The sequence below is a fragment of the Microcaecilia unicolor genome, chromosome 3 (assembly GCF_901765095.1).
Source record: "Microcaecilia unicolor chromosome 3, aMicUni1.1, whole genome shotgun sequence".
Taxonomy (NCBI): Eukaryota; Metazoa; Chordata; class Amphibia; order Gymnophiona; family Siphonopidae; genus Microcaecilia; species Microcaecilia unicolor.
The window spans coordinates 331587665-332164380 of NC_044033.1; the positions used below are offsets into that span (position 1 = coordinate 331587665).

The following is a 576716-nucleotide window of genomic DNA, read 5'->3' on the forward strand; positions in this document are numbered from 1 at the left end:
CAGACTTCTGCAACATATTGGCATAAATAGCAGCAGAATGAACTTGGGGGAAAGGTCAGAAGACCCCAGCCCCAGAGAAGCCCCCAGATCGGCTGATGCGATTCCCAAAACACAAGGCGCACCGCAGAAGGACCATCAGGTTCCTTCTGGAAAACCTTGCCATGTAGAACCCATCCACCCAAAATGGGTGTAAAAACTCCCCCAAGCCCGAAGCTCTCAAGGGGGATCCAGAGAGGGGTCCCAACTACCCCACCTCCAACATGGCACCCAGCCGCCTCTCCTGGAATACCGGATCTACCGCAGAGGATACCAAAGCCACTACAGTATCCGAAGAAAACCTCAAAAGGGGTGGTCTACAGACAAACGCTGAGGGAGAAAAAGCCACTTCAACCATTGGATTTGAAGAAAAAGGATGAAATATGGGCACAAAACAATTCCCCCGAATCAGGAGAGGTCAGTTCAAAGCCTGAAGGGGTCCCCACAGCAGAGGCGAAGCCACCAACGCAGCCAACAGCCAGAAAGTAGGAGCCACATTGGGAGGCACCAAAAGAAAACGGCGTGTGTGCCCGACGCCTCAGAGCAGGAATCCCACTCAGGAGAAAGGAAGTCCCTGGTGCCTGCCTGTGCCTCTGTGCACCCGGGAACACAAGTCCCTGCGGTCGCCAATGCTTGCTCACAACATAAGCTTCTTATGGTGGCCTCCGGCACCAATACCGTGCATCCCCCAATGGCAGAAAAAAATGCACTCACTGGAGATGCAAAGCTAGACTTCCTGCCAACAGTGGAACCTCCCAGGCAAGACTGCCGCCAAACCAGCTCAGCAGGCTACACACACACAGCGACTCCAGAGACGCTGCCCCCAAGACTCCTCTTAGCAACCTGTGGCCCTGTTGTAGCTGCAGAGCCTGCTTCCCGAATTGCTCTTTTTTTTTTTAAACAGCTGATAACAGCAGCAAACATGAGGTCAGTTGTGGACTAGAGGTTTTTTTTTTTTTTTTGGTGAGGAAAACTACAGTCCAAAAGAACAGCCCAAACTCTGGGAGAAAATGGACCACGGGGTGAGGCAGGGACCCAGGCCACCAGGTATGCCCCTAAAGTTGGCACAGAGCCCAAACACCCCCTAAGCTCAACTGGCCAAAAGGCACAAGAGCAGGCCAAAGAGACAAATCCAGGAGCTGCACCGTCTACCACCTGCTGGAGATAGAGATATACTGAAGCAAAGGAGGAGCTGACCATCTGGTATCACTCCCTTCAGCTTTGTAATCTCTATCTCCACCTGTTGGTAGATGGACACAACCTACAAGTTCCTGGAGTCATCTGCTACATATTCTAAGGAATAAACTTTTTCGGCTTTTGCTTTCCTTAAAATTGACATTTGCAGCTTTTATAGTTAACCGGTCATTTCTACATGACTTTTTTCTATTATCATTTGTCATGATTATGTAAAAAACAGAAAAACTCAATAAATAATATTTGGAAAAAATATATACACGGTGTAAATAGGGGTATATTTATTTTTAAATTCAGCTTTTACAACAAAATAAAAGTTTACAGTAAGAACATATATTTTAGTGCCACAGAGAAAAATAAAGCATCATGTTCAGAGCTTTGAGACACAGTAATAATGTGAACCTCTGATGTAATAGCCTAGAAATTTAACTAGATAAAATTAATATCATGTAACCTCTGTAATCTGCTTTTACATGTTTAAATTTATGAATGCTGAAAAATCCCTTTAAAACAAAGACGTTTGCTGCTGGTATAATGTGTATACTAAATAAGCAGACAAATACTGAACCTGAAAATAAACAAAACGTAAAATAATTCAAAAGAAGTCATATTCCAAGTCCAAAGGCACTGACTATACAGTACATGGTCTTATTCTCCCATCTTACAGTGCAACTTCCTGCAAAACAAAAATGAAAAGGGAATAAAAAGATTTCCAGAACTAAATTTATAAACATTACATACAGCAAAATAAGAGGATCCCTTCTCTCATAGAATGCCCCATTTAAAATGTTACATTACATTTGTTTATACATTTTCATTACAGTAAGATATACTAACTCTCTGCCCTCCGCCACCATCTGTATGTCTCAGTTTTACTGCTTGGCTTTCTCTTCCATTCTACTGATACATCCATTCTTATCTCAATGAGGCCTTAGTTGTCATGTTGATGACACTTCTATTACTTTCTTTTCTAGGATTTATCAATGGATACAACTGCCTGGAAAGTAGGGAACAGAAGGGGTTTGGGATTTAGCTCACACCTTTTTGACTACTCAATCAAGGCATGCTACACTCATGTAGAGCGCATAGTTTCCTGTCCTCAGAAACCTTACAATCTAAAAGGGTCTTTTACTAAGGTGCACTCACATTTTTGGCGCGCTAAATGTTAGAGACACCAATGCATTCCTATGGGCGTCTCTAACGTTTAGCGCGGTCACAATTTTAGCGCGCGCTAAAAACGTGAGCGCACCTTAGTAAAAGATGCCCTAAGTTTGTACCTGAGGCAGTGGAAGGTTGTACACTGTCTAGGATGAATTTCTTCATAAAGATAGTTAATAAATCCCACTAAATAAATAAGGGTTAAGGGGGTAAATCTACAACTGGATGCTAAAGTTAGGCGCCAAAAGTAAGCAGGTTGTATGCCTATTCTATAACAGCAAGTATGCACAAACTTTCTGTGATAGAACACTAAAGCAACTCGGCATCAACACACAGGTCTAAGGCTTGTGTAAATGTTAGTACCTAAATACTGCATTTTAGCACATAACTGACAATTATGCACTCAATTGGGAGCCTCACCCATGTATATGCCCCTCCCCCACCTACAGTTGCATGCTAAGGCAGATGTGTGCATTCTTTATAGAATACCATTGAGCACTCTATTAGCATTTACACATATAAGTGTGTATTCACCCATGTAAGTACTAGAGCTCTATAAATTTAGGCACACAAGAGGCACTAAAATTTGTACACCCTGCTAAAGAATAAGTGATTTGCCAAAGATGAAAAGAAGCCACAGTGAGATTTGAACCCTGGCTTCCCTGGTTCTCACCCTTCTGCTCTAACCATTAGGCTACTCCTTCACTCTTAAATTCTTTAAGGCTCACAGAAGTATTTTTATGAACTGGTATGACTGCTGAACTTGATGATACTCACTGTGTTCAATGGCCAACAGGAAAGCATTACTCGACTGTAGCAGGTGGTCTCCAAGGACAGCAGGATGAATATCCACATTGATGGAAGACATCATTGATGGAGCCACAATGCAGACACCCTCCCTTGTGTTCTATTTCTAGGAGCCTTTAGAAGCGATCACTTACACATGCATGTGCCTTTCTGCCCACTGTCGTCGTGTGGGGCCAAGCCAGTCTAATATACAAGTTGGAATCTAGACCCCACACAGATTCTGCAACACTGACTGCTCGAACTGACTGTAGTATCGGGTATCCTGCTCAAGGCAGTAGTAGGATGTGAATATGTGCACTGAAGACCACATCGCAGCCTTGCAAATTTCCTCAATGGAGGTTGACCTCAAATGGGCTACTGACGCAACCATGGCACTGACATTATGAGCCATGACATGACCCTCCAAGGTCAGCCCAGCCTGGGCATAAGTGAAGGAAATGCAATCTGCCAGCCAAAATTGAAATAGTGTGTATCCCAATTGCGACCCCCATCCTGTTGGGATAAAAGAAACAAAAAGCTGTGCGGACTGTCTGTGGGGCTTTGTCCGCTCCATGTAATAGGCCAATGCTCTCTTGCAATCCAAGGTATGCAAGCAGCTTTTGCCAGGATGGGCATGAGATCAGGGTAAGAATGCTGGTAAGACAATCAACTGGTTCAGATGGAACTCTGACACAACCCTTGGCAGGAAATTAGGGTGCGTGAGCAGGACTACTCTGTTGTGATGAAACTTATTATAAGGTGCATCCACTACTAAGGCCTGAAACTCACTGAACCTACAAGCTGAAGTAACAGCCACCAAGAAAATAAGCATCCAGGTCAAGTACTTCAGATGACAGGAATTCAGTGATTCAAAAGGAGGTTTCATCAGCTAGGTGAGAACAACGTTGAGATCCCATGACACTGGTGGAGGCTTGACATGGAGCTTTGACAAAAGCGAACCTCTCATGAAGCGAACAAATAAAGACTGTCCAGAGATGGACGTACTTTCTACACGTTGATAAGCACTAACTGAACTAAGGTGAACCCTTACGGAGTTGGTCTTCAAACTAGACTCTGATAAATGTAGAAGGTATTCAAGCAGGGTCTGTGTAGGGCAAGTAAGGGGATCTAAGGCCTTGCTCTCACACCAGACTACAAACCTCCTCCATTTAAAAGAATAACACCTCTTAGTGGAATCCGACTGTAGTCAAGGCCTAAGTGCGGCCTAGTGACATGGAAAAAGAAAAGAAATTTAAAAGTGGGAAAAAGAAAGGAAATTTAAAAGTGGGAAAAATAACTAAAAAATAAGAGAAGAGAAAAGAAAAAACTCTGAACACAGGAAAAGAAGAAAAAGCACAGAGTAAAAGCCACCAAAAAGCACTCAAGCTCTTTTGAACTGGGCTGTGAGGAAAAAATGTCAAATACTCCCCACAGCAGTAAAAAAAGGAACTTGCGGTCCTGCATTATTAAGGTGGACAGGAAGGCACTTGTGTATGTGCAGTGGAGCAAATCTCTCACTCCACAAAACTGAATCCAGCTTGATATAAACTCCGAACTGGGCAATGCAGATCGCGCTACCCAACTGTGAGAATAGTAGGCCTGCTTGTCCTCGGAGAATACACATTATGAATCTACTACTTATCATTTCTATAGCACCACTAGATGTACGCAGCGCTGACTAGACGTACGCAGCACTACCCATCACTCTGCTTACTTTTCCTAGGCACCCTTTTTTTTTGAATACTTTGCACCCTTATCTGCGAGCTGAGTTATCCTTGCCAAAATTTAAATATCTCTTTAAGGCTCACTTTTTTTGAACTGGCATTTGGAGAACAATTACCTGGACCGGTGGACCTGCATACTCCCAGCAATCAGGCTAAGAATAACTTTTATCATCAGTTTTAGCTCTTGCTCTTGTTCTTGGTTTAACCTGAAGATGTATGTTGTGTGATAGTTTACTCTGTCCTATCTCCAATATGGCGCTCTTTTCTTTTTATGTTATTTTATTTGATTGTAAATTGCTGAGACCTATTTGTAGAACTGACGGGTTATCAAGTGACCAATAAACATAAACAAGAATAGGTCCAGAAAAAAAGCCAAAGATGACAAATAACCAATTGGGTGCATTAGGCTTACCAAGGCTAAGAGAGGGCTGATGAAAAAAAAAGAAATCAAACTTATAAGCCTTTGACAAACTTAAGTGGCTATCAGGGAAAGAGGGACCCCGCACAACAGCAACATGACTTATATAAGTGAGAAAATGGAATAGTGGCAGGAAATACCTCAAAACATCAAATAGATGTGAGCTGACAGGGAGCACAAGAAGATTCCAACTCTTTTGCTCCACAAAAAAATGACCACTGGATAGGTCCCACACAACAGTGGCAATTGGGAAGGTGTGTGCATCTATAGTGAACGCTCTTAGAAGTTTTTCTAAATCTGGAGAGCTGTTCCTGTGTGAGGTTCATTGGATGATGTCACCCATATGTAAGGATATTAGGATCCTGTTTGTCCTCAGAGAAACACACATTTTCCAGAATCACAACTGGAAAAATTCAGTTACCAGTAGAAGCATGGACAGAACTATCAAAAGCTCTAATATAATTTTTGATTAGGAATATTTTAAATATTCTCATGTCATATTTTAAACCTGTGATACAGTTATCCTATAAAGGAATTAAATTAGGGTATTAATACTCTATACCATCAGTGGAGTTGTCCCAGAAGCATGCACTTGCTTTATGCATCCCAGCACCGTTCTTTTGCATAATTACACAGGTAACTGTTAATATAAAGAAGAAAATTATTAGCCTAACCACTTCAGTGACAAATGAATGTGTACACACCTATATAAAGCAAGGCTGCTTAGCTGTAACAGGTGTTCTCAGAAGACAAGAAGTTCACAAGTCAACCAAGTGGATCAGTGATTGTGCCACTGTTAAATGGGCAATCCTTCCAGAGCTTCCTGGAAAAGTTTTCACTTCTAGAAGGTACTTTTTTTCACAGAGCACCTAAGGGAGTCAGAAGGCACTTATTTTTGCACTATTTTATAAAGATAGAAACAGCAACAGTACTTACTTTTTCAAGGCATAGAGATTAGCAGGTAAAGCAAACCTACTTCCCTGTAGCAGGTATTCTCTGAAGAAAGCAGACCTTATATTCCCACAATTTGGGTAACGCAGTGCCATGTTGCCCAGTCTGGAGCTTATAATAAGCTCAACAGAGCTTTGTGGAGCGTGAGACAGGCTCCACTGTGTATGTGCAAGTGCCATCCCACCCGCTGCGAGAGCTCGGTTACTGCAGTTAAATACTACAGCATAAAAAACGAAAAAATAGGAGACAACTGCAAGGGGAGGTGGGAGGGTTTGTGAGAATTTAAGGCCTGCTCTCTCCTCAGAGATTACTTGTTACAGATAAGTATATTCACTTTCTATGAGGACAAGCAGGCCATTAATTCTCACATCTAGCATCCAGACTCATCGAAAACAACAAACGTTGGTCAACTGGGCCTCGCAACAATGAGGAAGACCTCAGACTAACCTGAAACAATATACAAACTGAGTGAGAGTGCAGCCTGGAACAGAATAAAACAGGCCTAGAGGGGTGCAGTTGGATTCTAGACCCCAACAGATTCTGCAACACTGGCTGCCCGAAATGACTGTTGCGTTGGGTATCCTGCTCAAGGCAGTGATGAAATGTGAATGTGTGGACGGAAGACCATAACACAGCCTTGAAATTTTCTTCAATGGAGGCTGACCTCAAGTGGGCTACCGACGCGGCCATGGATCTGACATTGTGAGCACTGACATGACCCTCCAGGGTCAGCCCAGCATGGGTGTAAGTGAAAGAAATGCAATCTTCCAGCTAATTAAAAATTGTGCATTTCCCAATGGTGACCCCCATTCCGCTGGGATTAAAAAAAAAAGTTGGGGAACTGTCTGTGGGGCCTTGTCTGCTCCACATAATAGGCCAATACTCGATTGCAGTCCAAAGTGTGCAAGGTACTCTCACCAGGATGGGAATGAGGTCGGCGAAAGAATGTTGGCAAGACAATTGACTGGCTCAGATGCAACTCCAACATGACCCTTTGCAGGAACTTAGGGTGCATGTGGAGGACTACTCTGTTGTGGTGAAGCTTAGTATAAGGTGCATCCACCACTAAGGCTTGAAGCTCACTGACCCTACGAGCTGAAGTAACAGCCACCAAAAATATGAACTACCAGGTCAAGTACTTCAGATGGCAGGAAGTCAATGGCTCAAAAGCATTCATCAGCTGGGTGAGAATGACATTGAGGTCCCACGGCACAGGTGGAGGTTTGATAGGGGGCTTTGACAAAAGCAAACTTCTCATGAAGCAAACAACTAGTGGCTGTCCAGAGATGGCCTTACCCTCTACACGTTGATGATAAAAACTTACTGCACTGAGGTGAACCCACATGGAGTTGGTCTTGAGACCAGACTCTGATAAGTGCATAAGGTATTCAAGCAGGGTTTGTGTATGGCAGAAAATAGGATCTAGGGCCTTGCCCTCACACCAGATGGCAAACCTCCTCTATTTAAAAGTGTAACACCTCTTTGTGGAATCTTTCCTGGAAGCTAGCGAGACCCAGAAGACGCCCTCTGAAAGACCCAAGGAAGAAAATTCTAAGCTCTCAACATCCAGGCTGTGTGGGCCAGACACTGAAGGTTGAGATAAAGAAGAAATTCCTCGTTCTGCATGATGAGGGTCGGAAAACACTACAATCTCCACAAATATTCGGAGGATGACTCCAGAAGAAGAGGGAACCAGATCTGTTGGGGCCACTAGGGTACAATCAAGACCATGGTCCTGTGGTCTTCCCTGAGTTTTAGCAGAGACTTTCCCAGAAGAGGAATGGGAGGATAGGAATTCAGAAGACCTGTCCCCCAATGCAGGAGGATGGCATCCGACGCTAGTCTTTCCAGGGCCTGAAGTCTGGAACAGTACTGAAGGACTTTGTGGTTTAGTTGAGTGGAAAAGAGATCCACGCTTGGAAGATCTTGCAGGAAATGCCCATGCTAAGAGATCACTCGTGCAGTTGCATAACCCTGCTCAGCCTGTTAGCCAGACTCTTTGCCCACCAGATAAGAGGCCCTAAGAAAAATGTCGTGTCGGTGAGCCCAGTGCCACATCTGGATGGCCTCCTAACACAGAGGGCATGATCCGGTGCCCACCTGCTTCCTGGTGTAATACTTTGCAAACTGGTTGTCCATTTGAATGAGAACAATTTGGTAAGACAGACTATCTTTGAAAGCCTTTATAGGGTTCCAAATTGCTCAGAGCTCCAGAAGGTTGACCTGAAGACCTGTTTCCTGGACAGACCGGGCTTCTTGAGTGTGAAGCCCATCTACATGAGCTCCCCAATCCAGGAGAGATGCATCTGTCGTCAGAATCTTTGGAGTCTGAGGAATTTGGAATGGTAGTCCCAAAGTCAAATTGGATCAAATGGTCCACCATAGCAGAGAGCGAACAAGCTCTGGGGACACATGGATGACATCCTCTAGATCTCCTGTACCTTGGCACCACTTGGAGGCTAGTCCATTAGGCACTGTAGGATCTAGTTTAGTATTAAGGGGGAAAAAAAAGAGAGAGAGAGAGAAAAGCAAGCATCATTAACTAGTTGCCATAGAGGCATATTTTCAAAGCACTTAGCCTTCTAAAGTTCCATAGAAACCTATGGAACTTTGGAAGGCTAAGTGCTTTGAAAATATGCCTCATAGTGTACAAACCCTTTTCCCATAGTTTTAAACTGAAAATTTCTCTAGAAATAGGCATTTCCCCCATAGTTTTAAACTAAAACCTTTTCTAGAGGTAGAAACTAAACAGCCAAAAACTCTTGTTCTAAAAGGCAGTTATTTTCTGTTCCTTGGCTGCTGGAGAGGTAGCTCATCCAGCGACCTCAATTAAGTGTTAATTAAGGTGTGGGGAAGTAGAATACTTACATAGGTTGCTGAGTCAGCTTCAAAGAGCCTGTTTAAAAGAGGCCCCTTAGATTCAAAACTATATAAAGAGGAAAGGTCCCACTGAACTTTCTTTCTGAGAAGTTCTGAGAGAAGAGGACATTTCTCTGGTAAGTGAACGCTACTTTGCTTTGTGCTTTGGGAACGTAAAGATTGGGGTTTAAAGGAGGAATTGTAGGTTAGTGTTAGGCAAAATAAAAATATAAAAAGCAAATTTTAACAACTAATCTCCATAGTCTTTTCCACTTAGTTTTAAAAGCTTTGTACCATTAACAGATAGAATATAACAAGCACTGCAGGATCTAGTTTAGTCTTCCCACCCCTAGGGCAACTCTTCATTTATAGTCAGTTATTGTAATTAGGGTAACAAGCAAGGAATGCTCTTACAGAGTTTTAAATACATTTCATTACCATCTAAGAAGGAAACACTAAATAAATCATACAATATACTTTATAAACTAAAAGACACTTTTATATTAGGCTAATATCCTTAATACTGTAGCAAGTTTTAAATTATTGAAAAACTCAAAAACACTAAGATGGAGTCAGCAGTCCAGCAGCCAGAGGGTTGCTATCCAGTCTTTTGCATTGAGTGTCACATGTATGATTATCTCCCAGTTGGTGAGATGTCATATGTGTGTGCCCGATGCAAAGAGTTCCTAGCTCTTAGAGAACGTGTCCGTTCTCTTGAGGCTAGAGTAGCAGACTTGGTGGAGCTGAGGGAGACAGAGAGGTACATAGAGGAGACCTACAGGGATGTTGTACAGAAGTCCCACCTCCAGCTGGTAGCCCTTGTGCTACCTTGGAGAAGGGAGGCCTCCTAGAAGGAGAGCATCACCTTGGTGAAGTAGGAAGTACTCCTGTAGCCAGGACCTGCCCACCAGGGGATGTACTATCCTCTCGCACCAAGGATATGTCTCCAAGTGCTGCCAGGGAGGGAACGGTTAGGACAGCCGTTGTAGTTGGTGATTCGATCATTAGGCATATAGATAGCTGGGTTGCTGGTGGACGTGAGGATCGCCTGGTGACTTGCCTGCCTGGTGCGAAGGTGGCGGACCTCACGCGTCACCTAGATAGGATTTTAGATAGTGCTGGGGAGGAGTCGGCTGTCTTGGTACATGTGGGTACCAATGACATAGGAAAATGTGGGAGAGAGGTTCTGGAAGCCAAATTTAGGCTCTTAGGTAGAAAGCTCAAATCCAGATCCTCTAGGGTAGCATTTTCTGAAATGCTACCTGTTCCACGTGCAGGACCCAAGAGACAGGCAGAGCTCCAGAGTCTCAATGCGTGGATGAGATGATGGTGCAGGGAGGAGGGTTTTAGATTTGTTAGGATCTGGGCAACATTCTTGGGAAGGGGGAGCCTATTCCGAAAGGATGAGCTCCACTTTAACCAGGGTGGGACCAGGCTGCTGGCATCGGCATTTAAAAAGGAGATAGAGCAGCTTTTAAACTAGACAATGGGGGGGGGGAAGGCCGACAGTCGCTCAAAAGTGCATGGTTCGGGATAAGGTATCTTGCAAGGATACCTCACAAACAGGGAAGATAGGGTTTCTGGATAGTGAGGTTACACAACAGACCAGGGTCGAGTGAAGGCTTCTTAAGGAGAGGTGTGACCACAGCATGTTTAAAGGCAGCAGGGACAGTCGCAGTGGAAAGTGAGAGGTTGAGAATGTGACAGATAAAAGGAATAAGAGTAGGAGAGATGGCATTAAGAAGGTGGGTGGGAATGGGATCAGAGGAACAGGTGGTACATTTTGAGGAAAAAAGGAGAAGTGTAGTTTCCTCAATAGTAACTTCAGGAAAGGAGGAAAGGGAATGAGGGGAAGGAGAGAGAGGGGAACGGACTAGTGGAGGGAGAGCTGGTGAGGTAGAGAAAGCAAGGATTATCTTTTGAACCTTGTTGTGAAAGAATTCAGCAAGGGTCGGAGGAGATAATGAAGGGGGAGTTGGGGGAGGGGGCACCTTGAGGAGAGAGTTCAATGTGGTGAAGAGAAGTCGAGGATTAGAGCCAAGAGAGTTGGTCAGTTGGATATAATAATCCTGTTTGGCACGTAAAAGAGCAGATTGGAAGGAGGTCAGCATGAACTTAAAGTGTAAGAAATCAGCAAGGGCCCGAGATTTCCGCCAGAGGCGTTCGGCGGAGCGGGTACAGGAACGTAGGTAGCGGATATTAGAAGTCAGCCAAGGTTGGGGTTTTGTACGCCTTACAGGGCAGGTCATCAAAGGTGCAAGAGTGTCTAAGGCAAAGGATAGAGTATTGTTGTAAGAAGAAACAGCCTCGTTGACAGACGTGGATGGTGCCACAGTAGAGAGGAGGTTTGAAACATGGGAGGATAGAGATGAAGGGTCAATATCGTGAAGATTCCTAGATAAATTAGATAGGATAGGACGGGACTGGGAGGGAGGAGATTTAAGAGTGAAAGTTATAAGATGGTGATCAGAGGAGGGATGATCAGAGGCAAGGAAACTAGAAGGTGAACAGTTGGAGGAGAAGATGAGATCAAGACAGTGACCATTTTGATGAGTGGGGGAGGTGGAGCATAGTTGGAGATTAAAGGACGACGTTAAAGCGAGTAACTTGGAAATATAAGAGTTGGAAGGATCATTAGCAGGAATATTAAAGTCACCAAGGATGAGAGAGGGGGGGGAGGGATCATGGAAGAAGGCAAGCCAGGCGTCAAAGTCACTGAGAAAGGATGAAAGGGACTTATCAGGGGGACGATAAATGACCGCTATTCGAAGAGGCAGAGGAGAGAAAAGGCGGATAGAGTGGACTTCAAAGGAGGAAAAGCAGTGAGATTGAGGTGGAAGAAGGGGTTGAAATCTGGAGGAGGGAGAGAGAAGTAGTCCAACACCGCCCCCACGGCCAGCAGGGCGAGGAGTATGTGAAAATAGATGACCGCCATGGCACAGGGCTGCGACTGAAGCAGAGTCATCAGGGCAGAGCCAGGTTTCTGTTATGGCGAGCAGATGGAGGTGACGCGAGATAAAGAGGTCCTGGATATAGGGGAGTTTGTTACAGATAGAGCGGGCATTCCATAGGGCGCAAGAGAAGGGCAGAGAAGAGGAGGGGAGTAGAGGAATAGAGATGAGGTTAGAGAGCCTTGACTCAGATAGATTATAAATTTCGCAGGACACAAATCACACCTTTGAATCATTGTGGGTTAAAATTCCATATATAAAAAGGAAAAGGACGGTGATAGGAGTGTACTACTGTCCACCTCGCCAGGATGAGCAGGTAGATGCAGAAATGATAAAAGAAATCAGAGACGCAAACAAAATGGGCAATGTGATAATAATGGGTGACTTCAATTATCCAAATATAGACTGGGTAAATGTAACATCGGGATTCGCTAGAGATGTACAATTCCTTGATGAAATCAAGGACAGCTTTATGGAGCAGCTGGTGCAGGAGCCATCGAGAGAAGGAAAAATTCTAGACTTGGTCCTTAGTGGAGCGCATGATCTACTACTACTACAAATCATTTCTACAGCGCTACCTGGTGAGGGACATTATGGTACTGGGGCCGCTTGATAACAGTGATCATAATATGATCAGTTTTGATATCAACCTTGAAGTAACTATACACAGGAAGTCAAATACATTAGCGTTTAACTTTAAAAAACGAGACTATGATAAAATGAGAACGGTTAAAAAAAATCTTAAGGGGTCAACTGAGAGTGTAAAAACTGTACAACAGGCATGGACGCTGTTCAAAAATACCATCCTGGAGGCCCAGGCCAAACATATTCCGCGAATTAGAAAAGAAAGACGGAAGTCCAAAAGACAGCAGGCGTGATTGAAAAGTGAGGTGAAGGAAGCTATTAGGGCTAAAAGAAACGCCTTCAGAAAATGGAAGAAGGAACCGTCTGAAAATAACAAGAAGCAGCATAAGGAGTGTCAAAGCAAATGCAGATAAAGAAGGCCAAGAGGGATTATGAAAAAAAGATAGCATTAGAGGCAAAAAAATATAGTAAAAAATGTTTTCGGTATATTAAAAGCAGGAAGCTGGCAAAAGAATCGGTTGGGCCGCTGGATGACTGAGGGGTAAAAGGGGCAATCAAGGAAGACAAAGATGTAGTGGAGAGATTGAATGAATTCTTTGCTTCGGTCTTCAGTTTGCACCCTCATCTCCCCTTACGCTCCCACCCGTAACCTCCGCTCACAGGACAAATCCCTCCTCAGTACCCTTCTCCACCACTGCCAACTCCAGGCTCCGCCCTTTCTGCCTCACCTCACCCTATGCTTGGAATAAACTCCCTGAGCCCATACACCAAGCCCCCTCCCTGCCCATCTTCAAATCCTTGCTCAAAGCCCATCTCTTCAAAATGTCGCTTTCGGCACCTAACCATTATTCATCTATTCAGGAAATCTAGACTGCCCCAATTTGTTTGACTGCACTTTTTTGTCCTTTAGATTGTAAGCTCCTTCGAGCAGGGACTGTCTTCTGTGTTAAATTGTACAGTGCTGCGTAAACCTGGTAGTGCTTTATAAATGTTAAGTAGTAGTAGTATTTCAAGCAGACGAGTCGGAGAAACTTACTGACTTCATGGTAAACCTGGCAGATGTAATGGGGCAGTTCAGCAAACTGAAGAGTAGCAAATCTCCTGGACCGGATGGTATTCATCCTAGAGTACTGACAGAACTGGAAAATGAGCTTGCGGAGCTACAGTTAGTGATATGCAATTTATCCTTAAAATCGAGCATGGTACCGGAAGATTGGAGGGTGGCCAATGTAACGCCGATTTTTTAAAAAGGTTCCAGGGGAGATCTGGGAAATTATAGACCGGTGAGTCTGACGTCGGTGCCGGGGAAAATGGTAGAGGCTATTATCAAAAACAAAATTACAGAGCACATTCAAGGACATGGATTACTGAGACCAAGTCAGCACGGCTTTTGTGTGGGGAAATCTTGCCTGACCAATTTACTTCAATTCTTTGAAGGAGTAAACAAACGTGGACAAAGGGGAGCCAGTTGATATTGTGTATCTGGATTTTCAAAAGGCGTTTGACAAAGTACCTCATGAAAGGCTACAGAGGAAATTGGAGGGTCATGGGATAGGAGGAAATGTCCTATTGTGGATTAAAAACTGGTTGAAGGATAGGAAACAGAGAGTGGGGTTAAATGGGCAGTATTCACAATGGAGAAGGGTAGCTAGTGGGGTTCCTCAGGGGTCTGTGCTAGGACCGCTGCTTTTTAATATATTTATAAATGTCTTAGAGATGGGAGTAACTAGTGAGGTAATTAAATTTGCTGATGACACAAAGTTATTCAAAGTCATTAACTCGCAACATGATTGTGAAAAATTACAGAAGGACCTTACGAGACTGGGCGGCTAAATGGCAGATGACGTTTAATGTGAGCAAGTGCAAGGTGATACATGTGGGAAAAAAGAACCCGAATTATAGCTACGTCATGCAAGGTTCCACGTTAGGAGTTACGGACCAAGAAAGGGATCTGGGTGTCGTCGTCGATAATACACTGAAACCTTCTGCTCAGTGTGCTGCTGCAGCTAGGAAAGCGAATAGAATGTTGGGTATTATTAGGAAAGGTATGGAAAACAGGTGTGAGGATGTTATAATGCTGTTGTATTGCTCCATGGTGTGAGCGCACCTGAGTATTTTGTGTTCAATTCTGGTCGCCGCATCTCAAGAAAGATATAGTAGAATTGGAAAAGGTGCAGCGAAGGGTGACTAAAATGATAGCGGGGATGGGACAACTTCCCTATGAAGAAAGACTAAAGAGGCTAGGGCTTTTCAGCTTGGAGAAGAGACGGCTGAGGGGAGACATGATAGAGGTATATAAAATAATGAGTGGAGTGGAACAGGTGGATGTGAAGCGTCTGTTCACGCTTTCCAAAAATACTAGGACTAGGGGGCATGCGATGAAACTACAGTGTAGTAAATTTAAAACAGATCGGAGTAAATGTTTCTTCACCCAACGCATAATTAAACTCTGGAATTCGTTGCCGGAGAACGTGGTGAAGGCGGTTAGCTTGGCAGAGTTTAAAAAGGGGTTACACAGTTTCCTAAAGCACAAGTCCATAAACCATTACTAAATGGACTTGGGAAAAATCCACAATTCCAGGAATAACATGTATAGAATGTTTGTACGTTTGGGAAGCTTGCCAGGTGCCCTTGGCCTGGATTGGCCGCTATCATGGACAGGATGCTGGGCTCGATGGACCCTTAGTCTTTTCCCAGTGTGGTATTACTTATGTACTTATGGGAGTCAGATAAATAGTAGAGGCCATGTGGCCAACCCCAAGCCATGATCTTCTGAGAAACTCGAACGTGGGAAGCCAGAGCAACAAGATGTCTGCTCTCGGTCCTGGAAGAAAGCCTTGAACCTTCTGCGTATCGAGCAGGGCTCCAATGAATTCCAACTGCTGGGCAGGGTGAAGGTGAGACTTGGGGTAGTTTATCACGAACTCTAATAGCTCTAGCACCTGAATAGTCCTCCACATGGACTTCTGAGAACAGTACTCCAACGTCCTCTTCACCAACCAATCATCAATAAGGGAACACATGCACCCCCAGCCTGCGTAGCAGCACTGTGACTACTGATAGGCATTTGGTGAAGACCTTACATACAGACCTAAGGATAAAAGGCAACATGCGGTGCTGGAAGTGGTGTGTACCCAGCCCCAACTGAAGATACTTCTGGTGAGCAGAAAGTATCGTGATGTGTGTATATGCGTCCTTTAAGTCCAGACAGCAGAGCCAATCGTTTTCCTGAATCATGGGGAGACAAGGAATTTGTTCAGGGTCCTTAGGTTTAGGATGGGACACATCTCCCTTGTCTTCTTTTGCACAAGGAAATACCTGGAAAAGAATCCTAGCCTTTCCTTCCCTGGTGGAACAGGCTCGACTGCATGGGTCTTCAGAATGGTGGAGAGTTCAGTACCTGCTCTTGGTGAAAGCTCAAGTAATGAGCTCTTGGTAGGCGAATTGGAGATTTTTTTAAGCCAAATGAGGGCGTATCAGAGTCAGACTATTTGCAGAACCCACCGGTTGGAGGTTATAATGGGAAATCTTTTGTAGAAAAACTTCAGACTCCGTCCGACCAGCAGGTCATCTGGTACGGACACTGACAGTGGCTATGCTCTGCTGGATCCAGTCAAAAGCTTGTTCCTTGCTTTCTGCTGAAGCCAGTCAAAAGCTTGTCCCTTGCTTTGACTAGGGAGCAGCAGGGGCCTTGGGCGCAAGCTGTTGACGAGAATGAGCACAATGGTTTTGAGCCTGAGAGTAGTAGGTACACCTCCTCGACTTGCCAAAAGACCTCCTAGATGAGGAGGCTGATGCAGAAGATGCCTAGCGGGAGAAAGAAGAGATATTATCAGTGTGTTTCTTGATTTGGTCAGCGACCTCCTCAACCTTTTCTCAAAAAGGTTATCCCTGGCATGGGGCAACCACCAACCTCTACTGAACCGACTGCTCCAAGTCAGAAACACGCAGCCATGAGAGTCTGCGCATTGCTATACTCTGAGCAGAGATCTTGGATCCCACATCAAAGGTGTCGTAGGTGCCCCTGGCCAAGAACGTACGACACACCTTCTGCTGCTTGGTCAACTGGTGCACAGACTTTGCCTGCTCCAGTGGGAGAGTCCGCCAAGTCTAGCAACTTGTGCACCGAGTCCCACAAGTACACACTTGTGAAGAGCTGGTAAGACTGAATATGGGACACAAGCATTGAGAACTGAAACATCTGCCTAGGGAAGCCAAGGCATAGTCTGTAGAACTCCTGGCTCTTTTGAGGGCAGATTCCACCACCATAGAATTGAGGCAACTAAGGCCTATCAAAACCAGGTGTGCTTTGCAGAGGCATAGCCAGACTCAGCATTTTGGATGGGCCCAGAGGTAAATTGGATGGGCCCTTCCACATGCACGTGCTGCCACCCCCCCACCCCATACCACACCACAAATATCTTCCCAGAGATATTTTTTAAGAACATATATATTTTTTCACCTATCCCACATCTCCTCCCTCTCCTCCGGGCATTCTGGCATCTGCGCTCCTGTCTCTGAACCCTGTCCCTCCCTGGTGTACCATAAAGGCATCCTTGGACCCTGCAAGGATTCATTCTCGCTGCTTGCGCCGCACCCACAGGCTTCCATCTGCCATGTCCTGCCCTTGCTGACATCAGTGCCTGTTTCCTGTCTGGAAGAATGCGACAAATGGAAGCCTGCAGGGCTGGCACAGGCAGCAAGAATGAATCGCTACAGGTGCCGAGGATGACTGTATTGACACTGCGGAGAGATGGGATTCAGAGACAGCACAGATGCCGGGACGCCGCAGAGGAGATGGGGGAAGAGAGCAGTGTGGCGCTGCCACTGGGTGGGCCTACGCCAAGAATGGGTGGGCCTGTCCCCACCCAGGCCCACCCGTAGCTACGCCACTGATGCTGTGGATCCAATATATAGAATAGATCTTCTTGGGCAAGACAGGGACTGACAGAGGGGACTCCCAATTCCGATCGAGAACTTCCTTGAGTACTTCGTGGAGGGGGACAGTCATAGCCTCCCCTAGGAGGGGATTCGTAGTCCAGAACCTCGAGTATCTTAGCCCTGAGCTTGTCCTCCATTTCCAAATGAAATTGAATAGGCTCAGCCATTTCCTTCACAAATGATGGGAACAAAAAGCTCTCCAGAGATTTTCTCCTTTCCAGTGGAGGGGAGGGTTCAGAGGGGATACCACAGAACTCACACTCCGAAAAGTACCTTGGATCTTCCACTGACTCCTAAGAACGATCCTCATCAGTGTCAGTCAGCAACTCCTCATGAGCAGGCTGAGACCGAGTCTGCTTCAAACTTGAGGAGCCATGTCCTCAAGAGAGGCGTCGAGTCGTCGGCTGCCGCCTCGACTCCAGCGAAGCTTCCTCCACCAACATCGAGGGAGTACCGGCTTGGGTGGCTGTTGACACTGGTGCCTCATACAACACCAGTATCAAAGGCCTCACCGCAGGATGAGGGCCAAGTGGGGCCACAAGGGGCAGCAGGGTAGGCACAAGCACCCCCAAAGCCGATGCACATCGTTACAAAAGGCCATCCAGCAGCTGAGGAAGCAAGGCCCAATATGTTCATCAAGGGCTAACGCCGGGAAATACTGAGGCACCGGCTCCGCGACACGCTGCAGAACTTCTGGGGTTGAGACAGGAGCCGGGTCCTGGTTGTAAGGGGACCCACACATCAGCACCTCCTGGTTAGAGGGGAAGCAGTCCTTATGGCGCTGATGCTTCTTGGGTGCTGAATACCTCTGTGTCCCGGAGCTCCTGGTACCATGCGTGGAGGAAGACCAATGCCAAAGCTTCTTGGCCTTTCGCCCGATGCTCGGCATCAAGAGACTCATCAGTGCCGACGCTGAATCTTCACGTCTCCTCGGGGTCGGGTCCAACGCTGTACGTACCTAGGGCCCTGCAAAGCAGTCGGTATCGAGACAGTCGGCATCGAGACCCACTCGATGCACTACTACTCCCAGTGTCACGAGGTCCAGTACGAAATTGATGCCGACACCACCAACTCCGATGTCAATGCTGACGTCAAGGAATCAGACTTGGCTCCAAAAATCTTCACGTGTTGAGCCTCTCTGGCAACCTGGGTCCGCTTCTTCATTCGAAGATAGAGGTCACAGTTAGCAGGGCTATGGTCGGGCCCTAAGCACTGAAGACACCAAGAATGGGTGTCCTTACCAGACCCTTGAATGCCACTGGGAACTTGAGTGGAAATGGACATGAAAACCTCTGCAGCCAAATCAAACAAAGTGATGGTGCCGAAAAAAGTGGTAAGGCACCAGAAAAAAAGAAAAGGAAAAACCCGGCCGAAGTCAAGGCTAAACGCAGACTAGTGATGCAGAAAACAAAGGAAACTTAAAAATTGGACAAAAAAATCTAAAAATATAAGGGAAGAGGAAAAAGAGGACTTGAACACAGGCACACAAAATATTCTTACAATAAATGATTTCCAAGATGGCACTGTGAATAGACGCACCTGTGTTTGCTCCTGGAGGCTGCTGTGTTTGTGAGTTTCTCTCGGTGCCTCTGTAGCCTCGTTAACCATGGGGAAGCGAAGGGGGAAGGTAAAGGAATTTCCCTCGGTTCCTGTGACCTCCTCGACGATGAAACAAACAACCCTGCAATTTCCCAGGCAGCAACCGGATCCTCAGGGAACTTCGACCCCCACTGCAGCTCTCGGCCCTTCGGAGTCGATTGAGAGTGGAAACAGGGCTTCCTTGAGCCCTGTGGAGCGAATTGCACCTCCCCAGCCTGGAAGAGAGTTGCTGGCTGTTCAAACAGAGACAGACGCCGAAGTGGCTCAGCTGGTCCTGTCTGAGGGTGTGACTGCAGCAACGGAGATAGATTCTCAATTTCGGGAAACAACAGGCTTCAAAGGTATTGCCTCAAGCTATTGTTTCCAAGTTAGCTTGGGCTGATAGTCTATCTCAATCTCCTCCTGTGGCTAGTGGAGTGATTAGACCAGCAATTGTGATGCTGGAGTCACTATGGGACATGGTTTACAATATCCAAACCTCTATGCAAACTACTTTAAAGCAGAATTCTTCTGATATTGAAGTTCTTTCTGAGGCTGGCCTGCTTCAAGCACAAGTGACTGCACAGCAAACCCAGAAATTGGAACGTGTGGATATCAAAATTCAAGAAATGGGATCTATAGAAACAGCTTTGGTTAAAGACAATAATTTCCTACATAAACGACTTGAATACCTTGAAAATCAGACTAAAAGACTTAACCTTAGGTTTCTTAATTTACTCAAATCGCCGTTAATTTCTCCTTTGGATATGGTTAAAAAATATTTGGTGGACATCCTGGGAATGGACAAGGACTCCCTCCCTCCCATTACACGGGCTTATTACATCGGGAGTACTGGAGTGGTGGTGGGAAACCCCCCCGTAATAGGGGAGGGAATGAATCTTACCTCATTCCTAGAAAGCTCATTAGAAATAGTTACTCAGAGGTTAACTCTGCTTGCCACTTTCACGTTGGAGCCTGATAGGAATGCCGTACTACGGCTTTCGTTGAGACACTTAGAAAATCTGTTTTTGGGTTCAAAGGTCCGTATCTTTCCAGACCTCTCACGGCCTACACAGATGAGACGAAGGGCCTTTTTGGAACTTCGCCCCAGGGTGGTGGCATTGGGAGCAAATTTTGTTTTGCGATTTCCTTGTTTTTGTAATGTGATGCTTGAGGGTAAACATTTTCAGTTTGTAGATCCAAAACAGTTGAAAGAGTTTATTGATGCAAGAGTTGATGTGAATATAGTAAACCTTCCCTAATTTAGCAGGCTGGGGTCTGAACCAGAGGAAGCATCTATTGATTATTAATTTTTGTATTTTTTTTTCTTTTTTAATTTCCTTAATCTTGGAATCAAATTTCTTTAACTTGTGGACAAATGGGCTGTAAAGATATATACTTATCATTTTTGTTTCCTAATGTTAAATAATGCCGATTGCATATTCACTTTATGTGGTGATATATTGGAAAATTAAAAAAAAATATATATATATATATTCTTACAAAAGAACGCCGAAAGTCACAAAAAAGCTCTTCCAGACCAGACTCATGAAGAGACACTGAAAAAAACCCAGCTTCTCTTCACCATGGTAGAAAAAGAACTGCAGTAACTGTGCTCTCACAGCGGGCGGGAAGCCATTTGCACATGTGCGGTGGAGCATATCTTGTGCTCCACAAAGCTCTGTTAAGCTTGTTATAAACTCCCGATCGGGAAACATGGCGCAACGTTGCCCAAATTGTCCTCGGAGAAAACAGTAGTACACTTATATTGTGGAAATTGACTCTACCCATGCTCTGCCAAAACATTGCCCCTGTGCACACCTAAAAAGTGGGTCTTGCCTCAGAACAACAGCCCATTTATAGTACATCTGCTAAACACAGTTTTAGTAGCGAAAATAGTTTATAAAGTTACTTTTTTAAAGGACAATTCCATAAAGGTGCACCTGTAATTAAGCACCTAGAAGGTACCTATTGGGAGCCTATTCTATTCAGAAAAGAAGGCACACTTTTCTTTATAGAATAATAGCTTAACAGGTCAAATTTGCACCTATATTTTAGGCACAAACATTTACACCAACTCCATGGCCACTGTTAAGCTCATGACTAGATTGTTAAAAATTGTGCATATAATATTCTATAATTTCAATCCTCAACTGTGTGCCCCCCACTCCACCCATCTGTACTCACATTTACAAAGTACTTGTCATTGCATTTAGGTGCCATGTTATAGAATAGTGTTTAGCCAGAATCTGGCCAATATTTAAAGCGATTTAAGCGGGCAGGAGAAGATGTGGCCTGAATATTACCCCAAATATTGCACCTACCTGTGTACGTCCACATTTATGCATGTATATGTCAGATTTCTGGTCATTTACACATATTCTTGGCACCTAAATGGTAGCATATAATATACAAACTCTAAAGATCATTCACAATAGTTTCTTATTTTATCCAATCAAAATATAGTTTTTCATTTTAATCAATTACAATGCAGTGTCTCATTTTATCCAATCACTTGCTACAGAACCAAAGATCACAGGAGAACTGCACTAGATTGGGTGTTAGTAAGTCAGTATGCAAGCTGTGCAAAAGAACTTAAAAACACAACTGAGATTTTTTTTTGTTGTTAACTGCTTAAAATGTAGTTAAACTACTTAGTAATTAACTACTTAAAAAGCAAAGTTACTTACCTGTAGCAGCCATATATTCTCATGTGTATGTGGGGGGAGGTGATGTCATCCACGGAGCCCAGTATGGACACTGCCATAGTGCACTCAGAGATCATAGCCAATCATTTTCCTGAATCATGGGGAGAAGGGTGCCCAGGGAAACCATCTTGAACTTTACTTTGAGCTGGAATTTGCTCAGGGCCCTTAGGTCTAGGATGGAATGTATCCCCCTTTTTCTTTTGCATTAGGAAGTATTGGTGGAATGGGCTCAAACGCATGGGCCTTCAGAATGGCAGAGAGTTCCTCTGCAAGTACCTGCCTGTGTTGAGAGCTGAGAGCTCTCGGTGTGGTAATTTGGAGGGTTCAGATGCCAATTTAGTGCGTATCCAAGACAATTTGGAGAACCAACTAGTCAGAAGTCATAAGGGGCCACCTTTCATGGAAAAACTTCAGCCTCCCCCAACCGGCAAGTCGTCCGGGATGGACACTTTTACTGCGGCTATGCTCTGCTGGAGCCAGTCAAAAGCTCGTCCCTTGCTTTGACTGGGAACCAACAGGGGCCAGGGACCTTAGGCGCATGCTGTTGATGAGAACAAACATGCCGGGGATGAGCCAGAGCAGGCTGGCAAGAGGAGGTAGCACACCTGCATCTCTAGAAGTAGTAGCCACCCCTTCTCGACTTGCCAAAAGACCTCCTATATTTTTATTTTTGTTACATTTGTACCCCGCGCTTTCCCACTCATGGCAGGCTCAATGCAGCTTACATGGGTCAATGGAGGGTTAAGTGACTTGCCCAGAGTCACAAGGACTTGCCTGTGCCTGAAGTGGGAATCGAACTCCTCAGTTCCCCAGGACCAAAGTCCACCACCCTAACCACTAGGCCACTCCTCCAGAAGGCGCCAGGCGGGAGAGAGAAGAGTTGGTTATCAATATGTTTTTTGATTTGGTCAGCAACCTCTTCAACCTTTTCTCAAAAAAGTTCATCTCCCCAGCATGGGGCATTTGCCAACCTCTGCTGAACTGCCTGTTCCAAGTCAGAAACACACAGCCATGAGAGTCTGCACATTCCTACACTCTAAGCAGAGATCCTGGATGCCACTTCAAAAGTGTCATAGGTGCTCCTGGCCAAGAACTTACAACATGCTTTCTGCTGCTTCACCAACTGGCATACCAACTCGGCCTGCTCCGGTGGGAGACAGTCTGCCAAGACTAGCAACTTGTGTGCTAAAATCCCGCAAGTACACACTAATAAAGAGCTAGTAAGACTGTATATGGGACACGAGCATCCTCCCAAAGGAGTCCAAGGTCCTAGCTTCTGTGCATAGTCTCTAGAACTCTTGGTTCTTTTGAAGGCGGATTCCACCACTATGGAATGATGAGGCAACTGGGCTTATCAAATCCAGGTGTGTATGGATCCGATACATCGTGTCGATCTTCTTGGGCAGGACAGGGGCCGTCAGAGGGGACTCTCAATTCCGAATGATTACTTCACGGAGTACCTTACCTTACGCAGTCACAGCATCCTTAGGAGGAGACTCGTAGCCCAGGACCTCGAGTATCTTGGCCCTAGGCTTGTCCTCTACCTCCAAAGGAAATGGAATGGCCACAGCCATTTCCTTCACAAAAGAGGAAAATGAAAGGCTCTCCGGAGATTTTCTCCTTTCCAGTGGAGGGGCGGGTTCAGAGGGGATGCCATAGGACTCATCCTCCGAAAAGGATCCTCCTCTGACTCCCATGAGTCCTCATCATCCATGTCAGACAGAAACTCCTCATGGGAAGGCTGAGACCAAGCCTGCTTCGACTTAAAGGAGTTATGTCCTCGAGAGAGGCATCGGGGAATCGGCTCTCGCCTCAACTCCGGAGGCATCGGGGAATTGGCTCTCGCCTCAACTCTGGAGGCGTCGGGGAATCGGCTCGCGCCTCAACTCTGGAGGCATCAGGGAATCGGATCTCGCTTCAACTCTGGAGGCATCAGGGAATCGGCTCTCGCCTCAACTCCAGCAAACCTTCCTCAACCGACATCAAAACAATGCCGGCTTTGGTGGCACTTAACACAACTGCATGTGACACCAACGTCGGAGGCCGCACTGCAGGCTTAGGACCAAGTGGGGCTTACTTTCTCTTCTTTTCGTTTTCTTTTCCTTGCCTACTTATTTGTTTAAATATTGTATTTATATTTCCTTCCCTTCTTCCTCCGTTCCCTCTACCCTCTCTACTGTCATTGTTTCTTTGGTTCATTGTAAGCCACTTAGAGGCTGCTTTATGTGGTACAAAGCGGGGTATAAATGATCTAAATAAATAAATAAGGTAGGTGCAAGCTCCCCTGATTCCGACGCACATGCGGGAACAAGGCCTGGATGCACTCATTGAGGGCCGATGGCTCCAAGGCAGGATGCAGAACTGATGGGACTGAAACAGGAGCTGGGTCCTGGCTGCTAGAGGACCAATGCATTTGCACCTCCTGAATGGAGAGGGAGCAGTCCTCCCGGCACCAACGCTTCTCGGGTGCTGAATCCCTTGACGTTCTGGGACTCCCGGCATTCTGCATCAAGGACGATCGATTCCGATGCTTCTTGGCCTTTGCCTTTGCCTGAGCCTTGGCATTGAGGCTCCTCGGTACCGACGAGAAGACGTCGAATCCTCATGTCGCCTCAGGGTTGGATTCGACGCTGGATGGTCCAAGGGCCCTGCACAGCAGTAAGTATCTTGGCAGGGCCCTGAAAAGTTTGGAAAGAAGAGGACATTTCTCTAGTAAATGAACGCTATTTTGCTTTGTGCTTTGGGAATTTAAAGATTGGGGTTAAATGGAGGAATTGTAGGTTAGTGATAGGCAGAATAAAAATATAAAAAAGCAAACTTTATCAACTAATCTCCATACTCTTTCCCCCCTAGTTTTAAACTTGAACTTTGTAAAACAGCATTAACAGACAGCCTCTAGCAGGTACAGCAAGACCTAGTTTAGTCTTAGGGGAAAAAAAAGAAAGTGAGAAAAGCGGGATCAGCACTGAAGAGAAAGATCTGGGTGTTGTTGTAGATAATATGCTGAAATCTTCTGCTCAGTGTGTGGCGGTGGCCAAAAAAGCAAACAGGATGCTAGGAATTATTAGGAAAGCATTAGTGAATAAGACAAAAAATACTATAATGCATTTGTATCACTCCATGCTGCATCCGCAAGCTGCCCTCCACTGAGCATGTGCGACTGCCTTCCGGTCTCCTCAGTTTAATACTAAAGTAAAAAATAACCAAGGAGACAACTCTAAGAGGGGGTGGGCGGGATTGTGAGAATATGAAGCCTGCTGTCCTCGGAGAATACCTGCAACAGATAAGTATATTCGCTTTTTCCTAGGACAAGAAGGCTTCAATCTTCTCACGTGGGGAATCCCTAACATCCAGGCTCACCCAAAAAACAGACATTGATCAGCCTCTCAACGGCAAGGACATAACACAGATTAACCTGAAACTATATATAATCTGAATGAGGGTGCAGCCTGGAACAGAATAAAACGGGTCTAGGAGGGTGGAGTTGGAATCTAGACCCCACACAGATTCTGCAACACTGACTGCTCGAACTGACTGTAGTATCAGGTATCCTGCTCAAGGCAGTAGTAGGATGTGAATATATGCACTGAAGACCACATCGCAGCCTTGCAAATTTCCTCAATGGAGGCTGACCTCAAGTGGGCTACTGACGCAGCCATGGCACTGACATTATGAGCCATGACATGACCCTCCAAGGTCAGCCCAGCCTGGGCATAAGTGAAGGAAATGCAATCTGCCAGCCAAATTGAAATGGTGTGTATCCCAATTGCAACCCCCATCCTGATGGGATAAAAGAAACAAAAAGCTGTGCGGACTGTCTGTGGGGCTTTGTCCGCTCCATGTAATAGGCCAATGCTCTCTTGCAATCCAAGGTATGCAAGCAGCTTTTGCCAGGATGGGCATAAGATCAGGGTAAGAATGCTGGCAAGACAATCAACTGGTTCAGATGGAACTCTGACACAACCCTTGGCAGGAAATTAGGGTGCGTGAGCAGGACTACTCTGTTGTGATGAAACTTATTATAAGGTGCATCCACTACTAAGGCCTGAAGCTCACTGAACCTACAAGCTGAAGTAACAGCCACCAAGAAAATAAGCTTCCAGGTCAAGTACTTCAGATGACAGGAATTCAGTGATTCAAAAGGAGGTTTCATCAGCTGGGTGAGAACAACGCTGAGATCCCATGACACTGGTGGAGGCTTGACATGGGGCTTTGACAAAAGCGAACCTCTCATGAAGCGAACAAATAAAGACTGTCCAGAGATGGACTTACCTTCTACACGTTGATAAGCACTAATTGAACTAAGGTGAACCCTTACGGAGTTGGTCTTCAAACTAGACTCTGATAAATGTAGAAGGTATTCAAGCAGGGTCTGTGTAGGGCAAGTAAGGGGATCTAAGGCCTTGCTCTCACACCAGACTACAAACCTCCTCCATTTAAAAGAATAACACCTTTTAGTGGAATCTTTCCTGGAAGCCAGCAAGACTTGGGAGACACCCTCCAAAAGACCCAAGAAAATGAATTCTAGGCTCTCAACATCCAAGCTGTGAGAGCCAGAGACTGGAGGTTGGAATGTAGAAGCGACCCCTCGTTCTGTGTGATGAGGGCTGGAAAACACTCTCATTCCCATGGTTCTTCAGAGGATAATTCCAGAAGAAGAGGAAACCATATCTGCCATGGCCAGTATAGCGTGATCAGAATCAATGTTCTGCGGTATTGCTTGAGTTTCAACAAAGTCTTTCCCACTAGAGGTATCAGAGTATACAAATACAGAAGACCTGTCCTCCAATTGAGGAGGAAGGCATCTGCCGTTAGTCTGCAGTGTGCCTAAAACCTGGAACAGAACTGAAGGATCTTGTGGTTGATCTGAGTGGTAAAAAGATCCACCGAGGGGGTGCCCCACGCTCAGAAGAACGTGTGGGCCATGCCCATATTGAGAGACCACATATCCTGCTCAGCCTGTTGCCAGGGTGTAGTTTGCGCCCGCCAGTTAGGTGGCTCGAAGAAACATGCCATGGTGGCAAGCCCAATGCCACATCCAGACAGCCTCCTGACACAGAGGACGAGATCCGGTGCCCCCCTGCTTGTTCATATAAGACATTGCAACCTGATTGTTTGTTTGAATGAGAACAATTTGGTGAGACGGCCTACGTCTGAAAGCCTTTAGAGCGTTCCAAATCGCTCGGAGGTCAAGGAGATTGAACTGAAGATTTGTTTCCTGGAAGCTCCTTGAGTGTGAAGACCATCTATATGAGGCCCACAACCCAGGAGAGATGCATCCGTCGTCAGTAGTTTTTGTGGCTGAGAAATTTGGAATGGAAGTCCCAGAGTCAAACTGGATCGAATTGTCCACTGCTGAAGAGAGCGAACAAGTTCTGGGGACACTTGAGTGACATCTTGCCAACTTCCCATGGCTTGATACCATTGAGAAACCAGGGTCCATTGAGGTGATCTCATGTGAAGACGTGTCATGGGTGTAATGTACACTGTGGAAGCCATATGGCCCAGCAATCTCAACATCTGCCAAACTGTGACCTTCTGAGATGCACGAACCTTGGAAGCCAGCGAGACAAGATTGTCTACTCTCGTCTCCGGGAGGTAGGCTCGAACGTTCTGTGTGTGAAGTAAGGCTCCTATGAGCTCCAATCGCTGGACAGGGTGCAAGGTAGTTTAAAACGAACCCTTATAGCTCTAGCACTCGAATAGTCATCTGCATGGACTCCCGAGCACTGTCCTCTGAGGTGCTCTTCACCAGCTAATCACAGATACGGGAACACATGGACTCCCAGTCTGCCTAGTGATGCTGCAACTACCACTAAACATTTAGAGAAATACTCTGGGAGCTGACGCAAGGCCAAAAGGCAACAAGTGATACTGAAAGTGATGTGTTCCCAGCCGAAATCAAAGATACTTCTGGTGGACTGGAAGTACTGGGATGCGAGTATATGCATCCTTTAAGTCCAGAGAGCATAGCCAATCGTTTTCCTGAATCATAGGGAGAAGGGTGCCCAGGTAAACCATCTTGAACTTTCTTAGACTAGAAATTTGTTCAGGGCTCTTAGGTCTAGGATGAGACGTATCCCCCGTCTTCTTCTGCACAAGGAAGTATCTGGAATAGAAACTCTGCCCTTCTTACCCTGGTGGAATGGGTGTGACTGCATCAGCCTTTAGAACGGCGCAGAGTTCCTCTGCAAGTACCTGCTGAGAGCTGAAAGAATGAGCTCTTGGTGGGCAATTTGGAGGCTTGGAGAGCCAACTGAGAGCATATCCAAGACAGACTATTTGACGAACCTACTGGCCAGAGGATATAAGAGGCCACCTTTGGTAAAAAAAATTTTAGCCTCCTCCTGACCTGCAAGTTGTCTGGGACGGACACTTTTACTGCAGCTATGCTCTGCTGGAGCCAGTCAAAAGCTTTTCCCCTGCTTTGACTGGGGACCAGCAGGGGCCTTAGGTGCAATGCTGTTGACATGAACAAGTGCTCTGGGGCTGAGTTCGCTGACAAACCGAAAGAGTTTACCAGCGCCTAGAATAGTAGTAGGGACCATTCCATGGCTTGCCAAAAACCCTCCTAGATGAGGAAGTGGATGCAGAAGGTACCCAGTGGGAGAGAGAAGAGGTAGTATCAGTGTGTTTCTTGATCTGGTCTGCGACCTCCTCAACCTTCTCTCCAAAAAGGTTATCCCCCTGACAAGAGGAATCCACCAACCTCTGCTGAACAGAATGTTCAAAGTCAGAAACACGCAGCCATGAGACTCTGCGCATTGCTATACTTTGAGAAGAGATCCTGGATGCCACATCCAAAGTGTTGTAAGTGCCCCTGGCCAAGAACTTTCAACATGCCTTCTGCTGCTTTACTAACTGGCTAAAATGCTCAGCCTGCTCTGAAGGGAACGTATCTACCAAGTCTGACAGCTGTCACACCGAGTTTCGCAAGTAAACGATCATGAAGAGCTGGTAAGGCAGTATACAGGAGATCAGCATTGAAGCCTGGTACATCTTCCTCCCAAAAGAATCCAGGGTTCTAGCTTCTTTGCCTGGGTGCACAGAGGCATAGTCCCTAGTACTCCTGGCTCTTTTGAGAGCGAACTCCACCACCAAGGAATCGTGTGGAAACTGAGGCCTAACAAACCCAGGTTCACTGTGGATACAATACTGGGTGTCAATCTTCTTGAGCACAACAGGGACCGACAGAGGAGACGCCACGTTCCTAATGAGGACTTCCTTGAGTATCTCGTGGAGAGGGGCAGTTGAGCATCTTGGCCCTGGGCATTTCTAAAGGAAATAGAATGGCATCAGCCATTTCATTTACAAAAGAAGGGAATGAGAGGCTCTATGGCAGAGACCGTATCCTTTCAGTCTGCTCCCATCTCGACTCCGATGAAGCTTCCTCCACTGATGTCGAGGGGGTACCGGCTTGGGTAGCAGTCAACACCAGGGCTGCAAGCAACGCTGGCGTCGGAAGCTGCACCACAGATTGGGGGCCATGGGGGAGGTACGGCAGGCGCAAGTACCCCCCGATACTGATGCACACCACTGCATAAGACCATCCAGTAGCTCTGGAAGCAAGGCCCGGATGCGTTCATCGAGGGCCAACACCAGGAAAAGCTGGTGTGCTGGTTGAGGCATAGGTTACAGACCTGCAGGGCTCAATGCGGGAGCAGGATCTCGGGTGCTTGGAGGAAGGCGCATCAGTACCTCCTGAATGGAGGGAGAGCAATCCTCCTGGCGCAGACGCTTCCTGGGTGCTGAATCCTTTGACGCCCCAGAGCTCCTGGCACCACGTATCGAGGGCAAGATGGTGGAGGCTATTATTAAGAATAAAATTGCAGAGCATATACAAAAACATGGACTGATGAGACAAAGTCAGCACGGATTTAGTGAAGGGAAGTCTTGCCTCACCAATCTAATGCATTTTTTTGAGGGGGTAAGCAAACATGTGGACAATGGGGAGCCGGTTGATATTGTATATCTGGATTTTCAGAAGGCGTTTGACAAAGTGCCGCACGAAAGACTCCTGAAGAAATTGCAGAGTCATGGAATCGGAGGTAGGGTATTATTATGGATTAAGAACTGGTTGAAAGATAGGAAGCAGAGAGTAGGATTGCGTGGCCAGTATTCTCAGTGGAGGAGGGTAGTTAGTGGGGTCCCGCAGGGGTCTGTGCTGGGTCCGTTGCTTTTTAATGTATTTATAAATGACCTAGAGATGGGAATAACTAGTGAGGTAATTAAATTCGCCGATGACACAAAATTATTCAGGGTCGTCAAGTCGCAGGAGGAATGTGAACGATTACAGGAGGACCTTGCGAGACTGGGAGAATGGGCGTGCAAGTGGCAGATGAAGTTCAATGTTGACAAGTGCAAAGTGATGCATGTGGGTAAGAGGAACCCGAATTATAGCTACGTCTTGCAAGGTTCCGCGTTAGGAGTTACGGATCAAGAAAGGGATCTGGGTGTCGTCGTCGATGATACGCTGAAACCTTCTGCTCAGTGTGCTGCTGCGGCTAGGAAAGCGAATAGAATGTTGGGTGTTATTAGGAAGGGTATGGAGTCCAGGTGTGCGGATGTTATAATGCCGTTGTATCGCTCCATGGTGCGACCGCACCTGGAGTATTGTGTTCAGTACTGGTCTCCGTATCTCAAAAAAGATATAGTAGAATTGGAAAAGGTACAGCGAAAGGCGACGAAAATGATAGTGGGGATGGGACGACTTTCCTACGAAGAGAGGCTGAGAAGGCTAGGGCTTTTCAGCTTGGAGAAGAGACAGCTGAGGGGAGATATGATAGAAGTGTATAAAATAATGAGTGGAATGGATCGGGTGGATGTGAAGCGACTGTTCACGCTATCCAAAAATACTAGGACTAGAGGGCATGAGTTGAAGCTACAGTGTGGTAAATTTAAAACGAATCGGAGAAAATTTTTCTTCACCCAACGTGTAATTAGACTCTGGAATTCGTTGCCGGAGAACGTGGTACGGGCGGTTAGCTTGACGGAGTTTAAAAAGGGGTTAGATAGATTCCTAAAGGACAAGTCCATAGACCGCTATTAAATGGACTTGGAAAAATTCCGCATTTTTAGGTATAACTTGTCTGGAATGTTTTTACGTTTGGGGAGCGTGCCAGGTGCCCTTGACCTGGATTGGCCACTGTCGGTGACAGGATGCTGGGCTAGATGGACCTTTGGTCTTTCCCAGTATGGCACTACTTATGTACTTATGTACTTATGATGATCATGTTGGCTTTGTCTCTTTAGTCCATGCTTTTGAATAAGCTCTGTAATTTTGTTCTTTATAATAGTCTCTACCATTTTGCCCGGCACTGACATTAGGCTCACTGGTCTATAATTTCCCGGATCAACTCTGGAACCTTTTTTAAAAATCAGTTCTATGTTGGCCACCCTCCAATCTTCCCGTACCATGCTTGATTTCAAAGATAAATTACATATTACTAACACTAGTTCTGAAGTTCATTTTTCAATTCTGTCAGTACTCTGGGATGAATACCATCCGGTCCAGATTTGCTGCTTTTCAATTTGTCAAATTTGCCATTACATCTTCCAGGTTTATAGAGATTACATTCAGTTTCTCTGACTCGTCAGCTTTGAATACCATTTCTGGCACCAGTATCTCTCCCAAATCTTCCTCAGTGAAGACCGAAACAAAGACTTCATGTAATCTCTATGCTATGGCTTTGTCTTCCCTGAGTGCCCCTTTTACCCCTTGGTCTTCTAGCGGTGCAACTGATTCTTTTGCTGGCTTTTTGCTTTTACTATACCTGAAAAAGTTTTTACTATATGTTTTTGCCTCCAACGCATCATTTTTTTCAAAGTCCCTCTTTGCCTTCCTTATTAGCACTTTGCATTTGACTTGACATTCCTTGTGCTGTTTCTTATTATTTTCAGTCGGTTCATTTTTCCATTTTCTGAAGGATTTTCTTTTAGCTCTAATAGCTTCCTTCACTTCACTTTTTAACCATGCTGGATGTCGTTTGGTCTTCCTTCCTTCTTTTTTAATACATGGAATAGATCTGGCCTGGGCTTCCAGGATGGTATTTTTGAATAGCATCTAATGCTGACGTAAAATTTTCACCGTTCTTCTCATTTTATCATAGTCTCCTTTTTGAAAGTTAAATGCTAACATATTGGATTTCCTGTGTGTACTTTGTAGGGGGTATTTCCCTGTGTCTTGCCTTGCTGGTCTTGGCCTGTATAATCCTATGACATCAAGATGGAGTCTGCAACCTATGACCTGCACTTCAGTGATTGAGCTAATTCAGCTTTCTGGAAAATCACTAGCAGTCATGTAACATCTAAGGGCATGCTGTGGGCAAACCAGCCCCCCTTTATCTCCCTAAGAAGCTGAAAGGGAGTGAGACATGGCTCCAGCAAACCGGGTGAGAAACAGAAAATGTATACCAAAATGTAACAACTTGAAGGTCAAGAACAACGGACCCTTCTTGCCATGCAGTGAGCTGAGGAAGATCCAGATTAGGTTCTTGCAGTCACCTGACCGAGAGGTACTGGGAAAAGCGGGAACAAGGAGAAATCAGTTAGTCGGAATCCTTGGAAGAAGGTGGATGCTGGAAGGAAGACCAGAGAGACCTGATAAGGTCCATCGTCTGGTGAACTGTGTATCCGGAGGAAGTATCATTGGTTCAGCTGTACCTGCACGGAGTGACCTGTGCCCTCCTTGTCTGCTGCAGAGTACCTGTCCTATCTCAGACCAAGACTCGCTGGAAAACTCAGCTTGAGTCTGGGAAGTGTCCTGTGCCAACCCCTGAGAGACTGCCACGAAGGTCAGCCTGGTGAGAGATACAGTGATTTATTTCCTATTAGTCTGGGTTTAGTGAGCGGTGATTACCTGAGCAAAAGACTGGTTTATAGTCATAACCATGGTCAGGAGATAAGCTGCTAATAACTGTACTACCTCGTAACATAGTTGTAGCATTACCAATCAGTTGTGCAATTTACCTAGCAACCGGTAAGGACAGAGTGTGTAGTGTGACAATATAGTTTGTAATTTTATCAGCCAGTAATTTTATATTCAGCTAAAGCTTTGCCAGAGTTTCTATATTTGTATCTTATTATTATTAGCATTTGTATAGCGCTACCAGACGCATGCAGCGCTGAACACCTGATACAAAGAGACAGTCCCTGCTCAAAAGAGCTTACAATCTAAATAATACAGACAGACAAGACAGTTACGGGTGAGGGAAGTAATGGGTGAGAAGGGAGGAAGGGACAAGGGGAGGGCAATTGTGGCTAGGAGCTAAAAGCAGCAGTGAAAAGGTGGGTTTTCAGCATAGATTTGAAAACAGGTAGAGATGGAGCTAGACGTATAGGTCCAGGAAGTCTATTCCAGGCATAAGGTGCCGCGAGAGAAAAGGAGCGAAGCCTGGAGTTAGCAGTGGAGGAGAAGGAGGACGACAAGAGAGACTTGTCCAGTGAGCGGAGTTCACAGGGAGGAATGTAGGGAGAGATGAGAACGGAGAGGTAATGGGGGGCTGCAGAGTGGATGCATTTAAAGGTCAGTACGAGAAGTTTAAACTGAATGTGGAAGCGGACAGGGAGCCAGTGAAGTGACATGAGGAGCGGACTAGTGTGGGTCTAACGATTCTGGCGGAAAACAAGTCGTGCCGCAGAATTTTGGACAGATTGGAGAGGAGAGAGATAGCTGAGCAGAAGACCAGTGAGAAGTAAATTGCAATAGTCCAAGCGAGAGGTGACAAAGGTGTGGATAAGGGTTCTGGCAGTGTATTCAGAAAGGAAGGGGCGAATTTTGCAAATATTGTAGATAAAGAAGCGACAGGTTTTGGCGATCTGTTGAATATGGGCAGAGAAGGAGACAGAAGAATCAAAGATGACTCCAAGGTTACAAGCCGAGGAGACAGGGAGGATGTGAGAGCCATTAATAGAGATAGAGAAAGGGGGGGGGAGGGGAGGTGGGTTTAGGGGGAAAAATGAGAAGTTCCATTTTGGTCATGTTGAGCTTTAGATGGCGTTGAGACATCCAAGCAGCAATGTCAGGCAAGTAGGCTGAGATTTTGTCCTGGATCGAGGTTGAGATTTTCTTACCTCTAATAAATAATATACAATATACTCAACAACTATTGCATTTATATTTATCTTTATTACATCAATTAATCTCATAAACCTAACAATTATTGTCTAAAATCCCCATATATCTACCATTCATTCATTCATCCATTCACTCTAATTCACATTTATAAAACTAATATCAAAATATCAAACTCTATAACATTAGAACACCCGGAATAATAGAATCACTTATAATCTTGTAACAAAATGTTTTGCTTTCAATAGCAATACTGGTGTGAAACTTGTAGATTACACTGACATTCAAAGCACTTATTCTTCATTACGATCTTCTCTTGATCTATTGATAACCTGCTGTGAACTCTCTGTTACCATGTGAAAATTAGTCCATTGATTAAATCAATTGTCCACCACAGCAGGTTAAAACAAAAAGTTACATTCCATCGTAAACCACAACTGATTTACTATGTGCTGTAGTATTGAATGACAGTAGTTCCATTCACCGTGACTCCACTCTTCACGGGACTAATGTGAATCTTTTCCTTGACTTTCAAACTGCTTCACTGCAGCTGTCCTCTCATTTGTTTACTGAAACACTTGTACACGGACCCTACACGATCGTGTTTCGCAAATTATGCGTCTTCAGGGGTCAGTAATCTATGTAAACAACAATAATAGCATACATTTGTGTTTCACAAACAATATTACAATCCTTTTAAAAACCAGTATTATAAACTCTTACCGGCTCTACAGGTGGCCAAGCATTCAACAATCCTGGATGTGCCGGTGGTAATGCCTCAAAAGACGCCCACACATGCGCATACCAAGGCTTCACGGAGACTGAGTTTAAATACCCTCTCACAAATTTAACAATCCTGGATGTGTCGGTAGCAACGCCTCAAAAGACGCTCACACATGCGCATACCAAGGCTTCAAAGGGACTGACTTTAAATACCCTCTCACAAGTTTAACCACTCTACTTCTTTATTTAACCCGTAGGGGCTTACAGTGTTCCAAAGGTAAATTAGCCTTTGTTCTTTTCGCAATAGCATGCGAGGCACATTACCTCCTCTTTCAAAACTAATTTGACTCAAAACTACAAAGCGAAGATCCTGAACTTCATGTTTGACATCCACCCAATGTGAAACCAATGGAGCTTCCATTCGTTTAGTACGGAGATTACTGAGGTGCTGTGCTATCCTAACTTTGATCTTTTTAGTAGTCAATCCAATGTACCATAGTTCACAGGGACATTTTATGCCATACACACAATTTGTAGTATTGCAGTCAGTGTGAGCCTGCAAACGATATATTTTCTCTGAATGAGGAACATTCACTTCATTAACTTGCATGGCATACCTGCAATATACACACCGATTGCAACTCCCATGGCCAAATTCCTCATGTGTTGCATTACATGCAGTATTATGCCTTGCCAATTGTTCACCTAAATTTCTACCTCGAGAAAATGCAAACCGAGGAAATTGCTGAAAAACTTTGTGTATACCTAATATAGACCAATGACGTTTCATAATTTGTATAATTTGACTAGATGACTTAGTGTAAGGTAGCACACAAGTCAGCGGATCATTTTTTACAGATCTATATTTCTGGTTATCATGTGATGGATGCCATTCATTGTAGTTGTTGAACGCTCTCTTAGCCGCTTTTTTTAAAATTCTATCAGGATATCCTCTGTGTTGAAAACGTGAAATCATTTGAAAAGCTTGATGAGTGTATTCTTCACGAGAACTGCACAACCTACGGACTCGAAGCAGTTGACTCGATGGTATACTGTTTTTTAACCCAGAAGGATGGTGGCTGCGATAATGTAGTAATGTGCCTCGCATGCTATTGCGAAAAGAACAAAGGCTAATTTACCTTTGGAACACTGTAAGCCCCTACGGGTTAAATAAAGAAGTAGAGTGGTTAAACTTGTGAGAGGGTATTTAAAGTCAGTCCCTTTGAAGCCTTGGTATGCGCATGTGTGAGCGTCTTTTGAGGCGTTGCTACCGACACATCCAGGATTGTTAAATTTGTGAGAGGGTATTTAAACTCAGTCTCCGTGAAGCCTTGGTATGCGCATGTGTGGGCGTCTTTTGAGGCGTTACCACCGGCACATCCAGGATTGTTGAATGCTTGGCCACCTGTAGAGCCGGTAAGAGTTTATAATACTGGTTTTTAAAAGGATTGTAATATTGTTTGTGAAACACAAATGTATGCTATTATTGTTGTTTACATAGATTACTGACCCCTGAAGACGCATAATTTGCGAAACACGATCGTGTAGGGTCCGTGTACAAGTGTTTCAGTAAACAAATGAGAGGACAGCTGCAGTGAAGCAGTTTGAAAGTCAAGGAAAAGATTCACATTAGTCCCGTGAAGAGTGGAGTCACGGTGAATGGAACTACTGTCATTCAATACTACAGCACATAGTAAATCAGTTGTGGTTTACGATGGAATGTAACTTTTTGTTTTAACCTGCTGTGGTGGACAATTGATTTAATCAATGGACTAATTTTCACATGGTAACAGAGAGTTCACAGCAGGTTATCAATAGATCAAGAGAAGATCGTAATGAAGAATAAGTGCTTTGAATGTCAGTGTAATCTACAAGTTTCACACCAGTATTGCTATTGAAAGCAAAACATTTTGTTACAAGATTATAAGTGATTCTATTATTCCGGGTGTTCTAATGTTATAGAGTTTGATATTTTGATATTAGTTTTATAAATGTGAATTAGAGTGAATGGATGAATGAATGAATGGTAGATATATGGGGATTTTAGACAATAATTGTTAGGTTTATGAGATTAATTGATGTAATAAAGATAAATATAAATGCAATAGTTGTTGAGTATATTGTATGAATTTAGTGCAACTATTTATTGAATGATACCTTAGACAACATTGTAATAAATAATATATATATATATCATCTGTGACATGGTTTCTCTTCTCTAACAGGACAGACCTGGCGAGGTGCCAGAAGCAAGGTTCTGTATAATATTCCCCTAGGCTGAGCTAGGAACCTTGGAATAAATAACCTGTGGGGAATTGTTTTCCGATAAGAGTTGTTTATTTACATCTACAACTTACTCCAGAGTCAATATCAAATCTGATCATATTATGATCACTGTTATCAAGAGGCCCCAGCATCATTACCCCCTGCACCAGCTCATGCGCTCTACTAAGGACTAGGTCTAGAATTTTTCTATCTCTTGTTAGCTTCTGTACCAGCTGCTCCATAAAGGAGTCCTTGATTTCGTCAAGGAATTTTACCTCCCTAGCATAACCTGATGTTACATTTACTCAGTCAACATCAAGGTAATTGAAATCACCCATTATTATTGTGTTCCCCAGTTTGTTACCCTCCCTAATTTCTGATAACATTTCTACATCCATCTGTTCATCCTGGCCAGGTGGACAGTAGTATATGCCTATCACTATCCTTTTCCCTTTTACACACGGAATTTCAAACCATAGGGATTCCAAGATGGTTTTGTGTCCTGCAGAATTGCAATCTATTTGATTCAAGGCCCTCCTTAACATATAGTGCTACCCCTCCACCAATTCAATTCACCCTATCACTACGATATAATTTGTACCCTGCTATGAGAGTGTCCCACTGGTTATCCTCCTTCCACCAGGTCTCACAGATGTCTACTATATCTAATTTTTCATTTAGTGCCATATATTCTAACTCTCCCATCTTGTTTCTTAGGCTTGTTGGTGGTGCTGCAGCTGGCGGGGGTTAGAGACCAAAATGTGCCCTCCCACGTTGGGCTATGGCCCCCTCCTACCACGAGGTCTGGCTACGCCCCTGGCGTGAGGTCCGCCACCTTCGCTCCAGGAAGGTAAGTGATTATGCTATCCTCACATCCACAGCCACCCAGATATCTACATGCCTTCTTGTGTGGGTATTTTTGCCCCTTTTTTGAGCATTTTGTTTCTTAATTTTTTTTCCCTTTAATTTTAGTAGTTTTTCATCTAACATATAGTAACATAGTAGATGACGGCAGAGAAAGACCTGTATGGTCCATCTAGTCTGCCCAACAAGATAAACTCATCTGTGCTACTTTATGTGTACCTGACTTTGATTTGTATCTGCCATTTTCAGGGCACAGATAGTAGAAGCCTGCTCAGCACTAGCCCCGCCTCCCAACCACTAGCCCCACCTCCCACCACCAGCTCCGCCACCCAATCTCTTAAGATTTTGTTTTTCGAGAGTTACAAGGCCCATTTAGGCTGGAGCACCCTTTTTTATTGTTTACAGTTGAGTTGTTTAATTTGGCTGAGATTCTTTTCTCGATGTCCCAGAAGACCTCCAGTGGCTTCAAAATATGTGCCCAACATAATGAAGTGATTTCTGTGACAGATTCGCATTCTTGGTGTATCGGGTGCCTTGGTACTAACCAGAGACTAACTCTTGTAATCTCTGTTTGAAAATGCAGTTGAGAACACAGAAAGCGCAGCAGGTCCAATAGGAGAGAAATTTTGGCTCCACGATGATCGGTGCATCGACTTCAGCACTGGAAGTATCAACCTCGATGGCTGGCAAGACTTCAACATCCATCATGTGTGCATTGGCATCGAGAAGCTCTCCACCTCTCTCAACATCGGATGCTGAGAGTATGGGCATATACGGGTTCGATGTCATCCTGGTCAGCACCAAAGGTCCGTGATGTTGAGCATCGGGGGAAGCCCAAGAAGCATAAGCACAATCCACATTGATGTACCATGCCAGAAGCACTGGGGCATTCACATTGCTGGTACCCAAGAAGAGCCAGCATTGAAAGGAGTGCTCCCCCTCTTTGGTAGAGGTGTTGGTGCACAAATTTCTGGGCAGTCAGGTCTCTGCTACCGGTTTGGCACCAAAGCCTTCACAGGCTGCCTCTCTCCTGGCTCCCCGCCTTTGCCAATGCCTACCTTCAATAAGCATTTCTGAGCAATGCTCAGGGAGGAGCTGCAAACCGCTCAGGCATCAAGGGTATTTGCGCCAGATGCAGATCAGCCCCAAATTCTTCCTGAGGCTCCATCCATGCCTGTGCATAGATCTGACACCAGCACCTCCAAGGGTATCAACATTGACACATTCAGTACCGCTCTCAATTTCGGGGAAGGAAGGAGACTTAATTTGAGACTAACCAATTTTCCCAGGTCACCTCTAACAGCTCCAGTAGATATGGTAAAGAAATATTTGGTTCAAGTTTTGGGAATGTCGGGTGAATCACTGCCTCCTATAACTCGAGCACAGTATTTGCAGTTTATTAGAAAACCGGTTGATGAGAATTTTCAGGCTCAAGCAGGAGACGGTATGAACCTTACATCTTTCTTGGAATCTTCACTAGAAGTGATTACTCAGAGAACTACTATGGTAGTGTCCTTTGCTTTAGAAATGAATTGAGATGCTGTTTTGAGACTTTCTTTTCGACATTTAGATTCACAGTTTTTGGGATCTAAAGTTAGAATTTTTCCTGATCTTTCTAGAGAAACGCAGAAAAAGCGTAAGGCCTTTTTGATTCTTCGTCCAAGGACTTTGGCCCTGGGCGCTGATTTTGTACTTAAATTTCCTTGTGTATGTCGGGTATTATTTCAATCTAAACCATTTCAATTTTTTGATCCTAAGCAGCTAAAAGAATTTTTGTTAGCTAATGAGGAGGTAAATATCATTGTTTAAGTCACAGGAGCACACTGTAAGACAGGGTGGAAAAAGCCTGATGGGTTGCAATAATTTAGATTTCTTTTAATAATTATTTGTATAATTTCCTATCACCTTGGATCCAAATTACTTAAATATGTTGGATGAAGTTTGTATAGTTTATATTTGTGCTCAATTTTGACAATATTGTTATTTCTTTAAGATTTTATTTCCCATTTCTGAATTATTTCTCATGAGAGTTGTAATAACATAAATAAATAAATTTAACTTAATTTAAAAAAAGGAGCAAAATGAGTCAGTGTTAGCCATGTTTCGAACTGATCTCAACTGACCCAAGAAATAAAACCCAGTCTTAAGAACATGTGAAATTTGGGGAGCAAAAGATAATGCGGAATCAATGATGATCCCTAGGTACTTAAATGAAGAGACTGTGGTGAACTGCCTGTCATATAGGATAGGGCTGATCAATGGAGGAGATAGTGAGCCTGTAATACAATTGGCCAGTGTCTTATCAGTATTCAGTATGAGATGTTGATTCTTGAACCGCAAAAAAACAAAAGGGGTTCACAATTTCCACAAATAATACAACAACACAAAAGAAAGTGGAAAAGAAACCAACTTCAAGAGATCAGTCCAAACACCAGGGTAAGATGCTCCCAAATCAAATTTTATTTGGACCCTACACGGTCCGTGTTTCGGCTTTAGAAAGCCTTTATCAGGGGTCAATCAGTGAGTGCACAATTATATACTGATTGACGATGGAGCGCATGAGCAAATGTCTCTTGATTAGGGTAGGTATACTATCTCACACCAACAGGTACCTGTTGGTGTGAGATAGTATACCTACCCTAATCAAGAGACATTGTGCACTCACTGATCGACCCCTGATGAAGGCTTTCTAAAGCTGAAACACGGACCGTGTAGGGTCCAAATAAAGTTTGATTTGGGAGCATCTTACCCTGGTGTTTGGACTGATCTCTTGATGTTGATTCTTGAACCATATAGTTACTTCACTGTTGTCCTGCGCCACCTACGTGACAGCATAGGCAGAGAAATACAGATCCACAGCTCTGCTTACTGAAGTGCAAAACGAATTTAAATGACGCTTGCTAGAAATGCACGTGTGGTGCAGTCTTCCAAAGGCTTCTAGAACAGTTGCTGGGAAGTTCTCTGTGCAGGGCGCCATCAGATTGCATCACCTCTATGTGAGTATATTGTGTCCTGCTTGTCCTCAGAGAAACTAGGAAACACTTACCAATATACTTGAAAGGCTTTTCCAGTTTTGCTAGTTGACTCAGAGTTGCTTCTACTACACTCGTACTCCAATGATTTACTCTATTCTGTTGGTAAGCACTACCACCAATTGTATTTTCTATTGCCTAAAAATATGTGTGCAAAGGTCAGTGCCACATCTAACAAAGTTAATTCAATGTTAATTTATAGTTTGTATTTCATAATTTCAGGGCCTTTTTACTAAGCTGCGGTTAAAAAAAAAAAGCTTTGCTCATCCTAACATTAGACTTTCCCACACGCTGAGCCCACTTTTACTGCAGCTATAAAATAGCACCTTTTCTTTTTGCCAGTCTTGCACTACTTTTTCCATTAGCGTGGGGGGTCTGGCAAAAATATGAGCATGGGAGCACTTAATGGCTCCTGGGTTCACCAGTTAGCGCCTGATAATGTGAATGTGCTAGCTGGTCAACACTTCCACACCCATTCCCTATCCTTGTCATGCCCCTTCAACAAAATAAACAGGAACAAATTTCATGTGATTAGTGCACGCAAAAGAGAAAATTACCACAAGACACTTTAATGCATCCTGTGTTAAGCCTTCTTCGGCGAGTTAAGCCTGCACTGGGCCAGATTCTATATATTGTGAAGAGCAAAGAAACTACAAGCCCCAGAAGGCAGTGCAGCACCAGAGGGATTCAGAACCAAGGAACTACAAAGCCCAGAAGGCAGGGCAACGTCAGAGAAGCCAGGAGCTAAGAAACTACAAGCCCCAGAAGGCAGTGCAGCACCAGCAGACAGACCAGGGGAAGGGAGAAGAATCTATGCAAGTGGGGGAGGAGCCGGGGTGTGATTGGGAGATGGAATCAGATGGGGGAAGGGAGGAGCCCCTAGACCGGGAGGAGAGAATGGAACTGGAGGAGGAGAAAGGAGGGGAGAAGGAGGAGGAAATGGAAGTGCTGGTGGAGGGCTCTTAAAGTGAGTTATGAACTGAACTGGAGAGAGTGAATGAAGCCTTGGTGAATTGACCCGGTGGGTGGATGTCAGGTGGTTTTGTGCTGACAAATGAGGGAGGTGGGTCATTAGGTCTAAGAGTGAGAAAGTGACTTAGACCATATTGCCATTGAATGGAACTGTTTAATTTCATTTCTAAGATGAACTGTGTTTGAAAGCAGTGCTAAAACTGAATGGAGGAGGAAAACATTGCTAACTGAACTGAATTGTGAGCAGTGCTCATTAACTGTGGGAAAGAGCAGTGCTACTAAGTACTGGATTAGAAGCAGTGCTGGGGAAAACCATATTGAAAGCAGGGCCAAAGTGAACTGTGTGGAAAGCAGGCCCAAGCTGAACTATATTGCAAGCAGGGCTCCCATGAACGGTGTTTAAAAGTGGAGCTACACTGAGGAGAGGGAAAGGCCTGTGAAGCCTTAAAGCAGAGTAAATGTACTCAGGAGCTAATAAAGCACTTCTGGTGATTTGCCTGTTGTCCGGAGACCCTGATTGCAGACTGTCGACTCGGGAGTGAAGGGCGTGCTTGGTAAAGAAAGGAAGAGACTGAGAAAGAGTGGTGCGGATTTGGCGGCTGAGCATGACAATATGATGCCTAAAAAAAATGTGTGGAAAACATTTCTACTTAAGCATATTCTATAAGCAGCGCCTAGATTTAGGCATGGTATACAGAATACCCTTAGCTGATATACCAGTGTCTAAAACTACGTGCCTCCATTTATACGAATAATAACATGGCGTAAATTCCAGCACGTAGATGTAGGCACAGAGGGCCATATTCTATAACAATGTGCGAAAATTTCAGAATACCCATAACCACACCCCTTTTTGCCTGTGCACATTAGAAGTTAGGCATACTGCATTACAGAATACGCTTAGCGAGTTGTGTGCGTAAATTCTAATTATTGCCAATTAGTGCTCATTATTTCTTGTTAAGTGCTGTTATCAACGCTGATTAGCTTAAGCCAGTTATGTTACTCGCTTTGTTATAGAATATGCCTGGATTTTGGCACAGATCTCTAGGTGCGCTATATAGAATCCGGAAGATTAGGGCTTAGCGCACCTTAGTAAAAGGGCCCATTCATAAGAAAATAAAAGAAAAATCGAAGCATTGTGAGTCTGAAGATTTTAGTGGCATTTCGGACAAAATTCAATTACAAGAAAAAAATGCTGGATTTAAAACAAACAAACAAACATAAAACTTATGTAGTTAGGGGTCCTTTTACAAAGGCGTGGTAGCTAATGATTACCACGTGCTAAACGCTATAGATGCTCATAGGAATATATGGGCATCTCTAGCATTTAGCGCCTTTGTAAAAGTATCCCTTAGTGCCTTTGAGTTAAGAAGTGAATTTTGGGTGTGATTTGCTTTGTAATCATATTGATAGACCCTTGTTTTGTTTTGTGTGTTATTTTTGAATCTTAATTCTGCCAGGGTGTGTCACCATCACCACAATCACTTTCTTGTATTCACATATTCATATTCATAGATACTAATTTTTGACTTATTTAAATTGTAATCCTGAAGCAAGTGCTCAGACAGATGATACCGCTTGGGAATTGTAAGTATTTGCTTACCAGGAAATTTGTGTTAAAACTTGAGGAAAAGAGCATTGGAGGTTAAAATTGATAAATTTAGTGCATGTTTTAAAGCTAGATAGAAGCTTAGATGAATAGATAGAAGCTTAGATGAAAAGTCATTGTCTCTGTTGGGCCAATGCTCAGAACTCCCACACCAACAGCACAGAAACCATATAAGTACATATACGTAAGTACATAAGTATTGCCATACTGGGAAAGACCAAAGGTCCATCAAGCCCAGCATCCTGTTTCCTACAGTGGCCAATTCAGGTCACAAATACCTGGCAAGATCCCCCAAAAAGTACAAAACATTTTATATTGCTTATTCCAGAAATAGTGGATTTTCCCCAAGTCCATTTAATAATGGTCCATGGACTTTTCCTTTAGGAAGCCATCTAAACCTTTTTAAAACTCCGCTAAGCTAAGCACCTTTACCACATTCTCTGGCAACGAATTCCAGAGTTTAATTACACGTTGAGTGAAGAAACATTTTCTCCGATTCGTTTTAAATTTACTACATTGTAGCTTCATCGCATGCCCCCTAGTCCTAGTATTTTTGGAAAGTGTAAACAGACGCTTCACATCTACCCGTTCAATTCCACTCATTATTTTATAGACCTCTATCATATCTCGCCTCAGCTGCCTTTTCTCCAAGCTGAGGAGCCCTAGCCGTTTTAGCCTTTTCTCATAGGGAAATCATCCCATCCCCTTTATCATTTTCGTCACCCTTCTCTGCACCTTTTCTAATTCCACTATATCTTTTTTGAGATGCGGCGACCAGAAATGAACACAATATTCGAGGTGCGGTCGCACCATGGAGCGATACAAAGGCATTATAACATCCTCATTTTTGTTTCCCATTCCTTTCCTAATAATACCTAACATTCTATTTGCTTTCTTAGCCGCAGCAGTACACTGAGCAGAAGGTTTCAACGTATCATCAACTACGACACCTAGATCCCTTTCTTGGTCTGTGACTCCTAACATGGAACCTTGCATGACGTAGCTATAATTCGGGTTCCTCTTTCCCACATGCATCACTTTGCAGTTGCTTACATTAAACGTCATCTGCCATTTAGACACCCAGTCTCCCAGCCTCAGAAGGTCCTCTTGTAATTTTTCACAATCCTCCTGCGATTTAACGACTTTGAATAACTTTGTGTCATCAGCAAATTTAATTACCTCACTAGTTACTCCCATCTCTAAGCCATTTATAAATATGTTAAAAAGCAGCGGTCCCAGCACAGACCCCTGGGGAACCCCACTAACTACCCTTCTCCATTGAGAATACTGACCATTTAACCCTACACTCTGTTTTCTATCTTTTAACCAGTTTTTAATCCACAATAGAACACTACCTCCTATCCCATGACTCTCCAATTTCCTCTGGAGTCTTTCATGAGGTACTTTGTCAAACGCCTTCTGAAAATCCAGATACACAATATCAACCTTTATCCACGTTTGTTCAACCCTTCAAAAAAAATGTACTAGATTGGTGAGGCAAGATTTCCCTTCACTAAATCCATGTTGACATTGAGGGGCATAATCGAACGTCGCCGGCGATCTATGTTGGCGGCGGCGCTACAGCTGGCTGGAACCGTATTATCGAAAAAGATGGCCAGCCATCTTTTTTGTTGATAATATGGTTTAGCCCAGCCAAATGCCGTGGAGTTTGCTGGGTTTGAGATGGCTGGGTTTGTTTTTCAGCGATAATGGAAAGTTATGTCGGCCATCTCAAACCCCGGCCAAATTCAAGGCATTTGGCCGTGGGAGGAGCCAGCATTTTTAGTGCACTGGCCCCCCTGACATGCCAGGACACCAACCAGCCACCCTAGGGGTCACTGCGGTGGACTTCAGAAAAGCTCCCACGTGCATAGCTCCCTTACTTTGGGACCTGAGCCCCCGAAACCCACTACCCACAAATGTACTGCACCCACTAAATTTGCTCCAGGGACCTGCACACGGCCTCTAGGACTTATTGCTGCTGTATAAATTTGGCACACCAGTTCATACCTGAAGACTAATCTCTCTGAAAAAGTCCTTTCTTGAAATAAGCACGTTTACTCACAGTTAACTGCAGATCAGAGGTTGTGCCCCACTGGCAAAGAGTCCCCTGGTACTAAGATTAGCAGTAGGTCAGAGCTGGCACAATGGTGTACAATGCCCTCTTTCAGCACCATTCAAGGTAAGAACTACGTTCTCTAACGTGGGTAACACAGGAAAGGGAACTAAAACTGGCTTACAAAAATGGCCACTACCGCATGGACTACAACGGGAAACAAAACAGGGCACACTCTGACCCAGTTAGCAGAGGGGAAAAGCACCATGGGAGTAGAGCCCAGTACCCTACACCCACCACAATGCATTGCTAATGTGACTCTGCAGGGCACCTAACAGAAAAGGTGTCACACTCACCCGAGAGCCACATCGCAACCAGGGAAAGGCTTTCGGAGGATACAACACATTCTACTGTCATGGAGGTGGGTACGGCATTTGAGGCTGGCAAAAAAGGTTTTTAGTTTTATTTTTTTAGTATGGAAGGGGGTTGGTTACCACTGGGGGAGTATGGGGAGGTCCCTGGTCAGTTGGGGCACCTTTTTGAGGCTTGCTCGTGAAAATAAAAGGACCATGGGTTTACCCGGCGAAATACTGCTTAACGCCACTTTTTTTTCCATTATCGGTGAAAGCCAGCCAACTGGTAGCCACGCACATACCCGCCCATGTCCCGCCTTCGCTAATCTACCGACATGCCCCCTTGAACTTTCACCGGCAACGCGACGGGAAAGCGGCAATGCTGTCAAAAATGCCGCTTTCGATTATACAGATTTCGCCGCTTTTAAGAAATCGCCGGCCATCTCCCGATTTGTGCTTTTGAATATGCTCTGTAATTTTGTTCTTAATAATAGTCTCTACCATTTTGCCCAGCACCAACGTCACACTCACCAGTCTATAATTTCTCGGATCGTCTCTGGAACCTTTTTTAAAAATCGGTTTTGTTTTCCCTGATCACCCCTTTTACTCCTCGGTCACCTAGCGGTCCAACCGATTCTTTTGCTGGCTTCCTGCTTTTAATATACCTAAAAAAAAATTTTACTATGTGTTTTTGCCTCCAACGCAATCTTTTTTTCGAAGTCCCTCTTAGCCTTCCTTATCAGCGCTTTGCATTTGACTTGACATTCCTTATGCTGTTTCTTATTATTTTGAGTCGGTTCCTTCTTCCATTTTCTGAAGGATTTTCTTTTAGCTCTAATAGCTTCTTTCACCTCACTTTTTAACCACGCCGGCTGTCATTTGGTCTTCCATCCTCTTTTTTTAATACGCGGAATATATTTGGCCTGGGCTTCCAGTATGGTGTTTTTGAACAGCATCCATGCCTGATGTAAATTTTTGAACCTCACAGCCGCTCCTCTAAGTTTTGTTTTCGCCATTCTTCTCATTTTATCATAATCTCCTTTTTTAAAGTTAAACGCTAACGTATTTGATTTCCTATGTATACTTACTTCAAAGCTAATATCAAATCCGATCATATTATGATCACTGTTATCAAGTGGCCCCAGCACCATTACCTCCCGCACCAGATCATGCGCTCCACTAAAGACTAGGTCTAGAATTTTCTCTTCTCTCGTCAGCTCCTGTACCAGCTGCTCCATAAAGCTGTCCTTGATTTCATCAAGGAATTTTACCTCCTTAGCGTGCCCCGATGTTACATTTACCCAGTCAATATTGGGGTAATTGAAATCACCTGTTATTATTGTGTTGCCCAGTTTGTTTGCGTCCCTAATTTCCTTTAACATTTCTGCATCCGTCTGTTCATCCTGGCCAGGCGGACGGTAGTACACTCCTATCACTATCCTTTTCCCCTTTACACAAGGAATTTCAATCCACAGTGATTCCAAGAAGTGTTTTGTTTCCTGAAAAATTTTCAATCTATTTGATTCAAGACTCTCGTTAACCCTAGAACACATGACGTTAAAAATATACATATTAACGTCATGGGGGCCTTTTAGGCCCCCATGCACATAATGTAGAAAAACACACTTAAATAACTTTCACAAGTTTATTTCAAAATTGCTCAATAAAATATGAATAGTGGACAACATTTTAATTATAATTTTTCACAGAAAACACCAAAAAATCTTTTTTTTCCCAAATTTCACGCAAAGACATGAAAACACACAAAAATGCATAGAAATCTATAGCAAACTAGCTGCAGCTACATTTTTATTCTAACTTTCTTTTCTATTATATTAGTCTTCCAAACAATTCTGACATGTTATTTTTTCAGAAGAGTGTTCTTTGCAAACAGTTTCCTTACAAGTGGAACAATATCGCTCAGTTTTCCTCTCTATGTTTCTTGAACACATGAAACAACGCTTTCGTTTTCTTTCTCCTGGCTCTGGAGTAATCTGAAACTGTACGCCACACCGTTTCATTGCTTCTTTAGTTTTCTTTGGCAAGCATTTCAAGTCGCTTCGCTCTATCATGTGAGGTATTACAAGTTCATGACAAAGGTCCTTCAAGAATAAGCGTCTCCTGTCCTTCCTCTGTGCATGAAATTCAGGATGAGTTTCTGTATAAATAATGAATGAATTTAGGGCTGCTACATCAAGCATATTTGAAAATAGTACTACAGGCCATCGTTTTGTTTGCCTCTTACACGAATATTCTCCCACCATCTCATCCATTTTATCTACACCTCCTTTTGTTGCATTGTAATGCAGGATGATTTCTGGTTTCAATTTTTGGTTATTGCTGTCAACACTACAATCGTGATGCATGGTACTGAGTAAAATTACAGATTTCTCCTTCTTTGCCTTGTAAGATACCAAAGTCGCTTTGTTATTGAATCCAAAGACACTCTCATAAAGTGCTCGCTGACGATTGTGTTTGAGTGCTGCTGGAATTTCTCGTCTGTTTTGCTTTATAGTACCAACAAGTGTAATAGCTTTTGCAAGCAGAAAATTGCCTAGTTCAACATTGGTGAAATAATTGTCCATGGTGATGTTTCTACCTGAATTGAATATTGGAACAGCAAGAGTTTTGACTATTTCAGACCCCAGATCCTTCTGTACTGGTGCACCAACCTCTTTGCCACAGTAGGTTACGCCATTTATGCCATAATAATTTGCAGAATTACACATCCAGAAGATTTTTATACCGTACTTGGCTGGCTTGCTGGGCATGTATTGTATGAATTTGCAGCGTCCTCTGAACAGTACAAGTTGCTCATCTACAGTAACATTAGTACTAGGATTGTAAAGTTTTGTGCAATTTTTGATAAATATGTTCCAGATATAACTGATAGGGGCTAATTTGTCTGTTTCAAACCTCGCTGCACGAGTTCGCTTATCATCAAAGCGAATGATCCTTCTAATTTCCTCATATCTGCCCACTGACATTGTCGCCTTATAGTGTGGATCAGAAAGTGGGTCCAGAAATAATTCTCGTATTCGGACATCATACGATTTTTGACTCCCTGCCAGCAGGAAAAGTCCAATATATGCATAAAGTTCCTCTTTTGAGATATTTTTCCAGGACTTATTTTTTGCTGAAGCGATACGTCTTCCTTCTAGGTTTGAACATAATAGGACCTCTTCTGCAATATTGTCAGAAAAATAAGTACAGAATACATCTTTAGGGGTAAAGTAACTGGGACTTCCCACAGCTCCTTGAGCCTGTCTCACAATATTGTGTATTGGAGTACGTCCGACTAATGTAGGATTACTGTCCCAAAAAACATTCATTTTGGATGTTCTACTTATCACTTCTTGAGGATCCACTAGATTCACTTCTTCATCATCAGAAGAATCACTGGATGAGGATGTTTGATTAGCTGGTGGCAGATATTCTTCATCAGACAAAGATAGTTCACTTTCATCATCGCTTTGAAACATAATCGCTTCAATCTCTTGGTCAGTCAGACACTTGGAGGAAGACTGTGCCATTGCTGACTAGATGTTAGAAAATGAAACAGATTTCCTCTCAACAGCTTATCTTATCACAGGTCCTTCAGCAATTAGCTCACAGTGTATACTGTCCTCAGTGTTCAGAGGACCTGAGGTGATGTCATGGCCTTATCACTCCCTCCAAAAATCAAATGACATCCTCACATGTTATTATCCACACCCTGCCCCCTCCACCAGCATTACTGAGTACAACTAAAGTAACTTGAGACACAAACACTTCTGAGAACATGATAAAAACAGCGGGGGCCTAAAAGGCCCCCAATTCGTACAGATGTAGTTTTCACCAAACAAGCATTGTTACACCATAATGCCTATGAAAATAAATTATATGAACAACTGGATATTATCAACAATGACATACTTGAGTAATACCTTGAGTTTCAAAATTCTAACTAAAGTAATTTTGCAGATAATAGCAAAAATGTAAGCATGGGGGCCTAAAAGGCCCCCAATATGCGTTCTAGGGTTAATATACAATGCTACCCCTCCACCAATTCAATCCACCCTATCACTACGATATAATTTGTACCACAGTATGACAGGGTCCCACTGATTATCCTCCTTCCACCAGGTCTCAGAGATGCCTATTATATCTAATTTTTCATTAAGTGCAATATATTCTAACTCTCCCATCTTATTTCTTAGGCTCCTGGCATTCGCATATAGACATTTCAAACTATGTTTGTTGTTTCTATTTACATCAAGCTTAGTACTTGACAGTATTAATTTGCAATCTTTTGTCTGATTTTTATTTTTATTTAAGGACACCTGATCTACTACAGTCTCTTTTGCAACCTCACTATTAGGATACCCTATCGTCCCTGTTTTGGTGATATCTTTGAAAGATACCTTATGCAGAACCATGCGCTTTTGAGCGACTGTCATCCTTCCCCCCGTTTCTAGTTTAAAAGCTGCTCTATCTCCTTTTTAAATGCCGATGCCAGCAGCCTGGTCCCACCCTGGTTAAGGTGGAGCCCATCCTTTCGGAACAGGCTCCCCCTTCCCCAGAACACTGACCAATTCCTAACAAAGCTAAAACCCTCCTCCCTGCACTATCATCTCATCCACGCATTGAGACTCCGGAGCTCTGCCTGTCTCTTGGGCCCTGTGCGTGGAACAGGTAACATTTCAGAAAATGCTACCCTAGAGGTTTTGGATTTGAGCTTTCTACCTAAGAGCCTAAATTCTCTGTTTCAGTGTTACTAAGTTTGTGAAGCCAGAAGCTATCTCCCAATTGTATATATGGGAGTAACTATTATGAACTACCACCGATACATTTTGTATTTGAGGACATTCCCATACACAATGTTTATAAGAGGCATTTGGAATGGAACATTTTAAACATACTCCCAATGTAGGATAACTACTAAATAGTTTCTGAGCACATTACACAATTTTAGAAGAACATTAATTTTAACTTATGGTTATATGTTATAACAAAAAATAAAATGTCTGGTTTGATATTATGAGAGTTAATAGTGTACCAAATGAAAGTTGAATATACTCCCAGGAAGTATCAAAAGGATAAATCAAGAACAGGTATACATACTATATATATATATTGTGAGAACCCTCCAGGGGAGCTTGAGGTAGGAGTTGGGGGAGGTGGTAGAAGGGCCCTACAACCCCTGGGGAATCTTCACTACAGGTCCCAGAAGGCTCAGTACCCTGAGGGTGGAGTCCCTAGAAGGCAGGGGTTCACTGATGCTGAAGGAGGGAAGTGGGACTACAACTCCCAAAGATCCTGGCAGGGGGAAAGGCTGGCTGGGAAGGGAAGGAAAGGGGACTACAACTCCCAGAGATCTTGGGAGGGGAGAGGCTTTTGAAGAAGGAGGGAAAAGAGGACTGGAAGGCCCCAGGTGCAGAGGAGGTGGAAGATGATTGGTTAATGGATACTCATCAGGAGAAGGGGAGTCAGCTGGCAGAACCTGGAGGGGGGATTTTATGGAGTGGGCACCTGAAAGCCAAGAGAGAGGGAGCTCTGGAGAACTTATGGACACTTCTACTCTAGCCCAGACTCCAGGAAGATGTAAATTGCAAGCAGTGGCAGCTGCCTTTTTTCCCAGCTCAAGGGCCCTTGGAAGAGTCTGTGGGGCCGGCTCAGAGCCAGTGAGAGGGAGAAGCAATAGGGGAATGTGGACACTGCTGTCAGGTTGGAACTGTGAATAACTGAATGTTTGAGTTTTGAATACACCAAAAGATACGCCCCGCAGGAAGGACGGGTGCAACTTACCTTTTTTTTTTGACTGAAATTATGAACTGATGAACAGGGGGCGTTTTGGGGGAATCCCTGGAGAGAAATGTTTTTTCCTTTTTCCTTATCTTTTCCTGGTTTTGTATTGGGGCTGTTGAACCTGTGTATTGGTGAACTTTTGTGTTTTGGAATCCCAATAAATCTTCCTATACCCTGGAAAGAACAAGTGTGAAGGTACCATCTTGTAACGATTAAGGATGCTCCCGTACGCAGCGGGAGGAGGCTCCCTTCCTCCCTCACTCTCTGGAGGAACGTGTGAGCTGGAGCCTGGTAGGTAACGAGCGGAGAGCTAAGCAGGAGTAGCCCAGGCTGCACTACTGGAAGGGGGACCTGGTGACAATATATGGAGTGGAGGAGTGGCCTAGTGGTTAGAGCACCAGTCTTGCAATCTAGAGGTGGTCAGTTCAAATCCCGCTGCTGCCCCTTGTGATCTTGGGCAAGTCACTTAACCCTCCATTGCCTCAGGTACAAACTTAGATTGTGAGCCCTCCTGGGACAGAGAATATCCAGTGTACCTGAATGTAACTCACCTTGAGCTACTACTGAAAAAGGAGTGAGCAAAATCTAAATAAATAAATATATGAGTTTATCTTGTTGGGCAGACTGGATGGACTGCACAGGTCTTTTATCTGCTGACATCTACTATGTTACTATGTTGTAAGTCTCAAGCTTTTTATAAATATTGTTTATACGAGCATGGTAGCAAGGCTGGCAAATTACTTGCTCGATTGGTCAATACTAAATCCACCAGCGGATAAGGGACTACCAGGTGAGCTCTACTTGAATAATTTAGATCTGCCCTGACTTACTTGGGAGGATAGTGACATGCTTAATGCTCTGATTACTCCTGATGAAGTGGAGTGGGCTATTCGGCAAAGCTCACATACTAAGACCCTGGGACCTGACGGCTTCCGGGCTGAATTTTGTAAGATTCTGAGTGAGGATGTGGTGGGAATTCTGGCTCAGGTGTGGCTGGGGATACGGAACTGTTGCCTACCCATCTCAATTGTCTTTCCTAAACTGGGCAAGGAACCTGATGTCCCGGAATCTGATTGCCCTATTTCACTTTTAAATTAAGTGGTTAAAAATTGGCTAAAGTTATGACTAATAGGCCAAAGTGCTACCCTCGGTGATTCATGACTCCCAAATTGGGTTTGTTAAAGGTAGAACAACCTCTTAAAAACCTAAGGCATATTCTGGTTTCGTTGGAATATCGGCCACATATGAGTAGACCGTCTCTGTTAATTAGTTTCGATGCCGAGAAGGTATTCGAAAAACTTCACTGGGACTTTATGTATGCCACTCTCCACACCTATGGTATCCCTGGAAGATTTCTCTCCCTGATCAAAATGCTTTATACTATGCCTCAAGCTACAATCTTGATCAATGGCCTTAGATCCGATACAGTTGTGGTGGGCAGAGGAATGCGACAGGGTTGTCCGCTTTCACTCTTACTGTTTATTCTGACATTGGACCCTCTGATTAGGGAGATTCATTCTCACTCAGAAATAGAAGGTTTACAGTGGCGGCTTTTGCCAATTACCTTTTTGTTCATTTAGTTAACCTGCAGCACTTGCTAGCTACACTTCTGAAACTCTAGAGGGAATATGGAGACTACACGGGATTCCATTTGAATCTTCAAAAGTCTTCCAATTTGATGAAACAGCAATGGGATGGTGAGTTCCCTTTACAGTGGGCACAGCATTTCTTTAAAATCAAGGACTGCTTTATGGAGCAGCTGGTACAGCAGCCAACAAGAGGAGGAAAAATTCTAAACCTAGTCCTCAGTAGAGCGCATGATCTGGTGTGGGAGGTAATGGTGATATGGCCACATGATAACAGTGATCATAATATGATCAGATTTCATATTAGCTTTGGAGTAAGTATAAACAGGAAATCCAATACGTTAGTGTTTAACTTTCAAAAAGGAGACTATGATAAAATGAGATGAACGGTGAAAAAAAAACTTAGAGGAGCAGCTGCGAGGGTCAAAAATTTACATCAGGCAAAGATGCTGTTCAAAAACAGCATCCTGGAAGCCCAGGCTAAATATATTCCATGTATTAAAAAAGGAGGGAGGAAGACCAAACGACAACTGGCATGGTTAAAAAGTAAGGTGAAGGAAGCTCCTAATCTCGTATGGTCCTCTTGTAATTTTTCACACTCCTACCGCGATTTAACTACTTTGAATAACTTTGTGTTGTCAGCAAATTTAATTACCTCACTAGTAACCCCCATCTCTAGGTCATTTATAAATATGTTAAAAGAAAGATTGAGGGCGGTTCAGGTGGCGCTGAACACCCTACTGCATGAACGGGAGACACGGTCTGCTATATATTACAAATATAAATTAAGTAGATTTGGGAATAAAGCAGGTCCCTTGTTGGTAAGAGTGATCAAGAACTGGGGGTGGGGGGGGGGGCCTAGGGCCATTGTAGCGGTAAAAAATCAGGCGGGGTCATTGGTTAATTCTAGAGAAGAGATTGCACAGATATTTGACGAGTATTACGCCAAGCTATATGCAGCCGGGCCAGCAAGTGAAGTACAAATAACAGAGAAATATTTGAGGAAAGCTGGCCTGGATAGGTTGACCGAAGAGGAGCAAGAGGAATTAAATGCTCCTTTGACCCTAGAGGAATTGAAAAGAGCGATTAAGGGGTTAAAGCTCCGCTCGACCCCGGGTCCAGATGGTTACACGGGGGAATACTATAAAATGCTGTCCCCGGAAGCGTTGGTTTCCTTGTTGGAATATTATGAGGGTGTAATAGATGCGGGCCAGTTCCCACCATATGCAAACCAGGCATTAATTACATTAATTCCCAAGCCGGGTAGGTCACCAGATAGAGCAGACGCATACAGGCCAATATCACTTCTTAACGTAGATACTAAAATCCTGGCCAAAGTGATGGCTGAGAGACTGGCTGACTGCCTACCCCGTTTAATAGGTACTGAACAAGTAGGATTTGTGAGAGGTCGACAAACTACCCAAAATGTTCGCAGATTACTTTTGGCAATGGCAGTATGCATAGAGAAAGCTGAGCCGGCTTGGGTACTCAGCTTAGACGCTGAAAAAGCGTTTGATCGGGTGCAATGGGGTTACCTGTTTCAGACGCTTGAGCATATGGGCTTTACTAGTACGTTTTTAGAAATAATTAAAGTTCTTTACTGTCACCCCACGGCGCGAGTACTGGTAAATGGCCTGAGGGGTAGTGAATTTAGAATAGAGCGGGGCACTAGGCAAGGTTGCCCCCTCTCTCCCCTGCTGTTCATCCTGGCATTGGAGCCCCTGCTGCGCACGCTGAAAGCAGAACAAACAGTTGAAGGGGTCCAAGTAGGGGAGCAGTCAATAAAAGTGCTGGCATATGCGGACGATTTGCTGCTAACGTTGACCAACCCGCAAAGATCTACAGAGGTCCTGTTAGAACACATTAGGCAGTATGGACTTATATATCAGGATTTAAGTTAAATTTATCAAAATCGGTGGTACTACAGATAGGACATGCAGGGGAGGGGGGAGCTAGGGGAGGGCAGATACCTTTCCAGATAGCTCAAGGTAAATTTAAATATTTGGGAGTCCTGGTTTCCGCAGAGATGAGGGAATTATATGATCTCAATATACAAAGACTGCTAACGGATACAAGAAATAGCCTACAAGCATGGACAGCATTGCCTCTCTCTTTGTTGGGCCGCATAGCCTTATACAACATGATCATTGCCCCGAAGTGGTTATACGTCCTACAAACTATGCCGTTGTACCTGAACAAGAAAGACGAGAAAGAGTTGGACAGAATGATTCAACACTACCTCTGGCGGGGTAAAAGAGCTCGACTGCCGGTGAGGGTACTATGCATACCGGCGGAATATGGAGGATTAGGACTGCTGAGTGTGCGGTACTTTAATGTGGCCTGTGGAATGAGACATATAAACGATTGGTTCCGAGGAATAAGTGACTTTTCAGATACCTCTGTGGAACTGAGTTTTACTTTGGAGACCCATTTCAGCAACTATTTGCACTCGACTGGAGTGCCCATTCCGCAGGTCCTGCAGCAAGCCCTGATTATGAGAACAGCAGCAGCGACCTGGAAATGGGTTAGTAAGATGCACCATTTTTCAACAAGGGTTTCGCCATACTTACCCATTTGTGACAACTCGGCCTTCGCACCAGGCAGCATGTATGGGTCATTTAGGAAATGGAAAAAGCGGGGATTGGAGTACCTGCTACAAGTGCTGACCCGGGAGGGGCGCATGAAATCGTTCGAGGCCCTGAAAAAAGAATACGGCCTTCTTGTTGGAGAATGATTTCACTATGAGCAGTTAAAACATTATGTGACATCTCTGCCCTGGGAGCACCTAGCGGAGGATGTCCAGGAGGAACTTGCGTTGGCTTTCTCCCTAGAGGCCCAGCAGAGAGTGCCACTCTTCCATCACCACAGGCACATAAAAGATACTATGCCAGAACCGGATTATAAAACCCTATCTCAGCAGTGGACAACAGACTTGGGGACAGATGTTGCACCAGCGTTGGTGCGGTCTCACGTATTATTACTCAGACGGGTGACATACCAGTCTACACATTGGGAATTACAGTACAAATTTGTTTTTCGACTACACATTCCCCCTAGAAGAGCGTTTTATATGGGTCTGTCGTCCTGGGGGGAGTGCCCGAAGTGTGGAACAGAGGGGGGCCAACTTAGGACACATGTTTTGGACATGCAAAAGCATAGAAGGACTCTGGAAGGCCATTATAAACTATGTTAACACAATCTGGCACGAGCGTTGGAGTTATGATCCGGCTCTACTGTTTGGCCAACCCCAGCTGCGGCAGCCCTTGGCGAGGGGCTTTACAGCATTCGTAGCCAGAACCGTGATAACTGGCAAGCAGATTATCCTAACGGAGTGGTTGTCTACTAGCGCTCCCACCCGCCAACAGTGGCGGTTGAAAATGTTGTTAATGATGCGGACAGAGAGGGTGGGGATTGTTGACTTTGAATCACAGGCGGGGGAAAAATTTCAGCAATTGTGGGCACCTCTTTGGAATACGTTAACTCCATCAGCACGAAGTCATTTATTGAATGTATGAATAATGTGATATTAGTAAAAGGGAGGGGGAATGAGGGGAGGAGTAGGGGGGGAGGGGGAAAAATGTAAAAATTCCTTTTCTGTAACAAAAGTAGTTCTGTTATTGTGTGTTTTGTTCGAATAAACATGATTTAAACATAAATATTTTAAAAAGCAGCAGTCCCAGCACAGACCCCTAACTACCCTTCCCCATTGAGAATACTGACCATTTAACCCTACTCTATGTTTTCTATCTTCTAACCAATTTCTGGAATAAGCAGAATAGAATGTATTGAACTTTTTCAAGACCTTGACAGGTATTTGTGACCTGGATTGGCCACTGTTGGAAACAGGATACTGGGCTTGATGGACCTTTGGTCTGTCCCAGTGGGCAATACTTATGTACTTACATATACGTATGGTTGTTTAGAGCACTTTGTTTCTTGATATATTTGAACATTGTGTACATTGCTCTATTGTTGTTTGCTTACCAATAAAAATAGCTTCAAACTAACAGCTAAGGCATTCCTTGAATTACAGAATTGGTTCTAAATGCGCCCCATTCTAGCACCTAAACTGAGGTGCCAAGTTACAGAATTACCTCCCTAGTGCATAATTGCAAGGTGCATTCACAGGAGAGAGCCATGGAAACTTACAGAATACTGTAAGTTATGTGTGTAAACGTGCATGCCTACATTTAGATACTTTAATGCCAGTTAATACCAGCATTTTATAACAACAGTTATGTGCCTAAGTGTTCATATATAACTTGCAACCTGAGAAATTTGGTACAGTGAAGTTACTCACCTGTAGCAGGTGTTCTCTGAGGACAGCAAGCCAAGTATTCTCACATGTGTGAGACATCTTCTAACACAGCCCGGTGTAGACTCTGCCTAGAGCTTATAACAAAGAAAGTTCTGGCAGCATGCCACCATGCATGCATTCCCACTTGACAGCAAGCGCGGGTCCCCTAGTAAGATGACATAGCTTATGGAAGACAACTCCTAGGGGAGGAGTGAGGGGGTGTGAGAATACATGGCCTTCTGCCCTTGGAGAACAACTGCTACAGGTAAGTAACTTCACTTTCTCTGAGGACAAGTAGGCAAGAGGTATTTTCACAGGTGGGAATCGCCTAGCTACCAGGATCACCAAAAACAACAATGCTAGGACAACAGAAATGTTGACACTTAGAAGTAAATTAACCTGAAACTATATACATACTGATTGTGAAAGTGCAGCCTGGAACAAAAGAGAAATGGGCTTTGAAGAGTGGAATTGGGTTCTAGACTCCCAAAAAATTCTGCAGAGCTGTCTGACTGAATCGACTGTTAGATTAGGTATCTTGCTCAAGGCACTAGTGAGATGTCAGCAGAAACCAGCTGGGAGAGCTGTCATAGGCCAATGGAAGTGAGGGAAAGTAGAGCAGGAGGCCGCTTGCGGAGGCCAATCCCCACGGAGCAAGGAGGCAGGGCCATGGCCCAGAGCAGCCTGCAAGATGGAGCGCTGGAGGAAAGACATTGGCGTGTGCACGGCACTGGTGTGAACAGCGGGCAACACCAGCAACATCGGCGCAAGCACCGCACCACCAAGAGAAGCGTCGGTCCAGCACAGCGCCACCGAAGAGAATGTCGGGCCCGCTACAGAGGTGAGGAGCATGACATTCTGTTATATGCTGTTTAGTTTGGACATATTAAAGAACCTGCATCTTACTGAATGGTCTTTAGTTTGTGTTTCATTGTGGTTAGCCCAAAAAGGTAGAGGAGAGGCATCCCAGAGCAGAGGGTAAAAGCCTAATCCCTAGGGCCAGAAGGGGGCGCCCCAACGGGAGATATCACCCTGCCTAGGGCAGTGTTTCCCAAACCTGGCCCTGGAGGCACCCCAGCCAGTCACATTTTCAGGATATCCACCATGAATATTCAAGAGAGAGATATGCATGCACTGCCTCCACTTCATGCAAATCTATCTCATTAATATTCATTGTGGATATCCTGAAAACCTGACTGGCTGGGGAGCCTCCAGGATCAGGTTTCGGAACCACTGGCCTAGGGCCATTCAAGAGCCTCTTAGAAGAGGAGGATGCAGTTTGATGCTGCTGAGACAAGGAACTGGTTAGTGTCAGTATGCTTTTTAATGAAGTCAGTGACCTTCTCCATCTTGTCCCCAAAAGATTATCACCTTGGGAAGGTATGTCCGCCAATCTCTTTTGAATCGCTGGTTCCAGGTCACAGACATGTAGCCATAAGTCTACGACTTCCCATACCCATGGCAGAGAGTCTGGACGCAATATCAAATGTGTCATATGTACCCCTTACCAGATATGTTCTGCATTCCAGCTGCTTTTTGACTAACTGGCAAAGCTCTGTGGCTTGCTACTAAGGGAGAGAGTACATGAGACTAAGCATGTTGCGTGTCAGAAACTTCAAGTTAATGCTCATATAGAGCTGGCACATCTGGATGCAGGCAATGAGCATACAGGCCTTATAAAGCTTCCAAGTCCAGAATCCAGGCCTATCTACCTAGGGGAGGCAAGGCATGAGGCCTGGAACCTACGAAGGAATGGTGAGGCAGTTGCGCCTTTTCGAATCCAGGAGCCTTCTGGATATAATATTGTGTATCAACATTCTTTGACACAACCTGCACTGAGAAGGGAGATTCCCAGTTCTTCATCGGTGTGTGTTCAAGATAGGATGCAGCAGAACCGTGACCCCTTCCCTTGGGAGGAGAGTCATACTCTAGGACAAATAACATCTCTGCTCTGTGCTCCTTCTCTGACTCCAACTTAAATGGGACGGCAGTAGCCATCTCCTTGTCAAATCCAGCAAAAGAGAGACTCTCAGGTGGGGATTTACTTCTCTCTTGTGGAGGGGAGAGGTCAGAAAGGATACCGTACGACTCCTCCTCCAAGAAGTAATATGGATCCTCCTCTGACTCCCATGAACGGTCCAGATCAGTACTCTGGATGGACTGAGTAACTCTGTGCCTGCCCCAGCTCAGTGAGACCATGCCACGCCCTGAAGGGTGCCAAGATACAGCCCTACCCTCAGACTCTGGGAAAGCTTCCTCTCCCGATGCTGAGCACGTTACTGCATGGGCCGATGTCAACATCAATGCCCGGCGAGACGCCAAAGACTGTTCCACAGGACCGAAAAGGAAATCTACTGTAGCTGAATTATAAATAATATGGAAATCGGAACGATGAGTGAGATGATTACATTTGCAGATGACACAAAACTATTCAAGGTTCTTAAAACACATGCGGTCTGTGAAAAATTGCAGGAAGACCAGGCATCCAAATGGCAGATGAATTGTAATGTGGACAAATGCAAAGTGATACACATTGGGACAAATAATCCGAAACATAAGTTACCTGATGCTAGGGTCCACCTTGGGGGTCAGCACCCAAGAAAAAGATCTAGGTGTCATTGTAGACAATATGCTGAAATCTTCTGCTCAGTGTGCGGTAGCGGCCAAAAAAGCAAACGGGATGCTAGGAATTATTAGGAAAGGGATTGTAAATAAGACCGAGAATACTATGCCTCTGTATCGCTCCATGGTGCGACCTCACCTTGGTTACTGCATTCAGTTCTGGTTGCTATATCTAAAAAAAGATGTAGCGGAATTAGAAAAGGTTCAAAGAAGAGCGAATCCAGTTTAGATGATTATGATTATACACCAGGAATGTGTGTCAGCTCCAGAGATGGTCCGACTGCACCGTGCACAGTGCTTAGAGCCACTGGGAACCTTTGATGGCATGGAAGGAAAAACAGCTGTGGCTAAATCAATGACTCAATGATGATTGAAAAAAAGAGGGAAATATCACCTCATAAAATAATGGGTGTACCCAACCGATGCTCAGGTCTAAGAAGGCCCAATGAGCCAACCCCCCCCCCCCCCAAAAAAAAAAAAAAAAACTTAAAGTCAGGGAAAAAGTAACTAAGATGATAAGGACTACAAAATAAAATAAAGGAGTTAGATCCGGAAGAAAAAAATATTAAATTACCACCTGAGGGAAGGCACCAGAAGAACTGGAAAACATATATCGCTGAGAGGAGCTGCTTCAGACGTGTCTTCCCTTCACCGTGAATGAAAAGCATCACGCATGCAATGGGAGTGTAGCCTCGAGCTCTTAAAAGAAACATTACTCTGGGCAGTGTTTCTGCACCGGGTTCTGTAAATTGATGTCACTCACATGTGGGAATACCCTTTGCTTGTCCTCGGAGAATTAAATTTTGGCTGCCTGTTACAGAATTGCCACAACGAAGAATGTCAGACACTGGAAGTGGACAAAACTGCATTACTTAACTTAAAACAGGTAGGGCTTTATGAATTTGTTTAGTAACTTGAGGAAAGTCGATATGGCGAACACAAAATCACCACTTACCTCTTTAATGATAAGGCTTACTTCATCAACAATAAAAGAAGTCTAAGAGGAAAAAGAGATAGGATTTTAAATTCAAAAATCATTTTTTGATTTCAAACCCAATTTTTTAAAAATTGATGATTGCAAATATATGTTACAAGAAAATTACAACTGTAAAACAGAAAAATGGTGCATAGAACACTCTTACAAAAAGACGCAAAAGTATGAAAAAAGTGTACACAAAAGAAAAAAAAGTCTAATAAACTGGCCTCTTTGAACATTTGCTAAGGTTGAGTGAATTTCACTGAACTCTTAACTTTAGGAGCATAAAAGGTAGGTGGCATCAGGGGCAGTTTTAGTGGGGAGGAAGTTAGGAGCTTAGCACTGATTTTCAGTACCAGGCTCATAAATCTAGGCAAAAGAATAACATACCCAAAATTATAAGCATAACTTTTAAGCCCCTAAATTAAAATGAATTTTCATCTGAAAAATTATGCTCCTAAATTTGGCTGAAAACAGGGCACAAATTTAGGAGCCTATAAATTTAGGAGCTCAGCATTTTCTGAATATTGGGCTCCACTGTATTTTTTTTTTAATGTTTCAGCATTTTTATTGATGACAGTTCAAAAGAAACACATCCAACAATATAGGTGTACAATGATTCAAGTATCAAAGTGTACACAATAAAAACAGCATGATAAAGTCTGTCATCAAAGCTTTTACAATTTTATCCCCCATCCCCTACCTATAATCTTTCTCTACCCTCTATATGGATGTAAATACAAATCTTTTTAGAGAAGGTTACAATGACAGAACGTCAAACCGGCAAAACTGTATTTCAACAAGAGCAATATACCCCTCTCCCCAAATAGAAGACAATACAATCAAGGGAGTAGAGAGCTCTGACTCTAATGGCTCTCCACTAACCAACATCACATCTCACATCACCCAACCTCCTATCTACCAATCTCCTGGATCCCATCCCCCCCATTACCACCCTCCCTCTCCAATCAAATTGATCATACGAGTGTTCTTACTAATACCTATAATTGTAGTTCGTTAAGGATCATACTACGTGCACGTGGAGAAAGATTCTGTATTTATGATTCCCATATTGTCCAAAACCATTTTTTGCGTTTCACAGTATGGCAAGCATCTTGGGCCCCCCATATCATTAAAGCAGGAAAAGCATTACACCATTGTGAAAAATATGGTGAATGATCAAAGCTCCAGTTTTGTGACATACATTTTGTCACTACACTAGCCTTATATAACAGAAAACTATTCCCTTGAACAAGTGGATATAAGTGATCTAATTTTCCTACTAATAAGAATTGTGGAGGGAGTTTTAGCTGTTGATGAAATATAGTCAATGTCTCTGGAATGGAGTCACTCATCCCTTCAGGACGTTGAATCCTCCTGAAGACGCTATTCATAGCGAAACATGTCCATGTTGAGGATAAAGTATTTTTCACCTTTTAAAGTCTGAAGACAGTTTAAGAGGAAGGTGGTACATTGAAAGAAAAACAGCGCTGCACAAGACCAAAATGGAGTGATCGAGCACATAATTTCAAGCTAAGAGAATCAACGTTACGCAAATCCATCACATTGAATACCATCAGCCCATAGTGAGAGATCGTATTCATCAGATTAAGTTAAGTGTGTTATTTATTCTTAGCATACATGAAAATATATACATATTTAAGAATATGTTAAAGCAGAATAAAACAAAATAATGGCAGGCAGGAAGGGTATCTGTGCAATGATGGGTGGAAGGTGACATTATGGATCAAAGAAATTTGGTCAAATGCAATGCACCAATTACTGAGCACAATTCACAATTTATTAAGAAAATGTGTCAGCAAAATTGAGATCAGCAAAGTGGATAGTTAGGATATAAAGATACTAGGGTTTCTTTTTAAAAAAGGGCCAAGTTAAAATTTAATGCCAAGAAGTGTAGAGTGATACACTTGGGGTGTAGAAACCCAAAAGAAAGATACCGGATAGAAGGGGAGAGATTAGTTAGCTCCACTCAGGAGAGAGACCTTGGGGAGTTGGTGTCTGAGGTTCTAAAGGTGAAGAAGCAATGTGACAAGGCGACGGCCGTGGCCAGAAGGATGCTAGGCTGCATAGAGAGGGGTATAACCAGCAGAAGAAAGGAGGTGTTGATGCCCCTCTACAAGTCGTTGGTGAGGCCCCAAATGGAGAATTGTGTTCAGTTCTGGAGGCCAGATCTTGCTAAAGATGTAAAAAGACTGGAAGCGGTGCAAAGAAAAGCTACAAAAATGGTTTGGGATTTGCGTTGCAAACCGTACGAGGAGAGACTTGCTGACCTGAACATGTATACCTTGGAGGAAAGGAGAAACAGGGGTGACATGATACAGACGTTCAAATATTTGAAAGATATTAATATGCAAACAAACCTTTTCCGGAGACGGGAAGGCGGTAGAACTAGAGGACATGAATTGACGTTGAAGGGGGGGCAGACTCAGGAGTAATGTCAGAAAGTATTTTTTCACAGAGAGGGTGGTGGATACATGGAATGCCCTCCTGCGGGAGGTGGTGGAGATGAAAATGGTAATGGAATTCAAACGCGGGATAAACACAAAGGAATCCTGTTTAGAAGGAATGAATCTGCAAAATCTTAGAAAATTGGGTGGCGATGCCTGTAATTGGGAAGCGAAACCAGTGCTGGACAGACTTCTATGGTCTACGCCCTGATTGTGACTGAATAGATATGGATGGGCTTGAGTGTAAATTTTAAGGAGCTTCGATGTTAGCTTCAGAACTTTTAGTACAAGAAGAGTGCTGGGCAGACTTCTACGGTCTGTGCCCTGAGAATGGCATGGAAAAATCAAACTCAGGTATACATATAAAACCCAATGTCTCATTCTCTCGTCCCAATACAATAATGTTCCCCCTTGGCAATTAACGCACAGGGTTCATCCCTCCCAATCTCAGGCCACTTAAAAATCTTAGGCATAACAATTGACCGCAACCTAACGCTAGAAAGCCAAGGTAAGAACACGACCAAGAAAATGTTCCACACTATGTGGAAGCTCAAACGTATAAAACCTTACTTTCCCAGGGATTCATTCCGCAACATGATCCAAACTATGGTGCTAACCCATGTAGACTACTGCACTAGTATTTACATAATGTGAGGCACCTAAAGGGGAAAAAGGAGAGGAAGATAAGGACAGAGGCAGAACAGGCAGTCTGGTACCTGGAGAGCGGGACTCCAAAGCCCAGAATCCTGCAGGTGGGGCGGGCAGGCCCCCTAGAGGCTGTAGGTGGACCAGACTCAAAGGAAGGGAGAAGGACTCCAAAGCCCAGCATCCCCTGCAGTGTGAGGGAGAAACAGAGAGGAGACTGGGAGCTACCAGGAGGAGAATGGGGACTGGCTGATGGACACTAATGAGGCAGAAGGGCAACAGCTGAAAAGCCCAGATGGAGATGAATTAATGGAATTGTAGGTTGGAGAGGAGAGAGGAGGAGGAGGCAGGGAAAGAGAAGCCAGGGAGGTAAGAGCCTATGGAGATTTCTGCTTGGGCTCAGGCATCGGGGAAGAAGATAAAGGACTATATAGCCACTCAGTTCTCCCAACTAAGGGGGACATGGAATAAATCTAAGAGCCTTGTCCCTGAGAAAAAGGGAGCAGTTTCTGGAGGAGGAGGAGTGTGAGAGAACTGCATTATTCCTTGTGTTGTGAACTTGGACTGTGGGAGTGGAACTGCATTCTTCCCTGTGTGATGAACTTGAACGGTGTAAGGAGAACTGCACTATTTCCTGTGTTAAATTTGGACTGTGGAAGAGAAACTACATTTCCTTTTCTTTTTGTGTTTTGAACTTGGACTGTGGGTGAGAAACTGCATTTTCATTGGGTTTGTGAACCTGAACTTTAGGAGGGCCTTGCATTTTGCCCTGTGTTTTTGACCTGGAACTGTGGGAGAGAAACTACATTTCCTTTTGTTTTGGGGTTTTAAATTTGGACTGTGGGAGAGAAACTATATTTCCTTTTCTTTTTGTGTTTTGAATTTGGACTGTGGGAGAGGAATTGCATTCTTCTGGGGTGCTGAATGTGAACCGGAGAGAGAGGGAAACTGCACTCTAACTGGGTGTGTGAACTGATGGAGATTAATAAAGGGGTTTTTGGAGAAGAGTCAGACTGTGTTTTGGATGTTTTTGAGTCTCAAGGGGTTGTCCCAAACCTAGGGAGCCTGAGGAGGAGCTACCCCGGCACACTGGAGGAGGGGTGCTGACAATAGGCTGCAAAGATCAAATCATAAGAAAACTACAGGCAAAACACGGCTGCTAGACTCATCTTCGGAAAAACACGCTTCGAAAATGCGAAACCCCTCCTAAGAAGCTTACATTGGCTTCCTATTAACGCTCGCATAACTTTCAAAATATGCACAATAGTCCACAGAATCATCTACGGACTCTTACCAGATTACATGACGGAACTTATCGGCCCTTCTGATCGAAAATAGACCAGCATCTCTTCTAATCAAAAATACACCAGGATCCTGGTGTATGCGGCCCTTCTGATCCCAAATACACCAGGATCCTGGTGTATGTGGCCCTTCTGATGAGAAATAGAGCTGAATCTAGGTGTATGCTGCCCCTCAGACAATGCATACAGCTGGATTTAGATGTGAGCAGCCCTTCCAGAAAGTTTTGGACATATGCAAAGAGAGTTTCTGCTGTGTCTAGCAGGTACAATAATTTTAATGCTGTTTTGCTGATTTAACATTTTATGTTATGTGTTCATAGGGGAAGCTTTAAAATAAATTACATTTTTTTTTTCAAATTAAAAAAAAATTACACACATAGGCATTAAAACTTTTGCAAGTATTTTTATAGAGGACTATCTTTATTGTCATCAAGAAGAAAAAAGCAGGCATCTAGTGCTCCAGTGAAAACCACAATACAGCATTTGAAATAACAAAGCAGCTTCTGCAGTAATGAGAAATATATTTTGAAAATAACCCTCCCCCCTTCACAGAACCTTGAAAATTCCACCAGTCCCCCACAACTCCTCTTAGATCTTCTCCACCCCCCCCCCCCATCCCCTTACAAGAGAGAATGCAAATCTACTTAGCTATTGTTTTTGACAAACGGAGATGGCTGCTGTAGGGGGACCGGCTTCAACTTTATAGTCATACTCTCTCCTGTGGGCCAGATAAGCTTATCCCATGTCCCCTCATTTATCCTCAAGGAGATAAGAGTTTTCAGTTTTGGCACAGTATAAGACACTGAACAGAATATAAGAAAACCACTGGACTGCGTTTGGGGCTTATAGCCCATTTAGTTATGTTTAAACAAAAGAGATCTGAATTAAACAAAATATTTATTTCTATTTGGAGTTATAAAACCACTTGCCCTTGAAACATGTTCCAAAACAGAATAATCCATTTGTGTATCTAAAAGGCAAACTTCTACAAAACAGATGAAAATGTGATTTCATGTGCCTCAATGAAAGGAGAGTTTAATTCTACTTCCATTTAATTTCAATATATTCCATCGTCTTTATAAACACCAGGCTTCCCAAGCCTGATTACAACCAGTTAAGATGAACCCATCAGGAAATAGAATGGAGGAGTGGCCTAGTGGTTAGGGTGGTGGACTTTGGTCCTGGGGAACTGAGGGACTGAGTTCAATTCCCACTTCAGGCACAGGCAGCTCCTTGTGACTCTGGGCAAATCACTTAACCCTCCATTGCCCCATGTAAGCCACATTGAGCCTGCCATGAGTGGAAAAGCGCGGGGTACAAATGTAACAAAAATAAAATATTCTCACTGAAATCTGGCCATCTGAATTTTATAAAGCACACTGAAGAAAAATTAGCACAAACTATAGAATTTATAATTGCTGTTTCTACTAGCTACAATAAGTTTTGAAGTTGTTTTAGTCAGGGGCGTAGCTATGGATGGGCCTGGGTAGGCACAGGCCCACCAATCACAGCTCAGGCCCACCCAGTTTGTCCTACTCCTCCAACCAATCACTGCACAGCCAACAGGAAAAAGAGCAGCTCACTCAAGAATGCCCAATTGCCCCTCCTAAACGAACTGCAACAGCATCCATCTTTCGCTCCTTCCAGCATCGCAGCACCCGGTATTGCTCCCCCCCTCCGCCCCCAAATCCTCCAGTCCCCAAGCTGCCGGCAGCCTCAACGAGAAAGCAGTACACACGCTGCTTTAGACCTGCCCCCAGAAGCCTTTCTTTCTGCTTCAACTTCCTGTTCCCGCATAGGAGGGAAACTGTAGGAGAGAGAAAGGCTTCCAGGGTAGGTCTAAAGCAGTATGTGTACTGCTTTCTCACTGAAGCTGCTGCCGACTCGAGGGATTGGAAGATCGGGGGGGGGGGGCGATACTGAGCGCCACGGGGCTGGAAAGAGAGAAAGAAGACTCCAGTGCTGGTGGCGGCAGCAGGCAGGCGGGCGGGCGGGCGGGGGGGGGGGGGGGGGGGGGGAGATGAGTGGGACTTGGTGACTGAATGGGAAAGAATGACAAGAGGAAAGACAAGAAATGCAAAAGCCAACCTGGAAAAGAATTTAGAAGACTGACACATGGAAAGTGGAAGAGAGTGGGACCAGTTCACCCAGAAAAATAAAGTGCTCAGACAACAAAGGTAGAAAAGAAAAAAATAATTTTTATTTAATATTTTTTACAGATTGAGGTGTGCCTGCTTTGTGAAATGTACCTTTTTAAAAAAAACTTTAAATTTTTATTTCTTTTTAGTTTTGTATTTTGCAGAGTACAGTATAAAAAAAAAACATTTATGTTTCTCTCTTACCCATATTGCCCTGCTTGTAGAGACTGGCTTTCTTGGGTGGAGGTAAGGGGGGGGGGTCTTCATTTCAGTTTTTGTCTGAATGTTTTTTTTTGTGAGTGTAATGTTGGTGGTGGGCTTCTGGGTGGGGATGGGCTCTTCACTGCCTACGGGAAAAAAGGTATATTTAATCTTTTTTCCCTAGACAGTGAAGAGCCCACCCCCACCCAGAAACCCACCAATAATGTTGGGGTAGGCTCATTGCACTGGTTAAAAAAAACCAACCAACCTTTTTTAAAAATGTTATGTTGTTGGGTTTTGGGGTGGGGATGGTCTCTGCAGTGCCCAGGTTTAAAATTAAAAAAAAAACCCCTTTATATTTAATGTAGGCAGGTTCCTGGATGGGAGTGGCCTCTGCAGTGGCCAGGACATTAAAAAACAAAAGGTTTTATATTTAATGCTGGTGTGCTTCAGGGTTGGGGGGTGCTAGACTATGGGGGATGGGTAGGGGATAGGACAGGACTGACACTAGATTACAAGGTAGGGGTGGGGGTTAGGGTGGGGCTGATGCATAGCAATGAGATGGATGACAGGGAAGGGAAGGGCTGATGCTGGGCTATGGGTGAGGGGGGGCTGGGTAGAGAAGGGCTGATGCCGGGCTACGGGGCTGGATGGAGGGGTAGAGAAGCAAAGTTTGAAGGATAATATCATTGCTGTAATTATAGTCCTATTGTGGATTAAAAACTGGTTGAAGGATAGGAAACAGAGAGTGGGGTTAAATGGGCAGTATTCACAATGGAGAAGGGTAGTTAGTGGGGTTCCTCAGGGGTCTGTGCTAGGACCGCTGCTTTTTAATATATTTATAAATGATTTAGAGATGGGAGTAACTAGCGAGGTAATTAAATTTGCTGATGACACAAAGTTATTCAAAGTCGTTAACTTGTGACAGGATTGTGAAAAATTACAGAAGGACCTTACGAGACTGGGAGACTGGGCAGCTAAATGACAGATGACGTTTAATGTGAGCAAGTGCAAGGTGATGCATGTGGGAAAAAAGAACCCGAATTATAGCTACGTCATGCAAGGTTCCACGTTAGGAGTTACGGACCAAGAAAGGGACCTGGGTGTCGTCGTCGATAATACGCTGAAACCTTCTGCTCAGTGTGCTGCTGCGGCTCGGAAAGCGAATAGAATGTTAGGTATTATTCGGAAAGGTATGGAAAACAGGTGTGAGGATGTTATAATGTCGTTATATCGCTCCATGGTGCACCCACACCTTAAGTATTGTGTTCAATTCTGGTTGCCGCATCTCAAGAAACATATAGTGGAATTGGAAAAGGTGCAGCGAAGGGCGACTAAAATGATAGCGGGGATGAGATGACTTCCCTATGAAGAAAGACTAAGGAGGCTAGGGCTTTTCAGCTTGGAGAAGAAACGGCTGAGGGGAGACATGATAGAGGTATATAAAATAATGAGTGGAGTGGAACAGGTGGATGTGAAGCGTCTGTTCACGCTTTCAAAAAATACTAGGACTAGGGGGCATGGATGAAACTACAGTGTAGTAAATTTAAAACAAATTGGAGAAAATTTTTCTTCACCCAATGCGTAATTAAACTCTGGAATTCATTGCCGGAGAACGTGGTGAAGGCGGTTAGCTTGGCAGAGTTTTAAAAAGGGTTAGACGGTTTCCTAAAGGACAAGTCCATAAACCGCTACTAAATGGACTTGGGAAAAATCCACAATTCCGGGAATAACATGTATAGAATGTTTGGGAAGCTTGCCAGGTGCCCTTGGCCTGGATTGGCCACTGTCGTGGACAGGATGCTGGGCTCGATGTACCCTTGGTCTTTTCCCAGTGTGGCATTACTTATGTACTTATACTGTAGGATCCTGTCATGTGTGTTATGTTTGCCATTATAGTAGATTTTTGCCTGGTCAAGTTTAAGATGTGTGATAATGTAACCATATTTAAAAAGACAAAATTGAATATCACTAAAACCAGTGGTGTAGCCAGACCTAACATTTTGGGTGGGCCCACAGCATACAGGTATGAGTAGTGTTTCTTGCTACAAAATAATGCATTAGAATGTACTTGATCAGTGGCGTAGGAAGGGGGGGAGGGGCAGTCCGCCCCGGGTGCACGCGCTCGGGGGGTGCCGGCCCCGCTGGTTCCCTGCTCTCTGCCCCGGAACAGGTTACTTCCTGTTCCGAGGCAGAGAGAGCAGGGAACCAGCGGGGCCGACACAGCTCCGAGCGACGTGCACTCGGGGCGGATTGGCCCTCCCGCAGGTAAGAATGCGGTCCGGGGGGGGGGGGTTGCGCAGCGGCGACCCGCCCCGGGTGCCATTAGCCCTCGCTATGGCACTGTACTTGATGATGGATTGATTAATAAGTAGTATGCCCAACATCTGCCCTGCAGCAACATAATTTAAAAACAATATTTTCTCCTCCACCTTGTAAGACACTGCCTACCCACCCAACAAAAACAGTGTTAGACAGTACTTGTTACAGATGGACCGACAATAAAGAACGTCAACGTGGATGCAGCAGCTCACAGGTTTGCTTGCTGTGTTTTGATGAACGGCAATGACGGCTGCGCGGGGGAGAAGAAACAGAGATTAATCAAATGTCTTCCTTACTTACAGTGGACTAGATAGGCTCACTTCCACTCCAGTCTATTACACCTTCTTAAAGATTCGCCGAGGAAAGAGAATAGCGAATCGCTGCGCTGGGTTATGGCTGGTGATCACTGCAGTGTAAGCAGCAGCGGCCGTCAAAACAAAGACACGCTCCAGCCTTAAGGTTATACTTAGATCCGGAGGATCCCACAGATCTAGCTTTTACACCGTCCCTAGCGCCGGCCTTGGATGGAGTGAGGAGGAAAACGACGAGATGAAATAAAATGGACTAGAGAAGTTGACCAAGCTTAATTTTGGGAAAAGGTAATACTGATATAGACCTAAAGAGATGGAGGTCAACAAATGAAAGAAGATAAACATTTCAAGAGAAGAATAAACAAGGGGACTTGGGGGAAGACCAAGAAAATGGACAAGTGAAAAAAAACAACAACATTTTAAATCAAAGATGTAACCGGCTCTCACAGGCTCTCAGAGTCGTTTGTTAACTTTTTAAGAATTTTGGGAGCCGGTTCTCCATGGCTACTTTAACAAATGGATCCCAAAATGTGGGCTTGGGCCCCTCCTGAAGTCTCTTTTACTTTGCTGGCGAGAGAGAGAGCCCCCTGTTAACAATTTACCAGCACACCCCTGGATGTAAGTAACCAGTTAAGATAGTTATACTAGCTGCTGGGATGGATGGTTTAAATGCGTTCTTTCCTCGTTTTTTCAACGGCTGAAGGTACCAGAGGGGATAAAAAGTGGATAACTAAATAAATGCGCAGGGACGGTAACACAAGCACATTAATCCCGGACAAGAGGGTTAGCTATAGCGTTAATGTCTTCCCTCACCTCCTCCACCAAATGAAACTCATCCATATTTTCCCTGTCACGCACTGCACTGCGCAGTGCGCACACCAGCTGCCGGGCCGCGCGCGCTGGTGAGGGGGAGGGGTGCCAATTGTCGGCAGAGCGCGCCAGTGGTACGGGGAGAGCAAGGCGTGGTGGTGGTTAATTAATAAAGGCATGTTTGCACTGCAGTGGTTACTATAACACAAAACGCTATATTGTTTCTTGACCTTCATCTTTACTTTCATTATTCTAAGGTAAAGAAAAAAGAGCGACCAAATGTGATTTAAAGAGGCTATTAAGGATAGGAGGTTTTGGCCAATGCTGAGCACGAACCTGGTGAGTGCTTTAAAAGATTGTAACTGAAAAGTTAGTCTCAGCACCCGGGTATTTTTTTTAAGCCTTTCCTCCTGCCAGTGGTGGATCATCTACACACCTCTTCACAGTAGGAAGAAGGGAATCTCTACAGTATATGGTTTGGATTCGCCAGCATTGTTTTGCCATCCATTATTTTTATTTATTTTTTGGTACATAATCCCCGCAATGAGTTAAGTACCTTACCTCTCTCCTCCAGGGCAGTATTAGTCCAACTGGCACCAAAAGCATTGAGGTCGGTGGGCACTTTGAGCATCTGCACATGCCTAAAGTCTGTCAGTTTCTGCCCCTTCTGAAACAGGAAGTTTGGAGGGGGAGGAAGCAGATCCCCAGGGCTGGAAGGTACAACATTAAACAAATCACAGGGGCAGGGAGGTGGAGAGAAGTGCTGGAGACTATGGGGGCAGGGAGGAAAAAAATGCTGGGCACCATGATGGGGGATTCAGAGGTAGGGAAGGATGCTGGATGCTTTGTGTGTAGCAGGGGAACGAATATGAGATGGTAGGTAATGGAGCTGGAGGCAGAGCTTGGACCCCTTCCCAAAAATAAAAAGGTGTTCCGCTGCCCCTGACTCATAATACTAAATTTGACTGAAGTTTATTGGACAGTTCTTAGAAGCACCTATGACTCAGGAGGTTTGGGGGAAGGTAGGTTAACAGTGGCGTAGCCACAGGTGGGCCAGGGCCCACCCACTTAGGGCTCAGGGCCAGGCCCAGGCCCACCCAACAGTAGCACACGTTTAGCGGTAGCTGGTGGGGATCCCAAGCTCTGCCAGCTGAAGACATCCTCCTGATAGTAATTAAAATGCTGCTCTCCATGATACTGGCACCTGTGCATGCTCAGTTTTCAGCGCATGCCTAGTGCAGACTACCAAGGTAGAAAGAAGCATTTTCCCGCAAGCGCCAGCTCAGATATTTTTCTGGTGAGTTGTGAAGAACACTTGGTGCCCACCCATTTCTTGCCTAGGCCCACCTAAAATCTGTTGTCTGGCTATGCCCCTAGTAGCTTTGCAGTGTACCAAGGAGTGACAGTATGTCTTTTGTATATGATTTTTTGTTTTTTCTTTGTTAAATTCTTAGTTTCTTAATTTTAAAAGAAAAGGTTGGCACTTGATGTATGGATGAGAATTTTGCATTATGGAGCTTACATAATTTTATTTTTTTGGTGGTCATGCCTAATCCTCATGAAGAAGAACTTTATAGACCAAAAATGGGCAAATCAGAATCTCCTTTGTGAGAGGAATAAATGTGATGACCTGAACCAACAACTATAGGACCTCATTCAAACATCTGAGCGGTTTTCTTTAGCTAAATTTCCAGCCACAACTAACCAGCTATGTTCAGCTGAAAATTCTAAATCAGTCAGACAAAATTTGTCCATTAGATTTAAGTTGTCTATTTACTGGAAATTTGCATTGGATGGCTAAATTTGAAAAAACAATCCCAGGAATATCTCAGGTCCCATTCCCTTCCTAATGGCTCAATTTGTGCACCTTGTGATTTAGCTGGTTAGATAGTTTTATAGGTACATATCAGACTATCTTCTGAAGTTAACCTGATAAATCGTTTGAAAATCTTCTTCTAAGCCTTAGTAATTCAGGCTCTGTATGGAACACAGAAAACAAATATTTGAAAGGATATATTCTCTTTGCTACCTACCATTTGTTCAGTTGAGTTCAGGTATGTATATATATATTTTTTTTGAATGTTGTTTTTGTGTGTTTCATCTGGCCAAGTATGTTATTAAGCTTGTCTAGTTCTAGAAATATATCTACCAACCCTGCTGTTTCTGCAGCATGATTCTCAAGGGGTTAGAGGTTTTGGTCTATAAATAACTACCGTATAGCTAGGATAGGATGTATAATTCAGACACTAACTTCCTCACTTCACAGCCTTCGCTATATCATGTGGTTATGGTAATTTTTTTTTTTTTTCTCTGGGGAGCAAACCTGAAGCACATTTAGCTAAAGGTACTGCACAATTGCTTGACCTCAAAATAACTCTAATAATTTAGTTGAAAGTGGTTCAGTTAGGTTGTTTTGTAAGTTCTTCATAAGCAATTGCCTCAAATTCTGAGGAAGTGTTGTACTTTATTAGAAAACTCCAGCAGAGCACCTGTTCACTCGTTCCAAATCAGTGAGACTACTCAAAGTAAGTTGTAGCTCTGTAGTAGCTCCCTCGGGGGCTTGCTGGCGAGTATGCAGGAAGGAAAAGGTTGATGACGTCTCTTCCCACAGCAAAGGAAAGAAAAGAAATTTCTCTCGTGTTTCGGATATCTCATGAATAGTGAGCTGTCTGTATCTTTTGCTGTCTTGCAGTTTGAGCGGTGAGTAATTTTGCTTTCTGAATGCAGGACTGTAAAATTTGTAAAAGATTTGTAGAGATCTTAGAAATGTAGGCTGTGGTTGCTCAGTAAAGGACTTAATTTGGTAAACTGTATTTTTGTGTTACAGGCAGGAGGGGTCAGATTCACTAGTCTTTACCCGTTAAACTTCGTATATTATTCCCTAAGATAACAAATAGGAGAACTACGCAGAGGCAAGGGTTCAAAAATGCTTTCCACCAAAGATCTCTAGATAAGGGTGTAAGTAGGTGTGGGCGGGGGCTACTGATTGGATGTTTTAGGGAGTGTTGGTGGACTTTATGGGGAATATGTTAGATGTTATGTGTAAGTGGGAGGTGGAATATAAGAACATAAGAGTAGCCATACTAGGTCAGACCAATGGTCCATCTTGCGCAGCATCCTGTTTCCAGCAGTGGCCAAGCCAGGTCACAAATATCTGGCAGCAGCGGCGTAGCGAGGCCGGCTGACACCCGGGGTGGGTCGTCGCTGCGCAACCCCCCCCCCCCCCGAGTGCATCTTTACCGCTGGCGCTTCGCCCCGCCGAGTGCATGTCGTCTCTGGGAGCTGCGTCGGATCCGTTGGTTCCCTGCTTTCTCTGCCCCGGAACAGGAAGTAACCTGTTCTGGGGCAAAGAGAGCAGGTAACCAGCGGCGCCGACACCCCCCCCAGCGCGTGCACCTGGGGCGGACCGCCCCACCGCCCCCCCTTCCTACGCCACTGTCTGGCAGAAACCCAAATCATGGTAACATTCCATGCTACAAATCCCAGGGCAAGCAGTTATTTTCCCATGTTTGTCTCAGTAGCAGACTATGGAGTTTTCCTCCAGGAACTTGTCCAAACTACTTTTTTTTTTAAACCCAGATACGCTAACCACTTTTCCTCCAGCAAAGAGTTCCAGAGCTTAACTATTCATTGAGTGAAAAAATATTTCCTCCTGTTTGTTTTAAAAGTATTTCCATGTAACTTCCTTGAGTGTCCTTTAGTCTTTGTACTTTTGGAATGAGTAAAAAATCTACTTGCTACGCGTTCTACATGTTTATTCTCGCCTTCAAAGAAATGAAGCAGATTGGTGAGGCAAGACTTCCCTTGGCAGAACCCATACTGACTCTGGCCTATTAAACCATGTTAGTCTATGTGTTCCGTAATTTTATTTTTTATAATAGTTTCAATTTTTTTGCCCGGCTCTGATATCAGTCATACCGTTCTGTAATTTCCTGGATCACCCCTGGAACCTTTTTTTTTTTTTTTTTAATATATCAATTTTTATTGATAACACTTGAACATAATACATCAAATAATTTGAACAATACATAGGAGATGTCATCAAGCTTATAATTTTCCTCCCTCTTCCCCCAACTCCCCCCCCCTCTATCCCCGCCCTCAACTCTTTCCCACTACCGGTTCTGTTAACAGTTCAATATCTTGCTTCTCGCTACGGGTGTCAGAGTGTCCCAAAACGGGAGCCAGACTTTACAGAACTGGTCTCCTTTTTTTGAGGCTAAGTCTCCCACTTTTTCTTTTCTAGCATACAGCATTGCATCATGGCTCCTCGCCATTGTGGTGTTCCAGGTGGATCTGGTTGTAGCCACAATTGTAGTATGGTGCGTTTGCCCATCAAGATTACTCTTTTCAAGAACTCTTTAAGTCCCTCTGGTGACCTGCCACGAATCCTATAGACATCAAATAGCTGTCCTGGCGTTGGTTGCCAGCGAATGTTCCACATTTGCGATACTTGTTGTCCCAGTTTTATCCAGAAGGGGGTCACTTTTGAGCAATACCAAAACATATGCCCCAGGGAGGCTCCCACAGTTCCACATTTTGGGCAGTCGTCTGTTGTTCTCAGGGTTGCCTTATAAGCCCTTTGTGGTGATATGTACAGTCTCATGAGAAATTTGTAGTGCATTTCCTGCCAAGTCACATTCTCTGTCACTCGATACACACCCATTAAGCACAGTTTGATCTGTTCTGGGTCCGGTTTCCACCGCAGCTCCTGATGCCATTGTTGTGACACTTGCGTGTAGTCCAGTGTCCCCTGTAAATCTCTCAGATGATGGTGGAAATACTTAAGCGGTACTTTTAGCTGTGCTTCCAGGCCCAGCATCTCACTCATGGATTCCCATACTTGCTGAGTAAGAGCCAATGCCGGCAATGTTCGTATGTAATGTTTGAGCTGCATATATTGGAAATAGTCTTTCTGTCCAAGTCCGAATTCTGCGCACAGGGCCTGGAATGTTTTAATGGTCCCTGTCTCAGACACCACCTGAAATAAGTATTTAATACCACAAATCTCCCATTTCCTAAACAAAGCAGATTTCCCCCCCCTCTGGGAATGCTAGGTTACCTTTAATGGGTAGTAGTGGAGACACTACACTGTTCCATTTGTTTTCCTTACTCAACCATTTCCATGTTTTCCGCAAAGGGTTCAATAGAAATCTATATGGGCCCAGGTTTGGGAGTTCGTCTGATGGGGCATGTAGCCAGTAAGCAAATCCCATTCGTGCAGGAGAAAAACTCCCTTGAGCGGAACCAGTCCGATAAGTGCCTCAAATTACAGGCGATTGGTATAAGTTTTAAGTCAAGTAGCCCCAGCCCCCCTTTTAGACAAGGCCTCATAAGTTTATGTAATCTAATGCGTGCACGTTTTCCCTGCCATAAGAATGTTGTAAGGGTTTTGTGTAGCCACCTCTCCTCTTTATATCCCAATATAGCAGGAATCATCTGGAAGATGTATGTCCATTTGGGAAAAATAAACATGTTATACATGGTGATTCTTCCCCTCAAAGACAGAGGTAGGCCCTGCCATCCCTGCAGAGCTTCTTTTGTATGCCTCTTCAAAGGGTCCATATTCTCTTTGTACAGATTTGTTAAATCCCTCGGTACATTAACCCCTAGGTACTTGAGCGTGCCCGCAGCCCATTGAAAAGGGAAGGGGCCCTCCCACTCCTTTTGCACTGTTTCCTGTACTGAAAGGGCTAATGATTTTTGCAAATTTAATTGTAACCCTGAGTAAAATCCAAATTCGTCTATGACTTCTAGTAGGCGTTGGACTGAGGTCTTCGGCTGGGTAAGTGTAAGGAGCATATCGTCAGCGAAGGCCAGTGTTTTTATTAATGTCCCGTGTAGTGTGACTCCCTGTATGTCCGGGTCTAGTAGCATTGTGCGCAGGAGTGGCTCTAAGTATAAAAGGAACAATAGAGGGGATAATGGGCATCCCTGCCTGGTGCCGCGCTCCACTCTAAAGGGTTTAGATCTGGTGCCATTTATTAATATTTGGGCTGTGGTATTTTTGTATAGTGTTTTTGTGGCATCTAAAAACCAGCCATCCAAGCCCGTGTGTTCAAGTACCTGGAACATGTAATCCCAGTTAACTTTATCAAACGCTTTGGCTGCATCTAGGCTAACCAATAAGAGAGGATCTCCTGTAGCCTGCCCATACGCCACTGCTAAGAGGGCTTTTCGTACCTGTTGAACCGCCTGACGGCCCTTAACAAACCCTACCTGGTGTTCCCCGATCAACATTGGCATGTGATACATCAGTCTATTCGCCAGTAGTCGGGACAGGATCTTGACATCAACATTAATAAGGGAGATGGGTCTATAAGATTCTACTTGATCTTTAGGTTTACCCGGCTTAGGAATTAAGGTAATCAACGCTTCGTTCTCTCTGGGCGAAAAGGATCCCCTAGCAACCACTGCATCTAAATAGTCCGCCAACGCTCCACACAGTTGTGGTGTCAGCATTTTATAATATTCATTGGAGAAGCCGTCCAATCCTGGTGCTGATCCTATTTGTAAGGCTTTTATTACTTTAAATACTTCTTGTGTTTGTAGGGGCGCAGATAATATTTGACGGGCTTCCTCTGGCAATCGTGGCATTTTTGCATCTTCTAAATAATCTTTAGTCGGGGGCCCTTGGACCCTATTTTTGGGAGTATACATCTGCGTAAAGTGTTCATAGAATGTATTTACTATATCTTGTAATTGGTTAAGTTTGTCTCCCTTAGAGTTTTCAATCACTGGGATAAATTGCTGTGCAGTGGTTGCCTTTGCCACCCTTGCCAATAGTTTCCCAGATTTATTTCCAAATCGCTGAAAATTTAGGCGTCGCGCTGTTAATTGTTTCTTTGCTTGCTCATGTATCAGGGAATTTAATGCTACTAGGGCAGCTGACATTGAGTCTCTATTGGCTATTGTTGGGTTACTCAAGTATTTCCTCTTGGCCTTCACATATACTGTTTCTGAATGTAGTATCCCGGCCGCCAAGCGCTTTTTCCTAGCACACTGAAATGCTATTACTTCTCCCCTCATAACCGCCTTAGAAGCTTCCCAATATGTTATAGGTGAGTCACATGATATCAGGTTTGTATCTTCGTATAATTGCCATTTTTCTTGCAGGTGAGCTAGCAGTTGTTTATCCTGATACAAATATGCAGGGAATCTCCATTTATTACCCTCTCCACCACCCCCACCTACGTTAATTTCCACCCAGATCATGTTATGGTCCGATATTTCCATAGGGCCGATAGTGGCTTTCTGGACTTTAAAGAACCAGGATTGTGATATCAGTATGTAATCAATTCTAGACCAGGAAGAATGTACTTTAGACTGATGTGTATAGTCCTTTGTGGTAGGGTGGAGGGCACGCCACGGGTCAATTAATTGGAGATGTTTACAGAGCGCTGGAATCCCTTTCCCTTTACCCGACCCTGGGATAGCTGTGGGTGAGGATCTATCCAGACTCGGGTCTAGTACTTGGTTGAAGTCTCCCGCCCATATCCAGGGGGCATCATTATATTGCAGTCCTAGTGCTATAAGGGTCTGGAAAAAATTTGGGCTATAAGCATTTGGGGCATATATTGCACAGATGTAAAACTTTTGCCCTTGGTAGTTTATCTGTAAAAGTACAATTCATCCCTCAGTATCTCTGTGGATTAATTTGGTTGTGCAAGGTAATCCCTTACGGATGAGTATTACTACCCCGCTCTTCCTATTACCCGAAGAGGAGAAGTGGCTTTCACCCACCCATTGTTGACAGAGTTTTTCGTGTTCTGTGTCAGACAACTTTGTTTCCTGTAAGCAGGCAATATCTATACCTTGCCGCTTTATCTGGGTCAAGATTTTATATCGTTTTACAGGGGACGTGATACCTGAAACATTCCATGATAATATTTTAAGTCCAGATCGACTAATCTTTTCTTTGTTTCATTGAAACTATTATAAATATCATCAAGGTAGTCCTCCGGGAGCCCAGCCTCCCCCGGGGGGTGTATGATTTAATGTGTAGTTTAATGTTTAGGAGAACTTGCATTATCCCTAACACTCCATATGCAAGAACAGACATTATTAAGAACCTCCCCTCTATTTTGCTACGTATCACCACTCCTATCACTTCCCTCCCATCCTCTCCCACCCCCCTCCCTCCCTATACCTAAACCCCTTTCCTCCCCCCCCTTGTTCCCAAAGTTGCCTCGAGATGGATATCCCCATCCAGGCAGAGTCACAGCGTGCCGGTTCCCCGCTCACCCCCAGGCCCCTCAATGTTACAATTAAACTTATAACGTTATAACTTCTATGTATAAAGTCTTTACATTATTGTTTATCCCGTCAGGACAGTTCAATCAATCACAAGTTATGCTCACCACCACATGTCCAAAACCGGATCAAGCCGGTGCTTCCTGACTTTTCAATTCTTGGTTAATATATTGCAGTGCTGAGTGTTCTGATGTGAAGGATATCCATTTCCCATTTTTCAGGATTTTTAATGTAGAAGGGTAAAGTAGCATAAATCTGGTGTTTTGTTCAATCAAAGCTGTGCACACCGGATGGAATTTTCTTCTTCTTTCTTGTATGCTGGCTGAGTAATCTTGAAATATGCGGATCTGGGCACCCGCGTAGGTTAGGGAGTCTCTTTTCTGACGGAATCCCTGTAGAATTTCTTCTTTATGGATATAATTGTGAACTTTCATAATTACTACTCTGGGTTTTGATCCATTTTGGCGTGGTTTCCCCAGCCTGTGTGCTCTTTCAATGCATAGTGGGCCTCTGCTGTCTGAGATAGCAAATTCTTTAGAAAGCCAACTTTCAAGCAATGTACCCAGGTTTTTATCAGGAATTGTTTCGGGCAGGCCCACCAGCCTAAGATTACATACCTAAGGGTATTATTATGGATTAAGAACTGGTTGAAAGATAGGAAGCAGAGAGTAGGATTGCGTGGCCAGTATTCTCAGTGGAGGAGGGTAGTTAGTGGGGTCCCGCAGGGGTCTGTGCTGGGTCCGTTGCTTTTTAATGTATTTATAAATGACCTAGAGATGGGAATAACTAGTGAGGTAATTAAATTCGCCGATGACACAAAATTATTCAGGGTCGTCAAGTCGCAGGAGGAATGTGAACGATTACAGGAGGACCTTGCGAGACTGGGAGAATGGGCGTGCAAGTGGCAGATGAAGTTCAATGTTGACAAGTGCAAAGTGATGCATGTGGGTAAGAGGAACCCGAATTATAGCTACGTCTTGCAAGGTTCCGCGTTAGGAGTTACGGATCAAGAAAGGGATCTGGGTGTCGTCGTCGATGATACGCTGAAACCTTCTGCTCAGTGTGCTGCTGCGGCTAGGAAAGCGAATAGAATGTTGGGTGTTATTAAGAAGGGTATGGAGTCCAGGTGTGCGGATGTTATAAGGCCGTTGTATCGCTCCATGGTGCGACCGCACCTGGAGTATTGTGTTCAGTACTGGTCTCCGTATCTCAAAAAAGATATAGTAGAATTGGAAAAGGTACAGCGAAGGGCGACGAAAATGATAGTGGGGATGGGACGACTTTCCTATGAAGAGAGGCTGAGAAGGCTAGGGCTTTTCAGCTTGGAGAAGAGACGGCTGAGGGGAGATATGATAGAAGTGTATAAAATAATGAGTGGAATGGATCGGGTGGATGTGAAGCGACTGTTCACGCTATCCAAAAATACTAGGACTAGAGGGCATGAGTTGAAGCTACAGTGTGGTAAATTTAAAACGAATCGGAGAAAATTTTTCTTCACCCAACGTGTAATTAGACTCTGGAATTCATTGCCGGAGAACGTGGTACGGGCGGTTAGCTTGACGGAGTTTAAAAAGGGGTTAGATAGATTCCTAAAGGACAAGTCCATAGACCGCTATTAAATGGACTGGAAAAATTCCTCATTTTTAGGTATAACTTGTCTGGAATGTTTTTACGTTTGGGGAGCGTGCCAGGTGCCCTTGACCTGGATTGGCCACTGTCGGTGACAGGATGCTGGGCTAGATGGACCTTTGGTCTTTCCCAGTATGGCACTACTTATGTACTTATGTACTTATGTACATCGTCTTGCTCTGTTCTCCAGTTCATCCAGCTTCTCCTCTTGGGCAGCCAGGCGTTTCTTAAGATTGGAAAGTTCTGGTTCATGTTGTTGCCAAGTCTCTTCAATTTCGGAGACTCTCTTTTCCACCTCCGCGGTTCTGCTAGCGATCTCACCCAGCCGGCCATCTAATTTCTCCAGCTTCCCCTCTAATGTAATGAATCGGGTTCCAGCGCTGTACTCACTGCCGCTACTAATTGCGCAAGCTGTCTGGCGGTAAATTCAGCCTCACCTCGCGGCGATGCGGCCGCCATCTTGGATTCGCCGCTCGCTACCGGGAGCTTTTCTTTTTCGTTCTTCGAGCTCTTCCTCGTGCTTCCTAGCGGCATGGGAACGAGGAATGGGTCCATACACCTTCCGCAACACTTTGACGGGACTAAGTTGGTGTTTTTGAGGTTAGTTTAGTTCGTAGGGCGCCGGGAGCGAGCAGGGTCCGCGGAGCAGCACAGAAGCGTTGCTACTGCTCCAACTGCATCACGTGATCTCCCCCCCTGGAACCCTTTTTAAAAATTGGCGTCACATTGGCCACCCTTCAGTCTTCAGGTACTACGGATGATTTTAATGATAGGTTACATATTACTAAAAGCAGATCAGCAATTTCATGCTTGAGTTCTTTGAGTACCCTTGGATGTATGCCATCTGGTCCAAGCGAATTACTACTCTTTAATTTGTCAATTTGGCTCAGTACATCTTTCAAGTTCACCAAGATTTCTTTCAGTTCTTCTGCATCCTCACTCTTGAAAAACATTTCCGATACAGGCAGATCTTACATCTTCTTCCGTAAAGACCGAAGCAAAGAATTCATTCAGTTTCTCCGCTACGGCTTTGTCCTACCTGAGCGCCCCTTTTGCTCCTTCGTGATCTAACAGTTCCACGGATTCCCTCGCAGGCTTTCTGCTTCTAATGTACCTGAAAAAGTTATTACAGAGTTTAAGCTTCTGTGGCAATTTCTTTTCATATTCTGTTTTATTCTTCTTTATTAATGCTTTGCATCTGACTTGCCAGTGCTTATTTGCTTCACTTGGGTCCTTTTTCCATTCTTTGAAGGACATTCTTTTGGCTGTAATAGTCTCTTTCACTTCACCTTTTAATCATGCTGGCAGTCATTTTCTCTTCTTTCCACCTTTGCAAATATGTTGAATGCATCTATACTGGGCTTCCAGTATGGTATTTTTTGAATAACATCTACACCAGATTTAGTGTCCCAACTTTAGCAGCCGATCCTTTTAGCTTTTTTTTTTTTTTTAAACCATTTTCCTCAGTTTATTGTAGTCGCCCTTTTGAAAATTAAATGCAGCTACAGTAGATTTCCTCTGTGGGTTTATTCCAGATAGCAGCTCAAATTTGATCATGGTATGATCAGTGTTTCCCAGGAGACCCAACACAGCCACCTCTTGCACTATTTATTTTATTTATTTATTTGGATTTTGCTCACACCTTTTTCAGTAGTAAATCAAGGTGAGTTACATTCAGATACACTGAACATTTCTATGTCCCAGGAGGGCTCACAATTTAAGTTTGCACCCGAGGCAATGTAGGGTTAAATGACTTGCCCAAGATCACAAGGAGCAGCAGTGGGATTTGAAGCAGCCTGCATGCCACCAAGGACAAGATCCAAAATGGCTCCTCCTCTTGTCGTTTCCTGGACCAGTTGCTCCAAGAAACAGTTGTTTATTACATCTAGAAATTTTATCTCCCTGGCACTCTCTGATTGTAACATTTATCCAGTCAATATTGGGGTAATTGAAATCACACAGGCGTATACAGACACTTTTGTTTCCAAGATAAGTACGATGTGAAATGATTGTTGTGGCAAGTAAAAAAAAGTTTTTTTGACGTAACGTTCAGCCTTTTTCTGGATCAGTAAGTTGGTTTCTGGGTTTTCATCCTACTACTACTACTTATCATTTCTATAGCGCTACAAGGCATACGCAGTGCTGTACACCATACACAAAAGACAGTCCCTGCTCAAAGAGCTTACAATCTAGATAAGACAGGCAGACAGAACAATTAAGGGTATGGGAATAAAGAGGTGAGGAAAAAGGACAGGTGAGCAGTGGTTAGGAGTCAAAAGCAGTGGTGAAGAGGTGGGTTTTAAGGTGATGCTTAGCTATGGGATGGATGGTGGGGAAGGGAAGGATTGATACTGGGATGGATGGGGGGTGGGGGTGAGGTAGGGAAGGGCTGATGCTGAGGGATGGGGATGGATAGAGAGTATTGAAGGGAAAAGCTGATGCCAGGCTGCTGGGATGGATGGGGTAGGGTAGGGAAGGTCTTTATGTTTTTGTAATATATAGTGCCCAGCCTAAATGTCAGGTCTGGCTATGCCACTGACCGAAAGATGCACTAAAGCATCCTGCGGTAATTTACCTGTCTGCACGCAGTAATCACATGATAATAATTCTTTTCTATTTAGTTTTAGGAGGGAGTGTGAAAGTGTAAAGCAACTAGCACACTGACATTACCATGCGCTAAATGGTTAACACAATGTTACAGCCCTTAGCGTCTCTTAAATAGGAGGTGGTAAGGGCTCCTGTGTTAATTTTTTTCATTGGCCATGTGCTAATGCTCACATTAGTGAATGGCAAGAGAATGAAATAACAGAAAATGGGCTTTATCGTGCGGGAAAGTCCCAGTTAGGACGTACTAAGCCCATTTACGAGTGCTGCTTAGTAAAAGGGTCCCTAAGTTTGCACACGAAGCAATGGAGGGTAAAGTGACTTGCCCACAATCACAAGGGCTGAAGTGGGATTTGAACTGGGCTTCCTTCCTCTTAAGTGGTTGAACGAGGATTTATATTCAAGTGAAGTTTTTTTTTTAATGACTGATGATTATCGTGAGCCACCTATATAATGTAGGTTTGTCTTTCAATTAGGTGTGTTGTCTTTTTTTCTCCACTTTATATTGAATGTTTTCTGGCAATTCTTCTGATACAGAACATTATTGTAGAAGTTATTGTTTTGTATGTTTCATTTGAATTCTACAGATTATTTACATTTGTGCGTGCGTCTGGTAGCGCTATACAAATGCTAATAATAATAATTTGTGGTAATTTAAATCACCTATTATTATAGTGTTTCCTAATTTGCCAGCTTTCCTAATCTGTGTAAATATTTGTTCATCTGTCTCTTTTGGGTGGGCCTGAGCCCCAAGTACATGGGCATAACAACCCTGCCCCTGCCTGACATCTCTTTCCCCTCCTTCCCAGGCAATCGGGGGGGGGGGGGGGGGGGGTTACTTAACTCCACTTCCCTGACCTCCCCCCCTGGTACCTTTAAATTCTTTATGTCTTTGCCAAGAGCAAATCATTCCCCTCGCTCGCACTGGCTCCCCTCACTCGCACTGGCTCCGAGCCTTCACTCTGATGCAACTTCCTAAGTGTGAAGGCTCGAGCCAGTATGAGCAGGGGGAATGTGTTGCTGCTCACTGCCTGTGAAGAACTAAAGGATTTAAAAATACCTGGGGGGAGGGGGGGTCAGGGAAGGGGAGTTAAGTGATTCCCCTTGATTCCTTGGAGGGAGAGATACCAGGATTCTTCAGCTGGCAGGGCTCGGGGGTTCCTTGCCAGCCACATCGCTGCTGGATGGGCCCATGGCTACACCACTGATGCGTCAGGCTCCTCAATGGCTTGAATGGGGGGGAAGATTGTCCCTCTTCAGTCACGAGTGGGCCCATATCATCTTGTACCAGTGGGTCCTTGAGATGGTTGAATGTGGCTATGCCCTGGAGTTTGCTCATCTTGGACATTTTTATGGTCTTGGCCTATGGCTCAGTGGCAGAGCTGCCAAATTACCCATTCTAGGAGGGAAACTTTTGAGCCGGTCCTGGTTTTAAACGTATAGCAATGTAGTATTTGTAGTCCTTGATTCTATCCATTGAAATCAGTGCTGCAGGTACCATAATGCACCAGGATGAGGTTGACAGAAATTCAGAACCAGACAGTCTTCCTTTTGGAATGGGTAGCTTGGTAGATCTGCAGTGGTATAATGGCAGGCAGTCACGCTACCTCTGCTGTATCTTCTAGAGCTAGGAGCAGTGGAACCAGTACTGCCTGCAGAGCGGGAGCAGAGGTATTACTTCCTTTCTTTGAGACCACAAAATAAATGGAGATCCTTTAAGCCTATACTTGCCTCAAGGTCCAGCACTTTAAGATTGAGATGCTCTGCTGGATGATTGCCCCAGTCTGTCCAGGTAACTTCTTGACATTTCTAGAACTTTCGGAGGACCATCTCCATATTCTAGTCACAGTGGACCACAAACATTATCTCTGTTTTTGTGTCTTGGGTTGCCACTCCCTTTCCTTGCCCCTTTTATTCCCCTCCCAGTTTTTATTTATTTATTTATCTTTAACCGCTATAGATATTACTTGGGCAACATATCTAAAATTGTCATGCCAATAAAGTTACCTGAATCTCTCTTCTTTTTCTCAGTATCTGTCTGCTACATTTCCCATCACCATTGGCAGCTGCTAAGCTACAGCAATTCTCTCCTTGTCCTGCAGCCTATTGGACCAAGGAGATTAGATTGAGACAGAATGCAAAACCTAGGAGGTTTATGTGTTTCAATATTTTTATTGATGACATAATACAAAGGCAATAAACCATATTATTACACATGTAAACAACGCAATAGTAACCTCTCGTGGTTCAAAGTTAAAGAAAGTGCAGATCAGCCATCAAATTTGTGGTTTAACAACTTTTTCTCCCCCCCTGACCCCCTTTACCCCCCATCCCCCCATTCTCAAGTTGTTATGCTTCTATAGATACTTAATGATATTAGCAATCATCATCCAGAAATTTCCTTGTATCAGAAGGTAACCCATGGAACATAGTGAAACATGGGTAATATATACAATATGAAATCCTTATTAACAGAACCAGAACTTGTCTTTAAACTCTCTAACCCAAAACTCTTCTTCCCTATCTCCCAGAACCTCCCCCCTCCCCGAGCATTGCTCAGATTCAAATTCCCTTCACTGGTTCCAAGGAAGTCTATTCAAAATATGACTTCTCGCCTTAGGTGAGATAGTGTTTATGTATGCGCCCCATATTGCTTGAAACCTCCGCTGCCTTCCCGGCGACAGACCCGCCCCTCTTGATTCCCATGTCAATAATTCATGAAGTCGATTCCTCCAGTGCCAAAAGGAAGGTGGGCAATCACTAGTCCAGTAAAGGAGGATGCATTTTTTCCCCAATATACAGGCCTTTCCAAGAAACAATTTCTCCCCCTTTGTGGATCCCATCCAGAGCCTAGGCACGCTAAATACAGCTCTTTCAAAGGTTAAATTTATTGTGCGCCCCAGCACTTTGGTCAAGTATTTGCCAATTGCCAACCAGAATAGTGATATTGGCCTACATTGCCAGATCCCATGAAAGAAGTTTGCCTCCAACCTGTGGCACTACCTGCAATGCTGTATAGTCGATACTCCTGCCCTAAAAGCTTGTCTCTGAGAGAAATATGCTCGATGTATAGTGCGAAAGTGACACTCCTGTAATTCTGCACTGTGTACCATGGCCACCCCACTCTGAAGAGCTGATGATATCAGTTGTGTAGAAATGTCTTTGCCCGACTCTATATTCCAACTATTTGCTACCTCTGTCAAATCCCGCTCCATTGAGAGCCTACCCAATTTGCCATAAAACCAGGACACTGAAATTTGCCCCGCTGCATCTCCTTCTATGTTTCAACAATTTTTTGTTGATGAGGTCACATGGTGTACAATTCCATCTCAGTCAATATAAATCGTATAACAGCAAAGTCTAATACATATTACTAAACCTGAAATGTCCATCATCAATGTTTTCCAAACTTTTCTCCCCTATCCCTTCCTTCTTGTCTACTCCTATATCTATAATGTGTACATGTATAATTACTGTACAATGCATAACTATTAATAAACTTTTATATGAAACTCCAATATTTATAACTCGTGTTTTACTCAGTGTATTATCCCAACAATATTTACTGGTGGGTCCTCTTAATGTGCTCCTTCAAAGGATTGTTCTCCTATCTAATAATACACATGTCCCTCTATTATGCATTGAACATTACCCTTCCCACTCCTATACCCCCCTCCCCCCCAACCTCCCTCCCCCTCTACTCGCTTAAAATGTTCTCTAAACATCATGGTTAATTACCTCTACCTCTGCACATGCTATTCCTACCAGAGTGTAAAATATTGGTCTTGCTTCTTCACTGTGTGTTATGACTCTTGGAGCTTGGTAATTAGAAGCCCCAATATCATGGAGCATAACCCTGGCGCAGCAATCACCTGACGTCTCTATTATTTTATGAAGTCTCTTTTATTGAATAAATCACAGATAATTTACTCACAGATAGATGTTCAGGATACAGAGACTTCTTAATCTGGAGGCTGTGGGAGGTGGAGATCTGAAGAGAGGTAGTTGTATTGCAGGGGGAGGGGAAGGTAGTTGAACAGGTAGAAATAGTCCAAAGCTGGGTGACTGCGATGTGCGATATCTCATTTGGAAGAAGATATTTACAGGGTAAAAAATCCAGGTTCGTTACAGGGATTTTCAGCAGGACAGAGCTGTCTGGAGCGAGATGGGGTCATCTCCATGCCCCTGGCTGGATGGTGTTAGCATACCTCATGGCTGAAAGGACAAAGAGGTGATGGGGCTTTTTACAGGCTCGGTGGGGGGGGGGGGGTGCAGATAGAGGCCAATGGGAACAGAGCTTGCCATCGAGTGGCAAGGGGTGGTCCTAGAGATATGAAGGAAAGGTCATACCTGGCTGACCTCTTAGGACAGAGATAGTAAGGCTGAACAGGAAATGGTAGCAGGGAGACAGAGGAGCCAAGTTTGGCAGAGAGAGAGAGAGGGGAGGTCCAGGCAGCCTTACAACCAGTGGTAACAACTCTTGTACAACCAAGCAAGTGTGGCTGCACTGCCTGTGAACTACATTAACCATAGTGCCTTGCTCATATATCTTTACAATGAGAGACTGCAGCAGCGAAAGTTCTTAGAAATTAGAATAACAGTAAAGACATTACACACATTTTAGGATCACGTTATGAACTAGTGCAAGGCTGTCAGGGAACAGAACACTCCTCGCCTGATATTGGTAGATATCATCATCATCATCACAATTTATCAAATCAATCGCATGCAAGGTCCATTATTAACATTCAGGTTGTCCATCGGCTGTCGTGACACCAAGCTTTGAACGGACAGTCACAAACTCTGGAACAGCGTGAGTCCTTGGCCTATTGTCGTCGGACAGCAGCAAGAGGCAAATCTCCCAGGCAGGACTGGACTGACGAGCTTGGCTTGGCTGGAACAGGTTTCAGAGTACTCGAACGAGCTTGGCAGGAACGGGGTCCCGGACTTTCAACGAGCCGGGTAGGCACAGGGTCTGAAATGAGAGACAGACAACAACAACACTAAAACAACACAAGAGAGAGAGAGAGCCTTCGAGTCTCTGGTCTTCACAGGAGGTGGCAGATCACAGTGCTCGCGCCTCTTCATGTGGTACGAGGAGCACGACTTCAGCGATGGGTCTGCAGAAATGCTCCGCTATTTCTTGTTTCCCAGTTCTGACCTCGACCTTTCTGACGTTTCCATCTTCGCTAGGGATGGCTCTGGTAACTACCGCCAAGGGCCACTCGTTGCATTGGGCCTGGTTGTCTTTGAGTAAGACAATATCGCCTTCGTGGATGTTGCCCTTGCTGATCTGCCATTTGCTGCAGGTCTGTAGGGTCGGGAGGTACTCTCGTCTCCAGCGGCTCCAGAAGGTATTGGCCAAACTCTGGACTTGTCTCCATTGCCGTCTGCATAGGTCTTTCTCATCGAAATCCCCAGGCGGGTTTGGTGGCACACCTGTCTTTTGCGTTAGAAGTGTGGCTGGGGTCAAGATCAAGGGCGACTCTGGATCTGAGGACACTGGGATCAGAGGTCTCGCATTGATGATAGCAGATACTTCTGCCAGAAGTGTGGTCAGCACCTCATGGGTGAGGCGATTAGCCCCTGCTTCAGATAGCATAGAGTTGAGAATGCGACGAGGAATCCCAATCATGCGCTCCCAAACTCCTCCCATATGCGAAGCATGGGGGGTTGAATATCCACGTGCAGTGGTGATCGTTCAGGTACTTTTCGATAGCTGGTGCGTTGATCTTCTCTGGGTGTATTTTCAGCTCTTTGCAAGCACTTATGAAGTTAGATCCACAATCAGAGCGAATCTGCTTGGCTGGGCCACGGATTGAGAGGAACCTCCTGAGAGCGTTTATGAAGCTTGAAGTGTCCATCGACTCTATGACTTCGATGTGGACAGCGCTTATGCTCATGCACGTGAACAAAACGGCCCATCGTTTGCTGCTTGTACTTCCTCCTCTGGTTCGTCTCGAGACAACTGGCCATGGTCCAAAAATATCTAGTCCCAGATAGGTGAATGGTGGGTCAGTGCTCTGCCTTTCGGATGGCAGGTCTGCCATTCTTTGGTCTTGGTGTTTACCTCGCAGTTTTCGGCACTTGATGCATCTGTGGATGGTTGCAGTGATGCACTGCTTCGCTCCGACGATCCACACTCCTGCGGCTCTGATTGCTCCTTCGGTGAAGTGTCGACCTTGGTGCTTGACCTGCTCGTGGTAATGGCGCACGAGCAGGGTGGATATCTGGTGCCGGTCTGGGGTGATCCAAGGGTTCCTTTCGCTCTTGTCTATCTTGGCGTGGGTGAGGCGGCCGCCTACCCTTAGCAATCCATCTTTGTCCTTGAAGGGATCTAGTTTCCAGAGGGGGCTGTCCTTTGGGATCGTCTTCCCTTTGCTGACGCACATGTACTCTGCAGCGTATGCTTCTTGTTGTACCCAACGCAAGACTACCTTCTCTGCCCGGACAAATTCTTCAACAGCCAAGGGCTTGGAACAGAGATGCCAGTGATGACACTTGCCTGTTCTTCTATCGGGGCTCTGCTGGAAAGAACGCGTGATGTGGATAAGGTGGGCTATGGCTCTTCTCAGCGTCACCCACCGTGAGAATCGGTTGAAGCGGTGCGTTCCCGGGGTGTCCTTGGGTGAGACACTCGTGGCGAGGACCTTGACTATCGGACGGACTTTGACATCATCTTCTGGGTTCACCAGTTCAAAGGAGTTTGTGGTAGTTGTAGTGGCGCTTTTTGGTTGCATGAGGAATTTCGGCCCTGTCAGCCTAGTCGTTCGCATCAGGTGCGTTGCTGGGACAGCCCTTGTGACATGGTCCGCTGGGTTGTGGTCGGTTGACACGTAATGCCATTGGTTAGGTCTGGTGGATTTTCGGATGCGTTCCACTCGGTTACTCACATATGCATGGAATCTTCTGTTCTGGTTGTATATGTAGCCGAGTACGACCTTGCTGTCTGTGTAGAACTTGACTGAGTCTATGTGGGTATCCATCTCGCTTACAACCAGTTCGGCTATTTCTACTGCTAGGACTGCTCCGCAAAGTTCTAAGCGTGGCACGGTCTGCCCACATTGCGGGGCTAGCTTTGATTTGCCGAAGATGAATCCTGCACGGATGGCATCGCAAGCATCTATGGTCTTCAGGTACGCCACTGCAGCTATGGCTTTCTTCGAGGCATCAGAGAAGATGCAAACCTCCTTGTGGTGGGCGTTCGTGAGAGACACTGGGACATATGTCCGTGGGATGTGGAGTTCTTCAAGTGTCTTTAGGGAGTTTCTCCATGTGTCCCACTCTTGCCTTTTTCCTGGCGGCAATGGGGCATCCCATTCAGTTGAGCTTGAGGAGAGTTCGCGAAGCAGTGACCTCCCTTGGATGGTGACTAGTGCTACGAATCCTAGTGGGTCATACAGGCTATTCACCGTAGACAAGATGCCTCGTCGGGTGTACGGCTTCTCTTGCGTGCAGACTCGGAAGGTAAAGGTGTCTGTTTTCAGGTCCCAGCTTAGGCCGAGGCTGCGCTGTAGAGGAGGGGTGTCCACTCCTAGGTCCAGATCCTTCAAGTTCGTAGCGTGGTCTGCTGGAGAGAACGCTCTCATCACATTGGCGCTGTTGGATGCGATTTTGTGGAGTCTCAGATTAGCTCCCGCTAGCATCATCTGTGTCCTTTTCAGCAGGTCAATAGCTTCTGTTTCAGTGGGTAAGGACTTCAACCCGTCGTCCACGTAGAAGTCTCTCTCCACGAACTGCCTGGCATCAACACCGTGTTCCTTCTCTCCTTCACGTGCTGTCCGTCTGAGCCCGTAGGCGGCTACTGCTGGTGACGGGCTGTTTCCAAAAACATGTACCCGCATTCTGTATTCCACCACGTCTCCGTTGATGTTGTCGTCATGGAACCACAGGATCCTTAAGTAATTCCTGTGGTCTTCGTGGACGGTGAAGCAGTAGAACATTTGCTGGATGTCAGCCATCACGGCAATGGGTTCTTTTCTGAAGCGGATTAAGATTCCCAGTAGGCTGTTGGTTAGGTCGGGCCCAGTGAGCAGCACGCTGTTCAGTGAAGTCCCTTGGAACTGGGCGCTAGAGTCGAACACAATTCGGATTTGTCGTGGCTTCTGTGGGTGGTATACCCCGAAGATAGGTAGGTACCAGCATTCCTCGTTATCTTTCAACGGTGGGGCGAGCTCCGCGTGGCCGTTGGTGAGCATGTTTTGCATGAAGGCTGTGAGCTGTTGTCTCATCTCTGGTTTCCTCTTCAAGGTCTTTTGTAGCGAGTCGGGAGAAGGCGTAACTCCTGTTGTTTGGGAGTCGGGCCCTGGGCTTACGGAATGGAAGGGGCGCTACCCAGCCGTTACTCGTCTTTCTCTAGGCCTTTGTCCATAATGTTCAGGAACTCTTTATCTTCTATAGAGAGTGCGAGTCTGTCATCGTCTTTAGTGGTCTGGAACACCGAGCTCCCCAGATGTTCTCCTAAACCTGCTACGGAGCTGGTTTTACGGAGTGAGACAACGTTATGTTCTTTGTGTTCGTGAACCTCTTTGGTAGTCAGGTGATTGGCGCACGATTCAAATAGCATGGCGCGTCCACCTTCTAAGACACTGGTAGAGAGCGCACGGATGTTCGGTCTTATCGTCCAGTTGAGGCAGACGCCGCCCACTATTGTCCATCCCAGATCGAGACGGTGCACGTAGGGAGCACCCCGTGGGCCTCTGCGTGATTCATGGATGTCCAGGAGTTCTGGTGCGTCGCGACCCAGCAAGAGTAGGATCTCAGCGTCTGGATCCAAGGGTGTGAGTTGGTTGGCTATAGGTCTCAGATGAGGGTGACTCCACTCGACCTCTGGTGTAGGAATCTCATCCTTGTCATCTGGTATCTGGTCACATTCCATTAGTGCAGGTAATTTTGACTTGGTGCTTTCATCTATTGCTTCTATCGTGTAGCCGCTTGCTACTCTCCCCAACACTTGTGTGACTCCTGCGCACGTTTTAATGCTATATGAGGAGTAGCTTTGCTGGATTCCAAACAGGTCGTAAAACTCTGACCTTGCACGAGATCGGTTGCTTTGCTCATCTATGATAACATACATTTTGACTGCCTTCTCCGGCCGTCCCTCGGGATACACTTTGGCTAGGCATATCTTGGTGCAGGATCTCCCTTTGCGGCCTTTACCGCATATTCTCGTGCACTTCGGCGTGGCTTGGAGTGCCTGTGCCCCTACCTCTCCCGTCTCCTCGCCGTGATTCGCTTCGGGGTTGGGATGCGGTTTGGCATCACCCGGGCGTGAAGTGTTGGTTTGCTGGCCACTGCCGCGTTCTGTATACTTGCTAGGTGCTCTGCAGTCCTTGGAGATATGGTCTGAAGAAGCCCAGCACCTGTAGCAAAGTCTGTACCTTGTGAGCAGTTCTCTACGTTCCTCCCACGGTTTCCTTAAGAACTCTCGGCACTTTCTGAGTGGGTGGGGCATCCCATGTATAGGGCATGGTTCTTTGGGATCCTCTACGTTCTCTGTGGTGAGAGAGGGGTCAGCCGGTGTAGACGTTGCGGGCGACACTCCTGTCTTGTGCACAGATATGGGTCTTCGGCCTAGTTTGGCTGTTTTCCCTTCCAGGGATTGGCTTGATTCACATGGCTCGACCATGAACCATGGATCGTTTCTCCTTTTGGCTATGTCTCTTATGAACTTTGCGAAAATGTTGACAGGGGGATATTTCCCCTGATTCTTTTCCTTGTAACGTGTGCCAACTACTGACCACTTCACCCTTATGTCGTATGGTAACTTCCCCAGGATACTCTTGGTGCCTCGAGGTGTGTCTAGCTGGCTGAGGTTTGGAAAGCTGTTCTCGGCCTTGACTGCTTCCAGCTCGTGAAGGAGGTTTCCCAACTCTTGCAGCTTGTGGTTGTCTCTGCCGGATACCGCTGGGAATCTGTCCAGCTTATTGAACAATGAATTTTCTATGGCTTCTGAGCTGCCGTAATACTCCTCGAGTCTTCCCCACATCTCTTTTAACCCCTCAGACGGGTTATTCAAGTATGAATGCTTCAACTCCTCCACACGTGCGGCTGTTCCCTTTCCCAGCCAATGTAACATCATGTTCATCTCTTGCTTGGGTGTGAGTCTCATGTCCACGATAGCGTCCTTGAAGTCTGATTTCCATGCTCTGTACCCCTCAGGACGGCCGTCGAACTGGGTAAGCCTTGAGCCCCCCCAGATCCTTGCGTGCCAGATATCTCACTAGTTCATCTCTGGTTGAGGTTCCGGGCTGGTCAGTCATAACCATTGCGGGCTGGCTGGTCTCGGTCTCAGTGGGAATAGGTGCAGAGTATGGCCACCCTGCCATTTCTTGTTTGTACGAAGTGCGTGTAGCTGGCGCTCTTCCGAGAGACGGTGACCCAGACTCTCCTTGCCTCTGGCTGCTGTATGGCACTGGAGCCCGTGGCTGGGGTGGGACATCCATTTCATCGGCTGCTCCCAGGGCATAAGCCAGCGGCGGTGCATCGAAGCTTGTACGAGTGTGTAAGCTGGTACGGTGAGGCTTGATTCCCTTGGTGTGCTGTACTTCCGTGTTTGAGGGCTCATCTAAATCGAACCGTTCCGCTGTCCTGACAGGCAGAGGGGAGTGCGTTGACACGTAAGTTTCGGTTCTTAGAGCAGGGTCTTCAAACACGAGGTGGTTAAGTCGCTCGACCTCATCATGCTGTCCCACAGCATCTTCGAGGGAGTTAGCTCTCGCCTCCAGTTTAACCAATTCTCTCTTTTGCCGGAGTGTTTCTATCATGCTGTCTAGCTCAGATTTTTTACGAGCATCCTCAGCCTTTCTGTGTGCTTCCTCGGCCTCTCTGTGTGCTTCCTCGGCCTCTAGCGCAACTCGTTTTAACTTCAGGGTGGTTTCTTGTTGAATGAGGGCCTTCATTTTGGAGGTCACCTCGCTGATTTTCGACTGGTTGGAGCGATTTGTTGCGTGTGACCTGGAGGATCTTGAGCTTTTGGATGAATGTATGGAAGAGTGAGAATGCACGGAGATGCTGTCTTCTGGAGCTACAGAATGGTTGGAGCGATTTGTTGCGTGTGACCTGGAGGATCTTGAGCTTTTGGACGAATTTTTGGAAGAGTGAGAGCGCACGGAGATGCTGTCTTGTGGTTCTACAGTTGCATTTGTTGTTATCTCTTCGGCTTTGGCTACCTCTGTATAGCGCTCATGATCCGTGGTCTCTTGGAGTTCTTTTTCCAAGAGACTCTGCTCCGTGTTTGTCTCCTTTAAGAACTGGCAATACTCTTCTGCCTTTTGCCGATAACGTGCATAGTTGGTCTTCATCGACGTCAGACAGGCGTCATTGTCCGCCTCTGCCTTTGCAGCGCGGTGTAAACTTTCTTCCGCTTCTTTCCAGAGTCTGTTCAGTTTCCTGGTATAGCTTTCCTGTTTCACTTGATACGCTTCCAGGGCCTTTTGGGTTAACTTGCGAGCTCTTCTGCCCTGGAACCCTTGTTGGGACTGGAGGGAGAGGGTGTCTATCACATCCGCGTTGGCCTCTTGTGTGTCCGGCGCAGAGGACGCTTTCTCCGGTACAATTTGTGAGACATTGAATTCTGCCATCATGTACTGGTTTGCTTATCTGTCTTTATTAAGTGAAAAGTCAACTCTTGTGTGCAGGGGGGCTGGGGATGTAAGGATTACCCAGCACGAAGCAGTTTGTCTTTCAAGCTGTTGGATTCAACTGGATCAAGTTTCACTGTTATGTTACTGGGCAAAGGAGGAGGGAGGGGGGACTGGAGAGAGTAGCTCTGAGTCAGGGCTGTGGCTTCAAGCAGTAACCTAGCAACAGATTGCCTCCCGCCCTTCTTGCCCAAAGACCTTCAGGGCTCAGATTTCTGAGGCTGGAGGGAGAGGGGAGGGGGACCTTCCAAGTGTCCTCAGTGATCACAGAGGTGTGATATTCAGACAAAGAGCTAGCTGCACATTCTTTGGCTCACTCTGATGTCTTGCTTGAAGGTTAAACGTTCACAGGTTTGTCAATACAAAAACAGTTTTCTTCTCTCTCTGACTTTTTAGCTGCTGGCTATATTTACTGATGACCCAGAAGTGGTGGGGGCTGCTCTCGAGCAAGGAAGAATACTTAGAAACACAATAGAAGGGCGTTTAACTCAATCACCCTTAGGACATGCAGCACAGCTTCTGGTTTGAGTTTAGAACTCCACAATCTTCTGCTTTTTCACAACTAAGTTCTTCTGATACATGCTTTTAAACTTTAAACAGTCCAATGTTGCTTTCTTTGGCTGCAAGTTCACTTAAATGCATTTCAATTAACATAGGCAGTGCAAGCAGAGTCACTGATTTCTTTAAACACAGTGCAGCTGGCTGTCTCAAAGGCACATCCTGCTGATGCTTCTTTCACAAGCTCTACTTATCTAGTAAATGCATTTTAACTTTAACAGATCATCGAACATTGCACACAGTTACTGATTTCCTTTTCTTTTCCACACACTTGACCCTTCTGTTCTCTTAAAGGCACAGTTGTCCTGCTCCAAACTTTCCTCACAGCTATTCAGTTATAACCACTGGATTTTTTACTGTCATGACTTTTGGAGCTTGGTAATTAGAAGCCCCAATATCATGGAGCATAACTCTGGCGCAGCAATCACCTGAAGTCTCTATTATTTTATGAAGTCTCTTTTATTGAATAAATCACAGATAATTTACTCACAGATAGATGTTCAGGATACAGAGACTTCTTAATCTGGAGGCTGTGGGAGGTGGAGATCTGAAGAGAGGTAGTTGTATTGCAGGGGGAGGGGAAGGTAGTTGAACAGGTAGAAATAGTCCAAAGCTGGGTGACTGCGATGTGCGATATCTCATTTGGAAGAAGATATTTACAGGGTAAAAAATCCAGGTTCGTTACAGGGATTTTCAGCAGGACAGAGCTGTCTGGAGCGAGATGGGGTCATCTCCATGCCCCTGGCTGGATGGTGTTAGCATACCTCATGGCTGAAAGGACAAAGAGGTGATGGGGCTTTTTACAGGCTCGGGGGGGGGGGGGGTGCAGATAGAGGCCAATGGGAACAGAGCTTGCCATCAGGTGGCAAGGGGTGGTCCTAGAGATATGAAGGAAAGGTCATACCTGGCTGACCTCTTAGGACAGAGATAGTAAGGCTGAACAGGAAATGGTAGCAGGGAGACAGAGGAGCCAAGTTTGGCAGAGAGAGAGAGGGGAGGTCCAGGCAGCCTTACAACCAGTGGTAACAACTCTTGCACAACCAAGCAAGTGTGGCTGCACTGCCTGTGAACTACATTAACCACAGTGCCTTGCTCATATATCTTTACAATGAGAGACTGCAGCAGCGAAAGTTCTTAGAAATTAGAATAACAGTAAAGACATTACACACATTTTAGGATCACGTTATGAACTAGTGCAAGGCTGTCAGGGAACAGAACACTGTGCTCCTCTTATAATAGGGGCAGATTATTGAGCACTGCGCTTCTCGCTTTATGTGAGATACTGTGTAAATATCTGTTCCAAATTGAAATAAAGGCTTTTCTTTTCTTTCGGATGCCACGTGCCGCTCTAGCCTCCCATAACATCAACTCATGAAATTTATTCCTCCAAAACCAGATGGTGGGTGGTTCCTCTTGCAACCAATGCCTCAGTATACATTTTTTCCCCACTGCGTATGCCTTACCCAGTAATAGATCCATGTTCTTGTCTGATAGCTCATAGGCCCCCCTTTTGTTTAATAACACCCCTCTCCACGAGGGAATTATGAGAGTCTCAAGGTAATTCTCCGAGGACAAGCAGGCTGCTTGTTCTCACTGATGGGTTGACGTCCTCGGCAGCCCCCTCCATCGGAAAGTTTACTAGCAAAGGCCTTTGCTAGTCCTCGCGCGCCCATGCGCACCGCGCATGCGCGGCCGTCTTCCCGCCCGAAACCGGCTCGAGCCGGCCAGTCTTCTTTCGTCCGCGCTCGATACGGTCGTGTTACGCCGTTCGTGCCCCAGAGAGTCGACCTCGCGCGTCATTTTCGACGTGTTTTTTCCTTGTTTTTCTTTAAAAAAAGTTCGGGAAGCGCTCCGGAAGTGTTCCGGAAGACCCTTTCGGGTTTTCTGCCCTTCCCGTAATTTTCACAGCTTTTGCCCCGTAAGTTTTCTTTCGTTGTCGGGGTAGGCCTAGTTTGGCCTCGGTCGAGATTTTTCTCCCTTTAAATTTTGGTGCTTCAATTTTCGCCATTTCGGCTTTTGATTTCGCCGGCGTGATTTTTCCGCCCATGACATCGAAGCCTTCCAGCGGCTTCAAGAAGTGCACCCAGTGCGCCCGGGTAATCTCGCTCACTGATAGGCACTCTGCGTGTCTTCAGTGTCTAGGGGCCCAGCACCGCCCTCAGAACTGCAGTCTGTGTTCCCTGTTACAAAGGCGGACTCAGGTAGCGAGATTAGCCCAGTGGAACGTTTTGTTCTCGGGCTCTTCGTCGACATCGGCACCGGAGGCATCGAGTGCATCGACGTCGTCAGCGTCCGGACCATCTTCCTTGGCTGCCGCTCCATCGACTGCATCGAGGCATCGGACCTCTGCATCGGCGCCGAGGCATCGGGCGACTGCATCGACGTCGGTGGTACCGAGACTTCGTCTGCTGATGTCGTCGGACGGAGGTGCATCGTCAGGAGTGCAGGTGAGGGCTGTCCATTCCCCTGCTGGTGGCGGTGAGCCTTCGGGTGGGTCTCCTCCTACCCTGAGGGCTCCTGCGGTACAGCCCACCCGGGATCGACCCTCTTCGGTCTCGGCCCCGAGGAAGCGACGGATGGATTCTACGTCCTCCTCGTCGGTGCCGGGGAGCTCCGGTGACATGCTTCGGAAGAAGTCGAAGAAGCATCGACACCGGTCTCCTCCCCGTGTCGGCACCGAGAGCTCTGGGTCGCCGAGGGATTCGGCACCCAGCAGGCATCGGCACCGAGAGGACCGCTCACCCTCTGTTCAGGAGGTGTCGATGCGCTCCACTCTGGACAGCCCGGAACAGCCTCCTCACCCGGAACAGGTTCTGACGTCGACGCCTGCATCGACCTCTCAGCCTTTTTCTGCAGCCACTCTGAACGAGAGCCTCCGGGCCGTTCTCCCAGAGATTCTGGGAGAGCTGTTGCGCCCTACCCCTCCGGTACCGGCGGTGCTTGCGCCTCCGGTACCGTCGAGCGTGGCGCCGGCTGGTCCATCGCCCAGGTTGAGGTCCCCGACGTCGGTACCGCGTGCGGTGCCGACCGCGGCCACCTCCCAGGAAGGCTCCCCGACTACGTCGGCGGAGGGAGCTTCGCCCATGCGGGCGAGGGAGTCTACCTCTCGACGCCCCCATCGTGGACGTGGCTCCACGGAGTCGAGCCGGGCGAGGTTGCAGACACAGGTCCGTGAACTTGTGTCTGACACCGAGGGTGAGGCCTCGTGGGAGGACGAAGAAGACCCCAGATATTTCTCTGACGAGGAGTCTGAGGGTCTTCCTTCTGATCCCACTCCCTCTCCTGAAAGGCAGCTTTCTCCTCCTGAGAGTCTGTCTTTCGCTTCCTTTGTCCGGGAGATGTCTACGGCCATCCCCTTCCCGGTGGTTGTGGAGGACGAGCCCAGGGCTGAAATGTTTGAGCTCCTGGACTATCCTTCTCCACCTAAGGAAGCGTCCACTGTTCCCTTGCATCATGTCCTGAAAAAGACATTGCTTGCGAACTGGACCAAGCCATTAAGTAATCCCCACATTCCCAAGAAGATCGAGTCCCAGTACCGGATCCATGGGGACCCAGAGCTGATGCGCACTCAGTTGCCTCATGACTCTGGAGTTGTGAATTTGGCCCTAAAGAAGGCTAGGAGTTCTAGGGAGCATGCTTCGGCGACCCCGGGCAAAGACCCTAGAACCTTAGACTCCTTTGGGAGGAAGGCCTACCATTCTTCTATGCTCGTCGCCAAGATCCAGTCTTACCAGCTCTACACGAGCATACACATGCGGAACAATGTGCGGCAGTTGGCGGGCTTGGTTGATGCTCTTCCCCCTGAGCAAGCCAAGCCTTTTCAGGAGGTGGTCAGGCAGCTGAAGGCGTGCAGAAAATTCCTGGCCAGAGGAGTTTATGACACTTTTGATGTTGCGTCCAGGGCCGCTGCTCAAGGTGTGGTGATGCGCAGGCTCTCATGGCTGCGTGCCGCCGACCTGGAGAATAGAATCCAGCAGCGGATTGCGGACTCGCCTTGCCGTGCGGACAACATTTTTGGGGAAAAAGTCAAGCAGGTGGTAGAGTCTCTCCACCAGCGGGACACCGCATTCGACAAGTTCTCCCGCCGGCAGCCTTCAGCATCTACCTCTACAGGTAGAAGATTTTTCGGGGGAAGGAAGACTGGTCCCTATGCTTCTGGTAAGCGTAGGTACAATCCTCCTTCCCGACAGCCTGCGGCCCAGGCTAAGCCCCAGCGCGCTCGCTCTCGTCAGCAGCGTGCGCCTCAGCAAGGCCCCGCGGCTCCCCAGCAAAAGCAAGGGGCGAGCTTTTGACTGGCTCCAGCAGAGCATAGCCGACATCCAAGTGTCAGTGTCGGGCGACCTGCCAGTCGGAGGGAGGTTGAAAGCTTTTCACCAAAGGTGGCCTCTCATAACCTCCGATCAGTGGGTTCTGCAAATAGTCCAGCAAGGATACACCCTCAATTTGGCCTCAAAACCTCCAAATTGTCCACCGGGAGCTCAGTCTTACAGCTTCCAGCACAAGCAGGTACTTGCAGAGGAACTCTCCGCCCTTCTCAGCGCCAATGCGGTCGAGCCCGTGCCATCCGGGCAGGAAGGGCTGGGATTCTATTCCAGGTACTTCCTTGTGAAAAAGAAAACAGGGGGGATGCGTCCCATCCTAGACCTAAGGGCCCTGAACAAATATCTCGTAAAAGAAAGTTCAGGATGCTTTCCCTGGGCACCCTCCTCCCCATGATTCAGCAAAACGATTGGCTATGCTCTCTGGACTTGAAGGATGCCTACACTCACATCCCGATACTGCCAGCTCACAGACAGTATCTGCGATTTCAGCTGGGCACACGCCACTTCCAGTACTGTGTGCTACCCTTTGGGCTCGCCTCTGCGCCCAGGGTATTCACAAAGTGCTTGGCTGTGGTAGCAGCGGCACTTCGCAGGCTGGGGGTGCATGTGTTCCCATATCTCGACGATTGGCTGGTGAAGAACACATCCGAGGCAGGAGCCCTGCAGTCCATGCAGATGACTATTCGCCTCCTGGAGCTACTGGGGTTTGTGATAAATTATCCAAAGTCCCATCTTCTCCCAGTGCAGAAACTCGAATTCATAGGAGCTCTGCTGGATTCTGGGACGGCTCGCGCCTATCTCCCAGAGACGAGAGCCAACAACTTGTTGTCCCTCGTCTCGCGGGTGCGAGCATCCCAGCAGATCACAGCTCGGCAGATGTTGAGATTGCTGGGCCACATGGCCTCCACAGTTCATGTGACTCCCATGGCCCGCCTTCACATGAGATCTGCTCAATGGACCCTAGCCTCCCAGTGGTATCAGGCCGCCGGGGGTCTGGAGGACGTGATCCACCTGTCCACGAGTTTTCTCAAATCCCTATATTGGTGGACGATTTGCTCCAATTTGACTCTGGGACGTCCCTTCCAAATTCCTCAGCCACAAAAGGTGCTGACCACGGATGCGTCCCTCTTGGGATGGGGAGCTCATGTCGATGGGCTTCACACCCAAGGAAGCTGGTCCCTCCAGGAACGCGATCTGCAGATCAATCTTCTGGAGTTACGAGCGATCTGGAACGCTCTGAAGGCTTTCAGAGATCGGCTGTCCCACCAAATTATCCAAATTCAGACAGACAACCAGGTTGCCATGTACTATGTCAACAAGCAGGGGGGCACCGGATCTCGCCCCCTGTGTCAGGAAGCCGTCAGCATGTGGCTCTGGGCTCGCCGTCACGGCATGGGGCTCCAAGCCACATATCTGGCAGGCGTAAACAACAGTCTGGCCGACAGGTTGAGCAGGATTATGCAACCTCACGAGTGGTCGCTCAATTCCCGTGTGGTACGACAGATCTTCCAGGTGTGGGGCACCCCCTTGGTAGATCTCTTCGCATCTCGAGTGAACCACAAAGTCCCTCAGTTCTGTTCCAGGCTTCAGGCCCACGGCAGACTGGCATCGGATGCCTTCCTCCTGGACTGGGGGGAGGGTCTGCTGTATGCTTATCCTCCCATACCTCTGGTGGGGAAGACTTTTTGTTGAAACTCAAGCGAGACCGAGGCACCATGATTCTGATTGCTCCTTTTTGGCCGCGTCAGATCTGGTTCCCTCTTCTTCTGGAGTTGTCCTCCGAAGAACCGTGGAGATTGGAGTGTTTTCCGACCCTCATCACACAGGACGAAGGGACACTTCTGCATCCCAGCCTCCAGTCGCTGGCTCTTACGGCCTGGATGTTGAGGGCGTAGACTTTGCCTCTTTGGGTCTGTCAGAGGGTGTCTCCCGCATCTTGCTTGCTTCCAGGAAAGATTCCACTAAGAGAAGTTACTTCTTCCATTGGAGGAGGTTTGCCGTCTGGTGTGACAGCAAGGCCCTAGATCCTCGCTCTTGTCCTACACAGACCCTGCTTGAATACCTTCTGCACTTGTCTGAGTCTGGTCTCAAGACCAACTCTGTAAGGGTTCACCTTAGTGCAATCAGTGCTTACCATTACTATGTGGAAGGTAAGCCGATCTCAGGACAGCCTTTAGTTGTTCGCTTCATGAGAGGCTTGCTGTTGTCAAAGCCCCCTGTCAAGCCTCCTACAGTGTCATGGGATCTCAATGTCGTTCTCACCCAGCTGATGAAACCTCCTTTCGAGCCACTGAATTCCTGCCATCTGAAGTACTTGACTTGGAAGGTCATTTTCTTGGTGGCAGTTACTTCAGCTCGTAGAGTCAGTGAGCTTCAGGCCCTGGTAGCCCAGGCCCCTTACACCAAATTTCATCATAACAGAGTAGTCCTCCGCACTCACCCTAAGTTCTTGCCAAAGGTCGTGTCGGAGTTCCATCTAAACCAGTCAATTGTCTTGCCAACATTCTTTCCCCGTCCTCATTCCTGCCCTGCTGAACGTCAGCTGCACACATTGGACTGCAAGAGAGCATTGGCCTTCTACCTGGAGCGGACACAGCCCCACAGACAGTCTGCCCAATTGTTTGTTTCTTTTGATCCCAATAGGAGGGGAGTGGCTGTAGGGAAACGCACCATATCCAATTGGCTAGCAGATTGCATTTCCTTCACTTACTCCCAGGCGAGGCTGGCTCTTGAGGGTCATGTCACGGCTCATAATGTTAGAGCCATGGCTGCGTCGGTAGCCCACTTGAAGTCAGCCTCTATTGAAGAAATTTGCAAAGCTGCGACGTGGTCATCTGTCCACACATTCACATCTCATTACTGCCTGCAGCAGGATACCCGACGCGACAGTCGGTTCGGGCAGTCAGTTCTTCAGAACCTGTTTGGGCTTTAGGATCCAACTCCACCCCCGAGGGCCCTGTTTGTTCTGTTCCAGGCTGCACTCTCAGTTAGTTGGTAAATTTTTTAGGTCAATTTCAGTTATGTCCTCGCCGTTGCGAGGCCCAATTGACCATGGTTGTTGTTTTGAGTGAGCCTGGGGGCTAGGGATACCCCATCAGTGAGAACAAGCAGCCTGCTTGTCCTCGGAGAAAGCGAATGCTACATACCTGTAGAAGGTATTCTCCGAGGACAGCAGGCTGATTGTTCTCACAAACCCGCCCGCCTCCCCTTTGGAGTTGAGTCTTCCCTTGAAGTGTATTGTCTTGCTACATACTGGACTGGCCGGCTCGGACGGGAAGACGGCCGCGCATGCGCGGTGCGCATGGGCGCGCGAGGACTAGCAAAGGCCTTTGCTAGTAAACTTTCCGATGGAGGGGGCTGCCGAGGACGTCAACCCATCAGTGAGAACAATCAGCCTGCTGTCCTCGGAGAATACCTTCTACAGGTATGTAGCATTCGCTTTATGGATCCTTTTCCAGAATATTTTAGCTGCATCTCCTTCTAATAATTCTCTTAATTGTCTCCCGAACTGTGGGCGCAGACTATCCGGTGGGAGGGTACTCGCATAATGAGACAACTGCCTGTATGCCAACCAGGCCGCCGTCCCCTGCCCACATTTCTCCAAAAAGTCAGTGTATGAGAGCAGAGATCCATCTTCCATTACCAGTTTTTCCAACGAGTGGATTCCCTTATTCTCAAATAGTCGGAAAATCCTATTTTCATCTCCAAGTCTAAATGATACATTCCCCCTCAAAGGTAACCATCGCTTCCTCTGCTATCCTGCCCCCAACATGTGAGCACTGTCTTCCACACATGCCACATTGACTTTAACAATACGCTTCCTCTTACTCTTTCTGGCAAATCTCTCCTTGGAGAATGTAACAGGGAAACCAGATGCCAAGGCCTAAAGTGGTCTCATTCAAGTTCCACATGTGTGTAAACATCTGAATCCATCAGCCAGTCTCTCAAATGCCTTAACAGGCATGCCTGATTATATTTCCGAATGTCTGGGAGCCCTAAACCACCCATCTTTTGTGCCCCTAATAAATATTTCCACCTCACTTTAGATTTTCCACCCCCCCAACAGAATTTCATCACTAATTTCCTAAGGGCTTCTAAGTCTTTTTTGAACAACCACAGAGGAAGGGTCTGTAGAAGGTAGAGCCATCTAGGGAATGCCATCATTCTAAACAGATGCAATCGTCCCAATAAAGTTAATGGCAAGTTAGCCCAATTCATCAGCTGCACCTTTGTTTCCCGGAGGAACCTTGGTACATTGATTTCATATATCTTTGTCGGATTCATTGCCAATTGTATCCTCAGATATTTAAATGATTCATTTGCCCACTGTAATGGGAACCCCGCTCCCCACAATCTCCGCAGATCATCTGAACTAGCCAACGCCTCCGATTTTGAAAGATTCAATTGGAAACCAGAGAAATCCCCGTACTCCTCCAGGCTTTCCATCAGGTAATGCAGGGACTCTCTAGGCTCAGTTATTAATACCAATAAGTCATCTGCAAAAGCAGCTCTTTTAAAGAGAAAATCCCCTATATGTACCCCTTTCACATCGGAATTAAGCTGCAACTCCCGCAACAGCGGGTCTGAAGTTAAAACAAACAATAATGGGGAGAGCGGGCATCCCTGCCTAGTCCCTCTTCTGATCTTAAATCTATCTGAGGTAATACCATTTGCATACACACACGCCTCGGGGTCCTCATACAGCGTCCGCACAGCCTCATTAAACCAGCCTTCTATCCCATAAGCCTTTAATATACCAAACAAGAAGCCCCAGTCCACTCTATCAAACGCTTTTTCCGCGTCGAAACTGATAAGTAGAGCTGGATGCCCTTCCAATCTGATTGTTTCCAGAGCTGCTAGAATCCGTCTTATGTTTTTGGCTATTACCCTTCCCCGTGTGAACCCTACTTGGGGCTCAGCTACTAAGGGTGGTAAGACTCTCGCCAATCTATTTGCCAATATCTTGGCCAAAAGCTTAACCTCAGTGTTAAGCAGGGAGATGGGACGGTAAGATTCTGGTTGATCTCAGGTTTACCAGGTTTTCGTAATACTATGATCTGTGCCGTATTCAAATGTACTGGGAGCGTTCTTTGTTGGACAGATTTCTGAAAGACTTCTGTCAAAACCGGACTAATATCGTCCTGTAATAGTTTATAAAACTCATTGCGGAGTCCGTCAGGACCAGGCGCCTTACCAAGAGCACTTTGCTTGATTACCCATGCCACTTCCTCCGTGTCTATTGGTGCGCTCAACTGAGATAACTCTTCACGCGATACCCGTGGAAGCTCTATGCTATTCAAATAAATATCACTATCGACCAACTGAGGTTGCTGGGACTCGTATAGTTTAGTAAAAAAAGTCCCGAAACACTTTGATTGCCTTGTCGTCATTCACTCGCTTCCCTCTAGAGTCCACCAATGTAGTTATCTTACTCTGACCCGTACTACCTTTTGTTAATCTAGCCAGTAGAGCGCTACCCTTATTTGCAAACTTATAGAGCTGAAATTTATAATAAGCCCATGATTTCTTTGCCTCTGTATGTGTTAGCTCATTTAAAATTTGTTGGGTTTCCAATAATTGCTTCTTAATTCGCAATGAGTGACTCGCTCCGTACTGCTGTCTTAAGATGGTCACTTGTTTTTCTAGGCGCAAAAGCTCTCGTTTCCTCACCTTTGGTGACTCACATATGAAATAATTTCTTCCCGAAGAACCACTTTTGCTGTCTCCCAAAACAATGTTACATCTAATCTATGCTGCTGATTGTCAGTTTTATATTTTTGCCACTTGGAGAGTAAAAATGGAGGAAATTTACTGTCTCTATATAGATGAGAGGGGAATCTCCAACCGCTCTCGGATTGCCTAGAATGCCCTCCTTGGAGGCTTAACTCTACCCACGCATGGTCGGATATCATTATAGGCCCTATCTTTGTGCTTTCAACCTGTGTAAAAAGTTCTCTGGATATTAGCAGATAATCTATTCTGGAGAGTGTGGAGTGAGCCCTTGACACATGTGTAAAGTCCTTCTCCAAAGGATTAAGAGTCCGCCACACATCCACCAGTCCCAATGCTGACCCTAAAAGGTTTACCCCTCTCACTGTCCTTCTAGTTCTCTATCTGTGGGTTGAGATCTATCTATCTGAGGGTCTGCTACATCGTTAAGATCTCCTCCTAATATTATCGGGATATCACCCAGCTCCAATATCTGTCTGATCACCTTTGTATAAAATACTCAATCAAAGGTATTTGGGGCATAGAGGTTGCACAATAGTATAGGTTGATGCTCAAGGATTATCGAGGCCAGAACATATCTACCCTCTGGATCTGTAATGACTTTTTAAATCTCTAAATGCAAACCCTTCCTAAATAAGATTACCACACCTCCCTTCCTTCCCACTGCCGGGGCTTCTACAAGGTCACCCACCCACCATCTTTTGAGTTTGGCATGTTCTGTCACGGAAAGATGTGTCTCCTGTAGAAAGGCAATGGAGGTCCCCCTATCTTTAAGTACTTTCAAAATTTTATGCCTCTTAATTGGGGATTGGATCCCTCCAACATTCCAAGTGGTAAATGTTAGATTAGGCATGTTATCCTACCCCTAATCTCTCCTTATAGGCAATACCCCCAAGTGTCTTCCATCTCTGATTTGTGAGAGAGTGCCCCAGCCTCCACTCCCCCACCAGACATTCCCCATTCCCTACTTCCCCCCGGTCCCGTAGCTCTACATACTTTGAGCAACGCCCTCCCCCCCTTCCCCTCTTCCCCCAGTCCTCCCATTCGGTTCCCCGAATCCATTCCGTTCTGGACTTGGAGCTACCCCCCCCCCCTTTTTATTATACAGAACACCCAATCCCTCCTCTATTCGAATCCATCTCTGCCCTCCGCTCTTTTAAGCATATACATTGTCCCTCAGATATCTTTCAATCATGCATCCTATCAGCCGATCCTCAGGCTTTCCTCTTCCCCTGCATGGCCTAGTATATGGACCTAAAGAATAGTAATTATAATAGGTATTCACTCAGCTCTCCCCATTCCAGTTTTGCATTCAGTCTTGGTTTCTCAACCAGACCATCCTTGACCGCTCATAGCTGTAGGAGATGGCATCCTTTAGCAGTTTCTGCTACTCTCTGTAGTGTGAGCCAGTGCCACTCCGCCCCATATAAGTATAACGTCCTAGGCTGTCTTATATCTCCATAATAATGAAACTATGGACAATATCCGCTCAGCTCCAGTCCGTTACCGCTACTGACTGAGCAGTTGATCAATCGAAAATAGGAAATTCGCACTCTATCTTAGGTTAGCCTGGACAGCCTCCCCAATAGCATTCAGTCATTCATTCATTACCTTGTCAAAACGGTCTCATATTGATGTCCTGCACTGATCTGCATATGACCATGTGTCCTCCACGTGTATAGGATGGAGCAATGGTCTTCGTCTAAACTCTCTATTATACAGACTATTGTAGGGTAGAGCGGGATTACATTTCAGATAATCTTAGACTTATCACTTTATCCCCCTCGCTTCAGTCAACTCTTCATTCATCCAATCGTTCAGACATTCAAACAACCATCCCTCCATTCATTATCTTGCCCAACATGCTAATAATCAATATACAGGTAACCTACTATGTTCAGTACTGAACATGTGTTTAAGCACTATATTCAGTAGACTGTACCGTCCCGACCAGACAGTATCCACTCGTCTGGTTCTTTTCAGTTTATTGGTGTCTTCTGTCAGATATGCCCTTTATTACAACTGTTTCCTGCAGACAGGGCCCATACTGCTATGTCCCGCAACCTCCAGTCCATCTGCAGGGCACGCAGAACTCAGCCCATCTCATCTTGTATCTTAATGTCTTGCTGCTGCCAAACAGAAGATTTTTCACCTACTTTAAAGTTAAATCGCATCAGTCTCCACTTATTGTACCTGCCTTTCCTTATAGTGCTGCTTATGTGAATTGCTGTCTGTCGCCCTGCATTTTGTTCACATAGGCCTTCGCTTCTTCCACGCGATCAAAGAAGACCACTTTACCTCCATCTTGAATTCGCAGTCATGCCGGGTACAGAAGGCTAAAACGGCAGTTCATTTCAAACAATTTCGAGCAAAGTGGTACAAAAGCCTTTCTTGCAATGGATACCTTTGCTGAATAGTCCTGGAAACATAGGATTTTTTGGTTCTGGTACTGCAAGTATTTCCCGCCTCACAGCGCTTGTAAAATCTTCATTTTATGGGCATAGTTGAGCGCTTTGAAGATAACTCTTCTGGGGCGATCTCCTCCTGCCGGCCGCTGTCCCAGCCGATGTGCTCGCTCCACTTTAAATTCGCCAGCCATATCCGGGAACGCTGCTGCTTGCGGGATCCAAGTTTCCAAGAAATTCTGCAGATCTTTGTCGGGCAAGGCCTCTGGGAGACCGACCAGGCGCAGATTGTTCCGCCTCGATCAGTTCTCCAGGTCGTCGATTTTTTTCTTCTAGTTCTTGAACTCTTCGAGACAACTTTGGGTGCTCTGTAGATATTTTCTGCAGCTCATCCTCCATCGTCCTGAGCCGCTGCTTGTATATCCGCCATCATGGACACGTGCCTCTCCTCCATGCCATCTAATTTATCGATGATTTTTTGCAGCTTGGTGTCCATAGCCTGTTCCACCGCCGCTTTCATTTCTGTGATTATTTCCGCAGTCCACAGCGAACTCGGTGTGGGAGACAGCGGCGAATTTTTCACCGCCATCTTGGGTTCCACAATCCGCCCTTTTTCACGATTCTCCTTTCGTGCCGATTTCGTTGCCATCCACCCTCACTCAGTCTCCTCACCACTTCCTTTCGAATACAGGTTCGTTTACGCTAGGCTTTGGGCTATTAGGCTGGGTTTAGGTGCCGAATATTTTGCTGATTTCTCGGGTGCTCCGGAGCAGCGACACTTCCCCTCCTCACTCCTCCATAGCCCAACCGCACCTAGGAGGTTTAATAAAACCTCTCAAGTTTGCTGTTTTCAATAGTGATAGCAATTGTTTTGTTCTGGCCAATACGGGTGGCTATGGGTGGGGGTGGGGGAACTGCTTAAAAGTTTTGATGTCATGTGGTCTCCTGTCATTAAACCTTCTTGGGTAGGAGCAGTAGTATCTAGAATACAGAAGCACTTCCTTACTGTTAACATGAATACATACTTTCATCCTAAACTGCTAAATTTCTGTCCACTGCCTGGAATCATAAATTACTACTACTAACTGTTTTCTTAAGTTTTTCCTGAAACTACAGTTCACAGCAGCATGATTTTTTACAAAACCTTGTGTCTCTGCTTGCAAACAAGGAGTTCCATGGCCATGGCATCCCACAGATGAATCCAGAGACTTGTGGGTTGTGTACCTCTACCAGCAGGTGGAGATAGAGAACCTCCCAAGTTTTGCTATATGTGGACCTGTGCAGCCAGCTGAACCTCAGTATTCTCTCTATCTAGCAGGTGGAGGGACATCTCTGTGAAGCTCTGATTTGATCTGGCTACTGGTGTCCTTTGGGCCTAGTTTAGCACAGACAGGGGTTGAGTGGCTGTTTGCAGCTTGTGGTGCCAGGCCCCTCCCGGTCTCCCCCTACCTTTCCTTCGTCACCCGGGGCTGTTGGCCTGATTGGGTGTTTCCTTTCTCTCCTGACTTAGTCTCTTACCTTTTTTTTTTTTGTTTGTTTTTGTTTAATCATACGGAGGAACTAGATGTTCTGCCGAGTCAGTTTTGGGGCAGGCGTTTGTGTAGCATGCCAGTGCTTTCTGAGGTGGCTAAGCGTTGCTCCCGGTGTGGGGGCTGGAGAGCAGCATCGGGAGAGTGTGAGTCCTGCCGCCGTCAGCCCGCAGCGGGTGTTCAGTGCAATGGGAATTCCCCTTAGGCATCCGGTGAGTCGGAAGCGCAGGGGATAGTTTCTGCAGTTTCCTCGGGGCAGTTAGTGCAGCGTGCGTTGGTGGGCGCCATATTTTCCTCTCAGGCGCGACCCGCTCCACACGTGGTGGTTGATAGACAAGAGGCGCAGCACACTTCTGTGGCACAGGCTCCGATGGAGGGAAGCGATGTACAGGGAGCAAGGGAGTCCCTTGCAGTTCCTTTTTCCCCGGATTTTGTTTTATGAATGCACAATGCCTTTCTTTTGAAGAAGTCAGGAGCTTCTCTTCAGGCAGCCCCATCTCTTTCTCAGCAAATTTCAGTTGCTGCAGACTCTCAAGTCTTTCCTGCCAAAATGTCCCCGGTTGGAGATTTTGGATCCCGAGGAGCTATCTGACACAGATGGCCCGTTTTTGCCTCCGGGCTCTCCCTCTGAATCTTTGGATTTGGCAGATGAGGTCACCCTGCCCTCTGAGGAGGGGGATGATATGACGGTTGCCTGCCTTTTCACAGGGAAGAGCTTCCCTCCCTCACTGTTAGGGCTTTTGAGATTTTGTCCATTTCCCCCCTGAATCGTCAGGTGGAACAGGTCCAGTGCCCTCTATTATGTCTGGCACCAAATGCCCATCTCGTTCCTTTCATGTGCATGAGGCCATGAAGATCCTTATTTCGGCACAGTGGGCTTAAGGTTGCTTATAGCTATGCCGCGTCTTTATGCGCTACCTGCTCCTGACTTAGATTTGCTGAAAGTCCCTACGGTGGATTCCTTTATCACAGCGGTCACTAAGAAAACCACTCTCCCTGTGGAGGGTGGCACGGCACTCAAGGACCCTTAGGATCGTAAGTTGGAGACTTGCTTGAAGCTGTCCTTTGAAGTAGCAGCCCTTTCCCTGCAGTCCTCAGTTTGTGGCTCATATGCGGTGCAGGCATGCTTATCGTGGGTACAGAAAGCCTCCTCTCTGGAAGATCTCGTGGCTGTTTTGCCGGCTTTGGCGTCTTGTTTAGCCTTCCTTGCGGATCTTCTTTATTAGGGTTACCATATGGCTCCAGAAAAAGGAGGACGGATTGAGAAAGCAATTGCTTTCCATTGAAAGCAATGGAAGTAAAACACGGCTGGCTCAATCCGTCCTCCTTTTTCTGGAGCCATATGGTAACCCTATTCTTTATGATCTTTTGAAGGCTTTGGCGAAGGAGGTTTCCCTAGTGGTCGCCGTGCATCACTGGGTGTGGTTGCAGCATTGGGCTGCAGACGTGGTCTCCTAAGTCACGTTTAGCAGGGCTTTCTTTTAGGGGAAAGCTTTTGTTTGGGACAGACTTAGAACAGATTGTGAAGGACCTCGGTGACTCTTAAGGGCCAGCACCTCCTGGAGGACAGGTCCAAGCTTGTACGACTGGCGGGACCAAGACCTAAGTTTAGGGATACATGGCGTTACCATCCAGGTTGCGGGGCCTCTTTTCAGAGAGCAAGGTCTTCTCAAAGGCCTCAGCTTTTTTGAGGTGACAGGTGGGCCTTCCTTTCCGGTAACAGAAACCAGCCCGCATCCAGGTCCAACAATGATGGGGGCCCTGGTCCATATCCAGCCAGTTATTGGGGGCAGACTGTCCCTATTCCTGGTGGAGTGGACCAGGGTAACATCCAACGAATGGGTCTTGGAGGTTATCAGAGACGGCTACAAGTTAGAATTGGGTTGTCCGATAGTAGACTCTTGTCTGGAATCTCCTTGCAAATGTCCCGCCAAGGTGCGGGCCGTTCGACACACCCTCCTCAACTTACAACGGGCGGTTCTTGGCGACCCGTCTTAGATCTCAAGTGCGTCAACAGGTCCTTATGGGTTCGACTTTTCCGCATGAAAACCCTCCGATCGCTGATCACAGCGGTACAGCCAAGGGAGTTTTTGACCTCTCGATCTCAGAGGCCTATTTACACATTCCAGTCTGGCCTCCCCACAGGTGCTTTCTTCGCTTTGCAGTGCTCGGTCGTCATTTTCATTTCAAAGCGATGCCCTTCGGCCTAGCCACAGCGCCTCGGACCTTTTCCAAGGTCCTGGTAGTAGTGGCGGCTATCTCAGGAAAGAAGGGATTCAGGTCCATCCCTATCTAGACGACTGGCTTGTGTGGGTGTCTTCTTTCGAGGAGAGTCGGCGGGCAACCAACAAAGTGGTCGGGTTGCTTCAGTCGCTTGGTTGGGTGATCAACTTCCCGAAGTGCAGACTAACGCCTTCCCAAACCCTGGAATACTTGGTGGTGTGCTTCGCTACCTGAACAGGGATAGTTTCTCTTCCTTTAGCTCAAGCTCAGCAGTTACAGGCTCAGTTTCGAGCGCTGTTTCAAACTCCGAACCTGCAGGCATGGGACTATGTACAAGTTCTAGGTTCCATGGCCTCCATTTTGGACGTGGTAAAGTGGGCCAGAGCTCACATGCGCCCCCTCTACTGGCACCTTCTGAGCCGTTGGTTTCCGCTCTCGGAGGATTACGAGGTTCGGGTGCCTTGTTCGTCCCGTCTTCACACAATCATGCACTGGTGGTTAATTCAAAAGAATCTGGTATCAGGCATTCCTCTGGCAACCCCGGACTAGAAGATAGTGACCACGGATGCATCACTGTCTGGCTGGGGGACTCATTGCCTGCAACAGACAGCCCAGGGCATTTGGACTTTGACGGAGGCGTCATAGTCCGTCAACCACTTGGAGTTACGGGCGATTCGTCTGGCCCTTCGGGAGTTTGTCTCTTCTCCATGGTTGCCCAGTTCGAGTTCTTTTGGAAAATGTGATGTCAGTCACCGTAAACCATCAAGGGGGCACCAGGAGTGCACCCCTAGCGCGCGAGGTGGCTCTGATCTGCCGTTGGGCAGAGACTCATCTCTTTCTTGACAGCGGCTCGTATAGTGGGGTCACAGAATGTGCAAGTGGACTTTCTCAGTCACCACCTGTTGGAGCTGGGGGAGTGGACGCTCTCCCCTCTGGCCTTCGATCAGCTAACTGCCTGTTGGGGGATTCCAGAGATGGACTTAATGGCCACCGCATTCAATGCGAAGGTTCCCCGTTTCTTCAGCAGGGGACGAGAGCTGGGCTCAGAAGGCATCAATGCCCTTTTTCAACCTTGGCCCAGGGGCCTGCTCTATGCCTTTCCCCCGCAGCCAATGGTGGGCAGGTTACTGACTCGCTTTGCCAGTTATCCCGGTTGAGTGATCCTAGTGGCCCCGGATTGTCCCAGATGACCCTGGTACGCAGATGTGATCAGGCTTCTGTTCGATCGTCCTTTTCTGCTACCGACACAGGACGGTCTCCTGCTGCAGGGGCCAGTCACGATGGAGGATCCCTCCCCCTTTGGTCTTATGGCCTGGCCCTTGAAAGGGCGAGGTTGAGAAGAAATGGATATCCAGATGTGGTTATCGCTACGATGCTGTAGGCTCGGAAAAGATCCACCTTGATAGCTTATGCTAGGGTGTGGCGTACCTTCGATTCGTGGTGTGAGAATTCGCGATTATCAGCGGCTTTGGCTTCAGTATTGGTTATCCTCGCATTTCTTCAGGAGGCTGTACAAAAATCACTCTCGTTGAGTTCTCTTAAGGTGCAGGTGGCAGCTTTGGCATGTTTTAGAGGCCGGCTTCAGGGGTCGTCCATCGCCTCCCACCCGGATGTGGTTAGTTTCTTGAGGGGCGTAAATCGTGTGTGCCCTCCTTACATGCCAGTTCTGCCACCCTGGAACCTTAATCTAGTTCTCAAAGCGGTTCAGCGTCCTCCTTTTGAACCCATATCGGGGATTACGATTAAGGATCTCACCTTGAAGGCGATTTTCCTAGTAGCCATTACTTCCACTCATAGAATTTCAGAGTTGCAGGTCCTTTCTTGCAGAGACACCTTCCTGCGTTTTACAGAGGCAGGGGTATCAATTAGGACAGTTCTTTCGTTTTTGCCCAAGGTGGTTTCTCGTTTCCATTTGGGGCAGTCCCTGCATTTGCCGGCCTTCCACCGGGAAGATTACCCTGAGCAATTCCAGGCTCTTTGCTACCTTGACGTGAGACGGGCTCTTCTCAGGTATTTGGAGGTGACGAATGAATTTCGTCTTTCTGACCATCTTTGTCCTTTTTGGAGGCAGTAAGAAGGGTCGTATGGCGTCCAAGGCCACCATAGCCTGTTGGTTGCAGGAGGCCATCTCTTCGGCATACGTGGCATTGGGCAATCAAGCCCCTTTGCAAGTTCGTGCTCATTCTACGTGAGCTCAAAGCTTCCTCCAATGCAGAGTCCTGTTTGGTTTCTCTGGAAGATATCTGCAGGTCAGCTACATGTGCTTCAATCCATACATTCACTCGTCATTAACGGGTGGATGTGGCAGCTCGTCAAGATGCGGTGTGTGGCTCGTTGGTGATTTCTGCCAGGTTGGGGGTGTCCCGCCCTACTTGAGGACTGCTTGGTTACATCCCACAAGTCTTTGGCTTGATCTGTGGGACGCCATGGAAGGAAAAATGAATTCTTACCTAATAATTTTCTTTCCATTAATCCCAACAGATCAATCCAGAGCCCCCTCCCCCGGGTTTACTGTTTGCGGTTTTGTTGCGGTTGGTTAGTTTTTTGGGGGTTCCGTTGTTCTGAATGTTTCTTCGTTTGATTAAAAAATAAAATAAAGTAAAATAAATAAATATAGAAGTGGTGGAAGTATGTTGGGCCACTGGTCTGACAATGTCAGGAGAGTTTTCTATTGTTTCCATTCCACTGCTTTGGTATCGTTCATACTGAGGTTCAGCTGGCTGCACAGGTCCACATATAGCAAACCTTGGAGGTTCTCTCTATCTCCACCTGCTGGTAGAGGGACACAATCCACAAGTCTCTGGATTGATCTGTTGGGACTATTGGAAAGAAAATTATCAGGTAGGAATTTTTTCCATAAGCATGATTCATATGACAGCTTTCTTTGCTATCAAGATAATAAATGTACTGTCAAAGGTGATCGTTCCTTTTATTATTTTGTATTTATTTATTTTAACTTTAGGATGTGACAGTGACCCATACTTCACCTGGCTATTATAACCCCTTCTCGCCTGGATCAGTCTTAAGTGGGTCACTTACATAAATATATTGTTGATGGATCCAAATTGAGACTAATAATCACTGGGTTACTGTAGGCATCACAGTGTGCACACTTCACATTGGGGTTCTGGAACAAAGGGTTTACTTGAATATTGGCCAATTTTTGATTGGTGGTGGTCATCAGTTTTTAAAGCACTAGTCGTCGCTGTTTAATTAGACCTGGATATACTACTACTACTACTACTACTTAACATTTCTAAAGCGCTACTAGGGTTACGCAGCGCTGTACAATTTAACATAGAGGGACGGTCCCTGCTCAAGGAGCTCACAATCTAAGAGACAAGTGAACGGACAGTCCGATAGGGGCGGTCAAATTGGGGCAGTCTGGAGTTAGTGAATGGTAAGAGTTATTAAATGCAAGGCATATGGCATCGAATATCCAGGTCTGAGTAGACATGTGCTGGCCACTGGCACTTATGCAGGTCCCAGCTGATATTCATGCATAAGAGGATCTGTCAGTTCCCCCCCCCCCCCCCTCCCCTGATTCCAATTTCTCTTCATGCACCCTCCCTACCCCAAAAATCAATCCTTCTCGAATACCCCAATATGAGCCAGGGCCCTTCCCGGACTGTCCAAGAGAAGCCACTCTCCCAAGCCCCTGTAGGGCTCCCCTGGGCCTACCTTAGCTTCACTGGTTGTCTAAGGGGTAGTTCAAGCAGGAGTGAACCCCAATTGATTGGGGTGCCTATACGACCTCTTCAATGCAAAATTGCAGCCACAATATCTAGCAGTAGTCTTGTGGTACTACCATTATGGGCAGCTTTCTATATAAGGAAAATAGTGAACTACTGTTAGAGACTGCGGCTGCTGTTTTGCGCCCAGAGCCAGCATGCACAGGAGTAATTGGGGTTTGCTGTTGCCTGGAATAAGGTGTGACATTTAGGTGCCACTTTTTAGGTACCAAAGGTCCCTCTGAGCCAATTTTCTCCTTTTTCTAATAACTAAATTTATCCTGGTCACAGCCCCGCTATCTGTCAGAGGAGACCCCAACCACTGGACTCCAGCGTGCATTGGAGGTCATATGACTGACTTTTCTTTTCCCCCCCTCCCCCTGCCTATATGAAGCTCCTTTTCCAACCCTTCCTTCTGGACCATAGGGAAGCATTTGATGGTGTGGAAGATCAGCTGCTGCTCTACCTTCTGCAGGGCCTTGGCTCCACCCTGCACTGACTGCTGTGAGCTTCCTGCTTGCGTGGATGATCTGATCGAGAATCTGTTCCTCCTATGATTGCAGGTCCCGCTCCAACATTGTCCATAGTGCCTCTGACCTCTAGTGATGTTGCTGCAAGTGGCCTGCCTCCTCCCCAGTTCCTAAACTTCACACACGCCACCTGATTCTGTCTCGTTTATCTCTTGGCACAGGGGAAGTGGTAGGGCACTTGGGTGACCTCACTAGAGGTCAGAGGCACAATGGACAGTTTCAGAGGCAGGGCCTGCAATCATAGGAGGAGCAGACTCTAGATCAGAGCATCCACATAGACAGGGAGCCCACAGTGGTTGGTGTTGGGCAGAGGCAAGGCCCTTACAGGAGGTGGAATAGATCACCTATTCCATAGTGCTCCCTGCTTGTCCCAGAGGAACAAGGTGGAACAGGAGCTTCATGGAGGCAGAGAGAAAGCGGATCGGTCAAGGTGCCCTCAGATACACGTGATCTGGAGGTCCACAGATGGAGTCTTCTCTGATAGATTGGTGGGCTAGGATCATGATAAACGTTACAAAAGGAGAGAATGAGCTTGGTGGAACCTTTTGGTTCATAAACATCCCAGAGTCTAAATGTCCTGGTGATTAAACGGTAGTACCTAAAATGTTCTGCGTCCACCTGGACTATCCCCTAGACCAGGGGTGGGCAACCTCAAGGGCTCACAATCCATTGTGGTTTTCAAGATTTCCACAATGAATATACATGAGATTTGCATGTACTGCTTCCACTGTATGCAGTGTCATGCACATTTATTGTGGAAATCTTAAATCCAACTGGGTTATGGGCCCTCAAGGGCTGCCCTTGACAGTCAGTAATGCTAAGGTAGACTAAAGGGAACCTACTGTAGCTTGGGAGGAGGCTTCTCTTCAGGGAGGTTCTGGGAGAGATTCTTCTGTCGTGAGCATTGGGGACCTGTCACATGTTGAGGGGGATGAGTTCAGGAGGGGGATTAAGCTAGTTGCAAGGGGGGGAACAGTGTTAGGGCATCTAAATTCCCTCAGTTAAAGAAACTCAGGAATGTGGGAAAAGGGTGAAGGCGGTGATTTTAAAATGAATCTGCTCCAGTCTCAGTAGGGAGTTGCATAACAAGCTTGTCCCCATGAACTGCAGAATCCATCTTGGGTGGTGGGGGTAGGGAGCAGGCAAAAGAGGGAAAACACCTGAACCCTAAAGATATAACCTAGGTCCTCCAGTAGAAACAATTATCCCTTTCCAATCTAGTACCAAGGTGGGGCTTGGGGAGGAATCTACTACCCTATAAGAAGAAGAAGTTGGAGCAGAGCACAGTCTTCCTGCTGGGAGGCCAAACTGAAGAAAGCTGGGTCAGAGTCTGTAGTACATTTTCTGAGGTCCAAATTTCTTTCCCCCTCCCCTCCCACCTTGTAGTTTTCATACAGTGCATTGCTCTTGTAGTGATTTGGAGTAAGACTGTGTGACATTATTTTCTGTTGGCGTGTGGATGTAGCTGCAATCAGTTACACAGGTGGCAGCAGGAGGATAGGACAGGGCCTAGTCCCAACAAAAGAAGGCATTTATTTTGGGTATCTCATTCCAAACAAGTCTGAGTTAAAAAGACAATTTCCTGGACACACACATGTAACTTTTGTTTTGAACATTTTTGGAATTTGTGTTGAAATTTGTAGCGGGAAAAAGGGCCCACCAGATGCCCTTATCAGAAACTGAACAAAGGGGTTAAGTGAAAACCCCTGAATCTAAGCAAGGTCATCACTATTGTGTTTTAAAAGAGGGCACTTCAGTTCCTGTAGGTGTTCAGAGCACTCATGGACACAAGGAGCAGAGAAGTCTTCACAGTCACTCAGCCCACACCAATGGGTGGGTGGTGCTTGACAAATGGGGGAGGGGGGAAGCCTGGGTTTATGTGTGGTGGGGGGGGGGGGGGTCAAAAGGGGATGGATCTTGTTTGGAGGGAGGGAAAACAGAGAATGCTTCAGGCTGCTGCTTGGATTGTTGACACCCACATAACTCTTGGTTCCTCCCTAATTCTGCCCATGGACTGTTTCTCCACTGCCTCTCCTTCCTGGTTAAACCCTTTTTGAACACCAGGCCCATATTCTTTAAGCAAAAACGAGTAATAATCTCAGCAATAAGGGTACAGGCAGAGGCAGAAAAACAAAAATAGCAAGCAGTTCTCCAGTACTTTCTTCTTCTGAAATACTCCTCTGTATTTCTTTTAGTCCTTGAATTTTTTAAATACAGGGTTACCTCAATGAAATCACTACTGTTAGTCTCTTATCCTTGTAGATCCCAGGGATGTCCACAGTGTCCTCTTCTGCTTCTTAGGGCCAGGATTCCCTGTTATTCTTTCTTAGAAGCCCATCTTCTATATGAATACCTCAGAGCAAGTGCAGAAGCCTCAGCAACATTGTCACTGCTCACCCCTTCTTTACTCTTTATAGCAAAAAATGGCTGGACTAGCCAAAGCAGGGGTGTAGCTACGGGTGGGCCTGGATGGGCCCAGGCCCACCCAGTTTTGTCTCAGGCCCATCCAGAGTCCCTCGCCGTGTCTCCTCGCTGGCTCACCCTCTCCCAGCCCCACAGTAGCACCTGCATTTAATGCTATTGGCGCTGCCTCCTCCTGCACTTCAGTCTCCGCCTCCCACCCCTGCGGCTGCGCTTGTAATTTGCTCGGCGCTGCCTGACAGCTGACAGATGCGGCGTGACATCCTGCTCTGGGGCCTTCCCTCTGCCGTGCTGTTTCAACTTCCTGTTTATGCAGGGCAGAACGCACACGGCAGAGGGAAGGTCCCAGAGCAGGTCGTCGGCGCCTCGTCTGTGAGTTGATCAGGCTTTTTAATATATGGTTTTTGTTTAAATCACTTAGAAACTATTTTCTCTCATTCTTGTGTCATGCCATGGATTATGACAATGCGGCCCTCGTACTCGAGCACGGGTTCAACAGAATCAGTAGTGGGTAGTAGTGGATTATGAAAATGGCACCTTGACAGTGGTCCAGGGCATGAGGAGAGAGGAACAAGGTAACCTTGGGCCATTCTCCATGAATGAATAATTTAACAGGTACCAGATTTTTTTTTCTAAAGGACCCTTGTAGTTCTTTGGCTTAGGGCAAATTGTGGGGTGAGTAGAGACGCTCCTGCTTTATGACAGTATAATAAATCCAAGGGCACCGTGAATATGAAATACATAAAATGTAAACAGCTCCCCTCCCCCTTCCGTAGCTAATTGAAGAATCCCTCCCCCTTCCATGGCTATTTGAAGAATCTGAATGAAACAGATGTAGCTGATATGCTGACTGTTAACTTCACTGCTGCTTAAGAGATTCAGTTTGAAATAAATTCATTGAACATTCTTCAGCTGGTCTCCCGTCAGCATCAAGCCTTGTTCAAACAAAGGGATTTGCTTAATGTGCATGGCTCACCCTTCTTAAGCACATTTTTCTCTTTGTAATTAAAAATCAGACACTCTTTGTGCTTCAGCCTGATATGTTTGCGGGTAGGATGAGCTAGAGGTGCTGAAGCTGTGCCTTTATCAGTTGACTGATATCGCTGTTCATGCATCACCAACCTCAGGCAGACAGGAAATCGCCTGTATGATTGCAGCTGCTTTCCGTTTCCTCCCCTGCCCGAAACATACAAGATATGGGATAAAATCACTATATTTAAATGGTGTTCCATGAAACAGGTATGTGGTTTGTGTTAATGCAGTAGAGCTGTTGCACAGACTGTTGTTTACTTAGAAATCCATCATCAAGTGCACTCTAAGGCATTATTAAGGAGTATCCCAAGAAACACTACTCACACCTAGTGCCAACCCATATTAGTTCTGGGCCCACCCAAAATGTCAGGTCTGGCTACGCCACTGAGCCAAAGTCCCTTGATGCCCTCCAGTAACTTGGTACAATGTCTGAGGTATTGGAGCCAAAGACACTTCCCCTCACTCTGTGGTATGATACCTAGGGAAGTAGGAACCAAAGCCAACTAATTCAAACAGGGCTGCTGGTTTTTTTTTTTTTTAACCAGCTTCCATCTGAAAGGGGTCTTCTCCCACCATTACTTCACTGGTGTGTAATCCTGCCCCTTGCCCCTGGGGAGGGGAAAACACTTCAGCCCTAATGACTGAAATAAGAGAGACAATCAGACTTAGATATAGGCGCAACCAGTAAAAATCTTTATTGGTATCTTACTAAGCCAATACAAAATAATTGCTCTCTCTGGAGCAGGTTGTCACACAGAAAAGCCAGACGCAAAGACTGACTAACAAAACTGCTCAGCAAAAACTTTCTTAGCCATCACATATATACCGTTGTAAGTTTTGTTTCTCCCAAATCATGTGATTTTTTTTTTCCCCTAAACTAACTTATGGTCATATATGGATTTTCCTGTTTCCTTCCATCATACAATATAGTAATATACAAAAATGGCAATTTCCTGTATTCTACCATCCTCTCCTACTTGTGTTCACATGCACATTTTGTGGCAATTGGCTAATTCCTTATCAGTAAAGCGTGATCACAGCGTGCCACAACCATGTAGCAAGCAAGTAGATATTATAAAACACCTGGTGTCCTTCTATCTGACAGGAACAACTCCTTCTTTGGAGAGTCCTCAGTCTCTCTTCACCATCAAGGTTATATCCATGTGTATCTGCCAAATATGGGCTGCATAGCCTCAGTTCCTCCTGTCACCTTGACATGTAACATGTATTTTCCATTTCCTGAGAAAGCACTGTAACTTGCATGCAGCTGCAGGAATAAACTAAAAATATGCTGAAGACAGCAAGGCTAGGAAAGCTGAGGGCTGTTAGGGCCATATTACAGGCCTAGTACCATATTACAGGTGTAGTATAGGAAGGAATATACACTTGTCAGGAAAGCCCCCCCCCCCTCTTGTTTGTAAATGGTGGGGGCATTCACAAGTTAAAGTCCAGTATTTTAGTAGAGCCACCAGAGGTCTCTGCCATCCTCATAGATTAGAACCTTAGAGATCCCTACGCTATTGAGGCAATTCTATAAGGGGATGCCTCTATTTAGGCATCAGTAATTCCGATGTTATTTCAAATCATTTTCTAACTAGTAAAAAAGGCCCGTTTCTGTTTGAAAGGAAACGGGCGCTAGCAATGGGGTTTTTTTTTTGTTTGTTTTTGGTAACTACAGAGTTGTTAGAAAAGTATTATAATGTCTCCATATTCTTCTCCTTCCAGCAAGCCCTTGCAGGAGTACGGGGGTGGGCAGTGAATCAAAGTGTATTTGTGTGTGAGAGTGTGGGTGTGACAGAGAGACTGATTGTGTGTGTGTGTTTGAGTGTGTGTCACAGTGACACACAGAGAGTGGAAAAGTGTGAGTTTGTGTGTGAGAGAGAGAGAGAGAGTCTGTGTGTGACACTGAGGTACAGTGTGCCATAGTATGTGTGTATGTGTGTGCATGACCCCCTAATACTGTCAGAAGTGCAGGTACCCCTACCCTTTGTGTTTTAAGTTCTGGGACCATAGCAGCGAGCAGTGAGTCTGAGTGTATGTGTGAGTGTGTGTGAGAGAGTGTGTGTGACAGTGAGACACAGAGAGTGAAAGACTGGTTGCAAGTGAGAGAGAGCGGTTATGTGTGTGTGAGACTATGTGTGTGTGTGTGTGTGTGTGTGCGCGTGCATGACCCCTTTCTTCTGTCCGAGGTGCAGGGTCGTTCCCCCCCCCCCCCCCCCCCCCCCCCCCCGTGTTTGGTTTTTCAGTTCCTTTTCCTTTTTTTAATCCAGCAATTGTGTGTGTGTTTGAAAGAGTGTGTGTCACAGTCAGACACAGAGAGTGAAAGAGTGTATGTGAGACAGAGATTGTGTCTGTGTGTGACACTGTGCTACAGTGTGCCAGAGTATGTGTCTGTGTGTGTTAATGACTCCCTCATTCCTTCGAAAGTGCAGGTACCCGCACCCTTTGTGTCTGAAGTTCTGTGACCAGAGGGGCGGGAGTGAGACAGAGTGTATGTGTATGTGTGAGACATGGTGTGTGTGACAGTGAGAAACAGAGATTTGTAGACTGGTTGTGTGTGAGAGAGAGCGTGAGTGTGTGTCTCCATATCCTTCCTTTAAGCTGTTGCAGGACCACAGGGGTGGGCATTGAAACAGTGTATGCCTGTGTGAGAATGTGGGTGTGACAGTGAGACAGAGAGAGAGAGAGAGTGTGTGTGTGTTCGAGAGAGTGTGTGTCACAGTGACACAGAGAGTGAAAGACTGTGTGTATGTGTGCATGGCCCCCTCCTTCTGTGTGAAGTGCAGTCCCCCCCTTTCTGTTAGTTTTCCCCCCTTCCCTCCTGTGAGTGGCAATGTAAGGGTGCCCCCCCCCCCCTGTTTCTGTTTTGAATTCTTTCTTTTATCCAGGGATTGTGCTCTCTTTACCATGCCCTCCATCTGCATAATTTTTCCTCTCCCCTTCCCTCCCATTCTGTTCTCTCACCCCCTCTCCATGTGTTTGTCTGTCTCCCCTTCAAGTTCCATGCCCCCTCCCTTAAAGTTTCTGCCCCCTTAATTGTACCTATTGGTTTACACGTTGCACTGCTGCCTGCAGGATCGGTGTCTGTGAACCTCATCCAGCTTGCCCTGTTGTTAGTGCTGCAGTATCAGGGCGGTTCAGGGCGGCTGTGAACCTGGTCCAGAGAAGACTGCAGTTGGTTTTATCTTCTTGCTTTGCTTTTTGTGAAGTCCCCTGTTGAGGCGGCTGGAGGCTGTTTCTTCACCTTTTTTTTTTTTTGTTTTGTTAGTGTGGGTCCGGAGGGCTGCTGGAGGCTGTTTCTTCACGGGTTTTTTTTTTTTTTTGGTTAGTGTGTATCCCGAAGGCTGCTGGAAGCTGTTTCTTCACTTGTGTTTTTTTTTTTTTTTTTGCTTAGTGTGTATCCCGAAGGCTGCTGGAGGCTGTTTCTTCACTTGTGTTTTTTTTTTTTTTTTGCTTAGTGTGTATCCCGAAGGCTGCTGGAGGCTGTTTCTTCACTTGTGTTTTTTTTTTTTTTTTTGCTTAGTGTGTATCCCGAAGGCTGCTGGAGGCTGTTTCTTCACTTGTGTTTTTTTTTTTTTTTTTTGCTTAGTGTGTATCCCGAAGGCTGCTGGAGGCTGTTTCTTCACTTGTGGTTTTTTTTTTTTTGGTTAGTGTGTATCCCGAAGGCTGCTGGAGGCTGTCTCTTCACTTTTTTTGTTTGTTGGTGCGGGTTCGGATGGCAGTTCGGAGCGGCAGGTTCTGCAGGATAGCACTGTCAGGGCAGTGGTATTCTCCTCAGCTGGGCGGCAGTCTCGTGCTGTGCGAGCGTTCTGATGGCAGTTGTGGATTTCGTTAGAGCAGGGCAGGTTCGGGAGTGCTTCTCGAGCCTTTTTTGTTTCACTTCTTTTTTTTTTTTTGCGCGTGCCAGCAGCCAGTTCCTGCGATCAGCTGGGTCTGGTGACGTCATTGAGTTCGATGCTGCCTAACAGACCACCTCCGTGCTGAGGGAGCCACGGTCCCAAGCACTTTAGAACTTTGGAGGTGAGTTTTATTATATAGGATAACAGTAAAATCCCCCCAAAATGTGTTCCATCTCTTCTGTCATTATTAGATTGTAAGCTCTTTGAGCAGGGACTGTCTTCTATGTTTGTGCAGCGCTGCGTACGCCTTGTAGCGCTATAGAAATGCTAAATAGTAGTAGTAGTAGTGTCTCAAGGACACATGGTAGGAGCCTATTCTATAATGGAATCTGGGTGCCTGTGTTCCATTATAGAATGTTAGCATAACCTGGTATCAGCACACCTTAATCTTCTTTCTCTTTTACTTCCCGTGTTCTGCTTACACACCTACTCGTATCATCTCTTCAAATGTTACTAGTAAATTTTCTGGCATTGATTCATTTAGTTTGCCATCTTTACCTCTGATTTTCCCTCCTCTCATTTGAAGGAACAGGCCTCCACTTGGAATTCCATCCTATGCTCCCAGGTATTGTTGGCCACTCCTTCATGCAAGTTTCCTTTTAAATCTCCTATTTTTATTCCAAGCGTTAGGTAACGCCGGTCTGCATCTTTTAAAGAGTCAAAACCTGTCATGCACTTTAGAGAAAACATAGGTCTCCTCCTACACTTGTCAATTACAAACAGTGCTATAGTATCTATTGTGCAAATTCAAATAAGCCAAAAAGGCTTTCCACTCATCTTTGATTCTCTCTTCTGTAAAGTAACCCAGGAAACGTTTCGCTGTCTTGAAAGAACTCACCTCACTGAGTCATTCTTTGGAGAAGATAACTGCCTAACAGCTGATGATCTGGTAACTTTTTTTTTTTTTTTTTTACTGCCAGTGATTGAAATACAAAGTCACACTTTTTTCCTATATTAGATCCTGTTGATTCTAACTCTCTGGCGACTTTTGGTTGCAGCACTTATATACCGCTCTTGGATTGATTCACCCTACTTTTAACCTCATGTCTTTTTCAAGACAGCATGCATTTTATCCACATTAGTTCAAAGAGATTGACAAGCTGCATTAAGACCTCTGAAGCCCAGGCACTTTGCCGAAACACCGTGCTGTGTCGGGTATTCTCAAGAATAAAAGTATTTTATCTTTCCTTCATCCTCCTGTTGTTTTTTTGAAGAGCCCTGCTGGCTACACAACTCTTCTTGTGAGCACTTCTATATGTAGTGAGCTATTCTTCCACCTCTGTGGATTTTCCTCTGATACTAACTCTCCTACCATTAGGGATCAGGCCAATGATATTGAAAGAGAGTTTAATGCCCCATCTTTCAAAAACAGGTTGCAATACTTTTAATTTGCCAGTTTTTAACCACTTTTACAAAAGTTATCACGGCAACCCTTCCTATAACCTGGCCATTGATAATAAAAATGTACTGTCTGGGGGAAAATAAAGCATTGATCCTAGAGTTTGACCTTAAAGCACTTTTGATTTGGTAAATCATTATTGTATTCTGTTATAATTGATGGCTGGGGTTTGTGGGAATGTACTGAATTGGTTTAGGGGTTTCTTAAAAAGATCTTAGGGTAAGTAAATGGAACCACAAAGTTACCCACTCCCCCCCCCCCCCCCCCCCATTCTTTTTAACATCTTCCTTCATATATTGGGTCAACAATTTAGAAGAAGCAAAATTTGAAGCATTCATATATGCTATTGACATGACGGTTCTTATTCCTATTCTTATTACTCTAGAATTAACAAGAAATAGAATAGAACAGGGCATTGATTTGATTGAGAAGTGGATGTGTCAGCATCAGTTAAAATTGAATAAGGAAAGAACTAAGGGCCTTGTTTACAAAGGCGCTCTAAAGATTAGCGTGCGCTAACCATGTAGATGCCCATTTATAATATTAAAGGCATATACACATTGCACGCTAAAAACGCTAGCGTGCCTTTATAAACAGGGCCCTAAATTTATGTTAGTGGATAGGAGTAATATTTATAAACTGGCTCACTCCATTTTAATTAGAAATATGTTAGTTCCTTAAAATTTTGGGAATAATGTCCAATTATAAGCTTACATAAGATTCTTAAGTTAATTTTCTTAAGAAAACATTTTATCTAATGAGGAAACTAAGACAAATGTGAAAATTCTTTAGAATGCAGGAGATCAGCTTTTTAGTTCAAGCATTACTACTGCCCGAAATTGATTACTGGAATGTTATCTACTTGGATAGTTCAAAAGCAGTCATGTGAAGGTTATAGACTATACAAAATATGACAGTTTGATAATTTCTGTAAGTATGAAAGAATGACTTCATCCTATATAATAATTTTCACAACCAACGTTCTAAAGTAGCTGCCTGTGTCCGTGGCTCCTGGAGTTTGCTGCGCTAAGCTCCGTAGCCAGGCTGACATCACTCACAGCTGATTCCCAGGCAGGGGGAGGAGTAGGGAAACACGCGGAGCAACTTGCTCCGCTTGTTTCCCTACTCCTCCTCCTGTCTGGGAATCAGCTGTGAGTGCGCCGCTCAAACACCCCCCCGGCGCATCACCCAAGCCCCCCCCCCCGGCACATCAAACACCCCCCTCGCCACCCATAGCTGCCACTGGTAACGCTGTCTGGCCGCTGCTGCTTCTCCTGTTGAGCAGCAGCGGCCGCTACAAAAAGAAAAAAAGCCATAAATGTTTTTAAACATCAAGTGCGGCACCGCAGACACCCATCAGGCATTGGCTGTCGGCTCTGCAGCCGCTCCTCCTCTCGCCTCCACGTCACTGCCCCGGAGGAGCGCAGCGACGTGAGAGGCGAGAGGAGGAGCGGCTTCAGAGCCGACAGCCAATGCCTGATGGCTGTCTGCGGTGCCACGCTTTATGTTTAAAAACATTTATGGCTTTTTTTTCTTTTTGTAGCTGCTGCTGCTGCTCAACAGGAGAAGCAGCAGCGGCTTGACAGCGTTACCAGTGGCAGCTACGGGTGGCGGGGAGGGGAGGGTCGCTGGACATGGGAGGCTGCAGGGGGGAGGAGGAGGGGAGGGTCGCTGGACGTGGGTGCATGGAGGGTTGCTGGACAGGGATGGCTGGAGGGGGGGTCCTGAGACCAGAGAGGTGGGGGTGGGGGGGCACACACTCACTGTCTCTCACATACACTCTCTCTGACACACTCTGTCTCACACACACAGACACTCTGTCTCTCACACAAACACACACACACTCTGTCTCTCTCTCATTCTCTCTCTCACACATACACTCTCTCTCAAACATACACACTCCGAGGAACACCTTGCTAGCGCCCATTTCATTTTTGTCAGAAACGGGCCTTTTTTACTAGTTTTTAATAAGCCTGCATTGCTTTGGTGCTGAATAAGGAGGAGATGATGCTCTGTGAGTCAGAATACTGCTGCTAGCTCCTGCTTTTAAAATTTGGATTAACAACTAACTAGTAGGTGCAAGTGCCCTCTGGGACCCCAATAGTTGTAGCCCCTAACACAGCCTCTAGGAAGATGAAATGTGGCTACATCGGGCATTGTTTGACTTTCTGCAGTGGTGGAAATAAAAACCTTTTTAGAATAGAAGATGTATGTTCTGCTTATGTGGTCTGCTTTGTGCTGTTTGCAGACTGTTTCCTCTTCTGGACTTCCCTTCTTTCACTTTTAGTTTTACATGTATCGGCTTAAAGCAAAAATTTGTTCAGTCCAAGTCATTAAAATATTAGGCAAGCACTAATGGAATCTGTAATTGAAGGGCTTATTTCCAAAACCCTCTAAGTTCAGTACAACTAATATGGACAGTGGGTTTTGGAAATAAGCTCTTCAATTACAGACTTTCTGGCTGATTTGATCTGCTAGCAGGCTGGCAAGATTACTCAAGTTATTTTGCATTTTCATGTGACGTGTGAATGACCTACAGAGAAACCTGTACACATGCATAGGAACTAGATATAATATACCTTTATTGTAATGCAGGAAATATATTTAGGCACAGGAATAGGTTTTACTCTGCAGTCTTCTGGTCAGCCTCAAAGACAAGGTACAGCTTGCATTACATTCTCAAGTCTGCAATAGTCAGTCTCTCTTTTTTTTTCTCTTTTCTCTTTCTTTCTCTTTTTCTCTCTCTCTATACTAGTAAGTGTCCCTGCTGGATTCCAAGCGAGGCAGAGGGGCATGGAGGGTACATGCTGTCAGAGATCTGTAGAATGCCCCCAACAGGTATGAAGATGTTTCTCCCAGGACAAGCAGACCATAATTCTCACATTTCCTGTAGAGGTGGAGGACAAGCCCAGGGCCAAGATGCTCGAGGTCCTGGATTACGAGTCTCCTCCTAGGGAGGCTATAACTGTCCCTCTCTGTGAGGTACTCCAGGAAGTTCTCGTTCAGAATTGGGAGTCAACTACTACTACTACTATATAACATTTCTAAAGTGCTACCAGGGTTGCGCAGCGCTGTACAATTAACAAAGAAGGACAGTCCCTGCTCAAAGGAGTTTACAATCTAAAGGACAAAAAGTGCAGTCAATCAAGATTGAGGCAGTCTAGATTTCCTGGATAGAGGTACAATGGTTAGGTGCCGAAAGCGACATTGAAGAAGTGGGCTTTGAGCAAGGATTTGAAGATGGGTACGAAGGGGGCTTGCCATATGGGCTCAGGGAGTTTATTCCAAGCATAGGGTGAGGCGAGTCCCCTCTGTCACTTCCTGTCCAGGAATATTGACACGATGTCTGATCTACAGCTCACCAGGTTTTGATAAGCCCCGGTTGCCTCATCATTCAATGGTGGTGGAATCTGCCTTCAAAAGAGTCAGGAGTTCTAGAGACTATTCCTTGGTGCCTCCAGGCAGAGAAGCTTGGACCTTGGACTCTTTTGGAAAGAAGATGTTGCAGGCCTCGGTGCTCGTGTCCCTAATTCAATCTTATCAGCTGTTTAAATGTGTATTTGCGGGACTTGGCTGACTGTCTCCCACTGGAGCAGGACAAACCAGTGCACCATTTGGCCAAGCAGCAGAAGGCACGTTGTGTTGTAAGTTCTTGGTCATGGTTGCCTATGACACCTTTGCCCAGAGTTTAGAAATGCGCAGACTCTCATGGCGGCATGTTTCTGACTTGGAACGTACAGTTCAGCAGGGGTTGACAGATGCCCCATGCTGGGGGGATAACTTTTTTGGAGAGAAGATTGAGGAGGTCGCTGATCAAATCATGAAACATACTGATACCATCTCTTCTCTCGCCGGATGCCTTCTGCACCAGCCTCCTAATCTAGGAGGTCTTTTAGCAACTCGAGGAGGGGTGCTTACTACTCCCAGAGATGTAGGTGTGCTACCTCCTCTCGCTAGCCTACTCAGGCTCAGCTGCAGCACGCTCATTCTAGTCAACATCATGTGCCTAAGGCCCCTGCTGATCCTCGGGCAAAGCAAGGGACAAACTTTTGAGTGACTCCAGCAGAGCACTGCAGCTGTCAAAGGGTCTGTCCTGGATGACATGCTGGTTGGGATGAGGCTGAAGTTTATCCACGAAAGGCGGCCCCTTATAACCTTCAACTGGTGGGTTCTCCAAATAGTCCATGTCTGATATACCCTAAATTGGCATCTGAAATCTCCAAATTGCCCACCGAGAGCTCATTACTTCAGCTCTCAACATGAGCAGGTACTTGCAGAGGAACACTTGGCCCTTCTGAAAGCCCATGTGGTCAAGCCTGTTCCACCAGGGAAGGAAGGGTGGGGATTTTATTCCAGGTACTTCCTTGTGCAAAAGAAGATGGGGGGGGGGGGGGGGGTTGTGTTCATCCTAGATTTAAGGGCTCTGAACAAATTCCTGGTCAAAGAAAATTTCAGGATTGTTTCCCTGGGCATCCTTCTCCCAATGAAAATGATTGGCTGTGCTCTCTGGACTTGAAGGATACATATACTCACATCTCAATACCTCCTGCCCACCGGAGGTATCTTCGGTTTCGGTGGGAACACACCACTTTCAGTCCCAGGGTCTTTACCAAATGCCCAGCAGCAGTTCCAGCGTTGCTATGCAGGCTGGGAGTGTTTGTGTTCCCTTACCTCGATGATTGGCTGGTGAAGAGCACATCGGAGGATGATGCTCAGGTGTCCATGCAGAGGACTATTCGGGTGCTTGAGCTACTAAGGTTCGTTTTAAAGTAGCCCAAGTCCCATCGGAAGATGATGCTTGGGTGTCCATGCAGAGGACTATTCGGGTGCTCGAGCCACTAGGGTTCGTTTTAAACTAACCCAAGTCCCATCTTCGCCCTGCCCAGCAATTGGAATTCATTGGAGCCCTGCTCGGTATGTAGAAGGTTGCTCTAGTCTTACTGGCTTCTTGGGTTCGATCCTCTCAGCAGGCCAATGCTAGGCAGATGTTGAGGTTGTTGGGCCACATGGCCTCCACAGTTTGACCCCATGACACACCATCACATGAGATCATCTCAATTTCCTCTAGCCTCCCAGTGGTGCCAAGCCATGGGAGGTCTAGAAGATGTCATCAGAGTGTCCCCGGAGCTTGTTTGCTCTCTGTGGTGGACCATTTGATCCAATTTGACTCTGGGACTTCCATTCCAAATTCCTCAGCTTCAAAACGTGCTGACGATGGATGCATCTCTCCTGGGTTGGGGGGCTCATGTGAATGGGCTTCACACTTAAGGTCTCCAGAAACAGGTCTCCAGATCAATCTCCTGGAGCTCTGGACGATCTGGAATGCTGTAAAGGCAGGATGTGGTGCTGGAATCACCAACATGGCGTGTTCCTTATAGCCACTTATTTGGCGGGCAAAAACAACAGTCTGGCTTAACAGGCTGAGCAGGGTTGGGGTTATGCAACCGCACAAGTGGTCTGTCCACGTGGACATTGCCCACGAGATTTTCCGAGCATGGCACATCCACTCGGTGGATCTCTTTGCCACTCAACATGAATCACAAAGTCCCTCAGTTCTGTTCCAGACTTCAGGCCCTTGACAGACTATCCTTGGATGCCTTCCTGCTTCATTTGGGGACAAGCCTTCTGTATGCGTATCCTCCCATTCCTCTTGTGGGGAAGACTTTGCAACTCGGGCAAGACTACAGGACCATGATTTAGATAGCGCCGAACTGGCCTCTGCAGATCTGGTTCTCTCTTCTTCTTGAGTTATCCTCCAAAGCACCGTGGAGATTGGAATGTTTTCCAAGCCTCATAATGCAGATCGAGGGATCTCTTCTGTATCCCAGCCTTCGGTCACAGTCTGGATGTTGAGAGCCTAAAATTTGCTTCCTTGGTTCTTTTGGAGGGTGTTTCCTGGGCCTTGCTGGCTTCCAGGAAGGATTCTACCAAGAGGAGTTACTCTTTTTTAAATGGAGGTTTGCTGTCTGATGTGAGGGCAAGGCCCTAGATTCCCTCTCTTCTACAAAGACCCTGCTTGAATACCTTCTACACTTTTCAGAGTCAGGTACACCTCACTGCAGTTAGTGCTTATTATCAACATGTAGAGGGTAAGCACATCTCTGGACAGCCTCTAGTAGTTTGCTTTATGAGAGGCTTGCTTTTGTCAAAGCCCCCTGTCAAACCTCTGCCTGTGTCATGGGACCTCAATGTCGTTCTCACTCAGCTACTAATTTTGTAGCCGCCCTCTGGACTAACACCATCCTGTTTATATCTTTCCGTAGGTGCAGTCTCCAGAACTGCACGCAGTACTCCAAAGGAGGCCTCACCAGAGACTTATACAACGGCACTATCACCTCCTTTTTCCTGCTAGTCATGCCTCTCTTTATGCACCCAAGCATCCTTCTGGCTTTGGCCATCGCTTTTTCTACCTATTTGAAAGCTTTAAAGTCATCAGACACAATCACCCCCAAGTCCCACTCTTCCTTCGCATACTGAAGCACTACATCCCCTATACTGTACCGTTCCATCAGATTCTTGCGACCCAAGTGCATGACCCTGCATTTTTTGGGATTAAACCTTAGTTGCCAAATATCGGTCCATTCGTCTAGCTTCGCTAGGTCCTTCCTCATGTCATTCACACCCTCCAGGGTGTCCACCCTGTTGCAGAATTTAGTATCATCCGCAAAGAGACAAACCTTACCAGACAGATCTTTCGCAATATCGCTCACAAAGACATTAAGAGCCGGTCCTAGGACTGATCCCTGCGGTATTCCACTGACGACAACCTTTTCTTCAGAGCAAGCTGGTGGAGTCGAGGACTGTTCCAGAATTTAAAAAGGCATGGGATAAGCATGTGGGATTGCTTAGGAACAGGAAGAATTAGGAGTTGCAGAGGATGGGCAGACTGGATGGGTCATATGGCCTTTATCTGCCGTCATGTTGCTATGTTTCTAGACACTATTGGTAAGAGTGGACCTGTTTTCATGGCTTTGTGTACCATGCTGGGAAAGCTCTCTGAGCATAGTTACCTGTACTGCTATGAATTTACAACCTGTCTCACTAACTACTAATTACTGTGGCTTTTTTTGGATTCGTATTAGATAAATGAAACCTTTATTAGAGGAGCTAAAATCTACAATGATTAAGATATATACAATGGTTAAATGATCTAACTGAAAGGAGACAATACCTATCTATAAACAATCATGACATCACTGGTCTCTACATCTAAGCAATGCTAAGAGTTCTTAGACCAGGAAAAGAAGCAATAATCATTACACTATACATACATCATCACTGGCCCTTACATCATCCAGGCTCCTAACATCAGCTGGGGGGACCCGTTACAGCGAAAGCCAGGAGCTTTTTAGACCAGGAACAGATCCTCTGCACAGTGCGTCCACTCACAGATGAGCCCCCCACTCTGCTGCAACAAGCCCCCCTTTTTATTAGGCTTAGAGCTCATGTTCAGAGCTGAGGAAAATTACAGAATGCTTCTCTGTTTAGGTAAACAAGCCATACTGTGGGAACGTGGTCACATGCTCTCCAACTCCAGGTGGCCAGGCTTGACCCGGAAAGCAAGCGCCATCCTCCCCTTCACATACCAAATTAATTAGAGCTGTGTCTTATCTTCTGCATTCCAACTTATTCTCACACAATCAAAGTTAAACAATTTTTTAAACAGAATTACTTCTAATCAACAATACAGACTCCGAGTGCACTGGTCGGTCAAGACAGGGCTGAAAAACAGTCTTTAAAATTCACTTCCATTACATTACCATACCACCCGATGCTCACAAACCAACATGCACCTGCCTCTAGGGTAGTTTAAAAAGACTGCCTAGAACTACAAATAAAAAAACCAAAAAACAAACATAAGCTAATTAAAAAAAACACATCCTATCAAAAGAAGATAAAGTTTTTTTTCTTACTTCAACTGATATGACCCAACACAGGTCAAATGAAGTTATTCACTCACTCAAATTGAGAGGACACAATCAGCCTTATTTTCGAAAGTGATGGGTGCCCATATTTCGACCCAAATTGGGAAATGGGCGCCTTTCTCTGGTGGGCGCCCAAATTGGTATAATTGAAAGCCAATTTTGGGTGCCTTCAACTGCAATCTGTCGCGGGAATGAACAAAGTTGATGGGGGTGTGTCAGAGGCGTGGTGAAGGCGGGACTGGAGCGTGTTTATCGGCTGAGCAGAGATGGGCTCCCTCGGCCGATAATGGAAAAAAGAAAAGCGTTTTTAGCGAGAAGTTGGGTCACTTTTTCTGGACCCTTTTTTCTCACGAGCAAGCCCCCAAAAAGTGCCCCAACTGCCCAGATGACTAACGGAGGGAATCGGGGATCACCTCCCCTGACTCCCCCAGTGGTCACTAACCCCCTCCCACCAAAAAAAAAGAACTTTCAAAAACTTTTTTTTTCCAGCCTGAATGCCAGCCTCAAATCACAGCAGTATTCAGGTCCCTGGAGCAGTTGTTAGTGGGTGCAGTGGACTTTACTCAGGTGGACCCAGGCTCATCCCCCCCCTACCTGTTACGCTTGTGGTGGTAAATGGGAGCCCTCCAAACCGCCCCCAAAACCCACTGTACCCACATCTAGGTGCCCCCCTTCAGCCATAAGGGCTATGGTAATGGTGTAGAGTTGTGGGCAGTGGGTTTTGGGGGGGATTTGAGGGGTTCAGCACCCAAAGGAAGGGAGCTATGGACTTGGGAGGTATTTTACTTTTTATTTTAAATCGTTACAAGTGCCCCCTAGGTTGCCCGGTTGGTGTCCTGGCATGTGAGGGGAACCACTGCACTACGAATCTTGGCCCCTCCCACGACCCAATGCCTTGGATTTGTTTGTTTTTTAGCAGGGCGCCTTCGGTTTCCATTATCGCTGAAAAACAAAACTGCCCAGCTTAAATCCGCACACATCCGATGCATTTGCCCGGCACAAACCGTATTATAAAAAAAGATGGCCGCCCATTTTTTTCGAAAATACGGTCTGTCCCGCTCCCTTCACGTACCTGTTCTCGGACATAGACGCCCATGGAGATGGGCGTTCGCGTTCGATTATGCCCCTCCACGTCTCAGCCAACTTCACTCATTGCTCAGGAAAGGCTCAAAATGAGCATACGCATCATGCTCGTTTTGAGCCTTTCCTGAGCAATGAGTGAAGTTGGCTGAAACATTGTGTCCTCTCAATTTGAGTGAGTGAATAACTTCATTTGACCTGTGTTGGATCATATCAGTTGAAGTAAAACTTTTTAACTTCTTTTGTTAGTCTGTGCTGGCGATATAAGATGTAGTTTTTAAATGAAGTTTGTGTTTTGTTTCCTGTTCTGGGTGATCTGTGTGATCTGTGTAACTACACCAGAGGCAGGGTTTATGAAACCGAATGCTGCATGTTGGTTTGTGAACGTTGGGTGTGGAAACTATGCTTTGTACTGATTCAGTGATTGCCATTTACTTTCATTCTAATTGATTATATAAGCTTTATGCTGTTTAAAAAAAAAAATTTTGTATTAATAAAGGGGGTCTTCTACTAAGGTGCAGTGGCGTTTTTAGCGTACGCTAGAGATGCCAATGTATTCCTATGGGCGTCTTTAGTGCATGCCTATTTTTAGCGTGCACTAAAAATGCCAGCGCGCCTTAGTAAAAGACCTCCAACGATTGCTAATACATTGTGTCACAGAATGGACAAGTGACTATGAACAAATTGGTCTTGAATTTGAAATGGCTGGTGCTATAAGAGATCCCATAGTCTATGAAATATACTTCCGATGGTCACTATGTGACTTTTTGGTAGAGAATGACACGGGGACCGGGAACCGCAGTAACCGCAGGGACGGGGACAGAGGGTGGTGGTGGGAAGGAGGGTTATTATAGCTGCTCTTTGTTTTCTATTTGTGATTTATACACAACAGTTGCAAAGCATATTGTTCCTTTTTATACTTTAATGATTTAAATATAAAACATAAGTGTTCAAGGCTTCTGTAGATAAGGACAGAGTCCATGGGGATGGGACGGGGACAAAACCTGTGGGGGCAGAGATGGAACTCACGGGGACAGGGCAGACAATTGTCCTACTGTTTTGCTATATATATGTATCTATATCTATGTATATATAGAATCAGTAAATACAACATGACAGCATTGCTGTTTTCAGCTCTTTTTTGCTGGAGAAGAGTGTAAGAAGCTAATGTTTCTTTTTTGTTGTTGTTTTTTTCTATAGGATCCAGAACTTTTCATCAAACTAAATTCCAGAAGTGAGAACTTGAAAAATACATTTTTAATGTGTTCCTGTTCCTTCAGTTTGTAATTTATACACTGTGGCTTCACTTTATATCTTCTTTCCCCCCACTCTCCCCCACTTATAAACTGGCAGCTTCAGCAAAGGAGAGCTTCAATAATCATTTTCCTGAAAGACTTTAGACTTAAGATTGCTGGAGGAGAATCTTGTTCTGGTGTCAGACTCTGGGGAAACTAATGCATTTGTAGCATACCACTGTTGAACCTATATGCAATAAGTATGGGCACATTACACCTGGGGCCACAAAATTAGTAACAATCCAAATAGCTGGAATGTAGAAATACATATATTTTATTTTGGGATCCTAATGCAAAGGGACAAGATGACTGAAGAATTTAGTTTAAGCTTTCTCGTGGAACTGGAAAGGGAGAAAGTTTTGGAGGTTCTGCGCCGTGATCAAGTGGTACAAACGACAGAAGATGATAGAATAAGGTAATTGTTCTTCTTTTGTTACGATTCTACTTATTTTCTTCTTGCTGTTTTATTTCATTTGCTTTTCTCTACTGCTACACATTCATTGACTTTTCTTGATATTGATAGCAGACAAGTGGCTACATTCTGAAGTTGATTTTTGTTTTGCTTTTTGGATGCTGTGATGCTACTTTCAGCCATCACTGCATAGAGCAGTCTATAAACAATAATCTGCACTGCCAAATTATTTATCCCTATTACTCCATATTAAATGTCTCTAAAGCAACCCTCTCTGTTACAGTTGGCTTAAAACTCCTGTAACCTCTCTCATACACCTTCAGATCAAACCATGTTTATTAAAATGCTCCTTAAACACCAGGTTTTTGCTGTTAAAGAGCAGTTCTGCTGCATTCAAATTCCAAACAAACTTTAGACGCTAAGGTCCATGAGTGAAGTTGAGTCACCTTTCAGGCTTTCATGATGAAAGATTATATATAACTAGGAAAAAATGCCCGTTTCTGAGCGGAATGAAATGGGCGCTAGCAAGGGGCCCCCTCCCTCCGTCCCTCGAAGCTACTTGCCTTGTTCGCTGTGGGCCGTTTCGGCCCTCGAGTGTCAATAGCTCCGCCCTCGACGTCATGACGTTTTGACGCGAGGGCGGTGCAGACACTCCAGGGTACACCGGATATCTCGGGCGCCTCAACTTCCGTGGAGGCTTCAGAACGTTGGGGTTACCTTTTATATATATAGATGTTTAATTAAAGATAATGTGTTTATAAGTAAAATGGAATTTAAAAAGGGGTTAGACGGTTTCCTAAAGGACAAGTCCATAAACCGCTACTAAATGGACTTGGGAAAAATCCATAATTCCAGGAATAACATGTATAGAATGTTTGTACGTTTGGGAAGCTTGCCAGGTGCCCTTGGCCTGGATTGGCCGCTGTCGTGGCCAGGATGCTGGGCTCGATGGACCCTTGGTCTTTTCCCAGTGTGGCATTACTTATGTACTTATGTAAGGAATATAGGAGAAAAATGTATAAAGGTTTTAGCAACTATATCAGTAGATTTTCCAGGTGGTAGTTTTGAAAGCAAGGATGTGTGGCGTAGGTATCTAAGGTGGCATTTTCTCTTTTTCTCTCTCCTCCCTGTAACCTCCAGAGGATCATAAACTGTGGAAATGAAGGAGAAAGATTTGTGAAGTTTCAGATTATTAGTGTCCTATTCCTGTAAAAGCTAAGGTGCTGCCTCTAGGGAAAGTGCATCAATGACTTGATTGGAATATTAAGCTACAGCACTGTTCTCTTGATGTCTTACTCTTGACAGGTTGATGATCAATTCCCAGTGCTGTTCTGGAACAGCACCCTAAATATAGCGCCAGAACAGTGTGGGGAATTAAGCACCGGAATAGCGTGAGGAGTTAACCACCCAAAGATCATCGCTTATAACATGCAAAGTTAAGCACGTTATTAGCGTTGAGATCGTCTCGCGGAAGTTCGGGTGGATTGTGCTTGAGTGCATCCTCCCGCACTTGCTTTGACAGATCCGGGCTGTCAAAATCTTGGACCTATCAAACATAGGAGCTGCCCCTGGAAAAGCAAGACCCTGGTGGCCTAGTGTCCCCTAAGACCCCCCCTTACCGGGACAGCGACAGAGGGGGCTAGAGATGCAGTGGATCTCCAAGCCTCTCTATCCCCCACACGCCCAAAATAAAATTCCTGGTGGCCTAAGTGAAAGCTCAAGTTACAGAAACTGAGATCCAAGGGGACTGCTAGACCACCAGGGCGGGTGGGGGTGGGTTTGGCAGCCCACTTGGGCCACCAGGGATTTTGTTTTGGGATTGGGGGGGGGGGCTGGAGATCCACCAGACCTCCACCCCCCTTTATCGTTGTCTGGGGGGGGGGGCACTAACAATGGCAGGGGTCCGAGGGTCCAATGGCCTGCTAGGACACAGTGGCAGCCCAGGCTGACAAGTGATAACCTGGGCTGCCTGACTGTGACAGCAGGGGGTGTGAGGGCAGGAATAGAGCCTTAACCCTAATGCCAGCTCTGAGTTGGTGTAGGGTTAAGGCGCTATTCCGCCGCTATGATTAGAGCGCTGTGCTGTGCTCATAGGGGCAGAATACCGCAGCGCTCATTTAAATATAATTTAAATGAGGTCTGTGGTGTTCCTGTGCTCTCGCGCCAGACGCCCTTTGGTCATGGGCACTGTGTAAATGGCGGGCGCTACTGTCACTAGTGGCCTCTAGCGCTTGCATTTACTTTTAATCGTCTGAGCCTGAAAGTCCTGCCATGCATCCTGTTTTGTATAGATGCAGTTTTTTTTTTTTTAAATAAATGGAATTGATATACTATGGATGATCCTAGGAAACAGTTTGGAGGAAACAGTTCGGAGTCTGACATCGCTGCACATTGTACGTGCACACGTACAACGTGCAGCGACGTCAGATTCCGAAACTGGATTCAGAAGCAGCTCCTTTGAACAGCATGGTCGGACACGGAGGACGAAGAAGAACTTAAGACCTTGGCTCGGCTGGCAGGGGTTGGGGTTACCCACCAGCTGAAGGAATATTTTTAAAGGCAGGAGGAAGCTTGCGGGGTTGGGGGTCCCCCGCCAGCAAAGGTATGTGACGGCGGCAGGGGGGGGTCGGCAGTGGTGGCCGGGGGGGGGGGGGCGGCGGCGGGGGGGCTATAATGTGCCCTCTGGCTCTGGCCCCCCCCTACCGCCGAACTTCAGATACGCCCCTGCGTTGAATTACTGCAAGAAGGAATTGTTCTTTATTTACTGGTAGCTTGTAAAGTTGAGCACAGTTCTGGACATTGCATGAACCTCTTGAAAGAGTTGTTGCTATGGATTAACATGTGATTAACATCGGTTCAAGTGCTGGAGATTAGATCTGCAGCAGAGTTTTCTATGTTGAGTTGATGTATGCAGATTTTTTGCAGATATCCATGTGCTGGAGCAGTAATGATTCTAAGCTGTGTGATAGTGTGTGAATGTGATTTGAATGATATGTGGGAACAGTAGGGAGAGTACTGAGTTTTATAAAGGGGTTTATATTTTGTATAATAGCACTTTAATAGTGTTTAATAAAGTTTCTTTTGACTAACATTTTAAGAGTGAATAGTGGTTACTTAAAGTGTAGCATTATTTGTGTGTAACTAGATTGCAGTTAGGTTTCTCATATGTGTTAGGATGAATATTCATTGTGGATATCCTGAAAACCTGACTGGCTGGGGTGCCTCCAGGATCAGGTTTGAGAATCGCTGCCCTATTGGGTTCAATTTAAACTCCTTATTCTAACCTATAGAGCACCTCATTCATGGAACACAGGCTACTTCTCTGCCCTCATCATCCCTCACACCCCTGCAAGAGTACTATGTGCTCTTTACAATGGTTGCCTGTATGTTCCTCTTCCCTCTTGTGCCAAATTTGAATCAACTCGCCATAGTGCCTTCTGCTGTGCTGCCCTGCTGTCAAGGAACTTGCGTCCTCTGCCACTCCACACTGAATTCTCTCTCCTTAGATTCAAGACTGCTCTTAGAATTTACCTATTCACACAGACTTTCAACGAGCCTTCCTAAGGTTGATCATAGTTCAGTTCCCGTTGCCCTACTGCAGTGCCTGCACCCCCTTGTTTCTATCTTCCCTTTCCCTCCCCTACCATGATTTTCCTTTTTCAGTAAATTTCATGGAGTTCCTTTTCAATTTTGATTTTGTGTTATAAACTACTGGTTTGATGTACCCATACGTTGGGTGGTTTATCAATCTAATAAAGCATAATCCATTCAAGAATTGAACTGTCAAACTTGGGCCAGAACCAGAGGAGCTTCTTCAGCTCTGTGTTTCTGTTGGGACTAGAGGAATGTTTGTGGCTCTGTATTCTTGGCATGGTTGACTGTATCTAGTGCTTCCTGTTGAAGCTCTTACAGCTATGGTACAGTGCTAGTGCTAGTAACCTCTCCCTTACTGGAAGAGAATTTGCCACCATGCCAGAATGAGGATCCTACAGCTTGCCTGGGCACTTGGGTTAGAGGGATTACTTTTTTACAAGGTTACTACCTTCCTTAACACAACAAACCAATATTCCAGTGACCTTGTGATAATGTGAGCGAGGGCGGGCCAGGGAGCCAGGTAAAGCAAGCAACACACACTCAGCAAGTTAGGGTGAAAACATATTTATTAAAGGGCTCCTGTTCACTTCACACAAAGTACATAAGTACATAAGTATTGCCATACTGGGAAAGACCAAATGTCCATCAAGCCCAGCAACCTGTTTTCAATAGTGGCCAATCCAGGTCACAAATACTTGGCAAGATCCCAAAAAAGTACAAAACATTTTATACTGTTTATTCCAGAAATAGTGGATTTTCCCCAAGTCCATTTAATAATGGTCTATGGACTTCTTTAGGAAGCCGTTCAAACCTTTTTTAAACTCCGCTAAGCTAACCGCCTTTACCACATTCTCTGTTTGTTTTCCAAAAATACTAGGACTAGGGGGCATGCGATGAAACTACAATGTAGTAAATTTAAAACGAATCGGAGAAATTGTTCTTCATTCAACATATAATTAAACTCTGGAATTCGTTGCAGGACGCTTCATATCTACCCGTTTCCACTCCACTCCATTCATTATTTTTTAGACCTCTATCTTATCTCCCCTCAGCCGCCTTTTCTCCAAGATGAAGTACCCTAGCCACTTTAGCCTTTCCTCATAGGGAAGTCGTCCCATCCCCTTTATCATTTTCGTCGCCCTTCTCTGCACCTTTTCTAATTCCACTATATCTTTTTTGAGATGCGGCGACCAGAATTGAACACAATATTTGAGGTGCGGTCACACCATGGAGCGATACAAAGGCATTATAACATTTTTGTTTTCCATTCCTTTCCTAATAATACCTAACATTATTTGCTTTCTTAGCCGTAGCAGCACACTGAACAGAAGGTTTCGACATATCATCGACGACGACATCTAGATCCCTTTCTTGGTCCGTGACTCCTAACGTGGAACCTTGCATGACGCAGCTATAATTCAGGTTTCTCTTTCCCACATGCATCACTTTACACTTGCTCACATTAATTGTCATCTGCCATTTAGACGCCCAGTCTCGTAAGGTCCTCTTGTAATTGTTCACAATCCTCCCGCGATTTAACGACTTTGAATAACTTTGTGTCATCAGCAAATTTAATTACCTCACTAGTTACTCCCATCTTTAGGTCATTTATAAATATGTTAAAAAGTAGCAGTCCCAGCACAGAGCCCTGGGGAACCCCACTAACTGCCCTTCTCAATTGAGAATACTGACCATTTATCCCTACTCTCTGTTTTCTATCTTTTAACCAGTTTTTAATACACAATAGAACACTACCTCCTATCCCATGACTCTCCAATTTCCTGTGGAGTCTTTCATGAGGTACTTTGTCAAACGCCTTCTGAAAATCCAGATACACAATATCAACCAGCTCACCTTTATCCATATGTTTGTTCACCCCTTCAAAGAAATGTAGTAGATTGGTGAGGCAAGATTTCCCTTCACTAAATCCATGTTTACTTTCTTTCATTAATCCATGGTTTTGAATATGCTCTGTAATTTTGTTCGTAATAATAGTCTTACCATTTTGCCCGGCACCGATGTCAGACTCATCGGTCTATAATTTCCTGGATCTCCTCTGGAACCTTTTTAAAAAAATTGGCGTTACATTGGCCACCCTCCAATCTTCTGGTACCACGCTCGAGTTTAAGGATAAATTACATATTACTAACAATAGCTCCGCAAGCTCATTTTTCAGTTCTATCAGTACTCTGGGATGAATGCCATCCGGTCCAGGAGATTTGCTATTCTTCAGTTTATAGAACTGCCCCATTACATCCTCCAGGTTTACAGAGAATATTTATAATATTTTGGATGGGGGGGGGGGGCTGGGTATGGGAAAGGGTGTGGTGGGTTTATAATTCACAGGGGATAAGTTCTAGTTGGGGAGGGGGTTGATCTCACATATGATTTGTTGTTTGAGGGATAACTAAGAGGTGGGGTTAGTAATGGATATGTATAAAACGTGGAGGGGAAACTGTTTGTACTAATTTGTTTTGTACTTTGAAGTATGTTTTGATTCCTTTCCATAATAATATATATAACTGAGGATGATGTGGGAATGGAAAATAATTGACAGGGGATGGTGAGGTGAAGGTAGCAATATGATGGGGATGGGGTGGGAACGTAATAGAATTGACTGGGGATGGAGTCCAGATTATGCTGTCACTGACACCTCTAGTAAGTATGGAGGATGATAGACTGAGTGAAAGACAAGAAGACTAGGTTGGAAAAGAAGCGCGAGAAATACAGGAGAGAATGGGTGAGTTTGGAAGGGGGTGAGAGTGGGACATGGAAAGCTGGTAGGTGAGAAGTGAATGAGGATTGGAGGGTGAGAGAAAGGAATAAAAAATGAGTGGAGAAGCAGAGAAGAAATGGAGAAAAAAGGTGAAAAAGATCAGTGTTAGTTGTAGAGAAGGAAGGGAAGAAGCCCGAAGGAGAGAGATTAGATAGAAAGGAGATACTGACATAAGGAATGCACAAAGGAGCCTGGAGTCAGCACAAATAGAAAAATGGAATGCCCCAAACAAAAAAAAAAGTAGCAAAGAAAAAAAAATCATTTAAGGATTGGCATGTCTGCATGGGAAATAGAAAAAAAAAAGATGTACATCTTTGTATTTTGCTGACTACACCCAGCTCTACCTCTCCACTCCCGACATCACAGTCGAAACCCAGGCCAAAGTTTCGGCCTGCCTTTCAGACATCGCCGCCTGGATGTCCAACTGGCATCTGAAACTGAACATGGCAAAGACTGAGCTCCTTGTCTTTCCACCCAAACCCTCCTCTCCTCTTCCCCCACTCTCCATCTCTGTTGACAATGCCCTCATCCTCCCCGTCTCTTCAGCCCGCAATCTTGGAGTCATTTTCGACTCCTCCCTCTCCTTCTCTGCCCATATCCAGCAGACAGCTAAGACCTGTCGCTTCTTCCTCTATAATATTAGCAAAATTCGCCCATTCCTCTCTGAACAGACCACCCAAACCCTCGTCCACTCGCTCGTTACCTCTCGTCTTGACTATTGCAACCTTCTCCTCGCTGGTCTCCCGCTTAGCCACCTATCCCCCCTTCAATCTGTCCAAAATTCCGCCGCACGTTTTATCTACCGCGTGAACCGATACTCTCATATCACCCCTCTCCTCAAGTCACTTCACTGGCTCCCGATCCGCTACCGTATACAGTTCAAGCTTCTCCTATTGACCTTCAAGTGCACTCAATCTGCAGCCCCCCATTACCTCTCTACCCTCCTCTCCCCCTATGTTCCCACCCGTTAGCTCTGCTCTCAGGACAAATCACTCCTATCTGTACCCTTCTCCACCACCGCTAACTCCAGACTCTGCCTCTTCTGCCTCGCATCACCTTATGCCTGGAACAGACTTCCCGAGCCCATACGCCATGCGCCCTCCCTGCCCATTTTCAAGTCCTTACTCAAAGCCCATCTCTTCTCCCTTGCTTTTGGCGCCTAACCACCTTCCCCATTCATGATACCTACACTGACTACATAGTTTGTTACCTTTAGATTGTAAGCTCTCTTGAGCAGGGACTGTCTTTCCCCATGTTTAAACTTGTACAGCGCTGCGTAACCCTGGTAGCGCTATAGAAATGCTAAGTAGTAGTAGTAGTAGTAGTGACTACAGAAGGAAATGCATTTCTGGTTATCTTTTACTAGTGTTGCACTACTTATAGAGTTTGGCTTTCTTGGGGGGGGTCTCCATCTCAGTTTTTGTTTATATATTTTTTGTGGTTCTATATCAGGTGAAGCCTGTCTGAGATTTGACTGCTTGTGGTGTCTGTGTGGAAATCTGTAACAGTCCAGCTTGTTCCAGTTTCCCAGTAGGAGGCATATTGGTACTCCTAGGGCCTAGTGTAATATTTGTAGCATTGTCTTTGCCTAAGTTGTGTTTCTGCATTTGAGTCCTGGAAGTTAGGGTTGTTATGCTGTGATAGATTTGCTATATAGGTTCTGAGTGTCTTTTTATGCAAGGTTTTGTTATTTTTCAAAGTGTCTGGCTCTATTTGAAAGCAGGCTCTGGGGTGACCCTTGCTTCCCAAAATGAAAAAGGATCAAGACAGTGGTCTCCACATCCTATAGAGCAGTGGTTCCTAAAACCTGGAGGCACCCCAGCCAGTTAGGTTTTTATGATATCCACAATGAAGTTTCATGAGAGATTTGCTGCACTGCCTCCACTGCATGCAGATCTCTCTCATGAATATTCATTGTGGATATCCTGAAAACCTGACTGGCCTGGGGTGCCTCCAGGACTAGGTTTGGGAACAACCGATAGTCATCATAGGTTACCTGTCTGCTTTAAACAAAGTGTCTGGCAGCGGAAGGAGCATTTGCTATTCCTGAGATGATGATCACAATTTGAATATTTTTTGTTTGAATTTTAAGGAGGATAACTCCATTGTTGGGGAATGTGGACTGGAACTTAAGAATTTTTGTATAGGGATTCTGTCCAATCCTGAACAGAATCCAGAATTCACTCCCACATAGAAGAATGTTTTGAATGGCGCAATCATTTACAGTGGTGGTTATCCCAGATAGCTGAAACTGCTGGAAGGAAGAGTTTCTTTATGCATAGAAGGTCCTAGTGAAGGCTTGTCCAACTCTACAGCCCGTGGGACAGAATCCAGCCCACTAAGTGCTTTTTTTCTGACCCTTGGAAGCTTGGCAATTCTTGTAATGCTTATAGCGGGATTCCTGCTTCCCTGCTGCAACTCTGCTCTCTCTAAACTTCAGCCAAAAGGGGCTGCAAGTTTGGGTTGGTTTTGCGGCTTCAAGTCTCACAAGATCAACTTGAACTTTCTGCATCACACGGCCCAAGCTTGCAGGGAGCTGTGTTGCGGTGGGGATGCAGGAATCCCACTGTTTCTTCTGCAGCTGAAGCCAGGTGAAGGTAAAGAGACTGGATGAAGACTGGGGAGGGGGGATATATGAGTGAGAGGCTGGTGGGGTGGGGGGAGAGAGAGAGACCGGGTGAAGGCTTGGAAGTGGACAATGCACCATAGTATTTTGCAACTATTTGATGAAACATGCAGCAAAATACGACAGTGCATGTTTTGGCCCTCTAGATGTTACAACATATAAAATGTGTCCCCCGATAAAGGTTGGACAAGCCTGTCCTACTGTCTTTTATTGCTGATGTAAAAGTGTTGTGTGTATTGAGGGGGGAAGGAAGTATATGATGTGGTGGGCATGAGCTTCTCTATAATTAATATAATTTGCTCCATTGTTGCCATTCCAAATATTTAGTTACCTGTTTACTAAGGCATGCTAGCGTTTTTAGTGAGCGCTAATGCTAGAGACACCCATATATTCCTGTGGGGTGTCTCTAGTGTTAGCGTGCACTCAAAATGTTAGCGTGTCTACAGCGCGGCTTAGTAAACAAGGCCCTAAGGTTTTGGTGTGGGTATATGTTTGACATACTTTTTTTTTTGACAGGAAACTGAAAATGCAACTCCAACAACTTCGTTGGAAAGGAGCAAAAAATGTGAATAATGAGTCCCAGGAGAGATCCTGTGCTCGGTGTCAGAAGTCACTCGGATGGATGCTGAACAGAGGTGCAGTGTGTGAAGGATGTAGTCATCGCATCTGCTCTGGATGTCGTATATGTCTGAACACCTTTGTCTGGAAATGTACTGTCTGCTATGCCCATAGGTGAGTAAAATCATGTTTTACTTAATGATCATCAAACTTGTTTTCATTACTTATTGAATTTCTTGCTTTACTAATATGAGAAAGCAATATAGGTTGGGATCTTGCTAGGTACTTGTGGCCTGTATTGGCCACTGTTGAAACAGGATGCTGGATTTGATGGACCTTCGGTCTGTCCCAGTATGGCAAAACTTATGTACAAAAGTGATAACAATATAGCATGTAAAAATACACCTGTATGGCCCTCATCCTGTGGTGTGTCCTTCGCTGGTGTTGCGTGCGGCTTCTGTATTGACTGCCACCCAAGCCGGTACTCCCTCAATGTTGGTGGTGGAAGGTTCGCCAGAGTTGAAGCGGTAACCGACTCCTAGACGCCCTTCTTGAGGACATGGTTCCTCTAAGTCAAGGCAGACTCGGTCTTGGCCTTCCCATGAGGAGTTTTGACTGACACTGATCAGGAGTGCTCATCCTTTTCAGAGGATCTATGGCGTTCCCTCTGAACCATCCCCTCCACGTGAAAGGAGTAAATCTCCTTCAGATAGCCTTTCTTTTCCCTCTTTTGTGAAGGAAATGGCTGAGGCCATTCCATTTCCTTTAGAGCTGGAGGACGAGCCCGGAGCCAAGATGCTTGATGTCCTGGACTACGAGAATCCTCCTAGGGAGTCTGTGACTATCCCTCTCACGAGGTACTCCTGGCGGTGCTTGTTCGGAATTGGGAGTCTCCTTTGTTGGTCCATGTCCTGCCCAGGAAGATTGATCCTATATACTGGATCTATAGCACACCTGGATTTGATAAGCCCTAGTTGCCTCATCATTCCATGGTGGTGGAATCCACCCTCAAAAGAGCCAGGAGTTCTAGAGACTATTCTTCGGTGCCTCCAGGCAGAGAATCTAGGATCTTGGGCTCTTTTGGGAGTAAGATGTTCCAGGCCTCTATTCTTGTGTCCTGTATACAATCTTAGCAGCTCACCACGAGCGTGTCCTTATGGAACTTGGGTGCTCGGGTTACTAGACTTGGTTGACTTTCTCTCACCAGAGCAGGCCGAGTTGGTACACCAGTTGGCCAAGCAGCAGAAGGCGTATTGTAAGTTCTTGGCCAGGGGCGCCAGCGACACTTTTGATGTGGCATTCAGGATCTCTGCCCAAAGTATAGCAATGTGCAGACTCTCATGGCTGCGTGTTTCTGACTTTGAATCAGTGATTCAGTAGAGGTCGGTGGATGCCCCATGCTGGGGGGATAACCTTTTTGGAGAGAAGGTTGAGGAGGTAGCTGACCAAATCAAGAAACATACTGATACCATCTCTTCTCTCTTCCACCAGGTGCCTTCTGCGTCAGCCTCCTCATCTAGAAGGCGTAGGTACACCACCTCTTCTTGCCAGCCTGCTCAGCCCCAGTGCGCTCATTCCCGTCAACAGCATGCGCCTAAGGCTCATGCCGTTCCCTAGTCAAAGCAAGGGATGAGCTTTTGACTGGCTCCAGCAGACATAGCCACTGTCCAAATGTCTGTCTTGGACGACTTGGGCATGCTTCTTTCCGTGATTCAGGAAAATGATTGGCTATGCTCTCTGAACTTGACGCATATTCACACATCCCTATACTTCAAGCCCACCGGAAATATCTTTGGTTTCGGCTAGGAACACGGCACCATTGGTTATGACTCCCTTCCTAAGGAAACTGTGACAGTGTCCATTCACATCCTTAAGCCTGCAGAATTGGGAGATCCTCTCACTGTGCAGGATGTTCCAAAAAAGGCACCCAGATTTGAGAAGCCCACAGCTTCCACACTATTGCATGGTGGTTGAATCTGCTCTCAAAAGTTTGAGGACCCATGTCTCAGCTCCTCCAGACTGAGATGCTCGCACTTTGGAGACTTTTGGAAGGGAGGTGTTTCAGGACTCATTGCTCATATCTTGCATCCAGTCTTACCAGCTCTACATGAGCATTTACTTGAACTTGATGTGAAGTGTGCTCGAGTTGGCAGACAACTCCCCCCCCCCCCCCCCCAAGCAGGCTGCAGAGCTTCGCCAGCTTGCAAATAAGCAGGAGTGTCAGAAACGCATAACTTAGGCAACTTTTGATACTTTCGGCGTGGTGCCCATGCTTTTTGATGTGGATATTGGCATGCGCACACTCTCGTGGCTGCATGAATCAGATCTTGAACCAGCAATTCAGGAAAAAATAGTTTTGGGGTTGTAGAGAAGGCAGTCTTTTTTGGGGGGGGACAAGGTGACAAAGGTGGCAGACCTCATAGAGAAGAGAATTGATACCATCAGGTCCCTGTCTCGGCCCACTTCTTCTGCATCCTCCACTTCTCAGAGGTTCTCGGGTGGAAGTTGAAAGAGTGCCTTCTTCTCTCACAGGTGTAGGTTCACTCCCTTGTCTTGCCCTTCTCAGCACACCCAGCCCATGCTCCCTACCTTGGTACCAGTGGACCCAAAAACCTCAGCCAGTTTCCTAATCTAAGCAGGGGGCGAGCTTTTGACTGGCTCTAGGAAAGCATAGCTGGCATAAATGTACCCATACTGGATGACTTGCCAGTCAGAGGGGGGCTAAATTTTATTTTACAAGAAAGGTGGCCACTTCTAACCTCAGACTGGTGGGTACTTCAAATAGTCTTGGTGTGTTACACCCTCAGTTGGCGTTGACTTCCTCCAAATTGCCCACCAAGAATGTCAAAACTCCATCTCGCAGTCTCAGGAAGTGCTCACAGAGTACCTCTCTTCCTTTTTAAAGGCCCACGTGGTCGATCCCGTTCAATCAGGGGATGAAGGGAAGGGAATCTATTCCAAATACTTCCTCATGTCAAAAAAGACGGGGCGATTTCATGCATCCCAGACCTAAGGGCCCTGAACAAATATTTGGACAAAGAAAAGTTCAGTATGATTTCCCTGGGCACACCTCACCATGATGCAGGAAAAAGATTGGCTGTGCTCTCTGGACTTAAATGGTGCTTACACCTACATCCAGATATATCCCAATTCCTGTGATTTGAATATAGCTAAGATTTTGAGTAGGGAAACACCACTACCAGTTTTGTGTTTTGTCATTTGGCCTCATACTTGCCCCAAGAGTATTTACAAAATGTATTTCTGTAGTTGCAGCATTGCTACACATACTGGGAGTGCACATATTTCTCGTCTCGGTGACTGGCTGGTAAAGAGCACATCAAGGGAAGGTGCTCAGGAATCAATGCAGAGCTAGTAGGGTTCATAATCAACTACCCAAAGATCCATCTGTTCCCAATATATTAACTGTAGTTCATTGGAGCCTTGCTAGACACGGTTTAAGCTTGAGGAAATGCACTCATTTGCTTTGCTTGTCAGGTTTGCAGCAGCCAGCAGGACACAGCTCAGCAGATGTTGAGGTTTAGACCATATAGACCATATGTCCTCCACTGTGCATGCCACAACCATGGCATACCTCCATTTGTGAGGTGCTCAATGGACTCTGGCTTCCCAGTGGTATTAGGCCACAGGGAATCTGAAGGATGCCATCTTGGTCAATCCAGAGTTGTGGCAGTCCCTCCTCTGGTGGACAATTTGAACCAATTTGACTCAGGCACTTTCATTCCAAATTCCTCCTCCCCAAAATATTCTGACCACAGATGGCATTCATCCTGGGATGAGGTGCTCATGTAGGTGGGCTTCACACCCAGAGACACTGATCCACTTAGACCCAGCTTCAGTCTCTTAAGAGTTGCGTACAATTTGAAATGCTCTACAGGTTTTCAGAACAGCTGTTGAACCAAATTGTTCTCATACAATCAGGATGCCATGTAATATCTCAGACAATCTCTTTGGTACTTGCTCTTATAATATACTACTATATAAACGCTAATAGGAGCAAGCTCTTACTCTACTATTTTGATAACTGCAATGTTATAGAGGAAAAGACTTCAGACTCTCGGTCACAGCTGTTAGCACTTAAGACTAAAATAACTGACCGCTCGGCTCTGCGTGTCTGATAATCAGTTCACGCTGGCTAGAATCCTCATTAGTCATAAAAACCTCTTGCGCACCGGCTTATCAATTCTATATATTTGCTCATTGTGCGACAACTCTGAAAGTACTTAGCTGTGGTTTTGTGCTGGGGCAAATCAACCTGTCCGCGCCCGACGGCGAGCTCCCGCTTCGCTCTTTGTTTCTTAAGGAGCCAGACTAACCAACCCTTCTCAGCACCTACAACAATACAGCAAAATATAATTAAATCAGTTATCTTCAGATAGAGGAGAGTAATCGGAAAACTCACATACTCAGGGAACGAAGGAGCACCTTCCAGGACCACCAGCTTTCTCCATTATAATTGCTCCTGCTGAACGGGAAGTATTTAAACTACTTCCTGTGCACTCTAAACCTATCATACTGCAGGGCTGAATTTAAAGGGCAATACTCTGGCATTGATCACATGAATCTTAAAGGAACGCTTTCCACTCTATTGTTTAAACCTTCTGGCATCAAGGATCTAAGTCTATCGATCCAACGCTGTTCTCTTTGTATTAGCTGACGATTGCGATCCCCCCCTCTTATATTAGCTGGAATGTGGTCCAATATTACACATCTAAGGTCTTCAAATTTATGAGAATACTCAACGCAATGTTGGACCAGGGGGGCATCTATACGAGAATATTTCAGATTATGCTTATGATCGCTCAATCTATTCTTCAGGGAGCGTGTCGTTTTACCGACATATACTTTACAACATGGGCATATCACTATATACACCACTACTACTACTACTATTTAGCATTTCTATAGCGCTACAAGGCGTGCGCAGCGCTGCACAAACATAGAAGACAGACAGTCCCTGCTCAAAGAGCTTACAATCTAATAGACAAAAAATAAAGTAATCAAATCAATTAATGTGTACAGGAAGGAGGAGAGGAGGGTAGGTGGAGGCGAGTGGTTACAAGTGGTTACGAGTTAAAAAGCAATGTTAAAGAGGTGGGCTTTCAGTCTAGATTTAAAGGTGGCCAAGGATGGGGCAAGACGTAGGGGCTCAGGAAGTTTATTCCAGGCGTAGGGTGCAGCGAGACAGAAGGCGCGAAGTCTGGAGTTGGCAGTAGTGGAGAAGGGAACAGATAAGAAGGATTTATCCATGGAGCGGAGTGCACGGGAAGGGGTGTAGAGAAGGACGAGTGTGGAGAGATACTGGGGAGCAGCAGAGTGAGTACATTTATAGGTTAGTAGAAGAAGTTTGAACAGGATGTGAAAACGGATAGGGAGCCAGTGAAGTAACTTGAGGAGAGGGGTAGTATGAGTAAAGCGACCCTGGCGGAAGACGAGACGGGCAGCAGAGTTTTGAACTGATTGGAGAGGGGAGAGGTGACTAAGTGGGAGGCCAGCAAGAAGCAGATTGCAGTAGTCTAAACGAGAGGTGACAAGGGTGTGGATGAGGGTTTTGGTAGAGTGCTCGGAAAGAAAGGGGCGGATTTTATGGATGTTGTAGAGAAAGAAACGACAGGTCTTGGCGATCTGCTGGATATGAGCAGAGAAGGAGAGAGAAGAGTCAAAGATGACCCCAAGGTTTCCACATGATTCGATTCACAATCTGTAGCATATTTAAGCTGATACTCTCGTCCATCCACTGGATTTTGAAACACTTGTGTCCTCATCATCTGGGGACAAAATATGCATTTGGTACATGGTCGATGGCCTAGATTTCCTTCACCCCTGGTCCAACATTGCGTTGAGTATTCTCATAAATTTGAAGACCTTAGATGTGTAATATTGGACCACATTCCAGCTAATATAAGAGGGGGGGATCGCAATCGTCAGCTAATACAAAGAGAACAGCGTTGGATCGATAGACTTAGATCCTTGATGCCAGAAGGTTTAAACAATAGAGTGGAAAGCGTTCCTTTAAGATTCATGTGATCAATGCCAGAGTATTGCCCTTTAAATTCAGCCCTGCAGTATGATAGGTTTAGAGTGCACAGGAAGTAGTTTAAATACTTCCCGTTCAGCAGGAGCAATTATAATGGAGAAAGCTGGTGGTCCTGGAAGGTGCTCCTTCGTTCCCTGAGTATGTGAGTTTTCCGATTACTCTCCTCTATCTGAAGATAACTGATTTAATTATATTTTGCTGTATTGTTGTAGGTGCTGAGAAGGGTTGGTTAGTCCGGCTCCTTAAGAAGCAAAGAGCGAAGCGGGAGCTCGCCGTCGGGCACGGACAGGTTGATTTGCCCCAGCACAAAACCACAGCTAAGTACTTTCAGAGTTGTCGCACAATGTGCAAATATATAGAATTGATAAGCCGGTGCGCAAGAGGTTTTTATGACTAATGAGGATTCTAGCCAGCGTGAACTGATTATCAGACACGCAGAGCCGAGCGGTCAGTTATTTTAGTCTTAAGTGCTAACAGCTGTGACCGAGAGTCTGAAGTCTTTTCCTCTATAACATTGCAGTTATCAAAATAGTAGAGTAAGAGCTTGCTCCTATTAGTATGTAATATCTCAACAAGCAGGGGCAGTATGGGATCCTACACGCATCAAGAAGCAGTTAGGATGTGGCAGTGGGCTACCACCTACAGCATGGTGCTCAGAGCCAAATATCTGGTGAGAAGAGAGAACAGAATAGGGTGATTCAACTCTACAAATGGTCTTTCCATATGGGCCAAGCCCGCAAGATCTTCCGATAGTGAGACACTCCTTCAATAGATCTCTTTGCCATTTATCTCAACAACACAGTTGCTCAGTACTTACGGCAGGCTAGCTTCAGATGCTTTCCTTCTTGATTGGAGGGAGGGTTTTTTGTATGCATATCCTTCAATCCTTCTAATAGGGAAGGCTGCTGAAGCTCAAGCAGAACTTGGGAACCATAATCCTCCTCAGGCCTTATTTGCCATGGCAGATTTGGTTTCTTCTTCTTCTGGAGGTGTCCTCTGAAGAACCTTGGTGATTGGAGTGTTGTCTGACCCTTTTCAGGCAGAATGAGGGGTCTCTCCTGCAGCCCAATCTCCAATCCCAAGCCCTCATGGCTGGGATGTCGAGAGCGTAGAATTTGAATCCCTTCAGCTGCCAGAAGGTGTTTTGAAGGTCCTGCTGGCTTTCAGAAAAGACTCCACTAAGTGATGTTATACTTTCAAATGGAGGAGGTTTGCCATCTGGTGTAAGGGCAAGGCCCTAGATCCTTTTACTTGCCCTACTCAAAAACTGCTTGAGTATCTTCTACACCTTAGAAACTGGGTCGCAAACCAACTCTGTAAGGATTCACCTCAGTGCAATTAGCACTTACTATTATCTTGTAGAAGGTAAGGCCATCTCTGCACAGCCTCTAGTTCGTTTCATGTGAGTTTTGTTTCCAATAAAGCCCCTCATCAAACCTCCGATAGTGTCATGGGACCTCATTGTGACCCTTACCCAGCTAATGAAAGCCCCTTTTGAGCTATTTGATTTCTGTCATCTGAAGGTTTTTTTGTGGTGGGCACTTCAGCTCACAGAGTTGGTGAGCTGCAGGCCTTAATAGTGAATCCATCTTACACTGAGTTTCGTTATAACAGAGTAGTTCTCCTTACCCCATCCTAAGTTCCTTCCCAAGGTGGTGGTCAGAGTTCCATCTTAACCAGTCAGTTATCCTGCCAACATTTTTCTTAAAGCTTCATGCCCATTCTTGCAAAAGTGCACTGCACACCTAGAACTGCAAGTGAGCCTTAACCTTCTATCTGGGGTGGACTAAAGCCCATAGACAGTCCATCCAGCTTTTTGTTTTTTCTTACCCAAACAGGATGGGGCAGCCATTGGTAAATGCACTTTGTCCAATTTGTCTAGAAGACTGCATATTTTACTTATGCTCAGGCTGAGCTGGCTTATAGGGTTGTGTCATGGCTCACAATGTCATGGCCATGGCTGTGTTTGTAGCCCACTTGACATCAGCCTTCATTGAAGAGATTTGCAAAGTTGCAATGTATGGTCCACAAAGAGAGAAGGGGGAGGTATACAGGTCTTCAGCCCACACATTCACATCTCACTACTGCTTTGAATAGAATACTTGACACAACAGCCACTTTGGTTAGAAAGTTCTGCAGAATTTGTTTGGCATCTAGAATCAAACTCTACTCTCCTAGGCTCATTCTTTTGTGTTCCAGGCTTCACCTTCACAACAGGGCCATTTTTTGTAGTTACTGTTGTTGGTTCTGGTTATCCTTGCCGTTACAAGTCTCTATTGACTCTTTGTTGTTTTCAATGAGCCTGGTAGCTAGCGATTCCCATATGTGAGAACTATAGTCCTGTTTGTTCTTGGAGAAAGCGAAGTTGCTCATTTGTGGCATGTATTCTCTGAGGGCAGAAGGACAGAAGTTCTCATATACTCTTCCACCTCCCCTAGGAGTTTTATCCTTTTATGATTTTGCTGCGTGAGTTGGGCAGGCGCGAAGGCATTCACTCATACACAGTCGGGCCTGCCAAAGCCTTCCAGAAACTGAAGGTTGGGCAGTGTCCACACTGGGGCTCTGTTGTTGTCATCACCCATATGTGAGAACTTATGTCCTGCTGTACTCGGAGAACACCTGATACAGTTGAGTAACTTCACTTTAGTCTTGAGGTATCAGATAAGCAAGAAGAGCAAGGCCTGTTTCAAAATAGAATACTTAATTTCATGGATCCCTTTTGTCATATAAATCTTGAATCTCCTTTCTAAAAGATGGTATGTGTAAAAAGCCGTATGCTAATTAAGCAAAAATAGTTCACAATGGTTACATTACTAGCAGAAAGAGAAGTCCACAGAATGGAAGATCTCACTGAGTATTGTTAATATGGATTAGAGCTAGAGTGTCCACTGGAATGGTGGTAAGCCAGGTTACAGGACTTTGGTCAGCAGAGAAGCCTTGATAACCCACTAATGGCATAACAGTTGAGAACCTGCAAATGCAGGACTATATGATGAAGTCTTAATAAAACCTGAAACAAATTACAAATTGAGTATAGCATACATGATGGTAGAATAATAGATAAAAATGGTTTGTAAAATCTAGCTTGTATTCCTATAACATGGCACACAAGTCATAAGATTATATAAAAATAGATTATGAAACTGGATGTTTCTATAAAAGATAAAGTCAAGATGTTCAGGGTGACGGAAATGATATGAAGTTTTGAAATAGCAAAAACAAGAGATGTTTACCGGAAGAGACAGTTGGGTACAAATAGATGGACACCTGGGGCGGAAAAGAAATGTTTCAAAATAACTAGAACAGGAAAGAGTTGGTACAAGATGTTACAAAAAGTGCAAATGACCATCTGCCGGAAATTGGTACAGAGATATTGGGTAATAAGATGGAAAAAAATAGGTACTGCCATAGGCATCTATTGAGATCTTTGCCTATAAAAGAGCAAACATTCAGACAGAAAAGTTAGAAGCTTCTTGAACACTTGACCGACAGCAGAGCTCTGTGCATTTGAACCCAGATGTATGTATTGAACTGAAGACTCTCTCTTGGTAAGAATAAACAAGATCTCATTCTTGAAACCTATCCTTGTCTTTATTTCTATAGGCTGTATTATATGTGCTCTTTCCTTATTATCTACTATGCACAAATAAGCCACACTCATTGAACCACAAAGAGCAGATTAAAATATATATATATATGTGGGAACATAAATGGCCCAGATTACACCTAGATCCAGAAAGGCAGAAAGCAGTGGTCATGGGGATCAGGTTTGAACTGCGGCAGCTGATGCCTCCCCAGAACAGACCCCCATGGGACGGGGTAACCCTGAAGGTTAGGGAAACAATTCAAACCCTTTTGGATGAGTTAACGCTCTTTACCCCTCCGTGTAGAGGGGTCAATAAGGGGTCTAAAAGAGGTCGGATTAAAACAGTATCCTTTCAAATTCAAACAGCTTCAATTTTCAGTAAATCTGTACTGTGTTACGATGGAAAGCAAATTATAAGAACCATCTTTAGGCGTCATTGGCACTGATTCTGAGGGAACAGTTCTTATGTATCTTGTGTCTAGGGCAGCTCCTGTTGTCGTTCTTTTTTTTTTTTTTTTTTTTAATATATTTTTATTAAAAGTATGAAAGGCATATAACAAAAACAGGCAAAATTTTTCGTATGTTGCAACATACATGACATGTCTGTGAAGTCTCTCTAGTGACACCAGAGCAACAGCAACTCGTATATCCTGGATGATAAGCAACTTCAAACAAATTCTCAACTTGTAAATACTCAACTTGTAAATAAATGCATGGGAGCTGCAGTTCCAAATACACATGAGCAAGTATCATATCAGCCATTAGTACGTATAACCTTCCACCTCATTTTTTATTTTTCTTCCCCCCCCCCCCCCCCCCCCCCCGTCCCTCCCCCCCCCCCTCCCCCCCCCCCCTCTCTCCCCCCCCCTCTCTCCCCTGCTCCTGGAGAAACCTGAGAATCAAGATACGACTTCTCAAAGAGCTGCCAGACATATCCATATCCCCGTCCTCTCTGTCCCAAGGACTTATAACGCTCCTGCTCCCAGTAAGCCATCTGCTTCATTCTGGCTAGCCAAAGATTGACAACCGGGGGCTCTTCAAGCGTCCAGTGTGCCAGGATTGTTTTACGTGCCACCATGAGGGCTACACCCACAAACCGAACTTGAGGATATTGCAGGCCCTGCTCACTTAATTGAGACTCATCCCCCAACAACAGGATCTTGTAAGACCACTCTATAGGAATCCCTAGCGTGCACTCCAGCATTTCCAATACTTTCCTCCAAAACTGAGCTAACTTTGTGCATTCCAGGAAAGTGTGAATTAATGTGCCCTTTCTATGTTTACACCTCGTGCATGTACTGTCCTCCCATAGCCCCATGCGCTTACCCTTTTCCCGTGTTATGAATGCCCCATGCAGTAGCTTGAATTGCATCTCTTGCAAGTTCGCACTGGGGGTTGATTTAAAAGCCAATGTAAAGTAATTAGAAAGCATGTCCACTGTGACCTCTTCTCCCACCTGCTCCCCCCACCAACTTGCCAAGCCAGCAAAAAAAAATAGCCGCCTCCTGCTCATTCCCCAGGGCATACCACACCACCAGCTTGTTTGCTGATTCTGGCATCTGACAGAACAGCATATCCAATCGGGTGAAAGCAGGCCCCCGGGACTTCGCAGGGGTCAATGTGGCACAATAGTGCCTCCACTGTAGAAATGGAAAAAAAAATCTGCCCTCCCTAGGTTCCACTTGGCCTGCGTCTGCTCAAACGAGGGGAAAGACCCCTCTTCAGATGTAATAAAATGTCCCACATATCGACACCCATTTTTTGCCCATATCTTAAACCGTGACACCCCTTGTCCTGCTGGAAAATCAGGGTTGTCCGCTGCAGCCAGGAATGGAGATGCTCCTGTAGCCTTCCCCAGACTTCCTCTCCACCACTCCCAAGCCCTCTGTAACGGCTGTAACAAAAACTGCAGTTCTCCCTTCCTGCCCACCCTCCTCTATATCAGATTAAATGTAGAGTGAGGGAGAAGTTCGTCTTGCCAGATGTTTTTCGGTGCGTATCTATCAGTACTCCCATGTAGTTCGTAGATCCACCTAAGTAAGGCTGCCACATTATACAGGCAGAGGTCTGGAAAGTTTAAACCGCCCTTAGCTCTGGGTAAGGTTAGCTTGGCAAAGCTGATTCTAGCCCTAGGCCCGGCCCAGATAAAAGTGCCTATGAAGCCTTTGTAATACAACTCATCCTTGCGTGTAATCCACAGTGGCAACATTTGCAAAGAATACAGAATTTTTGGTAGCATTACCATTTTAACAAGGGCTACTCTACCCAGTAGGGAAAGCGGCAAATCCTTCCAGCACTGGCACAACGCCTTAAGGCTGTCCAGCTTATCCAGTACATTCCGCTTGTAAATCTCTCGCATGTCTCTATGTAAGTACACTCCCAAATATTTTAGCTTACCCTCTGACCATGCCAAGGGAAAATTAGGCAGCTGCCTGCATGCACACGGGGATGACACCGGCAAGGCCTCCGACTTATCGAAGTTAATCTGCAAGCCTGAAAACGATCCGAACTGCATGAGCAAATCTACCAGGTTATGGACACTTGCTGAGGCATTATCTAAATAAATGAGCAAGTCATCAGCGAACAAATTAATTTTGACTTCCTGGGACCCCAATCTAATACCTTCTACTGTACTGGTCTGGCGAATTTTAATAGCAAAGGGCTCTAAAGACAGTACGAATAGCATGGGCGAGAGTGGACAGCCCTGCCGCGTGCCCCTTTCCAATGAGAAAGTCTGAGATAATGCCCCATTGATTAGTATCTGGGCTGTAGGATGGCTATATAGAGCTCGGATTCCACCCAAAAATTCTCCCATAATGCCAAATTGAGATAAGAACAAATAATCCCATAAGATCTTATCAAAAGCTTTCTCAGCATCTAAACTTGTAATTATTGCGTCTCTGGGGTCCTTTCCTTTTCTTTGCATAACTGTCAACGCTCTCAAGATATTAGAGGAGGCATACCTCCCTGGTACAAATCCTGCTTGGTCCGTGTGTATTAACTCAGGCAGAACCCTTCCCAGCCTATTTGCCATAATATTCGCAAACAGTTTAATATCTTGATTTAAGAGTGAGATTGGTCTATAAGAGCCCAACTTCTCCTCATCCCTGCCAGGTTTAGGAAGCACTACTATATGGGCATGTGTGAGACCTCCTCCCGCCCTTCCAGAAATACATAGGTGATGGCATAATTCTTGAAAAGGGGAGCAGACTTTATTTCCCAGAATCTTGTAAAATTCAGGCCCTAACCCATCAGGACCCGGCGCTTTGGCTAGCTTTCAACGTTTAATCGCCTGACTAACCTCTTCTCCCACTACCGGTTCATTCAGTTGGTCTCTCTGCTCATTGGATAGCTGTGGTAGAGAAATATCCTTGAAGAATGCCTCCCTTTGCTCCCTGTCTACCTCTCCTTTATTATATAACGCTTTATAAAATCTCACAAACTCCTCTTGTATGCCTTCATTCGTGGACACTACCTCCCCTACAGGCGACTTTATCTTTGTGATGATTTTCCTTGCCCCTCTACATTTCACCAAAGACATCAACTTCCCTCCCTCTGACGGGCACATCTCCCCCTTAACTGTTGTAGTTGGTTTGACAGGGTAACTAAGCGCTCATTTCTCTCCCTGTTCTTTTTCGCTGTATACGCCAGTATGTGTCCCCTGAGTACAGCCTTTCCCGCTTCCCAGTACACAATAGGGTTCACTGTCTCTGGATCGTTGTCCTTTATGTAATTGTCCCATGCTAACATTAGAAAAGTGCGAAATTCCAAATCCAAGTACAAGGTAGGGTTCATTCGCCACATCCGGGTCTCACTGCCCTGCCTCCATTGTATATCCACCCATACCAAACAGTGATCGGACACTGCCCCATCTACTATTTCTGCCGCATGCGCCTTCGATAGAAGGGAGGAATCTACCAATAAATAATCCAGCCTCGCATACACCCCATGCACTTGTGAGAAAAACGTATAATCGTAGGACTCTGGATTCAGCACGCGCCATATATCAATTAACCCCAATTCTTTCATCAGAAAGTTTACCCCTTTATCTTTCCATGCTGGGGGACGTGGTTTTGCTGGCTTGCAGTCTATCAGGGGGTCTGCAGTAATATTAAAATCTCCCCCAACTACCAGCTTGTACCCGCTAACCGACACCAACTGCGCCAGTACCCCCGAGAAGAAAGAGTGGGAGTATATATTGGGAGCATATATAGAACAAAGAGCTACTCTCTGACCCGCTACCTCCCCCAACCAAATAACATACCGACCTTCCGGATCCTGCACTATCTTGTGTGGTAACATGGTGCTTTTTATGAAACAGAATGACAACCCCCCGTTGCCTGTTGTTGAAGGACGAGGATACTAATTCTCCCACCCAGCCTCGTTGTAGTTTTCTGTGCTCTTGTTGCGTGAGATGTGTCTCCTGCATAAAAAGTACATCAACTTTCATCCTGGCACAATAAGACAAAACCTTAGAGCGTTTAATAGGGGAATGGATACCATCCACATTCAAGGACCCAAATCTCAAACTACCCATGTGGTTTCATGCATCTGGTGGGCTTGCTGATTACCTGAGCTCCAAAGGCAGTGTCCCAGCTCACCACCTCCCACTCAAAGAATGGCTTTCTCCTTTTCCACTCCTGTCTTCACACCAGGCTGTAGTCTCCCCTACTCCAGGAGCCCCCTTCCCTCATCCCCCTATCCCGCACCCCCCATCCGCTCTCCCCACTCACACGCAAACCTTCCTTCCCTTTTACTGCCTTCCCCCTTCCCTCCAGAACACCCAGTGTTGCAACCCCTGCCCAAGGAAGCTGCTCCCCCCTCCTTCCTCCTCTCCCCGATCCCCCCTCTGCTGCAGCCATTATGTTATTCATGACCACTGCTTCTTACTACTCCCCCACCTCTTAAACAGGTATACCTTTAGTAATCCCAACCCAGAATATTTCCTCATAGAATACCCGCTGTATTGCTGCCTCCTCTTTAGTTTACTACAGCATTACCTGCGAGGCTAAATGAATACAAATAGTTAATTATCCGCATAACTATGCTCAAAAGAAAAAGGGAGAAACAAAAAAGGATGCAGACATGCTCTGTGTGGGTGAGCTATGGGTACCCTCCTCAAGCCTGCAGCGGTCACCCCGCAGTCTCCAAAGTAGCAGGCTCAAAGACACAGTCTCAGCTCCGCAGTTAATATGTGAGTTTCTTCCGTCTGCATTACCGCCAAGCCTCAGATGCCTCTTCCTTAACACTCACAATCTCATAACCCTGCTGCACCAGTACCCTCCAGGGGAAGTTGTCCACCGTATGTGAGGAGTGGTCTGGTCACAAGGTCATAAAACAAGCAGTGCAGTCCTCGCATTATGGAGCCACGTGCTCATCTCCTGATTCACTGTCCTTAAAACATATCAAATGTTCTGATACACAGTTTTATCCACTGCCGGCTTAAGTCCCCTGGCATGGCCCCAGCTCACTTCAGTCGGTCTACAAACGATTGAAGCTCCTCTGGTTTCTCCATAAACAGGACTTGCCCCTCATGCAGCACTCTCACCTTTGCTGGGTATTGTAGTGAGAGCTTGATCCCTTTGTGAAAAAGCTGGGAGCAAAATGGAGACAGGCGCTTTTGGAGCTCCGATACTTTCGGCGAGAAGTCTGGGAATAACAGCACTGTGGCTCCCTGGTACTCCAGCTTTCTTTTCTGACGATATTTTTCCATCAATCTCGCCTTGTCAGCATAGTTGAAGATTCGGGCGATCACAGGGCGCGGCCTGCTGTTCTGGTCTTTCAGGGCACCCACTCGATGCACCCGTTCCGCCTTCAGTCGCTGTCCCTCCAACTCTAGGCCCAGCTCTTTTGGTAGCCACGTTGCCACTAATTCCCAGATCTCCTTCTCTTTCACAGTCTCTGGCACTCCTACCAACTGAATGTTGTTGTGCCTACTCCTATTTTCCTGATCCTCTACCCTGTCCTCTAGCACTTTGCATCTTTTTTCCATGACCGCCAGCTGAGCTTCAATTCCACTCACCGCATCTTGGTGAGAGATCCGCTCCTCTGCAAGCTGTATTCGGGTACTCTGTGCCGCCATATTTTCTTTTAAGTCGTCCATAAAGGCATGTAGCGTGGACAGCTTATCATCCAGCACTGCAGCCATGTGCTTCATTATTTCTTGGATTGCCGCTGCTTGCAAAGCAACCACCGGAGGATCTGAACTCGCTGTTTCTTCCCCCTTCTCCTTTCCAGTCGCCATGTTGACCGTGCTTTGCGATCTGCGCCCTTTCTGTGTTCGCGGGGTCTTTGCCGGCATTACCTGCTTGCCGCACCACGCCGCTGGATCGTCTGCGCTAACTCTTCCTAGTGCTGTCCGCTGACTTTTTCTTATTAATTTAGGGGTTGAATCGGGGCAGAAAGTGCAATAAAATGCCGTTTTATTAGCGTGGCAGAGGAGAGCAGCCGCGGGATGTCCGTCTAGGTTCCTGCCATCACGTGACCCCCCTGTTGTCATTCTGATTGGTATTTTTTTTTGCCTGGTGGATTCTTTAGTCGCAAAACTTCCCAGACCCGCTATGACACATTTCCAATCTCCTGAACACTCTTCTGACCCCTCCCTGACTTCCCAGATTTCCAATTCCATTTTGATGCCTCAAGGGTGCATGTTGAAGCCTATTCTATAAAGGAACCAAGGTGCTATATAGCTAGTATAAGTGCAAGTGACTAAATGTGGCAGTTACATGTGTAACATACAGTTTCCCCGAGAGAGAGAAAAGGGTCAGACCAAGGGGGGGGGGGGGGGGAGTTGAGAGGGAGAGACTAGTGGTTGACAGATACAGCATAGATGATTTCGTGGGGTTTTGACAGTGAGAGAGAGAAGGAGAGAGAGAGACAGACCAGTGGTATTGGATGTCAATGGCATACACACTGGTTGGTGTCTTGGTCCTGTTTGAAATGATTGGGAAATGACATTTCCCATGTTTTGTGTTGCTTTCTGCCTGAAACAGGAAATAAAACCACAACATTTGTTTTCTTGTATCGTTAATGATACGCATTTTTCTGAGAGTGCTCCCTCTATCAAAAGGGTGCGCACAAAGAGTACACATATCTTCACAGTATTCATAAAGAGTGTACCCTACTTTGGAAGAGTGTGCACACTTTTTGAAAGAGGGTACGCTTTTACTTTATAGTGTGTGTATGTGGTATAGTAAAACCATAAATCAAACAGCATAAACCATTATGCCCGTGTGAATAGCGTGTGCATATGCATACTATTGGAAAAGTGTACCCTCTTTTAGAAAGAAGTTACACTCTTTTGAAAGAAGTGCAATTTTATTTTTGCAGAAAGAGGGTACGTTCTTTCCAACAGTGTGCTCTAATGATATTGTTCCTATAATGAAAAAAAATGAAAGTTCCTGTAAACAACACAGAAAATGATGTGAAACAAAAATATTTGGGCTGCACACTTGTATTAAAAATTAGCAGAGACTACTGCTGTACAGTGTTTCCCTAATGCAGTACAATACCAGGAAAGAATGATGCTCTCAAAGTAGTATTTATTCTGCACAAATCATTGGTAAAGTTAGTTGAAGCACCCCAATATCTTTCTCTGAGTTTTATGTTTAGGAGGGAAATCTTTGCCTCAGCCTCTCCATAGAGCCCTTGGAGAATAGTATAAATAGTGGTGTTTAAAGAGCAGCCAGTGCCGAATTTGTGGAGAAACACAGCTTTAATGTTCAATTATTTTTTATTCTTTTTGTAGATATAGGGGCCCTTTTACTAAGGCGCGTAGGTGCCTACACGCGCCCAACATGTGTTGATTCTGAGTTACCGCTTGGCCCGTGCAGTAATTTCATTTTTGACACATGTCCGCTACGTGCACCAGAAAATATATTTTATTTTCTGGCATCAGGCAAAATTTGGGCGGTAACTCCGTTTTGATGTTTGTAGGTGATTACCGCATGGTTAACGCGAGAGACCTTACCGTTAAGTCAATGGCTGGCAGTAAGGTCTGAGACCCAAAATGGACGTATGCCAATTTTTATTTTGCCGCACGTCTATTTTCAGCAAAAATTTTAAAAAAAAGGCATTTTTTGACAGGCGCGCTGAAAAATGGATCAGCGTGCGCCCAAAACACGTGCCTACACTAGTGCAGGCCATTTTTCAGTGCACCTTAGTAAAAGCACTTCAGGAAGCATTTGTTGGCTGAACAGGGTTCTTTTTGATTCTACTTGGTAGAAATACACATCTATACACTACTGTTAATACAAATATTTATCTTTAAAACATTCATATGTGTATATGTGTGTCCTCATAACTGATTTGTTGTTTTGTCTTCAGGGAAGTGAAAATAAAAACTGGTGACTGGTTCTTTGAGGAGCGAGCAAAGAAGTTTTCTCTTTCAGGTAGAAATCTTCTTAATGATGCACTGGATAGTTATGTGGATTTATTGCTCCAATTTCATGCAAAGTTGTACACAACTCTTTCTTGTAAAGACACTGAAGTGATGCTGGATTGCAGTTGAGGTTGGATGTTAAAGAGCATGGGCACCAGTGCTAAATAGTCTTCTTGATTAAGATGACATTAACAAGGGTAGATAAATACCAGATAATTTTGTGATATTATTTGCACTATAAAATGTGTCTGACACAGAGTTTTGCTCCTCCCTCCTGTTTTCAGTAGACTCGCTCAAAAGAGCTACTGGCAAATCCTAAATAGACCAGATTAATAGCTAAAAACATTTATTGCATCTAAGCAAGTTGTGGCAAGTTGAGTGAAAAGAGGGTGTTGGTGAAGGGAGTGAAATAAGGGAGACAGAGAGAGAGAATGGAATGGAGTCCCTTTAAATAAAAGATATCTGTTTATTTTTTTTTTAATTATGGGATCAATATTCAAAGGCTCCTGCCTACTTAACTGTTTGTGGGTAAGCCACCCACACTTGGTGTTACTTAGGGGATTGTTTACTAAAGCTTAGCTCCAGTTATCTGCAGCAGGGCCCATAGAGCCTTAGAGGCTTGGGAGGAGCAGACACAGGGCTTCGGGGCCTCTGGTTTGGCTGGCGGGGGTCCTGAAACCCTGCCAGGAGAAGCCTTCCTCCAGTGTTGTTCTCCGTCGCATTGCCTGCCCTGCGGCTGCTTTTCCCCTCACGTTTCTTCATGGGTTAAAAAAATGAACATTATTATTATTTGTAGCATAGGAGCCAACTTTTCAAAATGATTGGGGGTGCTGAATGAATGCAACCAAATATTCTCTTTCTCCCTCCACTTGCCACCACCAAAAATAGTCTTAGACTACATTCACCTTTTGTTTTGTTTTTTAAAAATATATTTTATTGCAACATTCAGATAAAACAATTAACAACGGAGCAATACCAAATTGAAAATGAATGGTGTGCAAAATTAGTGTACTGTCTAAGTAGTTGCATGGTACAAGTGTAAAAACTTGTGCCACAGCATTTCTTATCATCAGCTGTGGCAGACAGTGAGACTGCCAGCTGTGATGATAGGTCCTAAGTTCAAAACAGGTCATTTCCCTCATATTGACTAACCATAGCTGCAGATAAGTACATAAGTAATGCCACACTGGGAAAAGACCAATGGTCCATCGAGCCCAGCATCCTGTCCACGACAGCGGCCAATCCAGGCCAAGGGCACCTGGCAAGCTTCCCAAAATAGTGGTGGTGGTGAATCTTCTGCCACCCAATAGGACAGAATCAATTTCTTGATGAGCAAAAGAGCATTATTAAGGAAGTGGCACAGCGAGGCCAAGAGGCCCTGCTCCACCAAGTGTTCCCTGAATGCAGTGAGCAGTAGAACATCAAACATCTATTTTAAAACTAAACCAGCCAGAATAGTACAGATTGTCGATCCTGCATAGTCAATGCCAACAGAAAACCATGTCGTTTTCAGACACAGATGCACCCTAATCCACTATAGAATAAGTAACCACAAACTGGTTTTAATCATTGTGAACACTGAGACCTGCTAGTGAGCATTAGCAGTATAGCAAATTTTAAATAAAATATAAACTAACAGTAGAAATATTTAGACAAAATTAAACTGAACCCCCAAGAAGCCAGACTCTGCATACAATGCAACACCACAGAAACAGAAAATGTCCCCTAGTACTGTGCAAAATATAAAGACAGCAGATGTTAAGTTTTTTCAAATTTACAAGTACCAATCACCACTTTACAAATTAACAAATAGAAATAAAACAAATATAGAAAATAAAATAATACCATTTTATTGGACTAATACATTTAGCTTTCAGAGGCCAAAACCTTCTTCCTCAGGTCAAGACAGTATACTGCTATTACAGTATCCTGTCCTGACCTGAGGAAGGGGTTTTGGTCTCTGAACATTAGTCAAAATGTGTTAAAATTAGTCCAATAAAAAATTACCTTATTTCCATTTTCTGTTTATAAACATGTATTAACACAGCTACAATAGTAGTTTAACCTAAAGCATAAAAAATAAAAAATATTTTATCTACCTTTGCTGTCACTGGTTTCTGCTTTCCTCATCTTCTATTCACGCTCTCCCTTCTATCCACCATCTGCCCCTTCCATTCAGTGTCTGCCTTCTCTCTCTCCCTGCCCCTGCAATCCAGTGTCTGCCCTCTGTCTTTCTGCCCCCTCCATCCAGCGTCTGTACCTCTTTCTCTTCCATCCAGTGTCTGCCCCTTCCAACCACTATCTGCTGCCTCTTTCCCTTCCATCCAGTGTCTGCCCCTTCCAACCACTATCTGCTGCCTATTTCCCTTCCATCCAGGGTCTGCTCGCTCTGTCTCTGCCCATTCCATCCACCGTATGCCCCTGTCTGTCCTCTCTCTCCCCCTTCCAACCATTGTATGCCCTCTCTTGCTTCTATCTTGGATCTGCCCTCTTTGTCTCTGCCCTTCCATCCTCTGCCATTTCTCTCCCTTCCATCCAGGGTCTGCCCTTTCTCTCTCTGCCCAATCCATCCACTATCTGCCCTTTCTCTCTCTGATCCATCCATGGTCTGCCATCCCGCCCTCTCCCTTCCATCCAGGATCTGTCCTCTCTGTCTCTGCCCCTTCCATCCACCATCTTCCCTTCCTCTCCCTTCCATCCAGGATGTGCCCTTTCTATCTCCGCCCCTTCCATCTACCATGTGCCCTTTCTCTCCCATCCATCCAGGGTCTGCTCTTCCTCTTCTTCATTCCATCCAGGATATGTCCCCCCTCCCCCCCCCCCCCCAATCTCTCTCTCTCTCTCTCTCTCTCCCCCTTCCATTCATCGACCATCTGTCCTTTCTCTCCCTTCCATCCAGGGTCTTCCCTCTCTACTTCTCTTTCTCTCTGCTCCTGGGCCCCCTTCCATCCACCATCTGCCCTCCCTCTCTCTGCCCTGTCTTCAATCCACTGTCTACCCTCTCTATCCTTTCCAGATCCATTGCCCCCCCCCCCCCCCCCAAATGCTGCTGTTTCTCCTCCTCCTGCTTCAAAATATCAGAAGAAAAAATAATAACCAAATCGCGGGGCCTTACCTACTCGTGGCTGCCGACTCTGCTCCAGAACTGGAAGTGACATCAAAGGGGCGGGATCAGCAGCCACGGGTAGCTTAGAGACCGTGCAATCTTCCAGCGTTTGCTTACCGCTACCGCTGTCCGCTGCTAGTCTGCTGGATGAGAAGCAGTAGCGGTGGTGGTGACAACTTGACTGGGCTGGAGGCTGCTGGAGGAAGGCGTGGGACCGTCCGGCCAGAGAAGCAATAGCGACTTTGGAAGCTCCTCTGCCTCTGACTGTTGCAGGCAGCATGATCATCATCCCGCCTATGCGGGACAGGAAACTGTCTGTAACAGAGCGAGCCAGTCAGAGGGAAAGCTTCCGATCATCGAAGAAGGCAGTGTGCTGTGCTTACTGGCTGCTGCACTGATACGTCACGGAGAGTCACTGACGGCATCGGCGGTCCCGGTCCGGAATATGATTGAAGGAGCGGAGGTAGGAGCGGATGGACGTCGGACAGCACAGCGACAGTCAGGCAGCGGTGCAGGGCAGGGAGTCGGGAGTCTCGACGGGACGGAGCAGGACTGAGAGGGACTTTATGCCCACGTGCCACTGCCAAATTATTGGGGGTGCTTGAGCACCCACAGCACCCACGGAGTCGGCGCCTATGATTTGCAGTATTTCATTATCAGTATTAAACATTGTTATGCAATTGCCTATAGTTTAAAAGACAAACAAAATCTTCCTTTCAGCTTTGAGCGGGGAGACATGGGGAAGAAAATTAAAGACTGATGATGAGGGGACAGGGATGATGAGGGAATGGAGTTTACAAAGTCTGCTTGACTGCAGGGATGGGGTGGAGACAGGAAAAAAGTTTTGGTTGTGGGGAGTGAATGGGCCTAGGGATGAATTTTAGTCCCCAGGTCATTCTCTAGGGAGGAGCACCATCTTATACCATACCTTGCCTCAGGCTTCAAGTATCCTTGAGCTACTCCTGAGCCTCAGACACTAAGGACTCTTCCTCAGCAGACAGCTTCAGGCGTTAGTAGTTTATACATTTGAATTATCTCTGTGGGTAGGTTCCCTGTTTTGTTTTTTTTTAACTTTAAATTTTTTATTAACAAACTTAATATTGTATTACATATAACCGTTTACAAAATCTTTTATCCCCTCCCGCTCCCTCCATCCCCCCTGTTTTGTTTTAAGAGAATGTTCCTACATAACGTTCAAAAGAGTGTTTTAGCATATGATTAAACCTCACAGCTTGTAAAAAAAATTGGGCTTGTTTTTGAACTGATATTTCTTATTTTGGGCTTGTTTTCTAAGCAAAGCGTTCTTGTTTTTCCACAACTACCTGGCAATACTGATGTGAGTCTGTTAGAGCAGCCTGGAAGGAAAACATGCTCTGAAATCTCATTTTGTTATGTTCACTTGTTTTGTATTAAAAAGTTTATTGTTCCTGAAATCAACTCGGTCTTGTTAAGAACACTGCAAAAGTTAGTGTGCTAACAGTTCTGCATGTGCTAGGGGAACATGAGAAGCTTTATGCTGCATAGTGTGGTCCCTGGGACAGGCATAGCTTTTGCTTACCCTCATCCTGGCACCAACTCAAACACATTGGTTATTCCAGCAACTAGATGCTGTATAAAAGTCTCAAACTCTTTACATCTGTTTTGTTTCACTTATGATGTTTTGATGTCTTAAAATTTTATCATCATATCAAAAATGTGGCTTTTAAGATACATTCTTTGATCTTAGAGACACTGTCATGCTTAGGGATTTAGGCCATTAGGTTTGGACATGGGAAAGGACCCCTTAATTGTTCTTTCCCTAAGGCAGCCATCCCCAACCCAGTCTTTAGAGCACACTCAGGGCTAGATGCACTAAACTTAACGAGCCAGCAATGTGGTTTTTAAACTGGTTCTAGCCAGTTTAACGCGCAAGTAGTAAACCAGGACATGCACAAAAGGGTTCTCTGAGCCATTTTCCTGTCACGGTAGCAGCTAACGAAAACGGAATGCAAATGGTCTACAGGTTATTATAATTAGCTAATTAGCAGATGCACAGCCATTTTCCGACTCCATGCACCCTGGAAAACGGAAAACCTAACAGGAGTTCTGCACCTCTCATTGGGGCTGCTGAGCGGGACTCATGTAGAGGAGGACACCCATCACAAAAGCTGAAAAAACATCCAAGTGCTCGTCAGGGATGTCCATTTTTTTTTTCGAGTGATGGACATCCAAGTGCCTAACAATTGGATGTCCTTCATAAAAAAAGTAAAGTTTTGTTTCAGCACTAAACTGCTGTCTGGTTTTCTTTTCATGTACTGATTATCTTGTAGCAGGACAGCTCTGACCCCTTCCCCCAGACATTTTTCTGTAGTCACAGTAGGGAGCTCCCTACAAAATCAAATGCAAAAGCATTTAAAGCCTCCCCAGAGCCCCTGCACCACCCACTGTACCAATTAGTGTATCTGGAGTGAGATTGTCCCTGCCCAGCACCTGGACGTTTTCCTTCAGCTTTTGTGATGGGTGTCCTTCTCGGACGTGTTTTTCTTAGGTGCCTGAAATGACCACAGCCATGGAGGTTCTCTCAACATTCTCCTCGTCCCCACCAAGATTGGGACCTGCGAGATTTGGACGTCCCTCCCTCCAGGTCTCTCTCAGCCAATCACAGCGCGTTTAGCTGATACCGGTGAGAGAGACCTGGAGGGAGGGATGTCCAAATAGTTTTGATTTGGACGTCCTCGCAGGTCCCGATCTTGGGGGGGGGGGGGAATGCAAGCTGAAAACAATGTTGGAGGGGACGAGAGAATGTTGAGAGAACCTCCATGGCTGTGGTTGTTTCAGGCATGTAAGAAAAACACGTACGAGAAGGACGCCCATCACAAAAGCTGAAGGAAAACGTCCAGTACTCCTCAGGGGTGTCCTTTTTTTTTTTGTGAAGGACGTCTTTGGCATGCAGAGCAGCCAGCATAACGATTGGCTGCTCTGCGCATGCTCAGCTGGCCAACTGGAAGGAAGGAAATCGTGTGCAAATGAACTAACAGCGAGCAGCTCATTTGCATGCGATTTCCTTCATGCATGCCCTTTCCTTACCGATTCACTAAGGGATCGGTAAGGAAAGGGCTCTTTACGTGGGGTTAGTGCATGTAGCCCTCAGTCCCATCGGGTTTTCAGGATATCCAGAATGAATATTCATGTTAGATTTGCATATGGTGTGAACCCCGCCCAGTGCATCCCAGGATTGGTATTGGGGGGGGGGGGGGGGGGAGCCATGTAGCTCCCCTTGTAGCCCTTACCTGGCTACCCTTAGAAGGGAGTTATTCGGGGATAAACACAGCCAACAATATCAGGTATATAAAATGGAAAATTTTATTGTATGGCAGAATATCATAGATGTTACGTACTTACAGTACAGGAGAATAATCTGGCAAAGGCAATGAAATAGTATTGTTAGCTGAGGGGGAAGTCCTTTCTCAGATACTGGCTGCAAACACTGCTCAGGGACTGTGTCAGGTACTTTCCCAAAGTTGACTTGTTGAAACTTATATATATAGGTTATCTTAGAATAATATAAACACATGCTTCTGTGCTTCCCACTGCAATTCTGTTCCCAGCATAGAAAGGATGTGCTTTTGCTACATCAGCAGGAAACTAATCTGCAGAAACATAAGGATGTCAGATATATCTATCATGCCCTGGTACACATTGTCTGTATAGCAGATAGTGGTATCATGTGTGTCACTACGAATCCTCATGGGAGCTGGGTGAGGTCAGCTGCAATGAGTTATACGTACTGACCAGTGGCGTAGCCAGACTGCCAATTTTGGGTGGGCTTCGCTACAGGGGCAGTGATGTAAGAGACGGGAGGAGCCTGTAGAGCCAGCAGCCAATGCTTCGAGGCTGCCTGCAGTGCCGCGTTTTTTTTTTTAAACGTTTTTTTTTCGGCGGGTTAGCGTTGGCGGCGGCGGTGCTCAGCTCAGTCAGCTGAGCGCGTCTTCTTTTTGTAGCGCCGGCCCTGCTGCTCATCAGGAAAAGCAGCAGTGGCCGGCAATGGGAGCTGGCGCTGGCGCTGGGCGGGCCTGGACTGAAATTGGGTGGGCCTGGGCCCACCCAGGCCCACCCGTAGCTACGCCCCTGGTGCTGACTTGCTTAGGCTATCAGATTGTGTACGTACAAGGTCATGAATAGTTCAGGGTCCTTGCACAGTATTGCTAACTGTACAGGTATTATGGTGGAGGGCTATCGGGGACAGGGATGAGAGCCATGGCCGCCACTAGACCACCAGGTTGGGGGGTTTGATTAGTGGCCCACTGGGCCACCAGGGCTTTACTTGGGGGGGATGCTGGGGGGTAGGGTTAGGGGGCTGGAGACCCACTGGATCTCCAGCCCCCCCCCCCTGAACTTGTCGGGGAGGTTGGGGGGGACTAGAGGTCCGCTGGACTGTACCTCCAGCCCCTGTGTTGCTGGCTTGGGGTGGGGGTACAGCCCAGACCTGTCAAACAAGTGCACTTTACCCTATGGTCAGAGATAATAGCACACACAAATTTGCATGCTGTTGTCTCCGATCATAGGGGTGGTAAAGCCCCACACTGTTCCAGCGCTATGTTTAGAGCGCTGTTTGGAACAGCGTGGGGTTTTCGATCATCTGGACATTAGAGCAGTGGTGCTCAATCCAGCCTTGGAACACACCCAGCCATTGGATATTCACAATGAATAAAAGTAGAGAAAACTCCCAAAGAGCAAAAATGAAAGTAGAGGAGGTCTAATACAATTCCAACTCAAGAATGGATGGTTTCAAACACAGAGCCAGACTTGGCCAAGTTTTGCCGAATGGCTGCTTCAGGGGCATAGTAACATATAGCATAGTAACATAGTAGATGACGGCAGATAAAGACCTGTACGGTCGAGCCAGTCAGCCCAACAAGATAAACATGTATGTGATGCTTTATACAGTATGTATACTTGACCCTGATTTGTCCTTGCCATTTTCAGGGCACAGACTGTTGAAGTCTCCCCAGCACTGGCTTTGCTTCCCAGTTACCAGTGTTTTCACCCAATCTCCACTAAGCTTTTGTGGGTCTAAACAGGATTCATTTGTGTTTATCCCATACATTTTTGAATTCCGTTACCATTTTCATCTCCACCACCTCACATGGGAGGGCATTCCAAGTATCTACCTCCCTCTCTGTGAAGAAAAACTCCAAAATTGAACACAACACTCCAAGTGAGACCTCACTAATGACTTGTTGAGGAGCATCAGCACCTCCTTTCTTCTGCTAGTTATACCCCTCTCTATGTAGCTAGCATCCTTCTGGCCATGGCCGCCGCCTTGTCACATTGTTTCTTCACCTTCAGATCCTCGGACACCATCACCCTAAGGTCTCTCTCCTGAGTCGATCTTACTAATCTCTCACACCTCCTATTCGGTATCTCTATTTTGGGTTTCTGCACCCCAAGTTCATCATTCTGCACATCTTGGCCAGACCTTTGACCCTCTAACACTTGGAGATCCCTTCTCATGGTTTCTACTCCTTCCAGGGTATCCATTCTATAGGGTATCCACTCTATTGGCTATCTTTGTGTTATCCGCAAAAAGGCAAACCCTTCTTTCTAACCCTTCCGAAATGTCTCTCTCAAATATATTAAACAGAATCGGCCCCAGGGCATACACCAGATCTGGATCAATTGTAGTCATTCCCTCTCCAACACTGGTGTCGTTGCTGTTCTTGTGACACGTTTTTTTAAACCTGCAATTTAGTTGCACATAATATTTTACTTTGTTGATATTTTCATTACCAAGGACACTGTTTTTTTTCTTTTTCTTTTTTTTTTTTTTTTAGTTTTTTTTCACACACCTTGTAAGTTTCTTTGAGTTTGTGTACACTTGATATCCATGCCCATCTGGATTGATTTATTGACTCCTGAAACAGGTGCCCCCCCCCCCCCCCCCCCCCCCCCGTGCTGAGATGCAGATCTGCATCAAGTCTGACTAATAAAATTGTTTTTTTTTTACCCTTGAGTTGGAATTGTATTGGTCCTTCCCTACTTTCATTTTTGCTCTATTCACAATATGCATGAGGTAGATTTGCATGCACGGTCTCCATTGTTAGGCTGAATGTGTCCCAAGGACTAGGTTGTGAACTCCTGATATAGATCAGCTGTGAATAAGCAAAGAAGAAATAAGTAATTAGATAGAAATAAACATAATTACTTGTCAAGTTCTGCATCATCAGAATCACAGAAAACTCTAACGACTAAATTTTATAAATGGTGCTTAAATAATCAGTGCTGAAAAAAATTACACTTAGTGCAATTCTATAAAAGCACTTAAAGTTAGGTGCTGTTTATAGAAGCACTGAGAAACACGACTATATTTAGGCACGACTTTTACACCAATGAAACCTTGGTGTAAATCTCAACGCCTGAATTAGGCACGGATGCCCTTTATTCTATAATAACACGTATAAATTGAAGGAATGCCCCAATCTGCTCATGACCCTCCCTTGGCTATGCCCTCTTTTTGAGCCTGTGCATAAAATTTAGATGTGTAAATTTTAATTCCAGTTAGCACCAATAATTGTTAAAATCTCAATTATCAGTGTTAATTGGCTCGTTCAGTTAAATTAAATTGTGTGCAAATTGGCTGAACGCTCAAACTTGCATGCACAATTTTTAGCGACTTTTATAGAATTTGGGGGCAAGTGTTTTGTGTGGAAATAAAAGCATACTTTTCTGTAGCTTCAGTGATGAGGAACACCACTAGAGGGCACTTCAGTACAGCCTCAGTCTTTAAAGAGAAATGATTAATATGTTTTATCTTCTTGTGCACTTTGAACATAAGGAGAGTCAATAATTGTTCTCGACCACATATACAAGGATTTTATTTCTTTCTATCCTTTATTTATATAAAAAAATCCAGTACTATTTTTTAAAACTTTAAGATATTGCTACAAAATATTACACAGTTTGAAAAGAAATGTTCACTGATGAATGACCTCTGTTTTTTCATTCACCATATAGGTAAATATGAAACAACTGGTACAAAGCTCTTGAAGTCTTATCAAGAAATGAGGTGAGGCTTGTAAAAGGACAACTTGTCCTGGGGCACTGCAGCACAAGAATGCATACTATTACGTAATTGTTAACTTACGGGATACAAACTGTGACTTTTGACCTGTTAGTGTGTGTCTTGAAAAACCTCTAGTTGAGTCACAAGATGAAGACCTATTCAGAGAAGCTCAGACAAGAACTTTGAGGGTAAGGAGAACAGCAAGACAAGTTTGTAAAGACAGGATTAACCTCATTTAAGAAAGAACATATAAATCAGAATTGATGTGTCCACATGTCCAATTCTGATAATATTTTAGAAAAGGGTCTGCTGGCATACAAATTTTATAAAATAAATGCAGGCATGTACCAGTTATGTGGGGTGGAAGCAAACATTATACATTTGTCAATGTCTAAAACATCAACAGAGGCAACTCGACAGTTTGCACGTTCATGTGCCAAAATGTACGCATGTAAAAGGGTATTTCAGAACTTAAGATATACACATCTAAATGTTGGCACTTAGAATACCTGCCTTTTTAGAGATCTACATGTGTAAATGCTCCTAGTCAAGTAATGAGGCTTCAAACTTTCTGCTCTTGTCTTTTTTTTTTTTTTTTTTTTAGGGGATGGAGTGGGGGGTGGGGGACATGGGGATGAGACCTCACTTTTAAAAATCCTATACGTGCCCAAGAGCAGCTGTAAATCCTAACTTTGATCTATTTAGTCATATTTATCCACTTCCTTTCTGAAATGGGGAATACACATGTAGATTTTGGTTCCACCCAAGTTATGCCCAAACCCTGTCCTCTTGCCATATGCAACATGTAGCACAAATTTACACATGTAAATCCTGACATTCTAAAATTGCATTTTCTATATGTATACAAGATATGCAGGTTAATGCTGGTATTTACATGTGTAAATCATGAATTGGGCTTCAAAAAGTGAATGAGTGGTGTAATGGTTAGAACAGCAGGCTGCAAACTAGGGCACAGATGCACAAAGATCTCAGTTCAGAAACCGTCTGTATTTTCAAATCGGTAAAAATCACTGATTTGGAAATACAGAGGGATTCCCAAAGAGAATCACGTGCAAATGAGCTGTTCGCTGCTTTTGCAAATAGGGCTCATTTGCATGCAATAGCGGGAAGCCTGTCAGTCAGCTGAGCATGCGCAGAGCAGAGCAGCCTATTGCTAAGCATGGCTGCTCTCGCATACAACAGACGGATTTCATACATGCAGACAAGCTGCATGTATGAAAAAAGCCTTTTTTTTCCCCGCTTGGGAACATGAATGCTGGTGCTTGCTGCTGGCCCATGCCACATAAGGAGAAACAGCAGCAGTGGCAGCCCCCCCCAGCCTAAAATGAGATGCAGTGCGGTTTCAGGCACTCCACCAGAGTAGCATCACCCCATGCAGGTGATATCTCCCTGCTTTACCCCCTCCGCCTGGCATAGCCACCGAAAGGGGGGGGGGGCAAAATTTCCCAGGCCCAGTGCAGGGGGTCTCTCAGGTGGGGGAGGGGCGGCGGTGGCAATGACACATTTTTTTGGGGGGAGGGGGCGGCGGCGATGATCCTGCCCCCGGGCCTGGCTCAGTCACTCGGCGGTGATGCCACTTACCCAGCTCCTTTCCAGTGGCTAAAAGTGTGGCTGCAATCTTGCTCCATCCAGTAATGAGAGGGTGGGGGTCATCAGCCTGTCTACGATGCTCCTCTCCCTGGGACTCAGCTGCAAGCTTCAGGCAGGAGAGAAACAAAAACCCATGATATGCTTGCTCTTTGTCTACAATTTTTCTTCTTGATAGTGTTGGATCTTTTACTGGGGAGGCATATATAAGAGCATGAAGTGGACGTCTGTTTTTAGCTCCCAGCGGGTTGAGGAAGTGAGAAGAAAAAAAAAAGTTGCTCTGCGAGGGTCTGGATGAATCTGATGGGCTGATTCTTCCTTCCACTGGTTCAGCTGTCATTCTAGGCAGTACTCCACTTAAGCTTCCAATAGATCAATATGAAATTCAAACACAGTTTCACACTCCCTGTGTAAATTATATATTGAAAAACAGAGCTTAATGATCTGCAACTTTGTTGTGACAAAAACACTAAATAATGTGGAGAAAAACGGGGGAATTCAGTAACGCCACCCAGCCAGCCCGAAAAACAACGGGCTATAAGGCTAAAGCTCGGCGAAGCATCATACGGCCCCTGAAAAAAAATCCACACATTTAAATGTTCAATAATATCAACTCCACACAGTTAAATGTCCAAAAGTATTTAAACATCCACAAATATCAAAATGTCAATGTATCTAATCCAAATGGACAAACAGCAGATCATTGCCTGTTTCAAAAAAGAGATACAGAGAATATCTGTCTCAGAAAAATATACTGCTTTACAAAATGTTACTGTGCTCTGTTGAGTTACTGGTTACTTATCTTGACTCCCGCCACAATGGTGTCTGTTGCTCCATCAGTAGCTCAAACAAACAATAGGTTTGATTTTTCTGAGACAGATATTCTCTGTATCTCTTTTTTGAAACAGGCAATGATCTGCTGTTTGTCCATTTGGAATAGATACATTGACATTTTGATATTTGTGGATGTTTAAATACTTTTGGACATTTAACTGTGTGGAGTTGATATTATTGAACATTTAAATGTGTGGATTTTTTTTCAGGGGCCGTATGATGCTTCACCGAGCTTTAGCCTTATAGCCCGTTGTTTTTCGGGCTGGCTGGGTGGCGTTACTGAATTCCCCCGTTTTTCTCCACATTATTTAGTGTTTTTGTCACAACAAAGTTGCAGATCATTAAGCTCTGTTTTTCAATATATAATTTACACAGGGAGTGTGAAACTGTGTTTTTGAATTTCAAATGGTTCTAGGCAGTACTGACAGCTCCTGACCACCCATTAAAATTTTGACGGTAAAGGTAGGGGCTGCTTCTGTGCATCATTTTGCATGCATATCTATATAAATAATTCTCACCTCCAACGTTCTGAAGCTCACTCTGTGGCAGGGAAACACTGAAGCCCTGTACTGTTGGTAGGCTAGGCTGTCAGCACCACTCACTCTCACTCATGGACACGCCCCATCCAGACATAATTCACAACCCCAACGTTCTATGAAGCCTCCAACTCCCAACGTTCTAACTGCATGGTGGTGAAACCCAAATTCGCCCATGTTGGCTCCGCCCTCGCATCACAACGTGATGACGTCGAGGGCGGAGCACTGACACAGAGCAAATCCCATCTCACCCCCCTGCTCACCGCTGCTACCCCCCCTCTGTCCGATACAAAAACAAAAAAAAACCAACCTGCAAAAATGCCCCCCCCCCTTAGGTCACAACACCCAGTGCCGGTCCCCCCTCTCTGACCGCCCACCCACCCAACAGACCTGCACAAGTGTCCTGCACCCCCCCCAGAGGCAGTCACCGCTCCACCCCCCATGATGACTCCGCAGCCACTGCACCCCCCTTCCACACCCACCCAGGACATCACTGCCGCCGCTCCACCCTCTCCGAACGCCCACCCACCCAACAGACCTGCCGAAACAGAAACAGATGATTTTAAGAAGCAAGACGGCACCGCAGGCAGCCAGCAGGCATTGGCTGTACACTCTGAAGCCGCGCCTCCTCTAGCCTGACATCAATGCCCCTGCTGGGGAACCCGGAGGACCGCACCAATGTTACAGGCGAGAGGAGGAGCGGCTTCAGAGTGTACAGCCAACGCCTGCTGCCTGCCTGCGGTGCCGTCTTGCTTCTTAAAATCATCTCTTTCTGTTTCGGCAGGTCTGTTGGGTGGGTGGCCGGACGGACAGGGGGGAGCTGCGGCGGCAGTGCCGACCTGGGTGGGGGTGGAAGGGGGGTGCAGTGGCCGCGGTGACATTGGGAGGGGGGGGAACGGTGACGGACTCTGGGGGGGCGTGGCGCCAGGGGCGGGGAGACAGGAGAATCGACGACAACCTTGCTAGGGCCCGTTTCATTTTCTCGGAAACGGGCCTTTTTTACTAGTTTGTATAGTAATTAGCTCATTATAATAGCTTTGTATTCCGTTTTCGTTAGCTGCTAGGAAAAGAGCTCGGAGACAATTTTGTGCATGTCTCGTTGTACTCCTTGCTCGCTAAACTGGCTAGAACCAGTTTAAAAACCATGTTGCTGGCTTAAGTTTTGTTCATCTGGACCTAGGTTAGTACAGTTCCTGCTGCTCTTTGTAGCTTTGGGCAAGTCACTAAACCCCTCCCCCCCACCCCCCACACACAATTGCATCAGGTACACACTTAGACTGTGAGGCTTCTGGGGACAGAGAAATACCTACTGTACTAGAATGTAACTCTCCTTGAGCTATAACTGAAAAAGGTGTGATCCAAATACATGAAACTAACTTCCTGCATATAGAGCAGTACAAATACTAGGGGTGTAGCTATGGGTGGGCCTGGCCCACCCAATCTTGGCTTAGGCCCATCCAGTTTGTCTGATCCACCAATTGGCGCTGATCTTCTAGGCGGCGGTTAAGCTGCACAAACCTGGATCGTTACCGGTTTTCTTGCCGTGCTCGGGTCCGGATCGCTTAGCCTAAGTCGGTAGTGGAGTTAGTCTGCAGCAGCTTGGAGGACCTATTCTGACAGGGTAGTTTAGCTCATCGCTGACTGCATCGCAGCTGCTAATGCTGCTGCTGTCGTGCTTTGTCTACACTCTGCAGCTGCTGTCACCGGTGCCTACTGCCCTGCTCCCCCCCCACGGCGTGAATGCGACTCGTCAAGCCCAGTCTCTTCCAACTGTGCCTGCGTACCACTGCTAGCACTAAACTCCTCCTAGGACCCATCCCGAATCTGGGTCGGATCCTAGGAGGAGCTCAGTACTGGCAGTGGAACACAGGCACAGTTGGAAGAGACCAGGCCCGACAAGCCGCATTCACGCTGCGGGGGAGGTGGTGTGTGGGGGGTCAGGACAGCAGGCACCGGTGAAAGTAGCTGCAAAGTGCAGACAAAGCACTATGGCAGCAGCGGCTTTATCATCCATGATGCTATGTCCCTTCAGCCTCAGACGGGCCTCAGCACTCCCCTGCTGCCATAAACAGGGCCAGGTGCAGGATCCAGCGCAATCTGCAGTGCTCTGCTCCACGTGCACACTGACTGCATAGTGTGCATAACTGCAACAACATTCAAGCCCAGGTAAAAGCAAATGTTTTAATTTTTATTATGTGTAATGCTGGGCTGCTGGTGGGTTTCAGGGTGGGGATTAAATACAAAAACGTTAAAAAAATTATTTTAACCTGGGTCCGGGTACTGTAGAGCCCAGGATTTAAAAAAAAAAAGTTTTGTATTAATGTAGGTGGGTTTCTGGGTGGAGGTGGGCTGTGCCATACGCAGGACATTAAAATACAAAATGTTTTATATTTAATGCTAGTGTGCTTTAAGGAGGGGTGGGGGTGAGATTAGGAAGAGCAGGGGAGATGCAGGACGGGGGATGGGTAGGGTTTAGGACAGGGCTGATGTTGGGCTACAGGGAGGGAGGGGTGGGGGTAGGGTAGGGCTAATGCCTAGCTACATAAGTAATGCCACGCTGGGAAAAGACCAAGGGTCCATCGAGCCCAGCATCCTGTCCACGACAGCGGCCAATCCAGGCCAAGGGCACCTGGCGAGCTTCCCAAACGTACAAACATTCTATACATGTTATTCCTGGAATTGTGGATTTTTTCCCAAGTCCATTTAGTAGTGGGTTATGGACTTATCCTTTAGGAAACCGTCTAACCCCATTTTAAACTCTGCTAAGCTAACCGCATTCACCACGTTCTCCGGCAACGAATTCCAGAGTTTGTTTATGCGTTGGGTGAAAGATTTTCTCAGATTTGTTTTAAATTTACTACATTGTAGTTTCTTCGCATGCACCCTAGTCCTAGTATTTTTGGAAAGCGTGAACAGACGCTTCACATCCACCTGTTCCACTCCACTCAATATTTTATATACCTCTATCATGTCTCCCCTCAGCCCAGCTGTCTCTTCTCCAAGCTGAAAAGCCCTAGCCTCCTAAGTCTTTCTTCATAGGGAAGTCGTCCCATTCCCGCTATCATTTTAGTCGCCCTTTGCTGCACCTTTTCCAATTCTACTATATCTTTTTTGAGATGCAGCGACCAGAATTGAATACAGTACTCAAGGTGCGGTCACACCATGGAGTGATACAACGGCATTATAACATCCTCACACCTGTTTTCCATACCTTTCCTAATAATACCCAACATTCTATTAGCTTTCCTAGCCGCAGCAGCACACTGAGCAGAAGGTTTCAGTGTATCATCGACAACGACACCCAGATCCCTTTCTTGGTCCTTAACTCCTAACGTGGAACCTTGCATGACGTAGCTATAATTCGGATTCTTTTTTCCCACATGCATCACCTTGCACTTGCTCACATTAAACATCATCTGCCATTTAGCCGCCCAGTCTCCCAGTCTCGTATGGTCCTTCTGTAATTTTTCACAATCCTGTCGCGAGTTAATGACTTTGAATAACTTTGTGTCATCAGCAAATTTAATTACCTCGATAGTTACTCCCATCTCTAAATCATTTATAAATATGTTAAAAAGCAGCGGTCCTAGCACAGACCCCTGAGGAACCCCACTAACTACCCTTCTCTATTGTGAATACTACCCATTTAACCCCTGAAGAGAAGACTAGACGATTTAATATAAAAAGTTTATTTACAATTGTACTGCATACCTTTTATGAGGTATGCAGGAAGCATGTTCAGACAAAGCAGTCAGAGAATGCTTAAAGGCACAGATCTCTCATTGGTCTTATATAGCTTTCTTTGGCATCTGACTATACAACATCCCTGTGCAAGTCTCTGAATACCACAAACTGTTAATCATGTGCAGAACATCTGCTTTCTATTACCCCCCTACCTTCTATCCCACAGACTTTCTGGAGCCTGCCTCTGGCTAATGTGGGCCCCATCATGTCCCAGGAGATTTTAGTGTTGAAACAGCTAGCTCTGCATGTTTTTTTGAAGCATTCCACTCCAATTTTTTATAGTTTTGTTCAACAAATCCTCCCTTTTGAGGACTGATTGTTTCAGGCCTCAAACATCTGTTTCAGCTCCAGTCTGTTGTTTCCTTACCTCCCTTCTAAATCTCCTCCCCCCTTGTTTGTGGCATTCAGTTTCTGCACGCTTTTTCAATATTTTTGGCTGACATATTAAAGTTCTATTTATTCTGAATTTCAGTTATCATTGTTATTTTAAAAACATCCTGGCACATCTTTGCAAACATGCTAATACATGTTGCATTAAACAGATTCAATTGTACTAGGGTACAAAATTTATATTTCCTTTGAATACAGACAGTGAGCTTCATCAAAGGGAAGTACACTGTCATTCTTATGTTTCATATAAGAACAATTATAAGGATAATGCCCAATTGCATTAGTTAATGTGGCATTAAAAATTACACAAATTAAAAGCATAACATTCATTGAATCAGTTGTTACAACATTCTGCGTGTAAGTGCACTTTATCAGGGGAATGTGTTCAGTTGTCATACTATTAATCAGACACCAACATGATGTCTGTGGGTACTTGTCCATAAGCAAGGCTTGCTTATAAATAGTCTCATTTGTCCAATGAAGGTTTTCATCATCTCTTACACAGGTATTATTGGGATCACAGTCATGGTGCCCACTCAATTTTATCATTGTAGTCCCATATATCATAGCTGGCAAGGACAAGGATGTGGGCACATATGATACAATCAGTCAGATTCAACATCTTGGCCGCTGCAACAAGTCTATTATCATATGTGTTCATTGTCCATTAACAAACAACAACAGTCCAATACCATCATGTTTAGGGACATGATGTTTGTTTATTCTTTGTCCATTTCAATGTTATTAATTCGTCGAATATCTGCTAAATGTATCCAAGAAGTATGACCTTCCAGACGGGCAGAGGTCTGAGTAAGGGCCGTGATAGCAAAAGGCCCTACATACACAGGATCTTTCCATGTTTTATGTGTAAAGTTCTTTCGTAGCACTAGGTCACCTACTTTAAAAGCACAAACATCATTAGTAGTTCCTGCCTGTGATACTACATTTGTTCGGATCATATCACTTGTCAGGTTCAACATAGGTTGTAGCTTTTGCCAGTACTGAGCTGTGCTATCAGTACTTGCTGTCTGCATCGGGAAAAAATGACGTCCTGTCTGAATTTGGAATGGGGTCAATTTAGTACGCCCATTAGGTTGGGCCCTTATAACCATCAAAGCTAATGGTAACAAATCAAGCAAGGTATATGGTTTACCTGCTGTTTCCTTGTTTAAAGCCTTCAGTAATACTCTCAATTTAGTTTTTAAAATACCATTGTAGCGCTCCACCAAACCATTGGAGGTGGGGCGATACACTGATACTTTTCTGTGTGTTAGACCCATAATTTTGCTCAAATTGTTGCCTCATTGTTTCCTTATTCCAATGCATGGTTGCATGCCAACCAGCCAATACCTTAATCGCCTGGCTCATTGGCATACAAGGTAATCCTTCTTCTGCATTAAACCATTCACTTCCCAATTTCATACATCCTCTCTTCAACCATTTTTCACTTTCCTGTCCCTCTGGCTGCCACATTTCAATCTTATCTACATTCGTAAGTGGCCCTTCCTGTGTCTGTCTAGTATTATACAAAATCTTTTCACTTTGCTTAACCACCTCCGTTGCTGCTGCATCAGCCATTGCATTACCTAGTGCCTCAAAGGTTGGCCTTTCAGTGTGGGTCGGGGTCCACACAACTGCAGTTTTTTTACCTTCACGTTCCCTTCTTGCCAAAATTTCAAACAGCAATTTCCAATATGTGTAATGTTGTAAATTTTTACCTGCACTGGTTATCATCCCCCTACGCTGCCATTTTAATATATGATACTGTAGTGAACTTGCAACGTAACCACTATCAGTATATATAGTGACATTTTGAGTCATATCAGTGTGTTGTAAGGCCGTAATAACGGCTAAAAGTTCAGCATGCTGTGCAGTATGATCAGGAGGGGTTTTATATTGTACTTGCATTATCTTTCTTAGATTCTCATCTACCTGCATGCAGGCAAAGCCTGCAACAGTCCTTTCACAAGCTCCATCTGTAAACCATATTAACCCATCAGATAAGGGTTCAAAAGTAAGACAGTGAAATGTAGGGATTTCTATAGTATCGATCTCACCCTCTAGATTGACAGGAAAAAGCAGATCTATCTTATTTCTCTGTTCTTTAGTTAATGGTATTATTCTTATATCTTGTCCTAAAAGTACTGCTTGATATTTTCCAAATCTAGTGGCTGTCAATGCTGTTTGGCTAGGGCTCAACAGCGTTTTAATCGTGTGGTTAGTATGTATTACAATAGGAACAAAAGGCATTTGTGCTCTCCATTTGCCTATTGCTGCCACAATAGCTGTCAGTAACTTTGGTATTTCTTTCATTCCCTTTTCCACATGATTAAAAGAGCCTGACAAAAAAGCTACTGGTGCATTTACTTCATTGTTTTGATTAATCATAGCTGCCCAACTATTTCCCATGTCTTTTACCCATAGATGCACAGGTGATTGGATATCTATTACTGCTAACGGTCCTGGAGATAACAAATCCCTCACAATCTTAGCTAATATTATCTTATCCTGCTCTTCCAATACAATTAATGTATTCTTTGGTGTAGCTGCGGGCAGTTTCAAATGTTTATACAGTCTCATTACTTTTTGTGTATAATTTGGTATCCATTGTCTGCAGTAATTTAACATTCCCAAAACAGCACGTAACTGGGTAACTGTTTGCGGTACCGGAGTTTCATTTAAAATAGATATAACTTCTGGTATAATGACCTTATGTTCTGCTGAAACATTTTGTCCTAAAAAGGTGACAGTAGACTGAGCTATAACACATTTTTCCCTGTTACATTTATATCCTAACTCTCCTAATAACAAAAATAATTTTGTAGTCCAATCTAGGCATTCTGCTTCAGTCTCAGCAGACAGTAGAATATCATCTACATAGACAAACAATGACACCGTGTCAGGCAATTGACTCCTGAAATCCTTTAAATTCATCATTAGTTGTTTTGAGAATACCGATGGACTATCAGTAAAGCCTTGAGGCATCCTAGTCCACCTGTATGCCTCATTCTGTACTATAAATGACGTCAAATCCCTAGACTCTGGATGAAGAGGTATTGAAAAGAATGCATTAGACAAGTCAATAACAGTGTTATATGCATATATATTCTGAGTGTGCAAAAGTGTAGCAGGATTTGCACAAATCGGAAATTGATTTTTTGTAATCTCATTTAGCTCTCTTAAATCATGTACTATCCTTACATTGTTTTCCCCTTTCGGAACCGGAAACAATGGGGTATTGTACGGGGATACTGAAGGTTCAATAATACCACATTTCAATAATTTACCACTGTGTTCCAGGGTTTTGGATACTAATTTAGGTCGTATGGGGTAAGGGTCTTGCTTCGGCCCCTTTGCCCCTTCTATTAATTCTATCTTATGGGGTTTTGCATTTACGGCTAGTCCATATGGTGAATCACTTGTACTCCAAATATGTTGTGGTAATTCTTCCATAACCCTTACTTTATTTTCATTATTCAACTGCTGGACCATAGTGAGCAAACTTGGTATTTCTTTATTTCCAAAATCTAAACACAATCCTAATTGAGACAATAAGTCTCTACCACACAAATTTACTGGGCAATCAGGTGCCACTAAGAAGGGTACCACAGCCTCCCTTGAACCGTGCGGTTGGCATTCCAAGCGCACCAGAGTCGGTTCCGTTAGCCTTTTTCTTTGTTCTATCCCCGTAAATCCCACTGTTGTTCTATACTGATTTGAAAGTTTAACTCCCTGTGGTTTTGCACACAACACAGAGGTACTCGCCCCTGTATCTATCAAAAATCTCACAGGAGTTCCATATTTGCCAATTGTCAATGTAATAAAGGGTTCCCTTGTGTCTAATCTGAAAATCATTCCCTCCTCCTGACACTGGTCTGCTTCCAGTCAATAGCATTGGTCTGGAGCATTCTGCCAAGTTGGAAAAGCATTTACAGTACCCTGTCTCTGTACTGCAGCCCCTGGTCCCTGTGATTGCGTCGCTGGCTGCTGTATTGCAGTCTGCGGGGCACTCACAGGCATCCCTATTACTTGTGGCATCAATCCTTGCTGCGTCTGCATTTGTACTTGGGGCATTCCTGCATTCTGATAACATTCTGAAGCATAGTAACCATATTGCTGACAAATCATATTGTTCAGATGTTATTAAAGATTTTAAATCACCTCTTTCCCTATTAGCCCTACACACAAAACTAGCTAGGACTGTGACTAATTTAAGCCAGATGATCTCTTAACACTGCAGGAATCTCACTTAAAAAAGAGTCAAACAAAGTTAAATTGCAAAGACATTCCACATAGAGAACTAGAAACAGAATAACACATATTTTAAAATAAACAGAGATCAGAATTCCCTATAAGACAAAAAACTTATTTAAATCTAATCTAAAACAATCTTTTAAAAGGAACAAAAAAAAATTTCAGTTCTTTCAGACCTTTCTAACCGTTAGCTTAGCAACAGCCAGACACCGAGAAATCAAAAACAGATGACATTCCTCAACCTTCAGGCTGAACAAAAGGTTGCTTTTCCCGCTCTTGCTGTATTTTTTCAAACGATCCATACTGAGACCAGCTCAAAAAAGAATCTTTTGCATCATACCATTTCTCATGTATTTTTTCAATCTGTTTTTTTTCTAATGGGAATAATTCTATGACATGCTGCAAAGGGGAGCATTTTTTTGAACTATCTAAATCTAAATACATAGCATATACAGGAGGCTGTTCTTTCTTATCTGCCCCTTTCCCTTTCATTTTATTCTGACTATTACAATTTCTCCTATAAAGCCACAATCTACAAAAATATACTACTGCACCTAAACAAAGAAAATATACAAAACAGAAAACTACAAAACTAAACAAATATATAAGGCCACAGTGTAAGCTTACTCACGCGTCTTCTTATTTCTCTTTTTAGCAAGCCCAGGAGTTATCACCTGTATGTCCACGTCAGTAGTTTGATCAATCCCACATCAGTGGTACACAGTAATCAGGCGTAAACAACGCTTGCTCTCTCAAAATCCTGTAAAAAACTTCATTAACAACACACACTTAATTTGTCCTTCGTCTCGCCTTCTCTTTTCCGTTTGCGGCCTACTCCTGGCTGGCTCGCCACTTTGAAGAGAAGACTAGACGATTTAATATAAAAAGTTTATTTACAATTGTACTGCATACCTTTTATGAGGTATGCAGGAAGCATGTTCAGACAAAGCAGTCAGAGAATGCTTAAAGGCACAGATCTCTCATTGGTCTTATATAGCTTTCTTTGGCATCTGACTATACAACATCCCTGTGCAAGTCTCTGAATACCACAAACTGTTAATCATGTGCAGAACATCTGCTTTCTATTACCCCCCTACCTTCTATCCCACAGACTTTCTGGAGCCTGCCTCTGGCTAATGTGGGCCCCATCATGTCCCAGGAGATTTTAGTGTTGAAACAGCTAGCTCTGCATGTTTTTTTGAAGCATTCCACTCCAATTTTTTATAGTTTTGTTCAACACCCCACTCTCTGTTTCCTATCCTTCAACCAGTTTTTAATCCACAATAGGACATTTCCTCCTATCCCATGACCCTCCAATTTCCTCTGTAGCCTTTCATGAGGTACCTTGTCGAACACCTTTTGAAAATCCAGATACACAATATCAACCGGCTCCCCTTTGTCCACATGTTTGTTTACTCCTTCAAAGAATTGAAGTAATTGGTCAGGCAAGATTTCCCCACACAAAAGCCGTGCTGACTTGGCCTCAGTAATCCATGTCCTCGAATGTGCTCTGTAATTTTGTTTTTGATAATAGTCTCTACCATTTTCCCTGGCACCGACGTCAGACTCACCAGTCTATAATTTCCCCAATCTCCCCTGGAACCTTTTTTAAAATTCAGCGTTACATTGGCCACCCTCCAATCGTCTGGTACCACGCTCGATTTTAAGGATAAATTGCATATCACTAACAGTAGCTCCGCAAGCTCATTTTTCAGTTCTATCAGTACTCTAGGATGAATACCATCCGGTCCAGGAGATTTGCTACTCTTCAGTTTGCTGAACTGCCCCATTACGTCCTCCAGGTTTACCGTGAAGTCAGTAAGTTTCTCCAATTCGTCCGCTTGAAATACCATTTCTGACACCGGTATCCCATCCAAATCTTCCTCGGTGAAGACCGAAGCAAAGAATTCATTCAATCTCTCCGCTACGTCTTTATCTTCCTTGATTGCCCTTTTTACCCCTTGGTCATCCAGCGGCCCAACTGATTCTTTTGCCGGCTTCGTGCTTTTAATATACCGAAACAAATTTTGCTATGTTTTTTTGCCTCTAATGCTATCTTTTTTTCGTAATCCCTCTTGGCCTTCTTTATCTGCGCCTTGCATTTACTTTGACACACTCCTTATGCTGCTTCTTGTTATTTTCAGACGTTTCCTTCTTCCATTTTCTGAAGGCGATTCTTTTAGCCCTAATAGCTTCCTTCATCTCACTTTTCAACCACGCCGGCTGTCTTTTGGACTTTCGTCTTTCTTTCTTTTCTAATTCGTGGAATATGTATGGCCTGGGCCTCCAGGATGGTATTTTTGAACAGCGTCCATGCCTGTTCTACAGTTTTCACCCTCTCAGTTGCCCCCCTAAGTTTTTTTATTTATTTATTTTTTTTACCGTTCTTCTCATTTTATCATAGTCTCCTTTTTTAAAGTTAAATGCTAACGTATTTGACTTCCTGTGTATAGATACTTCAAGGTTGATATAAAAACTGATCATATTATGATCACTGTTATCAAGCGGCCCAAGTACCATAACGTCCCTCACCAGATCATGCACTCCACTAAGGACCAAGTCTAGAATTTTTCCTTCTCTCGTCGGCTCCTGCACCAGCTGCTCCATAAAGCTGTCCTTGATTTCATCAAGGAATTGTACCTCTCTAGCATGTCCCGATGTTACATTTACCCAGTCTATATTTGGATAATAGAAATCACCCATTATTATCACATTGCCCATTTTGTTTGCGTCTCTGATTTCTTTTATCATTTCTGCGTCTATCTGCTCATCCTGGCGAGGCGGACGGTAGTACACTCCTATCACCGTCCTTTTCCCTTTTATACATGGAATTTCATCAGTTTGCTGAACTGCCCCATTACATCCTCAAGGCTTACCGTGAAGTCAGTAAGTTTCTCCGACTCGTCCGCTTGAAATACCGTTTCCGACACCGGTATCCCACCCAAAGCTACAGGATGGATGGTGGAGATCTTGTCATATGTTGAGGTGTTTGCCATTATAGTAGACTTATGTCTGGTCAAGTTTAAGATACGGGATAATGTAACTATATAAAAATACTAGTAAAAAAGGCCCGTTTCTGACACAAATGAAACGGGCGCTAGCAAGGTTTTCCTTGGAGTGTGTATGTTTGGGAGAGTATGTGAGAGTGACTGTTTGAGAGTCAGAGTGAAAGTGTGAGTGTGTGAGAGAGAGAGTGAGTCTGAGTGTCAGTGTGTTTGTGAGAGAGTGTGTGTGAGAATGAGAGTGTGTGTATGTGAGACACAGTGTGAGAGAGAGTGTGTGTGTGTGGGCAAGAGAGAGAGTGTGTGTGAGACACAGATTCTCTGTGAGAGTGAGTGTATGACACCAAGCGAGTGTGTGAGTGACTGTGTGGCACATAGAGAGTGAATGTGATACTGTGTGAGACAGAGTGTGTGAGAGTGAGAGTCAGAAAGACATTGTATATGAGAGAGAGAGTGTGAGCCGTGCCCTCCCAATCCATGGCCATCTGTCCCCTGCCCCCTCCATTCATCCTTTTCCAGCAATTCCCCTCTGTCCCTGAGCCCTGCCCTCCCAATCCATTGCCATCCATGTTTGTCTGTCACCTGGCCCCTCCATTTTTCCCTATCCAGCATTTCCCCTCTCTGCCTGAGGCCTGCTCTGCAATCCATATCCATCCATGCCCATCTGTCCCCTCCATTCATCCCTATCCAGCAATTCCCCTCTCCCTGAGTCCTGCCCTTCCAATCCATGCCCATCCATGCTCATCTGTCACCTGGCCCCTCCATTTTTCCCTATCCAGCATTTGCCCTCTCTGCCTGAGGCCTGCTCTGCAATCCATATTCATCCATGCCCATCTGTCCCCTCCATTCATCCCTATCCAGCAATTCCCCTCTCCCTGAGTCCTGCCTTTCCAATCCATGCCCATCCATGCTCATCTGTCACCTGGCCCCTCCATTTTTCCCTATCCAGCAATTTCCCTCTCTCCCTGAGTCCTGCCCTCCCAATCCATGCCCATCCATGCTCCTCTGTCCCCTGCCCCCTCCATTCATCCATTTCCAGTAATTCCCCTCTCTCCCTGTGCCCTGCCCTCCTAATCCATACCCATCCATGCTCCTCTGTCCCCTGCCGCCTCCATTCATCCTTTTCCAGCAAGTCCCCTCTCGCCCTTCCATGACCCCCCCCCCCCTCGCATCCATGCTACTCTCTCTGCCATGTCCCAGCCTGGCCCGCCCTCTTCCCCCCCCCCCCCCTTCACATCCATCTTCACATCCATGCCCCCCCCTTCGCATCCATGCCTCGCATCCATGCCCCCCCACCCCTTCGCATCCATGCATCCCTTTTTTTTTTTTTTTTAATTCTTTTAACTTTACCTCCGTGGCGGTTCGTGCAGCGAAGCGTCAGGGAAGGAGGCGGCGCTCCCGACGTCTAGCTTTCCCTTCGCTGTGTTCCGCCTTGTTTTGAAGGCGGAACACAGCGAAGGGAAGGGTAGACGTCGGGAGCGCCGCCTCCTTCCCTGACGCTTCGCTTCCGGATTTGTTTGTTTAAACGCGAGGGCGGGGCAGAGACGGCTGGATGGCTTCACACCACGAACGCCACGAACCCTACAGCCAGGGACTCAGGGAGTGACGTCAGATGGCTTCAGAACGTTGTCCTCATTAGAACGTTCACGGTGCGTTTTATTATATTAGATTGTTTTTTTTCTATTATGTATGTATGTGGTTTATGTTGATGCAGGGCAGCTGTTGGGCAGACTACTTAGAAATTCATGATCAAATGCATTCTAAGGCATTATTTTGTAGTATTCCAAGAAACACTACTCATACTTATATACATAGTGCCCACCCATATTAGCTGTGGGCCCACCCAAAATGTCAGGTCTGGCTAAGCCACTGATAAATACACCATTAAATCTGTGAAAAGCACTCCACTTTAATTTGGATTTTGAAGGGTGTTTTGTTTTTTTGACCTATGATTGGGCAGTTGCTAAGCAGTGACACCCATAGTGAAACATTAGGAATCAGTGAGATAATATGCAGACAGTAATGTGTGGGTCAGTATTCAGAAGCACTTATCCAGACAATTGCACATGCTATCTGGTTAAGTGCCATTGACTGGGGCTACCCATGATTTTCATGATAACATAGTAACAGATGTCAGATAGACCAGTATGGTCTCTCTAATCTGCCCAGTAAAGTGGTTATATTTCTACCTACTAGCTACCACTTTGTGTACAATGTGCAGATTACACCCCCTTTTTTTTTTGAAGTGTGAAAGTCACTTTGCTTTGATTCCATCTCCTTGTTATATAGGGATCCTCTCAGGTCTATTTTTAAATGGAACTTCCAGTGACGTTTGCTAAGTTGTGCAGAGTACACATGTAGATAGGTGCATTTTCAGTGATACTACATATATATTTTTTATTTTTGTTACATTTGTACCCCGCGCTTTCCCACTCATAACAGGTTCAATGTGGCTTACATATTATATACAGGTACTTATTTGTACCTGGGGCAATGGAGGGTTAAGTGACTTGCCCAGAGTCACAAGGAGCTTCCCGTGCCTGCAGTGGGAATCGAACCCAGTTCCCCAGGACCAAAGTCCACCATGCTAACCACTAGGCCACTCCTCCTGTGTGCTGATGAAAATACATGCCTATTCTACAGATATGCACTTTTATATTTTTAGGCATTGATATTGGGCACCTATATGGCCAGCCTGTATGTTTGGGCTGTGTGCTCAAGGTTATACCTAGTTTTGGTACATCCAGCCCAAATGTATAGGCTAGATTGGGCACCCAGAGGACACCGTATCTGTATGGTAATTCCTTACACTCCATCTCATTCCATGTAGTCATTAGACACTAATCATCTGGTATTTGCCAGGTCCTAAGTCTACGAGTCTACTAGACACTTGTCAGCACTTCACAGAACCAGGACACTGTACCAGTGATTTCACAGTGAGAATACTGAAAGGTAACTTTAAAACCATACAAGAACGTAAGACCTTTGAAGTCAGAATGATTGAATATTTTAACACCCAACAGAAAGGACTTAACAAGGATCTGGGGTTCCTAACCCATTATAAACCATAAAGCTGTATGTCTCTGTTGATCACCCCACCCCTCACCTATCCACACCCATCCTGTTAGAATATCAATGATATGCTTTGATGTCCCCATGCATACCTCCGACCCACCCCCATCCTCCCACCCTGTCAGACTGTCATAGTAATGCTTGAATGTTTTCACTTATATACACTGTCAGCTAGCACATTTGCTTATTTCCGATCTGACGAAGAAGGGCAACCTTCGAAAGCTAATCAGGAAATGTCCAATAAAAAAGGTATCATCTTATTTTCTTTTCCATGTTTTATTTTGTTTGATTTCTATTGATAACCTTAAGAGTGGACTAACACGGCTACCACACTCCTCTATCCAAAATTATGGAATGATCTTCCTCCATATAACCTTGCCTAAATTTAAGTCTTTTGAAAACCCATTTTTACATGTTAGCGTTTAATTGATTTAGGATGGGTTTCTATCTGATCTGTCTTCTATCCTGCAACTGGATAACCAGACACAATGGAAATTGTGTTATTGATGGATGAATGTCCTAGTTTGAATAATATCATCTTTCTTGTTTTTTTAATGGAGTACCTTTCTTGTTTGTGTGTTTTTTAGATATATGTTGCCACTTACAGGCAGTATAAAAAGTTTAAAAAACATAAACATCTGGTAGGAGCCTATTCTATAAAGAATGTAGGTGCCTACTTTCCTTTGTAGAATACTTGTGGAACATTGAAAATACATGCCTATAAGTTAGATGTGAGCATTTGTACCAGTCATAGAGCTGATGCGTGTGCGTTATTTTGAGCTTGAACATCCAATCTGAAGTGACAGGCAAAAATGTTTAGGCTTATAATATTCAAGTGTAATATATATTACTAATTAATGACAAATATAAAATATCAAAATAAGAGACATGGAAGGGCATTTTCAAAAAAGTGTTTTCCTCCCAAAAAAAGAAAGTCCTGTTCATAATGTCCATCTCAGAGCCATAATCTAGATTTCCTGTTCAATTATGGCTGTGAAATGGACATTTTTGCAGAGAAAACAACCAAAATGAATAGCCATTTTCCAAAGTGAAACATCCAACTTCTGAACGACCTGTGAGCTGAGCAGAGGACTCTGAGCTGGTTTGGTTTGTTTGTTGGCAGAGGCTGCCAAGTGATCTAAAATCTTTTCTGAATCTGTAATTCATCTATCTAACCTTACACAAAAAAAGAAAAAAAATGCTGTTATACTAGGGTGTGTTCTCTTTGCAGTTTTTTACAGACAGTTTTAATCTGTGCTCTTTCTGCTGGGACCTTTTTTTCTTTTCTTTTGCTCTAAAAACTGTGATTCTTGTGTTTGGGGGCTGGGCTGATTGGAAGGAGTTCTCTGAGTAATGTACCTTAACAGAGAGGATTCCAGGAGGGATCTGGTTTTGCACTACTTGTTGATTCCCAGCGGCCTCGTGATGGGCCTGGAAATCACGAGGTGTGGTGATTAAGGGAGTGAAGTAGACAAGGGGGGACATAAGTGTCGCGTCCGCTGCTCCTCCCGGCGCCTCCGCCGTGGGGGGCGAGAGCCGGCGTCCATTGCGGCAAGGGGCGGCGAGTCGGAAGCCGCGGCGGGGAGCCAAGGCCCGCCGCGGTGATGGCCGCTCTACCCGGGGCCAAGGGCAGAGGCTGGCGATTGCGGCCGCCGGCCTCTCGGTCGCCGGCTGTGGGGGCAGGGTTGGCGCTGCTGGAGGAGGCGGTGCCCAGGCGCGATGGCCGGCGTCCTCGTCTCTCCCGGGCGCGGGGGTCTGGAGCTTCGCCTCCGAGGTACCGGATTGGGCAGACAGCGCCAATCAGAAGGGCTCTGTCAGTAACCAGGCCCGGGTTAGTCGGCAATACCTGCGGGGGTGGGGCGGCTGATCCTGAGCAGTACTTAAGGGGAAATACTGTATGAGAACTTTGCTTCAGGTTCTGTTCCCGAGGCCAGTCTCCGTTGGTTCCTGTGCTCCGTTGTTTTCCTTGTACTTCCGGTTTTGACTTTTGGACTGTTCCTGGTTTTCCCTGCTAGCCGCCTGCCTCGACCTCTTGCCTGATCTTGGCTACGCTGTTAGCTGCCGGCCCTGAACTTTTGCCTGTCATTGGATGTCCTCATTCTCCATCTGCCCTCTGCTCTCCTGGTCCCTGTCCGGGTCAGTTCGGCACCCCGCGGTTCCTGAAGTCCCGTTGACCGCCTGCAGCTGGGGGCTCAACCCTTGGTGAACGGCGGTCGCCGCGGGTGAAGACTTGGGGTTGCACGGCTGTCCTTTGAGGTCCCTCAGGGCCTCGCGGGACCTAAGGGCTCACCTACTTTGCACACAAGACAGGAACCTGAAGCCATGAGCTCGCCTACGCAACCCGATCTATGGGACCTGGCTAAAGTTCTCCAGCACCAGCAGGAGCAGCAGCTGAATGCCCTGTCGGGGGCCCTACAGAACGTATGCTCTCAGCTATCCTCGGTCCAGGTACAGAACCAGGCCGCTGCGGCCACCAGGTCGCCGCAGCGGCTCCCCCTCCGGGAGGGTCCTTCCCGGGACCTCGGTTCCCTGAGCCTGCACGATTTGATGGTGTTCCCGGAAGCTGCCGGGGTTTCCTCAACCAGTGCAACTTATACTTCAAGATGCAACCAGAGGCTTTTGCATCAGACCAGATAAAAGTGGCCTATGTTATTTCCTTGCTTACGGGACGGGCCCTGGCCTGGGCGTCCCCATTATGTGAACAACAGGATCCGCTCTTGGACAACTATGCGGAGTTCCAACGCCGCTTCCGCATGGTGTTTGACCTTCCAGGAAGGCCGTCTTCCGCCGCGTCCGAGCTGCTGCGGATTCAACAGGGCGAAGGGACCGTGGCAGATTATGCTATTCGGTTTCGGACTTTGGCAACCGAGTTGCGCTGGAATCAGGAGTCCTTATCTGCAATCTTCCTGGAGGGACTTCAGGATCGAATCAAGGATGAGCTGGCTGGCCAGGAGGTCCCGGGGTAATTGGATGCCCTGATCTCGCTCTGTGTCCGGGTAGATACCCGTTTCCAGGAGAGGGCTAGAGCCCGAGCCGACCGGCGGAAGGGACCCAGGGGTGTGCCTCGGTCTAGACAGGGACCGTCCCCCCGCCGTGGCCCCCGAGAACCTAGGGAGACCTCTGAAGAACCTATGGTTATCGGCCGCCAACGACTGACTCCGTCGGAAAGGACTCAACGTCTGCGGGGCGGTCTTTGCCTGTATTGCAGCGAGGCTGGTCATTTCATCCACACTTGCCCCGCACGGCCGGGAAACGCCACTCCCAAGGCGCCCTGAGGGGAGGGGTCTTGGGGCACTCTACTCCCCTACCCGACCATCTGATAACTCTTCCGGTAACTTTGCGGTGGCAGGAGACGATGGTTCACACCCGTGCCCTCTTGGATTCCGGGACCGGGGGATATTTCATTTGCCAGGAACTCTTGCGACCTATGGAATGGCCCACACTGCCCTACTGCCCTGCTCTGCAAGTGATATCCATCCAGGGTACAGCGTTACCCCAGCCTATCACTGAGGTGACTCCATTTTTGGGGCTTCAGGTGGGGGAGGATCACCGTGAGGAAGCTCAGTTTCTGACCTTACCCCGCACCATTCATCCTGTGGTACTGGGCCTGGCCTGGTTACGGCGCCACACCCCTGTAATCGATTAGACTTTAGGGAAGATTCAGGCCTGGGGTGGCGCCTGCACTGAGGCCTGTTTGAAGGGCCGGGAATCCAGCTGTCCTGCGGTAGTAGCTACCCCTAGAACTGTGTTAGCCTGTCAAGCCGCTCTGCCAGAGGAGTACCGGGAGTTCGTGGATGTGTTTAGTCCCATGGAAGCGGATGTGCTACTGCCACATCGGTCCTTTGATTGTGCTATTAATTTGATGGCTGATAAGATGCCACCACGGGGCCGTCTCTATACACTGTCCCGAGAGGAATCGAAGGTTATGCAAGCCTATATCCGGGAGAATCTCCAGAAAGGGTTCATCCGTCCCTCCACGTCCCCTGCCGGGGCAGGATTCTTTTTTGTAACCAAGAAAGATGGCTCCTTGAGGCCCTGTATTGACTACCGGGGCCTAAATGCCATCACCGTGAAGGACCGATACCCTCTGCCCCTTATTCCAGAGTTGTTTGATCGGCTGCAGGGGGCCCAGATCTTCACCAAGTTGGATCTTTGTGGGGCCTACAACTTGGTCCGTATCCGGCAGGGGGACGAATGGAAAACTGCATTTAATACGCATGAGGGGCATTTCGAGTATCGGGTGATGCCCTTCGGCCTGTGCAACGCTCCCACAGTGTTCCAGAGGTTCATAAATTTTGCCCTTGAGGAGGACCTGCTGTATGCTACGGTGATTGTTTACCTGGATGGCATCCTGATCTATTCCAAAGATCCCCTGGAGCATGTGACCCACGTTCGAACTGTTCTTCAGCGCCTACGACAATTCCGCTTGTTTGCCAAGCTCAGCAAATGCTCCTTTCATCAGCAGTCTCTGCCTTTTCTGGGACATATTCTGTTACCGGGAGGTCTGTAAAAGGATCCAGATAAACCTTGCGCTATCCGGGAGTGGCCTCAACCCCAGGGCCTGAAGGCGCTGCAACGGTTCCTGGGGTTTGCGAATTACTACCGTCAATTTATTCCCCACTATTCGCAACTGACAGCTCCTTTGACAGCGCTCACTAAGAAGCATGCGGATGTCCGAAACTGGTCAGCTGAGGCGCAAGCAGCATTCGGTCTATTGAAGAAAGCCTTTGAATCTGCTTCCATCCTTCAGGCTCCGGATCCTGACAAGCCTTTTGTGGTAGAGGTGGACGCTTCTGCTTTGGGCGCCAGGGCAGTCCTCTCCCAAATTAACGCCAAGGGCCGGCGTCAACCTTGCTTCTTCTTCTCCCGTAAGTTCTCCCCAGCGGAACGCAATTATACTGTGGGAGACAGAGAACTGCTAGCCTTGAAGTTAGCTCTACAAGAGTGGAGACATTTGCTGGAAGGGGCAGAGCACCGGTTTACGGTGATTACGGACCATAAGAATCTCTTGTATCTACAGGAGGCCCAAAGGCTGAATCCGCGGCAAGCCCGCTGGTCGCTGTTCTTCGCCAGGTTCTGGTTTCAACTGGTATTCCGGTCAGCTGCCCAGAATACCCCAGCGGACTCCCTCTCCCGAGCCTTTGAAGCTTCAGAGGACATTGAAGAGCCTCATCCTATGTTGGACCCAGAATGTCTCAGTGCGGCCCCGGGAGAGGTCACTCCGTTGCGGAAGCTTGTGCCTCCACAGGACCAAGGGAAAGTAATGCATTGGGGACATTCCTCTGCATGGGCTGGACACTTTGGATTCCAAAAGACCCTTCGTTTGATTGCTCGACAGTACCAGTGGCCTCATATGAGGCAAGACATCCTTCAGTTTGTCACAACCTGCCCTACCTGTGCCCGGACTAAGTCGGTGGTGGGGCGCCCCTGGGGAGAGCTGCCGCCTTTGCCCGTCCCTGCAGTCCCCTGGGAGGAATTGTCTATGGATTTCATAACGTACCTTCCTCGCTCCCAGGGGCACACCGTGATCTGGGTTGTGGTAGACCGGTTCTCCCGTATGGCTCATTTCGTTCCCCTGCCAGGACTTCCATCGGCAGCACAGTTAGCCCAACAGTTCATCCAACATATTTTCTGGCTCCATGGGCTACCAGCCAGGATCATCAGTGACCGTGGAGCCCAGTTCACTTCACGATTCTGGAGAGCCCTGTGTTCTGCTCTGGGGGTTGCTACCCATTTCTCTTCTGCCTACCATCCACAGACCAACGGAATGGTTGAACGGATTAACCAGACGTTGAAGGGGTTCTTACGGGCCTTTGTTAATAAACGGCAAGACTGGGCATCCCTTCTTCCGTGGGCCGAGTTCGCCTACAACCACAGTGAACATTCGGCCTCTGGGCAATCTCCGTTCTTCTTGGTATATGGATGACACCCGCGGCTCCCATCACCCATTCCCCCTGATTCCTCTACGCCCATGGTTACTCAAACCCTGGCGAACCTGCAGGAAGTCTGGAATATTACCCGAGAGCAACTACAGAGAGTGGCTGCCAAGTACAAGTCGTTTGCTGACCGACACCGGCGGCCTGCCCCGGTATTGCAACCGGGGCAAAAAGTATGGTTAAGCACGAAATACCTAAGGTTCCGGGTACCCTCTCGGAGGTTGGGGGCCACGGTACATCGGGCCGTTTGCTATCCAGTCTAGGATTGGAGCCGTGACATACCGCCTGCGGTTACCTAGTACTCTACGGATCCATAATGCCTTCCATATTTCTCTACTGAAGAGCTTTCGAGGGTCCAAATGGCATCCACAGGAGAGAGAGACTGTTGTTCCGGAGGCTGACCCCGATCCCGAATACGAGGTGGAAGAAATTATTGATTCCAAGAGGCGGCGGGGAAGGCTGCTCTACCTGTTATCATGGAAGCATTTCGGTCCCGAAGACAACTCCTGGGAACCGGCTACCAATGTACATGCCCCGGAGTTGGTAAGGACCTTCCATGAGCGATATCCTCATAAACCTGGCCCCAGGAGGAGGGGGGCATCCGGGGGGGATACTGTCGCGTCCGCTGCTCCTCCCGGCGCCTCCGCTGCCGGGGACGAGAGCCGGCGTCCATCGCGGCAAGGGGCGGCGAGTTGGAAGCCGTGGCGGGGAGCCGAGGCCCGCCGCGGTGATGGCCGCTCGACCTGGGGCCAAGGGCAGAGGCTGGCGATTGCGGCCGCCGGCCTCTCGGTCGCCGGCTGTGGGGGCAGGGTTGGCGCTGCTGGAGGAGGCGGTGCCCAGGCGCGATGACCGGCGTCCTCGTCTCTCCCGGGCGCGGGGGTCTGGAGCTCCGCCTCCGAGGTACCGGATTGGGCAGACAGCGCCAATCAGAAGGGCTCTGTCAGTAACCAGGCCCGGGTTGGTCGGCAATACCTGCGGGCGTGGGGCGGCTGATCCTGAGCAGTACTTAAGGGGAAAGGCTGTATGAGAACTTTGCTTCAGGTTCTGTTCCCGAGGCCAGTCTCCGTTGGTTCCTGTGCTTCGTTGTTTTCCTTGTACTTCCGGTTTTGACTTTTGGACTGTTCCTGGTTTTCCCTGCTAGCTGCCTGCCTCGACCTCTTGCCTGATCTTGACTACGCTGTTAGCTGCCGGCCCTGAACTTTTGCCTGTCATTGGATGTCCTCATTCTCCATCTGCCTCTGCTCTCCTGGTCCCTGTCCGGGTCAGTTCGGCACCCCGCGGTTCCTGAAGTCCCGTTGACCGCCTGCAGCTGGGGGCTCAACCCTTGGTGAACGGCGGTCGCCGCGGGTGAAGACTTGGGGTTGCACGGCTGTCCTTTGAGGTCCCTCAGGGCCTCGCGGGACCTAAGGGCTCACCTACTTTGCACACAAGACAATAAGGAATCATCAAAACTGATAAATAGTCTGGAGTATCTTCATGAAGTGCTTTAAAGACCAAAGTAAATTTTAAATTTTAATTCTAAATTGAATGGGTAGCCAGTGCAATTGTAAAAATAAAGGGGTAGCATGCTATCTATGCTTAGCTCTACAAAGAAAATGTGGAGCCATATTTTGCAGAGATTGTAATCATTTTAAATTAGTTTGGGAAATGCCAGCATAGGTCACGTTGCAGTAGTCCAATCATTTACTCACATAAGCATGATAAAGGGTTTGTAAGGCTTCAGCATCTAAATAATTATGAATTGAATATAATTGATGTAAAACAAAAAAAATCAAATGTCAAAACTGTAGGTGCACTAATAGGAATGCCAGCTCTCTACCCATTCCACACCCCCTCAAAAATATTTAAATTTTTGTTTTTGTAATGCTCATACAGGGGGCAGGGGGAGGGGGTGTAGGAATTGTGGTCCATTAGACCATTAGACATTTTTGGGGGGTGTTGGGAAATTGAGGATCATCTCTGAGGTCAGGGGAGTGGGGATAAGAAGGGTCCACTAGACTACCAGGTATTTTGTGGGATGTCAAGGATCATCTCTGGGGGGGGGGGGGGGGATCAGTTGATCTGAGGTGAAGTGCAAAATAAGCCAATTCTTGGATTCTTTATGATTGGTATGACTTGGTGTTAATACCCTGGTATTCTCCTTGGCTGTTCACTCTTCACTGTGTCTGCACTATATTTGCTCTAATAGTGAATTAACCTTATTACCATATGCTGTGCACTCCTAGGCTTTGTGCAGGGTTAGTTTGTGCACAAAAACCTTTTCTGCATCATGCATCTACAATAATGTGTTCTAAAGCTGTGCTAACTCTGCACAAATCCTGAGCGCTTTATTGCATCAGCCCCAGTTTGTGGAAAATCTAGAAGAACTCCTGGGGGGTAATTATTACATGTACCCCCCTCACCTGTTTACTGTAATATTCGATTCTTCAGCTAAGAAATAACTGAGAAATACAGTTGTGGGAGAGAGGATGCAGTAGCAATAAAATGATTACCTCAACTGTCCTGTCTTTTTGTTTCCAGTAACATTTCTGTGGTCCCTCCAACTCCACCGCCGTTTTCTGAAGCTGCTTCTGGAGGAAACTCAGTGGTAATGTATATATGTGTACCATGCTTAATGAAGACATATTTTATGTTCACATTATGTAGACAAAACAATCATCCTGGGATCACAAAATGTAGCAAGAGAAGTGCACAACCACCTTTAATATCACTTGGTAGCTAAGGTTGTTAGCATGTCTTTTGATCAGTGACAAATAATAAAACTGCTGTCCAATGTGCAAATATTACAAATATACCACATTGAGTCTTCAGTGACATGCTCCTTTTGGCATTTCAGTTTGTTATAATATAAAGTATGAGTTTTTATTAGAGACTTATAAAGGTGGTTGTGCATTCCTAGGGCAGGGGTAGGCAACTCCGGTCCTCGAGAGCCACAGGCAGGTCAGGTTTTCAGGATATCCACAATGAATATGCAGGAAATAGATTTGCATACCATGGAGGCAGTGCTTGCAAATCTATCTCCTGCATATTCATTGTGGATATCCTGAAAACCTGACCTGCCTGCGGCTCTCGAGGACCGGAGTTGCCTACCCCTGTCCTAGGGTCAAAGTCAATGAAAAGGGGAAACCTGCCAAAGGCTAATTTTGACCCTAGGAACTCAAATGATTAGCCTTTGGAAGCTTTCCCCTTTTCATTGAAACCAGACTAGAACTTTTTATTGCATGGCACCACTTTATCAAAACCGGCATGATGGTTGCTATTCTTTAGGCAAGTGAACTTGCTTCAATAATGTACTTTTGAATTTCGCAGTGATGATAAGAAAACACAGTACCGAAGCCCAGATGATTCCAGTCAAGGCTTTAACCAGACATTTCACAGAAATACTTTTTTAATGACATTAGTCTGGGCACACTAGAGCAGATTTGAATGAACCTAACTTGGCATCAGTACTGTTTCCCTAGCATTCGTCTTGGGTACCATTGAACCGCCTCTGAAACTTAGAATTTTAGGGCTGATTGTAAATTGTGTGATGGGGTGTCAGGGTGGCTTGACGGTCCTTTGATGTGCACTAGGCTTATTCACATAAGGGGGTTAAATTTAAAGGGTACCACTGTTTGCATGGGAAAATATGCCAACATGATTTTTTGGACTTCTTCCCCATTTATGTTTGGCCACCCTTGTGAAGACAGATGCAAGCTGAGCTTATGTGTAAAGAAATCATGTTTATTGACATCAAAGGAGCAAATACAAAATACATAAAAGAGCAACAAACACAGATGTCAGCTTTGTACTATTGGTACCACCTCCCAACCGTCCCTGCCCTTCCTAGTGCCTATTCACAAATTAACTTCATAAAGGGGCATTTCGATCAAAGATTTAGCAAAACGCTATGAGCTCTAGGTATCATTGTAGCCAGAAATGGTTTCCAAATTGGCTGAAACCAGTAACCAGTGGCATGTGCTGGATCCCTTAGCTGTAAGCAATCCATACACATTTGGGTTATCATTAAAGATCTCCAGTGGTACACAAAAGGGTCTGTGGCTTCCATCCAAAATGTGAGGGTAATCCTGAGTCCATGCAAAACCGCCTTCCTCAAAAATGTTTTAAAACCCTTAGAAAGCGTGATTATCTAAGAATAATCTCCGGGTGCAGTGGCGTCCGTTCCCCCAGGGTGCAGCACGGCGCCCCCCCCCCCCCCCCCGGGTGCATTCTTGACTGCTGGAGGGTGCAGAGAGCAGCCGCGTGCTTGTCGGCTCCACTGGCTCCCTGCTCCCTCTGCCCCGGACCAGGAAGTAACCTGTTCCGGGGCAGAGGGAGCAGGGAACCAGCGGACTGCCCCCACCGCCCCACCCTTGCTACACCACTGCCATACGAACCTTGTATTATAAACCAATGGTGAAACTCTTGATTAATGGAGAACAGACAAATTATTTTATCACTGGGCGGGGCACACATCAGGGATGTCCTCTATTGCCCCTTCTTTTTGTTCTATTGATAGAACCATTAATACGTACTTTAGAAGGGGCAGAGCACATTCCAGGGAGTCACACTGCTAGGCTTGTAAATGAAAACACTCACTTTTGCGGATGACCTGATGTTCTTACTTATCCAACCTGATTAGGCTGTGCCTTCCTTTTTGGAGTTGACTGCAGAATTTGGAGCTTTTTCTGGGTTCACATTGAATCTCCAGAAATCAACGGCTCTGCCATTTTTGCCATCTGTGCAGAGCGGTTGGAAAGGCCCCTCTTGTTTTACATGGGTTTCAGATCAGGTAAAATACTTGGGAGTTTATATCCCTTGTAACATGGCTAAGTTTTACTCCATTAATGTGCACCTCCTACTAGAGGGCACTTTGGGGAAACTACACATTTGGAGGGATCTTCCATTATCATTATGAAGGACGGATTCATTTGCTGAACATGAAGATTGCTCCCAAATGGCTTTACTTATTTCAATTGTTACCTGTGTTTCTTACCGGGAGGGATGAGAGAGTTCTAAATGGAGCTCTACAGGGCTTTCTGTGGTGAGGTCATCAACCTCAATTGCCAATTCGAGTCCTGTAGATCTCTAGATCACAGAGAGGAATGGGTCTCCTTAATTTTCGGTACTTGAATGTGGCTAGTGGCATGAGACATCTAAATGACTGGTACAAAGGGACTTCTACCTTGTCAGCTACATCCCTGGAAATTCATCTGGTACCACATATCCATTTTAGTACAGTGCTTCATACTAATCCTGCTCTGCCGCCTGGAACTTTGTCTGTTTATCCTATGGTGAGGGCGAGCCAACAGGTGTGGAGGTGGCTCTGCCGCTGACATCATTTTTCAGCAGCCATAACCCCAAAATGTTTAGAAAAGACCAGCACCTCCGCATGCGGTGTATCCGTAATCTTGGCCTCCTCTCTCTGCATTTTTTGACCCCCTTACCGGGCATTGTTTGTTCTCAGGAAATCAAAAATCTGTCAATATACCACTGTTGCAGGACTGTTACTGCCAGTGAGCTGAAGACAATCATTGGTGTGCTGTTTATAGGGGGAAAAGGCCACAGGGACCTGGGAGCCAACCTAAACTACATCCTGCTCCTTCAACGCATCATGTGATCCTGTGCAAGCTGAGCTTATAAATTTTTCAGAGTTTTGTGTTGCTGCTAACTCTACAAGCAAAACCACACCATGGGCTTAATTATATTTTAATTGGAGGGATTATGAAATTGACCTACATTCGGACTTAAAGGCGTCATCAAGTTTTTGGCAGCCAAATTAATAAAAACGCTTCTATTTGACAAGAAAAAAGATAGATTGTGGGTGCCATTTAAGGGCCCTTTTACTAAAATGCAGTATACTTTAGCGCTTACTGCACCTTAGCTGCAAACATTAAGGTGCAGTAAGTGCAAAAAGCAAACCACCCTTCTCCCTATCCCCCACAGGCCCTCCCCGGGCCTACCTTTAAAGCTCCTGGTGGTCTATTGGTCCTTCAGGGCACGAGCAATCCCCAGTTGCTCTTGTCCCCACTGGTTCTATAATCAAAATAGCTGCTGGGATGTCCTGCGGCAGAGACTGCCGTGGGAGGTCCCAGCAGCCATTTTGAGATTAGAAACAGCATAAGCAGAAGTGACTGGAGATTGCTTCTGCTGTTTCTAGTCCCAAGCTGGCCATCAGGACCTTGCAAGACTGCTGTGGGAAGTCTCAGCAGCCATTTTGGCTGTGGAACTGTCAGGGGAAGAGGGACTGGGGATTGTTCTTGCCATGAAGACCCACTTGAACACCTGGAAGCTTAAAGGTAGGCCTGCGGAGGGGCCTTGGGGTAGGTAGTGAGAGAGAAGGAGGGGGGGCAACGAGAGTGATTATGGGGGGAGTGGTCTGTGGCGGTGGTGAGAGTGATAGCAAGGGGGTGGGGGCCGCTAAGTGTGATTGTGGGGGGAGGGGGTTCGACCAAAACATAACTGCAAATTTCAGTTGCTGGTTCAGTTTTGGTTGAAACCGAGAATCCTGGTTTTGGTTGGCCTCTAGTGCAAAGCCTATGTGGTAAATACTTGGGGCATGCCTAGCATTTGCCCTACATTTACCACACAGGGCAGACACGTACACACGTTACATGCTTTGGGAGATAGCATGGTAGTACCCATGTCATCTGCAAGACTATGAAACACAGTGCCATCCCAGATACCCCCTCCGAACCGCATATCCTCCAATCACTCCTAATTAAGGACCCTGATCCAATACTCTCTCTAACATAACTCCCCTGAATAGACACTCCCCAAGTGGCCACCCTTAATCCGATCACCTCCCTCATCTAACCCCCCCCCCCCCCAGAATAGTTCTCCCCATGTTGCCACTCCTCTGATCTGAGCCCTTCACAAAGGCCGTCCCTGATAGCAAACCGTCCACAAGCAGTTGCCTAATATTTCAACCCCCCCTCACCAGCAGATTGACTCATTAAGAGTAGTGCTGCAAAACTCCCACTAGGGATCAGATCTGCCATTTTAAACCCATGGCACCTTCAGGACAGAAGCAGAAGGGGACTGCTTCTGTTAGACAAACATGGAGACCTTTAAATAATTCCTGGAGGAGGTAGGGAGTGGAGGAGATTTGGGGTACAGGGAGGGACTGCTTGGGGGGGGGGGGTCTTAGTGGGGGTATCATATGAGACTGACTGAAGGGAAAGGGGATAGGATTTGGTAAACCGCCTTTCTGTGGTTACAATCAAAGCAGTTTGCATATTATATACAGGTACTTATTTTGTACCTTGGGCAATGGAGGGTTTAGTAATTTGCCCAGAGTCACAAGTTGCTGCAGCAGGAATTGAACCCGCTATTTTCTATCTACTTGCATGACCCGCCCAAAAGCCCTCATTAAGCAGCTAATAAAGAGGTTTTGTTTTGTTTTTAAATCACACTGGCTGGTTTATTGTGCGGTAGCTTTAGTGCAGCTCTGTATAATGGCTATCCAGTGCAGTGGTGTAGCCAGAAGACAATTTTGGGGTGGACCAACAGGTTGGATGGGTGGGCACTTGAGTTTCCAACTTTTGAAAGAGAGAGAAAAAAAAAACAGTCATCTGATGCACCCATGCTCTGTCCCTACCCCACCCCACTCCATGCTCCACCTCTACCTCACTCCCAATTACTCCAATGAGGATAGCAATGCAGGCTTCAATGGCCAATTGAGAGCTAAGGGAAGTTCAAGAGACTGCACTCTTCTTCAGTCCCCATTGAGCAACGGTCCTCCTACACACATATGGTATTGAAGCCAAATACATTCTGCATGCAGAGAACCTCCTGGCCTTCCACCAACAATGGATGCAGAGCAGAGTAAGGACATTTCCCCATAAAATTCACCATACAGATACATTTTGGCAATCTCAATAATGGACATATTGTAAAGTAATTAAAAAAAATCTATAAACAAAAGGTCATTCAGAACCTAGAGCACATGCCAGGGATGGTGTTTTGGGGTGGGGGGTGCAGCTAGGGCAATTGTGCTTGGCTCCCTGGCCGGAGAGAGCCCCAAGCCTGCCAGAAGCTGAAGAAGGTGCAGCCTGGTAATGGGCTTTGGGGTCCTCTCCCAGATTTCTGCCCTGGGCCGCAGCCAAGTCTAACACCAGGTCTGGCAAGATGTACATGCCAAATCTGGCATATTCTAATCTCAAAATAGAAAATATAAAAAAAAAATTTGTACTTTTTTGTTGTCTGGTCATTTTTTTTTTCACATCATATTGGTCCCAGTTTCTGGTTTCTGCATCCCTCTGTCTTACCTGTCCATTTGATATTTCTCCATGTCCACCATCCATCTCTGTGTCCCTATATTTCCTTGTCCAGCATTTCCCTTGTGTTCATATCCCCGCATCCATCATCATTCTTTTGTGCACCCATGTACCCCATGCCCAGCATCTCCCTTCTGTGTTCCTATTCTCGCCTTTGGCTGGTACCTCCTCTCTGTGTCCATTGTATCTCTATTCCCATATCTTCTTCCCCCCTTGTGTTCTTTGTATCTTTATTTCCTTATCTCCTTCCCTACCCCCATGTCAGGCATTGCCCCTCTGTGCCCATATGCCATCCCAATACAGCATCTCACCTGTGTCCCTGTCCCCATGCTCCTACCCAATGCCTGTCATCTCCCTTCTGTTTCTCTATACCTCTGTGTCCCTTTTCTCCCTCCCTTACACCAATGTGTCTCTCTCCTCTCTGACCCCACCCCAACCATCTGCACTCCTTCTCTCTTCCCTCCCCCTTATGTATCTGGTTCATTCTCCCACTGTGGGTTCAGCATTTGAACCCTCCTTTCTTTATCTCCTTGGTCCAACATCCCTCTCCCTTCCCTCTAACCCTAACCCTTCCCCCTCCCATAGGTCCAGCACCTCTGTCCCTTTGTTCCAGCCACCATTGCAGGTCCACATCTCTCCCCCTTCCCTCCAGCCCTCCCATGCATATCTAGCACCTCTCTCACTTCACTTCAGGCCCCCTTGCATGCCTAGCACCTCTCCCCATTCCCTTTCATCCACATATCCAGCAGCTATCTCCCTTTCCTTCCCCTATATATTCACCACCTCTCTCCCTTCCCTCCCCTCACAGTTACACATCTCCAGGGCCGTGCCTAGGGTCTCTGGTGCCCCCCTGCAGACTATTAGTTGGCGCCCTCCCCCCCCCCCCCCCCCCCCCCCCACCGTGAAAATGATTGCTCACCACTTGCCACACTGAAAAGAATTGTCAGCAATATTCTTAGAAACAAATTGCTATACATTGCAAAATAAGATAGCAGATGTAAATTCTCAAAGTGGACATATTCCAAATGCTAAAATGAAAATAAAATGATTTTTTTCTACCTTTGTTTGGTGACTTTCTTTTTCCGATCATTCTGATTCTGCTGCTATCTTAACTCCGTTTCCAGGGCTTCCTTTCCATTTATTTCTTTACTTTCCTCATTTCTTCATTTCTTGCTCTATATCCATTTCCAGCAATTTCTCCTGTCTCCCTGGGTCCTGCCCTCCCATCCATGTCCATCCTTGTCCCTCTCTGCTCTTCCCTCCTCCATCCATAGCCAGCAATCCTCTCTCCCCTTCCCTCCCCTCCATTTTCAGCAATTTCTCCTCTCCCTGGGCCCTGCCCTCTCATCCATGTCCATCCTTGTCCCTCTGCCCTTCCCTCCTCCATCCATAGCCAGCAATCCTCCTCTCTCCCTTCCCCTCCATTTTCAGCAATTTCTCCTCTCCCTGGGCCCTGTCCTCCCATCCATGTCCATCCTTGTCTTTCTCTGCCCTTCTCTCCATCCATAGCCAGCAATCCTCCTCTCTCCCCTCCCCTCCCCTCCATTTCCATCAATTTGTCCTCTCTCTGGGCCCTGCCCTCCCATCCATGTCCATCCTTGTCCTTCTCTGCCCTTCCCTCCTCCATCCATAGCCAGCAATCCTCCTCTCTCCCCTCCCCTCCATTTCCAGCAATTTGTCCTCTCCCTGGGCCCTGCCCTCCCATCCATGCCTCTCTGCCCTTCCCTTACCTCAGCTCCGCGCCCTGGGCCTTTAAATCTTTTACCTCCGGTCGCAGCAGCATCAGTGAAAGCACTGCCGACGTCTCCCATCCCTTCGCACTGGTTGGTTCCCTCAGTGTCCCGCCTTCTTCTGACGTCAGAAGAAGGCGGGACACTGAGGGAACCAACCAGCGCAAAGGGAAGGGAGATGTCGGCAGCGCTTACACTGACGCTGCTGCGACCGGAGGTAAAAGATTTAAAGGCCTCAGCGGCGCGGAGCTCAGGTAAGCGGCGAGGGTAAGCACCGTGGCGGCACCCTCCTGCGGTGCTTACCCCGCTTACCGTATCAGCATGGCCCTGCACATCTCTATCCCTTCCCTTCAGCTCCTCCTTACATGCCCAGTGCCTTTCTCCCTTCCATCCAACCTCCCACCCACATGCATGCATGTCCAGCGCCTCTTCCCTTCAACCCCCCACATGTCCAGCACCTCTCCACTTCCATAGTTCTGGAACTGCCACTTCCGCGTCTTCCTTACCCTCGCCCCATCCCCGCCGCGGCACTTTCACTTCATTTTATCATTGCCGCCCAGCAGAAACTCCACAGAAGCCTGCATTCTGTGTCAGAGCCTTCTCTCTCTGCCGCATCCTGCCCAGCCTGCGTAACAGGAAGTTGCATCAGTGAGTGAGACGCGGTAGAGGAAAGGCCCCGGCGTGCTGTGTGGAGTTCCTGCCTAGTGGCATGATAGCATTAAAGTGCAAGCGCAACCATAGCAGGGGAGGGTGAGAAAAACATGGAAGTGCCGGAAGTGCTGGAGGGGTGAGATGCACTGGACAATCATGGGTGGAGAGAAGGGAAGAGGTACTGGACATGCAGGAGGTTGGAGGGAAGGAAGAGAGGGGATGTTGAATTTTCATTGGCTGGGGTGCAGCGCTTCTGGTTGGGCTTGAACCAAAACTGGGTGGTCCTGGGACCACCCAGGCCCACCCATAGCTATGCCCCTGATACAGTGGTAAAATCCATGCTAGTTGCTTAACACAGCTTAGTTACAGGGCTTCTGACTGAGTTTCTCACAGCCCGTTAAGAACATTGTCTAAAATTATGTTTAGGTAGGGAGGTACCTTTCCCCTTGTCATAATGCCCAGAACTGAATTTTGTTCTTTTTTTCATTTTGGAGGCTTTTGGGGTTTTTTTGAGGGAATTTAGTCCTTTCCTTTTCAGTGGTAGTTTGAAGTGAATTACATTCAGATACAGCAGGAATTTTCCTTTTTCCAGAAGACTCACAATCTAATTTTGTACCTGATTTAATGGCCTTGCCCAGGTCACATGAAGGGTAGTTGGATTTGAATGCTGATTTTGCTAGTTCTTAACCAATTGCTCATACCACTAGGCCATCCGTGATATCCTATTAGATCAAAAGGTGAAAAGATATATGAATCGTATTTTATTTCTGGTTTTTTTCAGAATCTCAGCCAATCAAAAGGGTTTACAAAGTCGGTAGAAAACTTGTTTCTTTCCCTGACAACACACATGAAAAGTAAGTGCACATCAATAGTCTTGCACTGGAGAAAGGGACTAAGGTGAATATCAGAGCAGGATTCCCTGGCATGCTAGATTCTTATGGAGATGGGAAGAAGGGACATGGTTGATAGTGTTGCTTCTATTATTATTTTTAAGGAATCTTACGGGAAGCCCATGGGCTGACTTCCCAAAAGGGCAGAATATGCAATTGCCCACAGTCAGCTGCCCGGGAGACCATCCTACTACCTGTATTTTTCTTGAGTGTCTTCTCCTGTGCAGTTCTATTGATTAATGAGGAAAGTTATCTAGAACTTCATTTGAGGGGTATCCTCAAGCTAGCCATGACTTTTAAGAGTTCCTTTTGCTCTGCCTTAGAGTGGGTAGTTGGATATTCAAATATCTGAGCATCTAGGGATGTTAAATCTGCAACTGAGTAAACCGAGGCATAAAAAAGATTAAGCGACTTGTCCAGGGCCACAAAGAGCTTGTCTCTCAAAGTTTGAATTCATGTTCAGATTTGTAGTCCTTAGCTAGTGAAAATGATTTTAAATAATGTGATTGGCAGCTAAAATTTTAAAAGGTATCTCTGATTGTTTAGTAACTTTCTACTACTTAATATCCATGCTTGTCACTGTGGGTATTCTTGTGCGGAACCTTTGCACAACCCTATACAGCTACAGTGGGCCCTGCAATGAGGCAAACAACGTGTCTATGTAGGGTGGCAGCTTTTGGGGGGAAGGGGGGCAGCAGCAGGATGAAAGCAAGGCCAAGAACACAAAGAGCAGTAGGGCGTTTGAGTACCTGCAAGCACTCAAGGCTGGCCTCATCCTGCACTTTCTGAACTGTCAGAGGGGGCAGGATGTTGCAGGCCTGGAGGCATGCAGATTCTCAAAGGTCCTGCATCAAATCTTTTAGGATCAGAGGTAGGGCAGTGGTGATAGTGGTGGAGCCAGCAGCCGCAGTAGGGGGAGAAAATGCTGAACGTGGCTGAGAAAGATGCTGGACACAACAGGGGGAAGCAGAGGGAAGAAGAGATGCTGGAAACAGTAAACCTGGGGGTACAGCCAGCATTATATATATTAAAAAAAAAAACAACCCTCTGGCCACCTTCTGACTATTGGCCAAGTACTGTTAGCTGTTCAACTGTTTATTGGTGCCATTGAAGGATTAGGGGGATAGGCTCAGGTTGGCCCATTGCTGCTCACAAGCTTTCCCTTTCATAGTGTGCTGTGTGGCTTCCCAGATTAGCAAAGGCTTACATGCTACTGGCCAGGCTAAGAGGTGTGCAGGTACATTGGGGTGGGGTTGGGTATGCAGCAGAGAGTATGCTGATTTGCTCGGTCCAAAATGCTTTTTTTTTCATCCTTTTTGTGTTCCTGTTTGTGAACCCCCCTTTTTTTTGCCTCTTTCTTTTATCTTCTAGTTTATTTTGCCCGACTTGAAGTTTCTTTTCCATCATTCGGCCATTTTAGGCCTTGACTTCGGTGGGATTTTTCCCTTCCATTTTGCCTTGCCCCTTTTTCAGGCACCATTGCTTCGTTTAATTGAGCCAAGGAAGTTTTTCCTTCCATGTCCACAAAGGTTCCCAGTGGCTTTAAGCGCTGTACCAGGTGCAATCGAACGATCTCTGGGAAAGACACCCATTCTTGGTGTCTTCAGGGGCCCGACCATAGCCCGACTTACTGTGTTCTCTACCTTTGTATGAAGAAGACGACCCAGGTTTGCAGAGATGCACAACAAGAGAGGATTTTTGTAGACAAATCCAGTTCCTTGACATTGGCATCGTTGTCAAGCACCACACCGGCATCGGGAGCGTCAGTAAGCATGGCTGCTGCTAGACCCTTGGACACTGGGAGCAGTGAAGCATCGAATGGGTATCCACCTAGATTGAGACCCCCTGCTGTGCAGGGTCCCTGGGACCATCCATCATTGGACCTGACCCTGAGGCAAATTCAACATCGTCCTCGTTGGCACTGAGGAGCCTTAATGACAAGATTCAGGAGAAGACCAAAAAGCATCGGCATCGATCACCCTCTTCACATGGTGCTGGGAGCTCTGGAGCATCAAAGGATTCGGCTCCTCAGAAGCATCATCCCTGGGAGAACTGCTCCCCCTCCATACAGGAGGTGCCAACGGTGTTGGTCTCCCAGCAGCCAAGACCCAGCTCCCACATTGACCCTGGCAGTTCTGCAACCTGCACCTCCACCAGTACCTCAGCCTTTCCCGGTGTCAGCCCTCGATGAGCGCCTCCGGGCTTTGCTCCCTGAGCTGCTGGATGCCCTTCTGCAATGGTGTGCATCGACATTGGGGGTCCTTGCGACTACCCTGCCTCACATTGTGGCTTCTTGGCCCTCAGCCTGTGGTGCGGCCTCAGAAACCGACGCCGCTTGCAGCCTCCCACACCGTATGCGGCTCCGGTGTCGACTGCCACCCAAGCTGGCAGTCCCTTGACATCGGTGGAGGAAGCTTCGCCAGAGTCAAGGCAGGAACAGACTTCTCGACACCTTTCTTGAGGACATGGTTCCTCCTCGTCTAGGCAGGTTTGGTCTCGACACTCCCATCAGGAGGTATTGTCTGACATCAAAGAGGAGCGCTCATGGGATTCAGAGGAGGTTCAAGGTACTTTTCCTCAGATGAGTTTTATGGATTCCCTCTGAACCCTCCCCTCAACCTGAAAGGAGAAAGTCTGTTCCGGAGAGCCTTTCATTCCCTTCTTTTGTCAAGAAAATGGCTCAGGCCATTCCATTGCCTTTGGAAATGGAGGACGAGCCCAGGGCAAATTTCTCAAGGTCCTGGACTACACGTCTCCTCCTAGGGAGGTTGTGACTCTCCCTCTCCATGAGATACTCCAGGAAGTCCTTGTTAGGAAATGGGTCCCCTCTGTTGGTTCTGGTCATACCCAAGATCAATACCATGTACTGGATCCACAGTACACCTGGTTTTGATAATCCTCAGTTGCCTCCCAACTCCATGGTGGTGGAATACGCTCTCAAAAGAGCCATGAGTTCCATGGACTATGCCTTGGTGCTCCCAGGAAGAGAAACTAGAACCCTGGATTCTTTTGAGAGAAAGATGTTCCAGACTTCAATGTTCAACTTCCGAATACACTCTGACCAGCTCTTCACAAGTGTCTACTTGTGAAACTTGGGGCACGAGTTGTTGGACCTGGTTGAGATGCTCCCTCTGGAGCAGGCTGAGTCACTTTGCCAGTTGGGCAAGCAGCAGAAGGCATGTCGAACGTTCTTGGCCAGGTGCACTTACACACTTTGATGTGGCATCCAGGATCTCTGCTCAGAGTATAGCAATGTGCAGACTCTCATGGCTGCGTGTTTCTGACTTGGAACATTCTGTTCAGCAGAGGTTGGCAGATGCCCCATGCTGTGGGATAATCTTTATGAAGAGAAGATTGAGGAGATCATAGATCAAATCAAGAAACATACTGATAGCATGTCTTCTCTCTCCCTCCGAGCGCCTGCTGCATCTGCCTCCTCAACCAGGAGGGCTTTTGGCAAGCCGAGGAGTCCTTATTACTGTCAGAAGCATAGGTACAACCTCTGGGCTCTCAAGCCTGCTCAGGCTCAACCCCTGCACGCTCATTCATGTCAACAGTGTGCACCAAAGACCCATGTTGCTCTCCAGCAAAGCAAGGGACTAGCTTTTGACTGGCTCCAGCAGAGCATTGCTGCAGTAAAAGTGTCTGTCCCGGACAACTTGCTGGTCAGGGGGAGGTTGACATTTTTTTCAAGAAAGATGGCCCCTTATAACCTCCGACCGGTGTGTTCTTCAAATAGTCCATCTTGGATACGCGTGCAATTGGTATCTCAAAACTCCAAATTGCCCACTGAGAGCTCATTCATGCAAGTACTTGCAGAGGAACTCTCAGCCTTTTTGAGAGCCCACACGGTTGAGCCTATTTTACCAGGGGAGGAAGGGTGGGGATTTTATTCCAGGTACTTCCTTGTGCAAAAGAAAAGGGGGGGGGGATGCATCCCATCCTAGACCTATGGGCCCTGAGCAAATTCCTAGACTGAGAAAAGTTCAGGATGGTTTTCCTGGGCACCCTTCTCCCAGTGATTCAGGAAAATGATTGGTTATGCTCTGGACTTAAAGGATACATATACTCACATCCTGATACTTCCAGCCCATTGGAAGTTTCCTCAATATTGACTGGGAACACATCACTTTCAGTACCACATGTTGCCTTTTGGCCTTGTGTAAGCTCCCAGGGTCTTCTCCAACTGTCTAGCAGTAGTTTCAGCATCGCTACGCAGACTGGGAGTCCATGTGTTCACATGTCTTGACGATTGGCTGGTAAAGAACACCTCTCCGGAAAGTCATGCGGATGACTATTCGTTTTAAACTACCCTGTCCCGTATTCACTTTGTCCAGCGATTGGAGTTCATAGGAGCCCTGCTCGATACACAGAAGGTTTGAATCTATCTTCTGAAGATGAGAGCGGACACTCTTGTCATACTTCCAGGGTTCGAACTTCTCAGCAGGTCACGACTTGGCAGATGTTGAGATTGCTGAGCCACATGGCTTCTACATGTGAAATCTTGCCTCACCAATCTATTATATTTCTTTGAAGGGGTGAACAAACGTGGATAAAGGTGAGCCGGTTCATATTGTGTCTCTGGATTTTCAGGAGGCATTTGACAAAGTACCTCATGAAAGACTCCAGAGGAAATTGTAGAGTCATGGGATAGGAGAAAGTGTCCTATTGTGGATTAAAAACTGGTTAAAAGATATAGAAAACAGAGAGTAGGTCAGTATTCTCAATGGAGAATGGTAGTTAATGGGGTTCCCCAGGGGTCTGTGCTGGGACCACTGATTTTTAACATATTTATAAATGACCTAGAGATGGGAGTAACTAGTGAGATAATTAAATTTGCTGACGACACAAAGTTATTCAAAGTAGTTAAATCGCGGGAGGATTGTGAAAAATTACAAGCAGACCTTTTGAGACTGAGAGACTGGGCATCTAAATGGCAGATGACGTTTAATGTGGGAAATAGGAACCTGAATTATAGTTACGTAATGCAAGGTTCCACGTTAGGAATCACTGACCAAGAAAGGTCGTTGATGATACATTGAAACCTTCTGATCAGTGTACTACTGCGGCTAAGAAAGCAAATGAGTGTTAGGTATTATTAGGAAAGGAATGGAAAACAAAAATGAGGACGTTATAATGCCTTTGTATTGCTTCATGGTGCGACCGCATCTGAATATTGTATTCAATTCTGGTCGCCGCATCTCAAAAAAGATATAGTGGAATTAGAAGAGGTGCAGAGAAGGGCGACGAAAATGATAAAGGGGATGGGACGACTTCCCTATGAGGAAAGGCTAAAGCGGCTGGGGCTCTTCAACTTGGAGAAAAGGCGGCTGAGGGGAGATATGATAGAGGTCTATAAAATAATGAGTGGAGTTGAACGGGGAGATGTGAAGCGTCTGTTTACGCTTTCCAAAAATCCTAGGACTAGGGGGCATGCGATGAAGCTACAAAGTAGTAAATTTAAAACTAATCAGAGATTCCTTCCTTCACACATTACTTACAAGCAGCCCACCTTAGAGTGATAGCTACATGGCTTCAGGATACAGGGAAGGCCTGGACAAGGGTGGAGCAAAAATGGATGGGACCTTTTCCGCTGCGAGCTATCCCCTGGTTGTCGTGGGAAGATTTAGGAGAAATAATCAAGGGAAGCCCGCCTATGATGCGCTGGCCTCTATTGACATGGAGTAAGCTAAGGGGATACTTTTTCCCGGGGCGAGTATACTATAGGCATATGTTCCTTCGCTTTGCTCCCCAGTTCAGACCAGGCAAGCAGGATATAGCTTTCCAGCAATGGGAGGAGATGGGGCTCTGTGAATTAGGCCAAATGTGGGAAACTGACAAGACGGTGCCATTCCAGGAGTTGTGCCAGGAGCACGGCCTCTCTCCCCTACAAGCTTTTCAGTACTATCAAATGAAGGACTTTATAGCTCGTAGAGCACAGGACGAGTTAAAGCTACCGGAAACTAAATTGGAGGAGGGGCTGATGAAGGGAGGAGGAAGGGGTAGCATCTCAAGAATATATAGGGCACTACTTCTACATGCTAACCCAGTGGAGTGATACTTATCAAGATGGGAGAAGGCCATGGGGGAAACCTATACAAAGCCTCAGTGGAAAGTGGCACTTAGATCTCTGCTAGCAGTCTCTGTGTCCAGTGCCCTAATTGAAAACGGTCATAAAGTATTATATAGCTGGTACTATACTCTCCTTCGCTTGGTTAAAATGTTTAAAACAGGGTCAGCTCTGTGTTGGAGGTAATGTGGGGTAGTGGGGGATATGACTCGTGTGGTGGGCATGCAAGCATGCGCAGGAGCACTGGGGGGAGATATTGAAGTTTCTGGGTGAAGTTACAGGACCGAACTATCCGATGAGAATGGACTACTGCTTACTCCACTTTAGACCTGCAGGAATTCCTAATTCCATACACCGCTTTGCCGCACAACTATTCGTGGCCGCCAAATTGGTGCTGGCTGCGGCATGGAAGCAACCCACACTTCCGGAACTGCGGTCAGTGTTGCGGAAACTAGACTATATTCATCTGATGTCGAAGTTAACAGCTTTATGCACTGGCCGTATTCCGCAGCACCATAAAACGTGGAATCCCTATGAACAGTGGTTATCCTCTTGGACACTCCTGATCAATGGACACATGGACAAGTCTAAAGAAAATTGGTCACAAAACTACCTAAGAGGGGGGAATATAATAGGGGAGGGATGGTAATAGTTGGAAACATGTTAGCTGAAAGAGAAGTTCTAATCTCTGTACAAGGATATAGTGTGGATACTGTTATGTTTCTAATGGAAAATAATAAAACAAATTTGAGAATAAAAAAACGAATCAGAGAAAATATTTCTTCACTCAACGTGTAATTCAACTCTGGAATTATTTGCCAGAAAATGTGGTAAAGGCGGTTAGCTTAGTAGAGTTAAAAAAAAAAAAAAAAAAAAGATTTGGACGGCTTCCTAAATGAAAAGTCCATAGACCATTATTAAATGGACTTGGGGAAAATTCACTATTTCTGGGATAAGCAGCATAAAATGTTTTGTACTTTTTTCGGGATCTTGCCAGGTATTTGTGACCTGGGTTGGCCACTGTTGGAAACAGGATGCTGGGCTTGATGGACCTTTGGTCTGTCCCAGTATGGCAATACTTATGTACAGTGTATGTTACACCCATGACATGTCTTCACATGAGATCAGTTCAATGGACCCTGGCTTCTCAGTGGTGTCAGACCATGGGGAGCCTGGAAGATGTCATCCAAGTGTCCCCAGAGCTTGTATACTCCCTTCAGTGGTGGACCATTCAATCCAATGTGTTTCTGGGACTTCCATTCCAAATTCCTCGCAACAAAAGGTGCTGACGATGGATGCATCTCTCCTGGGATGGAGGGCTGATGTAGATGGGCTTCACATCCCAGGTGTTTAGTTTGCTCAGGAAATGAATTTTAAGATCAATCTCCTGGAGCTCCATTCGATCTGGAATGCTCTAAAAGCTTTCAGAGATTGGCTATCTCACCAAATTGTGCTCATCCAAACAGGCAATCCAGTTGCAATGTATTACACCAACAAGCAAGGGGGCATCAGATCACACCCTCTGTGTTAGGAGGCCGTCCGGATGTGGCATTGGGCTCGCCCGCATGGCATGTTCCTTCGAGCCACTTATCTGGTGGACAAAAACAATATCCTGGCTGACAGACTGAGCAGGATAATACAACCACATGAGTGGTCTCTCAATATGGGCATTGCCCGCAAGATCTTCCTTCATGGGGCACCCCCTCAGTGGATCTCTTTTCCACTCAAATCAATAACAAAGTCCCTCAGTTCTGTTCCAGGCTTTAGGCCAACAACATACTAGCGTCAGGCGCCTTCCTTCTCAACTGGGGGACAGGTCTGCTGTATGCGAATCCTCCCATACCTTTAGTGGGGAAAACTTTTGTTGAAACTCAAGGAAGATTGCGGAACCATGATTCTGATCATGCCATACTGGCCACGTCAGATATGGTTCCCTCTACTTCTGGAGTTATCCTCCAAGGAACCGTGAAGATTGGAGTGTTTTCTGACCTTTATCATGCAGAATGAAGAAACTCTTCTACATCCCAACCTCCAGTCTCTGGTTCTCACAGCTTGAATGTTGAGAGCCTAGCGTTCACTTCCTTAGGTCTTTCAGAGGTTGTCTCCCGGGTCTTGCTGGCTTCCAGGATAGACTCCACTAAGAGGTGCTATTTTTTCAAATGGAGGAGGTTTTTCATTTGATGTGAGAGCAAGGCCCTAATCCCCTTGCTTGCCCTACACAGACCCTGCTTGAATACCTTCTACACCTCTTGTAGTCTGGTCTCATGACCAACTCTGTAAGGGTTCATCTTAGTGCAAATAATGCTTATCATCAATGTGTAGATGGTAAGCCTCTAGTTCGCTTCATGAGAGGTTTGCTTTTGTCAAAGCCCCCTGTCAAACCTCCACCTGATGGGATCTCAATGTCGTTCTCACCCAGCTGATGAAAGCTCCTTTTGAACCACTGAATTCCTGCCATCTGAAGTACTTTTTCTTGGTGGTTGTTACTTCAGCTCGTAGGGTCAGTGAGCTTCAGGCCTTAGTAGTGGATACATCTTATATAAGTTTTACAACAGAGTAATCCTCTGCACGCACCATAAGTTCCTACCGAAAGTGGTGTTGGAGTTCCATCTGAACCAGTTGATTGTCTTGCCAACATTCTTTCCCCTACCTCATGCCCATCCTGGCGAAAGCACCTTGCATACCTTGGTTTGCAAGAGAGCATTGGCCTACTACATGGAGCAGACCAGGCCCCACAGGTAGTCCGCCCAACTTTTATTTCTTTTGATGCCAACAAGATAGGGATCGCAATTAGGAAACACACCATTTCTAATTGGCAGACAGATTGCATTTCCTTCAGTTATGCCCAGCAGGGCTGGTCCTAGATGTCCATGTCATGGCTTACAATGTCAGAGCCATGGCTGCGTCAGTAACCCACTTGAGGTCGGCCTCCTTTGAAGAATTTTGCAAGGCTGCAACGTGGTCTTAACACATTCATATCCGCTACTGCCTTGAGCTGGATACCTGATGCGACAGTCGGTTCGGGCAGACAGTTTTGCAGAATCTGTTTGGGGTCTAGAATCCAACTCCACCCTCCTAGGCCCATTTTAATCTGTTCCAGGCTGCGCTCTCATTCAGATTGTATATAGCTTCAGGTTTATCTGCGTTATGTCCTCGCTATTGCAAGGCCCAGTTGACCAATGTTTGTTGTTTTTGGTGAGTCTGGATACTAGGGATTCCCCACTTGTGAGAATAGGTAGGCCTGCTTGTCCTTGGAGAAAGTGAATATACTTACCTGTAGCAGGTACTCTCCGAGGACAGCAGGCCTAATATTCTCTCAATCCTTCCCACCTCCCCTTGGAGTTGTCTCCTTTCTTATTTTTACTTTTTTGCTATAGTATAAAACTGAGGAGACTTCGCTCTTGCGGCAGGCGGGAAGGCACCCACACTTGCGCAGTAGAGTGTGTGTTGTGCTCCACAAAGTTCTACTTGTGCTAATCATAAGTCCTGTACCGGGCGATGTGGGTCGGCGTCACCCACTTGTGAGAATATAAGTCCTGCTGGAGAATATCTGCTACAGGTAAGTATCTTTGCTTTCACTCATTTAAAAAGTACAAATACCAGCAGACACTCCATGAAATTTCATAGGAATACTTTTAAAACAAATTGGAGGAAATATTTTTTCAGTCAAAGAATAGTTAAGCTCTGGAACTCGTTTCTGTAGGATGTGGTAACGGTGGTTAGCGTATCTGGGTTTAAAAAAGGGTCAAGTTTAAATTTGCTAACCTGCCATACGGAAACCTTCAGGGTGATTTACTATCTAAAAAGTAGTGGGGGAGATAACATATCATAACTCAAGATATAACAGGGAAGAGGGGGAGGACTACAATTTTGATAGTAAAGAGGGTGGGGTAAAATGGCAGGAAAAGCTCTACATTGCTGGTATGCCAGAGCTGCAACTATTAAAAGAGAAGTGAGTTATTGATAAACATCTTTAAAGAGAGAGATTTTAAGGTCGGTTTTAAATGTTATCACTGAAGACTGCAGGCTTAATGAACTGGGAAGGGCATACATAATCGAGAACCTTGTACCGAGAATATAGCTTCTCTGATGTGTTCGTGGTAGCTAGGGGACAATAAGTTGGTTTTGTTGAGCGGGTCTGAGAGTTCTATTAGGGTAGCAGGGAATGAGAAGTTGGGAAAGGTAAAGTGGCTCATGTGATATCAGAGTCTTTAAAACAAGCAACAGGATTCTGTAGGTAATTTGATGTGTCAAAGGCAGCCTGTGTGTATCCTTTAAGAAGTAACATGATTTGTATTTCCTAATCTTTGCTGTAAGTCGTATGGTTGTGTTTTGAATGATTTATAATCGAAGTAGGTCTTTAACTCTAATTCCTCGATATAGGGAGTTAATCTAATTGAGTTATAATTAATGAGTGGGTTAATATATTGAGTGCAGAAGATGAGATTAATGATTGTATTGAGTGGATTAAGTGGAGTTTATAGAAGCAGTTACAAATTACTTTGGAAATTTGTGGGCAGAATTAGAGTTCTGAGTCAAGTAAGACTCCTAGGATACATATTGTAGCCACCTGTGGAATCTGAGCCTGAAAGTACTACAGGTATAGACAAGGTGATAGTTGGGATTGCAGAGAAAAAGACAAATTTAGATTTTGAAGGGTTCAAAACCAGTTTGTATTCTTGAAGCCAATTTGTGACCTTAATAACCTTTTGATTTAAGATAGAGATTTAGTTGTCAGATGATGTAATGTAGAGTATTTGGTTATCATCTGCATAGACTTACATTGTAAGTTCAAATGTTTGAGCCAATGTTGAAAGAGGAGCCATGAAGATATTGAATAGTGTCAGTGATAAGATGGAGCCTTGAGGTACACGTATGTCATGTGTAAATGGCTTGGATATAGAATTATGAGAAGTGACTTTATAAGTCCAGTCCGATAAGTAAGACGTGAACCAGTCAAGGGTAGTACCAGAAATACCTATAGATTGAAGGTGACATAGCAGAATGGAATGAACAACTAGATCGAAGGCACCCGATAGATCAAGCGAGAGAAGAAGAACTGATTTGCGTTGATCCAGTATATGATAGATGAAGGTTGTAATACCAAGTAGGGATAGGGATGTTTCAGTGCTGTGGTGTTTACGAAGTGCTGTTTGTTGGTGCAAAAGTGAGATTTTGGAAGTAGTCTTAAAGTTGTGAATGTACTACTGTTTCAACAATTTTAGATATGAATGGCAAATTTGCAGCTGGACGATAGTTATTAGGGTCATTGACAACACCTTTAGTGTCTTTGATCTTTGGGAGAATGGTCGCGTGTTTCCAAAAATCAGGAAAATAGCCTGATGGTAAAGTTTGAATGATCATATAGAATGAATAAAAGGAAGTGAAGACAACATAGAATGTTTAAACAGGCTAGCTGGAATAGGATCAGTAGGTGCAGAAGTCATTCTCTTAGAGATAATGATTTGGCATAATGTGGCTGCCGATGGCTGATTGAAATTACTGAATCTACTGCATGGAATAATAGTGGAAGGCAATGGGAGAGAAGATAGACTTGTAGGCAGGGTAGAAAAGAGAGATTTTTGTAAAGTCTGAACTTTAGTCTAGAAATGAAATGCTAAAGTCTGTGCTGTACGAATATGAGAATCAGTTGGCCTTGTTGGATAAATAGTTAATGACTTCATTGTTTTGTAGAGAATAGAAGAGTTTGATGCTTTTTCAATTAAATTAGTATAGTATTTCTTTTTAGCTGTTAGTATGGCATGTTTATAGGAGTGTTCTGTGCTGTTATAGATTGTGTGTGATAGGTCATGGGTGACGACACCATATCACATTTTATTTCAGCTTGACAAAGTTGGCGTTTATGATATTGGAGGTCTTGTGTATACCAAAAACTATGCAATCTCTGTTGTTTTTTTGTGCCCCAAGATTTTAAAGGAGTGACTGTATTCAATACCGAAACGAATCTGTTGTTTCAAGTCTGTATTTTTTTCATTTAAAGGGAGAACCTAGAAATTGTCTATGTTCAGATTGGAATTCAATTTGGTTTAAACAATGGACAAGTTCCTGGAGGAAAAGTCCATAGTCATTATTGATGGACATGGGGGATTCCACTGCTTGCCCTGGGATTTGTAGCATGGAATGTTGCTACTAATTGGGTTTCTGCCAGGTACTTGTGACCTGGATTGGCCACTGCTGGAAGCAGGATACTGGGCTATTTGTATGTTCTTATGTATTTCTGAAGGGCTTACAATAAAAAATAAAAATAATAGTTAAAGTGGGATTTGAATCTGGGTCCTTTGGTTTAAATCCACTGCACTAACCAGTAGGCTACTCCTAAGGCTTGCTTCCTGCTTTGCTATGCTAAGAATGCCCATAATATCTGAAGCTGTCATAGCACCTGGTGTCCCATTTAAGTCAGGGGAGAAGGAGGGAACAGCAACTACTAGGGGATTAAGGAGATATTTTGTCTTAATTCCTCCAGTGGTCAGCTGCTCAATGAGAGCACCTATTTGTACCCTGGACATGACTGAAGCATATCTAAAGACATCCTTCTTTTTAGACTTGGCAGTTTCTTCCCATTTGGTAATTGCTGTTGGATGTCCTGATTTTGTGCTCTCCCTAGTCCAGCCTGTCACGATTGTGCCCATGTTTCAGGCTCTCGTGCATCTCGCCACCTGGTGTTTAGACCTGGTGGCTGCGATGAACTGTCTGTTTGCTGTTTCCCATGTTCCAGAAGTCGGTCCGGTCCGGATTTTCCAGCCTTCCAGACTGGCTTGGGATTTTTGGAACTAAGCAGCACCCTTACCTGTTGAAGTCCCTTGTATGTTGCCTTTATTAACCACCTGGAAACTTTCTACTTTCCCTTGGCAACAGAGGTCTTCAGTTGTGTTATTGTCCTTGTTGATCTGTTGCGGTTCCTGCCCTGAAAGCTTGCTTTGCCTGTCTTTGATCCTGCTGGGTTCCTGGTTTATTCTACTGTCTGCTGCCTGCCCAAGACTCTGCTTGCTTCCTGGTTTATTCTACTGTCTGCTGCCTGCCCAAGACTCTGCTTGCTTCCTGGTTTATTCTACTGTCTGCTGCCTGCCCAAGACTCTGCTTGCTTCCTGGTTTATTCTACTGTCTGCTGCCTGCCCAAGTCCCTGCTGGATTCCTGGTTTACTACTGATGGTTGCCAGCCTATAGACTCTGTTTGATTCATGGACTATTCTCCTGCTTCTGCTTGGTGCTTCTGTTCCAGTCCAGCTGCTCCAGTCCAGCCTCTGCCCGTCTGTCTGTGGTCTGCCTTGCCTCCTGTTTGGGTGATTTGCCTGCCGCTTCTCGGCAGTGGCCCAAGGGCTCACTTTTCCTCACTAGCGTGACACATCCCACAATACGCTCTCTTGCTATTTGGATGTACTGCAGTGTTGGACATCCCTTTTCTGCCTTTGCAAATCGGGATTTGGACATTTCAAGCAAAAATAGCTCCTATGTGTTTTGCTGTCCTTGTAGAACACCTGCTACAGGAAAATAACTTCATTTCCTTATCTCTCCTCCTCTAAACAGATCTGTGTTACAGGTGTATCTTTGAATTAGTATTGTGTATAGTTGGACTGTTATAAACTGCTTTGATTTTTCTGTATTAGAAGAGCAATATATCAAATGGTATAAGTAAATTAAAATAAATAAAATCTGTGATCCACAGGGTTAACATCATGACTGTGGTACAATTTTGAGAGCCAGTCCCCTTATTTCTATATATTCTCATGTGTATTTTAGAAATCTCCAAGTCCCAGGATGATGTGACGGCTCCCAGCTTTCATCTAACGGAAGATTATGGGCAGCATTCAGAATGGAGAAAGGAAAGGCGGAGTCAGTCTGACACAGCCATCGACATTGCAAACAGGGTACAGATTGACTTCTATTTGTGTTGCTGGGGCACAGTGCATAGTAGAGTTGACTTGTGTAGAAATATTCATACTTGACCCTTACAAATACATTCTCTTGCAATTCCAGAATTGTTTCTTTAAATTAAATTTGCTGGTTTATTTTACACTGCTTCAAGAGTTAGGATTTGCCACTTCATTTTTTATTGAGGAGAGTGGAACACATATTGTCCATCTGTGTCAAAGGGCATATACTCCTGTGAAGTATGACGTTTAATGTGTGCAAGTGCAAAGTGATGCATGTGGGAAAGAGGAACCTAAATTATATCTACGTCATGCAAGGTTCCACGTTAGGAGTCACCGACCAAAAAAAGGGATCTAGGTGTCGTCGTTGATGATACGTTGAAACCTTCTGCTCACTATGCTGCAGTGGCTAAGAAAGCAAATAGAATGTTAGATATTATTAGGAAAGGCATGGAAAACAAAAGTGAGGACGTTATAACGCTCTTGTATCGCTCCATGGTGTGACCGCACCTCGAATATTCTGGTCACCGCATCTCAAAAAAAAGATATAGTGGAATTAGAAAAAGTGCTGAGAAGGGTGACGAAAATTATAAAGGGGATGGGACGACTTCCCTATGAGGAAAGGCTAAAGCGGCTGGGGCTCTTCGGCTTGGCAAAAAGACGGCTGAGGGGAGATATAAAATAATGAGTGGAGTGGAACGGGTAGACGTGAAGCGTCTGTTTTAAATACTAGGACTAGGGGGCATGCAATGAAGCTACAAAGTAGTAAATTTAAAACAAATCGGAGAAAATGTTTCTTTTCTCAACATGTAATTCAACTCTGGAATTGTTGCCAGAAAATGTGGTAAAGGCAGTTAGCGTAGCAGAGTTTAAAAAAGGTTGGGGTGGCGTCCTAAAAGAAAAGGCCATAGACCGTTATTAAATTGGACTTGGGGAAAATATTTCTGGGATAAGCAGCATAAAATGTTTTATACTTTTTTGGGGATCTTGCCAGGTATTTGTGACCTGAATTGGCCACTGTTGGAAACAGGATGCTGGGCTTGATGGACCTTTAGTTTGTCCCAGTATGGCAATACTTACGTACAGGCAAAGTTACGATTTATGAACATTGTTTATAAAATGCCAAAGAAACAACTTCACAAGTCTTAAAGAATTCAATCTGTTGACCTCAGCAGTGACACTTGTTGGTGCTATATTTTTCTAACCACCACAAGAATTACACACCCACTTCCTCATTGGCCATACAAATAATGTATTTTTGTTATATCTAAATTCAAATTTAATCATTAAATCTTCACACTAATAGTTCTTGCAAACTTTCACGTAATATAACTTAAGTTTTATAAAATACTCATCTGAATGATACTTTGAGAATAATGTAGGGTTGGGGACAGAGCATCTAAGCTCTTTAATGGCTCACCTAACTTGTAAAGGGTATAAAATAGAGATTAAATGAATTTGTTGCTTTGGTCTTTATGTAAGAAGTAGTAAGAGATCTACCTATATAGGAAATAGTTTTCAAGGGTAACAGTGTGGATGAACTGAAATAAATCTCGGTGAACCTGAAAGATGTACTGAGCCAAATCAACAAGTTAAAAAGTAATAAATCGCCTGGTCTGATGATATACACCCTAGGGTACTGAAAGAACTCAAACATGAAATTGCTGATCTGCTGTTAGTTATCTATAACCGGTTGTTAAAATAGTCCATAGTACCTGAAGATTGGAGGGTGGCCAATGCAATGCTGATTTTCAAGAAGGATTCCAGGAGTGATCCGGGAAATTACAGACCCAAGCCTGACTTCAGTGGCAGAATAGTGGAAACTATCATAAAGAATAAAATTACGGAACACATGGACAAACATAGTTTAATGGGACAGAGTCAGCATGGATTCAGCCAAGGGAAATCTTGCCTCACCATTTTGCTTCATTTTATTGAAGGCATGAATAAACATATGGATAAAGATGAGCTGGTTGATGTAGTTTATCTAGATTTTCAGAAATCCTTTGACAAAGTTCCTCATGAGACACTCCTGAAAAAATTAAAAAGTCAGGATAGGAGGCAATGTGCTTCTATGGATTAAGAATTGGTTATTGGACAGAAAACAGAGGGTAGGGTGTAATGGCCATTTTTCTGAATGGAGGAGGAGTGGAGTGCCACAGGGATTTGTACTGGATCTGGTGCTTTTTAACATAAAATGAAATCGGAACGACGAGTGAGGTAATTAAATTTGCAGATGACATATAACTGTTCAATGTTGTCAAAACACATGTGGACTGTGAAAAATTGCAGGAAAGCCTTATGAAACTGGACATCCAAATGGCAGATGAAATTTAATGTGGAGAAATGCAAAGTTATTATTATTATTTATTTGGATTTTGCTCACACCTTTTTCAGTAGTAGCTCAAGGTGAGTTATATTTAGGTACACTGGATATTTCTCTGTCCCAGGAGGGCTCACAATCTAAGTTTGTACCTGATGATGCACATTGGGAAGAATAATGCACATTGGTGATGCACTTTGGGAAGAATAATCTGATGCAAAAACAGAAGAAACAAGTCTTCGCAAAAAGTATAAATAAAAAAACAAAACAGCGAAGAAGACTAAAAACTAATTAAAGGACGACGCTCCAGATACAAATCCAGATAAAGAAAATCAATATTTATTGATCGATGAACAAGTGCACTATTTTATTCTGATGCAAGAGACACTGCAGCTCCATTACAAGATCAACAATTGAATAACGAATAAAAGAATTGACATATCTGATCGTGAAAGACTCCTGATGCAGGCCCTGTAGGCAGAAACACAGCTGTCAAGTCTTGTTCATCGATCAATAAATATTGATTTTTTTTTTATCTGGAGCATTGTCCTTTCATTATTTTTTAGTCTTCTTTTTTTTTTAATTTGAAGAACAATAGACAGAAAAATCTCTTAAACCAAATGCTGACTGTACAGAAAAGTTTGGATTTACTGCCGTTGTAAAATTCAGTAAAGTTTTGCATAAAATCACAATGCCTTGGTTCAATTTGAGAGGGAGAGAGTGAACAGCTTACTCCAGTACTTACCAAAGAGAACTCAGGTAAAGCCCAGCTTAACTTCCTATGGCCTTCTGGATTATTATTTGACCCCGGCCTGCACCCAAGCTTGAGTGAGAAAGACTGAACGGTGTGGAGAGTAGGAGAAAGAAAGAATTTCTGTTTGTGATTATCTGGCTTGGTGGAAGAGTGAGACCCGGGTTACATAAGGAAGCAGCTTTTGGAAATGCTGGAAACATAGTAGGGAAAGGTAGTCTATGAAATGAGAAAATAGGCAGACTGCTAGACCAGTCTGGATGAGTGGATTATGCTCCTTATCAGCAGATGGAGGCAGAGAACAATAAAAATTCAATGATGTCATCCCCAGTATAATATGTGGTGCAGTCCTGGAATTAGCCAGTATTTCTATGCCTCCAGCAGATGATGCTGGTTAGACAGGTAAAGCAGGTATTTTTGGTATATGTCTTACTCCCTAGGGCTCAGTCCATGGGCTGTGTGCCTGAGGTTGTCTTGACTGGTTTTGGCTCCTAGGACTTGGTTCAAAGCCCTTCCCCTGGTTGAGATCAGAGGAATCCGTTCCCTTCCAGTTCACTGAACCTTGGCTTACAAGCCCTCATTTTGGTGTGTCTGGCTGGTGTAGGCTCTGTAAGGCCTCCACCAGTGGGGGTATTTTTTTTTTGTGCTACTCTCCCTCTCCCCTCTCCTTGGGTGAAACCTCTCTTTAGAAAAACTTCTGGAGAGTAGTTCTTCTGTTCTCAGCCCCAATCTGTGATACTTAGCTCAGTCCAGCTGGACTGGTGTGGAGTTCTTCTGGCCTTGACCATTGGGGGGGGGGGATTTGAGAATACCCTCCCCAGACCTATGGAGCCCCAGTTCCAGAACTTTGGCCTACAGGCCTCACTCTTTGGGGGTTTGTAAACAGCTACAGAGGAGGTTCCCTGAATAGTCTATTCCCCCACCATTGTTATCTACATTCTCCCTCCCCCTTTTCTCTACCCTCTACTCCTCTTCTCCAGGCCCCCCATGCTGCTTCTCTATCCCTTAAAAAAAAAAAAAAAAAGTAAATGTAAGGCAGTATACACTGTGGTTGCAGGTTGTGGAACTGTCCATTGTTCTGTGGCTTTTCTGATGTTCATCAGGCCTCCAAGGAGGAGTGAGCCTGGAAGTTGAGTTTGGGAGCAGCGGGAGAGAGGGGCAGTGCAGTAGAGGCAGCTCCTTGTTTGAGGGGGGGGGGGGTGTAAAGAGATGCAGTCAGTCCTGCCTTTGTACATAATGGCGGGATGAGGGCTGTGTGATCTGCTGATTCTGTATGTTGTACCCTTTGGTATCTTTCAGTTTTGTCTCCTATGGTTAAGGACAAGCCTCAAGAGTCACACAGACATAAGTTGTGGCATCATGCTAGATGTTTGAATCCTGAAACTTCTGCAGAAGGAATGTAATTAGCTCTGGCATTACAGTGAAGACCACCTAGGCATTAGTGACTATGCAAGTCTACCTAAGTTAGTAGCTTGTTGTGGAGGGTCCATAACCACCACAGCACTAGGATTCATTTAGGGACCGCTATCCTTTTGTTCTCAATGATGTTTACTGGTAGTCCTGCATTTCATAAGGTTTTGGCATGCTTGTGATGTATGCTAAGGTCCCTAGTAACCTCAAGAGGTAGTCCCAGTTGAAGTTGGTTCCTGATGAGGCTGGCTCAATTCTGGCTCCTATTTGACCCTTGCTTGTAGCAAATGGTTTGCAGAAGAGTGCTAGCAATCCTTTCAGGCCTTGTTTTGATTCCTTGTACAGTCTTGCATGTTCCTTGTACTCGGTAGGTCCACAACTGGTTCGAGTGGTGCTAGCAAGATTTCCTTGTGAATGGCAATAATGCGGTCTTCTGGTCCTATTAGATTTATGGGTTTGGTTGGGCCAGTCCAGAGGTCCTAAAAGGTTCAGGTTGCTTCTCAAAGCACTGTGTTCAGGCAATGGAGCAGGTCTGGTAATGTCTCCAAGGCTCTGCTTCTTACCCTAGTTGGTGACCACAGTCTTCAGGATCAAGTTCATCATTATTTGGTCAGTGTCAATATAGTTGGATGTTTGTTCCCTCAAGGGGTGCAGAGCTGTAAGTTTCTCTTTATGGTAGTGTGGGCACTGCCTCTGGGACATTCCAGGACATTGATTCATGAGGCAAGTAGCAGTAGACTCTCTCTTGGGAGTCGCTGCTTCCATAATCGACTGACAAAGTGGCATAATCAAAATCAAAGGGTTGCCACTTTGGGGTCCTTAGATCTTGCAGTTTCCAGTTTATTAACAAGTTTGATATTCCGCTTAAGGGAAATCCATCAAAGCGGTTTACAGTATATAAACAATAAATGGTAAAGAATAAAAATGAAAAAGAACTACAATGTTGATAGGAAAGAGAAACGGGTACTAAGGGTAGTATGTAAGAGTCTTGAATATAAGCATGGAAAGATGCCATCATGTGACCACACTTGAACTGGCAGGCAACAAGTATAGCAAGAATCAGAGGCCTTAAGAAACAAGTAGACCTTAAGTTGATCCTTAGAAGTGGCAGGGAATTCTCCAACCGGAGGGCTGAAGGGGCAGCATTCCAGAGATCAACTCCTTTGGTGCTAGCTGGCCAGCAGTCAATCTCTACATGCCGTTTGTCTGGACTGGTCTAGCTGGATGATAAGGAAGGTGAAATTTGTTCTTATCAGCTAATTTTCTTTCCTTGAATCCTGCTAGACTAGTCTAGGACTTTTCCAAGAAGACTGTGGTTGGATTCTTCTCTCGGGCACCATATGGCGACTTAAAGGACCTCTCAGGTTTCTTGATGACGTTCCCAGGAGGGTCTCCTAGCCCTAATAAGGGGGAGTCAATTGCTGCCATGCTATAATGCTGTACTTGAAGGCTGCAAAATTATGCTACATATAATGAACTATATTTTTCACTTCAGTGTTGCTCTATGCTCTGCTGCTGCTTCATCATGCTGTAGCTTTGGCTGCTTGTGTTTGATTTATAATGTTTTCAATAAGTGGGAATTATGCTATTTCAGGTTGTATATCTGTTTTGGCAATAGTACACTGGCAAGTTCTAGGTCATCACCATAACTTATGTTTGTGATAATATCACTGAATTGTCAATGTTCTCTCCCTCCACCTGCTGGTAGGGGACATAACCCACTTGTCCGGACTGGACTGATCCAGCATGATTCAAGGACAGGAAGTTAGCAGGTAAGAGCAAATTTTACCATTCATATAAGTGACTCTCACTCTCACAGCCTTCATAGAACCATCTTAAAATAATGCAACACACAGGGCCACAGGTAAGGTGAGGCAACCAGAGTGTTGGCCTTGGTACAGTATTTATTTCACAGTGCAGACTTTCAGTTTGTGGGGATGGGAGGGGTGCCACAGCATTACATTTTGTACAGCAGTGTTCTGGCACTGGTAACATGCTACTAACACTATATTATAACCAAAACTACACCTCTTTCAGATAACAAATGCACCATATCTGCTCAACCTCATAGCAAAGAAAAAAGAAGAGATGTGTGGAGAAAGCAATTTTAAGCAGGAAGAAGAATCCAATTTTATAAGCAACACAGTATTCTCTGGTGGCAGTAAATCTGTAAGTCTGGTTTTCTTGAAATGGAAAGCACAAATCCAACAATCAGGTCTAAAAAAGCTAAATGTATTATACAAGTTTGTGTTTTATTATATGGTTGTATGTACAGTATTCGGTATGTAGTGTTTGTGGCTTGATGTGGCTCTAGGTATGAAAGAAGAGCTGTGGTTATAGTTGCCATATTTTTAGTCCTAAAGTAGACATTAGGAAAAATGAAGGCAGATAAATGTCATGTGGCCTATCCAGTCTGCCTGTTCATGCCATCTACTATCCCTTCCTCTCTATTAGAAATCCTATGTGCTTGTCTCAAGCTTGATTGAATTCAAATAGTCTGTCTCCACCACCTCCACTGAGAGGTTGTTCCATGATTTTACCACTCTTTCCATGAAGTATATTTTCAGGTTACTCTTGAGTCTGTCCCCTTTTACCTTTATCCTATGCCCCCTCATTTCAGAGCATCCTGTCAATTGAAAGAGACTTGCCACGGAGGTATTTAAACATCTTTCATAGCTCCCCTTTCCGCTCTTTCTTCCAATGTCTGTAATTCAGATCTTTAAGTCGGGGTGCTGTAGAAAGAATAACTTTCCTTTTCAGTTGGCTTTTCATTTTATTGGTTGGAGAGCAGCGATGCCAGCTTTTGATTAGATGGTCCTTTTGCATAGGATTTGCTCATCTGTGGTAAATAATTACTTTGGATTTTTCTTCTGATATAACAGTTGTTTGGATTTTTGTTTCCCTTTCAATAACAAATATAGGGAGAACATACTGAAATAATTGGATAGAAAACCAGAAAAGAATGTTGTAAATGTCAAACATGAAAGAATTTCAGTAAAATATTCCCTTAAATATTCATAATGTCCTCTATGGTAAATCCATCAGTGTTTAGAGAACTACTGTCCCTTAAGTGCCTTAAAAGGTAGAGGACAAACAATTTTTTTTTACTTATTTGACAGCTTTTTAATTTATTTAAAAGCTTCCCATATATAGATATATAAATACCATGAAATAAAAAACTGAATATAACTAAAACTGCATAAAAGTGTAGTTGGTAGAAACAGCAGTTGTAAACTCTCTGTTTTGTGCTCTACACTGTATGTGATACAGATGGCCAAATTTCAGTGCAGATATCCAGTTTCCTGATAGGTTCCTCTTATTTGTTGTAATCTTCCTTAGGAAGCCTGGTGTTATAAAGATGGAATATATTGAAATTAAGTGGAAGTAAAATTAAACTCTCCTTTCATTTGGCACATGGAATCATATCTTTATCTGCTTTGTAGAAGTTTACATTTTAAATACACAAATGGGTTATTCTGTTTTGAGGATGAGTAGTGTACCTCACCAGCATTTGTCAAAATTAATTGATTTGGACAGGTGACATGCCCACTTCGGGGTTTTCAGCCAGTCAGGACACACCCAAGCCATACCCACTCCCTGACCCCTTTGACATCACCGTCCAAGCCACTCCCACTCCTCACCCCCTTGGGTGATGTCACTGATATGATGTCTTGACCCCACCTGAGCCCCATCCCTTTTGCATAGCCGTGCCTCTTACCATGCCATATTTGCACAGCTCGACCTCTTTTTGTATAGCCTCACCCCTTTAGGTGATGTCACAGGAAGTAGTTCAGAAGAATGCATTAAATCAGAACTGGACCTCTTTCAAGTGTCACCCATACACAAAAAGCATTTATGTGGAAATCCTTTATTGGCCTTATCGGAAACCTCACTGCTTGACTTTTACATAGCTGGTCACGGTGAAGATTATTTGGATTTGAACAATACATTGTTGTATCTGACATGTAAGATTGTGAAAGAAGATGGAACGGATATTGCAAGGGCGTCCAAAGTGACACTAGTAAATTATCCGATAGCCTCCCTCTTTAGTCAGCTGGACGTCACGATAGGATACAGGCTCATCAGTCAGAGCAACAACTGCTACCCTTATAGAGCCCTCATAGAGCTGCCTCTGAATTATGGTGAAGGACCCCCCCCCCCCCCCCCAAAAACGTAGCTTATGAGCGGTCTGTTTTATAAAGACTCAGCCAGGAACCATGAGATGGCACACCCCGGTGGCCGCAATGTTGGTTTCAATGAAAGGGCTCACTTTACTGCCGGTAGCCAGAAGGTAGAATTACTGGGCCGTTTACACAGCGATCTCTTTTTCCAAGAAAAACCACTGATCAACAGGGTGGATGTTGAGATAAAACTGACGAGAAGTAAAGATGCCTTCTGTTTAATGAGCAGGGATGCCGACGAACACTACAAAGTAGAGATCCTCTCCGCATCGTTGTTCGTAAAGAGTAAAAGTGTCACCAGGAGTAAGATTGGGTCACGCTGAAGCACTGTTGAAGTCCAACGTCAAGTATGCCATTGATGGGGCTGAAGGTATTTAGTATACCCCACGTTACCAACCAGGAAAAAATCCATACTGTCCAAGATAATCACCGTCCTAATTGCTGTCACAAACTTTCAAAAACCAACTTTCCACACATAGCTTTCTCGAAAAATGGTGATGGGCTTCTTCAAAAATGCCTCCATTAAATAGCGACATGATGACATCAACTCCATCCTCTCCAACTGACGTAAGGTTCATAAAAACGCCTTCCACTCAAGCGCAACATTTAACCCATGAGGCACCACCGTGCATAGAGAATAAATCCATCTTTGTTCTCGTCTCAGCATTCGTCTTATATCTCCTGTTCTTTCAGTAATCTGTAATTGCTCCAAAACACTACAGCAAATCTCTGCAAAGGAATGCCGTTTATCGGAAAAGTGCATTAACAGAGGCTCACTCAGTTTCCCAATTTGAATACAGTGACGATGTTCTATCAGGCGTGTTGTCAAAGCCCTAGAAGTCTGTCCTATGTAAAACAAATCACATGAACATCTCATTAGGTATATAACATTAATGGAATTACAGGTTGTGTTTGCTTGCAAAGGGTAAATTCTACCCGTGTGTCTGTCAACAAATTGACTAGAGTCCATCATTACCGAACAAACTGAACAAGTTCCACAAGGTGCATGACGTCCTGTACTTATGCTTATGTTCCTTCTATTCTAAATCTCCGCAGTACATAAAATATCATTTAAATTATTATTCATTTGATAGGAAAATAATGTTGTATACTTACTGAGATGTCCATGTGATTTATTTTACATAGAAGCAGAGGGAAGTGGGAATGTGAACCAGGATTCCCAAAGACCGAACCACAGCAGTAGTAAAAATGAAGCAAAGTTTATTAAACAATAAAATAACTCGACACAAAGTTGTGTTTCGGCCAGAAGGCCTACATCAGGAGTCTTTAAAAAGACCGTTGTTGTAAAAGTATGCCTGGATCGTAGGCAAGGCAATGTAGTGAACAGTGTTGAAACACAACTTTGTGTCGGGTCATTTTATTGTTTAATAAACTTTGCTTCATTTTTACTACTGCTGTGGTCCGGTCTTTGGGAATCCTGGTTCACATTTCCACTTCCCTCTGCTTTTGGGTTTCTCCGTGGGACTTCTTGAGTTCTCCTCATTCGTGGATTCTCTTTTGATTTATTTTACATAGGACAGACTTCTAGGGCTTTGAAAACACACATGATAGAACATCATCACTGTATTCAAGTTGGGAAATTGAGTGAGCCTCTGGTAATGCATTTTTCCGATGAACAGCATTCCTTTGCAGAGATTTGCTGTATTGTTTTGGAGCAATTACAGATTACTGAAAGAAGAGGAGATATAAGATGAATGCTGAGACAACGAGAACAAAGATGGATTTATTCTCTATGCATGGTGGTGCCTCATGGGTTAAATGTCGCGCTTGAGTGGAAGGCGTTTTTATGAAGCTTACATCAGTTGGAGAGGACAGAGTTGATGTCATCATGTCACTATTTAATGGAGGCATTTTTGAAGAAGCCTGTCACCATTTTGCGAGAAAGCTATGTGTGGAATGTTGGTTTTTGAAAGTTTGTGACAGCAATTAGGAAGGCAATTATCTTGGACAGTATGGATATTTTGAGAGAACATGCATTCCCTTGAAGCAACCCATGGTGATGAAACAGGGAACCCCTGTCAGGATTGAGAAAAATTTCCCAAGATAAGTATTGCTCATTTAATAAGAAGTTTTTTTTAAAGCTTTCACAGCTAATATAAGCTTTCCAAGTGGATAGACTATTCTGTATCTTGAAAAGTTCTTTTGGTCATTTGTGTTACAGAATTAATCAGGTGGAGTTTTTTTATGACTAATGATTGGGGAGAGTCACCCATGGATATGAAGGTTTACCTTACATGTGGATGGGAATCTCATGGAGGGGCATAATCGAAAGGGGCGCCCAAGTTTTCCTGAGGACGTCCCGGCGAAGGGGTGGGGAAACCCGTATTATTGAAACACCGTATTATCAAAACAAGATGGGCGTCCATCTTTTCGTTTCGATAATACGGTCGGTGACGCCCATATCTTGACATTTAGGTCGTCCCTAGAGATGGTCATCCTTAGACTTGGTAGTTTCTGATTTTTGGCGATAATAGAAACTAAGGACGTCCAGAAATGCAAGCCCTTTGGTCATGGGAGGAGCTAGCATTCGTAGTGCACTGGTCCCCCTAACATACCAGGACACCAACTTGGCACCCTAGGGGGCACTGCAGTGGACTTCAGATAAAGCTCCCAGGTACATAGCTCCCTTACCTTGTGTGCTGAGCCCCCCAAAACCCACTACCCCCAACTGTACACCACTACCATAGCCCTTACCGGTGAAGGGGGGCACCTAGATGTGGGTACAGAGGGTTTGTGGTGGGTTTGGAGGGCTCACATTTACCACCACAATTGTAACAGGTAGTGGGGGGATTGGGCTGGGTCCGCCTGCCTGAAGTGCAGTGCACCCACTAAAACTGCTCCAGGGACCTGCATGCTGCTGCAATGGTCCAGAGTATGACATTTGAGGCTGGCACAACAATTTTTTTAAGTTCTTTTTTTGAGGGTGGGTTAGTGACCACTGGGGGAGTAAGGGGAGGTCATCCTCGATTTCCTCCGGTGGGTCAGTTCGGGCACCTTTTTTGTGCCTTGGTCGTAAGAAAAACTGGACCAGGTAAAATCATCCCAAGTGCTCATCAGGGATGCTCTTTTTTTTTTTTCCATTATGGGTCGAGGACGCCCATGTGTTAGGCACGCCCAAGTCCCACCTTCGCCACGCCTCCAACAAGCCCCTGGGATCTTTGGTCGTCCCCGCGACGGAAAGCAGTTGGGGATGCCCAAAATCGGCTTTCGATTATGCCGATTTGGGCGACCCTGTGAGAAGGACACCCATCTTCCGATTTGTTTCGAAAGTTGGGCGTCCTTCTCTTTCGAAAATAAGCCTGATGGTGTCTGAAGTCTTTTTTTCTTCACCGTTTGGATAAGCTGCTGATATTATCTTATATGACCCTTCCAGAGATACAGAATAAAACAGTGGAGATTTGTTTGTGAATTTTGGTAATTGAAATTACCCGTTATTATAGTGTTGCCCAATTTGCCAGCTTTCCTAATCTCTGTAAACATTTCTTCATCCATCTGTTAATTCTGTCGCGTAGGACAGTAGTACAGCCGTACAAGAATACTCCTTCCCTTCACACATGGAATTTCTAATGATTCCATGCTGTTATCTGTTTCATGTGGAATGTTTACTTTATTTGACTCAATTCCCTCTTTAACATATAGCGCAACCCCCACTCCAATTTGATCCTCTCTATCATTGTGATACAATTTCTACTCTGTTAACAGTGTCCCATTGATTGTCCTCTTTCCACCATGTCTCTGAGATGCCTATTATAGCTACCTCATCATGTAGTGCTATGTAACTCTCCTGTCTTATTTTGTAGGCTTCTAGCATTTGTATACAGGCACTTCAAATTGTGTTTTTTTCCTTTGATCTATAAGCTGCTTAGAAGTTGAAGGGAATAAATTTGCATCCTTTATCCTGTTGTCTTTAGACACACCTGGCTTACTTTCAGCATTGTTGAAACCTCTGTACTGGGATTCCCTAGATGTCCTGTTTCAATGGTATCCTTCAAGGATACTCCACACTGAACCATACACTCATAGGTGACTATCGGCTCCCTCCCCCCTCCCCCCATTCTAGTTTAAAAGCTGCTCTGTCTCCTTTTTAAAAGTTAGCACCAGCAGCCTGTTTCCTTCCCAGTTAAGTTGGAGCCCATCCTTTCGGAACAGTCTCCCTCTTTTTACTACTAACTAACATTTCTAAAGCGCTACTAGGGTTACGCAGCGCTGTACAATTTAAACATAGGACAGTCCCTGCTCAAAGAGCTTACAATCTAAAAGACAAGAGAACAATCTAAAGACAAGTGAACAATCTAGAGGACTAGTGAACAGTTAATCTGATAGGGTGGATAGATTGGGGCATTCTATATTTCTCGAGCGGTTAGGCGCCGAAGGCAGCATTGAAGAGGTGAGTTTTAAGCAGAGATTTGAAGATGGGTAGGGAGGGGGCATGGCGTATGGGTAAAGGAAGATTGTTCCAGGCATAGGGTGAGGCAAGGCAGAATGAGCGGAGCCTGGAGTTGGCAGTGGTGGAGAAGGGTACTGAGAGAAGGGCTTTGTCCTGTGAGCGGAGGTTACGAGCGGGAACATAGGGGGAGATGAGGGTGGAGAGGTAGTGAGGAGCCGCAGACTGAGTGCATTTGTAGGTAAGGAGGAGGAGCTTGAATTGTATGCGATATCTGATCGGAAGCCAATGAAGTGATTTGAGGAGAGGGGTGATATGAGTATATCGGTTTTGGCGGAATATAAGACGTGCGGCAGCGTTCTGAACGGATTGAAGGGGGGATAGATGGGTGAGTGGGAGGCCGCTGAGGAGTAAGTTGCAGTAATCAAGGCGAGAGGTAATGAGAGCGTGGACGAGAGTTCTGGTGGTGTGCTCAGAGAGGAAAGGGCGAATTTTGCTGATGTTGAAGAGGAAGAAGCGACAGGTCTTGGCAGTCTGTTAGATATGAGCAGAGAAGGAGAGGGAGGAGTCGAAGATGACTCCGAGGTTGCGGGCAGATGGGACGGGGAGGATGAGGGTGTTATCAACTGAGATAGAGAGTGGAGGAAGAGGAGAAGTGGGTTTAGGAGGAAAGACGAGGAGCTCGGTCTTGGACATGTTCAGCTTCAGGTGGCGGTTGGACATCCATGCCGCAATGTCGGATAAACAGGCCGATACCTTGGCCTGGGTCTCCGCGGTGATGTCAGGTGTGGAGAGGTATAGCTGGGTGTCATCAGCATAAAGATGATACTGAAAACCATGAGACGAGATCAGCGAGCCCAGGGAAGAGGTGTAGATTGAGAAGAGGAGGGGTCCAAGGACAGATCCCTGGGGAACTCCAACAGATAGTGGGATGGGAGTGGAGGAAGATCCATGGGAGTGTACCCTGAAGGTGCGGTGGGAGAGATAAGAGGAGAACCAGGAGAGGACAGGGCCTTGGAACCCAAAAGAGGACAGCGTGGCAAGAAGTAAATCATGATTGACAGTGTCAAACGCAGCGGAAAGATCGAGGAGGATGAGGATGGAGTAGTGACCTCTGGATTTGGCCAGGAGCAGGTCATTGCAAACTTTAGAGAGTGCCGTTTCTGTCGAGTGCAGAGGGCGAAAACCGGATTGAAGTGGATCGAGGATGGCATGAGAGGAGAGAAAATCAAGGCAGCGGCTGTGAACGGCGCGCTCAAGTATTTTGGAAAGGAAGGGTACAAGAGAGATGGGGCGGTAGTTGGAGGGGCAGGTAGGGTCAAGTGAAGGTTTTTTGAGGAGAGGTGTGACAACGGCGTGCTTGAAGGTGTCAGGGACAGTTGCAGTGGAGAGAGAGAGGTTGAGGATGCGACAGATGGAGGGGGTGACAGTATGGGAGATGGTGTTGAGTAGGTTGGTGGGGATGGGATCAGAGGAACAGGTGGTGCATTTCGAGGAGGAAAGAAGGCGGGAAGTTTCATCCTCGGTGATCTCAGGAAAAGAGGAGAAAGAGACCTGGGTAGGTTGGTTGAGGGAGAGGGTTAAAGGGTGAAGAGGAGGTGGTGGCTTGGTCGTGAACTCAAGGTTGATCTTTTGCACTTTGTCGCGGAAATAGTCGGCCAGTGATTGAGGAGAGAGAGAAGGGGGAGTAGGAGCGGGGGGCACTTTTAGGAGGGAGTTAAGGGTGGTAAAGAGATGACGAGGGTTGGAGCTGAGAGAATTGGTCAATTGGGTGTAATAGTCCTGTTTTGCACGGAATAGGGAGGAGTGGAGGGAGGATAGCATGAATTTGTAGTGGAAGAAGTCTGAAAGGGTACGAGATTTCCTCCAGAGGCGCTCAGCGGATCGGGTGCAGGAGCGAAGGTAACGGATGCAAGGAGTCAGCCAGGGCTGGGGATTGGTGCGCTTTGTGGGACGGGAGATGGATGGCGCGAGGGTGTCCAAAGCAGAGGAGAGAGCGGTATTGTAAGCGGAGACCGCTTTGTCGACAGTTTCGGAGGACGTGATGGAGGGGAGGAGATTAGAGATAGTAGATGATAAGGTGGAGGGGTCAATAGCCTGGAGGTTCTTGGAGGTGGTGGTTAAAGTTGGACGGGGTGGAGGGGGGGTGAAGAAGTGTGAATGTGATCAGGTGATGGAGAGAGGAAGAGCTGAGACGTGGAAATTGGAGGGTGAGCCGGAGGAGGAGAGGACGAGGTCAAGACAATGGCCGTCACGGTGAGTAGGGGTGGTGGAGCACAGCTGGAGGTTGAAGGAGGATGTTAGGGTGAGGAACTTAGAGGCATGGGGGTCGGATAGGTCATCAGCATGTACGTTAAAGTCTCCGAGAATGAGGGACGGAGATGAGGGGTCAAGAAAGACAGAGAGCCAAGCATCAAAGTCGGCAAGGAAGGAAGGGAAGGATTTATCAGGGGGGCGGTAAATGACTGCCACTCTGAGTGGTAGGGGGTAGAATAGCCGGATGGAATGGGCTTCAAAGGATGAGAAGCAGTGAGACTGCGGTAGGTGGAGCGGTTGGAAACTACAGGAGGGTGAGAGTAGTAGCCCAACGCCTCCGCCGCGGCCAACTGGGCGGGGCGTGTGGGAGAAGAGAGAGCCTCCATGGCAGAGGGCTGCAACTGAGGCAGAGTCTTCCGGGGAGATCCAGGTTTCGGTTAGGGCCTAAATCCCTCATCCCTGCACCATCATCTTAACCAGACTTCGGAGCGCTGCCTGCCTTTTAGGTCTTGCACATGTAACAGGAAGCATCTCTGAAAATGTTACCCTGGAGGATCTGGACTTCAGCTTTCTACCTAAGAGCCTAAATTTGGCTTCCAGAACCTCCCTTCCACATTTTCCTAAGTCATTATTATCCACAAGTACCAAGACAGCCGGCTGCTGCCCAGCACTATCTAAGATTCTATGTGATGCGTGAGGTCCACCACCTTCGCACCAGGCAGGCAAGTGACCAGGGGATCCTCACGTCCACCAGCCATCCATTTATCCTACATGCCTAATGATCGAATAACCAACTACAACAGCTGTCCTAACCTTTCCCACCTGGACAGAAGTTCTCGGAGACATATCCTCAGTACGAGAGGATAGTGCATCCCCTGGTGGGCAGGTCCTGGTTACAGGAGTACGTCCTACTTCACCAGGGTGATGCTGTCCTTCTAGGAGACCTCCCTTCTCCAAGGCAGCACTTGTGCTGCTTCTGTACATCGTTCATGTAGGTCTCATCTATGTACTTCTCTGTCTCCCTCAGGTCCTCCAAGTCTGCTATTCTAGCCTATAGATAACGTTCTTTGAGAGCTAGGAGCTCTTTGCATCGGGCACACACATATAACTGCTCACAAACTGGGAAATAATCATACATGTGACACTCAATGCGAAAGACTGGATAGCACTCCTCTCACTGCTGGGCTGCTGTCTCCATCTTAGTTTTTTTCAGTTGTTCAGTAATTTAAAACTTGCTAAGCTATTAAGGATAGTCTGATATAAGTCTTTAGCTTATATGGTATAATGTGTAAAAGCTGCCTAGTAGTTGATGGGGGTAATTAAGAATTATTTACCTCTGTCTATTGTTTATTAAAATGTAGTTGGGCTTCTTAAGGATATTCTGACTTCAGCATTTTGCTAGTATCTCTTAAAGGTACCTTATTCCAAACTGTGCATGCCTGAACATCTGTCAGCTTTTCTCTATGATCTAGTTTAAAAGCTGTTCTATCTCCTTTTTAAGCATTAGTGCCAACAGCCTGGGTTAAGCTGGATTCCATCATTTCAGAATAGGTTCTCCCGTCCTCAAAATCTTACCTAGTTTCTGACAAATTTAAATCTCTATTCGATCATCATCATCTCTTCCATGCATCATCATCTCTTCCATGTATTAAGACTCTGCCTGCCTCTGGGGTCCTGTTCAGAGAATGTGGTATATGTATGAGAATGCTACCTTGGAGGTTGTGGATTTCAACTTCTACTTAAAAGCCAGAATTGGGCTTTTAGAACCTCCTTTCCACACATTCCTAGGCTATTGGTACAAAAATGTCAGGAAATGAAAGGTGAGAACTCAAGTCTCAAGGAAGAAGAGGAACAGAAAAGTGGCAAAACTTTGCACCAAGAAATAAAAAGAAAGGGTGGGGAGGAGCTCAAGGAATGGGAGGGACTAAATCAACTAAACCCACCATACTCTCCTGGATTTGTAAGGGGGGAGTAAAGGATTCCTGAGGGAATGTGTACTGATGCTGAGAAAGCTGGAGGGGAACCAAGACATGGAAGCTAAGGAACGAAGGACAAAGGAGGACCAGAGTGAGTACTAAGATGCCAGAGTTGGCAGGCCTATATGCAGATGCAAGGATTGCCTGGGTGTGCATCACTCATTGGAGCTAGTACTGTGGTGCAGTGGATGGTGAGTATCCCCAATATTGAACAATCTCCTTCACTATGAAAAGTTGGCTGCAGTAGACTTAGCTAGAAGTCTTAACAGTGCAGAAATAGGTAAGAATCCGAAGACTAAAACCTGGCTAATAGGTGAGATGGATCAAGAACAACTCAGATATTACAGCTCAATAAAAGTGGAGAAGATATATGGATTAGTGACAGAGCTATGAGAACCTGAGAGAAGACTGAGGGGTTCTCTTGCATATGAAGCACACAATGTATGTGGAACCTGCAGAGATATATTAATTTGAAATTCTACCCATATCAGAAAAGCAGCTAAGAATTATCACACGATACAGTTAAATGTAATATAGATTGTAATAGCCTATAAAACATCTATTTTTGTTGTAGCTGACCCGTCAAAGGGTATCATCCAGTGGCGTAGCGAGGGCAGCTGACACCCGGGGCGGGTCGCCGATGCGCACTCCCCCCCCCCCCCCCCCCGGGTGCAGCACGACGCACCCCCCCCCCCCCTCTGGAACGCACCACCCTCTCTGGAATGCACCCCCCTTCTGGAGCGCGTACTTACTTCGAAAGCGGGGCGGGCGGGCCGAACTGCCCCGAGTGCACGTCACTAGGAGCTGCGTCAGCTCCGCTGGTTCCCTGCTCTCTCTGTCCCGGAACAGGAAGTAACCTGTTCCGGGGCAGAGAGAGCAGGGACGCAGTGAAGCCGACACCCCCCCAGCGGCGTGCACCCGGGGCGGACCGCCCCCCTTCCTACGCCAGTGGTTTCATCATAACTAGAAACTCTAGCCAAAAACTGTAAAGCTAGTTGCCACAGCTGAGAAGATCACAATGCTAAGCTATTTCATACTAGGTATAAAGCCAGCCACATACCTAAGAAGCCCCTTTTATACAGGCAGAGTATTGAAAATTTTAATCTAATCTTTATTAGGAGTCAGCAAAGGCGGTGCCTTTCATATACGCAGACAATGTCATAATATACATTCCTTACAAAACCAATGACAGAAATCACCAACGAAATCAAGCTAAGCTTCAACATCATGGACTTATGGGCTAATGCATTTCAACTAAAACTCAATAAAGAAAAAACACATTGTCTTATCCTCTCATCCCAGCACAGCACGGACAACCCCACAAACATTGATACCCCAGATCACACCCTCCCTATCTCAGACAGCCTGAAAATCCTCTGCGTTATAATGGACTGTAACCTAACACTGGAGAACCAAGTAAAATCCACGACAAAGAAAATGTTCCATTCAATGTGGGAACTCAAACGCGTGCAACAATTCTTCCTAAGGGAAACATTTTGCAACCTGATACAATCAATGGTAATAAGCCACCTAGATTACTGCAATGGAATCTAAGCAGAATGCAAAGAACAAACCTTAAAGAAATTTCAGACCGCTCAAAACATGGCAGCTAGGCTTATATTTGGAAAAACGCGATTTGAAAGTGCAAAACCCCTCCGTGAAAAACTTTACTGGCTCCCAATCAAAGAATGCATTGCCTTTAAAATCTGCACCATGGTTCACAAAATCATCTACGGCGAAGCACCTGGATACATTTCAGACTTAATCGACTTACCAACCAGAAACGCATCCGATCTAACATGAACATATCTAAATCCACACTACCCAAGCTGTAAAGGTCTTAAATACATATCTACCTATGCATCCAGCTTTTCCTACATAAGCACACAACTGTGGAATATGCTACCAAAAGCCATGAAAACGATGTATGACCACCTAAACTTCCAGAAAATACTAAAAACCACCCTGTTTAAAAAAGGCATACCCTCCTGATCCAACCTAAATGCCTGACCTCGGCTACACAAGAAAACTAACACACGTAATGAACATAACTCTACTCCTCAGCTCTGATTTTTATTGTGGCTCTGCCATATAAACTTCATCCTACCGTAACATCACATTGTATTTGTTCACACCGGAACCTACAAATGCCTTTCTGGTACTATGTAAGCCAATTGAGCCTGCAAATAGGTGGGAAAATGTGGGATACAAATGTAACAAATAAATACATTTGAGAGATTTATCCTGTCCCCATTAACAACCATACTGCAGTATTTATGGTTTATAGCTTATGCTTTATTAATATACAACAGTATTCTGTGTGTCTAACTTTAATTTCATTAGTTCCACACAAATAACATTTGTTGAACTGGTCAAGAATGGGAGAAAAAGACTTCAGAATCTCAGCTATATAATTATCTGTTATTACACTGAGCAGTACCATCACCAATCATAAAAACCTCCCACCCTCCTTAAACCAGCAGTAGTGCTAAAACCTTTACAGATGGCTTAAAATGTGGTAGCCAGAATATTGATGGGAGGAAATTGTAAGCTCTCCTATTAGATTGTAAGCTCTCTTGAGCAGGGACTGTCTTTTCTACATGTTAAATTGTGAAGCTCTGCGTACGACTGGTAGAGCTATAGAAATGATCTATAGTCGTAGTAGGAAATCCATTTTGAATTTGCATCTCCACTGTTGCATGTAATACATTGGCTACCCATTGTATATTGCATAAGGTTTAAGATCTTATTATTACATAGTAACATAGTAGATGACGGCAGAAAAACACCTGCACGGTCCATCCAGTCTGCCCAACAAGATAAACTCATATGTGCTAGTTTTTGTGTATACCTTACCTTGATTTGTACCTGTCTTTTTCAGGGCACAGACCGTATAAGTCCGCCCAGTACTATCCCCGCCTCCCAACCACCAGCCCTGCCTCCCACCACCGGCTCTGGCACAGACCATATAAGTCTGCCCAGCACTATCCCCGCCTCCCACCCGCCAGCCCCGGCACAGACCGTATAAGTCTGCCCAGCACTAGCCCCGCCTCCCACCGGCTCTGCCACCCATGATCTTATTATTGATATAAAACACTTAGGGTTCCTTTTACTAAGCTGTAGGAAAAAAGTGGCCATAGCGCGCCCTTATATGGGTCTTCCTTGCGCTAAGGCCATTTTTACCACAGCCAAAAAACGGCAGATTTTCCATTTTCCAAATTAATGGCCATTAATGAAAAATGATGCATCAGAACTTACCTACACATATTCTGTATGCACGGTAAGGGCTCACGCACTTATCCTGCACTAATGAGTTAGCACACAGTAATGTAGTTGAGCTGATTAGTGCAGAAATGCCCACTGTCTGCCTCCCAGACATGCCCCTTCTGTGGAAAAAAAATGTAGGGTGTGGTTTGCTTGCACACATTGCAAAATTATTGCAGGATGCCTCAGCACATCCCTTTTAAGCTGTAGTAAGTACGCACTGGGACTTACTGCAGCTTAGTAAAAGGAGCCCTTAGTAATGAGATCCTGATGTTATAGCTTCGTCATTAAGAATTTATAGATCATCTCGATCCTTAAGATCAATGACTTAATGCTTGTTGGATGTACACAGTCAGAAACAGGTGCAGCTTTGTGAGACATGTGAATGGATATATTTTGCTGTTGCCTGGTACTTTGGAATGCATTACCATTGAACCTGTGATTGATTGATTACCAACACAGTAGAATCTAGGAAACAGCCTAAGACTTATTTATGTTTACTTGCTTATCCCAGCTCTTAAAGTGAGGTATATATGGTATGTTGAAGAATGTGGCGTATATAGACACTATAATTCTTCTGTATTAGCTACTTTGTTTGACAATAATGTATTGTCCAGTGTGATTTTTTTTATATTATGTATTTTATTGTGTATGTTTGTAACCCTTTGTGACCATTGGGTGCATATAATAATAATAATCATCATCATATAGAATATGCTTCAATCAGGTACCCACTGGGGGCCTGTATATAGGTGCACTGTTATAGAATTACTTCCTTTCAGAGTAAATGTATAAAGAGGGCCTACTTTTCTTTATAGAATACTAGCACAGCAGACCAAATGTGTCCAGACTTAAAGTCCACCTCTTTACCACTGCTTTTGACTCCTAACCATTACTCACTTGCCCTGTCCTTTATCCTCACCTCTTTGCTCCCTTACCCTTAATTGTTTTCTGTTTTCCTGTCTTATCTAGATTGTAAGCTCTTTGAGCAGGGCCTGTCTCTTTTTTGTGTATGGTGTACAGCGCTGCGTACGCCTTGTAGCGCTATAGAAATGATAAATAGTAGCAGTGTATGATTTAGCCACAATCACTTGTACCAGCCATAGAGCTGGTATAGATGCTCACTCCTAGATTGCTGAAAAAAACAAGTGTAATTTGTAGTCTTCTATATTTTATGCACATAACTGTGTACTCTACCCTCAAGCTACGTGCCATTGCATTTAGGCACAATTTTATAGAATGCACCTAATTTTTAGCTTATTTTACAAAAACACACATTGCCTATGTCTTTATGAAATGCTCGCACAAATCCTGCTTGGGAACATGAGTAAACATTTAGCATGTATTTTATAAAATGTGTATATAAATGGTGAATTAGCCTGCACTCCATCCTACCTTCTTCCCTGAATATGGCCTACTCTAAAGTCACATATGAATCTGTGCCTAATTGCACACTTTGTATTTTTACATATGCTGTAATTTTATAAGGCCTTTTTTGTACATAAATCAACAATTTACATGCTTAAGGATTTGTAAGTGATCACAAAGAACAAAAATTGAGTCAGAAGGGCTACCACTTCAAATGAACTGCATTGATCATGTCAAGAAACAGCACAGGCCTCTTATGTTGTTGCTGGGCTGTCTGAGAGGTGAGTTTGTTCTCAGGGAAACAGTGACAGAGGAAGGAAGATTACTGGCTGTTCCAGATGACTGCAAAGCCCATTTGTGTCTGGAAGAAATTCAGAGAGCTGAGAGAAGGCAGCTGGAATTATAGCCTCAAGCTCTGTTCTATACCTGTAATCATTAAGGCTAGACTACCTCTTACCAAGACCCTTATGGTTATTCGGGATGCCTTTTAGACTGTCTTGGTGAGATGATATTTATTTAACAATTTTTCTTCTGATAGGTTTCATAAAATATTGGTAAACTTTTGAGAGTCCAACCTTAGAATAGAGACATTGGGGGAAAAAGGGTTAATCAGATTAAAGCTGTAACCGCTTCCTTAAAATAGGATGAAAGCACCCACATCCAGAGGAACAGGTGCTGCAGAGACATCTGCGAGTGGGACCCCCTCTGATGTCAGCAGGGAGTGCTCACTGGAACAACTGAAATACAGCAGTGGCTGTGGTACATGGCCGCAGGTGCGCAACCACAGTGGCGTGGCCCAAAGGAGGCCGGAGGGATTGGAGACTCTGATCCTGCACTTTTATCTACTATTGTGAGTACTTAAAAAAAACGTATTCTTTATTCAAAGAGAGAAACTTAACACGGGCAGATTGCCAACAGAATAATAGTCAGGATCATACAACATAACTACAACTGAACCCCAACTCCCCCATTGCCCGGCAAAATCTCCAACAGTTAGGAATGTGGAAATCTGAAGACCTGAATTCTCCAAATTAAGTAATTGCCCCGCCATTGGCGATATGGCTTCCATATAGTACAAAAACGACCCATAGTATCATGTTTAAGAGCAGTCAGTTTAGACATCAAATACAAGTAATCCAGTTTAAGCAACAAATTGTCCTTGGTAGGGGGATCCGGCTGCCTCCATGCTGCCGTCAGACAGACGCACAGCCGACACCACCATGACCATCAATTGGACCGCAGAAGAAATCCATTGAGCAGGTAACTGAGCACAGAAGGATGACAGGAATGCCCTACCAAACTGAAACACTTGAGATACCATAGTCCAATAACTCTGTATTTTGGAACACATCCACCAGATATGTTCAAAAGATCCCTCTACAGTACAGCCCCTACAACGGTGTCCCGAACCAGTCCCAAAAAGCTTATGCAACCTGGCAGGAGTATAATACCACTGAAATACCATTTTATAACCATGTTCAATGTAATTAGAAGCAATGGACACCTTTGTAAGCTGCCTGTAAATGGACTGCCATTGTAAACTTGCCAGGGGTCCACCCAACATTGTCTCCCAACACTTTTCATAAAGTTGAAAAATAGATTTACTATACAGCAGGGTTTTATAAAATCTAGAAATCAAACCTATCCCCACTCCCATGCGAAAAATCTTAAGAGCATGTTCCCCCCCCCCCCCCCCCCCCCTTCCCCATTCAGGAAGAACCTTTTTCTGCATAAAGTCTTGCAATTGGTCATAAAAGAAATATTCAACATCCTGCAACCCATACCTATCCCGTAATGCAGCAAAAGGAATAGGGGACCCCTGAATCATCAACTGACCCAGCACTCTTTTTCTCCCACATATGAAACACTCCAGTATAGGCTGGTGCAGCAAACCCTGATGCATACAAAATGGGAGTGGTGAAAAAATATTGCTGTTTAGAAAACAAATTAAGATGAAGTGAATACCATAATTTAAGAGTACAAAAAGCTCCTTATGGTGCCTGCTGATGCCTGGAGTGCAACTGAGACGGAGAAAGCCAGGGCATCTCCCGTAGCACTCCCTGCTTCAACTGTACCCAGCATTTAAACAGAAAACTGTCCATTCAAAGAGGGCTGTTAGCTGGGGGGATAGTTCAAGGAAAACAGATGATCTAAATCTGCTGGAATGGAGACCCCCAAATAATGGATGGTATGAGGAGCTCACCGCAGTGGCGTAGCCACAGGTGGGCCTGGGTGGGCCAGGGCCCACCCACTTAGGGCTCAGGCCCACCCAACAGTAGCACACGTTTAGCGGTAGCTGGTGGGGAGCCCAAGCTCCGCCAGCTGAAGACTTCCTCCTGATGGTAACAAAAACACTATTCTCCGTGATACCCGGCACATGCTAAGTTTTCAGCACATGCCTGCTGCAGACTGCCAAGGTGGAAAGAAGCGTTTTCCCACCAGCTGAGATTTTTTGGTGGTGGGGAGGGGGAAAACACTTGGTGCCCACCCACTTTCTGCCTAGGTCCACCCAAAATCTGTTTTCTGGCTATGCCGCTGGCTCACCGGAAAGGAAAACGCTTACACAGCACCAAAGAAGGAGGATCTGTCATCGTAAGATTCAAAAGTTCAGATTTTGCCAGATTGATAGTGAAACCCAACACCCTCCCATAACAAAGCAGGAGACCCATCACAGCTGATAAAGAAGGCAATGAGTCCGTAAATGTAAAAAGGATATCATTAGCATATAATAAAATCTGATGATCCTTCTCCCTGACTCGAATTCTACCAAACACGGGGCAGTCCCGGATCACCTGAGCCAGTGGTTCCATAGTCAACCTAAAAATAAGCGGGGAAAAATGGCAGCCCTGCCGAGTGCCTTGATGGATGTGGAAGAAATCTATATAACTGCCATTTATACAAAGACTAGCCAGCGGGGAATCATATAGAAGTGTCAACCGATGCAAGAAGTCACCAGAGAACCCAAAGCGCTGATGGGTAGCAAACATAAATGACCATGACACCCGGTCAAAAGCCTTCTCCGCATCGATTTCCAACACCACTGCAGGAATCAGATCCTGACGTGCCACCCAAATAAGATCTAACAACCTCCGCACGTTATCTTTAGGCTGCCAGCCCTCTATAAAACCTGACTGGTCACCATGCACTAAATCTGGTATATAGCATTATAACCTAGCTGCAAAAATCCGAGTGAACAACTTATAATCCACCCCCAACAAAGAAATAGGTCAGTAAGAGCCACAATCAATTTAGTCCTTCCCCTGTTTAAAGAGCAGGGTCACCCCCACTTGATGAAATGATATGGGTAACTGAGGCTCCGAAAGTAAAGTTATAAAAATGTGTCAATGGCTCGATCAAGATCTGAACAAATTTCTTATAAAACAAATTTCAGAAGCCACCCAAACCTGGAGCCTTATTGGAGGGGAGGCGGCCAATCGCTGCACTAACTTCTTCCATCAAAATTGGAGCTGAGGGCTGATCATTTGCACTTTGTGATAAATGAGGAAGTAAAACCTCATCCAAGAAACCGTCCACCTTTAAGCCTGAGGCTACCTTCCCAGCCGAATAGAGCTGCTCATAATAGCGAACAAATTCCTGATCAATTGCCCCTTGAAAAATATCCCCACGGGAAGTTTTAATCTGTACAATGAGATTCCGAGCCTGCTGCTTTCTAAACTTAGCAGCCAGCAGACGCCATGCCTTTTTACCCCCCTCAAAGTAAGCGTGACATATCTGCTGAAGAGAGCGAGCTTTATTTATTTATTACATTTTTACCCCAATTTAATTTATTTTTTTGCTAATATGGGGGGGGAGGGGTGATGTCCAAAGGGTTGGTTTGGTGTATACCATGACAGTAATGAACCTCACTCTTAGTCTCTCAAATTTACTACTAACAGTCACAGTAGTACTTTGCATCATGCCAAAGAGAGAGTTCATAAGTTGTATAAGCAGCTTATTAAGGTGGGCTTGAAAATTCTTTTTAATCAACTCTGTGGCACCCAATACAATGGGGAATATTTCTTTTTCTGTTACATTTTCTTGGTCTTCTGACTGCATTGCTTGGTATTTGAAGATCTTTCTCCACTTAATGCACAGCATAATCAAAGTTCTTGTGTTTTTCTCTTTTACTGCAATCTCCGATTTTCTTGCATCAAGCTCTTTATTGCTTGGAATTGGAATGTCCCAGGTGATTATAACCCCTTCATTTTCCAAAATTCTCTCAGGGTCTTAGTCTTAGTACAGCAATGTTATAATGTTTACAAAGTTTCTAACCAATGAGACGTGACACCTTATTTTGCCTTTCTATATACAAACCTCCTCCCATTAGAACATTGCAGCCAGCTACAAGATGTGTAACCATTTCACTGTGATGCTGTTGGTGATCCTCGCTGCAATTTCTTTTGTTGACGCTGGAGATATGGGGCTTTTTCAGTCGCACCCGCTCTGTGGAGCGGAATGGGTAGACGTGAATCGCATGTTTACTCTTTCAAAAAATATTAGGACTAGGGGACATGCAATGAAGCTACTAAGTAGTAAATTTAAAACAAACTGGAGAAAATATTTTTTCACTCAACGTGTAATTAAACTCTGGAATTCATTGCCAGAGAATGTGGTAAAAGCAGTTAACAAGAGTTTTAAAAGTTTTGGATAATTTCCTTAGTCAGCCGTTAATGAGATGGATTGGGAAAATCCACTACTTTCTTGTAGGATAAGCATAAAATCCGTTTTATTCTTTTGAGATCTTGCCAGGTACTTGTAACCTGGATTAGCCACGGTTCCAAACAGGATGCTGGGCTTGATGGACCTTTGGTCTGTCCTAGTATGGCAATGCTTATGTTCTTATGTTATGTTTTCTCTTTTCTTATTGTCAGGATTTTATAATACTAGTTGAATGTTTTTCTTCAACATTAGATTGATTAGGTCAGAGAAAATGAATTGTGTTATATTGCTCCAGTGTCTTGTCAAGCAGTACATTTCTCTAAAAATCATGGGCCTCCTTTGGCTCTTATTCTTCTCCATCTTCTTCCTGGATCTTATCCTAGGAGTACAGTGAGGCATCCAAGAGAAGGAGTAAAATGGGTTCAAGAGGATCCAAGATAAGATTTGGAGACTAGGAAGTCTAGAGGTCATATGTAGCAGAAGGAAAGTTTGTTCCATATTCCTTGGTTTCACTGAAGAGTTATCTCAAGTATCTGAAGAAATGGATTTTGTACTGAAGGCAGAAGGAAAGATTTTCAGAGTGGTAAAATTGCTTCAGAGTTGCAGCCTAACAAGAGGTGACAAGAGTTTATTTGCAGTTTTTTTTTCTTCAGGAAAAGACTCAAATTCTCTTCTGCATCCAGTTGTACAGGTACTAATACTTGGAAAGTCCAGGGTGGTTTTCTCTCTAGAGTACCTTGGTTAGGGACTGTTTGGTGAAGAAATTTCTAGTGTGAGCCGAGTTCATTGCTTGTAATCTTTGGATTGTATTAACATTTGATTTTTCTGTATGAATTGCACTGCACTCAAATGTATTGTCTGCCAAATAATTAATCACCTTCTAATTTTCCAGTAAGATTGTTGGGGAACAACCCCAAATAATGTGCATTAATACTGTTAGTACGAGCTGTTAGTAGATGATCCCCAAATTTGTAACTGAGAAAATAGAAAACTAACTTTCAGAAGTATATTTGAAACTAGATTTCTTTCTTTAACTAAGCTACATTATTTGGAAGTTTTGAAATTAGGCTGAAGTGTGACAGTAGCTTATTTTAATGTCAAAAATAAAAGGGTGCTAAAATGAAAAATGAACACAAATTTACAGTTGGTTTTAGTGGTCTCAGATATGAGAGGGGTTTGCATTTATATATAAAATATTTCTTCTTCTCCACTACTTTTCTTCACAGGGCAGCATATATAGTGTCAACAGTGCATGCACAGAGGCTGGCAACTACAATAAGGCCGATGTCATTGGGGAAATAGAACTTTCAATCATGTACAACTTCAAGACCTCCACTTTAGAAATCTGTATCAAAGCTTGCAGGAACCTGGCCTACGGGGAGGAAAAGAAGAAAAAATGTAATCCGTAAGTTTACAAAAGCAAGTATGACCACTAACTGGTTAAGTCCTGGCTCCTCCTCCACACTAACTGGACTTGTCCCTGGCGCGGGCGCGCTCTCTCTCCTTTCTTTCTTTCTTTCTTTCTTTCTTTCTTTCTTTCTTTCTTTCTTTCTTTCTCTCTCTCTCTCTCTCTCTCTCTCTCTCTTTCTCTTTCTCTTTCTCTCCCTCCAGCGTCCTCACTTCCCTACCATTTCCAGCCATGTTCTCTCCCTCTGGGCCTCTTTATAGCAGCGCTGACACAAGAACAAAAAGAAATGCAGGGCCATAGCAACCTTCAGGCATGCGCTGTCAGCTCTGCCAGTCTTCTGCCCCCGGAAAGGGAAATTGGGGGCAGAGGACGGCAGAGCCGACAGCGCATGCCTGAAAGCTGCTGCAGCCTCGTGCTTCTTTTTGTTCATATGCTTTCTGTGGAGAGAAGCGGTGGCAGTAGCTCAGCGCAGTGCTTGTTCCTTCCACTGCTCAAGAGAAGTGGCGGCAGCAGAATTCAGCGGGAGTCTTGGCAGGTATGCGTATCTGGGCAACGTTTGCAGGAGGAGGCGGGAGGGGAAGGTCATAGCTCCTTCCCAAGCCTCTTATATGGGGTGCCTATGGCCCGCCGCCCTGCCGAAACCCCACAGCAGCAAATATCTTTGCTGGCGGGGGGTCCCCAACTCCTACCAGCTGAAGCCTTGTTCAGCGCCAGTTTCAGGTGCCGCTGTGTTGCCTGCCCAGCTCTCTCTTCCTTCTCACATCCTGCATGCTTCTTTAAGTGAAACTGAGCATGCTGAATGCAAGAGTTGATTTGATAAAGATGAATGTGGCATCTCATCTCCTCAATCTGTTTATGGCCATCCTATGTACTATACCTGATCAATTTTTTGAAGAGTTGCACCCCAGAATATCCAAATTCATATGGGAGGCAGGACCCTACACATCTCTTTCAAATCTTTGTATTGCTTGAATATTTTTACTGCTCTAATTGCCTACTGCTCATGTTTGATCTATTCTTACTGTACACCGCCTTGAGTGAATTCCTTCAAAAAGGCGGTAAATAAATCCTAATAAATAAATAATAAAGAAATCATTGGTGCAGCCTGTTGCTAAAGGGGTCTAGCCTTGCTAAACTTGAAATTGTATTACTGGGCAGCAAATTTGCGTAGTTTTTTTTTTTTTTTCTGGCAGACCTTTTCACCAGACCAGCAGTGGATAGTCATGGAGCAATTGAGTGTATTGCCTGAACATATCAGTACTATTCCTTCCACAGATCTATCCTGTATGCTTCACTTGCTCTCATGCTATCCTGTGCAGGTTTGGATCCTGGTCACCAAGTATTGCAAGATTCGGCCAGAACTTTCTCTCTTGATGGGTATTCAATTTTGGTAACTGGTTTGATTGGTTACAGGCCAATTGGCTTACCAGGGTTGTCCACTTTCTATGAGATGGGTCTCTGCTCATGGATTGTTGCTTGGTGCCCCCGAGCCCTTTCACCCTCAACCAGCTTCTACATTTCCTACACTCACATCGGATTGCTTTCACTCAGAAGCTACATCCTATAGAAGTCGCATTGTGTAAATCATTTAGTTCAAAGGACATTATTTTTCACTTTTATCAAGTGCTACTAATTGGAGTGTCAGTCATAAAGACACATTCTACCAACATTGGGAAACCGAGGTGGCTCGATCCTTGGGAGGACCCAGCAGAAAGAGATGCTGGATCCTGGGTGGACCCAGCAGGAAGAGGTGCTGGATCCTGGAAAGAAGAAACTGGGGAGAGGGGGGAAGATGCTGGATAGGAGAGATAATGAACTGGGAGGGTGGGATGAGAAGAAGGAGAGCGAGATTTGCTCCAAGGTGGGATGCAGAGTGTGGAGGAAGGGGGATAGACCGAGTGTGTGAGGGGAGGGGATAGACCGGGAGTGTTGAACCCCAATATCAGGTTATCTGATATTGTTTGGGAAGAGTCTTTGTGGTCTGATCATTTTAGATGTTCTTTTACATTACATTGGAATCATTTTCAGCAAGCAAGCAATGTATCCCCCCAATAGATTACTACTAGAGGGAGAATAGATCCCAACATTTTTTGGAACACTTTATTAAGATTATCAGCGGGTATAAATTTGGATGTGGAAAATGAATGGCCAGTTCTTGGTCAAGAAGTGTTAGAATAGCATTGCTCCATTTTGTTCTAGATTGAAATAAACCTAGTAAGAGTGATAAATGGTTCACTCTGGAACTGTTGAAGTTTAAATGAGAATGTAGGAAATTGGAGTGAAAATGACTTAAAGTAAAATTTGCCGCAACTAGAGTCGAGTGGAGGAATGCAGTCAATAATTACAAGAAAGAAATCATGTTAGCTGGGTGAACATATTATTCTCAGCTAATTCAAAAAGAAAATGGTAATATGAAGCGATTGTATTCTATTGTTCATTTTTCAAACCTGTTGATTGCATCAAAGCTGAACAAGGAAAATGGCCTAGTGCTAATCAGTTAGCTTCTTTTTTCCAAGATTAAGTTTTTAAACTAAGATCTACTTTTCCCTCAGGTCAAATTTCAGGACAGGGCATACCTGTAGATAGAGTAGGAAGGAGTCCCCCCACTCCCACCTCTATTTGATGGAATGTGCTCCAGCAATTTTCATTGTAAATATATACTTATGGATTGAAAATCAGTTAGCTCAAGGAGTCTTTCCTGCCAGTTTGGCAGAAAGTATAATTACGCAAATACCAAAGGATTCAACTAAATCAAAAGAACTGGTCTCGAATTATAGGCAAGTGGCATCAATCCCTTAATAGAGGGATTAGTGACTGTTCTGTTCAATCACTATTTAGACTTACATGATGTGTTGCCTCCTCCTTCACAATCAGGGTTCAATACATTTTTTAGTACAGAGACAGTATTGTGTTCTTTGTTAGAAACAGCTAACAACTAACTACTGGAACATTTCACCTACTGCCATCCCAGAGCCCAAGACATCGCTGCCTTTTCTTAGTCCTGTTCCCAAATTCAAATTCCTCTGTCTTCCAAAACTGCTAGGGAGGATCCAGACTCAGGCCAATCTGCTTTCCAAAGCTTCAGACCTCAACAACATGTAAAGTTATTGTTAAGCTTAGGTAAAAATGCCTTGTTATTTTAGTTTGATTTATCATCAGCTTTTGACCTTGTGGACCACTCCCTTTTGTTGTACGAATTGGAAGATTTAGGGATTACAGGTGCGGTGTTGGATTGGTTCAGACGTTTTCTGACTACTAGATCATATAGAGTAAAAATCACATGGGGAATTGTCCATTAGTTGGAATAACCCTTATGGTGGTCCACAGGGTTCTCCGCTTTCTCCAGTATTATTCAACATCTTTATGCGATTCTTAAGCTTTTTATTAGAGAAACATGGCTTCATTCATTATATTTATGCTGATGATATTTCAGTACTAATTCCTATACAATTGATTACTGATTTAGATAATATAAACATTTATTTATGTATGAAATTGGTGGAAGATTGGATGCAGGACCATAAGCTAAAACTAAACTCGGAAAAAACTAAAGTTTTGTGTTTTAATTTTTATCCAGATTTAAATCCTCTGATGATTAAAATCAATAATGTTGATTTCACTCTTTCCCCAATCCTTAAAATATTGAGTGTTTATTTGGATTGTTCTATCTCAATAGAATATCACATAAGTTTGGTTATTACAAAATGTTTTTTTCTGATGAAAAAATTGCACTTTATAAGGAAACTTTTTGAATTGGCTCAGTTTGAGCAGCTGGTTCATTCGCTGATACTCTCCATCACTTGATTATTGTAGTGTGTTATACTTGGGCTGTGATAAGCATTCATTCAAAAGAATTGAAATGGTGCAGAACACGGCAGTTAGATTGATATATGACCTTTCTAGATTTGACAATATTTCTCCTTTTTACAATAGACTACACTGGTTACCCATAGAGGCTTGGGTAAACTTTGAATTTGTGTGTTTTCTTTATAAACATTGCATGGTCAAATTCCTGGTTATTTACTCCTCCATTTCTGTTTTGTCTCATTTTAAAGAGCCAGGAGAGGTGATAGTTTTGGGTTTTTTTTTTTACTTTTCCATCAATTAGAAGGTTAAAGAGATTTTCAATTTTTAATAGATTGTTGGCAGCATGTCTATTGAAGGATATTGCAGTACAACTTTCTTTTTCTCATGCATATCTCTCCTTTATGAAAAATCTAAAGACTACCTTGTTTAGAAAATTCACCCCTTAATCATGATTTTCTGTTAATTTGATGTCCTAGGAGAATGTTGTATCTCTCTTGTTATATGTAACCCACTTAGAACTTAGTGGTATTAGCGGGATATAAAACAGAGCGTAATGTAATGTTAAAAGAAATGGTGGGTATGAAAGGAGAATAGGAACAAGAATGCATTGGGCCATGCTAGATGGAGAAGGGATAGTGACACATAGGGCAGTACTGTACATGGGAAGAGGGATGGGGACACAGAGAGCAGCGATGCTGATTGGGGGATGAGGAACAGGGACACAGAGGGACAATGCTGATCAAAGGGGGGAATGCGGGGCAGGGAAAAATAGGGACACTGAGGGCAGATGCTGAATGGGGAGAGTAGATGGGTAGGGAAACAGAGAGAAGATAATGGTAGAATGGAGAGAAGAGAAATGTCAAATGGAGAGACCCTACAAAGACAGGAAAATCAGTAGAGTAGACAATATACTGGGATTAAGGTGAATAGAAAAATAAAATGCTCACACAACAAAGAACATTTTGTTTTATTCTGAATTTATTAATTGGAATGTGTGTTGGCTTTTGGAAATGTGCTTCTCTCATGTTTTGCATTTCAGTTTCTATTTCTCTAGTATTGCTGTATAGTGATGACTTTTAACTTTTCTATCCATTTATTGGTGGTCTTTTCATTGCTAATTTTTAATGTTGATATACTGCTAATTCTCCGAGGACAAGCAGGCTGCTTGTTCTCACTGATGGGTGACGTCCACGGCAGCCCCTCCAATCGGAAACTTCTCTAGCAAAGTCCTTTGCTAGTCCTCGCGCGCCCGCGCGCACCGCGCATGCGAGGCCGTCTTCCCGCCCGAAACCGGCTCGAGCCGGCCAGTCTTCTTTTGTCCGCACTCGGTACGGTCGTGTTTTCGCCGTGTCGAGCCCCGGAAAGTCGACCTCGCGCGTCCAAATTTATTTTGACGTGTTTTTTTTATTTTTTTTTTTTGGAAAAGTCTTTCAAGTGTCGGGAAGTGCTCCGGAACCCCCCCCCCCCCCGGGTTTCGTGTTAATCCTCCCCGTACTTCCAGCTTTTTGCCCCGATAAGTTTTCTTTCGTCGTCGGGGTAGGCCTCTTTTCGGCCTCGGTCGAGATTTTCTCCCTTACAAATTTTTTGGTGCTCTTTTTCCGTCATTTCGGACTTTGATTTCGCCAGCGCGATTTTTCCGCCCATGACATCGAAGCCTTCCAGCGGCTTCAAGAAGTGCACCCAGTGCGCCCGGGTTATCTCGCTCACTGATCGACACTCGTCGTGTCTTCAGTGTCTGGGGGCCGAGCACCGCCCTCAGAACTGCAGTCTGTGTTCCCTGCTTCAAAGGCGGACTCAGGTAGCGAGACTAGCCCAGTGGAACGTGTTGTTCTCGGGCTCTTCGTCGGCATCGGCACCGGGATCTTCGAGTGCATCGATGTCGTCAGCGTCCAGACCATCTTCCTCGGCCGCCCCTGCATCGAGTGCATCGAGGCATCGGGCCTCTGCATCGGCGCCGAGACATCGGATAGCTGCATCGACGTCGGTGGTACCGGGACCTCGTCTGCTGATGTCGTCGGACGGTGGTGCATCGTCAGGAGTGCAGGTGAGGGCTGTCCATTCCCCTGCTGGTGGCGGTGAGCCTTCGGGTGGGTCTCCTCCTACCCTGAGGGCTCCTGCGGTACAGCCCCCCCGAGACCGACCTCCTTCGGCCTCGGCCCCGAGGAAGCGACGGCTGGATTCTACGTCCTCGTCGGTGCCGGGGAGCTCCGGTGACATGCTTCGGAAGAAATCGAAGAAGCATCGACACCGGTCGCCTCCCTGCGTCGGCACCGAGAGCTCTGGGTCGCCGAGGGAGTCGGCACCCAGCAGGCATCGGCACCGAGAGGACCGCTCACCCTCTGTTCAAGAGGTGTCGATGCGCTCCACTCTGGACAGCCCGGAACAGCCTCCTCGCCCGGAACAGGTTCTGACGTCGACGCCTGCATCGACCTCTTTGCCTTTCTCTGCAGCCGCTCTGAACGAGAGCCTCCGGGCTGTTCTCCCAGAGATTCTGGGAGAGCTGTTGCGCCCTACCCCTCCGGTACCGGCGGTGCTTGCGCCTCCGGTACCGTCGAGCGTGGCGCCGGCTACCGACTGCGGCCACCTCCCAGGAGGGCTCCCCGACTACGTCGGCGGAGGGAGCTTCGCCGATGCGGGCCAGGGAGTCTACCTCTCGACGCCCCCATCGTGGACGTGGCTCCACTGAGTCGAGCCGGGCGAGGTTGCAGACACAGGTTCGTGAACTTGTGTCTGACACCGAGGGTGAGGCCTCGTGGGAGGAAGAAGAAGACCCCAGATATTTCTCTGACGAGGAGTCTGAGGGTCTTCCTTCTGATCCCACTCCCTCTCCTGAAAGACAGCTTTCTCCTCCTGAGAGTCTGTCTTTCGCTTCCTTTGTCCGGGAGATGTCTACGGCCATCCCCTTCCCGGTGGTTGTGGAGGACGAGCCCAGGGCTGAAATGTTTGAGCTCCTGGACTATCCTTCTCCACCTAAGGAAGCGTCCACTGTTCCCTTGCACCATGTCCTAAAAAAGACATTGCTTGCGAACTGGACAAAACCTCTAACTAATCCCCACATCCCCAAGAAGATCGAGTCCCAGTACCGGATCCATGGGGACCCAGATCTGATGCGCACCCAGTTGCCTCATGATTCTGGAGTTGTGGATCTGGCCCTAAAGAAGGCTAAGAGTTCTAGGGAGCATGCTTCGGCGCCCCCGGGCAAGGACTCTAGAACCTTAGACTCCTTTGGGAGGAAGGCCTACCATTCCTCTATGCTCGTGGCCAAAATCCAGTCTTACCAGCTCTACACGAGCATACACATGTGGAACAATGTGCGGCAGTTGGCGGGCTTGGTTGATGCTCTTCCCCCTGAGCAAGCCAAGCCTTTTCAGGAGGTGGTCAGGCAGCTGAAGGCGTGCAAAAAATTCCTGGCCAGAGGGGTGTATGACACCTTTGATGTTGCGTCCAAGGCCGCTGCTCAAGGTGTGGTGATGCGCAGGCTCTCATGGCTGCGTGCCGCCGACCTGGAGAATAGACTCCAGCAGCGGATTGCGGACTCGCCTTGCCGTGCGGACAACATTTTTGGAGAGAAAGTCGAGCAGGTGGTAGAGTCTCTCCACCAGCGGGACACCGCATTCGACAAGTTCTCCCGCCGGCAGCCTTCAGCATCTACCTCTACAGGTAGAAGATTTTTTGGGGGAAGGAAGACTGTTCCCTATGCTTCTGGTAAGCGTAGGTACAATCCTCCTTCTCGACAGCCTGCGGCCCAGGCTAAGCCCCAGCGCGCTCGCTCTCGTCAGCAGCGTGCGCCTCAGCAGGGCCCCGCGGCTCCCCAGCAAAAGCAAGGGGCGAGCTTTTGACTGGCTCCAGCAGAGCATAGCCGACATCCAAGTGTCAGTGCCGGGGGGAGGTTGAAAGCTTTTCACCAAAGGTGGCCTCTCATAACCTCCGATCAGTGGGTTCTGCAAATAGTCCGGCAAGGATACACCCTCAATTTGGCCTCAAAACCTCCAAATTGTCCACCGGGAGCTCAATCCTACAGCTTCCAGCACAAGCAGGTACTTGCAGAGGAACTCTCCGCCCTTCTCAACGCCAATGCGGTCGAGCCCGTGCCATCCGGGCAAGAAGGGCTGGGATTCTATTCCAGGTACTTCCTTGTGGAAAAGAAAACAGGGGGGATGCGTCCCATCCTAGACCTAAGAGCCCTGAACAAATATCTCGTAAAAGAAAAGTTCAGGATGCTTTCCCTGGGCACCCTTCTCCCCATGATTCAGCAAAACGATTGACTATGCTCTCTGGACTTGAAGGATGCCTACACACACATCCCGATACTGCCAGCTCACAGACAGTACCTGCGATTTCAGTTGGGCACACGCCACTTCCAGTACTGTGTGCTACCCTTTGGGCTCGCCTCTGCGCCCAGGGTGTTCACAAAGTGCCTAGCTGTGGTAGCAGTGGCACTTCGCAGGCTGGGGGTGCACGTGTTCCCATATCTCGACGATTGGCTGGTGAAGAACACATCCGAGGCAGGAGCCCTGCAGTCCATGCAGATGACTATTCGCCTCCTGGAGCTACTGGGGTTTGTGATAAATTATCCAAAGTCCCATCTTCTCCCAGTGCAGAAACTCGAATTCATAGGAGCTCTGCTGGATTCTCGGACGGCTCGCGCCTATCTCCCAGAGACGAGGGCCAACAACTTGTTGTCCCTCGTCTCGCGGGTGCGAGCGTCCCAGCAGATCACAGCTCGGCAGATGTTGAGATTGCTGGGCCACATGGCCTCCACAGTTCATGTGACTCCCATGGCCCGTCTTCACATGAGATCTGCTCAATGGACCCTAGCCTCCCAGTGGTATCAGGCTGCTGGGGGTCTAGAAGACGTGATCCACCTGTCCACGAGTTTTCTCGAATCCCTGTATTGGTGGACAATCTGGTCCAATTTGACTCTGGGACGTCCTTTCCAAATTCCTCAGCCACAAAAAGTGCTGGCAACGGATGCGTCTCTCCTGGGATGGGGAGCTCAAGTCGATGGGCTTCACACCCAAGGAAGCTGGTCCCTCCAGGAACGCGGTCTACAGATCAATCTCCTGGAGTTGCGAGCGATCTGGAACGCTCTGAAGGCTTTCAGAGATCGGCTGTCCCATCAAATTATCCAAATTCAGACAGACAACCAGGTTGCCATGTACTATGTCAACAAGCAGGGGGGCACCGGATCTCGCCCCCTGTGTCAGGAAGCCGTCAGCATGTGGCTCTGGGCTCGCCGTCTCGGCATGGTGCTCCTAGCCACATATCTGGCAGGCGTAAACAACAGTCTGGCCAACAGACTGAGCCGGATTATGCAACCTCACGAGTGGTCGCTCAACTCCAGAGTGGTGCGCCAGATCTTCCAAGCGTGGGGCACCCCCTTGGTGGATCTCTTCGCATCTCGAGTGAACCACAAAGTCCCTCAGTTCTGTTCCAGGCTTCAGGCCCCCGGCAGACTGGCATCGGATGCCTTCCTCCTGGATTGGGGGGAGGGCCTGCTGTATGCTTATCCTCCCATTCCTCTGGTGGGGAAGACTTTGTTGAAACTCAAGCAAGACCGAGGCACCATGATTCTGATTGCTCCTTTTTGGCCGCGTCAGATCTGGTTCCCTCTTCTTCTGGAGTTATCCTCGGAAGAACCGTGGAGATTGGAGTGTTTTCCGACCCTCATCACGCAGGACGAAGGGGCTCTTCTACATCCCAGCCTCCGGTCCCTGGCTCTCACGGCCTGGATGTTGAGAGCGTAGACTTTGCCTCTTTGGGTCTGTCAGAGGGTGTCTCCCGCGTCTTGCTTGCTTCCAGGAAAGATTCCACTAAGAGGAGTTACTTCTTTCTGTGGAGGAGGTTTGCCGTCTGGTGTGACAGCAAGGCCCTAGCTCCTCGCTCTTGTCCTACACAGACCCTGCTTGAATACCTTCTGCACTTGTCTGAGTCTGGTCTCAAGACCAACTCTGTAAGAGTTCACCTTAGCGCAATCAGTGCATACCATTACCATGTGGAAGGTAAGCCGATCTCGGGACAGCCTTTAGTTGTTCGCTTCATGAGAGGTTTGCTTTTGTCAAAGCCCCCTGTCAAGCCTCCTACAGTGTCATGGGATCTCAATGTCGTTCTCACCCAGCTGATGAAACCTCCTTTTGAGCCACTGAATTCCTGCCATCTGAAGTACTTGACCTGGAAGGTCATTTTCTTGGTGGCAGTTACTTCAGCTCGTAGAGTCAGTGAGCTTCAGGCCCTGGTAGCCCAGGCCCCTTACACCAAATTTCATCATAACAGAGTAGTCCTCCGCACTCACCCTAAGTTCTTGCCAAAGGTCGTGTCGGAGTTCCATCTGAACCAGTCAATTGTCTTGCCAACATTCTTTCCCCGTCCTCATTCCTGCCCTGCTGAACGTCAGCTGCACACATTGGACTGCAAGAGAGCATTGGCCTTCTACCTGGAGCGGACACAGCCCCACAGACAGTCCGCCCAATTGTTTGTTTCTTTTGATCCCAATAGGAGGGGAGTGGCTGTAGGGAAACGCACCATATCCAATTGGCTAGCAGATTGCATTTCCTTCACTTACGCCCAGGCGGGGCTGGCTCTTGAGGGTCATGTCACGGCTCATAATGTTAGAGCCATGGCTGCGTCGGTAGCCCACTTGAAGTCCGCCTCCATTGAAGAAATTTGCAAAGCTGCGACGTGGTCATCTGTCCACACATTCACATCTCATTACTGCCTGCAGCAGGATACCCGACGCGACAGTCGGTTCGGGCAGTCAGTTCTTCAGAACCTGTTTGGGCTTTAGGATCCAACTCCACCCCCCGAGGGCCCTGTTTGTTCTGTTCCAGGCTGCACTCTCAGTTAGTTGGTAAATTTTTTAGGTCAATCTCAGTTATGTCCTCGCCGTTGCGAGGCCCAATTGACCATGGTTGTTGTTTTGAGTGAGCCTGGGGGCTAGGGATACCCCATCAGTGAGAACAAGCAGCCTGCTTGTCCTCGGAGAAAGCGAATGCTACATACCTGTAGAAGGTATTCTCCGAGGACAGCAGGCTGATTGTTCTCACAAACCCGCCCGCCTCCCCGTTGGAGTTGTCTTCCCTTGAAGTGTATTGTCTTGCTACATACTGGACTGGCCAGCTCGAGCCGGTTTCGGGCGGGAAGACGGCCGCGCATGCGCGGTGCGCGCGGGCGCGCGAGGACTAGCAAAGGACTTTGCTAGAGAAGTTTCCGATTGGAGGGGCTGCCGTGGACGTCACCCATCAGTGAGAACAATCAGCCTGCTGTCCTCGGAGAATACCTTCTACAGGTATGTAGCATTCGCTTTGTGGTATATCAAGCCTGAACATACATACATAGTCTGACTTCTTGATGTTTTTAGTTCAGTTTTTTTGCCTTTGGATCACATTGAGTGTCTGTGTTTTCAGGATGTGACTAAGGTGCAGTATTCTGCTAACATGAAGAACCGTGTAAAGATCTTGTTGCAGTCATGTTTGTTTTGTGGGGTTTTTTTTCACTAGGTGGTGAATTGGTGTTTTAGGGCCTAGTGTAATATTTACAGTGCTGCCTTTTCATAGATAAAGTTACTCTCTGAGTCCTGGGAGTTAGTGCTATTATGGTATGATAAGTTTCCGAGTGTGTTTTTGCACAAGTTTATATATAGTGTTTTGCAGTGAAGGCATTGTATGTTGGTCTTATTGAGGTGATATCAAAAGTTTAATTTTAGTTTGTCGTAACATCAGACATGGTTTTAGAAAATTTTGCTGGATCTGATGTGTGTTAAGGTAGGTACCTTTGTAGCAGACTTGTTTGTTATCAGGTTTAAAATATGGGCACTAACTTTTAACGAATCTTTAAATACAGTTGAATTTGTTTCCATAGATGAGTATGTGGTTTAGTGCTTGATATAATTGAGTTTAAAATATGTAACATATCACCCATGAGGCAGAAATATATTTTTAGGTTCACATGAAGGCATTACTTATCAATAAGAATAGCCAGCAGCCCTTCCCTGGACCTCAGGCCTTTCATGAGTATGCTAAATTTATACACCAAGTGCACTGGAAGAGTAACCTCACTCATTGGTCTTCAGTCTCATTCCTTAGGTTAGTACGTCTCACTCTTTGGGATGGGTCACTCTTTGCATCTCTGCATTCTGGTCTAGCATCTTCCTTCCCTTCCCTACTCTCGTATCCAACAGTTTCCTTAGCCCTAGTCTCATGCACAACTTTGGTATTAGATATCTATTCATTGCTTTATGTGTTAAAGTAGGTGTATATATTTCCAGAATACTTCAAATACTGTTCTGTTTATTATGTTGTTTTGGTGCCTAATTCCCTGGAGTGTATGCACTGTGCTTATCAGTGACAGAGGTTGCTAGTTCAGCTATTAGTTACTGTATGTTTATATGTCTTTTGCTGATAACTATGAATACTTAGTGTTAACACAAAGCACAATAAAACATTTTAATAGACAGTGTAGGGATAAGCAAAGATGGGAGCCAAGTGAAGGCTGAACACAAGGATCCCATGAAGAAAACAACAGAAAACAAAGGAGTGGGAATTGGAAGGAGACTCGGCAAACAATGGGACTTGCGATGAAACAATGCTTTATTCATGCACAAAAAGGTCCATAAGAAATACAAGATGTTCTTCTCTCACAAAAGACTCTACACTGCACCATGTTTCGGCATGCTTGCTTCGGGAGTCTTCTGCCTGGTTTCTTATGGTGTCCGGCAACCAAGAAAGTATGGTAGAGCAGTATGAGAAATGAGGCATTGTAAACGAGAGCAAGTCCAAAGGAGTAGTGTCTAGACAAACTGTGCGTAGAAGTTATAAGTAGAAGTTATAATATAATAATTATATAATTATATAATATAATATGTTATTAATATATATATAATATAATAACATTATATGCCAATATTTGATGGCTCATATTTTTCAGGTAGGTGTTCACATGGATGGAGTTTGGGTGGAGCATGGGCAGAGTACACATTTATGTGTGCAGATTATAGCATTTTATAATTTATACACGTTCTTTAGCAATCTAGGTGCTAGCATTTACACCAGTTCTATGGTTGGCGTACAGACTTGCACCTAAATAGAGCTGTGAATTTGACATCGTAAGCAAGTAAAGTAGGTGCCAAATTTTCATTATAAAACAGGCTTGAAACAGGTGTGCTCTTGGCAACTAAAATTCAACAACTAAAATTAGTTGCCTTTATAGAATAATCCTTATACATATAACAACATATTATTATATAACTTCTTATATATATAATATAAATTGTTATTCTTATATTATAAGAAGTTATATAATAATATGTTATATGTAGAAGGATTATTCTATAAAGGCAACTAATTTTAGTTGTTGAATTTTAGTTGCCAAGAGCACACCTGTTTCAAGCCTGTTTTATAATGAAAATTTGGCACCTACTTTACTTGCTTACGATGTCAAATTCACAGCTCTATTTAGGTGCAAGTCTGTACGCCAACCATAGAACTGGTGTAAATGCTAGCACCTAGATTGCTAAAGAACATGTATAAATTATAAAATGCTATAATCTGCACACATAAATGTGTACTCTGTCCATGCTCCACCCAAACTCCATCCATGTGAACACCTACCTGAAAAATATGAGCCATCAAATATTGGCATGTACTTACAGAATACCACGTAGCAGGTATATAGTAATGTGCGTGCATATATATCTCCATATATCCATGTAAATGGCTAGAACACACATTCATGTTGCCTAAATCTAGGTGCCTTCTTGTAGAATTACCTCTGAGCTGCTCACACACATCTCTATAATAGCTACAAGACCATTCCTGAGAATATTCAATAAATCACTTTTACCATACCTTGATTTACCACATGATTCAGCAACTTACAGTATCTCAGTACCACAGGTTGCTGAATCCCATGGTAAAAGAATAATGCTGCTCGCAAGCCACCTCACAAGCAGCATTATTCTAGTAGCCACCTGGAAGCATCAGGCCGCCAAGCTACAGCCTAATGCTCCCGGCTGTCACTTTCAGGCCATGCCACCCCCATTCCAGGCATCCCCCACTCAGTCCCTTCCCAATCTGGCTCCTCCCCCCAATCGTTCCTTGGGCAGGAGCATCCCCAGTTACTCCTGTTCTTCAGGCGCTATCTGGCAAAATTTCACCTCTAGTGGTAATCTCATTTGACTACCACTATGGGTGCCATTTTGTCAGATGGCACCTGAAGAACAGGAGTAACTGGGGGTTGCGTCTGCCTGGGGAACCCCTAGAACACCAGGGATCCTGTGTACTGGCTTAGGGAGTTGGGGGGGGACTTGAGAAAGGGGAGTTTTTGGATCAATAGTAGTGCCTGGATCACGGGTAAGGCCTTGTATCAGGATGGAGGCATGGCAGGGAGCATTGGGCAGCCCAGTGCTCTTGGGTGATAAAGTAGCCCCAGATTTCAGTTGGGGTTATTTTACTGTAATTTTAGGGCCATAACGTGACTTGCAGTATACAGCCAGTGCTTACTGCAAGTCACATTATAATTTTACATAGTAATGAGCTGCTTCACATGCATTTGCATGTTTTGTATCTCATTACTTTGTAACCCACAGTGACCTAAATAGTGCCTTGGTGAGACGTCAGGCTGCATTATTTGCCTCTTAATGAGACTTAACACAACTTGAAGCCCTAATTTAATGTGATAACTTCCCCCCCCCCACACACACACTATATTCTTAAGAGTGAGTATAGAGAGCTTAAGGGGCCCTTTTGCTAAGCTGCGTAGGCGCCTACGCGCACCCAACTTGTGTCAGTTCGGAGTTACCACCCGGCTACTGCGAGGCGTGGGCGGTAATTTTATTTTTTATGTGCATCCGCTATGCGTGCCGGAAAATAATTTTTATTTTCCTGCGCACGGCAGAAACCGGGTGGTAATTGTTATTCTATGCTCATAGACGATTACCGCATGGTTACCATGTGAGACTTTACCACTAAGTCAATGGCTGGCGGTAAGGTACATCTTCTGTCCTTCTGTGACTGTTCTCTTGTGCTTGACTGCTTAAATATTTTAAATTTAAATGCTTTACTTTTTGTCTATTAGATTGTAAGCTCTTTGAGCAGGGACTGTCTTTCTTCTGTGTTTGTACAGCGCTGCGTACACTTTGTAGCGCTCTAGAAATGTTAAATAGTAGTAGTAGTAGTAGTAAGGTCTCAGACCCAAAATGGACGTGTGGCAATTTTTATTTTGCTGCACTTCCATTTTTGACAAAAATTTGAAAAAGGCCTTTTCTACAGGTGCGCTAAAATATGGATTTGTGCATGCCCAAAACTCGTGCCTACACTAGTGCAGCCCATTTTTCGGTGCACCTTAGTAAAAGGACCCCTAAATAACTTGAGTAAGATCACACAGTCAAAAAGATCTACATCTAACCGTAAGAGCTTTTATCCTTTAACTACTACCATATATCCTACAATACCAGCTCTGAAATCTTAAAACTATGCAATGATTTTGGTAGCACTTTGAACTGTACAAATAAATGGGAAGTGGAAGTTGGAAATCATTTTTCTTTGCTCTTCATGCCTTTCACAGTGCTAAACTGTTGTCTGTTTTCCTAATTGCTAGGTATGTAAAGACTTACTTGCTTCCTGACAAATCTCCTCAGAGTAAACTGAAGACAGCTGTGAAAAAGAATACAGTGAATCCATCATTTCTTGAAACCTTGAAGGTACAGAAGAAATTTGTTTGTTTTCCTTGACAATTACTTTATCTAAAATCTATGTTTATACTGCTGGAACTTTAATACTGAATTCACAAACTTGAAATATGTTCTTTCATATATGATATATATTAAACCTTGTAACTGTCATGTGAGAAACCTGCATTCAGTTCTCTGGGTTGACTTCTGCTTTTTAAACCAGCAGAAACGGGAGGTACTACAGAAAAGGGAAGGGGTGGGAATCCTAGCCATCATGCAACAGTGACACCAGCAGGTGGGATTTATTATGCATTCATACTAGGTTCTGAAATCACAGGGTTTTAGTGCTTGATTAAACTGGGAGGAGAAGAGTTGTGAATAAAGATTCAGTGGTACCACAACCTCCATTAGGACAGGTTCCAAGAAACAGGAAGAAACTTCCAGGGCCAGATTTAAAAACAGAAGTAGATTTAAAACTTTGGCTAAACAGGGCTAAGCTTTGTCTGGGAACTGGGAACTTTTCCAAAGATGAAAAATGAATTCTTTAGATAACGTGAATATTTCTAATTTCTAATAGATGGGGATTCAGTGAATTTATTGCTTAAAAAGTGTGAAACTTAGGTGACCAATTTTTAAAAAAGACTTATTCGGATATTCAGCAGCAGTATCTGAGTAGTATCACTTTATATTCTTACAGACTGCCTCAGCGCAATCCTAATAGTGCTGAAATGGTCTGAGGGTGGAGCCATGGTAGAGACCAGAGTTACCTGGGTATCTACAGCACTGCTATCTGGATAACATCAAACAGCAAAAATGAGGTTCTAGTTGTATCTGGATAGTGGCCAAATATCGCCAATGTCCAGATAGTGTTCGATACTTGCTTAAGTATCCAGATATTCAACACCAGCCATTATCCAGATAATGGCACTGAATATCCAGATATTTTTACACATGGCAGCTGGAGTTGATTTTAAAAACACAGACTATCTTGGGCTGAATATCTGGCTGCAGGAGTCCTTTTTATTTTTTTTTTCTTAATTAGAATTTTAAAATGTATTTCAAATGCTGATTTCAGAACCACCCCCCCCCCCCCACCCACTACATATGGAATCTCCCACATCAAAGGAAACATGCAGCCACAACTAAAACACCTTTGTCACTAGCCCACATGAATGGGGAAGCATGAAAATAAAAAGAAAGGAAAAAAAGTAGTCAAGGAAGAAAACTTATTAGTAAATGACCTAGAAACTTCCAAGTTGCTCTACATATCTTATCAAATTACTTCTTATCAGAAAGAAATTTCTCCAATTGTGTAGAAGTGTTTTTAAATATAGTTATCTACCACAAAAGAAAGGTATTTCAGACTGAGTAGTCTACTTTCTCCCTCACCCACCCACCCTACTGAGTACTTTTCCTATGTAGATTATTTTTGACATAACTCATTGGTTTTTTTACACCGATTCCTTGCAATTTTACTTATTTAAAGCTGCTCCTCCTTCAATTAATCCTAAAGTCCCTTCTTACTGTTTTACAGTTGGATTTCTTCAGTAGCCCCTTTGTAACTCAAATCTGGCCTAGGAATCAGTTATTCATGGTAGCTGGGGAAAGCCTTTAGAATTTGTTATAAAGTCAAACAGGGTACATATTCTATGCCTCTTTGCACTCAGTAGCCTGATCAGTTACAACACAAATAACCCAAAGAGGTTCTCGAGAAAACATGTGGAGTCCCATTTTATTTTATTTTTTCATTATGTGTCCTATATATCTGGATTAGATTATAAACTCCAAGGTGTAGGGACTGCCTATTATAGAGGTAATTGTAATAAATAGGGCGCCAACGTTTAGTCACCACAAATACATGTAAATGACCAGAATACCAGCATATCCGCATACATGCCAATATTCTGGGTACATGTTATTTTATAAGATGGTGCCTAAAGCAATGGATGTAGTTTGGGCAGAACATGGGCGGGGCTCATAGTTAAACATGTAAATTGTAGAATATTGTCATTTACATGCGTTTTCAAATAATCTAGGCACAAGTGTTTACACCAGTTCTATGACAGGTGTAAGTGGTTGGGCTTAAGTTATACAACACTATCAAAAAAAATTGAAGGAAATGAGATTCTATATCATAACAACCAATACAGACTATATACCTTCACATTAATCACTGACACGAAGAAAACTACTGAAATTCACATGGAGGAAAAAGCCTCAGCAAGCCCTGACCAGATTTAACTTGGCCTACATTGGGCTTAATTGCAATCATAGGTATAAAAAAAAAAACCTACAGTGACCTTCCATATAACATTAATCAATTTATTATTTTTAAACAGTTATTTAATACAACATCAGCAGTTCAAAATGGCTGCATTTGCAGATGATTTGTTAATTATTTTAAAGAACCCAAGAGAAGCGCTGGGTAATGTACTAGAGATTTTTAAGGAATTTGGAGACTACTCGGGATTCACGCTAAATCTTGACAAATCAGAGGCCTTAGCTATAAATACAGATGCCCATAGTTTGTGGCCCATAGATTTCCCTTTAAAGCGGGCAACTAAATCCTTTAAATATTTAGGCATTCTATTACCGGTAAATACAAGAGATCTGTATGATTTAAATGTAAGCAAACTCAAGGAGCAGACCATGCACCAGTTAAATTCTTGGCAGAACCTCACGATATCTTTGACAGGGAGGATATGTTTAACAAGGATGGTGATATTGCCAAGATGGCTGTATGTTTTACAAGTACTACCACTAAAACTCAAGCAGACTGACATAAAACACTTTTATAAAATTTTGAGAAAATTCTGTTGGGCTGGGAAAAGGGCCAAACTTCAATTGAAATTCCTGCTAGGAGGGTGGAGACAAGGGGGAATAGGGATTCCAAATATTAAATACTACAATATGGCTTGCTTGCTAAGACAGGTTAGAGATTGGTTAATGAATACATCAGATCATACACCACTTGAGTATGAGACGGTGTACTTCGCCCCATATAATTATTTAGCGTTATTACACACCCAGAATAAGATACTCCCCCAAAGATTTAAACATAGTGTCTTGCTCCAGCCTATCAGGGAAGCGTGGAGATATATAGGGAAACTCCTGGGGGGAGATCCCTTTAACACCGAGCTACTAACTATTAGGGGCAACCCGATGTTTGTACCTGGGATAGAGAATCAAACTTTTGTCACATGGGAAAGAAACTGCATAGCAACCATGCAGGATATATTGGGGGTTGATGGGCATATAAAAGCAGTAACACAAATGCAAACTAATGCACAATGGAGAGATCATTTTGCGCATAGCCAACTCACACACTATGTGCGTACATTAAACACAGATGAAATTAAGAAACAATTAGGTGAGAAAATTAGAAAATTCTTCGAAGAAATAGCTGAAGAGGTGCCGTCAATCTCCAGCATACATTTGAAATTGTGGGGATTGATGCCTGAGAGAGAGTTTAGTCAACTTCGTCAGAAATGGGAAGTAGATATAGGCAGAGCATTGACAGGTTGGAATATTATAAAACAAATACAGGATATACCCAGAATAGTAGGAGGGGCTAACCTTAGGGAATGTGCGTTTCGTATATTGCATAGGGCTTATTTTACCCAGACACAGTTATACAAATCAGGGGGCATCCATACCGCTACCTGCCTGAAATGTCAGAGAGCAGATAATACGCTATATCATGCGATATGGGCGTGCCCTGTAATAAAAAAAATACTGGAGATACATAGCTGTGTTTCTATCTACAATTATCAACTGTGATATAGCATTGAATCCTCTATGTCTAGTACTAGATAAACATGACACCTGTCCCAGGCTAAATAAAGATAAAATGGTGCAATGCCGCAAAACATGTCTCATTGCCAAAAAATGCATAATGCAGCACTGGACCTCTGCACACCCTCCGACCTTCTGGCACTGGCGGAACCAGGTACACCAATTGCTTACTTGGGAAGCGAGAGAGGCAAAAGAGACATACAAGCGTAAGGAGCGCTTTCTAAAAATCTGGGGGTGTTATCTGGATGGGATGACTCACAGAGGGAGAAGTCGAATTCTTAACACTCTGTAATTTTTTTTTTTTGGGTATCAATTGTGATAACAGAAGACTTATGTATAGGTTAATAGGGGGGGGGAGGGGGATCTTATGTTCAAGATGTGATATTGGCTATATTATATAATCGAAACTGAAGGATAACAAATGAAAACACATAAGACAATAGAGGTTGATACTATTATATTTTATTATGTAAATGATGTTATTCCTTTTCCTTTGTCAATAATATCACAATAATATATCAATTTGCTGGAGGGGAGGAAAGGGGAAGGGAGGGAGGGGAGGAAGGGGAACATGGGAGGGGGGGGAGGAAAACCATTACAAAAAAATATTGCTGATATATGTAGTTGACTGTGATGTACATATAATCATTTTGGAGTTGTATAATGGTCTGTTATTACGATAATACAATAAAAAAGTTGAAACATAAACAGTTATTTAAAAAAAAACAAAGAATTTAATGTGTCCAAAAGTACCCATTTCTGCAGCAGCGCTTCCAGCAATTAATCTGCAACTGAAGATGGCCAGTGTTTTGAAAACCTCTGTTGGGGATTAGCAGAACCTCTTCATCTGGAGCACCTTCAAAAGGAATCCTACTAATATAAGTACTTCAGTAGATATCTCCAGATACATTCATCGCTAGCTCGACATGCATTGCTGCTCTGCAAGGGCTGAGTTCTCAAAGATGGCGTCTCACGTTTTTAAAAAAACGTCAACTGAGAATCCACCAATCAGAAAAGGTGGCGGAATTTCAACTTAAATCACATCCAAATAGATCCAAGGTTACATTCAGACACATATTTATTTATTATTTTTTTATTTGTAGCATTTGTATCCCACATTTTCCCACCAATTTGCAGGCTCAATGTGGCTTATATTATGCCGTAATGGCGATCGTCATTTCCGGGTAGAGAATTACAAATGATATTACATTAAGGTGCATACATGGTAAAGTATAGTACAGTATGGTATTGCATAGAGGTTCCTGAGTGATAGAGTAAATCAATCACCTTACTTTCCAACTGTTCCTACTTCCTTGCCTATCTATATGTTACATCTTTGCTTTACCCTTCCCTATAAATTATAATGTTCTATTACGTATTGTGTTGGCATTATTAGTAGTATACCATGCCATACTTTGTATTGTTTTTTAATATTTTTACTGTTGTAATTGTCTATTGCTCATGTTTGATCTATTCCCCCCCCCCCCCCCCCCCCCCCCGCAATAATAAAAACATCTTTTTTGGCAGTGCTTCATTCAGCTGAGAGACCTGGAAGTCTCTGAGCCAATCACAGCGCGTTGTGATTTGGCTCAGGGACTTCCAGGTCTCAGCTGAGTGAAGCGCTGCCAAAAAAGACGTTTTTATTATTGCATGGGGGGAGGGGAATGACGGCCAAAACGGACGCCCATCCAAACAAAAATGTCCATTTTGGCTGTCATTCCCCCCTGAAATAATAAAAACGTCTTTTTTGGCAGTGCTTCACTCAGCTGAGACCTGGAAGTCCCTGAGCCAATCACAACGCGTTCAGTCGAGCTAAACGCACTGTGATTGGCTGAGATAGACCTGGAGGAGGGAGCTGTGCCTTGTTGTTGGATCCCGATCACTCACGGAGGGAGGGAGCCTGTGAAAGGGGAACTGCTGAGCCCTTTCGTCTTTTTTTTTTTTTTTTTAAAGTTTTGTTTTTTAAAGTGAAGAATGTCAGCAGTCGTTGTCTAGGGTTGGTCCCGGGGTCCAGTTCATAGAGGCAGTGGGTTCCCAAAGAATACGCAATCCACACGGGTTTGGATATATAAAGTATATTATATTTGCAGATATGTATAGGCTCATAGCACTTAGTACAGGTAAATGGTACAGGCTGTCTCTGGGTGTGTGTTTAGAGAAAGAGAAGGAACAGTTAAGCCAGCAAAGCCATGTGCAGAGAGAAGGAAAGAGAGAAAAACTGCCAGCCACCAGAGCCCTGTGTTCTGGTGGCTAAAGATGGAGGTGTGCAGAGAAAGAAAAAGAAGAAACAAAGGCCTGTGCTCTGCTGCCGAGAGACAGAGCAAGAAGTGCCCTGGACAGAGAGAGAGCCCTGAGCATGTGCTCTGCTTTTATACCTCAAGAACAGAAAAAGATCAAAACTTATCTTGCTTCCCAGCCCAACTTCTCTGAAGTCCGGAGAGGTGAGCAATTTCACAGGTTGTCCTTTTGAAGTTACTAGTCATGGAGCCTCTGTCTGGCCTCCTTTGTTCTCAAAGAGAGCTCTGCTCCCAGATGGAACAAAAAGGTATGTTAATCAGGAGTAATTAAACACAGGGCAGGCTTGCAGCTCAACACCATTTATTCCATTTTGCCATCCTCTGATTCCTGAAGGGGAAGGGGAAGTTCTCAGAGGTCAGAAGCTGGTTTAATATTATGTCAAGCCAGGGGCGTATCTGCGTGGGGCCTCAGGGGCCTGGGCCCCCGCAGATTTCGCCCTGGACCCCCCTACCGCTGCCAACCCTCCCCCTCCGTTGCTCGCCTACCTTCGCTGGCGGGGGACCCCAACCCCCGCCAGCCGAGGTCCGCGTCCTCCTGCCGCTGCCGGCTGCCTTTGGTCCTTTAATTCTTCCATTGAAGCTGGCGCCGACGAAAGTTTCTTTTGAGTCTGACGTCGCTGCACGTTGTACGTGCAGGACGTCAGACTCAGAAATTGTTTCTGAGTCTGACGTCCTGCACGTACAACGTGCAACGTGCAGCGACGTCAGATTCAAAAGAAACTTTTTCGTCGGCGCCAGCTTCAATGGAAGAATGAAAGGACCAAAGGCAGCCGGCAGCGGCAGGAGGACGCGGACCTCGGCTGGCGGGGGTTGGGGTCCCCCGCCAGCGAAGGTAGGCGAGCAACGGAGGGGGAGGGTTAGCAATGGCAGCGGCTGGGGGGAGGGGGATCGGCAATGGCGGCGGCGGCGGCGGCGGGGGGGGGGGGGCTATAATGTGCCCCCCCTCTCTGGCCCTGGCCCCCCCTACCGCCGCAGTTCAGATACGCCCCTGTGTCAAGCTGGTTTCATATTAATATAAGTATGTCCAGCAATAATTTTGACTTCCAGCAATCCTGACAAAGCACATCCATAAAGGACGTTCTTGGCATGCGCAGAGCAGCCAGCATAACGCTTGGCTGCTCTGCGCATGCTCCACCGGCCGACTGTTTACCGATGGAATAGAGAATGCAAGTGAGCTACAACGAGCAGCTCATTTGCATTCCTAAATGGACGTTTTTTTTAAAAAGCGGAGCACTATATATATTTTTTTGTTACTTTTGTTGCAGTTTTTCAATCCTGCGCAGCCCCAATGAGAGGTACAGACCTCTCGTTAGATTTTCCAGCATTAAGGCAATCGGGAAAAAGTTAGTGCATCTCATTACAATAGGGTTTCTACACAATTTGCTCATCTGCATTCCGTTTTCTTTAGCTGCTACAGTCGTCGGAAAAAAGTCTTTAGTGCATGCCAGGGTTTACTACTTGCTCGTTAATGGCTCGTTAATTTTAGTGCATCTGGCCCTAAGTGTCCTTGCCACATACACCTCTGCTCAGTAACAAACAGTTGGGATGTCATGACAATGGGGGGTCTGGTCAGTTTGTTTGCAACAAGACAATTGGTTGGGATGTCATGGCAATGGTCTTGTCAGTTTGTGATCAGCCAGAAATTCCTGTCTTGTCACTATCAGTGGAAACTCACAGAAATAAGCAGACCCAAAAGAAAAGGCCAGAAAATTCCAGAACATCACCTAGCTGGATACCCTCTGTAATGCACTATGAGAGCTCGTATTAGCTGATATTAATGAGAAATTACAAACACTTCAGTGGGAACACTTTGAAACTGGAAACAGAGCAGGCAGATTATTAGCATACAAATTAAAACAGAATAGGCTTTAGTGCATGGAAAGGATAGGAAATTCTTCCTTGAGGGCTCATTTAACGATGAAAAACGTTTAGTGCATCTGGGCCCTAGAGAAGTGGGAGAATTTACATATCGCCTGGTTAGGTAGAGTTCAAGTGCTAAAAATGATAGTCCTGCCTAAACTATTGTATTTATTTGCAGCGCTCCCGATACCCTTACTGGAGAGATTTTTTTCTATCATTGCACCGAAAAGTTTTCCAATATATTTGTAAGTGCAAACCACCTAGAGTGAGGAGGTCAATGATGTTTTAGTTGAAAGGGAAGGGAGAGTTTGCGGTTCTCAACTTTAAACTTGGTCACCACAACCAACACAGATATCCCATCTGCAGACAAACTTGCCAAATATTTCAATGAAAAAATTATAAAACTATGCAACACGTTACCTCAGAACACCACCGACATCAAAAACTTCATCGAATGTATGGACCCAATCCTCGGTGAATACCCAGCGGACAGACTCTGGACAAGCTTTGCTCCCCTCACCGCCGAAACAGTAAACCAAGCGATTAAGAGGTTCTCGAAGACTCACTGTAAATTGGATACCTGCCCCAGTTACCTATGAAAATCTGCTCCCCACTGCTTCATAGAAGACCTCACATCCCACTTAAACTACATGCTTCAACACGGTCTCTTCCCTAAGGAAAACGGCAACATCCTACTCACCCCAATTCCAAAAGTTACCAAGAAAAAAAACAGATGATATCGCCAAGTACCGCCCAGTTGCATCTATCCCACTGGTAGTTAAACTGATGGAAAGCATGGTAACCAAACAACTTACTGACTACATAAACAAATTCACAATACTACACGAATCACAATCAGGATTTCGCTGCATCCACTGCACCGAAACAGTACTAATCACTCTTAGCCAAATTTAAACAAGAAATTGCAATAGGCAAAAGCATATTTCTACAATTCGACATGTCTAGTGCGTTCGACATGGTAAACCATAATATACTACTAAACATCCCAGAATACTTCGGGGTTGGTGGAAATGTACTTAGCTGGATCAAGGGCTTCCTAACTACTAGAACATATCAAGTGAAATCAAATTCGAATATATCATTACCATGGAAAGCAGACTGTGGAGTACCACTATCACCGCTCCTTTTCAACCTAATGATGACCCCACTAGCCAAGTCCTTATCCAATCAAGGCCTTTACCCTTTCATATATGCAGATGATGTCACAATATACATCCCTTACAAACATGATCTAACAGAAATCACCAAAGAAATCAAACTCAGCTTGAACATCATGAACTCATGGGCGAATGCATTTCAACTAAAACTTAACACAGTAAAAACACACTGTCTCATCCTCTCATCCCAATATAACACAAGCAAACCCACCGACATAACCACCCCAGATTACACCCTCCCTATCTCAGACAGCCTGAAAATTTTCAGAGTTACAGTCGACCCGAAATATCACACTAGAGAGCCAAGTGAAAGCTAAAGAAAACGTTCTACGCAATGTGGAAGCTCAAACGAGTGAAATCTTTTTTCCCGAGGGAAATATTTTGCAACTTGGTACAATCCATGGTACTAAGCCATCTAGACTACTGCAATGGAATCTGTGGGATGCAAAGAACAAATCATAAAAAAACTCCACAAACTGCTCAAAACACAGCAGCCAGGCTTGTATTTGGAAAAAACGAGATTCGAAAGTGCCAGACCCTAATGAGAAAAACTGCAATGGCTCCCAATTAACGTATTGAGTTCAAAATCTGCACCCTGGTTCACAAAATCATCTACGGCAATGCCCCAGGATACATGACAGACCTCATAGACCTTCCAACTAGAAACACAACAAGATCAACACGAACATACCTAAATCTTCACCACCCAAGCTGCAAAGGACTCAAATATAAATCAGCCTATGCATCCAGCTTCTCCTATATAAGCACACAAATATGGAACGCACTACCAAGCGCCGTGAAAACAACATATGACCACCTAACCTTCTGGAACCTCCTAAAAACTAACCTGTTCAAAAAGGCATACCCCAACGATCCAACTTAAATGTCTTAACCCTGCAACACAAAAAAACAAAGCTCGTACTGGACATAACTCTTCCTCCTTATGATTCCCAATGTGTCTGTCTTTAGTGCATGCCAGGGTTTACTACTTGCTCGTTAATGGCTCGTTAATTTTAGTGCATCTGGCCCTAAGTGTCCTTGCCACATACACCTCTGCTCAAGTACGCTAGCGTTTAACTATAGAAAAGGTGATTACGACAAAATGAGAAAAATGGTGAAAAAAAGACTGAAAGGAGCAGCTCGCAGAGTAAAAAACTTGCATCAGGCGTGGATGCTGTTTAAAAACACCATCCTGGAGGTTCAGGACAAATATATTCCACGTATTAGAAAAAAGGGAAAAAAGACTAAACGTCAGCCGGCGTGGCTAAACAGTAAGATAAAGGAAATCATTAGAGCCAAAAAACAATCCTTCAGAAAGTGGAGAAGAGAACCAACTGAAAGTAACAGGATAGATCATAAGGAATGCCAAGCCAAATGCAAAGCGGAGATAAGGAGGGCAAAAAAGGACTTTGAGAAGAAATTAGCGTTGGAAGCAAAAATACATAGTAAAAACTTTTTTAGATACATTAAAAGCAGGAAACCGGCCAAAGAGTCGGTTGGGCCGCTGGACGAAAATGGTGTTAAAGGGGCGATCAAGGAGGACAAAGCCGTAGCGGAGAAATTAAATGAATTCTTTGCTTCGGTCTTCACCGAGGAGGATTTGGGGGGGACACCGGTGCCGGAAAGAATATTTGAAGCGGGGGAGTCGGAGAAACTAAACAAATTCTCTGTAACCTTGGAGGATGTAATGGGTCAGTTCAGCAAGCTGAAGAGTAGTAAATCACCGGGACCTGATGGTATTCATCCCAGAGTATTAATAGAACTAAAAAATGAACTTGCGGAGCTACTGTTAGAAATATGCAATCTGTCCCTAAAATCGAGTGTAGTACCGGAAGACTGGAGGGTAGCCAATGTTACTCCGATTTTTAAGAAAGGTTCCAGAGGAGATCCGGGAAATTATAGACCGGTGAGTCTGACGTCGGTGCCGGGCAAGATGGTGGAGGCTATTATTAAGAATAAAATTGCAGAGCATATACAAAAACATGGACTGATGAGACAAAGTCAGCACGGATTTAGTGAAGGGAAGTCTTGCCTCACCAATCTAATGCATTTTTTTGAGGGGGTAAGCAAACATGTGGACAATGGGGAGCCGGTTGATATTGTATATCTGGATTTTCAGAAGGCGTTTGACAAAGTGCCGCACGAAAGACTCCTGAAGAAATTGCAGAGTCATGGAATCGGAGGTAGGGTATTATTATGGATTAAGAACTGGTTGAAAGATAGGAAGCAGAGAGTAGGATTGCGTGGCCAGTATTCTCAGTGGAGGAGGGTAGTTAGTGGGGTCCCGCAGGGGTCTGTGCTGGGTCCGTTGCTTTTTAATGTATTTATAAATGACCTAGAGATGGGAATAACTAGTGAGGTAATTAAATTCGCCGATGACACAAAATTATTCAGGGTCGTCAAGTCGCAGGAGGAATGTGAACGATTACAGGAGGACCTTGCGAGACTGGGAGAATGGGCGTGCAAGTGGCAGATGAAGTTCAATGTTGACAAGTGCAAAGTGATGCATGTGGGTAAGAGGAACCCGAATTATAGCTACGTCTTGCAAGGTTCCGCGTTAGGAGTTACGGATCAAGAAAGGGATCTGGGTGTCGTCGTCGTCGATGATACGCTGAAACCTTCTGCTCAGTGTGCTGCTGCGGCTAGGAAAGCGAATAGAATGTTGGGTGTTATTAAGAAGGGTATGGAGTCCAGGTGTGCGGATGTTATAATGCCGTTGTATCGCTCCATGGTGCGACCGCACCTGGAGTATTGTGTTCAGTACTGGTCTCCGTATCTCAAAAAAGATATAGTAGAATTGGAAAAGGTACAGCGAAGGGCGACGAAAATGATAGTGGGGATGGGACGACTTTCCTATGAAGAGAGGCTGAGAAGGCTAGGGCTTTTCAGCTTGGAGAAGAGACGGCTGAGGGGAGATATGATAGAAGTGTATAAAATAATGAGTGGAATGGATCGGGTGGATGTGAAGCGACTGTTCACGCTATCCAAAAATACTAGGACTAGAGGGCATGAGTTGAAGCTACAGTGTGGTAAATTTAAAACGAATCGGAGAAAATTTTTCTTCACCCAACGTGTAATTAGACTCTGGAATTCATTGCCGGAGAACGTGGTACGGGCGGTTAGCTTGACGGAGTTTAAAAAGGGGTTAGATAGATTCCTAAAGGACAAGTCCATAGACCGCTATTAAATGGACTGGAAAAATTCCTCATTTTTAGGTATAACTTGTCTGGAATGTTTTTACGTTTGAGGAGCGTGCCAGGTGCCCTTGACCTGGATTGGCCACTGTCGGTGACAGGATGCTGGGCTAGATGGACCTTTGGTCTTTCCCAGTATGGCACTACTTATGTACTTATGTACTTATGTACTCACTCTGTATTTGTTCATACCGGTACTGGTGATCGCCTCTACGGTACTATGTAAGCCATATTGAGCCTGCAAATAGGTGGGAAAATGTGGGATACAAATGTAACAAATAAAATAAAATATTATTGCACAGTGGCTCAATTGAAATGTTTATTAGCTTGGCAGAGGGATGTACAGAAAAACTGGGTCCAGATGGAGGAATGTCACATGGGAGAAATACCACTATGAACTGAAGACATTGATTGTCTAAATTGGGGACACTTAATTATAGGAGGGAATTTCAACCTCACTTTTGACCCTTTATTGGATAACTCAGCGACTGGGCTAAACTATGGGCAGGCAGATAGAAAACAATTGAAGGCCCTTTTTTCAATTTCGGGCCTGGTGGACACTTGGTGACATCTTCACCTGAGAGACAGAGATTATACATGCTACTCGGGGGTGCATGACACTCACTCTAGAATAGATATTTGGGGGGTGGATAGGGTATCACAGATTCTGCATCTCCTTCCTGAAGCTGTTCTTGATGAGCCAATCATCCACATAGGGAGACATGTCAACCACCAGTTTATGTAGATTTCCACTATTACTACTACTGACATTTTTGGGATAATTCTATAAAGAATTATGCAGCAGTTACACATGAAGACAGTGGTGCTGAGTGTTTTGTTGCCAGCATTAAAATTCAATGCCGGGTTATATCCAGGGTCTGGCACTGAATTCTAGGTATATGCAGGCAGTGAAAACATAGCCAGTTAAGCCTGTGTATGTGGTTATCCTATCCGTTTAAGTTCTGAATATTGGCACTTCACCGACTAAGTGCTGACTCCACCCCAGGAATGACCACAAAATAGCTGGTTCCAGCTTAGGCGCTAACTAGGCATTTTCAGCAGCACTGTCCAGTTAAGTGAGCTGAATATGTCTGGCTAGCAATGGGCAAATGATTTAAATGTCCAGAAGCCGTTTCCTGACATTTAAGTTGCTTTGAATATCTACCCCATAAATGTTTAGAATACTAACATATGCATGTATGTGCACACATATTTCTGTGCATGGCAAAATTGAACCTATGTGCTATTCTGTAACTACATGCATAATCTTTGATAGCGCATGGTTTGCAGATGGGAAGAGTTTGGGTGGGGTGCACACTTACATGCCATAAGTGATTCACATATCTCCGGTACATAGGTGCACACGTTTATACCAGCTCTTTCGCTGTTGAAAGTGTATGCATCTAAGCACTAGGATTTACCTAGTTACAGTAGTATTTCATAAAGGAAAAGCAGTCGCCTACTTTTCTTTGTACAGTATGCACAAATCAGGTACCCTCTAGGCACCTCGATATAAGCGCATTGTTATAGGATTAGCCTCTTTGTGAATTAATTTGGTGCTGATAGTAGGCCAAAAGGTAGTTTGCAGTACTGGAGGTGTTATTTCTATATTACAAATTTAAGGTACTTCCTGTGATTTGGATGTATCTCTATGTGAATGGAAGCTTTTTCAGATCCAGGGACTATAGCCAGTCTTCTTAATGGAGAAAAGGGATTAAAGTGCCCCATGAAATCATCTTGGATTTTCCTCTTGCTACAAAGTACTATAAGATAGAGTAAAATATGGTTTAACTACATTAACAATTCCCTGTATTTAAAATAACTCCAACCTACTATAGTTATCCAACCTACCGTAATTATCAAATGGTTGGTTGGTAAAAACTCTGATTGATGCTGCATAATGCATTGATGCCCTTTCAAATTATGGTTGTACTACAAATTAAAGAAACTTCAAAATGACCATATAATCTAAGGGATGTTTATGGAAGTGCAAATCTGCAATGACCTAACTTGAAAGATAGCCTTGAAAATATTCATGACCGTGTGAAAAAGCCACAGAGAGAAATGCACATATGGTAAGCGCCAGGGTAACCTGGAAATGAGGTAGCTTTGTGCAATAATGGAGACATGGAAAGCCCTATATAAACATGGTACACCAATCTAGAAAGCTCTAAGTGCTTTAAAAGCTGTTTTTGCATTTTCTCCTGGGGTCCATTGGATGATGTCATTGTTTGACTGAATATCCTGCTTGTCCTTGGAAAACCAAAGATATGATGAAACCTGCTATAATATAGAGAGAAAAGTGAGTGCGCTCTCTACCAGTTCTACAAATGTACTCCTATGCTCCATTCCCAGGCTCACACCCTGCTATCCCTGCCAACTGCCTTCATGTTATGCAAAACAGGCTAATCCAGTCTTTGTTTTAACCTGTTGTATGCATCGACTTGCAACTTTGCTTTTCTTCCCATTGTGCATGACAGCCTCTGAAAACAGCATTATTTTGTGCTGTCAGCTGGTTTGTGGAAGGTAGTGTACAATGTGCCCTGCTCTGACTTCTTCCTCCCTACCCACATACAAAAATAATTGTGTCATTTTGTTAGTCTCCAAACCAATAATCCATATCTCTCTTAAGAGAAACTTCAGCATTGTAGAACTTTCTGGCATTGCCTTTGGCCCATGCAATTCCCCAGGCAAAACAAGCACAGTAGGAAGTGAAAGAACCATCACAGGAGAAGGGAAAGGCATAGGTATTGGTGATGCAACAGAAATAGAAGAGCTGGAATTCTGAATCCAACCCCACAGCTCCACCCTTCATCGCAGAAGAAGGCAATGGAAGAGGCCCCTGAGAAAGAGATGATTCATTCTTATGAATTGAGCTAGAGACCACCACTGGCACAAATAGTAACATAAAGTCCTTACTTGCAGAACTACAGCCCAGCCAGAAGTCCTGGGCATGATCTTCCTTTACCCATACTGGATGCTTCAGATGGTTCCTCAGTGGCACCAAAGGGGCATTCCCGTTTAGTCATGCCTGTTCGGTCATGTGCCCATGGCCACACTGCAGGGACAGTAGTTCTTTTATGCAGAATGCTTGCACCTGATGTCAAGAGGGGCTGAAGCAAACCCCATGCAGGCCTGGTCCCAATCTCTTCCCATTCCATATCTCTTCTGTAGACCTCTGGGGTTCCTCATATGGCTCCCCATTTGCAGCACTTGTGTCAAGCTTAAATTCTAAGCCAGTACACTTATTTCATTTTTTTTGCTTTTATGGGGGTGGCCCATGGTATGGAGAGGTTGATGAGCCTCTTTTGTGCTCTGTGGTTGCCATAAGATGGAACGGTGGGGTCATACTTTTGTAGGGGTGTAATGTGATATGGATGTGTCGCAGAGCACCTTTTGCAGGGGGAGAGGGAATACTATAGAGTGGTTGTCTCTAGAAGTGCCATTTTTAGTCTGGTTTTCTATTTTAGTTTCAGAAATGGAAAATAGCCAAGTTTAGTCCATATTCTCCAGACCATCATACTTTATACAATTGGCTGTAAGTATGTAAGATGGAAGGAAACATCTATCTGAAGCAAAACATGGAAAAAGGAGGGAAGCGACAATCTGCTCTGCAAATCAAAAATAGAGTCATGCTGAAGCTACTCACTTTTGTTGTGAAGAATCTTCTGGGATGAGGATACACATAGAGCTCCTCTTGCAGATATATACTAGATGTTTCATTAGTGCTGCCTGCCAGTATATCCATATTAATGTCTTGGATGAAGAGGTGAATGTGTCTGATGAAGAAACTGCAGTATGTGTGATTGTGGTAGAACCAGATGTTACAGTTGTCTCAGAATTTAATCCAGTCATTGTAGAAGATCCAGCTGCAGCCAGATGTAAGCCCTAAGTAGAATGAAAATTGAATAGTCTAAAGCAAGCATATGTAATGAAATTTCCAAAAGATCTATACACAGAAAAAGCTTTCACTGTATTTATTATTGGCGTACAAAAGCCAATGGTGAGGAAATAGAGAGATAATGTTTCATGTCAGAGAGCCAGGATGTTGCATACTGCTTTTGCTGCAAACTGTTCCAAACTGACACCACCACATCTGCATTAAGTTCAACTGGGAAAAAAGACTGGAAAATCTGGCAAATTAAAATATGGCATCACAGCATTAGAGAGCATTCTGGAGCTGAATAGAGCTTGAGATATGACTGAGGCAACCATAGATGAAAGCAATCAAAAGAAGATTGACTCATACTTACCACTGGGGAAATGTTCCAAAAAGACCAGGGATTTTTTTGAGGGGGTACTTGGAGGTACTGAGTACCGGCACCTTTTCCATTGTCTGCTAAAATTGACCCATGGAACACAAGTTTTAATGAAAGCGCTCAGGCTCTACACACCAATTCTGTCTTGTCATAGATTCTATGACTGGTTGCAGGTGGCCTGACTATTATGGGGTGGGTCCCTTAGTGATTACCCCACTCTTGAAGGGTGGCCTAGCATTTGAGTACCAGCACCTTTTTTGCTAGAAAAACATCACTGAAAAAGACTAACTGCAATTGCTCACTCTGCATGATAAATCAGTTGTTTCATGAGAGATAGACAATAAATAAAATAAATTAGAAAGCAATGAGTGCAAATGCTCACAGTTTAAGCAACAAAGAAATTGAAATTCAGTGTGATTTAAGTAGTCAGGAGAGGCTTCTGCCCTCTTAAACTATGCTGAGCTGGCTGGCTGCCAATATTTAGTGGCACTTAACTGGGCAGTAGAACAAAAGAAGCTCTACAAATCCGCAGTCGCGCAGTTCCGGCAGGAGTACTTGGAACCTGTCCCTAGAATTACCCCCCCCCCCCCTTGATATCCAATATGCTACCTCTCTTTCTCGATTAAAGACTTGCCTCTTTTTCCTCACCTATCCTGTCTCTCAGTAGATCTTATTCTGGATCACTATTTCATATCCATTGTACTGCCATTTGTATGCCATATTATTCATCATTTACTATAGGTGCCTGGCTTAAAAAAAATGGAACCACGTGTATGTATATTCATAGTTTTCCATTTCCAGGATGTTCTTACACTTTAAAATATTTGTATACTCTTATCTGATTCCCCTGCCTTTTCTACTAATACTGTGGTTATTTTCTTGTTATTTTAGTACAAGATTCATTGCTCCCAGCTAGAGACACGAATTCTCCAGATATCTGTGTGGCACTTGGGGACTTTAAAGCGCAAAACTTTTCTTGGAGAGGTGCTTATTCCATTTGAGTCTTGGGACTTTGAAGACATCTCTTTGCAGTCATTCAGCTGGTACCAACTGAAAATCAAGGTGATTGTTGTCTCCAGAAACAGTCTGCATTGTTTTGAATGTTCATCAAAATTAATCAGGAGAAACCTATTTTTAATTAGCACTAAAAAGGTGTATGCAAATCAGGGATACTAAAACCATGTGAACTTGTTAATTAATTATTGTTCGATTTAATGTTAACTATTTTGCCTGATCCCTAGTATCCATTGAAGGAACCTTGTTAGCAGGAGACAAAATTACTATCATACACTCTAACCAATTTGTCTGTAGTCTGAATTTTAGATTTAATTGTTAATCTATCCAGATATGAGGTCATTTCAAGCTGTAATTCAGATGCTGCAGTTATTGCCGTGCGTTTTGCCTGAGACAGTGAAGGCTGAAATGACTTGCCAGAGTTACAAGGGGCATCAGAGGGAGAGTGGAATTGAAACCCTGACTTCTCTGGTTCTTAGTCTGCTGTGGACGGTAATTTTATGAAGGGTTTCCCACATGTAAACCTGTTTTACATGCAGAAAAGGACTTCTATAAAATTGCCCAGGGATATATACACATGTAACACCCCTGACCCGGGCACTCCTGGATTTGGGGACTGACCCGGTTGGAGCCTCCCAAGGGCAGTCTCTGCTGGTCCCTTAGCACTCGGTGCCTCCAATTGGGGAAAGAAGCGTTAGTGGGTGGGGTTACCCTCTTCTCCAGGAACCCACAAACAAGTCCAAGCGCAAACTGTGGTAAACAGGGTTGGCTGTTACGTTAGGCAGGCTTGGGAGACTTTTTGTATATTCTGTCAAGTCCAAAGAACACTCTGGAGTCAGTAGTTTATGCAAACTCAAACTGTTTATTCTTCAACTCTGAGAAATCAGGAACATGAACTGATATCAACTCTCCAACGTTTAAGGCAATTTTTTTTTAAACCATACTCCTCCTGGTTTTTCCCAGTGGAACTCCTATATTCTCCTTCCATGTATCTATGTACAGAGGTTTTTCAGCAGGACTGTTTACACTTTTCACAGACTCCTGTCCATGCCTATCCCAGAGAACAGTGTCCCGAAGGCTGTACTCCTCACTTATTCTCAGGTCCAGACCCCCTATGTTCTTACCTGCCTCAAAGGTGACCTTTGCATTGGCTCACCCTTTCCTTGGAATGGACACTCCCTGGCTCTGATCCCACGCTCCTAGGCTGGGTCTCTCCTCTGCCCACCTGTAGCTCTCCTCTTTCACAGTTGTTGCTTTGCTGAGCCCTCCTCTTCATCCAATGGTTTTATTTCTCTTAAATGGGATTCCCCTTACTCTTACAGGTCAGTGGCAGGGGACCATCAGGGAACTAAGGACCCTTCCCTAAAGGGCAAACACTCCTTTTTATTGCCTTCTAATCTCCTCTTCCCCCTCCCCCTCCCTGTCACTCTTCAGTCTCAGTGCACTAATTCTCTGTATTTTATTTCAAAGTCCCATTGGGCTGGGCATCCTCCCGCCCAGGACCATATACCAATGGGGTTTCCTTATTGTGTTTCTGTTAGGGAATGCTTAGTAGATTTGGCCCATGATGTGTGAACCAATCCATTTACCCATTGCATATATGTGTGTTGGTAACATTTGTCCATCTCTTACAGATATGACTGTCCCCAAGGATACATGTTAACTTCAGGAGAACAGTTTCAAGAAATGTAAAAATAATCATTGGTAAAATCAAATTGCTGTGAATACTTTTGTATAGCATGAGAGGTAATGGTGTCAGGTCTGCTGGGAAAGAGTGATATTAACGTGATCAAGTTTGAGCTAATGTCTGGGGTGACATCATAAAGAAAATCTACTGTAGCAGCTTTTAATTTTTGAAAGAGCAACTGTGCTAAAATGAGGAAAATGGTTAAAAAGGGGCTAAAAGAACATGCTGCAAAGATTAGAACTTTAAATCAGGCATGGACGTTGTTTAAAAATACCATCTTGGAAGCCCAGACTAGATGCAGTCCACGTATTTAAAAAGGTGGAAACAAGAGCAAACGGCAGCCAGCATGGTTAAAAGGTGACGTGAAACAGGCTATTCGAGTCAAAAGAACATCCTTCAAAGAATGGAAAAAGGACCCGAATGAAGAAAATAAGAAGCAACATAAGCATTGGCGAGTTACATGCACAGCATTGATAAAGAAGGCTAAAAGAGAATATGAACAGAAACTTGCTGCAGAGGCAAAAACTCACAGTAATAATATTTTCAGGTATATCAGAAGCAGAAAGCCTGCAAGGGAATCTGTGGGACAGTTAGATAATGAAGGAGCAAAAGGGGCTGGCTTTTAGAACGGGCTTAGGGGGATGCAGACTGACTAGGACCACCAGATGAAGCTTAGAATCCTTCCCTACACATTTTATTTCTTTCTTTCATGTCCTTCTCCCTCTTTCCCCCTCACCTTTCCCTAAATGCATAGCTTACTGTTCTTTAATTTATAGATCCTTTCCTTTTTCTTCTCCTCCTAAATTTGTTTAGTCTATACACCGCTCTAATCTGTTTAACAGCAAGTACCAATAAACTGTAAACTCAGGGAGGACAAGGCCATAACGGAAAGACTGAATGAATTCTATTGTGCAGTCTTTATGAAAAAAGATGTGAGAGATCTATCTGTACCAGAAATGGTTTTCAAGGGTGATGATGCGGAGGAACTGAAAGAAATCTTGGTGAACCTGGAAGACATATTGAACCAAATCAACAAATTAAAGAGTAGTAAATCACCTGGACTGGATGTCGTTCACCCTAGGGTACTGAAAGAACTCAAACATGAAATTGCTGATCTGCTGTTAGTGATGTGTAACCTGTCATTAAAATCGTCCATAATACTGGAAAATTGGAGAATGGCCAATATAGCACCAATTTTTAAAAAGGGTTTCAGAGGTGATCCGTGAAATTACAGACCGGTAAGCCTGACATCAGTATGGAGCAAAATAGTGGAAACTATTTTAAAGAATAAAACTACAGAACATGTAGATAAACATGGTTTAATGGGACAGTCAGCATGGATTCAGCTAAAGGAACTCTTCCCTCACCAATTTGCTGCATTTCTTTGAAGGCATGAACAAACATGTCGATAAAGGTGAGCCAATTGATCTAATGTATCTAAATTTTCGGAAAGCTTTTGACAATGTCCCTCATGAGAGACTCCTGAGAAAATTAAAAAGTCAGGGGATAGGAGGCAATGTTCTGTAGTGGATTAGGAATTGGTTATTGGACAGAAAACAGAGGGTAGTTTTAAATGGCTATTTTTCTCATTGGAGGAGGGTGAATAGTAGAATGCCACAGGGATCTGTACTGGAACCAGTGCTATTTAACATATTTATAAATGATCTAGAAATCGGAACGACAAGTACGGTGATTAAATTTGCAGATTACACAGAACTATTCAAAGTTGTTAAAACACATGCAGACTGTGAAAAATTGCAGGGGGACCTTAAGAAACTGGAAGACTGGGCTTGCAAATGGCAAATTACCTCTCTACCCTCCTCTCCCCATATGTTCCCGCCCGTAACTTCCGCTCTCAGGACAAATCACTCCTATCTGTACCCTTCTCCAACACCGCTAACTCCAGACTCCGCCCCTTCTGCCTCGCATCACCTTATGCCTGGAACAGACTTCCCGAGCCCATACGCCAAGCGCCCTCCCTGCCCATCTTCAAGTCCTTACTTAAGGCCCATCTCTTCTCCCTTGCTTTTGGCGCCTAACCACCTTCCCCATTCATGCTACCTACACTGACTACATAGTTTGTAACCTTTAGATTGTAAGCTCTCTTGAGCAGGGACTGTCCTTCCCCATGTTAAACTTGTACAGCGCTGCGTAACCCTGGCAGCGCTATAGAAATGCTAAGTAGTAGTAGTAGTAGCAGGTGAAATTTAATGTGGACAAATGCAAAGTGATGCACTTTGGGAAGAATAAGCGGTGGTATAGTTACCTGATGCTAGGGTCCACCTTGGGAGTCAGCACCCAAGAAAAAGTTCTAGGTGTCATTGTAGGCGATACACTGAAATATTCTGCCCAGTGTGCGGCAGCGGCCAAAAAAGCAAACAGGATGCTAGGAATTATTAGGATAGGGATTTTAAATAAGACCAAGGATACTATAATGTCTCCATATCACTCCATGGTGCAACCTCACCTTGAGTATTGCGTTCAATTCTGGTCGCCGTATCTCAAAAAAAGATATATCAGACTATAATGATAAAGGGGATGGAACTCCTCTCATATGAGGAAAGGCTAAAGAGGTTAGGGCTCTTCAACTTGGAAAAGAGATGGATGAGGGGAGGAGATATGACTGAGGTGTGCAAAATCCTGAGTGGTGTACACCAAGTACAACTGAATCGATTTTTTACTGTTTCAAAAAGTACAAAGACCAGGGGACACTCATTGAAGGTACATGGAAATACTTTTAAAACAAATAGGAGGAAATATTTTTTCACTCAATGAATGGTTAAGCTCTGGAACTCGTTGCTGGAGGATGTGGTATCAGCAGTTAACATATCTAGGTTTTAAAAAAGTTTGGAGAATTTCCTGGAGGAAAAATCCATAGTCTGCTATTGAAATAGATATGGGGAAGCCTCTGCTTGCTCTGGAATTGGTAGCACGGAATGTTGCTACTATTTGGGTTTCTGCTAGGTACTTGTGACCTGAATTGGCCACTGTTGGAAACAGGCTACTTGTCTGAACTGGTATGGCTATATTCTTAAGTTCTTGTACAGTACTTACAGGGTGTGCCACTTGTGTCTGTTGCTTGAGTTAGGGAACTCCCTCACTTTTTGTACTGGCATGAATCATTTATCTTGTCTCTCTGTTGACTTATTGGAAGATATTTGCATACAGTCACAATGCTTACATAATCAAAAGAGCAACGTTGGAAGAATGGAAGAAAATTGTAGAAAAAGGGCATACTGTGAAGTTCACCAATAGCTTACTGAAAATATTCAGTAACTATGTTGCCATGTTTTGTTACAGACAGGTGTTTCTCTGAACAGGGTATGGATAATGGCTGCACAAAATAATGAGAAATAAGGCCTGTGTTCTACAAAAATCCAGAGAATATATGCGGGTGTTTAGACTGCCAAAATGTATCTCATTCTGTAAAAAAGATATTTGGGCTGGTTTGGGAGATGCTTATCTTTCCCCCTTAAACATTTTGTTAATGCATGATAGTTGGCACAATGGAGAGTCCTTAGTGGGGTTAGCTTATGTTACAAGTACAATCTTTTTATACCTCTGTATTGCTCCTTGGTGCGACCACACTTTTTGAGAATTGTGTGCAGTTTTGGTCATTGCACATTGAGTAATGGGTGCAGTTTTGGTCACTGCATTTCAAAAATATGATGGAATTAGAAAATGGTATAGAGAAGGGCAACTGTAATATCAGAAAAGAGTAGAGAATTGTTCATCTTGTAGAAGAGATAGCTGAGGGAAGATATGATAATGCTCTATAAAATCCTGAGTGGAGCAGAACGCGTAAATGTGAAATGTTTATTCTTTCAAAAAATACTGTGACCAGAGGACACACCATGAAATTACTAAGTAGTACATTTAAACTAAATTGGAGCAAATATGTTTTTTACTCCACACATAGGCTCTGCTTCTCTGAGGAGAAGCAGGACTATAAAATCTTCATATATGGGTGACATCACTGAAGGAGCCTGGCATGGGAAACAGTAGCCCAACAACATTTCCTAGAAATCTTTGGGTAGGCTTACCTTCCGTGCCTGTTCCCACCTGTTGCTGTCATGTGGGACCTCTTCAGTCTAAACTTTTCTGTGGAGCTGATTGGATCCGTTTTCTCTCATGGGTTACCTCACAACCTAATTTTTCATATTTTTTGATTTTTCAGCTCATAAATTCTGTTGCTGTCACGTGGTTCACTGTCACTGTTTCCCAGGTTGTTCCTTAGTCAGGTTTTCTTTCAGTGTTCGTTTTATTTCGTTTTCTGTGTGATCTCGTTGTGGGCCACCTTTACGTCTTGAGCTCCTGACAAGGGAATTTTTGTCCCCATCGAGTTTTGATTTTGTTACAGCTATTTTTCTGGATGAGATGTCTCAAAAGAAGACCCTCAGTGGCTTCCAAATGTGTTTCTGGTGCAACAGGACCATATTATTGCGGATACCCATTCATGATTCCTGCAATGCCTGAGACCCAAACGTGATCCCTTTCATTGTATTCTCTGTTCACAAATGACAAAGAGAGGAATTTTTGGCTTAGGAAAATCTTTTTGGTGATGAGACTGGTCCATCAATTTTGGCATCAGACACATTGTCCTCTATAGGTCCAGGATCTGCACTGGATGCTGAGGATGCATTGACATTGAGAGTTCCTTGATTTCCTTCAATGTTGAGCATCACCAGGAATGCTCATTTGATTTTTGTCTGAAGAAGTGGAAGGATTAGATCTCATATGATATCTCATCTGTGATGAGTCTACATGGATCCCCATCAAAGTGTAGCACTGAGGTCACTGGTGTCCTTGAAGTGTCCTCAACTTGAAGACCACCCATCCTCTCTGCTATTGGAGAGGGTGCGATAGCCTTCATGGACCCGAGACCCAAGCTCCAATACATCCCAAGTGACTCAGAAGGACATGGCCACTCAAGACGCAGATGGCATGCTTCTTCACTTGGTGGGATACTGCAGCTTTGACATAATTGGTTTCAGGAGCAATTGTTGTCCAGCCAATTCTTGAGACCCTGCTAGCCCTGAAAGAGATGCCCTGACACCGAGGTCCAGAGGCAGCAGTTCTTTATGTTGTTGGGAGCTCTATATTCAAGAGTTATCTCCAAGGGCTTGGAGTGCTGCAGATAACTTTCCATAGGGTAGGAGGGAGTGGGGTTAGGGAGGGTGGTTTGGGTTATAGGGGTTTCAGGAAAGTGAATGGGAATGGAGAGGGAGTGCACAAAGGATCACTTTGTACCTTGGATTTGAGCTTGGGGTGACTTTATAAAACTATACCCTTAATAATGTAAATTAACAGCAATGCTAAGACATGTTAACTAATTTGTGTTAACCTTAATGCAAGATCTATTACGTGACGCTTAGAACAGGAGTGGAGGCTGCCTGCTCAGCTCCACTGTCTTCCCACTGATAAAAGCCAGTTTTGACCTCTATCTTTGCCAGAAGTGGGTGATTTCTGCATCCTGCTTTTGTTCTTCCTGTTGGATTGACGGGAGGTGGATTTGAAAGCCTTAGTCGTTGGGATGCCTCGCAAGAGTAAAATCATGCAGAAAGGGAGCATCAGCTAAGATGGTGGTTATATCACTTCCACTGAGTCCTTCAGTAAGCACCATGTGGACTTCAGAAATTGTATCAGAGATGCAGGCTGTGGTGGAGGCAGCGTTGGATGCTAATTTACAACAGGTTATGAATTGCAAAAGTATGATATTAGCACAGCTTCATGATAGAACGGAGGCTGCACACAAGTATTTGGATAATATTGATTTGGAATTGGATTCACAGCAGCATTGGGTTGGCGTAATGGAATCCCAGGCCCAAAGTTCTTCTTGAAAAGTGGAGCAATTGCATTGTATGGTATCGTCAATGGAACATAAACTTGATGATTTTGAAGGACGAGCAAGACACAATAATTTATGTCTCGTGGGCCTAGTTGAAAGTGAGTGATATGGAACTTATTGTGTATATTAGAGAGCTGGACTCCACAACCTTTACGCTTGGGCACTTTGGAGGTAACTTTTAAGATTGAGTGGGCTTGTCTTGTGGGTTCAGGGGTTCAAAGGATATTGCTACTACTCGTCCTACTCGTCCTCATGTTGTGGTTCTCTGCGTTTGTCATTATGATCATAAGCGTGCCATACCTCAGGCATTACACCATGGGAATCCTCTGGAATATGATGATCATAAAGTTCTCCGTTTCCAAGACTATACCGCTACAGTGCATGCTCAGTGTAAAGGTTTTGCTCTTCCTTGCACTCAGTGCACTGGAAATCTTCCACTCGTACAATTATTTTAACCTGCATGACTTTGGAGTGCTTATGGGAGTCAAACTCATCTTTTTTTTATTGGTGGAGGCAGCTCAATCTTTTTTTCACACTATCCCAGCCACTGTTGGCTCTTAGCTGCTTCCCTTAATTGGGGGCATACTGTTAATTGTGTTGCTTAGTTTGGGTTTGATCCTTGGACCTTCATCTTTGGGACCTTGTTTTATATTTTATTTACTTATTTATGTTTTCTTTGTGTAGATTGAAGGATGGACTGATGGTTTTATTTTATTTTGTTTCCTCTCACGTCTGGCTTATTCCTGTATGTTGTTTATTGAATATATCGCTGCAGTTCTGTGGCTTTTCTATTTCATTATATTTAGTAGTGTGGAGTTTTTGTGGGGGTGGTTTGGACAGGGGAAGTGCAAGTGATAGTTCCCATGTAGTATGGGACGTTAGGTAGGATTGGGGGTTGGGGTTTTGTTGAGGGGTGAGGAGGGGGAGCAAATGTAAAACATTTTGGCGGTTTCTGGATTGCTTGCTTTTTTTTTTTTTTTTGCTTTTGTACTTATTGAGAACAATATTGACTTTTGTATTTTTGTGTTGATATGATCGTCAGTATACAGATTTAAACATAACCTTAGTGCAAGATTTATGTTTATGAGGTTAGGAAATGCAAAAGTATGATATTAGCACAGTGAAAACTAACACGTGGTAAAGCTCTCAAAATGTGGCAGTACTATTAACCCAAATAGCTTAACTAAACTTTATAAAGATGTAGTTTTCTTTAGGGCTGTAATGAATATTTGTGTTTGATTCAATTTGGCCATGAATAGTACCCAAAATACATTATTCATATTTGACCAAATCATGATTTTTATTTATTTTTTTAGTTTAAGTTTTAGAAACAAAAACCCGCAATACAATAGCATAAGTACATAAGTAATGCCACACTGGGAAAAGACCAAGGGTCCATCGAGCCCAGCATCCCGTCCACGACAGCGGCCAATCCAGGCCAAGGGCACCTGGCAAGCTTCCCAAACGTACAAACATTCTATACATGTTATTCCTGGAATTGTGGATTTTTCCCAAGTCCATTTAGTAGTGGACTTGCCTTTATGGACTTGCCTTTAGGAAACTGTCTAACCCCTTTTTAAACTCTGCCAAGCTAACCACCTTCACCACGTTCTCCGGCAACAAATTCCAGAGTTTAATTATGCGTTGGGTGAAGAAACATTTTCTCCGATTTGTTTTAAATTTACTACACTGTAGTTTCATCGCATGCCCCCTTGTCCTAGTATGTTTGGAAAGCGTGAACAGACGCTTCACATCCACCTGTTCCACTCCACTCGTTATTTTATATGCCTCTATCATGTCTCCCCTCAGCCGTCTCTTCTCCAGACTGAAAAGCTCTAGCCTCCTTAGTCTTTCTTCATAGGGAAGTCGTCCCATCCCCGCTATCATTTTAGTTGCCTTTCGCTGCACCTTTTCCAATTCTACTATATCTTTCTTGAGATGCGGCGACCAGAATTGAACACAATACTCAAGGTGTGGTCACACCATGGAGCGATACAACGGCATTATAACATCCTCAAACCTGTTTTGCATACTTTTCCTAATAATAACCAACATTCTATTAGCTTTCCTAGCCGCAGCAGCACACTGAGCAGAAGGTTTCAGTGTATTATCGACGACGACACCCAGATCCCTTTCTTGGTCCTTAACTCCTAACGTGGAACCTTGCATGACATAGCTATAATTTGGGTTCTTTTTTCCCCACATGCATAACCTTGCACTTGCTCACATTAAACATCATCTGCCATTTAGCCGCCCAGTCTCCCAGTCCCGTAAGTTCCTTCTGTAATTTTTCACAATCCTGTCGCGAGTTAACGACTTTGAATAACTTTGTGTCATCAGCAAATTTAATTACCTCGCTAGTTACTCCCATCTCTAAATCATTTATAAATATATTAAAAAGCAGCGGTCCTAGCACAGACCCCTGAGGAACCCCACTAGCTACCCTTCTTCTTTGTGAATACTGCCCATTTAATCCCACTCTCTGTTTCCTATCCTTCAGCCAGTTTTTAATCCACAATAGGACATTTCCTCCTATCCCACGACCCTCCAATTTCTTCTGTAGCCTTTCATGAGGTACCTTGTCAAACGCTTTTTGAAAATCCAGATACACAATATCAACCGGCTCCCCTTTGTCCACATGTTTGTTTACTCCTTCAAAGAATTGAAGTAAATTGGTCAGGCAAGATTTTCCCACACAAAAGCCGTGCTGACTTGGTCTCAGTAATCCCTGTCCTTGGATGTGCTCTGTAATTTTGTTTTTAATAATAGCCTCTACCATTTTCCCCGGCACCGACGTCAGACTCACCGGTCTATAGTTTCCTGGATCTCCCCTGGAACCTTTTTTGAAAATTGGCGTTACATTGGCCACCCTCCAATCTTTCGGTACCATGCTCAATTTTAAGGATAAATTGCATATCACTAACAGTAGATCCACAAGCTCATTTTTCAGTTCTATCAGTATTCTAGGATGAATACCATCCGGTCCAGGAGATTTTCTACTCTTCAGTTTACTGAACTGCTCCATTACGTCTTCCAGGTTTACCGTGAAGTCAGTAAGTTTCTCCGACTTGTCCGCTTGAAATACCATTTCTGACACCGGTATCCCACCCAAATCTTCCTCGGTGAAGGCTGAAGCAAAGAATTCATTCAATCTCTTCGCTATGTCTTTGTCTTCCTTGATTGCCCCTTTTACCAACTCGGTCATCCAGCAGCCCGACCGATTCTTTTGCCGGCTTCCTGCTTTTAATATACCGCAAAACATTTTTACTATGTTTTTTGCCTCTAATGCTATCTTTTTTTCGTAATCCCTCTTGGCCTTCTTTATCTGTGCCTTGCATTTGCTTTGACACTCCTTATGCTGCTTCTTGTTGTTTTTAGACGGTTCCTTCTTCCATTTTCTGAAGGCGTTTCTTTTAGCCCTAATAGCTTCCTTCACCTCACTTTTCAGTTGGCTGTTCTTTTGTTCTCTCTGTGGATTAACTTGCACACATAAAGGAATTATTCAAGCCTATCAGCTTCTTCTCAGAGAAAGTTGACTGTGACCCCTGAGACAGGTGCTTTGGTGCCGAAACAAGGACTGTGTCGGGTCCTTGATATGAATATTCAGAATAAACTGGTTTTCGATGATATCTCCCTATTGGTTTGCGCATTTGTCAGCCTCTACTTTTGCTGTTTTGCTTTGGAATGCCTCTGAAGCCAGCTTGTGCAGGAGGGAGGTGGGGTATGCTTGAGGTTTGGGTGATAAGCCACCTGGCCAGTGGTTTGTTTACCTGAACTGAGAGCATATGACTGAAATCTCATGTACATTCCTGGATAAGTAGCTTAATAAAAAGGGGGCTTTTTGCAGCAGAGCTTTGGGGCTCATTCTGTGGATGGAAGCATCGTGCAGAAAAGACTTGTTCCTGGTCATATGGAGACTTTAGGCTTTTGCTGCAACGGGCCCCCCAGCTGATGAGATAAGGGCATGAAATTCCTGACCAGTGATGTTGTGTATGTATGTGTGTATATATATATATATAATATCCTTATTTTACTTTTCTATAGCCTTCCTTCAGTAATGTACTCGATCAGTGTGTTTATTTCTTAATCATTGAGATGCAGTAACAATAATGATCTATACACTCTCCATTTAAAGTACTAATAAAGAGTTTCATTTACCCAATACGAATCCAAAAGAATCTGTAGTATTTTATTCTGTGAGCAGTCTGTGTTGTGATCAAGTGAGCAGGCTGCAATACCAAAGCAATACAGTGGTCTAGCAGCCTTTCCCTACCCCTCTACCTTAAGTTGGAGGAGGGAGGTGGCCTCCCTCCTCTTCCATCGGTGCCGCATGCAAAATGGTAGTACCCAGCCCTGCCCAGTGCATCTTGGGATGTGCTGGTCGGGGCTTCACACCTCCTTTATATGGTGTGAAGCCCCACCCAGCGCAACCCAGGAAGCATTGGGCAAGGCTGGACGCCGCTATTTTGCAGGCGGTGCCAATGGAAGAGGAAGGAGGCCACCTCCCTCCTCCAACTTAAAGTATGGGGGTGGGGAAGGGCCACTAGGTGAGAGGGATTCACCCGCGGCCCACTGGGCCACCAGGGACATCCGAGGGATGTTGAGGGGGGGCTGGAGACCCACTGGATTTCCAGCCCCCCAAACCTGTGTCAGGGCTGGGGGGAGGGTCGGTTGGTTGAGTCAGGTCGGGGTTCCTGCTGGGGCTGCTGCATTGGGGGAATGGGGACCTGCTAGCATGCAAATGCATGCTAGACAGGCTCCACCATTCCTCCCCAATGGTCTGCAAACCCTAACGCCAGCTCTAAGCTGGCATAGAGTTTGCCACAGCCAGCGTGCAAATCTTTAGCGCGTTGGTCGCTGATCATTGGGGATGAATAGGTTTAGCCCTGTTTTGCATGCATTTGCATGCTAGTTGCGTTCAGAGCTCAAGAGCGCGTTATTTCATGCGCTCGGGGGCTCTGATCATGGGGCAGTAGCAAACACAGGCGCTAGTATGGTGCTAACAGCCTCTAGCGCCTGCATTTGCTTCTGATCATCGGCCCATTAGTCATAATTTTAGTAAACATTTTATAGTCCGTACCTAACAAAGAAATGGGCTGATATGAGCCACAATTATTGAGATCCTTCCCTGGTTTTAAGATGTCACCCCTGCCAAACACCATGAGTGTGGTAACATGGACCCCTTTCTCAAACTATTTAACATCTTTGTCAAAGGCATTATCAAATAAGTCTTAAGAAATTTTGTAAGACTTGCCCGTGGGATAAGTCTTTAATAGTCAAAAGGACCTCATCTTCCATTATGGGCAGAGATAACTAGTGTTCCTCTTCCTGTGTTAACTTGGGCAATTCAGGGGGTCTTTTACTAAAGATTAGCTTGAGTTATCTGCAGTAGGGTCCATAGGAATAAAACGGGCCCTACTGCAGATAACTCAAGCTAAGCTTTAGTAAAAGACCCCCTTGATCTCTGATTTCACGTTGCTTCTTTTATTATTTGTTAAAGCTCAATGTCCATTATTTGTATTCGGCATTATTATCTGTATTCGACTGAATAGTAAAATATGCTGTTCAATAGTGCTCTAGTTTTCTTCTGTTGATGTCTGCATTCTTTAATGGCTATGTTAAAAGTTGTCTCATTTGCATCTCATTAACATTGACCATTAATGCATGTACTAAATACTTTATTAATTAGTGACCAGTGTTAATGCAGTTTATACCAACTTGTGTCTCTTTGACAGAAATTAGAACTACCGTTATAATTCTAGGGTGCTTTTTTCATGGGAAAAGGAGATGTAGAATACATAATACAGGAAAACACAGATGTTAATTTAGGGAAATATTTTGTCACAAGAGAGTGGAAGATGCAAGGAACAGCCTTCCAGGGTAGATGGTGGAATCAAAAAGGAGTGAGAAATACAGAAAAGCAAGATGCAAGAGCAAAGGATCTTTGGTGGTTAGAAAGTTAGGGTAAAGTCATAGATTATGTAGGTTCTGTAGTATTGGAGATTAATGGAAAATGGGTAGATGGGAGCAATGGATAATGAATAGACAAGATGAGCCCTAAGGTTACCATCTTCCACCATGTTCTAAGCTTTCTATCGCTGATGTCCTTTTGTGTAGCATGTTACCCTGCTTTAGCTTCAGGGTTTACTCTCAGGATTCAGGTTTCAATCCTAGGTATGTTTTCAACACAAAATTGGAAATGTGGTAATGGTTCAGTCACAGAAAGCAAATTGTCATACAAGGATCCTCAAACCAAACATATATAGAAGGTGGAAGGTCCCCCACTGACAAGAGCTTCCCTCTAACAGAAGATAGATGGGGTAGAGCAGGGATTCTCAACCCAGTCGTCGGGACACACCTAGGCAGTGGCGTAGCGAGGGGGACTGCCACCCGGGGCGGTTCGCCGTTGCACCTCCCCCCCCCCCGGGTGCAGCACGATGACATACCCCCCCTCGGCGCATTGACACCCCCCCCCCCCGACCCAGTGCCCACCCTCTTCCGTCCAACCAGCTCCCTACCTTTAAAAAAATATCGGAATCCTCGCACCTTCCCTCGCTCTGTCTGTCCCACCCTCCGCTGACGCAACTTCCTATTTCCGCAAGGGCGGGACAGACAGAGTGAGAGAAGGCCCGATGAAACGCTGCACATTTCTTTTACATGCAGGCGCGAGGCGCTGCGTCTCGCTTCGGATTCCAATATTTTTTTTAAAGGTAGGGGGAGCTGGTTGGATGGAGGAGGGTGGGCACTGGGGGGGGGGGGGGGTGTCGATGCACCGAGGGGGGGGGAGCTGGCAGGGAGCACCCCCCTCCCCGAGCTGACACCTGGGGCGGACCACCCCTCCCACCCCCCCTTGCTACGCCACTGCACCTAGCCAGTCAGGTTTTCAGGATACCCACAATGAATATGCATGAGATAAAGTTGCATGCAGATCTCGTTCATGCTTATTCATTGTGGGTATCCTGAAAAAGGACTGAGTTGACTAACCTTGTGGTAGAGTGAGGTAAATAAGAATCAGTATTAGATAAGTTATCTGTTTTTGTCCTCAGCTGGATAAATGTGAAGATGATGTAATAGAGTATAATGGAGAACTTAGGATCAAAGCAAAACTGGTTATACCTTCACAGTGCAAACAATCCCAGTATGAAGAGCAGATTCCGAGAGGTAGAAGACCTATTACTTTCTTGTCAGCTCTGTTTATGAATATTTTAAGAGTACACAGAGGTGTTGATATATATTTAATGTAATTTGACATTTATAGCCCACACCATACACAAAATGGTAAAAGATGGCACTTAAATGTGTAAATTGCAAAATTTACACCTTCCATATGTTAGTGCTGCTACTTCCACATTCAACGCCTCAACTGATACCAGTTTTTTGACCAGTATGTTTGTAAAATGGCTATTCCCACTGTACATGCTTCCAAATGGGGTTTTCCCACATCCATATGGGCATTTTACAAGAGGTCTATGCTCAGCAAGTGTTTTGTAAAATATACTTGAAATTGCTCCAACCTGGATATCCCTTTTCCTACCTGTACAGCCCATATATAATCAGGCTTTATGAGATTTTCTACTTATTTGCAAGAAATTAGTCTGCCTAACACTTTAGCTGCATGTATCTATTTAGTGTAGTGGTGTATGGATTGGAAGAGTTGCTGATGGGATGAAGACTTTTGAAACAGGTAATTCTAAATCTGCCTAATTACTCAATTGCTGGACATGGACTTTTGGTCATGTCTGACTTTAAAATTCACATCCTAATTCATTCCAGTATTTGTAGACCCTGCTTCTTCTCTATGTAATCATCTCTAACAATCCCAAAATGTATCAGTTTCCTATTAGAAACTAGGTCACCCGAGAATGGTAGCACTATACGAATGCTAATAATAATATAAGAGATTAAAAATCATGAGAGACAAGTCCTGCAGTATCATTGCAGCAGTCTGTAAATAGGTTCAATTCACACAGAAATCTTGGCTAGTATAATGTGTGTTAGATGCAGGGATTGAAAAAAAAAAAAAAAATCCCCCAGGAACAAAATGCATCCTCAATGAAGTCCTGTCACACCCTACAGTTTGCTTTTGAGGAAGGGGGAGGAGAGGCAGTGGCAGTATTTAGGTCTGAAACGGGACATTGAATTCAGGACATTCACAATTTGCAGCATATTTTATGAAAGGCCTTCTGAGTGTGGAGCCATTTGTAAAATATGTACAAAGCTGTGGGTAAATACATAAATTTAGTGACATGGAGGGAAAATCCATTTTACAAAAAACATATTCAAAAGAAGAGCAGCCTCACTCAGGCCCCGATGATCAAATCCCCTGCGCTGTTCCGAACAGCATACGTTCAAGGCACAATCCTCCTGCAGAAGTTGTTTGACCTGTAAAAAAAAAAAAGCCTGAACCTGCAGTGGCGATCCTAGGTCGGCTGCCACCCGGACGGATCGCCACTGCACCCCCCCCCCCCCCCCCCCCGGTGCATTCTTAGCTGCTGGGAGCAGCTGCGGGGCTGTCGGCTCAACTGGCTCCCTGCTCCCTCTGCCCCAGAACAGGAAGTAACCTGTTCCGGGGCAGAGGGAGCAGGGAACCAGCGGAGCCAACAGGTGTGCTGCTGCTCTCTGCACCCCTCCAGCAGCTTGCACCCAGGGCAGACCACCCCCACTGCCCCACCCTCGGTACGCCACTGTGGACCTATCAAACAGGAGGCCTCCCCCATCATGCAAGGTGGACCTTCAGCCCCCCTTACCCCCCCATACTTTGTAGTGGTAGAGGAAGGAGTAGCAGCACTCCCTCCTCTTTCTAGCCCCACCTCCAAAATGGGATGCACTGGGCGGGGCTTCCCTACCATATAAGGGAGAAACTCCCTTAAGATGGGGGAGCTCCGCTCAGTGCATCGCCATTTAGGAGGCGGCACTGGAAGGAGGTGGGAGTGCTACTCCCACCTCTATCACTACAAGGTACAAGGGGGGTGAGGGGGAGCTACTAGACCACCAGGGCAGGTGGGGGAATGTTGCCCACTGCGCCGCCATGGAGTTATTTTTTGTCAGGAGGATTAAGGGAGCTAGAGGTCCACTGGACCTTCAGCCCCCCTGTGCCCTAATATTTGGGGGGCACTAGGCCACCAGGACCTCAGCTATTGGGGGGTCCGGGGGGTTCACTGGATCCCTCAGAACTGACAGTGGCAGCCTGGGTTGATTGGCTTGAATGAAGGGGGGGGGGGGGAACAGAGCTTAACCCTAATGCCAGCTCTTAGCTGGCGTAGGGTTAAGGCAGTATTCTGCCCATACGATTAGAGCACTGTTCTCTGATCATATGGGCAGGATACCGCAGTGCTCATTTAAATCTAATTTAAATGAGCTCTGCAGTATTCCCTAGCACGGGCGCTGTAGACCCCTCTGATCATTTGTGTGATGGTAAATGTGAGCGCGTGGCCTCTAGTACCCGCATTTACCTTTGATCATCAGGGCATCGGGGCTGTGCACGTGTAAGTAGCAGCACTAGTACATGCAAGTAACAGACTTTGCTACCTACGCATTTAAGCAATGCCAAGTTCACATGCAAGTGTCAGATTTTCTAAAACTGCATGTGCAAAGTGAGCCAATTAAGGAACAAAGCTCCAAAAGTTGAATTCTATGCTGTTTGAGGTGGTTTTGAATTTGATCAGTCTGTCCAAATGAGCAATTAACTGACAGCTTTGCATGCCTTTATGCAAGTCGAAATGTTGATGGGGAAATATTTTGCAGTATATCTGTATTTTCATTGCAATATGGTTTGCCTGCAGGCTGTAATTATTTTAGTTTATTTTTTCCCCACACTAAACCATTATCTTAGTATTAAGGTGGGTTTACAAAAACATGAAATAAATATATTACATCCCCACAAAATCAAATCTCTAAAATCCCAAGCATTAAATACAATCTTGAAACAAATCCTCTCCATTATATATAACCCTTGAAACAAACACTAAATTCTGAAAAACAATGGTAAAATCATAAAATATAAACAGAAAAATCTTAATTTGTTCAAAATAACATATTTGTAACATTCCTTCAAAACCTAATGTAAACAAAAAAAAATTTATGAGCTTCTTCCTGAAGCTGAATCGGTATGTTAAGCATAGCTTATTTGACAAGGTGTTTCAAAGCAGAGGACCCACAGTGGAGCGTATGCAGCATCAAATATAAGCAAAAGTAATCATACGTTTCAGAAAACATGTCATGAAGAATGCAATGCACATGCTGGTTATTAGGTCACAACTGCTTCTTTTAGTTGCTGAAGTGCATCATCCTGCCTCACTTTAAACATAGTGAAGGCTAACATATGTGTTATGGGCTAGATTCATTCTCCGTGGAACAGGATAATGCAGACACACTTGGTAGCCTCCTCCATGAGCTGCCTGCCCAGATGCACTCTCCCTAGCTTGAGTGTGAGTGATACTTTTGAGAGTGACTGCTTCCCGCTCTGGGTATGAACTGTGTCTGCTTAGTTTTCCCTTTTCTGTGAATCACTATGAACGTGGCTCTCCTAACAGGAAGGGAAAAGCTGTGTGTTCTCCATTATTTAACTATGGACCAACCCTGTTCTGACCCAAAGGGCCTTTCCAAGGTACTGGCAGGCTCAAGTGATAAAACTGTTAAAATACAAACCCAGACCCGAAGGGCTCAGTGATAGCACCAAAGGGTCCCGGCACCACCGCTCCAACCCATCAACTTCTATGGGGAAATCTGTAAAGCAGAGTAAATCCTCCCCTATAACCTGGCTGCAGTGGCAAAAGTGATAAAACCCACAGCTCCAGTGCAGATCTCACCAGTCTCAGGCCTATCTAAATGTTCCAGAGGCTCGATGCCTTTGCCGCATTCAGCTCAGACTGAACTTGTACCTCAGCTGCCACAGAAAAAGCTTAAAAAGGAGAACAAGACTAAGCATGTTACTCCAGCTCACATTCAGACAGAAACAGCACCTCAAATGAGCTCTTCCTCACCCATACCCGGAGCACACACTACTTATCCTACTTCTAGTATGGCAGCCACACAGGATGCTACCTCTTTACGTTTGCAACTTTTTTTGAAAAGTGCTGCAGCAGCCGGTGCCTCAACCCTGTTTTATGCCACCCTTTCAGTCTGCAGTTCCCCTACCTGTACCTCATACAGGGCCGGTCTTAGCAAGTGCGGGGCCCTATGCAGACCAATCTGATGGGGCCCCATCCTAGCCCCGCCCCCCACCCTAGCTCCAGGGCCGGCCACCCCTCCCTCTGCGCTCCAGGGTGGCCACCCCTCCCTCCGAGCTCCCGGGCCATCCCCAGGGCTCCCCAGCTTCAGGGCTGGGCTCCCCAGCTCCCTCCCACCCACCAGCTCCAAGGCCAGCTGGCCAGTCTCTCTCTCTCTCCCTCCCACCCACCAGCTCCAAGGCCCCCCCCTCCCTCCCAGCTCCAAGGCTGGCTGGCCGGTCTCTCTCTCCCTCCCTCCCACCCACCAGCTCCAAGGCCCCCCTCCCTCCCCGCTCCAAGGCCTTTCTCTCTCTTTCCCTCCCACCCACCAGCTCCAAGGCCCCCCACCCAGCTCCAAGGCCCCCTTCCCTCTGAATTTTAAGTTACCTCATCGTTGACGTCGGAGCGGCTGGCAGGTAGCAGCCGTGAAAAGCATGCAAGCTGCTGGGCAGCGCTTCGGGCGCCTTCCTTTCCCTCGCTCAGCTCTGGTCCCGCCCTCATGGGAGCTCATCTACATCTTCTTGGGAGCTCATCCACATCTTCTAACCTAGCAGAATGGCAAACCTTTACATTGCAGTCCCAAGAAGTTATCCCTGACAGCATAGAAGCTAAAGCGGTCACTAAATCTCTGTCTTCATTATCAGTCTATGATCTGAATGCTGCCAACAAACCACCCGGAAATCATACTCCCTTAAATAGAAGAAATTTACCATTTGGTGTGCACAACATGACTGAAATCCTACTTCCATCTCTATTCAGATTCTCTTGTCTTATTTACTCCATCTTTCTACCACAGGATTAAAACCATCATCCATTCGAGTGCATCTCACAGCAGTTTCAAACTAGAATTCCGAGGCTCTTATCCTGTGATACTATGGTCAAATGTTTCCTCAAAGGTCTCGTACATCTTCACCCACCAGTTAAACTTCCATCTCTTTCTTCATGGGATTTGAATCCTTGTTTTAACCCAACTTCTAAATCCACTCTTTGAGCCTTTAGGTTCATCCTCTCTGCAATTTCTCACATGAAAAAATGTGTTCCTAATAGTAATCACCTCGGCCAGAAGAGTCAGTGAATTCCAAGCATTGGTACACTATCCTCCATATACCAGCCTTTTTCCCTCCAAAGTTATGTTATGTACTTGCCCTAAATTTCTGCCAAAAGTTATAACCTCTTTTTTTTCTTCAGCCAGGACATTGTATTACCAGTTTTCTTTCCAAAGTCTCATTCTTCCTCGGTGGAAGCAACTCTACACACATTGGTTTGTCGAAGAGCTCTTCTCTATTACCTTTTAACAAGAGAAAATAACATAGATCATGTTCACAGCTTTTTCTTTTCTTCTTGGCTTACCAGTAACCAAACAAACCTTATCCAACTGGATTGCAGACTGTATAACTTCGTTACCATCAAGCGAAACAGCCAGTACCAAAAAAGATTGGTGCTCATTCTGTACGTGCAATGGCTACTTCTACAGTTCGTCTAAAAGGCATACCTTTCTTGGATATCTGCAAAGTGACCACATGGGCCACACTTCATACTTTCACCTAGCATTACTGTTTAGATCTCGCCTCCCGCATGGATACTAGATTTGGACAAGCTATCCTACAATAGTTGTCCTCATAAACTTCCTCCACCCACTCATGATTCTCTTGGATTGCTTAACTGGAGACTTGAACTTACACAGCAGCCCTCAGCTAGGGAATTGCCAAGTGTGTCTGCATTATTCTGTTCCACAGAGAAAGCGTAGTTGCTTATCTGTAACAGGTATTCTCCGTGGACAACAGGATAATGCAGACGCACCTTCCCACCCTCTGTCCCTTCACAACATGGAGCACGAGGGGCATTTTTGAAAGAAATGTCCAAGTTGAGATTTGGACATCTTTATAAAACGTCCAAATCCGGAGGCGGGGAAAAGCGTATTTTTGAAAAAAGATGGATTTCCATCTTTCATTTCAAAAATACCAAGGACGTCCTTGGATTTGGACGTCCCTAGAGATGGACGTCTTTGACTTTTGGCAATTTTTGAAACCAAAGATGTCCATGTCATAAAGTAATTCCAGGTACATAGCTCCCTTACCTTGTATGCTGAGCCCCCCAAAACCCACTACCCCCAACTGTACACCACTACTATAGCCCTTACGGGTGAAGGGGGCACCTATATGTGGGTACAGAGTGTTTCTGGTGGATTTTGGAGGGCTTGCTGTTTCCTTCACTTTCACAAATGTAACAGGTAGGGGGGGGTATGGGCCTGGGTCCACCTGTCTGAAGTGCACGGCACCCACTGAAACTGCTCCAAGGACCTGCATGCGCTGTCATGAACCTGAGTATGACATTTGAGGCTGGCACTTAATATTTTTAATTATGTTTTTTGAGGGTGGGAGGGGGTTAGTGACCACTGGGGGAGTAAGGGGAGGTAGTCCCTGATTCCCTCCAGTGGTCATCTGGTCATTTCGGGCACCTTTTTGTGCCTTATTCGTAATAAAAACACGTCCGGGTGAAAACATCCAAGTGTTAGACATGGATGTGTCTGCTTTTTTCCATTATGGGTCAAAGACGTCCAAGTCTTAAGAACGCCCAAGTCCTGCCTTCACCGCGCCTCCGATATGCCCCCTTGAAATTTGGACATCCTTGCGACGGACTTCACTTAGAGACGTCCAAAATCGGGTTTCGATTATACCGATTTGGATGTCTCTGGGAGATGGACGTCCATGTTCCGATTTATGTCAAAAGATGGACGTCCATCTCTTTCGAAAATGAGTCTGAATGTGTATCACATGCTTCAGGTACTTCCACCGTACATCACGCAATCTCATTCCCTGGTCAAACTCAATGACACTTTGTGACAGTCCTGCTCTCCTTGTTGCCTGGAATTATACTTCCCAATTTAACTTTACGATCTTTCTAATTCATCCAGTTCATACCCAGAATGGAAAGTAGTCACTCCATTGTGATTGGATAGTCAAAAGAATCACTCACAATCAAGCTAGGGGAGAGTGCATCCGGGCTGCCAGCCCATGGAGGAGGCTACCATCTATGCACTATCCTGTTGCTCACAGAGAACATCCATTACAGGCAAGCAACTATGCTTTAAATTGGGCTCAAAAATCGGCACTGAATAAAATCAACGCTCAATGCTATTCTATAATGGGCACTCAAAGATGAGCGCCTGTTATAAAAAAAGCCTTCATTGCCAATTAGGGTGCCAGGACTTATGCCTGCTGAAACCAGGTAGAATTCCTAGTGCCCAATTTGGACACACACCCTGGTATTCTATAGTACTGCACGCAAATTTTAATACCCCTGACCCACCCATGCACCTCCTCTGGCCATGTCCCCTTTTGGGTTGCATGCAATAGTTCATAGCAAGATGTGCATGCAAATTCAGATTGGTGCCAGTTAGCACCCAATTATTGGAACTAATTGGCTCGTTAGCAAATTTAGTTGCACATTTTGGATAGATACCCAATTTTGGTCGCCATACATAGAATCCAGGGGTCTATGCATCTCAAAGGATAGTCATTGCAACGATTCCAAACTCGGGATAATATGATAGTAATGCCTGTAGCCTACAGTAGCAAGGTAAACACCAGCTTTATTGTGTGCTTTTGCTGTTAAATGATTTTTGTCTTTATGATCTGTCTTATATAAAAGACAATTCTATAATTGGCTGTGTGCAATTACAAGCACCTTGTGAATGTAAGTGCACAGAAAAGTGGCACTTAAATGCATAAGTGCACTATGCAGTGTTGTGTAAGAGAGCACATTAGTGCTACTTCATGTAATTGCAAGGGAGCGTAAATGTGGGCGGAGCATGGGAGTGGCATGGGCATGTCTCCAACTTACAGATTACTGTAATACATGCATTGCATGGCACACTTAGGTGTGCCCTTTTATGTCTACCATTGGCCTGGTGTAAATGACTGCATCTAAATTTTGCTGTGCCAAAGTGAGCTTATACTAGTATTCTGTAATGGAATTTAGGGTGACCAGATGCCATTATAGAATATGTATATCCCATGCAGCATTGGGATGCCTGAATGGAGGCATCCTTCTATAGAATTACCCCTATAGAGTTTTTTTTATTGTTTGTTCCTTTTGTGATATGCTTAGGAATTTGGATAAGTGGAATATAAGCACCTTAACTAATGATTAGTTAGGCCCCATGGATGTATAAATAATGCCTCTTCTATAATCACTACTGATACATGCAAAGTGATGCATGTGGGTAAGAGGAACCCGAATTATAGCTACGTCTTGCAAGGTTCCGCGTTAGGAGTTACGGATCAAGAAAGGGATCTGGGTGTCGTCGTCGATGATACGCTGAAACCTTCTGCTCAGTGTGCTGCTGCGGCTAGGAAAGCGAATAGAATGTTGGGTGTTATTAGGAAGGGTATGGAGTCCAGGTGTGCGGATGTTATAATGCCGTTGTATCGCTCCATGGTGCGACCGCACCTGGAGTATTGTGTTCAGTACTGGTCTCCGTATCTCAAAAAAGATATAGTAGAATTGGAAAAGGTACAGCGAAGGGCGACGAAAATGATAGTGGGGATGGGACGACTTTCCTATGAAGAGAGGCTGAGAAGGCTAGGGCTTTTCAGCTTGGAGAAGAGACGGCTGAGGGGAGATATGATAGAAGTGTATAAAATAATGAGTGGAATGGATCGGGTGGATGTGAAGCGACTGTTCACGCTATCCAAAAATACTAGGACTAGAGGGCATGAGTTGAAGCTACAGTGTGGTAAATTTAAAACGAATCGGAGAAAATTTTTCTTCACCCAACGTGTAATTAGACTCTGGAATTCATTGCCGGAGAACGTGGTACGGGCGGTTAGCTTGACGGAGTTTAAAAAGGGGTTAGATAGATTCCTAAAGGACAAGTCCATAGACCGCTATTAAATGGACTGGAAAAATTCCTCATTTTTAGGTATAACTTGTCTGGAATGTTTTTACGTTTGGGGAGCGTGCCAGGTGCCCTTGACCTGGATTGGCCACTGTCGGTGACAGGATGCTGGGCTAGATGGACCTTTGGTCTTTCCCAGTATGGCACTACTTATGTACTTACAGTGGGGGAAATAAGTATTTGATCCCTTGCTGATTTTGTAAGTTTGCCCACTGACAAAGACATGAGCAGCCCATAATTGAAGGGTAGGTTATTGGTAACAGTGAGAGATAGCACATCACAAATTAAATCCGGAAAATCACATTGTGGAAAGTATATGAATTTATTTGCATTCTGCAGAGGGAAATAAGTATTTGATCCCCCACCAACCAGTAAGAGATCTGGCCCCTACAGACCAGGTAGATGCTCCAAATCAACTCGTTACCTGCATGACAGACAGCTGTCGGCAATGGTCACCTGTATGAAAGACACCTGTCCACAGACTCAGTGAATCAGTCAGACTCTAACCTCTACAAAATGGCCAAGAGCAAGGAGCTGTCTAAGGATGTCAGGGACAAGATCATACACCTGCACAAGGCTGGAATGGGCTACAAAACCATCAGTAAGACGCTGGGTGAGAAGGAGACAACTGTTGGTGCCATAGTAAGAAAATGGAAGAAGTACAAAATGACTGTCAATCGACAAAGATCTGGGGCTCCACGCAAAATCTCACCTCGTGGGGTATCCTTGATCATGAGGAAGGTTAGAAATCAGCCTACAACTACAAGGGGGGAACTTGTCAATGATCTCAAGGCAGCTGGGACCACTGTCACCACGAAAACCATTGGTAACACATTACGACATAACGGATTGCAATCCTGCAGTGCCCGCAAGGTCCCCCTGCTCCGGAAGGCACATGTGACGGCCCATCTGAAGTTTGCCAGTGAACACCTGGATGATGCCGAGAGTGATTGGGAGAAGGTGCTGTGGTCAGATGAGACAAAAATTGAGCTCTTTGGCATGAACTCAACTCGCCGTGTTTGGAGGAAGAGAAATGCTGCCTATGACCCAAAGAACACCGTCCCCACTGTCAAGCATGAAGGTGGAAATGTTATGTTTTGGGGGTGTTTCTCTGCTAAGGGCACAGGACTACTTCACCGCATCAATGGGAGAATGGATGGGGCCATGTACCGTACAATTCTGAGTGACAACCTCCTTCCCTCCGCCAGGGCCTTAAAAATGGGTCGTGGCTGGGTCTTCCAGCACGACAATGACCCAAAACATACAGCCAAGGCAACAAAGGAGTGGCTCAGGAAGAAGCACATTAGGGTCATGGAGTGGCCTAGCCAGTCACCAGACCTTAATCCCATTGAAAACTTATGGAGGGAGCTGAAGCTGCGAGTTGCCAAGCGACAGCCCAGAACTCTTAATGATTTAGATATGATCTGCAAAGAGGAGTGGACCAAAATTCCTCCTGACATGTGTGCAAACCTCATCATCAACTACAGAAGACGTCTGACCGCTGTGCTTGCCAACAAGGGTTTTGCCACCAAGTATTAGGTCTTGTTTGCCAGAGGGATTAAATACTTATTTCCCTCTGCAGAATGCAAATAATTCATATACTTTCCACAATGTGATTTTCCGGATTTAATTTGTGATGTGCTATCTCTCACTGTTACCAATAACCTACCCTTCAATTATGGGCTGCTCATGTCTTTGTCAGTGGGCAAACTTACAAAATCAGCAAGGGATCAAATACTTATTTCCCCCACTGTATGTACTTATGTACATGTATACCAGTTTACATAAGTAAATGGCATTTTTATATATTTAAACCTTCTAAAAACCTCCAGTATAAGAACATAGAATGCTGAACTCATTGGACCCCTACTGTGCCAATCTAGCTCACTAGTATCCACAAGGTCCCACAAATTAGACCCTTTCCTTGTTTTTCACTCCCAGGGATAAGCAGTGGGTGTATTTGTTCCCTGTTTAATGCATATCTCTCATCTCAAGGCAATAATCTCTCTGCCATTCTGTATTTGTCATCTCACTCAGTTGTTGTCCTTTTCATCTCCACCCCTCATTCCCCTTATAGCCTTTACTTTGTACTTTGCTTTCCTCTCCCAGTCCCGCTGTCTGTCCATCTGGCTCCAGGGTCAAAGATTTGGCTTCCTCCTACTCTTGCTAGGGTCCCCAGACTGCAGATGAAACCAAGCCCGCTGCCTCCTTCTAGAACCCAGTTGAAGGCCTAATGCATGTTGCCTCACTCACTGAAAATATCCACTCACTCTAGGTGAGTGAATGAGTGGAGTTTCCGATCCCTGGCTGGGTGCTAGTATAGCTGAAATCTACAGTACTATTAGTTTTGTCAAAATTGTTTAGTCTGTGACATGGTACAGGCAGAAAAAGTCAAAATCCCTACCCATTAAGTCTTAGAGAGCCTTCATCCATAATATATTTTCTTTAATCATATTGTCTAAAATATCCAGTATGCCTCCTTTCAGGCATTACGAAGAACTTTTTCTTTTTATTCCCAATGAATAATTGACTGACAACATCAAAACATCACTTTTGTTCCAGGAACTGAGGACAAAAGGCTCATTATGGGTCAGCTTAATCTCCTAGTGCACAGTGCCAGAAACTTGCAATTAAAGTCGGATGGTACTTTTAACTTATTTGTTAAGGGGTAAGCATTGATTTTCTGTTTGTTTAGTGTGTAGAGTGATGGTTCTCTCTTTATAACGTGAACCACTTAGGTGCACAGATTGGTGGTGCATGTGTAGGTGGTTGAGTATGTATGCAGTGCCAATCTGTGTGTTTAGGTTGGACAGTGTGCGGCTGAGTGTGTGAACAGATGCAATGCATATCAAACCTGTGGATACATCTGATCTCATGCCCAAATACAGATAAGAGTCCACAATTGTATACACACATCATTAACATTTCAACATCTTTCAGCTAGTTTTAATTATTATGCTTGTAGTGGTTAATAAAGAGTTAAAACAAACAGATATAGAAATAGTTTTTTCCTATCTTGGACTTATTCCTTTTGAGTAGTTGAACAGGTAAGAAGCACAACATTACAGGTATCATACCTATCTGCTGCTGTGGTTTGCATCTTTTTATCTCCCTTATTGGATCAACTCTGTTTCAGCTGTTTTTGGTGGTGGTGGTGGTGGTAGTGATAGTCATGGTAATGGGGAAGTTGAATTTCCATCACATCACCAGTACCTTAACTGAGTATGAGGGAAATTTGGGCAGAAGATTATTTTCCACAAACCTGCACATGCATAAGAAACAAGTCTATTCTCCAAGGACAAGCAAGATGTCAAGTCTTCACATCTGGGGTGACATCATCTGACAGAGCCCTGTGTGGGGAAATAATGTCTATAACTTAGCTCAACCTCCAAAAGCTTTCTTGAGACTCATTGTGCTCACACTACTCCCCTGTTGTCGCAGTGGTGTAGGACAGAAACTCCTCAGTCTCTTTTCTGCAGAACCAAATGGATTTCTTCCCAGCATGATCTAACGTTTACTAACTTTTCTTGTCATGCATGGGTCTCCTACTCCTCTTAGTCTCTGGGTCAGAGTTTTCACCCATTTTTTAAGTTTCCTTTTTTTTTTTTCATGTTTGCTTTCTGTCACTTCTTTTTAAGTGATTGGTGACTTGGCTGGGCCTACGTTTTGAAAATTGTCATTTTATTTTGCTACAATTTTTTTTCTTTTTGGTTACATGGCCCAGCAGCTTTAAGAAATGCAAGCTGTGCAGCAAGACTATACTGGTGTGGATACTTTTAATTGGTACTTGCAGTGCCTGGGGCTTGATCATGAACCCTCACGTGACAAAGAGAGGACTTTGTTGTCTTGAAAAGCAATGAGAGAGGCTCTTGATTTACTAAATCGGATTCAGCAAATGCAGTTCTAGGGGATAACAATTTTACAAACAGTATATAAAAAAACAGAGCAAAGCATCAGATTTAAAAAATAATTTAAAAAACTGTATGTCCATCCAGTCAATATTAAGTTCCAAAGAGCTTTTAAAATAACCACAGCATGCCTAAAACTCACATAATTTGATATAACTCTAATATTTGATGGCAGAGAGTTCCAAAGTTCAGAGCCCTATTGGGCCAGATTCTATATATGATGCCTAGAAAATCCATGCAGAAAACATTTCCAACAAAGCGTATTCTATAAGTGGTGCTTATATTTGGACATGGTAAATAGAATATACTTAGTTGATATGCTAGCATTTAAAACTACGTGCCTCCATTTATACCAACAAAAACACGATGTAAGTCAGTGTGTAGATTTAGGCACAGATGGCCATATTCTATAACACGTAAATTTTGAAATGCCCATTTCCTCACCCATAACCACACCCCTTTTTGCCTGCAAGCATTAAAATTTAGGCGTAGAGCGTTAACAGAATACACTTCTTGCCCGTGCAGCGCCTTCGGACAGAGGAGAGAGGCGCTGCACGGGCCCGGTAAGAGGAAGGGGGGCCCGATGGAGGAGGGGAATGGCGGCGACGACCCCAAAAGGGGGCGGGGCACGGACGGAGGATGTCGGGAGGCGGAGCTGAGGTGAGAGAGTAGTGAGGAAGGGAGGGGGCAGGGGCTTCTAGAAGTTTGCTTTTTCGGGGTGGGGGGAGCGGCGGAAAGTGGGGAGCAGCGGGGGGGGGGGGCAAGGCCGTCCGTACAGGACGCTCCTGATGAGCGCCCTTGCCCCCTCCCGATCCTTTTTTTATTTTTATTTTGATTTGGGAGCCATGTGCTTGCGATTTGACTGTGTTTTGAACGTTTCTGGCATGCGCAGAGCAGCCAGCATAACGCTTGGCTGCTTTGCGCATGCTTTACGAGCCGATTAGCGACGGGGATTGGTGCATCGTTCTTTCCAATACCGCACCAAACTTTTTGGGGCTGTGTTTTTGGAGCATGCTTCGTTATTTGAAATTCGGTAAAGGTTTTAACGTTTCTGATTTTTTTACGTTTGCTTGATGCATCTACCCCTTAGGGAGTTGTGCATGTAAATTCCAATTATCACCAATTAGTGCTCATTATTGCTTGTTAAGTACTAACAGTGCTGATTGGCTTGCTAAGCCAATTACGTTACGCGTGTTGTTACAGAACATGCTTGGATTTTGGCTGAAATTGCTAGGCATGCTATATAGAATCCGGAGGATTAAGTCTTCTTTAGTCAGCGTGTAGACTTTTAGGAAATTGTCAGTCTAATATCATGAATGGATCCAGGGGCTCTTTTCGGTTGCCTAGGGTCTCCGGCGCCCCCCCCCCCCCCCCCCCCGAAAACGATCGCTACACTACCCGCCCTCTTCTCCCCAGATCCTTTTCCTTTTTGTTTAAATTTACCTCTCCGGCGCGCGGCAGCGTAGCGTTAGTGAGAAGGAGGCGGCGCTCCCCCGCCCCGACATGTCTTCTTCCCTTCGCTCAGTGTCCCGCCTTCTTCTGACGTCATTTCTGACGTCAGAAGAAGGCGGAACCGAGCGAAGGGAAGAGACTGACACGTCGGGGCGGGGGAGCACCGCCTCCTCACTAATGCTATGCTGCCACGCGCCAGAGAGGTAAATTTAAACAAACAAAAAAAAAAGGACAAGGATCTGGGGAGAAGAGGGCAAGGTAAGCATGGTGCGGCGGGGCGCCCCCCAGAGGATGGCACCCTCCTGCCATGCTTACTTCGCTTACCGTGTCGGCACGGCCCTGGTTAAGGTTTTGAAGCTAGCCAGGGCCCATCCTATATAATAATTCTCACCTCCAACAGGATGTGCCTGGGACCGTGCCTGCCGGAAGTGGTCTGCTAGGCAGGCACGCATTGACCTCAGTGGCATCAGTGACAGACAATTTGGCAAAGCAAAACAATCTGAGTGCTGGCCATTAGGACACAGGGTTGATAGGAGAGTTTTAAAAGACTGAAGGAACCGAAAGTGTTAAATGGGGGGAGGGGGGGGGAGTTCTGAACGACTGAAAGACATGAACATTTGGGAAAGGAAAACAATCTGAATGCTGGCCATTAGGACACAGGGTAGATAGGAGAGTTTTAAAAGACTGAAGGAAACGAAAGTGTTAAACTGGAGAAGGGGGGAGGGAGTTGTGAATGACTGAAAGACATGCAAATTTGGGACAGGAAAACAATCTCAATGCTGGCCATTAGCACACAGGGTACATAGGAGAGTTTTAAAAGACTGAAGGAACCAAATGTGTTCGGGAGGGGGGGGGGGGGAGTTCTGAATGAATGAAAGAAATGAAAATTTACGAGAGGAACACAATCTGAATACCGGGCATTTGTACACAGGGTAGATAGGACACTCTTTTTAAAAAATGAAGGACGTGAAAGTATTACATCTTGGGGGAGGGGTGAGGAGGAAAGCGGTGGGGTATCCGGATATTGGGCATTAGGGCCACGGGGGTACATAGACTTTTGAAAGCCTTAAGGAACCCAAAGTGTGGGAAGGAGGAGGAAAAGGAGGGGAGGGAACGGGGTGAGGGGCATTAGGAACAGGGGAGGGGGCCCTGTCTCACACTCTCATTCACACACACACACTGTCACACAGACAGTCTCACTCTGTCACACACCCGCACATTCACTCTGGCTCTCTCTCTCAAACATACACACTCCCAGGAAAACCTTGCTAGCGCCCGTTTCATTCGTTCCAGAAACGGGCCTTTTTTACTAGTACTATATAAAGCCTTCAAAATTAAGGACTGCAACTTGAATTTCATCCTGGCCTTACAGGGGAGCTAATGTAATTTCATCAGGTGAGGTGTTGATGCTCAAACCCCTTACTCCCCCCAGTGGTCTTTGACCCTCTCCCATCCCCAAAAATGTGATTAAAAGCATTATTTGCCAGCCTCAGATGTTATACTCAGGTCCATTAGGGCAGCATGCAGGTCCCTGGAGTAGTCTAGTTGTGGGCGCCACTAGACTAGACTACAAACCTTACCTTCTAACCCTTTGGTAATGTCGCTCACAAATATATTGAACAGAATCGACCCTAGCACCGATCCTTGAGGCACTCCACTACTCACCGTTCCTTCCTCCGAGTGAATTCCATTAACCACCACCCTCTGGCATCTGTCTGTCAACCAGTTCCTAATCCAGTTCACCACTTTGGGTCCTAACTTCATCCTGTCAAATTTATTCAATAGCCTCCTATGAGGAACTGTGTCAAAGGCTTTGCTGAAATCTAAGTAGATTACATCAAGTGCACGTCCTCAATCCAGTTCTCTGGTCACCTAGTCAAATAATTCAGTCAGATTCGTTTGGCATGATTTACCTTTGGTAAAACCATGGTGTCTTGGATCTTGTAGTTCTATCTACACTTCTTCCCTTGGTTCATTAATCTCATCCCACGGCTTTTCCTACCATCTCTATGCTGATGACTCCCAAATCTACCTTTCTACCCCTGATATCTCACCTTGCATCCAAACCAAAGTTTCAGCGTGCTTGTCCGACATTGCTGTCTGGATGTCTCAACGCCACCTGAAATTAAATATGACCAAAACAGAGCTTCTCATTTTCCCCCCCAAACCCACATCCCCGCTCCCCCCCCATTTTCTATTTCTGTTGATGGCTCTCTCATTCTCCCTGTCTCCTCAGCTCGAAACCTTGGGGTCATCTTTGACTCTTCTCTCTCCTTCTCTGCTCATATCCAGCAGATTGCCAAGACCTGTCGTTTCTTTCTCTACAACATCCGTAAAATCCACCCCTTTCTTTCTGAGCACTCTACCAAAACCCTCATCCACACACTTGTCACCTCTCGTTTAGACTACTGCAATCTGCTTCTTGCTGGCCTCCCACTTAGTCACCTCTCCCCTCTCCAGTCAGTTCAAAACTCTGCTGCCCGTCTCATCTTCCGCCAGGGTCGCTTTACTCATACTACCCCTCTCCTCAAGACCCTTCACTGGCTCCCTATCCATTTTCGCTTCCTGTTCAAACTTCTTCTACTAACCTATAAATGTACTCACTTTGCTGCTCCCCAGTATCTCTCCACACTCGTCCTTCCCTACACCCCTTCCCGTGCACTCCGCTCCATGGATAAATCCTTCTTATCTGTTCCCTTCTCCACTACTGCCAACTCCAGACTTTGCGCCTTCTGTCTCGCTGCACCCTACGCCTGGAATAAACTTCCTGAGCCCCTACGTCTTGCCCCATCCTTGGCCACCTTTAAATCTAGACTGAAAGCCCACCTCTTTAACATTGCTTTTGACTCGTAACCACTTGTAACCACTCGCCTCCACCTACCCTCCTCTCTTCCTTCCCGTTCACATTAATTGATTTGATTTGCTTACTTTATTTTTTGTCTATTAGATTGTAAGCTCTTTGAGCAGGGACTGTCTTTCTTCTTTTTTTGTCAGTGCTGCGTACGCCTTGTAGCGCTATAGAAATGCTAAATAGTAGTAGTAGGAGTAGTACTATTGGATTCCAGGAGAGTCACGATCCATTCCTTCAGCATTGCTTCCGTTACTTTTCCAATAACTGAAGTAAGGCTTACCGGCCTGTAGTTTCCAGTTTCTTCTCTGTCACCACTTTTGTGAAGAGGGACCATAGCCACTCTTCGACAAATCCCAAGGAACCTCCCCGGTCTCCAATGATTTATTAAACAGATCTTTAAGAGAACCCGCAAGAACCTCTTTCAGCTCTCTCAATAGCTAGAGATGGATCTGGTCCGGTCCCATGGCTTTGTCCACCTTTTAAATTTTCAAGTTTTTCACAAACACTTTTTTCTGTGAACAGTGCTATATCCACTCCATTCTCATATGCACCTTTGCCAGTCAATCATAGTCCTCCAGGATTTTCTTCTGCGAACACAGAACAGAAGTATTTGTTTAGCATGTTTGCTTTTTCCTTATCATTATCCACATAGCGATTCACAGCATCTTTCAGTCTCACAATTCCATTTTTAGTCTTCCTCCTTTCACTAATATACCTGAAAAACTTCTTGCCCCCCCCCCTCCCCCCCTGCAATTCTAGCCATTTATTCTTCCTCATACGCTTTTGCCAGACATAGCTGTCTCTTGGCTTCTTTTAGTTTCATCCGGTATTCCTCTCTGTGTTCCTCTTCTTGAGTTTTTCTGTATTTCATGAACACCAGCTCCTTAGCCTTATTTTCTTAGTCACTTGCTTGGAGAACCATATCAGTTTCCTTTTTCTCTTGCTTTTATTTACTCTCCTTATATAAAGTTCAGTAGCTGTATTTATAGCTCCTTTCAGCCTGGACCACTGCCTTTCCACTTCTCTTATATCTTCCCAGCCCATCAGCTCTTTCTTCAGGAATTCCTCCATTTTACTAAAGTCAGTATGTTTGAAATCCAGGACTGAGTTTTGAGTGGCTGCCCTCCCCTTTAGATGTTATACCAAACCAAACTGTTTGATGATCACTGCTGCCCAGATGGGTACCCACTCGGACATTAGACATACTTTCTCCATTTGTGAGCACTAGATCCAGTGTTGCTCTCTCCGTTGTCATGGGTTCCATCACCATTTGTCTAAGCAGAACACTTCGAAAGGCATCAACAATCTTTCTACTTCTTTTCAATTCCACAGGTGGAACTTTCCAATCCGTATCCGGCAGGTTGAAATGTCCCAGCAACAGCGCCTCTCTTTTCTTTCACAGCTTTTGGATATCTGTAACTAGATCTTTATCTGTTTCCTCCAATTGTGTCAGAGGTCTGTAGACAACTCCCATGTGGACAGAGGTTCCATCATCTCTTTCAAGGTGATTCATATCACGTCTCTCTTTTCCCAGGCCCCTGCTTTTCAGTTGCTGTGATATCGTTTCTCACATACAAAGCTACTCCTCCACTATTACAACCAGCTCTAACCTTCCTAAATAGATTCTAGACTTGTATGTTTGCATGTGAATCATTGAACCACTAGTAAAACAGGCCCGTTTCTGACACAAATGAGAGGCGCTAGCAAGGTTTTCCTCGGAGTGTGTATGTTTCAGAAAGTATGTGTGAGATTGACTATGTGTGAGAGAGAGTGAATGTGCGAGTGTGTGTGTGTGTGTGACAGAGAGAGAGTGCTGGGTGCAAGTGTGTCTCCTCTGTCCCCCCTCCAGCCACCCAGCGATTTATACTTTTTCCCTTGACCCCCTCCAGCCACCCACCGATGCTCTTCTCTCCCCTGCCCCCCTCCAGCCACCCAGTGAGTCTCCTCTCTCCCCTTCCCCCCCCTCCAGCCACCCAGCGATTCTCCTCTCTGCCCTGCCCCCCCCTCCAGCCACCCAGCGATTTTCCTATCTCCCCTGCCACTCCACTTTAATCAGCATATATTAAATTCCCCCCATGTGCTACAGAAAAGCACCGAGCACATCCTATATAATAAAACGTACCTCCAACGTTCTGAAGCTGAGAAAGTGAAGCCTTCAAGCCTTGAAGCATTCGTGCGCTCTGTAAGGCTCCATCTCCTCAATTGACGACACGTAGTTCCGGAACATTGCAGGAATGCTTCTAGGCTTGACTTTCTTGGCTTCAGAACGTTGGAGGTGCGTTTTATTATATAGGATGTGTGATAGCAACAATGTCTGCCTTATCAGGGCTTACAGATCATCAACTTTGTTGGTTAGACTGCTAGCATTTGTGGTCATCGCTTTCCAGCTATATTTCAGTGGCAGCCTCATCTTCTGTTTAGTTTTTCCTTTGGTCTTACTTCCTGATGTGTTGGTATGAAGTGATTTGCTAAGATTATTGTTGTTTCCATTGCTTTCTTTATTACCACCACATCTTGTCTTTAACTGGGGGATGACCACTAGAAGTGACCTGCCTCCATATGCAACCTCGCCTTCAAGTTTAAATGCCTAGAAACATTTGATCTGCCCATCGGAGGGGCAAGCAATGATGACACAGTTTGATACAAACAATCAAATTCAACTAGAAACTAACTTTTCTCCTTTAAATCTAAATATTCCCAATAATTAAAGCAGTTTGCAAATTAAATCAGTTCTAAGACTAAAGCTACTTTTTTTTTAAGCTAGACCTAACAATGGAAAATTAAACCTGGCAGAGCTAGTCCATAGTATAGTAGCCAAAGTTAGAATACTACAGCAAGATTTAGCAGGGTGAAGGATAACAAACAGTTTGAAAAGTCTATCCTCTCTGCTGTCAGAGCTAGGCAGAAAGGGAGAGAAAATAGGGGGGGGGTTCTTTTTCTGGGGTCTAAGTTAGAAGACAGAGAAGTGTATCACGATACAGATTCACAGGACAAATTAATTAAGCAATAAATTAATTAAGCAATAAAGTCTAGAGAATCAGGTAGCTAAATCTGTAGCCAGAAAGTTGAAAAATTAAGAATAAAATATCTTAAAAACACTTAGCAGTATTATGGTTCAGGTCAAGCACATAGAATGCTTCAAAGTAGTCTGTGTTTCTCTATGCAGAGCCCAACCCCCTCCTGTGAGTTGAATATCACCCCTAGGTAACGGAAAGACTGTACAATAAACTAGCATGGCCCTGCACGACAACAGCAGGAAGGAGCAGGTATTCACACTCAAGAACTCTGTATCTGTGCTGGAGAGAGTTCCTGCATGGGCTCTGTCAGGTGACATCACCCCGCTGTAAGGATTACTATCCTGCTGTCCTTGGAGAACACCTGCCATAAGTCACTGTTGGTCAATATTGAGCTGGTGGCAGTTACTGTTTCTATAAATGCTGACAGATAATTCTATGCTGGGCCTTGCCTGAAAATTTTGCTGGTACAGCTGATATTCAGTGTTGTATATCAGCATAGATAACCGGGCAAAAATAGGACTGCCAGGTTAGCTATGTGTGCACCAGCACTGAATTGGCTACTGCCCATATAATTCCTACCTTTGTCTGCCCTCAGCCTACCTACAGCTGCTTGGATGGTCCCACAGCATTCAAAAGGGATGTTTAGCAGCACTGCCTAGTTGAGTGCTGCGGAATATCTCCTCCTGATCTGTTCAGTGTGATTGACCTGGGGAGGCAAGTCAAAAAATTAAATTGTTTTGAATATCGGACTCTGTGTTTTCACATTGACTAGGTAGTATGGTGAGTGTATGTGACAAGTAGGGAACGGTTACAATTAAATGGATGGATTAGTGAAAAATATTATAAGTAGTTGGCCTGTGTTCTATATAAATGTTATGACATGGTGACTAAATAAACAGTGTTGTATATGGATTTTCAGCCGACTTGTACACTGAAAACTGACCTCAATGATTTTATAAGGCCCATTTCCCTTAAGGAAATAGCTGGAAAGGAAATAAATGGATTTTTTAAAAGGAGTATGATATTAGCTTCTATCAGAATATTAGGATATAGCTGGGTAGGATCTCATCAAACTGGGCTGGATGTTGTTTCTGTGAAATGTATCCTATCAGCTCATTGCATTTTCTTGGTTTATTATTTGATCCTAAAGTGAGCTTGTCCTCCCCAACAAGTGTGAGCTTAGACAAAAGTCTCCTGTTCAGAAGAAGCAAGCTTTTCCTCAGTGGAAGCACACATTTGTTTTCAACAGTGTGACCCAGGATGAACTTGAGGACTCCATTCTGGTCTTGTCCATCTGGGAGCAAACCTCCTTTGGCTCAAATGACCGCTTCCTAGGAAGTGTCAGTCTTGGCTCAGGTAAACTGTTCATTAAAAAAATAGTTTTTCAAGATAACAGCAAGTATTTATATGCAATTTCCACAAACTAGTAACAAAACTCCTAAATGTTCTAGTTCAAATATATAGTTTTTGTAACACACTAAAAGTGAGAGAAAAAGTGAGAAGAGTGAGAGTGGGTATGTGATGGTTGTTGTTTCTTACTTGAAGTCACATATTGGCTTCCAGTTAATGCAAGAGTCACCTTTAAATTATGTATGCTTGTTTATCAGATTTTATTTGGACTTTTACCTGATTACATTCAAAGCTTGTTGGAATTGCCTTTAAGTAATGTGTAGAGAACAGAGGGGCCAATATGCCTACACTCACACTTACCTAGAGGAGGAAAACACGCATACAATCAGGAACTTGAGTCTTGGCTAACAATCACCTTTATTCTTGAAACTCAACATCTAGAATAAAAAGTATAGGCTAGATAGGGGAAGTTCTGTGCTAGTCAACTCCTCAACGAGCTAAGGATGACTCCCTACCTTCTGTAGCCTTCAGCTCTTTCATTTATACACATTTAGTTCCTGTATATGTGACATTTTTCTCTCAGCACAAGTTTACTGTTTAACCACAAGATGTTCCATTTAGCTATCTGCATATACATCCTTCCTTATTCCAATGGTTCCATTGTAAGCCCATCCTGTATGAGAGCCTTAGCACCCTTATGGTATCTCTTGCCCCTCCTTCTAGTCTATCTCTTGTTACTGCTGTCTGGTTCTTCATTGTACATTCTTGTTTGTTTTTTTGAATAGCCATATATGGTCAGACACTCACAAATGCCCGTCCTACATCGAGAGATTCTTGTCCATTTTCGGTGTTGCAAAAATTTGGGTTACAAGTCAATTCATGATACTAGCTTTTCTTATCAAGCTATTAAGAAAGGGAATTCTCAATCAAAGTCCATAAGATATGTTACAGATTACTTGAAATTTCGTAAACTACTGAAAACGTTCTTGTTTAGTTAATCCCATACCATTGCTGGCAATTGTTAATCTTTGGTGAATCTGATAGTATGCCTATTGCAGTTTTACTTTCCTTATTGTAATTGTTTTAATTTGTTTGATGTAAGCTGCTTTGAACCCAAATATGTTTGGGATAATGTGGGGTACAAGTATCGTAAATAAATATTAAGCAAGTGACAGTGATGAATAACCCATTGTCTTGGGTTGACAGCTATGTGCTTTGATTCTGCTTTATCCCACCAGCTTTGCTACTGTCCTAGCAGGTGATGGGTTCCTATTTTATTAAAAGCTAGATTTAATGCACTAACACACATTACGATAGGTATAGGTCCTATTTTATGCAATAGAACTTATTGATAACGTGTGCTAACATAATAGTACACTATAGTAAATTTAGCCCTAAATGATCTCAATATTTTGCATCCGCTCTGAAATACATTGGGGTCAATGTGTAAATGTGCATTAAAATTATTGTGCATCTTTAGCTGGGATATTAGTTAACACATTATGTATAAATACCCCAATATCTTAAAAAAATATATATACACACACACACACACACTGTTTAGCTAGTATGCTGACATGTTAAATGTTAATCAGGTACTTAGCATGCTAATGACCTCATTATGGGCCCGACATAGTAAGATATAATAATGAGCTTGGCATACAGCAAGGATTTAGCTGATAAAAAATAAGAGCAAAGAAATACCTTTGTTTTGGCATACTTTCCATGACCTATATATGACAGTACTTCCAATACAGGAAAGCGTGCTAAACTGAAAGCACTTTTTTCCTTACCTCTAATGCTGACTTTAAAAGCAAGCCCTAGATGTGAGGAAACACATTTTTAATGTCCATTTACTTCAGTGAAAGTAAGGGAAAGTTAAAAAGCAGCCGTCAACAGTCATGGGCTCCCGAAGTTGAGGACCTCTTATACACAGAATCCCCAATTAGGGACCCGAGAGACCCAAGTCAGGCATCCCTGAGCCAGAGAGTACAAGGATTGTACTGTACTGTACCCTCCCCAGCCACTAAGCAGCAGCCCAGCCAAATCCCATTAAGCCTAACCTCTTTTGTACCCCTAACTCCTTGTGTGCTTCACTCACCCACCTATTGAGCTTCCACCTCATGTTAACATAACTCACTACCCTCCTCCCAGATTTGGTTATGTTAATACATTAGGGATACCAGTGGAGTACAGTAGTAGGTTATAATCCTTTCTAAATCCAATAATATAGTAGATTGAACCCCTAAACCTACTAAATTAACACATTAATTCTCCAATCCAACTATGGTTCCCATTGATTCCCAAACCTATTAATGTACTGCACTAAACCCTAAACTTCCAGCATGTCAATGGTCTACCACTGTTCCTCTCAATCCAACAGCACACCCCATTGTACCCAACAGTTCTAACGCTACACACAATTCATTTTCTGAGTGGTTGTAAACCAAAATTCTACATCAGAGATACAGACAGATGCAAGTATAATTAAGCCATACTGATAAAATATTAAATTACTTTTTCCTCTAGACTGAAGCAATTTACTGAATGCAAGTGAGCTGAACTGACACTGCTTTTGCATCATAAAAAGAAATTTTTGTATAGGTTTTATTAGTGACAGGGCTTGCTCTGCCCTCCTGAAGAGTTCAACAGTTTGCCCTAGTATTTCCAGTTGTAATGCTAGGTGTCCAAATCTACTGTTTATTTGATACAATTCCATGTCACTGTGTCCTTTTGTGTATACGATTTCTTACCTATCTATATGATCCATCTTTGCTTATACCCTACCTGTCGATTAAAATGTTCTTATTACATATTGTGTTGACATTGTAAGTAGTAAATTATGCCATACTTTGTATTATTTGAATATTTTTACTGCTGTAATTGTCTATTGCTCATGTTTTGATTTATTGCTATTGTACACCGCTTTCAGTGAATTCCTTCAAAAAGGCAGTAAATAAATCCTAATAAATAAATAGTCTATCCACAGGTTGTTTCTGAGGGAACACTTCAAATGGTTCAGTTAATTGAACAACAGCTTACTTTGCACAGATCTATTAGAAATTTAAGACAACCTGAGGGACAATTATTTGGTACTATTCAAAAATTTTGTATGTCAATAATAAGAATAGATTTATACTTATTTATTTTTATTTATTGCATTTGTATCCCACATTTTCCCACCTCTTTGCAGGCTCAATGTGGCTTACAATTTATCATGAATAGTGGAAATACATAAGAAAATATACTTTTGGTATTACAGAATGATCTTGGGTAACATGATAATAGTAGAACATAATAGTAGATTAACAATCAGTTAGTAAAGACAATTCTGGGTGTATGTATAGGAGTTCATATTTGTTGTTCTTTGTGGTATATCTTGTTGAAGAGATTGGTTTTCAGAAGTTTGCTGAAATTGGTTAGATCATAGGTCGTTTTTAAGTTCCGTGGTAGCGCGTTCCAGAATTGTGTGCTCAGGTAGGAAAAGGTTGATGCATACGTTGTTTTGTATTTTAGACCTTTGCAGTTGGGGAAGTGTAGATTAAGGAATGTGCGGGATGATTTTTTAGCATTCCTGGGTGGTAGGTCTATCAGGTCTGACATGTAGGCTGGGGCGTTTCCGTGAATGATTTTATGAACTAGGGTGCATATTTTGAACGTGATGCATTCTTTAAGTGGGAGCCAGTGTAAATTTTCTCATAAGGGTTTAGCACTTTCGTATTTTGTTTTTCCGAATATTAGTCTAGCTGCAGTGTGAGCTTTTTGGAGTTTCTTGATTATATGCTCTTTACAACCAGCGTAGAGTGAGATACAGTAGTCTAGGTGACATGGAGGGGCATAATCGAACGTGAACGCCCATTTGTAAAAACGTCCATCTCCGAGAACGGGTCCGTGAAGGGGCGGGCCGAATCGTATTTTCGAAAAAGATGGACGTTTATCTTTAGGTTTGAAAATACGGTTTGTGCCGGGCAAATGCATAAGATTTGGGCTTTTTTTGAGCTAGGCGTTTTCGTTTTTCAGCGATAATCGAAACCAAAGCGCCCCAGCTCAAAAACGAACAAATCCAAGGCATTTGGTCGTGGGAGGGGGCCAACATTGGTAGTGTACTGGTCCCCCTGAGATGCCTCTATGCCAGCCTCAAATATCATCCCAAGCTCCATGACAGCAGTATGCAGGTCCCCCGAGCAAATTTAGTTTAGTTGGTGCTGCCCGGACCCATGCAAAGAGCAAAAATTGGAAGAAAAAAAAAACCATGCAAGTGCAGTTGGGGACGTCCAAATTAAAAAATAGTAAAAGGGAGATTCAAACCAGCCACCTTCTGATTCCCAGGCCAGTGGTCTAAGCACTGCACCACATGAATCAGTTGTTTAGATGTCCTTCCCTTTCCATTAAGTCCCTCCAAGTTTCTGTCAGCCAATCACTGCTGTTTAGCTGACATGAGTACTTTATGCGTTCCCGCGACGGAGTGCAGTTGGAAACGCCCAAAATCGGCTTTCGATTGTACCGATTTGGGCACCCACAAGAGAAAGACGTCCATCTCCCAATTTAGGTCGAAATTTGGGCGTTTTTCTCTTTCGAAAATAAGCTGGATAGTACCATTGATTGTACCAGGTTGCGGAAAACGGTCCTTGGGAAAAAAGGTCTTACTCTTTTTAATTTCCACATTGAGCGGAACATCTTCTTGGTTGTGTTTTTCGCATGACTCTCAAGTGTTAGGTGTCGATCAATAGTGACTCAAAGAATTTTTAGGGTGTTCGAAATTGGAAGAGTCAGTTTTGGTGTGTTCATGGTAGTGAATTTGTTCGTGTTATATTGCGAGGTGAGTACTAGGCATTGGTTTTTTTCTGCGTTTCAGTTGAAATGCATCTGCCCATGTGTGCATGATTATGTTTTGGATGATGTCGTTGGAAATTTCTTTTACATTATCATTCCATATTTCTTAATACATTGGTTATCATTCCAAATATCTATTTATTGCTGTAATGCTTCTATCTTATGTGTATTGTACCATTCAAATACATATACATATTATTTTCCACAAATCATTGGTTACTATGTTAATACTTGTATTATTACAAATACTGAGGCCAATGTCCTTTAGAGCCGTAAACCCACTGTTTTGTCATCAAGAGTCCTTTAAATTAAAGGAAGGAAGAAAGAAAGGAAGGAAGATCCTGTTATGTTGTGATATATCAGTTCAATCTTTTCTTTATAATCCAAACATGAGTTCAAACACTTGAATTGTGAATAATTTCCTGAGTTTTGATCACGATGGTCTATATATAAATATTCTTGCAGCTCTACACAGTGCTGTGTTTCGCCTTTGACGTCTTCAGGAGCTGTTTATAGATCATTGTAGTTCAACGACATTCCAACAAGATTCTTTGTTTGTATAATCACAGTGGTGTTAGCTGTAAATTATAACACAATAACAGCTTTGTTTGTTCCCCTTATCATGTTTGGATTATAAAGAAAAAATTGAACTGAGATATCACAACATAACGGGATCTTCCTTTCTTTCTTCCTTCCTTCAATTTAAAGGACTCTTGATGACAAAACAGTGGGTTTACAGCTCTAAAGGACATTGGCCTCAGTATTTGTAATAATACAAGTATTAACATAGTAACCAGTGATTTGTGGAAAATAATATGTATTTGAATGGTACAATACACATAAGATAGAAGCATTACAGCAATAAATAGATATTTGGAATGATAACCAATGTATAAATCTATTCTTATTATTTGCACAGATCTAGCCAGCTGGTGTATAAGTTTTTGCCTTTTTAAAGAAATTCAAAGAATGTTGGGTTGTTCTGTAGAGTGGAATGTGCTACTGTACACAATGGGGTACGCGAGTGAGTAAAGTGGCATTCTGGGTGATTGACACATAAGGGCATGGGAGTTGTGGGTCAGTGGAATAGATTTAGAGGGGGGTCAGTGGAGTAGATTAGTGGATTTAGGGGTCAATAAAATGTATTACAAAGCTTAGGGATCAGTGGAGTACATTAATGGATATGAGGAGTCAGTGGAGTGTGTGTCTGGGTTTGGGAGTTAATGGGCCACATTACATGATTTAAGAGAATCATAAGCTGACCTTTCAAACCCACTAACACACCCTAATCCATTAACACACCTCAGTGTCCCTGGGAGTGGCAGTGAGTAAAGATATCAGTGTAGCAATATTATGATTATATTTTCTTTGCATATTTTAGATCCTCTTTCTTTTTTTTTCTGTTTCTTTTTTCTATTTCTCTCATTTATTGTGAGCTTGATAAGGGTATCTCGAGTACTTTTATGTTTCTTTGATTTTTCAGTATAAACATTTCTTTTGACTCCTTATTTCTATTTCTTTATAGGTTTTGCAAATTTATCTAAAAAATGTAAAATAAACAGTCACCAGCCAATCAAAAAAGAATCTCCTACCTTCAAGTGCTAAGCTAGTAGAAGGAAGCAACCTTAGTAAACGTCCAGCAATGCTTCTGCCCCTATCTACTGGGGGCCTCAGATCTCTGATAGGCACAACTAGAGCATTGGTGGATGCAGGTCTTTCTTCTGCTGCCAGCGTGTTAATAACATTGAGAGGGCCCTAAGTTGGGTGGAAGGGGGGGGCAGCAGTTTCTTTTTAGGGGTAGTGAGGTGGGAAATTTAGCACAGGGCCTATGTATTATTTTCAGTGCTATGCATATCATTCATTAGTTTATAACAGTAGTAGTAAAGCTAAAATCCAAGAATGAAGTCTGCTAATTTTTAACACAGTTTTAGTACTTCAGTTCCATATTAAGGATAATCTAAATTTAGTATTTACTCCATTAAAAAAACAGGAATATATGTGTTGGGCACGCAAGAGAGCGCCATCATCTTGTAGTGCTGGAACAGAACAGCACTTCCAGAGCTCAGAACTATTATAAGCTGCTGAGTATGCACAGAAAAGATGCAACTCACCCGGGTGGAGGGGGAGGGTGGCCGTTTTTTTTTAACACTAGCCACTGTGGGCTGAATTATACTCAGGTATTCAGTGCTGGCTCATGTATAGGTACAGACACTGAATATCCAGGTCTTAGGTGGCTGGGTATGACCATTATTCAGTGCTGGCATCTGAATAGCTGACCAGGCAAGTTAAGACTACTATTTTGCAGTCCTGCTTACCCAGATAGTTATGCAGGCACCATGTTTGTTTTGTTACACTGTTCAAAAAATATTTGCTTTGCCCACAGTCTATCGTAGTGGATCTTCTCTGCGTACTGAGCCTGCAACTTACACGTTAAACTATCAAACTGCAGCTTCTGGCAGGGACCCTTCCTGTTGAACAGTAGCCTCCAAACTAGTGATCTTTTTCCGCAAAGCCTCTCTACTTTGGCCTTTTTCTTTTTCTGCGCTCCCCACGTGATCAGTCAACCTCTAATGGTTGCTTAAACCTATCCCACATCACAGCCCAAGTGGTGTCCCCAGGGACATTATGTTCAAAATACTCTTTCATATCCTTCCGCAAGTGTTGGATAATCTCATTTTGCAGGAGTATATCTTTCAGCCCCCAGTACTTCTGACCGCCCTCCCACACCCCACTGGAGCGCCATTGGTGCATAGTCTGACTATGTAATATTGCCTATCTCTTCCTTGGCGACAGAGGAGAGCACATCCTTCCCAACCAAAAAAATAATTGAGTAAGTTTTATGCGGAGTTGAATAGGAATAACTCCTATCTGTAGAGCATGTGATAATGTGGTTAAGGGTGTGGCTTGGATCAGGCACAAACTCAGTCGGACACAGAGGGTTTGCAAAAAGGGAAACTATTTTATTGTCCCACTCAACGTGTGCCCCTGTTAGTACACAGGTTTTAGTCCAGCACTATTGCAGTCTCTGTTTTCTCTCTGGTTCCTCAGATATCACTAGCGGCACTCTCTCTTTAGCGATGGCTCCCAGCCTAGCTCAACATGGTGTCCATTAGCTCCTTCCTGGGTTCCCTCTGGACATGCATGAAACAAGTACTTTATGCATAGAATTCAAGGTTCTCTCCTACCCACTTACACTCTGGTGGGCTAAGCTTGAGCCACAGTGCTTCCCTGATTCTCTCCTTCGGTACTGCAGCTTAGCTTAAAGTGGAGTCCGGTGGTTCTCTTTGGAGAACTATTCCATTCTAGCGCTGCTGACTGACATCACCCACTTATGTGCCTGATTAATCCTGGTGTCTGTGGAGGATACCTGTGACAGGTAAGTGACTTTGCTTTTGTGTTTGGTACTGTTTTCCCTTAGGGGTTATCAGGCTAAATTTGAGACTGTTTAGTCACTATAATTTCATCTAGTATCAATGTAATCTACATAATGTAAATATTCAATTAGACCTTTCTGCATTGTATTATTGTCATTTTACACAGGAGTACCTTCCTCGCAATGCAGACTGCTGTGGCAGAGAGTACTGAATAGACCCAATGAATGGACTGATGAAAGTCTTGTACTGTACTCCAGCATGGGCAGTGTAAAGAAGCAACTTCTGGTATCTGGAAGCTTTCCAACTTGAGCAAATACCTTGTAGGGGGCAATATTTGCTCTCTTCACAGCAGAATCCTCCAGAAGTATGATTTCAGCACTATAGTCACAGAAGCAATACAGAATATATACAATATTTAGTGGACTTACCTGTGAAGATCATAGCAGCATAAGATTAATATGCAGGCACACATCTAGGTATAATAATGCAAAGCAAAATTCAGTATTAATGGCAGCAAAACTTATCACCCCCAAATACCCCAGAGAAAATATATTTTTATAGTAGATATGTGGAAATCTGAAACATTCTCTTCCTTATATTACTTTCTTTAATATAGTTTGTGCACTAAGGGACATTCAAGAGAAGACTGCAGTATGATAGTTATCCAGAGAACTTGCAAGATGTATATTGCAGAAGCCTTATGTATCGGTGGCAATTTTAAAAAAGGTGCTACATATACATATGGCAAATGCAGGGTTTAACATGTACAGAAAGGAAGCATGTTCTGCGTGGATGTTTACGATGTTTCTCAGAGAGGCAATACTTGGAAAAATGTCCCCATTGGCTTTTACAACTGCTCCAAGTCACGCATAACCCTCAACTAACTTGTCTTTTGGACCTAGGCTTAATGGTTGGATGGTTGGAAATATAATTACCTCTCTGGCAAATTACCCCCCCCCCCCCCTCCCAATGATATAGTTTGACTTTTTGAGGTAAGCTCCCTAATGAGCTGCTATTGTATGTACATTCTTATAAAATCTGCCATATGTACAAAAAGCATAAATGCACGTCATATCTGTTTATAAAATCTCAGCATATATGTTTATGTAGCATTACTTATACGTCTGTGCCCCCCTGCTGACATTTATTCATGTGTTTACATCTGCAAAATGGTTCCTTCTTATGCATAGCGGTATTGTCATGGAACTTACAGGCCATCTTGCAGGAAAGCAGGGAGTAATCCCCCAGAGCAGTTGAAAGGATCAGGTTTGCTGGGAAGAAAAGAGCTGGTGAAGAAGATTTTGAATCCCAAGAGGCTAAGGGGCTCTTGGGGAGGGGACTCAGAGTATGGAGGGCGGAGCCCTCAAACTCTGGAGGGACATAAAAGTCAGTCTGTGATTCCAGAGGGGGAAGTGAACCTTATGACAGTCATCCCAACAAACCTTAAAGGGAGAAGTCCAGACAGGGAGCAAGGATTTAGTACCCAACCTCTCTTCCCCCATTCTTTCTCATCAGCTCATAACCTTGGGGTCATCTTTGACTCTTCTCTCTCCTTCTCTGCACATATTCAGCAGACTGCTAAAACCTGTCGTTTCTTTCTCTATAATATCACCAAAATTTGCCCTTTCCTTTCTGAGCACACTACCAAAACTCTTATTCACACTCTTATTACCTCTCACTTAGACTTTTGCAACTTGCTTCTCACCAGTGGCGTTCCTAGGCTGCCTGACACCCGGGGCGGATTGCCGATGCCCCCCCCCCCCCCAGCGAAATTACACCCTCCCCCCAGGTGCATTTTTACCTGCTTGGGGGGGGGGGGGGGTGCCATGCGCCTGTTGGCCGAGTCCGCTCGTTCCCTCCCTGCTGCTCCCTCTTCCCCGGAACAGGAAGTAACCTGTTCAGTGCACAGGGAGCAGCAGGGAGGGAACGCGCAGACTCGGCCAACAGGCGCGTGGCAACCCCCCCCCCCCCCCCCAGCGGCGTGCACCCGGGGCAGACCGCCCCCCCTTGGTACGCCACTGCTTCTCACAGGTCTCCCACTTAGCCTTCTCTCTCCGCTTTAATCTGTTCAAAATTCTGCCGCACGACTTATATTCCGCCAGTGTCGCTGTGCTCATATTAGCTCTCTCAAGTCACTTCACTGGCTCCCTATCCATTTCCACATACAGTTCAAACTCCTCTTATTGACTTATAAGTGCATTCACTCTGCAGCTCCTCAGTATCTCTCCACTCTCATCTCTCCCTATACTCCTCCCCAGGAACGCTGTTCGTTGGGTAAATCTCTCTTATCTGCACCCTTCTCCTCCACCGCTAACTCCAGACTCCGTTCCTTTTATCTTGCTGCACCATATGCCTGGAATAAACTTCCTGAGCTGATACATCAAGCTCCATCTCTGGCTGTCTTCAAATCTAGGCTAAAAGCCCACCTTTTTGATGCTGCTTTTAACTCGTAACCCTTACTCACTCATTCAGTACCCTTATTTTATCATTCCCACCTTAGTAATTACCTTCTCTTATTTGTCCTGTCTGTCCTAATTAGATTGTAAGCTCTGTTGAGCAGGGACTGTCTCTTCATGTTCAAGTGTACAGCGCTGCGTACATCTAGTAGCACTATAGAAATGATAAGTAGTAGAAGTAGTAGTACCCGTTAGGGGTTCAGCCCTGGAATAAGCAAAACTAGTCAGGCTGTATTTCAGAGAGAGGACAATTACTCTGTTATTTGGGCATTGTTACAAACTATAGGCTGGAGGAAAAGTCTGGAACCTCAGCAGGTTAAACCCAGCCTGACTCTGGAGCTGATGGAAAAAGGTAGCACATGCAGAGTGTGTTGTTAGCGAGACGACTACATGCATTTTTATGACTGCACAACGCAGAGAAGTTTCATGCAGAAGATAATATTACATGAATTGAAACATAGAACACTGATGCATGGCATATTAAAATGATTAGTTATGAGACTATTAGCTATTCGACCCCAGTATAGAGAAGACTTTTAAGGCATGCACAATACTAGAACACCAAATATAAAGAGGTGTAGAAGAGTTTGTTGAGAGAATTTAAAGCCAGTTTATTGTTTTCACTGCAAGTATAACAGTACCTGCAATTTTTAAGACAGCACCGGTGGTGACAGTGAGCTGAAAAAACTGTAGCTGCAGTATCTATGCTAATTTGGAATGAGGTTCTACATAGGAACATGGAGCACTTTGAAAAATTTTCAAGACATTTAAATTTAATTGTTGAATTTTCCTAAATATGAGACAACTCCACCTTTGACTACATTTAAATGTACTTTAACTGATGGGTTGGGATTGTCTTGTAATTCTTTACCTCAATAGCTACATAGTTTTTTGGATGCTGAGAAGTTTGGAACAGTGACTGAAATTCATGGAGTTTAGATAGTCAAGCAGTGTAGAATAAGGACCTGGACTTCATGCTGACCTTTATTGCTATATCTATCTATCTATATAATTCTCACCTCCAAGGTTCTGTGCCTGGGACCGTGCTCCGAGGTCTGCTAGGCACCATCAGTGATGTTACACCTCAAGCCCCTCCCACTGAGTTCAACACTCCGCCCCCCCTCTGCGTAACGGACCCTCCCATGCGCACACTAACTGCCTTAAAAGAAAAACAACAAAACCGCTCAACAGACGGGACAAGGCCGAGGGAGCCAGCATGCATGAACGACGGAGGGAGCCAGCATGTCTTGCTGCCCAGCTAACAAGAATACCGTCGCCCTCCTGAACCTCCCGCCGCCCAGACACTGTCGCACTCCCGAACCTGCCGCCCAGCTGAGACGAATACCGCCACCCCACCGCACTAACAAAAAAAAAAAGTGAAGACAAGGCCACCCTCCCGGTGCCTCAGCAGGGGAAGTCCACCATAATGCAAGCTTTAAGTAGGCTGCGCCTGAAGCTACAGCAAACTCCTCTGCATGAAGCTGACTGACAAACTTGGTTAACAGCAGGTACAGTTAAGGAAGGAAGGGAGGGAGGGGGCAGGAACTTGAAGGGGAGACATGGCAGACAAAGACACATGGAGAGGGGGGAACAGAACGGGAGAGGACAAATGTTGCACATGGATGGATGGAGGGCATGAGAAAAAGAGTACAATCGCTGGATTAAAAAAAAAAAAAAGGGGGGGGGGGAGGACGACCCTGCACCTTGGACAGAAGGAAGGGGTCATGCACAGACACACTCTCACACACACACTCTTTGTGTGACTGTGACACACACACTGTCACACTCACACATACACTGTCTCACTGCACGCCGCTGTGGTCCCAGAACTACCATTATTCCTAATCCCCCTCCCCAACCCAGCAGAGAACCCCAGGACATCCCTTTATGTAACAAATAACCAATTCTAGAACCTATTCAGTAGTGCACTTCTTGCTTTCTGTGATATCCTATATAATAAAACACACCAACAACGTTCTAATGTGCCTGGGACCGTGGATCCCTCGGCTTGGAGGTGGTCTGCTAGCGCCCGTTTCCTTTCAAACAGAAACGGGCAAGAAGGAGGGAGAGACCCTGAAGGTGGGAGGGAAGGAGGGGCACGAACCTGAAAGGTGGAGGGAGGGGGGGCCACGCTGGAACTGGGAGGAAGGAGGAGGGAAGGGGGTGAGGGGCATAAGGAACAGGAGAGGGGGGGGGGGGGCCCGCTGCACATTCTCATTCTCACACACACATAACATAGACAGTCTCACTCTGTCACACACCCGCACATTCACTCTGGCTCTCTCTCAAACATACACACTCCCAGGAAAACCTTGCTAGCGCCCGTTTCATTTGTTCCAGAAACGGGCCTTTTTTACTAGTATCATATATATGTGTGACATAGAGTGAGACTGTCTGTGTGACAGTGTGTGTGTGTGAGAATGAGAGTGTGTGGCAGGGCCCCCCCTCTCCTGTTCCTTACGCCCCTCACCCCCTTCCTTCCCTCCTCCTTCCTCCCAGTTCCAGCGTGACCCCCCCTCCACCTTTCAGGTTCGTGCCCCTCCCACCTTCAGGGTCTCTCCCTCCTTCTTGCCCGTTTCTGTTTGAAAGGAAACGGGTGCTAGCAGACCCACCTCCAAGCCGAGGGAGCCACGGTCCCTGGCACATTAGAACGTTGGTGGTGAGTTTTATTATATAGGATATCACAGAAAGCAAGAAGTGCACTACTGAATAGGTTCCAGAGTTGGTTATTTGTTACATAAAGGGATGTCCTGGGGTTCTCTGCTGGGTTGGGTAGGGGGATTAGGAATAATGGTAGTTCTGGACCACAGCGGCGTGCAGTGAGACAGAGTGTATGTGTGAGTGTGACAGAGAAACAGTGTGTGTGTGTGTGAGAGTGTGTGTGACAGTGAGACACAGAGTGAAAGACTGGTTGCGAGTGAGAGCGTGTGTGTGACACAGAGATAGTGTGAGACAGACTATGTGTGTGGGTGTCTCCATATCCTTCTCCTTCCAGCAAGCCCTTGCAGCAGCTCAGGGGTGGGCAGTGAAACAGAGTGTATGTGTGACTGACAGAGTGTGTGTGTGTTTGAGAGAGTGTGTGTCACAGAAAGAGTGTCTGTGTATGACCCCCTTCCTTCTGTCCAAAGTGCAGGGTTGTCCCTCCCCCCCACACTTTTCTTTAATCCAGCGATTGTACTCTTTTTTTTCCCATGCCCTCCCATCCATCCATGTGCAACATTTGTCCTCTCCCATTCCCTCCTGTTCTGTTCTGTCCCCCCCCCCCCCTCCATGTGTTTTTGTCTGCCATGTCTCCCCTTCAAAGTCCAGGCCCTCCCTCCCCTCCCCTCCTCTCCTCTCCCTCAAGTTCCTGCCCCCTCCCTCCCTCCCTCCCTTAAGTGTACCTGCTGTTAACCAAGTTTGTCAGTCAGCTTCGTGCAGAGGAGTCTGCAGTTTGCTGTAGCTTCGGGTACAGCCTCCTTAAAGCTTGCATTATGGTCGACTTCCCCTGCTGAGGCACCAGGACGGCGGCTGCGTCTTCACTTTTTTTTTTGTTAGTGCGGTGGGGTGGCGGTATTCGTGTCAGCTGGGCGGCAGGTTCGGGAGTGCGGCAGTGTCTGGGCGGCGGTATTCGGGTCAGCTGGGCGGGAGGTTCAGGAGGGCAGCGATATTCTTGTTAGCTGGGCAGCAAGGCATGCTGGCTCCCTCGGCCTTGTCCCATCTGTTGAGCGGTTTTGTTGTTTTTCTTTTAAGGCGGTTAGTGTGCGCGTGGGAGGATCCGTTACGCAGAGGGGGGTGGAGTGTTGAACTCAGTGGGAGGGGCGTGAGGTGTAACGTCACTGATGGTGCCTAGCAGACCATGGAGCACGGTCCCAGGCACAGAACGTTGGAGGTGAGAATTATATATATAGATTTTTTGTCTTTTCGTTTACTTGTTGGTCTCCTTACCTATTTACTTTCTCCCCCCCCACCCCCTTTGTGGACTAAATAAGTTTCTTGATACTGTATTTTATACATTGAAGGGTCCTTTTACAAATGCACAAAAGCATTTTTTAGCACACGCTAAAAATAAGTATGCGCTAAACGGTACATAAGCACCGCCATACTGGGAAAAGACCTAGGGGTCCATCAAGCCCAGGCTTCAAGAACCCGGCAACCCCCCCCCGCCCCCCCCCCCCAAAAAAAAAAACGTAATTCTTAATAATGTTCAATGGACTTTTCCCTCAGGAATCTGTCCAAACCCCCTTTAAATTCCGTAAGGCCAGCTGCTGTCACTATATTCTCCGGCAACGAGTTCCAGAGTCTAACTACACGCTGAGTAAAGAAAAACTTTCTCCTATTTGTTTTAAATCTACCATATTCTAGCTTCATCTTGTGTCCCCTGGTTTTGTTGTTGTTTGAAAGTGTAAACAAACGCTTCACATCTGTCTGTTCTACTCCGCTCATTATCTTGTAGATTTCTATCATATCACCCCTCAGCTGCCTTTTCTCCAAGCTGAAGAGCCCTAACCTTCTCAGCCTTTCCTCATAGGGAAGTTGTTCCATTCCTTTTATCATTTTCGTCGCCCTTCTCTGCACCTTTTCTAATTCCTTTAGGACTATATGGGTGTCTCTAGCATTTAGCGTGCTAAAACTTAGCATGCGCTAAAAACGCTAGCGTGCCTTTGTAAAAGACCTCCTTAGTATATATATATTTTTTTTCATTTATCTCTTGAAGCTATATTACTTGTACAAGTGTTACCTTGTTAATTTTTTATGAAAATTCTTTATAAATAAAAAGTTTTTAAAAATCTGGTGTAAGAAGAAGTTAATAGACCAGAGCTTGAATTTCATTGAGCCGATGAGAAAAATTGTTTTTCAGTTAAGAAATTTTGAAGAAGTGGTTGCTAAAGGCTCAAAAGGAGGTAGGAGAAGTTGAGACAAAACTAAGATCCCAGACAGGTTGGATTGGTGGATGAATTTTCATGAACTCTTTCATAAATGTGACTGTCTCTGGGAAAAGGTAGCTAAAGTAACAGATCCAAAATGTTGAGAATGGCTGATTTTAAAAAGTAAACACCCACAGAAGGTGAGCTCTCCACAGGAAAACCACTAGAGTAAAACAAACAGTGGATCCAACAAAAAGTCCTCTCACAATGTGTGTCTTCCTGAACAAGGTCTTTATTCACAATGGCACAACTGACCCGACACGTGACTTGTTTCGGCCGTAAGGCCTGCGTCAGGGGTCTAGTGTTGTCTGAAGTCAAATAGCCTTGTGGATTAGGTGAAAAACCAACACTAAAACTGCTAGAGTCCCTCTAGTGACTTCACAATGGCTTCGCAGGCTTCCACCCTGATCAGAGCCTCAGCTTTGCTGACTTCATCTGATGCACCCAACAGATCCGACTGAGCCTTTTCCAAGTTTGTTCTGGCAGTGCTGCTGTCCAGCATGTCCAGAGTAACGGCCTCTTCAGCCAGCAGCTGCACCGAGGAGTCTGCATTGACAGTCACAGAACCACTGCTCACAAAGTATTTGGTGAGGATGGAGCTGCAACCAAATACTTTGTGAGCAGTGGTTCTGTGACTGTCAATGCAGACTCCTCGGTGCAGCTGCTGGCTAAAGAGGCCGTTACTCTGGACATGCTGGACAGCAGCACTGCCAGAACAAACTTGGAAAAGGCTCAGTCGGATCAGTTGGGGGCATCAGATGAAGTCAGCAAAGCTGAGGCTCTGATCACGGTGGAAGCCTGCGAAGACCCCTGACGCAGGCCTTACAGCCGAAACACGTCACGTGTTGGGTCAGTTGTGCCATTGTGAATAAAGATCTTGTTCAGGAAGACACACATTGTGAGAAGACTTTTTGTTGGATCCACTGTTTGTTTTACCCTATTGATTTTAAAAAGTCACATGTGTGAACTTCTATAACCTTTTATGTTAATTTTTCACATAAAAAGATGGGGTTTGAACTATAGTATTACAAACTTTGCTGTAACAGAATTCATAAGAACATATGAATAGCCATACTGGGTCAGACCAATGGTCCATCTAGCCCAGTATCCTACTTCCAGCAGTGGACAATCCAGGTCACAAGTACCTAACAGAAACTCAAATAGTACCACTATTCCGTGCTACCGATCCCAGGGCAAGAAGTGGTTACCCCCATGATCATCTCAATAACAGACTAAACTTGTCCAAACCTATTTTAATCTTAGATACACTAACCACCATTACCACATCCTCCAGCAACGAGTTCCAGAGCTTAATTATTCTTTGAGTGAAAAAATGTTTCCTCCTATTTGTTTAAAAGTATTTACATTCAATTTCATTGAGTGTCCCCTGGTCTTTGTACTTTCTGAATGAGTGAAAAATCGATTCACCTCTGCCTGCTCCACACCACTCCGGATTTTGTAGACCTCAATCATATCGCCCATCAGCTGAAAACGTACCTTTAAAAAGACTAGCAATGGCCAAGTTGTGTGTGAAAATGAATTGTTTACAAAAACCGTCCAAAGGCAGCAGAGGAAAACAGCAAAAAAAAAAAAAAAAAAAGAGTAATTGAATGGAGAGCACTGACATAATGATAAATTAATAGTGACTGTAAAGTGCCTGAAATCAGAACAACACTAGGAGACAAACACTGAAGTAAGGGGTCTTATAAAAGAGCTGCCACAGAGTGGAATACAGCCGGACTCTAGTGAAAGTGCTATGAAGTACGCACACAAGACGTACACATTGGAGGAAGAAGTGAAACAGGACATGGGCTATATATCAGTGGCGTAGCTACGTGGAGCCATAGGGGCCTGGGCCTCCCCAAATTTCCTATGGGCCCCTGGTTTTGCTGGTGGGGGACCCCAACCCTCGCCAGCTGAAGCGTTGTCCAGCGCTGGTCTCTGTTGCTGCCATGTAGCCTGCCTTGCTGTGTCTTCCCCTCATGTCCAGCACACTCCTTTTAGTGAAACTGAACATGCTCAATTTCACTAAAAGCGTTCAGGACGTGAGGGGAAGACAGCAGGGCAGGCAATGCGGCGGCACTGGAGACCAGCGCTGGACAACACTTCAGCTGGCGGGGGTTTGGGACCCTCACCAGCCAAGGTATGGTGGGAAGCAGCAGGGAGGTGAGGCGGCGGAGGGGGGGCAGTGGCAGGGCGGCAGACCAAAATGTGCCCCCCCACCTCAGGCTCTGGCCCCCTCCCACCTCAAGGTCTGGCTATGCCCCTGCTATATATAAATGCATTCTATCTACTAACAGGAGAAGATTCTGCATCTCAAAGGAGTGACAGACATACAGTGCAAGGTGGGAAAGTGAAGCAATCAGAGTAAGAAAATCCCTGAACGAAATAGCTTATAGTGTGAGAGAGATGAGATATGCTAAATCTTTCAACAGCTGATTACCAGAGAAGTGGGAGGAAGAAGTAAATTAGGACACGAGTTATATATTAAAGTGCATTTTATCTGCTGACATGCAGTGCAAAGAGGGAGGGAGGTGAACAGTTTTAAAATGCAATCGGAGAGAGAAAAAAAGCTGAAGCAAGAAAGCTTACAGTGAGTGAAATGAGACATGCGCCAAAAAGAAGGAGCGAGGACTGATGTGTACTGTGTCTAACACAGTGATTGAAAGGGAAAGGAGGCGGGGGGATGAAAAATATAAAAAATGGTAGGAGAAAGAAAAAGGGGGAAATCCTGTGTGTGCTGTGGTAATGTGTGATTGGAAAGTGAGGTGCACTGTAACAGCAGGCCTAAATGATACCGTAAAGAACAGAGGAGAGTGCTGTGAACCAGAAAACAAGTGTAGAGAGCCAGAATGTGTATAGATCAGGACAGAATTGAAAGACAGTGGAGACAAAATTACCCAAATTTCCAACATAATGGTGTAATGGGGACACAAAAATAATGGTGGGCAACGAAAATTAAAACAGATCAATTACATACATGGCCATATGTGTCTTACAAAAATGATATATTATGCAGACCACAGTGGGTGAAATGATAGGTGTAATGAATTAAACAGGTAAAATTATATTGTATATTAATATGGTTATCTGACCAAAGGAGAATGAACTTAAATTACTTGCATCAGTGTGTGTAAACATCTTCCAAACTTAAGAAGGTCATATACGTGTGCAAATAATATTGTGGAGTAAAAGTGAAAATATGGCAGTAACTTTTAATATGCAGTACATCAAGAAATAAAATATTGCTTATAACACTGTCTGCTATATCTAGGGAGAACCAATAGTTACGCTGGAACACTGGACAGTATACTGTGTGTGAAATAATAATCCAATGAAGGGGAATGATGAAGACGGGTAGACATGAAAAAAGGTGTATAGTCTATGTTCAAATTTAGACCCAAAAGGAGCAACAGTCTGAAACAGAAAGGTTAGTTTCTGTTCCTGTAGCAGTATTCTGTCGAGATTTTTCCTCCTCCAGTTTGCTGTAACAACCTTATAGACAAAACATTTCAAATTTTCTATTGTGTGTCCTGTATTCTGCCAATGTTCAACCAATGGTGCTGTTACGTTGTTACATCTAATATTACTGCGATGTTCGATTATTCTGGCTTTGATCATTCTTACAGTTTTCCCTATATATAGCTGTTTGCATGGGCAGATGATGATATATATGATGTTGGAAGTGTTGCAATTTTACATATGTTGACGTGTATAAGATTTCTTAGTTTGTGGATGGGTAAAGATGGCTAGATCGAGAGTGTATTTGCATACACTGAATGTTCCACATCCGGAATGCCCATAGGTCTGTGTATTACTCCTTTCGTTTGGGACATCTGGAAGACATGAAGGAACTAATTTCTGTTTCAGATTCCTATCTCTGAAATGTGCAATGATCAGGTGTTCTTAAAACATTCATGCCCTTCAAGGATGTGCCAGTGTTTTCTAATACTTTTCTGGATGTATTTGGACAGATAAGAAAATCCGAAGGGTAAATACCACATCTGGTATTTCTTTAGCTTGTTTCTGTTGAAGTAATACTTCTCTGTCTTCCACAGTAGCTCTGTGGTATCCACTTGTAACATGTTCACTATGGTAGCCTCTGTTCTTGAACCTTTCTTGCATCAAAATGGCTTCGTGGTTGAAATCTTGTAAATCTGTACAAATCCTTCTTAGACATAGGAATTGACATAATGGTAGATTCTTCTTTAGTGCTTGATGATAATAACTGCTGTAATGTAGATAGATTGGAGCCATCGGAGAAGGCTGCGGGGTCGGTGGAACAGGTGGTGCCAGAATCTGTGGAGGCTTGGGAGCAGGCATCGGGCTGCTAGGAGACCGATGCATCGGCACCTCCTGTATCGATGGGGAGTGATCCTCTTGGTGCCGATGCTTCTCGGGTGCCGACACTCTCGACGCCCCGGAGCTCCCGGTACCGTGCGTCGAAGGAAAACGATGACGGTGCTTCTTCGCCTTTGCTCGACACCCGTCATCGAGACTCCTCAGTACCAATGAGGAGGACATGGAATCCTCACGTCTCCTTGGGGCCGGGTCTGACAAAGGTCGATCCCGGGGGGCCTGCATAACAGGAGGCCTCGAGACAGGTGGAGACCCACTCGATGCCTCACTGCTCCCAGCGAGAGTTGGTCTCAGCAGCCATTATCTCTGCTCCCGACGTCGATGCTTCTCTCAATGTTGATGCCGCCGACCTCGGTACCGATGTTGAAGGACCGGACTGAGCCCCCAAAAGCTTCTCTCGACGCTTGGGCCCGTTTCTTCATACGAAGACACAGACTACAAGCGGCTGGGCTATGGTCGGGCCCAAGGCACTGGATACACCAGGCATGGGTATCGGTACCTGAGATGGTCCGGTTGCACCAAGTACAACGTTTGAAGCCGTTGGGTGTCTTCGATGAAATGGAAGGAAAAATGGCTTCAGCGAAATCAAGACGCGATTTGCCTAAGAGAAAAAAGGGCACAGAAAAGAAGGGAATAACCCGACCGCATCGAAAAGAAAGGAAACTTAAAAGGGGGACAAAAGTAAAAAAACTGTGTGATCTTTTTTTTTTTTTAAACTGAAAATTGAAATAAAATAAAGCGAAAGGCAAAAAACTTGCAAAGACTCCTTCCTGGGCCTGAGAGGAGCACACAAAAACTCTACCGCACCTCAACGCGGAAAAAAGAAAACTGAGGAGGCACTTTCACGCGACGGGCAGGAAGTCGTCCGCCCATGTGCGGTGCGCACGGTTCACGTGCCAGAAGGCTCTGGCAAAACTTTTTATTTTTGCTGGTGAAAAATTTGCCATTTCCTGGGCCGACGCGGACGTTGACCCACATGTGAGAACAAGCAGCCTGCTTGTCCTCAGAGAATTAACCATTATATGCTTCACAAACAGACATTTATGTACTACTGCCTAAAGATCTACTTTTTTTTGATTGTGCAAATAATTTATTGAGCTCTAGTATAAATCTTCCTTCTTTACAAAACAAACAGAGCACTGCACTAACACCGGCATGTAGCTGTCTCCAAAGGTATCCAACATAACATGCAATTAAATGTACATCATATTTTGTATTCTTGCAGATTTTTTTTATTTATATACCGGTAAGTATGTTACAATGAACACTGATATGGGTGTTCATCTCTAAAAGTATAAAGCAGCATAAAAGTGTACCACTGTGGAGCACAGTCCAACAACATCTTCACATGCTCACCAAACAATTTTCAAATACTTTTGAGGGAAAAAAAAAAGTAGTCCATACCTACCTAACAGATAAAATATAAAACGTTGATAAACATTTTTTTAACAGTCCCTTCATGCTTGGAGTCTGATATTTTAAGCAAAATTTATGTAATAAAACTAGAACATTTCATTAGAAAAAAAGCCCTATATGCAAGCAAAGGGGAAAATCAAAATATTTATCTTTACAAATAGATGTCTTATAAGTAACTGATTTCATACATTAACTCCGGCAGCATGTTAGACTAATATATTGTCTGAGCAAATTTACTTTACATACAAAGAGTTTCTTTTTTCAATATTAATCTATAAAAGATAACAAAATATACAAAAGAACCTTTCTTTTTTGCTAGGTTAGTAATCCATTTTTGCTATTAGGACAGTTCTACAAATCTCCATCTGATCAGTGATTACACTAGATTATTAACATCTCCGGTTCTGGTTGTGCAACACAGTACTTTCTTCTTTAAATTACACAATGTGACTCTCGAGTGACAGTCTCTTGCCAACAACAACAAAAAAAAAAAAAATCCCAGCTTTTCTGTTACTGAAAAGTAATTCTTAATTCTTTAACATGTATCCCTTAAAATATACAAAATAAAATTTGATCTTAATTTCATTAGAGGAAGATTAACGCAAAATACCATCCATTTTCTACTTGAATAGCACACTAATCAGAAGCTGTACAAAGCTTTTACTAGAGTATTCCCCCACAAAGCCTTGCATTAATTTGATTCATGAACGTGATTTATTGAATCACCTACCAGCATAACCAAATAAGCTTGAACTTTGTTAAGCAGAAATGTGAAGTATTAAAACAAAATAATGCCAAGAAGCAAAACTAGAAATGAGAAATATTTAGGGCCAGATGTACAAAGCATTTTTCCCCACTGACACACAGTGGGAACTCTTAACACCTTTCACCCCTTAATCTTAGAATTAAATAAGATCCTTTTTGGCACTAATACAGCAATATATAATATTAATTTGACAAACTTTAGTGTGTGGGGGGGGGGGGGGGGAGGGAAGGAAAACAGAACTGTCAGAGTCCTTGTATTATTTTGTAACAGAAGTGGGGGTGGAAAGCAGGGAGTAAAACTTGAATAAAAATTTAAAAACTCCCCAAACTCATCAACACAATGACCCTGCAGAAAGTCAACATTTTAAGATCTGCCTTTGTCCTTTCTTCTTGCTTGCACTGAGTATTTACATTGCTTCAAATTCATCAATTCTCTGTTTGGTGTTGCCCTGTCGAATCTGCCTTAGGGTCTTGTACTTATCACGGCCCTGCCGCATATTCTCTGTGTGCAGGACATCGTTATGGGTCTTTTTCGTTTCATCTCGAGCATGAGATAGCTCAGAACTCAAAGCCTGTAATATTAACAAACAGACAGATTGCTGCTTAGGTACATGAAATGCATCTGAGATTATTTTGTATATATAGCATACATTTAAGAAACCCACACATAAAAAAATGCAATTGCTCTCAGACTAACTCCATAGTTAGGATATCCTCAATGACCGTGCAAAAGGTAAGTCTGCAAACAGTGAAGATTCAGTGCATGCAAATTTAACTTATGCATATTCACTGTGAATATCCAAAAAACCCAACTGACCACAAAGTCACCAGAATAGAGGTTTAGCATGCCCCTATTGTTTTTACACAGCAGCAGTAAATAATTCCTGAAATGCATCAGTTTACAGCCTACTTGTTATAAACATGGACATGTCTGACTTCCGGTCATGCGGTGAGCGAGGCGGCAGCAGCGGCTCGAGGCTCCGGGATCCCCCGCTCCAGAACGGCATAATAACTGCTTAAAAAAGGCGAACGAGCCCCTCCAGACAGCCCCCCTTGCGCCCCAGACCGCATGGAAAAATACTTAGGTAAATCACCTACTGAGATGGCGCAAAAATCCAGCGCGAAGACACGGGGCAAGGTAGCGTGTGGAGAAAACAAAATGGCGGATGGTGCGCCGCAACCGGCCTCAATATTTACAGACCAACAGCTGGAACAAATAACGGCGGCGGTGATCCGCGCCCTGAATCCCCGTTGGGACGCTTTGTCAAAGAATTTGGAATCCATACAAGTCGGGCTGGACGGCTTAGAAACGAGAACCGGCGATTTGGAAGTGAGAGTCTCCGCGCTGGAAGACGATTCCCGCGCACAGGGCCCGGATATTGCGCAACTGCAAAAACAACTTGCAGAACAGGCCGAAAAGCCAGAAGACCTGGAAAACCGCTCCCGGCGCAATAACATCAGGATCGTAGGGATCCCAGAGCGAGTGCCAGAGCGGAACCTGACTGACTGGTTAGAGACGTGGCTATCGAAAGAGCTGGCGCTAACAGATTCCATGGGCATTATAACCATCGAACGGGCACACAGAGTGGGAAGAAAAATGGAGAACTCACAGCGCCCGAGAACAGTTGTGGCAAAAATCTTAAACTTTCGACAAAGTAGAGATTCTCAGAGGGTTCCGCTTAAAGAGAGACAATTTGCGCTTTGAAGGTCACCAAATAATGATATTTCAAGATTACTCACAGAGGGTTCAAGAGCAAAGGCGAGCATTCCATCCGGTTTGCTCTGACCTGGCCAACAACAAGGTAAAATTTGCACTCATGTACCCGGCACACTTGAAGATAATGCACCAAGAAAAGTGGCATCACTTCCAATCAGTGGCGGAGTCTCGGGCTTTTGTGACAGAAAATAAACTAAACAGCGGGACCTAGATGGACTGTCCGGAGGGCAAGAATATTTGGTGATGTATGTAATGTTATGCCTGTAAAGTACTAAGCTGGGATAACTTGGAGCGGGGGGCCCCTCGCCGATCAAGGGAGTCCTATTCCGTGAGTATGCTTACGGAGCAGAGGGAGCAAAGAGGGGAGAAGGGGAAAGGGAAGGGGAATGAGGGGGGAGGGATAGAAGTTATAACGGGGAAGCAAATTAGGGAAGATAAAGGGGATTTGGGGAGCAAATGGTACACAGTAAGAGGGAGTCAAATTAGGTGCGAAAGACTGAGGCGGTGGGAGCAGAACAAAAATACACCCAGGCAATGCTTATACAAATTCACAGTGCAAAAATTTGGTGGAGACAGGGGTAGATGGCCAAGACAGATAAATGGGACATGCTTGTTTGGAAAGCATAAACGAACTATGAGATGCCTGCAAGGTTAATTACTTGGAATGTGGGAGGCATAAGCTCCCCCATAAAGAGGGCAAAAATATTGACAGCCTTAAAGAGGCATAAAGCTGACATAGCATGCCTGCAGGAAACAAGACTTACAGACCTAGAACATGCTAAATTACAAAGGCTTTGGGTGGGAGAGTGTTATGCGGCTTCTCCGCAGGGACGGGGAGGGGGCGTGGCAGTCCTCTTTCGTAAAGGCTTACAATACAAGGCTAAGTTGTTGGCCAAAGGGGAACAAGGGAATTACATTGTAATACAAATATGGTTACAGGGCATTGAATTTATTCTGGTTGGAATTTATGGACCTAACCTCTGTGATCCAAAATTCTATAATACAATAATAGGCCAATGTCTTAAATACCAACCTAAGCAGATAGTGGTGATGGGGGACCTTAATATGGTTGCAGACCCAGAACAAGATAGCACTAATCCCACATCCCTTCATTATACAGGTCAGCGAATGCAAGAATTTGATAAACTCTCCCAAACCCTGGGGTTAATCGATGCCTGGAGAACATTACATCCAGGGGAGAGAGATTATACCCATAGGTCTAGAGCACATGGAACCTTATCTCGGTTGGATTATATTTTAATAGACCGAAAAATGTTCCACCTGGTAAAGGCTGCAACCATAGGTCCAGAGGAGATATCGGATCAAGCATTGGTCTGGGTGGACTTGGTCATGCCAGTAGATGACACGGGGGGCCGGGGTTGGAGGTTCCCAACATATTTATACACGGACCCCAATTTCAAAGCTCACATAAATGCCAAATGGGAAGATTACGCTTTGAATAATGATATACATGCACACGCACAACCAACGCTATTTTGGTCCGCCTCAAAAGCAGTGCTACGGGGGGAGGTAATTGCATACTCTAGCTTGAAAAGGAAGAAAAGGGCACAAGGTATTTTACTGCTTGAAGAGAAGGTGAAGAAGGCCAAACGCGCATACATACAACGCCCTACTCAAGACTCCCTAGACACACTGAGGGCTGCCCAGATAGCGCTTAATACGCTGTTGCATGACCAAGAAAATAAATCTTCACTTTATTATAAATATAAATTGCAAAGATTTGGTAACCGCTCAGGGCGTTTACTGACGCGGGTTATAAAAAACTGGGGTGGTCCCAGAACGGTGGCAGCCCTAAAGGATAAAAATGGCAACATAACAGGCAGGAAAGAGATAGGGAAGCTATTCACTGATTATTTCTCAAGTCTTTACTCTGTGGAACATGGGCCGCTGGGTAATCAACTTTCAGAATACCTAGCCAAGGCAGGGTTAGATGGAATCCCCCCGGCAGGCCTAGAATCATTGAACAGCCCTCTCACCTTGATAGAGATCCAGACAGTTGTGAAATCCCTAAAACAACACACTGCCCCAGGGCCAGATGGTTTCACGGGGGAATATTATAAAATGCTGCCCCCGGGTGCGTTGTTGTCCTTGTTGGAGTTCTACGAAGAAGTTATACAGGAGGGAACCTTCCCCAAATTTATGAATACTGCACATATTACATTACTACCAAAGCCCGGAAAACCACCTGAGGAAGTGAGCTCATATAGGCCCATATCCCTGCTCAATTTAGATGTGAAAATACTCGCGAAAGTGCTGGCAGAGAGGCTGGCTCGGTGGCTTCCCGTCCTTATAGGTCCTGAGCAAGTAGGGTTCGTCAGACGCAGACAAGCAACTCATAATGTTAGGAAATTATTAGTGGCAATGGCGTCGTGTTTGGAGACTAGAGACTCGGCCATGGTGATCAGCTTGGATGCCGAAAAAGCTTTTGACCAGGTGCGCTGGGATTGGTTATTCCAAACACTGGGTCATATGGGAATACAGGGATGGTTCATAAAAGCAGTAGAAACCCTGTATCGTGACCCAGAGGCAAGGGTGATAGTGAATGGGATGAGTGAGGCAACATTTCCTATTTGGAAAGGTACGAGACAGGGTTGTCCTTTATCCCCCCTTTTATTTGTAATTGCATTGGAGCCTCTGCTCAGGACACTAAAACATACCAAAGAAATAGAGGGAATTAAAATTGCAGGCCAAGAAATAAAAGTCTTGGCGTATGCCGATGACTTACTGTTAACATTGACTAACCCAGATCACTCCTTAGATAAATTATTAGACAACATAGTCAAATATGGTCAGCTATCAGGCTTTAAACTAAATATAGGCAAATCGCAAGTCCTCGCCTTAGGGCCTAAAACCCGAACACTCACGGAACGCAGACTACCATTGCAATTGGCAGAAAGAGAGCTCAAATATTTAGGGGTGTATATTTCCTCTGATCTCACGAATCTGTATGAGTATAATGTCCGTCGGCTACTTAAGGGAACGGAGGGTAGACTGCGGGCATGGGGCCCCTTACCTCTCTCATTGGGGGGAAGAATTGCATTGTATAATATGATGGTAATACCCCAATGGTTATACGTACTTCAAACTTTACCATTGTATTTGAAAAGGGCAGATGAAAGGCAATTAAACGCCATGCTTCAACGTTTTCTGTGGAGGGGGAAAAGAGCACGTCTCCCCATAGAAACACTACAGATCCCAGTAGAATATGGGGGGTTGGGGCTCCTTAGCCTTAGGTTCCTAAATGTGGCTTGTGGCATGAGACATGTTAACGATTGGTTTAGACAAACACAGGAATACTCTAATACAGAGCTAGAGCATAGATTGACATTAGGGGTACACTTCAGTAATTATCTGCATGTCACTGGGGCAAGAATACCCAAGTTGTTAAAACCAACTCAGATAATACTTGTAGCCAGGGCAGCGTGGAGGTGGATATGCAGAATGCACAAATTCTCCACAAAAACCACCCCATATTTGCCGATCTGTGGTAATGTAGCATTTCCCCCAGGGCAAATGTACTCAGTCTTTCGCAGATGGGATAAGAAAGGAATAAAATATTTATTACAGGTAGTTACAGAGGAGGGCCGAATGAAACCATTTTCAGACTTACAGGCAGAATTTGCCCTGCCGGACAGGGATGCATTTTATTATGGACAACTACACCACTATGTATCATCCTTACCGTGGGAAGACTTGGCAGAAGACGTTCAGAAGGAACTGTCAACAGCCTTTTTGTTGGAGGCTCAGAACAAAGTGTCTCCTTTCATCACAGACACATAAGGGACACAATGCCGGAACTAGACTATGGGAAACTAGTAAACTCCTGGCAACAAGACTTAAATTTCATCATATCATTGGAAACCATCAAATCATACATTTTGTCTATTAGAAGTAGATCGGCCTGGCCAGCACATTGGGAGCAGCAATATAAATTTGTGCTTCGACTCTATATTCCACCAAGACGGGCCTTTCATATGGGACTCTCCCCTTGGGGAGCATGTTTGAAATGTGGATTTGGTGGGGCAACACTAGGCCACATGTTTTGGTCGTGTGAAGGCATATGCAAGTTTTGGAAATCCTTGGTGCAATATGTTTCTAAATTATGGAAGAGCAGATGGAAATGTGAACCGGCATTACTTTTTGGACAACCAAAGTTGGGACATCCGACCCCAAAAGGATACAAAATTTTCATTAACAAAGTAGTAATTGTGGCGCGGCAAGTTATCTTGCAGGAATGGTTGACATATAAATACCCCACATTGTTGCAGTGGCGGATACAAATGATGAGGTTGTTACTTTTAGAACGTATTGGAATAAAAGACATGGACACGAGCGCAGGAGAAGAATTACAACTGGTGTGGTCACCTTTTTGGAACACCATGACTCCCGCAGCCAGAAGTCACTTATTGAACTTATAAAATCACCCGAACTGTTGGACTACAAGGACATTGAGGGAAGGAATTACGGGGGGGGGGGGGGGGGGGGGGGGGGGGGGAGGAGGGGGGGGGGAAGAGTAGAGGGATGGGGGGAGGGTAGAGGGAGGGTAACGGGAAGGGAAAGGTGACCTGTTGATGGAACAATTAGCAGTTGACAAATGTTAATGTTGTAGAATGTGTTTATTATTATAGTTGAAGCATGTAGATGAATGTCTTACAGAAATGCTCATTAATAATACTTTGAAACATAAGAAAAGGAGGGTGGGGGGGAGGGGGGTACTATTCGGGAGAAAAGAGAAAAGAATGTAGACAATCTGACAAAGAATTGACAATTTGTTGTATTGGTTGAAGTGCTATGAGTGTACATTTGGCGTTAATAAAGAGATTTAAACATAAAAAAACATGGACATGTCTATACATTTCTGGCTACAAAAAAAATGTTCCATTTGTAAGCTGTCATTACAAATGCTAGAATTAATATATATACCATGAGGCTCATTTTCAAAACAGAAAAAAGTCCAAAAAAAGCAGCATTTGGGATTTTTTCTGCCAAAATTGCTGTTTTTAAAACCCATTTTAAAGACGTTTTTCTATGCAGTTCGTCTGTAGTATATCCAAATCACAAGAGGGCACGTTGGGGGTGGGATTTGGGCATTCCTAATACGGACGTTTTTCTGCCATAATAAAAAAAACAAACATCAAGGGTTACAATTAAGAATTTTTAGTCTAGACCTGTTTTTATCATGACTAAGTCACAAAAAGGTGCTGCAAATGACCAGATGACCACTGGAGGGATTAAGGCATGACCCCCCCCCCCCCTATTCCCCCAGTGGACACCGACCCCCTCCAACCCCCCCAAAAATGTGAAAAATAGTACATATCAGCTTCTATGACAGCTTCAGATGTTATGACCAGTCCTATTAGGATAGGAAGCAGGTGCCTGGAATAGCCTAGTGGTTGGTGCAGTGCACTGTAGAGAAGGGGACCCAGGCCCATATCCCAGTCTAACTAGTACACTTGTGGTAGAACATGTGAGCCCTCCAAAACTCACCAAAAACCTACTGTAACTACATATAGGTGACAGCTGCAGGTATAAGGGCTACTGTAGAGGTGTACACTTGGGTACAATAGGTTTTTGGTGGGCTCACCATACAATATAAAAGGGTAATGGTGAGCGTATGTACCTGGGACCTTTTATGTGACGTTCACTGTAGTGTCCCCTCTGCTCTGCTGGGATGTCTGTGTGGCCAGTCTACTAAGAATGCTAGCTCTTCCTACATCCCAATGGCTTGATTCTGTTTGTTTTTCATTTGGACTTTTTTTTTTTTTTTTTAGAAAATGGTCCAAAAAGAATGCACTCTGCCGGATTCTATATAGCATGCCTAGAGATCTGTCTGTGCCAAAAACCAGGCATGTTTTTTTTAACAGTGCATGTAACTTAATTGGCTTAAGCTAATCAGCGTTGATAACAGCACTTAATAAGCATTAATGAGCACTAGTTGGCAATAATTAGAATTTACGCACATAATTCGCTAAACATTCTGTAATGAAATGCCTAAATTCTAATGTGCAAAGTTCAAAAGGGATGTGGCTATTGTCGGGGAAATGGGTGTTTCAAGGGCATTTCAAAATTTGTGTGTGTACTTATACAATATGGACCAGTGCGCATAAATCTGTAAGCACGAATTTACATCCCGTTGGTGTAAATGGACATGCATAGTTTTAGGCACTGGAATATCAACTAATATTTTATTTTTGTTACATTTGTACCCCACGCTCATGGCAGGCTCATTGCGGCTTACATATACAGGTACTTATTTGTACCTGGGGCAATGGAGGGTTAAGTGACTTGCCCAGAGTCACAAGGAGCTGCCTGTGCCTGAAGTGGGAATCGAACTCAGTTCCCCAGGACCAGAGTCCACCACCCTAACCACTAGGCCACTCCTCCACTCTCAAAAACCATTGTCATACTCACATTCATAGAGGCTTTTCTTACTTCAAAAATTAAAGGAGCAAGTATGACAATGTTTTTTGATATGTTATCATACTTTCTGATTTCTTTTGTAGATTACTGGCTCCTTTGCACTAATATGTATCTAGAGGATAATATTTTAGCAAGATTTGGCTGATTTATATATTTCATTATAGACTTTTTAAGGTTTTTGCTGTTATTTATTTTACTTATTGTACTTCCTGATTGTCCAGTTTCTTGGTTTTTGTTATCTGCATAGAACCGCAAGGTCAACTGTGGAATAGAAATTTTATTGTTATGTTATCTCAATGTCTAGCAACATTTTGAGACCTGGTTGCCCATTATTTTTCTTACCATTAGTTGTTTTTGTACACGTTCATTCTTCTCTGCCTCTGTAATACGTGTCTCTTCCTTACGGTCATCCAAGATGCCTTCATTTGTGAAGTCTGCACTATACATGCTGTATTCCATGCCATCCTCATGCATGTTCTCAGTAACATATTCTCTTACTGGTTCACAAATAGGTGGTGGTGGTGGGGGAGGTGCCGTCATGATTATCTGTAGCTCCTCTCTAGCTTTTAGCAGGTCATCCTGAGCTTCCCTGGCCTTCAGAGAGGCAAACATGACAATTAGTTAAGATCTGAAAATATTTTTAGCTACTACAACATTTAACAAGAGATGAAGCATCAGGCTAGTAATAGAAAGATCCCAAATTCAGTGACAGATTACAAAACTCATGCTTCAACAACTCTCCCCTGTGAAAAAGTGGAAGTAAACTCACTCTGTGTTGCCACTCGCCAGCCTCATCCTCTTTGCGCTTCTTTGCCTCTTCCAAAAGTGAAATTCTGGCAGTATATTCTGCAAGTTCACCTGCCTGTCATAAAAGAAATGAGGAAACTGGATTTCAAAGCTTCTGGACAATTTTCAAAAGAACAGTGACACCCATCAGATGGTAACCTCTCTCGGGAGAGGACAGAGTAATCACCCAACCCTAGGTTCCATGCCTGTATGGCAGAGGTCAATGAATTTCAGTCCAAAAGAACATGGAAGCAGGATCTGAAACAATTCTAGCATAACTTGAGCTTAAAAAAAACCCAAACATTCATTGGCAAGGAATGGAGGATAATTCTTTCCTGTATTTCATAATTTAAATAAAATATTTCACAGCAGCATGTTTTGTACTAAATGTGAAAAGATGCTATCAGACATAAAACACCGGGTGCATGCAGCATAAACATCCTTTTTAGTAAAATAGCAATGGGTTCAAAGCTGGCTTTAGAAACAAAAACGTGTATTACCCTGATGCTGTCAGAGCCCAGTTTCCCTTGCCAGTTTGGCATGGGGGTGTGGGGATAAAACCACTGGAGGATTAAGGCAGCAACCTCCCCAATTTCTCCAGTGAAGTGCTTCTCAATAAGTAGCTGTTTATCAAATCCCTGAACATGCTTGGTAGCAGGTGTAACTCCTGACATTGATCTTTTAGCACATCGACATTTAGTCCCCCCCTTCTGAAATGAGGAATAAACATGTATTTACCTGTCACACCCCTGTCCCATCCAAAACATGCCCAGATCTCACCCCTTGCCATTTGCAGGCACTTGGGTTTGATATGTGCATATCTTGCCTTTGTAAAATGGGGGACCTAGATGTTGATGCAAGATAATCATTTAAATTCCAGTTTATGCATGTCTCAAATGCGAATAAGTTTGTAAAATGAGGGGCATAATGTTCTAGAATAAATGTTCTCATTTAAAAGAGCAATAACAAATCTGAATTGGACAAAAGGATCTTGCAGATGTTTGAATTTTCTACTGCATTATCTTAAAATGTAAGTTATTCAAGCACTTTCACAGCTGCTATGACTATGGTATAATTTAACTTATTGGTTTGATTAAAATTTACTATAAGTTTGGTTAAACACAACTGCGGCACACATATGATGCTGTTGACCTTAAAACTGTGAAATAACTGATTTTTTTTGTATTATTTTTATTTGTATTACCAAAGGCCAGTTTGGCATGAAATTTAATTTATAATCTGCATATCTGATGGTGATCTCCAAGCTCCATCAAAAAAGAATTTTCCTCCTTGCATGATACAATAAAAGTCGTCTAACTCGTGGCCTCCTGCATATAGTGAAAATATTGTCGGTGAACAAGTGAGGCAGCATGTCAATCACAGGCTGCAACCAAATGTCACCTGATGGGTGACGGCTCCTACCAGCTGTTCTTGGCTCTTGATCTGGTCAGCAGTTTGTCTCTCCAGTTTTTCTTTGGCTTCAAGAGCAGCTAGGCGTTCAGATTCCAGCCGTTCAGCTTCTTGCTGGGCTCGTTTCCTCTCATCCTCCAACTGTAGAGCTTTTTGGACCTGTTCTGAGAGTTCTAAGTGGGAAAAAAAATGATATAGTTGCTCTACTGTACATACTAATAATGCAGACTGCCAATAAAGAAATGCTTGTAACTTTATAAAGCATTACATTACCTGTGTAACAAAATAGTGTTTTGGCTCACTGAATGGAATTCACTTAAAAAGCTACTAAAATTATTGTGTGGAATGAATACGATAAAACCCCCCATTTTTTGAGACCCTGGGAAAGCATCTAATTGCCTTAAACGTAAATCACTAAACTTCCAAACAATTAACATCTAGAATCAAAAGACCAATAAACCAAAAAAAGATAAATATATTTAAATATACATATATGTACTGATCCCATCCCAACACATCTATTCTCTGCCTCCAGAACATTTATACATTATATTACACAAAAGTAGATTCTGTTTATCAAGTAGTGCATACATTTGTGCATGAACATAGCTACCATGGGGGGGTGGGGGGGAGTGGGAGAATGACGGCAGGCCCCTTCAATGCTCCCAAAAAGGATACTGTAGTTGGTGAGGACCCCCAAGGCCCCCAGCTGAAAATTTCAAAGCAATACTAACAGAGAGTCATGAGAGCTGTCCCTCTGCTCCCCACTCCTCTTTTCACTGCTGTCAGCAACTGTGCATATGTGTTGAAACATTGGGAACGGTCCCACTGATTATCTTGAGATCATAAATGGGATATGCTACCCGTGAGGCTTGACTACACATACAGTTCTTCACAGCACAGCAGCTAACAGTAGTGGGCAACAGAGGGTGGTATCCCGATGCTTGGTTGATATATAGACTTGAGGCAGATGTAAGCAGTGAGCACAGAGGAAGGTGAAATTATGGCTTGCTTGATCATTTTCTTTCCTTTAACCACAGCAGATGAATTCAGAGACTTGTGGGTTGTGACCATCTACCAGCAGGTGGAGATAAGAGAGCACTGAACTCAGTCTTATAGGACTGTATGCTCCTTGGTTAGTCAGTATTTCTCATAACAAAACAGAAGGAATAAAGAGATAAAGAAGCATAAATAGATCCCCTTCCTCACAGAGGAGAAACATGAACAGTAGAAAACAGTAAAAAAAAAACAAAAAAAAAAAACTAACTCCAAATATAAGCCATAACCCTAAAACAAAGAAAAGAACAAACAATGAGAACAGAACACTGAAGAAAGGTAGGGTTCTGGATTCATCTGCTGCATTTAAATGAAAGAAAATCAGGTAAGCCCCAATTTCTCCTCCCTTAGCACCTGCAGCAGATGAAGCCAGAAACTTGTGAGATGTAGCCAAGCAGTCATTACGTAGGATGGGAATCCGAAACTCCCACGGAGAAAACCAGCCCAAAGAAGAGTCTGCTTGAGTCACAACATCCAAAAATAATACTTTGAAAAAGTATGTAGTGAGGACCAAGTAGCTACTTTGCATACGTCTTCGAGGGAGAAAACTTGCAATTCCACCCAAGTCGTCACTATGGCCCTAGCAGAATGTGCTCGCAGAGAAGCCAAGCCAGTAGCTGCTGCTGAAAGAAGGTATGCAGAGGCAATAGCCTCCTTATTCATAAGTACATATAAGATTTTCTCCGATTTGTTTTAAATTTACTACATTGTAGCTTCATCGCATGCCCCCTAGTCCTAGTATTTGTGGAAAGCGTAAACAGATGCTTCACATCTTCCCCTTCCTATCCACTCATTATTTTATAGACCTCTATCACATCTCCCCTCAGCCACCTTTTCTCCAAGCTGAAGAGCCCTAGCCGCTTTAGCCTTTCCTCATAGGGAAGTCGTTCTATCCCCTTTACCATTTTCGTCGCCCTTCTCTGCACCTTTTCTAATTCCACTATATCTTTTTTGAGATGCGGCAACCAGAATTGAACACAATATTCGAGGTGTGGTCGCACCATGGAGTGATACAAACGCATTATAACATCCTCATTTTTGTTTTCCATTCCTTTCCTAATAATACCTAACATTCTATTTGCTTTCTTAGCTGCAGCGGCAAACTGAGCAGAAGGTTTCAACGTATCAACGACAACACCTAGATCCCTTTCTTGGTCCGTGACTCCTAACATGGAACTTTGCATGACATAGCTATAATTCGGGTTCCTCTTTCCCACATGCATCACTTTGCACTTACATTAAACGTCATCTGCCATTTAGATGCCCAGTCTCCCAGTCTCGTAAGGTCCTCTTGTAATTTTTCACAATCCTCCCGCGATTTAACAACTTTGAATAACTTTGGGTAGTCAGCAAATTTAATTACCTCACTAATTACTCCCATCTCTAGGTCATTTATAAATATGTTAAAAAGCAGCGGCCCCAGCACAGACCCCTGGGGAACCCCACTACCCTTCTCCATTGAGAATACTGACCATTTAACCCTACTCTCTGTTTTCTATCTTTTAACCAGTTTTTAATCCACAATAGAACACTACCTCCTATCTCATGACTCTCCAATTTCCTCTGGAGTCTTTCATGAGGTACTTTGTCAAACGCCTTCTGAAAATCCAGATACACAATATCAACCGGCTCCCCTTTATCCACATGTTTGTTCACCCCTTCAAAGAAATGTAGTAGATTGGTGAGGCAAGATTTCCCTTCACCAAATCCATGTTGACTTCGACTCACTAATCCATGCTTTTGAATATGCTCTGTAATTTTGTTCTTAATAATAGTCTCTACCATTTTGCCTGGCACCGATGTCAGACTCACCGGTCTATAATTTCCCGGATCTCCTCTGGAACCTTTTTAAAAAATTGGCGTTACATTGGCCACCCTCCAATCTTCCAGTACCACGCTCGATTTTAAGGATAAATTACATATTACTAACAATAGCTCCGCAAGCTCATTTTTCAGTTCTATCAGTACTCTGGGATGAATACCATCTGGTCCAGGAGATTTGCTACTCTTCAGTTTGTAGAACTACCCCATTACATCCTCCAGGTTTACAGAGAATTCATTAAGTTTCTCTGACTCGTCAGCTTCGAATACCACTTCTGGCACCGGTATCCCACCCAAATCTTCCTCGGTGAAGACCGAACCAAAGAATTCATTTAATCTCTCTGCTACGCTTTGTCTTCCCTGATAGCCCCTTTTACTCCTCGGTCATCTAGCGGTCCAATTGATTCTTTTGCCGGCTTCCTGCTTTTAATATACCTAATTTTTACTATGTGTTTTTGCCTCCAACGCAATCTTTTTTTTCGAAGTCCCTCTTAGCCTTCCTTATCAGCGCTTTGCATTTGATTTGACATTCCTTATGCTGTTTCTTATTATTTTCAGTCGGTTCCTTCTTCCATTTTCTGAAGTATTTTCTTTTAGCTCTAATAGCTTCCTTCACCTCACTTTTTAACCACGCCGGCTGTCGTTTGGTCTTCTGTCCTCCTTTTTTAATACGTAGAATATACTTGGCCTGGGCTTCCAGGATGCTTGACTTTGTTTTCTTATTTTTTAAGAACTTTTATTCGTTCAGCCAGTGTTAAAGTCTTACAGTTGCGCGATGACGACTCCAGTGTACACTCTAACAACTTTCTTTCGCTTATTCTGCCTGTGGTAGTTAACTAACGAGATTTCAAATTTACTGCCCCTTTGTCACGTGCCATTCGGCTTCCATATTCTGTGCGTGCGCTTATGCTGCATCTTTCCTGCAGAGGCGCGGTCTTAAACCATGTATATAAGCAAATCTTCACTTATCAGTGGTGCGCTAAACCGAAGTTTGTCCCTATAGAAATTGATGGTGCCAAAAACGGGACCGAAGTATGGCATGCAGTTAAACAGAGCATGCGCTTATCTGACGTGCACTTAAATGGAGTGCACTGTACTGGAGAAGTACTTGACAAACATCAACACAAAGGAGCAAGCAAAAATGTTTCTTGTAATCCTCTTCCTTACAAGAGGGCAGAAAAAGAGGCTATTTAAGATGAAAGGCTGAAGCCACCTTGGGGAAAGAAAAAAGGAACTGTAAGAATAGTCACCCCTGAGTATGAGAAATGAATCGCTGCAAGACAACACCTGTGACTCAAACTCTCCAAGCTGAGGCAACAGCTTACTAGAAAGACAGATTTGAGAGTAAGATCTCTGAAAGTAGTCTGCTTCAGAGGTTCAAAGGGAGCCTTCTGCGTAGCCTATAGAGCCATGTTAAGGTTCCACTCAGGATGAAGACAATGAAGAAAGGGTCTAACGACTAGCCTCTTTCAAGAAAAGAACCACACCTCGATTAGAAGTCAATGAAGAATTCAGAATCTGACCCTGATAACAGGCAAGAGCCACTACTTGAACCTTTAAAGAGTTGTAAGCAAGTCCTTTCTTAAGACCATCCTGCAAGAAGGCTAATATGTGTGGCAAAAAGAGGCCTGAAATGGAAATGCCTGTTCAGAGAACTATGCTTCAAAAACCCACCAGACCCGAGTACATGGATCTGAAGTTGCGCACTTTCTTGCCTAAAGTAAAGTTGCAATGATACTCTCAGCATATCCTTTCCATCTCAATTTTGACCTCTCGAGCCAGTGTGTAAGACCAAAGCGGGAAGGATCCTCCATCTGAATGGGATCCTGATGGAGGAGTCCTTGATTCAGAGGAAGGCAAAGAGGTTTGTCCACCAGAAGACAAATCAAGTCCGCACAGCATGGCCTCCTGGGCCACTCTGGAGCAATCAGAATGACCAATCCCTGACTAAGGAGCCATGCTGGAAAGTGTACAGCAACAGCTCCTATTCTGCTGGGTCCAGCTGGAAAGTGTCCAGGGACAGCTCCTATTCTGCTGGGTCCAGGGAGTTCCTGCTGAGGAAGTCTACTTGCACATTGAGAGTTCCCATTACGTGGATGGCTGAAAGCTACTGTAAATGCTCTTCCACCCAGTGAAATAGAAGACGTGCTTCTGCTGCCAGAGGAAGACTGCGAGTGCCGCCCTGCCTGTTGATGAAAGCCACTACCGTCATGCTGCCTGAGAGAACCCAAATCGGTATGCCCTCCAGGAGCTCCAGAAGATTGATCTGCCACAGCAATCCATATGGTTCTATAGACCTTGAACAGGGTTGTTGAAGACAGTGGGATGTCCAATCTGTCAGGCTGGCATCTCTGACTATGACTATCCAAAGAGGGGAGACTGCCAGTGACATACCTTGGAGGAGATTGTTCGGTTGAAGCCACCACGACATACTGCGCTTGCCAGAGGCGCCCACGAGACACAAATTGTAATCCTGAGAAACTGGTGACCAACAGGATAAGAGAGACTGCTGAAGCGGACACATATGAGATCTGACACAAGGCACCACCTCCAAGGTTGCCATATAGAGCTGAGCATCTGAACATAATCCAAGCTCGGGAATTTGGAATTCACAACAACTGGCAAACTTGTTCTTGAAGTTGGTGTCCTCTCTCTTCTGGTAAAAACACCTTGCCCCAGGTCATGTCAGGTCAAACTCCCATATATTCCAAAGTCTGTGTTGGGACCAGATGACTCTTGTACAGATTGATAATCCACCTAGGGACTGCAAAAGTGCACTGACCCTGGAAGTGACTTGGCCACTCTCCTGCTCCAACGAGGCCCTGATCAGCCAGTTGTCCAAGTAGGGATGCAACCTGATTTCCTCTTTTCTCAGGAAGGCTCTCTCAGGAAGGCGGCAACCACTACTATAAACCTTGGAAAAGGTGTGGGCACCATAGCTAACTCAAATGGCATCGCTTAAAACTGAAAATGTTGCCCCAGAATTGCAATGCAAAGAAAACGGTGCGGAGGCCAAATAGGAATATGCAAGCAAGCCTCCTTATCATTTATTGTTTAATATACTGCTTCAAAAAGAAATGGCATATATCAAAGCAGTTTACAATTACAATAAAAGTAAAACAGAAAGCAATTCTATTTGTTCAATAGGAAAAAACCAGGCAAACAGATGACATCTAAACCTAACTAAAACAACCATTCTCCAAACAGCATAGTGATTGACATTTGTCCATCAACTGATTCTCAACCATTCACACAAGCAGCAGTGCTCATACCTCAGACAGTCTCGCCTGCCACAGGGCTCGGTGCTAGATACTAATCCTCAAAGGGCAGCTGAAAGAGATATGACTTAGGACTTCTCAAGCTGGAGATATTGTAGAAGGGAGTTCTGTAAGGCAGGAGAGAGGGGAGAAAAAAAAAGGCTGAAGATCGATTTGATTCCCACCTTGCTTTAGGATGGATGGGGAGGACTAGGCGATTGTCTGTTAGTGACCTAAGAGTTCTAGTAGGCGTATAGGGAGTGACAAGAGAAGCTAGATAAGAGGGAAGAGCAGTAGTAAGGATCTTGTGTGTCAACGTGAGCACTTGGAATTTGACCCTGTACTTGACAGGAAGCAAATGGAGATACTTGAGAGGAGTAACGTGGTCAAAAAGGGTTGCATGACAAATGCGGGCAGCGCTATTTTGTAGAGTCTAAAGACGTTTAAGGTTGGCTTTGGTGATACCTGCATAGGCAATATTACAATAGTCATAGCAAGAGTTAACATAGGCATAGACCATTGAACAGAGTGAGTTGACGTCAATGGTATATTATGGACTAACAGACGAAGAAAGAAGAAACCAGTTTTTAGCACCTGTGAAACCTGGGGGGGGGGGGGGGGGGGGGGGGGTAAAGGAGAGGGCTGAGTCAATAATAATCCCAAGAAACAGTGTCAATTTGTCTGTCAAACAGAGTGGGTTTGGTCAATGGATATGATGGTGATCCTGTAATCCAACTAGCCACTGTCTTTTCTCGGTTCAGGGTAAGAAAATGTTCCTTAAGCCACTTCACAACATCTCTCAGACAGTCTTGAAGTAGTTGAAGGTTTATAGTGGTTGGATCAGTGTAGTGAAGAGGAAATCATCAGCATAGGAGCAAGCACTGATTCCAAATGCCTGGTTTAACAAAACTAACGGACTAACAAACATTAAAAAGAGGAGTGGGGAGAGGTTTTGAGGGATTGTTGTTACTGGTGTGTTATTTGTTGCTTTCATTCACATTTTTCATTGTAATATAACAATAAATATGGCTTTTGAATAATAAAAGAGACAAAACAGATCCTGGAGAACCCCGCACATGAGGAGGAACTGGAAGAAGACTGGACCACCCTAAACGAATGCTGTCCTAAGGAGGTGTTCCAGAGCCATCAAATACTCCCCCGACTGCACCGCTGCCAGGACTAATCACATTTCCATGCGGAAATACTGGACTCTTAGGAATCTGTATGCTATCTTGAGGACCAGCACCAGATGGTAGGACCCTCTTTTCTTTGGTACAGTGCAATAAATGGAATAATGCCCTTGCCCTTGTTGGTGATCTATCAATGGAACTACCACTTTGAGCTTCTGACAGGAGTGCAGGGTGGATAGAACTGTCATGCTCTGCATGGGGTCTCCAAGAAAAAAATTCTGTGATGAGACAGGAGACTTCTTGTAGCCTTTTATGATAATTTTGAGGACTCACTGGTCCATAATGATGCTGGTTTACTTGTAAAAGTGGGACAGCCATCCCCCTAATCTGTGTGCCGAGGAGTAGACCAGGAATTAGTATTTGTTTTACAAATCAGTTACTGATATTTTGCATTTTATATTTGGTTTTATTGTTAGATATATGTATTGAATGTATTAATCTGTTATCATTATATTTAATTTTTAATTTGATATACTAATTTTTATTTAATAATTTTCAGGATTATTTATGGTTTTTCTGTTGTAGTGATTAACATTTGTGTACTTTTGTATTACCCCTAATTGTGTGTCATTTGTTGGTGCATGCCCATCTTTATGCTCGTTATTTTTTGATTTAAGATCTGATTTGGTTTTTAAACTAGTGGTTTTCTAAGTTTACTGCCCCCTTATAAAACCACTTCCTGACAACACACGTCTAGTCTGTAATACTTAGAAAAGGAATGCAAGGAAGGCCAAGTTACTGCCTTACAAATGTCCCCAGGTGGCACCAAAAATCTCTCCGCCCAAGAAGCTGCTTGCACCATAGTGGAGTGGGCCTTGACCCCCTCCAGGACAGATTTCTTGACAAGCAGAAGCTATCATTTCCTTAAGCCACCTAGAAATAGTGGGCTTAGAAGCCGCCAAACCTTTACGAGAACCTCCAATAAGCACAAACAGGCAGTCCAAGCACCGGAAATCCTCCGTAACCTTAAGACAGTGCTTAAGAGCCCTCTTAATATCCAGAGTTCGTAACTTCCTCTGGTCTTTCATATCTGAGAAGAGCCCAGGACTGGTAGAACCACCAACTGGGAAAGATGAAAATGTGAAACCACTTTAGGAAGAAACGAATGCACTGGACACAAAACCATTCGCTCCCTAGAAAATTCCAAAAAAAGGAGATCTGCAGGAGAAGGCTTGTTTACTCAGATACTCGCCTAGCCGAAGCAATGGCTACCAGAAATACCATTTTGAGTGTTAAATCCTTAAGGGAACAGGAAGACAACGGTTCAAACGGAGGCCTCATGAGGGCCAACAGCACCAAGTTGAGATCCCAAGACAGAAAGAGGGCCCTAGCTGGAGGACGACCCCCTTAAAAAAAAACGAGACACATCCAGTGACTTACCCTGCACTCGACCCCGAAAGCAGGACTATGCTGCAACCTGCACCTGAAGAGAAGCGAAAGCCAAGCCTTTATCAAATCCGAGCATCTCCACCAAAGAAGCATGGAGATGAGAGATGTCTCGGTCCGCGCACCACGCCTCAAAAATTCACCAAGTTCTAACATAATTCAGAGACATTGACCGACAATGTGACCGAAGCATGGGTAGAAGTCACCCGAGAAGAGTAACCCCTCTTCCTCAAACAAGCTCGTTCAAGAGCCAGGCCCGTAAGATAAAATTCTAGCCTGGTCTAGATGAGGAATTGGACCCTGGACTAGAAGGTCGCCCTGATCTGGAAGATGGAGAGGGGGAGCGGACAGAAGACGCTTAAGGTCTGCAAGGCCAAATCGGAGCCACGAGAATCACTGTGTGCCTCGATCTTCTGAATGAGCCGTCCCAAGAGAGGCCACAGAGGAAACACATAGAAAAGACCGGGAGGCCACTGCTGCAGAACAGCATCTATTTCTTCTGCCTTGAAATCCCTTCTGCGACTGAAGAAGCAGGAGACAACTTTGCGTTGAGGCTTGCGGCGAAAAGATCCACGAGGGGAAATCCACACTGATCCACTATCAGTTGAAAAGCCTGCGGACTTAGGGACCAAGGATCAAGGGTGTGACAGCTGAGAAAATCTGCCCAGATTTTCTCCACTCCCACTACATGAGAGGCCGAGATAGCAGTCAGGTGACACTCTGCCCAGGCCATGAACTTCGCAGATTCCTGCTGCAATAGGTGACTTCTTGTCCCCCCATGGCGACTGCCATGAGCCACTGCCTTAGCATTATCCAACAGGACGCAAACTGCCGTGCCTTCCAACAGGGGGCAAAATACCTCCAGAGCCAGCCATTTCGCCTTGGGTTCCAATAGGTTGATTGAAAGGAATGCTTCCTGGGGTGACCAAAGATCATGAGCAAAACTCCCCAAGCAGTGGGCTCCCCAGCCCTCAAGGAGGGAGAAGCGGGCTGCAACCCCTAAAACCATGGACTTAGAAGAGGCTCTCAGTAAACTGTACAAGGCATCCGCCAGTTGCTGGATATGGCCTGGCACTGAATATTGAGTCCTAAATCAGCCTGTGGTGGTCGGAATTTCCATAATCGCTGCCTGCTGAGGGCCGAGTATCAATCTAATGGTTTCCACTAAATTTAGAAGAGGCATTCTCCAGGGAAGAATGTTTTTGGCAGGATTGGAAATTAATGCACATGGCTTACATTTGCATATCTACCCATATTATTTTGCATGAAAAACTGACACACTCAAAAAGCAGGTGCAGAAGTCTGTGCAAGTTTCAAAGGGATGTATGCACACATTTTCCTTTGAAATCTGATGCAGAGTCTGCTTGTTAATTTTGAGATCATCTATGTTCTGATAGTGCGACTTTATTAATATTCTCAAAACTGAAATATGGTTTGAAACTACAGGACTGAGTAACTGGAAGAACAATTGAAGAAAAAAACGTTAAACAAATACTTGGTTTACCTCTCTGTGCTCTCTTTGTCTGTTGCTCATACTCCTGCAACCTTATCATCAGTTCCTCTTTCTCCCTTATCATCAACTCCTTCTCTTTCTCAACAGCCTCTCTTTTCTTCTTCTCATTCTCCAACAGTTGCCTAACATAAAAGAAAAACTGTGGTAAAATACCAGCAGGAAAGCAGACTAACAAAAATATTCAATTTACTGTATGTGAAAAAAAAATAGATTTTCTAAGATTGATGGGCATGATCAAGATTGTCTAGACGTCATGTTAAATGAAAAAACATGAATTTCTTAGAATATTATTTTCTAAGATGACAAAAGGGCAGAATACAGGTAAAAACTTTAAAGAGATGTCAAGAAAAGTTACATACATGCACACATTTACATTAATTTTTTAACACCTACAAATGTAATATAGCAGTCTACTGTACTTTGCAGCATTTACAATTCTATGCTGTTTCTATATTATACATAATCCATTAAAATATACATAAGCTTTTCTCCTTTTTCTGCCTTGTAAAAACACTATTTATATCCTTACACATGTCTGGATTTGGAGCTTCCAGGACCCTATAAACACAATCCAGTTTAATCTGGAGCTCTTCAGGGGAACTGCTTTCCTCCACCAGGAGATCCATAGATATAGTTTCACCACAATCTAATAAGAGTATATTCCCGTTTCAAGGACTCCTCTGAATTGCAAATGCACTTGCAAGCCCTATATTCTGTATCCTCCACTTTGTCCCACAGCTTGCTGTTACTTAGTGATATCCAACACCTACCATTGTAGCTGCATCATGACTTCCAGCTGCTTCTCTGTACAGGATTTGACCTCCTCCAGTTCTCCTCAGGTCAGAAATTTCAGTGCACAGCTCCTCCTAGAATGATGCTAGACTACTTCTAAGATCTTTAAATCAAGAAGCTCCTGATGTAAAACCAGATCATCTATCTGCTGTTTCAACTGGCTCATGATTAATGCCCTCCTCCTCAAGGTCATTCCTCCCATCACCCTCAATGACATTATAGCATGCTCATATCACAGCTGGGATCTACTCAAGTACACCAACTTGCACAGGTGTTTTTAATTTTTTTTTTTGCAGCAATTAGAATGTTTCCACTGCTGCTCAGAACACCTCTATCTACTGATAACGTCAATCAGGGGTTTGGGATTCTCTTGCTGTCTCAAGCCAAGCACAGCTCAAGCGACTATCTTGGACCATAATGCCAGTTCCTGCATTTGTGTTTTGTTTTGAGCAGAAATGCTCTATTTTATTTTATTCCATCCTCTTTCTAAATAAGGATCTTTTGTGTTTAATCCATTGTTTGAATTCCGTCACTGTTTTTATCCCTACCACTTCCACTGGGAAGGCAATCCAAGAGGTCACCATCCTTTCCATGAAAAAAAAAAAATATCACCTGATGTTACTTTTAAATGTGCCTCTTTTTGGCTTTATTTCACGTCATTTGGTTCTATAGTTTTCCCATCTTCAGAAAAACTGTTCATGAATACCTTTCATGTATTTAAACATCTGTATCTTATTTCCCTGTCCCTCCTCTCTAGGGTACAATATTCAGGTTTTCATCTTATACGTCACTTTTCTCTCAACCTTAGTGAAATACATCCTCAAACTGTTCTCCATGAAGCCTTATTAATACCTGCACAGGGGAAGTATCGCTTCCTTCTTTCTGCCGGTTATGCCCTGCTCTATGAAGCCTAGCACCCTTCTGGCTTTGGCTATTGCTTTGTCGTATTGTTTCACCACTTTCTGTCACCCCAAGGTCTTTCTCCTGGTTTGTAGACATCAGCCTCTCACCCCTATCACATACAGCTCCTTAGGATTTTATACCCCAAGAGCATCACTCTGAACTTATTTATTTTATTTTTATTTCCACTGCTTGATATACTACAAGGAATCCATAAGGCAACATGCAGTTAACAATTTTAAACAAAAAAAGATAATCAGGGGAGGAGACAAGAGGGAGGGAGACTAGGTCAAGGAGTAGAAGAACTCAATGAACAGATGAGTTTTGAGTAGTGTTTTGAACTATGGATAGGAAGGTTCCATACAGATGTGAGAGGGTTGAACCAAGGTAGCTGGAGCTGGTCTCACGAGAAATAGTTAAACGGAAGGCAGGGAGGGACTGTAAGTAGATAAGCAGTGAAAAAATGGAGGGAACATGTTGACGCATAAGGAATAAGGAGAGAGTTGAGCTATGCTGGAGCAGAAAGGAGATGTGTTTTGAAGACCAGGCAGAGGGTTCTGAATTTAATGTGGGCTGATACCGGAAGCCAGTATTCCAAATGGGGGGGGGGGGGGGGGGGGATGTGGTCAAAGTGGTGAGCAGAGTGAAGGACTTTAATGGAAGTGGACTGGATGAGTTGAAGATATTTGCATGAACCAAGAGGCAGATCAGAGTATAAGGAATTGCAATAATCAATGTAAGAAATATAGGGAGAAGGGTACGAATAATTACTGAGAAAACAAAGTTTCTCTTGGTTGACAACAAACCAGATCTCAGTTTGAGCTCTTTCATGCTTATCATTTTAAATATGAACTTTCATCAGTAATCAAGATTTTGGGAATTTTTCTTGACCTAAACTATCATTGGAATTTCAGATTAATTGTTTGATCAGAAAAGCTTTCTGCCTGATGAGAAAGCTGCATCATATATTACTACTATTTAACATTTCTAAAGCGCTACTAGGGTTACGCCGCGCTGTACAATTTAACATAAAGGACAGTCCCTGCTCAAAGAGCTTATAATCTAAAGGACAAGTGAACAGTCAGTCCGATAGGGGTAGTCAAATTGGGGCAATCTGGATTTCCTGAGAGGTGAGAGTTAGGTGCCGAAGGCAGCATTGAAGAGGTGGGCTTTGAGCAAGGACTTGAAGATGGGCAGGAAGGAGGCTTGGCGTAGGGGCTCAGGAAGGTTGTTCCAGGCATAGGGTGAGGCGAGGCAGAATGAGCGGAGCCTGGAGTTGGCGGTGGTGGAGAAGGGTACCGAGAGGAGGGATTTGTCCTGTGAACAGAGGTTTCGGGCTGGAATGTAAGGGGAGATGAGGGTAGAGAGGTAGTGAGGGGCAGCAGACTGAGTGCATCTGTAGGTAAGGAGGAGAAGCTTGAACTGAATGCAGTATCTGATTGGAAGCGAGTGAAGTGACCCAAGGAGAGGGGTGATATGAGTAGATTGGTTCTGGCGGAATATAAGACATGCAGCAGAGTTCTGGACGGATTGAAGGGGGGATAGATGGCTAAGTGGGAGGCCGGTGAGGAGTAGGTTGCAGTAGTCAAGGCGCGAGGTAATGAGAGCGTGGACGAGGGTTCGGGTGGTGTGTTCAGAGAGGAAAGGGCGAATTTTGCTGATGTTGAAGAGGAAGAAGCGACAGGTCTTGGCTATCTGCTGGATATGCGTGGAGAAGGAGAGGGAGGAGTCGAAGATTACTCCGAGGTTGCGGGCAGATGAGACGGGGAGGATGAGGGTGTTATCAACTGAGATGGAAAGTGGAGGAAGAGGAGAAGCGAGATTTGGTGGAAAGACGATGAGCTCGGTCTTGGACATGTTCAGTTTCAGGTGGCAGTTGGACATCCAGGCAGCAAAGGCCGATATCTTTGCCTGGGTCTCCGCGGTGATGTTTGGTGTGGAGAGATACAGCTGGGTGTCATCAGCATAGAGATGATACTGGAAGCCATGAGATGAGATCAGGGAGCCCAGGGAAGAGGTGTAGACTGAGAAGAGAAGGGGTCCAAGGACAGATCCCTGGGGAACATCAACAGATAGCGGAATGGGGGTGGAGGAAGATCCATGAGAGTGAACTCTGAAGTTGCGGTGGGAGAGATAGGAGGAGAACCAGGAGAGGACAGAGCCTCGGAACCCAATTGAGGACAGTGTGGCAAGGAGTAAATCATGATTGACAGTGCCAAAAGCAGCAGATAGATCGAGGAGGATGAGGAAAGAGTAGTGGCCTCTGGATTTGGCAAGGAACAGGTCATTACAGACTTTAGAGAGTGCTGTTTCTGTCGAGTGAAGGGGGCGAAAACCGGATTGAAGTGGATCGAGGATGGCATGAGAGGAGAGAAAATCAAGGCAGCGGCTGTGAACGGCACGCTCAAGTATTTTGGAGAGGAAGAGTAGGAGGGAGATGGGGCGATAGTTGGAGGGACAGGTAGGGTCAAGTGATGGTTTTTTGAGGAGAGGTGTGACTACGGCGTGCTTGAAGGTGTCAGGGACAGTTGCAGTGGAGAGAGAGAGGTTGAGGATATGACAGATGGAGGGGTTGACAGTATGAGAGATGGTGGTAAGTAAGTTGGTGGGGATGGGATCAGAGGAACAGGTGGTGCATTTTGAGGAGGAAAGAAGGCGAGCGGTTTCCTCCTCGGTGATGTCAGGAAAGGAGAAGAAAGAGGTCTGGGTTGGTTGGTTGAGGGAGAGGGTTGAAGGGTGAAGAGGCGGAGATGGCTTGCTAGTGAACTCAAGGTTGATCTTTTGCACCTTGTTGCGGAAGTAATCGGCCAGTGATTGAGGAGAGAGCGAGGGGGGTGGGAGCGGGGGGCACTTTGAGGAGGGAGTTAAGGGTGGCGAAGAGACGACGGGGGTTGGAGCTGAGAGTTGGTCAATTGGGTGTAATAGTCCTGTTTGGCAAGGAATAGGGAGGAGTGGAAGGAGGATAGCATGAATTTGTAGTGAAGGAAATCTGAATGGGCGCGAGAATTCCTAAAGAGGCGTTCGGCAGATCGGGTGCAGGAACTAAGGTAGCGGATATAAGGGGTCAGCCAAGGCTGAGGAATAGTACGCTTTTGTGACGGGAGGTGGATGGTGCGAGGGTGTCCAGAGCAGAGGAGAGAGTGGCATGGTAAGCGGAGACAGCCTTGTCGACAGACTCGGAGGACATGATGGAGGGGAGGAGATTAGAAATACTAGAGGATAAGGTGGGAGGGTCAATAGCCTGCAGATTCCTGGAGGTAGTGGTAATAGTTGGACGGGGCTGGGGGGGGGGGGGGTGAAGAAGTGTGAAGGTGATCAGGTGATGATCGGAGAGAGGAAGAGCTGAAGCATTGAAATTGGAGGGACAGCCGGACGAGGTCAAGACAATGGCCGTCTCAGTGAGTAGGGGTGGTGGAGCATAGTTGGAGGTTGAAGGAGGATATTAGAGTGAGGAACTGAGAAGCGTGAGGGTTGGATAGGTCATCAATGTGTATGTTAAAGTCTCAGAGAATGAGGGACGGAGATGAGGGTTCAAGAAAACGGAAAACCAGGCATCAAAGTCGGTGAGGAAGGAGGAGAGGGATTAAGGGGGGTGGTAAATGACTGCCACTCTGAGTGGCAATGGATGGAATAGCCGGATAGAGTGTGCTTCAAAGGATGAGAAGCAGTGAGACTGCGGTAGGAGAAGGGGTTGGAAACTACAGGAGGGCGAGAGTAGTAGCCCGATGCCTCCACCACGGCCAACTGCGCGGGGAGTGTGGGAGAAGAGATAACCTCCATGGCAAAGGGCCGCGACTGAGGCAGAGTCGTCAGGGGAGAGCCAGGTTTCGGTTAGGGCGAGCAGTTGAAGGGAGCGAGAGATGAAGAGATCATGGGTGAAGGGCAGTTTGTTGCAGACCGAGTGGGCATTCCACAGGGCAAATGAAGAGGAGGGAAGGAGGGGAATAGAGACGAGATTGGAGACATCACGGAATCGTTTGCATGGATAGAAGGAGGCCAGGTGAGGGGGGCCTGGATTAGGATTAATGTCTCCCGCAGATAGCAAGAGGAGGAGTAAGAGAGTGCGAAGGAGGGTGGGGGAGGTCAGGCGACGAAGGCGACAAAGACGGGGTGCACTTAGTAGGAACGGTGATGGGTTAATGGCAGGAAGGAAGTGTTGAAGGTTGAGAGCTAGGAAGGAGGAGGGGGACAAGAGAGATGGTGAGGTAGTGAGGGATGGGGGTGAATAGGGTATTGCCGTAGCGAGCAAGACGGGAGGGGACCAGTTAAGATGGCTGACAGGTAAGGAGCTCTGAAATTCTTCACACTAGATCAATTCAGATTGTTAGTACAAACATTATTGCTTTCAAATTTGGATTACTGCAATATTGTTTATCTAGGCTGCTCTAAGCAAACTTTGAAAAAATTAGAGTCTATTCAAAGTACTACCATCTGAATAATTTTCTCCTTGAAGAAATATGACAGTATTTCACAATTATATGTGTCCTACCTTCCTACAGAAGCCAGAATTTAATTTAAACTCTTCTGTATTTCATATAAAATACTGTTTGGGTTAGCTCCTCTCTACCTGTACGAACATTTATTTTTACCAGATCCACCAAGTCACATAGAGGAAGTGTCCGTAAACCATTCCTTTTCTCTACTATTCAAGGCAAAAAAAAGATTGAAAATCTCAAAATTATTACTTGTCTTTCAAGCCACCAGATTGGGAAAAGATGTATGTAAGGTTTTACGGATCTCTCATAGTTATCTGGATTTTAGGAAGAAAATTAAAACTATCTTTTTTTCATAGGTATGTGTTGTAAGCATTTAAAAAAATATTTACTAATTGTGTAAATCCTACGTTCTTTCAATATGTTGTTCCAATCCCCAATTACCAGGAAAAGTAGAGTAATATCTGCATAAGCAAAAAATATTTTAAACCTCGCCAACACTAAACCCAAAGGCTGGAGCAGAACATTGAACAATGTCAGAGGTCCCCTTTCATATTATCCTTTAGACACTACTACTCAAGATTCATTTACCAAGCTAACATTCAGTGACTCACTTTGTGCCCTTTCAGATATTTTGAAAGGTTACCCAAGAATATAATTAGACTGTCCATTAAGTGGGTGATGTCATTTCCTTACACCGAAGTGGATTCAGACTGTTCACATCTCTTAGTTCCGATCTTTATGAAAAGCTATGCAGGTATCTGACGACCTATACAGAACATACAGTATTTTTGGTGAGGTAAAAGTGATGATGCTCTGCATTATTTGGTTACTGATTTCTTCCATAAGGTGGTAGGAGATAAGACTGGCATCAGGCAATCCTTTATCTCCATGTCTGTCAACTCTTTCTGAAGGTCACAGTTGCCCAGATTCTGTATCCCTGAACCAAGCAGGACAAGAGGGAGGCAAAAAGGGGCTTTTCTTGAGATACCTCACATTTCTAATCTCATTGCATCTATTGATTGCACTCATGTGGTCTTGGTTCCATTATTTCACCAGTCAGAAGCATAAATATTATCAAAGTCTGAACATGCTATTCTGCTCCGACTACAATTTACTGGTCAGAGATGTGGTGGCCAACTTTTCTGTTTCCTGCAGTTTCACAAGTCCTCTACCACTCCCTGTCCCCCACTCCTGGTGCAAATACAAATACACTACTAATACAAGAATAGCTGTGCTACTAGGTAAGTTCTGGAATCGTATTTTCAGTGGTGCTAGAGATGTCTTTATAGTCTGTAGCATTTTATAGTGTGCCCTCTATTTTGTGCATATAGATGATAATGGATACTTCCCTGAATAGTAGTATAACCGTGCTAATTGCTCTACTGGATTTCTGAAAAGCCTAGTTTTATACTCAGATCATCACACTGAGGCTTCTTAGCCTTTGTGCCACTGCAAGTCCACAATGTGTTCATTGTATGCCACATGTCACAAAACGTGTGTATCAGTGTTTTCCTAGACTAGAGGACATAACTGTGTATGGAAAAAGTTACAGCATCCTAATTCTTCAACTATGCAATCAAGTAGGTATATGCTGGGAAATGGGTGCAGTGATAAAAAAAAAAAATCTCACATATTAAGAAAAATTATGGGCCAGCCTGGAAACCTAGTGGTAGTGCTTTGCACTGCCAAGTGAAGGATCTTTCAATTTCAGGGCCTAGCTTCTGCTTCCTAGTCCAGCTGGAAATGATACAGAAGCAGCAGTCACAACCCCTGAGAGAATGATGCCTCAACAATCACTCAATGGTGACACACACTGGCCATATCTAAGGTGAACAAAGGGAGCTGTGGTCTGTGACACTTGGACAAAGACAGACACTTCAGTGATTGAGTTAGGTGGGGTGGGACGGGGCCTGGGACTTATAAAACTAACAGGAAAACCCCAGCATTTGGAAATAAAGGCTCAAAGCACCACAGCTCAAAATAAATGAGGGTACATTCTGATTGAATTGAAAGCCCATAGGAGTAGAACGAAAACTGCTTAGCCATAAAAAAAAGTTTAGTTTTGCTACCCTTTACTTCAAGATCTTCTCTAATGAAACAGCCCCATGGTAGGGGCAGATAAGGCACCATTTCATCTGCCTCCACTTTTCCAGTGTTACTCTGTTCTGATTTAGGCACATCTGAGCTGTCAAGTCACCATAGTTCTGGAAACACAGCGCATGTTACACTTTATATTCAAGACAACTCTTCATCAGCGTAACTGCAGAGATGAAGTTTGCAAATATGTTTGCTTGTAAAGACTACAGGACCTGATGTTTTGCCCCTCTAAAGCCACTGATGCCAATGTTTTGTGCTGTAACACTCAGCTTTATAAGTATATGTTAATGCTGGCATTTTCCTCAAGGGTCAGGGTAATTATTTCAGACAGCAAGTAACTATAAACTAACCCCGCTATTTACAAAGCTGTGCCAGCAGCTACCAGTGTACTAATGCCAACACAGCCCATTCACTTTGAATGGGCTGTGTCGGCACTGCCACGAGGCTTTGTAAACAGAGGGGTAAGTGCTTCTGGACTTCTTGTCCTTAAAATCACACAGACATCATAACCCATACATCCTCAGTGCAGTCTTCCCACAGATGACTGATATCACCTGAGTATTTTTCTGTATGCTAGAAAGGAATACTGAAAGACATGCATAGTGTAATGATAATTTTAATACATTTAATGGCTTGGAGCCAGGCAACTTCCAAATGTCTCACTGTTTGCTCATCATCCAATTTGCTGCTGTATTAGCTCTAACAGTAAAATAGTATTTTTTCTTTCATTTTTAAATTAATCAACCTTCCTGACGCTATTTACTATACGCAGCGCTGTACACATTATGGGCCAGATTCTATATAGCGTGCCTGAAAAATCTGGGTGGAAAACATTTCCACCTAATCGTATTAGCTGCGCCTAGATTTAAGCGCATTATATGGAATACGCTTAGTTGATATCCTAGCGCCTAAAATTACGCACTTCCATTTACACCAACGAAAATGTGACGTAAATCCCCATGTGTAGAATTAAGTGCATAGGGCCATATTGTATAAACAATGTGTGGAAATTTTGGAACGCCCATTTCCCTGCCCCTAACCATGCCCCATTTTGCCTGCATGAGAATTTAGGTGCACTTTGTTACAGAATACGCTTAGTGATTTGTGCGCATAAATTCTAATTATTGCCAATTACATAAGTACATAAGCATCGCCATGCCGGGACAGACCAAGGGTCCATCAAGCCCAGCACCCTGTCTCCAACAGCGGCCAAAAGAACAATTTGTCCCGCCCATCCCAGAAATAGTGGATTATTCCCACGTCCATTCAATAACATTCTATGGCCTTTTCCTCGAGGAAGCTGTCCAAACCTTTTTTAAAGTCCGCTAAGTCAACCGCCTTAACCACTTTTTTCGGCAATGAATTCCAGAGTCTAACTATGCGTTGAGTGAAGAAACATTTCCTCCGATTCATTTTAAATTTACTATACTGCAGCTTCATCAAATGCCCCTCCCACCCCCCGTCCTAGTATTTTTGGAAAGCGTAAACAGACGCTCCACATTGACCCGTTCCATTCCACTCATTATCGTATAGACCTCTATCATATCTCCCCTCAGCCGCCTTTTTTCCAAGCTGAAGAGCCCCAGCTTCTTCAGCCTTTCTCAAAGGGAAGTCGTCCCATTCCCCGTATTATCTTTGTCGCCCTTCTCTGCACCTTTTCTAATTCCACTATATCTTTTTTGAGGTGCGGCAACCAGAATTGAACACAATACTCGAGGTGTGGTCGCACCATGGAGCGATACAACAGCAGAATAATATCCTCATTTTTGTTTTCCATCCCTTTCCTAATAATACCCAACATTCCATTTGCTTTCCTAGCCGCAGCAGCACATTGAGCAGAAGGTTTCAACGTATCATCAACGATGACACTTAGATCCCTTTCTTGGACTGTGACTCCAAACGCTGAACCCTGCATGACGTAGTTATAGTTTGGGTTCCTCTTTCCCACATGCATCACTTTGCACTTGTTCACATTAAACGTCATCTGACTTTTAGACGCCCAGTCTCCCACTCTCGTAAGGTCCTCTTGTAATTTTTATTTATTTTATTTTTTTATTTTTGTTACAACCTTCCTGCGATTTGACGACTTTGAATAACTTTGTGTCATCAGCAATTAGTGCTCATCATTGCTTGTTAAGTGCTGTTAACCACCCTGATTGGCTTGTTAAGCCAATCAAATTATGCGCATTGTTATAGCACACCCCTAGATTTCAGCTCAGATCTCTAGGCACGCTTTATAGAATCTGGTGGTATATGCAGGTATTTTATCTGTAGAGGGCTCACAATCTAAGTTTTTGTACCTGGGGCAATGGAGGGTTAAGTGACTTGCCCATGGTCACAAGGTCTTTTTTTTTTTTTTTTGTTCTTTCAATATTTTAAACCTGGCTGCCTCTCCCAAAGGCAACACCCTTTTGCTTGTCAAAAGGGGGCCCTTCCCTGAAAATTTGTACTCGTTAGCAGGGAGGTGGGGAGGGACCCGGGACACCCGAGTATAACACCCCTGAGGCAAAACTGAAATTCTAACAAGCCTCCAAAGTATTCCTGTGGCACAGAATAAAGTACCAACTAGACAAAAAATTCAGACAAGTCAGAAAATAAAGAGAGACTAATGGGCTCACTTCCTACCTGCTGGGAGACAGAAAATACTGAGGCTAGGGTCACGTGACCAGGGCTCCTATTGGCTCGCTAGAGTCAGAGTTTTTTTCTCAGTCTCCAACCTGCTGGAAGGCGAGCACAACCCATCAGTCCAATCCTGGGCCGGTCCGGAGGGATGCTAAGGAATGGAGGGTTAAGTGACTTGCCCATCGTCACAAGGAGCTGCAGTGGGAATTGAACCTATGTCACCAGGCTCAAAGCCCACTGTACTAACTATTAGGCTACTCCTCATCTTCACTACCATGGCCTTCTTTTTGGCCTCTCCCCAAAAATGAAGCTATAAAAGTATGTCTAATTAAAAGTTCTTTCAAAACAACAACAACCTGAATATGGGAAACACCTTGAATATAATGCATAAAAGAAGTTTCCCCCAAAAGGGCAGACATCTACTATGGGTAGTAGTAACCTTGAACGTTTGTAAATTAACATAATTTAAAGGATACCTTCAGTGTGTATCTTGAGTCATATTGTGGATATGAAGTAAACCACAATACTCAAAGGTTACTGGCTTGAAGCCCATCAATTCCCTAGGCCTTACAAGCTTCACACCATCACAGGGTTCCTAGGTGTGAATAGTGCACAGCGATATGTTCAGTGTAAAAAAAATGTAACCATATATTCCTTACAATTATTGTTAATGAGTTTTCTTTAAAGGAAAAAACACTATCCATAGTGCCTAACTCCAGTCTATTCAAAAAACATGACACCATCTTCTGTCAGTCAATCTTAGAAACGTTAGCAAAATACATCCATATGCTTCTTGAATTAACTGAACGGCAAAACAACCAACCAAGTGGAGCAAGCGGGTTCTACAGAGCTCTGTTTCAGAGAAAACTCCCCTTCCTCAGATACCCCCTCACATCTCATGCTGCTCCTCAACAAAAAAATGCTCCCATCTAATCGCAAAATGGCACTGCTAGAAGAGCATATGGGTGTATTTTGTTAACATCGTTTCTAAGATTTACTGACAAAAGATGTTGCATGTTTTTCTCAATAGACTGGAGTTGGGCACTATGGATAGTGTGTTTTCCTTTTTTTAAAAAAAATTAACAATAATTGTAAGGAATACATGGTTAAAAAAATATTTTTACACTGAATGTACCACTGTGCACTATTCAAATTTAGGAACCCTGTGATGGTGTGAAGCTTGTAAGGCCTAGGAAATTAATGGCCCTCAAGCCAATAATCTCTGAGCACTGTGGTTTACTCCATATCCATGATTTGACTCACGTTACAGACCAAGGGTATCCTTTAAATTATATTAATTTACAAACGCTCAAGGTTACTACTATCCACAGTAGCTGTTTGCCCTTTGGGGGGAAATTTCTTTTGTGTATTGCAATTTAAAAAGTTGTGTCAAGAGTGAAAAATTAATTTACTGCTTCACTGATGATACACCTGCCCAGAAAATCTTATTATATACAGTACATGTTCTTTCCATATTTTATTTTGTTTTCCATCTGCCCAGGTCCCCTGCGCTCACCTTTCCATCTTTTTGTGATCCTTCTCCTCTTTGGCTTGGGCTTTCATTTGTTGCACCTCAATGGTGTCAGGCTTCCTGCGACGCATGTACAGCTCGTGGTTTCCCATGCACAACTGCAGTATCCGTTTGTTAATTCGGAGCCGGGGAGCATAAAACACAAAGTCCTAGGAAAGATGAATATACAAAAAATGAAGAAAATTCAAATGTAGGACAAAAGCTATTTAATCTCTGGAGACAAGTCATTATCTTGTAATGTGACTTCAAAAAATGAAAGCGTAACATTTTGAACATCTTGCTGCCACTTTAGAAATCAAAGGGTGGACACCTTGACGCATCATTTCCTGGAGTGTGTGTGGTTACAAGAGTTTTGGTCAGGAGTGCTTGAGTTGTTGAGAAGTGTAACCAATATGCAAGTGGAGGGGTCCTACAGACTCCTGCTCTTGGGAGATGACTCTAGCTTATGTGGGCAGGGGATGTCCCCCTCCCAGGGCCGGTTCCTATGTGTGGCACTAATGCTAGCTAGGAAAACTATACTGCTTCACTGGGTGAGGAGAAGGCGCCACCACTACAGCGCTGGATTGCAAAGATGCTACAGATGGCCAGGTGGAAGAAGCAGAGACTTCAGTCTTCTGGCAAGGAATGCTACAAGTTATATAGATCCCTATGGTATTTGTGTGAGGTACTGCTCTCTGGCTCTTAGAGTTCTCTTCTCTAGGAGGGGGAGAGGGGGTGGAAGGGAGGAGGGGAGGGGGATAGGGGGGAGGATGGAGGGATGTCTGTTGGGTGAAAAAGAAAATGGACAGGTTGTTTCATGTGCATGGAAAACATTGTTCTTGTTTGCTTGTCGCTAGTCAGTTCTTAGAATCCACTGATAAGTAGTAGTAGTAGTTGCTAGTCTATGACTGCTTTAAGTGTTTGCTGCTGTGACATGCGTTACATGTATAATCCTGTGTGTTAATAAAGATATTTACAAAAAAAAAAAAATCAAAGGGTACGCATGGGTTTACTGTATATATTTGTTTAGTACACAGCAGCTTACTCTATTATAACTGGTCATTTCCATAGCACTAGCAGGTAATATAGAACAGTCCCTGCTCTGTGGGGCTCACAGCGCAGTCAAGACACACACAAGACTGACAATTCCTTTTATCATCTTGCATTTGTTTAGATACCACACTGTCCTGAAAGAAGGGTGATCAAACTCGAGTGCATACTCCTCGCACACCACCTCGAGAACCCACTGGTCCAACATGATTTGGGCCCACCTCTGGTAAAACTGCTGCAACCGTGCGCTTATCCGCACCAGAGGTTGGACCCCCATATCCTCTTTGAGAGGTGCAGTTAATGGACCTCTCAAACCACAACCCCCCCCCCCCCCAACAAGGAGTCAGGGCCCCCACGGCACCCTCCTTGAAAGGACTGGGTCTGCTAAAAAAAAAAAAAACAGCCCTTGGGGGCTCCGCTCAACCTACCCGGCCTGTAACGCCGATTCCCTCAGCCCGTGGACTTAAGACATCCCTCCGGAAGCCTCAGAACTTTAGCTTCCCCAAGACCACGAACCAACTTATCCAGTTCCTCACCAAACATGGAACCCTTAAAGGGAAGAGAACATAATTTAGACTTTGAGGCCATGTCCACGACTCAACACCTTAACCACAGAGACCAGCGAGCCGCAACTCCCAGGGCCATGTTCTTTGCCGACGCCTTCAGCAAATCATACAGCATGTCAGCTAAGAAGGAAGAGCTCATCTCCAATTTCACCAAGTCCTGTACCAACACAGACCTATCTACAGCAGGCTCATCCAGAAGCTTCTCAGCCCAGCGGAAACAAGTTTGCGTTACTAAGCCCACACACACAGACGCTTACAAAGCAAGAGCTGACAGATCAAAACTATGTTTAAGAAAAGACTCAAGCTTCCTATCTTGGGGGTCTTGGAGCGCCGCACCCCCATCCACTGAATAGCTGTAGCCTTAGTCACTGCAGTAACTACCGCATCCACTGTGGGGGTTTCAGGAAATCCCTATCTTCCTGAGGAAGGGGATAAAGCCTAGCCATTGACCTAGACACCTTACAAGAGACGACCGCTCCTGCAACACCATGTCCCCGATATCTTTATTCATAGGACAGGACCGAGGAGGACATCTAATCCCTTTAACCAGCGGATCAACCTGCGTAACCTCCCCTGGAGAAGTCTACAGTAGAAAACTTAAGAGTGGAGGACACCTGATCAATTAACTCCATAAGCTTGTCTCTGTGAAATATACGAACCACAGAGGGGTCCTCCTCTGGCAGGGAACCCTCCTTCTCCTGGGAACCTTCTGGAGGATCTTCCTCCCCGAGATCACTCAAATCCTCAGAACTTGGGAGAGAAAGAACCTCCAAATCCTCAGACCAATCCACCCGAGGCTGCTTAGTGACCACCGGGCCCACCCCTCCACTGACAGGGCTAGCCCGGATCGGTCCTGCCTTCCAAGCTTGATAAAGAGACCAGACGTAAACTCAGGAGAAAACCCCATCCCCTCCTGAGCTATCAGAAATGAAAGACGGTCCTGGGCAATTATCTCACTGAACATGCTGTGATGGCTCAGCCACGTGGGAAGAATCCAAAATGGTAGAGGTACCCGCCGAAAACGAGACTGCCACCGAGGAACCCGTCTGCAGCACCATTTCGACTATATTTGGGTTCACCGCAGGAAATTCAGCAGTCAACTCTGGAGGCGGCAGCAAAGAAGACTTTGGTTCTCCACAACAGTGGCACTGATCACCCGGCACTTCAATTCCTCTGCGCGCACAGGATTGGCAACAGAGCAATTTCGACATAGCCACCGGTAGGAGACAGAAGTCCCTGCTCCTGAACCCAAATCAACCAATATGCTCACCAGCCCGAAACAAAACCTGTGCTCTCCCAGACAGTTGTAAGAAAGAAAAGACGCCGGCAAGAAACCAGAGGTTTTTTTTCCAGCTTCGTTTGAACCCTGTTGCTGTCAAACTGACCTGGCACTCAAGGCTCCCGTCAAACTCCGACAGCCGAGGCACAAAGGCTGTCCACTCAAGGGAGAGCACCAGAGGGGGAAGGATCCGGACACCTGGGTGTAGCACCCCAAGGGGAAACAGGGACCCCACCAGACCCACATCCCAAAAGCACTTGGAGTCCCCAGTACAGGGTTACCTTTACCATGCAGAAAATTCAGAACACTAAGGACCCTCAAGGGCCAACCAGACCAGTCAGGCTGCATGTGTACCCTCTGCCGAGACTGAGAAAATACTGGCTGGTTGGGGTTCCTTACAGGTTATATGTACAGTGTTTAATGTTAAGTGTTCTCAGTCTCCCTCTGCTGGTAGGCATCTTGACCGGTCTGTAGGGTCGCTGAGGAAAACAAGTGCTTCAAAAATCAATAAATAAATAAATATCCTTACAGAGCTCACTAACTTCCTCAGCAAAGCAAATTGTTCATATTAAATAAGAAATGCCTTTAGTTTTTTGACAGAGGTATATGTCAGGGACCATACTGGTGTGCTTCTGGCAGTTGTAACCATGACGGGGATGCATTGTCCTATGCATATGCACGGCAAAGAATAAACACTTCAGCTATGTAAACATATCCCCAGGGCTGCGAGATGAGAGACAACAGGCACAACAGCTCACAGGGATGACATGAGAAATGAGTAGCAGGAGCAGCGTGCTCAGGTTAAACCGAGGGAAGAATGGATGAGGTCGCTATTCAAAGCGATTTACTACTACTACTTAACATTTCTAAAGCGCTACTAGGGTTACGCAGCGCTGTACAATTTACATAGAGGGATAGTCCCTGCTCAAAGAGCTTACAATCTAGAAGACACGTGAACGGTCAGTCCGATAGGGGCAGTCACATTGGGGCAGTCTGGATTTACTGAACGGTAAGAGTTAGGTGCCGAACGCAGCAATGAAGAGGTGGGTTTTAAGCAAAGACTTGAAAATGGGCAGGGAGGGGGCTTGGCGTATGGGCTCAGGAGGGGTGTTCCAAGCATAGGGTGAGGCGAGGCAGAATAAGCGGAGCCTGGAGTTGGCGGTGGTGGAGAAGGGTACTGAGAGGAGGGATTTGTCCTGTGAACGGTAGGTTTCGGGTGGGAACTTAAGGGGAGATGAGGGTAGAGAGGTAGTGAGGGGCAGCAGACTGAGTGCATTTGTAGGTAAGAAGGAGAAGCTTGAACTGAATGCGGTATCTGATCGGAAGCCAGTGAAGTGACCTGAGGAGAGGGGTGATATGAGTATATCGGTTCTGGCGGAATATAAGACGTGCAGCAGAGTTCTGAACGGATTGAAGGGGGTATAGATGGCTAAGTGGGAGGCCGGTGAGGAGTAAGTTGCAGTAGTCAAGGTGAGAGGTAATGAGAGCGTGGACGAGAGTTCGGGTGGTGTGCTCAGAGAGGAAAGGGCGAATTTTGCTGATGTTAAAGAGGAAGAAGCGACAGGTCTTGGCTATCTGCTGGATATGCGCAGAGAAGGAGAGGGAGGAGTCGAAGATGACTCCGAGGTTGCGGGCAGATGAGACTGGGAGGATGAGGGTGTTATCAACTGAGATAGAAAGTGGAGGAAGAGGAGAAGTGGGTTTTGGTGGAAAAACGATGAGCTCGGTCTTGGACATGTTCAGTTTCAGGTGGCGGTTGGACATCCAGGCAGCAATGTCGGATAAGCAGGCCGATACCTTTGCCTGGGTCTCCGCGGTGATATCTGGTGTGGAGAGATACAGCTGGGTATCATCAGCATAAAGATGATACTGGAAACCATGAGATGAGATCAGGGAGAGATGAGGGTAGAAAGGTAGTGAGGGGCAGCAGACTGAGTGCATTTGTAGGTAAGAAGGAGAAGCTTGAATTGAATGCGGTATCTGATTGGAAGCCAGTGAAGTGACCTGAGGAGAGGGGTGATATGAGTATATCGGTTCTGGCGGAATATAAGACGTGCGGCAGAAACAGCTCCTTGCCAGTTAAATCGACTGTTTGGGGCTAACTGCTACTTTTCAACAACACTTAACCGTTAGTGATGCTGAAAATAACCGGTTAGCACCAAAATGAAAACTGGCTATTTTAGGGGCGTTCTGGGAGCAGAGCCGGTACTTGGCTGGTTAAGTGCTGATAACCAGCCAAGTTAACTGCATAAATAGGATTTCATAAAAGCTAATCCTATCTTTATATGGTAACCAATAGCCAGTTAAGTGCTGAATATCGCAGTTGACCGGCTATGCATTAGCCAGCTTTGGATACCCAGAAATTCAGTACCTGCACCCAGACATAGACATGGCCCAGCATTGAATTTCTGGGTTTAACGCCAGCGGCTGTCAGCGAAACGCTTATCACTGCAGGCTGATATTGGACCAGACATTGTGGGGTCAAGCAAGGTAGGAGTCTCAGGATCACTGCCCTGCAAATGGTTTGTAAGTGTCAGCTAATACATACAGATGCACATACATACATACATACATACATACATATAGTAAGTAATAAATTACTTACAGGAGATTTCTTATCAATTGGTTTAATGATGAATTTTTTGTCATTGAAAGAGATGTTTCTGATTTCACTCCAGGGGAATCCAATTTTTGGCGTCAACCTGCAAATGCAAAATTATACGGATCAGGAAAGTGTAGAGTGCTAAAAGGAACTGGCTACAAAATAATCACGTCCTACATGGACTCAAACTAAAAATACATTCTATGTCTTTCACATGATTTCTGCTCTAAAAGAATAGGAGTAATTATGAAGAATGTTGCATGGTTCATTTTGTGAAAATAAATAAATAAATAAAAAGTAGGGGGTAGACCAAATGTGTTTCCAAACAGTAGGTTTATTAAAAACAGACTCGATGCAGTCCTGCGTTTCAGCACCAACAGCACCTGCCTCAGGAGTCAAACAAATTGTCTCAGTCACTGATGATAAAAGTAAATAAATAGGCTAAGAAATCCAGAGGTACAGCATAACATATTTGTTTTTCCTTTGTGACACACTTTATGATTGGCACGTTTTGCTTGGCGATACTCTATTTCACATGGCACTTAGTGCACACTAAGCTTTAAATAAAAGGGACCCTAAAAGACTGTTAGCTCCTCTTTCACATAAAATTCCCCAACCTAGCCTCTTTCTCCCAATCCCCTTCCAAAAGGGCAAAAGGAGGTACACAGCAATGTATACTTGCACAATTCAAATCAGCAGCAAGACCTATGACAGAAGGAGAAGAGGACAAGAGACCAACATGCAGTTTCTCTCCTCACCCTCCTTGCATACTTAGTACAGGGAGGAAGGTAGGCAGGAAGGGGTCTGGTGTGGAGGGAGTTTAAACACACTAGCACTGTGGAATAGATAAGCTCTGCAACTTCCCAAATACACAGATCCAGACCTCCCCTAGTCACCCGCTTAATATGTGTAGGGTTACCACACATCCGGATTTCCCCTGGCATGTCCTCCTTTTCAGAGCACTGTCAGAGGTCCGGGTGGTTTTTTTCCAGCCAGCACATTTGTCTGGGTTTCTGGGCTGGCTGGTGAGCGGATGGGCTTGTCTTCTCTCCACCCCCCCTCAATTCTACTGTAGCGCACCCTAGTGATTAGTGGCCTCTTCAGAACAGGAAAGAACTCCACTCTTTCCTGCCCGCTGAGAATGACTTCCCCCGCTATCGCCGCTTCTTGAAAATGGCTGAAGTCTCATGAGGCCACCACTTGAAGTCTCAGCAGCCATTTTTTTTTTTAAATATTGTTTATTGGCACAACAAAATATGGTACAAAATGCCAAAACCACAAAACATTTCACTGCATAATAAGAACAGGATAGGGCCTATATATAAAAGGTGCCATCACACAATTTTCCATTTATCACTTATGCCCCTCTACCCCCCGCATAGACCCCCCCAACCTATCCCCCCCTCTCTCCCCACCCCTCCCCACCCCCCCTAACAATTTAATAATCTACTTTTTGCCGTGGGAGTGAGCGAGTCCCAATACGGAGACCAGATCCTGCAAAAGTGGTCTCCCCGCTTAGAGGCAAGGTCACGGACCCTCTGCTTCTCCACTGAGCAACACTGCATCATGGCGCATCGCCAATGCGCCATACAGGGGGCCTCCCCGGTGAGCCATTGCTGCAAGATAGTTCTTTTCCCCATCAACACAGATCTCTTCAAAAAGTCTTTCATTCCCTCAGGCGTGGACCCTTGCACCAAAAACACATCAAACAGCTGGCCAGGGGCAGGCTTCCAACGCATTTTCCACAGTCTTGATACCTGCTTTCCCATTGCCAACCAAAATGTATGCACCACCGGACAAGACCAAAACATATGGCCTAGGGTGGCGCTCCCTCCAGCACACTTAGGGCAATCATCTGACTCTCTCAAAGTCGCTCTAAAGGCCCTATGGGGTGAGATGTGTAAGCGCAGTAGAAACTTGTAGTTCAATTCCCACCACGCCGCATTCTCTGTCACTTTGCACAACAATTTCAGACAAAGCTCCAACTATTGGGGTTCCAGACACCATTTCAGCTCTTGACTCCACCGCGTACATACGGAAATGATGTCAAGTGGTGGCAGAGAGTCTCGTAAGCAACCATGATAGTATTTCAGGGGAGTTCTCAGTTGCGCCTCTAGCCCCAGTAACTCATCCTGACGCTCCCACACCCCTCTAGTCAAGAAATTGGCTGGCAGTGACCGCACATAATGTTTTAGCTGTAAATAAGCAAAAGCGTCACCCCTGTCCAAGCCAAACTCTTCACATATGGACTGGAACGATTTTATACAGCCCTGCTCCGTGACCACCTGGAATAGAAAGTGGATCCCCCGGGAAGACCACCTCTTCCATAAGACTGAGGACCCCCCCTCTGGGAATGCCAGATTACCCCGGATTGGCAGTAAGGGCGACACTAATTTGTCCCATTTAAAAGTTTTACTGAGCCATTGTTTTACGTAAGGGGTTCAAAATGACTCTGTAGGGGCCCAAGGGGGGTAGTTGATCTGAGGGGGCCTGCAGCCAATATGCAAAGTGGAGAGGCTCCATTAAGGTAGTCTCGATCCCCGTGCATGAGAAGAATTCAGTGGATCTAAACCAATCCGATAAGTGGCGTAGACAGCTGGCTATGGAGAAGAGTCTCAGGTCCAGAAGCCCCAATCCTCCCCTTCCCCGTGGTCGCATTAGTGTCTTGATCCCAATTCGTGCTCTTTTCCCCTGCCATAGAAACCCATTAAGCTGCTTTTGAAGCCACAAGTCTTCTTTGTGGCTCAAGACAAGTGGTAGCATCTGTAGGATGTATGTCCATTTAGGGAATAGGATCATGTTGTATAAAGCAATGCGGCCCTGTAACGAGAGTGGGAGCCCCCTCCATCCCCGCAGAGTATTCAGAAGGTTATCCCTCAATGGTGCTAAGTTTATGGCGGACAACTTGGCAAGGTCAGATGGAATCCACACACCCAAGTATCGGACCTTCCCCTCAGCCCATTGGAATGGGAAATCCCCCACCCACTCCTCCCTTATCGCAGATTGGACCGGGAGAGCCACTGATTTTTGTAAATTGAGGGTAAGACCAGAGAAAAAACCGAACTCCCTTATAACCTCAAGTACATGGGGGACTGAGACGGAAGGCCGTGTGAGGGTCAGGAAGAGATCGTCCGCAAAGGCAAGCACCCGCGTCTCCCTCCCACGGCATGTCACTCCCCTAATATCTGGATCCTTTAATATTGTACGCAAGAGGGGCTCTAGGTATAGGAGGAACAACAGAGGGGAAAGGGGACACCCCTGTCTAGTACCCCTCGCCACCGAGAAGGGGGCCGAGCGGAGCCCATTGACCAGCACTCGCGCCGCAGCATTGCGATAGAGAGTCTTTATGGCAGCCAAGAACAGCCCTCCCACTCCGATATACTCTAAGACATGGAATAAGTAATCCCAGTTCACTTTATCAAAGGCCTTGGCTGCATCGAGACTCACCAAGAGCAGAGGGTCTCCAGCAACCTGACCATAGGCCGTAGCTAACAGCACCTTTCGTACATGAGTAACCGCTTGCCGGCCCCTTACAAACCCCACCTGGTGTTCCCCCACTAGGGATGGAATGTGGATTGCCAGCCTATCCGCCAGGACTCTAGCCAAGATTTTTATATCCACGTTAAGCAGGGATATAGGTCGATAGGACTCCATCTGATCCAACGGCTTGCCAGGCTTAGGTATCAATGTAATGAGGGCTTCATTTTCTCCCCTAGAAAAGTACCCTCTCTCTATCACCTCATCGTAATAAGCCACCATGGGGCCACAGATCTGTGGTGCCAAAATTTTGAAGTATTCGTTAGAGAATCCGTCGGCCCCAGGGGCAGAGCCCAACTTCAATGTCTTAATGACTTTTTGCACCTCTACCCCTTGTATTGGAGCAGATAGCGCCTGTTGTACCTCTACCCTCAACTTGGCCATCCCCGCATCCTCAAGATAGTCCCATGGCGAGGGCCCGAGTTCACGGTCACCCGTGGCATACATGTCCTCAAAAAAGGCTCGAAACCCATCCAAAATGGCTTGTGGGGTGGAGACCCGGGCCCCCCCCCCCCCCCCCGATTAACGATCGTGGGGATAAACTGACGCGGGTTATGCGACCGTGCTACTCTTGCCAGTAGTCTACCCGACTTGTTACCAAAACACTGAAATTTTAGCCGGCCTGCCAATAGATGTTTCTGGGCTTGTTCATGGAGGAGGGAGTTGAGTGCCACCAGGGAAGCATCCATCTTTTCTTTATTTGCGCGAGAAGGGAGCACGATATGCTTTTTTTTTGCTAGCTTATACTCCTCTTCCAAGCGGAGTACCCCTGAAGCTAGTCTCTTGGCCCTTGCACTTAGGTACGCAATCACCTCCCCTCTCATGACAGCCTTAGAGGCCTCCCAAAAAGTAATGGACGAATCACACGAGTCAGCATTTGTGTCAATATAAAATTGCCACTTTGTCTGCAGATGCTCTAGAAATTGCTTGTCTTGATGTAGATATGATGGGAATCTCCAGGACCTTACCCCCGGTGGACCCACAGCCAGGTCCAGTACCAACCAGATCATTGCATGGTCGGAAATCGCCATCGGGCCCAGCTCTGTTTTCCTGACCCTGAAAAACCATGATTGGGAAACCAGGATGTAATCAATTCTTGACCAGGTTTGGTGAACTTTGGACTGATGTGTATAGTCTCGAGTAGAAGGATTATGCACCCGCCAAGGGTCTACTAAGTGAAGTTGGTGACAAAGCGCCGGGATGCCCTTCCCACTCCCCAACCCTGGGATCGCCCTGGGAGAGGACTTATCTAGGGCCGGGTTCAATACTTGGTTGAAGTCCCCTGCCCATATCCAGGAGGCGTCTGCATGTTGAAGCCCCAATGATGTAAGTGTTTGGAAGAAGGTTGGGCTGTAGTCATTGGGGACATACACTGCGCATAAATAGAATTTCAGGCCCTGGTAATTCATCTGTAGCAATACTATTCGACCCTCAGTATCTTTATAAACCAGTTTGGGCTGACAGGGAAGTCCTTTTTTGATTAGTATGGCAACCCCACTTTTCTTACCCCCCGAGGAGGAGTAAAAGCACTCGCCTACCCAGAGCTGCTTCAATTTTTGGTGTTCTATGTCTGTGAGCTTGGTCTCCTGGAGACATGCTATTGTGGCGCCCTTACGCCTCAACTGTGTCAGAATTTTATAACGCTTCACCGGGGACGTAATCCCTGAAACGTTCCAGGATACTATTTTAAACTGTGAGTGATCAGCCAGTCACCGGGGTTTTATTGGCTATGATAGCGGTAATGTCGCGTTTGCCACCCCCAGGGGCCAGCCCCTCCCCCCGGGGGATCCAACCTCCACACAGAGCAGGGATTCCTCTCCAGGATCCAGATCCTACAAATGATATCATCCACCTTTCACCCATGTACTCACACACTCCCACCACGAACTTACATTGGTTAATGTCTCTCCCCTTGTCCCTTCCCTCTATTAACCCCGTGCGCTCTTCCCTCCCCCCCCCTCCGTACCCCAGCCCGCCCTCCTCCCACACCCCTCCCTTCCCCCCCTCAACCCCCAGCCCCCACATAACACACAGCTGTGGAATCACTTAGATGTTATGGGGAAAACCACGCCCTAGCAAGCAATAACATTAGACCCTAATGTATGAAACAAACATTTTTGAACATTTAACATGCCCTCTATAGATGTTACTACTACTGTTATTTATCATATCCAAATACCAGAATCTTAGCACTTATAGACAGAGACCAAGCAGTTCATCTCACAGGAGGCTCCTCTTGATTGTTGGATCCTTGGCGCTCAAGCCCAGCCACAAAATCTCTTGCAGCAGGGGCTGAAGTGAAAGATTGCCAACCTCCGTTCCTCTTTATCTTTAAAATAGCGGGGTAGATCAGCATGAATTGTATGTTCAGATCATGGAGGCGGCTGCACGTGGCTGAAAATGCCTTCCGTTTCTCTTGAAGCGCTGCCGAGTAATCTTGGAAAATGCGCACTGCACTGCCCTTAAATTTAGTAGTTTCACGTTTCATCCGAAAGCCATTAAGGATTTCCAACTTGTGGAGGTAGTTGTGTATTTTAATGATCACTGTACGCGACCCTGCACGGCCATCTTGGGGCCTCCCGATTCTGTGCGCCCGCTCCAGGCTTAATGGCCCCGCGTGGTCCGAGAGCGCGAATTCAGCTTTTTACCAAGTTTCCAGCTCAGCCGCGAGTACTCTGTCCCCCACCGTCTCAGGAATCCCAATCAATCGTAAGTTGGAACGCCGTGACCTGTTTTCCAGGTCATCCATTTTCGCCGATAAAGAAGCTACTGTTTGCTGGAGCTGCTCAATACCCTGGGGGGTGGATGCCGCTGCATCTTCCAGGTCTGAGACCCGTTGCTCGAGCTCTCCGGTCCGGCGTTCAAGATCTTGTTGCGCTGCTTCAAAGCTAGCGAACTGGCTGCAGAGTTTAGCAAGTCGTGGTTCCAGGGCTGCTTCCACTGCGGCAGTAAGCTGCTCGAGTTGCTCTTTTGTGAACCCTCCGTTCCCGCTTAGCGGTCTTTTGCGTTCTGGCGGCTCATCGCCCGCACGTGGTTTTTCTTTTTCCCGTTTAGCGCTTCTGCTCGCCATAGGTCTCGGGGAGGATTCGACAAATTTGTCCATACGGTCTTCCTCGTGCCCCAACAAATAAAGGTTACTCTGGAACCAATTTTCGGGTCAGATTGCAATTTTGGGCCTGGTTTCCCTCAGAGAGAGCGAAGCGCACGTCCTGCTCCCTCTAGCACATCACGTGACTCCTCAGCAGCCATTTTTAAGAAGCAGCAGCAGTGGGCAGGAAAAGAGGAGATCTTTTCTGCCACAAACAGGCCACTAGACCACCAGTGCTGCAAGGTAGGCCAGAAGGGAAGGGAGATGAGGAAAAGCTGCTCATGGATGAGAGGGAAGGGGACATGCTGACGATGAAGGGAAGGGAAAAGGGGAAATGCAGCATATGGATAAAAAAGGATGGAGAGGAGAGGAAGACATGCTGCTCATAGAAGTTTGCTTTTTTAGAAATGTACAGCTCTCTAATTTTGGATTTAGACTACAGAACAAAATACATTTGTTACTTTTACCAGTATTTTCACTGTTTACAGAATCTGGCTTTCTTGGGGGATCAAGGAGACTGTGCGGCTGGGGCAGGGCCAGTGTCGGGGCACCATTTTATTTTTTGTGTCTTTTTTTTTGTCTCCACAAATATGGAGAATGTGTAGAACGCTCCAAGTAACATTGTTCTAATTTTTGAGCATGTATTCTGTGTTTAAGAAAAAAACAAGCTGCTTCTGTCATATGGGCCACAAATTACATGTGTATTTCCCACTACTCTGAGTTCTACAAAAAGTTCCTTGTTCAGTGAGCCTTTTGTAAAATACTCTAGGAAATGTGAACATCCCAACTTGGAGTGGAGGAGTGGCCTAGTGGTTAGAGCACCGGTCTTGAAATCCAGAGGTGGCTGGTTCAAATCCCACTGCTGCTCCTTGTGATCTTGGGCAAGCCACTTAACCCTCCATTGCCTCAGGTAAGAACTTAGATTGTGAGCCCTCCTGGGACAGAGAAATATCCAGTGTACCTGAATGTGACTCACCTTGAGCTACTACTGAAAAAGATGTGAGCAAAAATCTAAATCTAAAATAAAATATAAAAAACTTGAACATCACTTTTCCTGCTAGACGACCTAGGCAAAAAGTGCTTCATGTCTTCAGAGCTAGATCTATCCAGTGGAGATTTATTTCTCTGAATTAATGGTAGGTGGAATGAGGAGTGATCATATTCATATATATTCTACGGGAGCTATGCTGAACATCAACAGAATTTTGAATTAAGTTTAAGGTTTTACCTATTGATTTATAAAACAGATGCAGTTTGTCTGCTTACTTTGGGGTGGAAATAATTGACAGTTGAGAGCAAAAGACCAATTCAGAATTAGATATGCAACCTTTTGGGGGGGGGGGGCACTGCCCCCCTACATTCTCCAAACGCCTCAAAATATATTTATTGGGGTGCAGAAATCCAAAAGAGAGAAACCAGACAGGAGGGGAGAGATTAGTAAGCTCGACTCAGGAGAGAGACCTTGGGGTGATGGTGTCCAAGGACCTAAAGTAGAAGAGACAAGCTGACAGCCGTGTCCAGAAGGATGCTAGGCTACATAAAGAGGGGTATAACCGGCAGAAGAAAGGAGGTGTTGATGTTCCCTACAAGTCATTGGTGAGGTCTTACTTGGAGTATTGTGTTCAGTTTTGGAGGCTGTATCTTGCAAAGATGTAAAAAGACTGGAAGCGGTGCAAAGAAAAGCTACAAAAATGGTATGGGATTTGCGTTGCAAACCGTACAAGGACAGACTAGACGACCTGAACATGTATACCTTGGAGGAAAGGAGAAACAGGGGTGACATGATACAGATGTTCAAATATTTGAAAGGTATTATTCCACAAACAAACATTTTCTGGAGACAGGAAGGCGGTAGAACTAGAGGACATGAATTGAGGTTAAAGGGGGACAGACTCAGGAGTAATGCCAGGAAGTATTTTTTCACGGAGAGGGTGGTGGATACATGGAATACCCTCCCGCAGAAGATGGTGGAGATGAAAACAGTAACTGAATTCAAACGTGTGGGATAAACACAAAGGAACCCTGTTTAGAAGGAATGGATCCAAGAAATCTTAGTGGAGATTGGGTAGCAACACTGGTAATTGGGAAAAAAACCCAGTGCTGGGCAGACTTCTACGATCTACGCCCTGATCGTGACTGAATAGATATGGATGGGCTTGAGTGTAAATTTTAAGGGGCTTCGACATTAACTTCAGAACTTTTAGTACAAGAAGAGTGCTGGGCAGACTTCTACAGTCTGTGCCCTGAGAATGGCAAGGACAAATCAAATGTGTATATAAAGTATCACATACCATGTAAAATGAGTTTATCTTGGGCAGACTGGATGGACCGTAGAGGTCTTTATCTGCCGTCATTTTCATTCCATTTACTATGAAGATCCATAAACAAGAAATATTATATACCAAGCCAAATAATGGAAGAACAATTTCACACTTACAAATAGCTACCAGAATATTAAACAAAAAGCAATTTTTAGCGAAAAGAACTTTTAGATCAAGTGGAGGAGAGATAAAATATAGAAAACTGAAAAAGAAAAGATTGCTCACTAAAAGAAAAAAAAAAAAAACAACCAACTCAGGGAGAGGCAATATATACCTTTAAGCAGCCACCTAACTGGAAAAAAGGCCAAGCCTAGAGGCCTAAACTCAAAAACACGTTGACACTGTCAGACAAAAACTGTCCCAAAAGATGTATCTATTCCCCTGAAACTTCAAACATCTGAAGAGAAACAAAGAAAAAATTAGCTCCTGTTTGTTAAGTGGCCAAGGGCAAGAAATAGCTTCCTTTTAGACTGGGTAACCGAGATACATCAGGAATTCTGGTCGCCGCATCTCAAGAAAGATATAGTAGAATTGGAAAAGGTGCAGCAAAGGGCGACTAAAATGATAGCGGGATGGGACGACTTCCCTATGAAGAAAGGCTAAGGAGGCTAGGGCTTTTCAGCTTGGAGAAGAGACAGCTGAGGGGAGACATGATAGAAGTATATAAAATAATGAGTGGAGTGGAACAGGTGGATGTGAAGCGTCTGTTCACGCTTTCCAAAAATACTAGGACTAGGGGGCATGCGATGAAACTAGTGTAGTAAATTTAAAACAAATCGGAGAAAATCTTTCTTCACCCAACATGTAATTAAACTCTGGAATTCGTTGCTGGAGAACGTGGTGAAGGCGGTTAGCTTAGCAGAGTTTAAAAAGGGGTTAGACGGTTTCCTAAAGGACAAGTCCATAAACCACTACTAAATGGACTTGGGAAAAATCCACAATTCCAGGAACAATATGTATAGAATTTTTGTACGTTTGGGAAGCTTGCCAGGTGCCCTTGGCCTGGATTGGCAGCTGTCGTGGACAGGATGCTGGGCTTCATGGACCCTTGATCTTTTCCCAGTGTGGCATTACTTATGTACTTACAGTATGCTCTATAAAACCAAATCCCATTTATGAAAAAAGATTTTTAAAACATGGTCGTTATCCATGGTCAAAGCAAAAAACAGCTAATACAGGAAACAGTATCAGATTCTAATGAAATCTGCAAAATCTGAGATGCAACTGGGTAAATCTTCCTGCAATGACTAATAGTCAACACCAAAGCAGGAACGAGAACGAATACAACACTGTATGTAACGTTTCTTAAAGATAAAAGTATACTAAAAACTTTTTAAAACCTCATTATAAGTTTTATTGTACTTTTACCTTTATAAGACATTACAATAAATTTGAGAAGTATCAAGACTTATCAACAGCTGCTGAACAATTTGGGCCCCTTCAGCTTGAGGTACATTCTTAGTTGGCACATAATATATTTTTTTCTATAGATGGTAATGTCTTAATTGTAAAGCCCCATGCCTCTATCAAATATTCTTACACTATCTCATATGCAGAGACCTTACGCGGCACCTAGACAAGATCTTAGATAGTGCTGGGGAGGAGCCGGCCGTCTTGGTACACGTGGGTACCAACGACGTAGGAAAATGTGGGAGAGAGGTTCTGGAAGCTAAATTTAGGCTTTTAGGAAGGAAGCTCAAATCCAGATCCTCTAGGGTAGCATTTTCTGAAATACTACCTGTTCCACACGCAGGGCCCAAGCGACAGGAAGAGATCCGGAGTCTCAATATGTGGATGAGACGATGGTGTGGGGAGGAGGGTTTTGGATTTATCAGGAACTGGTCAGCGTGGCGGATCACCTCGTCTGAACAGGCCCGACCACGCTACAGCATCATCCAGGGCTGTGATGGGCCTGAGGGTCTGTCGTTAAGCCCTCACAGCCTCGCAGTCTGTGTCTGCGCTGCAGTTCCAGTCTGCCTGATCTGTGTGCCCCGGATTGTCCCAGCCCCGCTGCTCGGCTGCTCTCTGCTCAGGCTGCTCCGGTCCGCCTGACCCAGCTTATTCCATCCACCTGACCCATCCTGTTCCAGTGCGTTCTGGTCCAACTGACCCTGCCTGTTCCAGTCCGCTTAACCCAGCTTGCCCTAGCGTGTTCCAGGCCGCCTGTTCCAGCTTCTGCAGTCCATCGGCCCCAGCTTGACCCAGCTTGCCCTAGCGTGTTCCAGACCGCCTGTTCCAGCTTCTGCAGTCCATCAGCCCCAGCTTGTTCCAGTCCGCCTGATCCAGCTTCTCCAGTTTGTTCTTGTCTGCCGATTCCAGCCTGTTCCTCCAACTTCCCCCTGCTTGTTCCAGTCCGCCAATCCGGCTTCTCCCTGCTTGTACCAGTCCATCTGCTCCAGCTTGTACCAGTCCATCTGCTCCAGCTTCTCCCTGCTTGTTCCAGTCCACCGATCCAGGTTCTCCCTGCTTGATCCAGTCCGCCGATCCAGCTTCTCCCAGCTTATTCCAGTCCATCTGTTTGTTCCAGTTCATCTGTTCCAGCTTGTACCAATCCGCCTGATCCAGCCTCTCCCTGCTTGTTCCAGTCCATCTGCTCCAGCTTGACCCAGCTTGCCCTAGCGTGTTCCAGACCGCCTGTTCCAGCTTCTGCAGTCCATCGGCCCCAGCTTGACCCAGCTTGCCCTAGCGTGTTCCAGACCGCCTGTTCCAGCTTCTGCAGTCCATCAGCCCCAGCTTGTTCCAGTCCGCCTGATCCAGCTTCTCCAGTTTGTTCTTGTCTGCCGATTCCAGCCTGTTCCTCCAACTTCCCCCTGCTTGTTCCAGTCCGCCAATCCGGCTTCTCCCTGCTTGTACCAGTCCATCTGCTCCAGCTTGTACCAGTCCATCTGCTCCAGCTTCTCCCTGCTTGTTCCAGTCCACCGATCCAGCTTCTCCCTGCTTATTCCAGTCCATCTGTTTGTTCCAGTTCATCTGTTCCAGCTTGTACCAATCCGCCTGATCCAGCCTCTCCCTGCTTGTTCCAGTCCATCTGCTCCAGCTTGTACCAGTCAGCCTGATCCAGCTCATCCCTGCTTGTACCAGTCCATCTGCTCCCTGCTTGTTCCAGTCCGCCTGATCCAGCTTCTCCAGTCCGTCGATCGAGCCTGTCCCATCCGCCTAATCAGTGCATCTGCTCCAGCTTGTTCCTGCCAGCCTGCCTGCTAGCCAATCAAACCAACCTCCAAAGTGCTACAACCTGCTCCAGTCCATTTGTCTCAGCTTGTCTACTTCAGCGTGTTCCAGTCCATCCGTTCCAGTTTACTTCAATCCATCTGCTCCAGCTGACTCCAGTCCTGCTCCTGCCTGCCTGTTAACCCGTCAACCAACCTGCCTGCCTGCTAGCTTGTCAGCCATTGACTTACTTGTCAGCCTTTGACTTACCTGCTCTCCAGTCCATCAATTCCAAGCCTCCAATCCAGCTTGTACCTGTCAGCCTTCCCCGCTCCATCTATCAGCTTTCCCGCTCTATCTGCTTCACACCTCAGTCACTACACATACACCTGTTACACCTCAATCACTACTTATGGCCCCTGTCCACATTCTCTTCCTTGCCCTGTCCCTTCCTAATCTTTTTCCCCTCCCCCTACCGCTGGAACTCATTGCCCACCCATGTCCTCTCCATCCTGCTCGCTACGGCAATACCCTCTTCACCCCATCCCTCACCACCTCACCATCTCTCGTCCCCCTCCTCCTTCCTAACTCTCAACCTTCAACACTTCCTTCCTGCCATTAACCCATCACCATTTCTCCTAAGTGCATCCCGTCTTCGTCGCCCGACCTCCCCCACCCTCCTCAGCACTCTCTTGCTCCTTCTCTTGCTATCCGCGGGAGACATTAATCTTAATCCAGGCCCCCCTCACCTGTCCTCCTCTTATCCATGCAAACGTTTCCGTGATGTCTCCAATCTCGTCTCTATGCCCCTCCTTCCCTCCCCTTCTCATGTGCCCTGTGGAATGCCCAATCGGTCTGCAACAAACTGCCCTTCACCCACCATCTCTTCATCTCTCGTTCCCTTCAACTACTCGCCCTAACTGAAACCTGGCTCTCCCCTGACGACTCTGCCTCAGTCGCAGCCCTTTGCCATGGAGGTTATCTCTCCTCCCACACTCCCCGCCCAGTTGGCCGCGGTGGAGGCATCGGGCTACTACTCTCACCCTCCTGTAGTTTCCAACCCCTCCTCCTACCGCAGTCTCACTGCTTCTCATCCTTTGAAGCACACTCCATCCGGCTATTTTACCCATTGCCACTCAGAGTGGCAGTCATTTACCGCCCCCCTGATAAATTCCTCTCTTCCTTCCTCACCGACTTCGATGCTTGGCTTTCCGTTTTTCTTGAACCCTCATCTCTGTCCCTCATTCTCGGAGACTTTAACATACACGTTGATGACCAATCTGACCCTCACGCTTCTCAGTTCCTCACTCTAACATCCTCCTTCAACCTCCAGCTATGCTCCACCACCCCTACTCACCAAGACGGCCATTGTCTTGACCTCGTCCTCTCCTCTTCCGGCTCTCCCTCCAATTTCCACGCTTCAGCTCTTCCTCTCTCCGATCATCACCTAATCACCTTCACACTTCTTCACCCCCCCCCCCCCTCAGCCCCGTCCAACTTTAACCTCTACCTCCAGGAATCTCCAGGCTATTGACCCTCCCACCTTATCCTCTAGTATTTCTAATCTCCTCCCCTCCATCATATCCTCCGAGTCTGTCGACAAGGTTGTCTCCGCTTACAATGCCACTCTCTCCTCTGCTCTGGACACCCTCGCACCATCCACCTCCCGTCCCACAAAGCGTACTAATCCCCAGCCTTGGCTGACCCCTTGCATCCGTTACCTTCGCCTGATCTGCTGAACACCTCTGGAGGAAATCTCGCACCCATTCAGATTTCCTTCACTACAAATTCATGCTATCCTCCTTCCACTCCTCCCTATTCCTTGCCAAACAGGACTATTACACCCAATTGACCAATTCTCTCAGCTCCAACCCCCGTCGTCTCTTCGCCACCCTTAACTCCCTCCTCAAAGTGCCCCCCGCTCCCACCCCCCCCCCTCGCTCTCTCCTCAATCACTGGCTGATTACTTCCGCGACAAGGTGCAAAAGATCAACCTTGAGTTCACTACCAAGCCATCTCCTCCTCTTCACCCTTCAACCCTCTCCCTCGACCAACCAACCCAGGCCTCTTTCTCCTCCTTTCCTGACATCACCGAGGAGGAAACCGCTCGCCTTCTTTCCTCCTCAAAATGCACCATCTGTTCCTCTGATCCCATCCCCACCAACTTACTTAATACCATCTCTCATACTGTCACCCCCTCCATCTGTCATATCCTCAACCTCTCTCTCTCCACTGCAACTGTCCCTGACACCTTCAAGCACGCCGTAGTCACACCTCTCCTCAAAAAAACATCACTTGACCCTACCTGTCCCTCCAACTACCGCCCCATCTACCTCCTACCCTTCCTCTCCAAAATACTTGAGCGTGCTGTTCACAGCCGCTGCCTTGATTTTCTCTCCTCTCATGCCATCCTCGATCCACTTCAATCCGGTTTTCGCCCTCTACACTCGACAGAAACAGCACTCTCTAAAGTCTGTAATGACCTGTTCCTTGCCAAATCCAGAGGCCACTACTCCATCCTCATCCTCCTCGATCTATCCGCCGCTTTTGACACTGTCAATCATGATTTACTTCTTGCCACACTGTCCTCATTTGGGTTCCAGGGCTCGGTCCTCTCCTGGTTCTCCTCCTATCTCTCCCACCGCAACTTCAGAGTTCACTCTCATGGATCTTCCTCCACCCCCATCCCGCTATCTGTTGGGTGTTCCCCAGGGATCTGTCCTTGGACCCCTTCTCTTCTCAATCTACACCTCTTCCCTGGGCTCCCTGATCTCATCTCATGGTTTCCAGTATCATCTTTATGCTGATGACACCCAGCTGTATCTCTCCACACCAGATATCACCGCGGAGACCCAGGCAAAGGTATCGGCCTGCTTATCCGACATTGCTGCCTGGATGTCCAACCGCCACCTGAAACTGAACATGTCCAAGACCGAGCTCATCGTTTTTCCACCAAAACCCACTTCTCCTCTTCCTCCACTTTCTATCTCAGTTGATAACACCCTCATCCTCCCAGTCTCATCTGCCCGCAACCTCGGAGTCATCTTCGACTCCTCCCTCTCCTTCTCCACGCATATCCAGCAGATAGCCAAGACCTGTCGCTTCTTCCTCTTTAACATCAGCAAAATTCGCCCTTTCCTCTCTGAGCACACCACCCGAACTCTCGTCCACGCTCTCATTACCTCTCACCTTGACTACTGCAACTTACTCCTCACCGGCCTCCCACTTAGCCATCTATACCCCCTTCAATCCGTTCAGAACTCTGCTGCACGTCTTATATTCCGCCAGAACCGATATACTCATATCACCCCTCTCCTCAGGTCACTTCACTGGCTTCCGATCAGATACCGCATTCAGTTCAAGCTTCTCCTTCTTACCTACAAATGCACTCAGTCTGCTGCCCCTCACTACCTCTCTACCCTCATCTCCCCTTAAGTTCCCACCCGAAACCTACCGTTCACAGGACAAATCCCTCCTCTCAGTACCCTTCTCCACCACCGCCAACTCCAGGCTCCGCTCATTCTGCCTCGCCTCACCCTATGCTTGGAACAAACTTCCTGAGCTCTTACGCCAAGCCCCCTCCCTGCCCATCTTCAAGTCTTTGCTTAAAGCCCACCTCTTCAATGCTGCTTTCGGCACCTAACTCTTACCTTTCAGGAAATCTAGACTGCCCCAATTTGACTGCCCCTATCGGACTGACTGTTCACTTGTCCTTTAGATTGTAAGCTCTTTGAGCAGGGACTGTCCTTCTATGTTAAATTGTACAGCATTGCGTAACCCTAGTAGCGCTTTAGAAATGTTAAGTACTAGTAGTAGCATTCTGGGGAAGGGAGAGCCTATTCCGATCTGATGGGCTTCACCTTAACCAGCGTGGGACCAGGCTGCTGGCATCAACTTTTAAAAAGGAAATAGAGCAGCTTTTAAACTAGAAACGGGGGGAAGGCCGACAGTCGCTCAAAAGCGCATGGTTCGGGAGAAGCTATCTTCTGAGGATATCACCCAGATAGGGAAAATAGGGTTACTTGTGAGTAAAGATGACAAAGAAATCATAGAGGATCAGATAGCCTTAAATAAAATTAATAATGACCAGACAGAAGACAACATATTAATAATGCCATGTATTAAACGTAATAAAATACGGAACAACACGCATACATTGAAATGTCTATATGCAAATGCCAGGAGCCTGAGGCATAAGATGGGAGAGCTGGAGTACATTGCACACAATGAAAAACTGGATATTATAGGCATCTCTGAGACCTGGTGGAAGGAAGATAACCAATGGGACACAGTCATACAGGGCTACAAATTATATCGTAGCGATAGGGTGGATAGGATTGGAGGAGGGGTAGCACTGTATGTAAATGAGAACTTTGACTCAGATAGGCTGCAAATATTGCAGGAGACAAAACATCTATTGGAATCCTTGTGGATTGAAATTCCACGTGAAAAGGGGAAAAGGACGGTGACAGGAGTGTACTACCGTCCGCCTGGCCAAGACGAGCAGACAGACGCAGCAATGACAAGGGAAATTAGGGAAGCGAATAAAAAGAGAAATGTAATATTAATGGGTGACTTCAATTATCCGGATATGGACTGGGTGAATGAAACATCGGTATACGCAAGGGAGGTGAAATTTCTTGATGAAATCAAGGACGGCTTCATGGAACAGCTGGTTCAGGAGCCAACAAGAGAAGGAAAAATACTAGACTTAATCATTAGTGGAGCTCATGATCTGGTGCAGGGGGTAACGGTGCGAGGGCCGCTTGATAACAGTGATCATAATATGATCGGTTTTGATATTGGCTGCGAAGTAAGTGAACTCAGGAAATCAAATACACTAGCGTTTAACTTTAGAAAAGGAGATTACGATAAAATGAGAAGAACGGTGAAAAAAAGACTGAAGGGAGCAGCTGAAAGGGTAAAAAACTTGAATCAGGCGTGGATGCTGTTCAAAAACACCATCCTAGAAGTACAGGACAAATATATTCCGCGTATTAGAAAAAGAGGAAAAAAGACCAAACGTCAGCCGGCGTGGCTAAACTGTAAGGTAAAGGAAGCTATTAGAGCCAAAAAACAATCCTTCAGAAAATGGAGAAGGGAACAGACTGAAGACAATAAGATAAAACATACGAAATGTCAAACCAAATGCAAAAAGGAGATAAGGAGGGCTAAGAAGGACTTTGAAAAAAGTTAGCGTTAGAAGCAAAAACACATAGCAAAATTTTTTTTAGGTATATTAAAAGCAGGAAGCCGGCTAAAGAATCGGTAAGGCCACTGGACGACTGTGGTGTTAAAGGGGCGATCAGGGAAGACAAAGCCATAGCGGAGAAATTGAATGAATTCTTTGCTTCGGTCTTCACCAAGGTGGATTTGGGAGGGATACTGGTGCCGGAAAAGGTATTTGAAGCGGACGAATCAGAAAGACTAAATGATTTCACTGTAAACTTGGAGGATGTAATGGGGCAGTTCTGCAAACAGAAAAGTAGTAAATCACCAGGACCGGATGGTATTCATCCCAGTGTATTAATAGAGCTGAAAAATGAGCTTGTGGAGCTACTGTTAGTAATATGCAATTTATCCCTAAAAACAGGTGTGGTACCGGAAAATTGGAGGGTGGCCAATGTAACGCCGATTTTTAAAAAGGCTTCCAGAGGCGATCCGGGAAATTATAGACCGGTGAGCCTGACGTCGGTGCCGGGAAAAATGGTGGAGGCTATTAAGAATAAAATTACAGAGCACATACAAAAGCATGGGCTACTGAGACAAAGTCAGCACGGTTTTAGTGAAGGGAAGTCTTGCTTCACAAATCTACTGCATTTCTTCGAGGGGGTGAACAAACATGTGGACAAAGGGGCCGGTGGATATTGTATATCTAGATTTTCAGAAGGCGTTTGACAAAGTGCCGCATGAAAGACTCTAAAGGAAACTGGAGAGTCATGGGATTGGAGGCAGTGTATTATTATGGATTAAGAGATGGTTAAAGGATATGAAGCAGAGAGTAGGGTTAAATGGCCATTATTCTCGATGGTGAAGGGTGGTTAGTGGGGTCCCTCAGGGGTCTGTGCTGGGACCGCTGCTTTTTAACATATTTATAAATGACCTCGAGATGGGAGTAACTAGTGAGGTAATTAAATTCGCAGATGACACAAAATTAGCCAGGGTCGTCTCGTCGCAGGAGGAGTGTTAAAAATTACAAGACCACCTCGTGAGACTGGGGGATTGGGCGTCCAAATGGCAGATGAAGTTCAACGTTGACAAGTGCAAAGTGATGCATGTGGGAAGGAGGAACCCGAATTACAGCTATGTTATGCAAGGTTCCGCGTTAGGAGTTACGGACCGAGAAAGGGATCTGGGAGTCATCGTGGATAGGACGTTGAAATCATCAGCTCAATGTGCTGCGGCGGCTAAGAAGGCGAACAGAATGTTGAGTATTATTAGAAAAGGGATGGAAACCAAGCATGAGGATGTTATAATGCCGTTATATCGCTCCATGGTGCGACCGCACCTGGAGTATTGTGTTCAGTTCTGGTCGCCTCATCTCAAAAAAAGATATAAAGGAATTGGAGAAGGTGCAGAGAAGGGCGACAAAAATGATAAAAGGGATGGGACGACTACCCTATGAGAAGAGGTTAAGACAGCTAGGACTCTTTAGCCTGGAGAGAAGGCGGCTGAGAAGTGATACAATAGAGGTTTACAAAATAATGAGCGGGATAGAGCAGACAGATGTGAAGCATTTGTTTACGCTTTCTAACAATAATAGAACCAGGGGACACAAGATAAAATTAGAATGTGGTAGGTTTAAAACAAATCGGAGAAAGTTTTTCTTTACTCAGCGCGTAGTGAGACTCTGGAACTCATTGCCGGAGAAGGTAGTGACGGCAGCTGGCCTTGCTGAGTTTAAAGGGGGTCTGGACAGATTTCTGAAGGAAAAGTCCATTGATCGTTATTAAATTTGGGGTTTTTTGCCAGGTTCTTGGGGCCTGGATTGGTCGCTGTCGGAGACAGAGTGCTGGGCTTGATGGACCTTTGGTCTTTTCCCAGCGTGGCAGTGCTTATCTGCTTATAAGGAAAATTAAGAACACGCAGATGCAGTCTTCTCTGGTAATTTAAGTTTTCCATTTTGGTATTCAATCTTAAATTCTTTTTAACTAAACCTTGTTAGAAACAGCAGATATCCCCTTCTCAAGCCCCTAAATTTTTGATATAAGGTCTACCAATGTATTGCCATAAATCACATACTTCAGTTGAAATTCTTTGATCAAACCTGCTGGCTCATCAAATTTCTTATTTAATCAGCCTTCTAGGGTGGTCCCCCAAATAAGAGTCCAGAATAACCATTTTGGGTTTCAAAACCTCAAGCTTACTTGATGTCAATATAGTCTGTCCAGTCTTGTCATCAGCTCCAACAGTATGGCCAGGTCCAATCCCACAGACATTCACATCAATATCTGAACCTGACAGCCAGCAGAATCACCCTGAACTTACATGGGTTACCCCCTCATTCATATTCCAAGCAAAAAGAATACCCAAGCCACCTCATCATCTCTCCAGCATTGCACAATTACTTCAGCAGGCACACTCCAACCTCAGGCTCCTTGCTTCAATGCTGGAAGTCACAGGGAAATGCCTCTGCTATAGGCTCAAAGATATCTCCAGTTCCTTACCTCTCTCTTGTGCGACTTCACTCAGAAGATCACATGGATCTACACCTCAAACTATTAACTGCTCGATTAGGCCAAGGGAGAGTACCAGACTAGAGAGTTGCACGGGGACAGAAATCTTACCCCATCCTCACCCGTCCCCACTGGAATCTTACCCATCCCTACAAGAATTTAACCTGTCCCCACTCAGTCCCGCAAGAATTTAATTCTGGTTGGCTCTATCTCTCTCTGGGTTTGAGCCGCAGCACTGCAGACAAGGAAGGAACAGAAGTTGGAACTTGGAACACTCTGGTGTGCATATGTAAGACTTGTCTCTGATTCAGTGGCACTGTGTGCTAAGAGGTCACCACGTGCATGCGAAAGTAGGTCAGGTGACATCTGATGCTAGTGCCTGTGTCAGAGCTGAGGTCTGCACATCAGCCTGGGAGGAGAGAGGATTAATAGTAACATAGTGAGAGCAGATAAAAACTTGAATGGGCCATCCAGTCTGCCCAATAGTCACACTCATTATCAATTCATGGTTAAATCAACAATGAGCCCAGAGAGAGAGACAGAGAGCCTCCCAGAAAATATTTTTTTAATGTACCATTAAATTTTTGCGGGACTGAGTGGGGACAGGTTAAATTCTGGCAGGGATGGGTAAGAGTCCAACGGGGATGGGTAAGATTTCTGTCCACGTGCAACTCTCTAGTGCAGCGTACACTTCCACGGGAACCCCCCAGGAATTGTTTTGTCCCCACAAGAACCCCGCAGGAATTGTTTCCGTCACCACGTGAACCTTGCAGAACTGCTTTCATCCCTGCTGGTTCCACGGGATTCCCACGAACCTTGTTCCTGTGCAAGTTTCTATACCAGACTCAGTCAACGATGCATTGACCACCCCTTCCCTATTCCTCGTATCAGTGAATACTTAGGTCTCATATGAAGCATCAAGATGCACAAATGCTCTCAAAGATGGCCGCCTTGTCTATCTGATGGCCTACCTGATTTATCATTGCACTTTGTGCCTTACAGACTATGCAGATCCTCAAGTAGGCATTTCTCAATATACTGTCCCTCTTTCCTATTATGTAAAATGTTTTGCTACAGCTACATTGAATGTGACCCCCTTAAATGGAAAATTATTATCTTTGGTTATCAGACCAGCTATTTGGTCACTCACAGCCCAAGTACACGTTTGACTTAAAGATAAATTATCCAAATAACTTAATTTAGAACACAGTTTTCAAGTTACTATGTAGCTAGGTCCTGAATACATTTTATCCAGATCTAAATATGGGAATCTTTGAGGGGTTATGTTTTGTGAATTGTTTTTATTGTGGCTTGTATTTTAGTTTGGTTTCTATAGTTTTTAATTCTACTAATTGCTATTGTTTTTTTGTTTGTTTTGTTTTATGCTTATTGTAAACTGCTTTGGTAGAGAAAGCACAGTAAATCAAATGTAATGAAATAACCTGTGAACTTCATGGAACAGTAAGACCTGCACGGTGATGAACGTGGAGAGGCGCAATACGTGGTGTGCACAGTGCTATCTTTCCTTAGTTGGCTCTGCTTCAGAAAGATGTGACTGTAGAAGGCATACAGGATTTATTTTGGCTGGTTCCCAAGTCTCTACCAGTTCCTTCCTACATCCTGGAGGTTGGAGAGGCTTGAAAAACCTGTTATTACATCTCCATAGTTATATAGCAAGGAGCTGGGAATACAATAAAAATTAAAGATTTTAAAAATTTTTACTCAGGCTTGTGCTTTGCATGAGACTTGCTTTCCTTCTAATGGTTCTTAATACCTAGCAATGCTATATAAGTCAGGGTCCTCCCTCAGGTCATTCACCCACTCATTAAGGGTCCTAATTTGCAGTTAAGCCTCAATGTTTAACTGTTGGGGGCATGACCACCATTTTCTCACACAGTTAACACAGACAATACAATTATCACACATTAACTTCCTAATTCTATTTACCAAGTCCAGCCCTCTCTACTGCAACTTCCTGTTTAGCGTCAAACAGGAAAGAGAGGGTGGGACTTCGCAGGAAGAAGGCCACAGAGCCGGTCTGTGTGAATCGTTGCCAGCAGGCTGATGAAAGTGTAAGTGACTCCAATACCTCCTCAAGTGACACACGCGGGAAGGAGAGGCTTTTTTTTTTTTGTTCACCGTGGGAACACAACTTTTTACCATTCCCGCGGGGTGGTAAAGATAGGGTTACCATATGGCTCCAGAAAAAGGAGGGCAGATTGAGCCAGTCTGGGTTTTACTTCTATTGCTTTCAATGGAAGCAAAATCCGGACTGGATCAATGTGTCCTTTTTCTGGAGCCATATGGTAACCCTAGGTAAAAAGTTTTGTTTCCGCATCTGTGGCATTTTTTTTAAAAGGCTTGCAGTTACCGCTGTATATCCACGGTAGCCATGTCATTCTCTACTACCAACCCAGGGGACTAGGTCTGCTCAGGAAACAGATCTCCATATCAGTCTTCTTGAGATCAGGGCCGTTTGGAATGCTCTAAAGGCTTTCTGAGATTGTAGGGGAGCAGCAGGAGACTTGGGTGCATGCTGCTGATGGGAATGAGCGCGCTGATGCTGAGCAGGCTTGTGGGATGCCAGAGTGTACCTACGCCTGGCATAGGAATAGGGAGCACTCTGCGACCCCCCCCCTCCCCCCCCCCAAAAAAAAAACTTCTAGTTGAGGAGGATGTAGCAGAAGGCATCCGGCGGGAGAGAGAAGCCATAGCGTTTGTGTGCTTCTTGATCTGGTCGACCAGGTCTTCTACCTGCTCTCCGAAAGGTCTCAATGGCGATGTCGAGGGGCCAACGCCCGCATGGACTGCGGAGAAGCTTCCTCCAGCAATGTCGATGGGGAGTCGACCTGGGTGGCAGCCGATACCGGAGCCGCAAGCGGCACCGAGCTCGGGGACCTCACCACAGGCGGAGGGCCAGACGCTGCTATAGCAGATGGCACGGTAGGCGCAAGCACCCCCGATGCTGAAGCAGATTGATGCAGCAACCCTTCCAGAAGCTTTGGAAGCAGGGCCCGGATGCGCTCGTCGCGAGCCACCATCGGAGAAGGCTGCGGGGCCAATGGAGCAGTCAGTGGCAGAGTCTGCTGAGGCTCGGGAGCAGGAACCGGACTGCTGAGAGGCCGATGTGTCGGCACCTCCTGTATGGAGGGGGAGCGGTCTTCCCAGCGCCGACACTTCTCGGGTGCTGAATCCCTCAACGCCCTGGAGCTCCCGGCACCATGTTTCGAGGGTGAACGGTGTCGGTGCTTCTTAGCCTTCACTCAATGCACCTCACCAAGGCTTCTTGGTGCCAACGAGGATGACGTCAAATCCCCACATGTCCTCAGGGTCAGGTACGAAGATGGCTGGTCCCGGGGGGGGGGGGGGGGGGGGGGCTATACAGCAGGAGGCCTCGAGGTAGGTGGACATCCACTCGATGCCTCACTTCTCCCAGCGTGCCGTGGCCTCTCAGCAGCCATGCCTACCTCCACTCCCGTCGACGCGTCCCTCGATGTTGATGACGCTGCTGACCTCGGTTCCGATGCCGATGGACCAAACCGAGCCCCAAAAAGTTTTTCTCTCTGGGCTTCTTGAGACAGCTGAGTCCTTTTCTTCATATGAAGACAAAAGACACAACGAGCTGGGCTATGATCGGGCCCAAGGCACTGGATACACCAGGAATGTGTATCTGTACCGGAGATGGACTGGTTGCACAGAATACAGCGTTTGAAGCTGCTGGGAGTCTTTGATGACGTGGAAGGGAAAATCACACCAGTGAAATCAAACGGCTCGATTGTGCCAAGAAAAAAGGCACAAAAAGGGAGAGACACGGCTGTGCGACCTAAAAGACGGCCACTATCGAAAAAGAAAGGAAACTTTAAAAAGGACAAAGAAAACTAAGAAAAAAATAAAGGGAAAACACTTTTTTTTATTTTTTTTTTTTTAAACAGAATTAAATGAAAAGAAAAAGAAAAAAATTGCTTAAAAATGGCGAAGGCTCTTTCCCGGGCGCAAAGAGAAGTACCACAGAAAAAGCTGTCGCTCTTCACGTGGAAAAAAGAAACTGAGGCCCGCGTATGTGCGGTGCGTCACTGCGCGTGCCAGAAGGCTCTGGCAAATCTTTTGCTTTTGGTGTATTTTTTATGCTGATTCCCGGGCCGGCATGGATCGCCAACCCACTTGTGAGAATCACTCAGCCTGCTTGTCCTCGGAAAGAAGCTCTTGGACCGAGCAGTGTGTGGAGGCGGTGAAAAAGTACACCTTCTCCTCACCTTGGTAAAAAAGCAACCAAGGTGACTGCGTTTGCACTGCAGCCAGGAAGGCATTCGCACATGCCCGGTGGAGTGTATATCACGCTCCACAAAACTCTTCATATGCTTCTCATAAGATCCAAACCACGCAACACGGCCTGCGTCACCCACTTGTGAGGGTAGGCCTGCTTGTCCTTGGAGAGCCAGTGGGACCACTGTCATACCAAGGTACAAATTATATTGTAGTGATAGGTTGGATGAATTGGTGGAGGGTTAGCATTTTATGTTAAGGAGGGCCTTGAATTGAACAGACTAAAATATCTTCAGGACACAAAACACATCTTGGAATCCCTATGGATTAAAATTCCATATGTAAATGAGAAAAGGATAGTGATAGGAGTGTACTACCATTCACCTGGCCAGGATGAACAGACAGATGTAGAAATCTTATCAGAAATTAGGAAGGCTAACAAACTGGGGAACACAATAATAATGGGTAATTTCAATTACCCTGATATTTACTGGGTATGCTAGGGAGGTAAAATTCCTTGTTAAAATCAAGGAGTGCTTTATAGAGCAGCTGGTACAGGAGCCAACAAGGGGAGGAAAAAATTCCAGACCTAGTCCTTAGTGGCATGCATGATCTGATGCAGGATATAATGGTGCTGGGGGATGCTTGATATCAACTCTGGAGTAAGTACACACAGGAAATCCAATAAGTTAGCATTTAACATCCTGGAAGCCCAGAAAGTGAGGTGAAGGAAGCTATTAAGAGCTAAAAGAAAATCCTTCAGAAAATGAAAGAAGGATCCAACTGAAAATAACAGCAGCATAAGGAATGGCAAGCCAAATGCAAAACTCTGATAAGGAAGGCAAAGAGAGACTTTGAAAAGAAGATTGCATTGGAAAAAAACACATAGTAAAAACCTTTTTAGGTATATTAGACGTAAGAAGCCGGCAAAAGAATCAGTTGAACCACTAGTCGCAAGGTAAAAAGGGCACTCAGGGAAGACAAAGCCATAGTGGAGAGATTAAATGAATTCTTTCCTTCGGTCTTCACCAAGGAAGATTTGGGAGAGATACCGATGCCAGAAATGGTATTCAAAGCTGATGAATCAAAGAAACTGAATCAAATCTCGGTAAACCTAGAAAATGTAATGGGGCAATCTGACAAATTGAAAAGTAGCAAATTGCCTGGACTGGATGGTATACATCCCAGAGTACTGATGGCAATGAAAAATGAACTCATAGAACTTTTGTTAGTGATATGTAATTTATTTTTAAAATCAAGCATGCTATCGAAGATTGAAGGGTGGCCAATGTAACACTGATTTTTAAAAAAGGTTCCAGAGGTGATCAGGGAAATTATAGACTGGTGAACCTGATGTCGGTACCGGGCAAAATGGTAGAGACATAAAGAACTAAATTACAGAGCAAACTCAAAAGCATGGATTAATGAGACAAAGCCAACATGGATTTAGTGAAGGGAAATCTTGCCTCACTGATCTACTACATTTCTTTGAAGGGGTGAACAAACATGTGAATAAAGGTGAGTCAGTTGATATCGTGTATCTGGACTTTCAAAAGGCATTTGACAAAATACCTCATGAAAGACTCCAGAGGAAATTGGAGAGCCATGGGACAGGAGGTAATGTACTATTGTGGATTAAAAACTGGTTAAAAGATAGAAAACAGAGAGTAGGGTTAAATGGTCAGTATTCTCAATGTAGAAGGGTAGATAGTGGGGTTCCCCAGGGGTCAGTGTTGGGACCACTGCTCTAACATTTATAAATGATCTAGAGATGGAGGTAACTAGTGAGGTAATTAAATCTGCTGACAACACAACGTTATTCAAAGTTGTTAAATTCCAAGAGGATTGTGAAAAATTGCAAGAGGATTTCACAAAACTGGGTATCCAATGGCAGACGACATTTAATGTGAGCAAATGCAAAGTGATGCATGTGGGAAAGAGGAACCCAAACTATAGCTACGTAATGCAAGTTTTCACATTAGGAGTCACCAACCAGGAAAGGGATCTAGGCGTCATCGCTGATACGTTGAAACCCTCTGCTCAGTGTGCGGCGGTGGCTAAGAAAGCAAATAGAATGTTAGCATTATTAGAAAAGGAATGGAAAACAAAAATGAGGACATTACAATGCCTTTGTATCGCTCCATGGTGCGACCATACCTCGAATACTGTGTGCAATTCTGGTCACCACATCTCAAAAAAGAAATAGTGGAATTAGAAAAGGTACAGAGAAGGGCGACGAAAATGATAAAAGAGATGGGATAACTTCCCTATAAGGAAAGGCTAAAGCGGCTAGAGCTCTTCAGCATGGAGAAAAGACAGTTGAGGGGAGATATGATAGAGGTCTATAAAATAATAAGTGGAGTGGAACAGGTATGTGAATCACTTATTTATTCTTTCCAAAAATACTAGACAAGGAAGCACGTAATGAAGCTACAAAGTAGTAAATTTAAAACAAATTGGAGAAAATATTTCGTCACTTGATGTGTAATCAAACTTTGGAACTCAGAGAACATGGTAAAAGCAGTTAGCTTTGCGGGGATTAAAAAAGGTTTGGGTAACTTCCTAAAAGAAAAGCCCATAAGCCATTATTAAGATGGACTTGGGGAAAATCCATTGCTTATTTCTAGGATAAGGAGCATAAAATGTATTGTACTGTTTTGGGATCTTGCCAGGTACTTGTAACCTGGATTGGCCACAGTTGGAAACAGGATGCTGGGCTTCATGGACCTTCGATCTGTCCCAATACAGCAATGTTTATGTTCCTATGTTATCTCTATAGCCCTGCCTGATGTGCCTGACCCTGCTCCTGATGACCCCATTCTACAATTGGGGCAGGCAGCTCCTGCAGCTGTGGAGAACCACCAGCTACTACAAGTCCCATAATTCTTAGTGGGCACAACGGCTCCTTCTCAGGAAAAACCCCCTAGCACTACTCCCTAGGCAACCACAAGCTGGGAGGCCTTCCATGGTAACTGTTCTTTCTCTACCTGCATCTACTGGTCAGGGGATTTAACCCATTGGTATGGACTGGTCTAGTTGGGAAAAAGGAAAATGGCTTTCCCCTCACATAGCAACATACTTGACCTCCCCTCCTTCCCTATCTCTCCCTTAAGTAGCAGTTCCCAATTCCCCCTCTTTCACTTCTTTCCATGTTGATATTTTGACTAATCCAACTAAGCCCCCTTTTCTCCCACATTCTCAAACTGGGATCCATTAAGCCTGGTGGAATTTACAGTTTATCCCCAATGCAGTGCTTACCAGTCTTTTTGTGGCTGTGACTCCATGATCGCAGCCAAATAAACTGTGCAAAGCCCCAGGAGTTGCAGAATAATGATGCCCTTATGGAGAACCCACCTATGTCAGGACCCCAAACACAGGCTGTGGTCTTGAGGATCCAAATTGAGGATCGGGAAGCTGTGCCCTAATGGGTAATAGCCTAAAAGCTTTCTTACCTTCCAATAACCCTGCTCTGAACTGCACCCACACCTTCCATGTCAATACTGTAAGTGGTTTCCCTAGCTGTCACTCCCTAAGCTCTTCTAGTGCCAACCACACCTTATAGTCTAATTGTTCCCCATCCTTCTCTGTCTCCTGTTCTATTTGTACTAACGTTTATCCAGGTTCCTATGCCAGTCCCATAGCACCGTCAACTGGGCCACAGTTTGAAGTCTGCTATGGGACTGGCAGACAGTTTGAAGATGAGAGGGTAGAAGGAAAGTCTGTTCCTTCTACCCTCTCATCTGTCATCGTATTTTATCAGTTCATTGTAAGCCGCTTTGAGGCCGCTCTCAGTGGTATAAAGCGGGGTATAAATGTTCTGCATAAATAAAATAAATAAATATGTTTGGAAATATTAGTAACATCTTACCACAAAAGGAAGGGCTTTATTAACAATGTTGCTCACAAGATGGGAGGGCCCTTCTAGCCCTGAAGTCAGGAATGGGTGGTGCCTTTTAGTTTCTGTACAAGTGTCCTATTTCTTCTGAGGCTAAGCATTGTAGTTGTTTTGATTCTATTCATTTGGAACAATTTTTGGTTGTACATTACAGGCTGAACAAGTGGATTATAGTAAGTAGGAGATTTGACTGTTGATAAGGAAGTGTTGCAAGCACAAGCTTTATTTCCTCTAGTTTGCCTGATTTATTTCCTTTCTCCCATGGGCCAGTAGAAATATTGTTTTTGTATAGTTTGTTTTATATTGTACTTTTTATCTCAGTTTTCTTTTGCCTTTCCTGACTCTGGAATTTATATTGAAATGTAATTAAACACATGCATACTGGTACTATGGGGGAGAGGACAGTTTTCAAAGCAATTTACACAGGTAAAGTTTTTTTGTTGTTTTTTACCCATGTTAATCAGCTATTTAAAAACAGCCCTACCTAAATGCGGCTAAAGTTTGCACACCCTTCCAAACAGTATGCATTTTTTAGCTACATTATGATGAGGAGTTCATGGGGTATGTTTAGTTCAGAGTAAGGAAAGTATACAAATAAAATTGCATTTTCAGTTCTGCATTTATTCTTCCAACAAAATTCTACCTGTAGATAAAGGAGGTGCAAGCCATGGTGCCTTTTACCTGCAGCAAGTTTGAAAGCAAAATGATACATATACTTTAAGAAACGATGCAAAGCCCACAGGTAAGATATACAATGTGGACAGTCTGAAAACTGTCCTCAGACTCTTGATGCCCAAAATGAAGAATGTCTGGTGTACAAAGTGCCAAATGAACAAGAATGAAGTACAAACCTATTAGAACATCACATTCCAATGTGCTGGGCATGAAGACCAAACAGAAATCCAAGAAATGAAGGAATGCATACAACCATCTTAAGCTGGCTAATAACATAGCTGCTATACATGATCAACTGGGTATAAAATTTTGCCTGTACTGCACTTAACCACTATCATGTATAGCATTTGAAGACTTCCATAGAAATTTAGTGCCCAAGAGGTCATATACATCAATGGTCATATAAATAAAACCCTTTATGGGTAACTATAGAAATGATTTTTCATGCTTAAACCTGTTTTATATGTATAAAATATATATATGATAAAATGAGTTATGCGCGTAAAAGTATGGGTGGCACAAAGTGCATCCTTTTATGCAACTTGTGTATAGAGGCATGTTCAGGGGCATAGTTTGAGCAGAGCAACAGCACAGTCATAAAGTAAGCACCAATGCATGTATTTCACCAGTATATATTTAAACACCTGCTCCCAAGCAGGTTTTGAGAGGCTATATTATAAATACGCAGAGAGGCGTACATGTCTTTATAAAATAGCCTCAAAATAGGTACCTTCTCGGGGTAGGGAGGGAAGGGAGGGAGGATCAAAGTTGGGGACAGGGATAGATTGATGTAGAAGCAATATGTAAATGTGCAGTTGGTTGTTTGACATTATGTATTTGAGAAAATTTAAATTAAAAAAAAAATAGGCACCTTCTTGGACTTCCAACCTAGACGTCACATTGTAAAGTTACCCTTCACGTACATTCTTGGCTTATTTTTTGGGTCTCTTTAGGTGGGATGACCTATTTGCTTTTCAGTCTCAGTGAAATTTGGACTATGTCAAGTGTTAAAACTGATGTACCTGGCAGCCCTTGGAGAAAAGAGTGTGTGGCTCTCAGAGAATTCCTACCAACAGAGGATAATTATTCATATTCTGCATAAGGTGTTGGTGGGGGGGGGGGGGGGAGACACTGAATCATAAAGCAATCTAACAACTCAGTCAATACTGGAGACCAGATAGCAGGGCAGATTAACTTCTCAACTAGGTTCACAAATTGTTTCTGTATACAAATATTCTGAAATCAGAATGAATCAAACACTGAACTTGCACTTATGCTATAAATGTGCAAACAAGAGCTCTATAAAATGCAATTCTGTAAGAAATCCTTTTTGGTTCCGTTAAATTAAAACATGTGTAGCACAGCTGGAAGCAAATGCTCAACTTACTTATCATTGTGCTCATAAATATTCAGTCCTAGAGAGTCCACTCCCAGCCAGAGGTCAGTTCCTTTCTTGTTTTTAATTTCAAAATAGTTGATCCCATACATCTCCAAGTCCTGGGCAATCTTCAGGTACTCAAGCATTGCTTCCTCTCTAGGTAAGAAAAAAAAATAAAAAACAAGTAAATTAACATTTCACAGACAACTACCCTGTTTCCCCGAAAGAAAGACATCCCCCCAAAATAAGACCTAGTAGAGGTTTTCCTGAATTGGTAGGTATAAGGCCTCCCCCGAAAGTAAGACCTAGCAAATTTTTGTTTGAAAGCAGGGCCGCCGAGAGCCGGACAAGGACGCCCCCTGGCCGCCCCCCCCCCCACCCGAGGTCGCTGGACTCTCCCTCCACCCACCCTCCATCGCGCCCAGAACTAACTTTAAACGCCTCCTTTCACCTTCGCAGCAAGCAGCAGCAGGGCAGACCTCTCCTTCCTTCCATGCCCCGCCCTCGCGGACATTACGTCAGGCGAGGGTGGGACATGGAAGGAAGGAGTGGCCTGCCCTGCTGCTGCTTGCTGCAAAGGTGAAAGGAGGCATTTAAGGTTAGTTCCGGGAGCGATGGCGGGCGGACCAACCCCGATGTTTCCCCGAAAAATAAGACAGCCCCTGAAAATAAGACCTAGTGCATTTTGGGGGGCAAAAATTAATATAAGGCAGTGTCTTATTTTCGGGGAAACACGGTATATATACTTGGGGCCCCTGTTTACTAAGCTTCACTAAGGGCGGTAGTGGTTTTAGCGCACGTTAAATGCTAAAGTCACCCATAGGAACATATGGGTGACTCTAGCATTTAGGGCATGCTAAAAACGCTAGCGCACCTTAGTAAACATGGCTCTATATTTATATCCAGTGCATTACACCAGCAAGAAGTATCATGTGTGACGTTGTGTACATAACTGGGTATTAAGAGAGCTCAAAATGTTTTTGATCACTCTTTGGAAACATGAACGATTTCAGCAGACTAGAGATGGGCGTTATCTATCCTCGTAAAAGTTAGGCATAAGGGGGAGGTAACTACAAGCCCTTCACTCTGGCCTCACCGGTGAGTGCATTAGTGACATCGGCATAAGAGGAAAAGACGGAGAGGTACCTTGAATGAAGCACTAGGGATGATGGACTGTAGTTGTTCCCTGATAATAGTGTGAACTTTTCTTAGAGCATGTGCACTCTTAACAAGAGTGAACACACATAATGACATTTATTTGGATTTATTTACCGCCTTTTTAAAGGAATTCACTCAAGGTGGTGTACAGTAAGACTAGATCAAACATGAGCAATAGGCAACTGCAGCAGTAAAAATATTCAAAAACAATACAAAGTATGGCATGGTATACTACTTACAATGTCAACACAATATGTAATAGAACATTATAATTGATAGTGAAGGGTAAAGCAAAGATGGAACATATAGCTAGGTAAATAAAGTAGGAAAGTTTGCTCCCCATAAAAACAAACAAAACCACAAAAACAGGAAAATTTTCGGTTGCCCATCCCTATGAATTGCCTTCAGTCCAGCACATAACAGGATCAAATATGGTATGTTCTTACCAGAGGGAGATTAAGTCAAGTAAATCGATCAATGTTTTTGGCTAGTTATTCAAAGATGTCAGGTGGGGCAAATGTTGGATATGGTACATGCAGATTTCAATAAGGCCTTGGCACAGCTCCATACAGAAACTTAAAAGTAACCTGAACACTCTAGAAGCTAGTCCTAAAATGGTAAATTCTTAGAAACTAGATGAGTGCTAAAATTAGAGATCACTCCAAGTAACATGGCATTAGTACTGAAATGCCTCTGGAAAAAGTCTTAAGTTCAGTGATGTTCAATATTTCCATAAGTGATATTACAGGGAGGCCAGTTTGTCATTTTTTCAGGTATGTAGAGAGGGATGAAACAGATGCAGCTGTTGCAAACGCGTCAGATGAACAGGCTATTGACATCCCAGCCTATGTTACCGAAGAGGAGTTTCATCAGTACATAGCTGTTGATTACAATCTACAAACAGCTGACGACAGCACTGATGTCGAGATATGCTCCTACACGCAGGCAACGGCTGATGATGAAACAGATGATGAAATGAGCAGCGAGGCACATGCTGATGAAATTCAATAACCTCCTGTCACTTTTGCAAGAGCGCTGGAGAGTCTCAACACCGTGCGGGCCTATCTGGAGGCCACTGGATGTCAGGGCTATGACAGTTTTTATCGTCTGGCAGACGTAGTCTATGGAACTCACAGACACAAGAGTGTACAGAGGTCTATGACTGATTACTTCAAGTAAGCCTAACGTCAGTTAACTGGGACTGTATAACGTCAGATAACGGAGACTGTATACTGTACGTATAATAAACAGTACTGTACATATGTTTATCAGATGTCACAACGGTTAAGTGCACGCTCCGGTTAACTGCATGTATTTCTTTGGTCCAAGAACCTTGCACTTAAGTGGATTGCACTGTATCTTTAAAAAAAAGGTCCTTTGTTTTGACATGCTATTGGATGAACAAAAATAAATTTAGAAAAGTTTAAAAAGGAAGGAAAACAGAATATTGATGTTTAAAAAGTAAAAAAATGGATTATAAAAATGTTTACATATACCAACAGAAAAAGATCTCTTATGTGAAAACAGAAAACTGGTTAAGTTGGAAGAGTGAAGACACTACAGACGTAGATTAGGGAAAGAATATGAAGAAAAGTAGAAGTGACTCAGAGGAATATTTTCATCCCTCAGCTCCACAAAATAAAAAATAAAAAAATTCTGATAGAGAAATATGGAAGAGAAGTACTGTTAGATACCCCAAAAGGAGACTATTGGGAGGAAAATGTTTAACCCTACAACAGAGAGGGGGAGAGGAAGGGTTCCCCCTCCCTCCCAAAAGACCTCTATTAAGCTACAACATTCTATAGTAACTTTGTCAAGCAGAATACTCTCTCTCTCTGCAAGGCTTCGTTCTGTTTCTGTGAGTCTGGCATCCTGCACGTACAGCGTGCAGGACGTCAGAAACAGAACGAAGCCTTCGGAGGAAGAAGAGGACCTCCCCGGCTGGCGGGGATTGGGGACCCTGCCAGCAAAGGTAGCCCATGGCGATGGCGGGGGAGGGGGGGTCGAGAGGGTCATCGGCAGGGGGGCCCAGGCCCCCCTGGCCCCACGTAGCTACGCCACTGGCCTCAACCACACAGCGCCCAACTATCAGGGGGTATACACATGGGCGGAGCATGGATGTGTTATGGGCATGTCACCATGATGCACACAACTTATAGAATACTGTCAGTTGCAATGCATTGCATGGTGCATTTAGCAGCACCCACTTACACCAGCTACTGACTTGTCATAAATAGATGCACCTACCTTTTCGCATGTTAATGCAGCTTTGTGCTAGGCATGCCCTTAAACCACTATAGAATTGGTGCTTAATATAAGGCATTAATTTATAGAACTGGCACCTTTTTGAATTATTAATAAGATCAGTGTTATTTATAAGGCCGGCTGTCTTATCTTGTGCTTTAGTGTGTGGACCTTGCCTCTGTCTTTTTTATGCATGTATTAATGGGACAGACAACACTGGATAAAATATCATTTTAATTATATCTGGTTTCCACATCAAATGATTGCCAATAAATCAAAGTGCTTCAGTGAAAGTGTCCTTATTGCAATAAAAGCATAAATCTCTCACATAGCTTGTCTGTATCATCTTATTCATCTTTATAATCAATCTAAATACAGCACTTAACTTTCAACTCAAAGCATCATTTGGCCACTTAAGGGATAATCCTATAAGTGGATGCCTCCATTTAAGAATCCTGAGGACATGGAATAGGACTAGGAGCCTAGCACTGTTGTAGAATACTAGCATAATCCAGAATCGGTGAGCTGTGTGAGCACCTAAATGCAACAGGGACAGGCTAATGTACACTATTCTTTAAGAAGCGTATGTAAGTGGGAGCCCTGTCTATGTCCCACCATGCTCCTTTCCTGCCTATACCCTCTTTGCAAATATTGACTTTGTAAGTTAGGTGGGTAGTTACAGAATAGTCCTTAGGACAGGGTTTGTCAACCCAATCCTCCAGGAACTGCAACCCAGTCTGTTTTCAAGATATCTAAAATAAATATGAATGAGAGATATTTGCATACAATGGAGGTAATGCATGCAAATCTCTCTCATGTGTAGTCATTGTGGATATCTTGAAAACCACACTGGCTTAGGATTTTCCCCAAGGACTGGGTTGAGAAAAACTAGCTTAGGGCAATTGGCATTTACATGTGTATGTGTGCACACATGCGTGTAAATGTCAGTATTTTGTCCTTATATGCTTGTAATATACATGTGAAACCAAGGACACGGTTTACAGAATTGCCTTTTTACTGACATATATTAGCGGCTAAATCAGTTTTTATGGTTGCCATTGGATTTCTGGCCCACCGATGTAATAATGCGTAATAATGCAAAATTCTCATCTCATGCAGCAGCGTCTGTGATACACAGTTTAACACACAGACCTGGACAATGCCATACTGCCACATTCTTACATGAAGTCACATGTAGCCACCTACTGATGAAAGCTAGCAGCTGGACCAGTGGCCTAGAGGTAGTGCTGGATGCTGCTCTATAGAGGACCTGGGTTTGATTCTCAGGTCTAATCTTCTGTGTCTCAAGTTGGTCGATTGAGTTGGGACAAAGAACCCTTCCTCAGTCAGCGGTTAAATCCACTGGACAAACAGCACATGCATGGATAGATAGTATATGTTTGACACTTTTTCCTTCCTCCTGTCCTTCCCTCCCCCTCCAATTCATGAAAAATAGGGAAAAGGCCTCCAAGAAAGAGCAAATAAAGAATGTACCACAACCCCCGTTCTAACTGGCCTGCTATCCAAAGGGGCAGCAAAAACAGCTTAGCTAAAAATATAATTAAAAAATACTACTACCCCCACCCACTCACTCACTAGGCCCCTTAAAGCCAGCAGTCAATGTAATTTCATGACAAAGGGGCAAAGAGAACAAAGTAGTCAGATCAATGTGACCTGTATATAGCTTCAACAGTGCACTCGCTCATTCACTCACTTCAACATTCCTTGATGTTCTGCATGCCAGACCTGGATTCGTTCCTCCCACTGCTCTCTGGAAAGCTTGTGCTGGTCCAAAACGCTAAAAGGAAAGAAAAAAAAAAAAATCAGTGTTCACACACACAAAAGGAGTAGCAGGCTTAATTCCACTTCCTTGTTTCCCGAGTTCTTATGTTCATGATCTAAGACTATAATCCCATAAACCCCACCCACAGGCGAATATTTGGTTTATTGAGGAGGTTTCTATTACAGAAAACTGAAGACCGATTCCTGTTGCAAGAGACTTATACAGCTCATTTCCAACCTGAATAGGAGGCATGATGATTTTTTACCATATAAACCCACCAAAATAATTTTGTTGCTCACTTGTACTGTACATCAGTTACTAAAACAATAGGGAGAATTCTCTGTAATGCAATGCCATGACAAAGATCACACATACTCAGAAGGCCTTGTCCGTCCCATTTCAAGCCCTCATCAAAACAAATAAAATTCAGCCCTCACATAAAGCTCCTGTTTTAGTTATTCCCAATGGGGAGATTATCAAAAGAGTTAAGCAGCTAAATTTCAGGAGTTAGCTGGTTAAACCTCTATTTTTACAAATTTGCAACAGTGACCCACTAAACTTAACACCCTAAATTCAAAAGACACAGGACTAATATTAAGATATAAAGGGGAGAAATTACTAAGCTGTAGAAATGTTTGTCTTTTACAGCAGATTAGTTTACCTTGGGAGCCACTAACCTGTAGTAACATAGTACTGAAAGTTTGTGAGTCCCATGGTACAGGAATAATACAACTTGTAGTAAACCTCACAAGATGCATTTTTCTGTTTCCCAGGAGCACCAGGGCCACAAATGTGTGATTTGATGCTCACAGGAAGCATTTCTTAAGGGACACTAGAAGGAAAACTAGAAACAGCTTCTCCTCTCCTCCTACCCCCAACCCCAAAGTTGCATTATTCCTGAAAAAAATAATGCCAGCTCAAAACAAAAAGCCCTTATTTTTTATTTAATTTCTTATATACCACCCACAAGCCCCAAAGCTACTGAAGCAATGTAAACAAACAAGTACGGTAGGTATTTTTCTACCTTTGGAAGGCCTTACAATCGAAGGGCTCCTTTTATAAAGCAGAGCTACTGATTAGTGGCAGGCTGAATGCAAAGAAGCTCATTCAATTCTTCGCATTCAGCACACGCTAAATCGGTAGCGCTGCTTTGAGTGGAGGTTAGGGTGGTTAGGGTGGTGGACTCTGGTCTTGGGGAACTGAGGAACTGAGTTCAATTACCACTTCAGGCACAGGCAGCTCCTTGTGACTCTGGGCAAGTCACTTAACCCTCCACTGCCCAAGGTACAAATAAGTACTTGTATATAATATGTAAGCCGCACTGAGCCTGCCATGAGTGGGAAAGCGTGGGGTACAAATGTAACAAAAAATAAAATAAAAAAAAAGGAACACTTAGATTGAACCTGAAACAATGGAGTAGTGATTTTCAACCTTTATCTTGACAACATAGTAACATAGTAAATGATGGCAGATAAAAACCTGAACGGTCCATCCAGTCTGCCCAACAAGATAAACTCATTTTACATGGTATGTGATACTTTATATGCATACCGGAGTTTGATTTGTCCCTGCCTTTCTCAGGGCACAGACCGAAAAAGTCTGCCCAGCACTGTTCTGAAGATAACGTCGGAGCCCCTTAAAATTTACACTCCATCCATATCTATTAAGTTACAATCAGGGCACAGACCTAGAAGTCCACCCTGCACCAGTTTTACTCTCCAAATACCGACGTTGCTACCCAATCTCCGCTAAGATTCTGTAGATCCATTCCTTCTCAAACAGGATTCCTTTGTGTTTATCCCACGCATGAAGGCGCAAAAATTGTCAAGGCACACCATCAGTTTGAGGATACATATGTTATAATTTAACAAAACAAGTAACAAGCATCAAGATTGTGTTTAAAGTTCAATAATTACATTTTTAATCATTGTGTTACCATTTTCACCTGCTCCTCCTCCAATGCATCCTTGTGCTCACCTGTACATGTCTCTAAGGTCCTCAACTCTCATGGCCAGTTATCATAAGTCCATGTGCACATCAATCTTGTCTAAAATTTCCTCATGTATGATTTTCAGTTCTTGCTTCATCTCACCTAAGCACTTCAGCAAACTGCGGGTAGAAATGCATTGTGCTAGCGAAGGGACTTGCTCTGCCGCCGACAGCAGCGATTCAGAGTCCGAGGCTGAATCACGCCCCGGTGAAGAAAGCCACGGCGTGGCCTTGCCTTCCTGTCTCACGCTAGACTTACTCATGTCCTTCATCTGGACAGAAAAAGAAACCAATCACGATACTAGGAACTCTTCTAAGGACCAAAGCCAGCAAAAACAGAGCTATGAAGGTGCAGATTCTAATGGATAGATAATGTTTTAGTGTGGGCCTAACAGGCAGCCAAGAATTAAGCCGCCATCTACAGTAATGACGTCACTTGCGCCTTCCAAACTTTTAAATATTAAACTTTTGTTTTATGCATGTTTAGATAGATACATTATACATACCGAGGGAACTTTCCAAAATCCAGTTACATGGGTGAATGGGTATTTGAAATATGCAACCCCTGCACAGCACTGATTTTCACTGCTAACTTGCTAGCAACCTCAGCTGCAGTAAACAGCTAACTAGTTAAGTTTGGCTGAAAATTTGCTAGTTATCCAACAGCTCTTTCAAAACTAACCCCAATCCGTTCAAGTACTGCATGCACAATGTGTCACTGATTTTCAAAAATGGGAGCTTTTCTCTCTCAATAATAAATATAGAATTCTTTAGGAAAAGTTACACATTCTCAAAATATTCTGAAGCACAATTTACTCTGGAAATCCAGAATTGCCTGATGTGCGAAGCAGGTGGCCTGCAGATCATTGAAAGTTACTGGATTTATCAATGTTTACACTATCTGTTAAAGATCAGTTAGATTCTTCAAATAACACATCCGAGTATGTGCCACTCCCACAGCCAATGTACTAGTACAATGAAATTGCTAATTCTCCATAGACTGTGCAGGGAAATGCAGATACATGAAGGTGACATCACCAGATTGTGTACCGACTACTCTAGTCAAGTTTGATCCCTCTGAACATGTGTGGGGATTCCCATGCCTCCTCTGTTTCCCCCTCTCCTCAGTCTTCAACAGACATGTGCACAGCTCTCTTCAGTGTCACATCGATCCTTTACAAAAACTGTTTTAAATTTTGCTGTTTCTTCCCATTGCTGATCATATTTTTGGTTTTAACAAGTTTGCCAGTTGCCCACACCTCCAAGTCCTATGGGCAGTTTTGATTTTACTTTCATTTTCCACTGAGCATGTCTGCACCTCTACTGGCCCCTCCTCCTCCTACTGTGCTCTGGACTTTCCATGCTGCTCAACAGCTAAGTCAGCCAGGTAGCAGCAAAAACATTAGCCTGACTGCAACTGTGGGCTACGGAGTGTGTGAGGTCTGCAGAACTGTGACTGCCACTCCACCTCATCCCTTTATCACTACAGACCACCCTCTTCAAGAAGTGCTGTCAAAATTTACTAATACACAAGGGGCAAAACAAAGAAAGAAAACACTTCCCACAAGTCAAGCAGCCAATCCACTAATAGGAGATCCCACAGTCACAATCTGAAGAGCAAAAAAGCACTCTCTCTCAAACCACCAAAAAAAAAAAAACTGGTTAGACTTCTATGCTTCTCCTTTGCCCAGAAGGCACTTCAGAGCCACCTCCCTGTGACTCTGCCACAGAATTCATGCAACTTTTTAAAAAGCTTTGTGCAGGACAGTGCTACTATTTTAAGCTCATCCTTAAATCCACTGTTGTTGCCCCAAAATCCATCACACTACAGAATCCATTATATCAGTGGGTGCAACCCCGTTTAGCCTGAATTCCCAACTTTTAGGTAATAAAACGGACTTCAGATCTTTTCTTCAGTCTTGTTTTGCAATGCAGGAAGTGATAACCCTCCCAATTCATCATCTCTTACAAGAGCTACAGCTATCAATATGGAATACTAGTAAAAAAAAGGCCCGTTTCTCAAAGAAATGAAACGGGCGCTAGCAAGGTTTTCCTCGGAGTGTGTATGTTTGAGAGAGTGTGTGTGAGAGAGAGAGAGAGAGAGTGAATGTGCGAGTGTGTGCGCCAGGGGCCCCCCTCCCTTTTGTTCTGTGAAGTCTACACAGAGTTATAACAGATACTTTTGCCATTCATTGGATCAAAATCTCCTATATACTTTTCCACAAGTAGAAGAAAAGGCTAACTTACATACATGTAAAAATATCCATATAAAAACCACACACACACACACAAAAAAAACTAATATAAAAACCAAGAGCTCTTAATTCACTCCTTCCCCCCCAAACATCATCAGCCTCCAGAACTGAACACAGTACGCCAAGTAGGGCCTCATCAACGATTTGTGCAGCAGCATTATCACTTCCTCCCTTCTGCTACTTATACCTCTTCTATGCAGCCTAACATCTTTCTGACTTTGGTCTCCGCCTTGTCACATTGATCTCTATAATTCTCTTGGTCTCTCTCCTATCCATTAAAATTTCAGGAATTTTTGTAAGCCTCTGTTTGGCGGAATTCACTGTAGGACTGGAGTTGCAAACAGTCAGAAACAAAACAGCTTCAAGCTCATCATCCTCTCTTTCCCCCATACTTCCATCCAATGATTGTATTTGGCCTAAGCTATGCTTTTTTATTGTACCCCGCATTGATACTTTGATGGGATTTTCTGCTAATCAAGAGGACATACATAAAATAAAAATAAATACATTTGGATGGTGTGAAGTCCCAGTATCACATACAATAGGCAGGCTCGGTGCTAGGGGCAAACAGAGGAGGAGTGGCCTAGTGGTTAGGGTGGTGGACTTTGGTCCTGGGGAACTGAGTTCGATTCCCGGCACAGGCAGCTCCTTGTGACTCTGGGCAAGTCACTTAACCCTCCATTGCCCCATGTAAGCCACATTGAGCCTGCCATGAGTGGGAAAGCGCGGGGTACAAATGTAACAAAAAAACAACAACAAAAAACCACCACAAAGAGAAGTGAACATGATAGCAGAGGCTGAGAAAAGACAATATAGCAACATATCTCCAAAGAACTTTGTTAACAACTGGAAATCCACTGGCAGCCACTTCTGACAGGTATCGTTTCATAATAAAAGTGCCAAAAAAGAGCAACGCTGTATTTATTATGAAGTGCAAAGGAACAAACTAGTAGGGAATTGTATCAATAGCTCTGTCAGTGTGTGGCTTTGCACTTCATAACACAGTGAATTTTTTTTTTTGGCATTTTTATTAGTGCCTGTCAGTGGACTGCCACCTTTCCAGCAATGGTGGCGGGCAGGCCCCTGGATTCTGTCTCATCACCACTACCTCCATAAGAGGGCAATTCTATGAACAGGCACCTCTATTTAGGCACCCCGGTAACACAGGGTGAGAGCCTATTCTGTATAGAGTGGGCTTCAACGGCAACTCCAGTAACTGAAACTCAAGAACAGCGCCGGGCGGATTTCTATGGTCTACATCCCAGAAATGCTGAAAAAAAGACAGTGATCAAGTATTTTATATCACATTCACTGTGATATAATGTATTCAGGGCACTATTTGGGACCCAATCAAATATGAATATTCAGTACAGCCCTAGTATGGACACGTGGGCACATATATCTATATAGAATATTAATGTACATTTAGGCACCCCCATTTACACCTGCCATAGACCTGTAAGTTGACCACCTAAAATGTCTGCCCCACCTACGGTGCCCATGTGAACACCTGTTTTACAAACACAAGCATTTGAGCACCTCTTTGTAGGTCCACAAATGACATTTTCCCAGTACATTTAGATGCATAGATAGCATGTAAACGTAAATGGCTCATTACAAAATTGCCCTTTAAATGTTAGATTCAGACCCTTAAAACATTTTGGTGGTTTATGACTTACTGTCCCTTGAGTTGGGCATTTGATTTTTAGACTGTGGACAATCAGATAATAAAGATCTCCCTGATGTTGGAGGCAGACTTGGACATAGTAGCAGTCACAGAGACATGGCTCAATGGTTCCCATGAATGGGATGCAAACATACCAGGCTATAATCTTTTTAGGAAGGATAGAGAGGGGCGTGAAGGTGGAGGAGTAGCTCTGTATGTGAGAAATGATATCACAGCGACTGAAATGACAGGGAACTGGGGAAAGGAAGAAGTGATATGGATCACCTTAAAAAGAGAGGATAGAACCTCTGTCCACGTGGGAAGTATGTGTTTGAGAAATTTTATGGAACTTAATTTGGTTATTTTTATTTAGTAAGGGTGTATTTCCGGGAAATTATGTTCCAGTTTTCTCTTTTGTAATCCGCAATGAACAAGGTGTTTGTGAACTAGAAGCATTGTATTATATTGTATTGTTGAATAGTTAAGCCCTGTTATCATAACTCACCGCTGGGGCAGAAGACGGTCCGTACCAAGGTATCCAGGATTGTGCGTATCTTTGATGTAGTCCCCATACTTGGCCTGCACCGCGTAAGAGGCGAGGAGGACAGAAGTCTCAGGAGGACAGTAAATTTCATCGCTGAGGATACCTTCCTTAATCTGCAGGAAGAAGAGCTTCTGGGTAATGTCCTGGATCAGCTCTTCAGGCACATCTTCTGGGAAAAACTTGGCACGGAATTTGAACTGCAGAGCGGTATCTTTCTTGATCTCCTGTGCAGAGACCTGTGTGGTAACATAAATAAAGACAATGACCAAGGGGGGAGGAAACAACCCCAAGCTAGGATAACACATTACAAAATCCAGTTTATATTTCATTCAATGAAAAGCAGCTTGGAAATTTTGTTAAAGCTCTAACAAGTCACAGCATGTTTGAAAGAAGTTAATTACCTACTGAATTACTGTCTAAAGTCAGTATTGGATTGTTAACATACAGTCTGGCTAATGAGCAGCTGGTGTGTCTGCTAAATAATAATTACAGTGCAGCACTTTGTTGTACGTTAAGATGTGTGTGTAGGCTACCGATACAGTCTAAAGATGAAAAGACACCGATATGATATGCTTCACCACTTTCAGTGTGGGACGGCTTTCCCCAATGCAACAATCTTCTACTTAAGTTTATAACTAGAGACCTCCACGGGAACGGGGTTCATGGGAATCCCGCAGAACCCACGGGGTTCGTGGGAATCCCGCAGAACCCACGGGATTCGTGTGGGGACGGAAGCAGTCTGCGGGGATCCCGTGGGGACGGAAGTAGTTCCTGCGGGGTTCCCGTGGGGATGGAAACAATTCCTGCGGGGTTCCTATGGAAGTATATGTTGCACTTGCGCCAACCTCTCACCTACTGAGTACTAAGTTCTTTGAGTGCTGTCTCCTCCTCCTTGCTTTAACAGCACAGATGCGGAAAGTCTCTATTAAGGAGGTGGCAGAGACACAAATGGTGACAGAATTCAAAAAGGCATGGTATGAACACAGAGGATCTCTAATTAGAAAATGGAAGTTATAACAAGCCTAAACGTAAATGGCTGTGTGTGTGTGGATGTGTCGAGTGATGCTTAGATGGCGACTCTGGCTGTGATGACCTAGGGCCGATACCAGGCAGATTTGTACAGTCTGTCTCTCATATATGGCAATCTGATTTAGGATGGGCTGGAAAGGGCTTAGACAGCAACGTTTAGTGGCAGGAACATGAGGACAGACTATTATGGTCTGTGTCCGCAAATTAGAAGACGAATAGGCTGGAGTGGGCTTCGACAGCAAATCCAGCAGTTGGAATATAAGGTTAGTGCCAGGCTGACTTCTATGGTCTACGTCCCAGAAACACCAAAGAAAGACCATAGTCAACTATATAATATCACATTCATTGTTGATTTAATCATGAATTGATAATGGGCAGACGGGATGGACAGCTCAGATTTTTATCTGCTGTCACTATGTTACTATTTATCCTCTCTGCTCCTGGGCTGATGCACAGACCTCAGCATCAGATGTCACCTACTGGCGTGTGCATGTGGCGACCTCTTAGCACACAGTGCCAGTAAAACAGAGACAAGTCTTACATGTGCGCACCAGAGTGTTCAAAGTTCCACCTTACGTTCCTTCCTTGCCTGCAGTGCTGCAGCTCGAACCCATTTAATTTTTGACTCCTTCCTAGACAGCATTGCCACGGTACAGTTGTCAGTGACAAACAAACTACTTGTCAGAGGGAAACTTATTTCGTTCCAACAGAGACGGCCTCAAAACCTCCGACCGATGGGTCCTACATACCATTCAACACGGCTACATTACGTTGGCGAAAAAGAACCCCCCCCCCCCCCCCCCCCAGTCATCCACTAAGAGAGTCTCACTTCAACTCCCTCCAAATCAGTTTACTTCAAGAGGTGCTCTTGGCCCTCCTGTGGCAGAATGCAATAGAACCAGTTCCTCCATAGGACAGGGGTTGAGGGTTCTACTCCAGATATTTTCTCATTCCGAAAAAGACAGGAGGAGTATGTCCGATTCTCAATCTATGAGACCCGAACAAGTTTCTCCTCAAAGAGAAGTTTTACATGGTATCCCCAGGAATGGTACTTCCCATGATACAACAGAATGACTGGCTTTGATCTCTAGACCTCAAGGAGGCATATACCCACATCTCTATTCTCCCCTGCACATAGATAATGCCTTTGCTTCCACTACAGAGCTCTACACTATCAGTACAAGGTCTAAACATTTAGCTTGGCCTTGGCTCCTCAGATCTTTACAAAGTGTCTAGTAGTAATAGCTGCAATGCTTCGCAGATGGGGCCATTCACATCTTACCATACCTGGATGATTGGCTAATCGAAGCAGCCTCTCAGGAGTCCGCCATCACTTCCATTTAGTCTACGATAAGACTTCTTCGATTTGTCAACTACCACCTCAAATCACATCTTCAGCCAGTACAGACTTTAGAATTCATAAGGGCACTCCTCGACAACTCAAGGTCAAGCATTCTTTCCTGAATAGAGGGCGAACATTATGCTACATCTTACCACTCAAGTATCCACTGCCTTGTTCACATGGCTTCAACAGTCCATTGGCTCCACTTCCGAATCCCTCAGTGGACACTCTCCTCTCAATGGTCCCAAGCCATGGGATTACTATCTGCTCAAATCCAAATACTCCACAATTTCACCACTCTCTACAGTGGTGGATGGTATCCAACAATCTTACCAGAGTCCTTCCATTCCAAACCCCTCATCATCACAAGGTTCTCATGGGGAGCTCACCTCGATTGTCTCCATACACATGGTTCTTGGTCTCCACAAGAGCAATGTCATCATATCAATCTCCTGGAATCGCGAGCTGTTTGAAATGCTCTCAAAACCTTCCAGAATTGTATTCTCAAATCAAATTATACTAGTTCGCACAGACAATCAAGTAGAAATATATTACCTGAACAGAAAAAAACCAGATCTTACCTCCTCTGTTGCCAAGCAATCCAAATCTGGACTTGGGTGGCTTCTTGAAACATCTCTGTAAGAGCTGTTTATCTAGCTGGAAAACAGAATGCCACAGCAGACAAACTCAGCAGAGTCCATCAACCTCTCAAATGGTCTCTCAGAACCTCAGTCATTTGTCAAATATTCCAGGAGTAGGGAATCCCAGAGATTGACCTGTTCAATTCCCCTCAGAACAAGCTTCCCTGCTTCTGTTCCAAACTCTATGCTCCCAACCGCATAGCCCCAGATGCTTTCTTACTCCTCCACTGAGGGATGGATCTACTATATGCTTCCCCCCCATTGCCTCTCATAGGAAAAACTTCTCAAACTACTGGCCTCGTAAATCTGGCTCCTCCTAGAGTTATCGTCCAGGGAACCAGTCAGGTTAGATCCTTTTCCAACTCTAACACCACAGAACGAGGGATCTCTCCTTCATTCAGACCCTCGCTCTCTGGCCCTGATGGCTTGGTACCCGACATAGATCTGCATTCATTGAATCTTCCTCATGAAGTCTCTACAATACTTCTTGCCTCCAGAAAACCTTCCACAAGAAAATGTTACCATTTAAAGTGTAAATGATTTGTTCTCTGGTGTTCAACTAGGTCGCTTGACCCTACTACATGCTCTCTACCTACCTTATGGAGTACCTCCTCAATCTTTCAAATTCTGGACTCAAAAATAACTTGGGAGTATATTTGAGCACCATCAGTGCTTTTCACTACCAATTTCAGTTCAACCCTTGATGGTTAGATTTATGAAGGGCTTATTTCACACCAAACCTCCTCATCAAACCATCTCCAGTTGGCATGGGATCTCAATGTCATCCTTGCTGCTCTTATGAAATCTCCTTTCAAACCACTTTGTTCCAGTTCTCTGAAGTTCCTCACGTATAAAGAATTGTTCTTAATAGCTCTTATTTCTGCCAAAAGAGTCAGTGAGCTTCAAGCCTTTGTGGCAGATCCACCTTACACAAGGTTCTATCATAACATAGTAACATAGTAGATGACGGCAGAAAAAGACCTGCACGGTCCATCTAGTCTGCCCAACAAGATAAACTCATATGTGGTACTTGTGTATACCTTACCTTGATTTGATTCTGCCATTTTCAGGGCACAGACCGTAGACGTCTTGCCCAGCACTAGCCCCGCCTCCCTAAGACCAGTCCTGCCTCCCAATCTCGGCTAACCTTCTGAGGATGCATTCCTTCTGAACAGGATTCCTTTACTAAAGCTTAGCTCGAGTCATCTGCAGCAGGGCCCATAGGAATAAAATGAGCCCTGCTGCAGATAACTCAAGCCAAGCTTTAGTAAATAACCCATTTTGTGATTTAAACTAGATAATTGAAATATGGAGGAAAAAGGTAAGGGCTTGGATTAGTTCGGTAGACAGGAGTAGTGGGAGGTGGGATGAGGTAAAAATTAATGCCATGAGTTTGAGAAGAGTGCTTATTTAGTCTGATAGGGCCTGTTTTTCAAACAGTGACTAAACCATTTATTTTATTGCATTTGTATCCCACATTTTCCCACCTATTTGCAGGCTCAATGTGGCTTACATAGTATTGTTAACATAATTATTCCAGTATATCAGGTACAATTAGTATTATGTAGAGATTAATTAAGGGAAGAAAGAAGAAGGAAGGGATTTATTAGGGTATTTATAGAAGGTGGGCTTTCATACCTGAATGGGTTGTCGAAGTGGATTAGTGGGGCTGTAAGTTCTCATTGTAGGGCCTTGTTGAAGAAATGTGGGTGTATTTGAGAATATGGACTAATATAAAGCACTGTTATTAGTAATTATTATAATGACATCTCATTTCATCTATACCTAACTAGATACTGCTGAAACATTAAGAAAGAAGCTGCAGAAGTTAAAGAGAAACCTGGGGTTTATTCTAGAGCACGGTCTATTGCTGAATTAAGGTCAGGTTTCAGCAATTGATTAAAGCTAATAGAAGCAAAGAAGAGGGTACGAAGTTATTTGTGTTTGAGTCTGAAAAGACTACAACAAGTGGTAAAATACTGAGGCCTTGATGTTCAAAACTCTGGCGATGCACAAAAAGCACCAAAAAAGAACTTCCCAATGCTCAACACTAATAGTATGCAAACCTTATGTACACTGTTAGCACTGAGCATTGGGAAGTTAAGGAGAGGGAACGTGCTTGGCACCTGCCTAGTCAAACTGGGTAGCCAGTGTAGGAACTCTTCCCCCCAGGATAGCAACTGCAGCCAGAAAGCTCTTTAAAGTTTGCTGCAACCTTCTAAATAATGGGCCAGTGCTCAGAAGAGCCAAGCCTGGCATGCATGCTTGCAAATGAGGTCAGGGTTGTACTTTATTTATTTATTTGTAGCACTTATACCCCGCTCTTTCCCGCTCGATAGCAGGTTCAGTGTGACTTACAATGTGTGGGAACAAAGTATCACAAAGATAACACAGTGTCTGGGTACAAAGTATCACAGTGATGTAACATAAGATATGGGTCCAGGGTATCGCAAAGATGACTATAGTTGTATGGAGAAGGGCAAGAGGATGAGATGAGGGGGGGAAAGATTAAGGTGTGCTTAATGTTAGTGGTGCTGTTTTGTTTTGTAAATTAAGTTGGGTCGTTTGGGTAGGCTTGTTTGAAGAGGTATGTTTTCAGCAGCTTTCTGAAGGATAGATGTTCGTTGGTTAATCGGGTGTATCTTGGTATAGAGTTCCAAAGTTGGCTGCCTATAACAGAGAAGTTGGATGCGTAGTAGGTTGTGTATTTGAGACCTTTGCAGTTGGGAAGGTGAAGATTGAGATATGTTCGAGAAGATTTGGACCCATTCCTTGCTGGAAGGTCGCTTAGGTTGGTCATGTAACTTGGAGATTCTCCGTGGAGGATCTTATGGATCAGTGTGTGGACTTTGAAGTTTATACGTTCTTTGATAGGGAGCCAGTGCAGTTTTTCACGGAGTGGTGTTGCACTTTCGAACCATGATTTACCAAAAATGAGTCTGGCTGCCGTGTTTTGGGCAGTTTGGAGTTTTTTCAGGATTTGGGTTTGGCAACCAATGAAGATGCTGTTACAGTAGTCAGCGTGGGTGAGTACTGTGGATTGTACCAAATTGCGGAAAGTGTTTTCGGGGAGGAATGGTTTTACTCTTCAGTACCCACATCATGTTGAACATCTTCTTTGTCATGGCTTTTCCATGAGTTTCTAGAGTGAGGTGGTTGTCTAACGTTACTCCTAGGATTTTTAGATTGTCGGATATTGGGATTGTAACGTCGGGGGTGATCAGTGTGGTTGGGAGTAGAGTGGAGTGTTTTGATGAGAGAATAAAGCATTGCGTTTTTTCTTTATTCAATTTCATTTTGAAGGTGTTGGCCCAGGAAGCTAAGATGTTCATGCCAGTGATTATTTTTTCAGATTTTTCTGCAAGGTTGGATTGGAAACGGATGAATATGGTGACGTCATCTGCATAGATGTAGGGGTTTAGGCCAGCTTTGGATACGGATTTCGCCAGAGGAATCATCATAAGATTGAAGAGGATCGGGGATAGAGGCGATCCTTGGGGTACTCCGCATTGTGAGGACCACGCAGATGATACAGATGAGGTTGATTGACTTGGTATGATCTGGTGGTAATGAAACGTTTTATCCATTTAATAATGTTTCCGCCAATCTGAACCCATCCCAAATTCCTCCCAAAGGTGGTTTCGGAGTTCCATCTCAATCAGTCCACTGTACTACCTGTCTTCTTTCCTAAACTACATTCTGCATACCTTAGACTGCAAGTGTGCATAATATCTAGAACGAACAAAACCTCATTGGAAATCACCCCAGCTTTTTGCATACTTCGATCCTAGCAGGTTAAGAATTCCCATCACCAAGCATAGAATCTCTACTTGGTTGGCTGACTGTATCTCCTATATGTATACTCAGGCTGGTTTGACCCTCCATGGCTGGGTCACCTCTCATAATGTGAGAGCCATGGCAACCTCAATAACCCATTTTTGCTCTGCCTCTATTCAAGACATTTGCAATATGGCTACATGGTCTTCTATCCACACCTTCCTTACTCACTGTCTGGAGCAGTACTCCAGGCGGGATAGCTGGTTTAGACAAGCAGTCCTGCAGAATCGTTTTACTGTTTAAAATCCAACGCCACCCTCCGGCTCATTATTTCCACCGGGCTCACTATCTACTTACATTACAAAGATTCATCTTTATTGTGAACCTGGTAGTTAGTGAGTTCCATATGTGAGATTATTATGCCTGCGTTTTCTTGGAGAAAGCTAAATTATTTACCTATAGCAAATTTAAAGTAGTACATTTTGACACCCAAAGCTAAAGGAGTGTATGCAGAAAGAAGACCACTCCAGCCCTGTCCCTCTAGACACCAAGGATCTCCCCAGGTAAGGCCTGAGGATGAAGAAAGGACCAGGGTATGCAGGAAGGGGGACATATCAAAGTGCTGACACAGAAGTTATGCGGGTGCTGGATGATATTCAGTGCAATGGAAGCGCTGTATGCTAATTTATCTCATGCATATTCATTGTGGATATCCTGAAAACCCGAGTGGCTAGATGTGTCCTGAGGACTCGGATGAGAACCCCTGTGCTAACCTGAGCCTATGAAAACTAGAAACAAGCTGAAGTTAAAAGGAAAACACATGAGACAACTCCAAAAATAAAAGCTCTCAAGATTAGGCTGCTGAAGGTCTGATGCTAGTTTGTGGAGAAGTTCATGCCTCTCTTTCTCCAAGTTTTGGTAAGGTTATAAGGGCACTTCTATCCAACATCTTGGCTATATACAGCGAATGCTACATACCTGTAGAAGGTATTCTCCGAGGACAGCAGGCTGATTGTTCTCACTGATGGGTGACGTCCACGGCAGCCCCTCCAATCGGAAACTTCACTAGCAAAGTCCTTTGCTAGCCCTCGCGCGCCCGCGCGCACCGCGCATGCGCGGCCGTCTTCCCGCCCGAAACCGGCTCGAGCCGGCCAGTCCAGTATGTAGCAAGACAATACACTTTAAGGGAAGACACAACTCCAAAGGGGAGGCGGGCGGGTTTGTGAGAACAATCAGCCTGCTGTCCTCGGAGAATACCTTCTACAGGTATGTAGCATTCGCTTTCTCCGAGGACAAGCAGGCTGCTTGTTCTCACTGATGGGGTATCCCTAGCCCCCAGGCTCACTCAAAACAACAACATTGGTCAATTGGGCCTCGCAACGGCGAGGACATAACTGAGATTGACCTAAAAAATTTACCAACTAACTGAGAGTGTAGCCTGGAACAGAACAAACAGGGCCCTCGGGGGGTGGAGTTGGATCCTAAAGCCCAAACAGGTTCTGAAGAACTGACTGCCCGAACCGACTGTCACGTCGGGTATCCTGCTGCAGGCAGTAATGAGATGTGAATGTGTGGACAGATGACCACGTCGCAGCTTTGCAAATTTCCTCCATGGTGGCTGACTTCAAGTGGGCTACCGACGCTGCCATGGCTCTAACATTATGAGCCGTGACATGACCCTCAAGAGCCAGCCCAGCCTGGGCGTAAGTGAAGGAAATGCAATCTGCTAGCCAATTGGATATGGTGCGTTTCCCTACAGCCACTCCCCTCTTGTTGGGATCAAAAGAAACAAACAATTGGGCGGACTGTCTGTGGGGCTGTGTCCGCTCCAGATAGAAGGCCAATGCTCTCTTGCAGTCCAATGTGTGCAGCTGACGTTCAGCAGGGCAGGAATGAGGACGGGGAAAGAATGTTGGCAAGACAATTGACTGGTTCAGATGGAACTCCGACACAACCTTTGGCAGAAACTTAGGGTGAGTGCGGAGGACTACTCTGTTGTGATGAAATTTGGTGTAAGGGGCCTGGGCTACCAGGGCCTGAAGCTCACTGACTCTACGAGCCGAGGTAACTGCCACCAAGAAAATGACCTTCCAGGTCAAGTACTTCGGATGGCAGGAATTCAGTGGCTCGAAAGGAGGTTTCATCAGCTGGGTGAGAACGACATTGAGATCCCATGACACTGTAGGAGGCTTGACAGGGGGCTTTGACAAAAGCAAACCTCTCATGAAGCGAACAACTAAAGGCTGTCCTGAGATCGGCTTACCTTCCACTTGGTAATGGTATGCACTGATTGCACTAAGGTGAACCCTTACGGAGTTGGTCTTCAGACCAGACTCAGACAAGTGGAGAAGGTATTCAAGCAGGGTCTGTGTAGGACAAGAGCGAGGATCTAGGGCCTTGCTGTCACACCAGACGGCAAACCTCCTCCAATGAAAGAAGTAACTTCTCTTAGTGGAGTCTTTCCTGGAAGCAAGCAAGATGCGGGAGACACCCTCTGGCAGACCCAAAGAGGCAAAGTCTACGCCCTCAACATCCAGGCCGTGAGAGCCAGGGACTGGAGGTTGGGATGCAGCAGAGCCCCTTCGTCCTGCGTGATGAGGGTCGGAAAACACTCCAATCTCCACGGTTCTTCGGAGGATAACTCCAGAAGAAGAGGGAACCAGATCTGACGCGGCCAAAAGGGAGCAATCAGAATCATGGTGCCTCGGTCTTGCTTGAGTTTCAACAAAGTCTTCCCCACCAGAGGAATGGGAGGATAAGCATACAGCAGACCTTCCCCCCAATCCAGGAGGAAGGCATCCGACGCCAGTCTGCCGTGGGCCTGAAGCCTGGAACAGAACTGAGGGACCTTGTGGTTCACTTGAGATGCGAAGAGATCCACCAGGGGGGTGCCCCACGCCTGGAAGATCTGTCGCACCACACGGGAATTGAGCGACCACTCGTGAGGTTGCATAATCCTGCTCAACCTGTCGGCCAGACTGTTGTTTACGCCTGCCAGATATGTGGCTTGGAGCACCATGCCTTGACGGCGAGCCCAGAGCCACATGCTGACGGCTTCCTGACACAGGGGGCGAGATCCGGTGCCCCCCTGCTTGTTGACATAGTACATGGCAACCTGATTGTCTGTCTGAATTTGGATAATTTGGTGGGACAGCCGATCTCTGAAAGCCTTCAGAGCGTTCCAGATCGCTCGCAACTCCAGAAGATTGATCTGTAGATCGCTTTCTTGGAGGGACCACCTTCCTTGGGTGTGAAGCCCATCGACATGAGCTCCCCATCCCAGGAGAGACGCATCCGTGGTCAGCACTTTTTGTGGCTGAGGAATTTGGAAGGGACGTCCCAGAGTCAAATTGGAGCAAATCGTCCACCAATACAGGGATTCGAGAAAACTCGTGGACAGGTGGATCACGTCCTCTAGACCCCCAGCGGCCTGATACCACTGGGAGGCTAGGGTCCATTGAGCAGATCTCATGTGAAGGCGGGCCATGGGAGTCACATGAACTGTGGAGGCCATGTGGCCCAGCAATCTCAACATCTGCCGAGCTGTGATCTGCTGGGACGCTCGCACCCGCGAGACGAGGGACAACAAGTTGTTGGCCCTCGCCTCTGGGAGATAGGCGCGAGCCGTCCGAGAATCCAGCAGGGCTCCGATGAATTCGAGTTTCTGCACTGGGAGAAGATGGGACTTTGGGTAATTTATCACAAACCCCAGTAGCTCCAGGAGGCGAATAGTCATCTGCATGGACTGCAGGGCTCCTGCCTCGGATGTGTTCTTCACCAGCCAATCGTCGAGATATGGGAACACGTGCACCCCCAGCCTGCGAAGCGCCGCTGCTACCACAGCTAGGCACTTTGTGAACACCCTGGGCGCAGAGGCGAGCCCAAAGGGTAGCACACAGTACTGGAAGTGGCGTGCGCCCAGCTGAAATCGCAGATACTGTCTGTGAGCTGGCAGTATCGGGATGTGTGTGTAGGCATCCTTCAAGTCCAGAGAGCATAGCCAATCGTTTTGCTGAATCATGGGGAGAAGGGTGCCCAGGGAAAGCATCCTGAACTTTTCTTTTACGAGATATTTGTTCAGGGCCCTTAGGTCTAGGATGGGACGCATCCCCCCTGTTTTCTTTTCCACAAGGAAGTACCTGGAATAGAACCCCAGCCCTTCTTGCCCGGATGGCACGGGCTCGACCGCATTGGCGCTGAGAAGGGCGGAGAGTTCCTCTGCAAGTACCTGCTTGTGCTGGAAGCTGTAGGACTGAGCTCCCGGTGGACAATTTGGAGGTTGAGAGGCCAAATTGAGGGTGTATCCTTGCCGGACTATTTGGAGAACCCACTGATCGGAGGTTATAAGAGGCCACCTTTGGTGAAAAGCTTTCAACCTCCCTCCGACAGGCAGGTCGCCCGGCACTGACACTTGGATGTCGGCTATGCTCTGCTGGAGCCAGTCAAAAGCTCGCCCCTTGCTTTTGCTGGGGAGCCGCGGGGCCTTGCTGATTCGCACGCTGCTGACGAGAGCGAGCGCGCTGGGGCTTAGCCTGGGCCGCAGGCTGTCGGGAAGGAGGATTGTACCTACGCTTGCCAGAAGTATAGGGAACAGTCTTCCTTCCCCCGAAAAATCGTCTACCTGTAGAGGTAGAAGCTGAAGGCTGCCGGCGGGCGAACTTGTCGAATGCGGTGTCCCGCTGGTGGAGAGACTCTACCACCTGCTCGACTTTTTCGCCAAAAATGTTATCCGCACGGCAAGGCAAGTCCGTAATCCGCTGCTGGACTCTATTCTCCAGGTCGGCGGCACGCAGCCATGAGAGCCTGCGCATCACCACACCTTGAGCAGCGGCCCTGGACGCAACATCAAAAGTGTCATAGACTCCTCTGGCCAGGAATTTTCTGCACGCCTTCAGCTGCCTGACCACCTCCTGAAAAGGCTTGGCTTGCTCAGGGGGAAGAGCATCAACCAAGCCCGCCAACTGCCGCACATTATTCCGCATGTGTATGCTCGTGTAGAGCTGGTAAGACTGGATCTTGGACACGAGCATAGAGGAATGGTAGGCCTTCCTCCCAAAGGAGTCTAAGGTTCTAGCGTCCTTGCCCGGGGGCGCCGAAGCATGTTCCCTAGAACTCTTAGCCTTCTTTAGGGCCAAATCCACAACTCCAGAGTCATGAGGCAACTGAGTGCGCATCAGCTCTGGGTCCCCATGGATCCGGTACTGGGACTCGATCTTCTTGGGAATGTGGGGATTAGTTAATGGTTTGGTCCAGTTCGCAAGCAATGTCTTCTTCAGGACATGGTGCAAGGGAACAGTGGACGCTTCCTTAGGTGGAGAAGGATAGTCCAGGAGCTCAAACATTTCAGCCCTGGGCTCGTCCTCCACAACCACCGGGAAGGGGATGGCCGTAGACATCTCCCGGACAAAGGAGGCAAAAGACAGACTCTCGGGAGGAGAAAGCTGTCTCTCAGGAGAGGGAGTGGGATCAGACGGAAGACCCCCAGACTCCTCGTCAGAGAAATATCTGGGATCTTCCTCTTCCTCCCACGAGGCCTCACCCTCGGTGTCAGACACAAGTTCACGGACCTGTGTCTGCAACCTCGCCCTGCTCGACTCCGTGGAACCCTGTCCACGATGGGGGCGTCGAGAGGTAGACTCCCTCGCCCGCATCGGCGAAGCTCCCTCCGCCGACGTAGTCGGGGAGCCTTCCTGGGAGGTGGCCGCGGTCGGTACCGCACGCGGTACCGACGTCGGGGACCTCAACCTGGGCGATGGGCCAGCCGGCGCCACGCTCGACGGTACCGGTGGCGCAAGCACCGCCGGTACCGGAGGGGTAGGGCGCAACAGCTCTCCCAGAATCTCTGGGAGAACGGCCCGGAGGCTCTCGTTTAGAGCGGCTGCAGAGAAAGGCTGAGAGGTCGATGCAGGCGTCGACGTCAGTACCTGTTCCGGGCGTGGAGGCTGTTCCGGGCTGTCCAGAGCGGAGCGCATCGACACCTCCTGAACAGAGGGTGAGCGGTCCTCTCGGTGCCGATGCCTGCTGGGTGCCGAATCCCTCGGCGACCCAGAGCTCTCGGTGCCGACACGGGGAGGAGACCGGTGTCGATGCTTCTTCGATTTCTTCCGAAGCATGTCACCGGAGCTCCCCGGCACCGACGAGGAGGACGTCGAATCCACCCGTCGCTTCCTCGGGGCCGAGACTGAAGAAGGTCGATCTCGGGGGGGCTGTACCGCAGGAGCCCTCAGGGTAGGCGGAGACCCACCCGAGGGCTCACCGCCACCAGCAGGGGAATGGACAGCCCTCACCTGCACTCCACCCGATGCACCACCGTCCGACGACATCAGCAGACGAGGTCCTGGTACCACCGACGTCGATGCAGCTATCCGATGTCTCGGCGCCGATGCAGAGGCCCGATGCCTCGATGCACTCGATGCAGGGGCGGCCGAGGAAGATGGTCTGGACGCTGACGACGTCGATGCACTCGAAGATCCCGGTGCCGATGCCGACGAAGAGCCCGAGAACAACACGTTCCACTGGGCTAGTCTCGCTACCTGAGTCCGCCTTTGAAGCAGGGAACACAGACTGCAGTTCTGAGGGCGGTGCTCGGCCCCCAGACACTGAAGACACGACGAGTGTCGATCAGTGAGCGAGATAACCCGGGCGCACTGGGTGCACTTCTTGAAGCCGCTGGAAGGCTTCGATGTCATGGGCGGAAAAATCACGCCGGCGAAATCAAAAGCCGAAATGGCGAAATTCGAAGCACCAAATTTAGAGGGAGAAAAAATCTCGACCGAGGCCGAAAAAAGGCCTACCCCGACGACGAAAGAAAACTTACCGGGGCAAAAAAGCTGGAAGTACGGGGAGGATTTACACGAAACCCGGCGGGGGGTTTCCGGAGCACTTCCCGACTAGGACAAAGCTTTCCCGAAGGAAAAAAACACGTTCAAACAAATTGGACGCGCGAGGTCGACTTTCCGGGGCTCGACACGGCGAAAACACGACCGTACCGAGTGCGGACAAAAGAAGACTGGCCGGCTCGAGCCGGTTTCGGGCGGGAAGACGGCCGCGCATGCGCGGTGCGCGCGGGCGCGCGAGGGCTAGCAAAGGACTTTGCTAGTGAAGTTTCCGATTGGAGGGGCTGCCGTGGACGTCACCCATCAGTGAGAACAAGCAGCCTGCTTGTCCTCGGAGAATGACTTTTACACACTGCAATTAAGGAGTACAGTCTGCCTGGAAGTGTCCACGTGCCAATAGTCTATTTTCACACCTGAAGAAACTCCATTTCTGACACCGAAATACCACTGGGATCTTGTATTCCTTCAGGGAATAAATCATTGCTTTGCTTAACATTCCTGAGACAGAAGCTGATACACAGGGATAGCATGGAAACTTGGGGTTTACAGTTGTGTTGCTCCTATGACACATGAGGTGGTCACAATAGAGAGGGAAGTAGAGGACATAGCAGTAGCGGAAGTAGTGGGGGCCCATGCCACATTCAAGGCTGACCACATAACTCAGCAGGATTGAAGCGGCCCGGGGTATCAGAGAGGGAGAGTTGCAAGTATGTCTCTTGCTAGGAATCCAATATGGCAGAGTGAGGAAACGCAGGCCAGCACCTGAGGCAATGCCACAATCATGACCCAGGAAAACAATGCAGAAACTCTAAGTCATTGCCTCAGAAAAGGCCACAAGTAGAGCCCAAATATCACCAGTGAAAACTGATGTGTCTAGTAACACTAGAGAAATAAATGGTGGAAGTAAAGGAACAAGCAGTAAGATGAGGGGAATAAAGGATGCAACTTTACTAGGACATTTACAACTACAAGATCAGGCAGGTAGATTGGTTAAATTAGATTGTAAGCTCTCTGTAGATAGGGAAATGCCTACAATACTTGAACATGACACCTTCAGCTACCAGTGAAAAGGCATTAGCTAAATCTAAATAAATAAATGAAGCAGTTGAGTGGATATGTGGAGAAATATACGACAAGAAATCCAGTACAAAACAGGTAGAGGAAAGCATCAGGAAGGTTTTTGACTTGCAGGAGAAAGAAGCTTGAGAGCAGAGTCTCATTTCAAAGGTGGAGAAGAGAATGACACGGGACAAAGTTTGTCCTCGTCCCCATGGATTCCGTCTCCATACCCGTCCCATCCCTGCCCCTTAGGTTCTGTCCCTGTTCCATCCCTGCTGGCCCCGTCTCCATCCCCATCCCCGCAGGTTCTGTCCCCGTCCCATTGGCTCTGTTCTCATCTACAGAAGGCTCAAACATATATGATTTTATATTTAAATCCTTTTATTAAGGTATAAAAAGGAACAATATGTTGTGCAACTATTGTTTATAAATTACAAAAAGAAAACAGTAACTGAGTAACTATAATAACCCCCCCTCACCCTTCCCAACAATAACTGACTTTTACTACACCAAGGAATCCTAATCCACCCTGTTAAAATGTCCAGGGGTACAAAATACAACCCGTTCTGTACGCCCTAGCGGGGGAGAAATATGCCCTATGAAGCAGTGTTATGATTTTTTAATCTGTAGATGAGTAAGTCATCAACAATATCAGGATTTAGTCTAGCTATCCTATCTTCCACAGTCCTTCCTGCAATAGAAGATGTCTTCTTAGGAGATGTGCTGGTAGCAAGAATGTACAGGATCCCCCATGCAAATTTTGCTAGTTGTGGCCAGCATGTTTGCTTGTTCTTCCAAAAAAATCAGAATATTGTCATCTGCATCAAACATAAATAACAGTCCAGTTCACTGACAGGCTTCAAAGTAGAAAATGACACGGGGGACAAAGTTTGTCCCTATCCCCAAAGCTCTGTCCCCATCCCCGTCCTGCCCCTTCAGGCTCTGTCTCTGCCCCGTCTCTGCAGGCTCTGTCCCCATTACCGCTGGTCCCCGTCCCCTTGTCATTAAGTACATAAGTAATGCCACACTGGGAAAAGACAGCATCCTGTCCATGACAGCGGCCAATCCAGGCCAAGGGCACCTGGCAAAGGCCAAGGGCACCTCTAAGATAGAGTACCAGTACCCCAAAGGAGCACCACAGCTCACCACAAAGCAGCATCAGACCCTGCCCTTTCTGCCAACACAAATAAACTAGGCATACAAGAACACTGCACCTGAACATTCAAGGAGTTTGAGCGTGCTGCCTGCTCAAACCAAGTGCAAACTACTGAGCAGGAGACAGTGCAGAAGAAGGGCAAAGCAAAACCAAAAAGATGCATGTTTCCCACCTTGATAGAACCAAAAATAACATACCTTTATTAGAAAATTTGAGCAAATTTGTCTTAAAAACAGCTTGCCAAAGCACTTAATTTCACCAAAGCAGTTTGCAAAGCTCTTTTCAATATGAGCTCACCTATATTTTCTACATAAAAATAACCTTTACTCTATCATGATAGTGGGAGCACACCTTATTTTGATTCATCTTGGGACTCTGAGGATATGCCTGACTGATTAGGGGGTTAATTAAGGTAGTCTGCTGTGATAAGCAAAATTGAAAACTATACATTTGTACAAAATAAAGATTGTAAACTGTTACTTGCCTTATATCATTCCCTGTGGTAAATGTAAACAAACCACTCTAATTTACATAAATCTTAATTTGTGCATGCTTTCCTCTGTACCAGCCACATATGAGCTCAGATGAGGGGTGCGCATATGCTGCCACACCTGAATAGGGAACTGCTTTAGGTTACACCAGTGAGACAGTAAAAAGTCCGAAGACACTATTAATGGGTATCAAATGTTAATAATTTAAGTCAGCAACTACAACAAAAAACAGAAAATCCCATTCAAATTTAAGCTTTACTTCCTGTCATCAACTCCACCCTTTCATGTTTACCTTTTTGTCAAGTTTCAGCCACGTCAGGAAGCCTTTGGTGTCTGTGTACTGAAGTCCAAAGTACCATACTTCACGCAGACCCACAGTCTTCACCACCTGAAACACAGATCTGCACATTTACAAAGGTAAAACTTGCCTGAAACATATTTGGTACTGTTACACTCTAAAAGTGCCTAATTATTAAACAGAGTAAGGTGTTTAACCTGGTTTTAATGCATGTAATCTAGGGATGGGCTGTTTGAAACAAATGTCACTTGCTGATATGAGTAATTCATTAGGCCCTTGATAGAAACTGCCAACTTGAAAAAAAAAAAAACAACAACAAAGATTTGTATGGGGGATTTCCAAACTGCTGCTGATTCACAGTTACCTTGCATAAGGAGAAATTAGGTTATTCCCACTATTCCAGAACCTGTGGGATAGCTGTGGCCACAGCCAGCAGGGGGAGAGAATTGAAAGTTGAGCTAAGATATCTTTCTCTTGGCATCCAGTCCAGCTCCTCAGTATTTACATGGACAAGCAGTAGGGAGAAACTTGGAATAAATAAACAACCTTACACTCCTCGTTAACCTAACACTAACCAGACGAACAAACATATGGACTTCTCATCTCTGGACAACTTGAAGAGAACAAGAGATAAGTAGGAAGCACCAAGCAAGGTGACAAGTCGTTATTTGACCCATTACTTTGCACCAATAAACATCTCAGAAACCTCAGGTGGGCCTCTGGATAGTGGGAAGGGCTAATGGAAAGAAAGTGATAAGATAAGACCCAAGTTTCTCCTTCCATTACATAGCTTCCCACTGATTCGGAACCTGTGAGACGTTCAAAAGAAATCCCTAGAGTGGGTGGGATCCTGGTGCAGCCGCCCTGAGGAACAAAGCCCTAAAATTGCAAGTGCACTGCAACATCCACTACGTCGCCGCCTTGCAAATATCCGGAGACAGTAAAGTAGTCTCTGCCTAGGATGTTGCTGTACACCTTGTGGAATGAGCCCACAAGGCCTGAGGAGCCTGCTTCTCTGCAAGCAAATAAGCTGACTTAAAAGTTCCCTTCAGTCATCTAGCGACTGTGGGCTTGGAAGCCCATTCTCCCGAGTCCAAGGAGTGCCTGCTGAGAAAGTCCACCTTCACATTCAAGGACCCCATGATGTAAGCTGCTGACAAGCAAAGATTTATCTCTGCCCAACTCATGAAGCTGTCACACTGTCGGAGAAAACTTGGAACGGGGCCCCTGCCAAAAAGGGAGTAAAGTCATGTAAGGCATTCTGCACTGCCCTGAGCTCCAAGCAATTTATCGACCAAAGACTCCTGTTCCATCCAAGTGAAAGATGGAACTTGTAATGAGCTCCCCAACTTGACTTGCTAGCATCCATTGTCATCACCTTCCATTGTGTTCAACTTGAACTGAAACAATGGCCCAGAGCACCAGCAAGGAATCTACAGTGGCCTGTTACAAGGAGGGACTGGATGGAAGAGCTCCAACTTCTAATCTTCTGTAAGAATATCCAGATCCTACTGGTCTGACTTGATTTTGGCCCACTCTTGAAACTCCTGTAATCCTTCCACCACAGAAAAAGAAGAGAAGAATGTACCAGCCTCGCATCACTGCGAAGCTGTGGAGGCATCAGGTGCTCTAGCTGAGAGGACTTCCTGTCAGCATGAAAGGAAAACTGGAATGCCTGAAAGTGGTACTTCTGGCTATATTGCTGACGACCGAAGGCCCCTGAAGATGAACGACCAGAGGCTATCTGCTTATCCTCCGGCAACCACTATGGCTTACTTCCCTCCAGTTCTTTTACCAAGTTACTTAGATCTTCTCCAAACAGCCACTTGACTCAAAAGGCCAGATTAACTCGATGTGACTGATGCTGCATCCACTGCCCAATGCTGCAACTAGAGTTGCTGATGTGCCATGGCAGCCAAAGACACAATGGGGCTAGTACTGAACCTTGTGTGACACCGCAGATTAAAGGCACAGGGGCAGAAGTTGAAGAAGGAAATATAACTGAGAAAGTGTGATCTGAGAGGGACAAGTGAAATCATTGCAGAACTCCAGAAGCCCAATGTCAGCCAGCCAAGTTAGAAGAAGAGAGCAGACTACGAGATCAAATGCAGACGTTACATTCAGTGAGACCACCAGGGCTATTTGACCTCTATCAAGGATATCATACCTGTTAGTTTCCTTTCTGTTAGTCTTGCTGCACCATCCTGTACAACTGATTGGGTCTTATCCCCTTCCTGCCAGAAAATGGAGGTAGAGTAACTGACCTTGCCCAGTGACATCACTGGTATAAGAGTTGGTGCTCTGTGGAAAACTTTAGTATGCCTCTGTCAAAGCAGCAGGTGGTGGTCCAATATACCACACCCATGCCCCATCAAACCACTGCAGTCATAATTAAATTCAATGATTTATATAAAGATATAAAAAATAATAATCTATTTTTAAAGACCACCACTAGAGAGAGAGAAACAGAAAACTCAACTGAGTCCCTTGACCCAAAGTCTTCCAGGAAGAGTGACAGGGTGGTGCAGCAGTACTAAAGGAAAGGAAATTAACAGGTGCAATGCACTCCATTTACGTGTACGTCGGATAAGCACATGCTTTGTTTAACTGCATGCCGTACTTCGGTTCCATTTTTTGCACCATCAATTAATATGGGGACAAACTTCGGTTTAGCGCACTAGTGATAAGTGCAAGATTCGCTTATATGCATGGTTTAAGACTGTTCCTCTGCAGGAAAGACTCCGAATAAGCGCGTGCACGAAATATGGAAGCCGAGTGGCGTGTGACAACCAACGCGATTTCAAATTTACTGCCCCTTTAACTGCCACAGGCAGAATAAGCAAAAGAATGTTGTTACAGTGTACACTGGGGTCGTCGTCGTTGCGCAACTGTAAGACTAACACTGGCTGAACGAATAGAAGTTCTTAAAAAATTAGAAAACAAAGTCAAGCATCTATTGCTAAAGAATATGGTGTCAATCCCAGTCAAATTTCATGTATCTTGAAGCAGAAAGACCAGCTTCTGGAAGACTGGCAAAACAATACAAATCCACAATGGAAATGAAACCGGTCTGGAAAAGCTGAGGAGGTAGAAGATGTTCTTCTTTGGTGGTTTTCTCAAGTCAGGAGCAGACAGTTTCCTGTCAGTGGTCCACTGCTTATGGAGAAAGGTAATCAGCAAGCTGAAAGTCTTGGACTAACTGAATTCAAAGCCACTGTTGGATTGTTGGAAAGATGGAAGGAGAGGAACAACATAAAATTCAAAAAACAGCATGGTGAAAAAAGACGCTGATGACTTTGGTGCTGAAAATTGGGTTGTTTCAGTTCTTCCTAACATCTTGAACGAGTTTGCACCTCGTGACATTTTGAATGCTGAGGAAAACGGTCTCTACTGGCGAGCGATTCCTGATGGAACACTTGCATTCAAACAAGCCGAAACTACAGGAGGTAAAACGTCGAAGGACCGACTGACGATCCTCCTTTGCTGCAATATGGATGGGAGTGAGAAGTTGGAACCACTCGTCATTGGAAAGAGCAAACAGCCCCGTTGCTTCAAGAAAGTTTTAAGCGACTTCCTATGTCATAAGAGGCTAACGCAAATTCATGGATGACGGGGGAAATTTGGAAGCAGTGGTTAAAGTTAGAATGCGGGCACAAAAGCATCAGATTTTGTTGCTTTGTGATAATTGTGCTGCACACAGTGATGATGTCAGGCTGTCTAACGTTAAGGTGGTCTTCCTGCCACCAAACACTACCTCTCTGATCCAACCTATGGATCAGGGCATAATAGCCAATTTCAAACAACATTATCGGGCTCTTGTGCTACGTCGTCTGATGAGCATTATGGATGGCCAGACTGGCAAGGATAAACGTGCTGTTGAACTGGCTTGTAATCTATCACTGTTGGATTCCCTACATATGCAGAAAGAAGCCTGGAATCATGTTACACAGGCAACCATTGTGAACTGCTACAAGCGGGCAAGCTTTGTTAGGGATGTGGAGAAGGACGAAACAGATGCAGCTGTTGCAAACACGTCACATGAACAGGCTATTGACATCCCAGCCGGTGTTACTTAAGAGGCGTTTCATCAGTATGTAGCTGTTGATTACGATCTACAAACAGCTGACGACAGCACTGATGTCGAGATATGCGCCTAAATGCAGGCAATGGCTGATGATGAAACAGATGATGAAATGAGCAGCGAGGCACATGCTGACGAAATTCAACAACCTCCTGTCACTTTTGCAAGAGCGCTGGAGAGTCTCAACACCGTGCGGGCCTATCTGGAGGCCACTGGATGTCAGTGCTATGACAGTTTTTACCATCTGGCAGACGTAGTCTATGGAACTCACAGACACAAGAGTGTACAGAGGACTATGACTGATTACTTCAAGTAAGTCTAACGTCAGTTAACAGAGACTGTATACTGTACGTATAATAAACAGTACTGTACATATGTTTATCAGATGTCAAGCTTCTTTGGGTCACAATGGTAAGTGCACGTTCCGGTTAACTGCATGTATTTCTTTAATTGCACTGTATATGACTAAATTTCACCTTCCTTAGCATGCAGCTGCACCATCCTCTACCACTGTGATGTACCCAAGCAGAAACTCACTGGGCAGGGGAAGATGAGGCCCCCTGATCAGCATGTTGTCTTTTACCAAAATATGGAGCAACAACCAGGCCACTGCTCAACAGATATCCTCTGGTGAAACCACTTAGGCCCAGGCGTCACCTTTCGAGGCCCACAGAAAAGGATGAACAAATGATCAGAGAGATGAAAGGCGTTCGTCTCCTGCAAGTACTGAAACAATCCTGTAGAGCCTCCTGACCCTTGAGTCTGCACCCTGATCCAAAAAAGAGGGCAAGCAGATCTCCCGATTCACATGGGAAAAAATAAATCACTTTCAGGAGGAATGAGGGAACAATGTAGATGGACACTGGGTCCTCCGAGAAGAGATAGGGGTCCTGACAGGACATAGCCTAAAGCTCTGACATTCTTTTGAAGGACGCAATCAGCCCCAGAAAGACAGTCTTCAAGGTGAGATCCTTGAGCAAGGCAGCCCTCAGGAAGCTCCCAAAAGCTCAAAGGAAGCTCCCAAAAGCACATGAAGGACCAGATTCAAACCCTAGGAGGGAGACATGGTTAAACAGGCCGCAGACAAGTGATCCCCTTCAGAAACCATACAGAAACCCCCAGCACCCTTATCCTGTAACAGGAGAGCGCCGCCAGCTAAACTTTGAAGTAGTTCAGTGCCAAACCCTGCTGCAGAAAACTGAGCACCTCCAGTATCTGAATGGGGAGAGGGAGCACCTTTGACACCATTCCTCACAAACTTTCCAGGCCCAAAGGTAAGCCAAGGAAATGGACAACTTGTGGGCTTAATTTTTAAATATATCTTGCTAGGTACCTCCTCTCAAGGGCCAAAGTAAGCCAGAAGAGATCTAGATCCTGCATTTCTACTGGAACTTGTCCAGGAAACCCACAACCCCTAATCCCTGGAAAGAGGAAGCGGGGAGTCCAGGAAGAGCTGAACGAGATCTGTATACCACAGACTTTGGGGCAAATCCAGAGCTACCAGACAGGGATTCTCCAGGACCCGGCTGATCTGGGGTCATGGCAGAAAGAAGCACAGAGGCTCCTCCCTGGCCTACTGGTAAGCATCTATTCCCAGTAAGGTTGCCTCTTTCCTGCAAATGAAGCAGCATTCTACCTTGGTATTCTTGCTTGGTGCTATGAAGTCAAAGACAGGCTGCCCCACCGGTCCAAGAAGAGCTGAAAGGCGGTCTCGTCCTAGCTCCTACTGCCCTGGATCCAGCAAGGACTGGCTCAGGAAGTCTGCTTGAACATTGTCCCTACCTGCGATGTGGACTGCCAACAGCACTAGGATGTTTGACTCTACCCAACAAAGGGCTGCTGCTTCCACAGGCACTGCTCAACTCCTGGGGCCTCCCTATTTGAAATAGGCAACCACTGTCATTTTGTCTGCCATCACCTGGATCACCCTCCCCCAAAGCAGGGGAAGGAACTCTGTCAAAGCCAAGGGGACCACTCAGGTCTCCAGGCAGTTCACTGACCATGCTGCCTCCAGAAAAGTACCAACATCCCTGGGTCTCTCTGCCCAAACAATGACCCCCTCCCCCCCCCCCCCCCCGCCAACCAAGAAGACTCACATCAATCATCATCACCAAAACCCAGTCAGTTGCGGGAGGGGTCAGTGGAACCCCCCTTTGGGAGGTGCCTGGGGCAATCCCATCAGGGCAGGATGCATTGAGCATTGAGGGGAAGAGGCAAATGATGGTAAGTCCTGGGAGATGGGCGCCCACCACGACAAAAGAACTGCCTGGAAAGGAAGTGTGTGGGCTTGAGCCCAATAAACCACTTCCAGAGTCACCACGATGAATCCATGAAGATGGAGACAATTCTCAGGCCTGTAGGACTTCCAAGGTGCAGAGGTTGCATTTCTGGGCTTGCAGCTTGCCTATGTTCTTCTCCATGAGAAACAACCCTCCCTTGGGTACATTGAAGCAGACCCCCAGGTATTCCAAATTAATAGAGAGACAAGTGGCTATTTGCCCGATTCACCACCCAGCCCAAGACCTCCAGAAGCTGGAAGACCTAAGATGCATTCGCTCTAGCGTTTGCTTCAGAGTTGGCCTGGTTGAGCCAATCGTCTAAGTAAGGATAAACTCGAATCCCTGGCAGCGCACGTGCACTTCCACTATCATCATCACCTTGGACACGTGCAAGGGGCTGTTGCCAAACCAAACAGAAGAGATTGAAATTAAAAATGCCAGCCCAGGACACAAAGGCAGAAATGCTTGTAATCTACTCTGACTATGCTGGTAAGCCTCCCAAGGTCCAGGGAGGTCAAACTCACTCAGGACGCAGATCATGGATCATAATGTCTCCATCTGAAAGCGCAGGTCCTTGAGACAGGCATTGTCCCCCATTATAGGTTGAGGATGGGCCAAAAGAAGCTACCTTTCTTTGGGACCACAAAGAAAACAAAGCAGTGATCTTGCCCCCGCTATGAAGGTGGCACTGGTTCCACCATGCCCAGATCTAGTAGATGCTAAGATGGCCTCGTGTTTTACAGCAAAGCCACAAGGCGAGACCATGAAGGCATCATGGACTGGATAAGGAAGCTCCAGAACATAGTCCTGACTGAACTTGAGGATCCTTGGTTTGAAGTGACATGGGCCCACTTATGGCTGAAGAAGGTCAGTTGCCCCTTATCTGGAGCCAGTGAGGAGCCCCAAAGCACCTTCACTGTGCACCTCTGATGCCTCTGGTAGAGTTAGAGGTCCCAAGATCTCCTGACCTTTTACAGACATGACAGGACCCTGGCTTGAAGGGCCTACTGGGGCCCAAAGCAAGCCCAACTGCCTGAAACCAACCTCCTCCTCTAAGATGGGGCTTGGCCAAGGAGGCACGCTGGGACCTTTTCTAGCACAATTCGGAGTCTCCCCCAGATCCTCCCCAAAAAACCAACAACCCTTGAAAAGAAGTTGACTCAGACGCTTCTTGGAGGCTGTGTTCACCACCCACTGGCACAGCCAAAGTCTCTTTTGACCCACCACAAAAAAGGCCACAGAAGAGGTTATTCATACCAAACTCTAGGAGGACATCCAACAGGAAGACCGCTCATGATTCCAGTCAAATCACATCTGGGGACTCTGGCAGCTGTTGCAACCAGCGCAACATGGCTCTAGCCACATAGCCCCCCACACACAGCAGCCTGCATGTCCAATGTAGTGGAGGAGAAGGCCAGCCTCAGCTGCTGGTCCACCTTCTTTTCATGCATCTTCTTGAGAGTTAAGCCCCCTTCCACAGGGACGGTGATCTTCTTGATCAAATCCATAATCCAAGTGTTCATCTTGTGAAACCATCAATACCTCTCCACCTCCTCAGGAAGGAAAGGATAAAGCCTATCCAGTACCTTTCTCACCCCCCCCCCCCCCCCCAAGGAGTCCATCTGGGGTCTCCCAAAATCATTTGGGAGAGCACCTTGTGGAGAAACAAAATGCTTAGGCGGCCTCAAGAGGCCCTCCAGAATGGGATTCTCCTCTGTGGTTTCAGCTGAGGACAGACTCAGGGCCTCAAACACCAAATCAATGAAGTGGAGAAGTTCTTCCCACCAAAACAATTTTATAACTGGGGAGCACTCCTCCTCCTCTGGATGGGTGACCATCTTTGAGCCAGAGTCACAGAATGACAGACTGTAAGAGATCCTCATTGCAGCCCCCCCCCCCCCCAAAAGGTGAAAGAACCTCCTGCTGGCACACAGTCAAATCTGTGCCTTTTGGCCCCAGCATCAAGGCCCTCTGCATGGCCCCTCAGGCCTATGGAAGGCCCCACAAGCGGTAGGGGATGAGAGTCAGCTGCTAGCACATGCTTACCAAGCAGGATCATGTAGATGCTGGAGAGTGACTAAGACAGCTTGATCCCGATGTCAAGGCAAGAGCTGACATTGTGGTAAATTCCCCCAGCCTCCCCCACCCAGGCAGTTTCAGACGTCAGAAATTGCCCATCACATTGAGGGCAGAGGGAGCTGGCAGCTGTGTGCTCAGCCGACAGCTCCTGCAAGCAGTGCCAGTCTTCCTAGTCACGTGGCTGGCATGCACAGGCCTGATTGCATGCCCGGAACAAACCTCACTCCAGGACCCACTGGACTTCTGCCACCTCCCTACCTGGCTCTCAGGTTTGGATATATATATTTTTTTTTAAGTTGTTTGCTTTGCTTTCTCTTTTTTTTTTTTTTAAATCTAGCTTTATTCCCCTAAAAAACAAAGGAATAATGCTAGACCAGAAGTCCAACCAGATTAAAGATTTCCTATATAGCTATAGGGAGCCAGGGGCCACCCCTAAAGGGGTATGGGAGAGTAGTGGGATGATGGGCACCGATCCAAGCACCTCACCAAAGTTATCGCCTATAGGCAATGACTGGGGCTGCAGAGCCAAGCTCTGTATTCTACCAGAACCGGTCCGCAAACCAGAAACTTGGCAACAAGGCCGTTAGGCTTTACCAAGCAGTGTGGTTTATTTAGCCTGCACGGCCGAGAGCTAAGCCAGACCAGATGCACCAACCCACACAACCTACCATCTACTGCAGGTCGAGAAAATACAAGAGTTTTCTCACACCGCACCAGCTTTTATACTGGTGAAATCACTGGAAAAATCAGTTTCTCTTTGTCCATCTGCTGGTAGAAAGAAAATATAACCCAATCCTACAAAATGGTGCAGCTGCCACTAAAGAATCTTTGTTTTATAAGTATATAATTTTGTTTTAAAGCCTTCCAAAAAGTTGTCTGAATCTCTGATAGAAAAATCCTTAGCATATGAATATGGTTTCTTTTTCTACTTAAATCATTCCCATTGCCTCAGCTACAGATTATAAGCCCTCCAAGGTAAGGAAAATATCTATTGTAGCTGAATGTAACTCACTTTCAGCTACTACTGCAAAAAGGCATTAGATAAATCTTAAACCCCTTCCCCTGCCCCCCCCCCCCCCCCCCCCCCCCCGTTACACAGGTATAAAAGGATAAATGTGGGGTAAAAAGCTGGAAACAAGATCATTGGTGCATGAAGAAAAGCAAGTCAAGGGGACAAGTGGAAAATAGGAAAGCTACTCTGGTCACAGGCACTAGAAGAAACAAATGAATAGAACAGTTTAAACAGCTTTTACTTTAATATTGTGCAAGAAAAATATTATAAGCTGCAAAAGGACATGACAGGAGTATACAATACATACACACCCCCTGGGATCAGCCCCCCCCACCCCTTCAAGCCTTCCCTTCCTGCAGCTGTTACAAAACAGACTAGATTTATGCACCCATTGTGCTTCTGGCATATTCAACTCAAAGCTACCTACTAGTAATACAATAGGCTCAATTTATCACTCCCAGGACAACCTTCTTCAGCAAAATACTGCCTGTCTGAACTAGGTGCTAGTTAAAGATTTGTACCTGAATAAGATTTACTGATCATACCATGAGCACAAATTGGACTAATGGTAAATAAGCAAGCAGTATTAAAAAAAAAGTCTTAAAACAGCATATATGCAGCAGACTGAAAAGGGGGAAAATAAACCCCCTTATAGAGATGAAAATGCACTACAATCCCATCATATAGGGTTACCATATGTCTGGTTTTACCCAGACATGTCCTCTTTTTGAGGACACTGTGGGGCATCTAGGCAGGTTTTGCCAGCCTACCTATTTGTCTGGGTTTGTGGACGGATGCACAGGGAGGTGGGCCTTAGGGTGTCCTGTCCTCTCCTTGTCGTGCCCTGGAGGTCTAGTGGCCTCTTCGGGACAGGAAAGAGACCCCTTCTTTCCTGCCTGGCGCGGCTGCAGACCTCTCGCTCCCGGTGCCGCTTCAAAATGAATGCCGAGAGTTCAAGTGGCGGCCTTGCGAGACTGCCACAGAAGTCTTGCAAGGTCACTGCTTGAACTCTTGGCATCCATTTTGAAGTGGTGGCAGGAGCAAGATGTCTGCGGCAGCGCCGAGCAACAAACAGGGGGCTCTTTCCTGCCCCAAAGAGGCTGCTAGACCACCACGGAACAATAAGGTACAGGAGGGGAAGTGAATGGAGAGAGGGAGCTGTAAAAAAAAAAAAAGGTGGGTGGAGGGAGGCTGGATAAAAGATTGGGGAGGGGCATACATGAGGGGAGAAGGGGAATCTGGCTTTCTGGGGGAGGGGGGTCAAGGTGACACTGCGGTGCCAGGTTGTGGTGTGGTGGGGTGCAGTAGGGTGTTACAGGGGACGTGGCTGAATTATATATTGTGTCCTTTTAAGTCATGGCAAATATGGTAACCCTACCTTCATATCACTTCCAGTGTACCACAGAGCATGCAGATTTATCAGTATTTACTACTGGGGGGGGGGGGGGGGGGGGGGGGAGTCTGTGCAGAATTTTTGAAAATTTTGTGCATAATGTTTAAAATTCTTCAAAATTCTACATTATTTGTAGTTTTTTTTTTCTTGAAGCTTGCTAAACCGCATTAACTGACTGGGCAGGACAAAGTCTTATACAATCTATAAAAACACATAGGAGGAAGGAAAAGAACATTTTTCAATGGAAAGCGAAGGTATTTAACTGTAGCAGGTATTCTCTGAGGATAGCAGGCTTTATATTCTCACAAGTGGGTACAGTGGCGTCGTGATTCACGGTCCAAGCTTTAAGAGCTTTGTGGAGTGCGAGACATGCTCCACCATGCATATGCAGATACCCCCCCCCCCCCCCTGCAAAGGCACGGTTACTACAGCAAGAAAATTTTTAAAACTCCTAGTTGAGGTTGGAGGGTTTGTGAGAATATAACACCTGCTGTCCTCAAAGAATAGCTGCTACAGGTAAGTATCTTTCCTTTCTCTGAGGACAACTGGGGTACCCCTAGCATCCAGGCTCACAGAAAACAACAAACTTTGGTCAAATTTCCATTGTACACTCAGATTTCGCTCTCTTCTCCCCCCCCCCCCCAAAAAAAAACCCCCCAGGGCTCACTCTCGCCTTGCTCTGTTGTTCTGCTCCCCCCTCTCCACAGCACACACTCACCTTGCTGTGCTCCCCCCCCCCCCCCCCCCCCCCCCCCCCCCCCCCCCCCCCCCCCCCCCCCCCCCCCCCCCCCCCCCCCCCGCTTTCTCTGAAGAAAGGATCAGCATGAGAACAGTAAATAAAATTCCTCAATTTTAGTAAATATATTGTTGCTGCACCAGGAACTTTTGGCAACTTTCAGTCAGAGCTACCCAACTGGAAGGATGGAGACGACAAAACACAAGCAGTATAGAACTAAGTATAGCTTCCAGGAGAGGGAGTGATTCCTCACTTACCTGATCGAAGAGCTGTTTGCCTGTAGTGTTGGGCTGGATGGCAAACTCCAGCTCTGCATCCATAGTGGTGACTCGAACATTGATCTGCAATGAAAAGAAAGTGTTAAAATATATTTTAAAAATACCCATTTGAAGTTCTGCCCTTTAAAGTTCACTCTAAATTTCAATTTATGAGTAGCATTATGCCTGCTACAGACACATGGGTTCACTAGTGCTCTAGAGCAGCGGTTCTCAAGCACCCGGGAGGTGTGTCACGGGGCCGGCACACAGCAGCAGGCATATTTGTGATCTCTTGTTCTGTATTTGGTGTGTGACCGAGGTGTGGTATTCTATTGGCAATTAATTTCTGAGTAGAACTCTGTAGCAGTCCCACTTGTAGTAAGTGTATTGGTGTTTTAGGACCCTGTGTAATATTTGTAGTGCTGCCTGTTAAGCATGGTTCTTGTTGTTTAATTCATAGGAAACAGGGCTACTGTATTACGGTAGATTTGCTACATATATGTTGAGTTAGGAAATAACAGAAAACCTGAAAAAATCTTATGTGCCTGGAGGTAACATGAGAATCAATTTTTATTTTTCTTGTATGGTAACTTCCATGGAGAAAATGTGCTACATATAATCTGCACTTGTTGTAGGTGGGAAAAGCAAAGATACTTACCTGTAGCAGGTATTCTCCGAGAACAGCAGGCTGATTGTTCTTACATATGGGTTGATGTCCGTGTCGGCCCAGAAATCGGCATTTTGCAAGCAAAATATAAACAAAGTTTTGCCAGAGTCTTCTGGTGTACGTGCAGCGCGCACGACTTCCCGCCCATCACATAAGCGTGCCTCCTCAGTTTAATCAAAAAGCATAAAAACAAATAAACAACAACAACTCCAAAGGGGAGGTGGGTGGGTTTGTGAGAACAATCAGCCTGCTGTCCTCGGAGAATACCTGCTACAGGTAAGTATCTTCGCTTTCTCCGAGGACAAGCAGGCTGCTTGTTCTCACATGTGGGGTATCCCTAGCAACGAGGCTCACTCAAAAAAATGAACATTGGTCAATTGGGCCTCGCAACGGCGAGGACATAACACAGATTGACCTGAAACCATAAACAACTGAGAGTGCAACCTGGAACAGAACAAAAATGGGTCTAGGGGGGTGGAGTTGGATTCTAAACCCCGAACAGATTCTGCAGCACTGACTGCCCAAACCAACTGTTGCGTCGGGTATCCTGCTGAAGGCAGTAGTGAGATGTGAATGTGTGGACTGATGACCACATTGCAGCCTTGCAAATCTCTTCAATGGAGGCTGACTTTAAGTGAGCCGTGACATGGCCCTCAAGAGTCAGCCCAGCTTGGGCATAAGTGAAGGAAATGCAATCTGCTAGCCAATTGGAGATTGTGCGTTTTCCGTTGGCGACTCCCCTCCTGTTGGGATCAAAAGAAACAAACTGGGCGGACTGTCTGAAGGGCTTTGTCCGCTCCACATAAAAGGCCAATGCTCTCTTGCAGTCCAAGGTATGCAAACTGCTTTCGCCAGGGTGGGTATGAGGACGGGGAAAGAATGTTGGCATGACGATTGACTGGTTCAGATGGAACTTCAACACCACCTTCGGCAGGAACTTAGGGTGCATGTGGAGGACTACTCTGCTGTGATGGAACTTGATATAAGGTGCGTGCACTACCAGGGCCTGAAGCTCACTGACTTTACGAGCTGAAGTAACAGCCACCAAAAAAAACAACCTTCCAGGTCAAGTACTTCAGATGGCAGGAATTCAGTGGCTCAAAAGGAGCTTTCATCAGCTGGGTGAGAATGACATTGAGATCCCATGACACTGGTGGAGGTTTGTCCGGGGGCTTTGAGAAAAGCAAATCTCTCATGAAGCGAACTAAAGGCTGTCCAGAGTTAGGCTTACCCTCTACATGCCGATAAGCACTAATTGCACTGAGGTGAACCCTTACCGAGTTGGTCTTAAGACCAGACTCTGGCAAGTGTAGAAGGTATTCAAGAAGGGTCCGTGTAGGACAAGAAAGAGGATCTAGGGCCTTGCTGTCAAACCAGACGACAAACCTCCTCCATTTGAAAGAGTAACACCTCTTGGTGGAATCTTTCCTGGAAGCAAGGAAGACTCGGGAGACACCCTCTGAAAGACCCAAGGAGGCGCATTCTAAGCTCTCAACATCCAGGCCGCGAGAGCCAGAGACCCCTCGTTCTGGGTGATAAGGGTTGGAAAACACTCCAATCTCCACGGTTCCTCGGAGGACAACTCCAGAAGAAGAGGGAACCAATTCTGACACGGCCAGAAGGGAGCAATCAGAATCATGGTTCCGCAGTCTTGCTTGAGTTTCAGCAAAGTCTTCCCTACTAGAGGTATGGGAGGATACGCATACAGGATGCCTGTTCCCCAATGCAGGAGAAAGGCATCTGACACTAGTCTGTCATGGGCCTGAAGCCTGGAACAGAACTGAGGGAACTTGTGATTGACCTGAGTGGCAAAAGGATCCACCGAAGGGGTGCCCCAGGCTCGGAAGATCTTGCGGGCGACATTCATGTCCAGTGACCACTCGTGAGGTTGCATTATCCTGTTCAACCTGTCGGCCAGACTGTTGTTTACGCCTGCCAGGTAAGTGGCTTGGAGAAACATGCCGTGACGACGTGCCCAAAGCCACATTTGGATGGCTTCCTGACACAGGAGGGCGAGATCCGGTGCCCCCCTACTTGTTGGTGTAATACGTGGCAACCTGATTGTCTGTCTGAATCAATATGATTTGGTTGGATAGCCGGTCTCTGAAAGCCTTTAGAGCATTCCAGGTCGCTCGCAATTCCAGGAGAGTGATCTTTAGACCTTTTTCTTGAAAGGACCAAGATCCTTGAGTGTGAAGTCCATCTACATGAGCTCCCCACCCCAGGAGAGATGCATCCGTCATCAGCACTTTTCGTGGCTGAGGAATTTGAAATGGACGTCTCAAGGTCAAATTGGATCAAATCATCCACCACTGCAGAGAATTCCGGAAGTCAGTGGACAGTTGGATTACATCCTCTAGACTTCCCGCAGCTTGATACTACTGGGAAGCTAGGGTCCATTGAGCTGATCTCATCTGTAGGCGTGCCATGGGAGTCACATGAACTATCTGCCGAGCCATGATCTGTTGAGACACTCGAACTATGGACACCAGGGACAGGAGGTTGTCTGCCCTTGGCTGGGGAAGATAAGCTCGAGCTGTCTTTGTGTTCACCAGAGCCCCGATGAATTCCAACTTTTGAACTGGGGTGAGATGGGACTTGGAGTAATTAATTACGAACCTCAGTAGTTTTAACACCTGAATAGTCATTCGCATGAACTGTAGAGCGCCTGCTTCCGAGGTGCTCTTCACCAGCCAATCGTCGAGATAAGGGAACACATGCACTCCCAGTCTGCATAGCGACGCTGCGACTGCCGCTAGGTAGTTTGTGAACACTCTGGGCGCAGACGCCAGACCAAAGGGCAGTACACAGTACTGAAAGTGCTGAGTTCCCAGCCGAAATCGAAGATACTTCCTGTGAGCTGGGAGTATCGAGATGTGTGTATAAGCATCCTTTAAGTCCAGAGAGCAAAGCCAATCGTTTTCTTGAATCATGGGAAGAAGGGTGCCCAGGGAAACCATCCTGAATTTTTCTCGGGCTAGAAATTTGTTCAGGGCCCTTAGCTCTAGGATGGGATGCATCCCCCGTTTTCTTTTGCACAAGGAAATACCTGGAATAGAGTACCTGGAATAGAATCCCAGCCCTTCTTCCCCTGGTAGAACGGGTTCGACCGCACTGGCCTTTAGAAGGGCGAAGAGTTCCTCTTCAACTACCTGCTTGTGCTGGGAGCTGTAAGAATGAGCTCCCGGTGGGCAATTTGGAGGTTTGGATTTCAGATTGAGGGTGTATCCTAAACTGGAATATTTGAAGAACCCACCGGTTGGAGGTTATAAGAGGACACCTTTGGTGAAAAAATATCAACCTCCTTTCAATTGGTAAGTTGTCCAGTACGGACACTTATTGAGGCTATGCTTAACTGGAGCCAGTCAAAAGCTCGTCCCTTGCTTTTGCTGGGGAGCAGTAAGGACCTTAGACGCACGCTGTTGACGAGAACGAGAGCGCTGGGGCTGAGACTGGGCAGGCTGCCGAGAAGCAGGAGGGTACCTATGCCTAGGATAGGAATAGGGAGCACTCCTATTCCCCCCAAAATACCTTCTAGATGCATAACAGGAGGCCTTGAGACAGGTGGAAACCTGCTCGACACCTCACTGCTCCCAGCGCGATTTGGTCTCCTCAGCAGCCACTACCTGTCTTCCCGATGTCGATGCTCCTTTTGATGTCGACGCCGCCGACCTCGGTACCGATGTTGAAGGACCGAGCGAGCCCCAAAAAGCTTCTCTCGTTGGGCTTCTCGAGACGCGTAGGTCCGTTTCTTCATACGAAGACACAGACTACAAGCGGCTGGGCTATGATCGGGCCCAAGGCACTGGATACACCAGGCATGGGTATCGGTACCTGAGATGGTCCGGTTGCACCGAGTACAACATTTGAAGCCGCTGGGTGTCTTCGATGACATGGAAGGAAAAACAGCTTCAGCGAAACCAAAAGACGCAATTGTGCCTGTTAAAGAAAAAAGGGGTACAAAACAGAGGGGAAAAGGCCGGCCGCGTCGAAAAGAAAGGAAACTTAGAAAAGGGGGGGGGACTAAAAGAGAACTACGGGGATAGTTTTTTTTTTTTTTTTAATTTAGAAATGACGCTAAAATAGGAAGAAAAAAGCGAAAAAAGTCGTCAGACTCTGTTCCTGGGTCAAAACAAAGAGAACACGAAAATGCTACCTCGTCGAGAACAAAAAAGGAGGCACACTCACACGACGGGCGGGAAGTCGTCCGCGCATATGCGGTGCACGCGCACCAGATTCTGGCAAAACTGTTTATATTTTGCTTGCAAAATGCCGATTCCTGGGCTGATGCGGACGTCGACCCACATGTGAGAACAAGCAGCCTGTTTGTCCTCAGAGAATAGGGTTTTTGTGGATGCAGAGCACATTTAAATTTAATATCTAAGAACAGACATATTGTATCAAACCAAAGGTTTGTGAGGTTCATCTATGCAGTATGTCACAGATGTGAGCATCGTCTATCAGTGTGTCCAAGGTCGAGAACCACTGCTCTAGAGGAACAGCAAGATTTCCAGCACAGTGCCACTCAGCTAAGAAAATACAGGTTGTGCTGGTCTAGCTTAGATATATCTATCTCAATACAGTAAATGTCCAGAAATCCAGACCACCCGAGAATCCAGACTTTTCAATTTGTGTGCCAAAAGCCAGAGAATCTGGACTCCCTTCTTCCCCCCCTCCTCCAACAATCCAGCGTCTCAACTTCCCCTCCTGGCCCTGCCCGCTTGCTCTCTCACACTCTTTCAGGCCCTCCTGTGGCTATGCGTCCCTCTTTCCTTCCCTCCCACCCTTTCCCACATGGTCCGGCATCTTTTCTCCCACTCCCGGCCTTGCCTGCTTGCTCTGACCTGGAAGTCCTCGGCGCTGCAGTGCCAGCAACAGCCTTATCAGCATGCACTGGGGCTTTTGCCCTCTGACCTGTCCCACCCTTCCTACATCAGAAGGGGCGGGATGGGTCAGAGGGGAAAGGCCCAGTGCATGCCAGAGGCAGCCAGTGAGCAACACCAAAGACTTCTGGACAGGTCAGAGAGCAAGCGGGGGAGTAAGGAAGGAAGGAAGAAGGCATAGCTGCAGGGAGGCCTTGGGGGCCTGGTGGAGTGTGCTATTAATCTTTGCTTTCTTGATAAGAATGCAGGCTAAATATCACTCTCCACTTCGTCTAGAATTGCTCACCTGAGGTAATGTTGCAGGATATTCTTTTGTCATCCTAGACTGGATTTCTGTTCCAGGTTGTCTTTACAAAAGTGAGGGGGGGGGGGGGCAGGGGCTTGGAGAATGGGACCTTCCTTATACTGTATATTTAGCTCTGCTCATGTAATTTGTTATTCGGCACCAAGGAATAAAACACCTACCATTAAATTGTTGTGTAAGAGCAAATGTCCTTAAATTTGAATTAAAAAAAAAAATACTGCCTGAGAATCCAGAAAATCCAAAAATCCGGACTGACCCAATCACCAAGCAGTCCGGATTTTTGGACTTCTACTGTATATAAATATTTATTAGCTCATCAGTGGCAAGAATAGTATTTATTACCCTTACACTTGCTAATTCTTTTGCCTCAAAGTCCAACATTTGCTCCAAGGCAAGCTGGAATTGGTTTTGAACCAAAGTGTTTCTGACAAGAGTTTTTACAAGTATATTACACCAAGTGGAAAAAACATGCAGAGCATGACCGATGTAATTCTTTCCAACTCCTCTCTGCATGCAAATTTGTCTGGACATGCATGTTGGTATATGTATGTATGACTGTGTCTGGTGATCAGAAGATGAGAGGGGAAGGCAGCTTGGTAGGTGTGATTCCTATAAACATAAGAATAGTTATACTAGGTCAGACTAATGGTCCATCTAGCCTAGTATCCTGCTTCCAACAGTGGCCAGTCCGAGTCACAAGTACCTGGCAGAAACCCAATTAGTAGCATCATTCTATGTTACTGAACAAGGGGCAAGCAGTGGCTTCCCCCATATCCATCTCAATAGCAGACTATGGACATTTCCTCCAGGAATTCATCCAAACCTTTTTTAAACCCAGATACACTATCCTCCGATACCACATTCTTAATCACTATGGGGGTATTCTATAAAGCGAAGCCTAAATACAGGTGTGATAAAGTGGCCTTAGTGCTAATTCTATAACGGTATTTAGGTGCACCTAGCTCATTAGATAACGGTAGCGCATAGCTGCTTTGGCGCACAGAAACTTAACCACTTAAATCAGGTGAATGGTAGGCATTAGCTGGCGTGCCTAAATGCATATTTCAATGTGTGTATCTGATACTATTCTATAAGGTGTGCACATTATTAAGTGGAACGTCTGACACGTCCAAGCTCTGCCCACTGGTATAGCCCATCTGCTGTTACGCCCCACGCTCACCAATTTTACAGAATAGCGTTTAACACTTGTGCTTAAATGGCAATTTTTGACATCTTTCATTTGCATAAGTGTGCCTATTCTATAAAGTAATATATGCAATTGGCACCTATATTTAGGCACCATTTATAAAATTGCCCTTTACATTACAAAGAAATCTGTTTATGTATACTATAGCTGTTGAATTACTACTCCCACAGAAATGTATTAGAACATTTTGTAAAGGTGGTTCCTTTCTCTTGTAATCTCCACCACATGCAGAAACTTCACTTCTACAGCATGGAAAATGGCCAGATCACCACCTCACTCCCTGTAACTAGAGCTGCATTAGTCCTCCACCCCCACAGCCTTACTACTCACTAGATCCTAAAGGATCTGCAGCTTCCATACCCATTCTCTGTTAATGCCAACATTAAAAACCTGCAGGTAGCGCGTGTTATCTATATTAACACCTATTTGTACATAGATTCCATCACAATGGAAATAAATTACAAGGAACTTCTATGGACCACCAGTAGGGTAACCAGACGTGACATTTTGGATGTGCACCAACCATCGTCTCCCTCCTTCCCTCTCTCCCGCACAGATCCGGTATCTTTCCCTCACTCTTCAAACTCGCATGTTTTTTGTTGGCAGAACTGAAGCCAGACTGTCTCTGGCCAGTCTGGGTGCTTTCTTCCTGCCGCATCCCACACATGTCAACAGAAATTTCAAAAAGGAGGAGGGTTGAGGCAGAGAGAAGGCCCCCAAGCTGGCCAGCAGCAGTCTTACTCCATTGCTGCCAACAAACATGCAAGTTTGAAGGGTGAAGGAGAGACACCAGACCCACATAGAGGTGAGGAGGAATAAAAAGAGATGATGGACTTGCACGGCATAGAAAGGGCGAGGCACAGGGAACCCAAGCCAAAAATAGGTGGGCCTGTAGCCCACTATCATAAAAGAAATTATATTTATCTAACCAGGTTATGTTCATTAACTCAATGAAAACTAACCACAATTTTGAAAAGTGTAGCTCTTTGTAGAACCATGTTCCCTTGCAAGAGAAGCTGCAACTCTGTGATCCTAATGAACTTCTTCTGGAGGATATTTTTTGTGGAAGAGGTTGTAAAAATACATTTAATTTGTAAAGATAGATGCTATTTAGATTAAAACAACTGACAAACATAGAATAAAGTAAAATTATGTCATACTAGTTAATTTTTTTTCTTTGAATCTTGCCCTACAGTTCAGAAAATATAGTGGAATTAGAATTGAAAGCTGCATGTACAGCAGAGTGTAATGCAATAGAAATACAGTATGCAAATTTGCCCCGTTGCTGCACTGGATGGGAATCTTCTGCTTTGGGGGAGGGGGCCCCCATCCGCTTTCCTGTGCTACCATGGAGAACTCCCATTCTAATGCAGAAGACTTGTGATGCAAGTGCAGAGTTGTAACCGAGCTGTCCGGTGGAGGAATGCCACGCTTTAGATCTGGAAAGCAGAGCAGTAGAAACCTGTTTGCGGCTATCCCTCACTCATTTTCTTCTCCACTGTGACTGTAAGAAAATTCAAGTCCCGTAGCCAACATTTCCTTCTGCTGACCTTGCAAGATTAATAGGAGGAAAGCGTCAGCCACATGATTTGAAGCTGCTCATAGCTGCCATAAGAAACGTGTGGCTTGATGGAAATGAAAGGTGGAGCGAGGGGGCAGTGCTGAAAACAATTTATTTATTTGTATTTTGATCACACCTTTTTCAGTAGTAGCTCAAGGTGAATTACATTCAGGTACACTGGGCATTTCTCTGTCCCTGGAGGGCTCACACTCTAATTTTCTACCTGAGGCAATAGAAGGATAAGTGACTTGCCCAAAATCACAAGAAACAGCAATGATTTGAACGGGGCACCTCTGGATGTCAAGACTGGTGCTCTAACCACTAGGCTATTCCTCCACTCCCACTTGGCAGCTCTGTTTGTGACATATTTTGGCCTAATCCGTTCAAAAGACTAAAATGACAGCACGCATGCCAGTGCATTTATACATGGGCAGTACTCTCTAACTGCTTTTGTTCTACCTGGTGATATCTAAGCAATAACAAATCATTTCCAGGAACCTGTTATTTCACACACTTCTCATTTTACTGCAAGGAGTTCCTATAACTTTACCAGGTTCAACCATTTTTTAAGGAAATCAAAAGTTGTATTATACAGCTGATTATATGAGATTTTCTGTAACCTGTGCATACCAACCAAGGCGTCGGCTGCTTCTGGAAGAGCCTGAAGAGTCAATCTTAATCTCACTGGGCTGAACACAATTAAAAGAGATATATCATTGTCTATCATGTTAGCCTCCTGGCAGAGCCATAGAAACAAACTCTTAGCTTTTAGAAGGAAACTGGAGACTTCCACTCTCTTCCCTTCTATTCAAAAACAGCAAACGCATGAAAAAGAACATTTCCCTACATAAGTCTCCAACACAGTGTTTTCTAAACCTCAAACATTTTAAAGCATTGACATTACTACTTCCTTGGGCCATGAATTTAGCTTTAATAACAAAAATACTAACAATTCATGATAACATCATGCCTACTGTTTGTAGATTACCTGAAGATCTATAATTCAGTGATCATCACTTAGCAAACCACCACCAAACAGTATAAAGGTTTTCAGAAGAGATCAGGATGACTTTTGGTCTGGACAAAGTGCTAAGAATCTTCCTTAAAGGAAGACAGAGTAAAACTGAACACATCTCTATCTCCTCAGCAACACAGCTATGTAAAACACTTATCTTGCGCACATGGCTCTCCATGAGAAAGAATACTTTGTTGGGTCTCCTATTGATACCAAATATTTTGGCATCATGCAAATAAAACTCAGGACACAGAATTTGTAGTCCTAATTCAAGATTCTTACTTATCCAACTTACAGGCAACACAAACTTGGTTACACTTGAATAACGTCCCACAAATACACTACAGTAGTTGTCTTTACATCACAATTGCAACAGTCTTTAGGAGGCAGGCTCCTTTGGATCACATCGTTTTTTTAATGGAACTCAATGGAAGGCTAAGGGTACTACTGCATGTGGGAAGAGCATTACCACCTGATGCAGCAACTAGCAAAACACTGGCCACCGTCAGTGGGACCAAGACAAGTTTGAAACATTTTGTCTTAATTTTGGGCTGTTTCTGCATAGAATTTTTGATTTACACATTAAAAGTTTGAGAAAACAGGAAAGATGAGCCAGGAGCAAAAAATATCAAAAATACTTTAATAATAAAATCAATATCTATTAAAAAAAAAAAAGGAAAAGGCCTGACAGCATCCATATAATGTCCACGAAAGGCCAGCACAATTAAACAGCTGAACCCTATAACAATGTCCACCAAAGGAAGGCACAATTAAACAGTTGAGCCTGACACAGATCTTTGTTTCAGCATAACCGCCTGCTTCAGGAGATCCAGCATCTAAATCTGATCAACACAGTATCAAGCTTAGTGTGCTATGAAAGCAATACGGTGGTGGCAGCAATAAACCTTGTCGGTAGTAACAGCACAACTCCCAAAAGCTGTGAAAACAATACACGACCACTTGAACTTCAGGAAATCACTAAAAACCTACCTCTTCAAAAAGGCCTACCCCAACGACCTCACGTAACCCTCTTCACCTACCAACACAGCATGACTATGATCGAACAGGACATCACGCAATCTTCATCCATTCCGACCCTCCACTTATACCTCATACGATCACTATACAACTTTGTATTTGTTATCCACCGACTGGGCAAACACCTTTGATGGTACTATGTAAGCCAAATTCAGCCTGCAAATAGGTGGGAAAATGTGGGGTACTTTTACTCTTTTGTGGAAAATCCTTGGTCCATCCCTTTTTTCTATATTCAGTGGTTTTTGGCATACGGTTTTGGTCTCCTTTTGCTTTTAGTCCAGCAAGGTTTCTCACCCGGGGGCCCATCTGAGCTTTAGTACAGAAGGAAGCATAGGGATTGCCAGTCTGATTCACAGCTTTCTCCAAGTGCACAAATGGAGAGGTTTTTTTTTTTCGCATACTGACTGAACCGATCAGGGGTTGCCAGTCTGATCCACAGTCGTCACCTGAGGCACAGTGTGCTCTGGAGGAGAAATAGTCTGGTCATCGGGGAGCCCTGATCTTGAACCTCTTGTCAGAGAAGAGCAATTGAGAATGAAGCTGCAGCCACAAAACAATCCCGGTTGGGAAAGGGATCTGGAGTGCTGGAAGAAGTGGATCTGGTGAGTGCTAATATCTTAAGCAGCAGGCAATAAAAACACTTACCAAGGGTCTTGTCTATTAAACCGTTGAACAAGGTAAACAATTACAGCACTCAAAGAGCAACTAAAGGAGAGTTAGGACAAGAGGATAAGAACACACAGACTTGTCTTCACCCATAGAGACAGAGAAACATAGAGCTTAATCTTTTCCCCAAAGAGACACATTAACGTAATGAGGAGATATATGCTAAGGAGTAGCACTGAAAAGACTAAAGGCACCATCAGAAGGGGTAAGGGGCATTTTTCCAACTATATCAGTGTTCCTCAGTGCAAGGCCTAGAGCCAATGGTGGTCTCTGGAGACCTCTAGAACAGCCCCTATCATGCCTGTCGTCGTTTTTTGCTACTCTCTGCCTCTCTACCCATGCTTGCTACAGAAAGAAGGAAGTGGATGGGGGATACCCTCATGTTTGAAGGATAAAGCATTTCTCAATAGAAGAGAATGCATTTGGAAATTCCTACCTCCTTTAGGATGCCCCCAATGAAACGTTTGAAGTTATGGGGATAGATGCCATTGACACACACTGGTCCACAGTGTTACAGCCTTGCATTGAAAGAGATTTGGTGGCTTAGTGAAGACCACTGAAACTATACAGTCTTGGAAGAAGTGTGAATGATGCTGGAGTTTGTAAGTGAGTGATACTGTTCAGAAGAGACAGAGCTATATCCTTCATGAAAGATTCTTTTTGCAACTACCTTACTCATATTGCCTTTTGATTTTCATGATGTTTTTCTTTCGTATCCTCTTTGCGTCAGGTCTGACTAGAGGAGGACCGCTCCCAGATGTATTTCATCACTGGTCCAACTTTGTGGAATGATCTTCCCCTAGAGTTGCAGCAATTAACCTCACTGTCATTTAGAAAGCAACTTAAATATTTCAAAAGGTATATTACTGAAATTTTTTTATGGCTGAGCTGCTTGATTGATTATATCAGATGTAGATTATCTGTTTCAAAAAGTTTTTGGTTATAAATAGATATTTTTTTACTTATTTTATTATGATTTTTTTTTTAGCTTTCTTTGATTTTATTTTGCCTTTTGTATTTTATGATTATATTGCATTTTATGTATGTTTTTTGTTACTCATTTAGATTAATTGGACAATCCAGGATATAAATCTGATAGATAAATAAATAAATAAAATAAGTAAATACTTGTACATTACTGGAGTACCCTTAAAAGAGCATTTTTATTTTAAAGTCATAATGGTCTCCAATCTTTTCCTGCCTTTTAACTTTACTGAGCCTAATTACTATTAAAATATGGTATTTTTAGTTTATTAGCACGGGGTTCTTTACTAGTCTCTGTGTTGTGAGAAAGTTGGGAGAGTTGAAGTCTAATTTTGGCCTTCATCATCACTTATTTATTATGTATACGCCTCTGGGTGACACTAAGTCCTGATACATAACAGGTTCACTACATATTCATTACCTATGTCATCACACGTTCACTGACACACTCCATCCATCATCCAAAATGTGCTTTTGTTCAATGCTTAGGCCATGCATTTTCTGAAAATGTAGTGCGTTTGCTAGTACTGAGATGGTGCTTCTGAATGTTATCATTGTTTCAGAGACTCTTACTATTGTGGACTATTAAGGAGGGGATGCACTCCTATGCTTTCTCAACTTACCTGGAAAGCAGTGAGTGGTGGGGTCAGGTCTCTTACTTTCTATCCAAATTCAGCTAAGATTCATACAGCTAGCAGAGTTAGGTTTGAGGAGACCAGAGTTAATCTTTGACTTTGGAGAACCTGAACTGCTAACATCTCGGATTCATGTTTCCTCATGCTTCTAACTCGATTGAAACATGCTCTGACTGGGTTTAAAATACAGTGAGCATTTGTCTGAAGCTATTTGTTTTTTTGGGGGTTTTTTGCCCACTTTTATTCCTCATCCTTCCTTCCTGTTTATCCCAGTGATAGTCCTGTGTCTGAGAGGCAAGGACTACAGTTCTCTCTGAACCTGGTCCAGGCAGGCTTCTGTTACTCTTCCAACAGTGGCCAGAATTCCTTTAACCTGGAGACTGAGTGCTGCCCCCAGAGGAAGGTGGAAATGAACGTCTCTCTTTTTTATATATATATATATATATATATATATATATATATATATATATATATATATATATATATATAAATGCTGCGCTTTACAGTCCATACTCGTTCCACGTCAGGAGAGAAGGAGAACATATTTGACTATGGTTTTCCATAGTACATTTCCTTCTCCAGCAGTAACTTATGAAATGTTAAAAAAAATTAAAAAAAAATTGTAATTCTGTCCCCTGACTTTTGAGTATGTGGTGGTGCTGCACATCTGGGACTTCTTGTAGCCCTTCGTTCCACAGAACCTTTTTTGCAGTGTTCTTCGTGGGGGTGTATTGGTTTTCTTTAGTATGGCTAAGGCAGCCATCGGAATAGAACACACGGCTTTCTGCAGCTCTGGTGGGTTACAGGTTTCTTATATAAAGACATCCCTGCAACAGTAATCTATTTCTGTAGTGTTTGCCTCGGAGGCACCCAGCTGCTTTGAACTCCTTAAGCTAGCTCTGTGGAGCAGTTTTGCCCAGTACTCAGCTCAATAGAACTGAAAGGTCCATTAGATAATTTTGATGTTTGTATGTGGAACTGTGATTCCTGAATTTCTAGGACCATGGACGGAGATGTAATTTTGTTTGTTACATTTTGTACCCCGCGCTTTCCCACTCATGGCAGGCTCAATGCGGCTTACATGGGGCAATGGAGGGTTAAGTGACTTGCCCAGAGTCACAAGGAGCTGCCTGTGCCTGAAGTGGGAATCGAGCTCAGTTCCTCAGGACCAAAGTCCACCACCCTAACCACTAGGCCACTTTGTGTGGTTTTGTAGAGTTTGTAATGATTAGAGAAACAAATATAGGTATATGGCATATTGAATCCTGCACATCAGAAGGAATGGAACACTGAGGAAGCAACGCGAGAATTAACCCTAGAACGCATATTGGGGGCCTTTTAGGCCCCCATGCTTACATTTTTGCTATTATCTGCAAAATTACTTTAGTTAGAATTTTGAAACTCAAGGTATTACTCAAGTATGTCATTGTTGATAATATCCAGTTGTTCATATAATTTTTTTTCATAGGCATTATGGTGTAACAATGCTTGTTTGGTGAAAACTACATCTGTACGAATTGGGGGCCTTTTAGGCCCCCGCTGTTTTTATCATGTTCTCAGAAGTGTTTGTGTCTCAAGTTACTTTATTTGTACTCAGTAATGCTGGTGGAGGGGCCAGGGTGTGGATAATAACATGTGAGGATGTCATGTGATTTTAGGAGGGAGTGATAAGGCCATGACATCACCTCAGGTCCTCTGAACACTGAGGACAGTATACACTGTGAGATAATTGCTGAAGGACCTGTGATAAGATAAGCTGTTGAGAGGAAATCTGTTTCATTTTCTAACATCTAGTCAGCAATGGCACAGTCTTCCTCCAAGTGTCTGACTGACCAAGAGATTGAAGCGATTATGTTTCAAAGCGATGATGAAAGTGAACTATCTTTGTCTGATGAAGAATATCTGCCACCAGCTAATCAAACATCCTCATCCAGTGATTCTTCTGATGATGAAGAAGTGAATCTAGTGGATCCTCAAGAAGTGATAAGTAGAACATCCAAAACGAATGTTTTTTGGGACAGTAATCCTACATTAGTCGGACGTACTCCAATACACAATATTGTGAGACAGGCTCAAGGAGCTGTGGGAAGTCCCAGTTACTTTACCCCTAAAGATGTATTCTGTACTTATTTTTCTGACAATATTGCAGAAGAGGTCCTATTATGTTCAAACCTAGAAGGAAGACGTATCGCTTCAGCAAAAAATAAGTCCTGGAAAAATATCTCAAAAGAGGAACTTTATGCATATATTGGACTTTTCCTGCTGGCAGGGAGTCAAAAATCGTATAATGTCCCAATACGAGAATTATTTCTGGACCCACTTTCTGATCCACACTATAAGGCGACAATGTCAGTGGGCAGATATGAGGAAATTAGAAGGATCATTCGCTTTGATGATAAGCGAACTCGTGCAGCGAGGTTTGAAACAGACAAATTAGCCCCTATCAGTTATAACTGGAACATATTTATCAAAAATTGCACAAAACTTTACAATCCTAGTACTAATGTTACTGTAGATGAGCAACTTGTACCGTTCAGAGGACGCTGCAAATTCATACAATACATGCCCAGCAAGCCAGCCAAGTACGGTATAAAAATCTTCTGGATGTGTGATTCTGCAAATTATTATGGCATAAATGGCGTAATCTACTGTGGCAAAGAGGTTGGTGCACCAGTACAGAAGGATCTGGGGTCTGAAATAGTCAAAACTCTTGCTGTTCCAATATTCAATTCAGGTAGAAACATCACCATGGACAATTATTTCACCAATGTTGAACTAGGCAATTTTCTGCTTGCAAAAGCTATTACATTTGTTGGTACTATAAAGCAAAACAGACGAGAAATTCCAGCAGCACTCAAACACAATCGTCAGCGAGCACTTTATGAGAGTGTCTTTGGATTCAATAACAAAGCGACTTTGGTATCTTACAAGGCAAAGAAGGAGAAATCTGTAATTTTACTCAGTACCATGCATCATGATTGCAGTGTTGACAGCAATAACCAAAAATTGAAACCAGAAATCATCCTGCATTACAATGCAACAAAAGGAGGTGTAGATAAAATGGATGAGATGGTGGGAGAATATTCGTGTAAGAGGCAAACAAAACGATGGCCTGTAGTACTATTTTCAAATATGCTTGATGTAGCAGCCCTAAATTCATTCATTATTTATACAGAAACTCATCCTGAATTTCATGCACAGAGGAAGGACAGGAGACGCTTATTCTTGAAGGACCTTTGTCATGAACTTGTAATACCTCACATGATAGAGCGAAGCGACTTGAAATGCTTGCCAAAGAAAACTAAAGAAGCAATGAAACGGTGTGGCGTACAGTTTCAGATTACTCCAGAGCCAGGAGAAAGAAAACGAAAGCGTTGTTTCATGTGTCCAGGAAACATAGAGAGGAAAACTGAGCGATATTGTTCCACTTGTAAGGAAACTGTTTGCAAAGAACACTCTTCTGAAAAAATAACATGTCAGAATTGTTTGGAAGACTAATATAATAGAAAAGAAAGTTAGAATAAAAATGTAGCTGCAGCTAGTTTGCTATAGATTTCTATGCATTTTTGTGTGTTTTCATGTCTTTGCGTGAAATTTGGGAAAAAAAAGATTTTTTTGTGTTTTCTGTGAAAAATTATAATTAAAATGTTGTCCACTATTCATATTTTATTGAGCAATTTTGAAATAAACTTGTGAAAGTTATTTAAGTGTGTTTTTCTACATTATGTGCATGGGGGCCTAAAAGGCCCCCATGACGTTAATATGTATATTTTTAACGTCATGCGTTCTAGGGTTAAGGCTCTTCAGACTTCCTCAGGTGCTCTTTTTTTTTTTTTTTTTTAAAGCATTTTAAAAGTTTGTTAGTTCACTGAATGTTTAAGGAATTAAACTGGTATTTTTGTTAATTTTGCTTTCTTTTTTGCAACTTGCCTACCATAATGCACACAGCTTTAAAATTTGGTTGTGATCCACTGAACAGATGGCTCACTACTATAGAGAAAGATGTGTGGCTAACATTGTTTTCTACATAATATGCATTGCTGATTGCAAATACTGTATTTGCTAATTATAGGGCTATAAGTTTTTTTTCCTTAATTTTTGTTCTAAAAATGGCTACTTTGCCTTATGTCCGTTTTCCAATCTGTGGGTGCATGCCCTAAATAGGGTCACAAAACCTGCTTTTGAGGTCATCACCTAAGTGGACTCCAGGAGGGTCAAATAATTTTATTTGGCTGCAATCATGGGGACACAAGCACAAAAAGCTTGGGTAGCAATGCCTTATGTGCTTCCAAATTTATGTTTTCACCCACAGCAACTGAAATTAGAGCTTGCCTTATTTATAAAGTTGCACTGTAACTGGACAACATGGTATGAGCTGTGCAGTATGGTATGGTTATGATTATGATTTACCTGATAGGCCTAAAAGTTAACACATTTTAATAAAGAGCAGTAAAATTTTTCTGCTACTGTGCTTTAGTTGCAAAAATTAATGCCTGATAATAGCAAAGGCTCTGTATTACTGCTGGGGGTATGCCCAGCATCTTCCCATATACTGCAGTTAACACAAAGAAAAAACATTTACTGGGATAGGAGGCAGTGTCCTATTGTGGATTAAAAACTGGTTAAAAGATAGGAAACAAAGTAGGGTTAATTGGTCAGTATTCTCAATGGAGAAGGGTAGATAGTGGGGTTCCCCAGGGGTCTGTGCTAGGACTGCTGCTTTTTAACATAATTATAAATGATCGGGAGATGGGATAACTAGTGATGTAATTACATTTCCAGATGACACAAAGTTATTCAAAGTTGTTAAACTGCAAGAGGATTGTGAAAATTGTAAGAGGACCTTACTGTTGCTTTCAACCCTAAGAATGTCTTCCTTTACCCTGTCATCCCAGGGCCACAGTCCTGCAACCTCAGTCCTACCTCCTCTTTCTGAGCAATCTGATTTGTAGAACTGGTTGACACTGCCTCTGCATGTTCCGTCTCCCACTGAGTATGTGCAGGCTGAGTTATAGCACTCTACTGGCCTGTGTGAACCAATGATGCCACTATTCTTGGGTTTTGGTTTGTTTGTTTTTTTTGCTGCTGTGGTTGCAACCCCAGATGAAAAATTTATGACGGTATTTGGAGTCATGACCCATAGTTTGGGAACTGTTGGCCTACACTTACAAATGGAAACATTAACACAGTTTGCCAGAGAGGTTGACCTGGATTTGCTACTGGAACTCTGGAGTAAAGGGAGTGGAGGGTGAAGCTCAGACAAAGCATTGCATCTAAAATTATATAATAGTTCAGTATTACTACTACTACTACTATTTAGCATTTCTATAGCGCTACAAGGCATACGCAGCGCTGCACAAACATAGAAGAAAGACAGTCCCTGCTCAAAGAGCTTACAATCTAGTAGACAAAAAATAAATAAAGTAAGCAAATCAAATCAATTAATGTGAACGGGAAGGAAGAGAGGAGGGTAGGTGGAGGCGAGTGGTTACGAGTCAAAAGCAATGTTAAAGAGGTGGGCTTTCAGTCTAGATTTAAAGGTGGCCAAGGATGGGGCAAGACGTAGGGGCTCAGGAAGTTTATTCCAGGCGTAGGGTGCAGCGAGACAGAAGGCGCGAAGTCTGGAGTTGGCAGTAGTGGAGAAGGGAACAGATAAGAAGGATTTATCCATGGAGCGGAGTGCACGGGAAGGGGTGTAGGGAAGGACGAGTGTGGAGAGATACTGGGGAGCAGCAGAGTGAATACATTTATAGGTTAGTAGAAGAAGTTTGAACAGGATGCGAAAACGGATAGGGAGCCAGTGAAGGGTCTTGAGGAGAGGGGTAGTATGAGTAAAGCAACCCTGGCGGAAGATGAGACGGGCAGCAGAGTTTTGAACCGACTGGAGAGGGGAGAGGTGACTAAGTGGGAGGCCAGCAAGAAGCAGATTGCAGTAGTCTAAACGAGAGGTGACAAGGGTGTGGATGAGGGTTTTGGTAGAGTGCTCGGAAAGAAAGGGGCGGATTTTACGGATGTTGTAAAGAAAGAAACGACAGGTCTTGGCGGTCTGCTGGATATGAGCAGAGAAGGAGAGAGAAGAGTCAAAGATGACCCCAAGGTTTCGAGCTGAGGAGACAGGGAGAATGAGAGAGCCATCAACAGAAATAGAAAACGGGGGGAGTGGGGAGGTGGGTTTGGGGGGGAAAATGAGAAGCTCGGTTTTGGTCATATTTAATTTCAGGTGGCGTTGAGACATCCAGGCAGCAATGTCAGACAAGTACGCTGAAACTTTGGTTTGGATGCAAGGTGAGATATCAGGGGTAGAAAGGTAGATTTGGGAGTCATCAGCATAGAGATGGTAGGAAAAGCCATGGGATGAGATTAATGAACCAAGGGAAGAAGTGTAGATAACGAAGCCTAGTGAACTGTTTAAACTCGCTGCATCCTGTGGAAGACCAGTTTGTTCCATTGACAATTCTTGTAAATAAAATTTAGGCTACTTTGGTAACCAACCCAGCTAAGCGAGTCTGCACTAATTGTGATTCAGGGGCAGGATGTGCATCGGTGATACTGAGGACTTCTGAAGTATATGGGTTCTACCTGCAGTCCCCCACATCATGTGACAGACTGTGAACTAAAATGTTTACTTGTATTCTGTAAACCTTTTTAGATCAAACTGTTCAGTGAAGTGGTGTAGGCTAGGCATTAATGTGACATTGATCATGAAATCCCCCTGATTTACAAATGTTCAGGAGTCCAAAAAAAAAAAAAAAGAAAAAGAAATAAAATGTAAAGATATTCCTCCAAGGTCAAGCAGGCCATTAATTCTTACAATTGGGTAACGTGGTGCCACATTGCCTGGTCTGGAGCTTATAACCACCTTTACAGAGATTTATGAAGTTCTAGACACGCTACATCGCGCATGCATGGATGCTTTCCCACCTGCCGCAAAGGCGCAGCTACAGCAGTTGTTTTTCTTCCAGGGTGAGGAGAGGTTACGTTTGATTTCTCTTCACTCCTGGTCTGGAAGAGCTTCTTTTTTTGTGCCTTTTCGGCTTTTTTAACTGTGCCTGTTCTCGGCTTCGGTCACCACCACTTCCCGTACAGTTTTAGTTCTTTTTTCCCTTAAGTTTCCTTTATTTTTTGTGACTTAGGAGTCTAGATGCTGAGCTCCAGACAAAGGCCAAGAAGCATCGGTATCCGTTGTACTTGATGCATGGTGCCGGGACTTCCGGGGTGTTGAGGGATTCGGCACTCAAGAAGCGTCGGCACAGGGAGGATCACTCCCCCTCTATTCAGTAGATACTAATGTGTTTGTCTCCAAGCAGCCAGGGCTCAACTCCTGTCTTAGCCCCATCAGTTCTGCAGCCTGCCTCCGAGCCGGCACACCAGTCTTTCTCGGTGTCAGCCCTCGATGAGTGTATCCAGGTCTTGCTCCCCGAGCTGCTGAATGGCCTTTTGCAATGTTGTGCTTCAGCACCAGGGGTGATTGCGCCTACCATGCTGCCCATTGTGGCCCCACTTGACCCTCACCCTGCGGTGTGGTGTCCGCTGGCGCCGCATGAGGCCCTGGTGTCGACTGCTACCCGAGCCAGTACTCCCTCGACGTCGGAAGCTTAGTTGAAGTCGAGGCGGGAGCAGACTCTTCGAAGCCCCTCACATGGACATGGCACCTTGAAGTCGAGGCAGGCTAGGCCTCAGGCCTCCCACAAGGAGTTTAAAGTCTGACACAGACGAGGAATGCTCAAGGGCGTCAGAGGAGGATCCAAGGTACTTTTCGGAGGATAAGTCCTATGGTATTCCCTCTGAACCCCCTCTGAAAGTCTCTGGATAGCCTTTTGCTCCTCTCTTTTGTGAAGGAAATGGCTGAGGCTATTATATTTCATTTGGAAGTGGAGGAAGATGCTCGAGGTCCTTTACTATGAGTCTCATGCTAGGGAGGCTGTGACTGCCCCTCTCTACGAGGTACTCAAGTCCTTGATAGGAATTGGGAGCCCTCCCTTTCCCGCCTAGGAAGAGCAACACCATGTATCGGATCCACAGTACATCTAGCTTTGATAGGCCCCAGTTGCCTCACAATTCCATGGCGGTGGAATCTGCTCTCAAAAGGGCAAGGAGAGTTCTATAAACTATGCCTCGGCACCCCCAGGCTGAGAAGCTAGGACCTTGGACTCTTTTGGGAGGAAGATGTTCCAGGCCTCAATGTTTGTGTCCCATATACAATCTTACAAGCTCTTTACGAGCATGTACTTGCGGGACTCGATACGCAAGCTGTTAGACTTGGAGTCTAACAGCGGACTCTCTCCCACCGGAGCAGGCCGAGTCGGTACGCCAGCTAGCCAAGCACCAGAAGGTGTATCGTAAGTTCTTGGCCAGGGGCGCCTTTGGCACCTTCAACATGGCTTCCAGGATCTCTGCTCAAAGTTTAGCAATACGCAGACTCTCATGGCTGCGTGTTTCTAACTTGGAACAGTCGGTTCAGTCCACCCCCTACTTTTACTACATTCACTGCCTTACTGAACTAAACCAGGGTATGTGACCTCAGTCTCTTGAATGCTCGTCGTAGAATTTGTATTGTGCCAAGGACAGCTTCCTTCTGGAATTCGTAAGATATGTATAGGCAACCTATCCAGAGGTGCTTAGAAATTCATTTTGATGGAACTTATGGTATCCAAAACAATGGGAAATATATTTTTATGCCACATTTTCTTAGTCTCAGACTGCATTTCTTAGTACTGGGATCTCCTCTCTCTCCAGGCATGTCACCAAATTATCTTTTGGGACAGACCCCTCAATGATTATTGCCATTCTGGTGTTTTTCTCTTTTACCATTATGTCCAGTTTTCCGAGGTTCATTCCCGTCACAGAATGCACAAAACCCATTTGGAGAAATTAAGCATGGGAAGCTTTGCGCATCAGGTCCCCAGTTCCAGCAGGGAGATTTTAGGCATCCCTATCCTGATGCAATATGAGACCCGAAGCACTGATTTCACTGCAAGAGTAAGGGATCACAAATGCCACACTGCTTTGGGATCTAAGTTCAAAACCAGAATGGGTCAAAAAGCCTACCTCTTGGAACTAGGGATTTAAGCAGTTTTGGTAACTGGATGGTCTGTATGAGTGATTACTAACACTGTGTCAACAACTGGGGAGCATGGGAGTGGCAAGAAAGGTTGGGCAAGAGGGCAGCTGTTTATACAGGGGGTGGCTACATGTAGGCTAGGGGTGTGAATCATCCTTTACATTCTTCTCTTTCCCTCCTCTTTTCTTTACTTCTCACCCTTCTTTTTTCACCTACCTCTCACACCTCTAGTCAGATTTGGGTCACTTACTCTGCCTGCGGCAGTAAAGCTTGGGTTCACATCAGCATGCTCATGCCTCCATTGCGAGTCCCATGGCTTGCTTGATGTGAAAGAAGTTTATATATTAAATATTTATATGGACTAATAAGTAATACTGAGTACCAGCACCTTTTCCATTGCCTGCTAAAATAAACTAACCCATAGTCTAAATACTAATACCAAGCTCTGCACACCCAAAACGCACATGAAAGAAGCAGTATTTTTAGCCAATCCCCCACTGGTCTACAGAAGAATGTTGGGGTGCAAGCAGCAGACACAATAGCCCAGGCCCTGAAGACAGGCTACAGAAGCTGAGATGTCCAGAAAAATATTATTTGGTTTAGCGATTTTAATATGCCATCTTTGAGAATCTAAATTTGAAGTATCTATGATATGCATTTGTGTTTCTTTCTTTGCTACTTGAATTTCCATTTTATTTTTATCTGTACACTTCTAATTTGTGGTCATGTGAAGGTCAATTCTATAAACAAGGCACTGAATTAATGTGCCTCCTCCATACTTGCATTTTTGGGTATCAGTGTACGCAAACCCATAAGTGGGTATTTGTAGAATGGGATTTAACTTAGCACATATTCATTAAAAGGTGGGCGTGAACATAGGTACAGTATGTGTGAGGCTCCTAAGTTAAGCACATAATTTACAGAATATTGCAATTACATGTTTCCCTGCTGCATTTAGGCACCTGACATGGAAGGTATATGGCTGGTTTAACTGCAGGTGTGTAAATGTTAGGCATGTAGATAATGGGTTACACTAGCATTCTATAACAGAATCTCAGTGCCCAGATTGTTATAGAATAGGCTTCAATCACATGTCCTCTGGGCACCTAGGGGAATTCCATACAGGGAACATGAGACAAACTGCAGCTCCATGAACCCTTTTCTCCTCCCCCCTTCTCCTCCCAGCACATAGCCATAGCTTGCTCTGGCCCTCTACACCTCCTTCCTCCACTTAAGAGCATAAGAATAGCCATACTGGGTCAGACCAATGGTCCATCTAGCCCACTATCCTGCTTCCAACAATGGCCAATCCAGGTCACAAGTACCTGGCAGAAACCCAATTAGTAGCAACATTCCATGCTACCAATCCTGGGGCAAACAGTGGCTTCCCCCATGTCCATCTCAACAACAGACTATGGACTTTTCCTCCAGGAACATGTCCAAACCTTTTTAAACTCAGATACGCTAACCACTGTTACCACATCATCTAGCAACGAGTTCCAGCGCTCAACTCTTCTTTGAGTGAAAACATATTTCTTCCTATTTGTTTTAAAGGTATTGCCATGTAATTTCATTGTGTCCCCTGGTCTTTGTACTTTTTGAAAGACTGGAAAAAAATTAATTCACTTCTACCCTTCTACAACACTCACAATTTTGTAGACCTCAACCATATCCCCTCCTCAGCCATCTCTTCTCCAAGCCGAAAAGCCCCAACTTCTTCAGCCTTTCCTCACATGGGAGGCGTTCCATCCCCTTTCTCATTCTTCTTTTGAACCTTTTCTAATTCCACTATATTTGAGATATGGCGACCAATCCGACCAGAATTGAACACAATACTCAAGGTGAGGTCGCACCATGAAGCAATACAGAGCCATTACATTATTCTTAGTCTTAATATTGCATCCCTTTCCTAATAATTCCTAGCATCCTGTTTGCTTTCTGGCTGCCGCCGCACACTGAACAAAAGAGTTCAGCGTATTGTCTACAATGACACCTAAATCTTTTCCTTGAGTACTGACTCATAAGGTGGACCCTAGCATCAGGTAAGTAGGAGTCAGATTATTCTTCCCAATGTGCATCACTTTGCATTTGTCCACATTAAATGTCATCTGCCATCTGGATGCCCACATTTCCTGCAATTTTTCACAATCTTCATGTGTTTTGGCAGGAAAGACTGAGAGGCTGCAGCAACCGAAGTTTGCTGAGGAAGAGACGGAGCTGCCTTAAGAGAAGCTCCTGACTTCTTCAGAAGAAAGGCATTGTGCATTAATAAAAAAATCCAGGGAAAAAGGAACTGAAAGGGACTCCCCTGCTCCCTCTAAATTGCTTTCCTCCATCGGAGCCTGTGCCACAGAAGCACGCTGTGCCTCCTGTCTGCCAACTGCCACGTGCAGAGCTGGTTGTGCCTGGGAGGAAAAAATGTTGCCCGACACACGCTGCACTAACTGCCCCGAGGAAACCACCGAAACTATCCCCTGCACTTCCGACTCACCGGACGCCTGAAGGGAACCCCCATCACACTGAACACCCGCTGTGGGCTGATGGTGGCACGACTCACACTCCCCCGACGCTGCTCTCCAGCTCGCACACAGGGAGCAGAGCTTAGCCGCCACAGAAGGCACTGACATGCTCCACAAACGCCTGCCCCTCAAACAGACTCGGCAGCCCGTCTAGCTCCTCCGTATGATTAAACAAAAACAAAGTCTTTTAAAGAGACCTTTACCTTTTTATTTTTTCTCTGGAGAGAAAGGCAACACCCGGTCAGGCCCACAGCCCCGGCCGACAGAGGAAAGGTAGGGGGAGACCGGAAGGGACCTGGCACCACCAGGTGTACACCAGAAGCTACAAACAGCCACTCAACCCCTGACTGTGCTAAACTAGGCCCAAAGGACACCAGTAGCCAGATCAAACCAGAGCTGCACAGAGATGTCCCTCCACCTGCTAGATAGAGAGAATACTGAGGTTTACTTGGCTGCACAGGTCCACATATAGCAAACCTCGGATGTTCTCTCTATCTCCTCCTACTGGTAGAGGGACACAACCCACAAGTCTCTGGATTCATCTGTGGGATGCTATGGAATGCCCCCTTCAGGGATGGCTAACTGGTCTTGGCCCTTCAGGGAAGTGTGAAATCAAAGCACTGGGACCGGACGGCTTTAGGGACACATTTTATAAATTCCTGTTTGACCATATCGCATCTATATTGTTATCCTATTTTTCACACATGATCACTCACAAAGTTCTTCCAGATTCCATCCGAACAGCTCAAATAATTGTCTTTTTAAAACCTGACAAAAACCCTTGTTCACCACATTCATACAAGCCAATCTCCTTACTTAATTTTGAAGCTAAACCGTTTGCCAAGATCTTGGCTCTCTGGCCAAAATACAGCCAGATTTGGCGAATAGCGCCCAGATAGGATTTGTCAGAGGGCAGACAAGCACTAAAAATATCCGCCTTATTTTGGCTTCTTTAGAGGCCATTCAATCACATAAGCTCTTCCCTTTTGTTTTTCTTTTTAAACAGAGGAGGACTGAAGAACAGGAAAATAGCCTCAGGAACATTACACCTTCAAGCAGTTTACAAAACAGGGAAATCAGGAAGAAGGATGGCCCCAAGATTCCTGGCAGCAGCTTTACATCAGCAGGCAGGGTCTATGCTCCCTCTGCTATGATGCTCACATCTTCCAACCCCTCCTCTTGTTCACCAGGTGGGCCCAGGTTCCCAACTCATAGCCCCTAGCCTCTCTTTCCTCATCTTATCTCCCTACACATAGGTTTTGTCTGTGCATGTGCAAACAAGCCAATACGTATATATGAACTCATGGACAGTCAGATGGACACCCCCCCCCCCCCCCCCCCCCCACACACACACGCAGTATTTTCTGATACAAAGCACACTTGAAATAGGAGACAACTTTCAGCGTTGTGTCAGTCTACAATCTGCACATCACTTATATTAATTATTTTTACCCAAATGTGAATTCTTTTTTTGAGTTTGTACACCAGCAATTGATGTGACTACAAACAGAGAACACCTTCCTCCATGGAAACAAACGTCTGTTGTTGCTGCTCACAGCAGAGTGCCATAGCTATTTCATAACTGATCTCATATAGCTTGCAGCCTCTTAATGGCAATTGCTCACACAATAGATACCAGCCATGGGGCTTAAGAAGCTTAGAATGTAGAAACACAAAAAGGTCTTTGTGTGACAACAGAACAAACATGGAACCTGGAGGCCATTGCAAAGCTCTTCCATACATTGTTAATCCATGTTATTAGAACACCTGTCTATGAAATTATATATATGGTAAAATTATGTATCATACCTGATAATTTTCTTTCCATTAATCATAGCTGATCAATCCATAGACTGGTGGGTTGTGTCCATCTACCAGCAGGTGGAGATAGAGAGCAAACTTTTGCCTCCCTATATGTGGTCATGTGCTGCCGGAAACTCCTCAGTATGTCGATATCAAAGCTCCATCCGCAGGACTCAGCACTTACAGAATTACACCCACGAAGGGACACTCTGCCCAGCTCACCACCGCCGAAACGGGGGAGGGGAATTAACCCAGCTCATCCCCACACAAGTGGGGGAGGGGAATCCGTCCAGCTCATCCCCGCGGAGCGGGGGAGGGACACCACACCCGCCAATGCGGGGGGATCTGGCTTATCCTGCAACCGCAACCGCGGGAGGAGCTGACTGACCCTAACACCGCCGAAGCGGGATGGGTACAAAGCTGCCCAACTGCCGCACGAAGCGGGAGGGAGCGCCGGCAGAATTTAAATCTCAATCCAGCCCCGTAAAACGGAGGGGAGAGGAATGCAGCAGCTCACTGTAACACAAACTCGTCTCAACTCTTGAAGAATCCAAGTGAAAGAAGAACTTGAACACGAAGTCCTCCTGAAGCAACTGAAGGCTAAACTTGAACCTAAAATTCAACCAGAATATAAACAGTACAGATATCTGGGAGGGGCTATGGATTGATCAGCTATGATTAATGGAAAGAAAATTATCAGGTATGATACATAATTTTACCTTCCATATCATCAAGCTGATCAATCCATAGACTGGTGGGATGTACCGAAGCAGTATTCACCCAGGGCGGGACATAGAAATCCCTGACCGCAACACTGAAGCTCCAAACCGGGCCTCCGCCCGAGCAGCCACAGTCAAGCGGTAATGCCTGGCAAAGGTATGGGCCTTCCCCGCGGCCACCTAAGCCGCTGCAATGGCTTCCTCGCCCATCTTGCCACTGTAGGCTTAGAATCCTGCAGACCCTTACGAGGACCTGTAAACAGGACAAACAGATGATCCGATTTCCGGAAATCATTGGTCACTTCCAAGCATCTGATGATGACTCGTCTCACATCCAGAAATTGAGAGCAGAGTATTCCTCTGGGTAGACCTCCCTACGAAAGGAAGGGAGACAGAGCTGCTGATTCACATGGAAGCGAAAAACAATCTTGGGCAGAAAGGAAGGCACTGTGCGAATAGACACTCCTGCCTCAGTGAACTGCAGAAAAGGCTCTCGACCTGAGAGTGCCTGGAGCTCGGAAACTCTTCTGGCTGAAGTGATAGCCACCAAAAAGACTGCTTTCAACGTCAGGTCTTTCAGAGATGCCCTCGACAAGGGTTCAAAAGGCGGCTTCTGCAATGCTCTTAGCACCAGGTTGAGATTCCACGCAGGCACCACTGAGTGCAGAGGAGGGCGCAGGTGATTAACTCCCTTGAGAAAGCGCACCACATCTGGCTGAGAAGCCAGGGAAGCACCCTTCAGGCGGCCCCTGAAGCAAGCCAGAGCCGCTACCTGAACTTTCAGGGAACTGAGCGACAGGCCTTTGTCCAGACCTTCTTGCAGGAACGCCAACACTGAAGAAATTGTAGCAGTGAAGGGAGAAAGTGAGCCTGCTTCACACCACGCTGCAAAGATACGCCAAACCCTGGCGTAAGCAGTAGAAGTAGAGCGCTTCCTCGCTCTCAGCATAGTGGCGATGACCTTGTCTGAGAAGCCCTTCTTTCTCAGACGCTGCCGCTCAATAGCCAGGCCGTAAGACCAAAGGGGGAGGGATCCTCCATCACCACGGGACCCTGATGTAACAGGCCCTGCTCCACTGGCAGCCGCAGAGGATCGTCGACTGAGAGCCTGATCAAGCCCGCATACCAGGGACGTCTGGGCCAATCCGGACCCACCAGGATTATCCGGCCCGGATGCTTTGCCACCCGGTCTAGCACCCTGCCCAACATGGGCCAGGGCGGGAACACATAGAGAAGCTCTTGTGTCGGCCACTGTTGGAGAAGAGCATCTACTCCCAGGGATCGAGGGTCCCGTCCTCTGCTGAAAAAGCGCGGCACTTGGCAATTGGCCGATGACGCCATCAGATCTAGGCTCGGCAGGCCCCAGCACTTCGTGATGTCCAAGAACGCCTGAGCAGATAGCTGCCACTCTCCGGGCTCCAAAGTATGGCGACTGAGAAAGTCCGCCTTGACATTCATGACTCCGGCAATGTGGGCCGCTGACAGCTGTTCCAGGTTCGCTTCCGCCCACTGGCATAGATTCATGGCCTCCTTGGCTAGAGGGGCGCTCTTGGTACCTCCCTGGCGGTTGACATAGGCCACAGCCGTGGCATTGTCCGACAGGACCCATACAGGCTTCAACACCAGTACCGGGATGAACTCCAACAACACCAACCGAATGGCTCTGAGTTCCAGGAGGTTGATAGACCACTTGCCTCTGCAGGAGACCAGAGCCCCTGCGCTGTCCTTCCCAAGCAGTGGGCTCCCCAGCCCATCAAAGAGGCGTATGTCGTGACGACAATCCACTCCGGGGTCACCAGAGGCATTCCTGCAGACAACTTGTCGGTCTGCAGCCACCAGCTCAGCGCCTTGCGCACTGCTGGGTTCAAGGGAAGGCGCACAGCATAATCCTCCGACATCGGAGTCCAGCACTGCAACAGAGAGTGTTGTAGTGGTCTCATATGAGCCATGGCCCAGGGCACTACTTCCATCGTGGCCGTCATAGAGCCCAACAGCTGCACATAGTCCCAAGCCCGAAGAGGAGAGGCTACTCGGAACTGGTCCACCTGAGCCTGAAGTTTGACAATCCGATTGTCTGGCAGGAACACTCTGCCCACTTGGGTGTCGAATCGAACTCCCAGATACTCCAGGGACTGAGTCGGGCGCAGCTGGCTCTTCTCCCAGTTGATGATCCACCCCAGGGAGCTCAAAAGAGCAACCACCCGGTTCACAGCTTTGCCGCACTCTGCATAAGAGGGGGCTCGGATCAACCAGTCGTCCAGATAAGGATGGACTTGTACTCCTTCCTTTCGCAGGAAGGCCGCGATGACCACCATTACTTTGGAAAAGGTCCGCGGAGCAGTAGCCAACCCGAAAGGGAGGGCTCTGAACTGGAAGTGTCGTCCCAGGACTGCAAAACGCAGGAAGCATTGATGAAGAGGCCAGATGGAAATATGCAGGTACGCTTCCTTGATGTCCAAGGAAGCCAAGAACTCTCCCTGCCTTCACTGCCGCTATAACAGAGCGGAGAGTCTCCATGCGAAAGTGCCGCACTTTCAAGGCCCGATTGACCCCTTTGAGGTCGAGGATAGGCCGGACAGAACCTCCTTTCTTTGGTACCACAAAGTAAATGGAGTAACGTCCCTTGCCAATCTGATTTTCTGGCACCGGAACGACCGCACCCAGGCGGATCAGGTTGTCCAAGGTCTGCTGCACTGCCACAGCTTTGACCGGAGACTTGCAGGGAGAGAGTACAAACCCGTCTCTTAAGGGTCGGCAGAACTCTAGCTTGTAGCCGTCTCTGATGACTTCCAGCACCCAAGCGTCTGAAGTTATTGTGGTCCACTCGCCCAGAAACGAGGACAGCCGTCCTCCAATCTGCACTGGGGCGTGGACCAAGGCCCCGTCATTGGGTACGAGACCCTGGGGGAGGACCGGGGGGAGCACCTCGGGGACGGCGGTCTCTGCGAAAGGAATGCTGCTTGGGGGAGAAAGTCCTCTTGAAGGCAGAGGAGCCCGACCTGCCTGGGCGGTACCGACGGGCTTCCTGAAACCGTCCTCTGGAGGTACCGGAACGAGTACTAGCCCGAGCCCTGACCTCTGGTAACTTCTTGCCCTTAGACGTGCCGAGATCGGTCACGATTTTGTCCAGCTCGACCCCAAAGAGCAGCTTGCCTTTAAAAGGCAATCTAGCCAGGCGGGATTTAGAGGCGTGGTCAGCAGACCAATGTTTCAGCCAAAGCCACCGCCGCGCAGAGACTGTCTGAGCCATGCCTTTAGCTGAGGCTCTCAAGACATCATACAGCAAGTCTGCCAAATAGGCTAAGCCCGATTCCAGGGCCAGCCAATCAGCCCTCAAGGAATGATCCGAGGGGGAAGCCCGCTGCACCATAGTCAGGCACGCCCTGGCCACATAGGAACCGCAAACCGAGGCCTGCAAACTTAAAGCAGTCGCCTCAAAGGACGACCTTAAGGCCGCCTCCAATCTTCTGTCTTGGGCGTCCTTTAGGGCCGTGCCACCTTCCACCGGCAACGCCGTTTTCTTAGTCACCGCAGTGATTAAAGAATCCACGGTAGGCCACAGATAGGCCTCACGTTCACTTTCAGGCAAAGGATAGAGGCGGGACATAGCCCTAGCCACTTTGAGGCTCGCTTCCGGGACATCCCATTGAGCCGAAATTAAGGTGTGCATGGCATCATGCACGTGGAAGGTTCTAGGCGGGCGTTTCGTCCCCAGCATAATGGCAGAGCCAACAGGGGCTGAGGGAGAGACGTCCTCCGGAGAGGAAATCTTCAAAATGCCCATGGCCTGCACTAACAGGTTGGGCAAATCCTCTGAGCTAAAAAGCCGCGCTGCAGAGGGGTCATCCGCTCCAACCGAGCGGGGATCCGTCTCCTCCAAGGAATCCGCAAAGGACCGTTGGGAGAACTCAGATACGCTGCCCTCATCTACATCGGAGGAGACAAGGTCCTCCAAGGCCTGGGAATCAACCCGAGGGCGTTTACCTCCGGGGACCTCAACCTCTTTACCAAACGAGGGAGCAGGGGCAGCGTTTTGCATAAGGAAGGCCTGATGCAGTAGCAAAACAAACTCGGGGGAGAAACCCCCCAGACTGTGCACTTCCGCAGCCTGGGCTACAGCCCTAGATGCACCCTCAACCGGCGCTCGCAAGAGTGGGGGAGAGACATGCTGCGCATCCAAAATGACGTCCAGCGCGACACTCCGCGGAGCCGCGCGGGAAAAACTGCGCTTAACTTTAGCCGCTTTGGTGCCGTCGCCCAAATTAAGGGCGTCCATGGCATTAATGTCTCCCTCAAGGGCGGCCCACGAAGAAGCCATCCGAGCCGCGTGGCCGGCCAAGATGGCGGAGGCGAGCAGCGGGGGATGGGCGTTTATGGCGGGAAAAACCGCCACACTGGAGGAAGGACCGGGACACTCATCGGTCACGAAACTGTCACCCAACAAGGGCGAATCAGACTTTAAGACCCCCGCATCCCCTCTAGAAGCGCCTAAGCGATCCGGGGAGCGACTCTTTGCGCCCTCGCCCTCCGACGCCATATGCCACGTGGAGATCAATCGGGGAACCCCCTGCCCGCTATAAAAAGGTAAAAATTACCTGCTTTCCGCTCCGAGCTGTAACGACCTGGTGTCCCAATGAGTAGCTGCAATAAACGTTTACATAAACGTCGAAATAAACGCCTTTAAGGACGTTCAAATTTTTTTTTTTTTTTTTAAACGGAGCCAGCGGGAGGGGGGAGAAAAGGAGGGACCTGGCGCCACCAGGTTTGCACTTGCTCAAGAAGAGCCCTCAACCCCAGGCACTCAACAAAACCTAAAAATTAGGCTTGGAGGCCTAGCCAGAGCTGCTGCTGTGTGTGACCACCACCTGCTGAGATAGAGAACATACTGAGGAGTTTCCGGCAGCACATGACCACATATAGGGAGGCAAAAGTTTGCTCTCTATCTCCACCTGCTGGTAGATGGACACAACCCACCAGTCTATGGATTGATCAGCTTGATGATATGGAAAAAGATGTTCCACGCCATGTGGACACTCAAACGAGTAAAACCCTTCTTCCCGAGATACATCTTCCTTACCCTGGTACAGTCGATGGTAATAAGCCATCTGGACTACTGCAACGCACTGTACGCTGGCTGCAAAGAACAGACTATCAAAAAACTCCAAGCAGCCCAGAATACTGTCGCCAGACTCATATTTGGAAAAACTAAGTATGAAAGTGCAAAACCCCTAAGAGAGAAACTTCACTGGCTCCCACTTAAGGAACGCATTGCATTCAAGATCTATACAATTGTACACAAAATCATTCACGCAGACGCCCCAATCTACATGCTAAACCTCGTGAACCTACCTCCCAGAAACGCCACAAGATCATCCCGCAAATTTCTCAATCTGCACTTCCCCAGCTGTAAAGGTCTAAAATACAAGCTGATGCATGCTACTACCTTCTCTTACATGAGCAAGCAGTTATGGAATGCACTACCTACAGACCTGAAAACAATCGACGAAATAACTAACTTTCGCAAATCTCTGAAGATATATTTCTTCAACAAGGCCTACAAAGAGAACCTATAGCCTCACTAATCCACTTCACCAACCCACCCAGTTATGTAAGTCCACCTTCTATACTTAACCCCTAATCACTTCCTTCTTTCTTCCCTTAATCTTTGCACATCACTATTGTATCTGAAATCCTGGAACGACAATGTCATAATAAAACTATGTAAGCCACATTGAGCCTGCAAATAGGTGGGAAAATGTGGGATACAAATGCAATAAATAATAATAATAATAAATAAGTTTATCTTAGAAAAGAAAGTCTGGTGGCCATACATATCTACAGTTTTAACAATAAGAAATTACCCATTCCTTCCTTTAGCTCAGCATAATGAAGAATACAGCAGGGCAGTCTTCAGGCTGGTAAGGAGCCTGTGCTCCCTCACGAGGTTACTCTGCCGTGCTTTACTTGCAGCTTCCTCCTGCTCCGGCAAGAACTAGTACAAGGGTAGGGAGACTGTAAAGGGATTGCTTCAGTCAAAGGATCAAGTGCTGTTACACCTTTTATGACAGCTTAAAAACAACCCTGAGGCATAAGTCAGGAACTAGTGAAGTGCTTAGCAGAGGATATTTTCTGTGGTAGAGGTTGTAAAAGTACATTTGATTTGTTGATACAGATGCTACTTAGATCACTAGCAAAAACAGAAAATAAGTTCCATTTTTTTGCTCTCTCAAGTCAATGTTGAACAAGATGCAAGACGGGGGTGGGGGTGGGGGCTTTACACATCCGATACTTTTGCATACCGTTTCTCATGAACTATCACCCAGTACTATGGAAAAATTATGTTCTTACATGATCATTTTCTTTCCTTTAACCATAGCAGACCAGTCCAGACTAATGGGTTGTGTCCATCTACCAGTGGGAGGACATAGAAAATAGTTCCAAGTGAACCACCCCTTAAAGGTATCGTGCAGCCTGGAATGTTCAGTATTTTAAATAGCCAAGCAATGGTGCTCTGAAGTCTAGAAGAAAACAAAGTTAACACAAACAGGCAAACTCTTGGAGCCAATATCCAGAACCTCACTGTTCCTGCTTGGCCGAAGGTAACTGCAACCTCCCCTCACAGTAAAGTAAGCGGGAGGGAATGGTCCATACCGCGCTTGCCAAGCACATAGAGATCAACCCCTGAATCCAGGGAAAGAACTCTGTGATCCCAAGTAACAGGAGTCATACAGAGCTTGCACAACAAGTGGCAGGAGACTGAATACAGAAGATAAACAGTGCTGTAGGACATCCCACTGTATTGAAGCATCGTGGAACAGCCAGGGATACCTAAACGAAACAACACTCTGACAGACATTAGCCAGGGAGAGCATCTGGACTGTTCTGGTATGATTAAAGGAAAAAAAATTATCAGGTAAGAACATAATTTTTCCTTCCTTGTTATCTATACCAGACCAGTCCAGACTAATGGGATGTAGCAAAGCAGTTTCCCAAAGAGTGGGGGAGAAAAGAAGAATGCAGAAGGTTGAAAAATCAACAAAGCTATACACACAGCAAAAAAGGATTTGAATATATGAACCACCAGGCTACCAAAATGGAACAGAGTTAGACATTAGAAAAGGAACTGACGTTGTAGGACATAAAACAAACGTCCTGAGCAAAAGAAAAACTACGTAGCCTGAGAGCTGCAAAAGAAGCAGCAAAGATACTCATGCCAAAGGACCCCCCTTGGAAGGGAGGCATCAGTCGTATCTGAGCAACAAGGTGTTAATATGTGTCACAACTTGAGACCCATCCACTGGAATAGTGGTGGGCTGAGTTCTTTAGCCTAAGCTGCTGAAAAGCACTGACTAGGCCTGAAAATCTGATGATGGCCTTGTAGCTGAGTGCCTGCGGAAGCAAGACCGCTTGGCAAGCCTTATTAGGATCTAGTGTGACATTCAAATACAGTGTAAGGGCCAAGATGGAGGAATTAATGGCAACAATAGTAAGAAGTTTGGTTCATAAGATGGAGTCTGCTTTTGTAAAGATGGCATCCTGGTTCATGAGATAGGAATACTAATCTCTGTATATTAGGAAAGATGTTTACAACTCAGGAAATGAGTTATGAAGAAATAGGTGAAAGGTGGGAGAAGATGGGCACCTGATCTGCGGTTAAGCAAACTGTCAGAAAGTATGATTCACAGATGAAAAAAAAATGTGTCCCCATTGAATTGAATGGACAGCAGATGGTTTATAAGGTCTGCAAATCTAGGCGGAGTTTGGAATTTTCCCCAACTCTACCCAGAGGGCAGAACTACGGTCGGTCCACCTGAGAATCTGACTGATGAGTGTGCCAGATTGAAGTTCCAATTGGTGAGAATAAAGATTATTTCTAACACTTACTCTCTTAGTCTGTGATTCCTTGACTGCCTGTTTCTCTGAACACCCCTACCCAAATAGTGTTCACCTAAGTGTTAAGGCACCTGCTCTTTAGGGCATTATGTGGGAGAATAGATGCCCCAAGATACACTTAGACACAAGGAGTCAGAAAGCCGAGGTCCTGGGTAATAGACTTAAAATGAGCCTTCTGAAACCCACTCTTCATCTCCGTGGGCATGGGTCCCCTGGAGGTCTAGAGAGGGGTAATTAAAACAAAGGAGAAGAACTGTCTCTCCTAGACCATGATCCACTTCTCTGAACCCTGTCAGGACAAAGGCTAACTCCCAAACCTGCCGGTCTGCCTTTACAAGATGGTCGGAGGAAGTGACCAGAAGAAAAAAAAAATAGAGACAGAGCTGCTGTCTTTTTGTTTTTATCAAAGGTACAAGGTCACAAAAGCAGTTCTCAGTGAAGCAAGTGAAACAAACCATTAGCAAGTTAAAAAAGAAAATCCCTCTCCAGTATTTTTTCTAACTTCATTCCAAAGCAAACAGTAATAAATAACGTGACAAGCCGTTAAATAACAAGTACTAGGAGTACGCAACCCCAAACAGTGTGCCACACTTCATAGAAGAAAGGAAGCAAGGCCCAGGAACCACCCAGACCCACGCCTAGTGAGAGAATCAAACTCCACAGAACAAGAAGAGACTCCAGAGAACCAACTAAGTGGAGCACTAGTCTCTCCAGGAGAACCATGAAGGAAAGGGCAGCAGCATACCAAGGTACAGCCATAGAAAGAGAGTACTCCTAAACCAGCTCGCTCTGGACTTAGGGATGAAAACAGCCAAGAGAACAAAAGGAGACAAAAAGAAAGAGTCAAGAGTCACACTGCGGAGAAAAGACCCCCAAGGTGCCAAGAAGACTCAAAAGGAACAGAGACGAATTCATACTCCAGCAATGGAGAAGCTTCTCGCCAGCCACCAAGAGGCTACGGCAAGAAAAGATGCCACAGGAATGGCAGCTAACAGGAGACAAGGCAGCCTTGACTAGCAATATAACTGCGGTAAGCCACAGCTGCCGAGAAGTTACTATATCCAACCCGCAGAAAAGAGCTGGGGTTGACTGACAAGGTGAAACAGTGCCCAACAGCCAAAGGAAAATATGCTCCACAGTCAGAGACTGAACTGTGCTCAAGGGACAGAAACAAAGCTGAGCTCATCAGGCAAAGTAGGATCCATGCCCAATGAGAACAAACGGATTTGCACTCAAGGCACACAACCTGAGCCACGCACCAAGGGCAGAGAAAGAGTTGCACACCTCTGGCAAAGATAGAAATGCACTGACCAAGCAGAGAAGAAGCTGAGAGTAACAGACAGAGGATGAGCAATGCCCCACTGAAAGAGCTGGATGTTAGAGGTACCTGCAGAATTGAAGCTGCGGTAGCGATGGAACCGTATATAAAACGCAGACAAGGAGCTGCGCTCCAGACACCGGCAAGGAGCTTCCTACGCAGACATGAAGATGTGCAGCACCTGCAGTCACATAGCAGTGCTCAACATACCGCCCTGGAACTGCGCCCAATCTGCAGGAAAGAGTTATGCTAAACACACAGAGATGGAGCTACACTCAACAGGGGGTGCAGCTGCGCACTGCACACAGACAGGGAGCTGCGTTCCATACGCAGAGAGGGCTGCATGCCACACACAGACAAGGAGCTGCGTTCCACAGGCAGACAAAGAGCCGTGTTCTACATGCAAACACAGGACTGCGCCCCACATTGAGACCTGAAGAAAGAACTGGGCATGGAGCGATGAGAGCTGGGCTCAACATAGAGCGATGGAGCTGGGCTCAACAAGCAAAATGCACAGATGGAGCCCCAGGGAACAGCCAGAGAAGAAGGTGCTGCCAGGAGGCCAACAAGAAAAGAGCACAATTTGTGGAAATGCAGACCTGGAACTGCATTCTCCTGGCCCAGAGGGACTAAAACTACAAGAAGAGAAGGAACCTATGCCCCAAGAGACACTCTCAGCCCCCAAAGTGGTCTCTGAGCCACAATGACCACCCTCCTGGGTAACAGACGGAGCAGCAGTGAACAGAGAGAACTCTCGCCAAGAGGGAGGTAAGCACCACAGGTCTGGAATCCTCAGACCATAGGGAGCAAAATGCAGCCATAAGGCAGTGAGCAAGAAACAACTCTCGCGAGGCCAGGAACAACGAGGAAGCTGGCCACTAACACCAAACCGAGTTAAAACCAGCTAAGGGAGAGTCAAACTCCAGACTCTGAACACAGCCACTTCCCTGCAGAAAAGTAGAGAAAAGCGCAGAGCTAAGAGGTGATAATCCAGATGCACAGCAATAGATCTGCTCAGCAGGAAAGAACTGCGCCCCTTACACAAAAAGGAAGAAGTGTCAAATGTGCAAGGAGAGAGGCACCTGAAAATAGAACAGGCAAAATCCGCCTGTGACAGGCTAAAATTCCCGCCTGAAAGTAAGGGAAAGCAAGGAACAGCTGTGGCAAACTAGTCCTAAAAAGGCACATTCCCAAAAAGAGACACTGAACTGAGTCCAAGCAAAAGACTAGCAAGAATGGCGCTCCCGAGGATACTCAGAAGAGGGAAATGAGCTAGCAGTTGCATACCAAGAACAATTCGGACCCCCGCCACTGCAGACAAACCAGAGCAGACAGGAGGGATCCACGGGGACGAGAGAACCAGAACCTCCCAAAGGAAGGAAAAACTGCTGCCAAAACAAGAATCAAAGCAACTGGTACCAGCTCGGAAGGATCCAAGATCGGAATCAGATGCCAGCCAGCCAAGTTCAAAGAAACTTCGCAAGCAGCCTGTTTCTGTCCTAATTAGATTGTAAGGTCTGTCGAGCAGGGACTGTCTCTTCATGTTCAAGTGTACAGCGCTCCAGAAATAAGTAGAAGTAGAAGCAACCCCTACAATACATTGCCAAAGGCGGGAAAATAAATCAGGTAACAGGCAAGAGGAAGAAGGAAAAACAAAGTTTCTTCTTTTTTTTTTTTTTTTTAAACAACCTCTTTCACTAGTGACAGGAATAAATAAAGGTTTACCTCAGAGGCAGAAAAGGAGGGAACAACAAAGTTTCCTTTTTTTTTTTTTTTTTTTTAAACAACCTTCTTCACTAGTGACAGGAAAAAATAAAGGCTTACCTCAGAGGCAGAAATTCAGATATACCTACCACCACAGAACAGAAGAACCCCACAGGGGAGACAAGTTACTCCATGCCACAATCTACCATCACCCTGTTATAAAGACAGCCAGGGGAGGTAGGGGAGGGGAGGGAACCAGGGTCACTGGATATCACCCTAGCTGGCAGGTGAGGAACTCAGGACCACTATCATCTAAAAATAGTCCCAACACGGCTACCAGCGCACCCCTGGTTCCACTGTCACCAGAAGAATCTGGGACAGGCGCTAGCAGCCAGCAAATCCAGAGCAGCTGCACGATCCGTCCACCATCCGCTAGGAGACAGAGAAAATACTGAACATTCCAGGCTGCACGATACCCGTAAGGGGAGGTTCACGTGGAACTATTTTCTCTGTCTCCTTCCACTGGTAGATGGACACAACCCATTAGTCTGGACTGGTGTGGTATAGATGACAAAGAAAGATACAACTCTCTCTTGCAGTTCACTCAAGGATTTCCCTACCTATTGTCTGCAAAGCCGTTTAGGATTTCTTCTGAAGAGCCTACACACTACTACTACTTATTTCTAAAGCGCTACTAGACGTACGCAGCGCTATACACTTGAACATGAAGAGACAGTCCCTGCTCCACAGAGCTTACAATCTAATTAGGACAGACAAACAGGACAAACAAGAGATAAGGGAATATTAAAGTGAGGATGATAAAATAAGGGTTAGGAGTTAAAAGCAGCATCAAAAAGGTGGACTTGAGTTATTATGCAGAGTTGTTATTCTCTTAGAACGGTTCCCACTGATCTCAAGATACCGAACTTTGCTTGCAGCCAACCAGAAACGATCCTTTAATGATATACATGCATCGCCTTGTGGCACACACATTCCATGCAGCCTAGTACACCATCCACAGTATCTGCAGAATGACTAAGAGGTTAGGGCTCTTCAGTTGGAGTTGAGGAGGAATATGATACAGGTCTTCTAAATCCTGAGTGGAATACAGTGGGTGGATCTGAATCAATTGTTTACTCTTTCAAAAAGGGTACAAAGACGAAAGGACACTCCATGAAGTTACAAGGTAAACTTTTCTTCTTTTCATTTTTATTTTCAATGAATAGTTAAGTTCTAGAACTCATTGCCACAGGACGTGGTAACAACGGTTAGTGAGTCTGGGTTTAAACAAGTTCCTGGATAAAAAGTCCATAAACTGCAGACATGGAGAAAAACGCTACTTATCCCTGGGGTCAGTAGTATGGAATCTCGCTAGTCTTTGTGACCTGGACTGGCCACTGCTGGAAGCAGGATACAGGGCTAGATGAACCACTGGCTATTCTTATATTCTGAGTGGAACTAGCTAAGCATAAGAAAGTGGAGGAGGAGGAGGAAGAAAAGATATCTTAAAATTATTTTGTTTATATTTATTTGGATTTTGCTCACACCTTTTTCAGTAGTAGCTCAAGGTGAGTTACAGTCAGGTACACTGGGTAACTTCCAAATGCATTATCTTAACAGTGCTGCTAGTACCTGTTGCTTTAAAAATGTATGGCGTCAGCAGAGATATGTTAAATGCATATCTCCACATACAAGTGTCTGCACTAAAATACAGTTATCAAATCCTTTTCACCAATATTAGTTTACCAATTAAATCCGGTTTACTAAAGAGACCTAATGTTCCAAGTGCTGATTACAGCATAATGAATGTTACAGTGAAGGACTCAGTACCTGGCTAAGCCACACAGTCTGGATTACTATTTAATGAGTTTAGGGACCTATCACCATGGACATCTTTGAAAACACTTAGCCTATCAACAGCTGTCAAAAGTGATGCACAAAAAAGGTACCATATATATATATATGTTCTGTCCTCCGACAGCCTCGCACTAGTTTATAACGTGATCCTAAAATGTGTGTAATGCCTTTACTGTTATTCTCAGTCCCAAGGACTATCATTGCTGCAGTTTCCCACTGGAAAAACACATGAGCAATGCACTGTGAGTAATGTAGTTCACAGGCAGTGCAACCACACTTGTTTGGCTGTGTAAGAACTGCTATCACTGGTTGTGAGGCTGCTCAGACCTTCTCTCTCTCTGCCATGCTTGGCTCTTTTGTCTTCCTGTTCAGTCTTACTATCTGTCCTCAGAGGTCAGCCAGGTATGACCTTTCCCTCCTATCTCTAGGACTACCCCTTGCTATCCGATGGCAGGCTCTGTCCCCATTGGTCTCTATCTGCTCCTCCCTGTGTGAAGCCCCACCACTTCTTTGTCCTTTCAGCCACGTGGGGCTTCTTCCTCCATTATAGCCAGGGACATAGAGCCAACACCATCTCGCTCCAGACAGCTCTGTCCTGCTGAAACTCCCTGTAACGAACCTGGATTTTTTACCCTGTGAATATCTTCTTCCAAATGAGATATCGCACATTCCAGTCACCCAGCTTGGGACTATTTCTACCTGTTCAACTACCTTCCCCTCCCCCTGCAATACAACTACCTCTCTTCAGATCTCCACCTCCCACAGCCTCCAGATTAAGAAGTCTCTGTATCCTGAACATCTATCTGTGAGTAAATTATCTGTGATTTATTCAATAAAAGAGACTTCATAAAATAATAGAGACTTCAGGTGATTGCTGTGCCAGGGTTATGCTCCATGATATTGGGGCTTCTAATTACCAAGCTCCAAGAGTCATGCCAATATATATTAATATTATATATATATCCCTGCTGTTTAGTGATATTTTTAATATTTCAAGCTAAAGCCATACTAATAACTAAACCATAATACCTTATACAGTGCTCTAAATATCAATAAATGTGAAACACCGATGTCATACTTGGGTGTCATGGTGCAAAAGTGAAACATTTTTTTAACAGCTTAACAGGTAAGGCTAAAGACAACACTGCAAATAAGAGATTCTACCTGCAATTTCATCACTGTCAAAAAAACAAACTAGAAAGTTTCACTTTCCTTTTGACCTACCTCATGGGTGTATATATGTGCACTCCAAGCAGCATGGTAACTCATACGTTTAGGGGCTCATTTTCAAAAGAGAAAACGCCTAAAAAAAAATGTCATAAAATGGCATGTGGACGGTTTTCTCTGAAAAAAAAAAAGTCCAAATTGCAATTTTCAAAACTCGGATTGGAGACGCTTTTCTCTGTATTTGCATCCAAATCACAAGGGGGCGTGTTGGAGGTGGGATCTGTGCATTTACAAAACTTGGGAGGGTTTTTTTTTTTTTTGCCATAATGGAACAAAGTTAGATGTTTTCTTCTTGACCTGTTTCAATCAGGCCTAAGTCACAAAAAGACTGGAGGGATTAAGGCATGACCCCCCCCTTACTTCCCCAGTGCTCACTGACCCCCCCCTTCCACCCACCAAAGATGTGAAAGAAACAGTCCATACCAGCCTCTATGACAGCATCAGATGTTATGGTCAGTCTTAACAGTAAACCAGCCCCTGAAGTAGCCTAGTGGTTGATGCAGTGGGCTGTAGAGAAGGGGACCCAGGCCCATATCCCACTCTACTGGTGAATTTGTGATGGAAACCGTGAGCCCTCCAAAACCCATCAAAAACCTACTGTATCTACATATAGGTGACACCTGCAGGCATAAGGGGGGTAACAGTGAGATGAGTTTCTGGGACCTTGTATATGAAGTCCACTGCAGTGCTCTCTAGGGTGCCCCACTGCTCTGCTGGAATGTCTGTGTAGCCAGTCTACTACAAATTCTGTCCCCCCTCCCCCCACCGAGGCTTCTTTTTGTGCATTTTTCGCTTGGACTTTTTTTTTCTGAAAATGGTCCTAGATGCACTGTGCAGAAAAACAGATAGCAAATGGCCATTTTCAAAACAAAATTTGGATGCTTCTCTGCTTTGAAAATGGCCATGTTCGCTACTGGATTTTTGGACTTTTCCACAAAACACCCAAAATCAGATTTGGACATCATACCAAAAATGCATATCCACGCTTCTAATTACTGCATCTAGTGATCACCTTATAAACACCTAGGAAAAAAATCCTTGCTTTGTCTCACTGCCAAAATTCTGCACCATATACCAACGTCTCTGCATATTTGAAATAAATCAACCTTAAGTACACAACATATCCAAGCTACACCAACACCTATCAATGACAAATACCCTGTCTAATCTTCTCTGTTAATCATAAGCCTAATAGGTGGATCAATCCCCCTATGAGCACTCAGTTTTGAATTTTGAACAGGACATGCACAAACATAAAAGACCCTACATATCTCAGAAAAACTAAATAAAACCCTTTAATACAGGATTTTTAGGCCCTGTCCAGAAACACACACACTATTTTTTTTGCAACATACATGCCCCTCATTATTCCTTTTCTAACATGCAGTCACATGATGTGGAGGCATAGCCTAATAGCTATCACTGCAAACATGGTGAAGTGGGTTCAATTCCTACCATGGCACCTTGTGATCCTGGGTAAATCACTTCCGGACTCACTTCCGTAGTCCGGACCTTACGCTGCTGTTGCCATGAATTGATGGTCTGGGGATTTGAAGACAAAATTGAACCAACCAAGCAATTAATATTTGGTTATAGAAATGGAGTTTGTTTATTCTGTACTGAAATTGTTGTATGAAGTATCTGTTAATTTTGTAGGTCTTTTTTTTTTTTTTTTTAAATAAAAATACTTAAATATAAAACACTTTGATTGTACCACAGAAAGGCAGTGTATCAAATCCATGACCCATTACCCTTCACTCCCCTGACACCACCAAAATCCAAAACTCAATAAAGAAAGTACACAGAGCTCAAACCAAGGGCAAGGTCAAAAACACTCGCCTACCCTTCAGATCACTACACTGCCCGGTTTGAATATTCTTTAATTTACTGACACGGCCCACAGCATTCAATGGATGAAATGGAAAATATAAAACAGGAATTGAAATCCTTCAACTTGTGGCATAAAGACACTGAAAAGAATGGTACACAAGCGTTAAGAAAAGTTCACATGTATACAGAAATCCAACAAAACTAAAATTAACCTTTGCACATATCAGCAGAAGTGCACATCAAGGATGAACAAACCTTTCACAAACACACGCATGACTGTGTCACTAGACTGGACTTTCATTCTCTGCTCCACCTCTCCTACAGATCCCTGACAGATCAAAACTGAAAACGACAAGCTAATAAAAGAGTAGGGGGAATACTGAGAGTAATGCTCATCTGTCTCACACAGAAGAACCATCCATAGCATTCAACAGTCCATGGCCTGAAACTAAGAATACAGACAAGGTATAGTAACAAATTTACAACACACACACAAACAGATACATACATACATATACCATCTCACAACTAAGCCAGCTAGCTACAGATACCATCGCATCAAAACACAATATCATAACTACTTTCTAGGACTCAGCTGAGAGACTGACTCAAGGCAGGACTGCTGCTTGATTTTACCCTTCCCCTCTCAATTTCACACCACAGAAACTCCTCTAGACAAGGCAGAGTATGTCAATTCTTTGTGAAGTGTTGAATCAAGACAGAAAGCCTTCAGCGTGAGCCAAAAACTAAAACTGGGCTTTCCAGAGCCCAAACACCTAACTACCCAGGGCACTACTGCATTCTTCATTGCCTACAAACCGGTGCAGAAATGGCATTAACAGCCCACTGTCACCTACAAACACAAGACTCACGTCACACTTTCCTTACATTGCACTGCCCCAAAGCCAAAACACAGTACCGTATTTTTTGGACTATAAGACGCACTTTTTTCCTCCCAAATTTGGGAGGAAAATGGGGGGTGCGTCTTATAGTCCGAATGTAGCCTCCCTCCCCGTTACAGGCATCTCCCTCCGTTACATCCACCCCTTGTGGGCGGGACCAGAGAGCTGAGAGAGAAGGCTGGCTGAGTGAAGAGCGACGTGCACGCTGAAGTGCTGCTGCTACCGCGAGTCACACCGACGAGGTGAGGAGTTTTAAAATTCCAACGGAGGGAGGGAGATGCCTGTAACGGAGGGAGGGAGTGCGTGCGTGCCTGTAACAGAGGGAGTGCGTGCCTGTAACAGAGGGAGGGTGCCTGGAACAGGGAGGGGGGCCTGTAACTATTTTTCGGAATATAGACACTTTTTTTTTCCTCCAAATTTGGGAGGAAAACCTAGGTGTGTCTTATGGTCCGGTGCGTCTTATAGTCCGAAAAATACGGTAACTGTTGAGAATGCAAATATGAGAAAAGTCCAAAAAACATTTCTTTGAATAATTCCCCATAATGTAAATTTTTGACCAAAACTAAAGACAGTACTGTGTTCTGGATTAACATATCTCCCACTTATCAAGAGATAGTATGTTTCGGACTTTTGCTACAGGATTCAAAACGCATCCAAATGTTAAATGGCTTCCATATTAAGAAAGAAACAGTAACTGCAGGACATCTGGGGAGTTAGTTTAGTTTTGACAAATATTTGAGTTACTGTGTTCTGGGTTTTGAGGGCAGTATACACGAGTAGTCGTCTAATGGTTAGAGCATCCAACAGCACCTCCTTGAGAACTTGGGGTAAGTCACTTAACTCTCCACTGCCCAGGCAGAACCTTAGAGGCCCTGTTACCAAACGGCAGTAGGACTACCGCGTGGCAAAACATTAATACCACCAGGCGGTAGTTCTGAGTTTGCCACACACCATTTCCCACGCTAGAAAATACATTTTTATTTTCTAGCACGGGGTCGGGGAGTAGGTGTTCCCGGCAACTAATCAGGCAGTGTGGGTAGACTGCGGTGCACTGCCTGATTACCACACGAGTAGCATACAAGCCCTTACCGCTTACTAAATAGGAGGCTGCAGCAAGTTTGGCAAGAGAAAATGTAAGCAGTAGTTCTTTAGCAAATGAACACAGCGAAGGAGACAAGAAGGATGATGATTCAAAAAAAAACTTCTAACGGACTCAGAGTTCACATCAAAAGTTTATTACTAAAAGCTGGACTCGACATGAATCGTGTTTCGGCCACTCAGGCCTGCCTCAGGAATCCCTGTAATATGTATTTATGGCGATTTCTGGTAACACTATATTTTTGTTTTATGCCGATACACAATTTTGTGTATCAGCCTAAAACAAAAATGAAGTTACAAACTGGATCCAAAAGCACCATTGTCAAACTCCGACGAGAACCAAATAACTGTCCAGTAGTTCTTTCCCGTGCAGAGTATTTTTTCTAAGCGTTATGCTCAAATATGTTTTTTTCTTGTTTTAGAAATATTAAGCCCCATTTTGCTTAGGCTATGAGGCATATTTTCAAAGCACTTTGGGAGGCTAAGTTTCATAGGTTTCTATGGAACTTTGGGAGGCTAAGTGCTTTGAAAATGAGCCTCTATGTAGCTCAGAATATGATACATTCAAGTTGAGATGTTCAAAATTTACTATTTTTGTTTTTTTTGTAAAATACATACAAGGACATGGTAGAGTACAAACATAGCCCCCTAATTCTGTAAAGATCACTAAAAATTGCATGTGTAAATTTGGGCACATGCCCTATTTGTGCACACAAGCTAATTAGCACCGGCAGTCACTGGCACTAATTAAAATTGAACTTAAAAAAAAATACAGATCCAAAATGGCGCCATGGGGTTAGACATACCTGCGGTTGCTGCTCTAGGCTCCAGAAACCACCAATTCAGAGCATCTCCTGGCCTGTGTAGAGATGGGCAAGTGGAGTGGGAAGGTGAGGGAGTTTCCCTCAACTCCCGATGCTGTCCCACCAATGAAGCAGACGTTGGACCGGTCTGGAGTACCTGCGGGTCCCTCAATGACCACAACCCCCTCTGCCGGAGCCACCATGTTAGCAACAGTCAGCAGCACTAATAGGACTCCTCTGAGCCCTGTCAAGCAGACGGCTCCCCTGCCGGGTGGAAGACCTTCAGGCATTCCTGCACCCATGTGGTGGAAGAACTAGGTGTGCAGAGAAGGAGTGTGACTGTTACGGTTGAGACTGCGGAATCTGGTTGAGATTCAATGGTTCAGTCAACTTTAAAATTTTTATCTTCAGAAATTGAGAGTACTCTCTCCCAGGTGAAAAGTCTAGCCACTCCTGTTATGCCATCTCGAGTGTTTGTTAAACCAGCCATAGCGACATTGGAGCCACTTTTGGACATTGCTTATAATATGCATTCTTCTCTGCAGCGTTTAATGATGGAAAATTCTAAAGATATTAAGGTTACTTCTGAATCAGTTCTGACCCAAGCTCAGATATCTGCCCAGCAGTTCTCTAAATTAGAATCCTTATAATTAAAAGTCCAGGCTTTGGAGAACTTGGGAGTATTCTCAGTTAAGAATAAGAACTTTTTACATTGTCGTTTGGAATACCTGGAGAACCAGGTTAGGAGACATAATCTGGGATTCCTCAATTTCCCTAAGGCTCCTTCGATTTCCCGGGTGGACACGGTCAAGAAATATTTGAGGTCCTGGAGATGGCTAGTGATTCATTGCCCCTATTACACGAGCTAAGTATATTCTGGGCTCTGGAAGATCTTCCAAATATTCACCCGAAACAGCTGGACAATTTTCTTGCTGCTAAGGAAGAATTGAATGTTACAGCATAATCCTGAGTGCATGCTACTAGGGGCAAGCTTAGAATAGTATTCGAGGGATACAACTGCCTGTTTATTCTGATGTTCATTTCTGATACCTTGGATTTCTGTTTCTTTACTAGTGGACGTAAGATTGTTAGATTATTTCCTTTATCTCACAATGTTGGAGATATGCAATTTGAAATCGAATACAGATAAAATTTAAAAAATTGAGTATGTGAAATTTAGGTACGGGATCCATGCCTAAATTTTATATGTGATCTGAAAAAAGGGGACATGGGTGGAATGGGAGTATTCCTAAAATTAATGCACATTGTTATAGAAAACGGGGATATGCGCCTAATATAGGCACATGCATTTGCACATTTCAATTACTGCAAATGGTCGTACCTAAAGTTAGGCACGGTTCCAGGGTGTAAGCGCTATTTTATAAACCAAACCTAGGCGTGGCTTGTAGAAAAGCGCTTTATTTATTTACTAGTAAAACATGCCCGTTTCTTGCGGCAATGAAACGGGCGCTAGCACGGTTTCCTTCCGGACCTCCCCCCCACCTCCCTCCCTACTCACCCCGTCTGCGTTCCTCCGCCATTGTTGCTGACCTCGGCTCACCACCTTTAATTTGCTGACGTTGCTCCGCCCTCGACGTCATCACGTTTGACGCGAGGGCGGGGGCCCTAACACTGTGTTTTCGGTGGCTTCACCACCACGAAGGCTTCGAACCGGCAGGAAGTGCCCTGAGGACCTGACAGTGACGTCAGTGTCCTCAGAACGTTGAGGGTGAGTTTTATTATATAGGATTACATTTGTAGCCCACATTTTCCCACATAGCAGTAGGCTCAATGTGGCTTACAGGTTCCGGAGAGGAGAGTACCAACTCCGGGAATATATACTGAGTGGAAAATAGAGTAACAGTAGGTGCAAGGAAGCTGATACGGTTCCAGAAAAGAGAATACAACTCTGGGACGAATATATAGTAACATATAGAGAACAATAATCCCAATGAAGCTGATAAGTCTCCAGGGATGGGACTACAGCTTCTAGTGAGCAATACAGAGTAGGATAAGGATAGAAGTACACTTAATTATAACTGGAGTGATAAAATTCGTACAGCTTGAAGTAATAGGATTATGTGGAAGGGGTATTGTTCATTTCTTAGTTCGACAGATGTGATGCATTGTTCACGAATTAGTTCGGGTCTGCTGGGTAGGCTTTCCGGAAGAGGTGAGTCTTGAAGTCTTTTCGGAATTTTAGATGGGTGTTCACAGTTCTAATGTTTCTAGGTAATGTGTTCCAGAGCTGAGTGCAAATGTAGGAAAAGCTGGATGCATATGTTGATTTGTATTTTAGTCCTTTACAATTTAGGTAATGCAGATTTAGAAACCTTCTTGATTATCTGATGATGTTTCTAGTTGGTGAGTCGATAAGTTCGGTCATGTAGATTGGGGCCAGACCATAGATTATTTTGTGGACCAGAGTGCAAATTTTGAAGGCTATTCGTTCCTTGATTGGTAGCCAGTGCAGTATTTCTCGTAGAGGTTTAGCACTTTTGAATCTTGTCTTTCCGAAAATGAGTCTAGCTGCCGTGTTCTTGTGCGGTCTGGAATTTCTTTAAGCTCTGTTCTTTGCATCCCGCATATACGGCGTTACAGTAGTCAACATGTGATAGTACCATTGTTTGAATTATGTTACGGAAAGTTTCCCTAGGGAAGAATTGCTTGATCCATTTGAGTTTCCACATTGCATGGAACATTTTCTTCGTGGTGGCAGAGGCTTGGCTCTCCAGAGTTAGGTTGGTGTCAATAGTAATTCCAAGGATCTTCAGTTTGTCCGATAATGGGAGAGTATGTTCTGGGGTTTTTATGGATGAAGGGAGGTTTGTTTTGTGGTTAGAAGAGAGAATAAGGCAGCGAGTTTTTTCCTTGTTGAGTCTGAGTTTGAATGCCGATGCGCAGGCATCCATTAAGCTTAAACTAGTCTTTATTGCAACAGTGATTTCTGTTGAATTAGAGTTGAACGGTATGTAAATGGTGACATCATCCGCATACAGAAAAGAAGATTTTGCTTGTATAGGGCATGAGTAAGGGGGATCATCATCAGATTAAACAATATGGGTGAGAGAGGTGAACCCTGGGGTACTCTGCAATCGGTACTCCAGGATGGCGATATTCCATGATGGTGATATGTTTGAGTTTGCTTTTACTTAATAGGATCTTGTGAGTAGGAAACCCTTGATCCATTTGAGTATATTCCCTCCTATGCCTATCTTGTCGAGTATTCTTAATAGTATATAGTGGTCAACCATATCGAATGCACTTGACAAGTCGAATTGCAAGAGGAGTATGTTTTTACCTAATGTGATTTCCTTTTTGAACTTGGCTAGGAGAGTTACCAGGACGGTTTCCGTACAGTGGAGAGATCTGAAGCCCGACTGTGATTCATGAAAGATTGAGAAATTGTCGATGTATTCAGTAAGTTGTTTAGCTACAATGCTTTCCATCAGTTTGGTTGTAAGTGGGATGGATGCCACAGGTCGGTAGTTGGTGATATCGTTAGTTTTCTTTTTGGTGTCTTTTGTTAATGGTGTGAGTAGTATATTACCTTTGTCTTTGGAGAATATGCCATGCTGGAACAAGAAGTTGAGGTGGGAGATAAATTCAGTGATGAATCGAGTGTGTGTGTGTGTGTGTGTGAGGGGGGGGGGGTTCATTAGATAATTGGGGCACAGTGTCCAATTGACAGGAGGCTGTAGAGAGCTTATTGGCTGCTAGTGCTATTGTTTCTTGTGTGATCTGGGCGAAATTTGTCCAAGTTCGGTCGGCTGGGTAGTCTTCTGAGCGTGGGTCTAGCTCATTAAGGAAGGTATCAAGGTTGATGTATTCCTGTAACAAACAAAACAAAGAAGATGACTAGAAAAACGTCAAAAAATAAAATAAAAACAAACCATGGAAAAAATGATAAGAATCTTCAAATTTGTATATAAAAAACAATAAAAAAAATATAAAAAAAAGTGACTCTTTGGTTGTGAGAATTGAAAAACAAACTTTATTAATCAATGAATAGCATGGAGAAAAGGACTAGACACAGCTGTGTTTCGGCCGTACAGGCCTGCGTCAGGAGTCTTCTCACTATATGTTGATTTCTTATATTATCCAAATGGTAGAGGGAATGTATGTATCTCTTTGCTGATGTTATAGCGTAAAACAATACTTGAAACAAAATCAAATCCGAGAAGCATCTCGTCTCTATGAGAACAAACATTCCCTCTACCATTTGGATAATATAAGAAATCAGCATATAGTGAAAAGACTCCTGATGCAGGCCTGTACGGCCGAAACACAGCTGTGTCGAGTCCTTTTCTCCATGCTATTCATTGATTAATAAAGTTTGTTTTTCAATTCTCACAACCAGAGTCACTTTTTTAATATTTGTTTATATACAAATTTGAAGATTCTTATTTTTTCCATGGTTTTATTCTTTTTTTTTTTTTTTACGTTTTTCTAGTCATCTTCTCTGTTTTGTTTGTTGTTGTTTCTTGCAAAGCCTGGTTTCTTCTGTTTTTTTGCGCTGATGTAGTCCTGTGACATATTTTTGCATAGATCAACAATTTTGCCTTTGAAGTAGTTAGCAAGTTCGTCTGCTGTTGGGATTCCTGATTTTGTTGAGGACACTGGTTCTGTGTCTAGTAATTTATCCAGTAGCTTGTATAACCTTTTCATGTCTTTGTAGTCAGAACCTAGTTGTTCATTATAGTAGTACCGTTTGGATTTTTTGATTTCATATTTGTATTTTCTATGTGATTCTTTCCAAGCGTTTAGATTTTGATTTTTTTTTCCTCCAGGCTCGTTCAAGTTGTCTGGTTCTAGATTTTGTTTCACATTTTCGTTGAACCATGGGGTCCTGTTTGGTTTGCGAGTGGTTTCTGTTCGTAAAGGAGCTAATTCATTTAGAACGGTGATACATCTCGTTTCCCAATCTGCAAGATAGTTGATGGAGTCAGATGGAATAGACCAATTGTCGTAAATTGATTGCCAAAATGCAGTTGTGTCTACTTCACCTCTGGTTTGGTAAGATTTTTTTTCATCCGCTTTGAGATGCCCATTCTTCAGCCAATGTACGGTCCTGTCCATTTGTGGTGAATGACTAATGATTTGGTCTGATGCAAATTTATGGGTTAGCAGGTCAAGTGTGTGGCTTTTTCTGTGGGTGGCATTCGGATGTGGCCATTCAAAATCCCATAGTTGGAAGAATTCCTTACAATCTTGGACACCAGTTGAGTCTGGGTCTTCTAAATGAAGGTTTATGTCCCCAATTACTAGTATGTTTGAGTTAGATGTACAAGTGGCCGATATGAAATCCATTAGGATTATATATGCTTCACACCAAGTGCCTAGTGGTCTGTAGAATAGGACGCTTGACACTTATGTTGCAATCTGATTTTCTAGTTGAGGTGTGATTGATTCAGCAGTGGTTTCTAAAGTGAGATGGGATCTGTAGATCATGGCAATGCCTCCGCCTCTTTTACCTATTCTGGTCCAGTGCGTAATGTATCCCGGAGGGCAAAGGTCCAGTATTATGGGATCTTTTTGGTCATGTATCCAGGTTTCGCTGATGAAGAGTAAATCTAAGGTTTCCGATGTGATCCAATCTTTTATAATTTCTGTTTTGTTTACTGTTCATCTGGCATTGATGTAACCTATTTGAATTGTAAGGTATGGACCTTCCGTAATGGTGAAAGTGGGAACTTTCATTAGTTGTCATTTGATGTTGATTTGGATTTATTACAGCTTTTTTGTGTTGGTTGTGCAGTTTGTTTGTGAGATAATGTTTTGCTATTGTAAGTTCTGTTGCCAGTTTGGTTGAGGTTGGTGTGTCTGGTAATCCTGAATCGGCTGTGTAGTATTGGTATGGTGTTATAATCATCGAGAGGTGTGGCTAACAATATTTGGACCAATGTTAAGGAGTAGATTCCTAGGAGTAATTTCATCACGTTCATTCTGGCTCCTTTGTGTAATAGCGAGTGCTTTCAGTTTTGCACTTTCTCAGGGGATCCTATGTGATCTGTTGCGTGTTCAATGACTTCTAAGAATGAACGCGTGGGGGAGAGTGGAGTGTTGTTAGGGGTAATGTTTTTTTATGAAGTGAGGTTAATCTGGACTAAGTTCGTGAAGTAAAGGAGGAGTGCGCGTGTAAAAGTATGAGAATGATGAAGGAAGAGGGTATATGAATTTGTGGGTGTTTATGATATGGTTCCCAGTTATGCTCTGCTTCTTTTTCTCAAGGGTGTATCCAGTCGACTGGTAAATGTGCTGCTTAGTGTGTGAATGTATAAAGGTGAGTGTATGTTGGAGTGTTGATGTGGTTCGAGGACAGTCAATCGTGGGTCTAAGGTCGTAGGCTCCAATTGCAACTTGGCAATCCTGCAAGTGTCAGACCTTCTATTTTCAGGTCTTCCCTTCCGTTTCCTCTATGACCTTGGTAGAGACCTGTCCCATAAGGAGTAAGGATCCTATCCTCTGATTTGGCACTTTTTCCACCCTTTGTAGTATAGTGGTTTCTTTGTCTGGCCTGCTTTCCAATTTGGTTGGGGAGATGTGCTACATTTGAATAGCAGCTAGGGTTCTTGTATCTTTTTCTGCAGCACTTCTGAGGCCTGTCCCACTATGATTTCACTTTGCTACCTTCGTTAGGATAATGGGGGCTCCTCTCCTCTTTCTATATGAAATGCAGACTCAACTTTACTGGAACACTGTAATATTACAGGAGTCTTCAAATAGATTCAAGATATTTCCACATCTGTTGGCTTCATATATACATTGCTTTCTTAACTGGGAGCAGTAAGTTGTCCGTGCCCCGGCACTGTCAGATATATAGTATCTGCTTTATAGAGGCTACTTTCTCCCTGTTCTGAGTGCTGGAAACTGCTCTTCCAATGTACAAAGGAGAAGACAGAGGACTTGGAGCAGGTGAAAAGCTCAGAAGGCAGCACACATTCAAATAACAATACAGTTAGTGATGTCACCCACCAGTATCTGCTTTACAGAGGCTGCTTTCTCCCAGTTCTGAGTGCTGGAAACTGCTCTCCAATGTACAAAGGAGCAGAGGACTTGAAGCAGGTGAAGAGCTCAGAAGGCAGCACACATTCAAACAATATTTTTGGCACCATATATAGAACCTAGTCTATATAATGCAGCACATCCAGTGGGAATAGCCATTTTACAAATATTTCCAAAAAAAGAATAGCATCACTCAAAGTTTTACCTGTACTAGTGCCGACACTGACAAAACTAGACATCTAGGACCAGCAAGTTAAGGGGTTGAGCAAAATAACTTGAGTTAGGAACAGATGTAATTAAATACTTAGAGCTTCTTTTATAAAGCTGATTCCCGCTCGGCAAATGAGAGGAAATCCATAGGCAAATGAGAGGAAGCCCATTCAATTCCTAACTGAGAATCAGCAGCCTGACTTTGTAAAAGAGACCCTGTGTGATTTAAGCTAGTAATTTGAAATATGGAGGAAAAAGGTAAAAGGGCTAGGATTGACTGAGACAGACAGGAGTAGTGGGAGGTAGGATGAGGTAAAAATAAATGCCATGCATTTACTTGAGGAGTGGTTAATTCCTTAAAGGCTAGACTGAAGAAGTGAGTTTTCAATAGGACTTCGGAGTAACAAATAATCGTTGTTGCATTTGATGGTTTTAGGTAAGGAGTGAGTTCCAAATGTTAGTGCCTTGATATGAACAGTTAGCAGTATGGATTGTTTTGTAGGTTACTTTATTACAATTCGGGAAATGTAGGGTAAAATATTCTCTAGATGATTTAGAGGCATTAAGTGAGGATAATTCAGTAAGGTTGTTCATGTATATTGGGGCTGAATCATAGGCAAAACTTTTTTTTTCTATGTAAAAGCAACCATCCAAGCAATATAGGTCATTTTTAGGTTTGTGTGGCGTTTAAACAACTAAATAGTTACACTAACAGTAAAAGCTTTATATATGTAAATAATCTTATAAAGCTATTTACTCGTGTAAAAGTCTCAGCATGCCCAGTTTGGAAGGGGGTGTGCTGTGGATGTGTTTTGGGCGGGCCTTAAAAGTATACCTGTATTTCCAGTTTTATAACAGCAATACATGCATATATTTTTTTTTATATGGATGTCAGGATTTATATCTGCTCATTTGGACTTGCAGTTGGCACCAGTGAGAGGGGGCAACTGTGCTAACCGTTTTAGCATTTAAACCCCTCTCAAAATTCCATAGTTTTACTAGTTTAACATTACATGATGAATTTTACTTTCTATTAATATATTTTGAACATGTTCAAGCTTTTCTAAATGTTATATAAGCCATTTTGAACCAGAGTTCTACTCGGGCTACTGTGGGATATAAATGTCATAAATAAATCAGTGCACAAACATCCATTTTCTCATGTATTTTAGAACAGGCTCTATGCCAGCTGATGTTGTTCTAAAATACTAGCGGAATTTGAGACATCTCAGTTTTGATTTGCTCATCCTTTTCAAGTCGCTGCTCCACCTATTTTTTTCTGTTTATGCTCCAGAGGCCAAAATGAATTTGGGTAAACTGAGCCTTTAGAGTCTAAGCAATTAATTTAGCTGTAACACCTAGGAATAACTACATTTCACTAACTTAACTGTTCAGAATGTTCAGCCCATCCTGCTTATTACAAAATATCATGAAACTACACATTTCAAATTTATATATACGTTTTAACAAAAGTTCCTTCTGGCCATGGCACGTGAAACCCCATTTTGCATAGCATGTTAAATTAAAAATTAGCATGCAAGTTGGGGGACACACAACTTCCTTAGTATTTTATAAACAGCTCTGCCAAATACCTAAGCATTTACCAGCAGAGACAGACAGCAGCCATTTCATATGGTTACACGTGCACAGAAAGAGCATCGCCATTCAGCATCTTCCACATATAGATGCTCTAAGCTTCAGGTCCTTCAAAACACTACTGCTAAGTTTATGTCACCTGAAAAGATTTGATTGTTCTACCCATGCACTAACCTCCCTTCGCTGGCTTCCCATACAGGCCTGTGTTTACTTTAAATTGACCTGTATGGTTTTTAAGCTATTTGATGGCTTTTCTCAAGAATATTTTTTCAAACTGATGTGTAATGAGTGGAGTGGAACGGGTAGATGTGAATCGCTTATTTACTCTTACCAAAAATATTGGAACTAGGGGGCACACAATAAAGCTACAAAGTAGTACATTTAAAACAAATTTAAGAAAATATTTCTTCACTCAACATGAAATTAAACTGTGGAATTCGTTGCCAGAGAATGTGGTAAAAGCAGCTAGCTTAGCGGGGTTCAAAAAAGGTTTGAATAGCTTCCTAAAAGAAAAGCCCATAAGCCAATAGCAAGATGGACTTGAGGAAAATCCACTGCTTGTTTCTAGGATAAGCAGCATAAAATGTATTGTACTGTTTTGGGATCTTGCCAGATTTATGTAACCTGGATTGGCCACTGTTGGAAACAGGATGTTGGGCTTGATGGACCTTTGGTCTGTTCCCAGTATGGCAAAATTTATGTACTTTTCCTTCTGATTGTAGAACCTTGAAGACTAGAAATCTATATCATTTAATCTTTCCATCATTCGCTGCTATTCCATATAATTTTAGAGAGCTCTTCATTATCAGGTTGTTCAGTTTTGGATATTGTTACCATTAGATCTTTGTGCTTCTTCATCATACCTTGCTTTTCATAAACTTACGTATTTTAAAAATGTCTGCTTTAAAGTTATAAAAATGTCTGCTTTAAAGATATGGTATTGTGTATAACTGATCTGGGTATTTGCTTATGATATGCTGTATTATCCAAACATTTTATCTATTAATTTATAATTGCCTCTTACCCACGACATTCTGCACTGTTCATTTTTTAGCCTTGTTACCCATTTTGAACCTCACTGTTTGGGAGTTAGCAGGATATAAGAACCATCATGCCAGCAATTATACATGGAAGTGCTGTCAACCATATATACAGGGGCCCCCTACACACATACTGAGAGGTGGCTCCAATTAAGTAAAAAAAAACTGAAATTTAACATTTGAATTCCAATAAAAAATTAAATAAAATTTAGAGATTGAGATCAATTACCCCCTCCCCTCATCACTTGTTTCAACGCTTGGTCAAAACAAACATTTTAATTAAACTTAATGCCTCAGAGCTGATGCAAAAGCCAACAGGGAATTTGTAGACCAGGAAATATATACCCCTTTAAAATATCTGCATCTCGGTCATCTATACACAAATAGCAGTTTTCTGAAAATAGTACTTCTAACATGAGCTTCTTAATGTTGTTAGTGTTAGTAACTTCTCTATCTAGGTAATAAATCTTAAGCCTTGTTGGAAGAGTATTTGTTAACTATCACTGTCCCTGTAACTCACAACAGTGGAAAAATCTTACGAGAAGCAACAATTCTAAAAATGAATATGATAAGGATCTGGATGACACAGTGTCTTTTGGAGAAGATTACTACAGATTCTGGAGAATTCTGGAAAGTATTATGAACTTACCTTGGTGGAAATGCAACTTAGGAAAAAGACGCTTCCAAAAGTCACCCGAGTTACAGTGTACAATAAAGCAGATCTAATAAGGTGGGAAATTTCTTACAGAATATTAGGATACAAATAGAATAGAGCAAAAAAAAAAAAAAAAAAAAAGGTGTTTCATTATATCTAGTGACCCTAAAATAAAGATACAATATTAGAGTTTGACTTATTCAAAACATTTAGGATTAAAAATTCTATTAAAATGGCGCCAAAGCTTAGATGCATAAAAAAAAAAAGAGCTCTAAGCGCTATTATATAAAACAGCGCTCAAAAAAAAAAGTTAGCTGCTGTTTATAGACTAGTGCTTAGCACTAGGATCTGCGCTCACGAGGGAAATCCCCATGCTTAAATTAGGTGCTGATCCCCCCCATGCCCTTCCCGTGGCCATGCCCCTTTTTCAGATGGGCACAGAAAAATGTAGGTGCTTATCTTTATAGAACAGCGAATATAAAGACGTGCATATAAACTTCAATTATTGCCAATTAACACTGATGATTGTTAGAGCTCAGTTATCGGCACTAATTCACTCATTAAGTAATCAAATTACATGCATAAATTGGGCATGCACAATTTTGAGCACTATATTTAGAATTAGGGGGCTACTGCACAATGATACCACATTTATGAGCCTATACACAAAGGGCTAGATTCTATATATGGTGCCTGAAAATCTGCACTGAAAAAAAAAAATATATATATATATATACGCCTAAAATGTCTGCACAGATTATAGAATGCACTGAGTGAGCGCCCGTCCGCGTAACTAAATTTAGTTGCCGGCAGTTACACCAAGTAAAAAAATCCAGACGCCTAAATTAGGCATGGACCAGGTGTATTCTATAACCAAGCACATAGATTTGAGAAACGCCCATGACCCCCCCTCCACGCCCATGGCCACATCCCATTTTCAACTATGCAACTTAAATTTACATGTATCACATCGTTATAAAATATGCTTAGACAGTTCTGCATGTAAATTCTAATTAATGCCATTTAGTGCCACTAATTGCGCTGAGTGGCTTGTTAAGCTAATTAAGTTGTGTGCAAATCCAGAACATGACCAGATTTGCACATGCACAACTCCAGTCACAATATCTAAAACCCGGGGGAAAATGTCAGCGTAGCTAGGAACAAAGAGGCAGGAAGGCCTCACATGGCCTCACATGCCATGGCCAGAAGGAACTAGTGTCTTGCTGTCAGTTTTGGTTTCAGTATCATACACCACTATTCAAAACATGTGGCTTTTGACAAGGACTCAGACTGAGACATGCAAATAAAAGCACATTCCAGAAATAAAGAGCTTCTCGAAAGTGTACATTCAATGTCCTCTCCAAGTAAGAGGATGACATAGATGCCAGGAAGATCTTAGTGAGTATCAAATGTACTGTAGCAGCAGTGTTAGTACACTTTAAAAGTTAATAAATGAAAAAAAAAAAACAGAAAATAAAAAGGTTACCTTTTCATTAGACTAACTGCCAAAAGATTTTTTTTTCCTGCTCCACCAATGTTGGCTTTCCAAACCCACCCAATCTGAAGCAATAATCAGCAAAAAGCAAGCTCCCCAAAGAAACTCATGAAGAGAACATATCAAGATCCTGTAATATATCAAGCTGCAAACTGTGCCAGCATGTATCTCAAAACCCTACAATTACACACATGGGAAAAACCTTCAACATAAGGGGATCCTACCAAGCTCTCTCTCACTGTTCTAATGAGTTAATGGACAGTGATAAATACCCTTTACAGCAAGACTTAGTAATTTCTCCATCCAGGTAATAAATCCTGACACTAAGGTCATATTAGAAGCATCTGCATGTGGAAACAGCAGCATTTCCATGTGTAGACTGGCTACACATGTAGTATGTATTATTCATTGCAGGAAATGTGAAGAGAGGTGCTATGATGTAGAGAGGGGTCAGATGTTAAAAGGTAAGAACCAATTCACACAGTCATAAGAGCATAATCATTGCCATACTGGGACAGACCAAAGGTCCATCAAGCCCAGTATCCTGTTTCAGCAGTGACCAGTTTAGGTCACAAGTACAAGATTACTTTACTCTCTTGGCAATATACCAAGAGAGTAAAACAGATTTTATGCTACTTATCCTAGAAAAAAAGGTATTGGATTTTCCCAAGTCCATCTTAATAATGGCTTATGGACTTTTAGGAAATTATTCAAACTTTTTTAAAACCCAGCTGTTTTTATGACACTCTCTGACAACGAATTCCAGAGTTTAATTACACATTGAGGGGAAATTCTATATTTGGCACCTTAAAATCAGCGCCGTACAACCACGCAGTTAGCGTGATTCTATACACTACAGCTAAAGTTAGGCGTAGTTTATAGAATACCCTCAAGTGCCATTCTTGAACCTACAACCTGTCCATTCCATGCCCACGCCCCCTTTTTGACTATGTGCATTAGAATTTACATGTACCGCATTATAGAATACGCCTAGAAATGTGTACGTGTAAATTCTAATTAATGTCGCTAATTGGTTATTAAGTACCAATTATCGGAACTGATTGGCTTGCTAATTAAGTTGTACATGCAATTTGGCCATGCAGCCAAATTAGTGCGCACTTCAGGCACCATATACAGAATTTGAGGGTGAATTAATATTTTCTCCAATTTGTTCTAAACTTAATAATTAGTAGCTTAATTGCGTGCCACCTAGTCCTTGTATTTTTGGAAAGAGTAAATTGATTCATGTCCACTCCACTCAGTATTTTATAGACTTCTATCGTATCTCCCCCTCAGCTACCTCTTCTCCAAGGTGAAGAGCCCTAGCCTCTTTAGCCTTTCCTCATAAGAAAGTCAACTTTATCATTTTCGTTACTCTTCTCTAATTCTGCTATATCTTTTTTGAAATTCATGACCAGAAATGCACACAATATTTGATGTGCGGTCGCACCATGAAGCGATTCAAATACATTATAATATTATCAGTTTTGTTCTCCGTTCTTTTCCTAATAATTCCTATCATTCTATTTGCTTTTTCAGCTGCTGCTGAACACTGAACAAAGGTTTTCAACATATCATCAAAGACACTTAGATCCTTTTCCTAGGCAATGACGCCTAATGTGGAACCTCGGCAGCTATAGTTTGGGTTCCTCTTTCCTACATGCATCACTTTGCACTTGCTCACATTAAATGTTATCTGCCATTTGGATGCCCAGTCTTGCAAGATCCTCTTGCAATTTTTTACAATCCTCTTGTGATTTAATAACTCTGACTAAATTTGTCTCACCAGCAAATTTAGTTACCTCACTAGTTATTCCAATCTCTAGATCATTTACAAATATGTTTAAAGATCAGAAAGCACAAAGTAAAGCAAGGTGACAGTGCTGCAGAACAGCACTTTTCAGGACCTGAACACTGTATCAGTGACCTTATGGTCAGAATACTAAGAGTAACAAAGAGAGGGAACTAAGCACAAAACAAAGTCCAAGCAAAAAAACAGCACAAAGGGCCTTTAAAAACGAAAGGGATACAAAACTTAAATTGAAAAACCTTTTAATGATCAAATTTGATTGGAGGAAGACCCAACACGTGCCGTGTTTCGGTGCTACCGCACCTGCGTCAGGGGTCACACCAATGACAGGGAGGCTTATACAGACAAATTCAGAACATCTGTTGAATTTCAAAGTTGTCTATAAATGTATTCCTCCATATATCATGAAATATTGAGCGCACACACCTTACGTTTTGTGTCCCTTTCGTTTTTAAAGGCCCTTTGTGCTGGTTTTTTTTTTGCTCAGAATACTAAGAGGAATTTTTTAAACAATCCAGGAACATAAAAATGTTTTGACATAAGATATTTCATCACCAACATGGTAAGCTTAATAAAAAAAAAAAAAACCCTTAGACTTCATCTTTCAGATTGCAAGACAGTGCATTATAAGTCAGTTCACTCTGCTGACTTTAGATACCAGGGGGCTAAATGGTGGAATTCACTGCCAGTGGCAATCAAGGGTCAGTCTGATTACCTGGTATTTCGTAAATGGCTGAAAACTCCATTGATCAAGTATCTTAGATTACAACTAGCCATCAATGGTCTAGTTGATATTTTGTTTATGGCTTTGCAAACCTTGTCTGTTGCTTATTTACTGTTAGCCACATTGAACTCAGGTATGTTCGGGATGTCTGGGTTTCCATACGATTCTGCAGCTTTGTCACCTTCTGATCACACCTTTTTCTCTGTCCCCCACCCCCATCTTTCCTTTTCAGACTTTCATTGGAATGCTTTTTTGTTTCATTTATATATTTTTTGATGTTCTTATCTTTGGTTCACACTGTCGAGATCTGAGAAAAGAGATTTTGTTCTGTCCACTAAAGGCTAGTAAAAAACTTACTCCAATTAAAAAAAAAAAAGTACCACAGTAAATTTCCTGTCACATAAGATGCCATTATTTAGGAAAAGTGATGTTAGACATTCTGGATTAGATTCTATATATGGTAACAAAACACCACGCATTTAGAGCGACTTACAGAATACACACAGTGCCCATTCCTGCCACTAAATTTAGTCGCAGCAATTTACTCCAAATAAATAATGGTGAAAAAGCACATAAGTAATTTAGATGCAGATTGGGCATATTCTAGAACACTGCACATAAACTTTAGGTACGCCCCTTCTATAGCCATGCCCACTTCTGAGATCCACACTGTCTGATTTACGCAGATTGCTTTATAGAATAAACTTAGAGCCATGTTTACTAAACCGCGCTATCATTTTAAACGTACACTAAAAATGAGCATACGCCAATGCTAGAGACACCCATAGGAATATGCGGGTGTCTCTAACTAGGGAGCTATTCGTCTAAATTCTAATCAGTGCCAACTAGTACCAATAATTGATTGTTAGCATCCAATTATCGGTGCTAATTGGCGTAACCCAATTAAGTTTCATACACAAATCGACTGCGCGTGCTAATTTGTCCGTTAACTCTAGTCGCTATATATAGAATCTGGGAGTCTCATTTTTTAACCAAATTTTTAAAATCAGAGAAAAAGCATGATCACCCCAACCTGCTGCGTTTCTGGAATGGAATTGCTACTGAATTAACACCCCATGTCCCATGCTGGTGTCTCAGCATAAGTACATACTGTAAGCTTTGCCATACTGGAACAGATTGAAGGTCCATCAAGCCCAGTGGATTTCCCCCATCCATTTTAATAATGGCTTATGGATTTTTCTTTTAGGAAGCTATCCAAAGCTTTTTTAAACCCCACTAAGCTAACTGCTTATACTACATTCTCTGGCAATGAATTCCAGAGTTCAATTACACATTGAGTGAAGGAATATTTTCTCCGATTTGTTTTAAATTTACTACTTTGTAGTTTCATTGCATGCCCCCCAATCCTAGTATTTTTGGAAAGATCATTTATAAATATGTTAAAAAGCAGCAGTCCCAGCACAGACCTCCTGGGGAACTCCACTGTCTACCCTTCTCCATTAAGAATATTGACTATTTAACCCTACTCTCTGTTTTCTATCTTTTAACCTGTTTTTAATCCACAATAGGACACTACCTCCTATCTCATGACTCTCCAATTTCCTCTGGAGTCTCATGAGGTACTTTGTCAAATGACTTTTGAAAATCCAGATACACAATATCGACTTGCTCACCTTTATGCACATGTTTGTTCACCCCTTCAAAGAAATGTAATAGATTGGTAAGGCAAAATTTCCCTTCACTAAATCTATGTTGGCTTTGTCTCATTAATCCATGCTTTTGAATATGGTCTGTAATTTTGTTCTTTATAATAGTGTCTACCATTTTGCCCGGCACCGAGGTCAGACTCACCGGTCTATAATTTTCCGTTCACCTCTGGAACCTTTTTTAAAAATCAGCATTACATTGGCCACCCTCCAATCTTCCAGTACCACACTCGATTTAAAGATAAATTACATATTACTAGCAATAGTTCTGCAAGTTCATTTATCAATTCTATCAGTACTCGGGGATGAATACCATCCAGTCCAGGAGATTTGCTACGCTTCAATTTGTCAAACTGCGCCATTACATCTTCCAGGTTTACAGAGATTTCATTCATTCAGTTTCTCTGACTCGTTAGCTTTGAATACCTTTTCTGGCACCTGTATCTCTCCCAAATCTTCCTCAGTGAAGACCGAAGCAAAGAATTCATTTAATCTCTCCACTATGGCTTTGTCTTCCCCAAGTGCCCCTTTTACTACATGTTTTTGCCTCCAGTGCAATATTGTTTTCAAATTCCCTCTTTGTCTTCCTTATCAGCACATTTTGGATTTTGACTTGCCATTCCTTAAGCGATCCTCATGTCCACCACCACCCAGCATAAACCTGAACATTCTACCTAGCCTGTTATAACTTCAAAATAACTTTTCTTTTATATAGTGTCCATACACTAGCTTTGCTCATACTTAGGTCTTCAATCAAAATATGTTAGGATTCTCCACTCTGGTAAAATAGCCGCAACTTGTTTTTATAACTGCAAAGTTCAGAAAAGGTCCTCAACGTAAACTCAGCGCTGTGCAAGAAGACAGCCACTATCAATCACCAAGACCCACTTTATCTACACAAAAATATGATGTCCATTTTGTGCTGGATTGTTCTGGGAAAGGTGATGTTGGCGTAGTTACAATTAAGCTTAGCTTTCAAAATTTCAAGGGGAGAGGGTTGTAAGGCCTTAACATTTAAATGGGGAGCCTTCATGGATAAGATGGCAAAGGCCGAAGGCTTGGCTAGGTAGAACACCTAATACCCATGGCCCAGCCTTGCTTAGGGGGTCATTTGCTAATATGTATTTGCCTCTGGGCTTATTTTCACGCACAGGTTCTGCAGCAAACACGTTAACAGCATTTGCACTCTGTTCCATGCTCCTAAATCATTAGAGATCACTATATTGTACCTTAATATACCAATTAAATCTCTGTCTGGTACTTGCTTAATAAATATAAATATACATCCACAACTCGCAAGTAACTTTCTCTCTATATTATCATGAAGATCCTGAGGAAAAGGCTTCAGATACTCGGTGCTCACTGTTTTACGTTGGACAGTGGACCGAGTTGCTCAGCGTTTACTTTAGATTGTAAGCTCTTTGAGCAGGGATTGTCTTTCTATGTTAAATTGTACAGCGCTGTGTAACCCTAGCAGCGCTTTAGAAATGTCAAGTAGTAGTAGTAGTACTTTTTGAAATTCAATTTTTTCTTTTGTAAACCAGCTGGCAAGCACCCTCATAAGTCAAAAACCTCACTTTTTATACTCATTATGTAACTTTATTTTTATAGTTTTTCTTATACAGTTTTATATTTAATAATGAGAATGAATAAGCACTTAGCTGCTATAACACTGGAACTAGTAGGTACGCCCGACAGCGAGCTCCTGTTTCGCTGATGCTTCATAAGGAGCTGAACCCATAGTTTTCTGTAACACCCTGCTATATATGTCAGCGTCTGTCCTGTTAGCAACCTTAATATACCAGCAAGAAACACTGCTCAAGACCTAAAAGCAGCAATGCATCTCAAAATAAGAAATAAACCAACCTCCTTTGAAAACAATTATATCATTGGTTATTAAACTGAACCTTTTAACCTTTAGGTTTTGGGAAGGTATCATGTTGGAAGAAGTGAAACCTCTTCCTACTTAGCCAGCTTTCTGCTTCCTCTCCCAGTGCTTTCATAGAGCTCATTAAATCCAGGCATTGTTCTTCCAACTATTTATTTAAAACCATACAAACTACTACCAGCCAGCTTACAGACCACTTCAAGAATAATCTCTCTAAGGCTGAATTTTAATTGTGTATCGTGGTCATAATACAACCTGCATTTAATATACTTAAAAATTGCAAAACTATGAGAGAGAGAGACAGAGAGAGAGAGAGAAAGAAAGAAACCCAGGAATAAAGACCAAAAGGGAGTTGGACACTACAAACAGACAAGTAAACTGACACTGAAGCTTACTGCAGGACCTAAGCTTTGGAATGTCCCACTGGAATTTTTAAGATTCAAGATAACGGTTTTTGACTTTTGGAAGAAAGTTCAGACATTCTACGGCTTTTAGTGAGCAGGACCTAACTATAACCCTAGTGGTTGAATTAGTTGTATCTTATGTCTGTTATGTTTATTGCTTTTCTTTCTGTGTGTATTATTATGCATTTTTTAATTATTCCATAGGTTTCAACTTTGATATATTACCTATCATGGCAATAACTAAGTGGTTTACAATAAAATACATTAAAAGTAAAGAACTAAATTTAATAAAATGTTCATTAAATTTTTCTATTCTGCCTAGAACCTGAGCAACTAGTAGCTAGGAATCTTTTAAAATAAACACAGATAAAGCATACAAATATAAAATTCCTTTAAATGTCTGAACAATAATTCTGTAAAGAAAAAAATTACTGTTGAATGTGGGAGGTGTTGTGATAAACATGCAACAAGAGGACTCAAACCTAGGGGACTACAGGGCAAATCAGTTTTACATGTCACTCTAGATGTTTCACCATCTGAATGTATAGGGTAGGTAGGGTAAAAAAAGACCATGAGGTCCTTCAGATTCAAACCATAAGAGAACTGGAGTACCATTAAGTAGTTATAAGGCGGAGGTAGACACACACAGATAAGTGGAAACACTGCTTGATATGTCAAAGTATGAAACCATGGGCAATCACCACAAATTGTCATAACCTCCTGTTGGCTTTGCTGATAAGGAAATACTGCTGCACCAAACCCAGTTTCTATCAACTGGCTGTCAAAACAAGATTGCATACTGGTAACCTATTTGAAATGAGTAGCCTAGTGGTTCACAGTAGTGGGCTGAAAACCTGGGAAGCCAGGGTTCAAATCCCTCCAGACATTCCTTGTGACTTTGGGCAAATCATTTAACTCTTCATTGCCTCAAGTACAAACTTAGGGACCATTTTACTAAACCACGCTAGTGATTCCCGGAACAGCAAATTTGAATGGGCTGAATCGCATTTGCCGTGCGGGAATCACTAGCACGGTTTAGTAAAAGGGGAACTTAGATTGTAAGCCCTCCAGGAACAGTGAAGTACCAAGCATACATGAATGTCACCTTGAGTTACTACTAATAAGACATGAACTAATTCCAAATAAATATATAACCTGACATACAACTGCTGGGAAGTATTCTCAGAACTAGATAAAACTCATTCAAGACATATCGAGACTAAACATTTAAAGTTTCCAGGTCATTTCTTCAATAGCTTGGGACAAGTACATAGGATCTCTAAGGATGTGATAGAGAATACATGGCATGGATGGGCAAACTAGACAGGCCATATATGGTCTTTATCTGCCTACATTTTTCTATGTTACTAATATCTGCGATTTCTCAACATATAATTCACCATTTTCTTTTTAGAACTATCTTACTCTCATGACTCTTGCAATAACTAGAAAAAGGCCATAAGGTTATATACTAAAAGGGTTTTTCCCATTTTGTGTTAACAAGAAAAGGCTTGGAGCACCTGATCCTAGAGCCATTAACTTGACAAGTGCCAGATGAGAGATACACAGCTCACCGACTAGCTTTCTATAGCCATAAAGTCCTTGGGGACTGGATGGATCAGGGGTATGGTCAGCATTCCATGAAGGGAAAGATCAATATCACACCTTTTCCAGTTGTAGTTCAATGCTTGTTATAGTCAGGTACAGCAGGCATTTTCCTGTCCACAGAAGTCTTATAATCTACTAGTAAAAAAGGCCCGTTTCTGGAACGAATGAAACGGGCGCTAGCAAGGTTTTCCTGGGAGTGTGTATGTTTGAGACAGCCAGAGTGATTGTGCGGGTGTATGACAGAGTGAGACTGTCTGTGTGAGAATGAGAGTGTGTGACAGGGCCCCCTCCCCTGTTCCTAATGCCCCTCACCCCGTTCCCTCCCCTCCTTTTCCTCCTCCTTCCCACACTTTGGGTTCCTTAAGGCTTTCAAAAGTCTATGTACCCCGTGGCCCTAACTCCCAGTATCCGGATACCCCACCACTTTCCTCCTCACCCCTCCCCCAAGATGTAATACTTTCACGTCCTTCATTTTTTAAAAAAAAGTGTCCTATCTACCCTGTGTACAAATGCCCGGCATTTCGGATTGTGTTCCTCTCGTAAATTTTCATTTCTTTCATTCATTCAGAACTCCCCCCCCCCCCCCCCCCCAAACACTTTTGGTTCCTTCAGTCTTTTAAAACTCTCCTATGTACCCTGTGCCCTAATGGCCAGCATTGAGATTGTTTTCCTTTCCCAAATGTTCATGTCTTTCAGAACTCCCCCCCCCCTCCCCCCATTTAACACTTTCGGTTCCTTCAGTCTTTTAAAACTCTCCTATCAACCCTGTGTCCTAATGGCCAGCACTCAGATTGTTTTGCTTTGCCAAATTGTCTGTCACTGATATCACTGAGGTCAGTGCGTGCCTGCCTAGCAGACCACTTCCGGCAGGCACGGTCCCAGGCACATCCTGTTGGAGGTGAGTATTATATAGGATGTTTGCACATCAGGCAATGGAGGGTTAAGTGACTTGCCCAAGTTCACAAGGAGCCATAATGGGATCTGAACCCCGCTTCCCAGGTTCTCAGCCATGTGCTCTTGTGCTACTCTTCTTCTTTGGGCCTTTATGTGGCCTACTTGAATGAGAAGGTAGGTTCAGCACAATTACAAGGGCCACAACATCAGCTCTCATATCACTCCTCCTCTCAGATTCTTATGAACCTGTGAAATCTGTTGCACACCACATCACCAACTTGTGATACGGACACAAAGACAGATCAAAGTCCCCTTACCACAGAATTACAAACCAACCAATGATCAACACAATTTAAAAAAATATATACAGAAAAGCGAAATGTTTCAACTCAACCTCAACCGATAGCCCAGTTTTAATGTTTGATGTCAGATGATTGTATTAGGGTCAATTACTGTACAAAGAGCAGGATATAAAAAGTACATTTTTTGCTTCACTATTAATTTAGCATGAAAACTGTTGTTCTCCACAAAGTTCTTTTTATTGTAGATTAAGAGGCATAGTTATCAGCATGGACTACCATTAAGACGTGTTATTTTATCTTGAACTCAGATGTGCCATTTTAGGTCCCATTTTATGCCACGAGACATTATTAATAACTGGGATTAACAGTAAAATAACATATCTTAACAGAAGCCCTCATTGATAACTTCCCCCTAAATATCAAATCTTTTGCACAGATACTAGAAAGTTTGGTGAAAATGATCATTTCCCAAAAATATATATGTAAAAAGCAGCAAGCCTATATTGCACTGAGACTATGAATTAAGAAAACCGAGGTAAAATGTTGAATTTTCGCAAATAAGCTGCAAGGGCAAGGAGGCTAGAAAGAACACAAAGCTCCTACCGTAGTAACCGTCTAGAAAGGAGATGATGGCATGCAGGGTGAAAATAATACAGCACCTCAAAAAATCTCTACTCGAGAAGAATACGGGTACCAACCCCATCAAAAGTGAGAAAAAAAGTGAATGAAGTGTGATTAAGAATGTGATTTTTATGAAAACACTGCACGTCCACGTCTACTAAAACAAAACACTTCTCTCACCCAAAAATATATTTATAAATGACAGGACACAACCTACAGAAATAAAGAAAAATGCGCCATGGAAGGGACAAATGGAGTGTTAAAACGCTTACCGGCTTCGGCATTTTCACTTCTATCCTCTGCTTCAGCAACAGAGATTAATGTGGTTCCACTTCTCAAAGTCCTGTTGGTGGAGAAGGGAAAGGGGTGAATTTACAGCAACCAACACTGGAAGCAGGGCAGGTGAGACTACTATAATCTAACAAGTTTCGACTCTTTACAGTAGTTAAGTGGTGTCGGGTGACAGAACCCAAACCGCGAGAAGACTGGCAACGCGGTAGGAAATGCCAAGAAACTAAAAAAAAAAAAAAAAGAAAGAAAGAAAAGAAAAGCCAACTCTTAACTAAAAAGGTGACCTCGCCCTACGGAGGAAAGTCCAACTGCAACTCTCAGAGAAGGTCATTTGACCACCACACCCATAAAGCTAAACACAGCCTCTCTCTCTCTCTTTCCCTCCCCCAAGGACGTGAGCTCGCTCGGGTAGGTAGGTAGGAAGGAGCTGCCACTGCCAGTCCCGAAACCTCAACACCGCTAAGACTTGGACAAAAATTAAAAGGATGATGGGGCCACCTTTCTCTCGCTGAAAACAAATACAATCAAATTTGTAAATTGCCAAGGCTTTCTGTCTGTGGGGGTCACAATCGCGTAACAAACTAAAATAATCCAACAGCAGCAGGTAGCAGACCTGGAGGTGAAAGCTACATTAAAAAAAAAAAAAAAAATCTTTCGCAAAGCCTTCCATACTGGATTCAAATACAGAACTGAAAGTTCAGCAGAAGTTGGGAAAACTTGCTTCTAATCTTCAAAACGGGCAGGTTGTTTCAGTACTCTTAAAACAGAAAAGAAAAAAAAAATCTCGGTCGTCTAATAATGCTTGGAAGCACAGGTGAAGGAGCCATTGGGGGAGGGGGCTGCAGAAACACATATCTTATATAAACACAAGTGCCTGTGAAAAAAATGCCCTTTATTTTTGCCCAAGTGGCGGGAAGCCGGTGCGGGGCACAATCCCCCCTCTCCCGGCCCTGGCCTGAGACTGCACGGGCGTGTGCGCGCGCCTCGCCCTCTCTGTCTCGCACCTGTCGCGCGGCTCCTAAAAACAAAAGGAAGGCACAAGTGCAGCAGGACGGCGGACTAGGATAAAGGGTCTGGGGGGGGGGGGGAAAGCGACTGGTGGGTCTCCTCAGTAGTGTACCCAACAGAAGCCGCTCACTGCATCTCACCTTAACCCCTCTGGAGAGAGAGTGCCGTCCCGTCCTTCCCCTCTCTCTTCCTTCGCCGAGTTTCCCTGTCTGTCACTGAATGAGTGCGTCCGCGCCTCTCCTCCTCCCCCTTCTAGATTGCAATATGGCTGACTTGCCAAGTCCAACAGGTCGTAGTTTATGCTCCCTCCCTCTTGTTTTCTTCTCCTCGCCTCCCTCTTTTTTAATTTTTTCTGTCACACGCACAGAAGGGGGAAAAAAAAAAACCTCACTAAACACAAAGCGGTCGTTTCTAAACCCGGTTTTCTATAGCGAGCTGTTTCAACAAACAACCGGGCTGCTCTTTCACAGCTACAACAAAGAATGGGGGAAGACTAACTGAAATATAATGTAGAAGTCATTTATTAGAAAAAGAAAACGAATCCGTTCCAAGTTGCAGAAATCAGGGGGTAGAAGTATGCTTTCCATATTTGAATGACTTTTGTCTTTGGAAAGTCAGTAGTTCAGAATTCTTCTGATAGACACGGGGGAGCTAGAAAACAACTGTAGAACTTAAATCATTTTAATTGTTGTGTGTTTTACCTTATTATTTCTCTGCACTGAGGCACAGTGTGATCCAGGCTGTAATTGTAAGTCTAGAAGAGGATATCATTTGTAGTCTATAGCAGTGGATCAGACTCCTGAGGGAACCACCAGGCTGTCACGGCTGTGGCTTACTTAAGTACCATGGGCACACTCACTACCCGCACAAAGAAACTCACTTCAATAATGGAGCTTTATCAAGTTCAAACATTTTATTGAATTTTTTAGTAACAAACAAAATACAACTGAGAACTATATAAAATATATAAAAAAATAAAACAATCATGTCATTCTCAGAAGGGAATAAATAATACAATCATAATCCGTTTATAAGTAACAGAAAAACAATTATAATACCCATTGATGAGATAATATATTAAATCTTGAAAGATAAGTTTCAAGAGCTTTCCAAATTTTATGGTATCTATTGGATTTTCCCACAGACTTTAGTTCATATTTATAGATAAGACAAATTGTATGCCACCAAAAAGTTAGTCTTCCAACAACCAAGAATCTTTCAGATTGCAAACACAATTGGAGCAACATTTTCAATATAACATCTAAATCTGACTTTGGACGTTTTGCAGAAAACATCCAAAAATCTAGTAGCAAACATGACCATTTTCAAAACAGAAAATCATCTTTTTGTTTCAAAAATGGCTGTTTACTAGGCGTTTTTGTGTTAAACTAGAAACTGGGGGAAGCCCAACAGTCGCTCAAAAGCACATGGTTTGGAATAAGGTATCTTTCAAAGATCTCACCAAAACAGGGAAGATAGAGTATCCCGATAGTGAGGTTGCAAAAGAGACCATAGTAGATCAGGAGGGGCATAATCGAACGGTGCCGGTCATCTATATGGCCGGCGCTGTAAGCGGCGCCCTGACCATATTATCGAAAAAAGATAGCCAGCTTACTTTTGTTTCGATAATACGATAATATGTTTTGATAATCTTAGCATTTGGGCCGGCTTTAGAGATGGCCGGCATTGGTTTCTGTCGATAATGGAAACTAATGCCGGCGATCTCAAACCTGGCCAAATCCAAGGTATTTGGCTGTGGGAGGAGCCAGCATTTGTAGTGCACTGGTCCCCCTCACATGTCAGAACACCAACCGGGCACTGCAGTGGACTTCAAAAATTGCTCCCAGGTGCATAGCTCCCTTACCTTGGGTGCTGAGCCCCCCAAAACCCACTCTCCACAACTCAATTATTATTTATTATATTTGTATCCCACACTTTCCCACTAAAAGCAGGCTCAATGCGGCTTACATAGTAATAGGTAACAAGGGGGCACCTACATGTGGGTAAAGTGGGTTTTGGGGGGGTTGGAGGGCTCTCATTTACCACCACAAGTGTAACAGGTAGGGGGGGGATGGACCTGGGTCCACCTGCCTGAAGTGCACTGCACCCACTAAAAACTGCTCCAGGGACCTGCATCCTGCTGTCATGGAGCTGGGTATGACATTTCAGGCTGACATAGAGGCTGGCAAAAAATTGTTTTTTAATTTTTTTTTTTTGGGTGGGAGGTGGTTGGTGACCACTGGGTGAGTAAGGGGAGGTGGTCCCTGATTCCCTTCGGTGGTCATCTGGTCAGTTGGGCCACTTTTTTGAGGCTTGGTTTTAAAAATAAATGGACCAAGTGAAGCCAGCGAAATGCTTGTCAGAGCCGGCCTTTTTTCCATTATCGGCCGAAGCCGGCCATCTCATAACCATGCCCCCGTCCCGCCTTCCGTACCCTTCCGAAATGCCCCCTTTAACTTTGGCCGGCTTTGCGACGGAAAGCAGTTGGAGCTGGCCAAAATCGGCTTTCCATTATACCGATTTGGCCGTGTTCAGGAGATGGCCAGCCATCTCCCGATTTGTGTTGGAAGATAGCCGGCGATCTCTTCCGAAAATAAGCAGGCAGGTGTCCTTAAATAAAAATAAAAATCAGACAAAAGATTGCAAATTAATACTGTCAAGTAGTTAGCATGATGTAAATAGGAACAACAAACATAGTTTCAAATGTCCATATGCGAATGCCAGAAGCCTAAGAAATAAGATGGGAGAGTTATAATATATTGCATGAAATGAAAAATTAGATATAACAGGCATCTCTGAGACCTGGTGGAAGGAGGATAACCAGTGGGACACTGTCATACCGGGGTACAAATTATATCGTAGTGATAGGGTGGATCGAATCGGTGGAGGGGTAGCATTGTATGTTAAGGAGGGCCTTGAATCAAATAGATTGAAAATTCTACAGGAAAAAAAACCATCTTGGAATCCCTATGGATTGAAATTCCATGTGTAAAGGGGAAAAGGATAGTGATAGGAGTGTATTACCGTCTGCCTGGCCAGGATGAACAGACGGATGTAGAAATGTTATCGTAAATTAGGGAGGCTAACAAACTGAGGAACACAATAATAATGGGTGATTTCAATTACCCCGATATTGACTGGGTAAATGTAACATCAGGGCATGCTAGAGAGTTAAAATTCCTTCACAAAATCAAGGACTGCTTTATGGAGCAGCTGGTACAGGACTGACGAGAAGGAAAAATTCTAGACCTAGTCCTTAGTGGAGCGCATGATCTGGTGTGGGAGGTAATGGTGCTGGGGCCGCTTGATAACAGTGACCATAATATGATCAGATTTGATATTAGCTTTGGAGTAAGTATACACAGGAAATCCAATATGTTAGCATTTAACTTTAAAAAAGGAGACTATGATAATATGAGAAGAATGGTTTAAAAAAATTAGAGGAGCAGCTTCGAGGGTCAAAAATTTACATCAGGCGTGGATGCTGTTCAAAAATATCATCCTGGAAGCCCAGGCCAAATATATTCTGCATATTAAAAAAAGAGGAAGGAAGACCAAACGACAGCTTGCATGGTTAAAAAGTGAGGTGAAGGAAGCTATTAGAGCTAAAAGAAAATCCTTCAGAAAATGGAAGAAGGAGGGGTAAAAGGGGCAATCTGGGAAGACAAAGCCATAACAGAGAGATTAAATGAATTATTTGCTTCGGTCTTCACTGAAGAAGATTTGGGAGAGATACAGGTGCCAGAAATGGTATTCAAAGTTGATGAGTCAGAGAAACTGAATGACATCTCTATAAAACTAGAGGATGTAATGGGGCAATTTGATAAATTGAATAGTAGCAAATCTCCTGGACTGGATGGTATTCATTCCAGAGTACTGATAAAATAAAAAAATGAACTTGCAGAACTATTGTTAGTAATATGTAATTTATCTTTCAAATCGAGCGTGGTACCGAAAGATTGGAGGGTGGCCAATATAACACCAATTTTTTAAAAAGGTTCCAGTGGAGATCTGGGAAATTATAAACCGGTGAGCCTGACTTCGGTGTCAGGCAAAATGGTAGAGACTATTATAAAGAACAAAACTACAGAGCATATTCAAAAGCATGGATTAATGAGACACAGCCAATATGGATTTAGTGAAGGGAAATCTTGCCTCACTAGTCTATTAAATTTATTTGAAAGGGTGAACAAACGTGGATAAAGGTGAGCCGGTTGATATTGTGTATCTGGATTTTCAAAAGGCATTTGACAAAGTACCTCATGAAAGACTCCAGAAGAAATTGGAGAGTCATGGGATAGGAGGTAGTGTCCTATTGTGGATTAAAACTGGTTAAAAGAAAACAGAGAGTAGGGTTAAATGATCAGTATTTTCAATGGAGAAGGGTAGATAGTGGGGTTCCCCAGGGGTCTGTGCTGGGACTGCTGCTTTTTAACATATTTATAAATGATCTAGAGATGGGAGTAACATGAGGTAATTAAATTTGCTGATGACACAAAGTTATTCAAAATTGTTAAATCACGAGAGGATTGTGAAAAATTACAAGAGGACCTTACAAGACTGAGAGAGGAACCCGAATTATAGCTATGTAATGCAAGGTTCCATATTAGGAGTCACCGACCAAGAAAGGAATCTAGGTGTCGTCATTGATGATACGTAGAAACCTGCTCAGTGTGCTGTGGCAGCTAAGAAAGCAAATAAAATGTTAGGTATTATTAGGAAAGGAATGGAAAACAAAAATGAGGATGTTAGAATGCCTTTGTATCGCTCCGTGGTGCGACTGCCCCTTGAATATTGTGCTCAATTCTGGTCACCGCATCTCAAAAAAGATGTGGTGGAATTAGAAAAGGTACAGGGAAGGGCAACAAAAATGATAAAGTAAATGGGACTACTTCCCTGTGAGGAAAGGCTGAAGCGGCTAGGGCTCTTCAGCTTGCAGAGAAAACGGCTGAGGGGATATATGATAGGGGTCTATAAAATAATGAGTGGAGTGGAATGGGTAGATGTTAATCGACTGTTTACTCTTTCCAAAAATACTAGGACTAGGGGGCATGCAATGAAGCTACAGAGTAGTAAATTTAAAACGAATCGGAGAAAAGTTTTCTTCACTCAATGTGTAATTAAACTCTGGAATTCATTGCCAGTTAATGTGGTAAAGGTGGTTAGCTTCGCGGGATTTTAAAAAGGTTTGGATGGCTTCCTAAAGGAAAAGTCCATAGACCATTATTAAAATGGACTTGGGGAAAATCCACACTTATTTATGGGATAAGAAGCATAAAATGTATTGTACTTTTTTGGGATCTTGCCAGTTATTTGTGACCTGGATTGGCCACTGTTGGAAACATGACGCTGGGCTTGATGGACCTTTGGTCTGTTCCAGTATAGCAATACTTATGTACTTAAGTGCATCTATCTTTTTGGACCATTTTTGGAAAAAAAAGTCCAAGTGAAAAATGCTCAAAATCAAGCAATTTGGGTTGTAGAACAAGGGTGCATTCTTAGCAGACTGGCCACACAGACATCCCAGGAGAGCAGTGGGGCACCTTAGGGGACACTGCAGTGGACTTCACATAAAAGGTTCCAAGTACATATCTCACCATTACACCCTTATATTGTATGGGGAGCCCTCCAAAACACACCAAAAACCTACTATACCCAGCTGTACACCACTACAATAGCCCTTATGGCTGCAGGTGTCACCTATATTTATTTGTAGCATTTGTATCCCACATTTTCCCAACAATTTGCAGGCTCAATGTGGCTTACATTTGTCGTAATGGCGGTTGCCATTTCCGGGTAACAGAATTACAAATGGTAATGTGTTACATACATGTAACATAACATACGTGAACAGATCATGGTATAGATATATATTGTTTGTGCCTTTTCGTGCTGCGTCACAGAGCCCAACAGAACCAGCACTACTTACACAGACAAATTCTCCAACTGGTATCTTAGAACCCAGGACAGCTGGTAAAGCCTACTAAAACAATAACAACTAGAAACAAAAAGAAGGAGAAAAAGAACCAAAAGAAGCTTCTTGGGGTTAATACAGTTTTATTCTTTATCCAAAATTAGGGAAAAATAAGGAATAATATAGATACAGTATACAGAACAGGACAGAAAGAAGAACATGTACAGAAATGGAAATTCAGTGGAAAAGATCAAGACATTCTTTCAGTCTTCCTGGCGTGGGGCCAAAAGAGATGTACGCTGACCACTTTCCTGTCTTACAGAAAAGTTTATATAGGGTTTCTTTTTTTTACAGTACAAAGGAGTAAGAGCAGGGGCGTAGCTACGGGTGGGCCTGGGTGGGCCCAGGCCCACCCAATCTTGGCTCAGGCCCGCCCAAGCAACGACGACTGGAACGGCAACTTTTACCTGAAGTCGCAATGACGAACGGGCAGGCAGCGCTGCGGTAGTAAAAGCAACAAGGAGACTGGTTCGACTCTCCGTCCTTCACTTCCCTCTCTCTGCGTCCCGCCCGAAAGGAAATGACGTCAGAGGAAGGCGGGACGCAGAGGGAGGGAAGTGAAGGACGGAGAGTCGAACCAGTCGCCTTGTTGCTTTTACTACCGCAGCGCTGCATGCCCGTTCGTCGCTGCGACTTCGGGAGTAGACTGAAACGGAAGTTGGCTTGGAGATGCTGTGAAGGGGGAGGGGGGACACGCTGGATAGAAGGGGGAAGGGGATGGACAGAACCAGGATGGGCAGGGGAGAGAGGTGAATTGCTGGAAAACAGGGATGGATGGAGGGGAAAGGGGAGAGGAAATTTGCTGGAGATGGATGGCTAGAGGAGAGGGCAGGGGAGAATGGAGAGTTGCTGGACATGGAGCGGAGGGCAGGGGAAAGAAGAAAATTGCTGGACATGAATGGATGGAGCGGAAAGGGGAGAGAGGAAATTTGCTGGAGATGGATGGCTGGAGGAGAGGGCAGGGGAGAATGGAGAGTTGATGGACATGGAGCGGAGGGCAGGGGAAAGAAGAAAATTGCTGGACATGAATGGATGGAGCGGAAAGGGGAGAGTGGAAATTTGCTGGAGCTGGATGGCTGGAGGAGAGGGCAGGGGAGAATGGAGAGTTGTTGGACATGGAGCAGAGGGCAGGGGAAAGAAGAAAATTGCTGGACATGAATGGATGGAGTGGAAAGGGGAGAGTGGAAATTTGCTGGAGCTGGATGGCTGGAGGAGAGGGCAGGGGAGAATGGAGAGTTGCTGGACAAGGAGCGGAGGGCAGGGGAAAGAAGAAAATTGCTGGACATGAATGGATGGAGCGGAAAGGGGAGAGAGGAAATTTGCTGGAGATGGATGGCTGGAGGAGAGGGCAGGGGAGAATGGAGAGTTGCTGGACGAATGGATGGAGGGAGGGGAGAGAAGTCAGGAAGGAGGTGCACATGGATAGAGGGGATGGAAGAGAGGAGAAATGCTGGACATGGATGGAGTGGAGGGCAGGGAAGAGAGGAGAAATGTTGGACAAGGATGGAGGTAAGGAAAGACAAAGGAAGGAGATGCACATGGATGGAGGGGAAGGGAGAGAGGAGAAATGCTGGACATGGATGGAGGGAAGGGAAGACAGTGGAAGTAGATGCACATGGATGGAGGGGAGTGAGGAGAAATGCTGGATATGGATGGAGGGAAAACTGCTGAGTTTAAGGGCTGGTTTGGAACACGTTGAGGGCAGATACTGAAACTCGAGGAAGGATAGGGGCAGGGCTACAGATGGTAGACAGGACGCATAAGGACACAGGAGTATGGTGGACATGGTGAGTGAAAAAATATCAAATGGAAAGAAGACACTGCGTAAAACAGAAGACACTGGGACCAAAGCGAATAGATCAGACAACAAAGGTAGAAAAAAGTATTTTATTCAAAATTTATTAATTTGAATATGTCATCTTTTGGAAATGTGCATCTGTGATATTTTGCATGTAAGTTTAAATTTTTCTGGTATTGCTGCATGCTGAGTCTGACTTCTTGAGTTAACTTTCCAGTTCAGTATTTTGCCTTCATATTTTTTTATCTTTAGTTCCTTGTGTCATGTCTGTTGTGTCATGTGTTTTTCAAGTGTGATCAAGGTGCAGTATTCTGCTAGCATGTAGTATTCGCAGCCCTTTTTGTTTTGCTTTTTTTCACGAGGTAGTGTATTGGTGTTTTAGAGCCTAGTGTAATTACAGTTCTGCCTTTTCAAGCATAATGTTGTAGCTTATCCTGTCCTTGGAATTAGTGCTGTTATGGTTTTAAAGATATGAGTGTGTTTTTGCACAAGTTTGTGTATAGCATTTTGCAGTGGATAGATTGTGGGATAATGTAATTATATTTAAAAATATCAATTTTTCCATTAAGTATGTATGTGGTTATACTGATGCAGGGCAGCTGTTGGGCAGACTACTTAGAAATCCATCATCAAGTGAATTCTTAGGCATTATTTTGTAGGATCCCAAGAGACACTACTCATACTTATATAGACAGTGCGTGCCCACCCATATTAGCTCTGGGCCCACCCAAAATCTCAGGTCTGGCTACGCCACTGAGTAAGAGGAAGGGGAGGTCCCCGTCCCTCCCCTAGTTAGCATCTTGCAGGTACAGTCAGGATTTCTTTGTTTATAGTATCAACAAAGAAGTACATAGTATATGTTTGCATTTCCTTAGAAGATGCATTTGTTCTGTTGTCAAAAAGTGACAAAATGTTTTGGATCATTATCTCTCTTCTGGTCACATTTACAGTTTTCCCACAAAAGAATATATTTGTCAGAACTTTTGGTCTTTTGTCCCAGTATTTTCCCTATCCTTATTCTTATTGTAAAGAGAGGAGGCAAGAGTTTAACTGCTCCCTTTAGAGGTGTTACATTTCTCTCCTGGCAGCCCAGATCCTGTGTTTGGAGACATGTCAGAACATAGATTCTCTTGTGTTCAAAGGAATACATAATAAAAGCTATTGCTACCTGGCTCCAGAGGTCTGTTTCTCAGAGGGGGGTCTGTTGCCTCCCCTTTTTGTGAGATACAATATTTGATCTATTGTTCTAGACAGAAAAAGAAGTCTCTGCAGGTGTTATTTCCTCTCACGGTTACAGAAAAGTCATTCTCTCTTGCCTTGAAGTGGCCCCCTACAAAAGACATGGAAAAGAACTCTGTTGCCCAAATTCCCTGAGGCCTGTCCACACTTATGGGAGGATCGTGGGCAGACAGGTTTACATTTACCTGGCTGGTCAAGAGGGGAGGGGGGGGGGGGTAGAGTGAATTGCTTCCAGCAATAGCTGTCCTCATGATCAGAAGGGGAGAAATCTCCATCTCTCCCTGTCTAAAAATGAAAAATTTATTTTGTGGGTAGCACAATCAGTATATAAAAATAGTTTCTCTCCTGAATACATATTGGTTGTGTGTGAAATTTAACAAAAGTGTTCTCTTCTGAATGACCTACTAAACACATTAACTACTTGTGTTCTGTCACTAATCAACATTTTAGTACATTAACTACAGGCAGAGTGTAATTTTTTTTCTTTTTCCCCATGCTCAGTACAGAATTTTGTCTCTCTTTCCAAAGTATGCTTTTCCTTAAGGATTACTTTTACCTGGATGATATCTTTGCCCCATCTTTTCTCTGTCTCTCAGAATACTGATGATGTCTCTTTATTTCTCAATAACACCCACCAGAGTCAGACTTGCCATTGGTGCCAATTTGTTGCTACCAACTTGCGGATTGGGTCTACCTGAGTAACCACCGACCCCGCCTATGGACTGGCCTTGGTTTAAAGGTCCACTGAAAGTCTGCAAGTCCACACCTTTTGCTGTCCAGACTCAGAACTCTGATGCTTGCTACCACCTTTCCACGATGCACAGCCTACACCAGACTGATCTTACGTTTTGGACATTTACACCAAATACTATATACACTACTACTGCAGAATGTTATTTGCTCTTTGTGGACTTAATGGACTTATTCAAATTATCATTGCCTTTTTTCTTCTGAGTACTATTTTGCCTGATTTTGTATTTCTTAAGCTACAATATTCTGTGAAAGAAAACAATTATATGAAGGGACTTGAAGAGTTAGCAGGTCCTAACTGTACCACGGAAAAAATAAAACTAAGGCGGGTGCACTGATTGTGCAGTATATATAGTGCCTGTCAGTGGCGGGAAGGCAGGGTCATGCACAGAGAGCTCTTTTACGTTTTCTGTGCTTTGGAAGGGCCAGGTCTGTGACATCACCATGGAGTCACTTCAGCTGTGTGGCTAGATGATCTGCTGCCCAAGGAGAACTACTGTTACAGGTAATCAACTATTTTTTCTCTCCAAAGACCCTGTCCAAAGCTCAGCTAGCTGCTTCCTCTTCCCCTACAGCCCTTTCAGCTCAGCCCCCTCCACTAGTCCTTCCTGTGACTTGAAGCCTTCCCATTGGCTGGATCCTACCACAGCATCTGCACTAGAAGCGGGAAGCATTGGAGCTCTGTAGTGGGCTAAGCTCTGAAAAACATTCACGCATTTACCTATATTTCTGGCTTTTGAGACAGGTAGTTTACTAATCTTTAGAATCCTGAAAAAATCCAGGTTGTTGGCAATCCTAGCCTCCTGAATCCTGAACACATCTGACAGCCCCCTCCCCCCAAACTTTTGTGCTATATACTACTAAGACTCCTAGACTACTTCGGGATTAGTGGAAACGTACTCAGTTGGATCTAGGGTTTCCTAACCACCTGAACATACCAAGTGAAATCAAACTCAAAAATATCATCACCGTGGAAAGCAGACTGCGGAGTACCTCAAGGGTCACCACTATCACCGATCCTTTTCAACCTGATAAGGACCCCATTAGCCAAGTCTTTAGCCACCCAGGGCCTCAACCCATTCATCTATGCAGACGACATTACAATTTATATGCCCTTTAAACATGATTTGACAGAAATCACCAACAAAATCAACCTCTGTTTATACACCATGAACTCTTGGGCAAATACATTCCAACTAAAACTCAATACAGAAAAAACACACTCCCTCATCCTCTCATTCCAATACAATACGAACATACCCACAAACTTAGTCACCCCCAGACAACACCCTCCCTATTTCAGATAGCCTGAAAATCCTTGGTGTCATAATCAACCGGAACCTTACACTCGAGAGCCAAGTCAAGTCCATAATCAAGAAAATATTCCACTCAATGTGGAAACTCAAACGCGTGAAACCACTACTGCAATGGAATTTATGTGGGATGCAAAAAGCAACTCATAAAGAAACTACAGACCGCTCAAAACACAGCAGCCAGGCTTATATTTGGAAAATCACGATTCAAAAGCACCAAACCCCTCCGAGAAAAACTGTATTGGCTCCCAATCAAATAATGTATTTTATTTATTTATTTATTTATTGCATTTGTATCCCACATTTTCCCACCTCTTTGCAGGCTCAATGTGGCTTACAAAATATCATGGATAGTGGAATTATATTAGAAAATAGACAATTAGTGTTACAGTAGAATCTTGGGTAAACATGACAATGATAGAACATGATAGTAGTATAACAAGCAGGAGTTCTAAGACAGTTCTGAATATATGTGGAGAAGTTGAGTATGTTCACATTGGTTGATCTTTGTGGTATGCCTTGTTAAAGAGATGGGTCTTCAGCAATTTGCGGAAGTTTGTTAATTCGTAAATCGTTTTTAGGTTGCACGGCAATGTGTTCCATAATTGTGTACTCAAGTAGGTAAAGTTTGACGCGTGCATTAGTTTGTATTTTAGACCTTTGCAGTTAGGGAAGTGCAGATTAAGGAATGTGCGGGATGATCTTTTGGCATTCCTAGGTGGTACGTCAATCAGATCTGACATGTAGGCTGGTGCATCTTTCAAAATCTGCACCCTGGTCCACAAAATTATCTATGGTGAAGCCCCGGGTTATATGACCGACCTTATAGACCTGCCAGCCAGAAACACAACTGGACCATCATGAACATACTTAAATCTTTACTACCCTAGCTGCAAAGGACTCCAGTACAAATCAATTTACGGATCCAGCTTCTCCTATATAAGCATGCAACTGTGGAAAGCACTAGCAAAAGCCATAAAAACAACGTACAACCACCTTAACTTCCGGAAATCACTAAAGACCAACCTGTTTGAAAAGGCATACCCCACTGACCCAACTTAAGTGCCTGAACCCAGCAACACAACGAAACCAAAGCCTGTAATAAACACTATATAACTCTTTTTCTCTACGATTCTCCTAATTTTGTAACACATGGAGGGGCATAATCGAACAGAAACGCCTATCTCCATGGGCGTTAATCTCCGAGAACGGGTCCGTGAAGGGGCGGAGTGAACCGTATTTTCCAAAAAAAATAGACGCCCATGTTTTATTCGCCAAGGTGTGAGCTGGGCGTTTTTGCTTTTCAGCGATAATGGAAAATGAAATCGCCCAGCTCAAAAACGAATACATCCAAGGCATTTGTTCGTGGGAGGGGCCAGGATTCATAGTGCACTGGTCCCCCTCACATGCCAGGACACCAACCGGGCACCCTTTTACAAAAACAAAAAAAAGGTAAAGGAGCTCCCAGGTACATAGCACCCTTCCCTTGTGTGTTGAGCCCCCCAAATCCCCCTCAAAACCCACTGCCCACAAGTCTACACCATTACTATAGCCCTAAGGGGTGAAGGGGGGCACCTACATGTGGGTACAGTGGGTTTGGGGGGGTTGGACGACTAAGCATTAAGCAGCACAATTGTAACAGGTAGGGGGGGGGATGGGCCTGGGTCCACCTGCCTGACGTCCACTGCACCCCCTAACAACTGCTCCAGGGACCTGCATACTGCTGCTTGGGAGGAGGGTATGACATTTGAGGGTGAAAATAAAAAGTTGTGAAACATCATTTTTTGTGGTGGGAGGGGGTTAGTGACCACTGGGGGAGTCAGGGGAGGTCATCCCCGACTCCCTCTGGGGGTCATCTGGTCATTTAGGGCACTTTTTGGGGCCTTATTCGTGAAAAAACAGGGTCCAGGAAAAGTGCCGTAAATTCTAGCTACAAACGCATCCATTATCGGCGAAAGGCGCCCATCTCTGTTCGGGTGATAACCACGCCCCAGTTCCGCCTTCACCACGCCTCCGACACGCCCCCGTCAACTTTGTCCGCATCCGCGACGGAGTCCAGTTGAAAGCGTCCAAAGTTCGGCTTTCGATTATACCGCTTTATTTGTTTTTGTGAGAAAGACGCCCATCTCCCGATTTAGGTCGGAACTTGGGCGTTTTTCTCGTTCGATTATAAGCTGGATAATCTCTTTCGATAATCACATCACTCTGTATTTGTTTTTATCACCAGAGGTGGCTAACGCCTCACGGTACTATATAAGCCACATTGAGCCTGCAAATAGGTGGGAAAATGTGGGGTACAAATGTAACAAATAAATAAATAAATAAATAAAAGTCTTGCTCTATAGGAGTGAGTCATCTAGGTTATGAGTGACAGGATCTGGAAACCCTGGTTAACTATCATTGCTTCCCTGCCATATCATATAGTACAGAGAGTAGGAATACAGTACTGAGAGCAAGGCAATTACATGGTTAGATATCATTTCTGCACTGCAGTAATATATATTGCAGAGGGAAGAATACAGTACAGAGAGCAAAATAGATACCGTAACAGGGGATAAAATTCTCACTCTTTAGAGTTTAGCTGGTGGAATGAGTCATCCGAGAGTTTGTAAATGACTGATCCCGAATCCTGTTAAATATTCATGTAATTCATGTGATTCCAAGGCACATTATGGTCTGTAGTACCAAGGATAGAGAGGTAGTAGAAAGAGTCCAGCCTCACTGCACTCTCCGTATTGGGCTGTAAGGGGGTTTCTGGAAGTGGTATGGGCTCTTGGTGGTGGTTGTTGCTCCCTGCAAAGGTTCACGTCTTCTGGTCATGCCTTACACAGCACGCCAAGCGACAGCATGCCGCTGTGTTCCATTTAAATCCTATGCCATCCGGCGGTAGGTGGGGCTTCCTCCCACATTCAGGTCTGTGGAGGGCCTAAACGGAGCTGATTTCCGCTGCTGCGCTGGATCGTCACATGCCTGGGGTTGGCTTCAGGTGGGGGATTCCTCTGCTCCTCCCGCATTTAAATTCTGTGCCATCCGGCGATGGGCGGGGCTTGCTCCAACATTCAGGTCTGTGGAGAGCTTCCTTATCTTTGTCGAGTTTGAGCTTGAATGCAGTGGCCCACTCTCCAATCTTCCCATACCATGTTTGATTTTAAAGATAAATTACATATTACTAACAATAGTTCTGCAAGTTCATTTTTCAATTTTATCAATACTCTGGGATGTATACCATCCGGTTCTGGTGATTTGCTACTCTTCAGTTTGTCAAATTGCCCCATTACATCTTCCAGGTTTACAGAAATTTGATTCAGTTTCTCTGATTCATCAGCTTTGAATACCATTTCTGGCACCAGTATCTCTCCCACATCTTCCTCGGTGAAGACCAAAGCAAAGAATTCATTTAATCTCTCTGCTATGGCCTTGTCTTCCCTGAGTGCCCCTTTTACCCCTTAGTCATCTAGCGGTCCAACCGATCCTTTTGCCAGCTTCTTGTTTTTAATATACCTAAAAAAGTTCTTACTGTGTTTTTGCCTCCAATGCAATCTTCTTTTCAAAGTCTCTCTTTGCCTTTCTTATCAGCGCTTTGCATTTGACTTGCCATTCCTTATGCTGTTTCTTATTATTTTCAATCAGATGCTTCTTCCATGTTCTGAATGATTTTCTTTTAGCTCTAATGGCTTCCTTCACCTCACTTTTTAACCATGGCGGCTGTCGTTTGGTCTTCCTTCCTCTTTTTTTAATGAGGAAGGAATATATTTGGCCTGGACTTCCAGGATGGTATTTATAAACAGCATCCATGCCTGATGTAAAATTTTGATCTTCGCAGCTGCTCCTCTAGTTTTATTTTTCATCGTTCTCATTTTATCATAGTCTCCTTTTTGAAAGTTAAATGGTAATGTATTGGATTTCCTGAGTGTACTTACTCCAGAGCTTATATCAAATCTGATCATGTTCTGATCACTGTTGTCAGGAGGCCCCAACACTATTACCTTCTGCACCAGATCATTTGCTCCACTAAAAACTAGGTCTAAAATTGTTCCTTCTCTTGTTGGCTCCTGAGCCAGCTGCTCCATAAAGCAGTCCTTGACTCCACCATAGAATTTCAACTCTCTAGCATGCACTGGTGTGACATTTATCCAATCAATATCAGAGTAATTAAAATCACCCATTATTTATTTATTTGTTGCATTTGTACCCCACATTTTCCCACCTATTTGCAGGCTCAATGTGGCTTACAATATTATATCATGTCAAGCGTCATTCAAGAGTAGATACACAATTAATTACATATAGAACAAGTGTAACCTAGTGGATATAATCAATTCAGTAAACAAGAAAACAGTCAGAATATCAAGGGACTAGTGGTGTGTTAGAAATCCTATTATTGATTATTATGGTAAGTCTTGTTGAAAAGGTATGTCTTTAATGATATTTGAAAGTTGATTAGGTCGTGAATAGTCTTCAGATCAATGCATTCCACATCTGCGTGCCAATGTAGGAAGAGCTAGACGCATGTACTATCTTGTATTTTCGACCTTTACAAGTTGGGAAGTGAAGTCCCAGGAATGTGCGTGCTGATCTTTTAGCGTTTCTGGGTGGGAGATCAATAAGGTCTGACATGTAGGCCGGAGCATTTCCATGAATAACCTTATGAACCAGAGTGCACACTTTGAACACAGTACGTTCTTTAACTGAAAGCCAATGCAGCCTCTCTCTTAGGGGCTTAGCACTTTCGTATTTTGTCTTTCCAAATATTAGTCTAACCGCAGTTTTCTGAGCTGTCTGAAGTTTCTTGATGATATGCTCTTTACAACTAGCATAAAGCGCATTGCAATAGTCTAGATGACTTAGCACCATCGATTGTACCAGGTTGCGAAAGATACCTCTTGGGAAGAAAGGTTTTAATCTCTTGAGTTTCCACATTGACTGAAACATCTTATTAGTTGTATTCTTCACATGGCTTTTAAGTGTGAGATTTCGATCAATGGTAACTCCGAGAATCTTCAGGGTGTCTGAGATAGGAAGGGAAAAGTTTGGTGTGGTAATGGAGGAGAATTTACTTGTGTTATATTGTGTTGTAAATATAAGACATTGTGTTTTTTCAGCGTTGAGTTTTAATTGAAAAGCATCCGCCCATGAATGCATAATTTGGAAGCTGCGATTGATGTCATCCATAATTTCCCTTAGATTATATTTGAATGGGATGTAGATCGTGACATCATCTGCATATATGTACTGATTAAGGCCTTGACTGGATAGCATCTTGGCCAAGGGTGTCATCATTAGGTTGAAGAGGGTCGTGGAGAGTGGAGATCCTTGGGGAACTCCGCATTCCGGTATCCATAAAGCTGACGTATTCGAGTTAGATTTCACTTGGTATGATCTTGTAGTTAGAAAGCCTTTAAACCAATTGAGAACGTTGCCTCCATTATTATCATGTTGCCCAGTTTGTTAGCCTCCCTAATTTCTGATAACATTTCTACATCTGTCTGTTCATCCTGGTCAGGTGGGCAGTAGTATACTCCTATCACTATCCTTTTCCCTTTTACACATGGAATTTCAATCCATAGGGATTCCAAGATGTGTTTCGTGACCTGTAGAATTTTTAGCCTATTCAATTCAAGGCCCTCCTTAACATACAATGCCCCTCCATCAATTTGATCAACCCTATCACTGCAATATAATTTGTATCCTGGTATGACAGTTTCCTACTGGATATCCTCCTTCCACCAGATCTCAGAAATGCCAATTATATCTATTTTTTTCATGTACTACAATATATTCTAACTCTCCCATTTTATTTCTTAGGCTTCTGGCATTCAAATATAGACATTTCAGACTATATTTGTTGTTCCCATTTACATCTTGCTCTGCAATTGACAGTGATAGTGTGCAATCTTGAAAATCTGTCTGCTTTTTATTTAAAGACACTACGAGGGGCATTTTCGAAAGAAACACCTAAGTTGGAATTTGGATGTCTTTGTAGAACGTTCAGATTTGGAGGTGGGGAAAAGGTCATTTTTGAAAAAAGATGGACGTCCATCTTTGTGTTTGAAAATACCTTGGAAGTCCTTGGATTTGGACGTCTTTGATTTTCGGCCATTTTCGAAACCAAAGACGTCCAAGTCTAAAATGTCCAAATTCAAGCCACTTGGATGTGGGAGGAGCCGGCAATTTTAGTACACTGGTCCCCCTGACATGCCAGGACAGCAATCGGGCACCCTAGGGGACACTGCAGTGTTCCCAGAGCACAGAGCAAATTAATGTTCTCTTACCAGAGAAATGTCCTCTTCTCTCACTTGTTACTACCTGAGTAGCACCTGGTGAGTTTCAGGAAATTAACTGCTCCAAGTCTTGAACAGGTTCTCAGGACAGAGATGTTTGTCCTCCCTACCCCCAAGCTGAGACCAGGGAAAATCCAGTACCTTCTGCCTAGATTTAACTCCAGGGCCAATCAGAGCCCAGGGTACCAGCTTTGAAAGTATCTGGCCATTGGTACCGCAGATTGCCTTTCACCAAGCTTAATCTGGAAAAGAAAGAGTCTTTTTCTGCAACAGCTTTAAATTACAAAACAAATGCCATCTGCTGGCCAATTAGGAGAAATACACTTCACGAAATCTATATAATAATTCATCAATCTGCGTCCCTGGATGGCTGGCTGGGTTCGTAACCGTATACAAATAAGCTACTACATAATCGGTTTGCCTCCAGCCTTCCCTTCTCTCTCAGTGTCCTGCCCTCACAGAAAGAGGAAATTACGTCAGAGGAGGGCAGGACACTGAGAGGAAAGGGAAGGCTGGAGGCGAGCCGAGCCTGTTGCTTTCACTGATGCTGCTGCGACTTCAGGTAAAATAAAAATTTTAAAGGAAGGGTGGCAGGAAGGAAAGAAGGGCTGTTGTGGGAGAAGAGGACGGGCAGGTGAGGGCTGGGGTTGAACTAGAACTTGGGTGCTTAAAAGGGGGGCAGGTGGGCGCTGGGGCGAGTCACTGGACATGGAGGGGAGAGAATCGCTAGACATGGATGGGAGGGGAGGGCAAGGCAGGACAGGGGAGAATCGCTGGACATGGAGGGGAGGGCAGGGGAGAGACGAGAAATCACTTAGATGATAGCCTTCCTAGGGCCTGTTTCATTTTTGGAGAAATGGGCTTTTTTGCTTGTAATTAATAGAGTTCACAGTCTTAGAAACCCACTGTTTCATTACACGGTCCTACTACACTGTAGCTGCTTTCAGTTAGTGAGGGATTTGCTGCTGACCCATGGCCTGGTCCTCCATTGCAAGAGGTCCATGGCAAATTTTGGGAATCCTCTCCCATGTCAGTGGGGCAAAGCCTAGCTTTGCTAGCATTCCAAACCTGCCAAGTCTCCCACTTGGGATTCTTCCTCATGGAAGCAATAAAGTCCCACATGGGCAACGGATTATGAGCAGGATGTTTGCTCCATGTTTGCTTCTTAGGTCAGCTGGCACCATATTTGGATAACATTACCTGTGAGGTAGGAACAACTAGGAAACATTTCTGCCCCCATGGGGCAAGAAAGGGTTAGGGGCTCCAGGGTTTCTCAAGGGGAGGGGGATCCATAGTAGAGATTGGTCATAGGGGTAGAACTATGAGAGATGTATGGTGCTGAGTTTTATCTACAATGGGGGGGCTGAACCTCAGGTCCAGCTGCCCTTTTCACTCTAGTGGAACCTCAGCAAGCTTGCTAGCATGTGATATTCAGCCAAAGAAAAGTCATATAACTGTAGTTAACTTTCACTTTTTTGAAGCATTCTACATTAATATACCAATGAGCTCATCAGCGTTTTGTATTCTAATGAGCTCATTTGTATTTGAGTGAAGAGTGCAGTGTTTAGGAAGCTTTAATGAAAGAAATGAAAATGACTGAAGAGCATTAGTGCTAGTTTGTAAAGACCCCAAAGTCACTTGAAATATCAGTTTAATCAGCAGTAACTAAGTTAGAATGATGCTATTGCTTTTCTCCTCCATCCTTTTGTGAAGGCATGTTTCTGCCTAGTGCAAACAGTTGTTTCTGTAACATAGAGCTCTGGGACGGACTGTGTGAATTACAGCTTAGTTCAAGCTCCACTTCATAAACTGAAATTGCACATTTCTGACCTTTGAACATCTAAAGATGCATCACTGCACTAGTGAGAGCTTTCAACTCCAGTGATTTCTAGAATATTCCACTTTAGAAAATGATACACTTGTGCTGATCAGGGCCAGGCCAAAGGTATTGGGTGCCCTAAGTGAATCTTCAGCCATATCCTCCCTCCCCCCTTCCATGCTCAGTTAACTTTCAAGTCCCTAATCTGCCCCTTCCCAAAAACATCATGCTTTTAAATGTTAAACTTTGCTCTGTGTGTATCACCAACATATACAAGTAATGAGGGCAGTTTCCAAAAGTAATTTACCCAGGTGCAATGTGCACTTTTACCTGCAGGAAGGCTGGGAAAATTGCCCATCCTTCCCTGCAGATAAAAGTACACATTGTTGGTCCTTTATGTGGTTGTCAGGATCTATTGTTTTGCATTGTCTATTGCTGCTGTTTGCTGCCACCACCCCCTCAGGCTCTGCCCTAGGCTTAATAGTTGGGTTGGCCCTGGTGCTGACTGGTTTCTACTCAGTAAAAGCTTGTTAAATCTTGTTGCTGCAGTGGTTTAATTTTTTTAAAAAACTCGCTTAAACTATTTTTGTTTTTAAACTCCAACTTCTAGTACAAGTAATGATTTGGGCAAGCGGCATCATCAGATATTGCTGAATAAGGGCAGTATCATTCAGGATTTTAAAGAAAGGTGCCAGGGAGGAGGGCATAATAAGGTACAAGCCAAATTTATCCTCACACGGGGTGTGCTAATAATCGCCTGCTCTGTCTCTCCCTTGTTATCCAATGAACGCCTTTCTTTCAGACCACACAGGCTACTGACACCACCTTCTCTTTCACTTTGGCCTGTGCCTTTCACTCTTCAGGTGCTGTGTGGCTTTAAGCAGGCCCTAGCACTGTAACTACCATAGGTATTCTGGCACCTAGAACAATGGTGCACAAAATACAACAGCTCCGCTATCTGCCCCAGTCCAGAGACCAGAGTTTGGTACCTTAAAATATGTCACCCAGGAGAATGGAACAAAGTAATCGTGTTCCTCTCTGCTCTCTGTATGCTCTGGCCTTCCCCTCCCCATCTGTCCCCACAGGAAGGAAAAAGATGAGATTGGAGCAGAAACTGCAGGCAACATGTCAATAAAAAGCAAGGGGGGGGGGGGCTACAGAAGGGAGCAAAGAAATTGCTTGCAGTTCTGTTTTTTTCCCTCCAGTCTTTTCCCTTCTCCTATTGTCTCTTGTTTCAACAAGCAGCACATGAGAACAGGAGCAGAGAGGCTCTGGATACATAGACACAGCCTATGATTGGATGACTTGGGACTTAAGAGCTGATAGGGTGGGGGGCACAATTCAGGGAACTGTACGTGATTTATGGGGTGGAAAACAATACAAACTGAAAAGGAGGTGAGGTGACGAGGGTGCATGCAAATGCTAATGGTGAGGAGTGCTGCAAGGGAGGACACATTTTGGTAGGTGAGGAGAGGGTAGACACTTGGATGTGATGTGGGGGTTAATAATAGAGAGCTGCACAGGAATGGGGATTATGGGAATCCTGTGGAACCCATGGATTCACACTGGTATAGAAGAAATTGTCATGGGATTCCCACGGGGATAGAAGAAGTTGCCATGGGATTCCCACAGGAGTGTAGTGAAAATGTCTGGTGACTCCAGAATGAGGCTTGGAATGCACTGAGAGAGGCAACTGGAGCACCAGAATGAAGCTTGGAATGCCCAGTGAGGTAGCTGCAACACCAGACTGAGACTTGGAACACTCATTGATTGAATGGTGAATACCATCCAAAAAAACCACGGGAGGCTGTTGGGGTTGGGAGAAAACAGGGCTGCAAGCAAGTAAATAATAGCATCAACTCCTTCAGGTAGGGGTGGGGATGGAGGAGATTAATTGTGGGGATGGAATGGATCTTAGCGGGTACAAGTAGATATGGCTTAGATTCCATTGGACAGGGGTTAAATTTCAGTCCCCCTGCAACTATCTAGTTAATAATGGGAGAGGCAAGGTAGGATGCCACAAAAAGGATGAGAATGCTTGGAAAATGATGAGGAAGTTGAGTGCTAGGGAGAGCATGAAAAGTGGTAAATGCTGGGGGGAGCATGAGAAGGGGGATGAATGAGGGTTCTTCCTTATCTCCCTGAAATTATTCATGTAAATTTGGGCTGTCTAAGGTGGAAGAGAGTCTAATAGAGGAAGAGAGTAAAGGAGTGCATGAGAACTATTCGGGAGGAAGGGTTGTGTTTGGGAAGATAGCAGCACAAAAGCTGATAGAAATGGGGTGGGAATATGAGAGAGATCCTGAATGGGAGGATCTGTGCAAAATAAACCTTGAGGTGGTGAAGAGAGCTAAAGATGGTGCCGGTTTGGAAATGGAGCAGTGCTGGTGAAGAGGAGGAGATAGTAAAACAATCAATGGTAGTGATATAGGGGGATGAACAGAGACCTAGAAGTAGTAATGGGGTGAAGAGAACCATAGATGTGGTGGAAGTAGAGCTGGGAAAGAGAGAGACAGTGATTGGAGGAAAAAAGGTTTGACTGAGAGAAGTAAGGGGGAGGGGTGAGTATGTGAGAGCTAGAAAAGGGTATAGAACTACAGAGGATATTAGGAGGTGAGGTATAAAAAGAGAGAGAATACAAGGGGATGACTGGACGTAAGAGTGAATCAGAGAGAGGATGAAAAGGGAACTATGAGAGGGAATGAGTGGTAGGATTATGTGGTAAGGAAGTTTCACTAGAAGGGATGGGAGAACATGAAAGGAGCTGAGTGAAATTGCATGGTTGAGAAAGGGATAAGAAAATCAATGTGGAGATAGTAAGGAGTGGTGAGCAAGAGGAGAAGTGGCTATTGGGACAGAATGGAGCCAGAGAATAGGAGATTGATAGAGGGAGAGCCCAATAAGAAGCAGATGGAGGGCTGAGATAGGCAATGAATTGGAGAGTTGAAAAATGAAATGTTAGAACAGGAAAAACTGGAGGGTGAGAGGTGGTGAAAGACAGGAGAGAGGTGAGGGAGGAAGTGGGATGAGATCCAGGTGTGAACGGGTAGAGAGAGAAGAGTGATAGTAATATAACAGAGAGATTTGTTGGAACAGAGGAATGAAGAAAATGAAATGAAATGGAAAGATAGAAATGGAAAGATAGATGTCATGGAAGGGGAAGAAGTGATGAAGACAGGATAGAAAAGAAAAATAAAATGAAGAGGAGAACTTGGGGGAAAAAGAAAAGAAGGAAATCAAGAAAAAAAGAGATCAAGAGCAATACACAAAATTACAAATCCCAGATAACAAAGGTTGAAAAAAGTATTTTCCTTTCAGTTTACGTGGAGGGGCATTTTCGATATGACGTCTTAAGTCTGAATTTGGACGTTTTACAAAAAACGTCCAAAATCTGAACAGGAAAGAAGGTCATTTTCAACAAAAAAAGTCTGTCTTTTCCTTTTGAAAATACTGTCTGGAAAAATGTTTTGTGATTTGGACGTTTTATTGTTTGGACCATTTTCAAACAAAAAAAACGTCCAAATGCAAAACACACAAAATACACAAGAAAATCCACAATAGAGTGAAACCATTCACATGGTCTAAGCTTTGGTTGTAATGTAAATCTCAAAGTGCTTCACGGAGTCCACACAGGAGAGAAACCATTTGTATGTATAGAGTGTGGTAAAAGCTTTGGTCAGAAGGTAAACCTCACAATGCACCAGAGAATACACACATGAGCAAAACCATTTACATGTTCTGAGTGTGGTAAAAGCTTTTGTTGGAAAGAAAGCCATGAGGCATCAGAGAATCCATACAGGGATGAAACCATTTACATGTACTGAGGAAGTAAAAGCTTCAGTTGCATTGGGGCAGGTAATTAAGGAATGTACAGTCTTGCTATGAAGTATGGAAAAATAGCACTCTGGTATTTAGATATATGTAATGAGACCTCCTTTTTTTTCTATAGATATGAATTCAAAGCCCAAATCTAATGATAAACAATAGACTCAAGGCTCAGATATTTAAAAAAAAATCAAAAGCTTGGCATCAGATAGAATAGTGGAAAAGTGACATCCCAGGAAAGCAATAGGGCATCCTTGGGGGCACTGCAGTGGACTTTATTAAATGCTCCCAGGTACACATCTCACCATTGCTCCCTTACCTTGTATGCTGAGCCCCCCAAAACCCACTACCCCCAACTGTACACCACTACCATAGCTCTTACAGGTGAAGGAAGCACCAATATGTGGGTACAGTGGGTTTCTAGTGGGTGTTGGAGGACACACAGTTTCCTCCACAAGTGTAACAGGTGGGGGAGGGGGGTAGAAGTCTGGGTCCACCTGTCTGCAGTGCACTGCACCACTACTAGACTACTCCAGGGACCTGCATACTATTCTAATGAATCTGAGTATAACATCAGAGGCTGGCAAGTAATATTTTTAATCACATTTTTTTGGGGTGGGAGGGGGTTAATGACCACAGGGGGAGCAAGGTACCTCTTTGTGTGGCATGGAGAAGTAGCCTAGTGGTTAGTGCAGTGGACCTTGATCCTGGGGTAGTGGGTTCAATTCCCACTGCAGCTACTTGTTATAAAAATAGGTCTAGCTCAAAATGTCTAAGTTTTAGTCCTGGACATTTTTGTTTTGTTCCATTATGGCTGAAAAACGTCTAAGTCTTAGGAATGCCCGTCCCGCCTTGAATATGCCCCTGGCAAACCCACTTGAAATTTGGACACACTTCTGACGGACTTCAGAGAAAAATGTCTAAAAAGAGGTTTCGAAAATACTGAAAAACGTCCAAATACAGACATGCCACTTTTTGGATGTTTTTCTCTTTTAAAAATGAGCCTGATAATAATGTAGTAGATGATGGCAGATAAAGACCCTATAGTCCATCCAATCTACCCATCAAGGTGGCCAAAGCCTCATAGCAGAACAGGATTAAGGCACAGGCAATGTAGGCATCTGCCTAGAGCCCAAAAGTTTTTTTTGGGGGGGGGGGGGGGCCCTGTCAGATGTGTTCAGGATTCAGGAGGCTAGGATTGCCAACAGCCTGGATTTTTTCAGGATTCTAAAAATTAGTACTCTACAAGGATGACAGACATTCCCATTTAGTTGACAAGGGAAGATGTCTGAAATGTTCCTGAAGTAATGGTAAAGTTGTGAACATCTTGTGAAACGTTGCTTCTAAAACACCGGAGACGATAGAATTTTAGTCAGAAAATAAAGAATTTTAAGAAAACAATTATATGAAGGGACTTGATGGGTTAGCGGGTCCTAACTGTACCACGGAAAAAATAAAACTAAGCGGGTGCACTGATTGTGCAGTATATATAATGCCTGTCAGTGGTGGGAAGGCAGGAACATGCAGAGAGCTCTTGTAAGTTTTCTGTGCTTTGGAAGGGCTGGGTCTGTGACATCACTGTGGAGTCACTTCAGCTGTGTGGCTAGATGATCTCACTGTCCATGGAGAATCAGTGGAACTAGTGACTGATCCAGGATGAAAGGGGGGAGATTGTTAAAAAAGATTAGGACTGAAGAATGGGGAAAAGTGTAAAAGGTCTGCTGTCAGCTGAGGAAAAGAACTAGCAGCAAATGCCAAAATTTTACATGATGGTGGGCAGACCTGTTGGGGGGGGGGGGGGGGGGATACACTGCCTGAATTAGGGTTACTATACGTCTGTTTTGGGCAACTGGGCGGGTTTTGCCAGCCTGCCCATTGTCTGGATTTGTGGATGAATGGGCAAGCGGGTGTCCTATCTTTCCCTCCCCTCCTTTACCTTAGTGTGGTGCCCTGGTGGTCTAGTGACCTCTTCGACAGGAAAGAGCCCCCTCTCTGCCTGGCACGTCTGCAGACTGTCTTTCTCCCAGCACTGATTCAAAATGGCTGTCGAGAGTTCAAGCGGCGGCCTTGCGAGACTTCCGCAGAAGTCTTGCAAGGTCACTGCTTGATCTTTCGGCAGCCGTTTTGAATCGGCGCCAGGAGAAAGAGGGAGCTCTTTCCTGCCACGAAGAGGTCAGTAGACCACCAGGGCACCACTAAGGTAAAGGAGGGGAGGGGTAGTGAATGGAGTCATGTGGGTGGAGGGAGGCTAGAAAATTGAGGAGGGGATCTACATGGGGGAGGGAGAGGGAATCTGGCTTTCTTTGGGGGGGGGGTCAAAGTGACAGGGACGGTGGTGTGATGGGGTGGGGCAGTATGCGACAGGGGGTGGGGCAGGGTGCAACAGGGAGCAGGGCAGGTGTCCTCTTTTTTCTTAGGGCAAATATGGTAACCCTAGCCTGAATAAGTAGAGAGAGTGCGTGCACTTGTGTATGATTGTGTCCCTGGTGAGAACAGTCTCATATAAATAAAGCTTTCCTTTGAAAATCTGGCCTGGAATGGAGAAGTTGACTGATATAAATGTACCTGTGCATATACTAAGTGAAGGGAAGTTTTCAGCCCAGGGAATTTAATCTGTTAACTATTACATTACTTGGGCAAATTCCTGTGAACAATCTCTTAGTACTGCCTCCATTCTGCCTATATCCTTTCAGAAGCATTAAAAAAACAAACAAAAAAACCCTAAATATTTTATTTTGCTTTTTCCATTTGTGAATCTTTTTCCCCCTGTAAAACTTTGTAAATTTATATCTTGGACACATAAGGGCCGATATTCAAATCGATTTAAGCGGGGAGGAGCCTCGAATAGTGATTTTGAAGCTTCTCAACTATCATCATAAGGTGGAAATTTTGCAAACCCTGCATGGGGGTAAGACTTTAGACTATGATGGTAAAAAGATTTTTTGCTTCCAGAATTACTCCGCAAAGATATCCCTTCAGTGCAAACAATTTGCTCCTTTATGTAGCTACTAGTAAAAAAGGCCCGTTTCTGACACAAATGAAACGGGCGCTAGCAAGGTTTTCCTCGGAGTGTGTATGTTTGGGAGAGTGTATGTGAGAGTGAGTGTTTTAGAGTCAGAGTGAAAGTGTGAGTCCAATCCATGCTCCTCTGTCACCTGGCCCCTCCATTCATCCCTATCCAGCAATTCCGCTGTCTCCCTGAGGCCTGCCCTGCAATCCATATGCATCCATGGCCATCTGTCCCCTCCATTCATCCTTATCCAGCAATTCCCCTCTCCCTGAGTCCTGCCCTTCCAATCCATGCCCATCCATGCTCCTTTGTCACCTGGCCCCTCCATTTTTCCCTATCCAGCATTTCCCCTCTCTGCCTGAGGCCTGCCCTGCAATCCATATCCATCCATGGCCATCTGTCCCCTCCATTCATCCCTATCCAGCAATTCCCCTCTCCCTGAGTCCTGCCCTTCCAATCCATGCTCCTCTTTCACCTGGCCCCTCCATTCATCCGTATCCAGCAATTCCCCTCTCTGCCTGAGGCCTGCCCTGCAATCCATATGCATCCATGCCCATCTGTGCCCTCCATTCATCCCTATCCAGCAATTCCCCTCTCCCTGAGTCCTGCCCTTCCAATCCATGCCCATCCATGCTCATCTGTCACCTGGCCCCTCCATTTTTCCCTATCCAGCATTTCCCCTCTCTGCCTGAGGCCTGCCCTGCAATCCATATCCATCCATGCCCATCTGTCCCCTCCATTCATCCCTATTCAGCAATTCCCGTCTCCCTGAGTCCTGCCCTTCCAATCCATGTCCATCCATGCTCATCTGTCACCTGGCCCCTCCATTTTTCCCTATCCAGCAATTGCCCTGTCTCCTTGAGGCCTGCCCTGCAATCCATATCCATCCATGCCCATCTGTCCCCTCTATTCATCCCTATCCAGCAATTTCCCTCTCTCCCTGAGTCCTGCCCTCCCAATCCATGCCCATCCATGCTCCTCTGTCCCCTGCCCCCTCCATTCATCCCTTTCCAGCAATTGCCCTCTCTCCCTGAGCCCTGCCCTCCCAATCCATGCCCATCCATGCTCCTCTGTCCCCTGCCGCCTCCATTCATCCTTTTCCAGCAAGTCCCCTGTCTCCCTTCCATGACCCCCCCTTGCATCCATGCTCCTCTCTCTCCCATGTCCCAGCCTGGGCCGCCCTCTCCCCCCCCCCTCGCATCCATGCTGTCGTTTCTCCCCTGCCCTCCCGCTCCCATTGTTTTTCTTTAGTGGCCACCCTCTTCGCTCCCCCCAACATGGTTTTTTTTTTTCTTGTTTTTAAATTTACCTCCGTGGCGGTTCCGGCAGCGAAGCGTCAGGGAAGGAGGCGGTGCTCCCGACGTCTAGGTTTCCCTTCGCTGTGTTCCGCCTTCTTTTGACGTCATCCTTGACGTCAGAAGAAGGCGGAACACAGCGAAGGGAAGGCTAGACGTTGAGAGCGCCGCCTCCTTCCCTGACGCTTCGCTGCCGAGCGTTGCGATTGGTTGAGTGTCATTGCTCCGCCCTCGACGTCATCACGTTTGACGCGTGGGCGGGGCAGACACAATGCGATCTCACCCCCTTCACTTTTGGCTAACAGAGGCTTCATTCGAACGTTGGAGGTGCGTTTTATATAGAGAGATTTGCATAAACTCCAAGGGCTCTTTAGTTTGTTATATCCAGCTAAGCTGAGGGTCACATCGAATGGTGTTCCCATCTTTTATGATATGGTGGCCATGGCTCAGGCCATGGTGGAGCAACTGGAATGCGAGAAGGAAATGGATTCCTCATGAATTGTCACCTTTATCAATAACTGGAGAAACTAATCCATAGAAATATGCGAGGGATTGGGCTTTATGGTTATATTTACTGTGATACAGCTGTTGCACCTAATCTGCTGAGCCTTATAATGATCCCGGTCAAATCTATCCTTGAGGAGCTTTTGAATGTTACTCTTTACCTGGCATTGATGTACCACGGACCGTTCAAGAATAACCTGCTTTCACTGGATGTAATATCTTGTATTAAGCAAATGGATAAACATAACATAACATTTTATTTTGATAGCCCACAATACCTCACAGTTCAATATGGGTTACATAATAAAAGAAAACTGGACAATCCAGAAATATAAAAAACAATGCATAAATTTAAAATTCAAACAATCATGATTAAAAACCAACAATCACTTCCTTCCATAATTCAAAAACAAATGTGTCTTAAGTGATCGCCTAAAATGGCCATAGCTTCATGCCTGTAACATTTTTGCCTAATTTAGCTGCCTGATGAGAAAGTAGAGAGTCTATAAATTTCTTTCTTAGTTTACCCTTCAGAGATGGAAAAGAGAATAAATTTATTGATCGAGTAGCACACATTAGAATAGCCAGAACAAAACAGTTTGATAACTATAAAGGAGCTAAACCATAAGCCACCTTATACACCAAGCATGATAACTTAAAAACAACCCTTGCAGCTACTGGCAGCCAATGAACGTTGTAATAGTACATTGACAAATGATCAGAATGTTTTAAAGGGTAAATCAACCTCAATGCTGTATTTTCAATCATCTGTAACGTTCGCATTATCACTTGAGGCCAACCTAAACAGATGATATTACAGTAATCTAAAGAGCTTAACAACAAAGCCTGAACCAACAGTTTAAATTTACAAATACAATGCTGTTTGTGCATAAGAAAAAGTTTTCTAAACCACCTTACTGACTTGAAGTTCCAAGGAGCCTGTAGAATCCAAAAATACCCCCAAAATCTTTACGGGGGGGGGGGGGGGGGGGGGAAAGGAATAATCCTGATGGTTAATAACAATATTGGGTTCCACTGGCCCCTTGGAGCCTGTAATTGACAATAACTTCATTTTTTCTATATTTAGTTTCAATCTATGAACCATCATTCAATGTTCAACAGTATTGAACACCAACTGTAGGATAGGCAAGTCCTTAGAAACTTCAGACTGAACAGGAAGAAGAACAATTATATCACCCGTAGAACTAAAAGACACAAACCCTAAACTTTCCAATACAAATTCCAGTGAGTGTATATGTAAATTAAATAGAAAGGGGGACAGGGGAGAACCTTGCGGGACCCCACAAACATTGCTCTAACCATCCAACAAATGTATTTATGTATTCATTCTTATATCCCACAATTATCCAAAACAAGTTTCAGTTCAGCGTGGCTTAGAAAATTAGGAGCAGTTACATTGTTGGTTCACAGTTTCAATTACAGTTGCTGATTAGGTGGCTACAATTAGTGTGGCTTACAATTAATATTTACAGGGGAGTTACAGTGTTGTTTTGCAGATTCATTTGTGGGTACAGTTTTGCAGTTTCAGTTATGGTAGCAGATGCTATAGATCCTTCTTGCCTGTGTGTGTGTTTGTCTGTAGATCTTTCCTGAACTGAAGGTAATTAGTGATTCAGCTGACATTTTAACTTTATATCTTCTAAGAACAAGAAAGCCCCAGAAATAGGATTTAACTACACCTGATAGTGACATTTCTAAAGTTGGTAATGCATTGGCTACTGCAGCACCGGACTTGCTCTTGACAGTTAAGTGAATGATGGCTGGCTGAAGTTTTGACCTGGACATATTGATTCACTTTTTACTGTTGGAAGTTTTAGAACTTTTGCCAGAGCAGCTTTGCCTAAGGAAAAGCAGACTAATCATAATTTGTAACTCGGTATCAGATCTTTTGAATTACTGGATCTCTGGGACCTTTAATGCTCCTTGCTTGCCTGACTGAACCAGAAATATTTCCTACTTTTGCAATGCTTTACTGGGCCTGGATATGTGCAGCTATGCATACTAGTGTTAGAGTTGTGCTCTCTTATCATGTTGACTTGGACTGAAAGAGTAGCGTTACCATCATAATTATGCAATTCTTTTTCATTGCTGGAGGGTACACAGGGAAGGATGCAAAGGTCTGACACTATAGGGTGCAGGTGTAATGTGGGGACTGGGATTATAAAGGAGGGATGGGATAGGAGAGACAGGAGGGATGATAATAAGATGGGCAATCTTAATGGCTTAAGGGTGTAGAGGGAGGGAAGAAGGGTATGGGAGAGGGGAGGGATGGGGAGGTTAGGCAGAGATATCCTACATAGAGTGGAAGGGATAATAAGTAGAGAGCTTTTCAAACCAGGTGGGGGAGATACTGGCTGGGATGTCTCCACTGTCCTATTAAGGAAGTATTTGAATTTGCATACATTACTGTTCATGGTGTTATATAATTTCTTTCAATGTAGCAATGTGGCAGAAGATTTTGCAATCCTTGAATTAGAAAAAGATTACGATGGCTTTTTTTTTATATAGGAAAGACACTTAGACACTAAGGAACATCAAACATTATGAAGATGGTGGGTGGGACACTTTTGAGGCTCTGCAAAGGACAGAAAAGCTGGAGTCATTATTTTTATTCGGAAAGGGTTACAGGTTACCACACATAGGGTAAAACAGGTAGATATGTGATTGTACATCTCACTACTGAGCATCAGCTTCTGCTTCCATGTAATATTTATGCACTAAATCTTTATAGCAAGATATTTTACGAGCTAATTATTCAACATCTTCAGGGCTTTGATGGAGTTCCATTTTTAATGAAGTCGGAGATCCTTTGCTGGCTAGGTCTCATGGGAGATCTGGGGGGCCTTTCCATGTTTCCAGGGGCATTCCCTTTATTATGTGATGTTCTGGACTTGGTGGATGTGTGGAGGGCTCTGTTTCCGGTGGACTGTGACTACACTCATTTATCTTGGGCACATTCCACCATGTCCAGAATTGATTACATTTTGATTTCTAGACAAATATTTATACTGATTCAGGGGATGGAGATTGGTTCTATTAAAATATCAGACCATGCCACAGTACGAGCAGTTTTGGTTTTCTCTGGGACACTTGAAAGTTTTCCCTATGCTTTTATGGGGACATGAAATTTCTTGACTTCCTTTTTGTAGAAGTGGAATCTGTATAAGGAAATGAATGATATCCATTTAGAGAATCTAGTCCTTTATTGGGACATGGCTGAAGTGGTACTATGAAGGAAGATCCTTGCGTATACCAGTCAAAAAAAAAATAAAAAAAAGAAACAGGGAGAGGGAATTACTTTGACTAGAAAGGGAGGTCACTAGACTTAGGTGGTTATTTGGAAAAACTCATAGTTTACAAATAAAAACACAACTTTTAGAACTTCAACAAACCTTTAAATGAGCTGATACATCAAAATACACAACAATTGATTACTTACTTTAAATATAAAATGTACAAACATGCTAATAAGAGTGGTAGGCTGCTGGCCCACTTGATTCATCCAAAACAAGGTCATCTTAAAATGGACGCTTTGTTTTAATCTCAGGGGACTCTGGAATATGGGGATTTATCTATCAACCGTTTATTGAAGGACTATTATGCCCAAGTATATTCCTCGCTGGATCGTCCCCCATTAGAGAATGAAATGTATCTATTGAGTATAGAGCTTCCTGCACTAGAACCCTCAAGCTTACGCTTGTTGATTGCTCCCTTTAAGGAGGAAGAGATGTCCTGGGTCATCCAGCAGAGCTCTTGTTGGAAAGCACCTGAACCAGATGGGTATAGGGGTGAATTTTATAAGATGTTGAAAACTGAAGTTGTTCCCTCAATAACATCTTTATTTAATGTGATAGTACAGCAGGGTATCTTGCCTAAATCATTATGATTGGCCCACATTATTGTTCTCCTAAAGCCAGGACAAGAACCAATGAAACCTGAGCCATACCAGCCAAGTTTTTTGCTTAATTATAAGGCAAAATTAGTTGCTAAAGTATTGGCTAATCGATTGTCGTGTGTTCTCCCTGATATAGTTGCTGAATCCCAAGTGGGGTTTGTGCAAGGATGCGGTATTACCAAAAATTTGCAGAAAATTCTTGCTACATTCAAATTGGCACAAAATTGAAATACCTTTTCCATGCTGATAAGTTTTGATGCTGAGAAAGCTTTTGATTGGGTAGTGTGGGTTTTTTTTATTTGGTGTGTTAAAACCATATGGAATAAGAGGATTTTTTCAGAATGCCATATAGAAACATAGAAACATGACGGCAGATAAAGGCCATATGACCCATCCAGTCTGCCCAGCCTCTGTAATCCCTAATTCTTCCTGTTCCTAAGCGATCCCACATGCTTATCCCATGCCTTTTTAAATTCTGGAACAGTCCTCGACTCCACCACCTCCACCGGGAGGCCATTCCATGCCTATATGTGCCCTATATGCTGACCCCCAGACTTGCTTGTGGGCAAATGGTCTGCTCTCCCCACCTTTCTCTGTACAATGTAGAACAAGACAGGGATGCCCACTCTTGCCCCTATTGTTTGCTCTAACTTTGGACCCATTAATCTGGGATATTCAGAGCAATCCTGAAATACAAGGATTTACATTGGGTAGGGATACTTTCAGAATAGTGGTGTTTGCTGATGACTTATTGATCCAAGTGAAGGGGCATAATCGAAAGGGACGCCTATGTTTTCCTGGGGACATCCTCGCAGGATGGCCCCGTGAAGGGGCGGGGAAACCCATATTATAAAACAAGATGGCGTCCATCTTTCGTTTCGATAATATGGTCGGGGACGCCCAAATCCTGACATTTAGGTCGACCTTAGAGATGGTCGTCCTTAGACTTGGTCGTTTCTGATTTTCGGCGATAATGGAAACCGAGGACGCCCATCTCAGAAACGACCAAATCCAAGCCATTTGGTCGTGGGAGGAGCCAGCATTCATAGTGCACTGGTCCCTCTGACATGCCAGGACATCAACTGGGCACCCTAGGGGGCACTGCAGTGGACTTCTCAACTTGCTCCCAAGTGCTTAGCTCCCTTACCTTGTGTGCTGAGCCCCCCAACTCCCCCCCCAAACCCACTATCCACAACTGTACACCAGTACCATAGCCCTTAGGGGTGAAGGGGGCACCTAGATATGGATACAGTGGGTTTATGGTGGGTTTTGAAGGGCTCACATTTACCACCAGAAGTGTAACAGGTAGGGGGGATGGGCCTGGGTCCACCTGCCTGAAGTGCACTGCACCCACTAAAACTGCTCCAGGGACCTGCATACTGCTGCGAGGGACCTGAGTATGACATTTGAGGCTGGCATAGAGGCTGGCACAAAATATTTTTAAACTTGTTTTTTGAGGGTGGGAGGGGGTTAGTGACTATTGGGGGAGTAAGGGGAGGTCATCCCCGATTCCCTCCGGTGGTCATCTGGTCAGTTCAGGCACCTTTTTGAGGCTTGGTCGTAAGAAAAAAAAGGATCAAGTTAAGTCGGCCAAGTGCTCGCCAGGGACGCCCTTCTTTTTTCCATTATGGGTCGAGGACGCCCATGTGTTAGGCACGCCCCTGTCCCATCTTCGCTACACCTCCGACACGCCCTCAGGAACTTTGGTCGTCCTCGCGATGGAAAGCAGTTGGGGACGCCCAAAATCGGCTATTGATTATGCCGATTTGGGCGATCCTGGGAGAAGGATGCCCATCTCCCAATTTGTGTCGAAAGATGGGCACCCTTCTCTTTCGAAAATAAGCCTGATAGTATACCCACCTTTATTAGTACCAGCATTATTGATATCGGTATTGAATATGGTATTGAATATGGAGATTTCTCAGGGTTTAAATTGAACCTGGAGAAATTAGAAGCTGTGGTGGAAGCAGAGGAGTAGAGACTGAGTTGGAGGGGGCCATTTCCACTGAAATGGGCAGGAAATTCTTTCAGGTATCTGGGGGTGCTGTTATCCATCGATGTACATTTTTATACCAATTAAATGAAGACAAGCTATTAAAACACTCTAAACTTCAACTAGAAAAGTGGAGTTATTTACTGTTATCTCTAATGGGTAGAATTAGTATCTTTAAAATGATGTTGTTTCCTTGTTGGCTATATGTTTTGCAGACGCTACCATTCATCTTTTAAGAAAAGATTTGCAACTCTGCAGACAGGCTCTGCAGACAGTTTTACCGGGGGGGGGGGGGGGGGGTGTGTGATCCAAAATGCGGGTGGAATATCTCTATGGTCATTGGACTCGAGGAGGTTTGGGTTTGCCTTCCCTTAAACGATATAATCATGATACTTGTTAAAATATCTTATGGACTAGTTATTAGGGTCCGATCAATTTAAAGCAACCAAATGGGAACAAGATTTGTTTGCGCCTTGGCATCTGAATTTTCTATTGCAGGCTTGGTATGACAGCTTACCCATTGCTTGTCAAACTAGCATACCATTGCAGCCCCCTCAGAGCTATATGGAAAGTGCTGATGCATTATTGGCATCAAAACCTAAACATTAGTGATTTGTTGCCCCTGGAATGCTGATTTTGCATCATGATTAGAGCATGGAGTATTTAGAAGATGGCAAGAATTGGGCATTACATTGATTGAACATATACTTAATGAGGAGGGGCACCTTCTCTCCTTTAAGGAGATGCAATATTGGTTGTCATTGGACCAGAGAGACTATTTTGCATTCATGCAATTATGTCATTATTATGCAGGGCTAGATAGGCAAGCATTACAGGCTGGCTTGGGGGGAAGATTAAGAGACTTTTTTGAAAGGAATGCCTTGGGATGGGTGATGGTCTCTTGGTTGCACAAAGCAAGGAGGCTTGGAGTACAGATATCAACTGGAGGGGGGTAGACTCCACTAAATTTATTAAAGCCATTCTGAAGCAGGCATTCAGTGCTGAGCTTCAGGAATGTCAATATAGAATATTACATAGAGCATGTTTTCCACAACTTCAGGCTTCTAGGGCAAGTTAGTCTGTTATGTTGATTTGTTCAAAATATCAGCAGGAAGATAACACTCTACTTCATGCCTTCTGGGGATGTAGTGATATTCAAGCCTTTTGGAGAACAATTCTTAGATACCTGGGAACTCTTTTGGGTCATTGAATACCTTTTTCTTGGAAAGGGATTGTATTGGCAAAGTGGGAGGCTTATGGGGCTCAAGATAGGGGTTCTCGGATGTTCCATAGTAAAGTATATATACTGGGGAAAAATGTATATTGCATCATTGGTTACAGGATATACCCCTCTCATATTGGTATTGGAGAAACAGACTACATGCTTTAATAATGTGGGAGGCACAAGACGTGTACAAGACTCCTAAAAGAGAGAAAGCCTTCTTGTCAGTCTGGGAGTGCTACTTGCAATCTATCCTGCTTATAATCGAACGAGAAAAACGCCCAAGTTCCGACCTAAATCGGGAGACGGACGTTTATCTCACAAAAACGAATAACGCGGTATAATCAAAAGCCGAATTTGGACGTTTTCAACTGCACTCCGTCGCGGATGCGGACAACGTTGATGGGGGCGTGTCGAAGGCGTGGTGAAGGCGGAACTGGGGCGTGGTTATCTGCCGATCAGAGATGGGCGCCTTTCGCCGATAATGGAACAAAAATATGCGTTTTTAGCGAGAATTTAGGGCACTTTTCCTGGACCCTGTTTTTCCACGAATAAGGCCCCAAAAAGTGCCCTAAATGACCAGATGACCACTGGAGGGAATCGGGGATGACCTCCCCTGACTCCCCCAGTGGTCACGAACCCCCTCCCACCACAAAATATGCCGTTTCACAACTTTTTATTTTCACCCTCAAATGTCATACCCACCTCCCTGGCAGCAGTATGCAGGTCACTGGAGGAGTTGTTAGGGGGTGCAGTGGACTTCAGGCAGGTGGACCCAGGCCCATCCCCCCCTACCTGCTACAGTTTTGCTGCTTAATGCTTAGTCGTCCAACCTCCCCAAACCCACTGTACCCACATGTAGGTGCCCCCCCTTCACCCCTTAGGGCTATAGTAATGGTGTAGACTTGTGGGCAGTGGGTTTTGAGGGGAATTTGGGGGGCTCAACACACAAGGGAAGGGTGCTATGCACCTGGGAGCTCTTTTACCTTTTTTTTTTTTTTTGTAAAAGTGCCCCCTAGGGTGCCCGGTTGGTGTCCTGGCATGTGAGGTGGACCGGTGCAGTACGAATCCTGGCCCCTCCCACGAATAAATGTCTTGGAGTTATTCGTTTTTGAGCTGGGCGTTTTCGGTTTCCATTATCGCTGAAAAACAAAAACGCCCAGCTCAAAAAAAGATAAACGTCCATGTTTTTTCGAAAATACGATTCGGTCCGCCCCTTCACGGACCCGTTCTCGGAGATAAACGCCCATGGAGATAGGCGTTTCTGTTCGATTATGCCCCTCTATATCACCCAGGGTGACAAGCACGGTACTGAACAGATTGTGGGGTACAATATGACATGCTACCCTATTTGTGTGAGAAATTGTGGGACTTCTCTGTCGAGAGGGAAGGTTTTTGGGAGGGGGAGGTTTTAGGATGGGGTAGAGGAAAGATGTAGCATATGTTTCAGTGCATTCCATAGATGGCCTGAGGTCATAAAAGTCCATACTGAAGGCCATCATATTTACACTTTGAGCACAAGTTGATTTGAGTTGGATATGGGAGAGGTAAGGTAACTATAAAATTGGGATCATAGATTTGCTTGTTCCTTGGCTTGGTTATGGCAATCTGAGTCCAACTGACTGTTCACTCTATGATTGTGTATGTTGTAACATTGTGTTCCTATGAAGCTTGTTGTACAAATTTGATCCTGAATAAAAACCATTTGAAATTAAAGAAAATTAGGCATCTACTTTTCTTTATAGAATAGGCTGCAACTAGACACATTCTTGACTCCTAAAACTTGTTGCCCCTTCATAAAATTACCTTCAAAACATCCAAGAATCCAACGGAGTAAGAGTTATCCAGGACTGGGTGCTTGAGGGTGGGGGAAGAAAGACACATTGTTCTTTGATAATGTGATTAATTTTCTTTTCTGGGATAGTTTTCTATTCCCATGCTACAGTTTAATTAGTTTGCTTCTCTAAGGTACCGTAATACCATTCTTTTCCTTCCAGACATACCCACCCTTTTCCATGTAATCACTCTGTTCTTGGAGTTAGGGTGGTAGCATGTCTGTCCTTGGAGAGAATGCAATTCCTTTCCTTTCTTCTGCATTCACATTTTTTTTTCCAGTGAGCACAATGCTTCGCTCTCTCCCTTGACCCCTCCCATTTGCCTGCTCTCTCTTGGGCTCTCAAGGCAGAACAAAGAGATCATTGGAAGCTCAGGAAATGAGACTGTGTGTTTGTTTGCAGTCTGAAACTGTTTTTCATGTATTTGCTCTTCAAACCTGTGTTTGAGGGAGTTTGGTTTTGCTGCTTTGAGGGTTAAAGGAGACAAAGAAGTCACCCTATTTTTAAAAAACATAACATAGGTACAGCAGTGTGTGCCCTGGTAACCTAAGGAGACCACACTGACAAGAAGGTAAAGTAAATAATACACTTTCTAATACACAATTTAAGTCATATTATGACTAAAACAGTGCTACCTATATGCATATAAATGCAACACTGAAATAATAAATTTATGTATTTATTTATTCATGACATTTATACCCCACATTAGCCTGAAATAGACTCAAGTTCAATGTGGCTTACAATCAATAATGTGAATAAAACATAATGTACAGAATATAGCACAAATTACAATAAGTTCAAGAAGCAAATTAATACATATGCAATAAGTAACCAGGGATTTAGACTCTCTCAAGGTCAAACAAATAATTAAAGGTGGATAGGTGAAAGCATAATTAGGCAGGACTAGATGGGAAACAAGATTAAGAAAAGAATAGAGTTCTTTGTATTCAGAAAGGCCAGACTGAAGAAATGTGCTTTTAGAAGACTTCTAAAAGTTTGGTAATCATCTGTAAACTTGATTGATTTAGGAAGAGAATTCCAAATTTTGGTGCCTTGATAGGAGAAATTAGCAGAGTGAATTGTTTTATATTCACATTCTTACAGAGAGGGAAATGTAAGACAAAATACGAGGGGGTAATTCAATAAGATTATTCATATATGATGGGGCTTGATCAAACAGAATTTGGTAAAGTAAAATGCATAATTTGAAAGATATTCTATCTCTTATTGGTAACCAATTGGTAATCAATGATCCAGAGATGCCTTCCTTCTGCCTTGCCCCTTACACAGGTCCAACATTCAGGGCCCTTTTTACTAAGGTGCATTAGGGGGGCAGTTCTACAACTGGGTACCTCCATTTAGGCACCCTAATGCTGCTTGGTAAGAGTCTATTCTATAATGGCATCTGGGGGGCCAGATTCCATTATAGAATAGTAGTATAACCCAACATTGATGGGCCTAATATAACCACAGTTACACCAGCCATAGACCTGGCGTAACTGCAGTCATGTAAATGTGGCAGGGATGTACATAACTGACAGTATTCTGTATGTTATGCATGTAAATGGGAGCCCTGCTCATATCTCACTCATGTTCCACCCCTGTGCACACACCCCTTGCATTCTACACATAATTATAAAATAGCATTTAGGTACCCTGCTGACATTTTCACAGATAAGTGTACACTTAGGGTGTATTCTATATATGGGGCCCAAAAAATCGGCATAAAAAAACCCGCGCTTAGCACTATTCTGTAAACCTCGCCTAAAGTTAGGCACGGTTTATAGAATAGGCATAGCACCCATTCCCATGACTAAAATTTAGGCACAACCATTTACACCTACTAAAACCTGGTGTAAATGCGCATGCCTAACTTAGATGTGGATCAGGCATATTCTATAACAGTGTGTGTAATTTTTAGGCATGCCCATGCCCCTCCCATGGCCACACCCCTATTGAGATCCATGCGTTAGAATTTACGCACACCGTTTTACAGAATACGGTTAGAAAGTTGTGCATGTAAATTCTAATTAATGCCAATTAGTGCTGATAGTTGCTTGTTAGTGGTCGATTATTGGCGATGACTGGCTTGTTAACCAAGTTGCGTGTGCATTTTGGCCGCACTGCCAAATTTGACCATTAAACTTTAGGCTCCATATATAGGCTCTGGGGGCAAATACAGAATTTCATGTTATGGGGCAGGAAAGGGCCGGGAGTGTATTATACAGTTAAAATAGGTGGTGTTAGCAGATGTTAATGGATAATGCAACAAATAATGCAGAACAGTTAACTGCACCTCCAGAGGTGTAATTAATCTGCATTCCACCACTGGCATGCAGTAGTAACTATTGCTCTGCATTAGTGGCCTAGCTGCCTTCCTCCAAGTTCTGAGAATGTGCCCAGTACTAATTTCAGGGCTTCTGCAGCTACTGCCAGTTTACCATTGGGGTTAATGTGTGTTACCTATAAAACCTTAAGGCAGATTAGTAAATGGGGTGTTTAATGTCCCCAATAAGTACAAGGTCATGATAGTCCTCACCTTGCAGTTGTCAACTTGCTGCATTGCAAGACATTTGCCCATTTGGTCTCCTAGCTACAAAGCCATCTATGACTTACCATATGGCAGCAATGCTCATAGACCTTCTGAGTGGACCACTTCAGGGTGCTGCTGATCTCATGGGTGACTTGTCCATCTGTGCTGAATCCTGAGGATTCACCCTTTACTGCTGAAATTTTGGGTAAGTCATCCCCTCTGCATACTGTAGCTGTCCTGGGGCAACTTGGCCTTCTGTAGCACCTAAGAGAAGGACAATGAGGCATTCTGCCACAGGTGAGAATAGTGGCTTCACTTGACCTTGCTCACTCCCCACTACTGTGGTAAGGGAACACAACTCCTACTTCCAAAACTTCATGGAAGCAATTGAAAAGGATGCCAAATAGGTGGACGGCATTGGTCCAGTAAAGGCCCTGGCATTTCAAGTTGATCAGATCATGCGAGAGAACCAAAGCACCCATTTGAGAGTTTCTAGTTGACCCATCTCTGAGACTTATCAATGGTATTTGGTTTGATAGCACAATGCCAGACTCACTGAGGATTAATATATGATCATACCAGATTGGTATCTAGGAAGATAGACTTTCTGCTCAGTGTGCTGCTGCGGCTAGGAAAGCGAATAGAATGTTGGGGATTATTAGGAAAAGTATGGAAAACAGGTGTGAGGATGTTATAATGCCGTTGTATCGCTCCATGGTGCGACCGCACCTTGAGTATTGTGTTCAATTCTGGTCGCCGCATCTCAAGAAAGATATAGTAGAATTGGAAAAGGTGCAGCGAAGGGCGACTAAAATGATAGTGGGGATGGGACGACTTCCCTATGAAGAAAGACTAAGGAGGCTAGGGCTATTCAGCTTGGAGAAGAGATGGCTGAGGGGAGACATAATAGAGGTATATAAAATAATGAGTGGAGTGGAACAGGTGGATGTGAAGCGTCTGTTCACGCTTTCCAAAAATACTAGGACTAGGGGGCATGCGATTAAACTACAGTGTAGTAAATTTAAAACAAATCAGAGAAAATTTTTCTTCACCCAACGTGTAATTAAACTCTGGAATTCATTGCCGGAAAATGTGGTGAAGGCGGTTAGCTTAGCAGAGTTTTAAAAGGGGTTGGACGGTTTCCTAAAGGACAAGTCCATAAACCGCTACTAAACGGACTTGGAAAAATCCAAAATCCCAGGAATAACATGTATAGAATGTTTGTACGTTGGGAAGCTTGCCAGGTGCCCTTGGCCTGGATTGGCCGCTGTCGTGGACAAGATGCTGGGCTCGATGGACCCTTGGTCTTTTCCCAGTATGGCATAACTTATGTACTTATGTACTTATGATGTCTCATCTAGTAAATCAATTCTTTTTTTTTTTTTTTTTTACTGGGCAGAGATTATTAGCACCCAATTGGTGGAGTATAGTGGCTGGAAGGGGAGAAAGGAACATAGGAATTGGTTGGGCCTATTGCATTCCTTGTATATCCAGCCAGTGAAGATGGCCCCCTCCCCCCTGGGAGTGAGAAAGAGATATTCACCTTAAGAGCCACTTTATATTCCCTTTCTAGCTCAGAAGATGAATGAATAGCCACACAGCCATACCATCTTTACACGGCCTAAATAGAAAACATAAAGGAAATTGATGAGCAAGATGTAATGCAGGGAAGGGGGGGGGGAGCAGTGAAAAAAAGTCTATAAACAATTATTTGCCATGCAATCTCAGGAAAACCTCTGTTTTTCCTTGATATGAGTAATAAGGAATGGATCTATTCCTTGCTGGGTATATGTAATCTGCATTGACCATTGTTGGTGTCAGGACACTAGGCATGATGGATTATTGGTCTGTCCTAGCTTGGCAAATCTTATGTAAATTACACAAATTCTGACTGTGCCCTACTATGCTGCCTCTTACCTACTCTTTGTATTGGCGATACTACCATATAAGGGAACCCTTGGAATGCTGCAAAGGTGACTACATTTAATCCAGAATGAGTGACAGGTATAATGCTGTTCGTTGAGCTTCAGTTGGCCAGGATAAACCACCCCCAGGGTGTGATGCTAGGAATCTGTGGATTTTGGCAACTGGACAGAACCCAAGTACAGAGCAGAATGTATAACCTCTCCCTCACTGGTCAGATTATGGATTTTCCTATAAACAGGATTACTCTGTTCTTGTATACAAAAAACATCCTGTAACAATAAAGGGATGCTCCAGAGGGCATGCTCTGAGAGTGGGCTATCTCATTAATATGCAAAGCACCAAAGAAGGCAAATGAAAAAGCTACATGGAACAGGAAAATCTCAGAGAAGAACAAACAGATACTGCTGCTTCATGGAAGGATACAAGAATTTGGGGAGTAATGGATTCGCATATACACTTATGTGTGCTGCTGCTGGACACATAAGAAAGACTTCAGACTAACTTCTGTACCAGGAGAGACTTGGATGCTTGCCTCAATAATTTTGCAAAGAAACAATTTCTGTCATGGATGCTGATATGCTGCTTGGGGATCAGCTAGCTTGCTCTGCTGAAGTAATGAAATTAATGAGGTAACTGGATGTCAAAGCCATGCACTGAAGAGACTATGCTGTAGCTGGAATTCCTGGAACCTGTGTCATTCTCTCTGGTAGAACTGACAAGTGCCAGGAGACACAAAGATATTAGGAATTTTCAAATCCTTTTCAGGTAATGTCCCAGAGGTGAGTTGAAACCCTGGCTAGAAGTCTGGCCACGAGGGGTGCTAGTATTCTGAAATAATACCACTGACACTGAGCCTGAGGAAGTGGGATACCTGGTTGGTTCTCAGATCACCTTAAATTACTAAAACACTAGAGTCACGTGATGCTGTGAGCTGCTCTGGGTGTGTTTGAGTAAGCTGCTCAGGTGGAGGATACTGTCCAAGCCCATGTGGTGGTGTTATTGTGCTTGGAGGAGTTGACCTGCTGCTCCCAACAGCAAAAGTTGGAGGACCTTGAAAATCGGGCATGAAGGGACATCCTCTGCTTTGTGGGGTTCCCTAAGTCAGTGCCAGAAACTCAGCTGCTACCACCTTGGAGATTTGGTTCTTGCTGTATTTTCCCCAGGCTGGGGCAGAGAACCTATTCATTTGGATAGAGCCCATCAACTAGGCCAACCACAGCCTGGTGACTCGAGACCACATATCATCATCACAAAATTTCATTGTTACCATCTATGGAAACCCCATTTGAGGAGCTAAATTTGAATTTATCACAAACAATTGAAGATGAACTACCGTATTTTTCGGACTATAAGACGCACTTTTTCCCCCAAAATTTGGGAGGAAAATGGGGGGTGCGTCTTATAGTCCAAAGGTAGACTTATCCCTACTCACGCGATCTTCCCTGGTGGTCTAGTGACGTCGGGGCAGGAAAGAGCCTCCTCTTTCCTGCCCAGCGCGCTGCTCTCCATCTTCCTGTATGCAGCCTGACGGTCTTGGCGAGATTCAAAATGGCCGCCGAGACTTCAATTCTCGGTGGCCATTTTGAATCTCGCCGAGACCGTCAGGCTGCATACAGGAGGATGGAGAGCAGCGCGCTGGGCAGGAAAGAGGGGGCTCTTTCCTGCCCCGACGTCACTAGACCACCAGGGAAGATCGCGTGAGTAGGGAGAAGTGGTGACAGGGCCGGGGGGAGGGCGGGATTCGGACAAGACGCACTGGAGCACCTAGGTTTTAGAGTTGGGAAAAAGGAAAAAATTTTTTTTCCTATTTCCCTCCTCTAAAACCTAGGTGCGTCTTATGGTCCAGTGCGTCTTATAGTCCGAAAAATACGGTATGTGGAGTACAACCTGCTACATTAATTATAGACATTGTTCTACAGCCGGATCAGGACTGGATCTTGAAAACTTTCTTTAAACATAGACATGAAGTCTTTCTGAATTGCAAAGTCAAAGTATTTCCTGATATTGCTAGACAAACTCAGAAAAGACGTCAGTCTTTTTTGAAACTTCGTGATCGTGTATTGTCACAGGGGGGAATTTTCTGGCTTAATTTTCCTTGTAAATGTGTTGTTAAATTTCAATCTATTAAATATGTTTTCTTTGAGAGTGATCAATTAGCAAAATTCCTGGACTCCAGACAAGAACCAGCCGTAAACTCTCTGGTGCTTCCTCCATTAGTATCTACTCCGTGATAGGATAAGTGGGAATATGTTCTATTCATTTTTTCCTATGTTAACCAATTTTTGAATAGTGCCTTGCCTATAATTGTGGACTTTAGCAGTAATTATCATTTAATAGATTTTCTTTACAAAATATTTTCTTGTATGGTATGGTAATACTCCTTTTCTGTACAAGTGTTTCTAGTAAAATTCATTAAAATTACAAATTTAAAAAAAAACCCAACAAAATTTCATTGTTATGTGCAAAAGACCGCCATACTATAGATCTACAAAGGAAGCATGGAGGACACCTGCTATAAAGGCCTGCTGGTGAAAATATTTAAAGATTACTTTGCTGTACTGACAGCTAAAAGGCAGGCCTTCCACATGGTTTGTGTGAAGCTGGTGGACAGAAAGTTCTGGTTCATGCTGCAGTAGCCAGCTCACTATGAGTACTACATGAGGGCAAATGGTTTACATACACCATCACGTCTCCAGATACAGCACTGGACTGGCTTAACACAGTGGAATCCACCTAACTATAATTCTTTAATGTGGACTACTAAGTATTTCTTTGTGGTTCCTGTCTCTGGTGAGGATCTACAGCCTAGTTAATTGGAGGTCTCATGTTTTCGGGAAGTCCCTTGATCATAGTGTTTTGCTGTTTGTAACCAGTTTCCTTCCCAGGTTTTTCTGTATGGGGTGTGTTAATGTATCTTATGTATGAGTTTGACGGGGGGTTCCTGTAAGCAAGGTGACCGACTTTCTCTCCCTACAGGTGTGGGGTAAGATTGGTGTATGTGGTGTGTTAGGGGTGAGTGGCTGGGGGGTAGGGGGTGGTTGGATTGGACAAGAGAGGGTGGGGTGGAATTTCTTCACAACTTTCTTTGCCATTCTCACCACTGGTTTCAATGTTGTCCTCTATCTCTGAGACATCCTCACTTGGCAAACAATCACTGCTATCAGAATCAGTGACTTTGACATCACTACTATCATTGTCAGCTAAAAGAATTTCTAAGGCCTGTTTAGTAGAAAAACTTGACTGCGTACTAACGCCATGTTTGCAATAAATTGACCTCCGATGATGTCACATCTTCCAAAATAAATAAGTACACTCACCAAACTAGGGGAAGAAATAGAACATCATGTTCCTTCTATTAATGAACCAAGGGACAACTTCAGACCAAAGTAGAAATGTTCAGCGGCACGCATCATGACCTGTTCTTGGGGGTGGTGGCTACCACCACCCACTGGTAACTTTAATACCAAGCACATTATATTTCTATATAACTGCATTATGTGTAATGTGTTATATATCAAAATGTACGAAAATGAATTCCCTGCAGATACCTAAAGGCACTTGAGGTAAAATTCTAGCAAAAAAAAAAAAAAAAAAAAATCAAGGGTGGTGGTGGTAACCACACACCCCTGGTAGTTTGAGAGTTAATTACCATGGACATCAGTTTTATCTCTGTGCTGTGTATGGCCCCAATAACTATGAGGAATCTTTTTTTTTTTGCAGGTTGATGAATTTGGGGCTTCAATATTCCAATGCACCCTGGCTTATGGTAGGGAATTTTAATCAAGTGTTGGACTCTACAGTGGACTGGTCCTCCTCTTGGGCTTGCCCAGCCGTGGGAGGTGGCAGGGGCTTGCCCCATCTTTGTAAAATGCTAGATCTCTCCATGCATGGTTACACCCATCTTTCTAAAGCCCACCATACTTGGTCAAGAATAGACTATATTTTGCTCTCCCAGTCTTGGTTTCACAGGGAATGGGAGGCAGAGATAGGTCCCATGGTGATTTCTTTTCTTCTTTTTTTAAAAATATTTTATTGAGTATAATTGCAAATACAAAAATATATAGTTAAATTCAGGTATAAGCAAGTCACAAATGTATAATATTAACAAGAACAGTACAACAAGTACTACAATGAGTGAATATCCAGGACCAAAGTATAAATATTCTTAGATGACAAATAACAAATTGGCTGACCTTTGTGATTTATATACTAGCTAAATAATTATCTAAGGTTTTCCATTTTAACAGTTTACGAGATTTCTGGAAAGTACAACTTTCATATTTCTTATACAATATAACCCAATTCCACCACATGTGGAAAGAGAGAGGTGAGTTATCCTTCCAATGATTAACAATGAGTTGAAGGGCAACAGATATTAGAAAATCAAATAGAAATTTGTCCGATTCATCAGATGTTTCAGGTAGGATAATTGATTTCCATATAATAAGTTTCAAGGAGATAGTAGTTGACAAGCAAAGGATATCAGATATTTTACTCCTAACCTCGGACCAAAGTATGGGAAAAGGATTTGAACACCCACATACCAGAGGAATTATGGAACTCATTTTGGATTCATGGCACTAGAGTCTCTATGTCCGCTTAAATAACACAATCCTTATATTTCATTTATCATCACTCACTTTGGACTCCCAGGAAAGCAAGGGCCAGTGGTCAATCTCTGCCAGATCAATGTTGGTCATGTTCCGAAGCAATTGGTACACTTTCACATAAGGTAGGCTTTGTCCGAGGGCGTCAGTCTGGTTTGAATGTTCGGAAGGTGCTCCTTTCCATAGCGCAGAGTTGGGTCTCCCAGGATCCTTTGTTATTGGTCAGTCTAGACACTGAAAAAGCATTTGACCAGGTCGCTTACGTGGGGGTGAAAGGGTGGTTTTCCCAGGCCATCACTGCATTGTACCATGAGCCCCAGGGCCGGTCCAACCTGGTAAGCAAGGTAAGCATGGCAGGAGGGCGCCGCCGCGCCATGTTTACCCTCGCCGCTTACCTCCGCCCCCGGACCCCGACAGCAGCCCTGCCTTCGGTTTCCTGCTCTAGTACCTGCGTTGCCCTGAGGGATTTAAATTTACCTCCGATGTCACAGCAGCTGCGCAGCGTCAGTGAAAGTTCTGCTGCCTGACGTCTCTAGCTTTCTCTTCACTCGTTCATTCCCTCAGTGTCCCGCCTTCTTCTGACATCATTTTCTTGTGAGGGCGGGACACTGAGAGGGAATGAACGAGGCGAGCGAATGGAAGGCTGGGAGACGTCGGCACTGCAGCGCTTTCATTGCAGCTTCAAGGAGGTATGAAAAAAGGATGCTCTAGCCAGGGGTAGAAAGCGTCTTGCCTTGGTACCTATCACGCCAGCATGTTTAATCAGGAAACCAATCCTATTTGGTGTTGTACTGTTTATACATAGCGGGGAAAGAGGAGGCAAGGTGGGGTCCTAAAATCTATTGAATTTTTAAAAAGAGCTCAGGCAAGGATGCTGCATAATTAACTTGTTATGAAAGAAGTTACATTAATATGACTGTTTGAGCAAAAGAGTTAAGAGCCGATGTGCTTGAAGAAAATAGTGTGAAGTAAAGTACTTTATAAGGGACTCCACTGATCCTGCCCCCCCCTCACCAAGTAACACTCTAACCAAACTCTTATTTCTGTAATTGTAATTGGTACACATACCTACTCCTGCCTGGCTCTGGCATCCTCTGCCTCTCCTTACACTCCAGCAGTCCCAACTAACTCTACAGTCCCTGGGACTTGCCTAGAGAAAGGGGAAATGGAGAGGGAGGAAAGCCAAGGGCAGTGGCCAACTGATGTGCTCTTAGCCTGTATAATATCCATGGTAGCTTTTATCTTGAAGATGTAAGTAGTTCAGGTCTATGAAAAGAGAAAGGGGAAGGGGAAGGGGAGAGAGGAGCATCGATGGACAAGGGTGGACATGGATGGGAGGTCAGGGCCCAGGGAGAGAGGAGAAATTGCTGGACATGGAGGGGAGGGCAGGGGAGAGAGAGGAGAATTGCTGGATATGGATGGATGGAGGGGGGGCAGCCGGGGAGAGGAGAATTGCTGGATATTGATGGATAGATGGATGGAGGGCAGGGGTGTTGCTGGACATGGGTGGATGGAGGGGAGGGCAGGGAGAGAATTGTTGGACATGGATGGAGGAGATGGGAGGGGAGGGAAGACAGAGGAAGGAGAGGAGATGAGGGAAAAGGAAGAGAGGAGAAAAACTGCACATGGATGGAGAAAATAGGCAGAAGCTAGATCCACTGGACAGTCAAGTCTGCGGAGGGCCCAGCTTTTACTTATGGATATAGAGCAAGAAATGAAGAAGAAAGGAAGAAAGTAAAGAAATAAATGAAAAGGAAGCTCTGGAAATGGAGTTAAGAGGACAGATAGCAGCAGAATCAGATACTGGGCCAGCATGATCAGAAAAACAAAGTCACCAGACAACAAAGGTAGAAAAAAAATCATTTTATTTTCATTTTGGTGTTTGGAAAATGTCCACTTTGAGAGTTTACATCTGCTATCTTATTTTGCAATGTATAGCAATGTGCTTCTTTCTGTTTTTCTGGTATTGTGCTGCATGCAGAGTCTAACTTCTTAGGATTTCAGGTTAAGTTTTGAAGAATTTGAAGAGGGGCTATCTCTGTTCTGCATGTGTGACTGCAAAGCCAAGTGTCTGAATAGGGATCTATCTGTTTGTTAGATTCAGAGATTTTGCTAACACATTGTTTTTCAGAGTTGGCAAGACTGTCTGTTCTCATAATTCATGGTCTGTATGCTAATTTGGTTTGTGTCATTTTGAGTATAATGGAGCTGTAACAGCTTACAGAAATTATTTATAATGAAAACAAAAAAAAAACATGTTATTTTTCTTCTATACTGGTGTAATATTTTCAATAATGCCACGGCTAGTAAAAGGGGTGTGACTAGTGTAGGGGCAGAGCCATAGTGATCCCGCCCCTGGATGGGTAGAGGTGCCGACTAATAGGTTGCAGGGGGGCACCAGAAATCCTAGGACCGGCCCTGATGAGCCCACTGCTGCCCTGTTAGTGAATTGTGTCCACACTTCTTCTTTCGTGGTCCAGAAGGGTACCTGTCAGGGATGTCCCCTTTTGTCTCTTCTATTTCTGCTGTATGTGGGGCCTCTGCTTCATACCATTCAAATAGACCTCAAAGTTGGATATCCATGAAAGTGTTGGCCTTTGCTAATGATCTGTTGCTTACTCTCACGCAGCCCCAGGTAGCTCTGCCTCACTTACTGAGTATAATCGATGAATTCAGTTTCTTTTCAGGGTTTCAGTAGAGAGGTGTGGTAGCCATGTTAGTCCACTTTTAAAGGTAATCAATAGAAATAAAACAAAATAAAACATGGAAAAGAAAATAAGATGATACCTTTTTTATTGGACATAACTTAATACATTTCTTGATTAGCTTTCGAAGGTTGCCCTTCTTCGTCAGATCGGAAATAAGCAAATGTTGGTAGATGACAGTATATATAAGTGAAACATCAAAGCATTTCAGTGACAGTCTAACAGGATGGAGGTGGATAGGTGAGAGACAGGAAGAGTCGGGTGGATGAGGGACAGGAAGATATGTATGGAGATAATAAAATTGTACTGCTTTGTCACCCTCTTAAGTCTTTGTTAAGTCCTGTCTGGTGGGTGTCAAAATATTTAATCATTCTGACTTCAAAGGTCTTACGTTCCTGTATTGTTTTAAAGTTCCCTTTCAGGATTCTTACCATGAAATCACTGGTACAGTGTTCTGGTTTTGTAAAGTGCTGCCCCACAGAGGTGACATCCTGATTGGCTTGTGTATGCCACCTCACAGATTGATTTCAGGGCACAGGTTACTTTTCTTGCACCAGCACAGAGATAAAGCTGTTGTTTCATTCCACCATTTTGCTTATTGGCTTCAGGATCCTGTGGATAGAGGTCAAGCTCCTTCTCGTTTTTTCCATATTTTTGGGTCCCTGCACAAGGCTTGGCGCTGGTTATACAGGTTTCATGCTCTATCTAGTATGGTTTCTCCCCTGTTGCCCACTGCTGGTAATATGGATTTTGTGGTGCAAGGTACTTCACCTGCCTTCCGGCAGTGGTTGACTTGTGGGATCTTATATCTTTATTATGTGTCTGATGAGAAGGGGAAGGCCTTTGGACATTTAAGGATTTATATGGGGAATATGATTTTCCTGCTAACGATCAGTTTGTATATGCTCAATTACAACATTATGTTAGATCTCTGCCCCGAGCTTCTTTGTCTTATGAAGTATGGGAGCAAGGAACACTATATATGGTTTAGATTCACAGTTGTCTATCCCTTTGAAGTATTACCATGGATATTTAAGAGAAAATTTATCTGAATATGATTATGTAGGGAGTTGGCTTTTGATCTCCAGGCCTCCCAACTCAAAACTTGCCTCTTGAATGTATATTTCCAGCACTGAAAGTGCCCTCCTTTGGGAGCTGCAATACAAGTTCTTACTACATCTGCTTATCTCTACTCATCAAGCCTATTGTGCAACTCTGCGAGTGGATGATACTTGTCCACAGTGTTCAGTGGTGGGGGGCTCATTTTGATCATATGTTCTGGACCTGCTCGCATATTCAGGTTTTTTAGACTCGGATCAATGGACATGTTCTCAGATATAGAAAATTGGTTGGGTGCCCTTAGCTCAGCAACTCTTTGATATATTTTGAATTGGAGGGCAACTGCCAGTCGGAATTGAAACCTTTTTAAAGTGCTCAGTTTTGATGGCCAAGAAACTGATTTTACAACACTGGCTGGCAGAGGAGCCACCCACAGTGGCGCACAGGCGATCAGCTATGATCCTGCTTTGTTCTTTGTGGCCATTTTACTGTCACACTAAAAATAGCGCAGGCCTTAATATTCTTCAGATTATAAGCTAAACATAGTACTAGCAAGAGACCAAAATAGCACTAGGCCTCAAGATACCACAAAAGTGTTAAATGCCTTAAGAAACAAAAAATTCTTCAGTCATTTCCAAAAATGACAATAATTGGTTTGATTCCTAATCCCTGCAGTGGAGAGCCACTGTGTGCAAATCTGTCTCATGCATGTTCATTGTGGTAGTCCTGAAAACCTTACTGACTAGGTGTGCTTCTAAGAGAGAGTTGAGAAACACTGCCTTAAGGTATCATAGGCAATATCAGAGTCAAACAACCCAGAGGAGTTATGGTACCATGAGCTAGATTCATCCTAGATTCCCAATGCAGTGTGCTTCTCTCTGCTTAGCCTTTTCGGCTTTGTTCGCATGTTGGCTAGGAATTTCTTGCCATTAAGTAAATGCTTACCCCTCCTGCTGTCTCAACCTGCCCTTTTTCCCCAGTACTATTTTGGTGTGCTACTGCTCACATGCCACCCACACTTGGCCGGTTCAAATCCCACTGCCACTCCTTGTGATCTTGGGCAAGTCACTTAAACCTCCATTGTCTCAGGTACAAACTTAGATTGTGAACCCTCCTGGGACAGAGAAATATCCAGTGTACCTGAATGTAACTAACCTTGAGCTACTACTGAAAAAGGTGTGAGCAAAATCTAAATAAATTCCAGACATATGGCTGAGGTGGAACACACTGCTCATATACTCTGAAACACATTGGGGCATAAATGTACTCAGGCTGATGTGATGCACATGATTCACTGACAGAGTTTAGGCAAACATCCCAGGGGGAAGAAGACTACCCACTGAAAAGACATTATTATTATTATCAAACCATGCTGAGCACTGCCAAATTGAAAGAGGGTTCAGCAGCAAGGCACTGGCTTTAAGAAGTGCAGGTGGCATCATAGCTCCTCCTCTCTACTCAGTCCAATGTCAGCGCTTCCTACAAACCACCCAGACAAGACCTTCCTGCTGGTAGAAAGGGGAACAAAGGTGTCCAGTATAAAGATGAGTGCTACACCTGGCTCCCTATTACCGCCTTATCTCAGAGCTCTCAAAAATGCAGGTTATGTTTTTCAAAAGCACTTTTACAGCTGAAACCTTGAAAACTAATCCTGCTGGTATACATTTCATTCTCCCAGTGTAAGAATTAGATCATATGTCTACCACATCTGCACGTTAACATTTTTTTAAAGGCTTTCAACAAGTATTTTCTAAAGAAGAAATGAGCAGAAAATGCTTATGCTTGTGAGTTATATCATTTTCTTAACTTTGGCTGAGCAGTGGGTGCTTACTATGAGATAAATGAGCCTTGAAGAACTCCAGTGTTTGTTGGGAAGTGTGCCCAAGGTCAGAAATGTAACTAGGCCTGGAACTACAGACAATAACACCCTCTCTCCCCCCATTAGTCTGTTGAATTGAGGAATGATTTTACATGCGAGCGCACACAAACACAAAATTCATATACACACACTCAGGGGTAAATTTATAAACTATTTTCCAGATGTACATATGGAAAATGGATGTTATAAAATGATGCAGGTGTACACACAATATCCATGCCCACAAAACATGCATGTTCATGCAGACAGTATAAAGAAATTCCTGAGAGCATAGTTTGGGCAAAGCAGAGTCAGAGTTATGAGGTATACCCATAGGAGTCGATATTCATAGTGAGATAACCGGCTAAGAGAGGCTTTTGTTACTGGGCCCTGAAGGAACATTCAGGGGCACTTACCCAGATAGCGCGGCTGAATATCCCCTCTAACTGCTAAAGCTGAAACTAGCTATTGCGTGGGCAGTCCGGGGATGGAGTCAAGGTGGAGCTGGCACTTAACCAGATATTCAGTCCTTAACTGGTTAAGTTAACTAGCCAAATAGGATTCCATAAATAGTAGTCTTATCTTTGTCCAGTTAATATTGACACTTATCTTTAAAAAATAATTCAATTGCAGGGTCTTAGATACCTGACTTCCCTTTAGACCAGGGGTTCTCAACCCAGGCCTTGGGGCAAACGTAGCTAGTCAGATTTTCAGGATACCCACAATGAATGTGCATGAGATAAAGTTGCGTGGACTAGCTCCATTGTAAGCAAATATCTCTCATGCGTATTCGCTGTGCATTCTGACAGCCTAACTGGTTAAATGTGTCCGAGGACGGGGTTGAGAACCCTGGCCTTAGACTTTTCAGTCCAACAACTTGGACCCTGAAGGAAGAATTCTTCTCTTATCAGATGATTCACACCAGGGCCAGTGTTAGGGGTGTGCAAACAGGGCAATTGCACTATAGGGGACCTCAAGCATTTACATTTTTATGGTGGCATATGTCGGTTCACGGCTTCTGAAAGATTTGTTTTCATGAAGTGCCATCTGTCAAATTGCGAGTTCAACAGATAGATACTCAAGTGGAGACTATCCAGCTTATTTTCGAAAGAGAAAAACGCCCAAATTCCGACCTAAATCGGGAGATGGACGTGTTTCTCTTGTGGGTGCCCAAATCGGTATAATCGAAAGCTGATTTTGGGCGTTTCCAATTGCACTCCGTCGCGGGAATGCATAAAGTTGACGGGGGCGTGTTGGAGGCATGGTGAAGGCGGGACTGGGGCGTGGTTATCGACTGAGGAGAGATGGGCGCGCTCAGCTAAACAGCTGTGATTGGCTGACAGAAACCTGGAGGGACTTAATGGAAAGGGAAGGACGTCTAAACGTCTGATTCATGTGGTGCAGTGCTTAGAGCACTGGCCTGGGAGTCAGAAGGTGGCTGGTTCAAATCTCCCTTTTACTATTTTTTAATTTGGACGTCCCCAACTGCACTTGCATGTTTTTTTTTTCTTCCGATTTTTGCTCTCTGCATGGGTCCGGGCAGCACCAACTAAACTAAATTTGCTCGGGGGACCTGCATACTGCTGTCAGGGAGCTTGGGATGATATTTGAAGCTGGCATAGAGGCAGCTCAGGGGGACCAGTACACTACCAATGCTGGCCCCTCCCATGACCAAATGCCTTGGATTTGTTCGTTTTTGAGCTGGGGCGCTTTGGTTTTGATTATCGCTGAAAAACGAAAACGCCTAGCTCAAAAAACGCCCAAATCCTATGCATTTGCCCGGCACAAACCGTATTTTTGAAACTAAAGATAAACGCCCATCTTTTTCGAAAATACAATTCGGCCCGCCCCTTCACGGACCCGTTCTCGGAGATGGACATTTTTACAAATGGGCGATCGTGTTTGATTATGCCCCTCTATATGATCATACAGATATTTATTACCCCTTGATGCAGCCCAGTGGGGTGAAACACGGCCTGTGTCGGGCTTGCTAATTTTATTGACTTGTATCCATTAAATATTGTTTTCCACATATCTGCTTCGTTTGGTTTCCATCTTGGAGTTTGCAGATCGATTACCCCGAGGACGGGGTTGAGAACCCTGGCCTTAGACTTTTCAGTCCAACAACTTGGATCCAGAAGGAAGAATTCTTCTCTTATCAGATGATTCACACCAGGGCCAGAGTTAGGGGTGTGCAAACAGGGCAATTGCACTATAGGGGACCTCAAGCTTGTCTGATGCTGAAGAGAATATATTCTGCTGGTGCAGGGGTGGGCAACCTCAGTCCTCAAGGGCCACAACCGTTGGGCTTTCAAGGTTTCCACAATGAATATACATGAGAACTATTTGCATACAATGGAAACAGTACATTTATTTATTTTTATTACATTTGTACCCCGCGCTTTCCCACTCATGGCAGGTTCAATGCAGCTTACATGGGGCAATGGAGGGTTAAGTGACTTGCCCAGAGTCACAAGGAGCTGCCTGTGCCTGAAGTGGGAATTGAACTCAGTTCCTCAGGACCAAAGTCCACCACCCTAACCACTAGGCCACTCCTCCACTCGAACATGCAAATCTATCTCATGCATATTCATTGTGGAAATCTTGAAAACCCGACTGGGTTGTGGCCCTTGAGGACCATGATTGCCCACCCCTGTGCTGGTGGGTTTGGGGACCCATCCAAAATGTCCACCCTGTGCGCCAATCTACACTACTACTTATCATTTCAATAGCACTATTAGACATACACAGTGCTGTACACATTGTATGCAGGTATTTTCTCTGTCCCTAGTGGGCTCACAACGCAACAATAATTTTGCTACTGAGAGAAAAACATGTGATTTATACTAAATTGAACCTGCAGATTCCAAATATGAACTCCGAATTTGCCTGACACGTCTAGATTTTAAGTTATACATGCAAAGCCTATTCACTTATAATATTGATGCTTGGGGTGCATTTGTGCTAGTAGTGCAGAACTTCCTTGGGAACAGACGAGCTGAAAACTATGCTGAACTAGTAGACAACATGCTTAAAGCATATAAACAACTTGGCTGCCGAATGTCATTGAAAATGCATTTCTTACATTCCCATCTTGACTTTTTCCCCACCCAATTTGGGACACGTAAGTGACAAACATGGAGAGAGGTTCCATAAAGACATTTCTACAATGGAGAACAGATATCAAGGCCGCTGGAATCCTAACATGATGGGGGACTACTGCTGGTTTTTGCAACGGGAAAATATGACCGGTCACAAACGCAAAAGCAGATGCCTGAAGCACTTTTTTAAATTATATTTTATTCATTTATCATTTATGCAGAAAACATAAATACATCTTAAGAGAAGAAGAAAACATTTCCATGAAAAATGGAACATAATTCCTTCAATAAGAAAAAAGAAAAAAAAATCTCTAAATATTTTAGTCCACTAATATTGATCCAAGATCCAGGAAATATCAAATCAAATACAGTAAAGTAAATTAATAGATAATCAAGTAGACAGAGCCAAAGGGAACACAGCTGGGCATCACACTAGCAATCAGGAACTACTGCTATATTTCTTTAGAGGTAATAAAATCTAATAACTTCTCTGGTTCAAAGAAAATATAATTGACAGAATTCAAAGAAATGTAACATTTACAGGGGAACCTTAACATAAAGGTCCCACCAATATGTAATACTCTTTCTTTTAACAACAAAAATTTCTTTCTTTTTCTTTGAGTTTCTCGGGCAAAATCAGGAAACACTTTTACTTTTGCTCCCAGGAAGGGTGAATTAGCGTGACGAAAATAAAGCCTAAAAATGTTATTTCGGTCCAATTGCAGAGCAAAAGTGACCAAAAGCGTTGTTCTCTCAGTTATTACATCCAATGAGGACTCTAAAAATTCCGTTAAATTCAAATCAGGTTGGGGGTTAACAGGCAATTTTGTCTCTCCAGCCCCAGAGATATACAATAGTCTTGTGATAGGTGGATATCCCTCAGAGGGAATACCCAATACTTCATTAAGATATTTTTTAAACATATCTACAGCTGGCATGAGAGGCGATTTAGGAAAATTAAGGAAACGTAAATTGTTTCCCCTAATCTGATTTTCCAGGTATTCTATTTTTCACTTTTGGAGACTACTATCTTTCATCAATACTTGTGTAGAAGAATTCACCATTTAAGATCATTATCAAATAGTTCCATCTTTGTAGATTGTTCTGCAGTTTTTCCTTCTAAATCATTTTGTAATTGCCTTAGCTCCGTTACTTCACCTCTCAAAATATCTGTTATTTGCAGCAGGTTGGTGTTCAGTCCCTGTATTGCCTCCCATAAAGAATCCATAGTAATGATCACTGGTTTACTCAATACTCCAAGAGTCATGGAAGGTGCAGCAGGACTTCTTTCAGACATTTCTGTCTGAGATGACAAACTCACTGGCGTCGACGCGGCAGTAGGGCCCCCACTCGCAGTTGCAGATGACCGACTTCCGGACTCAGCTTGCTGCGCTCTCTCCCCCGCGGTTTCACTTCCCGGTCTTGGAGGAGCTATTATCGGAGGAGGGCTCAAAGACGCTCCCTCGGCGCTTAGGTCAGATTGTTCTCCCGGACCTCCCAAAGCGTTCGCTCCGGTTCCCGGCGTTCGGAGCCCAGATTCTTCAAGCGTCAGTTGCCGCAGGAGAGGTGAGTCAACCCTGCCTGTGGAGGAAGGCACTCCGAGTTTACCTTTCCACTTCCCCATTCCAGGGCCGCGGTTTCTTGATTGGCAAACTATCACGAAGATTTCTGGAGCTCTTTCCTGCACGTCTACTCAGGCAGCCATCTTGGGCCTGAAGCACTTTTAACAGCACTGGGCCTTGCTGAAGTAAGACTTTTAAACTGGAATACGAGACTTTTTTTGAAATTTTGTTATTCCATTCCATTTTCATATACTGTTTACTATGAAAACTTTGATGTAGATCAGGTAATTGTTGGAGTAAAACTCGTTCTGTAAAAAATTATTCAATGCTTTCCAAGTGCTTAATTCATTTGGGCAAACTTATGCATAACAAACTTTCCTGACGTGTTACAACAATTCTGACTTCGGATTTGGAATACGCACACTGAATAGGACAAATGGTTTTTGCCCAGTAGCACACAAACATTTTTTTTTGTTGTGCTGTGACTAAGGTGTTTTTTTTTGTACCTGAGGCAATGGAGGGTTAAATGACTTGCCCAGGGTCACAAGGAGCTGCAGAGGGAATTGAACCCAGTTCCCCAGGATCTCAGCTCACTGCAGTAACCATTAGACTTCTCTACTCCAGTAAGCTACTCCTCCACACTAGGGTTTTCAAATGCTTATTGGTGGTACCAGGATAATTATCCTTATAACTTAGGACAGTTAAAAGGTTATTCTGTTAATTTGGTAGCTATCCAGATACTGCCTCGGAATATCAGCAGTACCTGGGTAACTCACAGTGGCTGTTCCAGATCCGGATATTCAGTTCCAGTCTAAGGATCGGGGACCCGCACAGAATATTGGAGTCTAATACAGATGGTAGCATATTGAACAGCAATGGAGCCAGCACATTTAAGATATTTTCTCCATACAAAAGGCTGTGCTCAACTGCTCACCCAAGTCCCTGAGGCAACCGTGAAGATGAAACCCACAGTGTAGGGCATTGAGGCTACCTGTTTCAATATGACTAAGATGATGGTGCTGGCAGTCTGAAGCTGATCAGTACTCTCTCTTTGACACTGCTGGTTCTTATTTATAAAGTCATTTTAAGGCTCTGTTTAACATATTTGCACAAATTATTTTATATGGTTTGAGTAGCTGGACACTGAGCACAATGTATGTAATTTATTGGCATGCACATGGAGATAAACCTGTGAATGAGAGCAGATATAACCACCTGAAAAATGGCTGCAAATACTAAGGCTGTGCAGGGGTA

At 44.6% G+C, this 576716-nt stretch overlaps 3 protein-coding genes across 6 annotated transcripts; 1 reads left to right on the top strand and 2 right to left on the bottom strand.

Moving 5' to 3' along the window:
- Window positions 1-1552: 1552 nt before the first annotated feature.
- On the bottom strand, window positions 1553-71979 carry LOC115466861 (dynein light chain Tctex-type 1-like). Of its 3 annotated transcripts, none has more exons than XM_030198422.1 (5): window positions 71862-71979; window positions 61084-61125; window positions 40861-40984; window positions 5879-5956; window positions 1553-1906 (listed from the first exon to the last, which is right to left on the bottom strand). In XM_030198422.1, exons 1-5 carry the CDS (start codon window positions 71937-71939, stop codon window positions 1836-1838), a joined length of 393 nt encoding a protein of 130 aa, XP_030054282.1. In that variant the 5' UTR covers window positions 71940-71979; the 3' UTR covers window positions 1553-1835. The 3 variants fall into 3 exon arrangements, with proteins under 3 accessions (XP_030054282.1, XP_030054283.1, XP_030054284.1); XM_030198423.1 differs by lacking the exon at window positions 71862-71979 and adding an exon at window positions 71304-71338; XM_030198424.1 differs by lacking the exon at window positions 5879-5956.
- A 1951-nt stretch (window positions 71980-73930) lies between these two features.
- Window positions 73931-329194, top strand: SYTL3 (synaptotagmin like 3). Of its 2 annotated transcripts, XM_030198421.1 has the most exons (17): window positions 73931-74000; window positions 135410-135919; window positions 145429-145644; window positions 163437-163501; window positions 173591-173642; window positions 199536-199602; window positions 208436-208508; window positions 222373-222500; window positions 229025-229156; window positions 250323-250501; window positions 265904-266006; window positions 283451-283621; window positions 298155-298269; window positions 309778-309883; window positions 319594-319799; window positions 321831-321844; window positions 328163-329194. In XM_030198421.1, exons 2-17 carry the CDS (start codon window positions 135795-135797, stop codon window positions 328307-328309), a joined length of 1899 nt encoding a protein of 632 aa, XP_030054281.1. In that variant the 5' UTR covers window positions 73931-74000; window positions 135410-135794; the 3' UTR covers window positions 328310-329194. The 2 variants fall into 2 exon arrangements, with proteins under 2 accessions (XP_030054281.1, XP_030054280.1); XM_030198420.1 differs by lacking the exons at window positions 298155-298269; window positions 309778-309883; window positions 319594-319799; window positions 321831-321844 and having other exon boundaries at window positions 328167-329194.
- Window positions 329195-341446: 12252 nt separating this feature from the next.
- EZR (ezrin) lies at window positions 341447-519593 on the bottom strand. The gene is made up of 14 exons (XM_030198425.1): window positions 519475-519593; window positions 518308-518378; window positions 450423-450506; window positions 438580-438675; window positions 421918-422192; window positions 415434-415517; window positions 410327-410473; window positions 380338-380434; window positions 374844-375007; window positions 362472-362602; window positions 352270-352430; window positions 350831-350923; window positions 350404-350655; window positions 341447-342475 (listed from the first exon to the last, which is right to left on the bottom strand). Exons 2-14 carry the CDS (start codon window positions 518317-518319, stop codon window positions 342311-342313), a joined length of 1761 nt encoding a protein of 586 aa, XP_030054285.1. The 5' UTR covers window positions 518320-518378; window positions 519475-519593; the 3' UTR covers window positions 341447-342310.
- Between the last annotated feature and the right edge of the window lie 57123 nt (window positions 519594-576716).

Bases quoted from the DNA above. Each gene is read 5' to 3' on its own strand.
- LOC115466861 (XM_030198422.1), bottom strand. From the start codon at position 71,939: ATGTGCAGATGCTCAAAGTGCCCACCGACCTCAATGCTTTTGGTGCCA. The intron at 40,985-61,083 runs GTAAGTGGTGAT...ACATATTTTTAG, and splicing joins TAAGCCTTATCATTAAAGAG to GCAATAGAAAATACAATTGG. The intron at 1,907-5,878 runs GTATAGAGTATT...TTTGTTTTGCAG, and splicing joins CTGGGACAACTCCACTGATG to GAAGTTGCACTGTAAGATGG.
- SYTL3 (XM_030198421.1), top strand. From the start codon at position 135,795: ATGCAAAGGGACAAGATGACTGAAGAATTTAGTTTAAGCTTTCTCGTG. The intron at 163,502-173,590 runs GTAGAAATCTTC...TTCACCATATAG, and splicing joins AAAGAAGTTTTCTCTTTCAG to GTAAATATGAAACAACTGGT. The intron at 229,157-250,322 runs GTAAGTCTGGTT...TTTTCTTCACAG, and splicing joins TCTCTGGTGGCAGTAAATCT to GGCAGCATATATAGTGTCAA.
- EZR (XM_030198425.1), bottom strand. The intron at 438,676-450,422 runs GTAAGTGAGGAA...TCTGTGTTTCAG, and splicing joins GCAAACAGCTCTTCGATCAG to GTGGTGAAGACTGTGGGTCT. The intron at 342,476-350,403 runs GTAAGAAAAATA...TTAATATTACAG, and splicing joins GTGTACAAAAACAACTAATG to GCTTTGAGTTCTGAGCTATC.